At 47.5% G+C, this 550,311-nt stretch overlaps 3 protein-coding genes and 2 pseudogenes across 9 annotated transcripts; 1 reads left to right on the top strand and 4 right to left on the bottom strand.

The window, feature by feature from the left end:
• Positions 1 to 64,153: 64,153 nt before the first annotated feature.
• LOC143662415 (glyceraldehyde-3-phosphate dehydrogenase pseudogene) lies at positions 64,154 to 65,122 on the bottom strand (annotated as a pseudogene).
• Positions 65,123 to 70,849: 5,727 nt separating this feature from the next.
• CTIF (cap binding complex dependent translation initiation factor) lies at positions 70,850 to 421,428 on the top strand. 5 transcript variants are annotated; one of them, XM_077135513.1, is made up of 13 exons: positions 70,850 to 71,046; positions 71,482 to 71,558; positions 149,381 to 149,591; positions 188,746 to 188,817; positions 218,529 to 218,602; positions 219,809 to 219,913; positions 223,741 to 223,816; positions 267,915 to 267,991; positions 310,738 to 311,230; positions 312,968 to 313,267; positions 374,977 to 375,132; positions 417,060 to 417,113; positions 418,800 to 421,428. In XM_077135513.1, the coding sequence occupies exons 3-13, from the start codon at positions 149,409 to 149,411 to the stop codon at positions 419,013 to 419,015; spliced, it is 1,806 nt and encodes a 601-aa protein (XP_076991628.1). In that variant the 5' UTR covers positions 70,850 to 71,046; positions 71,482 to 71,558; positions 149,381 to 149,408; the 3' UTR covers positions 419,016 to 421,428. The 5 variants fall into 5 exon arrangements, with proteins under 5 accessions (XP_076991628.1, XP_076991629.1, XP_076991631.1 ...); XM_077135514.1 differs by lacking the exon at positions 71,482 to 71,558 and having other exon boundaries at positions 149,384 to 149,591; XM_077135516.1 differs by lacking the exon at positions 71,482 to 71,558 and having other exon boundaries at positions 310,738 to 311,224.
• Positions 170,625 to 172,655, bottom strand: LOC143662599 (CYFIP-related Rac1 interactor B-like). Its single transcript, XM_077136134.1, has 2 exons — positions 171,593 to 172,655; positions 170,625 to 171,366 (listed from the first exon to the last, which is right to left on the bottom strand). Exons 1-2 carry the CDS (start codon positions 172,444 to 172,446, stop codon positions 171,246 to 171,248), a joined length of 975 nt encoding a protein of 324 aa, XP_076992249.1. The 5' UTR covers positions 172,447 to 172,655; the 3' UTR covers positions 170,625 to 171,245.
• LOC143662746 (large ribosomal subunit protein uL14 pseudogene) lies at positions 188,853 to 210,100 on the bottom strand (annotated as a pseudogene).
• Positions 421,429 to 477,831: 56,403 nt separating the features above from the next.
• On the bottom strand, positions 477,832 to 506,189 carry SMAD7 (SMAD family member 7). 3 transcript variants are annotated; one of them, XM_077135511.1, is made up of 5 exons: positions 505,437 to 506,189; positions 504,049 to 504,102; positions 498,059 to 498,133; positions 479,603 to 479,642; positions 477,832 to 479,508 (listed from the first exon to the last, which is right to left on the bottom strand). In XM_077135511.1, exons 1-5 carry the CDS (start codon positions 506,038 to 506,040, stop codon positions 479,184 to 479,186), a joined length of 1,098 nt encoding a protein of 365 aa, XP_076991626.1. In that variant the 5' UTR covers positions 506,041 to 506,189; the 3' UTR covers positions 477,832 to 479,183. The 3 variants fall into 3 exon arrangements, with proteins under 3 accessions (XP_076991626.1, XP_076991623.1, XP_076991625.1); XM_077135508.1 differs by having other exon boundaries at positions 477,832 to 479,642; XM_077135510.1 differs by having other exon boundaries at positions 477,832 to 479,642; positions 498,059 to 498,130.
• Positions 506,190 to 550,311: the final 44,122 nt, after the last annotated feature.

The raw sequence follows: 550,311 nt of genomic DNA, 5'->3' as shown, positions 1-550,311 counted from the left end.
TGAAAACTAAATATGTTAAAAGTAAAAAAATGGAGGAAGACAACCATCCTCTCATCAAGCATAAGAAAGAATGTAGTAGCTGTGTTAGTAACAGACAAAGCAGCCTTCTGTAAAAGAAATATTACTAACCATAAAGAGAGAGAGAAAGTAAGGAAAATGGCTGAAGTGATTTCCTCAAACAAAAAGGTAAAAGACATATTGCAAAAGTGAACGGGCTGGTTTTAGAGAGGAGCACAGACAGTTATAGCAGCAAAAAGAAAAGGTACAGTATACAAGCAGAGATGAAAATAGGTGAGAGAAGGTGATAATGAGGGCTGGTAGATGTTTTATGATTGCTTCAGTTTTCTCAATGTATTAGGAAGCAGAGTCATCCACAGAAAGTGAGAATGCGGGCAAGTGTTGGGGGTTTGAAAAGAGAGGAGAAATTATGGCATTGCAGAAAGACAGTGAGAGAGGGACTGAAACAGGGAGCTACAGTACGGCTTTAGGGCAGTGTTAAGGGCTCACTTGAAGCCGCGGCTATGAATTTGAAGTGAAAACCATAAGTGGTAGCAGCACCCCCATGTTAGACCGGTGACGCAGTGCACTTCTGGGAGTTGTGCTAAACATCCCAGCCTAGAGCCTCTTCTGCCAACCCTTGCAAACATTCCTTGAGCTTTCTAATACCTCTTACTAAATCTGTTCTGCTTGAGCCAGCTAGATAGTCTACTGTCTGCAACCACGAGTCCTCAGTAATTTAGCTCCCCAATTGATTTTATGAGGTTCTTTTGTCCTAGTTCCCAAAACTGTCAAGGGCCATTGGGGGAGGAAAATTACAGTTCAATCCCGTTTGCACTACATAAATACAAAAGTACCCTCCAAATGTGTGCATACAAAGCCCAGCAAAGTTAGGTTTAAATAAGGAATGCAAGTATGGCTTAAATTAGAAAACCTGCTAATGTACTTCACCATATTAATAGATTAAAAGAGAAAATACATGATTATCTCAATAGCTATAGGAAAGTATTTGCCAAAATCCAATATGGATTCATGATTTTTAAAAAAATCTCTCAGCAGGAGGCCAAGGTAGAAAGGGCTTATCTAGAAAATATCTGTGGGTGTGACTTTTGTCTAATGGAGCGAACCCTGTTGAAAGCCACAGAAGATCCACAAAGTATTTGAGAAAAAAATTGTTTCAACAAAGGCACTGCCAACTTGGACTTAAAAGATTAGAGAAAGTATAAAATGAAAGGATGCTGTAGGACCCCCCAAATTTTACTGCAGGAAGCAGGCTGATAAAACTATTCAATTGCAAACAGGTGCTACTTTTCATGAACAAGGAAGAGTGGCTCAGAGGGTGGAACCAAGAGTCCATGATAGCCATGGAGAAATATGTCCAAACCTCAACACATAATCAAGGAACTGCCAAGATCTGCCCACCTGGACTTCAGAACTGCTATAGACCAGTAATTCCTCTGTACCTTCAACTTTTGTTTTTTCAGAAAGGGAATGTCTATAGCTGCCATCCTATGGCTATTCCACCATTGTATATTGGGTGTGTTGGGGGCAGACAAGTTATCTTTTTAGTTCCACAGGTACACCGGTTGAAAGGATTTGTATTCCCAGAACTAATGAAAAAGTGCAACTCATCAATCACTTATTAGCATAGCCAGAGGTGGATGGGCCCCTCCAAGACTTTATAATGCAAAGATCTTGGCCTCAGATTGCTTCTCCTTTGGAGAATGCCCATACTCATCTTTAAGCATGTACCTTCACTACACATTAAACTTCTGAACTTTACATACTGGCTAGTCTTTGGATTCTTTTACTGTTCAAACTGACTAATCCATGAGTTCTTTCCTGTGGCTGAGTTTCCTGTGGCTGAGTCAAAAACCTTCACGGTGTCAGCCTGTGGTCAGGGTCTAGATTTCTCCGAGAATTCCCATGGCTCTCCGGCATCCAGCTTAGAACGCCAGGATCATCTGGCATCCAGCCAAGAATCCCCAGGGCTGTCTGACATTCAGTTGAAATCTCCAGGGGTTCTCCAGCATTGAGCTTATTAAACTATTTGGCTGTAGAGACTGACTAGTCCTTGAATTCTTCCCTGTGACTAAGTCAAGAATCCTCCCGGCACCAGCTCTTGCTTGAGGTCCTAATATTTCCAAGAACTCTCAGGGCTGTCCAGCTTCAGTTTCACTGCTATCTGACTAAGAGCTTCAAACTAGTCACTTAGAATGCTCTCTCAGCCTTTCTTCCCTAAATTTAAAATGAGGATAATCCAACCTACCTCTTCAGTTTGCTGGGAGAATTATAAGACAAACAACCCATGAAAGGGTCAGGCAAACATGAATCCTTAAATCTGAATACGGATGCCAGATGAGGTGGAAGGGAGAGTTCTGACATCAATACATCCTTTTCGCCATTAAAAAATTTGTTTTCTTACACACTAGTGACAAAGAGTTTTTAAAATGTAAAGTAAGAAAAGGAAACCATTTATTTCAAAAATAATAAAATACCTGTTAAAAAATCTAACAGAAAGCTTGCAAAAATTTTAAGGGGCATTTTATAAAACAGTTTTAAGATTTTTAGAAATAAATAAGCAAATGGAGAGAGAACATTTTCATGGCTAGAATATCATAAAGATGTCGCTTCCTTACTAATTACTCTAAAAATTCAATGTGAGTCCAATCAAATTCTAGTAAGATTTTTCCTGGAATTTGGCAAGCTGACATTCCTACAGAAAGAACCAATACTAAAGACAATTGTGAAGAACAGGGTGTGGGGACTTGACCTAGAAGTCATCAAATTCAGTGTAAAGCTAAAGTATTGGTGCCAACCAGGCAAATCAACCAATGGGCAAGAAGAGAGGGTCCAGAGAAGAGCCTTACACACATAGAATTTGTTACACAACTTTGGTGGCATGATTGTTACACAACTTTGGTGACATGGTAAATTAGATGGCCCATTTAATATATGATGCTAGACTTACTACTTACTGATATGAAAAACACAAAAGTAAATCTCTACCTCGAATCATACACAAAATCTATTCCAATTGGATTAAAGACCCAAATCTTTTAACTTTTTTGAAAAAAATATAGAATACCTTTATGAACTTGGGGTTGGGAAAGTCAAGAGATCAAAAACATAAACCATAAAGGAAAACATTTCTACCACATAAAAATTAATTAAAAACTATTTAATTCTACCACATAAAAATTATTTTGAAACTCCAGTATATAAAAATACATCAAAATAAAAGGAAAAGCCATGTTGCTGTGTTGCTCTCAAATATATTCATGCATATTATTTTTGCAATAGTAAGAAATTCAAAAGAGGAGAATACAAATTGTGGCATTCATACAATGGAATATTATACAGCAGGGAAAAGAAAATAGGCCTATCCATATCAACAAGAACATCTCAAAAAGCTAATATTAAGTAGAGAAAAAAATTCAGAAGGCTTCATACTCTATATTTATATAAAGCTTTAAAATATTCAGCTCTACCATATGTTGTTTAGGAATAAATACATATGCAATAAAAGTATAAATGTATGCCTGGGAGAATAAACACCATATTTAGAATAATAGTTCCTTTTGCAGAGTAGGGTGTGAGGGCAAACACAATTTGGAAGGGCCAAGAATCATCAACTGTATTTGTTTTTAAGGAAAATGCTGTATTGTTTCCTAAATCTATTTTTACATTTGAAATATAACTAAAAACTTCTTTTTTTTGCCATGGGTAGGCTCTGGGAATCGAACCCAGGTCTCCAGCTCAGTAGGCGAGAATTCATGCCACTGAGCCACTGGTGCACTGCCCCTAAAAAACTTTTTCATGAAGAAATTAGATCCTTGGTGAAATAACCAAGCTTCTTGATCAAGTTTAAAATGCATCTGCATCACTGCCTCAGCCAGTTGGAGTGCGATATTTTGATTAGTGCAACCACAGGCGCCTACAGGATTCAGCATCTTCCATGAGGCCTCTCAGCCTCTCCACACTACGGCTTCCACCTGCTCCAGCGTCGTGTGGTCTCGTTCCCTCACCTCATGCGCACTCACCTGCCGTAGAAGAATAACAATAATAACACTCTCCATCTCTTGGGTGCTCTCTGTGAGCCGAGATTACTCAGCCTTCTACATCCATTACCTTAAGCCATCCTCCCAACAAATCTGCAAGTTAGTATTACTAACTCCATCTTGCGAACCAGAAAACCTAAGTTTAGAGATGCTAAATGACTTGTCCAAGATCACACTGCAAAAAAAAGGGCTAAGCCAGTCTATTTTCTGCTCAAAGGTAGGTACCTGTCTCTTTCCTGCATTTCCCACTGTGACTGAGGTTAGGCCCAACAGTCTGAGCCAATGCAGCCACGGACTCCACCCTGAGGTGTTGTTCTGACGGGACAGAGCCTTCCGTGATAGGGTCCAGCGGCGGGGTGGGTAAGCAGCGCTTGCCATTGGTGAAGGCCGCACTGGTGTGGCTCCCGGGGGTCCCAAGGCTCACGGCGTGGGCACGGAGGCCACAGCTGCACTCAGTCACAAGCACGGAGAGAGCCCAAGCACTTGCGACCAGGTCCCACTAGGTGTCTCTGTTAATTTATTTTTCTAGTGCCTGAAGGTTAAACCAAAGCCACTAACCTACATTAAAACCCTTCAAAGCCAGTAACTGGGCTGGCTGGCATTCTGTGGTTCCATCAGAGAAACGAGACCCTGATTGTCAAAGTCCGTGGGCATCAAAGGGAGGGGAGAAGAGAACTCACATTGATCGATGGCTCGTCAACCACTCTGCATAGCTTAATATTAAAGCCAACACTTTAGTAACACTTAGTATGCACAAGGCTCTGTTTTACACTCTTCACAAATATTGTCTCCCTTAAACCTCACAACGACCCATGAGATAAGTACAGATGTCCAGAGGGGTTAAGTAACTTGACCAAGTCACACAGATAGTAAGTGGTATAGCCATTTGGATCATTTAATCCTCATGAAAACTCTGTAAGATGTCATCCCTATTTTGCAGATGGAGGAAACCAGGCTCAGAAAAATTAAACTTAAAAGTTCCACAACCAGATAGTGGCAAAAGCAAAATTCACACCTAGGTTTATTTGACTCAGAACAAAATATAAGAATTGGCTCCTTCCCTAAGAAGGAGAAAAGACTGGTTCCCAGGGAGAATCCTGTGCCCTCGGTCTTCAAGGGTTGCAGAGGGACTTGAAGGCACCCTAAAGGATGGTAGGGCCCACCCTCCACTGTACCCAGGTCTGACCTGTTCTGAATTATTTTAGGAGTTGCTTCTAAGAAACAAGAGAAGCAACAAAATCTGTCATCCTTGCGTGCAAACCCCCTCTGAATGTGAACAGAGAGAAGCAACCTCCCACCTCAACACCCATTCTTCTCTACAACTGGGAGGAGGATGAGGGAGCACGGTCTCATCAGGGACGGGTTGTGGAGAGGATAGCAGAAATTTCTGGAGGGTGGAATTTGAGGGGACCTAAGGAAGGCCTCAAAATTCCTCCCTTTAAGCAACTTTTAACTGCTACCTAAAAGCGATGTCATTTACTTGGTTTTAGGCATTGGTCTCTGTTAAAACACAAATACCACCCGTGGTAACCTTAGTGCTGTTCACTGGTGTTTCCAGTTGTCCATCCAGGCATATGGTAGGATGACACACCCTGTCCCCACAGAATTAGCTGTGGCCACGTGACTGGCTATGGACAATGTGATGTGAGTGTGAGCTGTGAGTCATTTCCAGCTGGAAGTTGGAGAGCCAGTGCACGATTTTCCACACTCTCTCTCTCCCTCTGCCATGGTGACCAGCAATGTTTCAGAGAGTGTCAGGCCCATCAGCCTGGGACTCAGGGGAAAGACGGGGAACCTCCATGGACACATGGTGACTGAGCAGCAGATGTGCCGCAATCAGCCCCCAGGAGCTCAGTGGTGTGTGTAATAGGGGTATAATTTAGTCCATCCTGACTGATACACCACAATGGCACATTAGTTTAGTCATCAACCATTGATATCTTAGTGTGAATTTGCAAATCGCCAGGACTTTGGGGGAAAGTGAAGTTTTAAAGGAGGAAAAAAAATTGTAATAATCTATCTTCAAAGAGGCCCCAAACAACTCCACTCCTCCTGTCTGTCTATGTTGCTTCTTACATCAAGTGGTGGAGTCTAATTTTCCTGACCTTAAACCTGGACTGATTTTAGTAATCTGCTTGGTTAGTAGAGTAGGGTGGGAATGACATTCTGGGACTTCCAAGGCTGTGTCATAAGAACCCCGGATCTTTTGGAACACCAGCACTTTAGACTCCCTCAGAAAATAGCTTACATGCAGAAACCAAAGCGGCAAGAGGCTGAGTTGACAGTCCCACTTGAGCTCCCAGCTGACCACCAGCCATCTACCACACCCACCCAGCTCAACCAAGCCTTAGGGTGACTCCATCTCCAGGAGCCATTTGAGTACAATCCCATGAGAAATCCTGAGAACTGTCTGGCTGAGCCAGTTAACCTAGGGAGTCATGAGAGATAATGATTAGTGTTGGTTTAGCTACTAAGGCTCGGGATGGCTTATTATGCAACAAAAGGTAAACTAAACAGAAATTGGTACCTGGAAATGAGATTATATCGTATAAAAAAAAAGTCTAAGATGTGGCATTGGCTTGGAGACCAGGAAGCAAGCAGAATCTGGAAAGGCTCAGAGGAAACGGTAAGTAAAGGAGTGAAGCTCAGCAGTAAGGCAGAGCTTAGAGGAAAAGCAACCTCTCTCATTTAGTGGTGGAAATCTGTAAACACCATCACCTTCAGTAACATGAAATAGAAAAATATAACTAATGAACTGATGGATTTGGCTGAGGAGACGTCCTGGCTGGATAGCACAAGTACCAACTTGATTCTTTCAGTCATTTATGAAAAGGAACACACATAGAGAGATGACCTAAAAAGGAACTGCTTCACTTTTAAGCAGAATTTGCAGGAAATACAGAGGGCCTAGGACATTCTTTTCAGCCAGCAAAAGATTCTCAAAGTAAAAACTGGCCTAACAGGCCTTTGTTGAGACCTCAGAAATATTTAAGGGCATGCCTTAACATGCTAATATGCCACCCTCTCAGGTAGACAAAAGAGCTTCTACGAATTATTTATAGGTTATATTTTAGACCTCCTCTAGTCAAAAGGATCATGAAACCCATTGTCCTACAGCATCCTGACTCTCAGTGCAAGGTAGCAAAGGTCCTGGCTCAAGGAGATTTATGAATACAGCTTTTATATATTGGAGTGAACTACAATAAGAGCAATAGGAAATGCACAAAGTTTTTAAAAGAATTGTCTAGAAGAAGTAACACCAACTTGGACTAAAAAAGTCAGAGGCAGTCCAAACTGAAAAGCAATTTTTCTTCTACAGATAGGAAAAAGAGATGAAAAATGACTCAGCTGAAAACATGAACCATTTTTTATGAAAATGGAAGGATGACTCAGAGCATGGAGCCAAGAACCCCAAGGTGGAGACTAGAGTGATGGGAAAGCATCCCTAGTAGCAGAGCTGGACCCCTATCAAGAAACTGGTAATGTGTGCTTAACTGGATTTTAGCATTGCTATGAACCAGTGACAGTTTTGTGTCTCTCTTTTTTTGCCTTTCTGAGAAGAATTATATACTATATTTATCCTATCTCTGTATTACCATTTGTTGGGGATTTAATCATGCCCCTCCCCCCAAACACACACAAACATGTTTGGGTCCCAATCTATGATTCTGTGGATGTGAACCCATCTGTAAATAAGACCTTTGAAGATGTTATTAGCTAAAGTGTACTCAAATTGAAAGAGGATGGGCCTTAATCCAATTATGATTGAAATCCTCATAAGCAAAGGAAATAGGACATGGAAGAAGCAGCCATGGGAATTCAATGGAACCTGGAAGAGAAAGGAGAAGATGCTGCTATGTGTATTTTCATGTGACAGAAAAGCCAAGGACCAAGACTGCTGGGGGCCAGCCCTGGAATGCCAAAGTACTGGGAGAAAACATCACCTTAATGCACCTCAATTTTGGACTCCTAGCCTCAAAACTGTGCACCAATAAATTCCAATTGTCAACCTATTGTTTGGTATCTGTTTTAGCCATTGGGAAGCTAATATACCAATATACGTGGGGTAAAAATAACTCGTCTATTTAATTCACAGGTCTGCATTATTGAAAAGAAACATACGCAAAGAGCTACATGTAAAAAACCACACTTGAAGTATTTCATTTGCACCTGAACCTGATTTAGATGAATAGGTTCTTCACTTGCTGCCAACGCTGAAATGTGATAAGACTTTGGGGAGTCTTGTCACATGGGAGGAAGTGAGTATATTTTGCTTATAGGAGGGGCAGGAATTGTTTTGGCCAGAGAGTAGACTGTGGTAGCTGTCTTCAAACATGGCTCAAAACAACTCTGCCCCTCAGGACCTGTCATATTGTGCCTCACATTAACAGATAGTATTTGTTGAGTGGTTTGGAGCTGTGTATACCCTGGAAAAAAATATATTCTTAAACTTAATCCATTTCTGTGGGTGTTCAGACACTGGCCAGACTCTATCCCTTGAATCTGGACTATGTTTAGTGATTTGCTTGCAATGGAATGCAGCAGAAATGATGTTCTGTGACTTCTGAGATAAGTCAAAAGAAGTCTTGTCACTTCCACCTGGATCTCTTAGAACTCTCGTTCTTGGTATTCCTCTTCTGGGAGCCCAGCCACCGTGCTATGAGAAGTCCAAGTCAGACACAGAGAGGCCACTTGTAAGCTCTCCATACAACAGCCCCATCTCCAGCCACAGCATAAACTGTCAGCCATGTAACTGAGCCATCTTGGATGTCAGCTCCTTAAAGCCTTTGGATGACTCCAGGCCCAACTGCCTTTTGGCTGTAAATACACATGACGTCTATTTTTGCTTCGTAGGCTTCTCAAGTAAGTACTAGACAAAGGGATGGTTTACACAATAGAAGTAAATGGCTCAAGGTTTTGAGGCAAGAAAAAAATCCAAATCAAGACATCATTAAAGTGATGCTTTCTCTCTGAAGATTGTGGCATTCTGGGCCTGCTGACGATCCTTTGTCCTGGGCCCATGTTACAGTTTACTAGCTGCCAGAATGCAATGCATATACCAGAAACAAATGGCTTTTAAAAGGGGGAATTTAATAAGTTGCTAGTGTACAGTTCTAAAGCTGAGAAAATGTCCCAACTAAACAAGTCTATAGAAATGTCAATCAAAGGCATCCACGGAAAGATACCTTGGTTCAAGAAAGCCGATGAAATTCAGGGTTTCTCTCTCAAGTGAGAAAGCACATGGCAAACATAGTCAGGGTTTCTCTCTCAGCTAGAAGGGCACATGGCGAACATGGTGTCATCTGCTAGCTTTCTCTCTTGGCTTCCTGTTTCATGAAGCTCCCCGAGAGGCGTTTTCCTTCTTCATCTCCAAAGGTCGCTGGCTTGTGGACTCTCTGCTTCGTGGTGCTGCAGCATTCTTTGCTCTCTCCGAATCTCTCATTCTCCAAAATGTTTCCTCTTTTATAGGACTCCAGTAAACCAGTCAAGACCCACCCAAATGGATGGAGACACATCTCCCCTAATCCAGCTTAACAACCACTCTTGATTAGATTATATCTCCAGGGAGATGATCTAATTACATACAGTATTGAATAAGGATTATTCTGCCTCTACGAAATGGGATTTTGATTAAAACACGGCTTTTCTAGGGTACATACATCCTTTCAAATCAGCACAGCCCCTCTGCCACATGTCAACACACATCATGGCCTCTCCTGGCCTCTCAGTTCTCTTCTAAGTTCCACTGAAGTTCATCTTCTTACTTCTCATGGCTTTCTCTTTTTGTCTCAATCTGCTTATTAAGGACTCCAGCAATACAATTAAGACCCATTCTGGATTATACCTTAAATCAAAAGCTTTACTTAGAATGGATTCAGAACACTCACAGGAATGAATTAAGGTTAAGAACATGGTTTTTTCTGGGGTACACAGAGCTTCAAACCACCTCAACACCTAAGTAAGAGTCACCCAAGCTAAGTCCGGCCTACCCAGAATAATATGAGTAATAGCAATAAAGGTTTGTTTTTAGTCACCACACTTGGAGTGTACATCAATAGCTAACCAGAATGATTTCTACTAAAGTCTAAGTCCTGGATTAGGGACCAGGAAAGAATAGATGTTGATTCTTTTAAGAAGTCAGCTTTGGTATGACAAAGGAGAACATCCAGGTACTATAGGCAAAAGAAGGTGGACAGGTGCCTGCCATAATAGGTGTTCAACAGACACTTGTAAAATGAACAAACCAATGAATGAATGATAGGATGGCAAGGAAAAACTTCTCCTCCTTCCCAGGTGAACACAGATCTGGTTTTCTTCAACCACCAGCACACAACTATCTCCACGTCTTGTCACCAGCCATCCCTGGCCAGGATTGAGGGGTGTGCCTAAGGATCTCTGCTGCCCTCCTCCCCTGGGAAATTTAAGAGATTTCCCTCTCAAGGGTATGAGAGGAGTGCACTTCCTCCCCTTCCTGCATGCCACAGTCCCCGCAATACCTTTCAGTTCACAAGCACTTTCCTTCTAAGACAAGCACATGCCTCTACTCCATCATTAGGGCCACCTCTGAAAGCCAGCTCCCCTCAAAGAAGGTCCCTTGAACCTTCAGCAGATTCCCAGCAGCTCTTGAATCCCCATATTGACTCCACAAACCCATACTAAAGGTCATGGGGCACAAGTCTACGTTTCCCACAAGCATCCCAGCTGTACCCAGTCCACACAAAGGAGGCTTAGAATGGGAAAAGTTATTTACTTTCATTGAGTCTTGAATACAAGGCATATTCCGTCCCCAATCCTTACTGTGAAACCTTGGTCAAACTACTTAGATTCAGAGTCTCTATTTCTGTATTCATAATGAGGGAATCATTGTCCCCTCATCACAGGATTTTTGCAAGGATTGAGAGCACTGAGAGAATGTTTCTTAAATCTAGCACAGGGACTGGGGTATACCAGGTACTCGACGAATGTCGATTTGACCATTTATTTTTTCTATCACCACAGGAGATAAGTTTGCAACATTCCCTCCTGAGGACCTCAGACCTTGGACTTCTATGTCAGACTAGTTTAGAAGTAGCACACAGAACAGTCTCCTTAAACAGTGCTAAATGTGTATTTCCTTACATTCTAAGGAACCATTAGTAAAGGAATGATTTAAATGTGGTTTCTACTCTTCAATTTTTGTCTTTTTTTCTACCTCATCCCCTTATCTCTTTCTTCCTTTGAGAAAACCACACCACAACTGAGTCAGAGACAACAAAGGGTCTCCTTCTGCTTCTCCTGAACTGCCCTTTGCTCTCTGAGCTTTCCCAGCCCCTTTCCCCAGGGTAGTGGGTTCTTTCATGCTTCAGCTTTCTTCTAGTTTCCAAGCTGTTGGAATGCAATATAGAAGAAGTAGAATGGCTTTTAAAAAGAACTCTAAAAAGTAATAGATTTACAGTTCTAAGCCTATAAAAATGTCCAAAATGAAACATCCAAGGAAAGCTACCTTAACTCAAGGAAGGTCAGTGGGTCAGGAACACCTCTGTCAGCTGGGTAGTCCCACGGCTGGCATCCGCTGGTCCCTTGCTCCTGGGCTATGTTGCTTTCAGCCTCTGTTTCTATGGGGGTTCCTCACTTTACTTCTCAGGGGCTTGCTTTCATCTCTTGGCTTCTCTTGGCTCTCTCCAGGTTCTGGCTTGCTTAATATCTCATGGTGATGTTTACTGGGCTCTAAGCATTTCCAAACATCCGTGTCTCTGTTCTCCAAGTGTTAGCATTTGTGTCACCTCTGCTCTGAAGTTTCTGTCGGCTCTGTCATTTCTGACTCTCTCCAAAATGTTTCCTCTTTTAAAGGATTCCAGTAAACTAATCAAGGCCCACCTGGAAAGGGTGGAGTCACATCTCCATTTAATGAAAAGTCACCCCCACAGCTGGGTGTGTCACATTTCCATGGAGATAATCTAAAGTTTCCCCCTTCAGCACTGAATTAGGATTAAAAAAAAACTGCTCCCACAAATTTGGATTAGGATTAAAACGTGGCTTTTCTGGGATATATAATACTTTCAAACTGCATAAACTCCTTGGGGCTCCTCAAAAGATGTGAGCCCAGTAGAATGGATACAGTACTGGAATGAGATACAGGAGGTCTAGTGTCCAGTCCTGGCCCTCACACCTGCTTTTTGATAACCAGAGTTGTCTAAATATGGGAAGAGTAGGTAGTAAGATCCCTGTCACTGGAGGCATTCAAGCATAGTTCAAAAATCAGCTTGACCAGGATAGTGTGGAAAGGACTCAAGCATTGATGAATTATTGAATTACATGCTTTTTCCCAAAACTTTTAAATTTCCTACTAACCCTTGAGATCCTATTAATCTATGCCGTGATCCAAGAAATTAGTTTAAACTGAATGCCAGTTTTCTCATCTGTAAGATGAGAGAATTGGACTGAAAGACTGCTAAGGTCCCTTACACCGCCCTACCATCTCTTCCATGCCAGTTGAGTTTACTCAAGTCAGCCTTCCCTACTGGGCCTGATTCTAATCAAATCAAATTTGTTCCCTTGGGTCAGGGCAGGTACCCAGGGATGCTGGGGGAAACCTGGTCACTGGGAAGCCAGGCAGTTTGTATTGTCCCCACCCTTTGAAATCAAAGATACATGTTTATGACAAAGAATTACATTTCTGAGTGGGTTAAAATGGGCTCGATGAGAGCATAAACAGCCCATGGTTGGGAAGGAGCTGGTGATTTCAGCAGCCAGCCAGAGCCCACTGCTTTGGTCAGGGCCACCTGCACTGGCTGCCTATCAACCCAACATACACAACAGTGAGGTACACCCCTTCAGCCAAGCTCAGAGGACCGCTTTCCATAGACTTGGAAATTCCAGGGGGACAGGGGAGGATCCCAGCCTCAGGAGTTTTATCACCCAGGGCTGGGTCATACAACCTTCTTATAGGACAAAAAGGCCATCAGCAGAGATTGAACCAAGGCTGTTCTCTCTCTCAGCCTACTGCATTCTCTTGAGGTGACTCACTGAGAAAACACATTTAGCAACTCATCTACCCCCTTCCTGAAATGCCTGGGATACCTGGAGCCCTACCACAATGTTTGATCATCAACCAGTCAACAATGTTTACTGAGAAGCTTCTGTTAGGTGCTTGTGTATCTGAGTAGTGGGAGGTGTGGTCCCTCTCCTTTGGAAGGTTTATGACTTTTTAAAGAAGATATAAGAAGAAATACTACTTGAAATTTTGATTAGTTAATTATAATTTCATAAAGAATGGAGGTTCTAAAGGATTTCAAAAGAGAGGGATACCTTTGTGGAGCAGAGTGGTTTAGTTAGACCTCCTGAGAAACAGGAGTTGGGCATTAAAGAATGGGAGGAATTGCAAATGTCTTGGGGGAAGGGTAAGAGCTGTCAAGACAGAGAGCAGCAAGGGCCTGAATGAGCAAGGTATCAGGGACAGAACTGAGACTCTGATGGCTAGAACAGGTTGTGAACAGAGAATAACGAGGCAAGGTTAAAATCATGCCCTGCCTGATATGACTAATCATTCGTGTAGTTACACTTCTCACCCCAGATAGATTGACAGACATTTGGGCTGTTTTCATCTCTTAGCAATTGTGACTGTGAATAATGTTGCCATAAACATCAGTGAGCAAGTGTCCACTTGTGTCCTTGCTTTCAATTCTTCTAAGTATATACCTAGTAATGGGATTGTTGGATCGTATAGCAGTTCTACACTTAACTTCCTCAGGAATCAAAAAACTGTATTACAAAGCGGCTGCACCATTCTACATTTCCACTAACAGTGAATAAATGTACCTACTTCTCCACATTCTCTCCAGCATTTATAGTCTTTTTTTTTTTTTTAAATAATGGCCACTCTGGTAGGTGTGAAATGACATCTCATTGTGGTTTGGATTTGCATTTCCCTAATAGCTAGTGAAGCTGAGCATCTTTTCATATGCTTTTTAGCCATTTGTATTCCTCTTTGGAAAAGTGTCTATCCATGTCTTTTGCCCATTTTTTAACTGGGTTGTTTGTCTTTTTTGTTGTTGAGTTGCAGGATCTCTTTATATATTACAGATATTAACCCTTTATCATATGTGCGGTGTTTTAGTTTGTTAAAGCTGCTGGAGCAATATATCAAAAATGGGGTGGCTTTTAAAAAGGGAATTTATTAAGTTGTGAATTTATAGTTCTAAGGCCTTGATAATGTCCAAACTAAGACATCCAGAGAAAGATACCTTAACCCCAAAGAAAGCACCAATGAAGTTCTGGGTTTCTCTCTCAGCTGGGAAGGCACATGGGGACAGCTGCTGGCTTAGCTTTCTCTCCAGGCGTCTTGCTTCATGAAGCACCCCTGGATGCATTTTCCTTCTTCATCTCCAAAGCTCTCTGGCTGTGTGGGCTCTGTTGGCTCTAAGCTTTTTCCAAAACGCTATCCCCTTAACGGACTCTAATAAGCAAACCTACCTTGAATGGGTAGAGACACATCTTCATGGAAACCATCTAAACAAAAGTTATCACCCACAATTGGGTGGGTCACATCTCCATAGAAACGATAAAAAAGGTCCACCCAGCAATACTGAATAAGGATTAAAGGACATGGCTTTCCTGGGTTACACAACAGATTCAAACTAGCACATGTGGTTTCCAAATATTATTTGGAAATAATAATTGCATAGGTTGCCTTTGTATTTTCCTGACAAAGTCCTTTGACTTGCAAAAGTATTCAGTTTTGAGGCGATCCCATTTATCTATTTCTTCTTTCATTTCTTGTATGTTGGGTGTAAGGTCTAGGAAACTACCTCCTATCACAAGATCTTTAAGATATTTCCTTACATTTTCTTTGAAAAGTTTAACCATCTTAGCTCTAATGTTTAGGTCTTTGATCCATTTAGAGTTAATTTTTATATAAGGTGTGAGATAAAGGTCCTCTTTCATTCTTTTGGATATGGATATCCAGTTCTCCAAGCACCATTTGTTAAAGAGACTGTTCTGTCCCAGTTAAGTTGACTTGACTGTCTTAACAAAAATCAATTGTCCTGGGTGGGCCACGGTGGCTCAGCAGGCAAGAAAGCTTGCCTGCCATGCCAGAGGACCTGGGTTCAATTCCTGGTGCCTGCCCATGTAACAAAAAAAAAAAAAGGAACCATTTATGTTTGCATGCCCAAGGACCCGGGTTCGATTCCCGGTGCCTGCCCGTGTTAAAAAAAAAAAATCAATTGTCCTTAGATGAGAGGGTCTATTTCTGAAGACTTAATTTGATTCTATTGGTCAGTATATCTATCTTTATGTCAATACCATGATGTTTTGACCACAGTAGCTTTGTAATATCAGGAAGCGTGAGACCACCAATTTCATTTTCTCTCTTAAGATGTTTTTAGCTATTCGGGGCACCCTCCCAAATAAATTTGACTATTGGTTTTTCTATTTCTTCAAAGTAAGTTGTTGGGATTTTAATTGGTATTGCATTGAATCTATAGATCAATTTGGGTAGAATTGACATCTTAACTATATTTGGTCTTCCAATCCATGAAAGAACACAGTGTCCTTCCATTTTCTTAGCTCTCTCTTTATTTCTTTTAGCATTGTTTTGTAGTTTTCTGTGTATAGGTCTTTTATGTCCTTGGTTAAATTTATTCCTAAATATCTCTCTTTTTTTGTTGCTATTATAAATGGAATTTTTTCTTGATTTCCTCCTTAGATTGTTCATTCCTAGTGTATATAGAAACAATACTAATTTTTGCATATTGATTTGTATCCTGTCACTTTGCTATACTTAATAGCTCTAGTAGCTTTGCTGTAGATTTTTCAGGATTTTCTACATATAAGATTATGTCATCTGCAAACAGTGAAATTTGGATGCCTTTTAATTTCTCTTCTTGCCTAACTGCTTTAGCTAGAACTTCCAACAGAATGCTGAATAATAATGGTAACAGTGGGCATCTTTGTCTTGTTCCTGATTTTATTAGAGGGAAAGCCTTCAGTCTTTCCCCATTGAGCATGACTTTAGCTGTAGGTTTTTCATATATTCCCTTTATCATGTTGAGGAAGTTTGGCATGCAATATTTTAAGCATTGGGGATGATTACCAAGAACAAGAGATGTATTACCATATTGGTTTGTTATTTTACTGTTCTAATTAACTAACTCCTTGGCCAAATTAGAGTTTTCTTTTACCTTTAATGCAATAAACAGAAATTTAACTGAAACAAAAGAATTGTAATAAATCCCATAGATCTCCAGGAAGATGATTAAGCTTTGGATCTAACAGCTACATATGAAATGTCACCAAGGGCAACAGGGAAAACTCCCATTTCCAATTCTTAAATTATTCACCAGTGCCCATATATTGTCACCTGAAGGAAGCACAGTAACTGGGTTTGGGTGTTCTCTTTTGAAAATTCTCAGACACAAAACCAACCTTAGAGAAATCTGAGTCAGCTAAACACTTGGGTCCCCCGCATTTTTAAAACATGACTCTCCACTCCCCACTGAAATCCCCATAAAGCGTTTAGGAAAAGACTGAAGCCTACACTTTCCAGAAAATGTGGAGGAGGGAGGAAAGAGGAAGGTTGTTTAACATCAATCAAAGTGAGGGGGAAAAGAGGAAAGAACATTTTTCTTGGTGTTTCTAAAAACAGCACTAGTCAAGACAATTCATTCAAAGTCTGAATTCAGATAACAGAAATGAAATTTAAAGCTTGTGTTGTCATCATTCTAAGAGTTTATTAGAAGGTGGAGCACATCACCTTTGCGTGTATGACGGCACAGACAGGAGGCAATCTCTTCCTGAGACTTGTGCAAAAAAGTTGGTTTAGGATAGTGGAACTGAACTGTGGTGTGTAGGCAAGGTAGCATGGGGGCAGTGTTCACCTGCAAGAGAGGAATCATCAGGATAAGTGTGATCTCCAAAATCTAAGTGGCAGAGTCTTTGCTGACTGCTTTTGTTTTTACCTTCACTTTCCATCTATAACCTCTAGCTCTTCATCTCAACTTCAGAAGAACGAGGGAACTAATTTCCACCGGCTGATTCTAGAATCAATGACATTCAACCTGTCTGGGACTCAATTTCTCTATATTTCAAGTGGGAATAAATTCATGGGCATGATAACTTCCTGAGAGGCTGAGTGTATCACATGAGATTATGGTAGGGAAAGTACTTTGAAAAGTTAAAGACGCTTTATAAATGCATGGGATTATTGATTCTCACTCTCACGTGAGCCATTCCTCATAAATCCATTCCCTACCCCCACCTAACACACCATCTATTCATCCAAATGTTTATTAAGTACCCACTATGTTCTAGATGCTATTCTGAATATCGGGGCTACATAAAGAAAAAAATACCCTCTTAGAGCTTACATTCTAGTGAAGAAAGGCAGATAATAAACAAATAAATTTTAAAATATATGTCAGGTGGTATAAATAATATAGAGAAAATAAATCACACAATGAAAACCCTAATTATAAATACTACAGTGGTAAGAGTTAAATGGCATGTGAGAGAGTATGGGTATTGTAGAGTTGGAGTACGCAAAGAGCTGGGATTTGGACATAGAAGTACATATACGTATATGCATAAGAACTGGGAAGAATTGTTCTGACTTTTGGAAGAACATAGAGTCCAAATCTATTTATTCTATGATTCATTGTTCTGGCTCTGACTGGTCTAGTGCAGGGAAAGAGTCTAGACAAGGTGCCCTCTGGCGCTTGGTTGTAAATGACCCAGTTGTGGGGAATGAAATGAGAAAAGGACATAGAGATTTATTATGTGCCAGGCATTGTGCTAAGTACTGAATACTCATTATCTCATTATTCTTAATAAAACCCTATGAGATAACTACTGTTATCACACCCGATGGGAAATGCACTGGTCAGGGCTTCTTTCCTCTCAGTGATTGGTAAAAACTGAAATGAGGATGAAATCGTACCTCTCTGGAATCTTAGAGGCCTTCCTCATTCTCCTGTCCTCAGGTTTAGCTCCTCCCTAGAAAAATATTGTCTGGAAATTATCTGCAGGTCCAGCCTTACTTCTCTTTCCAAGGGTGAGGAGACAGAGTCTTCTCCTCCTTGGCCGTAGCTAGACCTCAGCTCACCTGGGCTCACATGAGTTACACTGCACCTACAGATTGGGTGGCTCTGATTCTGGAAGTTTTAGGTTATAAAATTCTCAGGACATGATGGACCCTCCATATAAGGAAGCTATTATTGTCAAGTTAGCCTTCTGAACTTCAGTCTCCTCACAGGTAAAATGGGTATAACAGTGTAAGATGGACCTTGTGGATCAGGAGAATTGTCCTTGGTGACGGGAATAATAGACTCCATACCTAGAGTGTAATGTATGCCAGGCCCTGTGCTAAGTGCTTCACATGCATTATCTCGTTAATCTTAACAAAACTCTATGAGGTTCCGGGTCAAGATGGCAGCGTAACAATGTGCACATTTTAGTTCATCCTCCAGAATAACTACTAAATAACCAGAAACAGTACAGAACAGCTCCCAGAGCCACGATAGTGACCGGATACACAGCGTACTCCAGTCTGGACCAGCTGGACCCGCTGTGAGCACACCCCAGAACCATGAGATCCCAAAGCTGCGGCGGCCAGCGCCCCTCCCCCACAGGCCGCTTCCCAGAGGGGAAAGGAAAGGACTTTACCAGCAGCAGGGACTGGGCACAATCAAACACCAATTGTGGAACTAATTAAAAAATTCTGACTACTAAAAATAGGACCCCAGCTTAGGTGAACCTGATCAAAGCAGAGGTTGCTCATTTTTGCCCTGGCGCCAATGGGGCAGGACTGACAGAAAAAGGGGAAAACAAAAAAAAGAAGGAAACAGAGGTTTTTGTGGCTGTGTATCTACAAAGGCTTGACTGCCTCTGGATACAGCAGCAGAACTTTTCAGGCTACAACTACCCCAGGCATAGGCAGAAGTGAGCTCTTTTGGGGGCTTATCTGGAGCCTGTGCTTTCCTCAGGGGAGGGGTGAAGCCCAACTCAGGTGGAATCCCTCCATCAAGGAATTCAGACACCAGGGCTTGGTAATTTGAAGCCATTAAAACCAGCCTACAACCTCTCCTCTGTCTCCACCACACCCCCAGCAGGGAGAGTCTGCCAAAGTTAAAGGTGCCACATCATCTTACGCTGGTGGGACCTGCAGTCAGACAAGCACCACACACAGGGCAGGATAAGAAAAACAGAGTCCAGAGACTTCACAGGAAAGTCTTTCAACCTGCTGGGTCTCATCTTCAGGGAAAACCGACGCAGGTGACTCTTTCCTCCTGATAGGAGGCCAGTCTGGTCTGGGAAAATCTGGCTGGGGTCTATAATATCTAAGTAGACCCTCCTAAGTGTGTGTGGGGGAAAGGCACCACACAAGCAGGGCAAGAAACAAGAAAACAAGAACTGAAAAATTCTCCTCTGTTAAACAAAACTTAAGCTAAAGGTCCAGATAAAGCAGAACGGAATGTCAAAGAACAGATAGACAACAAATTCATCCAGCAAGAAAACCCTAGATAAAAGAAGTGAAAGCAATCTCCAGAATAAACTAATTAAGGTAATTAAGTGCCTAGACACCAGCAAAAAATAACAAATCACACTAGGAAAATTGAAGATATGGCCCAGTCAAATAAACAAACCAACAATTTAAATGACATACAGGAGCTGAAACAATTAATTCAGAATGTACGAACAGACATGGAAAACCTCATCAAAAACCAAATCAATGAATTGAGGGAGGATATAAAGAAGGCAAGGAAAGAATAAAAAGAAGAAACTGAAAATCTGAAAAAACAAATCACAGAACTTATGGGAATGAAAGACACAGTAGAAGAGATGAAAACAACAATGGAAACTTACAATGGTAAATTTCAAGAGACAGAACGTAGGATTTCTGAACTGGAGGACGGAACATCTGAAATCCAACAAGAAACAGAAACTATAGGGAAAAAAATGGAAAAATATGAGAAGGGACTCAGGGAATTGAAAGACAATATGAAGCGCATGAATATACGTGTTGTGGGTGTCCCAGAAGGAGAAGAGAAGGGAAAAGGAGGAGAAAAACTAATGGAGGAAATTATCACTGAAAATTTCCCAACTCTTATGAAAGACTTAAAATTACAGATTCAAGAAGTGCAGTGTACCCCAAAGAGAATAGATCCAAATAGACATACTCTAAGACATTTAATAATCAGAATGTCAGAGGTCAAAGAGAAAGAGAGGATCTTGAAAGCAGCAAGAGAAAAGCAATCCATCACATACAAGGGAAGCCCAATAAGACTATGCGCAGATCTCTTAGCAGAAACCATGGAGGCGAGAAGACAGTGGGATAATATATTTAAATTATTAAAAGAGAAAAACTGCCAACCAAGAATTCTATATCCAGCAAGACTGTCCTTCAAAAATGAGGGAGAAATTAAAACATTTTCAGACAAAAAATCACTGAGAGAATTTGTGACCCAGAGACCAGCTCTGCAAGAAATACTAAAGGGTACACTAGAGACAGATACGAAGACAGAAGAGAGAGGTGTGGAGAAGAGTGTAGAAAGGAAGACTATGAGTAAAGGTAAAAAGAAGGAAAATTAGATGTGACAGATAAAATCCAGAAGGCAAAATAGTAGAAGAAAGTACTACCCATGCAGTAATAACACTGAATGTTAATGGATTAAACTCTCCAATCAAAAGACATAGTCTGGCCGAATGGAGTAAAAAACAGGACCCATCTATATGATGTCTCTACTCAAAGGACACAAGGCCAAGGACACAAATGGACATTTACACACCAATGTTTATAGCAGCATTATTTACAACTACCAAGAGATGGAAACAGTAAAAATGTCCATCAACAGACAGTTGACTAAACAAACTGTGACATTTACATAATATGGAATATTATGCAGCTGTAAGACAGAATAAAGTTATGAAGTATATAACAACATGAATGGACCTTAAGGACATTATGCTGAGTGTGATTAGACAGAAACAAAAGGACAAATACTGTATGGTCTCACTGATATGAACTGACATTAGTGAATAAACTTGGAATATTTCCTTGGTAACAAGACCATCAGGAGATAGAAATAGGGTAAGATATTGGGTAATTGGAGCTGAAGGGACACAGATTGTGCAACAGGACTGAATATAAAAACTCAGAAATGGACAGCACAATATTACCTAACTGTAACGTAATTATGTTAAAACACTGAATGAAGCTGCATATGAGAATGATAGAGGGAGGAGGGCTGGGGCATAAATGAAATCACAAAGAAAGATAGACAATAAAGATTGAGATGGTGTAATCTAGGAATGCCTAGAATGTATAATGATAGTGACTAAATGTACAAATTTAAAAAATGTTTTTGCATGAGGAAGAACAAAAGAATGTCATTACTGCAGTGTGCTGAAAATAGATGGTAATTAATATTTTAAAATTTCAACCAATGTGTGAGACTAAAGCAAAAAATGTTTATTTGGTATAAATCTATACTTTGACTAGTGCATCTCCTAATATAACTTATGTAGATATTTGATTGAACACCTTAAGTACATGGAACTTTGTATAGGACATGAGATTTTGTTGGTTTGTCCAGGTGATGCCCTGATGAATCCCAGAGTGATTTGATCAGTGAGTGGAAAAGTATTCGCAAAGTCCCCTTCAGGGAATGGTGAGAATGGGGGAAAACTCAACTTCCTCAAGTTGAATTTTTGATATTCTCACAAGCAGTGTGGACAACGAAAGCTATAGGCTGAGCCCCCAGTCTTGGGGTTTGTTCATATGAAACTTAACCCCACAGGGGATAGGCCAAGCCTACTTAAAATTAAGCCTAACAGTCACTCCCAAGAGAACCTCTTTTGTTGCTCAGATGTGGCCTCTCTCTCCAGCCAACACAGCAAGCAGACTCACCACCCTCCCCCTGTCTACGTGGGACATGACTACCAGGGGTGTGGATCTTCCTGGCAGCGTGGGACAGAAATCGCAGAATGAGCTGAGATTCAGCATCAAGGGATTGAGAAAAACTCTAGAATGAGCTGAGACCCAGCATCAAGGGATTGAGAAAACCTTCTCGACCAAAAGGGGGAAGAGTGAAATGAGACAAAGTGTCAATGGCTGAGAGATTCCAGAGTCGAGAGGTTATCCTGGAGGTTATTCTTTTTTTTTTTTTTTTAAAGAACTATGATATTTTTATTTATTTTTTTTATTTTTTTATTAACGGAAAGAAAAAAAAAAGAAATTAACACAACATTTAGAAATCATACCATTCTACACATGCACCCAGCAATTCCCAACATCATCACACAGATGCACGATCATCGTTTCTCAGCACATTTGCATCGGTTCAGAGGAACTAGCAACACAACAGAAAAAGATATAAAATGCTAATATAAAGAAAAGAAATAAAAGTAGTAATAATAGTAAAAAACAACAACAAACAAACCAACAAGCAAACAAAAACAAAAAAAACCCTATAGGTCAGATGCAGCTTCATTCAGTATTTTAACATGATTACTTTACAATTAGGTATTATTGTGCTGTCCATCTCCGAGTTTCTGTATCTAGTCCTGCCGCACAGTCTGTATCCCTTCAGCCCCAACCACCCATCGTCCTACCCTGTTTCCAACTCCCGCTGAACTCCGCCACCAATGACACATTTCAAGTTCATTCTCGAACGTCCGTTCACATCAGTGGGACCATACAGCACCTGTCCCTTAGTTCCTGGCTGGACTCACTCAGCACAATGTTCTCCAGGTCCATCCATGTTACCACATGGTTCACAAGCTTATCTTGTCCTAAAGCTGCACAATATTCCATCGTATGTATATACCACAGTTTGTTTAGCCACTCCTCTGCCGATGGAGACCCTGGCTGTTTCCATCCCCCCGCAACCGCAAACAACGCCGCTACAAACACCGGTGTGCAAATGTCCGTCCGTGTCCCCGCCCCCAAGTCCCCCGAGTAGACACCTAGCAATGGCACTGCTGGGCCGTATGGCAATTCTATATTCAGCTTTTTGAGGAACCGCCAAACTGCCTTCCACAGTGGTTGCACCCTTTGACATTCCCACCAACAGTGGATAAGTGTGCCTCTTTCTCCGCATCCTCTCCAGCACTTGTCATTTTCTGTTTTGTTGATAATGGCCATTCTGGTGGGTGTGAGATGATATCTCATTGTGGTTTTGATTTGCATTTCTCTAATGGCCAGGGACATTGAGCATCTCTTCATGTGCCTCTTGGCCATCCGTATTTCTTCTTCTGGTAGGTGTCTGTTTAAGTCTTTTTCCCATTTTGTAATTGGGTTGGCAATCTTTTTGTTGTTGAGTTGAACAATCTCTTTATAAATTCTGGATACTAGACCTTTATCTGATATGTCGTTTCCAAATATTGTCTCCCATTGTGTAGGCTGTCTTTCTACTTTCTTGATGAAGTTCTTTGATGCACAAAAGTGTTTAATTTTGAGGGGCTCCCATTTATTTATTTCCTTCTTCAGTATTCTTGCTTTAGGTTTAAGGTCCATAAAACCACCTCCAGTTGTAAGATCCATAAGACATCTCCCAACATTTTCCTCTAACTGTTTTATGGTCTTAGACCTAATGTTTAGATCTTTGATCCATTTTGAGTTAACTTTTGTATAGGGTGTGAGAGATGGGTCTTCTTTCATTCTTTTGCATATGGATATCCAGTTCTCTAGGCACCATTTATTGAAGAGACTGTTCTGTCCCAGGTGAGTTGGCTTGACTGCCTTATCAAAGATCAAATGTCCATAGATGAGAGGGTCTATATCTGAGCACTCTATTCGATTCCATTGGTCGATATATCTATCTTTATGCCAATACCATGCTGTTTTGACCACTGTGGTTTCATAATATGCCTTAAAGTCAGGCAGCGCGAGACCCTGGAGGTTATTCTTATGCATTAAGTAGATATCACCTTGTTATCTAAGATGTAATGGAGAGGCTGGAGGGAACTGCCTGAAAATGTAGAGCTGTGTTCCAGTAGCCATGTTTCTTGATGATGATTGTATAATGATATAGCTTTCCCAAAGTGACTGTGTGATTGTGAAAACCTTGTGTCTGACGCTCCTTTTATCTACCTTGTCAACAGATGAGAGAAACATATGGAATAAAAATAAATAATGGGGGAACAAATGTTAAAAAAAAAAAAAAACTCTATGAGGTAGAAAAACAATCTGATGGTTCCTCAAAAACTTAAACATAGAACAACCATATGACCTAACAATACCACTTCTAGGTAAATACCCCAAAGAACTGAAAGCAGGGACTCAGGCAGATGTTCATACGTTGTGAACATGGGTTCATAGTATGTAAAATTAACATTTTTCACAACAGCCAAACCCAAATATTCATTAGCAGATGAATGGATAAATAAACGTGGTATTTACATATGATGGAATATTACTCAGCGTTAGAAAGGAACAAAGTTCCAACATATGCTACTACATGGGTGAACCTGGAAGATCATGTTGAGTGAAATTAATCAGACACAAAGGTAATATATAATTTCACTTATCTAAAATAGGCAGACTATGCAATTTCATGGAGATAGAAAGTAAAATACAAATTACCAGGGATGGGAATGGAGGAGTGGGGAATTAATGAGTAATGGGCGTTTGGGGTAATGGATGGTGGTAAGGGTACCATAACATTGTGAATGTGCTTAATCCCACTGAACGGTGTGCTTGGGAGAGACTGAGATGGAAAAGTTTATGCTATATATACATGTTCCCATAATTTTTTGTTTAAAAGAGCAGTTAAAAATTCAATGGCACAGGGATGAATCCAGACCTGGCACTGTGGGATCAACAATTCTATCCTGACCAAATGGGGGAAAAGAAGAGTAATTAAAAGTATCAGTGCAGAGAGAGTTCAAATAGAGTCGAGAGGCTACTCTGGAGGTTGCTTTTATGCAAGCTCTGTTATGAATCATAACCTGCCAATCCCAACCAGGACCATTCCAGTCAATCCTAAAGAACACCTAGGGCAATTTATAGGATTCCACAAGGATTCCAGGCACTAGAATAACTTGCCAGAAGCCTACAACCTCCAGATGGGTCCCTGGTCCAGGTAAGTCCTGAAACCTAGCCCAGCCTCTTCAGAACATCAGATAGTTCCAACTCCCTACCCCATGTTAGTGACAGACTCTTCCAACACTAAAAATTTAGAATTACCATAACCCAAACAACCCCAATGAGAGGTATGGAAAGATTAAAGGTGATGGTGGAATCATACATAGAAGATAGGACCTAATAAATGAATATGAATGCTGAATTATTAAATTGATACCTCTTTTAGTCTCCAGTATTTTGGAGCAGCTAGAAGTAAAAACCTAAAATTGTGAAATTGTAATCCATGTCAAAGTCTGAAATATGTTCTACAACTAATTGTGGTGCTGTGCTTTGACATTTATAGCTTTTCTGTATATATGTTATTGTTCACAAAAAAAAGAAGGAAAAAATGTTGATTGTGATGATAAAAAAGCATGTAAGCCCACTAGCCTCCTATATTCTGGAGCAGCTAGAAGGAAAAATATGAAAGGATCATATGGTAGCCCATGACAAACTCTGGGATCTATCCTGTAACCACTTTTTAAAGGGTGCTTTAGAAACTATTGCTTTTTTTTGTTTCTTTGCTTTATATATATGTTACACTATACAATAAAAAAAATTTTTTTTAAATACAATGGCAACTGAATACAACCTAAGATCCTGGACTGGAACTAATAATGGAGGAGAAAAAGGCCCAAAAAGACATTATTGGGACATACGGCAAAAAAAAAAAACAGAATGTAGACTGTAAGCTTTATATCAATGTTAAATTGACAACGTGATAATTATACTTAAGGTGGTTACATAAATGAATATCTTTGTTCTAAGAAAATGTACATGGGAACATGAAATTTTCAAGGAGCATGATGTATATACAACCTACACACAAATGTTTAGAAAACTGATAGATAGGTAAATAGATAGGAAGATAATTTATAGATTTATAGATAATTCTCTAGGGAACACAGCAACAGCAAGAGAGTTATTTTGGCTTTCCTGATGGGTACTGTCCAAAAAATATCTAATAGTACACTACCTGCTACTTATTGAATCGTTATTGTGGTCTCCCACAATGATGTCTCCCATTAATAATTTCCCTGTATCATTCTTCAATGTGTCTTTTGAAGCCCCCCCCAATAAGAGGTGGAGCCTATTTCTCCACCCTTTGAATTTGGGCTGGCTTATGACTGATTTTGTACAGTAGAATGCAGCAGAAGTGACTTAGTGCCAGTTCTGGGCCTAGGTCGCTGCCATAGCAAAAAGTCCAGGCTGACCTGCTAGAGGATGAGAGAGTCAAGGCACCCCAAACCACAGCCAGTCACCCACATGAATAGAGCCCCCCGCCAACTTGCTGCTGACCATAGATGTACGAGATTTACTTTTTTTCTATTCTATTGTAGAATCTTATATAATTATTTATGATAATGAGGACTCTTTCAGCTACAAGGGAGAGGGACATAAGTATAATTCAAACTGCTTTGAACACAAAAGAGGTTTACTAATTAAAAAGGTCAGGTATTGTTTGCATAGATCATTTAAACAATCCAAACAGAGGGAGCCCAGGATAAGAATGAGGGCCTTTAATCCTGTATAGCTTAACATAATGCCTAGATGAGCTTAGCTTACTTATAAGTATGCCTAAGAGTTATTTCCGGAGGGCCGCTTTTGTTGCTCAGATGTGGTCTTTCTCTCTCTAAGCCCAACTCTGCAAGTGAAATCACTAGCTTCCCCCACCCCTGGGAGATGACTCCCAGGGATGAGACTGTTCCTGGGATTAACAAAGCCATCCTGACCAAAAGAGGGAAAAGAAGTGTAACAAATAAGGTATCAGTGGCTGAGAGAGTTCAAATAGAGTCAAGAGGCTACTCTGGAAGTCACTCTAATCCAAACTTCAGTTAGACATTGCTACCTATCATAGTTTACCAATCTCCGACAGAAACCATTTCTGCCAATCCTGAAGAACACCTAAGGCATTATATAAGATTCTACAATAGTTCCATGCACTAGGGTAACTTCCCAGAAACCTACAACATCTAGATGGGTCCCTGGACAAGATAAATCCTGAAATGCAGAGGGGCCAGCCTCTCCAGAACTAGTTCCATCCCCCTATCCCATACTATCGACAGGCCCTTCCAACATGAAAAAGAGTGGACACAGCCCAAATACCCCTAAAGAGTGGGAGGAAGATTAAAGTTGATGGTGGAGTTATACAGAGGAAGTAGAGTTAAACAGATGAGTATGATTGCTGAATCATTATATTTCTTGTAGTCTCCAGTATCTTAGAGCAACTAGGAGTGAAAACCTAAAATTATGCAATTGTAACCCATACCAAACTCTGAAATCTGTTCTACAACTAATTGTTGCAATGTGCTTTGAAATTTATTGTTTTTTATATATATATATATATGCTATTTTTCATTAAAACAAAACAAAAAGTTGATTGTGATGATAAATGCACAGCTATATGATGACATTGTGAACCACTGAGTGTACACTTTGGATGATTATATGGTATGTGAATATATAATGTATATCAATAAAAAATAAATAATTTTTAAAAGTATTGGTAGAGTCCTTTGAGGATCCAAAGAGAAATATATATATATATATATATATATATATATATATACACATATGGAACTATTTAACTCACTCATCTAAGAAACCTCAGGTATGCTCTCAACCACTGGGGACTCCCAAGAAAATAGTCCAAGCTCTGGATTTTGAGGCTTGCCCTTATGAAACTTATTTCTGCAGGGAAGAAGTTAAGACTACCCAAAACAAGGCCCAAGAGTGGCTTTCGGGAAGTCTCTTCATTGCTCAGATGTGGGCTCTTCCTCTCTAAGCCCAACTCGTCAAGGAAAATGGTTGCCCTACCCCCTACGTGGTACAAGCCATTCAAGAGTGAAAATCTCCCTGACAACATGGGGCAGATTCCTGGGGAGGAGTCTGGCCCTGGCACGGTGGGATGGACAACGCTTTCCTGACCAAAAGAGGAAAAAGAAGTGTAATATAATAGGACATTAGTGGCCGAGAGAGCAAATGGAATGAAGAGGCTAATTTGGAGGCTGCTCTTATGCAAGCTTCAGTTAGATAGTGCCAATTACCATGGTATGCTAAACCCCAATCAACAACACTTGCTGTTAACTCTTAAGAACACCTAGGGCAGAATGAGCTGAGACTTAGCATCAAGGGATTGAGAAAACCTTCTCCACCAAAAGGGGGAAGAGGGAAATGAGACAAAGTATCAATGGCTGAGAGATTCCAAACAGAGTGGAGAGGTTATCCTGGAGGTTATTCTTACACATCAAGTAAATATCGTCTTGTTATTCAAGATGTAATGGAGAGGCTGGAGGGAACTGCCTGAAAATGTAGAGCTGTGTTCCAGTAGCCATGTTTCTTGAGGATGATTGAATAATGATACAGCTGTCACAATGTGACTGTGTGATTGTGAAAACCTTGTGTCTGATGCTCCTTTTATCTACCTTGTCAACAAAGGAGTAGAACATATGGAATAAAAATAAATAATAGGTGGAACAAATGCTAAAATAAATTTAGTTTAAATGCTAGTGATCAATGAAAGCAAGGGGTAAGGGGTATGGTAGGTATAGTCTTTTTTTCTTTTTTTTTTTCTTTCCTGTGTTCGTTTTGTTTCTTTTTCTGTTGTCTTTTTATTTCTTTTTCTGAATTAATGCAAATGTTCTAAGAAATGATGAATATGCAACTATGTGATGATATTGTGAATTACTGATTATGTAAGTTGTTTTGTTTCTTTATTTTTTAATTAATAAATAAATTTAAAAAAAAACAAAATACCTAGGGCTCAAACTGAGACTCTATAAGGATTTCATGCACTAGGTTTACCTTCCTGTAACATATAATTCCCAGAGGATTCCTAGATCTGATAAATCCTGTAACTCAGAGAGACCAGCCTCTCCAGGATTATCAATTAATTACATTCCCCTATTCTTTAGTGTGGATACCCCTTCTCAACATGAAAAAATCAGAACAGACATTGCCCAAAGATCCCTATAGATTGGGAGAAAGATTAAAGGAGAAGGAGGAGGCATAACAAAGAAAACAGGATTTAACAAATGAGTTATGGCTGCCGAATCACTATATTAATATTCCTTTCAGCCTCCAGTGTTTTGGAGCAGCTAGAAGGAAAAATCTGAGATGAAAGAATGGTAGCCCATGACAAACTATGCAATCTGTTCTGTAACTACTTCTTGAAGTGAGCTATGAGAATTATTGCTTTTTCCTTTCTTTGCTTTGCATATATGTTATATTTTACAATAAAAAGATGTTCAAAGAAATCAACGTGTCCCCCCCCCAAAAAAATGATAAGGTATCAGTGGCCAAGAGAGATCAAATAGAGTCAACAGGATATTCTGGAGGCTACTCTTAAGCACGCTTCAGGTAGGTAGTGTTAATTGCCATGGTTTGCTAAACACCAACCAACATCACTCCTATTAACTCTTATGAACACCTAGAGCTTGAACTGAGGCTCTATAAAAGTTTCATGCACTAAGTTTGCTTTCTTGGAGCCTATAATTTCCAGAGCGTTCCTAGACCAGACAAATCCTGAAGCCCAGAGGGACCAGCCTCTCCAAGATTATCAACAAATTACATCCCTCTATCCTATACTGTCAACACTCCTTCTCAACATGAAAATGGCATATTGCAAATGGGAATTGCCTACAGATCCCTATAGACTGAGAGAAGGATCAAAGGAAGAGGAGTTATAACAGAGAAAATAGGATTTAACAAATGAGTATGGCTGCTGAATGACAATATTGATGTTTCTTTTAGCCTCAGTGTTTTGGAGCAGCTAGAAGGAAAAATGTGAAATAGTGGAATGGTAACCCATAACAAACTCTGAAATCGTTCTGTAACTACTTGAAGTACATTTTGAAAATTATTGCTTTTTCTTTGTATATCTGTCATATTTCACAATTAAAAAAAAAAAAAAAAAGGTCAGTTGCAATTTTCTCCTTGAGAATGGCTGCATCCAGGGCATTAAATAATGTCTTCAGGAATCTTTCCATCTTTGGGTCTGATTTTCTCTGGAGTAGCATCCTTCTCCCACACTGCCATGAGGTGGCAAAGATGACTACCAGCAACTCCAGGCTCACACTCACCCCATTTAACTCCCAGCAGGAGGAGAGTGCCTCTATCCCATCACCTCCAAGGAAGCCCTGGAATGGATTCCCAGTGGCTTAGGTGAGTCCCCAGGCCTATCCCATTAGTCGTCACAGTCATTGATTGCTGGGTCTGAGCCACAGCTCCACTCCTGACAAAGCAGGAAGTAGTACCTTCCCGAAGGAAGATCCCCAAGAGAAGCAGGAGGGAGCACTAAGAAAGCCACTCACTAGATGTCCACTGCCTGCTTTCCCCTTTCCTCACTCTCCTGGAGGAGTCCTTCTATCTCTCTAGAGACCCGGTATTGACCTGAAGTTTCTATGTTAAAATGTACTTACCAGATCTTAAATATTTTTATATGTCATAAGGTCCAAGGGAATTAATTTCTTTGAACTGAAGCAAAATTACCTTTAGATGCTAATTGTGAAATCCTAAATGGGGAATACTGTAGGATCAAATGAGAACTATCTAGATTAGAAAGTCCAGAGAATAAAAAACAAAACAAAACAGAACAGACAGGAAGCTGATGAGAAGAGAGAGAGGCCTTTTGCATACAGAATATACTGGATACTTTATTCCTGGTCTGGTGAACCTCCTGGAAGGACGCCTATCCTGTGCAGATGGAGAGAGAAAGAAATGAGAATTCTTAGCTTCAGCTCCAGAGAGTCTTCTTACTTTTAACCTTCTGACTCCTGGAATCAAGTGTTCAGGATTTCAAGCTCTGACTCAGAATGATTTATGTTCAAATACCTGTTTCTCCCTCTTAATAGCTGTGTGATCAACATAAAATTTACGTTCCTAAGCAACACTTTTTGAAAGTGAAAGGGGATGCTATAATATACTTTTATTTTTAGTTGCACAAACTAATAAATGTATTTGTTCAGCACTTATTGTTAGAGCAATAAATTATTTATATACTTACTATAATCCTATGAAATGGATACTATTATATTCTACTTTTTACAAATGAGGTAACAGAGGCTCAGAGAATTTATTTCATTAATTTTACCAGCATTTAGAGGGATCGTATGTTTCAGTTTTCCTACGACCCCACAGTAACGAGACTCTAAAAACCATTAGAACCTGAAGATCTACACGAACATCCTTGATGGGAGAACTCATCTGGAGAAATTATACAGTTATCAAATGATACTCTGATTACTAAAATTACCTCTCATTTCCTGTTTGATTTCTGCCTTTGGAATGTTCCACAGGCATATATTCCTAATAATCATTCTTATGGTAAAAATTTTCATCCATGAAAGTAAATAAGAGTTTTCAAAATAATCAAAAGTGATTCAGGGTAAGAGTGAATCATCTAAAAATATGCTTTGACTTCTGCCTTCCAATTCAAGCATAGAAGGCTGGAAAGAGTGCTGCTTCTGCCCTAACAAAAAGAAAAAGTTAGAAAATCATAACTTTTTTTTGAGCTCATCAAAAACAGATGTCATGGGGCAACCAACTAACATGGAGTCTAAAGAAAGACAGGAGACTCCAAGGACAGACAGGATGTGAGTACCAGTTCATCTGTAGTAGAGCAAAGGACGAAGACAGAGCTGAGATATTAGCTGGTAAGAATTCAGCTAAAATGCTTAAAGAATTACAAAAGCAAGTAAAGGCTTGCCCGAGACTACAGAACCCCTGGGAGTTACAGACACAAGAGAGTTCCCACACTCAAAAGCTCTTCTTCAAGGGGCTTCACCAAGTGCTCATGAAGAAAAATTTTGACAGAGTGAAACACCTTCCTGGGTGTTTCAGACCTAGAGGAGGGGAGTGGCCATAGTTGTGAGAAAGTCATGGAACCCCATCAATACCTTTATCCTCTAAGGAAAAAATGAATTAAGCCACTGGAGAAAGGGAAGCAAACCCTTTGGCCCAAGGGCACAGGTAAAGGCCTAATGCAACTGTAGAAAAGAAAAGGAAAAAGAACTACTAGAGGAAGGTCAGGATCAGTGAGAAAGCCCCATCCCAGGACACAGAAACTCAGTGTTTGCCTAAGATTGAGCCTGAATCAGAACAGCACAGAGAACCCTGTATACCCACCACCTAGTTGGCAAACATAAAGTAATGAGCAATACCAGTTTACCATGAGGTGGGTGGCAAGAGCATGGAAAGACACTCCCTCCGTAGTGCAGGGAGGGCTGAAAACTGAGGGTGGAGAAGGAGCATTGACAAAAATCCTCTGGCACTCAAGCCAGCACTCTAAGTACCAAGTGATACTAGAGGAATTTAAAGGTGATGCCACATAGAAGGTGACCACAGCAACTACAATCCAATGCCCAGGGCAACTCTTGACTAGACTGACTCAGGTTCTACATTAAAGAGCTGGAAGACAAAGAGGTACGCTCATTTGAGGCATAAATACTATTAACTTCAGTCTCCACTATGCTGCACATGATGTCCCTAATTCAAACAAAAATGACAAGACACACAGGAGAGTCAAGAAAAAGCAAGGCACTATCAAGAAACAAAGTAGGGCGGGCCGCGGTGGCTCAGCGGGCAAAGTGCTTGCCTGCTATGCCGGAGGACCTCGGTTCGATTCCCGGCCCCAGCCCATGTAACAAAAACGGAGAAACAGAATACAATAAAACAAGAAAATGTTTAAAAATGTTTCCCTTTCTTCCTTCCTTCCTTCCTTCTATCCTTCCTTCCTTCTCTCTGTCTTTCCTTTAAAAAAAAAAAAAAAAAAAAAAAAAGAAACAAAGTAATCAACAGACTCAGACTCAGAGAGGACCCACAAGTCAGAACTTCAGACAGGGAATTTTAAATGACTATGAATAATCTGTTAAAGGTGCTAGCGGAAAATATGGGTTCCAGCCATGAGCACATGGTGAATTTCAGCACACGGATGGACATTAAAAGAAAGAATCAAATATAAATGCTAGACTTCCGGAGAAGATGGCGGCTTAGTAAGACGCGCGGGTCTTAGTTCCTCCTCCAGAAAAGCAACTAAAGAAACAGAAACAATACGAAACAGCTCCCGGAGTCACGACAGAGACCAAAAAGACAGCGTACCCCATTCTGGAACGGCTGAACGGGCAGAGAGAATCTGCTGCGGTGAGATACCCGAAGGGCGCGCGTTTTTCCGGCCGGGGCGGCTGGTGACTGGGGTCCCCTCCACGCACGTGGCTCCCCAGTCTGACTGGGAACGTTGGATAGCGGGGCCCTCCCTTCACGCTTGGCGTTTCGGGCCAGCTGGGCAATTAGGACCGGCACTCTCCCAAGCCGCGGCGGCCAGCGACCCCCGCCTCCACGCGCGGTTTCCCGGGCCGACTGCCGTGCAGACAGACAAGCGCCACGAGCGCCACCTATTGGGCAGGAAAAGAAAAACAGAGCCCAGAGATTTCACAGAAAAAGCTTTCAACCAGCTGGGTCCCACACCCAGGGAAATCTGATCAAATGCCCAGACACCAGCAGAAAATAATGGATGACGCTCGGAAAATTGAAGATATGGCCCAGTCAAAGGAACAAACCAATAGTTCAAATGAAATACAGGAGCTGAGACAACTAATGCTGAATATACGAACAGAAATGGAAAAACTCTTCAAAAATCAAATCAATAAATTGAGGGAGGACATGAAGAAGACATGGGCTGAACAAAAAGAAGAAATAGAAAATCTGAAAAAACAAATCACAGAACTTATGGGAGTGAAGGACAAAGAAGAAAAAAGGGAAAAAACAATGGATACATACAATGGTAGATCTAAAGAGACAGAAGCTACAATTAGTGAACTGGAGGATGGAACATCTGAATTCCAAAAAGAAACAGAAACTATAGGGAAAAGAATGGAAAAACTTGAGCAGGGGATCAGGGAACTGAATGACAATATGAAGCGCACAAATATACGTGTTGTGGGTGTCCCAGAAGGAGAAGAGAAGGGAAAAGGAGGAGAAAAACTAATGGAAGAAATTATCACTGAAAATTTCCCAACTCTTATGAAAGACCTAAATTTGCAGATCCAAGAAGTGCAGCGCACCCCAAAGAGAATAGACCCAAATAGGTGTTCTCCAAGACACTTACTAGTTAGAATGTCAGAGGTCAAAGAGAAAGAGAGGATCTTGAAAGCAGCAAGAGAAAAACAATCTGTCACATACAAGGGAAACCCAATAAGACTATGTGTAGATTTCTCAGCAGAAACCATGGAAGCTAGAAGACAGTGGGATGATATATTTAAATTACTAAAAGAGAAAAACTGCCAACCAAGACTCCTATATCCAGCAAAATTATCCTTCAAAAATGAAGGAGAAATTAAAACATTTATAGACAAAAAGTCACTGAGAGAATTTGTGACCAAGAGACCAGCTCTGCAAGAAATACTAAAGGGAGCACTAGAGTCAGATACGAAAAGACAGAAGAGAGAGGTATGGAGTAAAGTGTAGAAAGAAGGAAAATCAGATATGATATATATAATACAAAAGCCAAAATGGTAGAGGAAAATATTATCCAAACAGTAATAATACTAAAAGTTAATGGACTGAATTTCCCAATCAAAAGACATAGAATGGCAGAAGGGATTACGACCCAGCAATACCACTGCTAGGTATCTACTCAAAGGACTTAAGGGCAAAGACACAGACGGACATTTGCACACCAGTGTTTATAGCAGCATTATCTACAATTGCAAAGAGATGGAAACAGCCAAAATGTTCATCAACAGACGAGTGGCTAAACAAACTGTGGCGTATACCTACGATGGAATATTATGCAGCTTTAAGACAGACTAAACTTATGAAGCATGTAATAACATGGATGGACCTAGAGAACATTATGCTGAGTGAGTCTAGCCCAAAACTAAAGGACAAATACTGTAAGGGCCCACTGATGTGAACCGACATTCGAGAATCAGCTTGGAATATATCATTGGTAACAGAGACCAGCAGGAGTTAGAAACAGGGTAAGATAATGGGTAATTGGAGCTGAAGGGATACAGACTGTGCAACAGGACTAGATACAAAAACTCAAAAATGGACAGCACAATAATACCTAAGTGTAATGTAACTAGGTTGGAACAGTGAATGAAGCTGCACCTGAAATATGGTTTTTTGTTTGTTTGTTTGTGTGTTTGTATCTTTTGTTTTTGTTTTTTTCTTTTTCCTTTTTATATATATATATATATATTATTAGTATTATTATTTTAATTCTCTTCTCTATATTAACATTCTATATCTTTTTCTGCTCTTTTGCTAGTTCTTTTCCTAAATCGATGCAAATGTACTAAGAAATGATGATCATACATCTATGTGATGATACTAAGAATTACTGAGTGCATTTGTAGAATGGAATGATTTCTAAATGTTGTGTTAATTTCTTTTCTTTTTTTTGATTAATAAAAAAAACTAAAAAAAAAAAAAAAGATGTAATGGAGAGGCTGGAGGGAAATGCCTGAAAATATAGAGCTGTGTTCCAGCAGCCATGTTTCTTGAATTCTTGTATAATGATAGAGCTTTCACAATGTGACTGTGTGATTGTGAAAACCTTGTGTCTGATGCTCCTTTTATCTACCTTATCAACAGATGAGTGAAACAAATGGAATAAAAATAAAAAAAATAGGGGGAACAAATGTTAAAATAAATTTAGATTGTAATGCTAAGGATCAATGAAAGGGAGGGGTAAGGGGTATGGTATGTATGAATTTTTTTCTGTCTTCTTTTTCTGAATTGATGCAAATGTTCTAAGAAATGATAATGATGATGAATATACAACTATGTGATGATATTGTGAATTGCTGATTACATATGTAGAATGGGATGATCATATGTTATATTTATGTCTGTTATATTAAAAAAAATTTAATAAAAAAAATAAAAAATATATATAAATGCTAGAAATAAAAGCTTTCTGCCTTGGAGGCAGAAAGTTGAAAAGAGGTCACTCCTTTCACTCCTATCTTAATATGAGAAAAATCTAGATAACCTACAAAATCATAAATTTTTTTAAACCTTCAAGATCTAAGGTCCAAAGGGAACCAACTAGCATAAAAGCTAAGGAAGTACAGGCTTCTCCAAGGAGAAAGAAAGATATGATCACTGGTTTACTCAGAGCAGAGCATGGGAGTAAGATGAAGCTTTCATAAAGTTGGGTTAAAAAATCAGCTAAACCCAATTTTTAAACTGACAAGAAAAGCGCAAAGAACTGGAGGAAGGAATTGGGAATACACTGTTGATAGCTTCTCACACAATATAGGTAGTCACATAATATTATTTGAATATAACCATATTTAATTAAAGATATACATATTGCAAACTTTAGAGTAACCACTGAAAAATGAAAGAGGTTCACAAAAATAAATAATACCTAATGGACATAAAATATAATAAAAATAAATTTTAAAAAGGCAGATAAAGAACAGATGGAACAAATAGAAAATAGCTAGTAAGATGGTAGATTTTCATTCACCAATACTGATGATTAACTATAAGCCATCTAAACTTACCAATTTTTTATTAGAAAAGTTGTAGGTTTATAGAAAAATCATGCATAAAATACAGAGTTCCCATATACTACCCTAAACTCATCAATTAACAGAGAGAAATTACCCCGACAGGAAACACTGAGAAGAGCATACCCCAACGGCGGTATTCTGGCCATAAATGCATACTCACACTCTATCCAAATTGAGGCACACCCACAAAATAACTGACCTACCAATATTCTTCAAAAGTGTTAAAGCTCTCAGCATCAAGGGATTGAGAAAAACCCTAGAATGAGCTGAGACTTAGCATCAAGGGATTGAGAAAACCTTCTCGACCAAAAGGGGGAAGAGGGAAATGAGACAAAGTGTCAATGGCTGAGAGATTCCAAACAGAGTGGAGAGGTTATCCTGGAGGTTATTCTTATGCATCAAGTAGATATCATCTTGTTATTCAAGATGTAATGGAGAGGCTGGAGGGAACTGCCTGAAAATGTAGAGCTGTGTTCCAGTAGCCATGTTTCTTGATGATGATTGTATAATGATATAGCTTTCACAGTGTGACTGTGTGATTGTGAAAACCTTGTGTCTGATGCTCCTTTTATCTACCTTGTTAACAGCTGAGTAGAACATATGGAATAAAAATAAATAATAGGGGGAACAAATTTTAAAATAAATTTGGTTTGAAATGCTAGTGATCAATGAAAGCAAGGGGTAAGGGGTATGGTACGTAAAATTTTTTTTTCTGTTTTTGTTTTATTTTTCTGTTGTCTTTTTATGTCTTTTTTTGAATTGATGCAAATGTGTGGGGGAAATGATCATGATGATGAATATGCAACTATGTGATGATATTGTGAATTGCTGAGTGTATGTGTTGGGAATGTTTGTGCTTCTTGTAGTTTTTTTTAATTAATAAAAAATTAAAAATAAAAAGTGTTAAAGCTATGAAAAACAAGGAAAGATTGAGGAACTATCAAAGACTGGAAGAGACTACAGAGACATTGCAACTAAATGCAATGTGGGATCCTGGATTTGACTGGGTACCAGTACGAAGAAAGGATCTCAGTGAAAAACTATTTGTGCTGGTTTGAAAAGAAGTATGCCCCTTAGAAAAGCCATGTTTTAATCAAAATATCATTTCATAAAGGTAGAATAATCTTTATTCAATACTGTATGTTTGAAACCGTAATCAGATCATCTCCCTGGATGATGTGATTCAGTCAAGCATGGTTGTTAAACTGGATTAGGGGAAGACATGTCTCCACCCATTTGGGTGGGTCTTGGTTGGTTAATTGGAGTCCTATAGAAGAGGAAATATTTTGGAGAAAGAGAGATTCAGAGAGAGCAGAGAATGCTGCAGCACCACGAAACAGAGAGTCCATGAGCCAGCAACCTTTGGAGATGAAAAGGAAAACGCCTCCCAGGGAGCTTCATGAAACCAGAAGCCAGGAGAGTAAGCTAGCAGATGACTCTGTGTTTACCATGTGCCCTTCCAGCTGAGAGAGAAGCCATGACTGTGTTCGCCATGTGCCTTTCCAGATGAGAGAGAAACCGGGAACTTCATCAGCCTTCCTGAACCAAGGTATCTTTTCCCGGATGCCTTTGATTGGACATTTCCATAGACTTATTTTAATTGGGACATTTTCCCGGCCTTAGAACTGTAAAGTAGCAACTTAGTAAATTCCCCTTTTAAAAAGCCATTCTGTTTCTGATATATTGCATTCTGGCAGCTAGCAGACTAGAACACTATTGAAATCTGAATAAAGTCCAATTCATTTGTTAGTTTTGTTCTATGGTGATGCAAGTGTTATTGTAATGCAAGATGTTCACATTAGAGGAATCTAGGTGAAGGGCATTGGTAACTTTCTGCCTGTTTTTGCAACTTTTCTGTAAATGTAAAATTATCTCAAAATCCAAAGTTTTTTAAAAGAACGAGATTGATTAGATAAAAAAAAGTAGATCTAACTATAGGTTGTTCATGAGCAACTTGATTTAAATATAAAGACATAGGTAGGTAAAAAGTAAAAGGTTGGAAAAAATATAGTATGCAAACACTAAGCAAAAGAAAACTGGAGTGTCTATGATAAGATGTGACAAAATAGACTTTAGAACAAGGAATACTACCGAGAATAAAGAGGGACATTATATAATGATAAAGATGTCAACTCAACAAGAAAATATAACATATGCCCCTAACAGTAGGATTTCCAATTCCTGATACAAAAACAGATTGAACTTAAAGGAGAAATAAAGTAGTCCACAACTATGGTTGGAGATTTCAAAACTCCTCTCTCAGTAACTAACAGAAGTACATAGAAAATCAGCAAAGTTTTAGAAGACCTGAACAATGCTGTTAACCTTGGCCTGATGGAATTTCTAGAACATTTTAACTGATGATACCAGAATACATATTCTTTACAAAGTACACGTGAACATTCACCAAGGCATTCCATAAAACAAATTTCAGCACACTTAAAAAAACTGAAATTATGCAAAGTATGTTCTCATACCATAATGGGATTAAACTAGAAACAGATAACAGAAAGACAATTGGACAATCCTCAAATATCGAGAAATTGGGCTCCACATTTCCAAGTAACTCATGAGGCAAAGAGAAAGACAGAAGAAAATTTAAAAAATATTTTGAATAGAGTGAAAGTGAAATTGAAACACAGAATTTAAGGAATGCTGTTCCAGCAACAAAAGGAAACCACAGCATTAAGTGATTATATTAGAAGGAAAAAAAAAGGTCTCTAAGTTTCCATATTGAGAAGCTATACTAGAAGAGAAAATTAAGCCCAAAGGCAATAGAAAGAAGAAAATAACAAAGATATTTGGATGATTCTTTGAACACAATCACAAATATTGATAACTAGCTGGACACATGATCAAGGAAAAAAAAAGAGAAACCACAAATTACCAATATCTAGAATTTAAAAGGATATGCCGTAACTGAACCAACAGATAGTAAAATGTTCATGATTTTATATACATAAATTTGACAACTTACATGACATGGGCAAATTCCTTGAAAGACACAAACTACCAAACTCACTTAAAAGGAATGGATAGGGCATGAGGGCAAGGACATAAACGGACATTTGCACACCAATGTTGACAGAATCATTATTTACAATTGCCAAGAGATGGAAATAGTCAAATGTCCATCAACAGATGAGCGGCTAAACAAGCTGTGGTATATTCATTTGATGGAATATTATGCAGCTGTAAAACAGAATAAAGTAATAAAGAATGGAAAGAATGGACCCTGAGGACATTATGCTGAATGAGATTAGCCAGAAACAGAAAGACAAATACTGTATGGTCTCACTGATACGAACTGACATTAGAATGAACTTAGAGAATTTCAACTAAGAACAGAGACTGTCAGGAGACAGAAAGAGGATAGATACTGGGTAATTGGAGCTGCAGGGATACAGATTGTACAACAGGTCTGATTGTAAAAATTTAGAAATGAATGGCACAATACTACCTAACTGTAATACAATAATGTTAGTACATTGAATGAAGCTGAATGTGAGAATGATAGAGGGAGAAGGACTGGGGGCATAAATGAAATCAGAAGGAAAGATAGATGATAAAGACTGAGATGGTATAATCTAGGAATGCCTAGAGTGTACGATAGTGACTAGATGTATGAATTAAAAACTGTTTTTGCATGAGGAAGAACAAAGGTATGTCAATATTGCAGGGTGCTGAAAATAGATGGTAATTCATATTTCAAAACTTTAACTTATATGTAAGACTAAAGCAAAAAATGTTTATTTGGTACAAATTTATAATTTGACTAGTACATTTCCTAATATATCTTACGTAGACAGTTTAATCGAACACCGTAAGTACATGGAACCTTGAATAGTGTGTGAGATTTTGTAGGTTTGTCCAGAGTGATGCCCCAATAAATCCCAGAGTCATCTGAACAGTGAATAAAAAAGTGTTTGCAAGGTCCCCTTGGGGGAATGATGAGAAAGGGGGAAAATTCAACTTCCCATGTGGAGAATTCCTGATATTCTCACAAGCAGTGGGGGCAACCAACGCAATAGGCTGATCCCTCACTCTAGGGGTTTGTTCATATGAAACTTATCTCCACAAAGGATAGGCTAAGCCTACTCAAAATTAGGCCTACAAGTCACCCCCAAGAGAATCTCTTTTGTTGCTCAGATGTGGTCTCTCTCTCTCTCTCTCAGCCAACATGACAGGCAAACTCACTGCCCTCCCCTTCTCTATGTGGGACATGACTGTCAGGGGTGTTAACCTTAGTGGCAATGTGAGACAGAAATCCTAGAATGAGCTGGGACTCACCATCAAGGGATTGAGAAAACCTACTTGACCGAAAGGGGGAAGAGCAAAATGAGACAAAATAAAATGTCAATGACTGAGAGATTCCAAACAAAGTCGAGAGGTTATTCTTACATACTATATACATATCACCTTTTTAGTTGAGGTGTAATGGAGAAGCTGGAGGGAAGTGCCTGAAAATGTAGAGCTGTGTTCCAGTAGCCATGTTTCTTGAAAATGATTGTATAATGATATAACTTTCGCAATGTCACTGTGTGATTGTGAAAACCTTGTGTATGATGCTCCTTTTATCTACCTTATCAACAGATGAGTAAAACATATGGAATAAAGATGAATAATAAGGGGAACAAATGTCAAAATAAATTTAGTTTGAAATGCTGGTGATCGGTGAGGGGGAGGGGTGGGGGTATGGTATGTATGAATTTTTTTCTGTTTTCTTTTTATTTCTTTTTCTGAATAGATGCAAATGTTCCAAGAAATGATGATATGAATATGCAACTATGTGATGATATTGTGAATTACTGATTACATATATAGAACGGAATGATCAAAAGTTACGAATGTTTGCATTTGTTTGGGGTTTTCTGGTATTTTTAAAAATTTTTTAAAATTTTTAAAAATTAATAAATAAATAAATAAATAATAAGGGCAACAAATGTTAAAATGAATTTAGTAGATTGAAATGCTAGTGATTGATGAAAGGGAGGGGTAAGGGGTATGATATGCATGAATTTTTTTGTTTTATTTTTCTGAACTGATGCAAATGTTCTAAGAAATGATCATGATGATGAATATAGAACTATGTGATGATAGTGTGAGTTACTGATTACATATCAAAAATCGAATGATCATATGATAAGAATATTTGTATCTGTATATTGTTATGTTGAATAAAAAAAGATATCTTGGAGAGGCTAGAGGGAAGTGCTGAAACTGTAGAGCTGTGTTTCAGTACCCATGTTCCTTGAAGATGACTGTATAAAGATATAGCTTTCACAGTGTGATTGTGTGATTGTGGAAACCTTGCATCTGATGCTCCTTTTATCTATGGTACAACAGATGAATATATGGATTAAAAATAAATAAAAAATAAGGGAAACAAATGTTAAAATAAATTTAGTAGATTGAAACGCTAGTGATCAATGAAAGGGAGTGGTTTCCTAAGAAAACTAGTGAAGCCATTCCAAATGGTTTCACTAGTTAATTCTACTGAATACTTAAGGAAAAAATAATGCCAACTCTATACAAACTCTTCCAGAATATAGAAAAGGAAGGAATGCTCCCTATCTCAATTTATGAAGTCAGCATCATACTAACACCAAAACCAGAAAAAGACATTACCAAAAAAAAAAAAAAAGATGATTACAAACTCAGATTCCTCATAAAATAGGTGCAAAATTCCCAAGAAAATAATAGCAAATCAAGTCCAATAATATATTGAAAAATACAGCCTGTGAATGCAAGGTTGGTTCAATATTCAAAATCAGTGTATTTTCTCATATCAACAGACTAAAGAAGGAAAACCACGTGATCATCTCAAGAGATGCAGAAAAAGACTGACAAAATTAAACATCTTTTCTAGATTAAAAAAACAAAACAAAACTCTTTGCAAATGAGAACGAGAAAGTTTCCTCAACTGATAAAGTGTATCTACAAATATACCTGTAACTTAGATCATCCTTAATGAAGAAAAGACTGAATGTTTTCCCCTAAGATTGGGAATAACGCAAGGACATCCACTCTTAACTCTCACCACTCCTACCCAGCATCATAATAGAGGTCTACCAGGAGAATAAGGTAAGAAAAAGAAATAAAAGACTACAGCTTGAGGCAGGCAATGGTGGCTCAGTGGCAGAGTTCTCGCCTGCCATGCCGGAGACCCAGGTTCGGGTTCAGTTCCTGGTCCCTGCCCATGTTAAAAAAAAAGAACGTTACAGCTTGGAAAGAAAAAAAAGAACCCTATTCTCACATGACATGATCTTCTATAAAGAAAATCTAATTGAATCAGAAAAAGGCTACCAGAACTAATGAGTTTAGTAAGGTTATAGGATGTGAGGTCAATATACATAAATTAATTGTATTTCTACATAAAGGCAATGAACAACTGGATACTGAAGTAAAAAAAAATGTACCAATTACAGTAGCAGTAAAAACGACAAAAATATTTTAAGTATAGAGCTTACAAATTATATGCCGGATCTGTATGCTAGAAACTACAAAGCACTGAAATCAAAGAAGGCCTATTTGGTGGTTCTAAGTGTACTGTTTGCTTTTGTAAAACAACAACAACAAAGAAGGCCTAAAAATTGGAGAGAAAGCAAATTCATGGATTGGGTCAATTCTTTCCAAATTGTTCTCTTACATAAATGCAATCTCATTCAAAATCCCAAGAAAATTTTGTGTGGATTCAGACAACACGGTTCTAAAACGTAGCTGGAAAGGCAAAGCTATTCTGAAAAAGAAGAACAAAGGTGGAGGATTCATATAAGCCAATTTCAACACTTAAAGCACCAATAATCAAGGAAGAAGAGAGAGTCTAGAAATATGCCCAGACACGTCTGCTCAATTGGTTTTCAATTAAGGTGCAAAGGCAATTCAGTGAAGACAGAATAGTCTTTCAGCAAATAGTATGGAATACCTGGATATTCAAATATTTAAAAAAAAGTAATCTTGATCCATAACTTCTGCTACTACAAAAAGTAACTCAAAATCAAATTTAGACCAAATGTAAAACCTAAACTTGTGAGTCTTACAGAAGAAAACACAGGAAAAAAAATTTTGACCCTGATTTCTTTGCAACCTAAAATTTCTTAGATATGACATTAAAAGCATGATCCATAAAAGAAACACTTTATAAATTGGACATTAATAAAACTAAGAACTTCTGCTCTTCAAAAGACACTATTCAGAGAATGAAAATAAAAGCCACAGACTTGTACATGTAAGTTACATAACACAAATCTGTGTTGTGGTTATTATGAAGAAATCTGTTATGAGCATTCAATTACAGATATTGGTATGGACATTTATACAGGGCTGGAATAGCTAGGTCTTACAGTAAGTTTATGTTTAACTTTAGAAAAAACTTTCAGGTTGTTTTTCAAAATGGTTTTACTATTTTACCCTTCCATCAGCTACAAATGAGAATTCCAGTTACTCCTTATCATTGCCAAAACATAGTGTCTTTTCAATTTTAGTCATTCTAGTAGATGAGTAATTGTATTTATTAATTTATTTTGCATTTCTCTGATGACTAACAGTGAACACTTTTTCATGTGCTTATTGGCTAGTCACATATTTTCCATTATGAATTGTCGGTTTAAAGTCTTTTGCACTTTTATAACTGGGTTGGGTTTTTTTAATTATTATTGAGTTCTAGCAGTTTTTTATATATTTCTGATAAAACTCTTTGTTCTTCTTTCGAGATTATGTTCTCCTAGTTTGCAGTTTATCCCTTAATTTTCTTAATGTCATCTTTTTTTTTTTTTTTTTGCATGGGCAGGCCTTGGGAATCGAACCCAGGTCTCCGGTATGGCAGAATTCTGCCTCTGAGCCACACTTGTACCTCATTTTTTGATGAGTACAGATTTTTTATTTTGGTAATGTCTAATGTCTTGTTGTCCCATTTTTCTACCCCAAAGTAGTATTCTCCTACGTTTGCCTATTTATGTTTAAGTCTCAGATCTACCTTGCATTAATTTTTACATATAGTGTGAGGCAGTGGTTGAGGTCCCTTTTTTTTTTTTCATATAGCCAGCCTGTTGTTCCAGCACCATTTGTTGAAGAGACTTTCCTTTGAAAATCTTTGGTACATTTAGCTGAAAATCAATTGATCATACATGTGTAGGCAGATTTCTGGATTTTCAGTTCTGTTCCATTGATCTTTATTTATCTATTCTTATGCCCATACTACACAGTCTTTTAGTATTACAGCTTTATAAAAAAAATCTTGAAATCAGGTGATTTAAGTTCTCTAATATAATTCTTTTTTAAAAAATAGTTTTGCTGTTATAGGTTCCTTGTATTTCCATATAATTTTTAGGATAAACTTGTGAATTTCGACAAAAAAAAGTCCTGTTGGGATTTTATTGTGACAGGGTTGAACCTACAGGTCAATTTGGGGAAAATGGATATCTTCACAATATTGAGCATTTCAATCCATTTATTTAGAACTTTAATATCTCTCAGCAATGTTGAGTAGCTTTTAGAATAGATATCTTGCATGTCTTTCACCATAAAATCTTAATTTAAGCAGGAATAAGATTTGAGCATAAAATATGGCTTTTAACTTTAATAAGAGTAGATTATAAACCAAATAAAGATGTCTCACTCATTTAATGTATCAACAAATGTTCAAATAATCACTAAAACTAAGTTATTGCTAGCTGCTAATCATCCAAGAGGAAGATGAGATTGTTAGCATCTTGAAGGTAAGAGAGTGTCTCTTCGGCTGGATTTGAACAACTCCAACATATTTTCATACCCAAGTGGGACTCTGATAAAGTAACTTTAAAAGACTCATTATATCCCTTGGCCAGATTTTATTTATCCTTTACAATGCCTCCTAAGTGGCCCCTTGTCTAAAAACGACTGCCTGTGCCCCATGTTAAGCTAGTGCCTTAATCACCTCCCATGGCACCCTGTATATTTACCTTTATCTTAACTTGTGATTAGGTGGGCTGTAACACTGACCTGAAATAATAGTGACTTAAGCACACCTGAGTTTACTCATTCATGTGAAAAACTCCCTGAAGGTAGGCAGGCTGGGGCTGGCTTGGCAACTCTATATAGTTATCAGGGCACCATTGTTCTTTCATTCTGTCCCAATGTCCTCACTGCCTGATTTTTATCCTCAAGGTGCAAAATGGCAGCTAGAAATCCAGCCTTTTGGTCCACAATCCAGACATCAGGAGACACAAAAGACAACAAAAGCGCCCCCCTCTTTAAGAAGTCTTCCACTTCACTGACATGAGCCAGAGCTAATGAGGTGAGCACATCTAGGTAAGAAGCCTAGGAGGTGGAATCTAATAATTAGGATTCTATCACTACTGGATATGGCAGGCAACCAGTAGTTCCTGGCAAACTGTCCTTAATACACCACAGTGTAATTGCCTAGTTGTCTCTGTTACAAGAATGTGAACAAACTGATGGACTCTTTTATCTCTCCTCCCCTGTGCCCTGTGCACTACCTGGCATATAGTAGGCACTCCAAAAAAACCTTTCTATTGAGGCTTATCAAACACAGGCAGACACTAATTTTAAATGTCTCTCTCCATGAATTTTTACTTGTGAATATACCTATGGAACCATCACTCAGAGCAGGATGTAGACCATTTCCTCTATTCCAGAAGGTCCCTTCATGCCCCCTCCCACTCAGTTTCCCCCAGAGGTAACCACTGTTCTGACTTCTCTCACCTCAGTTAGCTTTGCTTGCTCTTGAACTTCATATAAACAAAATTAAATGGCACATGGCATCGTAACTAAACCAATTAATGACTACTAGGAACAGTGATCACTCCAGATTTTCAGGGTTAGTTTTTTAAATAATGCAATTTTATTTAGTTATATTCACATACCATAGAATCATCCAAAGTACACAATCAATGACTCACAGTATCATCATATAGTTGTGCATTCAGCACCACAATCAATTTTAGAATATTTTTATTATTCCAAAAATAAAAAAATTAAAAAGAACACCCAAAACATCCCATATCCCTTAACACAACCCCCCCCCCAGTTATTTATTTGTCTTTATTTTATTATTCATCTGCTCTGGGTTAGTTTTTATTTTAGATAGATCGTCGATAACATTCTCACTTTTTAGAGCTTTGGGTTTCTAATTTACATACGTCATGCTGTGCTGTCAACAGACGTTATACAGTACAATTTCCTTTTGCCTGCAACTCTTTCCATGATAAGGTTCTCTCATCTGCCCTTCTTCTTCTTGTTATTTTGTTTGTTTGTTTTTTAAAAGGTCTTAAAAATACCCCTGCCATCATGAGCCTTCTGTGCCAAGGTATACAAGGACATTAATGTGTATTTGATTGGGATAGTGATGACCATGGACATAAATAAAAGCTGGCAAAAGAGATAAACTATCTCAAGGCTGGCCATCTGGAACACCTGCAGCTGGCCCGATGGGTTGCTGTGTGCCTGTCCTAACTGCCAAGCTGGAGAATGCTCTGCCTCTGCCACCCGTGCCACTGGCAAGGGTCTATCACCCATCTTCCGGCAGTCAGCTCTTTCTCCACGGGTCAGAAACAGAAAAGTAGGCCCCAGACCTGCTGGTCAGGCCCGGCAGGACATGACAAATGGCTCTGCAAAAATGTAAGCAGCAGATAAAAGGCTGGCAGAGCTGGGTCTGAGGGTTATCAGTGCTTCTCTACTGCAGAAGCAGAATGTTTCTGTCACGTCTGAAAATGACCTCATTTCCCAGGTAGCCCACCCAAGAAAGTTTTTGTTATTGTTGTTATTTTTATATTTTTATTGAGAAATCCTCACACATATACAGTACATACGTGGTATACAATCAGTGGTTCACAATATCATCGCATAGTTGTATATTCATCACCATGATCATTTTTAGAACATCTGCATCACTCCAGAAAAAGAAATAAAAAAGAAAATACTCATACAACCCATACCTCTTTTACCCTTTCCTCTCATTGACCACAAATATTTCAAGCTACTCAATTTTTCACCCTTTATCCCCACCTGCTATTTATTTATTTATCCTTATTTTTTCATTCATCTGTCTGATGCTTGAATAAAAGGAACATCAGACACAAGGTTTTCATAATCACACAGTCATACTGTAAACGCTATACAGCAATACATCTTCAAGAATCAAGGCTACTGGAACATAGTTCGATAGTTTCAGGTTCTTCCCTCCAGCCACTCCAATACACTATAAACTAAAAAGGAATATCTATACAATGCATAAAAATAACCTCCAGGATAATCTCTCTACTCTGAAATCTTTCAACTACTGAAATTTTATTTTGTCTCATTTCTCTTTTCCCCCTTTTGGTCAAGAAGGCTTTCTCACGTTTGTTTCTTGTAATTTTTTTAATTAATAAAAATTTTTTTAAAAAAAGAAGGCTTTCTCAGTCTCATGACGCCAGGTTCCAGCTCATCCCAGGAGTTCTATCCTACATTGCCAGGGAGGTTTACTCCCCTGGGAGTCATGTCCCACAAACAGGGAAGGGCAGCAAGTTTACCTGCGGAGTTGCTTAGAAAGACAGGCCACATCTGAGCAACAAAAGAGGTCCCTAGGGTGACTCTTAGGCACAATTACAAGCAGGCTTAGCTCCTCCTTTGCAGGAATAAGCTTCATAGGGGTGAACCCAAGATCAAGGGCTCAGCCTATTGAACTGGTTGTCTTCACTGCTTGTGAGAATATCAGAAATTCCCCAGATGAGGAAGTCGAATATTTCCTCCTTTTTCCCCAGTATTCCAGGGGGACTTTGCAAATACTTTTTTATTCACTGCCCAAATTACTCTGGGGTATATCAGAGCATCACACTAGCCTGGACAAACCAACACGATCTCACACCCTATTCAAGATTCCATATACTTACAGTGTGCAACTATACTGACCATATAAGTTAAATTAGCTAATGCGCTACCCAAAATACAAATTTTGCACCAAATAAACATCTCTCCCTTTGGTCTCACACAGAGGTTGAAGTTTGAAAATATGGGCCATATCATCCTTTACCCTGCATTCTTATCTACCTTAGTCCTATCCAGATCAACTTCATTCACATCTCTAGTCAAAGTCTGATCCCTTTTTCAACCTTTTAAACAGTTCTTGTATCTACCCCAGAAAGTTTTTGCTGCCACATGTCAGGGAAAAAGAAAGAGGAGAAGTGTTCTATTTAGCCAACTAGAAATCCTTGTTATCACTCACATTGGTGTGGGGGGGATTTGGCCGCATGTGAATGACAGCAGCATAACCAAGCTGCCATCTTCCCACTTCCCTTTAGCTCAAGGGGCATCAGCATGCCCTGATCAGGCACCAGGCAGCAGAGCTCAAGCCCCAGCCTCCAACTCACAGAGATCCTGGGGCAATGGTGGGGAGGTAGCTCATCCCATTTGTGCTGGTTTGAAATGACGTATGGACACTAGAAAAACCATGTTTTAATCCTAATTCCATTTTGTAAAGGCAGCCGTTTCTTCTAATCCCTATTCAGCATTGTATGTTTGAAACTATAATTAGATCATCTCCCGGAGATGTAATGTAATCGAGAGCGGTTGTTAAACCTGGTTAGGTGATGACATGTCCCCTCCCATTTGGTGGATCTTGATTAGTTTCTGGAGTCCTATAAAAGATGAAACATTTTGGAGAATGAAAGAGATCCAGAGAGAGCAGAGCAGAACCACAGAGTCATGAGAGGCAGAGTCTGCCAGCCAGCGACCTTTGGAAATGAAGAAGGAAAATGTCTTCTGGGGAGCTTCATGAAACAGGAAGCCAGGAGAAGAAGCTAGCAGATGATGCCGTGTTTGCTATGTGCATTTCCAGATGAGAGAGAAACTCTGACTGTGTTCACCATGTGCCTTCTCACATGAGAGAGAAACCCTGAACTTCATCAGCCTTCTTGAACCAAGGTATCTTTCCCTGGATGCTTTTGATTGGACATTTCTATAGACTTGTTTTAATCAGGACATTTTCTTGGCCTTATAATTGTCAACTAGCGACTCATTAAATTCCTCTTTTTAAAAGCAATTCCATTTCTGGTACATTGCATTCCAGCAACTAGCAAACTATAACACCATTGTATAGGGTAGAGTGGTAAATGCTGGGCTGGAACTTCTATTCCATTCCTTTTGCTTTTTACCTGCTCTAGCACCCAGGACCACCACTCAATCCAGCTGTGTAGAGTCAGGATGACTTTCCCTGGGGCCACTGCACCAAAAAAAAAATGCACTATCTGGACTGTTTCCGGGGGGCTGCGCTATTCCAAAGCTTCTCCTTTTGGGTTCTTAAGCACAAAGGCAGTATTTATCTGTCCACAGTTAAAGAACACCACTTGAATATTCCAGAGGAGACTCAGACCCTCATAATGCAAACACTCTAATGGGAAATAAGGGGCACCTTCCTTGTCTCAGAGGTGATTCACCCTACTTAGGTCAACCAGGGTGATTCTCTGCACTTTTCTCACCAAAAAAGAGAGAAAAAGAAATATGATTTCCATAAGAGCATCTGAATACATCACAAAGAGAAGAGTACAGAAGGTACCCTACTTTAATGCAAAATACATTTCGAAGCTCCTCGAGCCTTGTCTCCTCTATGAGACCCTTCCTTATCCTCCTACTCCCAGTGAACTTGGTTATCACAGATCTCTACATTTCTAAAATCCTACATTATACATACTGCCATATTCTCAGCATCTGCCAGTGGTAGTAATTTCCAGCTGTGGGGCACAAAGCAGATCTCAGCGGGGAGGGCAAGAGTGCTTTGATTAAGCCCCCAAAGTGAGTTTGATTACCACCTCCAAGTTGAAAATCACTGCTATACAGTTTAAACCAAACAAGTAAGTCCTTGTTATATACTTCTTTATCTTATGTTCTATTTGTTTAAGTGTGTAAATCTTGTCTGTTATAGCCTGGGTTCTCAGAAAACAGAAACTGAAACAAAGTCTTATGTGCAAATATCTTACTGGAGAGTGTGATCCCAGGGAGTAAAGGTAAGGGACAGGGGAGAAAAGCAGGGCAAGAAAGAGTCAATACAAGGGGCATTATGGATTTGCTCACTTCTATGGATGTTTAGTTCCCTGGTCCCAAAGATCCACTTAGAAAGCCATATGCAATGTGTCTCAAGGTCATCCTTCAAGAAAAGAAAAAGGAAAGCATTTGTTTACTGGCTTTCGACTACCTTGAGTCAGTTTTGCTCTGTGGGGTGGGTGTTAACTAACTGCTTTCCCAACCATGCATACATGGGCATCAAGAGGGTTCTCATGGTGTTCCATGTGGCAGCGTCAAAGCAACCTGAGGACAGCACAACCTAAGAGGTACGAGCAAGACTGTCCTTACTGTACAGGGGGCTCTGGGCAATTTTTTATTTTGCAGGACTCCATCTATATAAACAGTTTGATTTTAAAATGCGTTACACTTTTCACGGGCCTACATTCAGTACAGCGATTTGTTGACCACAGTTTAGAACAACGGGTAGAGAACAGGTACTTACATTTGTTTATTGTTACATTAATACACGTAAGATTCTTGTGGTGTCCTGGCACAGCCTCTTCTTGTGTGGGGCCATGAAACATCTCCTCCAGTTCATTCCTGTCAAACACATCATTGCTGACTAATTCCTTCTCTCCCTGTGTGAAAAGGGTAGTAATGCTGTTATTACTCACAATGACATGGTTCTTCAAAACCTTTTTGCACTGAAACAATACAGACCCTCTGGCCTCCGCAGTTTCCTAATACCATGTGTTTAAAGCTGCTTGTATCTTTGCTCATGATGCTACCTCACAGCCATCGCGTCGCCTGTAAACACTAGCCACCGGTGACTTTCAAAAGTTGTTAATGTGCTTCATTAACTATGACTTCCAATTCAGAAGGATAAATTTCCTTAGCTACAGCACGCAGGAAATGTGACAGATAATTCCTTTTCTGGACATATTTGTTAAACTTACTCTTCTGAATTTTAAAATGTAAACAACATGTTTTCTAACCATGTCTTCCCTTGAACTCTTTAGGCCAAAATCACTACATTCCTAGAATGTGATCTCTTTCAATGTTGATTTTACCCCTGTCTTTCGTATACCACTGTCAACAGGTAGGAGAGGTGAGGGACCTGCGCAAAGACCAAGAAGAGTAGACCAACATCTGCAAAGAATGTCCATGTCTCGCACAACAAGGCTTCAATCTGACTGGGAGAGCATGACGTCATCACATCAGTCAGGAGGACCTGCTGGTGTTGTGGAGTAAGGGTCCTGAGCCTGTAGATGGGATAGGCAGAGATAGCCCCAGAGGATTGCCTTCCTGAGACCAACCAGAAATAGGTCCTGGAACAGCCTTATTGGCACAAGTCCTGGAGCTCCTTAGGGTATCTGGTTGACTCAAGGTATACTCAAGGCTCAGGGGGGGCTCTGAAAATTTTGAGGAAAGAGAACTGGATGCAGGTCTTAAGGCTCAGGTCTGAGGCATGAGCCTGGCACGCCTGGGTCTAAAGGCAGTCAGTAGTGGGTGTTGGGCCCAGGTCTGAGGCAGTCTACTACTAGACTGTACCCACAGGAAGCTGATCAGAGCCCCTATGAAATTGGTCACTACAGTGATGGCTACACTAAGAGGCAGTGAGTCTTAGAAGACCTGGAAAGGTACACAAAATGATCTGACATACTCCTCCGAGAGATTCTAAACTGCCTAAGGGTAAGAACTCCATTTATCCATTCTCTATATGACCCACACCATTCAGCAAAAATCTATGAAGATTTAATAAGTAGCAATAAACATTTAAATTTATTCCTTTAATCATTCAAAAACTCTTAGTGAAGGTCTACCTCAAACTACACAGAAACACTAGGCTTTGGGAAGAATACAAGGAAATATATAATATAATATCTGTCTGAGGGAATGCAGCATCATTTCGTCAATCAGTTGAAGGAAGGAGATGTCAGAAATCTGAAATTAGCAACAAGAGTCCATTCCCTTCCTCAAAGGTTGTCTAGTACCCTATATATAATAGATACTCAATAAATATTTGTTGAATGAATGAATGTTAAATTAGGAGCTTCACATCATCCTGCCCAAAATATGGAATCCCATTTGCAGCCACAATGGGGTTAAATAAAATGCATCAAACATCATTGTGTGCCCTCTGCTAGGCAAGACACTGAATAACACAGGAAAGACAATAGATAAAATTCCTGCCCTCACAGAGCCAATAATCCCATTGGTGAAAAGGGAATCAAAGAACCAGGTAGAATATTATGGTTCTAAGGGTCAAACGTTTGTGACTTAGGCCTCAGGGTCCACATCTGTGTACCCCTTATAACTCACTGCACAGGCTGATGTACTTACCTAAGCATTTATTTAATGAGGAAATGGAGGAAGAGAGAGAAAAAAAGAATCAGAAATTTGTCCTATAACAACTTACAACCAGAGCCAGCTCTTAGGGAAACTAATAAATGGAATGTCTCTTTGGTGCCATCCTAATATCCCTTCTGGAACCTTCTGGATTTTGCTGTCCTCAAGTACAAAGACCTTCTTTCCACTTGCCCAGCACCTCCAGGCTAGCCTACCCTGGGCAATGAATCATACCCTGAACCTATTTCCCATCTCCCCACACTGACCCTCCAAATCTATCTGCTTCTATCCCTTTCTTGTCAAATGGCTACTACGATGAAAACATCACCTGCTAATTAAGAAACCAATGATAACTGCATGAGGGCCTCCTCTGCCCATGGGTAAGGCCTCATTCTCCTATGCCTGAAGAATTGTTGCTTTGGGGGGACATGCCTTTCTCATTATCCCTAATGCCAATTGGGAATTTTGAAACTAGGTAAGGCTGATGGTAGGTCAGAACTACTCTGAAAAGTCCACTCTATGCATGTCACATTTCCTGGTTATCTAGAAAGTTCTTTCACAAAAGTTCTTTGCCATGCTTACAAAAGAAATCAGTATTTTAACTCCATCATTAGAAATAAGATATATAATGCATACATTACTGGTAAAGCTAAACCAGGAAGCTACAATCTAAGAATCATTTTCAATCATGATTTCAGAAATAATCAAATCTGGGGTTCTTAACCCTGGCCTCTTTTAGAAAATAATGATGCCATTGTCCCACCCCCAAATATCCCAGTTTAACTGATCTGCAGTGGAGTCTGGAACCCCGATGACACTGATATTTTTTCAAATCTCCAAATGGTGTAGATCAGGGTAGAGAACTGATCTAGTCCACCTTTGTGACCTTATTCATGAGGACATGTGAACCAGAGAAGGGGAATGTGACCTGCTTATGGTCACAAAGACAATTAGTGGTTAAGACATCTCTAGAACTCAGTCCCTAGATTCCAGTTCAGAATCTTCTTTCTGCTCCACATCTATAAACGATTGAGAACACTTTTCTTGAGACTAGTTTCTGGAAAGGTGGTTGGGTGGGGTTAGGAAGCAAGACCATGGATCCTGCATGTCTGGGGGGAGAGGAGGAGGAAGGTAGCCAGGGTGGAAGAGCTAAGGTGAAGTTTGCCCCACTTCACAAGAGTAGAAAGCAATAACATTAACTCTTTGCAAAGGTCGCATGAAGGGAGAAGAAAGAAGCTTAGTCCTAAGATTACACTGTGTGGTCACTGTCACAGCCTCCACCAGTACCCATTTCGTATCACTGTGAATGTTACCGCAGTCCCCAAACCCAGATAGGATTCCCAGCTCTGAAAAGACAGCACTAGGCCTAGCCTGCTCTTTTCACCTGTCCAGGGAAAACTGTAGTTGATACAAATCCGGCCACTCCCAGGAGACAGTCATGCTGAAAGGGTCCTGTGTCTTTTGAGGCTGCATATAATACCCAATTATCCCCTGGCTCCCACAGGGAGAGAATGGAGAGGTGAGGGTTTTCAAAAGCCTGCAGCCTTCCAGGCTCCATTATGGGGAGACTCACATAGCCACCTTCCTCCAAATGGCACAGAAGGTTACAGGGCCACAGGGCCACAGAGGCAGCTCTTCAAGGCTGGGAGAACAGCTTCTTCCCTGTCCCAGCCCAATCAAGGAATCCCATCTTCCTTTCTTAGCAGGTGAAATGAAGATGGGAGGGCAAGGCTGCAGAAATCTAGGGTCACCTAAGGGATGCTTTCCAGGCAGGTTCTGCAGGGGGTGGGGACCAGACCAACAGAGGAGCCCAAGCAAGGAGGGCCTGCTCTTGTCAAAGGCCTCACTTGAACTCTTTGCTGTCTGCCCCTTCCCCAGTCCCACTCAGGTCTCTCAGCACACTGTCTCCCACACCACTGTTTCTCCCCAGTCATGTTAGCAAGTCCTGGGACAGGAAATACACCATCTCCTCTGCCAGCTGAGGTTTCCCACAGCTATGAACACTTTGCTAAGCACACAAGAAATCCAAAGCAATAACTATTTGTTGAATTGACTAATACAGATTCAGGGATAAAACATTTCCTTGTCTCCAAATCTGAATCCCTGGTCTTTATTTGTTACCTTTTTTTTTTCACCCCTAGAAACATTTAAATTTTAATAATGCTCCCATCCTTCATGAGAATGTATTTTTAAATTCTACAAGCATGCAGAGGAGGGAGGGACTACTGGGCAGTGTTTAAGAGTATGGAATCCTTGTGCTTGGATTTTGAGACCTAGTTCCAACACTTACTTGCTGGGTTATTTTGGGCAAGCATGAACATTTCCTAGCCTCAGTTTCCTTGTCTTTACAATGGAGATAATATCAGTCACTAACTCCTTGAGTCTTTGTGAGAATTAAAGGACTAAGGCAGGTAATGCTTAGATGCTGTCTGGTGCATAGTCAGAGCTAGATAAATGTGAGCTAGTGTTATTTATTGATTGACTGCATATTTTTTTGCCCAGTGTGGGGCAAGGCTGCGGATATACAAAGGAGAATAAAGCAAATGTCTGCTCTTATGACTCGTAATCGAGTGGGGGAGGCAGACTCCACAAGGAGGATTACTATTAAGTGGTGTCATAACTGAAATAAAGAGAAATAGACGGGTATTTTAGGGAGTTCAGAGCAAGGGAACCCAACTAGACTTCCCAGAGGAAGTGCCACCTAAGTAAAGGATGAACAGAAGGGTTGGAGGAGTGTGTGTGTGGCGGGGATGGGGTGGGGGGGTAAGGATGGCATTTCAGGCAAAAGAAACTGCATGAACCAAGGTACTGGGGTAAGAAACAGTCTGGTGTGCTAGTGTGTGTACACATGTGTGTATGCGTGCGTGCAAGACACCATGTAGTGGGTAAGGGGACTGTTTGACATTGCTGCAGCATTTTAAGACAGGAAGTGATTAAACAATGAGACTATTAGCTAAGCTACCTTTCCCTTTCCTTCTGTCTCTGGATGGTGGTCCACAGTGGGGCCTCCCTGGATGTTGGCCCACAGGGGGGCCTCCCAATGGGGGTTGCCTGAGAGAGCCTACCTGCTTGGCTTCTGCCAACCACTTTCTTCAGGAAGCATATGCCTGGAGGGTGAAGTGGAAGTAAAAGCTGAGACCTACCTTGGAGCTGAGACCATGCAGTTAGAGGTAAACTCCACGCGTGCACTCCACACTGCTGCTGAGTTTGAGAGAGCAGATGGCCCAGCCGTTGGCTCCCAGAGCCTCGTCACCTGAGATCACCATCACCAAGGAGGAAACACGCTGGGTAAAGGACAGCCAGAGGAGCAGGGCCTCCGGGAGGCCTCCTACCCCCTGGCTCCTCACAGGCCTGCATCTGGAGCTCAGTGGACCATCGCAGATCTCACCACACATGACAGAGTGAGGAACTCTAGGAGTCCCCGGTCGGATGGGTATGGGATTATCCTTTTCCATGCTTAGGTAGGGGCTGATCACATCTGCATGCCAGCATCCACCTCCATTACCATATTAGGAAATGCTCGAGCACCGAGGACCTATTCTTCCTGGTTCAATCCCGCATGGCATCATCCGGCCAGCCGACAGGGCTGATGGGTACTCACGTGGCACAGCGAGGAGGTTATCTGCCCACCCTCTGCCGATCAGCGGGTCTTGAGTTCAAATTCAGACTCCTCCTCCTACAAACCTCACAAATTAATTCACTTCTCCGAGTCTCTCCTCTCCCGTTGCAAAATGGGAAGCATAAGAGTAGCCATTTCACAGGACTCTTGTGAGGACTAGATGAAATAATGCGTGTAAAAGGCTTGGCATATATTAAATACTCAAAAAAACTTATCTACTATCATTGTCAATACTGTTGCTATAATAAAAATATAGGTGTATCATAATTCAGATCATGAGTTTGGTTCTGTACCATGTACCAGGTGATTTGATAGGTACTGGATATACTGTGGCAAATAAGACACACTGTTCATCCTGAGGGATTTGTGGTTTAGTCAGAAAAAAGGAAATAAATCTTCAAGTTGCCATAGTTCAGAGTATAGGTGTCATGGAAAGGGCAGTCACAGGCCACGGAAACTCGGAAGGGAGTTCAGCCCAACACTGGGGTTGCGGGAGGAAGGCAGTTAATGGCTTCTGGGAGGTAGTGACTTGTGAGTTGAGCCTTAAAGGACAGAAGCGTTTAAGTCGAGGGAAGTGGTGGGGTCAGGGATGAAATGGACAGTGGCTCAGAGAACCACATTCCAGGCAGTGAGAATTTGGGCATGATCAAGTGTACTGGTGAGTATAGCTCACGGGCTGTCGTTGGCAGTAAAATGAGAACGTGGTTTGGGACCAAACCGCATTGAAGGTAACATCATAATGACAGCTTTCCACAGGTTATCGTTAGCGGGTGTTGCCTACCAAATTGCCAAGCTCCCCTTTTTCCTTGATAGCAGGACCCCATATTGCTGTGTGCGACAGATGCCCAGGTAAAAACCTGTATCCCAGGGGTGCACAGGTAGTTCAGTGATAGAATGCTTGCCTGCCATGCAGAAAACCCAGTTTGATTCTAGACACATGCACTCCCCTGCAAAAAACAAACAAACAAACAAAATCTATGTGCCAGCTTCCCTTACACACAGGGGTGGCCAAAGAGATGTATGCAAAAGTTTTTGTTTCTTGTTATTTTTTGGTTAAAAATTAAAACATATATAAAAAATAGAGAATGTAGTTTAATAAACTACAAGTATCCTTCACATAACCTTGTAGTTATCGGCATCTTGCCATTTTTGTTACATCTATCCTTTCATTTGTCTTTTTTTTGCTAGATTATTTTTAAATGAAGATTAGTTACTATATTATTTCCACCCATAAATATTTCAATATGTTTCTCCAAGAGATAAAGACTTTATTTTTTAACATGACCACAATATCAATATCGTACTAAATTAACAATCATTCCTTGAGAGCATGTCTGTGTTTCAGTTAGGAAATCTCTTTAAGAGGAATAACTTGGTAGGGAACCAGGTGTCCCTTTGTCCTTCCTCCCATTTCCCTCCTGTTATGTAACATTCAGATGGCCAAAGCTCAAGTAGCTATTTTGTGGTCTTGAGCCAACCTTGGGGATGGAAACTACGCAATAAGGAAAACAGAGTGGGAAGGGGGAAGGAGCCGAGCCCCAGATAGCCATGGAGCCATCACATCAACCCAAGACTCTGACTTGGAATCTTTTTTTTTTAATGTGAGAAACCGTCTCTATCTTTTCTAAACCATTGTAATTTGGGTTTCTGTTATTAGCAGCCAAAAGTAAGTCCTAATTGCTATAGTGGCACTGTGCTTTCTGAGTGCTGAAGGACACTCAGAGATATTATAACTGGACAGAAATATTATAACACACCACCTATCACCTTCATCCAAAAGCCACATCTCTCCAGCTATTACTACCAGTTGACATTTCTTCTTTTTCATGAGGTCAGGAGACATGGTCAAGTGAATAAATCTATGACTCTCTCCTCTTCCAGCTCTATTATTAGCATTAGCAATAAAATAAGAACTTTCAGTTTGGCTTGCTTTTTTATTTATGAACCAAAGTAGTCTTCTAGTGATTACTTCTTTTGTTAAGTGCTTTTTTGTTTAATAGGCTATTTCTCCTGTCTTTTGTCATTTCTCTGGTTTCTCATAATTTCACCAAAATTAAGGACAGTGGTTTGATAGTTGACTCTGAAAATCCTTTCATAGTTAGAAGCTTCAAATGCTGAAGTGAGCAAATATTCCCCACTATCATTATCCAGTAATCAAAACCATTTTAGCAACTTGATTTGGCCTCATGCTGTGCAATAGATGTGCTCTAGGGGAGATATATATACAGCACATTGTTATAAATTAATTCCTACTTTAAATGAATGGGGAAGCTTATCATAGAAGAGGATAATTCAGTGAATCCTTCTATACAGCAAATAATTCCATTATATGAATAATGACCCTCTACTTTAGTTTTTTATGAATATGAAATGTTCAAATGTTGAATTCTTTTAACATATGATGGTTATAGCTGAACATTTGGTTGCATTCAATTCCTTTTTTCTTCTTTATCATCTTTGACTTCATCATTTTTGTCATCGTCAGCACCAGGAAAGGCACTAAATCTTAGAAATATAAGAAGAGAATTACATTCCTAGAGGTCGTCTTGTCCATCCTTAGCAGGTTTTGTTCTGTCCTAACGACTCCCATAGCTTCCTTCAGTCCACCTTCAGTGGTTTATAATGATTACTTGGTTTTATGACCTTGGGCAAATCACCCAATTACGTAAACTCTCTGGGTCTGTTTCTTCATCTGTGAAATGGGAATGATAATGGTACATTATTCATAGGGTTGATGTGAGGATCAAATGAGATACAAACAGAGGGTGCCTATTACCTGCTGTGTGTGCAATTAATGTCAGCTATTACAATCGTCATTAGTATAGTACCATCAGTAAATAGTGGAGGTTAGACAGTCCCTCCCCTTAAAAGGTAACGATGATGCCACAATTGGGAAAGGGAGTATATCAGGTGGAAGGAGAGTGTGGGGAATGCAGAAATGACAATGATGACAACCTGGGACGTCTTTGTTGGAAATGAATGCCATAGCTGGAGGCCAGCCACTCAAAATGTACTTGTATTCCACAAGTACCCCTGGAGTTAATTCCATAGCACGGTAGCTTCGTGAAGCATAGTATAGGCCTGTGTCTGAATAACTACCGCTTCCAGAGAAGGGCCAAGCCCAAGAAGTTGGTATTTGAAAATTGCAACTCAATTGATAGCAGAAGAAGCATGCACTGGTGCTGGCTTAATAATTAAATTACAAGGTGATTATTAGTCTGCTCAGGCATAAAGAATACATCTGAGCACTTTAAGTAGCCAAACACTAAAACTCCTCCCAGGAAAAAAACAAAAAACAAAAAAAATCCTGTAACTAAATCAATTATAGATGTCCTCCAGTGGCTATAAGGTTGTCATGGCAACATGCCCCCTGAAAGGGTATGTTTGATATGGCCTGAAATAAAGTACAGCAAAAAGGGAATGTTTCGCATCTGATCTCTGGGTCAGACCAAAATTGCTTTTTGGGTTGGGGACAGATGGACAGTCACTAGCCTGCACCCCTGTCTTCCATGGCCCAGTCAGAGAACCCTGTTGACCTGCAGGGAGAACAGCAGCCAGCATATTTCCCCACACTACTTCCTTCCCCTTGAATGGCCTTCTGTTCCACATCAGCCAAATGGCATCTTTCTTGCTCTGAGAACCTATCTTATCACCTCCTTCAAACAGGCTTTCCTGAACAACGGGCCAGACTAGATGCCATTCAATCACTTAGCCGTGCGCATCTGAAATTTTACAAAAATTACAGCGGAACTCCTATGTTGGTGTAAGACAGCAGAAAATAAATGCAAGGGCTTCTTACAACCTTTATTAAAAGACCAAACTTGATCAAAAGCAGTCAACATCTATGAAAGTGACACCGGGGAAGGATGTGGTAAACCGCACTGATACCATTGATGTGTTCCAGCAAAGCAAAATGTTGTCAGTCAGTTCTGATGTTGAATGTACCAGATGAGCTGCTATTTAAAGAAACTATGATTTCTTTTATAAAAGCGATAATCATCTCACACAGTGTCTTTTGTATGAACTCTTATTTTCATATAACTAGGTATATTTTAGAATTTAAAACATTTTCTCAAATCCTTTATGGAGAGAGTGAAGTATAAACAAATTTGAGGACCAACATTGTGAAAATAAGAGGTGGTGTGCATGTTGTATTTGTAGGTGCGTGAGAGACAGGATGTCAGCTGCCAGAGTACAGGAGGCCGGCACCTCATTCCCCAGAGTCCACCGGGAACACCCAGAGGCTGTGCAGACAGGGTTGAGTATCAACAGGATCACGCCTTAGGCCAGGAGAGAATTCCACAGCGTGGCACCTGCTCCACTTCTACCTGAGTTTCCTCCTAGAATCAAACTCTTATTTGTACCCCTTAGGCCAGGGAATAAAGTCCAAGTTGGGCAGATTTTTATTCAAGGTTCCCACACAGCCTATCCTCGGAGTAACTACGACCGTCACAAAAGTAACGACCCAAAAAACTAAAACCTAACCTTCACCGAGCTCTTACCATGTGCTAAATGCTTTATATACATGTTGGGATTGAACATGTCCCTCATAAATAGCATGTTTAGTTGGGACCTTAATAAAGGTCCCAACTCCTGTTTCTGTGGGTGTCAACCCACTTGTTAAATAGGGCCTTTGAAGATATCAGTAGTTAAGTTGTATCCAAACAAAAGTGAAGGTGAGCTTAATGCAACATGGCTGAAGTCCTCATACACCAAGTATCCTCTCAGTTCTATTTGAACTCTCTCAGCCACAGCTACCTTATTTGTTATACTTCTTTCCCCCATTTTGGTCAGGATGGCATTGTTGATCCCATGGTGCCAGGACCAGACTCATCCCTGGGAGTCATCTCCCATTACTTTCACCCCTGGATGTTATATCCCATGTAGCAGGGAGGACAACGATTTCACTTGCAGAGTTGGGTTTAGTGAGAGTGAGGCCATATGTGAGCAACAAAAGAGGTCCTCCATAGGTGATTCTTAAGCACACCTATAGGTAGTCTAAGCTTCTCCCCTACATACATAAGCTTCACAAGATCAAGGACTGTGTCCCCAATGTCTGATACAGTATCAGGGGTTTCCCCAATGGTAAAGTTTAATAGTTCCATATTTTCTCTCCCATCCCATAAGGTAATTTGCCCATACTTTTTGATTATCTGCTTAATATATTCTGGGATGTATCCAGGCATTACATTAAGCTCTATAGAATTAAAGGCCCTCATTTTTATTCTGTGCTCCCTGTGTTTCGATTGTTTAAATAAGCTATCTAGACAGGTTGAGTTAGTTTATGTGCCTCAGAAAATTTAGGTTCTGGACAAAACAAACCCTTCTTCCTTTGGTCTCAAAGAGTAGGCAAGGCTCTAAAATGTAGACAATGTCTTCCTTACCCCTGTGTTCTGAATTACCCAATCCTAACCTGATTGCCTTCATTCTTATCTCTGGATACCAAGTTATACATATATAAAACAGCCTCTAAAAATCCAGAAATATTAATTACCACTCCAGACAAAATGTGTCTGCTATAAGAGCTTATAAGTTATTTTTCACAAAAAAAAAGAGAGAGAGAGAGAAGGCAAAGTATGAAAAAGAAGAAAAGATTTAGCAAATGAGTATGACTGCTGAATCATTATATTGATATTTCTTTTGGTCTCCAGTGTCTTGGAGCAGCTAGAAGAAAAAACGAAAAACCTTCTAACTGTAACCCATACCAAACTTTAAAATCTGTTCCAAAACTACTTGTTAAAATGTACTTGGAAATGTATTGCTTTTTTGTGTGTATGTTATATTTCACAATGAAAAAAATTAAAAAACAAAACCCCAAAACTGTGAGCCAATGAATTCCTGTTGTTTAGGCCAACCCGTTGTAAGGTATTTATTGTAGCAACCCGGAAACTAAGGTAATACATTATCACCTCACAACAACTTAGTATAAAACAACTCCCCATTTTATAGAGGAAATGGGGCGGGGGGGGGGGGCATGTGAGGTGAAGGGAAGATTCAGATCCTTCTGAACCCAACCCTTGAACCAGCTGCACAGCACTACCTTTCTGGACTTACTGCTCCCCTCTCCCTTTTGATCCCCTCTCCAGCCTCTTATCCCCACCCCCAAGACCCGGCAATTCTCATTTATGAACTTCTGCTGGTCTACTCTCTTGGAAAGGCTTCTTCTCTCCCCTCCAACCATCCGTCAACTTCACACTCAGGCCTCTAAGCCTGGCTAGCGGCCTACTTCTCCAGTGCACCTTTCTTTGACACCCCAGCTTTCAAGGCTTTCCCTTTTCCTGAACAATCACTCTGCCTCTATGACACAACTGGCACATTTTGGATTTTCATCTTATATTGCCATTTATTTTAAATGTGTGTATCTTATCTTCTGAACCGAACTGTGGGGTCCAGCAAGCCTAGGTGAATTCAGATTTTTGCTTTGTTTTTGTCATGCATGATGTCTAACTTAGAGCAGACACATGATTTTGTATTTAATAAATACTAGTGTAATAAATAAACCAATAAGGCTCACTCATATTTAGCTGACTGCATCTTCATTATTTACTGCAATCATTTCATTATTAACAAATTAGAGAACATGACAAACATTCGAAATTCAGAGTGTATGTGCGTGTACAAAATCAGCCACTGGGGTGCCAGAAGAAAACACTGTAATATTTATTGAAATTCACTTTTATGTTAAAATGGGCAAAAAATAAACTTCTCTCAGAGCCAAAAAGATTTTGAATCTTTAATTCATAAAATTCTAAAAATCATTAGAAAACATTTCATCTTTAGATCCTCATTTAAAATGTTTAGTTTGGTGAATGTTAAAGTGTACAAACCATGTACGTCTCTAATTTATAAACAAACATGTCATAGATGTGGGAGCAAAAAAAATTTTTTTACATTGGTGAGGTGTGTGAAAAAAGACCACTGTTCTACGGCATAGAGTCATTTGGGGCATCAGATATAAACAAACAAATGCACACATTTCTCCAAAGCCTCAGTTTAAAGGTAAAAACACCTCCTTACAATAGTACCTGCACGGAAGAACAATTTTTTCTGTAGCTGGAGGAGAAGAGCTGGCTGGGGACTTAGAGGGGAATATTCTGACGTTCCCCGGGCGGAGCGTGGCTAAGCTGGCCAGCTCTAACGGGGACAGCCTGTGTGGCCCAGCACCCACTTGGTGGCTGACAAGTTACTCCACTATGTCAAGCCTCAGTTTCTTCCACTGTAAGAGTTGCTGTGTCGATTATATGACACAAAGCAAAAAGTGTTTCACTTGTTGCTTGGCAAATAGTAATTGCTAAATGAATATATTAGCTATTATTTTGTTTTGTTTTGGCTGGGTGTACTTTATTGGGGGTACATCACAAGGTCGAGCTCTCAGCCCCTCCCCTTCTTCAGGGGGTCTGGGATGAAAGCTGTGGAGGATGGGCGATTCTCAGTACTGGGGGATGGAGTTAGGGACAGGACTCCCCAGCAATTGATAGCCTCTCTCTTCCTCTCATGCTGTCACTGGGGCTGGTGGTCCAGGGGCTCATACCCTGTTGCTGTAGCCAAATTCATTGTCATACCAGGAAATGAGCTTAACAAAGTGGTTGTTGAGGGCACTGCCAGCCCTAGCATCAAAAGTGGAAGAGTGGGTGTCACTGTTAAAGTCGCAGGAGAAAATGTCTTCAGTGTAGCCCAGGATGCCCTTTATAAAGGGGGCCCTCCGACGCCTGCTTCACCACCTTCTTGATGTCATCATACTTGGTGGCTTTCTCCTGTCAGCAGGTTAGATCCACAATGGACACATTGTGGGTGGGAACACAGAAGGCCATGCCAATGAGCTTCCCATTCAGCTCCTGAACGACCTTGCCCACCACCTTGGCAGTGCTGGTAGATGCAGGGATGATATTCTAGGCAGCCCCATAGCCATCACGCCACATTTTCCCAGAGGGACCCAAACAGTCTTCCGGGTGGCAGTGATGGCATGGACAGTGGTCATGAGTCCCTCCACAATGCCAGAGTTGTCATGAATGACCTTGGCTAGGGAGGCCAGGCAATTGGTGGTGCAGGAAGCATTGCTGACAATCTTGAGGGAATTGTCATACGTCTCATGGTTCACGCCCATCACAAACATGGGGGCATCAGCTGAAGGGGCAGAGATTGTGACTCTCTTGGCACCACCCTTCAAATGAGCCCCAGTCTTCTCCATGGTTCTGAAGACGCCAGTGGACTCCACAACATATTCAGCACCAGCATCACCCCATTTGATGTTGGTGGGATCTTGCTCCTGGAAGATAGTAATGGGATTACCATTGATGACAAGCTTCCCATTCTCAACCTTGACAGTGTCTTTGAACTTGCCATGGGTGGAATCATACTGGAAAATGTAGACCATACAGTTGAGGTCAATGAAGGGGTCATTGATGGCAACAACCTGCACTTTGCTGGAGTTTACAGCAGCCCTGGTGACCAGGTGTCCAGTATGGCCAAACCCTTTTATTCTGACCTTCACCATCACGCCTCAGAGATGTGGCTGGCATTGCACAAAAAGATGAGGCTGTCTGTTGAGCAGGGAGGAGTAGAGAGCAGCTATCACTTTTTGAAAAGGGGATTTAGAGGCTGTGGAATGTTCAAAGCAAAGTTATATTGCAGACATATCAGAATAAGATGTAGGAGACAGGGCTTATCAGCTGGTAGAAGAGGGAGAAATCTGGAATAGAAAAGGAAGGGCAACTTCAGGAGGGAGAAATTTCCAACTAGAAGGGTCAAAATGGCCTATCTCCCTTCTCTATACTTCCTGTCTTTCTGACTAGTCTACACGTGGATCTTTGGATTATACAGATCAGAAACCCACCCAACTGGGCAGGCAATGGTGGCTCGGTGGCAGAATTGTCACCTGCCATGTAGGAGATCCGTGTTCAATTCCCAGAGCCTACCCATGCCAAAAAAAAAAAAAAAAAAGAAAGAAAGAAAAGAAAAGAAAAAGAAAAAAGAAACCCATTCAACCTAGCTCAGATTAAAAGGAAGCAATTATAAGGATACAGAGATATCCATCAGGAATCCAAGATAGAATCTTCACAGAGAATCCTGTGAAGATGACTGGAAAGTTAGGACCTGAAGCTACTCTAGACTGCTCTCTGTCTTGGTCTCTGTCTATCTGTTTCTCCTCTGCTTACTCATCTTGCACCTGACCTTGAGGAGCTTTCACCAATGAGTAGAGGTTTCTCTGTCCCTTTCTTCAGATTCTTGAAAGAGGGAATCTGATTGGCTCAGTTCATTTGCTAGAGCCAGCACTACTTACATCTCCACCTAACCAATGGCTGGAGCCTCTTGGAGCAGGTGTACACCCATAGTCCATTCAGCTCTGGTGGCTCCTATCAGGGAAAGAGCAGCCTGGCAAACAATGAAACTTTTCTCCCAGACCATCATCATAGACAACCTGTGAATGAGGCATTAGAATCAATGACCAATGAGCTCTCACCTTGAAATGTGAGGGACTTGAGGAAGCTCTGACAATCAAGGGCTTCTCTTATTGTCCATAAATCCTGCCAGGCAGGATCTGCTTGTCTTATCTTCTGCTGTGGCCAAGTCACTATTAAATGAATATTATAAACTTTTCCTGCTCTCTTGGAAGGAGACAGCTTAAACTTCACCCTTTTTGCTACTTAAGTTTACAGCTTCTTTTGTCAGCTAGATTGTAACTTCTTGAAGGGAGAACTTCAGATTTTGAAATAATCTTAGAGATCGAGTCCAAACCTCTCATTTTACATTTATGGAATCCAAAGCCCAGAAAGGAAATGCCACTCAGCAGATTAAGGTCAGGTGGGACATTAACCCTAGTTTCACATGCTCTGTTCCTCCTGGTGCCTTGCAATACCTTACTTGTATTGTGCTCCCAATAAATATTTGCTGGTTTATTTCTTATTTCTTATTTAGCTTTTGCCTTTCTCAAGCTCATCATTCTCATGTCACTTCTTCCACCACCAGCTTCAACCTTAGAGGATCATGTTCCATCTACCTTTCAGCTGCCAGGGCTGTGTAGTGGAAGGTGAGATGAGATATGGGTGAAATTCAACCCGGTTCTTCTATCAAGCCATTATCGCCCCAGGTCAACACCAAAGTAACAGAGTATGGACGCTAGACCAGCAACTTCCTTCCCTCTGCAGGGTCAGTGGCCACCAGAGTACATGAATCCATGCTCTAGTTTCCCACCTAGAGATACTACTTTTGCAACACCTCCCAGGCCAACTACAAAGTAGCATCTTGGGCTATTGCTGACTCCTGCCCGGTGGGAAGTCACAAGTAGATCCAGTCTCACCTTCTTCTAGAAGCCTTCTTTGACAACCTAGCCTTCCAGGAACCCATAGTACACTTAAATCACCTTCACACCCGGGGCACTTCACTCTTTCTCCTGTTTTCTCACAGGTGTCGGCTTGGTCTCCTCAGCTCCAGAGGGTAAGTGACTTCTCTCCCATTAGGTCTTCAATAACTTTCCCTTGGAAAACCTGGTTGGGGGATGGAGAAAGAAGTAATGGGAAGAAAGGAGAAATATTTTCCTTTGCTGGTGTCTTAGTGTGGATTAGGAGAAGCAACTGTTTAAAAGGAAAAATAGTCTAGTTTTTAATTTCTAGGCTATTTGGTAGCAAAGCAGATAAAGGCAACTCCTGGCAACTCAAAATATGGCACAATTAAACCAGTCCAAGTGTGATTTCCCCCAGGAATTCCGGTTCATGAACTCTGCACCCAGCAGCTCCTCTAACCTAAACCCACCAGATGGGGGTAAGGTTGCAGAGCAGAGAAGGACCCATGCCAGGGGAGGGGCTGAGTGAGCTTTAGGCCTCCCACAGGGGAAAACTGTTCTGAGGGAACTACAGAAACTTCTTCCCAAAGATCCCCGTTCCAGCCTGAAATCCCCACCATCAGAAGTCAGTCCAGAGAGCACTCAATAAGAAGATCAAAATGTTGAGTTGGAGGAAACAATAAAAGATTATCTTATCATGCATGAATGGAGGTTTATTAGATTGGAGCAGAAGCAGAGTGGCGATCTCTGAGTATGTGGGAAGTAGAAGGTAAGTTTTGATGGGCAGGAAAGACAGCATGGGAACCCAGGGCACTCCCCAAAGAATACAGCCTCGGGTGGGGTGGTCCTTGGGCAGCAGTGTGGAGAGGGGGAAAGCATAAATCACTGCCAGCTGGTGAGAGTTGAAAGAGCAAGGCCAGTAAGAGGTGAAGACTAGAACTGGGTGAAGGGTCCTTGAAGACAAACCTAACCTACTTCACACGTTAAGATGAGTCACTCCCAGGAATCTTTCCTGTAACACCCGCTCAGCCGCCTGACTCTGAAGGAAGAAAAAGTAAAGGCCCATCCCCCGCCCCGGATCAGAAAGATCCTGAGAAAAGGAAGGAAACCAACTATCATCGGGCGCTTTAAGAGCCATTTTACATATATTAATTACCTGTTTTCACAAGGCCAAGACAGGTCATTATGTAAACTGCCCAAGGTCACCCCATTTAGAGGTTAAGTAAGCTGTCCAAAGTTCATGGAGCTAGAAAGTATCATGTCCAGGCTTCAAACCAGCTTATCAAGCTGATTCATGAGTCTGGGTTGCTCAGACTGCCCCCCTCACCCCAATCACACACTCCAAATAGAGGTGTGTACTCCCTGCCATGTTTTGCATTCTGCACATTGCTCAGCCTCTCCTCACTTCTGGGGGTGGATCCTCTCCTCACCTCTTTGAGGGTGTGATTTAAAGCAAAAGCAAAGCCGAGACCCAGACAATTCCACCCAAGTTTCCTTTGCAGGTGGTGTGCCCGTCACACAATGTGCAAAAACAGCAGTGACGACAAGGTAGGTAAATGGGAATTTGCTGAGTGCATAGACTCCGGTACTCTCATTCAATATTTTGTGAACCTAGGAAATCATCCAGATGTTCAAGAATAACAATAACATATTGCTGAGCCAATGAGGCATAAAGCATATAGGCTAAGAGGGGCAAACCAGCTGGAAGAGTCAGGTATGCTTAAACATGTTTCTTTGGAGGATGGGTGGGTACTGGGCCTAGCACCCAGACAATAAGATTCTGTTACTCTCTTACTAATTGCATGACTATGGATGAGTTGCTTATGGTTCTGGGCCTGCTGCCTCCCTCTAGGATGGAGGGGATTGATACTGACTGTGCCCTTTGGTTCAAGAATCATATGAGTGAATGTGTCTTTGCTGTTTGCTTTCCTTCCATGTCTTGTCCTATCCTGTGCCTCAAGCCGGGGAGACCAACTCTTCTCTCTCCTCCACACAAAATTAAATCCCACCCCATTCTTTAAGGCCCCATTCAAGACCTGCTTCTGTGGAAAACTGTCTCAGGCTCCATCTGTCCTCTAGCTTTCCTTTTGTGGAAAGCTTTCTCACCCTCCAGCCCATACCCCTTTAATCTGTCACTTTCCTCGCTGCTAAATTGACTGCTGGGAATGTCAGAATTCACTCTTCCTCATCTGCAATCTTTGCACCCAAGACTTCCCTAGATAGATGTCTGCACCTTTCTTTACTTGTGTTAAATATTTTAATAATTCTTAGCTGTACTGATCTGAATCTGTTATATATCCCAGAAAAGTCATGTTCTTTTAATCCAATCTTGTGGGGGCAGACCTATTGTTGGTTGGACCTTTTGATTAGGTTGTTTCCATGGAGATGTGACCCCACCCACTCAAGGTGGGTCTTAATCCAGAGTCCTTTAAGAGGGAGATATTTTGGAATAAGTACAGACCCATGGAGATAGAAAATGCCTGGGACATACCAAACTAAAAGATGAAATCCAAAGTTTGCCACAGAGAAGCTAAAGAGGACTGACAGACGCTTAGAGAAAGAAAAACAACCCAGGAAAGAAGGACTCACAGGAGCTGAGAGAGCCATTTTAGAAACCAACCCAGGAGAGAAGGGCCAGCAGACGTCGCCATGTGCCTATCCATGTGACAGAGAAACCCCAGACAAGATAAGCCTTTCTTGAGAGAAGGTATCCTCTTTTTGGTACCTTAATTTGGACTTTTTCACAGCCTTAGAACTGTAAATTTGTAACCTAATAAATCCCTTTTGTAAAAGCCAATCCATTTCTGGTATATTGCATTCTGGCAGCTTTAGCAAACGAAAACACTAGCTTAAGTACCATCTCCTCTGTGAAGCCTTCCCTGACCCTCTCCTTCCACCTGGGTTGGCTGCTCATCTCGAGTGTTCCATAGCAGTTTCTGTTTATTCCTACACCTACCCCTTCTACTCTCATTGACTGTGGTCCTTAAGGTAGAGCTCTTTGAGGGCAGGGACTAAGGGTCTTCCTCTTCTTGGCATTCCCAGATGTGCCTGGTCCATGAAAAGTGCCCACTAAATGTTATGTGAATGAATTAATAAATGGATTTGTAAGGCAATTATACTGTACCACACAATTCCTCCAATGGGTTTATGTCCCTTTGCTTGGAGGGGAGGACTGCATCATATTTCTCCTGAAGGCCTCCCTATGCCAAGTTCAGCGCCTGGTACCGAGAAGGTGTTTGAAAACTCTGGAGACTTGGTCAAGTGATTCTGAATTATCCACTGTAAGGAATTCTCCCAGACACCACCTTCCAGCCTTTAGCTTGGCCAATGGAAAATTAATTGGTTGCAAAGTGCATATATAATTACAGCATCCTGCCCCTGCCACAGAGATGCCCGAATGATAATTATAACATACGCATTTCAATAACAGACGTTAGCATTTAATGCAGCATTAATAACGCCACTTGGGCCACCCAATACATACACAAAGCTCCCTATTATCTGCCATTAGGACAGACTTTGCACTTTAAGCACGTAAGTCCTCATCTTTAAAGCCTTCTTGCCTCTGAACGCAAACATCTCCCTGCAAGCCCGGACAGCGCCTCAGGCCCTAGTTCTCTCCAACGCCCCATCCAGGGCCGCGCTACCGGCCGAGGACATCCGGCGCGGCTGGCGGCGTCGCAAGATCAGGCTATCTCGGTTGCTCAGGCTGCACCCCCGGCGTGCTGACGGCGCCGGGTTCTCCAGGGCCCGCCATCCCGGGAAAGAAAGGCGAACTACATTACCCAGCAGGCCTCCCGTCGTCCTCTTTCCTTTCAAGTCCTTGCACGTGGCCGGAGGGGAAGGCGGGGCCTGGACGTCACTCTCCTACATTCTCTTTCCCTGTGTCAGAACAGGGATCTTTTTTTTCCCTTCCTCTACTCCCTCCCCCCCACCCCTCCCTCCCTCTTTCCCTTCCCTCCCTCCCTCCCCTCTGGGCTGGGTCTGAGCGCTTGGGCGCCGGATCCCCTCCGCAGCCGGGACGCGCGTAACTCCCGGCAGGAGTCGGCTCTCTCGAGCCTCCTCCCTCCCTTCCCCTTCCCTGTCCCCTTCCCCCACCCCCGACTCGGGCTTGGAGCGGCGGCCAGAGGAACCCCGAGGTGAGCATCCCATCTTTCGTCCTCTTCTTTTAGTCATCTCAGATTGCCTATCGATTCGGCGACCCAAGAGGAGGGCGGTGACGTGCGCGTGCCTATAGATAAATCCGGGAAAACCGCCCCAAACAATTAGTCCCCTTCCCCCTCCCTGCGCCGCGGGCAAAGGGGAGTCAGCACCCACCCACTGCCCCCCGCCTTCGGTCGGGAACAACACTCCGCAGACTCGCCCCATCCCGGGCTTGCCGGATTCCCCGCCCAGTTCGGAACCGTGGCCCTGGAGCTCCCGCGCGGAGGGGGTCTTGTGGTGGGGGGATGGGGGGCGCACGGCTGTGGGGCTGCTCGCTTCGGAGCCGCGCGGTGTAGCCGCTGTCATGTGCCGGGTTCCGACTCCCGGTGAGGAAGGGAGCCAGCGTGATTCCTCTGCCTTTTGTTTTGAAGCCCGCATTTGCTGCATCGAGCAGTTGCAGCTTGATGCCAGCCAAACTTGCAGCTGTTTCTGACCGCGCTCGACTGAGGTAGGGAGCGCGGCTCGCGGTGGCTGGAGGCTGTTGCACTCCCGGCTGCTAGAGAGACCCGGAGAGTGTGTCCCTGCCGCCCCCTTCGTCCCCTGGTGATTGATTGTGTCTGTGGTAGCGACCGTGTGTGTGTGTGCGCGCCCGTCCCCACGGACGCGGAGATGTCTGTGGATGCCTGTCGTCTAGACAGGCTGCACCTCCTTCTCTTCGTCCCCGGTGAGCCCGCGAGCCGCGAGGGGCGCGGGGGATGGGAGCGCAGGGAAAAACCGAATCGGTGGAACCACTGCGGGAGCTACTTTCAGCATTCCCTACTGTTGTGATTCTGTTGGCTTTTTCCTTATTTATTTATTTTTTTTGTTGCGGTGTAATTTGGCCTGGGGAATAGATCCGCCCGGCGGAGCGGGGGTTAAATTAACTAGCTCTGAGAAAAAACCCCAGCTCTGGGTGGCGAGCGTGACTCGAGCGACCTCAGGGTGGGCTTCGGCTCGGGCTTATCAGAACAACAAGCAGGTGACTGTCCCCGACGCCGGCCTTGGGGGAGGGCAGGTGAGGGTCGGTGGACTGTTCTGCGGTGGAGGTCTGGGGCGCCCGAGTGCCGCGACCTCGAGTCTGGGCGCGCCTGCAGTAGGGGTCCTGGGGTCCGCGCTTCTGGTGTGGGTATTTTTCTCCACTGATATTAGAAGACGATCAGGGGTTCGAGCCCCTTCTCTGGTCGGCATTGATCCTGTAGCGTTTTGCCGAGTGTTCAGGTTGGGGCTGGGAGGGCGTGTGTGAGCAGGGAGGGGGGGTGCGGCGTGCTGGGGGGATGGCTGGCGGCGGCGGCGTGTGCGTCCCTATCCCGGGGAGTGAGGCGTCGCCTCCCCCGCCCAGCTGTTTGTGTGTGTACACACCGATCTGACGCGCGTGTGTGCGGGGGGCGGGGACCGTAGGCCATGGTGTAGTGGGGACGCGCACGGCCCGGGATTCCCGGTCCAAGTTGAACTCGTTGTCGTGTGTGTGTCTAGGCGCGCGCGCACACCCCGGTTACTTGGAGAGGGGGTCGTCCAGCAGTTGGAGGGGGAGAGACCCTGGGGTCGTTGGTGTGCGGCGTCAATGCAGGAGTCCCAGACCTACGGCACGTCCCAGGTCACGCCGTCCCCCCTTCCGCTCCAGACCCAGAGATCTAGCAGCCTACTCCGCGGTGCGGTGGGCCGGTCGGGCTGGGCCGGGAGGAGCGCATGTATGTCACCGCCCCCGGGACACGCTCGGGTTGACCCTTGCACCGAGGCTGTCTGCGGGTTCGCGTGCCTGCGCGCGCCCGCCGCTGCATTCGTAGACCCGGAGAGACACTAAGCGCTTTGCGCCCACCTCCCAATTCTCCTGTCCCGGGGCCAGAGGCTGTCTGGCTGCCCAGCCCAGCGCCGCCACCTCGGCTCCTGACTGTGCCCAGTTGGCCCCACGCCTGTGCCCGCTCGCCCGCCCCGCGCTCTGCCTCTGTGACGGGGGATTATTTCCTGCGGTAGGGACCCGCGCCGGAAGGGAGGAAGCAGCTAGAGCCGCTGGCCACTGGACGCTCCGGAGGGTGAAAGTGACACAGCACGAGCGCCGCCACCACCGCCAGAGCTGGAGGAGAGAAGAAGGAGCCGCCCAGAGGGCAGGGAGGGGTTGCCCAGCTCCCAGCTGTCCCGACCTCGTTCCTCCTGCCTGGCCTGGGGTCTGAGCTGAAAATCTCAGGAATCCGGGCTCAGAGTGTTCTCCGCCAGCGTGAGAAAATTGTCTGGTTTTAAAGAAAACCCAGCTATGCAGGAACAGAATGCACCTAACAGACCTTTATGTCGAGTCCCTCCCTCACTGTACACTCAGGTTGCCCAAGGAAACTCCTTCTGAGTATTTAAAGCCGGATTCGATTTCCACACAGATCAGCTCCTCTCTAGTGTCAAATGTCTGCCTTGGGTGACAGATGCCCAGATGCTGTAACTTTGTAACTCATCTTGGAGCGCGATGTCATCAGTGATTAACAGATTGCTAAAATAATAATAGGATTTTCATATATCATCGCACTTACTAGAAAGGTCCTATGAGATAGGTGGGTTCAGGTGAGCACACTGGGATTTCTAAGTAAGTGACTTGCCTAAGGCCTCGGGATAGGGGAAGGCTGTGTCCCCACTTTCAGTGATTTCTCTGCTCAGTGGTTCAATCTATGGCTTTTAATTTAAACAGGGGCTCTTTTTTTTTTAGCGTTGTTCTTGGCACCTCAGGAAGTATTAAACAAGAAAGGGGGCAAATTATGCTGGTGCTAATTCTTTGTCAAAATGCTTTTATTTGGTAATGGTCTCTAATAGAAATATTAAAGAATAGAAATGCAGTGGTACAACACTCACTCACTCAGCAATTAGCTGTTGGTGAAGGGATATCAGCTGTGATGCAGCCAGTGTATACGAGTCGTACTTGCATGTTATAAATGCTTATAGAATACATACTTATGCAACACTTGGGCTGTTCACCTAGGCTTTATTGACTCTGAGATTTATTCTTCAGTTATTGGTTTCAGAGCCATCTAATTTAAATTGTGGACCCCTAAGAAACCATTCCAGATTATACACCCCACCCCTCTCCATCTCCTTGGTTGGGGAAGCCCAGGAGAGAGCAAAAAGGTCATATATGCGTGTATCTATTTCTCAGATTTCATGTACATGAAGGTTCTGAGAGTTTGGCCAAACAGTCACCATTTGTTCACGAATACCTATTGAACACCTATATATTTGTGTATCTAGAGGGGCATACAAGGATTTAATAAACAGGCCTTGCCTTCCTTCCAGAAACATTCTAGCTGTGGAGATAAGCGTAAGAGTTTAAGTTCAGCAAATGTTTGTTGAGCAACCAACACAGGCTAGATACTCTACTGTATTTTGTGTATACAAAGATAATATAGCAGAAACAGGTGACAGTAGAATTGAATGATTCAAAGCCTGCAGGAGAGAAACAAACCATAAATATTTTAGGGCACTCATCCGGGGGTTTAGTTAATTTCTCTATGCTGTTGCCAGGGACCCATGATGCCAGTTCTTATAGAGCAAATGCAGAAGGAAGCAACAGGAAAGAAGACCTTTGTTACCCTTGGCTTCAGGCGGTTTGGAACCCTTGGGTGGGCCCAAAGCTGATGGGAAGTTACCCTGAAGCCAGCCAACAGGTTCCTCCCCTGCGCAGGAAGGAGCTGACAAGATGCTCTTCATGGTCCCACCCCAGCTCTGATATGCTGTGATTCTGTCACAGGCTGTGGCTTTGGTCAAGGTCTCACTCAGGCCCTGACGGGATTTAGTAGTTTCTGTCTTACAAGTCTATGTAGGTGCTTTAACATGGGTCTGCTCTTATCTATTCCCAAACCCAATTCTAGTGGTTCTGACATTGCCCTCTAATTTCATCTCAGTTTGGGGATCTGCTGCCCATTATTGTAAGATTCTGTTCTTTGCAGGTCAGATCATGGAGGAGGAAGCTGAAAGTGAGTAGTTGGGATAGAGAGAGAATCTCAAGCCCAGATAGAAAACAGGAGATACCAAGAGAAGGGCAGATTGTAGCCTTTCAGAAGTCTCCAAACTTGATGGCATTTATGTATAACTTATCCCATAATGTGGCAGTCCCTTTTGATGTTCTTTTGAGGGGGCAGGGATCCTCTATTTCTGGGCCTCACTGCTGACTCACTGGTCACCTGAGCCCGCTGCTCACTTTGGGACCTTGGTTTTCTCCTACCTTCCTGCTTCATCTTGCACACAGTCTGATTTAAAGCAATGCTGTATTGTCAGAGTGACAGTGGCCTTCTCCCAGAATTACCATTGTGCTGCTTATTGGGATTTGCCTCTTCATTCTGAACTAAGCCCAGGCATGAGCTATGGTTTGAAATAATGTGAGAACAAGCACAGTCTAGGAACCTGGGTACCTAGGACTGAGAAGAACCTTGGAGGTGATCTAATCTCCTTGTGATGGCCCAGGGACCCAGGGATGTAAAATGACCCGGCCAAGGTCTCTGGGAGCCCTTGGCAGAGCAGGATAGGAAACCTGGATTCTGATTCCATAGGTAGTCTTCCCTCTGTAGATTATGCAAAAAAGTTGAGTCTTCACTCCCCAAAGAGTGAGAACTCTCATTTTCTTCTCTCCTTTCTTCTGGTAATGACCAGAAGACTAAACAATGTTTTAGTCTTGGGATTACTTTCCTGTGAGATGCCTTATCTTTTATCTCTGGCGTCCAGAAATTGGTAGGGGCATTTGTGGGAGAGGTGGTGAGACCTGGGGCCTTCCAGTACTTGTGAGTTTGTCTTGTGGCTTTCCCTTCCTGGTGTAGGGATCTCAAGAACCTCCTGAAAGTGTTTTCAAAGTGATTGTTTATGTGCATTTCTCTAGGGAAAGGATTCATTGATTTCATTTGACTTGCAACTGACTCACATAAAGACAAAAGCTGATGGGAGGCAGTGGGATTTGGATGATAGGTTGGTCGGCTCTGGGGACAAATCCTACACTTGGCTTTATAGTTTGCAAAGTATTTACATGCAGATTATCTCATCTACTTTTTACAACAGCTCCGTGAGGTTGTTCTCATTACCTCCCTTTTGCAGATAAGGAAATTAAGCCATGGCGGTTAGTGACATGTTCAAGACGCAGGCAAGGATCAGAGCAGGGCCATCAGACCTCAGATCCAGTGCCCAGAACTGACATGGGTCACCATGCTGACATCATGGCAGTTTTGTGAGTAGAGGACCTCAAACCTCTCAGGGCTCCTTGATATCCACTCTGGCTCATATGCAGCCATGAAGCCAAACCCAGTGCAAACTTACCTACTGGATAGAATAGATAAAGGACAGGAGGTAGTTACTGTAGCAATGGGATGTGGAATGGGGCCAGTTTGGGGTGGCTTCATGGAAGAGTGAATTTGGGAACAGGCCTGGGTTTGAGGTGGAGGAGGCTTTAGGCTGGGACAGTGGCCCAAAGTGGAAAAGGGGAGATTATAAGTTCTTGGGTGACAGTGGAGCAGAATAAGGAAGTTTGGTGGATCACCCACAGTTAGAGGTAGCTTCTCAGTAGTTATTGGGCTCTGTTTAAACCTGGCCCTTCTATGCAAGGCCCTGGGGTTACAGGTGAGCAGGCACAGCCCCCTGCGCTCACGGAGCCCACACTCCAGTGGGAAAGAGAGTCACTTAACCAGCTGCATTCAATATAGGGTGTCCGGCCACAGAGATCAGGGGAGGCATCCTAGAGGAAACAGCTACTGAGCTGATGTTTAAAGGACGTAAAAAAGTTAGGCAGGAGAGGAGGCTGGAGGAGGCATGGGGGAGAAGAAACAGTATGTGCAGAGGCATGGAGCATGAAGCTGCTGGGTGCAGGAAGGGAACCATAGCAGTGAGGTTAAGAGCAAGGGCAGAGGGGCGGGCAGGTGTTAGATACCTTAGGGATTTTGTGAGCCTGGATGAAGACTTGACATTTAGCCTGTAGGTAAAACATGGAGAAAGGGGTTCTATGCAAAGGGAAGACATGCAACCATCAATCAGCGGGAACATGACTGGGAGTTGGGAGGCTGTTGGGCTGATGGGCCAATAACAGATTCATCTCAGGGGATGAGGCCTGGAACCAGGGCCATAAATCTGTAGGGAAGGGCATATATATATTTTCATCATTGCTTAGTGATTTATTCTCCTCTTAAATCTCCACCTAGCAGGTGGACTGGAAGACACCTCCCACCCTGACCTCTTGGACAACCAAGGCATTATACTCTTTTACTGCCTGCTCTGTCTGGAGGACCTGTATATTAAGGCCTTGTTTCTCCAGGTACTCCACAGTTGATGGAGGCCCCTTCAAGGGTTCCCTCACCCCTTGGCCGATCACAATCGTCTGCACGCCCTTCTTGATAACTTGGTCCACATCTGCAGGCTGCACACCAGGAGAAGGCTCAGTTCCTGTTTCTCTCAAAGAAGTCTCCAAACTTGATGGCATTTATGTATAACTTATCCCATAATGTGGCAGCCCCTTTTGATGTTCTTTTGAGGGGGTAGGGATCCTCTATTTCTGGGCCTCACTGCTGACTCACTGGTCACCTGAGCCTGCTGCTCACTTTGGACCTCAGTTTTCTCCTGCCTTCCTGCTTCATCTTGCACGCAGGATGCAAGCCCGACTGTCCCTTGGCCACACTTTGCAGTCCTTATAGGTTTTAGTTGGGCCTAGTACTTTCATTTGCCCCCAGGAGAGAGAAGCAGTTTCGGGGGAAGACAAAAGGACCTAACTTCTCTCTGAGGAGTTGTATTCTTAAATGGCTACAGGCTTTACCTCTCTCCACGGCTTGTTTGGAAAGGGCATATTTAAGAGCTATCTGGAGAGTAAAGTCTACAGATTGCTTAGATTTGGGAACAAAGAAAGGAGGCCGGGTGCCTCCTGGGTTTCTGGCCTCACTGATTTGGTGGATGGCCACCTTTACCGAGGTAGGAAATTCTAGTTGCTGGAGCAGGGATCTGCTGGGGTTGGGGCGAGAGGAAGGATTGTGGTGAGTTCAGTATTAGTCACACTGAATTTACATTTCTAGTAGGATAGTCCTATGGTACAGTTTATAGACAACACACCATGCAAGGTGGGGGCCTGAGGATGAAGTGGGGTCAGGAGCTACAGTTCTGGGAATGGGAACTAATCTGGGTCTTCCGCTGAGTAACCCTGGTGGAGGGTACTGGAAACAATAGGAGAAGCCCTCTTCCTCTCATTGTCAGAGAATCCTTTGTCATGTGGGGCTGCTGTTGTCAGGGAAGCAAGGCAAGGCAGGCAGGGATGCTGTGTCATGCTGGAGGCCCAGCTGGCAGGATCCAGCGACAGCCCGAGAGCATGCCGTAGCTGGAAGCGTCAGAGTGAGTTAGGGGAGAGGCATTTTCATTTTCTGACATGCCTGATGAGCAGAACCCTGGCCCAGGCCCTCTGGGCATGAACAAAGAGTAGGAAGACGTGGTACCCACTTGGGAGAAATAGGCAATCTAGTTGGAAGACAAGATGTGGGCATATGAATTCACTAAAAAGCTCAAACAACTCAGCAAGTAGCCGAATGCAAGTTACATAGGAGAATGTTGCAGATCTTTCTGACTGCCAGACTACGTTTTCATAGAGTTGATGTGTCTTAGGCATAGCTCTGGTCTCCTTGAAGCCGGACAGTCCCAAGAGTTCTCGAGAAATCGAGACCTCAACCAAGGGCTGGTGCCATGAGGGTTCTTTACTCAGTCTCGGGAAAGAATTCATGGACTAGTCAATGTGTCCAGTCAAATAGTTTAATAAACTTGATACTGGAGAGCCCCAGGAATTCTCCGAGAAGTCTAGACCCTGACCAGGGCCTGGCACCGTGAAGGTTCTTGACTCAGCCATAGGAAAGAACTCCCAGACCAGTCAGTATGTACAGCCAGAGAATCCAAAGACTAGCCAATGTGTACAGCTCAAAACTGTAATGCAGAATGATGGTACAGGCTCAAAGATGAGTGTGGGTGTTCTCCAAAAGAGAAGAAGCAGTTTGAGGTCAGGATACTTGCACTATAAGGACTTGGAGGGGCCCTTCCCCCTCTGGCTATGCTAATAAGGGATTGATAAGCTGCACTTTTTCATTGGTTCTATTTTTTTTTTAATATTTTTATTGGCAAATCTTTACACACATACAGTCCATACATGGTATACAGTCGATGGCTCACAATATCATCATATAGTTATGTGTTTATCACCATGATCATTTTTAGAACATTTGCATCACTCCAGAAAAAGAAATAAAAAAAAAAAAGAAAGAACTCATATACCCCATACCCCTTACCCCTCCCTCTCACTGACCACTAGTATTTCAATATATACAATTTATTTTACCCCTTATCCTCCCTATTGTTTGTTTATTTTTTATCCATATTTTTTTTACTCCTCTCCCCATATCCTGGATAAAAGGAATATCATGCACAAGGTTTTCATAATCATACAGTCACATTATAAAAGCTATGCTGTTATACAGTCACCTTCAAGAGTCAAGGGTACTAGACACACAGCTCAACAGTTTCAGATACTTCCCTCTAGCTACTCCAATGTACAATAAACTTAAAAGGGATATCTATATAATGCATAATAATAACCTTCAGGATAACCTCTTGACTCTGAAATCTCTTAGCCAATGAAACTTTGTCTTATTTCTCTCTTTCCCCTTTTGGTTAAGAAGTCTTTCTCAGTCTCTCGATGCCAGGTCCCAGCTCATCTTGGCAGATCTGTCCCACATTACCAGGGGGATTTACACCCCTGAGAGCCATAATCCACGCAGTGGGAAGGGCAGTAAGTTTACCTGCCGAGTTGGCTTAGAGAGACAGGCACCACATCTGAGCAACGAAAGAGGTTCTCAGAGGGTGACTCTTAGACATAATTATAAGTAGGCTTAGCTTCTTTGCGGAAATAAGTTTCATAGGGGCAAACCTTAAGATTGAGGGCTCAGCCTATTGCTTTGATTTTCCCCACTTCTTGTGATAATATCAGAAATTCTTCAAATGGGGAAGGTGAATATTTCCCTGTTTTTCTCTATTGCCCCAAGGGGATTTTGTGAATACTTTTTTATTCTCTGCCCAAATTACTCTGGGATGTATCAGGGCATCACACTAACCTGGACAAACCAACAAGATCTCACACCCTATTCAAGACTTCATGTACTTATACTGTTTAACTAAACTAACCATAGAAGTTAAATTGGGTAATGCGCCACCCAAAATATAAATTTTGCACCAAATAATAATCTCTCACTTTGATCTCACACAGAAGTTGAAGTTTAAAAATATGGACGATATTATCCTTTACCCTGTGTTCTGGTTTACCTTAGTCCTATCCAGAACAGCTTCATTCATATCTCTACTTGATGTCTAATCACTTTTTCGACTCTTTAAACAGTTAAATCACTTTTTCAACTCTTTAAACAGTATGGGGTAGTGCTGACTTTCATAGCTTCGGAGCTCTAACTCTGAGTCTCAGGTATCACATAAATACCAGTATCTCAGAATTTAGAAATGACAGTTACAACTCCTGAATTTAAGTGACTGCTGTAAGGGCTTACAATCTAGGACCCTTTACGATTGGCCCCAACCTGATAACCTGTGTTCTTGACATCAATTCACTGATTTTTTATATTATATTTAGTCCATTTGGTTGAGGCAAGATAATATTTGTCTTTTTGTTTCTGACATTTCAGTCAATATATAGTCCTTAAAGTTCATTCACCTAGCTGCATGCCTCACACCTTCATTCCTTCTTGTAGCCTCTCAGTAGTCTGTTGTATGTATTCACTACAGTTCCCTCTTCCTTCCCTCAATTAATGAACCCTTAGGCCATCTCCAATCCATGTGAAGTGTGAACACTGCTGCCATAAACACCAATGTGCAAATGTCCATTCCTGTCCCCATACTCAGTTCCTCCAGGTGTATACTGAGCAATGGGACTGCAGGATCATATGACATTTGTGGTTCTTTTCAGGTGCCAAGCTGAGTGTTGGCTAGGTGTATGCGGGCTGGGTGTGCACACCCAAAGGAACTTTTTGTTATGGGGTTTAGGGTCACTTCCCCCTTCTTCCTTCCCTATCTAGTTTGCCGTACTTTCATTTTTTAATCCTCAGGGCTTAAAATAGTACCTGACACGGAGGAGATGTTTGACTTACATTGGTGGATTTGCAGAGATGTGGTCAGAGTTAGTGTTTGGGGTGGGAGGTCAGCCAGGGAAGGTGTCCATGACCAAGTCCCAAAGGAGTATCCCGTGCTGGTTTAGAATAGTTTTGGTACCATAGTGGGAAAAAAATCTTGAAAACCTTCCAATTACAAAGCACCTAGAAATGCTGGATAGACTATAACTGGCAACCTTTCAAAAAGTGCTAAGCTCAGAGAATGTAAGGAAAATCCCCAGGGAACGCAAAAGTGAGTGTAGAGGGAGAGCTTGAGCTGGCACTAGGCCAGTCTGGGTGAGTGGGGTGGTGGGATTGAGGGGTGGTTACTGGTCTCAAAACCAAAGAGGGTTGAGTCCTAACTATGTCTGGAGATGAGATGGGGAGTTGGACTTTAAAGCCCTGCCATACAGAGCACCTGCAAAGGTCTGCTTACTTGGAGAAAAGACACACAAGAAATCAGCCTGTTGGTACAGGAATAGCTTGTCTGCTGTGGCCTGGATTTGGGATGGGGAAAAACCTCTGGGAATTCAAACCTCAAGCCTGTTATGGACTTGCATGTCTACTACACAGGTGGTTCTGGTGCCCCCAAGAAGAGAAATGAAATATGGTCCAAGTTTCTCCCATCTGTAGCCTCTAGGCCCTCAGGGCTGCTGGGGAGATTCTGGCACTTCACCTTTTGTTGACTTGATCTCCCCCTTGGAGAGATGCTTCTGGACCACAATAAGTGAGTAAGTGAGGAGAGAGAAGAGAGAAGACAGAAGCCCCCAAAAGTGTTCTTGATAGGACCTTTCCAAAAGTGACTGCAAGAAAGCTGCACAGCTGGTGGAAGCATGAGGGTGGCAGGGGAATGACTGCTCCTGCCTGGGACTTCACCTCTTTGGAAAAGCCTACAGGTGTGCCCAGCCTGGGGAGGCCAAAATGTCCTCCCCTGATGTGGACTCAGGCCAGGGTCTCATGTTTGAGGCTTCTTTCTAGGCTCCCTATAAGAGTCCCCTATGCATATTCCCACTGTAGCTGCTCCCCATTGCCATGCACACATTGTCTTCCCCCCATCCTAAGCCTTAAGTTCCTAGGATTTCAGGCTTGGGCAGGGTCTTAGATGCGACTTAGTCCAGCCCCGTCCTGGTGTGGGGATCCTGACTAGAACAGCACTTTGCTCAAGTGCTTCCTGTGGCCAGGAGTTTGCCATCTTATGAGGCAGCACCTTCCTTTAATGGAAGGCAGTTATAGCTGGAAAGGACTTATGTTGAGCCTCAGCCACTCCCAGCCATGTCCACCTCTTTCCCTTGAGCTGCTGACATGAGAGATGGTTTCCAGGCCTTCCGCCATCCTGTTTGCCTTCTGCTGGAAGGGCCTTCCTTTGTCAAGCTAAAATTCTGTGAGACTCCAGCCAACTCCCCTAGCTGACTTAGCACAGAGGGAGCTTTTGAAAATGGATATAAGGTTAGCTGAGCTGGCTGCATATGCGCAGTCTGTGACGTGGAAGTTTTGAGAAGCTTTGGCTCAGCGCATTTCTTATTACCACAAGAGAAGCAACAGCACACACGGCAATTCCTCCCTCCAACTCCCAGAGTATGTTTCAACTTGGAAGCGAGTGGCTCAGGAATCCGACACAGGGAGCTGACATTTATTGAGTGTCTGTTATGTGCCAGGCATTCTCTGTGTGCTTCACTAAGTGAGAGTAACTTCTGTGAGAGAGACAGAGACAGAGAGATGGAGAGGCAAAGGCATGGAAATGCCTAACCGGAGTTGTGAAGACTGAGCCCTGAAGTTATCCAGAGAGAATGTGTGTGGTTCCCATGTGGAGTGGGTGGAACTGACCCATTTGCCTGCTGTTGCCTTATAGGGCTTCCCCTTGGGGTAAGCAGTGTCGCGATCTCAACACCAGCCAGGAACCCAAGGCCTTTGCCATGTTCCTGGGGCCTTAGCTGAGATATACACAAGTTTGAATGAAGAGATCAAGTAAGTGGCCTTCTAAAGAATTCACATCTTGATGTGTCATCAAACCAGACACTCGAAGTGTTTTTTAGAGCATGGGTTAATCTCTCTTACAGGAAAGGGTTCTGGGCTCTCTCGGGGAACAAAGAGGCTTGCTGCCTCTCCCTCTCTTGCATCTGGAGAATGATTGGCTTCTGTAGAGTTTGCAGTGAGTTGGCGTAAGACAACTAGGTGCCTGGATATGACCTGCCAGTGTCACACAGGACACGGTACTGGCAGGAAGGACTCTGTGGGCAGATGTCAGGGATTCATGAAAAGCACCCAATTTCCCCTATTCTCTCCTCCCCAATTTTTTCCCTCATGCCTACATTCTACTGTTTTGCCTTAATCCTTTCAGCTTGAGGCTCTTATCCCTGTAAACATTTGGTTCAGTTTAGCAGACATGTTTCAGGCATCTGCTGTGAGTCAAGCTCTGTGAGACAGGCTTCGACAGGCTTGAGGGGGCTGGGCAGGGCCCCTGCCTCCCTTCTTCCCACCTTGGAGGGCAGCGTAAAATAGCCCTGTTTTAGTGTACCGTGGTAAGGAGAATGAAAAGTGGGCCGAGGTAGCTGGAAGTAGCGGCTTGCACACAGGACAGGGTTTATTTGTGTGTGTGTCCACATGGAGATGCTTGAGAGTGAAAGGGAGGCTGTTAATAATCAGGTGAAACATTGGTTGACCTGGTCCCATCCTGGGCAGACAGGGGCCTATGGCCACAGGGAGGTACATATGTGGATCATACCTAATGCTGCTACAGCAGCACGGAGGGGTTGATGGAGGAAGAGACCTATGCGTAAAGGAAACTAGCATCTATTTTCCCATTTTGCTTAGGAAGGGGCTAGAGAGGAAAGCACTGTCTGCCAGGACTATGGACCTGGATTCTGATGGGACAAGGTCATATCTTATGGTACCATGATCTCAGTTTTGGGGGTGGGGGTGGAATTATGGAGAGATGGAAACTACCTGACTTGTAAGATGTTATTGGCTGTGAAAAATAGAACACTGGATTAACAATGGCTTAAAAAACAAGGTGCCTAAAACTTACATAACAAGAATTCTGAAGGTAAAGAATGTAGAGTTGGTTAATTCAGTGGATCACTGATAATTTCAAGGACCCATTCTAATTTTTTTTTTTGTATGCTGTATGGTGGGGTGACATTTCTTTATTTTTCCATGTGAGTATCCTGTTATTGCAGCACCATTTGTTGAATTTTTTGTTTGTTTGTTTTGCTTGTTTGTTTATTTTTGGGGAAGTGCATGGACTGGAAATCGAACCCAGGTCTCCCTCAAAACAGGCAAGAATTCTACCACTGGACTACCTTTGCACCCCCTATTCTAATCTTTTAAGCCACATTCTTCCACATAGTGGTTATTGTCCTCAGACATATTCCCTCATGATCACAGTATTGCTGCCACCACTCCAGGCATCACATTCTCATAATTATCCAAAGACAAGCAGGAAGGAGAGATAATCCTGGTGTGTCTTAATTTATTGGGGTGTGTGTGTGAGAACACCTCTGTCAGAATTTCCATCAAGTCCCATTGAACAGAAAATGGGCCAATACTTGTATCCTAGCTTTGGGTCATGCTGAGAAAGCAAGTCTCTATTATTTTCTGACTCATCTATAGCAAGAGGAGAGCTCTGCTTGCAAGGAAGCTGGAAGAGGAATGATGGTTGGATAATCAATGATTTAAATTTGCCTTACCAAGTTTCATTATGATTTTATTTATTTGAGGGTACTTAGCTTTACTGAGGTATAATTTACATGTAATTAAATTTGCCAATTTTAGAAGTTTAACAGTGTGATGAGTTTTGATACATATGTACATCTGTGTAACCACTGCCATTATCCCAAAAGTTCCCTTTGCTTTTTGCAGTTAATCCCTTCCCCGTCTCCAGCTCCTGCCTCTGGCAACCACTGATTTGCTTTCTATCTCTATAGTTATACCACTTCTAATAATTATTATTTCTTAACCCATAAGTAGTATTAGGACAAAGGACTTAATCTAGTTGTCCCATGGATTCTTTAGTGTGATTTCAGTTGAAGGTGCCAAAGATCCTCTACTTTCCTACCCCTGAAGCGAGTGGAGAAGCCCAGAAGGCAGAATTGCCAGTGGGAGATGGCCTGCTGGTGGCCTGAGCTACAAGATTGGAAATGCCAAAGGCTCTGAGCTAATGGTCACCCTTCTCAGCAATGGCTTGGAGACCCTGCATCCTGCAGAGTGACTTCTATTTCCCAGTCTGATTGGGAATTCTGGTCAAGGGAATGCAGGCCATGGGAAGATTGTGGTGGACACCACCTTCTCCCCTAACCACCATCCTTTTCCCACACACACATAGAAATAGCCCAGGCCATGGGACTGATCACCTGACCACTGAGCCAAATCTGTCCCCTCCTCTTGGCACCTTGATACTCTGCTCATATGGTCATTTTTACCCCCTTCTTCCACTCATGACACTTGCTCTGTAAATCTTTTGGTACTTCACACTTTTCTGTCCTTCCTGCTTCTTCATCACCCCTTGGATGCTTGCCTGGCCATTCCTCTGAGATCATAAGCACCTTGAAGATACTATCCTAGTCTGAACCATCCTGTTTCTTACAGAGCTTAGGGCTGGGCCTGTTACAGAATCCATGCTTCATGACGAAAAATAATTTTATGCAAAATGCATTTTTGTAGAATGAGGAAGGACATTTGCTCATTTTGGCCATCTTTCCAGGAGCACATCACTGCGTCTTGCCACCCTGATTTATTCACAATACAATTACACGGGGCCCTGGATGGGGATCTGTGTTTCTTCATTTCCATTCCCTGAAGAGGAAGAAAGGAGACCAACACGTGTTAAAAGCTGGGCCCTGTGCGCCAAGCTTCAGCCCTCAAATGTATTTAATCCTCATTATAGCCCTGGTCATAGGTATTATGATGCCCTTTTATGGATGTTGTATTAATTTAATGATGCCAGAATGCAGTATACCAGAAATAGAATGGTCTTTATAAAGGAAATTTAATAAGTAACAAGTTTACAGTTCTAAACCTACTAAAGTGTCCATACTAAAGCATCCAGGGATAGACATCCAATTCAAGGAAGGCCTATGGGTCAGGAACACCTCTGTTGGCTGGGAAGTCACGTGGCTGGTCACAGTCAGCTTGTCCTTTGCTCCTGGGCTCCATTGCTTTCAGCCTCTGTTTCTGTGAGGGCTCCTCACTTTGCTTCTCCTGGGCTGGCTTTCATCTCTGGTTTCCTTGGCTCTCTCCAGTTCTGGCTTGCTTAATATCTCATAGTGACGTCTGCCAGGCTCCACGCATCTCCAAACATCTGTGTCTCTGTTCTTAGTGTCAGCATCTGTGTCAGTTCTGCTCTGTTGGCTCTGTCATTTCTGAGGTTTCTCCAAAATGTTTCCCTTTTTAAAAGACTCTTCTAAACTGATCAGTGCTGACTGAATGGAGTCACATCTCCATCTAATCAAAAGGTCACACCCACAATTGGGGGCACCACATCTCTGTGGAGATAATCTAATCAGAAGTTTCCAACCTACAGTGTTGAATCAGGATTAAAAGAAAGGGTTGCCCCTCGAGATTGAATCAGGATTAAAACATGGCTTTTCTGGGATACATAATACTTTCAAACCGGCACAGATGTGCTGTTGCCCCCCCCACTTCCCCTTCCACACCCCTGGGAACCTCTGGCTTCAAGACCTGGGCTCTTTGCTCCCTGAGCTCCTGCTGTTTGGGCAGGAGGGGAGATGTCTTTGAACCCAGGGACTGAACAGCCTGAGGTTCTTCTGAAACCTTGGGCCCATCCCATAATTGAGGAATTTAACGTCTGTTGTGGTCACTGAGTTGAAGGACTTGGTGAGCACTTCCATGTGCTATCTCAGCAGCCTTTACAGCCTGTTTTGTTTTGTTTTTTAATGTTTTTTTATTGTGAAAAATAACGTATGTACAAAAAAAGCGATAAATTTCCAAGTACATTTTAACAAGTAATTATGCAACAGATTTTAAAGTTTGGTATGGGCTACAGTTCCATGATTTTTCATTTTTTCTTCTATCTGCTCCAAGACACTGGAGACCAGAAGAAATATCAAAATATTGATTCAGCAGTCATATTCATTTGTTAAATCCTTTCTTCTCTTTTTTTTTTTTTGTGAAAAATAACATACAAAAAAAAGCAATAAATTTCAAAGTACATTGCAAAAATTAGTTGTAGAACAGATTTCAGAGTTTGTTATGGGTTACAATTCTACAGTTTTAGGTTTTTATTTCTAGCTGCTCTACGGTACTGGAGACTAAAAGAAATATCAGTATACTGAATAAGCACTTATACTCATTTGTTAAACCCAACCTTCTCTGTATAACTCCACCATCACCTTTGATCTTTCACTCTTCACGGGTGTCTGGGCTGTGCCCATTCTAACTGTTTCATGTTGAAGGGACTGTCGATAATATGGGATAAAGTGATGGAACTAATTGATATTCTGGAGAAGCTGGCCCCTCTGCATTTCAGGACATATTTGGTCCAGGGACCCATCTGGAGGTTGTAGGTTTCTGGAAAGTTACCCTAGTGCATGGAACCTTTGTAGAATCTTATATAATGCCCTGGGTATTCTTTAGGATTGGCAGGAATGGTTTTGGTTGGGATTTGGCAAGTTATGATAGTAGCAGTGTCTAACTGAGTAAGACACTGACCTCCAGAGTAGCCTCTCAACTCTATTTGAACTCTCTCAGCCACTGATACCTTATTTGTTACACTTCTCTTCCCCTTTTTGGTCAGGATGGCATTGTTGATCCCACAGTGCCAGGGCCAGACTCTTCCCTGGGGGTCATCTCCCACGCTGCCAGGGAGACTTTCACCCCTGGATGTCATGTCCTACATAGGGGGGAGGGCAGTGGTTTCACCTGCAGAGTTGGGCTTAGAGAGAAGGATACAGCCTGTATTTTATAGATGGGAAAACGAGGGCCCAGAGAGGTTGAGTCATTTCCCCTAGGTAACAAAGCTGGTAAATGGTATGGCCAGTTTTGCTCATTTGCCTCTTAGTCATCACACTGAAGAATTGGCAGTTGATGCTGGGGTCCCCTTGTGATGTTTTGAAAAGGTCACTGTCCTGGGGTCTGCCACTAGTGACAACTTCACATCTGGTGCTTTCTCAGTGGCCTCGGAATTTGAATGAGTTAGTTTCTAAGGTCCCTGTTCTCATTCTGAGCTTGCAAGTGCCAGCTTCTGAGGCAGGGGTTGTAATCTCAGCTTGGACTGATTTAGGGAAGGAAGAATCCCTGCAACCTCTCTGGCATACGCCCACACCCAAGGTCGCAGCTCTAGAGCTGCCTGATTTGGCCTGGTGGACCTGTGGTTTGGCAGTTTGCTCTTTCTCTATAAAATTAACTCTTCTGGCAAAGTAGAAATTATTCTTACTCTGTGCGAGGCTCTGTTCAAGGTCTTCTGGGGAAGTGGGCTTGAGTGATGCCACTGAAGGGTTGCTGGAGAGTGATGTCACTGCATTGTCTTCTTCTGGGTTGAACTCTTACCTGCAACCTCATTAGCTCCAGAGAAGAACCAACCACGGGTGCAGCAAGTCTTAGAAGCCCAGCTGGAGCCAAGGGCCTTTGTGTCTTTAGCTTAAATACTGGCTCCATTTCCTGTTATACCCAGGTAGGTCAAATGGGAGATGGGACGTCAACAAAAGTAAAATCTCAGTGCATGTGGGAAGAGGGCTCCAGGAAGGCAGACTGAAAACAGGCAATAAGGAGAAGGAGGAGGCTGGCCTGGCTGCTCCTGCAGACCTGGTGAAGAAACCTTAGGCAGTCCAGTGCCCATTTTATCCCCAAAGGGTCTTAGTGATTTTAGTTACCTCATCAGAGCCAAGTTTACTTTATGTACCTGTAATAAGTTTTAGAACTACAAAAGCAGGTGAGTGTTTTTCAGAGTTTCTTGCTCCCCAGTGATCTGCTCATTGCCCTCTGACTCCGATATTTAGATGGAGGGCTGAAAGGAAGCCTTCAGACACCAGGGGATGAAGAGATGCTGACCATGCCTGATTTCTGTGGCTGGGTGGTTGCCCGCTGCTGTGACAAGCTGAATTATTACCTCATTTCATTTTGCTGTCGGTGGTGCTGGGGATGATTACTCCTGGTATTGAGAGCTGGCGAAAGAGCTGGCTGTGGAATGCCAGTCTTCCAATGGAGACATTTAGGCAAGAGAAACCAGGTGACTTGGCCAAGGTCACATACCATTAGAAAACAGGTGATGGACTGGTTCCCTGAATCATGCCTTCCTAGTTCTCTAGAGCAAAGTGTGTAGAAGTTTCTGGGTACTTGGGCTGGTCATGCCTCCCTGAAGAGCCAGCTCCAGGCTGCTGTAACCAGCGCACATCATCTCTCTTCTCCCAAGCCTGAGGTGGGTGCTGGGATCAGACTGACTTCAGTGTGTTTGCCAAACACACTGAAACTGATGGATGAAAGATTTGCAGAGCGTCAGGCGGGCAGGACGGAAAGCCTGTGGAGGCAGGAACCGGGGACGAGGCTCAAAATTGCTCCTGCACTCTGGGAGCCAACATGAGGCCTCTTCTCTGGCAGTCTCACACCAGCTTGTCTGAGGGGGAATCTGAGAGGTTTTCTGAGAACCACTTGAGGACCTTCTGGGCTCTCTTTCCCCCATAGTCTGAGGGATGGAAGAGGCTTTAGAAATTTAACCCAGTCCCAGCTCAGAAAGCTAGCAAAGACCCCTCAGGGGCATGGAGGCCACTGCCTCACTATGTTGCCCAGTCCATTGTTTGGCAGCTCAGGGCCTACAGACATTTTCCTTGAACCAAGGTCTGCCTCTCATTAGCCTGGCTCTGATCTGAGAGCCACATGGAATGCACATCCCTTCCTTCTTTCAGGGCATCTCACTACTTACTGCTCCAAATCTTTTCCTCTTGTAGGTAAACACTCCATTCCCTCCAGGAAGGTGTCCAGAATCCATCCTTGATTCCCACCGTCTATATCTCTTACGACTGTTCCTCTGAAATGGGTTCCTGGAATGCAGTGATCGAGGTGTGATCTGAGTGAACCTGCCCCTGTTACCTCCCTCCTGCCAGACACTGCACTTCTGTGAATGTCTCCTCTGACCGTGCACGCTTTTGTCAGGGGCAACCTCTAGATGGGGTCCCCCTTCCTTCGCAGGTCCTGCCAAAGTCACCTGTGGCAAAGGTGTATTTCCCCAGCCCGGGCCCTCCCTGCCCTGAGGAGCAGCTCAAGGCTACCCCTACTGAGTCCTCTTTGAGTATTCCCGGTGGCTAAGGGTCAGGGTGTTCAGAGGTGGGCAGGATTATCAAGGACTGATCCTTTGTGGAGGAAGGTCTGGAGCCTTCTGCCCAAAACAGCTGTTATGGGTTTAAGTAGGCATGGGCTTCCGGCCCGGGAAGGTGCAAAGGCTCCCCACCTCTGAGGGTCTGTGACTGCCCACCTCCCATTGGGAGCCGCCTTCTCTGTCTCCCCAGCCATGGACTTTGAACGAGAGGCAGGCATGTGACCAGAGCGCGGCCAGTCCGCAAGCTCCCTTGGCATTTAAACACTTGTTTATTTTTTTACTGGTGCTAAGAGAGGAAGGGCCTCTCCTTCCCAGAAGGAAAGCATGAAGATGGAGACTACAAGCTCTGCTGGCCACATCCACTGCTGCATGGGGAAACCTGCCGTGGGGGAGAGCATTAAACCAGTAACTCGGGAGAAGTGCCAGAGAGCAGAGAGAATATCTACATCTGTCCATTTTCGTCTTCCTCAGACTTGGTATTGAATTTGTTGGTCATTTCCCACAGTCTGCGTTCAGTAAACCCCCTCTGTGCCTTTAAGTATGGCATCCATACCACTGGTGGAACATGGGAAGATTTCTAGTTGAGTATCTATGAATGCTTTAAAAAAATGTAAAGCCATGTATTTAAATGTATGTTAGTAAAAAAATCACAACTAGTGCATGAAACCTATGATTTCATTATTGCCTGGCAGGAGGCTGAAGTGAATAAAAAGCCAATGCAAGGTCAATAAGAATATTAAAACTGGTACAACTGTGTGACAAGAAATTCTAAGGTATGTGAATTTTGGGAAATGCTGCATGAGCCAGTCTAGGTTGGACTTAGGTCACCTGGCACTGGGAGACTTTTGAATAATACATGTCCAATTTCAGCCCAAGGCTCTTTCTTTTCATGTGACAAATGTGTTTTTTAAATATTTATTTACATAAAATGTTTGTAAGTATGATTATGATTTGAATTTACAAAAGGTGGTCATTACTTGAAGACAACCTTAGTATACATTTTTGTAAAGCAAAGAATCCTTTTATCTAGCACCAAGTTCTTTTGAAAACATCTGTTTTGAAAATTTAGATTTTCAGCAACCACTATTATCCAGAATTTTGATAATCAGAAAATTCTTAATTGGCACCTAAATAACTTTGGCATAGTGGCATTTAATGCATTTTCATTGTTATAAAGACCCTTCTATTATCAAATATGCTGCAGTAAAAATGCTTCCATTTGACATCCATTCTCCAACTAATAATAAATACTCTTGTCCAAAAGTTAACTGAGGGGTACGTTTTAGACTTGTCACCCTGGTAAACTTGATAAAATTTTGCTACTCAAATTTGGATATTCTCTAAGAGTTTGTTGGCATTGAGACCACCACTTGTTAACACTGAACCCAGCATTTTAAATGAGAAGATCCTCTTCCATATTGTCAACAATGGTGATTGTATTTTCTGATTCACAAATCAGGATGATTTGATCAGCATGTTTGAATACTTGAAATCAGGACTTCTCCCAACTATCATTGCATGTCTAGATTGACACCCTGTGATGTCATTCTAAAATATGTTGTTGGACACATACAAACTCAAAATTCCTATTTTTGAGAAAAAAATTGACCCTACGTTCAGATCTCTCTGAAACCTACCTTCTCTTTCTTCTTATCCGCAACATATCTTAGCTCCTTTAGTAATATATCAGAAAGTTAAATCTGGGACCTGCATTTTTCTCCCCTATCCACCACCCAAATTCCTATCAAACAAAAATAATTTTTTTTTTTTGCATTGGCAGGCTCTGGGAATCAAACCCAGGTCTCTGGCATGGCAGGCAAGAACTCTGCCTGCTGAGCCACCGTTGCCTGCCCAGAATATTTTTATATGTTATTTGTGAGAGGCAGATAGCTTTGCAGCCTGAGCAGAATGATTAGAAATGAAGAGCCTAATTACTGGTGTCCCAGTTACTATTGCTGTGTAACAAACCACCATAACATTTGGTGGCTTGAATAATAAAAATCTTTTCTTTGGCTCATAAATCTGCAGTTTGGACGGGGCCCTCTGGGTACAGCTTGCATCAGCTCCACATTGCCTCAGCTGGGACGGTTCATCCAGGCCTGGATGGTCCACTTCCAAGAGGGTATGCTCCCGTGCTAGCAAGTTGTGCTGCCAGTTGGTCCTTTTCCGTGTGGGCTTCTCCACAGGGCTGCTTGGGCTTCTCGAAGCATGGTGGCTGGGTTCCAAAATAGAGTGTATTAAGAAACAGGAGCAGAAGCTTCTACTGCATTCTGCTGGTAAAGCAGCCACAGAGTCCAGATTCAAGGGGAAGGTACCTAGATCCCACTTTTTTTTTTTCCAGCTTTTGTAAAGAGGATTTATTAAGTTATAAGTTCATAGTTCTAAGGTCATAAAAAGTTCCAAACTAAGGCATCTAAGAGAAAGACACCTTGACTCAAGAAAGGCAGTGGCATCTGGAAACCTATGTTATCTGGGAAGACACGTGGCTGTCTGCCATGTGGCTTCTGGTTTCAAAAAGCTGCCCTGGGAACATTTTCTTTCTGCATCTCCAAACATCACTGTTGCCTCTGAGCTTTTTCCAAAATGATTCTCTCTCTTTTTTAAAAAAAATATATTTTTTGAAAATCTTCACATATATATAGTCCATCCACAGTACACAATCGATGGTGTACAATATCTTCACATAATTGTGTATTCATCACCATGATCATTTTTAGAACATGTGCATCACTCCAGAAAAAGAAATTAAAAGGAAAAACTCATACACCCCATACCCTATACTCCTCTGTCTCATTGACCACTGGTGTTTCAAGCTACCCATTTTTTTTAACCTCTTATCTCCCACCCCATTGTTTATTTATTTATTTTTCCTTGTTTTTTTTTTACTCATCTTCCTATACCCTGGATAAAAGGAGCATCAGGCACAAGGTTTTCACAATCATATGCTCACATTGTAAAAGCTGTATCATTATAAATCGTCTTCAAGATTCCAAACTACTGGAACACAGCTCAACAGTTTCAGGTACTTTAATCTAGCCACTCCAATGCACCATCAACTTGAAAGGGATATCTATATAATGCATAAGAATAACCTCCAGAATAAACTCTCGACTCTGAAATTTCTCAGCCACTGAAACTTTATTTTGTTTCATTTCTCTCTTCCCCCTTTTGGTCAAAAAGGCTTTCTCAATCCCATGATGTCAGGTCCCAGCTTATCCTGGGAGTTCTGTTCCATGTGGCCAGGGAGATTCACATCCCTGGGAGTCATGTCCCACGTAGCTGGAAGGGCAGTGACTTCACCTGCTAAGTTGGCATAGAGGAAGAGGCTACATCTGAACAATAAAAGAGGTTCTTTGGCGGTGACTGTTAGGCATAATTATCAGTAGGCTTAGTTTCAAAGAGGCAAACCTTAAGATCGAGGTCAGCCTATTGAATCTGTTGTCCCCAGTAGTTATAAGAATATCAGGAATTCCCCAGATGGGGAAGTTGAATATTTCCTTTCTTTTTTTATTTTTATTTAAAAAAAATTTTTTTTATTTATTAATTAAAAAAATTAATAGCAAACGAACTAAAACATTAGCCTATGATCATTCCATTCTACATATATAATCAGTAATTCACAATATCATCACATAGTTGCATATTCATCATTTCTTAGAACATTTGCATCAATTCAGAAAAAGAAATAAAAAGACAACAGAAAAAGAAAGAAAACGAAAACAGAAAAAAAAAAGATTATACATACCATGCCCCTTATCCCTCACTTTCATTGATCACTAGCATTTCAATCTACTAAATTTATTTTAACATTTGTTCCCCCTATTATTTATTTTTAATCCATATGTTTTACTCATCTGTTGACAAGGTAGATAAAAGGAGCATCAGACACAAGGTTTTCACAATCACACAGTCACATTGTGAAAGCTTTATCATTATACAATCATCTTCAAGAAACATGGCTACTGGAACACAGCTCTACATTTTTAGGCATTTCCCTCCAGCCTCTCCATTACCTCTTGAATAACAAGGTGATATCTACTTAATACATAAGAATAACCTCCAGGATAACCTCTCAACTCTGTTTGGAATCTCTCAGCCATTGGCACCTTATTTTGTCTCCTTTCACTCTTTCCCCTTTTGGTGGAGAAGGTTTTCTCAATCTCTTGATGCTGAGTCCCAGCTCATTCTAGGATTTCTGTCCCACGTTGCCAGGAAGGTCCACACCCCTGGGAGTCATGTCCCACGTAGACAAGAACCCCACTCCTTGATAGGAGAAATGTCAAAGAATTTGGAGGCCATGTTTTAAACCACCTCAGCTGGTCTCCTGAAGAAGGAGTGTCCATCTTTCTCACAGACCTTCGTAGAGGTTGATATTTCTTTTATTGTAGTATCTGTAGGAGAGCTGAAAAAAGAAATGTCTGTAAAAATCTGTTTGGTCATCTGAAGTCAGTAATAGTAAATGGATGGTTTTGTGTGAAGTCCCTATTGTATTCTAATTCCTTGCTTGGGTATGTGGTCTCCTCTTCAATTAGTCAAGATTTTCTCACTCCAGGAATTCACAGAACTATGGAAGAGTCGGACTTTGACTTTGCTAGATGTGAGTCTCCCTTAGCCAGGCCATCCACAGTTGTCAGTATTCTAAGAGTAACTCCACTGGGGCATGACCCTGTGCTGGCTGCCGGAGGGCTGCAGAGGTGAATCAGGAGACCAACCCCACCCACAGTTCCACCCGCAGGGAGGTATTGCCTATAGAGAGCGATGGCCTCTGGGTCTTTTGTTCTCAGAGTATCCTCTTTACCTGGCAGAACCATAGAGGGAATGTGTCTATATTCTGAATGAACTATTTACCGCCAAACTGAGAAGAATGAATGTCTCACTCCCATTTTCCTTGGGTCCTAGGGCACTTTTGTGAGCAGTTGTTAAAGGATTTGTTACCGGAGTCTGTGGATTCTTTTGCCCCATGCGCTCATTAACCAGTTCCTGAGACACTGAAGTTTCAAAGAGAGAAAGAGCTTGTTACTAGGCATGCAGTAGGGCCATCTGCTCTCCCCGAACTGCAATAATTCTTATAGTTTTATTAGCGAAAAAGATGAGCAGGTTTAGGAAAATGAGCACAGTGGCTTCAGTTGATGTAATTAGATGTGATCTAATTATTGAGCATGTGCAGATTGATTACATGCCTAGTCACAGAACATATGTAAGAAAATGGTGGAATGAGGTTTAGGTGAATTGTAGGTTAAAGTCTAAGCTACTGTGCGTGTCAGGCGGGCCCATTTTGGTTGGATCCAGTCTCTATTATCAAGGTAACTTTGGACTTGGGCTGTCTTTGTTCTGGGCTGACCCAGGACCCTTCATTAATAAACAATAGGGGCTGTCTTTAGTGATTACAAGACTCTAAAGTTGAAATATTGGATAACTGGGTACAAATGACGGTTAGTCACAAGGTTTTTACAGTCACAGGAGCAGAAGAGAAGGGCTATACAATCATTATCAGAGATCAAGGCAGCTGGATTGCAATCGAGAGATTTCAAGTGTTTCACTCTGTTACTCCTATATACCAGAAAACAAAAAGGTATATTTATATAATGATTCAGTAATCAAAATCATCCCTTAAATCCTGATTTCTCAGTTACAGATGTTTTCCTTTTTCTGGGTACTTGATTTGAGAAAAGTGTGTTGGGCTAAAAAGGACCGGGTTCCTGCTATGTCAAATAACTTTCCTACTTTCTTTTCTTCATCTAAAAATAGGGAATTTGATTTAGTCCATGGGTTGGCAAACTATGGACTCGGGACCAAATCCAGCCAGACCAAGGCCTGTTTTGCTAAGTGAAGTTTCACTGAAACCTAACCCCACGTATTCCTCCCTGCATGCTTTGGCTGCTTTTGAGTTAGACAGCAGAGTTGAGCAATTCTACCACAGACCACATGGTCTGCAGAGCCAGAAATATGTACTACCTGGTCCTTTACAGAAAAAGTTTACTGACTCCTGATCTCAAACTTCATTTTCGCCCCAGTGTCCTTTCTTAAAACAATTTTTCTCTTTTGCTTTTATTTTACAATAAGAGCAGTTCTTAGCGTGTTTACTGTATGCCAGGCACTGTACCAAGTGCTTTAAAATTATTAACCGATGTAATCCTTATAAAAACCCTATGAGATGGGTGTTATTATTACCATCCACATTTTAGAGAGGAGGAAACTGAGACAGTGTTACCAGAAAGGGCAAGCAGCTTGCCCAGGGTCACACAGCTAATGAGCAGCAAAGACATGATTTGAATTCAGCAATCTGACTGTGTCTGTGTTCTTTCCCGCTCCATCACACTGCCTCTTCCTGGTGGGCTGATGTGAGCATTGGGTGCAGTGGGTGTGGTGGGTGGAGTTTATAGGATATGAACATGCTGGGGCGCCCTTTTCTGCCACTGCCAGAGCTTGTAGAGCCCCAGTTGGCCATACTCTGGAGCCTCTTGGGTTTTGCAAAGCCCATGAGCTTGGAGCCAGCACACTCATTCCTTTTGGTTTCTACAAGAGGAATTGACCCTGGTTGTTGAGGCCAAAACTGTAGAGAGTGCTGTTCTGGGAAAGAAGACTCCAGAAAGATGCTGTTTCTAAACTGTCTATTTATGTCCAATAAAAATGAGTGCTCAGAGAACAGGGGCCACATTTAGAACAATAACTGGAAGAAAGACATATTTCAATTAATTTCAATGCCCCAAACAAATATTAAAACCAGTAAATCGATTTGGAGCCAGTTCCCTGGGCCACAGTGATTTATCTTAGAATCATGCCATAAAAATCAGCAAGAAGGCTTCACTCACTGAATGTCACCTTCCCAGCTTTGTTCTACCAGTAACTCTATATTAGCCTGAGGGAATTTAAGGGATTTAATAGCAATATTTCTTTTGTGAGGTGGAAGCTTGGAACTGAGACCGGCGCTTGGAGTCCCCCTATATGCAGATTATCTGACTGAGAATCCTTTTCGCTGACCTGGGATAAGGACTGGTTCTCATGGAAGTTTGCAAGGAAGAAATCCAGTTTCTCCTGCTCTTTGAGGGTGTAAGCTCTCCTAGGAGCAGAGGAAGTGAGAGTGACTCACTTTTACTGCCAGTGGAAAGCTGACCTTGATCTTGATGATGATTTGAAGGTGACTCTTGTATTCAACTCTCTGGGATCTTGGGGGAGGAGGAAAGTTTATTCTTTAGTGTTTGGTCTCCTCAAGAATGGTACCTATTATATTTTGGGATTTAAGATTTCTGCTTCCTAGGGGACTCCTCCTTTACCCTGGAGAGAAGGATTTCTAGTTCTGAGATTTTTGCTGTCCCTGCTATTTCTCCTGGGTTGGTGTGTGGCTGTTGTGGTGGGGTGTGGAAACCCCAAGATTGGGTAGGGTAGGCTCTTTCTAGGTGCCATTCTCTTGCTTCTAAGGTCCTTAGACCTGCACCCACCCCAGCCAGCAGCACAGGGCCCCCTGCCCCCAACATTCCATCCCAAGGATTGTGAAAGATTCTCCCTGAGAGCCAGGAGTCCCAGTTCCTTCTCAACTGGACATTTTAGATTTGGGGGAAAGGCCTTTAAGGTCTCCCCATTTCTTTTCAGCTACTTTCAGGCCACTTTTGTCTCTTCCTCCATTGTGCTGGTTTGAAATTATTATGTACCCCAGAAAAGCCATGTTTTAATCCTGATTCAGTGCTGTGGGGGCAACCATTTCTTTTAATCTTTTAATTCAGCATTGTAGGTGGAAACTTTCCATTAGATTATCTCCACAGACATGTGGCGCGTTTAGTTGTGTGTGTGGCCATTTGATTAGATGGAGCTATGACTCCATCCATTCTAGGTAGGTCTTGATTAGCTTACTGGGATCTTTAACAGAAGAAACATTTTGAGAGAGTTCAGAACTGACAGAGAGAGACTACAGGAACTTCAGAGCAAAGCTGACACTGATGCTGACATTTGGAGAACAGAGACATGGATGTTTGGAGATGCTTGGAGCCCAGTAGATGTTGCCTTGAGATGTCAAGCAAACCAGAAACTGGAGAGAGCCAAGGAAAACTGAGAGAGGAAGGCAAGCCCCAGAGAAGCAAAGTGAGGAACCCCAGGAATAGAGAATGAACGCAATGGAGCCAGTAGCAAGGGATCAACAGATGTCAGCTTCTGAGGCTGTGCATGGTCTTTGAGTCCTTTTGGTGAGTGAATACATTGGCCTCCTCAAAGTTGGTGAGGAAGAAAGGGGAGGTAAGACCAAAACTAGATCCTTTGCGACTGGCCAGCACCTCAGGGAGCGTTTATAGGGAAAGAAGGTGAGATTTTCATAGCAAAGGTGAGGTTGGGTTGGGGACTGCCCTCCCATGGGACCCCAGGTCAATGGAAGATGCAAGTCAAAGAGCTGAGGTTTTGTGGGAGGGCTACCCCATCCATGACTGGGGGGGGGGTCTCCTTCCACGCTGTGCGCAGCTGCCCCATTTTGCTGCTCCATTCCAATCTGCTACAGCTGGGAGGATGGCTGCTGCCTCTTCCGCCAGCCTCTTCCTCTCACTTGCCTCTTTGAAATATGTTTCCCTTTGAGGTAGGAGTTGCAGTTCTTTGTTTCATCCAGAAGGAAGTGATAACTTTGGAAAGTTCTGGGTAGATGACGTGAGAGGAACTTTTCGGAAGGGATAAAGAACTCTGGAGTTATGTGTAAATGGGCTCCCTGAGCACTCCTATTTGGCTGGCAAAGCCCCATGGCCAAGGGCCCGCCTAGCATCAGCCTGGTTGAGGGCTGTAGGTTTGGAATTTCTTTCAAGCAATACTTTTTTAAAAGCCTATGTAATTGATTATTTAAGGGCTACTGATCTATTCATTCAACAAATATATTCAACAGATTTTTTCTTTTTTTTTTTTTACATTTAAAAAAATTTTTATTGAGGAAACAACGTACAAGCACATACATTCTTAACATACAAACATCCCATACATGGTGTACAATCAGTGGCTCACAATATCATCACATAATTCTGTATTTGTCCCCATGATCATTTTTTAGAACATTTGCATCATTCCAGAAAAAGAAATAAAAAAAAAAAAGAAAAACTCATACATACCATACCCCTTACCCTTCCCTTTCATTGACCACTAGTATTTCCCTCTACCCAATATATATTTTTTAATTTTGACATTTGTTACCCCTATTATTTATTTATTTTTCATCCATATGTTTAACTCATCTATCCGTACTGTAGATAAAAGGAGCATCAGACACAAGGTTTTCACAATCACACTGTCACATTATGAAAATTATATCATTATACAATCATCATCAAGAAGCATGGCTATTGGAACACAGCCCTACAGTTTCAGGCACTTCTCTCTACCCTAATACATCTTAAACTAAACAGGGAAGATTTATATAATGTGTGAGAATAACCTCCAGGATAACCTCTTGACTCTGTTTGAAATCTCTCAGCCTTATTTTGTCTCATTTCTCTCCTCCCCCTTTTGGTTGGGAATTTTTTTTCAGTCCATTGATGCTGAGTCCCAGCTCTTCTTAAGATTTCTGTCCCATGTTGCCAGGGAGGTTTACACCCCTGGGAATCATGTCCCACGTAGAGAGGGAGAGGGTGGTGAGTTTGCTTGCCATGTTGTCTGAGAGAGAGATAGGCTATGTCTGAGCAACAAAAGAGGTTCTCTGGGGGTGACTCTTAGGCCTAATTTTAAGTAGGCTCAGTCTATCCTTTGTGAGGATAAGTTTCATATGAACAAACCCCAAGACTGAGGGCTTGGCCTGTTGATTTGGTTGTCTCCACTGCTTGTGAGAATATCTGGAATTCTCCAAATGGGGAAGTTGAATTTTCCCTCTTTCTTGCTGTCCCCCCAAGGGGACATTGCAAATACTTTTTTTTCTCTTCAGCAGATATTTTTGAGCAGCAGCTAGATACCTATTGCTTTTTTCCAGGCACTGTGGCTATAGCAAGTAAACAAAGCAGATGGAAGTGCCTTTTCTGGTCCAGAGTTAGAACAGGAGAAATGTTTCCTTAAAGACAGGCCCTAGCTAAGTTCCTGGAGTTCATATAAGCACTGGTTTACAGATCATTAACTTCTTGAGGATAGTTGGGGTGTCTAGGGACAAAGGGGAGCAAAAGCTGGATGCCCAATGAACAGGGTGGAGGTCCTGCTCTCTGGTGATGTGGCAGAAGTCAGGAAAGTATAAGATCAGTTTAGAAACTCGAGTTCGTAAATAACTGTTTCTGAACATGTTTCTTATGTTGAGGAGGTAACTTCTCCTGTGACTGGTCTTCTGAAAGAGCAACAAATGTTTGTTCAATTTGCTTTGTGTTTTCATTGTTTATGTGGTGGGGTTGGGGAGATGTGGTTCTTGCTTGCAGGACTAACATGGTTAAGCAATTCGCAAGCAAAACAAGTGTATTCAGAGCCACCTTATATGGCTGGGCTTGAGAATGCTGTGGAAATTCCAGGGAGATGAAACTCAGTGAGAGCAGTCTGGGAAGACTGCCTGGAGGAGGTGGCTCCTGGGCTGATCAGAAGGGAGCAGAGAAGGTATTACCAAAGAGGTAGTCGCACGTAAATATGGCTGATCTGTCACAACGAGGTGGTTATGGGTTTTGGAGTTGGGGGGAAGGTGGTGCTGAAGGCTTGACAACAGAGAGTAGCCTGATGACAGTGGCGTTTTTAAGTGTTTAGGGTATCAGCAATGGTGGGAGGGAACAAGGAAGGCAGGGACAGCAGGTGTGCATGAGTCCAGAGACTCATGTCCCAAAGGGTATAGAGTATGGCACGAATCACTTGCTCCTCCTGAGCCTCAGTTTACCTCATCTATAAAATGAAAATAAGAATTCTAATCCTGGCTGTTTCACAGTCTTGTTGTGGATCTTAGCTTGAAAAATATTTGGGACAACACTTTTTTTCAAAAATAAAGTGTTAATTCAAGAAAAAGCATCCAGGCTATCGGTGTCAGGATCTCCTTCTCTGGCTTCCTAAAAGAAGTGAGAGAGAAACCACTTATGCATGCATCAGAGAACCAAGGAGGGTGGGAAATAAACTAATAAGCATCGCTGCTACTGCTTGCATTTAATCTTCCTAGTAACCCTGTGAGGTAGGGAGACACTGTAAAAGAGCCACAGCAGTGGAGCCAGGTTTGCATTCAGACCTGACTGCTGTCCCAGCCCTGCACGAAGCCGTGAGGCCCTATGGGGTCATGGGAAACCTGATCCCTCATTACCCAGAACATCCTACCTACCAGGAGCTGGAGAAAGGCCAGGAGCTGAGGGAGAGTAGTTTAGTGCAGCTGGCAAACTTGAATTATAATTATTCAACCAAACTTCATAAATAAAAACCACAAATTTCAAAAAAGTTCAACTAACTTGCTTTATAAGAGTTCATAGAGGTTTCCTCTAAATACCCAGCCCTACTAGGATCCTTGAGCCCCAGTAGGATCCTTGAGCCCCACTAGGATCCTTGAGAAGTGATTTGACTTACTACAATGTGATTCAAGCGCTGCGTTTCCAGAACATGCCCTTTAAAATCAGGAGAGTCAACTTGTAATTCCTCCTGCAAAGACCAGCTCAGTTGAGAAGAGTTTTCTCGAGGGCCCTGGAACCACCCGCCCTGGGCCGATGTTTTGAGGGAACCATTCTCTGTCTAGAAGGGTGAGTCCTGGGGGAGGGTAGCACTGACCGCTGGGCCCTTCCCTGGAGCAGGATGTCCCTCCTGCTGCCTAGAAGCCAACATGGGCTTCGCCCTATGCCTCAGCAACCAAACCTAGGTCAAAGTCTCAGTCACTCTGAGAGCACTGATGCTGGGCCCTGCCTGTTATGGGGCAGATGGATATGCAGTATTGCCCAAACCTCATGTTGGCAGTTTCAACCTGCACACATTTTATTCTCCTCATCAAAGCTGCTACCGTGTGACCAGGTTGATTGATTTAACTTCCAGTCCCCCCGTACATAGAGCACATTGCCGAACACCAGTGGAGTAGGGAGACATCCAGGTGAGGCCCACTCCAGACGGCCATGGGGAGCGGGAGAGGGTACCCAGAAAAAGCCATTGGCAGGGAAGCACAGTAGGATCCTCGGAGCATTAAAGCAACAATTATTGGGAGGAATAACACTTGCATCTAGGGCAGAGGACCGCAGGGGTTGAATAAACCCAGTTGATGGTTGGATGTTAGATTCTGCGTCCTATTCTTCCATCAGAGATATTTAGTAAGCACTACTATGTGTAAGGAACAGTGCGGTGTACTGCGGACAATAGGTAGTCTCCCTTGGCCAGAGAGAACCTTCAAGCATGGTCTAGAAACTTGTATACTTAGCCCCTGCCTAGGGGAGGAGACAGGTATTCACATACAGAGGGATAGGAAGCACAGAACATTGTGGAAGTTCCTGGAAGGCAGCCTGGCTTTACCTGGGAGAGTTAGGGAAGGCGTCTTATGGAAGTCTGAATAAGTTACCTGAGAGCCAGTCCCACCAAGAGGCAGGAGGAGGAGTGTTTAGGGAGAAGGAAATTTACATGCAATGGCCTGGAGGTAAGAATCCATGGGGTGGCTGCTGTTGAGTCTTACAAGGGGTTTGGTACAGCTGGACTTGGAGGAGGATGGAGGGAGGTAAGAGATGGTGCTTGAGAGCTGAGCAGAGTCCAGAGTGTGATGAACACACCTGTGGAGGTGGAATTAGCTAGACCTTGTTTCAGGATTTCACTGGGCTGAAGGTGACTTGGGCTGGAAACCACAGGGCAGGGCATTGTCTGGACACAACCATGCCCCATCCCCCGACCCCTGGAGCTCTGGCTGGTGCCTGCTCACAGGGCCCATTCAGACCCCTCATTGGCATCCAGGCCCCACGATTTGTGCTTTGATTCTCCTGGGATGTTTGGATGGCCTCCTGTGTTAGTTAGATTCAGTTGTCAACTTGGCCAGGTGAACATACTTAATCTTGTTGCTGCGGACATAAGCCAACGGTATGTGAACCTCATCTGTTGCCAATTACATCTGCAGTCGGCTAGGAGGCGTGTCTGATGCAATGAGTGACGTTTGACTTATTTGGCTGGTGCTTAAATGAGAGATCGCAAGGTAGCACAGCCTAGCAGCTCAGCATTCCTCATCTCAGCACTTGCAGCTCAGCCCAGGCCTTTGGAGATGCAGAAAGAAGTCACCCCGGGGAAAGTTGTTGGAACCCAGGGGCCTGGAGAGAAGACCAGCAGAGACCATCCTGTGCCTTCCATGTAAGAAAGAACCTCAGTGGAAAGTTAGCTGCCTTTCCTCTGAAGAACCAACAAAATAAATCCCCTTTTATTAAAAGCCAATCCGTCTCTGGTGTGTCGCGTTCCGGCAGCTAGCAAACTAGAACACCTCCTCATCCTTCAAATGAATAGCCTGGCTATTTTCTGGTCTGCGTGGTTGCCTCTGTGTCTCTTCAGGCCAACACAGATCTCTTCAGAACCTGGCAACCTTAGTTGTTTAAGATATGTGAGCCAACTCAAAGGAACTAATCCACAGGTATTGGTTAGTAAACAGAGACCAGAAGTATAAGATAGAGATTATTTTTCTCTCACATAAATGAAGCCTGGAGATAGGGTGACTAGAGCTGGTATGTTAGTTTCATGGTCATCAGGGACCCATGATGCTTCCATCTTTTTTGCTCCGCCATCCTCTGCATATGACCAGTTTACTCAAGGTCCCCTTGTGGTCCAACATGATTGCCAGAGCACCAACCATCACACCTTCATTCTGAGCAAGATGGAGTGAGAACTAGGATCAGCTCATTTGGTCAGTCCTATCTGCATTTGGTCAGTCCTATCTGCAAGGGAAGCTGAAGAATATAGTTTTTCAGCTGAGCACATTACTCAAGGAAGAATGGGAAAATGCAACTAGCAGCCTCTTCCATGTTATACAGGTAGGGTGAGGAGGACAAGTGGCTCCTTTAGGACCTGGCTCTGTGTTCCATCTCATTTGCCAGTGCTGAGCCCCATATGACACACCGCGTGGAGATGCTTGCTGAAGTGGTGAATGAACAAGACAGTGACACAGGAAACTCCGATTCTGATCAGCCACCATCAAGCCCAGGTGACAAGTATATTGTATTTAGACATGACTCAAAGAACAAAACTCTGCATGGGCTGGAACCCAGGCCCCACTTACTCAGACAAGCTGTTTACACACCTTCTTTGAGATTCAGTTTTCCCCTCTTTAGAAATAAGTAATAATACTCTTACAGATTTGAGGCAAAGAAGGAATGAGTTAATAGACTGTAAATAGAACATAAATATACGTTTCTGGTATGTAGCTTGCTTGGCTTCTCAGACTCCCTTTCTTCCTCTAGATGAAATCAAGAAGATTAAGTTACTTTTCTGAGCTCAATTATATGCAGGGACTTCTCTCTTAGGCCCCACCTCCCCCTGCCCCAGGATTTTAGTAATCCCTGGTGTTTACAGGCATCTTTCTACTGAATGGCTCAAAGCCTTCTTAATTCTGTACTATTTAATATTCTAAAATACAGGAGGAGCAAGAATTATTATTCTTATCTGGCGAATGGGCTAGTAACTTGCCCAGGATCAGAGCTGCATCTAAAACCAGGTCTTCTGACTCCAAGCCAAGGGCTCTTTCTCCTGAGATAGTGCTTACAAACCTTTCTTTCCTTCTTTTAATTTAATGCACTTTTACTAAGATATATTCACATACCATACAAACTATCCGAAGTGTACAATCACTGATTCACAGTATCATTATACAGTGTGTATATAGCCCCATGATCAATTTTAGAATATTTTCATTACTCCAGAAAAAAAAAGAAAAATATAAAACAAAACCCAAATCCATACTCCTTATCCCCCCTTATTGTTGACCCGTAGTCTTGGTGCGGTACATTCGTTACTGTTGAAAGAATATTAAATATTGCTGTTAACTACAGTCCATAGTTTGCAGTTGGTACGTCTTTTTCCATATACTCCTCTGTTATTAACTCCTTGTAATAATATCGTATATTTGTTCTAGTTCATGAAATAAGTTTTTATATTTGTACAGCTAATTACAGACATCATCCACCACAAGATTCACTGTTATACATTCCCATGTTTTAACCTCCAGCTTTCCTTGTGGTGACATATGTAACTCTAAACATCCCCTTTCCATCACACTCACAACAGTATTCAGTACTGTTAATTATTTTCACAGTAACCCGTTACCATTACTTCTGTCCATTTCCAAACATTTAACTTCAACCTAGTTAAACATTCTGCACATATTAAGCAACTGCTCCCTTTTCTTTAGTCACATTCTATATCCTGGTAACCTATATTCTATGTTTTATGTCTATGAGTTTACATAATTTAATTAGTTCATGTCAGTGAGATCATACAAAGTTTGTCTTTTTGTGTCTGACTTATTTCACTTAACATAATGTCTTCTTGGTTCATCCATGTTGTTGCATGTTTCAGGACTTCATTCCTTTTTACTGTTGAATAATATTCCCGTATGTGTATACTGCATTTTGTTTATCCATTCATCTGTTGATGGACACTTGGGTCGTTTCCATCTTTTGGCAATTGTGAATAATTCCGCTAGGAACATCGGTATACAAATGTCTGTTCACATACTTGCTTTCAGATCTTCTGGGTATGTCCCAAGTAGTGGGATTGCTGGTTCCTGAGACAACTCTATACTTAGCTTTCTGAGGAACCGCCAAACTCAGACCTTTCTTTTTAAAGCCGCAGATGCAGCGCTCCAAAATAATTCCTACTTAGAAGTCCGCCCCACCCCGCAAGCCACCTCCCTGGGAAACCCTGTAAAAATCAGTCTCTCTACCAACTGCCCTTTTGCTCCAGGGGATTTGAATGCTCTGGAAGCACACCAGGGGTCAAAGGCCCAGCTCTGGTCTAAGAATGTGTGAGGTAGCCTGGGAGAAGAGGGACTGGGAACAGCCCAAGGTCATTGTGTGAGAAGAGTCAGCCACAGGCTCCCACCCCATCTCCATCCCCTCATCAGCCGAGGTTGCCCACTCGCCCAGTGCTTTGCCCTAAGCAGGTTCTCAGATAGCTGGTACGTGATCGAAAGAATTGTAAATTGGTGATATAACCACTTCACCCAAACGTAAGTAATTATAAATTATTATACATTTTTCTTTTATATTTTTGCATGCTTTCTCATTATTTCTTGTCAAGCTTCTTGACTTTTCAATGATTCTGCCCCTTTGTGTCCACATCCTGCCTTCACCATGGTCCATGTCAATTGTCTGTTGGACATTTAATTTGTGAAATTCTTTTGGAGAGGCAATACATTCACAGCATTCAGAAATGAAAACAAAATAAAAGAATGTACTCTGCAAAGTATCCTTCTCACCCTGTCCCCATCCACCACCTTTCTTCTTGTCCCCAGCCCCTCCTGGAGGTAGCAGTTTCTTTTAAACATTTTATTATTGAAAAATTCAAACAGAAATATCCAGATAAAAAAGTAGATGGAATAATATAATGAACCACGTGTGCCCGTCACTCAATTCCTCAGTGATCATCTGTGGCCAAGCTTGATTCTTTGCCATCCACTTCCCTGTCCATGGATTATTCTGAAGCAAATCCCAGACATCTTATTATATTACTTATAAATAATTCAGTTCAAATCTGTAAAAGTACTTTAATGAAAAAACATAACCACAAGTGGTAGCACTTTTAATAATATTTTGTTTTTCCTTTCAGTATTCCTTCCTGCCCTATAAAAATATATAATTTTCCCCTTTTTTTTTCACATCACAGCCATCCTGGAAATGCTGCTCTGAACCTTGCTTTTTTCACTTAACTGAATTTCCCATAGGTCTTTCTGTATCAGCATTTAGTTATCTCCTTTGTTTTTTTTCATGTGTATGATATCCTACTATATAGCTGTACTGCAGTTCACTCGCATCCCTATTTCTGGCCATTTGGGTTGTTTCCAGTCTTTTGCTTCCAACAGTCACTGCTCAAAGATGACTAATACAGGGGCCTCGGGAGCCCAAGCCCAGTGAGAGGGAACAGAGAATGCGGCAAGGCAGAGGAGAGGAACCAGGCTTTCCTGGCATCCCACAGCCAGCCTCTTCACTTGTTATCGTCCCAGTGAGGTAGGAAACTGAGGCTCAGAGAGACTAATCAACCTGCCTGCATTGCACAGTGGGTAGGTGGTGTCAAGCAGGATCTGGTCTTGGCTAGTCTGGTACCAACCCTGTGTTAATGTCACTGGATATGGGGGTGGTATGCACCCCCATATCCAGTGACATTTGAGCTCACTGAGCTCACTCAATGGTGGAGACATTTGAGCTGGCCCTAGAAGGAGAAGGTATTGGCAAGGTGGGTAAAGAGGGCCAGTTGGCACCTCTCACCTTGGAGAAACAACTTGTGCAAAGGCTAATGCAGGGCAGGCAGGTGGACGGGCAGTCTTCTCGGGGGTGGCTGGCCTGTGGTTGAGAGCAGTCTATGAGGAGTGAAGTCCCTGGGTCCCGGTCAGGAAGTCTGCCCTGTAGAGCATTGAAGCTTCATTTGAGAGTCGAAGTTATAGACTGGCAACCACAGGCCAAGTCTGGCCCAGCCCACGCACCTGTTCTGAGCAGAGCAGCGTTTAACACATTTTGATGTGACAGAACATAGCAGACAGAACATGAGCATGACGCTGTTTTATGATCTCCAACCCTGCCCCATTTATTCCTGTTGCCTACCTGGCTCTGTGTCCCTCCTGCGATCTAGGCCAGGCATCTCCAAAATGGCTTGCCCCAGCATGAAAAAGCAAATTTGTGCATTCACCCCATTCTGTATGTATTTATTTTTTTATGCTTTATATGCATGAACCACTGCATAAATGTGTGCATTTGAAAACATACCAAAAAGAAATTTAAAAGGGTGAGATACAGAAAAGTGCTAATATTTTTCCCCCATATTTCACTGGCTGGCTCAGACACCCCACTTTGGAGACTGTCAGGCCAGACGTTGGGAAGCCAGAGAAGGGCAGGTTTCTGTGACAGAAGCTCCAGGTGGACGTGTGGTAGCAGAGCAGTGCTTGGGAGGGGGTGTGGTTAGGTCAGGCCTAGCAGACAGGGACCATGCGTGACCTCCATCCAGCAAACCTGCCGTGTGTCCTTGGGGGGAGGTGAAATGCTGTGCAGTCAATGCGAGCATGTCCTACTCAACCTGGTGCCTCTGTATCAGGCACCATCCTGGGTACTTCTGACATCCCTGTGGGAGCAGGAGGAGTGGCATCCTGAGCACTGTCTGTCACACAAGGTCACTATGCTCAGAGCAGAGTCTGGTGTCACCGGAGGCCTTGGATCTGGTCTCCCTTCTCTGCTCTAATTTTTTTCCATAGCCTATGTTACTGTCCGTTTCAGTTATTTGTGTTTCACCCTCTGTTTCTGTTATCATATACTGCATCAGAAACTGAACAAAAACTAGTGGTTTAAAGCAATAGTGTATTTATTGTTTATCTATTATTTGCTCGCAATTCTGCAATTTAAGCAAGGCCTGGGTGGGGAGTGGAGCATCAGCTCATCTTTGTCTTGAAGCACCAGCCTGGGGTGGCTTGTTCCTTGCTGTCACCTCTGTGTGATTAGCTTGGGCTTCCTTCCAACATGGTGGTCTCATGTCTCCCTCTCTGAATCTCTGTAATGGAGATAATGGAAGTACTAGCTCCTGTCTGCTGCTTCGCGGGACTGCTGTGAGGTTCAAATGAGGTGAGAGAATAATAGCTATGAAAGGTATCTGGGGTCGGTTGTGGTAGGCTTTTTGAAACCTCCACCTTCAGACCCAGTGGGTCCCACCTCTGCTGCCAGGACCCCTGGGGGCAGGAACCCATCTGGAGGAGTCCCAGCTCCCCCTGAGAGGGCTAAGCAACCCCTGGGTCGAGTCAGCAGCTGGGTCTCCAGTTTAGTAGGATGCAAGGGGAGCTGATAATTATTGAGCCTTTAACATCCACCTGGGCCTTGACGTCTTTCCTTGTGTCCCCTCATAGCAATTTTGTGAGGCACATAGCACTTTCTCCCTTTTTACAGACATGCCCACAGTTACACAATAAAGTGACAGAGCCAGAACTCCAGCTGGGGCCTGGCTAGGCTCCAAACCTCATACTCCTTTCCCTCAAAGTTGGCCAGGGAGTGAGACCTGGTGAAATAACCAGAATGTTCATATTGGAAACACTATTGCCATTAATGAGATTAATTTTTACTTTTCTTTTTCCTTTGCGGGATTAACAAATGATGTGGCTGTGTAGCAGCATCGCGTTGCCAATAGAATTGAGGTGTGCTGGCATAAGGACCTCCTAGCCTAGTGACCAGCAATGGCACATTTTATTAATCTGTGAATTCCCTCCTAAGAGAATCCCCTTTACCACGTAAGGAGATGGAGGAGGGTTGGAGACCTAGCCGCTTGGTCTTGCTCTACTCTCCTGGAACTTTCTCTGCCCTCCAGACCAGAAACATCATGAGTGTTCCCTACCTGACATGTCCTTGGGCTGCTTTGTATACATGTACGCCGTGGAGAATAGTCCTAGCCCCCAGCCCGAGTTGTCTGTAGTAAATAAAGACCAGCAACTACAATAATTAATATTCTCTTTCCAAGGTGAACTGCTAAGAGTGAGGACTTTGGCCTGGATCTTGGCCTTAGTAAATGAGAGTGCTTTGCTGAATCCAAATTCTTGCTTTTCACTCTGGGGAACCAGCAGCAAACATTTGTGGAGGACCTGGTGCATGCCAGGCAGGAACTGAGCTTGGGAAATGTGCATTGTTGAATAGTTAGCCTCCTGCAGAACACACATGCGTGTGTGTGTGAGAGAGTGTGGATTGTCCCTCCCTGACCTCACATAGCTGTGCCTGCAGCCAGGTGTGCCAGCAGCCAGTGTGCCTGCTGGCCCTGGCCAGAGTGTGCGCTGAGTGGGCCTGCACCTGGGAACCGTGGGTGTCTGGTCTCTTGCTTCAAAGATGCCCAGGGCAGCGCCGACCTTCAGAAGGCCACGTGTGTGGTCTGTGCCCAGGCCAGCCGCCAGTCTGAGGGAAAAATGTTTCTCTCCTCTATTCTGGTCACTTTTACTCCAAAGCCGTACAGATAAAGCGTTTTGCAGTAATTAAGGGGGGGGGGGGGGTCAGGCCAACTGGTGTGGCGGGGCATTTCCTGAGATGGGCTTTTTATCTGAGAATCTCTCCAGCTTCTCTCTGGCATCCTCATCCCGGGCCTCCCCTCACCCCTGCTCCTCTCGCTTCCCGAGTGGTCTTTCGGTGTAGTTCTCTGCTTCAGCCAACACAAACACCAGAAATAAGGAGGCAAAAAGCTACCTCTGAAGGGAGCTTCTGTGTTTTCCAGATCCTCTGGGCCAGCTGAGGTTTAACTACTTAATCACTGACCAAATAAAGTAGGTTCCCTAGAGGCCCAAGTAGAGAATCTGTTTGTACACAAAAGAAAAAGAGAGAAAAAGGATGTAGGTAGGGTTTGGTCTCCCAAATGTATTTTCTAAAATTCTATTTAGACTGTAATTTGCTATTCTACTTAACAAGTTTGGTGTTTGGGGTTACAGGGCTTGCCATTTGTGTGGTTTTCTTGTTTTGTTTTCTGGCTTTCCCCATCAAGGGGAGAATATTCTAGAAAACTGAAATTGCTAATTATTCTTAAAACCTTGAGAGCAGCTTATGTGCAATGTGTGATATTAGAGTACTTTATATTGCAAACCATGATAGTGAATGTGCATGTGGAGCCTCCGAGAGAGTATTTTTTTTGTATATTCATCATTATGATCATTTCTTAGAACATTTGTATCAATTCAGAAAAGAAATAAAAAGAAAACAGAAAAAAATTCATGCATACCATACCTCTTACCCCTCCCTTTCACTGATCACTAGCATTTCAATCTACTAAATTTATTTTAACATTTGTTCCCCCTATTATTTATTTTTAATCCATATGTTTTACTCATCTGTTGAAAAGATAGATTAAAGAAGCATCAGACACAAGGTCTTCACAATCACACAGTTACATTGTGAAAGCTGTATCATTATACAGTCATCTTCAAGAAACATGGCTACTGGAACACAGCTCTACATTTTCAGGCAGTTCCCTCCAGCCTCTCCATTATGTCTTGGATAACAAAGTGATATCTATTTAATGCGTAAGAATAACCTCCAGGATAACCTCTTGACTCCGATTGGAATCTCTCAGCCATTGGCACCTTATTTTGTCTCATTTCACTCTTTTCCCTTTTAATCGAGAAGGTTTTCTCAATCTCTTGATGCTGAGTCCCAGCTCATTCCAGGATTTCTGTCCCACGTTGCCAGGAAGGTCCACACCCCTGGGAGTCATGTCCCACGTAGACAGGAGGGAGAGCGATGAGTGTGCTTGTCGTGTTGGCTGAGAGAGGAGGCCACATCTGAGCAACAGAAGAGGTTCTCTTAGGAGTGACTTTTAGGCCCAATTTTAAGTAGGTTTAGCCTATCCTTTGCGGGGTTAAATTTCATCTGAACAAACACCAAGATTGGGGGCTCCGCCTATTGCTTTGGTTGTCCCCACTGCTTGTGAGAATATCAAGAATTCTCCACTTGGGGAAGTTGAATTTTCCCCCTTTCCCACTATTCCCCCAAGGGGACTTTGCAAATACTTTTATATTCACTGTTCAAACTCTGGGATTTATCGGGGCATCACTCTGGACAATCCTACAAAATCTAATGCCCTATGCAAGGTTCCATATACTTACGGTGTTCAATTAAGCTGTCCACATAAGTTATATTAGGAACTGCCCTAGTCAAAATATAAATTTTGTACCAACTAAACATTTTTTGCTTTAGTCTCACACATAAGTTAAAATTTTTAGATATTAATTACCATCTATTTTCATCCCCCTGTAGTATTGACATGCCTTTGTTCTTCCTCATGCAAAAACATTTTTAAATTTGTACATTTAGTCACTATCATTGTACACTCTAGGCCTTCCTAAATTATACCATCTCAGTCTTTAACGTATATCTTTCCTTCTGATTTCCTCTGTGCCCCCAGGCCTCCTCCCTCTATCATTTTCACATTCAGCTTCATTCAGTGTCGAGAGAATATTTTTAAAGAAATAGAAGAAATCATGTTCCTTCCCAGAAAAAGGCCTCTGCAGTGTGGATCTGGGCAGGGGAACATCCATGCAGCACAGGTGTGTGGTCAGGTGCAGGCTTCAGCTCCCTCGCCTGGCTTCTGTTCCCCCAGAAGGACCAGGAGGGACAGGAATCTGCCCAGGGTCCCCAGGTTATGGTGTGATACTCAGCCTAACAGACTGGCTGGGGGAATCAGACTCTCTGGAACTTGAGGTTAGGGACACAAGGAGCAAATCACAAAAGAAACTGGCTCAAGAAAAGTAGCCCCTCATCTGTCTGAGGCAGGAAGTTGGGTGAGATGGGATCTGACATGTGTGTCTGCCCAGGACTAGTGGGTGTTTTTGAAGGAGTTTGGTCTTTGAGGCAGGTGCTGTCAAAAGCCACATCCAGAAGGAAATATTCTTGCTTTGGGCCCCCTTCTTTCACCCTAAGAGATGTTAATCCAGGAGAATATAAATCGAGCCCTCACCAAAGAGGAAGGATCTGATTCCTGGGACAGTGTCCTTCCATCTGATGCTCTCACCCCTGAAGTTTTCTGTCTCATTCCAGCGGTCTTCATTACCTAAGGATCGTGCTGTACCCTCTGCATGGCCCTCTCCTCTAGTACTTTTCCTACAATGTTTAAAAATAACTGCTTTATTGAGATATAATTCATAGGCCATAGGAGTCACTCTTTTTAAATGTATGGTTCAGTGGCATTAAGAATATTCACAGTGTTTGCAGTCAACACCACTAATTCCAGAATAGTTTCATCACCACTGAAAGAAACCCTATACCTATTAGAAGTTTTTCCCTGTTCTCTCTTTTCCCCAGCCTCTGGCAGCCACTTATCTACTTTCTGTTTGTATAGATATGCCTATTCTGATTTCATGTAAATGGAATCATACGCTGTGCGGCCTTCATGACTGGCTTCTTTCGCTTAGCATAATGTTTTTAAGGTTTATCCATGTGGTGGGATGTATCAGAATTTCATTCATTTTTATGGCTGAATAATGTTCCATTGTATGATATACCACATTTTATTTATCCTTTCATCATTGATGAACATTTAGATTATTTCTGTATTTTGGCTATTAAGAATAGTGCCTCAGATGGTACGACGGTGGCTCAGTAGCAGAATTCTCACCTGCCATGGCAGAGACCCGGGTTTGATTCCCAGTGCCTGCCTGTGCAAAAAAGAAAAGAAATAGTGCCTCTATGAATAATCGTGTACAGTTTTTGTGTGGGCATATGCTTTTAATTCTCTTGGATATATACCCAGGTGTGGCCATATGGTAATTCTATGTGTAATGTTTTGAGGAAATGCTGCGCTGTTTAACAAAGTGGCTGCACATATTTTACATTTCTCCCAGCAGTATATGAGGCTTCCAATTTGTCCTACCTCACCAACACTCGTTATTGTCCATCTTTTTTATTAGAGCCACCCTACTGTGTGTGAAGTGGTATCTCATTGTTGTTTTGATTTGCATTTCCTTGATGACTAATAATGTTGAGCATTTTTTTATGTGTTCTTTTGACCATTTTTATATCTTCTTTGGAGAAATGACTGTTCATATTCTTTGCCTATTTTATAATTAAGCTATTTGTCTTTTTATTGTTGAGTTGTGTTTTTTATATGTTTTGAATACAAGACACATTAGATATGTGATTTACAAATGTTTTCTCCCAACCTGTGGGTTGTCTTTTTAGTTTCTTGATGATATCCTTTGAAGAACAAAAGTTTCAGGTTTTGATGAAGTCCAATTTATATTTCCTTTGACAGCTTGTGCTTTTAGTGTCATATCTAAGAAACCATTGCCTAATACAAGGTCATCAAGATTTATTCCTATGTTGTCTTCTATGAGTTCTATAGTTTTAGCTCTTGCATTTAGGTCTATGGTACATTCTTTTGGGGGGGGGCATGGGCAGGCTCCAGGAATCAAACATGGGTCTCCAGCATGGCAGGCAAGAATTCTACCACTGAGCCACTGTTGCACCACCCTCTATGATTCATTTTGAGTTATTTTTTTATATGGTGTGGGGTAGGGATCCAACTTTGTCCTTTGCATGTGACTATCCTGTTGTCCAAGTACCATTTGTTAAAAAGAGTATTCTTTCTCCATTGAATTGTTTTGGTTTCCCTACTATTTTTAGCATGCTCCTTTTCTGCTTAAAAAATATTTCTCATTCTCTCTCTCACACATACACAAGCACACACACACACACACACACACACACCTGCCAGCCTGTGACACTGTTTGCGGGTGACCTTCATGCCAGCCCAGACCTGGGACTGACCCGCAGAATTCCATACCGAGGTGAACCTCAGCATACTCAAGCCTCTTTGTGTGTTAATTGAGGACCTTCAGGGGAAGGGTGTGGAGGAGGAGCTGCTTGTTACAGAAGAAATGCTAGTATGTTGCCTTTCACACCTGTATTTCTGGCTCTCAGACTAGGTGAAAGCCTTCCCAGGTACAACCTGTTTGGTGCCTGTCATCCTTATGTGCAAATGATGTTTATTAACTGGGTAATTATATGGAGGCTTCTCCAAGTCCTCTGACTAACAAGTGGTTCACCAATGTGGTAGTCTGCCTGTCCATCCATCCACCCATCTGTCCATCCAGCCATCCACCTATCCATCTTTTTGTCCATTTTTCCATCCACTGAGAAAGAGAAGAGCTTGTTGCTTGCTTCTTGCCTGCTGGCTGATTCAGAGTTTCACTATAGGTTTGTAGTATTAGAAGCTCAGATTTCCCTGCTCATCCAAGGAGTTTCAGGTTGTCCTGGCTGATGTCATTGGCAAAATGCTTGGTGAATAATGGCACAGGAACCCTTTTGGTTGGTTCTCAGTGGGCCAATGACACATATCTGACTCAGTGAGCAAGAGTTAAAGCCAAAGGGATAGGGCGGACCTTAGGGCTTCCCTTCCCCCATTCCAGGGACATTTCTGTCTAGAGAGTGTTTTCTGTTTATTAGAATTTAGTATGACAGGATGGAGGTAGAGGCTTGCTGAGAAATCTCACTCACTTGCTCTGTGCAGACTAGCACCTTCAGTAATAATATCCACGGGACCTCAATTCCATCACATCTTATTTCAGTTACATTTTAGGTGACCTGAACACCTTTGGACCCTGTTGTGGGTTGAATCATGTCCTCCCAATTCATGTTCAAGTCCTAACCCCCTGTCCTATGAATAAACTCATTTGTAAATAGAATCTTCAAAGATCCTATTAAGATAAGGGCCAACTCAATCAGGTGGGCCTTACTCCAATATGACTGGGCTTCCCATCAGCAGAGGCAGTTTGGGTACAGTGGTGGGAGGGGGGAGGAGACAGGGGAGACAGCTGGCCACGTGATGGAGGCAGAGCTTGAATTATGGATTGCCAGTGAGCCATGACCCAAACAACTTCAGAGAAAGCATGATCTTGGCACCACTTTGATTTTATACTTCTAGCCTACAAAAACATGAGACAATGAGTTCCTGATGTTTAAGCCAACCAGCCTGTGGTATTTGTTATAGCAGCCCTGGCAAACGAAGGCAAGCTTCGTGACCCATTGGTAGGAGCACCTCATGGTTGTTTGGAAAATAGAGTTTTTGACCTTGCACCCCCATCTCACTGGGGTTTTTATTCCCATGTACTGACCACAGTTTACCTGGAACATCCTTTTCTGGATGCTCAGGTCCTGTTCACCCTGTATACCAACCTCCCACTTAGGGGTTCTCTTCTCCTGCCCTGCAGTATGGCTTTTACCACCCAAGTATCAGCTATATCTGCTCTGAACCTCCATAGGGGCAGGTCCCCGGGAGCCTGAGCAGTGCTAGGGTTCATGGGGGCATGGGTATCCTTTACCCCACTTGCTGGGAGCCTCAGGGCTTCACTCAGTGAAGACACCCTCTTACATGCATGTTTCTCTCTGGAAATGAACTCCTCCAATATCATCCTAGAGCCTGCTCATTCCCATTTAGCAATGGGTCATGACTTTTGTGATGTCATTACACAATCTCTTTTCAACATCATCCTGGCACTAATCTTCTAATATCCATTTTTATAAATTTCCCATTTCACATAAAGCAAAAATGAGACAGCCATACTGTGTTCACAAATACCATGACAGGTAACTGAATTTTACTTCTTTGTGAAAGTCCTGAGCTCTGCTGCTTCCCAGTTTGAGTTGTGGAATTGCATAACTTATCAGCCCTCTGTCCCAAGATACACTTTACTCTGTATTTTCCAAAACCTCCCCACCACCACAGACGTTACAGCTTTGTCTGGCCCTGCCCCTCCTTATCCCCATGATCCGAGAGCATGCCTTCCTGTTTCGTTTCTGGATTGGGTTTGAAGGTTCCCTCTCCTCACTGCATTCCTGCAGACTTTCTTTCTGGCATTTCTCTAACCACTGGCACTTCCTCTGATGGGAGCAGACCAGGGAATGAAGTGTGGCCAGGCGAGGGGAAGGAAAGCTTCCTCTGCTGCCAAAATGGAGCAGAGCAGGGGGCTAGGAGGAGGGTCTGTTGGTACAGCTTGTCCCTGGGGCCAGGCTGTCAAGGCCTCTTTTTCTCATTGCTTTCTCTTTGTTGCTGGCATGGGGTTTGCAAGGTAGGAAAGGTTTCTGTCCTCCAGGGGTTTATTGAGCCCTAATTATATACCTGTACCCAGAAAGGGATTCTTATGTGTCTCAGGTGTGGAAGAACGGCAGACAGGAAGGAGTTAAAGCTTCTCATAAGGGAAGAATGATTAAGTGGCAAAGTGCGTGGCCTGGGAACTAGTGCTAGGACCTTACGGTAAAGGAGAGACCAGTGTGGGCCAAAGCATCAAAGACTTTATGTCCCAACAGGGTAAAGCAGGCCCTGAAGGATGGGGGTTGGGATTGGAGTTGGGTAGAGAGGGATCCTTTCTGGAGGGCGGGGACGTTGCTGTTGCCCTCCCCAGGCTATCCCTTTCAGGTTAGGATCTCAGAGGCCGAGAGGACAGAGGCGGCAGGAATGGAGCACTGCTCACAGCAAGCAGGAGATCGGGGGTTAGACGGTGGCGTCCCCTGAGTTGGGGGGCAGCATTTACCCCATGGCAAGATTTCACAAAGACAAAATGACAGCAACAGAGGGCTGTTTGAGGAAGAGCCAAGGGAGCCAGCTTGGTGAGGTGGCCAGGGACTGCAGGGGATGGGGGTCTTGGAGGGCAGCAGGAGCTGGCCTTGGGGTGGCCAGGTAGGGAGGTCATGGGAGCATGGGTAGGGGTGACGAGGACAGTGAGAACAAAGAGGAAGGGGTGAGTTTGAAGGACCTTCTAGCAGAAGAACCCCCAGGGCTCTGGGGGATGGAGGAGAAGGCTAGGGAAGGTTTTGATTCTTTGTAGCCCCTGTTGTGTCAGGGTCCACTCTGAGCCCTGGATGGGCTTCTGGGCACGCTGGGTCCCAGTGATCTTCCTGCATGGGTGCTGGTGCTTTTTAGGGCCAGGACAGACTTTACCTTCCCATCCTCCCAGCTGGCATGGGTGGGCAAGTCATGATGGAGATGGTGAAAGTACTGTACTAGAATTGTTAATAATAGGACTAATCAAGGTGTATTATGTGCTAAGCCTTTCGCCCACCCTAGTTCATTTAGTCCTGACGACACTGCCCTGGGGTAGATGCTATGGTAGGTCCTGTTGTACGGATGGGGGCACCAAAGCCAATTGCTCTAGCTTGTAAATCTCCCAGGCCAAGCTGGCTGGGGACCTCCATAGAGAGAGGAAGGACACAGACAGATCAGGGAAAAGGAATTTGTGCCTAACTGGTAATTAAAAGAATTTTAATGAATGCCTTGTTATCTTAATTTTCTTAGAGTGTGAAGTGTTTAGGCATCAGAGAGATAGGAGTGATACCAAACCCAGGAGAGTTTTGAGTTCAGGTTCTATTTTATTCTTAGATTTGTGGACTGGGGAGTGGTGTGTGTGTGTGTGTGTGTGTGTGGTGGTGGTGGTGAGGGGGGATTAGACTAATTTTAGGCAGAGCCATACTAGGTTTATAATTAACAGACAGCCCGTCTCCTGCCACTTACTCACCTTGCTCATGCTTTATTGTAATTAGTGTTTTAATCATCTTTCAGACAAGATGGTAAGGTCAGCAAGGGCCTGGAGCATGGCTGTTCTCATTCACTCCATCCTCAGCGCTGGTGTGCAAGCGTGGAAGGAGGGCCAGCTCTGTCTGGAGGGATTGAGGAAGGCGTTAACAATGGGGTAGTTGAACCTGAGGAGTTTGGCAGGTGGCGGGGGCAGTTTGACTAAAGCATGGAGACACTAAGGCTGTTGTGTCTGGGACAGGTTAGTGATGCCCCGGAGTCTATGTAGGTGATGAAGGTGGGGGAGCAATAGAAAGAGGCAAATCAGGTGGAGTGTTATGAATGTCAACTCTCCTATGCTTAGGGAGCCAGAGCTGAAAGCATGTGTTTTGAAGAAAGAACATGGACATTTTCATGACTTGGGTCTTTTTTGCAGACTGGGCCCCTACTAAGCTGTACAGCGCCTTTATGAGAATTAGGAAAAGCTTCCCTTTTCTTGGTGGATGAATTTTAAAGAAAGCAACAGCTACCTCTTCCCCCCAGGTGCCTGCAACCTTATACCATGGTGCACAGCTTGACAAATGGGGTACGCCCTGGCTCTTGGCCCTTGCTCACTCACCTTCCTGGATGGATATCCTTGTATAGTGCACAAACTGCAGAACTGTCCATGGTCACCCCTTTGCAAACATTTCTGGGATTTAAGGTCTGCTTTCAGACTCCTGTTTGGAGACAGTATAAAATGGGAAGCCTTCCTGTGTCACCCCACTCTGATCATCCTGTTTCTTTCCACCCTTCTCTTGGTTGTGTTGCTGTTCTTTCTATAAGGAACCAGTCAGTGTTACTACTGGAGGTCAGGACCTTTAGAAGTATACTATCCATGTTTTCAAAGTCTGGTCCTGGACCCCAAACATAAGCATAACCCAAGGAGCTCATCAAAATGCAGATTCCTGTTCCCCAAACTCAGAACCCAGGAATCTGCGTTGTTCATAAGCTCCCCAGCAGGTGCTGGTATGAAACCACGGATCTACCCTACCTCTCCAATTTATTGATAAGAAAACAGAGACCCAGAGAGGGGAATTTGAGGTAGGGGTGAGAACTGACCCTCTCCTGTGATTGTCTCCCCTTTCCCCAACCCCAATTATCTCCAAGGTCAGGAACCTGCCCTGTACCATTTTGTTGGCAGATCATATTTCTTGTAGCCATCAATATTTCTTTTGTTTTAAAATTAACAGTAAGTGCTAACAGTAACAGTAAATTACAGTATTAAACTACAATTTATATGTAGTAAAATGCATGAATCTTAAGCACACAGCTGAGGAATTTTGACAAATGTTTATTATATGCATATAGTCATCACCCAGATTAAAACAAAGATCATTTCCACGACCCCAGAAAGTCATCCTTGGTTCTGAAAGCTTATTCTGTAAGGACAGAAGGGATCTGCCTAGGGGATGGGTCACCCTCTCCTGTCTGTTCCCTGTATGTGTCTTTGTATCCTCTGCCTGTCCCCTGGAACAGCGGAGCCTATGTATGGGGCAGGGGTGGGGAAGCATCAGGATTGGCTTGTGGTCAGATTTCTTGAACTCTGAACAACTTCATGTGCCTGTGTCACACCAAGCTGCAGCATCAAAGTCGTGTATCTTTTTGGAATATCGATATCATTTTAAGATTGTGGGGGGAAAAAAATCTGTCTTTAAGTTGAAATAAAGGAACGTACAAAGAGTAGAATGCAAAAATCATTTGGATGTTAAAGATAAAAAATTAGTTTTAAACACAGTCCCAACTTTGCCCAAGCTTCTCTTCACCCCACCTCTGGGTCCTCGAGGGGGTCGCCGGATCAGAGCTGATGTACTGGGGAGGGGCACCTTTCCTAACCCTCCCAAAGACACCACGTGGCCTGGGGTGGCCTGGGACCACTGCTGCCCAGTTCCTGCCTCGGAGAGAGTTTGAGTAGCATGGTATGTGGCATTGTCGGGGCCCATGGCTTTCTGTGTGGTTGGGGTGGCGCCTGGGAACATGGCCTGGGCTCCCTCAACCCCCCGCCCTCCAGGGGTGACCTGCTGGGAAGGAAGCCAGCACCGTCCTCCCTGCAGGCTTGGCACGTGGCCCAAACTCAAGGTCTGTCTTTGAAGAGTCTGCACTTCTAGAGAGGAAGCTGTTGACAGGGTCCCATGGGGTTTTCATCCTGTCCCTCGGAGGGGGCTGGAGCATCCAAGAGATGCAGTCTACTCCAGCCTTGAGAGGCTCTCTGGGGCTTTGCTAAGGGGCGTTGATGTGACTCCCACTTCCCGGGGACAGAATCAGCTTGGAGCATGTGAACAGATGGCCCACTGTGCTCGTGGGTGCTCCTTCCCCGTCTCACACACTCTTTTTTTTTTTTTTGCCTGGGCAAGCACCAGGAACCAAACCTGGGTCTCCGGCATGGCAGAAGCTCTGCCATTGAACCACCATCGTGCTGCCCCCCCCCACACTTTTTTTTAATACCTTCTTTTCTTGCTTCAACTTCAGAACTCTTTACAGCTGAGTTAAAAAAAAAAAAAAAGAAAAAGAAAAAGAAAGCACCGGCAAAGTTTTCCCCTTTGGATGAACTCTCGCTTTGCATGTGGTGGTTTTGCTGGTCCCGACCTGGAGACCCCAGCATTGCAGGTGGACTGTTGCCTCTGCCCTCATATTTCCTGTGGACACACTTGTAGGTGAATTGGCAAAGACACTTGGGTGATTTTCTTGGTAGATTTTTAGGTTGTGCATACGTGTAAGGATTTTTTTTTTTTAATACTTGTGCCAAATTATCCTATATTTTCACTCCCGCTAGTAGAGTATGAGAATATCTGTCTCCCCAGTACTGGCATTCCTCTTCAACTCTTTCATATTTGATGGGTATAAAATTGTGTCTTGTTTTGCTTTGCTTTGCTTTGATTACTAGTGAACTTGAAGATTTTTTTCATGAATGTATAGTTATTCATGTTTCTTCCTTTGTAAATTTACTTTTTACACTCTTTGCCCATTTTTCCTATTGATGTATTTTTATTTTTCCTTCGTTTTGGCTAGAGGTCTTAATTTATAGGTTAAGTCTTTGGTGTCCAGTTTGTTTTTAATATTTATCCACCCCAGTTTCAGGGGCTTGGAACAAATTAAATTCATTCCAAAGTGGTCCCAGGCTACCACCAGGCCATATGGTGTCTTTGGGAGTGTCAGGAAAAGTGCCCCTCCCTGAGAGATGCCCTGGGCATGGGGCTTGGTGAGTGGCACACAAGTGGGTCTTAGCTGGTACTTGGCCTCTCATCAAGCACCCCTGTGCAGAGCTCAGCTTGCACAGCCTACACAGCCCACACAACCTATACCACTATGCATAGCTACTCTGAGTGGCATAAAAATGGAATTGAGCCAGTTTTAAAAATAATAACAAAAACTCCAAACCATGGGACTGTATAATTTCTAATATGATAACCTCTGTCCCTGTTATGATTAGCTTTATCATCATCTACTCACTCAAGTCCATACACAATCCGGGACTCACATTCTGCTTTTCCTTTATTCTCCCCCTGCCCCCAGTGGGTGTGTCCTACACCCTTCAGATCCTGCCCCACTAGCTCACCTGCTGACCTGTGCACCTGCTGCCTGGACAGCTCTCACCACTGCCTTTTCTTCATCGCTGCTGCCTCTATTTTAGTGCAAACCTACATCTTCTCGGGTCTGGCTTCTTAGGACATTCTCTCCACTGCTTTTTTGCCTCTAGTCTTGTCACCTTCCAATCTTCATTTATTACTGTGCTACACATTTAAAATAAGGAAAACCTCAATTCTGTGAATGTGTCTCCCTTGAAATCTTTGCTCTTGTCACCCTGCCCTCTTCCCAAGTGGGGTAGAAGGCAAGTGTGCAAAGATGAACCTGACTTGTTCTTCCCTGTTTCTGTAAACTCATCCTAGACTGGCCCTGTCTCTTTCCCCTTCCTTCCCTCTCTCCCTACCTCCCACCACCCACCTGAGGCTTAGTAGTTCAGAGCATCTTGGGTTGGCATGACAGAGCTGGAGGAAGCTGCCTAGTCCAACTTTTAAAATTTCACAGAAAGCCAAAACACAGGGGAGGGGAGTTCAGGGCCACTTGCTAGGGGTTTGTGGCAGGTCCTGTATTGGCTGCCCTAGGGATGGATTCACCCTGACATTTTAGGTTGGAAACTCTCAGTACTGTACTTGGGAGAGCCATATTTTTTTTTTCTTTAAGCAGAGAAGTTGTGGGTTTAGGGAACAATCATGCATAAATTACAGAGTTCTCATATACCACCCTGTTGTTAACACCTTGTTTTGGTGTGACATGTATTACAGCTGATGAAAGCACTTTTTTTTTTTTTAATTTTTTTATTAATCAAAAAAAAGAAAAGAAATTAACACAACATTTAGAAATCATTCCATTCTACAAATGCACTCAGTAATTCTTAGTATCATCACATAGATGTATGATCATCATTTCTTAGTACATTTGCATCGATTTAGGAAAAGAACTAGCAAAACAGCAGAAAAGATATAGAATGTTAATATAGAGAAGAGAATTAAAATAATAATACTAATAATATATATATATATAAAAAGGAAAAAGAAAAAAACAAAAACAAAAGATACAAACACACAAACAAACAAACAAAAAACCATATTTCAGGTGCAGCTTCATTCAGTGTTCCAACCTAGTTACATTACACTTAGGTATTATTGTGCTGTCCATTTTTGAGTTTTTGTATCTAGTCCTGTTGCACAGTCTGTATCCCTTCAGCTCCAATTACCCATTATCTTACCCTGTTTCTAACTCCTGCTGGTCTCTGTTACCAATGATATAGTCCAAGCTGATTCTCGAATGTCGGTTCACATCAGTGGGACCATACAGTATTTGTCCTTTAGTTTTTGGCTAGACTCACTCAGCATAATGTTCTCTAGGTCCATCTATGTTATTACATGCTTCATAAGTTTAGTCTGTCTTAAAGCTGCATAATATTCCATCGTAGGTATACGCCACAGTTTGTTTAGCCACTCGTCTGTTGATGGGCATTTTGGCTGTTTCCATCTCTTTGAAGTTGTAGATAATGCTGCTATAAACACTGGTGTGCAAATGTCCGTCTGTGTCTTTGCCCTTAAGTCCTTTGAGTAGATACCTAGCAGTGGTATTGCTGGGTCGTAATCCATTCTGCCATTCTATGTCTTTTGATTGGGAAATTCAGTCCATTAACTTTTAGTGTTATTACTGTTTGGATAATATTTTCCTCTACCATTTTGGCTTTTGTATTATATATATCATATCTGATTTTCCTTCTTTCTACACTTTACTCCATACCTCTCTCTTCTGTCTTTTCGTATCTGACTCTAGTGCTCCCTTTAGTATTTCTTGCAGAGCTGGTCTCTTGGTCACAAATTCTCTCAGTGACTTTTTGTCTATAAATGTTTTAATTTCTCCTTCATTTTTGAAGGACAATTTTGCTGGATATAGGAGTCTTGGTTGGCAGTTTTTCTCTTTTAGTAATTTAAATATATCATCCCACTGTCTTCTAGCTTCCATGGTTTCTGCTGAGAAATCTACACATAGTCTTATTGGGTTTCCCTTGTATGTGACAGATTGTTTTTCTCTTGCTGCTTTCAAGATCCTCTCTTTCTCTTTGACCTCTGACATTCTAACTAGTAAGTGTCTTGGAGAACGCCTATTTGGGTCTATTCTCTTTGGGGTGCGCTGCACTTCTTGGATCTGTATATTTAGGTCTTTCATAAGAGTTGGGAAATTTTCAGTGATAATTTCTTCCATTAGTTTTTCTCCTCCTTTTCCCTTCTCTTCTCCTTCTGGGACACCCACAACACGTATATTTGTGCGCTTCATATTATCATTCAGTTCCCTGATTCCCTGCTCAAGTTTTTCCATTCTTTTCCCTATAGTTTCTGTTTCTTTTTGGAATTCAGTTGTTCCATCCTCCAGTTCACTAATTGTAGCTTCTGTCTCTTTAGATCTACCATTGTAGGTATCCATTGTTTTTTCCATTTTTTCTTCTTTGTCCTTCACTCCCACAAGTTCTGTGATTTGTTTTTTCAGATTTTCTATTTCTTCTTTTTGTTCAGCCCATATCTTCTTCATGTCCTCCCTCAATTTATTGATTTGGTTTTTGAAGAGTTTTTCCATTTCTGTTCGTATATTCAGCATTAGTTGTCTCAGCTCCTGTATCTCATTTGAACTATTGGTTTGTTCCTTTGATTGGGCCATATCTTCAATTTTCCGAGCGTCATCCATTATTTTCTGCTGGTGTCTGGGCATTTGATCAGATCTCCCTGGGTGTGGGACCCAGCTGGTTGAAAGGTTTTTCTGTGGAATCTCTGGGCTCTGTTTTTCTTTTCCTGCCCAGTAGGTGGCGCTCGTGGCGGTCGTTTGTCTGCGGGGCAGTCGGCCCGGGAAACCGCGCGCGTGGAGGCGGGGGTCGCTAGCCGTGGCTTGGGGGAGTGCCGGTCCAAATTGCCCAGCTGGCCCGAGACGCCAAGCGTGACGGGAGGGCCCCGCTATCCAATGTTCCCAGTCAGACCGGGGAGCCACGTGCGTGGAGGGGACCCCAGACGCCAGCCACCCCAGCCGGGAAAACGTGCACCCCTCGGGTATCTCACAGCAGTGGATTCTCCCTACCCGTTCAGCCGTTCCAGAATGGGGTACGCTGTCTTTTTTGGTCTCTGTCGTGACTCCGGGAGCTGTTTTGTATTGTTTCTGTTTCTTTAGTTGCTTTTCTGGAGGAGGAACTAAGACCCGCGCGTCTTACTAAGCCGCCATCTTCTCCGGAAGTGTGAAAGCACATTTTTATAATTGTATTATGAACTGTACTCCATGGTTTCTTTTAGGGGTCACAGTTTGTGTTGTGCAGGTGCGTGGGTTTTTTGTTTTTTTAATCTAGTAACATATTTACAACCTAAAATTTCCCCTTTTAACCACATTCAAATATATAACTCAGTGCTGTTAATTATTTTAAGCAAATCTTTTACAACTAGTGGGATATTTCTTTATGGGGGTTGTGGGGTGGGGATGGAAAACTGATGTCATATGGACTTTCTTTTGGGGAGGGGAGAACTGCCTCATGGTGGAATCATTTTTATTTTTTCACTTCTTGTCATTGTTTTGCTTTGGAAAATAAACTTGTGCATGCTATGGAACTTAGCCGTTCTACATTCTTCTCTGTTTTATTAAACTGGCAGGCCTGCTGCTATTTTCCTTTGGAGGCAAGAGCCTTATATTGCTGTTTTTCTTTTTTTTGATTGCTCTGAAAGTTCATTGTTACTCTGGCTCTCCCGACCTTTGTCTGGACTTTGCCCAAGTGCAGAGTTTCTGAATCAGCGTTTTGGGGGGCCATGGGGCGGGGGGGTGGCAGCACCGTGCTCCATAGCTGGAGAGGTTCAGAAGCCTAGGCCTGCAGGTGGGGGAAGCCTAGGTCCGGGGCTCCATATTTAGTCTGGAATCCAATCCCAGCTGCTTCCCTGAGGCTTCTGGGGACGCCAGAAAGGGTGGAGAATTGGCTCCAAGCCCGGGCAGCCATGGCTTGTTGTACGGCACAACTGGGGACACAAGTGGCCATCCGTCTGTGCGGGGCCTGCCTTGACCCTGTCCTGTCCCTTGTCCTCTGTATACATTGACTGGACAGGGAAGTGAACAAACATCTCAGAAGTAGGAGAATTATAACAGAAAGGGCTTCAGAGATGGACTAGTCCAATGTCCCCTTCCTACATATAAGGAGACACAGGGTGGCTCAGTGAAATGACTTGCCCAAGTTACTTGACAGTTACTGGCAGAATCACCAGATTTGGGTTTCTGGACTCTAAGCCATCTGCCTTTCCCCGGAACTGTGCTGCCCAAGGGACCAAGCTGTCGCCAGGGTATGCGCCTTCCAGATACCAGCTTTGTCAGAGACTGGGAAGAGAAGGAGCGTATGACACTTCTGACAGCACCCAAACTAGTCTCCATATCAGATGTGTCCTTTCCTCCCCTTCTGTGCCACTTTCCAGTTCCCACTGGCCTCTGCCACTCCTCAGTCCCCATTGAAACCTGATCATGTTAGTCATTTACACCATAGCATGAATGTCAGTCTTCTCCCAGGGAACTTGGACAGCAGTCATAGCATGAGATTTGGACTCAGACAGACTCAGCAGGCTGACCCATGTCCTTGGGCTGCTTTCTTGGGGCCCTACTGGCTGCGAGGAACCACTATTGCTAGGGTCATCTTCAGTTAAGGGGACATACTGTAAGGTGCTTAAATACCCAAGCAGGCCAGTCTCAGAAAGGGGGAAGCTCCCAGTACCTGCTCCCTCCTCATGTTCTCAGAGCCTCTCAGCTCCTTTCTGATACCTGTTCCATTCCCCTGTTCACTGACCGCTGGCCTATTCCATGTTCTGTGGGCCATTCCCACTCAGGAGCCAGTGTGATGGCGCTACAGAGACCTCCCACCCACGCCACCCTGTGGGTCCCTGGCTGGGTGTGGATGAACCACCTCAGTTCAGGGGCTACTGATGCAGGCGATAGCTGCCTGCAAGACAGAACAGCCTGGCCCAAGCTCGGAGCAGGACATCTGGGTGGGGACGGTTTCTGCTTCAAGAAGAGGTTGGCACCACGATGGCAGGCCCCTTTCCCCTTGGTGCCTGCACCTCTCCAGGCTCCTTTCTCGGAGATGGGATCCAACTGATGAATTGTAGTTTGATGAAGAGAGGGTAGTTATTGTATGCTGCCAGCTGCCCAGGCAGGCCCAAACCATTGACTCCACTCTGCAGATGTGGGAATCGATGGTGGTGCAGGAAAGGGCCCACCTAGCCCTTTGGTTTCCCAGCATAATGTTCTTTCCACTGAAACACCCAGGTATTATCTGTGGGTTTCGGGTGTTGTTCTACCCTCCCCCCAATTAACGTACACATTAGTGAATAAATTATCAGAAAGCTTTCCTGCTGCCCCAACACCCGAACTTGCCAGGGATGGTTTTTAAATAGCTCTCTGCAGCATTCCACTCCCGGATGGGACAGCGGGAGCAGATGCAGGGCCAGGCTCAGGCTCAGCGCAGGAGCAGAGGGCAGCAGCTGAAGCCAGTGAGTGCATTAATAACCGGCAGCCTGTTATTCCCCCTCAAAGACCCCAGTGCCGTCATTCCCCTGACATGCAACTTTTGTCAGTGGTCATCGTTGGAGGCTGTGTCCTGGCGGAGGGCTCGGGGAGGTTGGCCGCGCTGAGGACAGCAGTTAGCAGGGAGTGGCTGGGACGAATCACCCTGATGAGCCGAGTGGAAGCCACAGCTGCCTTTCACAGGTAGCGTTTGGCTCTGTGGGCCCCAGGGAAAGGGCAAACCCTGGGGAGCTTCCTCTGGTTCGGGAGGGGCTGGCGGGTGTGGGAGCCAGGAATGGTGAGCCCTTGGTGAGGCTGCAGCCGATGAGCTTGCACATTTCAAAAATGCACCTTACCAAATTTCCCTCCCACCCTGGACATTCTCAGTGGCCAAAAGTACCACAGCACTGAGTGCCTGGTGGGGGCGTGGCCCCTTCTAGGGCTGAGGAGAAGGCTCTGGGAGGGGGGTTGGTCCATAATGGGCACAGACGCACAGAGGACCCCTCCAGTAGGGGTTCTGGAGACCTGGGATCAGTGGCAGTTCCGGCCTCCTGAGAAGACTTTGCAGAAATGACTCAGCTGAATCAAAGTGAAATTATCTTCATTATTGTCATTGTGGATGATAGTAATATGCTTTTAGAGTTCTTTTGTATTTTATGTTCTTAACAATCCTCAGAGGTCAAACAAACAAACACTACATTTGTAGGTGTAGAAAATGAGAACTAAAGAGGAAGACAACCAGCACAGGGGATCAAGCCAAGGGGTGAGCAGACTTTGCTGCCCACGGGACTAGAGCCAGGCCGAGGACTCCCTCAACACTTTTTTTTTTCCTGAATATCTGACATTCAGTTGTATATCCTATGCTATACATTCCTGAAAGATTATTTAGGAGATTGTTTTCTTCCAAAAAAGATGACATAGGCCAGAGATGGATTTTTCCCTCTTCTGTGTCACAGCTTCCTCTTATGAACATGAACTGCCTGCAGTGTGCGATAGAGAGAGGGATGGAGTTTATCTGGCAGCTGTATGGTGTGGGAGGGGAGCAGGGCTCCCATCTGGCTGCTCTGGGGCCAGCTTCATGGGGTTCGACCCACAGTCAGAAGGGCTTCTATCAGGTTTGATGTTCTGTCATCACAGCCTTGAAATTCTTAATGACTTTTGAACCGGGGGCCCCACATCTTCACTTTGCACTGGGCCTTACAAATTGCATAGCCAGCTCCACCTGCTGAAGGGTGCCCAGAGGTCGGGGCTATAAGTCCTGTTCTCACTCCCAAGCCTGGGGCCTTTTGGTTGGATCATCTGTTGTGGAGTCACCAACAGAGGGTATGACCTGCTCTTTCTGGAGGGCAGGCATCTGTGGCAGCCATGCATGGCAGCTGAGCAGCTGAGCTTTGCCAGAAGGGGATTTCTGGAATGAGCGCACACACATTCTTTGGCTGCCTCTCTCCTCTCCTCCCTCCCTCCAGCCTAGGCCTGCCCCTTCCCTCCTCACTGGGCAACACCATGTGAACTCCCCTGACCTTGCAGGGCCAGGAACAGCAGACACGTGTTTCTCACTCCTAGCCTGCAGGTGGCTCAATTGTGCTCCCCATCAGGGGTTACTTTTGATGGGTTGATGTTTTGGTTTGTTAGAGCTGCTGGAATGCAATATACCAGAAATGGAACAGCTTTTAAAAAGGGTACTTATTAAGTTGCAAGTTTACGTTTCTAAGGCCTTTAAAATGTCCAAAACAAGACATCCAGGAAAAGATACCTTGGCTCAAGAAGGCCGATGGGTCCAAACTCTCTGTCAACCGGGAAGGCCCATGTCTGACATCTGCTGGGGTCTTTGGTTTCTTGTTTCAAACAGCTTCCCCAGGGGTGTTTTCTTTCTTCATCTCCAAATGTCTGGGTCTCCTGTTGGCTCTGCAGCTTTTTCCAAAATGGTTCCCTCTTAAAGGACTCTAGTAGGAAACCCCACCTTGAATAGGTGGAAACACATCTCCAGGGAAACCACCTAATCAAAAAGCCCACTGAGTCACATCTCCATTAAAACAACCCAATCAAAAGATCCCACCCAGCAATATTGAATGAGGATTAAAGAATATGGCTTTTCTGGAGTACACGACAGTTTCAAACTGGATCAGTTGAGAAGAAGGGATGATCCAGGGAGTGAAGACTGTGCTCCTTGGGCCTCCTCCTCCCCTGGTGGGCTCAGTCAGGCCGTGGCACATACTGACCAGGTACCATGGGTCCAAGCAGGCCAGGCCTTAGGGGGGCAGAACAGCCCAATACACAACCCCTGCCCTGGCAGGTCCACATGCCAGGGCATCAAGTTCAGCAGAAAAGAAAAGCAGTTAGCTGAGGAGAGAACAAATTTGTGAATTTCTAGATTATGGTCGCTTTATGACTCAAGAGAACAGAGATCGATAGTTAATGCCAACTTTGCCACCTAAAATAAGTGGTCTCCAAAATGGGGGGCACAAGGCATCCATTTGAAAAAAATTTTAGAACACCTGTCTATATTTATTTTTTTTATTTTTTGGTCTTTTAATTTCTTTTTTTTTTTTTTGGTTGACAGCAAAACCAAAGACTCATAGCCTGGGCATGGCGGAGGGCACCAGCCATCATGTGGAGCTGAGTGGGGATTATACTGAGGAGCAGAGTGAACCAGCAGGGACTGGTTCACAGATGACCCCCTGTTTCTGTGGGAGGATGTGATTGGCTTGTTTGAATGTTATTATAATGTATTAATTATATTGCCATGGTGAGTGTGTATACATGTGTGTACGGCATATATAGCATGTGTCATTGTGTGTGCATGTGTATGTGAGGCACACATGGCATAAGCAGTAAAAAACCACTGGCTTGGATAAGCCATTTGCTCTGTCTGTGATCAGCCACCTTGACTGTGCGCCTGCCGTGTGGGTGACCATCCTCCCCACATGCTCAGAAGGACCTTGTTGAGTAGGTAAGTCTTAATGGATAAGAGTCAAAGGGTGGCTACAGGGGTTTGCTGGACCCTGAGACCTCCAGCGAGCCAAGAGGGGTAAGGCCGTGTGGAGAGAGGGCCTTGAATGCCAGTCCATGGTGACCAAGTAATTAGCCCTAAGCAGGTAGGAGTAAATGGTCGGGAGATATAGGTCTAGCCAGCTATGATCCTGGGCCATCCTATGATTCTAGGATTTCAAAGTCAGCAGGCACCTGGGAGTTCCCCCAGTCCAGCCCTCTCATTTTGCTGGTGAGGGGCCTGACGCCAAAGAGGGGGAGAGTTTTGCTCAGGCTTTCAATTAGGATTAGGACTGGTGACTGTGCTAGTCATCTAGTGCTGCATAACAAAGAGCTCCAAAGCTTAGTAGCTTAAAACTATGCACATTTGTCATCCGTGGTTTCTGTGGTCAGGGATCAGGGTGTGACTTTGCCAAGGCTTCCGCTTCAGGGTCTCTCACTTTGATGCTGCAGTCAGGGTGTCGGCTGAGACCGCGGTTGTCCACTTTTGAGCTTGGTGGGAGCATTCATTTCCTGGCCGGCTGTTGGAATGAGAGTCTCAGCCCCTCACTGGCTATTGAGCAGAGGCTGCCCACAGTTCCTTGCCACATGGGCTTCTCCAGCATGACACCTTACTTCATCACAGAGTGCATGTTGAGAAGGTAACAGAGTATAGCAAGATGGAAATCACAACCTTTTATAACCTGATCACAGAAGTGATATCCTATTGCTTTTGCCATATTCTCTTCCTTAGGAGCAAGCCTCTAGGTCCAGCCACACTCAAGGAAGGGGATTACAGGTCATTGAGGGCCATCTTAGAAGTTCATCTTAGAAGATTTTCTGTTATATCAGAAAACCTGAACAACAGTGGTTTAGACAATATAGAAGTTCATTTCTCTCTCAAGTAAAGGAAGTCCGAAGGCCAGCAGCCCTGTACTGGCTGTGGACTTTGGTCATCAGGGGTCCAGCTTCTTTCTGTCCTTCTGTTTTGCTGTGCTTAATGTGTGACTTCTATCTTCAAGATTGTCCCATAGTCCAAGAGAGCTGCTGGAGCTCCAGACATCGTATCGTCATTCCAGGGTGGGCGATGGTGGTACAGTGACAGTTTTCACCTACCATGCCAGGAACCTGGGTTCGATTCCTGGTGCCCACCCACACAAAAAAATTAAAAAAATGTGTTGCATATCTTCATTCCAAGCAAGGAGAAAATGGGAAGGGCAAAAGGCATATGCTGAGATAGAACCTTTAAAGGGTTTCCCACCCACTAATTTCCCTGTTCATCTCTTGGCCACTCTCTGCAAGAAAGACTGGGAAATGTAGTTTTTTATCTGGGCCTATTATCTCTCTCAGTGTTACAATTATTCTGTTAGTAAGGAAGAAGGAAAGAATGGATACTACAGATTCACCTCTAAGTGCCTGCAACTCTCATTGCTCTATAACTTGAAGGTGGCAAAGCTTGTTCTTTGGCTTCCACTACATTGTGTGAGCCCTGCTCCCAGGTTCTTGTCTCCTAGAGGTGCTGTGTGGGTGCAATAAGGGTAAGCATTGTAGATGTCAAATGACTGAAGAAGTGCAATGTCAGTTGGCTGATTTGTTCACTCTCTCAACCACTTCACATCCATTTGCTGATCATCTACTCTGAACCAGGCAGCAGGAGAAGGAAAAAGGAGAGGACTTGAGAAACTCACAGCATCTAACAGGACCAAACATGTGAATGTATAAATGATCATTCAACATTATTACTCACTGGAGAACCAGTCCTGAGGAGAAAGGGCATGTGGGCTGGGACTTGACGGGTGAATAGAAGTTATCTGTATAGAAGTGGGCTGTGGAAGCAGCCTTTGCACTGCCTGAGATCTAGTTCCTGGTTTGAGTACCTTGCTTCATGTTTTACTTTTCCAGCCTCATAACTTGTGCTTTTAGCTGAGGAGATCTGATAGGTAAAACAAGGGACACACCTATAGCTCCAACAGGGCCTGGAATGGGGCCTCTAGCATCCTCTAGTCCACTGCTTCTTTTGTTTTTCCAGCCCATCCCTGGCTCCTGGACCTTGCTCCCAAATCCCTTAGGCCTCCAGTGGACATTCAACAAATGCAGGCCCTGAAATGGTGATGCAGGTGTCCTGGGTGGGCAGGAAACCCCAGCTAAGGGTACCAGGGAAGGTCGGGATGTTCTGGGCATCTCAACAGGGTGCCATATTTCTCCTGCTTGACAACCTAAAGGAGAGCATGGGCATCCCTCAGTTGGTTCCCTTTTAGCAAGAGAACAGCCAGAATGACTTAGACTGTGAACATCTGCTCACTCATATTTAGGAAGGTTTCAGAGCCTCAGTGTGAAGAAGTTAGTTAGAAGTGTGGTGTCATTAGCAGGGAGGGAAGTGGCAGGCACCTCTCAGCTCTGGGGCTAAGGTGATACCATACTAGGATGCTCACAAACGCACTGCCTGCCCACTCTCCAGCCCAAACACATAATTAGACAGGAGAACCCAGGGCATGCTGAGGGGGAGGGGAACTGGGGACAGGCTCGTGACATGCGCCACCTCTATGCATTTACAATTTTAAGACCAGAACTTGGGTACTTGTTTCCCTGTGTATTTTGCTAGCAAGGAGAATGCGTCGCCGGGAGGTATGTGAAACGGTGAAATGGTGTTGGGCTGCCAGCTCCTGTTGCTTCCACCATGGTAAACAGAGGGAGATTTTTACAGTAGCACTGAGAGCAAGAACGAGGGAGATAACACAAGTGACGAAGACAGCAGCATTTATTGAATATATTGACGTTTTCAACACAGGCTAGAAGGGCTTATTTTCCCTACACAGCATAAGAATCCCAGGATGTGGTGCTGTTGTGAGTGCCTCCCATGCCCACCCACAGGAGAAGGCTGGGCGATCCCAGCAGTACTCAGTTTCCATCCCTGAACTGAGCCTGTGCGGGTTTAGCAGATTCCAGATGAAGTGGTGACACAGGGTGACAGGATTCATAGGCCTTGACACCTGCAACTGCCCACCCAGCAGGGCCCAGGTGCATTGGTGGAGTAGGAAATGATGTCTGTGCCAACCATTGATGGATGCAGAAAATCTGTTCACATTCCAAGGCAGCCTCCTTGTAGGGCGGAAGTGAGTGGGTGACGCTGCTGGCCAGTGTCTGGCAGGTGCCTGCAGTGATCGCCGTGCCCCCTGCATAACTTTCAGCCCCCATCTGGGCGGCAGAGCCCCCTCTGAGCCGGTGTTCAACACCAAGTCCTCCCGGGCTAGCAGGAATCCAAGAGCCACCACCAAACTTTTTTTTGTTTTAACTAAAGTTTGCTTTTTTTCTTGCTTATAAAAATGCCCAAAGCTTGTTTAAAAAAAGGGGTGGGGTGGTGGTGGTGGAAATATAGAATAGGAGAAAGGAAAAAGGCAGTCCTGGTTTCACCACTTAGAGAAATTTTTGGATATCTGTTGTTTACAGTCATTTTTTATGCATTTTTATAAAGTTAAGATCCTATTATGCATAAGAAACTTTTTTCTTGCCTAACCTGATGACATGAACATTGCCATCTGTCATAAATAATGCCCGAGAGCTGAGCAGTCCGCGGTACGTGGACCAGGGTGGTGCTTGGCTGCCGAGCAGCCTGTCCGCTTCCATGCCTGCACCTGCCTGCTCAGCTGGGTCTTCGTGCTCCCCAGGTCAGCTTCACCTGCTTGTGCTCATACAGCTGGGGGACTAGGAGGAGACTCTTCTCCAGGAATGGTTGGGGGCTCATATTTATTCAGCCAAGACACTGGGGCTCTGCTGGGTGCACACCTGAGGGGGAGGCAGGGCAGTGCCCCCGTCTCAGGTGGATGGCAGGACTACCAGGGGGACGCAGGGTCCTGACCAAGGGCTTCACAGCCCTTCTCACTCAGTCTTTTGGGGTTGCCTGAGCCACCTGGTGCTCCCCAGAGCTTTCCATCCTGTGGCACCTGCAACGTGGCCATCCACCCTGAGTATGTGAGGCAAAAGAGGGCCACTGGCTCGGTGGCCAACCAACATGTGCCTCAGTTTCTCCTTGTGCCATGGAATCAGTGATCACATCTGCCTCCTGGGGTTGTGAGCACCAAATGCACAGAACACAAAGGACGCCTGGAATGGTGTAGCCCCCAGCAGGCACTCAGTCGATGTGACCTGTGCTGTAGCTGCCCTGGGGAGTTCCTAGGTGCTGGGGGGCTGGGCCTGGCATGGGAAGTGACAAGGATGCCATAGGGAACAGTGTGTGATGCCAGACCAAGAAGCCACTATATGGCTCCCTGCCTGCCGCATGCATATGTTCAGATCTGACCAGCTACGTTAAGCATCTCACGTGGGACAGTTCGAAGGTCAGGGCACCTTTGACATATAATCTCATTCAGCATCCAAACCCTGCACCTATGTAGCTAAGCACTGTACAAGGATGGAGGAAAAAGGGACATGCTTGCCCTCCAGCAGTCCATGCGCCACGGTGATCTTGGCTGCTGTGGAGTAATAGGCCGTGAGCTCTCCGGCCCACTTACGGGAATTCCTGTGGCCAGAATGTAGTGGGGGTGGGAATGGGAAAGAATCGTGGCCACAAGGCCACTGGGGCCCAGCACTCTCAGGCATGCAGAGGCCGTGCCTTGTTGATGCAACTCTCCCAGCGCCGGGCACTGAGCCTGGCATGCACCGAGCCCTTGGCTCTGAATCAAGGATGGGCCAGAGTGTAGGGCACTAGGTAAACTGAAGGATTCTTCTTCTGAGCTCCAAGAGCTCGATGCCCCCAGCTCCGTTCTCAGCTTCTTGTGACAAATCATCCTGGATGCTGGACTTTTTTTCTTCCTGGTAGGCCACCCTGTCCCATGGCCAGTGCTGGATGACAGACAGATTCTTGACTTCCTTTCTTTGTATCTTCCTGACCAACCCTGGCATAGCATCTGATGCCCTCCTATTGCAGCAATGCCAGGGCAGCTTCTGTCCAAGTAGTTGCTCTCACATGGTACATCCCTGGTGAGGTCTGAGAGGTGGCCCCCTCTCTCTCGCCCATGTCGGCACACGCTCTTGCAGATGCTAGTTCCATAGGCTGTGTTCTCACGTATGTTGGACAGGGCAGGGCTTTGGCCCTGCATTTGGGGAAGTGTGTCTCAGCTAAGTATAACTGGATATGCCCTCACCTCTAAGACTTTAGGCCCATTCCTTTTCCAGCTATAAAACACACACATACACATAAAAATTTTGTTACCTTGGAGAGGACCTGACCATGTTGGTTCTTCAGTAATGTCAAGGGGCCAGTACTGGAATCCCAGGTTCCCCAAAATAAAACTGTGTTTTCCCATCGAGCTAGGCAGTATGCTTAGGCACTGAGAATCAAGTTAACAGTCTTATGAACTCCATATATTTTGTTTGCATTCGGCATAATGATTTCTAATATCAGGCGTGGCAGGGGTGTTGCCAAAGCTCCTTCATAAACTGATCTGTTTCCCCAGGGGCCCTTCCCCTAGGGAGAGGCATGTGATTCAAGGAAATCACCTGGGCAGCCTCATCTGTAAACATGACAGTATTGTTGGGTGGCAGCCTGGGGGACAAGCCTGTGGGGAGTGGCGATGCAGGGTCCTGGCAGCTCTAAACTGATGGTCCTTCTTTGCTGACTCTTTTAAGCTGATCCTTAAGACGGCATTGAAAAGATTTCCCCTTACCCATCTTCATGGGGCTTGTAGGACTGTATGTACTGAAATGTTAACTTCACTCATTTATGCTCTACACAGAAATGTAATACACACCTAGAGATGGCAGTCTCCTGGATGTAGCCTGAGGGAGTCGAAAGGACATGCTTGGCACAATTCTCAGGAAACTCGGGCTTCACCCTGCCTCTGAGATTCAGGGTGTGTCACACCACAGCTCTGTGCCTATGTTTCCTCGTCTGTAATATGAGGGATTGGCTCATCCTATTTCATTTATTCTAAGTGGCTTGTGTTTTTGCATGTTAATATCTGTGACATCAGGGTGCCTCTTACCTCGCTGGCATCTCTCTCGCACTTGGCCCGGGGCGGCTATGATGTACTCGTTCTTACCTGAGCATGCTTGTAAGCTTGCAAGCGGCTGAGCGGGTCATACCGTCTACATCGGTTGAATTCGGTCCGTGGTGAGTTATATACATGTTGGATGTAACTGTCATTCAAAATGGCTTCAGAAAGATCACAGTGTGATTTATGGTTGATACAAAAACTTATTGTGCACAACAACTTATTGTTGATACAAAAACTTATTAGTGGCACAGAAATAATGCAAATTTTAGTCAATGACTTCTTTGTTCTCTAATGTCTTTTCCGGTTCTTATATCTAATACTTATATTTGCATTTTTCCATCTGTTAGAGCAAGCTGATCAAAAATAACATTTTTTGGTGTTCTCTCATGGGTTGGTTGGTGCTACCTTTCTGGGCCTCCACAGCACTTGACTCATGTCATTGCTTCCTGGTTATATGATATCATTGTCTGCCTTTCCTACTAGCTGGGAGCTCTAGGAGACCAGGGACCCAGTCAGTACCATTGTCTCCCTAGCATCTAACATCAAGCTTGAGTAGGTGATTGTTAAATGCATGTATGTGTATATGTGTGTATGGAAATAAGAAGGATAGATGGATAGAAGGAAGGAAGGACAGATGTGTATGTATGGATGGATGGATGGAACTGCACTGTGAGATGCATTCCATTTTTGGTGAGGCAGCAGGACTCCTTGGAAGCTGCACACAATTCTCCCAGGCTTAGTGGGAAATTGGCCTGAGTGGTTTTTAAGGTCTTTTCTCCTAAGCTCCTAGGACTCTGGAATGAAACCCAGTAGCTGTTGGGACATCGTGAGACTCCTTTCTGACTTTATCTCCTCCTTCTCCGTGTCTCGATGGAGGTTGCAGAGGGCTGTGGGAGATTTCTCAGTTAATTATCTGCCTGTTAACCATTCAGCCTACTCCCTGCAGTTGTAACTGGCTACAGATGGCCCCTGCTGTGAGTGGAAAGAGGTTATCTGCCTCTATCGCGCTCTAGTGGGTGAAATTAACCACAGGGATAATGGGAAATAGAGCCCAAAGACCGTGATGGACCAATAAGTGGATCCAATCTGGGTCTGGCTCCAGCAGGCTCTCTCTGTAGGGCATCAGGTGGCACCCAGGCATGGATGCTTCATTGGCCCCGCACTAGCCCTGGTATAGGAGCTCTTGTATCACAGAGGCCAAGATGGGAAACTCCACAGACCTCCTCCATGTGGTCTATCCGTCTGTCTATTCATTCGCGGTCCTTCCATCCAATCTGTGTTGAATCCTACTTCGTGCCAGGCCCTGGAAATAGAACGAGAAAGAGAATATTATCCCTGACCTCCAGAAAGCTTAAGTAGTGGGTTCCTGCTGGAAGGGATCTGTAGCTCAGATTTTTTGGCTGCTCATTCCCCCAATTACTTGCCCTCAGCAAGTCCCAGAAACAGACACTTGAGGAAATCAGCCCCAGGAAAACTACCATGCCTGAGCCTTAAATATGAACTTGACCAACATCTCTCATCTCTGGCTTGGCCATCCATTACCAGACACCTCTATAATTGGGGGCTTTGTGTACACAAAGTAAAAAAGGTAGTTATCACATGTTTGCAGTCTGCAGGGGCTGGCTTTTCCAGTCTCTCCAGAGGAAGACTTTGTAGCACGTAGTATCTTCATCTATCCCCTTCCACCCCTTTCCCCCTTTCATCCTTCAGAGCTCCCGCCCCTTCACAGCACAGCCTTGTTGGAATGTTCAGCGTTTCATTGGCTCATGATCCAAAATAGTGGAACTCTTGAGATGCTGCTGGCCCTGGGAAAATGCCCAGGGTTGGGGTCAGCAGGCCTAGGTAATAGTCCTGCCGTGTCCTTGGTCACAGGCACATGGCCCTAGGTCTCCATTGTAAAGGGAGGTGGTTCCACATGCCCTGCCTTACACACCCCCAGCATTGCTGAGAGGCACACCCAGGCCCAGGAGGTCCAAGGTCACCTCCCAGGCCTCCACAGCTGATGGCAGCACACTCTATTTCCCTGGGCAGGGCACAAAGACTCGACCTGGCACAAGTGTCAAGGACAACGGACACAACAGTTTTCAAGGGCTGTTGGGTAAGGGATGGGAGCGGTGAGTGGGTGGGGCTCCAGGTATCTCACTTTGGTTCAGCCAGAATAGTTGCATTTTGGAGTCATTCTGTCTGGGTTCACTCGACCTCTCACTAGTAGCCAGGTGACTGTGGATGACCCTTCCCTGCCTCAGTTTCCTCACTTGTAAAATGGGGACACAAATGTTGCCTACTTGATAGTATTGGTTTGAGGATTAAATGAATATATGAAAAACATTTAACCCAGAGCCTGGCACATGCCAAGTGGCATCCTAGTTGTTTTTTATCTTTCATTCATTGGTGGAGACCATTTATGGTATGGTATTGGAGAAAAAATTGGAAACCAATAATCTACGGGAATTACTATTTTAATAGTTTGCTTACCTATCTCAGAGAAAGCCAAAGGGCAGCTGGCATTGAGCAGCAGGAGCCCTCTCTGGGGCCCTCCAAGCAAAGATAGAGGTAGCTGTGAGGGAGGGAGAGGCCTTTCCTTCCACTTTCCCTGCTTTTCACACCCCTGCATTCTTGTTGCTCAGTTTTTTGTCTGTCGTTCATGAAGAATTCAGGGAGAGCTGAAAAAGCCCTGGGCCAGGTGTGGGATTCCCATGGTTGCTATCCAGTGGGTTCCAGGCATTACATGTGAGTGTGGATGAAAGAAGGGCCCACCTAACTTAGCTGGTGCCACTTTTAATGTGCCGTCTGCCTCTGTTCCCATCAGCAGCCAGCAGCCGCCTATCTGCAATAGCAAGGGGCGCAGATCTTGCTGTTTTTTTTTTTTTTTCTTTTCTGGGGATCCATTGTCAAATTCCCAATGATTGACTGAATGAATGTCTGGTGGGCCCAGGTCTGACCCACAAGGCACAAGCAAGGTGGTGACCCATCTTCAGGCTCGCAGAGCTTGAGAGAGGAGGCAGCTGTTCAGACCACATCTGGACTGAGCCTAGTGTGGTGGGGTGCCTTACAGGGAGCAGCGGGACATCCCTGTGCATTACCTGGGCCTGTCTTCACTCTCTTGCGCACCCAGCATGGTCACCCCTTTGCCTGGATATAGTTTTCCTTCTCTCTTCCTGGTTATAGTGCAACCCCTTCTGAGGGTTGTATCTCCCTGGAGCTGTGTAGATTCCTTCACCAAGTTAGGGCCGAGGCCTGCTTGGTCTGGAAGACATTCTCTCTTTCTCTTAGTGATGACTTTGCATTTTCTATTCTGAACGATCACATGTTGATTTCACATTGTAACTCTCAGGGGACAGCCCTTGTTCTTGATTTCCTAGTTCTTGGGGAGTACCCTTCATTTTTGAAGTCATATGTGAATGAAAGTTACTCTATTGCAGGCATTTCAAACTCAGAGGGCTGCAAGTCCAGGCAGGTAGCATGTGAGTGAGGGCACCGATGTGAGAGTGGACACCTGACCTTCAGGGTAGAGAGACATTAGGGAGTGGTAAGGTCTGTGGGAAACTGGCATTTACCTGCACTGTCTAAAGGGGTCAGTACTGCTTAGCTCTAGCTGATGGTTGCAGTGCAAGAAGGTGAGCCAGGGTTGCTAGAGCTTCCAGTTTTTCAAGAAAAGTTAGAAATTGGGATTTGTCCATGAAATCATTCGATTTTTAAATGTTGGCTCAAATAGTTTTAAAAACCAGACACCATGGTCCAGATCCGGGGCCCACAGACGGGCATTTACAGTCTGTTTTGCAGTCAGGCTCCTGTGCTAGGTGATGGGGGGCCAGGAAACAAAGGACTGCCAAGCGCCTGCCCATGGCTGCAGTTGGGGTTCCAGGGCTGGGGTCCCTGCGGGCTGTGGTAGTCAGGGCAGCTTCTGGAAGGAGGTGGGCTTGAACTATACATCAAGAGCTTTTTTTGTTTGAATCTTTAGGGTCCCTTTGATCATAATATGTTACAAATATTTGTATGTGTGTGTGCTTACACCATGGTATCATATGTTCGTCTGGTAGTATCTTAAAACTAGTTTATAGGCGATGATTTTATAGAAACAACCCAATGACCATATGACAAAATGAACTCACTGGGTAGATATGAGAGAGAGGAGAAAGGAATTTGGTTTTCCCAAAAAACAAAGGTCCAAGTTGATCACTCATCATCTGTCCCTCTTGGGTTCCTTTTTTGTGTGTGTGTGTGTGTGCATGGGCAGGCACTGGGAATCGAACCCAGCCCGCATGGCAGGCGAGACCTCTGCCACTGAGCCACCATTGCCCACCCTCCTTTTTTTTTTCTTATTGAGTTATTTTCACACACATACAGTCCATACATGATGTACAATCAGTGGCTTACAGTATCATCACATAGTTGTGTATTCATCACCATACCATGTTTAGAACATTTGCAGTACTCCAGAAAAAGAAATTTTAAAAAAAACACTTTATGCATACTATACCCCTTTTCCCTCCCTCTCATCCCAGTTGGTTCTAGCCATTCCTTTTCATTCTGCTCTTCTTCACTGCTACAATCACTCCTTATAGGCTTGTGGATGAGCAGGGGGAGGCACAGGAATGCTGTCCTCAAGGGTGTCAGCTCTGCCCACTCAGCCATGGCGTCTTGGTGCTAAAGATCAAGGCAGACAGGCCTGCAGGTCACAGCCCCATGGAGGGCCACATGGAGCCCTTCTGGCCTCTGAGACCCACAGCAGACTCTTGGAAACAACTCAGCATGGTCACTGCTCCAACTTGGCTCTAGTTCAGGAAGCCATTGCCAGGAGGGAAAGAGCTGACTGAGGACCCTGGTTACCCCAAGAAAGACATTGCAGAGAGAGTCACCCGAGAAGGGAGGCCTGGGGTGCTGGGGCACTTGGAGGAGCTCCCTGGCTTTAACCTGAAGTGACCTCACAGGTGCATTGGCAGGTTCAGAGCAGGGCACTATTCACCTGTCCTCTCTGTAGGCTCTGTGTTCATTCTCACTCTTAGTCCATCAACCTAGAAGCGTTTGGCAGGCTTGTGCTGGGGTCTGTCCTGTCGGCCTCAGGGCTCATGGAGGAGAGAAAATGGGTCCCTATAAATCCATGCAGGTTGGCAGAATTGAAGGCAACCCAGGAGACCAGACTGAAACCCCAGCAGGGCATGGGGAATTCAGAGTGGGAATACATTGGGGAGTGGTGGGGCCTGTGGACAACTGGAATTCAGTGACAGCAGGAACTAGTGCTAGCCTGAGTGGCTAAAGAGGGCTTTGTGGGGGAGGAGTGTCCAGAGCCCTGAAGGAAAGGGTGTGATTTGGAGAGGCAGGGAGGCAGGGGTGAGGGCAGAAGACAGAGTGGGGATAGCAGGGCTGGCTGTGATGTCAAATGATAATCACCACTGATGCTTATGCTACTTTATGGGCTGTACCTTCATCACCAGTTCGCTTTAAAGATTAACTGCTCACGTCACTCAGTTAGGAAGTGGTTTGGCCGGCATCCAACCCTGAATTGGTACCGAGGACCGTTGCGCTGCCCTGTCTTAGGAATGAGGTGACTTGAGGAGCTGCCTAACTCCAGCCAGGGATGTGACTGGCCTATGCCCCTGAGACCTGTGACCCTCACTGCTTTGGAATGTCCCCTGAGTCCCTGGAGGGCATGGTATACAGCAGGCGCCTCTAGAAGGTGGTGGGAAGAGGTGGAATCCTGTTTCTGGTCTTGGGTGGCCTTGGTGAGGGGAGGGTGTACATAGGGGGACCCCCAGCACCCTTTGGCTTCTAGGAGCTAGGGCAGTGGCAGGAGCGTGCACAGAGCCCACTTTCAGGAAAGACTGTGTTGGGGGACCGTGGGAGGGCCGGGGGAGCTGTGAGCAAGGCAGCCGGTGTGCATCCTGGGACGCTCACGGACCACGCAGCCGTGTCAAGACAAGAAAAAAAAAACATAAAAGATTCAAGAGCGGGCCAAGAGTTAGGTTATCGCATAGGAGGAGGATGGGAAGGTGTCACAGGCAACCTGTACTCGGTGCCAAGGCAGTGGGTGTTGTAAGGACACCCTGTGGAGACAGAGATCCCTGCTGAGACCTGGACGTCAGGGAAGGGCCAGGGGATACCGCAGGAGCTGGGCATCCCGACATGTCCCCAGACACCCTCCGCCCGTGGAGGAGCCGGGGAAGCTGCTGCCATACCCCTGAGAGATGTTCAGTTAGGAGACTCAGGTCTAAGGAGGCGACCCCTCCCGCCATCAGGGTGGCCTCTCCCCACCGCGGAGGGCCGGAGGACTTCACAGCACTGTCTTGCCTTCCCCGCCAGCAGAGGCCAGCTGGGAGGCACGGGCTGGGCTGCACAGTGAGATGCTGAGCCCCGCGGGCCTATCGGTGGAGGCTCTGAAGGTCCTGGTCCAGGGCCCTGCACGGAAGGTGTGCAGATGATGTCCCTGGGGCCTGCCAGGAAATGGTCACGCAGCCTGGGGGCCTGCCTGGGGTGAGGGGCTGGAAGGGGCGCCGCTCCTCTTCCTGGGAGCCAGCAGAGGGTCTCGATGCAGATTGCACACCCTTAGAGAGGGTGGGAGAGCTGAATAACGGCTGGGAGGGAGTGTTAGAAGCTTTTCTAGGTTTTTGCTCTTCAAAGTTTACCTCCTGCCAGCAGCCACATCCAGCTTCTTCACCTAGAAGCTGGTTAGAAATGCAGAATCCCCCAGGTCCCAGGGACTTCTGTGCACATCAAAGTTTGGAAGCACTGTTCTGGGCCACAGAAAGAAATATATTCTGCATATATCTTTCTGTGCTAAGTAAAACAAAATTTCCATTAAACTAACAGTTACGATATGTAGTACACCATGATATTTTTCAATTTATTTATTTATCTTTAATGTTGAGATCACGGCCCACTAAATTTATTTTACCTGGCCTACTAAATCTATTTTATAGCCCACTAAATCTCTGAGACCTACTTTAGTTTGAAAATCACTGCTTTAACCAGCATCGTCTGATGTTTGACTGACAAAGGGTTAAATTGGGGAGTTCAGACATTTAGAGGAGGCCAGACACCAGGACAATAAATGTTGCTGGTTTTCAAGGTCAGCTTCAGCTCCAGGTGTTTTTGAACTTTCCCACTGCCCAGTGGTTGGAGATCTGAGGAGTCTACTGAATTGTCCTGCTTTTCTTTGGCACACACCATTGTGGCAGAGATAATCAGACCATCCCTGACAGGAGAGCTGGAGGGGAAGGGCTGCAGATTGTCCAGAAAAGGGCAGGCTCTCCTCCAGAGTCCTGTTTATGCAGGAGGTGGAGGGGAGTGTGGACTGGACTTGGGGTGGGCTGGCAGCCAGCTGGACAGCTCTCTTCCTCGGGGAGAGCATCCTGGGCAGTCAGGTCTCTGTCCTCCCTCACGCTCCCAGCCACAGTGTGGCCTCTGGGCTGGCCCTGCTTCACAGTCAACAAAGCAGAAAACCCAGTTGCAGGCTCTGGGTGGCAGGTGGCAGTGGCTAGGTCTGCGTGGAACTGGGTGGGAGGAAAGGGGAGTGCCAGGGCCTGGGCAGAGATGGGCAGCGGCCACCTTTGTGGGGAACAGGGTCTCTGGCGGGAGCCCTGGGGGAGTGTGGCTTTGCTGGGCCACATGGAGACAGGCCATGGGGAAGGCTCGGTGGACATCAGTGGGGGCAAAGGGCGGACTTAACATGAGGTAAGCCACGGTGACATGCTGGATGCGCTGCCCACCCACGGCTGAAGTGCCCACCTCTATCTGCCGACTGGCTGCCCTGCTGGGACGGATGGACAGATCCAGAGGCCCCAGGGACCCTAAATGCAGAAGCTCAAAACAAGCCCCCTTCTGCTCCCTGCAGCTGGCCAGGGCCCAAGAGAGACTGGGTCCCTTGCAGCAGCCAAAAGCTGGGGAAATTTTAAGGGCCAGGAAACCATTTAAAGCAGAAATTGAGGCCTTTTCAAGCTGCTTCTGTGAGGTCCCAGAAGAACGTGGTGCCTGGGTGAGCCAGGCACTGAGGGTGTGGATGCCTGAGGAAGGTCAGGGTGGGGTACGCCATTGCTCACTCCCTTAGGGCCTGGGACGATGGAGTTCCCCAGGCAGGGCTGGAAGGTGGAGGGCAGAGTTTCCCTGGGACTGAGGTCACTGGATTCATCCCTGGGGACTGGAGCAGGAGGTAATCCCGCTAATGCCCGGCTGCTCCTAAAAGGATTGGCTACGTTTGCAGCTACTAATGCCATTTGTCACCTGGCAGGAGGGCAGGCCAGGCTGCTGGAATGACAGGCCGGGCCAGAGCTCAGCCCAGAGCCTCGTGGGTGGTGGCAGACGCACCTTGGCTGAACGCTGGCTTTCTTGGGAGGCTGCACAGCTCTGGGTGGGGGACAGCAAGGGAGGGTTCGTGTGTATCTGGGAGGTGGGGAACAAGTGTGGAGAAAGGTGCCTCTTCTTCGAAGAATGCTGGGTCTGGGTTTGTGTGTGTGTGTGTGTGTGTGTGTGTGTGTGTGTGCGTTTGGTCCCCTGGCCTTAAAAATAGTCAGTTGGGCTCAGCAGCTTTGTACATAGCTGTGACCTGCTCTGAGTCATTTCTGGGAAACAGGGGCACAGGGGCTCTCCTGGCTCTCCTGGCCTTCCATTGAGTTCTCCACTCGGCCCTCTGCCTCCCACGGCAGGCTCAGGACTGCCCACCCCTCCCCTCCTGTGCCCTTTACAGTAAAGTGCAGCCTCAGCGCTTTTCCTTCGCCTGCTGCCTTGCCTCGCTATCCCTCTCATCCATCACCTGGCAGGGAATGGGGCCAGGGCGAGGAGAGGCAGAGGCAGGGAGGGATGCTGCAGACGGCTGCTCCTGGGAGACAGGGCTTGGCTCTGCGCGGCTCCTGCTCCCTGGATGATCACAGCCAGAGCTGTCTCCTTGCCTCTTCACTCTCGCTCCTTTTTCTTCTTCTCCTTCCAGGCTAATTTTCCTTCTTCACTTTTACTGATGATTAAAACATAAACCCCCCTTCTCTGGCGCTCAGCTTAGCCAGCAGCCCAGCTGTTTGGGGATTTCCCATCCTGTTCTCACAAGTGACTGAGAAACAGCCAGGAGCAAAACCAGCCCTTGAGAAGGGCCCCTCCCCTGAATGTCTGCAAGGCTCAAAGTTCAGCTGTGTCCTTCCGTTTCTTATCTTCAAAAAAGGGTGTGGAGGTGCCTAACGGAGCTCCCCAGCTGGTGGCTATGGAGGGGGCCCCGGCAGGAAGTGAGGACAGTAGCCTCTCCCTGTCCCTCCTCCTCCCGTCTTCTAAAGCTTTGGGGGCCCCTCCAGCTGGAGGAGGGGGACTCTCAGTTCTCTGGTCAGGAGCCATTCTGAAATGAAGAAACGATATATTAGCCTGGCTCCCCTCGAAAGGTAGACCCCGAGTCAAGGCCTTGCGGCACTGCAGTTTATTTTGGAAAGTGCCCCAGGAGCAGGTGTCCCTGGGGAGAGTGATCCAGGCGTGGAGGGAATGCCCGCTGAGGGGGGGTATGGATCTGGCCACCTGTATGGACAACTGGGGCTCAGTCCCCCTGGGGCCTGCTAGGGCACGTGTGGAATGCGCCTCCAAATTGTCACGGGGGAGGAGCGTTTACCCCTATCGGCTGTGCTCCTGGGATGTTAACTCCTGGCATTTGCAGGCTGCCTGAGGGCCAGGTGGGTTCCCACAGCATCTCATGGCATGTGTCCGAGGAGCCCTGGGCAAAAGATGCTCAGGGCAGCTGAGGTGAGGTACTGTCAGGTTTCACTGTGTGACACTGCAAGTAGGAGGTGGGCCAAGGGGAAGTGAGGGCACAGGCGACTTTCAGGACAAGTTACCAGTACGGTGTTCTCTTTCTCCCTCTGGGTACCACAGTTCTGCATCCCTTTCCTCAGAGAGCCAGTCTGAGTTCGGGGATGATTGCTCCCAGGGTACGTGCACCTCAAGAGAGACCCAGGCATGCTGGGGAGAGCCCCAACAGAGCAGTGCAAGGCTGCTGCTGAAGGCAGAGCCTGGTACTCGATCCTCCTGGAAATTGCTCCCTGTCTAGTTCCTGCAAAACCCAGTCTCTGACTGTATCTGGCAAGCGTGCCAGGAAGCCCTTGATAAGATCTGAAGTCTTCTAGGAATCTGAAGTCTCCTGGAGGGCCTAAGCAGAAATAGCTGCCAGGAGGTGGGACTCGAGGAGGGGTAGCAGGGTGGAGGCAAAGTTGTAGCTAAAGTTGTGCAAGACCTGGAGCTCTCACCCTCTCTGAAGCTCAGTCTTCTCTCCTAAGGGGTAGAATCATGCCTGTATCCTGGGATGGTTTGTGAGGGTTGAGTGGGTTAAGGCATATCAAGCGTCGAAAAAGTGCTTGCCCATTGTAAGGGTGCAGGAAACTTCAGCATATTAGAAGTCCTAATAGTAGAAGCTGCAGTATTCATAGCCATAGGCTGAGGCTTGGTGAACCCTCTGCCTGTGAATCCACCATTAAACCAGGTAATTGTACTCGCTGCCAGATGGCTTCCAAGGCACGGTTTGTACATTCTCTGAGTGTGAGGATGTCTAGATTGGTAGGTGGAGAAGAGGGGGAAGTGCCTTCTGGGTGAGGAACACGGAGTAGAAGAAAGCAGAGGCAGGAAGGAGGATTGTGTATCAGTTTCCTGTTGCTGTGTAACAAATGACCTCCAACTCAGTGGCTTAGAATAGCACCTGATAATTATCTCACAGTCTGTAGGTCAGAAATCCAGCACTGGGTATCACAAAGCTGAAAGCAAGGGGGTGACTGTGAAGAGTTCTCACTGGAGGCTCTGGGGGAAAATCAATTCCCCTCTTATTGGCTGTTGGCAGAATTCATTTCCTTGTGGTTGTAGAAGTGAGGGCGCTGTTTCCTTGCTGGTTATGGACACTAGATCACTCTCAACTCCTAGGATTCGTATGATTGGATCAGGCCCACCCGCCTCATGTCCCTATGGGAAGATCAAAATCCCTTCACAGAATTCCCTGGATTACTGTTTGATTGAATAACTGGGAGAAGGTGTGCGTGCACAAGGGGCTGTGTTAGAACGTGGCTGTTCCCAGGACAAGTCGAGGAGCAGCTGGAGAAGGGCACGGGATATGGTGGGCTGGGGGTGGAGGGCGTGGGGCAGGGATGTAAAGTCACGGTAGGCCTTAAGCGCCAGGTCAGAGAAGAGAGGCACTGGGCAGCCCCTGCCCCATGGACTGGTGGCCTTTCACCACTAGGCCTGCTAATCCCCGTCTGAGCTGAGTCCCTGTGGACCCGCTGCCACCCTGGCCTCCACTCCTGGATTCCTTCTGAGAAAGGCATCACCCGGGCCTGAAACCTCCAGTCCTCTGGTCCCTCCGTCTGCCTTCATCATCCTGGCAGTTCTTCCCATCCCCAGCACCGACCCTGGAGAAGGCCAGCAGGGTTGTGGGGAGTCACCAGTCACAGCCTGGAATCCTGTGGCCAGTTCCTTGCTGTGCTTTGGAGCCATTACAGTTAAACACTCAACATGTCCCAGATTATTGGTGAATAACTGTGTTCCAGAAAAATTCTGAGTAATCCAAGGTTTTTGAAATTCAAATGCTTTTTTAAGGCTACACAGACCTGGCCTTTGTTATTAGTGGTGACAGTCTGGGCACATGCCGTACCTCATGGTTTCAGAGCCCAGCACACTCATTATTCAGTACTTCTTTGTGGCCTCTAACGGTGTCGGTTTGGTGGAAAACCATTCCAGTAGTTCTGAAGGTAAAACCAAGTGCAAGTTCTTTTCCCTCTAACCAGGTGATAAAAGGGACACAAGATCAGCTTTAAAGCCTCTTCCCATGTGGCCTAGAACTGCCAGGAGGAAGGGGTGAGGGTCCCTGACCTAGAGGTGAGAAAGGTTCTGGCTCTCCTCATTCCCAGGTGGCATCAGGTACAGGCTGTAGTGAGAAGGGAGAGTGGGCAGGTGGTGGTGGCCCAGCAGGCCTGGACTCCTACAGGGGCTGGGTCACCCCAGTCTGGGCAGGGAGGGACAGCAGTTTTGTCAGTGGACTTGAGTGTTGCCTTATGCTGTGCTGCCCCAGAGAGAGGTCACACAACCCCTGGGGCCAGTCATGCAGCTATGGAGAGCAGCTAGGCAGGTGTCCCTGCCAGGCCATGTCTCATGGATAGCCACTGGTCCTTTCATAATGTTTCATTAAAGCCAGTCACATTCCTACAGACTGAACACGGTCTGCTTCCCAGGAGCTGCTGTACCATCATAGGGTTGCAAGATCAGGCTTATAACCTAAGGCCCACGGGCTTCAACTGATTTAGGGGATAGTCTGGTGGTCCAAGAGAAAAAGTCTTTTTTGGAAGTATGCATTTTCTTGGAAGTCTCCCAGGCTCCTAGGACCCCCTGCACATCCTAATGCTTGCAGGATGTCCCAGGGACATAAAAGTAGTGATCTTCTGTTTTATTCTGCTTTGTTGGAGAGTTTGTTAAATTCATATTGGGAAATGGGGCTTAGGTGTTAGGCTGGGTCTACCTCCTGCCTTTTCTGAGGAGGTAAGGCCTACACAGACCTTTCTTCTTATGCCTAACATTGCCACAGGTTATTGCATTGGCTAATTAGCAAGTTATCTGCCTTCTCTGGCCTCAGTTTCCCTCCCCATTTAAGGGGAATCACAGCATTGAGCAGCAGTGTCCATCGTGTTCATATTCTTCGCACTCAGGGCGAGCTGGCATCCCACCTATTGCTCATAGGGAGAACAAAATATGATGGATGAAAAAATGCTGCCAGGAGCAGGGAGTGGTTCATAGATGGGAGGTGCTGTCCTGCCTCCAGCAGCAGTTCATGGGGCCTGTCTGTTCTCTCCAGCAGTCTCGTGCCAGGCTCCTGAGCTGGAATGATGGAAAACTCCTCTGCGGCGTCCGCCTCCTCCGAGGCTGGGAGCAGCCGCTCCCAGGAGATAGAGGAGCTGGAGCGTTTCATCGACAGCTATGTGCTCGAGTACCAGGTGCAGGGGCTGCTGGCTGATAAGACGGAGGGTGACGGAGAGAGTGAGAAGACACAGTCACACATCTCCCAGGTGAGTATGGGCTGGAGGAGTCAGGGAGGGTTCAGGGCTTGGGTGCTGATGGGGGTGCTGGCACACTCACAGTGGCACGATACAAGGGACCCTCATTCCAGGCAGCTTCTGGTCATCTGGTCCTTCACTGCCACCATATGAATGGTCCCAACCGACAGGACACCCAGAATCCTCCAGGTGAGGCTTTGGGATCCAGGCAGGAAGCACCCCTGGTTGTGCACACTTGACCCCTCAAAACCCCCTTTACTCCTTCCCACCCCACTGGGCAGCGGCCGCACAACCAGATTATAATTCATTGCACACAGATTATTTGAGCCCCTATTCTTCTCTGTCCTTGACAGGCTAATGTTCTAGAAGGCAGCTGGATTGTGGCTTAGGCATAACGCCCATGGTCAAAATGCTACAATTTAGGAATGTTGTTGTTGTCTTCGTATGCAGGCAATTGTGGGCACCCAAAGCAGGGAATCTTAAGTGCTCACCCGGGGCTCTGTATTCCAGACATGGTTAGATGAGTGGGGCTTTCTGGTCAACTCTGGGTTGATCTTTGCCCTCTCCAGGGTCAGTCTGTGGCCACCCAGGCCTTGGGTATACGGTGGACTTTGATGAAAGATTGGGAGTCAAGATTTCGAAGCCTTGAGTTCTCTCCAATAGTGTGAATTCACCAAGGATGGGGACCATACCATGTATACCTTTGCCTAATGCTGTAATTCCTGAGTTGATATTTGGTCAAGAGTTGGTTCCAGATTTGCTTCTAGCTGCCTGTGTGTCCTTGGGCAAATCCTTCCATGTCTCTGAGGCTTTTATTTCCCATCTGGCAGTTGGGATTCTTGGGCCTCCCCTCCTGCCCCAGGGGAGAAAACCTAGCCTGACTGAGAAATGGAAATTTATGTGATGCTTTCTTTAATGCCCTTGGAGTTCTAAAACCACAATTAATGCAAGCTTATAATTTGCCCATCATTCACTCTACAAGTGTGTCTTGAATGACTAGACTTGTACCTGGCATTCTTCTAGGATAGGGTCTCCAGGAGTGAACAAAACAGACACACAGTTGCCCTTGGGGATTTTCCATTGTAGTGGTTGGTGATAAGGGGATGGGGAAATAGGATGGGGAGAGCTGAGGCGTGGGGAGGGGATTGCAATTTTAAATGGGGTGGTCAGGAAAGACGCCGCCAAAGGTGAAAGGTGAGCCACCTGGGGGAGGAAGATTCTGGGCAGAGGGTGCAGCACGTGCAAAGGCTTGGGGGTGGAGGAGTATTCCAGGCACAGCCAGGTGGAATCTGGTAGCCTCCAGCAGGGCATCCTTCAAAGGTTCCTCCTGGTGAAATATGCTCTCCCAAGAGGAGGGTCCAAGGACTTTGGAAAGCTTCACCCAAAAGGGATGTTTTGTTAATGGTAGCATTTCTGCTCCCCCAGCAGACATGGGGAGATCATTTTGGAAGGAAGGGCCCTCCCAGCGCCTCTCTTTCCGTATGGTGACCACTGAGCTCTCCAGAGGTCGAATAGGTAGAGATACGTCCTCAGCCAGGGCCTTGCAGCTCTGCTCACGGGATAGCGTGAGACTGACCCAGGTCGGGTGTCCACATCTGAACCCTGAAAGGGCCTTCCTGCTTTTTGTAATAAAGCAGAGAGTGGAATAATGCTGCCACTTGTAATATTTTGATACATTCCTTAAACTTTCTGCATTTCTCTTGAAGAAAGCAAATGCATGGTAGTGTTTTAGGACCTGCCTGTCCTGCTGGCAGAGGAGACACATTTCAGTTCTGCTGCACACCAGTCCCCACTCCCCACCCCCACTCCCCACCCCCACTCACACAGACATGCCTGGACTGCTGACTCTGGAAGAGAGGTCAGCTGTAGCCACCTTTAAGCAAGGCTAGGGAATAGTCACATCCAAATAAAACACCTCTTTTAAAAGTCTGTCTTTCTTGACACAGCATATGGAAAACATTTATTGTTGCCAAAGCACTTTTTCTTGCTTTTATTTAATTTTCTGACTGCTTTAAATGGAGCGTCCCCCCACCCCCACCCCATACTCTCAGAAAATGACTCTTTCTGCCTATCTGATGTTTCTGGGAGAAGAAAATTGTTAAGAATCTTTGAAACCTTGAGAAAACTCGAGGGAGTGGAGAAGAATGTTGCTTTGCAGTTGGTGAGGTCCTTTTTTAGGCTCTGGCAGAATCAGTAGGACACTTGGAAAGAAATCCTCATGATGCCTGTACGGTTGTGTTCTCCCCGGTCCTCCCCCAGGAACAACTGGAAAGAAAGGTGGATGGATGAATAGATGGTCAACTGGATAGTTAGATAAACGGATGGAGAGATAGTAACATCCTTTTTCTTAGATGATCAGCCAAGAGGACGGTTTAAGTTTTCCAGCACTTTCAGGATGTTGTGTCTAAAATGACAGCCTTCCCTCACACTTCAGGAGCACCATTCACCAGAGACATCAAGTCCCCAGAGGCATGTCCTGAAGGTTGTCCCTGTTCTGTAGAGGGGAAGACTGAGGAACAGAGCTGGAAAATGGCCAAACCACCCTGCTCCGGGAGAGCTCTGGACCCTGGTGCCCTACCCCTATCTCCCTCTGCTGGTTCCCTGCTGGGATGAGCTGGGACTGGGAGTATGTTGACCGGTTAATATATTTTCCTCTGTGGAAAGAGAATTCGGACTCCAAATCTCATTGACGATTAGTCTTTTGTGGAAAGATTAGTGTGTTAGCAGTGGGGAAATGTTTGGCACTTCTGATGACCACAGATCATCTAGTGGCTCTTCAGAAAGCTGGGAAGCAATATCTTTAGCTCTGGCTACATATTTCAATCATCGGGGAGCTTTGGAAAATTTTGGTGTACTCATCCCACACCAGAGATTCATTTGAATGAAGAGAGGCCTGAGCCTCGGCATTTTTGTAAGCCCCATTCCCCCCACCCCCCGCCGTGACTCTTGATGTTCAGGTGGGGTGGCGAACCAAGTGTGACATGCTCGTCTCCCTTCTTCACCTCTGCATGGCTAGCTGCCTCTCTTATAAGACTGTTGCTTGGAAGAGTAAAATGTAGGACACAGTGAAATGCAGGTGTATTCAATGAAGGCATGTTTTCCAATAAATTCTTGTTAACAGGTCAAATTAAGAGCCAGTAAGGGCAAACATAACGTCTCATGGATAGATGGGATTTGCTGCCAGGCACCTGCAAGTCCTAGGTTTTGTCTAAAATGCAGTGGCGTTTGGAGAAGAGACTCAGTATAGAGATACAGGATGGGATGAGCGTATTCAGATTGGTTTGCAGTTTCTTTCTAACACGCTTTTTTCTCTTTCCGATGTTTTTCCTTTCATCTGCTTTTCCTCTTCACCATTTACTTATCCCCTTTTCCCTCCATTACTTCATTTCTTCCTGCCCTTGAAACCCATTTTTCTTGCTATCATTGCTCTTAGGAGGAAGCTCTCAATGGTGGACCATCCATGAAGGGCTTAACAGAAGATGTGAGTTTTTAGGAGGATTTTGGGGTGGTTGAGCATGGAGGATTCATTTAATTTTTTTTTTTCAAAGAGTAGGTGAGGTTCTAAAATACAGACAATGTCTTCTTTACCCCTGTGTTCTAAATTACCTTAATCCCGACCTGATCAGCTTCATTCTTGTCTCTGACTAGCAGTTTATACATATGTAGAAGAGCCTTTCAAAATCCAGAAATAATAATTACCTCTCCAGACTAAATGTGACTGCTATAAGAGCTTATTTTTTCTCCTTATTTAAAAAAATAATTTTTAAATTACATAAGCCCTATGTCAATGCACTATCATACACAAGAACTCATATATTAACAATAAAATCTCCCTTAGCTACCACCTCCTTTCATTACCTTAATCCCTAGCTCCCATCAGATTAGTGAGTTAGCTTCTTCACCTTTTTATATGCATTTACGGATTTATCTGTGATTTAAAGAAATATATTTCAAAATCATGTATCATAGCCATTGAATATCTCGTTCAATAACTCACATTTTTTCACCTAATACTGTGTTGTAGGGATTCTTCCAGGTTGGCATGTCTGGTGTGTTCTGTTTAACAGCTGCACAAAAATCCATAGTATGACTGCCCCTTAGTTCTTTTGGCTACATACCTGTTGAGGAACTTTCAGGTTGTTTCTAAATTTACAGACAATACTTTAGTAAGTGCTGTTGAACATGCCTCCCTCTGCATATATGCAAGTGTTTCTTTAAGAATGAATGCTGAGAAGTGGAATTAATTTAAATTAATTGCTCACCACGCTGGCTCTTCCATTGCTCGAACCACCAATAGTGTATTGGGACAAATTGTCTCCTGTGATTTTTTTTTTTGCATTTCCTTAATTTCTCCTGAGGTTGAGCACTTTATAATCAGATTACCAGTCCTTTTTTTCTTTTCAGTAGGTTAAATTTTCATTTTATTTTAAAAGCAACAATTGGGGAAAACAAAAATAACTGAAAAACAGAAAGTAAGCTGCCGTTCAAGAACTAATAGAATTTTTTTGTATTTTCTTTTAATTTATATCCCTTTTACAAAGTTGTACTTACAGCATACCTATACTTTTTAGCCTGCCTTTTTATTTAGCACAATCACATAGACATTATTTGGTGGTTTTTAGCAGACAGGATAATTATTTCGATTATCTCTTATTCTGCCAGTTACTGTTGGCTAAATAATAAAATACAATTAGAGATATCATTTTATTCATTCAGGCTCTGTCCTGGGCTCTGGGGACAGTTGTGAACAGAGTTGACCATGATCCCCTGCCTTTTTGGTGAGGAAAAACAAGAGTAAACAAAAAAGAAAGCAGGATGTTAACGGTGAAGAGTGTGAAGCAGGAAGGGGAGAGGGAGGCTTATTTAGCAAGGAGCTTTTTTTCCTGAAAGACAACCCCAGTTTTACAAAACCCATCAGTGGGGATCTAGAGAATTAATAAATATTGGCTGATGTCTAAGGGAAAACTTAAAAGCAAAGTTACACCAACTGGAAGACCTTTTGTAGATATTTTTCAAAGATCTTTTGTTTTTAAATAGTTTCAAACTTACCAGGACAGTTACAAAAACAATACAAAATCCATACAGAGAATACTAACATACCCTACCACCACCCAGATTCCCAGAGCCCCCAGCTTTTAACCTTTAGCCACATTTGCCATATCGTTCTATCTCTTTCTCTAACCTCCAACATCCATCTATATCTGTCTTTTAAACATTTGAGAGTAGGTTGTGTACATCATGTTCCTTGAACACTTAATAATTCTGTGTACATTCCCTGAAAACAAAGATATAAATTTTGAGCCAAGATTTAAAGGGGGAAAGAGATCGAATTCATTTGGAGAGGAGTGTTCCCGCCAGATGGAATGGCAGATGCCAAGCTCTGCCATTTGGGAGCGTGCCTAGCTTTGAGGAACAGCAACGAGGCCAGTCTGGCTGGAGCAAAGTGGGCAAGAGGGAGTATAGGGGTTGAGCCAGTAGGGTCCTGGTGAGGATGCAGGCTCTTTCTAAGTGAGACAGGATGATCTCGAGGGTTTGGACAAAAGAGGTTTACATAGGATCACTCTGCATGCTGTATTGAGATTAGGCAGGGAGTCCAGGAAGCTATTTCATGCACCCAAGTGAGTGTAACCTGGGCCAGTGAGGTCTCTGTGGAGGTGATAAGAAGCAGCCGGATCCTAGATGCTCTTTGAAAGTACAGACAGCATGAATTTCTAATGAGTGACCCTGAGCAGCTAGATAGAGTTGCCAGAACTGAGTGCAGAAGATTCCAGGAAAGGAGCTTTGGGGAGGAAAGATCAGTAGTTCAGTTTGGACACAAATGGTTTAAGATAGTTTTAGGTGTCTCCATGGAGATGGCAGTCAGGCAATTAGATGTGCAAAGGTGGCAAAGGTGGCATTTGTACAGAGGAGGGGAATGAGTTGGAGATCTATATTTGTAACTAGTATCATATGGTTGGTATTTTTTTTTAAGTTTTTTATTGTGAAATATAGCATATTTGCAAAGAAAAGAAAGATAAAGCAATGATTTTCAAAGTACACCTTAACAAGGAGTTACAGAATAGATTTCAGAGTTTGTTATGGGTTACAGTTCCACTATTTCAGATTTTTCCTTCTAGCTGCCCCAAAACACTGGAGGTTACAAGAAATATCAGTATAATGATTCAGTAGCCATACTTGCTTGTTAAATCCTATTTTCTCTGTTATAACTCGTCCTTCTTCTTTGATCCTTCTCCCAATCTTTAGGGGTATTTGGTCTTTGTCCATTATCACATTTTCATGTTGAGAAGGGCTGTTGATGCTAAAGGATAAGGGGATGTAATTAGTTGACAATCTTGGAGAGAGTGATCCCTCTGGGTTTTAGAATTTATGCAGCCTAGGAACTCATCTGGGGGTTGTAGGTTTCTGGAAAGTAATCATAGTGCATGGAACCTTTGTAGAATCTCAGATGACGCCCTGGGTGTTCTTTAGGGTTGGTGGGAATGGTTTTATTTGGGGTTTGACAACGTAAGAGTGGCCTGCAGAGTAGTCTTTCAACTCTATTTGAACTGTCTCAGTCGCTGATACCTTATTTGTTACAATTCTTTTCCCCCTTTTGGTCAGGAAGGCATTGTCAATCCCATGGTGCCAAAATGCAGGAGTCATATCCCATGTTGTCAGGGAGACTTTCACCTCTGGATGTCATGTCCCACACAGAGGGAAAGATAATAATTTAACTTCCACAGTTGGGCTTAGAGAGAGGCCACATCTGAGCAACAAAAGACATCCTCTGAAAGTTACTCTTAGGCACAACTATAGGTAGGCTTAGCTTCTCCACTACATAATAAGCTTTACAAGAGCAAGCCTGAGGATCAAGGGTTTGACCTGTTGGCTTGGGAGTCTCTAATGTTTGAGACAGTATCAGGGGTTTCCCTGGTGGCAAAGTTCAATAGTTCCATATTTTATGTCCCATTCCTCAAGGAACTTTGCCCATACTTTTTAATTATCTGCTTAACACACTCTGAGATGTAGACAGGCTTTACATTAAGCTATACAAAATTACAAGCCCTCCTTTCCATTTTGGGTTCCATGTATTTGAGTTGCTTAAATTACCTATCTAGACAGGTTGAGTTAGATTATGTGCTACAGAAAATTTAGATGTTGGGCAACCTAAACCTTTCTTCCTTTGGTCTCATAGAGTAGGTGAAGTTCTAAAATACATATAATATCGTCCTTACCCCTTTCATGTGCTTTTTAGCCATTTGTATTTGCTCTTCAGAAATGTCTTTCCATATACTCTGCCCATTATATAATTGGGTTATTTGTTCTTTTGTTGTTGCCCTGAATAATTTATGTGCACAGAATATCAAGCCTTTATCCTCTAAATGGTTTCTAAATTTTTTCTCCCATTGAATTGGCTGCCCCTTCACCTTTTTGACAAAGTCTTTTGAGGCATAGAAGCTTTTGATCTTAAGGAGTTCCCATTGTCTATTTTTTCTTTTGCTGCTTGTGCTTTAGGTGTAAAGTTTAAGAAGCTACCTCCTATTACAAGATTTTGAAGATGTTTTGTACATTTTCTCTGAGAAGTTTTATGGTGCTGGCTCTCACATTTAGGTCTTTAATCCATTTTGAATTAGTTTTTGTATAGGGTGTAAGGCAGGCATCCTTCATTCTTTTGGCTCTTAATATCCAATTCTCCCATGCCTGTTTATTGGAAAGACTGTTCTGTCCCAATTCAGTGGATTTGGGGACCTTATTGAAGATCGTAGATTTGGTGGTCTATCTCTGCACTCAGAATTTGATTCCATTGGTTGATACTTCTGTCTTTGTGCCAGTACCATGCTGTGTTGACCACTGTGGCTTTATAGTAAGCTATAAAGTCAGAAAGTGTTAATCCTTCCACTTCTCTCTTTTTTTAATGATATATTTAGCTATTAGGAGTCTCTTTCCCTTCCAAATAAATTTGACAACTAGCTTTTCCAAGTCTTCAAAGTAGGTTGTTGAGATTTTGATTGGTATTGCATTGAATCTGTAAATCAATTAGGATAGAATTGACATCTTAATGACATTCAACCTTCCTATCCATGAGCATGGAATGTCTTTCTATCTATATAGGTTATTTTAAAAGTTTCTTTTACCAATGTCTTGTAGCTTTCTGTGTTCAAATCCTTGATATCCCTGGTTAGGCTTATTCCTAGATACCTGATACTTTTGCTCACTATTTTATAGGTTATTACTTGTGTAAAACATTACTTGTGTAATGTACTTGTGTAAACAATACTTGTGTAATAAGGGTTACTATTTACTTGTAATTGGTTTGTTGAGATCTGTTTCTTCTGAAGTCAGTTATAGGAGTTTGTGTGTTTCTAGGAATTTGTCCATTTCATCTAAGTTATCTAGTTTGTTGGCATATAGTTGTTCATAGTCTTCTCTTATAATTTAAAAAATTTCTTCAGGATCCATGGTAGTGATCTACCTCCCCTTCTTATTTCTGATTTTATTTATTTGCATCATCTCTTTTTCCTTTCTCAGTCTAGCTAGGGGCCCATCAATTTTACTGATTCTTTCAGAGTAACAACTTTTGGTTTTGTTGATTCTGTCTCTTGTTTTTGTGTTCCCCAGTTCATTTATTTCTCCTTTAATCTTTTTTATTTATCTTTTTTAATTCACTTTGTGGTTAGTTTGCTGTTCTTTCTCTAATTTCTCCAGATAAGCAGTTAAGTCCTTGAATTTTGCTTGTTCTTGTTTTTTTAATATAGGCATTTAGGGCAATAAATTTCCCTCTCAGCACTGCTTTCGTTGCATCCCATTAGTTCTGATATGTTGTATGTCATTATTATTCATCTCCAGATATTTACCAGTTTCTCAAGCAATTTATTCTTTGACCTATTGATTATTTTAAAATATGTTGTTTACTCTCCATGTATTTCTGAAAGCTCTGGTTCTTTGGTGATTATTAATTTCCAGCTTCATTCCACTGTGGTCAGAGAAAGTGCTTTGGATAATTTCTATCTTATTAAAATTTTTGAGCTTTTTTATTTTAAAATATACAATATATACAAAAAAGCAATATATTTCCAAGTGCATTTTTTTTTTTTTTTTAAAGGAAAGACAGAGAGAAGGAAGGAAGGATAGAAGGAAGGAAGGAAGGAAGAAAGGGAAACATCTTTAAACATTTTCTTGTTTTATTGTATTCTGTTTCTCCGTTTTTGTTACATGGGCTGGGGCCGGGAATCGAACCGAGGTCCTCCGGCATAGCAGGCAAGCACTTTGCCCGCTGAGCCACCGCGGCCCGCCTTCCAAGTGCATTTTAACAAGTGGTTATGCAACAGATTTTAAAGTTTGGTATGGGTTACAGTTCCACAATTTTTCTTTTTTTTTTTTTCTAGCTGCTCCAAGACACTGGAGACCACAGAAATGTCAATATAATGATTCAGCAGTCATACACAATTGTTAAATCCTGTCTTCTCTTTAAATAACCTCCTTCTCTTTATATAACATATATACATAAATGCAATAGATTTCAAAGTATATCACAACAATTAGCTGTAGAACAGATTCCAGAGTTTGGTATGGGTTACAGTTCCACAATTTTAGGTTTTTATTTCTTGTTGCTTTAAGGTACTGGAGGCTAAAGGAAATAGCAACATAATAATTCACCACTCATACTCATTTGTTAAACCTGACCTTCTTTGTATAACTCCACCATCACCTTTGATATTTCTCCCACTCTTTAAGGGTATTTGGGCTATGCCCATTCTTTGGAAGGGGCTATTGATAATATGGGATAGGGGGATGGAACTAGTTGATATTCTGGAGAGGCTGACCCCTCTAGGTTTCAGAATTTATCTGGTCCAGGGACCCATCTGGAGGTTGTAGGTTTTGGGGAGTTACCCTAATGCATGGAAACTTTGTAGAATCTTATATAATGTCCTAGGTATTCTTTAGGATTGGCAGTAATGGTTTTGGTTTTTGTTTGACAAGTTATTACCTTACTAAATTTATAAAGACTTCTTTTATGTCCCAGCATATGATCAAACCTGGAGAACATTCCATGTGCAGTAAAGAAGAACGTATATCCTTTTTGGGGTTCTAATGATCTATATATGTCTATTTGGGGTAATTTGTTTACCACATTGTTTCTGTTCTCTATTTCCTTGTTGATCCTCTGTCTGGTTGGTCTATCTATAGTGGAAAGTGTTGTACTGAAATGTTTTTTTACTGAAATGTTTGTAGCTCCCTTAAGTTTTGCCAATATTTACCTCATGTTCTTTGGAGCTGCTTGATTGGGAGTACATATGTTTATGATTATTATTTCTCCCTATTGAATTTTCCCTTTTATTAATATGTAAAGTCCTTCTTTGTTTCCTATGATGTCTTTACATTTAAAGTCTATTTTATCTGATATTATATAGCTACTCCTGCTTTCTTTTGGTTACAGCTTGCATAGGACGTCTTTTTCCATCCTTTCACTTTCAATCTGTTTGTGTCCTTGAGTGTAAGATGTGTCTCTTGTAAACAACATATATACGGATTATATTTTTTAATCCACTCTGCCAATCTGTATCTTTTAATTGGTGAGTTTAATCCGTTAACATTCAAAATTATTAATGTAAAAGCATTTCTTGAATCTACCATCTTATTCTTTATTTTTTATTTGTCAGATCTTTATATTCTTTTTTCTCTCTCTCTTTTTATCCTTTAATTTAGCCTTACTGGTACTTACTGGCTCAGTTCTGAGCCCTCCTTCAGCCCTCCCTCTCCTGTCTTGTTTTTTTCCAGCTGACAGGACTCCCATAGTACTTTTCATAAGGTAATACTCTTGTTGACTAGTTCTCTCAGTCTTTGTCTTTGAAGATTTTAATCTCTCCATCAATTTTGAAGGACAGTTTGGTTGGATAAAGAATTCTTGACTGAAAGCATTTCTCATTCAGGATCTTAATACATCACACCACTGCCTTCTTGCTTCCATGGTGCCTGTTGAGTAGTCCAAACTCAGTCTTATGTGTTTTCCCTTGTATGTAGTAGATTGCTTTTCTCGTGCTGCTTTCAAGGCTTTTGGCTTCTCTCTAACATTTGACAGTTTGGTTAGTATGTGTCTTGGGGTAGGCCTGTTTGGATTTATTCTATTTGGGGTTCACTGGGCCTCTTTGATTTGCTTACTTATGTCTTTTAAAAGGGTTGGAAAGTTTGACCCAATTATATCTTCAACCAATATTCCCAGCCCTTTACTTGTCTCTTCTTCTTCTGGAACACCAACAAGTCTTATATTTGTACGCCTTTTGCTGTCCATCATGTCCCTAAGATCCAATTCCAGTTTTTCCATCCTTTTAGCAATTTGTTCTTTTTGTGTGCTCTAGTTCAGTTGTTCTGTCTTCTAGCTCACTTATTCTTCCTTCTGCTTCTTCAAATCTGCTATCATGTGTCCCTAGTATTTTTCTAATTTGGTCTACTGTATTTTTCATCTTTGCGACATCTCCCATTTTGTATTTAGTCTTTTGAATTTTTCTTTATGCTCTTCTGTTCTGTAATAATGTGCTAAAATTTACAGAATGCAATGTACCAGAAATGGAATGACTTTTAAGAAGGGAATTTACATCAACCCTAAATTCCCTTCTTAAAATTGATAGGTCTAAGGCTGTGAAAATGTCCAGATTAAGGCACCAACAAGAGGTTACCATCTTTCACAAAAAAAGGCTGTTGCTGTCCGGAATACCTCTGTCAGCTAGGAAGGCATGTGGCTGGTGTCTGCTGGACCTTTTTCCTGGTTCCATTGCTTCTAGCTTCTGATGCCAGAGTTTTCCTCTCTATGCATCTATGGGCCTTAGCTTTTCTGGGACACAACTTTGGGTTCTGGATTGTTAGCATCTCATGGGAAGGCACATGCAGCATCTACTGGGCTCTGCCCATGTCTAGGCATCTGCTTTCTCTGTTGGCCTCCAGGCATCTCCAAACATCCCCGTGTCCCTATCAGCTCTGAAGCAACTGTTTTCCAAGCATTTGCATCTGCATTTTAAATGTCGGTGTTTAAAGGACTCTAGTAAATTAATCAAGACCCGCCTCAGATGGATAGAGTTATATCTCCATCTGTTCAAAAGGCCACAGCCATACCTACAACTGGGAGCACCACATCTCCTTGGAAATAATCTAATCAAAAGGATTTATGTTGAATCCTACAGTGTTGAATCAGGATTAAAGAACATAGTTTTTCTGGGGTAGCAATACTTTCAAGCTAGCACATTATGTCTTCCTGATATCTTTTATTTCTTTATAAATATCCTTGAGTAGTTGTTCTGTATTCTGTGTCCCCTCCAGTGTTTTGATTTTGTCATTTGGCTAGACCATTTCTGTCTGGATCTTCACGTGCTTTGTGATTTTCTGTTGTCTTCAGGGTATTTAATTATCTTAATAAGTTATTTTGCATGTTGGTCTCCTTTCTTCTAACGTTTTGTATTTACTTTGTTTTGCATTGAGGGTTCCCTTTTGCACTTGGTTTGTCAGCAAGTCCCTGCCAAACCAAGGCCCAGATCTCACATAGTAGTTACAATTCTACTTGAGGTCTATTAAAAGCTAGGCAGGGGAGCATGGGTACTCCAGTAGCAGAGCTCCCACCCACCAAGCAGAAGACCCAGACTCAATTCCCAGCCCATGTACCAAAAAATATAATAATAATAAAATTAAATTTTAAAAATATGAAGAAATAAAACCACCTTAACAGTAGTAGGCCCCAAATTCAAAAGGATGTGCCCCAAGATATATTGAGAGTGAACTGAGACTGGTACCCACCAAAGGGAGAAAAAAATTATAAATTAATAAAAATATAAATATATATAAGCAAAAATACTAATACTAATAATAAATATATAGTTTAGAAAATAATAAACCTATTATAGGAGTTTGTCAGACTGCACTAACCACTTCTTCCCAGCAGGTGGCACTCCTGGGGCACCTGTTCCCCTCAGGCCCACCCTTCCCTGACTGCAGTTGCAGTGCTGGCTGGAATGATGGTGTGTGCAGCAGCCGGGCTCTTCCTGGTCCGCAGTGGTGTTACAGGGGAGTTGATTGCAGTACCCGGGAGAGCAGCCAGTCTGCAGCACCCAGCCCTCAGCTGATCGACCACTCACCCCACCCGGAAGGATGGCAACTCGTGGTGCACAGTGGGGCCATTGCCCCCGGCACCTGGGGGTGCAGCTTTCTGTGATGGACAGCCAGGCACGCCTCTGGCTGCCTGCAGGTGCCGCCGGCTTTGAAACCACTCGGGGAGGTTTCCCCAGGCAGCAGCTGGGGCAGGCTGGAGCAGAGGGAAGGTCGCTCCCTTGGATCCGCACTTCCCCATACACCACTGCCTGCCCCCAGGCAGGGTCACAGCCTGTCAGACCCACCCTCCTCTCCCCATCCTGACCCCCCTGCCTGTCTCCTCCACAAGAAACACTCCTCTTCAATCACACCCCCTGAACCTTGGTCCCAGTCATGTTCTTCCTGGCTCTTATGTTGTCCCACGGAGCAGGGGTGAGTTCAGCCCACCCCACTCTACCATCTCCCCAGAAGTCCCATGCAGGGAGAACAGGAGTTCAGAAAAGAGGGTCCAGGATTGAGCCCTAAGTTAAGAGGTGGAAACAGAGTTGAGGAGGAACGCATAAAGGAGATTATTTTAAGTGTTTCTCACATTTGAACTCATTTACTCTTCACAACAACTCTATGAAGAAGATTCATTTTAAATGGGAGGAGACAGGCACAGGAAGATGTATTAAGCTGCCCGAGGACACACAACAAGAATGTAGCAAGACTAGGGTTTGAAACACATGGTCTGGCTCCAAGTGCCTTACTCTTAACTCCTCTGCAATTGGTAGGTCCGAACAGGTGGAGGAAACTTAGTCTTCCAGATAAAGTGACCTTCCCAAGGTCATAGAATCAGTGGCAAAGCAGGGAGATAGACTCGATATTCTCTTCTTCAAGAACTCAGGCTCCTCGTAAGCATGAGGCTGGCTCTACAACAGAAAAGTTGTGGTTTCTTTTTTTAAAAAGATAGGGCCAAGAAAGCCTTTGTCCCTGTCTCAGATCTCAGCCCTTAAGTAGCGTCCTCTCCACGTTTCACTCCAGGTTTCTGTGGAGCGTCACTGTGCTCGGAGCACAGCTCGGAGCTGCCAGCCAGTCTCAGGCCCTGCCTCCCCGTCGCAGCCCCCCCTTCCTGGTCACTGAGCCCACGTGCCCAGGACAAAGGAAATGGTCTGGCCCGGTCCTGTCCTTGAGAAAGCGCGGGTCCTTAGGCAGCAAGATGCTGGTCCTGCCGTACCATGGCGGGGCTCTGTGCCGCCGTGAGGAAGCCACATTCCCTCTCAGCCTCAGGACCCTCTCCAGGGAGAGGAGTCCGGGGAGCCAGAGCCGTGATCTCTAGCCTGGCTGAAGTGTCACATGTGGCTGGATGCCTGACCCATCACTCACCTGCCCATTCGGGTCCTTTGGGGGGAGGCCAGACATGTGGCCTTTCAAAATGGCCCTTTGTTTAAGAAGCCCTGAAAAGATGACTTTTAAAATAATTTTTCATTTTGAAATATGTAGTGACATACATTACATAATATAATCCCATACATTAAAGATTACAAAAATAGTACAAAGAATTCCTGCACAATCTTTACCCAGATTCTTTGATAGTTAATATTTACCACATTTACTCTCTCTCTCTCTCTCTCTCTCTCTCTGTGTGTGCATAAGAATATTTTCCTTGAGCCGTTTGAGAATAATTTGCAAACATGATTACCCCTTTTTCCCTAAACATTCAATGCGGATGTCCTGAGAAAAGGACATTCTCTTACATAATGGTAGTACAGGAAATAAACTGGTAGAATATGATTATTCAGTCTAAAGATCTGTGCACCATTTCACCATTTTCCCTAATAATATCTTTTATCTTTAAAAAAATAAATTCTGGTTCAGGATCTAATCCAAGATCACATGATGCATTTAATATCAGTAATTTTTTTATTGGCTCTTTTGAATTGATACCTATTTGTGTCCTTTGCTCATCTCCTCACTTTTTGGCCTAACCCTGGATAAGTTACTTACCTCTCTCTGCCTCAGTTACCGTATTTGCAGAGAAAGGACAGTAAGCGTGCTTAAGTGGCTGTGAGGGATAAATGTTACTATATGTAAAGAGCTGCGAACAGCACCTGGAGTTAATGCGATCCTTCTGTGTTCTGGTACTTAGTCCTGTGTTCGTTATATAGTATAAGAAACCTGCCACTTGCCTTTTATTTTGTTCATGGTTTCTTTTGCCAAATAGTAGTTTTCAATTTTGGTGTAGTTTTAAATTTGTATCTCGGATTTTAATCAACTCGGAATTTGTTTCCCAGGGATAGTATAAGGTAGAAAATCATGAGCTTTTTCCTCATGGTTGGCTGATTGCCTCGATACCATGAATTTATTAATGAGCCCACCCCTGCTGATTTAAAGCACTCTCCTTATCATATTCTGAGTCCCTATTTGAACCTTACTTTGTGGACTGTGGATGTGGTGCAATCTTCTTGATCTATTTGTTAGGGTTTGTTTTGCTGTCTGGTAGGGTGAGCTTCAGATAGGGCTGGAGAGTGGGCCCAGGTTATCTTTAGCAACTTCAGCCCCTCCCTGCTGAGTTTGCCCTCCCCCTCCTCCTCTAATGCTTGTGTCCCCTCCCCCCTCTGCCCATCACAAAGTCTATTAATAAAATTATCATCCAGTACACTGAGTACAAAAGACTGATAATGTACTTTAGTTATTTTTATTGTTAAATATTTCATTGTACTGATAAAAGCAGACAATGATAGAATAAACATCGTGTTTATTAAATCTTAACCCATAATATATTTGTTTGATATTTTAAAATTAAGAAGTAAATCATAAGTGACATGTAAATCCAGAGACTTGATACTCATCAGTCCATGTATAAAACTTGCTACATAGCTGCCTCTTTCTGTTTGAGAACCTTCTCGAGCATGAGCCCTCCCCCCACCCCCACCCCCACCCCCCGTTACCCCCTCAGGGGACCCTCCTGCTAAGGAGACTCAAAGCCGTGAATGTGCTTCCCTTGGAGAGGTGCCCCGCAGGAGGGATTTCTGCTGAGGAGAGGCTTCAGAGAGGTGGGGCCCTCCTTTTGCTTCTAGAAACACCTCCTTCAGTTCAGATTCCAGGAGAGGGGCTGGGTCTGGAGATTTTCAAGGCCTTGGCTCAGAAAAGGCTGTTGTAGAGGTGGCAAAGGGGAGGCAGGAGTTGAGGGCTGCAGGACAAGGAGAAAGAAGCTTGAATGGGAGCAGAGTCCCACGGAGAGGGGGAGGGATGTTGGGAGTAGAAGGAAGAGCTCCCGAGTTGCTTCCAGGACCAGGGAAGAAACACCTGTTCCTAACAGAGGTGATTCAGGCAGCAGCAGGTGGACAGACTGTCCCTGGGAATGCTGCTGGGCTGGTGGGAGAGGAAGGGGGTTGAGGAAAGGGGTTTGAAGCCACAAAGCCAGTGGCTACAGCCTGGTGTCACGAAAGCTGTACAGACAGGACCACAGTCTCCCCTCTGACAAAGTACACTTTTGCCTCCCTGATGTGTGGCACGAGTTTGCGTGGGCTGGATGGTCTGCTTGCTTTCCTGTAGGCAGGTGGCCCCCTTTGCCTGCGGCTTGGCTGTTCGCTGCTCTTCGATCCATGTCTTCAGGTCTCTGCCCCCTGGGCCAGGTCAGCCTTCCTGTTGCACAGTTCCAAGAGGCCCTCCCCTAACAGAGGGAGAAGCCTGCAGAGGGAAAGTCTGACTTCCGTGGCCTGAGAGTCACGCTGACTGCGACCTGCCCCGAAACTGGCCTGGGCTCAGGCCGCTCTTCCACCGTCCCATTCATGTTGTCGGCTCACTCCTGTCTGGGAATCCAGGGTTGCCCATCTCTCCTTCCTTGCCTGCCCCGTCCACCGTCTCCGCGGACCTTTCCCTGACACCCCTGCCGCTGCCACAAGCTCCCTTCCTCCAGGCCGCCGGCTGCAGCTCTCCTTGCAGGACATTAGCCCAGCGCTCCGTGAAATGCAGACACAGTGCCGTGGGTCCCCCACGGAAGACACTCAGGATCTGTCATTGGGTTGGCAGGTCTAAAGTTAAAGATGCCCTTTGATGATGCAGAGCCCTGTTATGAACTTGGACCTGCTATTTGGAAGTGAAGCACGGTGGGGGAGCTTGGGTGAAGCCTCGGCTCTGCCCCACACTTGCTGGTCAGGAGGCAAGGCTTGGCTCTCCCATGCTGACCTCCGGCTCACTCTCCCGTGCTGACCTCCGGCCCACTCTCCCTTGCCAACCCCCGGGTTCAATCTCCCATGCCAACCCCCGGGTTCAATCTCCCATGCTGACCCCTGGCCCACTCTCCCATGCCGACCCCCAGTCATTGCAGATCAACAGCTGCAGTAGGAGTGTTTGGGATGCCGAGCAGGGGAGAAGCCTCCCCCAGCCACGGCACTCACCGTGTACCCCCACTCTCTTCCACCCTAGCAATTAGGCTCTAACCATGAAAGGAGAAACAACTCCAACTAGAAAAAGGAGAGGAATTTCGTTTAACGATAGTTTCAAGATTATATATATTTATCGACATATATTTATTTATTTTTTTTTTTTAGAAATCATACCATTCTACATATGCAATCAGTAATTCTTAACATCATCACATAGATGCATGATCATCATTTCTTAGTACATTTGCATCAGTTTAGAAGAACTAGCAACACAACAGAAAAAGATATAGAATGTTAATATAGAGAAAAGAAATAAAAGTAATAATAATAGTAAAAAAAACAAACAAACAACAAAAAAAAAACCTATAGCTCAGATGCAGCCTCATTCAGTGTTTCAACATGATTACTTTACAATTAGGTATTATTGTGCTGTCCATTTTTGAGTTTTTGTATCTAGCCCTGTTGCACAGTCTGTATCCATTCAGCTCCAATTACCCATTATCTTACCCTGTTTCTAACTCCTGCTGGACTCTGTTAACAATGACATATTCCAAGTTTATTCTCGAATGTCCGTTCACATCAGTGGGACCATACAGTATTTGTCCTTTAGTTTTTGGCTAGACTCACTCAGCATAATGTTCTCTAGGTCCATCCATGTTATTACATGCTTCATAAGTTTATCCTGTCTTAAAGCTGCATAATATTCCATCGTATGTATATACCACAGTTTGTTTAGCCATTCTTCTGTTGATGGAGATTTTGGCTGTTTCCATCTCTTTGCAATTGTAAATAATGCTGCTATAAACATTGGTGTGCAAACGTCCGTTTGTGTCTTTGCCCTTAAGTCCTTTGAGTAGATACCCAGCAATGGTATTGCTGGGTCGTATGGCAATTCTATATTCAGCTTTTTGAGGAACCGCCAAACTGCCTTCCACAGTGGTTGCACCATTTGACATTCCCACCAACAGTGGATAAGTGTGCCTCTTTCTCCGCATCCTCTCCAGCACTTGTCATTTCTGTTTTGTTGATAATGGCCATTCTGGTGGGTGTGAGATGATATCTCATTGTGGTTTTGATTTGTATTTCTCTAATGGCCAGGGACATTGAGCATCTCTTCATGTGCCTTTTGGCCATTTGTATTTCCTCTTCTGAGAGGTGTCTGTTCAAGTCTTTTTCCCATTTTGTAATTGGGTTGGCAATCTTTTTGTGGTTGAGCTGAACAATCTCTTTATAAATTCTGGATACTAGACCTTTATCTGATATGTCATTTCCAAATATTATCTCCCATTGTGTAGGCTGTCTTTCTACTTTCTTGATGAAGTTCTTTGATGCACAAAAGTGTTTAATTTTGAGGAGCTCCCATTTATTTATTTCCTTCTTCAGTGCTCTTGCTTTAGGTTTAAGGTCCATAAAACCGCCTCCAATTGTAAGTTTCATAAGATATCTCCCTACATTTTCCTCTAACTGTTTTATGGTCTTAGACCTAATGTTTAGATCTTTGATCCATTTTGAGTTAACTTTTGTATAGGGTGTGAGATATGGGTCTTCTTTCATTCTTTTGCATATGGATATCCAGTTCTCTAGGCACCATTTATTGAAGAGACTGTTCTGTCCCAGGTGAGTTGGCTTGACTGCCTTATCAAAGATCAAATGTCCATAGATGAGAGGGTCTATATCTGAGCACTCTATTCGATTCCATTGGTCGATATATCTATCTTTATGCCAATACCATGCTGTTTTGACCACTGTGGCTTCATAATATGCCTTAAAGTCAGGCAGCGCGAGACCTCCAGCTTCGTTTTTTTTCCTCAAGATGTTTTTAGCAATTCGGGGCGCCCTGCCCTTCCAGATAAATTTGCTTATTGGTTTTTCTATTTCTGAGAAATAAGTTGTTGGGATTTTGATTGGTATTTCATTGAATCTGTAAATCAATTTAGGTAGGATTGACATCTTAACTATATTTAGTCTTCCAATCCATGAACACGGTATGCCCTTCCATCTATTTAGGTCTTCTGTGATTTCTTTTAACAGTTTTTTGTAGTTTTCTTTATATAGGTTTTTTGTCTCTTTAGTTAAATTTATTCCTAGGTATTTTATTCTTTTAGTTGCAATTGTCAATGGGATTCGTTTCTTGATTTCCCCCTCCGCTTGTTCATTACTAGTGTATAGAAATGCTATAGATTTTTGAATGTTGATCTTGTAACCTGTTACTTTGCTGTACTCATTTATTAGCTCTAGTAGTTTTGTTGTGGATTTTTCTGGGTTTTCGACGTATTGTATCATATCGTCTGCAAACAGTGATAGTTTTACTTCTTCCTTTCCAATTTTGATGCCTTGTATTTCTTTTTCTTGCCTAATTGCTCTGGCTAGAACCTGCAACACAATGTTGAATAATAGTGGTGATAGTGGACATCCTTGTCTTGTTCCTGATCTTAGGGGGAAAGTTTTCAATTTTTCCCCATTAAGGATGATATTAGCTGTGGGTTTTTCATATATTCCTTCTATCATTTTGAGGAAGTTCCCTTGTATTCCTATCCTTTGAAGTGTTTTCAAGAGGAAAGGATGTTGAATCTTGTCAAATGCCTTCTCTGCATCAATTGAGATGATCATGTGATTTTTCTGCTTTGATTTGTTGATATGGTGTATTACATTAATTGATTTTCTTATGTTGAACCATCCTTGCATACCTGGGATGAATCCTACTTGGTCATGATGTATAATTCTTTTAATGTGTTGTTGGATACGATTTGCTAGAATTTTATTGAGGATTTTTGCATCTATATTCATTAGAGAGATTGGTCTGTAGTTTTCTTTTTTTGTAATATCTTTCCCTGATTTTGGTATGAGGGTGATGTTGGCTTCATAGAATGAATTAGGTAGTTTTCCCTCCACTTCGATTTTTTTGAAGAGTTTGAGGAGAGTTGGTACTAATTCTTTCTGGAATGTTTGATAGAATTCACATGTGAAGCCGTCTGGTCCTGGACTTTTCTTTTTAGGAAGCTTTTGAATGACTAATTCAATTTCTTTACTTGTGATTGGTTTGTTGAGGTCATCTGTTTCTTCTTGAGTCAAAGTTGGTTGTTCATGTCTTTCCAGGAACCCGTCCATTTCATCTAAATTGTTGTATTTATTAGCGTAAAGTTGTTCATAGTATCCTGTTATTACCTCCTTTATTTCTGTGAGGTCAGTAGTTATGTCTCCTCTTCCATTTCTGATCTTATTTATTTGCATCCTCTCTCTTCTTCTTTTTGTCAATCTTGCTAAGGGCCCATCAATCTTATTGATTTTCTCATAGAACCAACTTCTGGTCTTATTGATTTTCTCTATTGTTTTCATGTTTTCAATTTCATTTATTTCTGCTCTAATCTTTGTTATTTCTTTCCTTTTGCTTGCTTTGGGATTAGTTTGCTGTTCTTTCTCCAGTTCTTCCAAGTGGACAGTTAATTCCTGCATTTTTGCCTTGTCTTCTTTTCTGATATAGGCATTTAGGGCAATAAATTTCCCTCTTAGCACTGCCTTTGCTGCGTCCCATAAGTTTTTTTTTTTTTTTTTTTTTTTTTAGAAAAATGAAAGCTGATTTTTATTTTATCATCAACAGCCATTCTTTAAACATGAACATGCATACATAATATTCTACGCACACATCACAGTTTTTAACGTTAGTTATAAAGGTTAAACACACAACATACATCCTTACAAAAAAGGTCAAAATGCAAACTTAAAATTTTAAACAAAAGTCTTACTAATTTCAAAAAAGTTTGTGTTGGGTACCATTTTGTACAACACAATTAATTTAAACGTTTTTCATTTTGGCTGCACAGGAAAAAAGCAGCAGTAGAAAATAAAGTCAGTGAGGGTTTTTAAATAGCAGAATAGGCAGTTTTGCCATGCAGGAGAAGCAATATTAAATATTAGTTTTCAAAAAAAATCCACATTTAAAAATATTTAGTTCAAGTCACAGAATTTTTCTCAGTAGAGACCCCAATGCAATGCATAATTTAGCTGCCTTAGATGGCCTGTTTGAAAGGACAATATCCCTTCAGGGTGTAACTTTATGATTTGGCACAGAAATGAAGTCTTAAGAACAAGAAGAACATGATTAAAAAAGAGGGGAGAGGAAGAGAGGAAAGAAATAAAAAGCAAGAATAAATGAGATAGTAATTGCAATCACTAAAAAACTGTGCATTCTCAGTCATTGCAGAATACTGTCTTCTTTCTACAGCAGGTGCTTATTCCAGAAATGTTATTGCAGCATAGATTTAATTTGCTTGGAGGTAGTCTCATCATTCAAATGTTTTGTTGTATACCTGAGAGCATTTAGAAGACCTTCTACACTATTAGGAGGCTGGTCCTTAAGAACTTTTTTTTTTTTTTTTTTTTTTTTTTTTAAAGGAAAGACAGAGAGAAGGAAGGAAGGATAGAAGGAAGGAAGGAAGGAAGAAAGGGAAACATCTTTAAACATTTTCTTGTTTTATTGTATTTTGTTTTTTTGTTTTTGTTACATGGGCTGGGGCCGGGAATCGAACCGAGGTCCTCCGGCATAGCAGGCAAGCACTTTGCCCGCTGAGCCACCGCGGCCCAAGAACTTTGATACAACCTTTCATATCAATTTTTGAAGTTTTGGCAAATGCTCCCACTGGATGTACGTGGTCATAGAGTATTATGATGCCCACCATGACCCGCAAACAGAACGACACTGTCTCCTCATTTGTGAATCTTCTTCTGTACTCCGGTGTCTCGAGCATGACTCTGCACACACTGGCCATGGTGCTCAAACAATCTGTAGTATTTTCTATTGGTAAATTTTTATTCTCTGATACAAATTTTGTTGTGGCATCACTTAAGGTTTTCAGCATTGGAGTTGCCTCAGCATAAAACAAAGACATTCGATTTGCCAATTCATTATTTACTTCATTTTCTCCTTCTGCTGGAACATTATTAATCCTCATACGACTCAATGTTCTTCTGTAATAACTGAAGTCATTCTGTATGGCAGGATTTGTCATCTTGAGTTCATCAAACCGGAGTGTGAAGTGAAGAATTTCTGCAAACTGTTTAGCAAGAGCCTGCTCTTGCTCTAGATGCTGGGTGGGAGAATATGGGGTACTTGTCAAGGCTCCTAGAAGACCCCTTAATGCTGCTTCTAACCTCTGAGAAAATTCATAAAATTTCTTTAATTTGCCTACTAGTGGAACAACTGCACCCCATGCCTTCTCTTGCAGCTTCTCATCTGCTGGATGCTGGATTGCCTCCCGTATTTCATGGCCGGCTCCTCTATACGACTGCAAGTCCTCCAAGATGCCTTCTGCGTCCTTTAACACCACATTCACCTGGTTATAAATGTCCTGCTCAGATTCTGTAGGCTGGGCATTTTCAAAATCAAGGAAAAAATTTGGCCCCTGCTCAAGGTCTGTGCATGTCAAAACTTTAAGAAGATTCCCCATGTTAAGGTACCAGTTCCTTTTGAGGACTGGAAGACATCAGGCAGAATGGCAATTATATCCATTAATCATTGAATCAGAGAATCTCAGGAAGCGATCATCCATGCTTCAGCCAGTGCTGATGATTCGGTCCTTGACCCCCTATCAACTGATGACCTTGGATGAATTACTCAAGCTCCAGGCCTCAGTTTATTCTCCTGGCGAGCCAGGCGGGCGGCCCCCATAAGTTTTGATATGTTGTGTTTTCATTTTCATTCACCTCGAGGAATTTACTAATTTCTCTTGCAATTTCTTCTTTGACCCACTCGTTGTTTAAGAGTGTGTTGTTGAGCCTCCATGTATTTGTGAATTTTCTGGCACTCCGCCTATTATTGATTTCCAACTTCATTCCTTTATGATCCGAGAAAGTGTTGTGTATGATTTCAATGTTTTTAAATTTGTTAAGACTTGCTTTGTGACCCAGGATATGGTCTATCTTTGAGAATGATCCATGAGCACTTGAAAAAAAGGTGTATCCTGCTGTTGTGGGATGTAATGTCCTATAAATGTCTGTTAAGTCAAGTTCATTTATAGTAATATTCAGGTTCTCTATTTCTTTATTGATCCTCTGTGTAGATGTTCTGTCCATTGATGAGAGTGGTGAATTGAAGTCTCCAACTATTATGGTAGATGTGTCTATTTCCCACTTCAGTGTTTGCAGTGTATTCCTCACGTATTTTGGGGCATTCTGGTTCGGTGCATAAATATTTATGATTGTTATGTCTTCTTGCTTAATTGTTCCTTTTAATAGTATATAGTGTCCTTCTTTGTCTCTTTTAACTGTTTTACATTTGAAGTCTAATTTGTTGGATATTAGTATAGCCACTCCTGCTCTTTTCTGGTTGTTGTTTGCATGAAATATCTTTTCCCAACCTTTCACTTTCAACCTATATTTATCTTTGGGTCTAAGATGTGTTTCCTGTAGACCGCATAGTGAAGGATCCTGTTTTTTAATCCATTCTGCCAGTCTATGTCTTTTAATTGGGGAATTCAGTCCATTGACATTTAGAGTTATTACTGTTTGGATAATATTTTCCTCTACCATTTTGCCTTTTGTATTATATATATCATATCTGACTTTCCTTCTTTCTACACTTTTCTCCATGTCTCTCTCTTCTGTCTTTTTGTATCTGACTCTAGTGCTTCCTTTAGTATTTCTTGCAGAGCTGGTCTCTTGGTCACAAATTCTCTTAGTGACTTTTTGTCTGAGAATGTTTTAATTTCTCCCTCATTTTTGAAGGACAATTTTGCTGGATATAGGAGTCTTGGCTGGCAGTTTTTCTCTTTTAGTAACTTAAATATATCATCCCACTGTCTTCTAGCCTCCATGGTTTCTGCTGAGAAATCTACACATAGTCTTATTGGGTTTCCCTTATATGTGACGGATTGTTTTTCTCTCGCTGCCTTCAAGATCCTCTCTTTCTCTTTGACCTCTGACATTCTAACTAGTAAGTGTCTTGGGGAACGCCTATTTGTGTCTAATCTCTTTGGGGTGCGCTGCACTTCTTGGATCTGTAATTTTAGGTCTTTCATAAGAGTTGGGAAATTTTCAGTGATAATTTCTTCCATTAGTTTTTCTCCTCCTTTTCCCTTCTCTTCTCCTTCTGGGATACCCACTACACGTATATTTGTACGGTTCACATTGTCCTTGAGTTCCCTGATACCTTGTTCAAATTTTTCCATTCTTTTCCGATAGTTTCTGTTTCTTTTTGGAATTCAGATGTTTCATCCTCCAAATCACTAATTCTATCTTCTGTTTCTTTAAATCTGTCATTGTAGGTATCCATTGTTTTTTCCATCTTTTCTACTTTATCTTTCACTTCCATAAGTTCTGTGATTTGTTTTTTCAGTTTTTCTATTTCTTCTTTATGTTCAGCCCATGTCTTCTTCATGTCCTCCCTCAATTTATCGATTTCGTTTTTGAAGAGGTTTTCCATTTCTGTTCGTATATTCAGCATTAGTTGTTTCAGCTCCTGTATGTCATTTGAACTATTGATTTCTTCATTTGACTGGGCCATATGTTCAATTTTCTGAGCGTGATCCGTTATCTTCTGCTGGCATCTGGGCATTTAGTCAGATCTCCCCGGGTGTTCGACCCCACAGGTTGAAAGATTTTTCTGTGCAATCTCTGGGTTCTGTTCTTCCTATCCTGCCCAGTAGGTGGCGCTCATGGCACACGCCTGTCTGTAGGTTCCACCAGCGAAAGTTGCTGTGGGTCCCTCAACTCTGAAAAACTCTCGCCGTAGGGGAGGTTCGGCAGCCGAAGCGTCTTGGAAGAATGCCAGCCGGCCCGGGGTTCCAAACGCAGGGAGGGTCGCCAGCCGTCGCAGCACAGGAGAGCGTCTGGCCAAATTAGCCAGTCGGCCCGGGGCACCAAGCGTGGCGGGAGGGCGCCAGCTGTCGCAGCCCGGGAGAGTGCAGTGTTCCCAGCCGACTGGGGAGTCACGTGTTTGGAAGGGATCCCCCGGTCACTGTTCTCCGCAGTCTGGGGATTTCCAACCCAACTATCTCAGTTGTTCCAGGGGGCCTCGTGTGGTGGGGGCACCAGCCTCCGCGGCCTAAGGGGACCGCCTGTCCAATTCTACCTGCTGGCCCGGGAAGGTGGAAGGGAGGGACTCTGGTCGCTTGCCGTCCCACCCAGGAAAGCCCGTGCCCCTTGGTGATCTCACCGGAGCTGGTTCTCCCAGATAGTCAGCCGTTCCAGGATGGGGTACGCTGTCCCTTTGATCTCCCTCGTGGCTCCGGGAGCTGCTCTGTATTATCTCCACTCCCCCAGTAGCTGATCTGGAGGAGGAAAGGTGAGGGCGGCAAGGCTGTCGAGGCTGGTGGCGGAGGAGCACGGTGAAGGCGGGGGAAGAGGGCACCGTGGTGATTGGAGAGCAGCCGGAGCAGGAGGGGGAGGAAAGGGGAGAAGGATGGCGGGCGGCTCGGCTGCTGCGGGGCGTGGGCGCCGCACGGCGGGCCGGCGGAGAAAGAGAGGGGAGAAGGATGGCGGGCGGCTCGGCTGCTGCAGGGCGTGGGCGCCGCGCGGCGGGCCGGCGGAGAAAGAGAGGGGAGAAGGATGGCGGGCGGCTCGGCTGCTGCGGGGCGTGGGCCTGCTATAGATTTTTGAATGTTGATCTTGTAACCTGCTACTTTGCTGTACTCATTTATTAGCTCTAGTAGTTTTGTTGTGGATTTTTCCGGGTTTTCGACGTATTGTATCATATCGTCTGCAAACAGTGATAGCTTTACTTCTTCCTTTCCAATTTTGATGCCTTGTATTTCTTTTTCTTGTCTAATTGCTCCTTGGCTAGAACCTCCAACACAATGTTGAATAATACTGGTGATAGTGGACATCCTTGTCTTGTTCCTGATCTTAGGGGGTGTCATGGTTAGGGACAGGTGTCAACTTGGCCAAGTTGTGGTACCTGTTCATCTGATTGGGCAAGCGCTGGCCTGTCTGTTGCAATGAGGACATTTCATAGGATTAGGTCATGATCACGTCAGCTACATCCACAGCTGATTCCATTTGTAATCAGCCAAAGGGGAGTGTCTTCTGCAATTAGTGATGCTAAATGCAATCATGGGAAGCCTTTTAAGGAGGACTCAGAGGAGACAGGTTGCATTCCTGCTTTGGCTGGTGAGCCTCTCCTGTGGAGTTCATCCAGGCCATCCATTGGAGTCGTCGGCTTCGCAGCCTGCCCTGTGGATTTTGGACTCTGCATTCCTATGGTCACGTGAGACACTTTCATAAATTTTATATTTGCAAGTGTTCCCTGTTGATTCTGTTTCTCTAGAGAACCCTAACTAATACATCTTGGTACCAGGAGTGGTTCTTAAGGAACAGAATCTTAAAAATGGGTTTTTATGAATGGTTTTCTACTCTGACTGGACTCAGAGACACTAAGGACTCTGATTCCCGTAATCAGAATGACACTCCCAATCCATGGACTGAGTTGGCAAAGGAGATAGTCAAAATATCATCATTCGATTCTCCTAATGCTTCGCTTGTACGAAGCCAGACTCTGGGGGATAATGTTTTTGACACCTTTACAGAGTTTTGTAGAAATAAGAGTTATAGAGATGTTGGTTGGTTGTTGTTAGATACACTGTCTACATTAAAGGGTGAAAGGGATGGGCTTAAGGCTTCAAACAAGAAGCTTAAGTGCCGTCTGAAAGATGTAGAGGTTTCTATGAGTATCCTGAAGGAAAATTTTATTTCCTGTAGCCGTAGACTTGAGATCTCTGAAAATCAGACTCAGAATCTTATTCTGAAAAATGGGATGGTGACATATGGATTGATAATGATGTTGGGGGTGAGGTTGAAACCCTAGACCATGCTGAGCCTTCTCTAGATAACCCTGTAATAGTCTGCCCTGAGGACACAGCCGCCCCACCTCCAGCCTGCCTTGAGGAATTGGCCACCCAACCTCCTCCTGAAGGGATTAGCCCTAGAGTTATTAATCGTGTTTCACCAGATGAAACTGCAAATGAAAGCCCTGAAGCAAATGGCTTGGAAGATATTTCTAATTCTTTTCATGTCCCATCCCCACCACCCCTCATTTCTTCTAGACCTATAACTAGACTAAAGTCCCAACAGGCCCCTAAAGGTGAGGTACAAAGTATCACACATGAGGAGGTACGTTATACTCCAAAAGAACTGTGTGAGTTTTCCAATTTATATAGACAGAAATCAGGGGAATATGTGTGGCAATGGATTTTAAGAGTGTGGGATAATGGTGGGAGGAATATAAGGCTGGATCAGGCTGAATTTATTGATATGGACCCACTAAGCAGAGATTCTGCATTCAATGTTATAGCTAGAGCAGTTAGAAAAGGTGTTAACAGCTTGTTTGGGTGGTTGGTTGAAACATGGATCAAAAGGTGGCCAACATTACCTGAGGTTGAAATGCCAGAACTGCCCTGGTATAATGTAGATGAGGGGATCCAGAGGCTTAGAGAGATTGGGATGTTAGAGTGGATTTATCATGCAAGGCCTGCTCTTACACCCCAGGAATGTCCAGAGGATGCACCTTTTACCAGAACAGTGAGAAATAAATTTGTGAGACTAGCACCATCATCCCTCAAGCGCTCTGTGGTTGCACTTCTCTGTAGGTCAGATATTACTGTAGGAACTGCTGTCACTGAGCTGGAATCCTTAAACACAATGGGGATGACAGGATCCCGAGTTGGCAGAAGCCAGGTGGCAGCACTTAATCACCAAAGACAGGGTAGACGCGGCTATTATAATAGACAACAAACTCAAAGGAGGCATCAAAATTATATGACACGCAGAGATTTGTGGCATTGGCTAGTAAATCATGGGGTGCCTAGAAATACAATAGAAGGGCAGCCTACTAAATTCTTGTTGGAGCTGTATAAACAAAAGAGTTCTAGGTCAAGGGAACAGAAGTCTAACCTGAATTACAAAAACACAGAGTCACGGCCCCTTAACCAATTTCCGGACTTGAAACAGTTTACAGACCCTGAGCCCCTTGAATGAAGGGGAGGCCAGGTCCCTATGGGGGAGAAACCTGTTACACTGCCACAAATTTATACTGTTAACCTTCCTCTAAGTCTTCCCCAAGGAGACCGACGGCCTTTTACCAGGGTAACTGTGCATTGGGGAAAAGGAAATGATCAGATATTTGGGGGATTATTAGACACTGATTCAGAAGTGACATTAATTCCAGGGGACCCAAAACGTCACTCTGGACCACCAGTCAGAGTGGGGGCTTATAGAGGCCAGGTGATCAATGGAGTTTTAGCTCAGGTCCGTCTCACAGTGGGTCCAGTGGGCCCATCCTCTAGTTATTTCCCCAGTTCCAGAATGTATAATTGGCATAGACATACTGAGCAACTGGCAGAATCCCCACGTTGGTTCTCTTACTCGTGCAGTGAGGGCTATTATGGTGGGAAAGGCCAAGTGGAAGCCACTAGAACTGCCCCTACCAAGCAAAATAGTAAATCAAAAGCAATACCGTATTCCTGGAGGGATTGCAGAGATTACTGCCACTCTTAAGGACTTGAAAGATGCAGGGGTGGTGATTCCCACCACATCCCCGTTCAACTCTCCTATTTGGCCTGTGCAGAAAACAGATGGGTCTTGGAGAATGACAGTGGATTATCGTAAACTCAACCAGGTGGTAACTCCAATTGCAGCTGCTGTTCCAGATGTAGTATCATTGCTTGAGCAAATCAATACATCCCCTGGTACCTGGTATGCAGCTATTGATCTGGCAAATGCTTTTTTCTCAATAGCTATTAGTAAGGACCACCAGAAACAGTTTGCTTTCAGCTGGCAAGGTCAGCAATATACTTTCACTGTCCTACCTCAGGGGTATATCAACTCTCCAGCCCTATGTCACAATCTTGTTCGCAGAGACCTTGATCGTTTCTCCCTCCCACAAGACATCACACTGGTCCATTATATTGATGATATCATGTTGATTGGACCTAGTGAGCAAGAAGTAGCAACTACTCTAGATTTACTGGTAAGGCATTTGCGTGTCAGAGGATGGGAGATAAATCCAACAAAAATACAGGGGCCTTCCACCTCAGTAAAATTTCTAGGTGTCCAATGGTGTGGGGCATGTCGAGATATCCCTTCTAAGGTGAAGGATAAATTGCTGCATCTGGCCCCTCCCACAACCAAAAAAGAGGCACAACGCCTAGTTGGTCTTTTTGGATTTGGGCGACAACATATTCCTCATTTGGGTGTGCTACTCCGGCCCATTTATCGAGTGACCAGAAAAGCTGCTAATTTTGAGTGGGGACCTGAACAAGAGGAGGCTCTGCGACAGGTCCAGGCTGCTGTGCAAGCTGCTCTGCCACTTGGGCCATATGATCCAGCAGATCCAATGGTGCTGGAAGTGTCAGTGGCAAATAGAGATGCTGTCTGGAGCCTTTGGCAGGCCCCTGTAGGAGAATCACAACGCAGACCCTTAGGATTTTGGAGCAAAGCCTTACCATCTGCTGCAGATAACTACTCTCCTTTTGAGAAACAGCTTTTGGCCTGCTACTGGGCCTTAGTAGAGACTGAACGCTTAACCATGGGCCACCAAGTTACCATGAGACCTGAGTTGCCTATCATGAGTTGGGTGTTGTCTGACCCACCAAGCCATAAAGTTGGGCGTGCACAGCAGCACTCTATTGTAAAGTGGAAATGGTATATACGAGATAGAGCCAGAGCAGGTCCTGAAGGCACAAGTAAGTTACATGAAGAAGTGGCCCAAATGCCCATGGTTTCCACTCCTGCTGCCACATTACCGTCTCTTTCCCAGACCAGAGCTATGGCCTCTTGGGGTGTTCCTTACAGTGAATTGACTGAGGAAGAGAAAACTCGGGCCTGGTTTACAGATGGTTCAGCACGATATGCAGGTACCACCTGAAAGTGGACAGCTGCAGCATTACAACCCCTTTCTGGGATATCCTTGAAGGACAGTGGTGAGGGGAAATCCTCCCAGTGGGCAGAACTTCGAGCAGTGCACCTGGTTGTTCATTTTGCTTGGAAGGAAAACTGGCCAGAGGTGCGTTTGTATACTGACTCATGGGCTGTTGCTAATGGTTTGGCTGGATGGTCAGGGACTTGGAAAGACCATAATTGGAAAACTGGTGACAAAGAGGTCTGGGGAAGAAGTATGTGGATAGACCTTTCTGAGTGGGCTAAAAACATGAAGATATTTGTGCCCCATGTGAATGCACACCAGAGGGTGACTTCAGCAGAGGAAGATTTTATTAATCAAGTGGATAAGATGACCCGTTCTATGGATACCAGTCAGCCTCTTTCCCCAGCAACTCCTGTTATTGCCCAATGGGCTCATGAACAAAGTGGTCATGGTGGTAGGGATGGAGGTTATGCATGGGCTCAGCAACATGGACTTCCACTCACCAAGGCTGTCCTGTCTACAGCCACTGCTGAGTGCCCTATCTGCCAGCAGCAGAGACCCACACTCAGCCCCCGATATGGCACCATTCCCCGAGGTGACCAGCCAGCTACATGGTGGCAGGTTGATTACATTGGACCACTCCCTTCATGGAAGGGGCAGCGATTTGTTCTAACTGGAATAGACACATACTCTGGATATGGGTTTGCTTTCCCTGCACGCAATGCTTCTGCCAAAACTACTATCCGTGGGCTTACAGAATGCCTTATTCATCGTCATGGTATTCCACATAGCATTGCTTCGGATCAAGGAACACACTTCACAGCAAATGAAGTGCGGGAATGGGCACATGCTCATGGAATTCTCTGGTCTTACCATGTTCCCCATCATCCAGAAGCTGCTGGATTGATAGAACGGTGGGATGGCCTTTTGAAAACTCAATTACGGTGCCAACTAGGTGGCAAAAACTTGAAAGGCTGGGGTAATGTTCTCCAGGAAGGTGTGTATGCTCTGAATCAGCGTCCGCTGTATGGTGCTGTTTCTCCCATAGCCAGGATCCATGGGTCCAGGAACCAAGGGGTGGAAATGGGTGTGGTGCCACTCACTATTACTCCTAGTGATCCACTAGGAAAATTTTTGCTTCCTGTCCCTGCTACCCTGAGTTCTGCTGGTCTACAGGTTTTAGTTCCAAAACGGGGTATGCTTTCTCCAGGAGAAACAACAGTGATACCACTGAACTGGAAGTTAAGATTGCCACCTGGCCACTTTGGGCTACTTATGCCTCTGGATCAACACACCAAGAAGGGGATTACATTATTGTCTGGGGTAATTGACCCTGACTATCAGAAGGAAGTAGGACTGCAACTACATAATGGAGGTAAAGAAGAGTTTTCTTGGAATATAGGAGATCCCCTGGGGCGTCTATTAGTACTACCATGCCCTGTGATTAAAATCAATGGAAAACTGCAACAATACAATCCAGGCAGGACCACTAATGGCTCTGAGACTTCAGGAATGAAGGTTTGGGTCACCCCACCAGGCAAAGAACCACGGCCAGCTGAAGTGCTTGCTGAGGGGAAAGGGAACATGGAATGGGTAGTGGAAGAAGGTAGTGATAAATATGAACTTCAACCACGTGATCAGTTACAGAAACGAAGACTGTAGTGCTGTTTTGTTTGTGTTATACTATTTAAGTTGTAAGATATCAAGTTTAAGAATGAATGTTGCCCAAGGATTTGCACGCTATTCTGGAGAGATTTAATGTGTTTCCAGTTATATGCAGGACAGTTGAGTATTGTCAGGTAAAAGAAAAAGTGTGTGCTTATTTGTTTTCATTTGTAAATTAAGTATGGTCTAAGGTGATATATATATATATGTGCCAAGTTGACAAGGGGTGGACTGTCATGGTTAGGGACAGGTGTCAACTTGGCCAAGTTATGGTACCTGTTCATCTGATTGGGCAAGCGCTGGCCTGTCTGTTGCAATGAGGACATTTCATAGGATTAGGTCATGATCACGTCAGCTACATCCACAGCTGATTCCATTTGTAATCAGCCAAAGGGGAGTGTCTTCTGCAATTAGTGATGCTAAATGCAATCATGGGAAGCCTTTTAATGAGGACTCAGAGGAGACAGGTTGCATTCCTGCTTTGGCTGGTGAGCCTCTCCTGTGGAGTTCATCCAGGCCATCCATTGGAGTCGTCGGCTTCGCAGCCTGCCCTGTGGATTTTGGACTCTGCATTCCTATGGTCACGTGAGACACTTTCATAAATTTTATATTTGCAAGTGTTCCCTGTTGATTCTGTTTCTCTGGAGAATCCTAACTAATACAGGGGGAAAGTTTTCAATTTTTCCCCATTGAGGATGATATTAGCTGTGGGTTTTTCATATATTCCCTCTATCATTTTAAGGAAGTTCCCTTGTATTCCTATCCTTTGAAGTGTTTTCAACAGGAAAGGATGTTGAATCTTGTCAAATGCCTTCTCTGCATCAATTGAGATGATCATGTGATTTTTCTGCTTTGATTTGTTGATATGGTGTATTACATTAATTGATTTTCTTATGTTGAACCATCCTTGCATACCTGGGATGAATCCTACTTGGTCATGATGTATAATTCTTTTAATGTGTTGTTGGATACGATTTGCTAGAATTTTATTGAGGATTTTTGCATCTATATTCATTAGAGAGATTGGTCTGTAGTTTTCTTTTTTTGTAATATCTTTGCCTGGTTTTGGTATGAGGGAGATGTTGGCTTCATAGAATGAATTAGGTAGTTTTCCCTCCACTTCGATTGTTTTGAAGAGTTTGAGGAGAGTTGGTACTGATTCTTTCTGGAATGTTTGATAGAATTCACATGTGAAGCCGTCTGGTCCTGGACTTTTCTTTTTAGGAAGCTTTTGAATGACTAATTCAATCTCTTTACTTGTGATTGGTTTGTTGAGGTCGTCTATTTCTTCTTGAGTTAAAGTTGGTTGTACATGTCTTTCCAGGAACCCGTCCATTTCATCTAAATTGTTGTATTTATTAGCGTAAAGTTGTTCATAGTATCCTGTTATTACCTCCTTTATTTCTGTGAGGTCAGTGGTTATGTCTCCTCTTCCATTTCTGATCTTATTTATTTACATCCTCTCTCTTCTTCTTTTTGTCAGTCTTGCTAAGGGCCCATCAATCTTATTGATTTTCTCATAGAACCAACTTCTGGTCTTATTGATTTTCTGTATTGTTTTCATGTTTTCAATTTCATTTATTTCTGCTCTAATCTTAGTTATTTCTTTCCTTTTGCTTGCTTTGGGATTAGTTTGCTGTTCTTTCTCCAGTTCTTCCAAGTGGACAGTTAATTCCTGCATTTTTGCCTTTTCTTCTTTTCTGATATAGGCATTTAGGGCAATAAATTTCCCTCTTAGCACTGCCTTTGCTGCGTCCCATAAGTTTTGATATGTTGTGTTTTCATTTTCATTCAGCTCGAGGAATTTACTAATTTCTCTTGCAATTTCTTCTTTGACCCACTTGTTGTTTAAGAGTGTGTTGTTGAGCCTCCATGTATTTGTGAATTTTCTGGCACTCGGCCGATTATTGATTTCCAACTTCATTCCTTTATGATCCGAGAAAGTGTTGTGTATGATTTCAATCTTTTTAAATTTGTTAAGACTTGCTTTGTGACCCAGCATATGGTCTATCTTTGAGAATGATCCATGAGCACTTGAGAAAAAGGTGTATCCTGCTGTTGTGGGATGTAATGTCCTATAAATGTCTGTTAAGCCCAGCTCATTTATAGTAATATTCAGATTCTCTATTTCTTTATTGATCCTCTGTCTAGATGTTCTATCCATTGATGAGAGTGGTGAATTGAAGTCTCCAACTATTATGGTATATGTGTCTATTTCCCTTTTCAGTGTTTGCAGTGTATTCCTCACGTATTTTGGGGCATTCTGGTTCGGTGCGTAAATATTTATGATTGTTATGTCTTCTTGTTTAATTGTTCCTTTTGTTAGTATATAGTGTCCTTCTTTGTCTCTTTTAACTGTTTTACATTTGAAGTCTAATATGTTGGATATTAGTATAGCCACTCCTGCTCTTTTCTGGTTGTTATTTGCATGAAATATCTTTTCCCAACCTTTCACTTTCAACCTATGTTTATCTTTGGGTCTAAGATGTGTTTCCTGTAGACCGCATAGTGAAGGATCCTGTTTTTCAATCCATTCTGCCAATCTATGTCTTTTGATTGGGGAATTCAGTCCATTAACATTTAGTGTTATTACTGTTTGATTAATATTTTCCTCTACCATTTTGCCTTTTGTGTTATATATATCATATCTGACTTTCCTTCTTTCTACACTCTTCTCCATACCTCTTTCTTCTGTTTTTTCGTATCTGACTCTAGTGCTCCCTTTAGTATTTCTTGCAGAGCTTGTGTCTTGGTCACAAATTCTCTTAGTGACTTTTTGTCTGAGAATGTTTTAATTTCTCCCTCATTTTTGAAGGAGAATTTTGCTGGATATAGGAGTCTTGGTTGGCAGTTTTTCTCTTTTAGTAATTTAAATATATCATCCCACTGTCTTCTAGCTTCCATGGTTTCTGCTGAGAAATGTGCACATAGTCTTATTGGGTTTCCCTTGTATGTGATGGATTGTTTTTCTCTTGCTGCTTTCAAGATCCTCTCTTTCTCTTTGACCTCTGACATTCTAACTAGTAAGTGTCTTGGAGAACGCCTATTTGGGTCTAATCTCTTCGGGGTGCGCTGCACTTCTTGGATCTGTAATTTTAGGTCTTTCATAAGAGTTGGGAAATTTTCAGTGATAATTTCTTCCATTAGTTTTTCTCCGCCTTTTCCATTCTCTTCTCCTTCTGGGACACCCACAACACGTATATTTGTGCTGTTCATATTGTCCTTGAGTTCCCTGATACCCTGTTCAAATTTTTCCATTCTTTTCCCGATAGTTTCTGTTTGTTTTTGGAATTCAGATGTTCCATCCTCCAAATCACTAATTCTATCTTCTGTCTCTTTAAATCTATCATTGTAGGTATCCATTGTTTTTTCCATCTTTTCTACTTTATCCTTCACTTCCATAAGCTCTGTGATTTGTTTTTTCAGTTTTTCTATTTCTTCTTTTTGTTCAGCCCATGTCTTCTTCATGTCCTCCCTCAATTTATCGATTTCCTTTTTGAAGAGGTTTTCCATTTCTGTTCGTATATTCAGCATTAGTTGTCTCAGCTCCTGTATCTCATTTGAACTATTGGTTTGTTCCTTTGACTGGGCCATATTTTCAATTTTCGGAGCATGATCCGTTATCTTCTGCTGGCGTCTGGGCCTTTAGTCAGATTTCCCTGGGTGTTGGACCCAACAGGTTGAAAGATTTTTCTGTGAAATCTCTGGGTTCTGTTTTTCTTATCCTGCCCAGTAGGTGGCGCTCGTGGCCCACCTTTGTCTGCCGGTTCCACCAGTAAAAGGTGCTGTGGGTCCTTTAACTTTGGAAAACTCTCGCCGTGGGGGAGGTTCGCCAGCCGAAGCGGCTTGGAAGAGTGCCAGCCGGCCTGGGGGTCCGAACGCAGGGAGGGTCACTGGCCACCGCAGCCCAGGAGAGCGCCTGACCAAATTTCCTAGTCGGCCCGGGGCGCCAAACGTGGCGGTAGGGCGCCAGCTGCCACAACCCAGGAGAGTGCACCGTTCCCAGCCGGACCGGGGAGTCACGTGTTTGGAAGGGACCCCCCCGGTCACCGTTCTCCACAGTCTGGGTATTTCCAATCCAATTCTCTCAGTTGGTCCGGGGGGCCTCGCGTGGTGGGGGCGCCAGCCACCGTGGCTTGAGAGGACCGCCTGCCCAATTCTGCCAGCTGGCCTGGGAAGGAGGAAGGGAGGGACTCCGGCCGCTTGCCGTCCCGCCCGGGAAAGCCCGCGCCCCCTCGACGATCTCACTGGAGCTGGTTCTCCTAGACAGCCAGCCGTTCCAGGATGGGGTACGCTGTGTTTTTGATCTCTGTCGTGGCTCTGGGAGCTGTTCTGTATCGTTTCTACTCCCCTAGTAGCTGTTCTGGAGGAGGAAAGGTGAGGGTGGCAAGGCTGTGGAGGACGGTGGCGGAGGAACTGGTGAAGGCGGAAGAGGGCATGGTGGTGCTTGGAGAGCCGCCAGAGCAGGAGGAATAAGGGAAGGATAAGCTGGCGGATGGAGCACCGCCGGAGCAGGAGGGGAAAGGGAAGGGCAAGATGGCGGCTGGAGCGCCGCCCACCCGCGGAGAAAGAGGGAGAGGATGGCGGCGGGAGCGCTGCCCGCCCGCGGAGAAAGAGGGAGAGGAGGGCTGGATGGCGGCGGGAGCGCCGCCCTCCCGCGGAGAAAGAGGGAGAGGAGGGCTGGATGGCGGCGGGAGCACCACCCGCCCATGGAGAAAGAGGGAGAGGAGCGCTGGATGGCGGCAGGATCGCTGCCCGCCTGCAGAGAAAGCGACATATATTTATTTTGAAATAATTTTAGATTTATTACGAAGTTACAAAAAATAGTACCAAATATTCCCATACATCAGCTAGCTTCCCCTAATATTAAAAACTTGCATAGTCATAATACAATTATCTGAACTAAGAAATTAACAGTGGTAAGTACTGTTAACTAAAAACTGTATTTGGATTTCACCAGTTTTCCCACTAATATCATTTTTTTGTTCCAAGATCTGAATTTTTATTGTTCCTTTTTCTCCTCCATTCTGTCACACTTCCTTGGTCTTTTATCATTCATGACCTTCACACTTTGGAAGAGTACTGGTCAGTTAATTGTAGAATATCCTTCTGTTGGGTGGCCTGATGTTTTCTCGTGATTGGATCGCAGTTATGCAGTTTGGGGAAGGAGCGATGTGTCCTCAGTGCACTCATTCAGGGGGCACACGTGGCTGGCATGTTTCATGACTGATGACATTAACCTTGGTCACTTGGTTCGGGTGGTGTCTGATGGGTTTCTCCACTGTAAAGTTACTACTTTTCCTTTTGAAATAGATAAATATTTGGGGGGAGACACATTGACATTGCAGATATACAAACGGGAATTTAATCCAAGGAATTGGTTACCCAGATGATGAAAGGGCAGAGAGGTTAAAGAATCCAAGGGTCTGCAACCAGAGGGCTTCCTCAGGCTGAGAGAAGGTGTTGCCAGAGCCCAGGGGCCAGGATCATGCCGCAGAAAGCCTGTCTGGCGAGGTCCAGAGCCATGAAGTATACCCAGTCACTACTTGTGATGCCGCCTGGGCACAGAGAAGGGGAAAAAATGCCCTTTCTTCTCTTTTCTTCCTGCCTTCACTGGCTGAAACAGAGCCTGGAGTCTGCTGACACAGGAGCCCAGGAACCTCAATTTCAGGGGTCAGCTGCTCTGCAACTGAGGCAAGAAGTGGTCCTGAGGGCAGACTTGCCCAGGACCGGAACACTGCCTGTACCAAATTCTGTCCCATATGGCGGCCACTAGCCACATGTGGCGCTTGACCACTTGAATTGTGGCTTGTCCAAATTGAGATGCACTCCAATTGGATTCCATAGACTTAGGATGGCAAAAGGAGGGCAGACTATCCCATTAATAATTTTTACGTTGATTACATGTCAAAGTAATAATATTTTAAATGTATGGTTTCAATCAAATATATCATTACAATTAATTCCATCTGTTTCTTTTTATGTTTTTTTTTTTTTAAGTCTGGCTACCAGAAAATTTAACACTACATACATATTCCTATTGGTGGCTCTCATTTCATCTCCATTGGACAGCCCTGCTATAGATTACATTGTACCCAGCCCATGTCATCAGCATTGTAATAAAACTCCTTTCTGCGCAAAGCTCATGCCCTTGACCCACTTTCAGGAGGGCATGTCCAGCCAAGGTTTTAGAAAGCCAGGACTGTACTGGCACAGAGCCATCCACACTCACTCACATTTGTCACCAGGCACGTGGGACATACAGAGACTGGACGCCCTCTGCCCTTCTACGTCATGCAGAGTGTAGGCTAAGGTCATCATTCAGAACATGAGCCCGAGTCTAGTGAACGTTAACACGATGATAAAGCCCCACCATGGATGTAGATAGGACTTCACAGAGGAGCCAAACTACGGCTAGTGCTTGGTACTGACATGCTATCTTCATAGTTTACAAAGGTCCTTTCTCTCAACCCAGCGGAGTGGCCCAGCATTGCTGTTTCCCTTTCATGGATGAGACAGTGCAGCCTGGGGAGCACTTGGATTTTGGTCACCCTCACACTCCTGGTGGATCACTTGGGGAGCACATCAAAATGCTGGTCCTCAGACCCCAGCCTCAGAGACTCCAATTCAGTGGCTGGGGGTGGGGCCCAGGGAGCTCCTAGGAGCAGAATCTGGGGGATTCTTAATGCAGACAGTTGTCAGACCGAACTTTGGGGCACATCAACCCTCTGAGCCCCACTGGGGTGGGTGATGGGACTGAGCTTGAGCCAGGCTCCTGATTGTTGGTCTGGGGCTCCCCTCCAGTGCTAGGCTATCCTGTCAATATGCAGGTCCATTGTCTTTTGGAGCTGGGTGTACAGGAGGATGTCCACATACAAGCCTCACCCCAGCTCCAGCCACACTGGTACACCCCCCTGGACACTATGGTTAGGTCAGGTGGTCAGCCGTGCTGCTGGTTTTCTAAAATTCAGAATAACCTATGTCATGTCTGGCTAACTGTGGAATGTAGCTGGCTCTTTATCACTGTGGTGGACTTAGGAGGAAGGAGTTTGCCTGGACCAGCTGGCAGGAAAGGGTTTGCCACTGGAAATGTCCAAGTAGGATTTTATACCGGCAGAGCTTACTCTTCTGCAGATGGGCAGAGCCTCTCCTGGGATGGCCGGCCAGGGGGAGGATGGGCCTAGGCATCCTTGCACCACTAACCAACCGCTCCTTTTCTCCCCTGCAGTGGACAGCAGACTGCAGCGAGCAGCTGGGCAGCGGCTGTTCCTTCTCCCGAGGGCAAGCCCCCGCACAGCAGGTAGGGAACCAGCTCCGTGGTCTAGCTGGGATTTGTCACATGTCTTGTTTCTCTGGGTTCATGGACTGGCCCATGATGGCCGTCCTGAAAGACGGTGATACTGAGACAGCAGGAAAATAGGAGGGCGAGGTGTGGCCTGCCTCTTTGGAAGCTGTCCCTGAATACCCAGTCTACAGTGGAAGTCTCTGAACACATGGAGTCATAGGTTTCTTTTCTGTAGCAGTATTGTTCATTATAGAAATCTGGAAACAACCCAAATGTCCATTGAGAGTAGAATGGAGAAATGATTTGTGGCATGTCCTTACAGTGGAATATTGCATAGCAATAAAATGAATGAACTAGAAGCTCACACATCAACATTAATCTCACAAACAGCGGACCTCTAAGACTTTGGTGCTGGGGGGAGCCTTTTGGAAAACCAATTCTGACCTAGATCTGCAGAGGGCCTGGAAGGGCAGATTGTGGGGGTGGGGGTGCCACAGACCTGTCCATTTCCCCCGTATACCAACTGTGCAGGCGACAGGCTGGAGCCTACTGCTCCCGTCCCTCCTGCTTGCCTGCAAGATGCCGAGGGGCCTCCTATGGGGTCATGCGGCTGGAAGGGAGGAGAAGCAGCTACTTTTGGAGAGCTATCGCTAGGTGACCCCCCAACCCACCCCCTCATGCTCCTTCTGGTTGTCCAGCTGTTCTCGCTGATATCTCATCTCTGCCCGTGGGAGATGGTGGGATTAGAATGCCCAAAAGAAATTCATCCCCAAGACCAGCCCAGCTTCAGATTGCATGTCTAGAGTGCTGAGAGGAGCCTCTCCGGCCTGTTGGACAGAGGCTCCTGAGTTTAAAGCAGCTGCGTTCACAGGTTTTCCAGGACCATTTGCTGGTATCTGACTTCAGCCGCGTGATGCTTGAGTAAACCAGCTCTTCCCTGTTCTGTCCTGAGGGAAGATGGTCGGCAGCATCAGCTCTGGCATCTTTCTTGGCTGCAGGGCTGTGTCACACCATGGTGTGGGGCCCAGCTGCCCTGAGCAGCTTTCTCACCTTGTACGAGGTGTGTTTGTCCGGTTAGGCGGGAGGCCATGATAGGAGACCTGGCTCTGATGTATACTCTGCCACAACTCGCTGGCAAGTCCCTTCCTCCTCATGTCTCAGCTTCCTCATGTGAAAACCAGAAAGAGATTTGATGGCCTCTGAGAATCCTTCTGCTTCTTCACACCATTCCTAAATGAGGAAACTGAGGCCCTAAGAGGTGCGCTGACTTGAACAAGCTGCGACCTGAACCCAGGTCTCAGGTCTGGAGGGATGGGATGGCAGCTTGCCTTGCTTCAGTAAGCGTCCTTCTGGAGAAGTCTTTTGTCTCTACCACTAGATAGCCACCTCCTTGGCCATGGACCCAGTTTTATCCTCCCCAAACCCCTCCAGTCCTTGGCTTAAGGCTCAGCACATCAGGGATGAAGCTTCTAGTTTCTGCCAGTTAATCTGGGGTTCCCTATGTGAAGATTCCTTTAATTCATAAGCATCAAAGGTGGACTTGGATGTGAGAGGACAAGAATCTGAGAGAGGGTTCCAGAGAAGGGTTGAAGTCCTTGAATAAGGGGTAATAGAGGCTTATAAACTAGAGACCAAAATATCAGCTCTCGTTATTTGGTCAGTAAGTAAGTGCATCTAGAAACTTTCAGCAGAGGATCCTTTTTGCTCCCCCCTTTATCACCTTTTCTGTACCCTACTTCCTGCCCGTTTCCCCGGGTCTCATTCTCCCATACTCCTTATGGAGTTCCCAGGGGCCAAGAACGGGTTGTCCTACTCCCCACCTCTGCCTCCCTTGCCCTGGGTTCTCCTTTTAGAGCTTGCTGCATGCCTGGAGGAGGGTGGGTGACCAGTTGGCCCATGAGAGCACCTACTCTGGGCCTCATTCTGGAACCTCCGGAATGTGCTTTGCTAGAGGAATCCAGAGCCGTTAGCACCCCTTAGGTGACTGTGTCACGAGAAAATCATGTCCTGGACTGGCTTGCTGATGGAGGACAGAACCGGGGGGCTGCCTGTTGATGAGTACATTTGCTGGGCTCAGCCCTGATGGGATTCTGGGTGCCCCCATTGCTTCAAGGCTCCTGATACAGGAGTGCAGGACCAGCTCTTAGGTACACTTGTCAGCCTTGTGACGTGCCCAACTGCCCTCCTCACTGTCCCTTCTCATCCAGGCCAACACCCTTGACCATATCTCATGTTGTGGTCAAGGTGTTCCAAGTACATGTCCCTAACCCTTCAGCCGGCTGTTGACCCTAAGGCAGGAGCTGGGGCTGGCTCTACATCCTTACTGCCCCTGGCCCAGGGCCTTGCACATAGCAGGTGCCCAATAACAATGTCTGTGACTGCACTGAGTTGGCCTAGACCCATCCCAGTCCATGGCGGTCATTCCTAAGGAGGCCATTTTAAGGGGAAACTGAGGCTAAATCGAGATTGGGGTGGCTGACTCCCCCTAGCTGCCTCCACCTTGGCCACACCATGCCTAGGAAGGAGGGGCCCAGGAGGATGCTGAGGTCCTGCTCTCTGTCCAGGGGGGTCTGTCTGATGAACCCCAGACCGTGCCTCCACACCATCAGTCACAGGCTGGGATTTTTCTTTGCCTGCCACAGGCTCCCCTCCTCATTCGATGTTATTTTTATTCACGTTAACAGCCGCAGCAGCAGCAAAAAAAAAGACTCTTGCCTTCTCTGAACCCTTTCGGAGAAACCAAGTGGCAGCAACCTTGGTTAGGTTGAGCTCCATGAGCTGGGAGGGTGAAGGCCTCTGAAGTCCAAAGAGGCCCATCCACCTGCCGGCAATTGGGAATGCTGGATTTGGGATTATTTGGCATCCAGGAAACCACTTTCATAGAGAGCTTGTCCATCACATGGTCATTTAGATAGGATGTTGGAATAGTGTCCAGCTTTTTATTGTAATAAGGGAAATGCATGGAGATAATCAAGAGGAAAGCACTTGAAATGGGAGAGTGCAACAGCAGTGCATTTAGAAAACATTTTTAGGTAATGGAGTGGGTTTTAGTATTCAGTAAAGAGTGCTTAAAAGTATGAAATGTTGTATGAGGTCAGGAGCAGCAGCTCTTTTCCATTTGCACGGAAGTGCCGAGGACAGGAAATGAATGTGCACCACCGCGTTAGAACTTGAGAAGGGCTTCCCAACTGAAGGACTTGTTGGTTGGCAAGTTTGGCTATTAAGCAAGGTGAAGAAAGCTGTGCTGGGAATCTAAGGAACACTGCTCCTTATTGCAGACTGGGAAAGGTGGGGGAGTGACAGAAATGATGTCTTTGAGTCCTGGCTGGCAGCCAGTGATCCCACAGTCCATGGGATGATGACAGAAGGGCATCTCCTTTGCTTCATCATGATCCCCAGGGGCAAACTGAAGTAGTAGGAGAGAGTGAAAAGAGCCTTGGTCCGAGGGTCAGGAGAAGCAGATTTTGACCTAAGTATACCTCTGATTCTAAGCACATCTGCAAAATGAGATGTTGAGCTATATGGAGTTCTCTGAGCTTTTCTAGAAATCTCTTTAATTGCTTGCATTCTGTCTCTCCATGAAATCTAAATGGATCTAAATAGCTGCTAACAACAGCAGCAGGTCTGGCTTTTCCTGTTTCCTCCAATGTTCCCCCACCCACCTGCACACCTGTGTCAACCTGCAGATAGGCATATCAGTGCCAACACTGACTCTGATCCAAGAGATGACCAATGGAAGATGGAGGAGGAGAGCCTCAAACACTCCAGATACCTCTAGCCCACAGAAAAAGGTAGAAAGAGTTTCCTGCCAGTCATTTTGGTGCCTTCCTGTAAAGTACAGTTCTTGGTTCAGTATCAGTTTTCAAAGCCATTAGCACAAATGCTATCTTGGTAAAGTAGCTTCGGTGGATATGTAAGAAACATTATTTTTACTGTTCAAGGGGCTGCTGGCCATTCAGCTCTTCCAAAGAGCAGCCATGTTGGTCTGTGTGGGTCAGGAGGACATGGGTTAGCTCTGCCTTCAGGAATGGGCAGGATGTTGAATAGGTTCAAGGAAGGGACATTGCAGAGAGAAATGGTGTCAGCAAAGGCTTGAAGTTGAGCCCGGTTTAGGGATGTTGGGGTGCGGAGATCACAGCTAATATAAATGTTGGTGCTGGGTGTTACCAGCATGGTGGGGGCTGAGGACGGTGAATGAGGAGGTGGCTATATGCTTAAGGCTGAGATGTTGAAACTCCTGTCCAGCCCTACCCCTGTTCTGTGCTTTGTCTATCTTATATTGTTCTCTGGTCATTTCATATTAATAAAGTCTGTCTTCCTGTATTGGTCAGGAGAGCCTAGGTAAGGCCATAGTAACAAAGAACCCCGAATTGCAGTAACTTAAAACAACACATTCAGGATCAAGCTTAATGGAGCAGTTGCCATTCTAAATAGTTGTCATGACAGAGGGAAAAGAGGTCTAGAGGAGCTCGTATTGGCAATTCAATGCCCAAGCTCTTTGTTGGCCAGGAGTAGTCACAGGGCCCCACCCAGCCATAGATACACTCAGAAGTATAATCCTACTAAGTACCTAGAATGGGGAAAAAAGAGAACTATTTGGTTACCAACTAGAATGACTGCCACATGCCCTACCTCACTAGAGGCCAGGACTGACCTTTTCTCCTCTCATCTCCATAACCACCCCATCAAATCTATATGGCTTGAGTCAACCTTAAAGACATGTGGACCTCACATTACAAGATCTCAGGATGCAAGCTCAGAGGTCACCTAATCTAGCCCCCCAGCCTGTAGTGCAGAAACCCCCTCATGTGCCTATTGAGCTGCTGGACATTTCCAGTAATGCTAAACTCCCTGCTTCAAAAGGCATCCCAGTAAAAATGAAGCCAATCAGTTCAGGACTAAGGTATATCACAATACAGGGATAAGGATGACATTGTGGGTATTTTAGAACTTCACCTACTGTATGAGACCAAAGAAAGAGAGGTTTAGGTTGTCCAAAACCTAAATTTTCTGCAGCACATAATCTAACTCGTATCAGGCTAGATCATTTAAACAACCCAAACACATGGAGCCCAGAATGGGAATAGGCTTGTAATTCTCTATAGCCTCATGTAGTACCTGGATACATCCTAGAGTATACTGAGCAGATAATTAAAAAATATTGACAAAGTTCCTTGAGGAATGGGAGAAAAATATGGAGCTATTAAGCTTTATGTCTGGGGAAACCCCTGATACTGTCTCAAACATTAGGGACTCCCAAGTCAATAGGCAAAGCCCTTGATCTTGAGGCTTGCTCTTGTGAAACCTGTTTCTGAAGCGGAGAAGACATGTTGTTATGGAAATAGTATTGGACTGAGTGTTAGGAGACATGGGTTTTAACATACCAGTAACTACATTAAATTCAAAAGGTCTAAATATATCAATTAAAAAACAAAAATTGGCAGTTGGATTTAAAAACATGACTCAATTATGTGCTGTCTGTAAGAAACTCACTTCAGATATAATGATAGGCAAGCTGAAAGGAAAATGATGGGAAATATGTATAATGAGAGCATTAATCAAAGGGAAGCAAGAATGACTCTTGAGAAGGTAGACAACAAAGCAAAGAAAATTACCAAAGACGAAGAGAGATATCATATAATGAGAAAAAGATCAAAACATCAGGATATCATAGAAATTTCAGTGTGCGTGCACTAAAAAGCAGAGTTGCAAAATATTTGAAGCAAAACCTTATAAAGCTGAAAAGAGAAATAGATAAATCCAAAATTATAGTTGGAGTATTTGGCAACATGCAAAAAGAATTATACACCATGACCAATGGCATTTATTCCAGGAATACAAACCTGGTTCAGTATTCAATGACCAACCAATGTAAACCAGTATATTAACTGGATAAACAACCAAAATAACATGATAATATTAATTGATACAGAAAAAATATTTGACAAAAATCAATACTCATTCATGACAAAAACTCTCAGAAAAATATGAATAGAAGGGAATTTCTTCAACTTGATAAAGAACATCTACTAAACACTAGCAGTCAGCTAACATTCTATTTTGTGGTGAAATTCTGCATGCTTTTTCCCTAAGATTGGGAAAAGTCAAGGGTATCTGCTCTCACCTGTTCTATTCAACATGGGGCTGGAGGTTCTAACTAGCAAAATAAGGCAAGAAAAGAAAAGAAAAAGTGTACATATTGGAAAGGAAGAAATAAGCAATTTGTATTTATAGATGACATGATTGTCCACATAGAAAATTCCAAGGAATCTCAAAACAATTCTAAAACTAAGAAGAGAGCTCAAGAAGGTCATGGGATTCAAGATAAACATGCAGAATCGTATTTCTAAATAGTAGCTATGGACATGTGGCTACCAAAATTAAAAGTACAATACCATTCAAAATCACTCAAGAAATTATATAGTTAGGTATAAATCTAACAAAACATGCCCAGTACTTGTATGCTAAAAACTACACAATTCTGATAAAAGAAATCAAAGGAGATCTAAATGAATGGAATAAATGGATTGGAAGACAACATAGAAAAACGTCAATTTTCCCCGAATTGCTACAGTTTTAACTTAATTCTTATAAAAACTCCATGAGAATTTTTTTGTAGATCTAGAGAAGATTATTCAAATATTTATATGGAAAGACAAAGAAACTAGACAAAATTGTCCTTTAAGTGGTAAGAGTCCATCTACCTGACTTCAAGACTTATTATATAGCCCCAATAATCAAGACTATATTGTATGGGTAGAGAGATAGACATATAGATCAATGAAACAGAATAGAGAACCCAAAATTAGACCCATACAAATATGCCCAGTTGATTTTTGACAAGGGCACAAAAACAATTCAAAGGAGGAAAGATAGCCTTTCCAACAAATGGTGCTGGAGCAGATGAGCATCCACAGAGAGGAAAGGAACATTGACCTAAGTCTCACCCTTTATACAAAAATTAACTCAAAATGGATTTTGGACAAATGTACTTGGAAAACTGTAAAATGTTGGATGAAAACATGGAAGTAAATTTGGGGTCTCTAAATATAGGCAAAGAGTTCTTAGACTTGACACCAAAAGCATGATCCTTAAAAAGGAAAAATTGGATCTAATTAAAATTTAAAATTCTTGCTCTGTGAAAGACCCTGTTATAAGGGCAAAAAGACTAGCTATAAAGTAGAAGAAAGTATTTGCAAGCCACTTATCCAACAAAGGAATAGTATCTAGAATGTATGAAGAATTCTCAAAACTCATCAGTAAAACCACAATCATCCATTTTTGGGGGAGGGGAGAACAAATAATATTTTAATGGCTTTTATTTATTTTTTTTTACAAATAGAGAATTGGGCAATGCTACCAGCATTAGAAGCAATCCTGGCCACAAGTCTGTATACTCCTTTGCAGCTGGTTCCATGATGGCAGAACCTTTCATCTCTCCTATACTGTTTACTCTGACCCCTGTGTTAACTTCAAAATAAAGGAACATGCCATCTTTTCTCTGCTAGACTTTTGTTGTCGAATTACCACTGCTGGGTGTACTTTCTTTCTGAGTTTTGGTTTGCCCTCCTTGACTGTGGCCATTACAGTGTCACCCACACCAGCAGCAGGAAGCCTATTCAGCTGTCCCTTGATCCTCTTTACAGAGATGATATACAGATTATTTGCTCCCCTGTTGTCAGCACAGTTGATCACAGCTCCTACTGGCAGACTCAGGAAATTCCGGGATTTGGCACCAGACGACCCACCACATCCTTGCTTTGATATCTTGAATGTCAGAAAAGGGCACAGTTATCCATTTTTTAAATGATCAAAATACATGAAGAGACATTTCACAGAAGAGGCTATATGGGTGACAATTAAGGGCATGAAAATATGCTCAACATCATTAGCCGTTAGGGAAATGCAAATAAAGACTACAGTGCAATGTCATTACCCACCAATCAGAATGACTAAAGCAAATAATAGTAACAACATCAAATGTTGAACTATGCTGAGATACTGGATCATTCACACATTGCTTTTTTTTTTTTTTTTTAATATTTTTGCTGAGAGATATCCACACACAGAGAATGTAACATTGTCAGTGGGAACATAGAATGGTACAACCACTCTGGAAAACGTTTGCCAGCTGCTTAAAAACATGCAAACTGTATGATCTATCAGTTGCACTCTTGGGCATTTATCTCAGAGAAGTAAAGGCTTATGTTCATGCATAAACCTGTGCACAAATGTTTCTATAGCTTATTCATAATTGTTGAAAACTTGAAACAGCCCAGGTGTCCTTCACCTAGTGAATAGTCAAACTGTGGTGTATCCATACCATAGCATGCTAGTCAGTAATAAAAAGAAACAAACTATTGATTGATATATCAACAAGCTGGATGAATCTCCAGAGAGTTATGCTGAGTGAACGAAAGCCAATCCCAAAAGGTTATTGTGCTAGTTTGAAGCTATTATGTATCCCAGAAAAGCCTTGTCCTTTAATCCTCATTCAATATTATTCGGTGGAATCTTTTTTTTTATTGTTTCCATGGCGATATGGCCCACCCAATGGCAGGTGGTAACTTTTGATTGGATGATTTCCATGGAGATATGTCTACCCACTCAAGGTGGAGTTGCCTACTGAATTCCTATAAGAGGGACCCATTTTGGAAAAAGCTTTAGAGCCACCAGAACCAACAGAGCCAAAAGAATGGACAGAGCCCCAGGGAAGCCATTGAGGAAGCCTGGAGAGAGAGGTAGCAGACATCACCATGTGCCTTTCCAGCTGAGAAAGAAACCCTGAATGTCTTCAGCCTTCTTGAACCAAGGTATTTTTCCCTGGATGCCTTAAATTGGACATTTTTATAGGCTTGCTTTAATTTGGACATTTTCCCGGCCATAGAACTATAAACTTGCAACTTCATAAATTTCCCTTTTTAAAAGCCATTCCAGTTCTGGAATGCAAGGTAGAATAGTTATATACTATATTATTAATTTACATAACATTTTATAATGGCCAAATGATAGAAATGAGAACAGGTTAGTGGTTGCCAGGGGTTAAGGAGGGGGTAGGGACAGGGGGAGGTGAGTGTGACTGTAAAAGAATGTTCTGTGTCTTGATTATATCAGTGTCGATATCCTATTTGTGGTATTATAGAGTGGTTCTTTAAAATATTTAGGGAAACTGGGTAAAGCATACAAGGAACCTCTGTATTATTTCTTACAATTGTGTGTGAATCTATAGTTGTCTCAAGTTAAAAGGTTTAATTTCAAGAAAAGTTCAGAACCTTTTGTTCAATCAAATCTTACATGGAAATTCCATGTAGAAAACAGAAAAGGTGCAGAACTGCCTGATTGATTCAGGGCAAGGAGCCCCGCCTTCTTACTCTTCAACCCCCCGCCCCCCACTTCATTGCTTTTAGAGCAATTCTGCAGAATTTCTGGGCCATCCGTGTATCAAATGATTCCTTAGACCCTTTCCTGCCCTGACCTCCTGTGGTTCTGAGACTGGCCCTCCCAGGGAGGGAGAAATCCTTGGAGACTAGGGAGTTCAAGGAAGGCTTCCTACTAGCAGCGTGAGGGAGCCTTGGAGGATTGAAAGGTGTTGGGAGGTGGAGACTTGATTTTTTCCCATCTGCTAGAAGCCTTTCCCTACATAGGTGTGGAACAGGGTTGGGTGGCTGTGGCAATGGAGTTGGCCATCATTATTTCAGCAGATGCTGAACAGGTGGCCAGCCCAGAAGCAGCTTTTGGCATGGCCTCCTCCAGGACAGGTTCTTATAACATGGCCCATTTAAAACCTAAATCACAAGCCCAATTATCCCACCGAGAGTGTTGTGGGCAGAAATGTTTGACTTAGGAGAAATGCACTTAATCACTTTCTGCCATCATTGTCTCTCACCTCTCCCTGGCCTTTGTGTCTTAATTAGAAGACAAAGGTGGCACATTTGCAAGGGACAGGATGGACAGACACAAGCAGTTCCAAAGTGAAAGGATCGACTTTTCTTGTTCCTAAGCTGGGCCTTGGTGCCACCCAAGAAGCTACACTGGTCTTTGCTCTGCCACTCTCCTGCTCCAAACGCCCTTCTATTGTGGGGGGGTGGGGCGTGGAATTAAAATATTGGGGGCCTCTCTTTTCTGCCAGCAGTGGGGTGCTGTCCTTGGTGCTGATTTATTTTTGGCCAGGACAGGACTGTTTCTCTTTGGACCCTGTCTTGGCTCACCACCTCCCTCTGTATTTGTTGCTTCGCTTTTCTCTGATTAGGCAGATAAAAATCACCCTTAAAGTCAGATTTGGGCCTCTGAGGAGTTTCAGATATGGCCTGTAGGAGATGACTTTGGGGATTTTGTGTAGTGTAAAAAATTCTCATGGCATTCTCATATGTTGCACCCTCCCTCTCAGGAGTCAGCAGTCAGGTCCAAATGCTCATGGGAGAGATGGGGAAGCTGAGGTCCAAGGAGCCTGAGTGACTTCTAAGATCCACAGGAAGCAGATGACAGGCCCAGACCTAAAGTCCTGTTTCCTGATCTCAGTCTGAACCATGCTGCTACTTCCAAGAAGTTTTCCCCAGAGTTCCAGGCTGCACAACCCTCAACCCCAAAGCCAGCAGTGTTGGTGGCATGTGCCTCACTGTGGGACAGTTGGTTGTGTGCCATCATGAGTTGTGTGCCATCTCTGTTTCTGTGGCTCCCCAGTTGAGCAGGGAGACCTGAATGGGAAGCCTCAGTCTCTCGTGGTCTTCACTATACCTAGCACTGTGTTAATTCACTTATGTAGGTGACAAATTAGAAGATAAGCCAGGGAGCTGGGGAAGGGATCTGTTTTAGTTTGCTAATGCTACTGGAATGCAATGTACTAGAAATGGGTAGGCTTTTATGAAAGGAGTTTACTAAGTTACAATTTTACAGTTCTAAGTCTATAAAAATGCCCAAACTAAGGCATCCATAGAAACATACCTGATTCAAGAAATGCTGATGGTGTCCAGAACACCCCATCAGCTGGGAAGGCACCTGGCTGGTGTCTGATGGTCCTTTGGCTTCTGACTTGCCTAGCATCTCATGGGAAGGCACATGGTGATGTCTCCTGGACTCTGTATCTCCAAATGTCCACAGGTAGGCATCTGCTCTCTCTGTTGGCACTCCAAGCATCTTCAAATATCTGCATCTGTGTCGACTTTGGTTCCTGTCTAGCTTCTGTCATCTCTCTCAGTTCCTGACATTTCCTGGGGTTTCTGCATTTCCAAACATATGTGTCTCTGTGGGATCTGAAGCAACTCCAAAATGTTTCCCCTTTTAAAGGACTCCAGTAAACTAATCAAGACCCACCTTGAATGAGCATCACATTTCCATCTAATCAAAAAGTCACACCCACAGTTGGGTGTACCACATTTCCATGGAAACAACCTAATCAAAAGATTCCACCCTTTACTTTTGAATCAAGACTTCAGAACATGGGTTTTCTGGGGGTACATGACAGTTTCAAACCAGAGCTGGGTCCTTAGGGAGAAAGATGAAAAATTTTTGCCCATTGTTTAAAGGGGAACCTTCCACTTAGCTCTCCTTGAGCACTGTGTCCATGGGCAGCAAGAGAATCCATATTAGGGTCAGGTTTATCTCTTGGTCCTTGTAGTGGGTTGAGAAATGCCTCCTCCTTCTCCCAAAATTCACGTCCTCCTGTGTTTTATTTTCCTAGTCTGGTTAAGCAAATACAATGAAATGGGTTGACTTACAAAATGGGAATTTATTTGCTTATAGTTTTGAGGCTAAAAGAAAGTCTGAATCAAGGCATCATCAAGGTGACACTATTTCCCCAAACACTGTGGCATTCTGGGGCTGGCTGCTGGTAATCTTTGGCTCCTCTATCCCCTGGCAAGGCACATGGCAGCATCTCCTGGTCTCTCCCTTCTCTTCCACATTCCATCAGTGTTCAGCCTCTTGCTTCCTGTGACTTTCTCTCTCTCTATCTGAATTTCATTCTGCTTATAAATGACTCCAGTCACAGGAGTAAGACCATCCTGATTGGGGCGGGCCACATCTTTTTATTTTATTTTTTAATTTTGTAAACAATTTTTAAAAATATTTTATTGAGATATCTTCACTCAGATACAGCCCATCAAAAGTGTTCAATCAGTGGCTCACTAATATCATCACATAGTTGTGTTTTCATCACTGTGATCATTTTTAGAACATTGGCATCACTCCAGAAAAAGAAATTAAAAAAATAAAGTAAAAACTCATACATCCCATACCCCTTATCCCTCCCTCTCATTGACTACTAGTATTTCAAGCTCCCCAATTTTTTTTTACCCCTTATCCCCCATTATTATTTTTTTGTCCTTATTTTTTTTTAATTTTTTTTTTTATTAATTAACGGGGAAAAAAATTAACCCAACATTTAGAAATCATACCATTCTACATATGCAATCAGTAATTCTTAACATCATCACATAGATGCATGATCATCGTTTCTTAGTACATTTGCATCAGTTTAGAAGAACTAGCAACACAACAGAAAAAGATATAGAATGTTAATATAGAGAAAAGAAATAGAAGTAATAATAATAGTAAAAAAAAAAAAAACAAGCAAACAAAAAAAAACCTATAGCTCAGATGCAGCCTCATTCAGTGTTTTAACATGATTACTTTACAATTAGGTATTATTGTGCTGTCCATTTTTGAGGTTTTGTATCTAGTCCTGTTGCACAGTCTGTATCCCTTCAGCTCCTATTACCCATTATCTTACCCTGTTTCTAACTCCTGCTGGACTCTGTTAACAATGACATATTCCAAGTTTATTCTCGAATGTCCGTTCACATCAGTGGGACCATACAGTATTTGTCCTTTAGTTTTTGGCTGGACTCACTCAGCATAATGTTCTCTAGGTCCATCCATGTTATTACATGCTTCATAAGTTTATCCTGTCTTAAAGCTGCATAATATTCCATCGTATGTATATACCACAGTTTGTTTAGCCATTCTTCTGTTGATGGACATTTTGGCTGTTTCCATCTCTTTGCAATTGTAAATAACGCTGCTATAAACATTGGTGTGCAAACGTCCGTTTGTGTCTTTGCCCTTAAGTCCTTTGAGTAGATACCCAGCAATGGTATTGCTGGGTCGTATGGCAATTCTATATTCAGCTTTTTGAGGAACCGCCAAACTGCCTTCCACAGTGGTTGCACCATTTGACATTCCCACCAACAGTGGATAAGTGTGCCTCTTTCTCCACATCCTCTCCAGCACTTGTCATTTCCTGTTTTGTTGATAATGGCCATTCTGGTGGGTGTGAGATGATATCTCATTGTGGTTTTGATTTGCATTTCTCTAATGGCCATGGACATTGAGCATCTCTTCATGTGCCTTTTGGCCATTTGTATTTCCTCTTCTGGTAGGTGTCTGTTCAAGTCTTTTTCCCATTTTGTAATTGGGTTGGCTGTCTTTTTGTTGTTGAGTTGAACAATCTCTTTATAAATTCTGGATACTAGACCTTTATCTGATATGTCATTTCCAAATATTGTCTCCCATTGTGTAGGCTGTCTTTCTACTTTCTTGATGAAGTTCTTTGATGCACAAAAGTGTTTAATTTTGAGGAGCTCCCATTTATTTATTTCCTTCTTCAGTGCTCTTGCTTTAGGTTTAAGGTCCATAAAACCGCCTCCAGTTGTAAGTTTCATAAGATATCTCCCTACATTTTCCTCTAACTGTTTTATGGTCATAGACCTAATGTTTAGATCTTTGATCCATTTTGAGTTAACTTTTGTATAGAGTGTGAGATTTGGGTCTTCTTTCATTCTTTTGCATATGGATATCCAGTTCTCTAGGCACTATTTATTGAAGAGACTGTTCTGTCCCAGGTGAGTTGGCTTGACTGCCTTATCAAAGATCAAATGTCCATAGATGAGAGGGTCTATATCTGAGCACTCTATTCGATTCCATTGGTCGATATATCTATCTTTATGCCAATACCATGCTGTTTTGACCACTGTGGCTTCATAATATGCCTTAAAGTCAGGCAGCGCGAGACCTCCAGCTTCGTTTTTTTTTCCTCAAGATGTTTTTAGCAATTCGGGGCACCCTGTCCTTCCAGATAAATTTGCTTATTGGTTTTTCTATTTCTGAGAAATAAGTTGTTGGGATTTTGATTGGTATTGCATTGAATCTGTAGATCAATTTAGGTAGGATTGACATCTTAACTATATTTAGTCTTCCAGTCCATGAACACGGTGTGCCCTTCCATCTATTTAGGTCTTCTGTGATTTCTTTTAACAGTTTTTTGTAGTTTTCTTTATATAGGTTTTTTGTCTCTTTAGTTAAATTTATTCCTAGGTATTTTATTCTTTTAGTTGCAATTGTCAATGGGATTCGTTTCTTGATTTCCCCCTCAGCTTGTTCATTACTAGTGTATAGAAATGCTACAGATTTTTGAATGTTGATCTTGTAACCTGCTACTTTGCTGTACTCATTTATTAGCTCTAGTAGTTTTGTTGTGGATTTTTCCGGGTTTTCGACGTATAATATCAGATCGTCTGCAAGCAGTGATAGTTTTACTTCTTCCTTTCCAATTTTGATGCCTTGTATTTCTTTTTCTTGTCTAATTGCTCTGGCTAGAACCTCCAACACAATGTTGAATAATAGTGGTGATAGTGGACATCCTTGTCTTGTTCCTGATCTTAGGGGGAAAGTTTTCAATTTTTCCCCATTGAGGATGATATTAGCTGTGGGTTTTTCATATATTCCCTCTATCATTTTAAGGAAGTTCCCTTGTATTCCTATCCTTTGAAGTGTTTTCAACAGGAAAGGATGTTGAATCTTGTCAAATGCCTTCTCTGCATCAATTGAGATGATCATGTGATTTTTCTGCTTTGATTTGTTGATATGGTGTATTACATTAATTGATTTTCTTATGTTGAACCATCCTTGCATATCTGGGATGAATCCTACTTGGTCATGATGTATAATTCTTTTAATGTGTTGTTGGATACGATTTGCTAGAATTTTATTGAGGATTTTTGCATCTATATTCATTAGAGAGATTGGTCTGTAGTTTTCTTTTTTTGTAATATCTTTCCCTGATTTTGGTATGAGGGTGATGTTGGCTTCATAGAATGAATTAGGTAGTTTTCCCTCCACTTCGATTTTTTTGAAGAGTTTGAGGAGAGTTGGTACTGATTCTTTCTGGAATGTTTGATAGAATTCACATGTGAAGCCGTCTGGTCCTGGACTTTTCTTTTTAGGAAGCTTTTGAATGACTAATTCAATCTCTTTACTTGTGATTGGTTTGTTGAGGTCATCTATTTCTTCTTGAGTCAAAGTTGGTTGTTCATGCCTTTCTAGGAAGTTGTCCATTTCATCTAAATTGTATTTATTAGCGTAAAGTTGTTCATAGTATCCTGTTATTACCTCCTTTATTTCTGTGAGGTCAGTAGTTATGTCGCCTCTTCCATTTCTGATCTTATTTATTTGCATCCTCTCTCTTCTTCTTTTTGTCAATCTTGCTAAGGGCCCATCAATCTTATTGATTTTCTCATAGAACCAACTTCTGGTCTTATTGATTTTCTGTATTGTTTTCATGTTTTCAATTTCATTTATTTCTGCTCTAATCTTTGTTATTTCTTTCCTTTTGCTTGCTTTGGGATTAGTTTGCTGTTGCTTGCTTTGGGATTAGTTTGCTGTTCTTTCTCCAGTTCTTCCAAGTGGACAGTTAATTCCTGCATTTTTGCCTTTTCTTCTCTTCTGATATAGGCATTTAGGGCAATAAATTTCCCTCTTAGCACTGCCTTTGCTGCATCCCATAAGTTTTGATATGTTGTGTTTTCATTTTTATTCACCTCGAGGTATTTACTAATTTCTCTTGCAATTTCTTCTTTGACCCACTCGTTGTTTAAGAGTGTGTTGTTGAGCCTCCACGTATTTGTGAATTTTCTGGCACTCCGCCTATTACTGATTTCCAACTTCATTCCTTTATGATCCAAGAAAGTGTTGTGTATGATTTCAATCTTTTTAAATTTGTTAAGACTTGCTTTGTGACCCAGCATATGGTCCATCTTTGAGAATGATCCATGAGCACTTGAGAAAAAGGTGTATCCTGCTGTTGTGGGATGTAATGTCCTATAAATGTCTGTTAAGTCTAGCTCATTTATAGTAATATTCAGATTCTCTATTTCTTTATTGATCCTCTGTCTAGATGTTCTGTCCATTGATGAGAGTGGTGAATTGAAGTCTCCAACTATTATGGTATATGTGTCTATTTCCCTTTTCAGTGTTTGCATTGTATTCCTCACATATTTTGGGGCATTCTGGTTCGGTGCATAAATATTTATGATTGTTATGTCTTCTTGTTTAATTGTTCCTTTTATTAGTATATAGTGTCCTTCTTTGTCTCTTTTAACTGTTTTACATTTGAAGTCTAATTTGTTGGATATTAGTATAGCCACTCCTGCTCTTTTCTGGTTGTTATTTGCATGAAATATCTTTTCCCAACCTTTCACTTTCAACCTATTTTTATCTTTGGGTCTAAGATGTGTTTCCTGTAGACAGCATATAGAAGGATCCTGTTTTTTAATCCATTCTGCCAGTCTATGTCTTTTGATTGGGGAATTCAGTCCATTAACATTTAGTGTTATTACTGTTTGGATAATATTTTCCTCTACCATTTTGCCTTTTGTATTATATATATCATATCTGACTTTCCTTCTTTCTACACTCTTCTCCATACCTCTCTCTTCTGTCTTTTCGTATCTGACTCTAGTGCTCCCTTTAGTATTTCTTGCAGAACTGGTGTCTTGGTCACAAATTCTCTCAGTGACTTTTTGTCTGAGAATGTTTTAATTTCTCCCTCATTTTTGAAGGAGAATTTTGCTGGATATAGGAGTCTTGGTTGGCAGTTTTTCTCTTTTAGTAATTTAAATATATCATCCCACTGTCTTCTAGCTTCCATGGTTTCTGCTGAGAAATGTACACATAGTCTTATTGGGTTTCCCTTGTATGTGATGGATTGTTTTTCTCTTGCTGCTTTCAAGATCCTCTCTTTCTCTTTGACCTCTGACATTCTAACTAGTAAGTGTCTTGGAGAACGCCTATTTGGGTCTAATCTCTTCAGGGTGTGCTGCACTTCTTGGATCTGTAATTTTAAGTCTTTCATAAGAGTTGGGAAATTTTGAGTGATAATTTCTTCCATTAGTTTTTCTCCTCCTTTTCCCTTCTCTTCTCCTTCTGGGACACCCACAACACGTATATTTGTGCTGTTCATATTGTCCTTGAGTTCCCTGATACCCTGTTCAAATTTTTCCATTCTTTTCCCGATAGTTTCTGTTTGTTTTTGGAATTCAGATGTTCCATCCTCCAAATCACTAATTCTATCTTCTGTCTCTTTCAATCTATCATTGTAGGTATCCATTGTTTTTTCCATCTTTTCTACTTTATCCTTCACTTCCATAAGCTCTGTGATTTGTTTTTTCAGTTTTTCTATTTCTTCTTTTTGTTCAGCCCATGTCTTCTTCATGTCCTCCCTCAATTTATCGATTTCGTTTTTGAAGAGGTTTTCCATTTCTGTTCGTATATTCAGCATTAGTTGTCTCAGCTCCTGTATCTCATTTGAACTATTGGTTTGTTCCTTTGACTGGGCCATATTTTCAATCTTCTGAGTGTGATCCGTTATCTTCTGCTGGCGTCTGGGCATTTAGTCAGATTTCCCTGGGTGTTGGACCCAACAGGTTGAAAGATTTTTCTGTGAAATCTCTGGGTTCTGTTTTTCTTATCCTGCCCAGTAGGTGGCGCTCGTGGCACACGTTTGTCTGCGGGTCCCACCAGTAAAAGGTGCTGTGGGTCCTTTAACTTTGGAAAACTCTCGCCGTGAGGGAGGTTCGCCAGCCAAAGCGGCTTGGAAGAGTGCCAGCCGGCCCGGGGGTCCGAACACGGGGAGGGTCGCTGGCCGCCGCAGCCCGGGAGAGCGCCCGTCCGAATTTCCTAGTCGGCCCGGGGCGCCAAGCATGGCGGGAGGGCGCCAGCCATCGCAGCCCGGGACAGTGCACCGTTCCCAGCCGGATCGGGGAGTCACGTGTTTGAAAGGGACCCCCCTGGTCACCGTTCTCCACAGTCTGGGGATTTCCGATCCAATTCTCTCAGTTGGTCCGGGGGGGCCTCGCGTGGTGGGGGCGCCAGCCGCCGCGGCTTGAGGGGACCGCCTGCCCAATTCTGCCAGCTGGCCTGGGAAGGAGGAAGGGAGGGACTCCGGCCGCTTGCCACCCTGCCCGGGAAAGTCTGCGCCCCTCGGCGATCTCACCGGAGCTGGTTCTCCCAGACAGCCAGCCATTCCAGGATGGGGTACGCTGTCTTTTTGATCTCTGTCGTGGCTCTGGGAGCTATTCTGTATCATTTTTACTCCCCTAGTAACTGTTCTGGAGGAGGAAAGGTGAGGGTGGCAAGGCTGTGGAGGACGGTGGCGGAGGAACTGGTGAAGGCGGAAGAGGGCATGGTGGTGGTTGGAGAGCCGCTGGAGTAGGAGGAGAAAGGGAAGGATAAGATGGCGGATCTGTCCTTATTTTTTACTCATCTGTCCATACCCTGGCTAAAGGGAGCATCAGACACAAGGTTTTCACAATCATATGGTCACATTGTAATAGCTGTATAGTTGTATAATCATCTTCAATAATCAAGGCTAATGGAACACAGTTCAGCAGTTTCAAATACTTTCCTCTAGCCTCGCCATTATACCACAGACTAAAAAGGGACATGTATATAATGCATAAGAATAACCTCCAGGATAACCTCTCGATTCTGTTTGAAATCTCTCAGCCACTGAAAATTTATTTTGCCTCATTTCTCTCTTTCCCCATTTGGTCAAGAAGTCTTTCTCAATCCCATGATGCCAGGTCCCAGCTCCTCCCCAGGAGACATGTCCCATGTGCCCAGTTTACACCCCTGGGAGTCTTGTCCCATGTAGGGAAGAGGGCAGTCAGTTCACCTGCCAAGTTGGCTTAGAGAGAGAGGCCACATCTGACCAACAAAAGAGGTTCTCTGGGAATTACTCTTAAGCATAATTGTAAGTAGACTTAGCTTCTCTTTTGCAGGAATACATTTCATGGGGGCAAATCCCAAGATTGAGGGCGTAGCCTATTGAAGTGGTTTTACCCACTGGTTGAGGGAACATTAGGAATTCCCCAGATGGGGAGGTTTAATATTTCCTCCTTTCTCCTAGTACCCCAAGGGGACTTTGAAAATACTTTTTTATTCTCTGCCAAAATTACTCTGGGATGTGTTGGGACATCACAGTAGCCTATACAAACCAACAAGATCTCACATCCAATTCAAGATTCCATGTAATTGTGGCATTTGAATAATTAAATTAGATAATGTGCTACCCAAAATATGAATTTTTCATCAAATAAACATCTTGTCCTTTGGTCTTACACAGAAGTAGAAGTTTTAAAATATAGGCCATATTATCCTTTTTAAAAAAATATTTTTATTGAGATATCTTCACAGACATATAGTCATCCAAAGTATGCAATCAGTGGCTCACAATATCATCACATAGATGTGTATTCATCACTAGAATCATCTGTAGAACATTTGCATCACTCCAGAAAAAGAAATAAAAAGAAAAAAGAAAAAAAAGCTCATACATCTCATACCCCCTTACCTTCCCTCTCATTGACCGCTAGCATTTCAATCTACCCAATTTTTCTTTACCTCTTGTCCCCCCTATTATTTATTTCTTTATTGTCCTTATTTTGTTTTACTCATCTGTCCACACCCTGGCTAAAGGGAGCACAAGGTTTTCACAATCACATGGCCACATTTTAATAGCTATATAGTTATACAATCGTTTTCAAGAATCAAGGCTACTAGAATGCAGTTCAACAGTTTCAGGTACTTTCCTCTAGCCACTCCAATACACCATAAACTAAAAAGTGATATGTATATAATGCATAAGAATAATCACATCATCCTTTACCCTATATATGTTCTGATTTACCTTAGTCCTATGCGAATCAGCTTTATTCCTATTTCTACTCGAAGTCTGCTCACTTTTTCAATTTTTTTAACAGTTGCTGTATGATGAAATGCTGACTTTCATAGTTTCAGAGATCCAAAACCGATTCTCACATGTCATACACATACCCAAAGTTCCAGGGAACAACCAGGTTATACACAAAGAACTCAGCATCTCAGAATTTAGAAATAACAGTTACAACTCAGGAATAGATGTGACTGCTGTAAGAGCTTACAACCTAGGACCCTTTACAGTAGGCCCCAACCTGATAACCCATGCTCTCGACTTCCGTTCTCTGAGTTTGTACGTTATAGTTAGTCCATATGAGTGAGGCATGATAATATTTGTTTTTTTTGTTTCTGACATTTCATTCAACATACTGTGCTTTCAAGGTTCAATCACCTAGTTGCAAGCCTCACTTCATTCCTTCTTGCAGCTGCTCAGTAGTCTATCGTATGTTTATACCACAGTTTCCCCTTCCATTCCTCAATTTGCTTTTCTGTAGTGGTAAAGGCATGGCTATGGGCCACATCTTAAGTGAAGTAGACTCATCCAGAGTTCCTCCTTACAATGGGTGCACACCCACAGGAATGCATTAAATTTAAGAACATGTTTTTTGGGGGTACATACACCTTCAAACCACCCCGACCTGGAACCTCAGAATGTGACATTATTGGAAATAAGGTCTTTGCAAATGTAATCAGTTAAGGATTGGAATGAGCTCATACTGCCCAAAATCCAATGACTGGTGTCTTTATAAGTGGAAGAGAGCGCACTCAGAGGTGTTGAGAATAAGGCCATGTGGAGACAGAGGCAGGGATTGGAGTGATATGTCTATAAGCCAAGGAACACCAAGGATTGCTGGGAGCCAACAGAAGCCAGGCAGAGGCATGGAGAGATTCTTCCCTAGAGCCCTCAGAGTGAGCACGGCCCCCCAGTTCCTTGATTTCAGACTTGAGGAATCAATATCTGTTGTTTCAAGCTGTCAGATTCATGGGGATTTGTCACAGCAGCCCTAAGAAACTAAGCAGTCCTCATGACGGAGTTGATGTAATCACATTCCACAGGGAGAAAGGAAACTAAGAGGGATCCCGAGTCCTTAGAGGAACAGGACTTCATTGCCTTTTCTCTCTCGTTCCCACACTGGGCCCGGACCGCCCAGTTGGCTGCTGATGGACAGGATGGCTCATGGTGCCACTGTCCTGGGGTTTCGGCTGCTGGGGCAGGGTCGTGGTAGAGGCCAGGGCGTGGAGTAGTCACCTGGTGCAGCCCCCCAACAGCAGCTCCGCTGGGGAGATCTGGCCTGCGCTGCCCTAGCATTGTCTAGGTGGGCTTCCCCTGTGATGCTCCCAATAATGGTGGGAAAGGGGGGCATCCTGCTGCCCCTTCCCTAGTCAGCCTGGTGCCAAAACACTCATAGCCAAAGAACTTTCCATGTGCACACATGCACATGGACAAACAAAAATCCCTAAGCAGTTGTGTATTAGTAAAGGGAGATGTTCTAGTTTGCTAGCTGCCGGAATGCAACACACCAGAGACGGATTGGCTTTTAATAAAAGGGGATTTATTTTGTTGGTTCTTCAGAGGAAAGGCAGCTAACTTTCCACTGAGGTTCTTTCTTACATGGAAGGCACAGGATGGTCTCTGCTGGTCTTCACTCCAGGCCCCTGGGTTCCAACAACTTTCCCCCGGGGTGACTTCTTTCTGCATCTCCAAAGGCCTGGGCTGAGCTGCTAGGCTGTGCTACATTGCACTCTCTCATTTAAGCACCAGCCAATTAAGTCAAATGTCACTCATTGCAGCAGACACGCCTCCTAGCCGACTGCAGATGTAATTAGCAACAGATGAGATTCACGTACCATTGGTTTGTGTCCGCAGCAACAGAACTAGGTATGCTCACCTGGCCAAGTTGACAACTGAATCTAACTAACACAGGAGAACACAGCGAAGAACAGGGGTTTATTTTTATCTGCACCTGACTGATGGTTTTCTACTGTTTGGTGACTCTGTCATTCCTTGATTCATTCTCTTATGCATGGAGGCCCCAATATTTATGCCTACTGAAACCTTATTCCCTCTTCCCTTCCCAAACATAGGCAAAGGTGGGCTTGGAGAACTCATGTGTTTGTAGGAGATGGATATATACTGCTTTAAGGAAGTCTCCATGGTTGGGTCAGAATTCACCTGAATAGTCTACGGTATTGTGCAGTGGTGGGTGAGAGCATAACCTCGGGGACCATGCCGCCTGGATTCCCATCCTGAGAACTAGCTCTGTGCCTCAGTTTCCTCGTCAATAAGATAGAGACAATAAATGATACCCCTGCCTCCTAGGGCTCCCAAGTGCTTGGGTGGTTCCTGGCAGAAGTGCCTTCTTTGTCAGCATCTGCTGTGGTCACCATCTTCACTCTTGGCCCTTCCTGACATCTGTCCTTTGCTGAGCTGGGGGAGCCGGGCCCTCAGAGGTGGCTTCATGCTGCCTGCCCATTTCCTTTTCCACACAGTTTAAAGTACTCATCTCTTTGTGGTTTGTCTGAGAACGGGGGGGGGGTTCACCCACGCATGGGACCCTCCAATCGCCAGTAACAGGGGCTGCTGTGAAGATACAGCACTGATTAAGTGCTAAAACCTATGCACTGAAATGGGTGTTTTTTGTTTTTTTTTTAAGGCTTCTCCAAAATTTGGCCTTTGTGGGGGCAGAGGAAGGGGTTATACTCAGAGAAAAAGCTGGCGGTCCTCAGGGTTCCTTGGCTTGGAGTCGCATCACTCCAGCCTTGGTCTCCACCGTCACGTGGCCTCCTTCCCCGTGTGTCCTCTCCTTTTCTTGTAAGGAAGCCAGTCACAGGATTTGGGCTCCACGCCAGCCCAGTAGGATCACATCTTAACTAATTACATCACGAAGACCCTATTTCCAAATGAGGTCCCATTCTGAGGTTCTGCGTAGACATGCGTTTGGGGGGAACACTACTCAGCCCCCTCTGCCCTGGGACTTGTAGGTGGTACTTGTGCCTGGGAAGGGCCAAGCCCTGGTCCCCTTCTGCTGTGTCCTCGACCTGGCGGCCACCTCCCTGCATGAGTCTTCAGTGTGAGGACGGGCTGGCGGCGTGCTGCCAAGTGAAGCTCCTGCGTCACATCCCTAGTCTGGCTGCAGTCTGCCTGTCTGTGAGTCTGTCCAGGCTTCTACCCCTCTTGCTTCTCTGACTTTATAAGAGGGTTTGCAGACCAGGTGCTGTGTGTGTGTGTGTTGGGGATTGTAAGGTTTGAGGGTTGTTGTCCAGAACCCAGAAGTGGGTAATATCCAGGTACGTATGTGGCTTCACAGGTTCGACTGGATTCTGAAACCTCGTGCAGTGCTGGGGGGCCGGGTGGTCTGCTCCGACGCCCTGGGCTGAGGGCGGACGGGCACTGGGCTTGGGCGTTTGAAGCCGTGGTTGGGTTCAGTTCAGTTGTTCGGTTGAGTTGCTGTAGTCAGTAACTCTGGCCCCTGTGGGGCACTGCCTGAGCACCAGCCTCGGCGTCAACAAGGGACCACCACAAAGGAAGACTCTACTGGTGAGGGGCTGCCCACTCCGGGCTGAGACTCGAAGGAGAGGGAGAGCTGCTTCCAAATGCCAGGCCATTTACCAAGCCCCTGTTGTTACAAGTCTGTGTATAGTGTTATCCGTGTCTGCCACATTCCGTGACTTGGAGATGTCCAAACTCTTGTTTTGTGCTGCAGTTATTGAATCAAATGTAGTGCCACTGAGGTCGTTACCTGTGGCCTGGGGAATGCTTCAGCTGCACCAGGGTTTTCATTGTGAGCTTCTCCAGAGACTTGCCCTCTCACCTGTTAGAACTCCCTCCTTCCTGGGGATCCCATTCCTATTACATTCAGCATGGAGGGGGGCCCGATAGCTTGCCCTCAGAACCTCTGCTTCATCAGCCCCGAGAATCCTCTTCCTGGCCCGGTGCCATCCTCTCTGCCCACCACCCTTTAGGACTGCCGAGGGGCACAACTCCAGGGGGCGCCATCCACTTTATATTCTTTCCTGGAAATGTGCCCCAGAGCTCCCTAGGGTGATGCAAAGATGAGTTTCTGGCTCCTGGGTGTGCACAGAGCCCACACTCCTGGCACTTCTGTTCCTCAGCCTGGAGAATGAGCGTGATGTTGTCAGTGAGGAGGGACTGGAGGCAGGAGAAAAGTCAGAAAACTGTTTCCATGCTCACCGTGAGAAGTAATGATGCTGAACCCTGTGGAAGGTTGTGGTGCAGAGACGCATGTGGCCCACTGGGGTGGGGACAGGCGCGTTGTCCCAGGTCCCTGACCTGAGGATGGTGTATACTCACAGGAGCTGAGGGTGAGGTGGGAGGAGGAGGAGGGAGGGTGAGGAGCACGGTGTTTGCTGGGAGTGGCGCGGATACCTGTGAGCCTTAGAGCAAGATTCCTAAACATCGGTTCTCCAGTTGCTGTAAGGATGGGTGAGAGCTGTGGGGATTCTGTGCGCTGGGTCTGTGAGCTCTAAAGCCCGGTGACAGTACCGTGTGTTGGTGCCCCGATGGCCATGACTTCCCCCAAAGAGCCCAGGTCGGCTTTCTGACTGCTGCTCAGTCCCCACCTGGACCTCGCAGCCTCCCTCCCTGGGCTTCTGCTTCCCACTCCCATGTGGAGACAGTAATACCTGCTGGGGTGGGGGACGGGGGCTGTGCTGTAGGTGCACAGAGAGCTGTGGAGTACTGACAGGTGCGTGCAAAAGCCAAGGACGTTTCTGCCCAAAACTGCTCCACTCTGCCCCTCTTCCCCCCATCAGCTGTTGTGGGGTTTGTCCCTGACCCCACGACTCTGGAGGTCCAGCGACAGGTCCTTGCCAGGGCTGCTGCTGCGGAAAAGGCTGGGGCCCGAGTTTGAGGCACCCCTGCCGCCTCCCTTAGCCTGAGGGAAATGCACCCCCCTTCCAGGCTGTGGTGTCCTGTTGCTCTCTGGGGAGGGCCCTTGGCCCCCCCCACCAGGGCTCATGATGAGCGTGGCTGGTTTCTGCCCTCCTCTCCCCACCCAAGGAGTGGTGGCTGGCATGCCGTCCTTGAGCCCAGGAGTGAGATTTACGGGTTTTCAAGGTCAGACACTCTTCCCCGAGAGATGCTTTGTCTTGGCTTTAGCTGTGAGCTTCTTGTCCCGTTTGCATACTTGCCCCCTCTCCCCACTCCACCTTCCTCACTCTTCAGGGGCCTTGACCCTAGGAGGGTGAGCTGACCTTGACATCCTAATTTGGGCATCAGTCTTTTAAGCAGAGGTGGACAGGGTTACACCTACAGTTACAGAGTGGTGTTTAATCAGCTGGCAGCCATCTGTGGTGGACCTACTATGTGCCTAGCATTGCCCTAAGCACTGTGGGGGCACAGGAAGCAAAACGTAGCTGCAGTCGAGGTGCTTCAAATCTACTGGGGGAGATCTAATGTTCTTATAAGAGTGTGATGGCAAAGCTGTGGTCCATTTAAACTGAATCTGTAAGTTATTGAGTAGGCTGGGTATTTAATGGGGAGGGGTACAGGAAGACAAGTGTGGTGACGGAGAGACTTTGTGTTACAGTCCTGAAAGAGGAGAGCAAGCTTCACTGTGGATGAGGTTCAGGACAGGTGCTTAGAAAGCAAACTTTTGTTTGTTTGAGTTTTAAAAACCTTTGCTTTAGAAATCATTTTGAGTTGCTATACCCTCCAGGGCTGGGAAAGGGGGTTGTGAACAAGGCAGTTAACATTTTAGGGGGCAAAGGGACAGGCCCACATTTTCCAAGTGGAGTTGATCAATGGAAGGTGGGTCTTTCCAGCATTTGAAGCTGCCAGGGCTCAGGAGTTAGGATGGGTAGGGAGTCGAGGCAACTCAAAGAAGGGTATGTGTATGGATAATCCCAGTCCTACTTTGAGACTGTAAATCATGCTGTAATTGATTGATGATGTCTGCAGCAGGTGGGAAGGGGGGGTGGCAGCACACATGCCACCCAGACGAAGCTCATCTACAGATACAGCATCCCCCTTTCTGAGATCTCTCTATTTAAATGTGAGGAATCTGCAGTCCATGGAAGTGAAGTGACTTGCCTGAGGTCACACAGCTCATTGTGGCAAGAGGAAAACATGTGTAAGGAAGAAGATGAAAATCTCCTGGAAGTGCAAGTCAGTTCAGCCAGCACCTCCTGGGAATGAAGCATCGAGTGCTGGGAGACCTGGAGAGGTCCCTGGCATCAGGGAGTGTGGGCACAACAGGAAATGGAGCGGAAACTGCTATAGACAGGCTCTCCTGCTACTTATCACCAGCACAGGGAGTGAGTTCAGAGGAGCATGAGCTGGCTGCAGTTTGGGAGGTCTGAGATGCTTCTTGGAGGAGCTTTGAAGGATGGGGCACATTGGGAAGGGGAAGAGAGGAGCAAGGCCGAGTTGATGGGTTGCTGTCAAGGGGTTGCAGGGACATGGGACTAGAAGGATATAAGGAGGAAGCACCCAGGCACCCTGCACATCTGTTACCATATGGAGAGGCTTCCTGCCCTGAGTAAATGTGGCTGATTCCCAACAGGACTGTGGGAGCTGAAGCCATCATGGGTTGGGTTCAGTGGTCTAGAACCTAAAGCTTCAGGCTGGCGGTGCCTGTAGGGGGACCCAGTCCTTATTTTATTGATGAGGCCCAGGAAGGTTAAGTGACCTGCCCAGAGTCACACAGCCACAGTGGTTCTCTCCCATGACAGCCCCTTTTGTTCCCTTAGCCCTGACCGTGTGCTTGCCTGCTCTGTCCTGTTAGCTCCTGGCCACCTCGTGTCTCTGCAGGTTCTAGCATTTGAGCACCTCCTGCTGGGAGACTGGACCACTGCACATGTACCAGCTGATTTGTGTTCTCTTTCCTTCAAGTGGATTAAAAGCAGGAGCCCACCATCACATGGCCCGCTTGTGGGAGAGTAGGTCAGTTTCCACCACAGGGTCGGAGAGTCAGGGAGTGCGAAGCAGGAGGCAGTTGAGGAATTCTCTTCAATTACCCCATCTTGAAGTAAATGAAGAGAACTAAGAAAACCAAAGCAAAACCCCCAAACCATGTGGCTTCTTTGTCAAGGTGCTGGGTGCTGCTGGACACTGGAGGAGGCAGAGGAGGGGTCATGGAGCCTGAAGTTCTGGTTCATTTCTAGCCTGGTTCTCAGCGCCTTGTATGTAAGAGGCCTGTGGTAAATGCTGGATTCAAACACACACACACACACATTTTCTCCCAGGAGGCTTAGCATTGTCCATCTGTGCTTGTCTCAGCAGGTGCTGGGGGGATGTTAGTCATGTCCTGCAGTGGGACAGCTGGCCAGATGAGCCCTAATGGGGACAGCAGGGGACATGGAAGTTGGTGAGGTGAGAGGCCAGCCTGAGCCAGCCTGGGTGGGTGCTTGTCTTCCCTGGGTACTCTATTGCATGGCCTGGGAGACCCAGGCCCTCAGAAACTTGGTTTGTAGCTGTGAGAACATGAGAAGGCCACAGGAAAGTTGTCCACAGATGGCAGGAGGGAGGGTCATGGTGGTCTGTCCTCACCAAAGGAGTTTGTAGGTGAGTTTGATCACTGGGGAGCACTTGTGTCCCCCAGTAGGCCCTGACAAAGACTGAAGTGGACGACGTTGGAGACCACCAGCTCACCAGCCCTTGGGTCCCTGAACACACACGTACAGCCGCCATGTTCCCTGTGCAGCAGAAGACCTTCATATTATCCAGAATGCCCTGTGTGTCCTGTTGTGATGCTGTTCCACACACCGTTCCCTCTGCCCACTGACCCTGTGATGCCATTCCACACACCATTCCCTCTGCCCACTGACCCTGTGATGCCATTCCACACCATTCCCTCTGCCCACCCAACCCTGTGATGCTGTTCCACACACCATTCCCTCTGCCCGCTGACCCTGTGATGCCATTCCACACACTGTTCCCTCTGCCCACTGACCCTGTGATGCCATTCCACACCATTCCCTCTACCCGCCCAACCCTGTGGTGCTGTTCCGCACACTGTTCCCTCTGCCCACTGACCCTGTGATGCCATTCTACACCATTCCCTCTGCCTTCCTGACCCTGTGATGCTGTTCCACACACTGTTCCCTCTGCCCGCCCAACCCCATAAAGCCTTTAATTCCCTACTCAGGGTCCTTCCTCTGAGTCCTTCCCTGACCTCCTCAAGAATTGTCCATACATTGGTCCTACTGCAGCACCGTGAATCAGAGCCCAAATCACTGTGTGTAATTATTTATTGTGTGCATGCCATCCCTTATCATTATTTGGATGGGGTCTCTGATTTCTTCACTTTTATGTCCTCAAAATCTACCCAGCCTAGGCACTGGTAGGTGCTCAAAAGAAGACCATCCAACATATGAGCAGGTGGGTCTGAGAGATGATGGGTCCAAGGACAGATTGGTCAGAGCAGATGCCAATGGAATCAGACCCGGCAGAAGGGTCCTGAGTGTGAAGGCCGAGGCTGCACAACACACTGGGAGGAAAAGGTGCAGCTCCTTGGGTTTCCACAAACTGATCACTCCTGTGTAGCCAGCCGAAGTTCACAGAAAGAACATTACCAGACCCCACAGGCGCATGGCCCCCTCCCAGTGTCTGCCAGATTTCTGTCCCCATAGAGTAGTTAGCTTGCCTGTTCTTGATCTTCATATAAATTGTATCACACAGTTGGCACTATTTTGCGTCTGGATTCTTTTGCCCCACATTGTGTTTGTGAAATTCATTGGTGGTGGTGTATGTTATTTGAATTTATTTATTCTTGCTGCCGTGTAGCATTCTAATATGTGAATATTCCACAGCTGATTTATCTGGTCACCTGTTGATAGGCCATTGGGGTGTTTTCCAGTTTGGAACCATCACGAATAGTACTGCTGTGCGTATCTTTGGGTCTGTGTCTTTTGTGGGGGCATGTGTGCGTGTTTCTGTTGTGTTTATACCTTGGAGTGAATTCCGAGGTCATAAGACATGCACGTGCTTGGTTTTCGTGTGTATGAAAATACCTGCTTTTAATGATGTGATGATGGAAAGCACACTGAAGGAATAAGGAGGGATGGCGGCCTCAGGAGGGAAGGCAGTGGGTTGGAGAACTTGTCAGGGAAACCATCAGCCAAAGGGCAGAGAAGCCAGATCAGAGAAGCTGGATCAAGTGAAGAGTTTTCTGTCTGTGAGGGGGAAGGAGGTGATCATGTAGGAAGCATTAGGAGATGAAGACTAGAAATTGGTGAGAAATTCAGTCACTGGTCACTGGGGGCTTCTCAACTCTGCATGACTCCAGGGAGTGGGCTTAACTCCAAATGAAGTCAGCCCCTTTACCCATACTCTCCAATATGCCTGGCTCTGCAGAGTCTCTGCCTGGGAAGAAGCCACCGCCATCAAGCTGGTGATGGTGGTGGCTTGTCAGCAGGTCATACAGAGCCCCTGATGGTGTGGGTACTGTAAGAGAAAGCCATGGGCTGGGAGCAGCCGAAGCCTGGGCCATTTCTGTACCTGACTGCACACTTCTGTAAAACACCATGGAAATGAGGGCACATGTCCAGGCATGGGGGTATACGGAGGCCTCTGCAGAGTCCTCCTGAGTCTTAGTGGGTACATGCATTGACCCAGTGTCACCCTCCAGCCTCCAGGCTGCCCAGGATGACCAGGTGTGGGGGGAAGGGAGCCCCTGCAGCCCTTTTTGGAACTGGGCCCTCTTGTTCTCAGTGTCCTGGCTGAGCAAATAATGCAACCTCTTTCACTTCTCTCCCCCGCCCCCAATATCTTCCAGAATGGCAGCAAAGACAATTCTCTGGACATGCTGGGCACAGAAATTTGGGCTGCCAACACCTTTGATTCCTTCAGGTAAGTTCTTCCTCGTTTCTCTGTCATGTGTGGTGCTGGCTGGAATTCCTACATATCTGTCCTCATACTGCTGCCCCCTGTCCCATGTGGGATCTTTGGGGGTATTGATTGGTCAAGAAGTGGAAGAAACAGCAAGGAGATGAAGCAGGAAGATATGAGGCTGAAGAAGGAGGAGGTCAGAGGGAAGAAACAGGGAGGTCAAAGGGAGAAAAATGAGGGAGAGGCATCAAAAGGGAAAGAGATCAAAGAGTAGGGAAGAAGAGACAGAGAGAAGAGAGGGATGAGGGGAAAGGGAAGTCCAACCAAAGGGAGAGAAAGCAGAGGGGAGGCATGGGGACATGGAAGAGCAAAGGGGAATGGCACATAGCAGGGATCGGGCCTGGCCTGGTGTCGGTCACCTGTGTCAGAGTTGAGGCCAGATACTCGTGGCTGCAGTCCCCTACCCTGCCCACCTGAGGGTCACAGTGGGGAGGCAGGATGCAGAGAGGTCTGGAGGAAAATTCAATTTTGAGTGTGGCTCAGATTCTAGAAAGTTCCTAATGGTCCTGGTTGGAAGGACAGGTGTTGGCCAAGGCTCCTTACATGGGTAAGGTGCCCTGAGGGGTTTGCCTATAGGTTGCTGCCATGGTGCCTACACTGCTCTGGGGAGTGATGGCCTTGGGCTGTGGGTGGCAGTGGCCCTAGTTCAACTCTGCCCTAGCCCTATTGCTGCCTGGCTCTGGGCATGCTCCAGGCGTGCCCCTGGCCCAAGATCAGGCTGGACCAGCGTGGAAGCACCTGGTCACCTGGAACTGGAACCTGTGGGAGTTGACTTCTTGCTTCCCCACTGATGTGTGTCATCTACCTCAAAGATGCCTTGTCACCATTTTGATCTCTGGTCACGTTTTTTGGCCCCTTTCTCTCTCACTGTGAATGTGAAAACAAACTGAAGTGTTTTCGGGGGCGCCACTGTGTAAGCACCAGATCCCCATGTCCCCCCACCCCCATCCCTTATTTTATAAGCATGCATTGTCATGTGGCCAGCTTGAGGAGAGATGAGGCAGCTCACGGAGCCTCCTACCCCACTGTATGGGCACAGAGCTGATTCTTGGGTCCTCTGCTCTTGCCTGCCTCCTGAGGATGCTTGCCTGCCTGGGTCCAGCCTGGGATGCCTGGTCGCATCAGTAATGGGCGCATCTCCTTGCATTTCTCACCCTCTCCCTCTAGTGGTGCCACCTGGGATCTGCAGCCAGAAAAGCTGGACTTCACCCAGTTCCACCGGAAGCTCCGACACATGCCCAAGCAGCCCCTGCCACACATCGACCGAGAAGGGTAAGGGATGGCTGGGGGACACTGGCAGAGGGTGGAGTGGGAGATGGGCATGGCTGCACCAGAGCACATGAGTGACCTTTTCCTTGGCAGGCAGACTTCGCCATTGCCCCAGATGCACAGGGATGGCTGATGTCCTGGGAGGTTGTCCCTCTTGGCCCCACAACTGCAGGCTCTCAAGCCTCCCTCTAGAATCCCTCTTCCCTTCACAACTCAACCCCTCCAGCCTGCTGCCAGCTGTCCTTCCCACCCCCTCAACACACACCCCCCCCAACCCCACCCAACCCCTTTCTGGGTTTTCAAACTTGAGTGTGCTTCAGAACCACCTGGAGGCTGGTCAAAGCTCAGACCACAGGGCCCATCCCGAGTCTTGGGAGAAGCCTGAGCTCAGACCACGGGGCCCATCCCGAGTCTTGGGAGACGCCTGAGAATCTGCATTTCTCATGCATTCCCTGATGATGCTGATGTTGCTGGGTCAGGGACCACTCTGAAAATCGCTAGTCCAGTGTTTCATTTTCCACCGCTGGACATTAGAGAAGAGAGTGCTTGTCGGGAGTGAGCCTCTGGGAAAGGCCTTGGGAGACAGATGGCTTTTTCCTGGGCAGTGCCAATCTCCCCTGTGCCTTCCTGAGAGCCCAGAGATGGGGAAACCAAGTCCCAGAGGATCAAAGTCGTGGTGCTGCCAGCACCAGCTGAGGGCATGCCATGGGGAATGTGTTGAAGTCAAGCTTTCCCAAAGTGTCGACCCAACAACAGCTTCATTAACAAAAATACTTTCCCACAGTGATAAATTACTATTCAAGGGAGAAACGATCCCCCTGTGCCAAGGGGCTTACCAAGCCTGCCCTGTTGCTGAGGGTCGTCTGGGTCTCCTGTAGACACCTGGCTCTGGCCAAATCCTGGGTCCCTGGAGAGCCTGGGTGCAGCGTGCACTGTGGCCACCTGGTGGCCATGCCGGGAACTGCACCAACTCGGCCCTGCCCTGGCCGAGGAAACCACAAGGCGCCCAGCTGCTCCTGCAGCACCCTGCAGAGGCAGAGGACCACTCAATTGCCAAGGCTTCCCGCAGCTCATGTTTCCATGGAGGGACAGGAATCGGAGAAGACTGTTGCCTTGGAAACCCTGTTGGCAGCAGTGACTCAGCTGGTCTGTGGCAACCCTCTGCCCTCAAAGCTGCAGCCCTCCAGGGAGTTCTGAGCCCCAAGCCAGGGTGGGCCTAGGGACGCAGGAGCCCTCCCCTGCACACTGCTCCCCGCTGGACCCCAGGGGCTGCTGCAGCAAGGTGGAAAGGCCATGCCTGGGTGGTGCCGGGCTTGCCCGTGGTCTGGGCTCAGTGTGCGGACACCGCCTCTGAGGGGCACTCTGCCCACACATGGCGTGGGGAGGGGCCGCCAGCCATTTCGGAGTTCCCCTATCCCCTCTCTGCCCACTGCCCTGGCATGTACAAAACACGGTCTTTTCATAGGCTAGCCTCTCTCTACCAAGCACATTTATTAGATGATTGGATGCTTCCAGACATTCCTCGTTGACTGTTCAAACCAGCACATCACCTTGAGAGTCCAAGACCTGTCCTCCCCGCCCAGGCCTGGTGTGCCTTCCTCACTGGCTTCCCACCCCAGTTCCGCCTGCCTGAACCTGAGCTGCCCCCAGCTCTCCCCTCTCCGCCTCTGTCTTGGCCTTTTACCTACTTCCTCAGGCCTCCCCACACCCCACTCCAGCCACAGCGAACTCCCACGTTCCCTCCTGCAGCACAGTTTGTTCCAGGCCTGGGCCTGTGACTGTCCCTCTGCCTGGACGGACACTCCTCCAACTTCTCTGTGCTTGGCCGCCTCGTGGCTCACCTGGGGCATCTCCTGCAGATAAGCGCGAGGCGGTTTCAGATGCTCCTCCTGGGTTCCTGTAGCGCCCTCTGCTGGTCCCCAGCGCGGTACTGCCCACCCTGCAGCATAGGGGCTGGGTTGCTCGCCATTTCCCCCAGCGGACGGCGCCAGGTCCAGTTCCCTGCTTCATTTACATCTGTGTCCAGCACTGGCTGGGAGCCTAGCACGGAAGTGCGTGTTGAATGAAGACATAAACAATTGAATGAGGGCTTAGGTCATGTCCTCAACTCCTCTCTTGTCGGGACTGAGCCTCTGGGAAAGGCCTTGGGAGACAGATGGCTTTTTCCTGGGCAGTGCCAATCTCCCCTGTGCCTTCCTGAGAGCCCAGAGATGGGGAAACCAAGCCCCAGAGCATCAAAGTCGTGGTGCTGCCTTAGCAGCTGAGGGCATGCCATGGGGAATGTGTTGAAGTCAAGCTTTCCCAAAGTGTCTGCACCTGTCGACCCAACAACAGCTCTTGCACCAGAGCCCCTGCCAGTTTGTGCAGTCGGACAGCTTCTCTGCCTCTGGATTCTGTAGGGAGTTCCCGATGCCCGTCTTGTGCTGCCCTCTAACGGCGCCCAGGCCAACCGCCCTTCACATGAGCTTAAGGCGTGTTCTGCCAAGAGCTCTGAGCCACTGGACTTCATCTCATTTCGTTTCGGTGACTTCAGGGGAGCTAGGAATATCAGCCAAAAATGTAGGAATCACTTGGTAAATATTTGATCGAATGAATCTAATTGCCCTGAAATGTGGGAGCTGCATTAAGTCTGCAGTGGCAAACGTGACCACCAAGGCTTTGAATGGCCCTCACCATACCTCGGTCAATAATGATGATAATCCTTGTGCCTGGCTGTGTGCCAGTCTTTGTTCTAAGTGCTTCCCTTGTGTTACCTTGTCTTAAGCTCTCCAGTACCAGCGGGTCAGGAACTGTTATGACCTTCACTCTGACAGATGAGGAAACTAGGACACCTGGGAATTGAGTAATTTGCCTTAGGCTGGGATTTGAACCCAGAACTTTGGCTCCAGATCCTGTCACCACCCTGCCTTGGCCCTAGCAAAGCCACTAATAGTAGTGGGAGAAGTAGGAGCTGTAGCATGATAGTAAGAGCAGCTAACTAACCTTTAGGTGGTACTTTACTGTGTGCCTGACACAGCTCTAAGCACTGTGATCAGTTAACTAGCTTTTGCCACCTTTTGGTGTTAGGTACTATTATTATACATATTTTACAAATTAGGAAACTGAGGAACAGAGAGGTTAAGCAACTTGCCCAGGGTCACCCAGTTAGTAAGGGACGGAGTAGGGATTCCAACTCCAGAAGTCTGGTCTGCGCCCTTCAATATGAAAAAGCAGTGAACCTTTGGCCTGTGAATCGGGGTGTGCCTAGCCTGAGGGTGGGCCCACACAGGTCCCTTTGACAAAGCATGCAGTAACCTGGGGGGCCCAAAGTCAAGTCAAGAAAGGAGAAAGCCCACTGGGCTTTCTGCCAGCCCCTGCCTGCCTTATGACCTAAAGAATTTGCTTCGTCTCTCTGTCCACTAATTTTCCCCTTGGTGTAATAGGTCAGGATGGACAGGCTTTTGTAAGGGTTGGGACAGTCCTTGGGGTATTTATTAGTGAGTATCTTAGCTGCTTCATCAGGAAGGGTCATAGGGAGCCCCAGTGCCTTGCTCACCTCCCTACTCGTTGGATATTGCTTTAGTAACCACCATCTACCCCACCCCCTAGGTGGGCCCAAGCACTCCTGCCTGCACTAAGTCCTTGTCTTTTCAAAAGGCCTGTGTTGTCAGGTCTAGGGGAGGAGGGTCCACTCTCCAGTGCTGTTTCCTCCAGGTGCAACAGGCTGGTTCTGCAGGCCTGAGGGAGGGCAGGGCCAGATGCCCTCAGTCCCTCCTCTTTCCGCGTGCCAGGCCGGGCTGAATGTATGAATGAGTCATTCTTTCAATCTCTTCCTGTCTTCTCTGGTTCAGGTGTGGAAAAGGGAAGCTGGAAGATGGGGAAGGGATCAACCTGAATGACATCGAGAAAGTCCTCCCAGCCTGGCAGGTAGGTGCCCGGGCAGTCTTCCCGGATCCTCTTTGGCATCCTGATCCCGGCTGGGTACAGACACTTCTGCTGTCGCCTTGCTCCAATTAGGGGTGTCAGCAGCTGGACGGCCATAATAGGCTCCCACCATGGTCCAGGGTGTCACACTCTGACAGAGGGGGTGGGGGCAGCCCACTCTCAGCTGGGCAGGGAGCGCTGGTGGTAGGCACCTCGCATGAGCACCTAGGCTGAGGTCAAGGTTTTTCCCCTTGACCTGAAGCCTCTGCAGTAGAGGCATCCTGCAGTGTGTTCAGGTGGGACTGAAGGGGCTTCTGGAGTTTCAGATATGGTCATTTTTAGGCTTTTGAGAAGTGGATTTGTCCAGTCAGCCTCTAGGTGCCTGCTGTGCTTCCTGATTTTGTCACTGATTGGGCTTCTCTCCTGGAATCAGGACAGAGAGGATTCACGCCCAAAGACAGTGAAGCCAGGTCTCTGGAGGCTTGTAGTGCAGGACTTTGGGGAGCCCTAGTAGGAATCCAGCAGCTTCCAGGGGTGGGGCTGGGCAGCTGAGTGCAGCAAACCCGCCTAAAGTAGCTGAGTGGCCATAGCTGGCAACCTGCCCCTACACTTCCCCCAACCCCCTTCTCTTCCCTCTTCACCAGTGTCTCCTGTCATTTTACCTACTTCCTATCTTCTCCACCTGTTCCCTTGGTGCCTCGATTGTCCTGTGTTCATATCATAGGCCTGTTAGCCAGACACCATCGAGTGCACAGCTAAGACCTCAGCTGTTCGTTATGATGGGCCCTGGGCTATGATGTCCTCATCTTTCTTTGGCTTAGGGTTTATTGAGATTCTTGATTTTGATATTGAAATTTATTCAGATGTGGTTTTCATCAAGTTTGGAAATTTTTCAGCCATTGTTTCTTCAAATATTTTTGCCTCCTCCCCACCCCCAGGATTCCAATTCTGTGCATTGCAATGCTGCTTTATATTTTCCCATGACTCACCAAAAACCTGCTCACTTTTTTAAGTCTTCTTTTCTCTCTCTGTATCTTCCATTTCTTTCCTCTCCATGCTCATGCTTTCTCCTATATTCTTAAATATATGGAGTATATTTATAATAGCTGTTTTAATGCTACCAGTTAACAAGGCATTAGTTGATTAATTCTATCATCTGTGTCATTTCTGGATCTGATTCACTTGACTGATTTTTCTCCTCATTATGGGTCATATTTTCCTGCTTCTTTGCATGTCTGGTAATTTTTAGGTGCCATAAATTATGAATTTTTCTTTGCTGGGTGCTGGATTTTATTATTACTATTATTATTTTATTATTTTGGCATGCCTTTAAATATTTTAGGCTTTGTTCTGGAATCCAGTTACATTACTCAGAAACAGTCTGATCCTTTCAGATCTTGTCTTCAAGCTTTTTGGGGGTTGGACACTTTTAGTCTAGGGCAGATTTTGCCCCACTGCTGAGTCAATACCCTTCTGAGGTTTTGACCCAATGTGCTGTGTATGTGGAGATCTTTGCACTCTGGCTGACAGGAACACAGACTGTTTTCAGCCCTGTGTGATCTCCAAGGATTATTCCATCTATTCCTTTTGGATAACTGTTTCCCAATTGTGTAGGTTTCCTCATGCATGTGCACAATTCAGTACTCAAGCAAAGACTCAAAGGTTTGTGGAGTTTTGTATTTTGCTCTCTCTTTGGTACTCTGCCTTGCAAATTCTAGTAGCTTTGGGCTCCCTGCACTTTGCACTCGGCCTCCTTAGCTCTGGAGGCCCTGGGCTCTATTTAGACTTCTCTCCTTGTGTTGCAGATTGGCCATGAATGGGGGCACTTGCAGGGCTCACCTCATTACAAAGGGGAAAGTGGTGACTTTGTGGTGGAGAAACCTGGCAGGCTTAACCAGGTTGACCAGGTGACCAAGTTAACATCATTAGTGGTTGGTTGAGTGGCATCACATGCTCCCTGATGGGCTGCACATTTCTGGGGTTTTCCTGCCAAGAAAGCATCACCTGAGTCTGGTCATGAGGAAATAAATATAAGGGCAGTCTTCTGAAACTGTTTAGGACACAAGAGGCAGGGAAAGTCTGAGGAACTCATAGATTGGAGGGACTGAAGAGACAGACAACTTAATGCAGCGTGTGTGCCTTGCTGAGGTCCTGGACCCGAGAGGAAATAGAGACCTCCATGGGGCGTCTGGAGAATTTGAATGAGATTTGTAGGTGTTGCCTCGATGTCAGTTTGCTGGTGTGGAGGGCTGCAGGCAAATGTCATTTGTTTTGGGAAATACCCACTGGAACATGTAAGAGATGTGGGCATCGGGTCGACAATTTGTTCCCAAATAGTTGAGAGAAAAGTGAATGATCGTGGGGCTTGATCCATCGTGGGAGAGAGGAGCACATGCGGTGCCATGTTAACATTGGGGAATCTGGGTGAGGAAGGTATGGGGGTGCTTGATGCTGTTCCTTCAACCTTTCTATACATTTGAGAGAAAAAATAATTAATAAGGCCGAGGCCATGGCGTGGAAGTCAGAGGCACAGTCACAGCTCATGCAGCAACTGCGTGGGCTGCGTCGAGGTGAAAGCATCACAGCAAATGGAAAGCCAGCCTTGGTATAGAAGATAAAGGGGTCGATTTCTCAGAAATTAACACTTTATCACTATTCCTAAATGCCTACAACTTTCATTATTGATAGAAAAAAATACATTTGAAAGACACTGATCTAAGTGAGGAACCAAATATCCACAGCCCCAGGTGAGGTGTCGGCCCCTTGGTGGCCTTAGAGCCAGGAGCTTGGGCACCGGGGCTGGAAAAGCCATGCATCTGACCACTGTTTGCATTTGGTGACTGGCTCCTGGCTTCTCAGCGAGCAGAGTAGAGGGACTTTTGCTGCTGCTTAGAAGGGAAAGGAGCGCTGGGCAGCTGGCTGACTGGAGGCAGCAGAGGGCAGAAGTAAGTAAGGGCTTGTCATCGGGACCCAGAGGCTTGGATGGAATTCCAGCCCTGCCAGTCAAGGAGTCTTGGGCTGATTACTTAACCTCACTCTGCCTCAATTTCCTCCTGCACAAAATGAGGATAATAATGGCATCCACTTCAAAGGGGCATTGGGAAGTTTATGTATGTGAATGCATGCCTGGCTTGTGGGGGGAGCTGTGTAGTTGTTTGCTGTGACTCTTCCCCAGGACTCAAGCTGCAAGGCTCTGGGATTTCCCTTTGTTAGGAGGTGGGCAGAAGGACCAATTCCTGGCCCTCTGCACCCTGACCTTTCTGGGGATGGCAGTCTGCCTGGGCAGGCACGCTGAGATCTGCTCCACCTGGTTACAAGCTCCTGCGCTTTCCCTTTTCCTAAGCGTCATCCCAGGCAGTGGAGAAAGATTGGACCCGAGGTCAGGAGAACCCCATTCTGGTGTCCGCCCCAGGGGCGCTCTGTGACGTCCCCTCTGTGGGCCTCCGTTTACTGTCGGTAAAGTGATGCGGTTGGGCTAGATCAGAGGTTTGCAGACTGCCTGTGAGGTCCTCAGGGGTCCTGCCGCACATGTGAGTGAGAAGACGGAAGCAGCAGCTCTAGGGGCTCCCCCAGTACTGCTCAGCTGGTGTCTGTAAACTAGTCTTTCATGAATGGTTTCATTTGAGGAAAAGGTTCTGTTACTATCAGCTTTTGAAAGTCATCCCTCTCGGATTTTATATTCTCTGTTTCTCTCACTCCCTTCAAGCGCCAGTGAACAGCACTCATTCTCGCCAGGGCCCGTACGTGTGATGCTAAGCTCTTAGGGGCTGTAGGCATGGAGGTCTTCCCCCTCATCTCCATTTCCCGTCTGGATCCGCACAGTGGAAGGGTGCTGATATTGCCCCCCAACTCCTCACACACACACCCCACACACACACATACACATTTACTACTCACACTTGAAGTTGCCTTGCCCTCAGAAAACTAACTCGTACCTACCTGGACCTTGGCTGCACAGCAGACCTGCCCTGGGAGCTTTGTAGATCTACAGCTTGACCCACTGTGTTAGTTATCCATTGCTGGGTAACAAATTGCTTCAAAACCTAGCAGCTGAAATAATAAGCACTATAATTGCACACATTTTCTGATAGTTCTGATATTTAGCTCAGGATGACTCCGGCTCAGGGTCCCTCATGAAGTCAAGCTGTTGTCCAGAGCTGCAGTCACCTGAGGGCCTAAGTGGGGCCGGGGCAGCCCCTTCCCTGAAGGCCCACTTGCATGGCTGATGGCAGGAGGCCTCTGTCCCTCCCCTATGTGGACATCTCTATAGGCTGTTGAGTGTCCTCATGTAGGGCAGCTGGCTTCCCCCGGAGGGAGTGGTCCAAGTGCGAGGGATAGAGACTCCACATGAGTGAGAGAACACCCAGGATGGAAGCTGGAATCTTTTATAACCTATGACCAGAAGTGCCACACCATTGCTTCTGCTGTATGCTCTATGTTTCTCACACAGACCAACCCTGGTACTATTTGAGAAGGGTCTATATAAACGTGCATTTACCAGGAGACACGTATTATTGGGGCAATCTAAGAGGTGGCTGCCACGTCCACCAGAGCTGAGTCTCTGAGCTGAGACCCTGGAGTCTGTCTTATTTAAGGCATCGCAGGAAGTTCTGATGATCAACAAGAGTGGAAAACCTAAAGTTATATCTGATCATGCTCGTGGCCTAACTGCTCCTTGGGGTGTTTGCATCCATGTGGGTACCATTAAAACAAGGCTGACAAGCATCTCGGTCCCAAAGAATGGATCGCTGGTGGTAGAATTTGAGGTCCCCATCCCACAATGGGATGATATTTCTGAGTCTTCCTAAGGTTCTTCAGAGCCCCTCACAGATGGTGCTGGCTGGTCAGTTAGGCTAGCTATTGGCATTTGGGGTGGAAAAATTCTTAATTGTATGGAACTGTCCAATGCATGTAGGAGATTTGGAGTCCCTGACCTCCATCACCAAATGCCGGTAGTGGGGGTGGGGGTGGGGGGTGGGAGGGCAGCCACTGTGACCAGCGAAAGTCTCCAAACACCCCTCAGGGACTCTGTGCACCCACCTGAAGACCCAGCCCTATCCTGAGAGCCCCCACCCTTCCATGGGAGCCAGCGAAGCACTCACACTGCTGCCAGCTCTGTCTCCCTAGCAACACCCCACCCCATAGGGGACCAGGCCCCCATCTCTGGCCTCACCTCCCCCTGTGCATCCTCCCCATCACCTCCAGAGCATGCTAGGATGCTCCCTTCCTTCCCTTTGCAAACTCAGCGGACAGGAGCCTTGGTGACTTGAGCCAGCCCACCTGTCAGGCCTCTCTCCTGGGCTTGCCCGCCTGGCCTGGGCTCCAGCGGGACCCCTTTACCCCTGGTCTATTCTTTCTAGCAGGCAGTTACCCCTGCCAGCTCACCCTTCTTCTGCTTGATAAGACTCCATCCTGGCTCAGGACGCTTCGGTGGCGCCCCCTCAGATGCACAGGGCAGAGTCCAGTCGTCCATCCTCTGCGCCCCCAGCCCCCTTTCCCACCCCCACATAAAGGCCCCCACACAGCACCTGTCTAGTTAACTGTCTGACTCCCTTCCTGGACTGGGGGCTTCTTGGGGCTTGGGACCATTTCTTATTCATCAGCACCAGGCATTCCTGAATGAATTATTGTCGAAGGATATCCCTTCAAGATTCACCGCTGTGGCTGGCTGCGGATCAAAGAGAGGCAGGACTTTGATCTGTCTTAACATCCCTCTACCTGCAAAACTTCCACACGAACCTGAATATGCTCTTGTTGGGGGGATTTTCTGGAAAATGTCTTTTAAAAGAACAAAACAACAGGAGTTTTCCATCTTCTCCTGTGTTGTGATATGACAGGCTATGGCATGGTATTTGGAAGGGCAGAAGCTGATACCTGCACAGTTGGGCTTAGAGGTGCCTCCAGGTAAATGGGATCCATGGGGCCAGGGTCCTGCCTGCATGTTGGCATCTTTTGTGAGCTGCATATGGGCAAAGGGGGGTTGTTCGGCCTGCTGTCTTGGCGTTAGTTTGAACATTTCCACTCCATGAGTTATAATCCTGGTCCAACCGGGGCCCCTGAGGCTGTGCCAGGACAGACAGCTGCATCACCATCTGCGCCCACTAGAGGGCACCAGCGCATCTCTGGAGGCTCCTCTCTTAGGCCTTGGCAGCTGCATGTGTGACATCGTTTGCAGCAGCCAAATATGCATACTTGCCGACCACACCTCTTTATTGGTGTTCAGCATGCAGATTAGTCCCCACATAAGCCCTTCCTCCCAAAAGTGAGAGAGAGGATGAGGTTCTGTACAAGGCTGCCACAAGAGGCATGGGGAATCTGCTTGGTCAAAAACGTTGCCTGCTGGCAAAGGGCTGCTGTTCCTCCAGAATCTTTTTCTGAGTCTCCTGCAAACACGTGGCTACTCCCAGAGGAAGGCTCTGTCATCTGTGCAGATACGGAAGTACTGCTTTCCCCCTGAGTGAGGGGGTGACATTCCCCCAGCCCGGACGGCTTCACCAGCACCAGCAGAGGAGACGCTGGAGGACGTGGGGTTCAGGGACTTACAGATGTTGACTTCTGCTCTGGGAAGGACGGGTGGCCGATGGGCCGTGCCAAGAAGGAAAGCTGGAGCTCCCTAAGCAAAGCCAATGAAATTCAGTCATGTTCGACGTGAGGTCAGGGAGGTCATCGGATGGTCCAGTGATTTTAGGCTTCTGGCCTCTCCCCGGCACACCCTCTCAAGCCTGCCCACCCAGTCACCATCCCGGGGCCTCTTCCGCCCGAGGTGTGGTGACTTAGGAGTGACATCCCCTGGCGCCTGTGAGCCCTGGACCCTCTGCATCCATGAGGCCTGTGCCCCGCGGCTTCCTCAGACAACTAACATTAGAAGGACAGTCTCTCCCGTGGCAGCTCCAGATTTCCTCAGTTTACCCAGGTGCATGGATCAGCCCCAGGCCACAGGGCCTCTGTGCCCTGCAGAAATTCTGGCTCTTTACTCCACGCAACGCCCTGACCACTTTTGCATCTAACCCTGTTGAAAGACACCCAGTGTCTTATACAAGGCTTTACATTAAGAACATGTTTTGATCATTTTTCCTTGAATTCTTTTTCAGACAAACGTTATGTCTGTTGTCTCTTACCTGATAATAGGAACTACACAGCCCAACATATGTCTTTCCTCTTTGCCTTTCTGTTAGGAAAGTTTGAATCCAAATTCTATGCTTGCAATATTTAATCCTCTCTGCCCTGGTCAGGTCTGCCCCTTTAGTTACAGATCCAGTTTAGTAGCAAAAAAATGGCACGGCACTCACACTCAACAACAAGGAACCAAGTCAAGGGGGATCTCTGACCTCATGGATCGTACCCCAGGCACACTATTGTGGGGTCCACAGAACCCAAAGAAAGCGAAGAGGGACCTCTGACCTCGTGAGAGTGTGTCCAAGGCCCTCTGTTCACAAAGGGCAGGGAAAGGAGAACTCAGGAGAAGTGCTAAAGGAGGGGACTGTGAAAGTGTGACTTGGGGATAAGCCCCTCATGCCCCTGCTTGACCCAGATGTTAGCAGGGTGAGAATTCCTCTGGGGAATCTCAGCGTCAGATGAGCTCTCGGAATGAAAGTGCCTGCCGGGAATGCTGATCAGGTTCCCCACGCCTGGTGCCCGCTCGCTTAGAGGACTAAGTGGAGAAAACTGCAGGAACCTGGCCCCCCAGTAGGGGGCGCTCGGGCTGTTCGGCAGCAGGGTTGCTGGCTGATTGAAGCTGCAAGTGGAGCTGCTTGTAGCCCTGTCCCCAGCTCTCCAGATGGGAAGGAGTGACTTTATTGTTCCCTAGAGCAGTGTCAGCTCTGCTGCCAAGTCTTCTGGAAACTCCAGGAGATGCAACCCACAAGCATACGGATTATTAAAATATCCTGAGGTGCCAAGGAACAAAGTCATGTGAAAACCACGCCCTACCCTGCACCTTTTCCTCCAGTGCTGCTTCCTGTCCCCTCGCGGCCCAGGGAAGGTGTGGTCTGGATTCACTCCTGCCATCCACCGGGCTTCAAGCCCCGGGCTGTGGACCAGGCACTGTCTTTGCCGTGATGGGACCAGGTGAAATGCAGGAGCCAGTGCCTTTCCGGTGGCTGTGCCACCCTGTTCTCCTCGTGCCCTCTTAATGGGAATTCACCTGTCAGCGTACCACCACCAACACAAGGGAGCGGCTGCTGAGGGCTTCCCAGGCTGGGGAGCTAACGGGTGCTTTCTGTCCCTTGTGCTCCCGTCATCCCTGCAGCGTGCACGTTTTACTGAGCTTGTTCACAGGTGAGGACGTCTTTGGTCACCTCTCAGTAAAGCCTTCTGAACACCCCAGCCTGGCCCCCTCCTTGCTTCATTTTTTTTCTGCATACCACTCATCACACATCTGCTTTCCTAGGTTACTTTGTGAGCTGTGGTCGCCCACGAGAATGGAGGTCCCACCTGGGCACATGAGGGGCTCATTCAATATTGGTTGAATGAAGAAAGAAACCCTGACATCATCCCAGCCCAGAGGCGCTCACCCCACAGCCCCGCCTGGAGCGTGTGCCAACCTCACGTGTGCCCCGTCGCGTATGCCCCCCTCACACGTGCCTCCCTCAGGCGTGCCCCCTTCGTGCCTGCCCCTGCACAGTACTGAGCCCCCATGGAGCTGTGCCTTTGCCTGCACTGTCTCGTTTAGTTCTGGCTGCTCTGCGAGTGTGCAGTGGGAGGAGGTTACTGTCACTGTACAGGTGAAAGACCCAAGAGAAGCTGTTTGCCCCAAATCACATGGCTTATACATGGGGGGTTGAGATTAGAGCTCAGGCCTCCTGATCCCCAGGACTCCTCTGGATGTGGCTTTTCTAACCCTAGGCTGCCTTAGTTGCATACAGCAAGTTAGGGCGGATGTCATTTCCTTAATAAGCAGGAATGAGAAAATGGGTGTCTTTTTAAAAAATTATTGCTGCAGGCACCAAAATGTGGAAGGGGAGGATGAGATAAACCTCTGCTGACACCTGGGAAAGGGAAGAGACTCAAGTTTTTCTTTCAGTGGAGAGGTTCCCGGCGGCCTCCCACAACCCACGCCAGGCTCCTGCCCACCGGTGCCGAGAGCCTGCCTAGGAGACCGCCTCTGCCTCGCTGGCCACCACCAGCCCCAAGAGCTTCCTCTGGACAAAAATAGGTGCTGATACAATAAAGGAGACCAGAAGTTCTTCAATCCGTGGTTTCCTGTCTGAGGCCACCAGGTAGCAGGGCCCATTGGGAATGGGCAACGTGCTCAGCGAGACGAGCCTAGTTTTATGTTTGTTGTTTGTGAATTTTTTAGAAGAAATTATTTTGCAGGGAGAGAGTCTTGACTTTCATTGATGACAACCAGGAACTTTCCTTGGGGAGAGGCGACTGGCAGGGCCTGGCCTGGTTCCTACATGGGCCTTCGCCTGCGCCCTCGGTGGTGGGGGTGCGAGGGGGCACATGGAAGGATGCAGGCAGCTGGGGCTGGAGGGAGCAGGTGCTTTCCGAGCCAGGCAGGGCTGACTCCCAGGGGTGCGGGAAAGCCTGCCTCCGTTATGTGACAGCCCCTATTATCTGGATCACGGCTAAGATCTAAGCAGGGGCTGGCAAACCACCGTCCACACCTGGTCCAGCCCTCTGGCCTATCTTTGCAAATAAAGTTATCGGAGCACAGCCATGCCCATTTATTTGCCCATCGTCTGGGGTTGCATTTTCACCACCAAAACAGAGTTGAGTAGAGACATGGACCCTTTATCCCAGAGCCCAAAATACTTACTATTGACCCTTTACAGAGAGCATTTGCCAAACACTGATCTAGGATATAAAGAGGAAAAAAAAAAGCCCTGAGAGTTAAAAGCAGGTGGCAGAAATCCTGAAGTTCTTTCACTTTAGCCGTCCCAGAGCCCTTCAGTTGTGCACACAGAACACAGTATAGTGGATCCGCAGTAACTCTCTTTGGGCTTCTGTTTCTTCTGTAAAATGGGAATTGTACACTGTTCTCCTTGCATCACAAGGCTGTTGTGAGGGTCAGAATAGAAACCAGGGCATAGAATGAAAGTTATTTGTAAACTAAAAAATGTTCCACCACCATGAAGTGGCTTCATTAAGAGGCAGAGTTACAAGTGGACACAAGAACCCTCACAGAACTGAGGAGCTTGACAGGTGAGAGATGAGTTTGGGAACCGCCAAACAGGTTCCTTCTGTGATTTCTTGTTTGGAGGAGGGAGTAAGGTGGTATGGAAGGGGAGGAGATTCTCTGGGCTCCTCAGCTCCTTCTGAGACTGAGCTCTGGAAGAGTCCCCTGTCCTCAGACTGATAGGCGCCCTGACCCCGGGCTGCCTGGGTCACTGTGTTTAGATCCTTCTTTTGCTCGCCCTGTTCCTCTCGCCTGTGTGTCCTTCCCTCTCTCTTGTCCAAATCTTCCCCATTTCACAGCCCCGTTCAAATTTTACCTCCTCTGTGAAACCGCCCTAAAGGAATCAGACCACTCCAGCCCTCTCAAGTCTCCTTTCTCAGAGAACTTGATTCTGGGCCAGTTTTGAGGTTCTTGAGTTGTTTCTTGCCTTCCCCTATGTCTGTTCTTCCTGGAAGAGGTGGGTCTTGAACTAGGCCTTGGTGAATGGCCAGCAAGGTGGCTGTGCAGAGAGGAAAGAGAAGGTCCAGCATGAAGGACTGGGCAGGTGAATGAGCAGTGGTTCCAAAGAAAAGGCAGCTGCCGAGGGTGGGGGATCCTGGAGTCCTCATGAGACGTTTCCATAAAGAGAACAGTTGGTGGCCGTGGCGGCCTCTGGACTCAGCCAAATAGGAACTCATGGAATGATCCTGAGCAGGGAAATGCATGATGGAAGGCGACTCCAGGGAGCCAAGGGCCTGACCAAATCCTATGCCTGCCTCCTGGGGACCTGGAGGGGATTCTTAGGATTGTCACAACTCCCCTTGGTGACCAGAGAAGGATGCTTTGTTAGTTTTGTCAGGGACAGGCCGGAGTCCCTTGAAAACGGGAATTGCCACAGAGGAGAGGTCATCTCGTTCAGGCCTGCTTCGGGCCAGACCACCCCCAGAATCCTTTGCTGCAGGCGAGTGGGCTTGATCAGCAGGTTTGGGGAGGGCATCGAAGCAGTGGTGAGGCAGGGAGCATTTGGGGCGGAGGAGGCCCACATCAGGTCAGACTGAAGACTGTCTCCTTCAGGGCCTCGCTGGGCCAGGGACGCCTGGCAGAGTCAGAGAGCCACCAGCTGAGCCCTGCTGCTGGGGTTGGCTTGGTCTGGGGAAGGGGAGGCCGGCAGAGGCCCCAGGGACCACAGGGTGCGAGCAGGCCCCACACCGGCCCCCAGGCCTGTCTGTGGATGCTCAGAGGCAGGTCCCCCCTCCTGCACACATCCACCCCCCCACGACACAGGTGGTTCCAGCCAGGAGCAGCTCGGCAGCCCAAGGGGAGTGGCTCCCCCGGGCTGCCGCCATGCTGTCCTGGAGCTGGTTTCGCAGCCCTGGGGCCTTTGGGTTGAGCCGCTCCTTGACCAGTTCACACAGCGGCCCCGCGCCTTTCCCTCCTTTGTCCTCTGCCGGTGGCAGGAGCAGCAGAGGCCGGGGAAGGGGAAGGTGTCGCTGAGGGTGTGAAGCATCCATTATTCCTTTATTAGCCGGTGTGCCATTTCTGGTCGCGTTCTCCTTCCTGGCGGCGGCGGCAGGTTTGGGGGAGGAGACGCTGGGTTATTTTCGTTCATCCCGGGCTCCTCTGGCCGGGAGCGGCTGGCCGGTGGAGGGGCGGGGGCGGCCAGGGCTACGTGCTCCGCGGCAGGCGTTTGTGAATGGGCCCCTGCCCCGGGCCGCCGGCGCCCCCTCCCCCGCGCGCGCGGACTCTCACTGGCTACACTCGGGTTTTTCTAGCAGCTCAGAGGCCAGGCGGGAGGAAGCTTTCTTCTGGCCCGAGAACAATACTAGGGTCAGCCCGGGGACCTCCCTCCTACACCCTCTTCCTTCCATTGTGAGCTGCTGCACAATCCCAGGCCGCTTGGCTCTGTGCGGGTGGGGGCGGGCCCAGGAGAGATTAGCAATGTGTGGGACACCTCCGGGCACCTCGGCGCCGGGTTCTGGAGGAAGCACATGGGCAAATAGACCAGCACGTGTGCATGGCCGTCCTGTGTCAGTGCTTTGCCAGGAGCTGCCAGCAGCATGAGGCCACTGGCAGATTGGTACCCCCCATCTGCTACACCCCCCCATCAAATCATAGCACATCAGGGTTGGAGGGGCCCTAGAGCTTCAGCCAACCCCACTTCCCCATTATAAAGACAAGAAAACAGATACAGAGAGATAAAGCTTTTACCAAACTTCTTACTGCTGCAAAATTCTTCACCAATTGCCAGGTCCTATGGGGAAGCCCCAGACTTCATAGCCTGATATACAGGGTCCTTTTTCCCCAGCCGCTGCTGGCCTTCCAGGCTTCTCTCCTGTCACTCCCCAGCTCCGCTGGGCTCAAGCCTTGGTGACTAATTGACGGGCTCTTGATCCTGCAGCACTGGCCCCCTGTCTTAAATGTCCTCCCCCTCACCTGCCTGCCACACACCTGTTTTTTAAAGACTGCTCAAAAACTAACTCCTCTGTGAAGCCCTCCCTAAAAAACCCACATCCCCATGCCCTCCTACCGTTTGTTGATTGGTCCTGGCCTCCTCCAGCACATAATGCCAGCCTGCAGGAGTGTTGACTGCACGATGGTATACGCATGTGTCTGCCCCCACTGCGCGAGCGCGCACACACACACACACACACACACACACACACACACACACACACACCAGATCCTGGGGGTTGAAAACTTTCCTTATTCACTTTGCAACCCTTAGAACAGAAGTTCTCAAATGTGGTACCCAGACCAGCAGCCTTAGTTGTCACCTGGGAACTTGTTAGAAATGCAAATTCTAGGGCCCCACCGCTCTCCCTCTGAACCAAAACCTTTGGGGGTGGCCCACCTTCCATGTGGTTCCCATGCCAGCAGGTACTTCAGGACCTTTCCCAGGGTCTGCTTGCACCACAGTCGTTTGTGATGACATTGAGTAACTGACATCACCTTCCCCTATTCCCTTCTATTAGCTGCCTTTATATACCACAATTGCATGGGGGACCAAGCGTGTGCCCTATTTGACTACCAGGGATCCAGTCTTGCAGAGCTGAGTGGTCAGGAGCAACACTGCCCCAGATTCCAGCTCCTGCCACACCCTGCCCACCCCTGCCCCCCCTGGCCTCTGGGGCTCAGCCTTGGGAGGGCCACTATGGACTAGAGTTCCAGGAGGCTTGTTCCCTCCCTGCCAGTGAGAGGAGGAAATCTTAGCAGTGACACCATTTCCAGGGGCCCAGAGCCACCTCCTGAGTTGAAGATGTGTGAGGGAGCAGCCTTTATTCGCAGATGGATTTAAAGCCCTGGGTGCATGGTGACAGACCTTCCCTTTACACCACACTGCTTCATGGGGGCCGCTGACCCTCTGCCGAGGGGGTTTGCTCCCTGAGTGTGGAGTAACTGTCATCAGCAGGCTGAATGCAGGTCCAGAAGCATACTTGGTGGCAGAAGGAAGCTGACCTAGAAATAAAACAACAAACACAAGCTTCTGTCTGCAAAGGGAATAATCAAAAATTGATACCACGAGACTATAAATAATACGGCGATGTTGTTTTGTATATGCTAAACTGACGGTGAAAGTACTAATGGCCGGGGTCATGTCCAGAAAACAGTTCTGGCTTTTCTCGCTGAGGCTCAGCCATCTGACTTGTCCCCCAGTCCTTGGAGCAGAGGAGGTCAGGTGAGTGGTCATTCCAGCCTCTGAGCCTTGCCTTCCCCTGAAACAGGAATGAAGGACTCTTCTCTCCCACTTGGTCCCGCTTTGCACCCTCCTCACCCACTTTTGGGTCACTTAATGGAGGAAAGACCGAGTCTGAGGATTAAAGCATTAAATGTGTGCTCGTGTTTATCTGTTTGGCATCTCCACCCCCAAGGGTTCAGGAGGACGTTGTGCCTTGAACAACTCTGGGTGTTGCATCCCCTCCATCCCATATGGCTGGCCATATGCAGCACTTGTTCCCTTCCTCTGCCTCCCCGTCACCAGGACTTTTCTCACTTCCCAGAGTTTATAAACCTCAAGGAGTTTTGTCATTACCGATGGGGAATTTAATTTAGTTTTATACTGTTTGTTTCTTGGAGTGTGTTTCTTTTGGTTCCTGAGAGGCCTGCCAGCTTGGCTGGGATCCAGGGAGACGTAACTAACTGGCTTTCTTGCCTTCTGCTAAGACAGGAGCTGCAGTGCCATGGTGCTGGCTCTGAGGACCCGTGGGCCCCCATGGTCCTCTCAGAAACTGCTTCTCTGGGACCCGCAAGTTCTGTGCTGGGGGACCACTCTGGCCTGGAGTTGGGCTACCCTTCCTGTGGGGTCTTGGAGGTTCGCGGGATGTAAACTCAAGTGCCACCCCCAAACAGCTTGTGCTGTAATGGGAGGGAGGGTCCACATGGGCAGATTCCACTCCCCATGGTTTGGGTCCTTGACTGTGGAATGAGTGCATTGAAGCAAATGAACACACTACCCACCTAGACTGGCACCGGTGCATTCTGTGGCTCTAGTGAAGTTATCTCAAACATGTTGTCATAATATGGTATCACCGTTGGTCAGGTGGGATTCTGAGAAGGGGCAGGAAAAGGTAGGCTGGAGAGACTGCATGCAGGAATTCGACCCCAAAGATCAAAAATATTAAAAGGCCCTTTGTAGTTAGGTTCAGGTGTCAACTTGGCCAGGTGAAGGTGCCTAGTTCTATTGCTGTGGACATGAGCCAGTTGCATGTGAAGCTCATCTGTTGCTGATTACATCTACAGTCGGCTAGGAGGCGTGGCTGCTGCAGTGAATGATGTTTGATTTAATTGACCGAATGGTTAAGTGAGAGCGCTAACATAGCAGAGCCCAGGTAGCTCAGCATACCTCATCTCAGCACTCGCAGCTCAGCCCAGGCCTTTGGAGATGCGGAAAGAAATCACCCCGGGGAAAGTTGTTGGAACCCAGAGGCCTGGAGAGCAGGCCAGCAGAGATCACCCTGTGCCTTCCCATGTAAGAACCTCAGGAGAAAGTTAGCTGCCTTTCCTCTGAAGAATTATACATTTTTAGCTAAATAAATCCCCTTTTATTAAAAGCCAATCCATTGCTGGTGTGTTGCATTCCAGCAGCTAGCAAATTAGAACAGGCCCATAGTAGAAAATAGCAGCTCCCTGCCCCATCTTCCTCAACCTACCTATTCCATTCCACAAAGCAGCACGTTATATATATATATTTTTTTCCTGCTGTGCCACCATTTTTCTAAATAATGTTCTTATGCCACTCTTTTTAAATTGATCAATTTTAGACATTTTCTGCTGATTTCCTGTTAAGGTACATGAAATTTAGCTCTTTTGTGCCCCTAGCCTCTCAATAGAATTGTTAATCAGTTTTTAAGACTAAATTTGTAATTAGATTATTACTTCATTACTGAATCCTACCTTACTTTTTTTTTTTCTTAAAAAAATTAGACATGGACAGTGTGACTGTGGTTCAGTGGCAGAATTCTCGCCTGCCATGCCAGAGACCTGGGTTCGTTTCTGATAAAAATCATTAAAAAAAAAAAAAATTAAATTTACAGAAAAATTGCAAAAATAATACGAATAATTCTTGTATACCCTTCACCCAGCTTACCCAAGCAAGTATCAACATTTTACCATGCTTGTTTTATAATTTTCTTTATTTTTTTCTTAATGGTTTGAAGTAAATTGCAGACATGGTGCCACTTTATCCCTAAATACCTCAGTGTGATTTCCTAAAAACAGGAATTCTCTTATATAATCTCAGTTTAGTTATCAAAATTAGGAAGTGAACACTGATAGAATACTATTCTATAATCTACAGACCTTCTTTAAATTTTGCCATTTGTCCCACTGTTATCCTTTTTAACTAAAGAAAAAATAATTTTGTTTTTGTTTGCTGGTTTAGAATACAACATAGGATCCCACTTAGCTTTTATGTGTCACATCTACTTGGTCTCCTCAGTCTTTGTTTCTCTTTCATAGCTTTGGCATTTTTGAGGAGTATATCCTGGTTATTTTGTAGGGTGTCCCTTAACTTAAATTTGATGTTTTCTCATGATTAAATGTATACACTTTTGAAAGGAATACCACCAAAGAGTTGTTGTGTCCTCAATGCGTCATTTCAGGAGGCACAAGATATCAATGTGGTGACATCACATCAAGAACTTGGCGAAAACCTTGTTTCCAGGCATCTCCACGACTTTTCCCTTTATGATTAATAGGCATCTTGCAGAGATTGTTGAAATCTTGTGACCATGCTGTTTCTGATAATACCTTTTCCTTATTAGTTTTAACATTCATTGATGATTCTTGCCTGAAATAGTTATCTCATACTGATTGACAAATGGTGATTTTTCTAATTCCATCCACTTCTTTTTTTTTTTTTTTTTTTTTTTGCATGGGCAAGCACTGGGATTCAAACCCGGGTCTCTGGCATGGCAGGCGAGAGCCCTGTCTGCTGAGCCACCATGGCTCCCCACCATTCACTTTTATTAGTTGGCTTTCTACTGTAAGGAAGAGCTTTTCCTTCTCCCCTGTTTATTTGTTTGTTTGTTTTTTGATTAGTGGATTTTTATTTAATTCTATGAATTATAATCCATTTGTAGTTTGTTTTGGTTCTTTTGATGCTCAAATTGTCCCAGATTTGACCAGTATATGCCCCTTTAAACTGGCTTCTCTGTATTTTTGTAGTGTCTGTATTATTCATTGAACATTTCTTTCATTTTTGGCACAAATGTTTCCCGGCTCATCTTGTACTTTCTTTGACCCAGCCCTGGAATCCACCATTTATCCAAGGAGCCCTGGTGTGTTTTATTGAATGGTTTGCTAGATCTGGGTGCTAGCTCTTTCATTGCTACTGAACCCCCATGCCCTTTTTTTTTTTTGCCACACCCGCTCTCTCCTGTTTTCTGTATATCTGTATTTCCATGTTTAGTACTTCTTTTGTTTACTTATCCAGAAAATAAACCTTTAATCTTTTGCCTGGGGGGATGGGAATTGAAGGGTATTTGAGTGGTTGTGTGGGGCTGGGGAGAGGACTTGGGGATAGAAATACCTTCACCTGCTTCTGCTGTTTTGTCCTAGTGCCTCAGCCCTGCCTTTTAGGGTTCTTGGTCCCTCCAAACTATGAGCTCCTCAGAGATTTGCAGGGACCGTCGGCTCATTTCCCATCAATTTCCCTCTTTGCAGACACTTGGGTTGTACATTCCCCCAGACTGCTATGTTACCTACTACTTCTCCATTCACTTTCTGTGTACCTAAGGTTTATTGAAATCTCTTTTCTTTTGTGGGCTTAAAACGTTTTTATTAATGGGAAAGGGGAGGCTGAAATAAATTCATGTGGTTAATCCACAGTGTTGAGTCAGAAATCTAATTTGGTTGGATTTAAAGAATCAGAGGAATAGGGAGAGTCCTGGAGGCAAGATGGAGCAGCGACTGGAGCAGATATGTGGGTTTGGGAGTGGGGAGTGGTGGTGGCGGTGGGGTGGGGGTGTGCAGTGGTCTATCCCCTGCATCCAGGCAGAATTGGCACATGGCTGAGGTCCTGGACATGCCATGACTGGGGCTACAGTATAAAGAAGGAAATACCTAAATGCATATAGGATCTTTCCTCTCCTGTCATTCAGAGGACTATAGATTTGAGAAACACAAACATGTCCCAGCTTTACCAACCAGAAGGGCAGGCTGAGCAGAATAGGAACCCCCAGCCAGCTCTCTGAGGGACCTTGGAAATGTGTCCCAAGACCCACAGAAAACGCTTTACTTCTTTCACCCATTTAGGATTCCATCCACCCCCACTGCCGAACTTTGCACTTCCCCCCTTCGGGGGGCAAAGACCCTTCTCCAGCGAGCCTCCAGGCTCTTGCCTTGTCCTGCTCACTCCTGGGGCAGGAGTGAAGCCCAGGAAATCAGAGCCATTGAGCAGTTGTAACGCACCAGAGCAGACGGGTGAAGCAGCTGTATGCAAAGGGGAGAAGTGAAGCAGGCAGCCTCTTAATAATTGCCATTGAAAACCCACAGGGACTCTCTTTAGGCAGCCCCATGCCAGTCTACCAGAGCCCTCTCCTTTGGCTTACTAGGAAATGTGACCCGGCCTCTCTCCCCAGCGTAGACTGGCTCCAGGAGGCCTCACATAAAGTACAAACTGTCCCTGCTTTTTGCCAATTCACATTTCAACGATCCACGCATTCTGCAGTTCCTGAAAGCCGTTTGTCTCCAACTTCTGGTAGCTTTAATCTTCTTACTTGGGAGTTCCTGCTCATTTCTGGAAATATCTAAATAAGAAGATACCCTTGAGGGCAGGCAGGGCTGTTTTTCCAGCCTAACTCGTTGCATCATAAGGACAAAAGAGGGCAACCCAAAGAGCAAGCAGAGGTTGATGGGGGAGCTTTTCTGTGTGAGGTTCTGTCAGCTGCCCCTTGTCTGCAGGACTAGAAGGCGGAGTCCCAAAGGGCAAGGGCTTTGGGGACATCTGTTTTCCTAGACGTGCTCCATTGCTGGTCTGTCTCTGGCAAGAATTTGTCTTGGTGGGAAGTTGTCACTTCGGGCTCTGTTATACCTGGTAAAGGTGGGTGTGCTGGGGGTGAGGATGGTGGGGGAGAGAGGGTCAGATAAGGGTGGGCTTCAGAGTGAGGCCAAGGCTGGGAACCCAGACCAACAGGAGGAAAGGACGCCAGCCAGAGAGACCACCAGCAAAGAGAGCACCAGCAAATCCTGTGGACGATGAGTCTAAACTTCCCCTGGGCATGGCATCTTGACGCCCACCACGTCTGTGTTCTAATCAAGGAGGGAAACATCTAAACAAACCATTCTAAACAAGGAGCTAAGGCCCCAGTGGGGCGGGTGGCAAGCTAAAGGTGCATACAGCTAGCTCAGTGACACGTTTCAGGCCCAGGGTCCCTACGTCGCCATTTCCCACCCATCCTGCAGTTTCTTTTGTGATTCATTCTAATCATTGGTCCTTTTATAAGTAAGGCTGATGGGACATGTGTTTAAGAATTTATTGTAGAATTTCGCTGGGATCCGCGTCCAGTCGCTGCCTCGGAAAAGGGGTCATCACTAAAGTGCCTGTAATATAAAATGTTTTGTAGAAAAGGAAGTAGGTAAATGGAAAGGAAATTACAATCAAAGTTGCCTGTCCCTTGTGCCCCCAACATGCACCCCAGAGCAACAAGGCTGCGTAGGCTATCGGCCCCCAGGCCATGCTGCCGGGTCTGCCCCTCAGGCCTGCCGTGTCCAGGGCAGAGAGAGACTCTGAGGACCATCCAGAAAGAGGCAGCACAAATTAGGAGGCCTTTGTGGGCACATGAAGGAGATGTCTCTGCCCTGTTAGCCTGCCACCCATGTGACCGGTTGGGTGGCATTCCTCTCATCGGTCACTGGGTCTGAATGTGGTGCTGTCTGGCAGGCCTGTGAGTTCTTTAGGCCCTACAGAAAGGCTTCCAGAAATGTGTCTTAGTGCACGTTCCAGCGCCACCACCAGCCAATATGGTGGCTTTGTGCAAATTAGGGAGAAGTGCCCCTTCCTCGGTGTGCCTGACTGCGTCTGACTGAAATTTTCACAGAAACTATTCAAATCTGTGACAACCAGGAGGTGAGGACCATCTTGTTCAAAGTGAGGCTAAGGAGAAGTCTGGTCCTCATTTGAAGCAAATTTCCTACACAAACACTTGAATTGGATACCTGGGTCACTAATTCATTTTATGTGACTTTATACAGCACACATCCAGTTTGTCTCCACACTGGGGAGGAGCAGAAGCCACATGCCGCGAGCAGGGAGTTCTTTCTGGGCTTCCGTTTCCCCAGTGGCAAAGTGAAAGGAACTGGACTAGATGGCCTCTGTGATGTCGTTCAGGCATAACATTCTAGAACATTCTATACCACTCTGACCTTGGCACCATTGCCCAGTAGAGCCCAGACTTTGAGTTTGCAATTTTCCCAGACAGAAAGAACCCTCTGTTATGTGATGTTGGTGGTGTTGATGTGAGGTAACCCACTATATTTTTAGGAAGCGGTGGTGCCAAGGTCAGAGTGGTATAGAATGTTCTAGAATGTTATGCCTGAACGACATCACAGAGGCCATCTAGTCCAGTTCCTTTCACTTTGCCACTGGGGAAACGGAAGCCCAGAAAGAACTCCCTGCTCGCGGCATGTGGCTTCTGCTCCTCCCCAGTGTGGAGACAAACTGGATGTGTGCTGTAAAAAGTCACAGGGTCTCTAGGAGAGTCTCAGTGTAAAAGGTGATTTGTAGAGAAGAAAAGTACCTGCCAGATTCCCAAAAATTCTTTGGAGCAGTGAGAAAGGCCCTGTGGGGTCCCCTACTCACCTTCTTCTGGCAATCACACAGCTCGCCTATTCCTTCTCTGTAAACGTCTCTTATTTGATAATGCAAGTCAGTCGTATGTGATCCACTTTGAGGGGTTCAGTGCAAAGCTGGCCACGAGCAGACAGCCTGACAGCCGGACATTCACAGGCCAGGTCCCGAGACCCCAACCCACTCATGGTCCAGCTGAGGCATTTAGGCTGGCCAGGGGCTGCTCAGATAGAGGACAGTCGCACCTCTTCCACCCTTCCCGACACACACACACACACACACACACACACACACGTGCACACAGTAAACTCTAACAGCCTCTGAAAGTATCCTCTAAATGCTTTAAAGAATTTGGGGAACAGTTGACTCTGGCTCTTAGCCTATGACCCCTAGGGCTGCTTAGTGCCCTCTGGGGAACCATCTTTGGCGTCAATGCAGAAATATTTCCTTGGCAAGAAAAGAGAAGATGTTTCTTTATGTAGCTTTTCCTGGCGGCAAAAAAAAAAAAAGGACATTGTTTCCAGCGGGCTGGTGTGCGGTGTGGTCAGGGAAACACATCGCTCTGCCCCAGCGAGTTCCTCTCAGGACACCCCAAAGGGTGGAAGCACAGCGCAGCTGGCTGTGCGGGTCGGGCTGGCCTTAGGCTGGGCAGCGGGCATGGAATGTACCCACTGGAAAAGAAAACCAAAGTGGTTGAAGATACAGAGTCCAGCAAGCCAGCCCGGGGATGGGGAGCTGAGGAGGAAGGCTGGCCGGGTCAGTGGGGACATTGGGCAGGGGGAGCCTCTCCATGCTCCAAGAAGAGATGGCCCTGAGACCTCAGAGTGATTCAGAGAACCAGAAGGTCGTGACCAGGAAGGGCATCTTGTTCTTTCAGGCCTACCATTAAATGTGTGAAACGGTGGTGCCATTTCTGGCAAAGCTGAAAAGACCTAAGTTCAGGTCCCTGAAGCCCCTCGGTGTTCCTGCCCCTTCTCAATCCCGGCTGTGTGTTAGAATCATTTAAAAAGTTTTTAAAATACTCATGCCTGGACCCTGCCACACACAATAAAATCAGAATCTCTGGGCAGTGGTTCCTGGGCATTGATATTTGTAAATCTCCCCAGGTACAGCCCAGGGCCCAGAGCTTCCGACCTAAGGCAAATGGTTTCCATTTGCACCATAGAGGAACAGGGGTTAGCCAGGGCTTCATCCATACTTAAAAAGCATTAGTGTGGTGGCCTCTCTCCAGGGCCGCATACCCTGCCTGGCATAAAACTCCTTTGTTGTCTACCTGTCCTCCCAGAGTATAGGATTCCTTGGGAGCAGGGAGTGTCTTATTTGCCATTGTATTTCGCACAGGTGACCCTCTAGATCAGCCCCCCAACCCCCATTCTTCACCAGAACTAGTCGATTTTATTCTTAAATATTTGTGGGCTCTCCTCCTCCAGCCCCCTGCTGCCTTCCCCGTTCCTTCCTACTGCAGCCCCTGTCATCTCTTTGGCTGTTGTGATAGCCTCCTGACTGGCTTCCCCCAGCTTTGATTTAGAGGCCCTGGAACCCATCCACACCCCCTCCAGCGTGAGCTCAGAGGTGCGCAGATTGAGCTATTTGACGAATTTGCTTAAGCCTTTCCTTGCCTCCCAGCGCCAGCGGGACCCAGCACCTGGCAGGCAAGGCTCCCCCGATCCAACCCCTGCTTTTCTTTCCAGACCTGGACCCCGCATTTCCCCCATCTTGCCCTCTCTGTAGCAACACCTGGACTTAGTGGTGACGGGCCAAGCCCCCTGCCTTCACCTGGCTCATCTCCGGGACCCAGTGCTGGCCTGGGGATAGGTGATGGCAAATCGTTAACAGGCAGTAAACAGCTTCACAGCTCTGGCACATGCTGCCACATATGTGGGATACAGGGGGCACCATTTGGGTGTGGGAGCCCTCACCTCTCCTTTCCTCACTAGGTGACCTGCACAAGTGCCTTCGCATCTCAGCTTTCTCATATCTAGAATGTTTCAGAAAGCTGTTGTGAGAATCAAGCGAGATCACAATTGAGGAAGCACACTGAAAATCGTATTGCACTCTCCAAATCTCAGGGCTCCTGCCGGGCATCGGTGCGTCTGGGTTGCATCTGGCAGCTCGCTGGGGTCCGGTGGGAGCCGTTCACCCGCGTCCGCGGTGCACGTGCCTGCAGGCAGGGCAGGCAGCTCGGCGGCAACACAGGCTTCTTCCCTTAGTATTTTTATAAGGGGAATCGAGTGAAGGAAATGTCTTGGAATAGACAATCTTCCTAAACTCCCCCAAAATAACTTCAGTGGAAACAATTGTGGTAACGTCCATTCTGCAGTTATTGTTTCAGTTCTACTGCAACATGGGAAAATCTCCCGGCGTTTCCAACTCAACTGGGAATCGACTTGACTTCCAGAGGCCTAGAAACAAAGGCATTGTCCTCCAGGCTCCTTCTGGTGTTCATGGTCCACCAGTCCTGAAGACAATCCCAGGGCTTGTGTACAGTTTAGCTTTTTCCTCTCTCCTGCCCTTCAGGGGGCATGTTTGCTTAGAGCCCTTTGCATGTTCCCATGGATCACTTTGGCGGAGGTTGGTATGAATGTAAGAGTTTATTCTAGACCTCCTTCCAGTCTGTTGTGCAGGCCAGTGTCCCAGCTCGGAGGCCTCGGGGTCCTCAGCGGCTCTGTAGTGGTCACCTCCTCTGAATGGCCTTTCTCGCTGCTCCGTTCCCCTGTCCTCGCACAGATCCAGGCCTGGGTTATGGCCTCCCACCCGGTGTTCCTGCCCACCTGCTGCCGCTCCGTGCTCGGCTCTCCTTCTGCTCAGTCCCTCCTTCTGCTCAGTCCCTCCTCGCATCCATCTGCAACACGCAGCTCCCCGCAGGCCCGTGAGACAGTCTGCGGCCTCGCTGGGCAGCCGTGGACCCCAGGAGTCCTCATTCACTTCCCCCTCCATTCCTGTGACCCACCATCCCTAATTGTTCCCCACATTTTCCAGGGCAGCTCTGTTTTCCTGGCATTTTGTCAAGTTCATTTCAAAATTGTTCATTGTGTGATTAAATGTGATTTTATTTGTATATTTTTGTAAAATCCCCTCTTGTAGACCACTTGTTCTTACCAGTTTCCTTCTTGCCTCTGTATCCTGAGGCACCCTCCCCGCCATTTCTGTGCCTCAAGTTCTTGCATCCCTCGAAATCTTCCATTTCCCCCCTTCTTTTAAGAAATCCTCTACAATTACTCTGTTGGAACTTCTAGAATCTTTTCTTTCTCGGACCATACTCCCTACAGCAGTGGTTGTCAGCCCACCTGCAGACCTGGTTAAGACACAGACTGATGCGTGGCTCTGGGGTGAACTGCGTGTCTAAAACCCTTGTCGGCGCATGCGCATTCGGCTGCTGCTGGCCCCTGGACCACACTTTGAGAATCACCCCTCTGACAGTGCATCCCAGCTCTTGCTGCACACCAGAATCATATTTTAAAAGGAACTCATGCCGTTCTTCTACCCCTGGACATTCGGATTTTATTGATATGGGATATGACTTAGGCATTGGCAATTTCAAAAGCTCCTTAAGTGATTCTAATGTGTAGCAAAGTGTGGGAACCATTGCCTTATTGTATGTAGCTAGTGTAGCTAAGATGATTTTGTATTTCATCTGTCTCTAGATCAGCCTTTTCTTTGGAATGACTGACTGAATATCAGGCACTTAGGTACTTTTTGATGATTAACCAGTGTTAATGCATGTATTGCCAGAAGGGAACCATGCTAGATGTCAAGAGGACAACAAAAAACACTTGCCAGAGCATCATGAAATCTTTCTAGTGTCAGCCTGGGCTGAAGATGGCCTGAGTAGCATGATTTCAAGGGCTCCAGGCATGATTCCTTCCCACCTCTAATCCTGGAAAAGGATGGGGAGGCAGGCTACACATTTGTATCACTGACTAGCTCATTCCGAATAAAACTATCACTAATTTTTTTTCCCCTTTTAGTCTAAGGCAATGGTTTGCAATTTGGCCATCCTTTAGAATTACCTGGGGAGCTTTTAGAATTCCCAGTGCCTAGGCCACTCTCCTGACCAATTGCTCCAAGTCCCTAGAGTGGGACCTGGGCCTCAGGAGGCTTTAAAGCTCCCCAGAGGCTCAGTGAGCTGCCAGGTTGAGAGCCCCTGGTCTAAGGTTTTTGTTGATTTAAATGTAAATACAGTCCATTTATCCTCCTGTGGGGGTGGGGGTGAGGTTGAGTTTTCGGGTCCTTCTAAAGCAGGAGGGGAGAGAGAGTGAAGCTGTGAGTGCCTGCCAAGTGCGAAAAATCACCACTGAGAGAGGGAAAGACCCAGAGTGGAAGGCAAACTGTACAAAATGCACTTTGTCTCCTAACAGTTCTTTAGAGCAAGAGTCTGCAAACTATGGGTCGCAGGCCAAATCCAGCCCACAACCTATTTTTATAAATAAAGTTTTATTGAAACACAGCCATGCTTATTCATGCATGTATTGTCTGGGCTGCTTTTGCTACACAACGACAGAGTAGTTGTAACAGTTACCAGATGGCCCCCAAAGCCTCAAGTATTTACTGTCTGGCTCTTTACAGAAAAAATTTGCCAACCCTGATCTAGAAGGTTGACTCTGCATACATACTCCCTAGCCACATTTTATACATCAATACACATGCTGGGGATTTTTTTTTTTTATGTTTCTTTTTTTTATTGTGAGATATAGTATCTATATACAAAAAGCAATAAACTTCCAAGTACATTTTAACAAGTAGTTATACAACAGATTTTCAAGTTTGGTATGGGTTATACTTCCACAATTGGTCGTTTTTTCTTCTAGCTGCTCCGAGACACTGGAGACCAACAGGAATGTCAATATAATGATTTGACAGTCATACGCATTTGTTAACTCCTGTCTTCTCTGTTAAACTCCTCCTTCTTTTAAAATACCATGTATATGTAAGCAATAAATTTCAAAGTAGATTGCAAAAATTAGTTGTAGAACAGATTTCATAGAGTTTGGTGTGGGTTACAAATCCATAATTTTAGGTTTTTGTTTCTAGCTACTCTAAGGGACTGGAGGCTAAAAGAAGCATAAGAATGATGACTCATACACCTTCACTGTATAACTCCACCATCACCTTTGATCTTTCTCCCATTCTTTAGGAGTTTTGGGGCTATGCCCATTCTACCTTTTGCATGTTGGAAGGGGCTATCGATAATGTGGGATAGGAGGATGGAACTAGTTGATGTTCTAGAAAGGCTGGCCCCTCTGCATTTCAGGACTTAACTGGTCCAGGGACCCATCTAGAGGTTATAGGTTTTGGAGAGTTACCCTAATGCATGGAACCTTTGTAGAATCTTATAATGCCGTATGTATTCTTTAGGATTGGTCATGCTGGGGACTTTTAAAACTGCTTTTTAGTCTTTGTAGTTTTTAAAGCAGAGTGCCCTGATTGATGTGCTGAGGATGAGTCCTGATTGGGCCAAAGTTTGGCTCCCCTCACTCGGCCCTTGGGGTGGCCGGTGCTGCAGACTGCTGCCCTCTGGCCTCATGCAGCCTCTTTGTATTACCCCAGTGTGCCCTGCAGATGTTACTATCTTCTCAGCGGGCTGTCAGGTGTCCGGACCTCAGAGACTTAAGGAGTTTGACAAACTGCCTGGCGTGCTTCCAGCCAAAGGAGGAAGATGTCATGTGAGGAGAAGCCACAGGAGGCAAAGGCTCTGGAGATGGGGAGAGGAGGAGTTGGGGGAAGCTGTGCTTGAACAGAGCAAAGGGGGGCAGGGAGAGGGGAGGATAGCTAGGGAGTGCCTGGAAGCCCGGCTTGCTGAGTCCAGGCTCTCAGCTCCCCCTCTGTTCTTTCTTGAGCCATCCCCATGCCCCTGAAATTAGGTCAAATTGCTGTCTACTGCAGAGACATGGAGGGAAATGGATACAAGTAGGTCCTCAAACCACCATTGCTTAGTGAGCCATCAGCAGAAACCAGTGGCCACCCAGTTGAAGAAACCAGGCTCTTCTGTGTAGCAGGGAATCTTTTATGACCCACATCCATACAACCAAATGTCATCCTGCTTTCTAGGAATGGAACAAGTAATTGAATTTCTGAAACAGAAGATTTCTAGATTTTGCTTGAGTAAGAGAGAGGTATAACCAGTGTCCTTAAAATACCTGGATTCGCTTTTTAAATTAATCAGTTGGAGACAATTACGCATTTTACCAAAGATGGTTGGAGCAGGATTTAATAATTTCCTAGTACAGTTAAAACATGATTCCATACAGATTTGTTTCTGCATAGAGTAGCTTTATAGGAAATCATCTGTAGCTACTGATTTCTTCTTTTCTTGTAACAGCGAACCTTCATAAGACCACATTCCTTATATTTTTAAATTTTTTGGCAACTCCCTTGTCAACAAGGAAGCCCATTAATTTCCCTGGCTCTGATCATAATAATATTTGGCAACCTAGCTAATAATGTCTTCATTTGGAAGTCATGAGAGGGAAGAAGCCAGGTGTCCCAGCAAAGTCCAGTTATAGCAACCCTATGCACTTAGGCTTTGGGCGCTGTAACTGTCTAAAGAGTGAAGCCAGGGGAAACTGTGAGTAGGGTTAACCTTTTTAATTTTAACTGTTCACTCATTTTCTCATTACATCAACAAGTGATTGTTGAGCCACTGCTCTTTGCATGCTGCTGTGTGAAGCACACTGAAATGGAACCTGGGGTCCATTACAGCCCTACTGACTTCTGGATGGTCGGTGCTCGCGGTTCATGCTGGGTCTCAAATCATGTGATGAGCGTGGCATTAGGGTCAGTCCTGAGCACTGAAGGAACAGAAGCCTAAAGGCACAGGCTTTGATGTTGAAGGGCTCTGAGTTATGAGTTTCAGCCTAGCTCCACCACTGCTGCCTTGCTTTAGTTATTTAGTTCTTTTGATCCTCATTCTTCATCTGTAGAGAGTGATTAATAATTGTACCTGCCTTAGAGTTGTTGTGAGGTTTAAACTGGATAATATATATAAAGCTCTTAATTCAGAACCTGCCTCAATAAATGATAGACACTTATCATCATTCTTGTAGTTCTTAACCCATGTCAACGTCATTTAATTCCGTCTATGGCAAGGAGACTTTATGAGCACCTTCCAGGAACGCTGGACTGCCCACTCAGTGGAAAGGAACAGGCAGGTCTGGAGGGAAAGGGAAGAGTTTGCAGGCAGCTTCCCCTAATGTTGGGGCAGCTTCTCTGCATGGGAATTAGCTCAAGGATCCTTCCTCTTCTTGCCATTTTCTTTATTGCCTTGCCACCCCGAGGGGCCTAGGCGATAGCCAGGAGAACTTGTTGAAAACAGGCAAGTGTTTTCCAGTGCCCAAGTTCTCTCCCACTGTTTTCCTCCCTCTTTGCCTCCTCCCTCAATTATCAGTTTCTTCAGGTCATTGCAAGGTATTGACTAAACACCTTCTGCATGTAAGATGCTATATTTGAGATAAAACTGAGAACTCCAACAGGTAAGACAGGGCCCATAGGACTCCACAGAGGCCATGAGCCTTTGCCAAGACTGGTCCTGGCTGTGATCCAGGACCCACCTTGCCACCTACTCTGCCTTGTGCAGGAGAAGCCATGTTTTGAGTCCCTAAGGAAATCATGCCTCCCTCCTTGGGCCCTACTGTCTATCCATCCCTGTCCTATCAGGGCAGAACTTGGACCTCCCTCCCTGGCCTCTGTCCCCTCTTGTGCAATCCCTCTAGATCTTATTGTTCTCTTGTAGGTCCTGACACCACTCCCAGCCTGGTTGGCCTCAGCTCTGTAGACTTCAGTGATGCTTCTTTTGGGGGTCTGGTCTGGGAGTGAGCCCGTCCCCATTTGAGTTCAGCAAACATTTATTCCAGGATGGACCAAGTGCTTTGCTACATGTCATCTCATTTGATTTACAGTACTTCATTCAATCCTCGCAGTGCAAGGTGGGCAGTCCTGGCACCTGGGCTGGACCTGCCTCCTGCCTTGCCGTGGGCACTGGCTTGGCAGAAGGGTACTCTTGTTATGAGCTTAGGGAGCCTGCGGGGTTAACACTGGGCACCGTGAATCCACTGTGACTTTGCTTCCACACAGGTGAGTGAACAGCCCCCTGGGACTTCTGAGAATTTACGGTCACTCCAAGGACGCGGAGATCCAGCATCCGTGGTCACCTGCGGATGCTGTTGTTCTGCAGTGGGTAGAATGGCGGTGGCCCAGGGTCATCAGTCATCTCAACTTTTGGTCTAACAAGCAGTTATGGAGCCTACACTATCTAAGGCACCACGGGACCTAAAGAAGTGAAGAAATGTGGCCTCTGAGCTCCTGAAAGTTTGTAGCCTATTGGGGAGAAAAGCCATAAACACCAGCCTAGACTGGAGGGAGTGCTGAGAAGAGGTTTGTCCGTGTGCTGTGTGACCAAATGGATTAAGTCTCACGGGAGAATTAGGTTTGGTTTTGCAGAGCCAGGGCATTTGAAGGAATTGGACAGAGGCTGGTCAGGATTTCATGAGTGAGCGAAGGTGGGGAAGATGTTTCAGGCAGAGGGAAAAGCCTGGAACAGGGAGTGCATGCGTGCAGGGTTGGGTGGCAGGTGCATGGGGTGGCGAGGAGGAGCGTCTGGGCTTTAGAGATCAACCACTGACCATTTTCTAACTCCAAACCCCAAGTGTCTTGGTGTCCTGACCCCCAGCCCAGTGCTCCTTTCACTACATTTCCATAAATAGAAGCTTCAGGCAGTTCTTGGGGCCAGAGGGAGAAGGCCTTGGTTACCTCTCGACATCCTCGTGGGCGGCTCCTGAAAGCTGACATGTGGGAGCCTAAAGAATCGCCGTAGCACCTCCCAGATTGGGAAGGTGATGCCACCAGGAATATCGATAGTGCCGTTTGATCCTGGTCCTCGAGCTGGTCACCCAGTCCTGGTTCTGGTCCTGACTGTCCCGGCCAGCTGTGGTGTGTGCACATAGCTGGAAGCTGTGTGGTCTTGCAGGGCCGCCTCTCCTCCCGGAGGCCAACTCTGCAGAAACGTAGTCATCCTTAAAAAAATGAAAATGAAAACCTCGTAGATAAGGGAAACACCAAGTGTATGAGGGGAAAATGACTATAAGGCGTCTTTCCTGGCCCCTTCAGTTTTAGCTGCTGGGAGCTGCGCTCCTGAGCTCCCCTGTCGCAGGAGACGCCTGGCTGGAAGCAGATGCTGGGTGAGCTCTGTGAGCGGTGCAGGTCTTACTGGACATGTTCTTGGGGGGGACGGGGGGGGGGGGCGACGTCTGTGTTAGGAGCTGCAGCCCACTGTGGTCACTAAGGAGAGCGAGGGTGGTGGCAGGAGGTGGAGTCAATGAGCAAATGACCAAAAACCCTCGGGCAGACACTCCAGAAACCAAACCAAACAAAAATTGGTTGTGCCTGAGTTAAATGCCGCTAACAAGAAGACAAAGAGTGTTTGGATGGGCACACGCACTTGACTTTAATACTTGTAGGTTCTGGTTCCTGCTGAGGGCATTAGGCCAGCAAGGTAAAGAGGGGTCCTTGGGCCTGGCAAAGGGAAAAATTGAATGCACATCTTTCTTGGGAAATAGGTTCAGGTAAAAGTTATTGTTTTAGTTTGCTACCTACCAGAATGCAATATACCAGAAAAGGAATGGCTTTTAAAAAGGGGAATTGAATAAGTTGCTAGTTTACAGTTCTAAGGCCAAGAAAATGTCCCAATTATAAGTCTATGGAAATGTCCAATCTGAGGCATCCAGGGAAAGGCACCTTGGTTCAAGAAGGCCAATGAAGTTCAGGATTTCTCTCTCAAGTGAGAAGGCACATGGCAAACACAGTCACAGTTTCTCTTTCAGCTAAAAGGGCACATGGCGAGCAAGGCGTCATCTGCTAGCTTTCTCTCCTGGCTTCCTGTTTCATGAAGCTCCCCAGAAGGCGCTTTCCTTCTTCATCTCTGAAGGTCGCTGGCTGGTGGACTCTGCTTCTCGTGGTTATGTCGTTCTCCTCTGCTCTCTATGAATCTCTCATTCTCCAAAATGTTTCCTCTTTTATAGGACTCCAGTAACTAATCAAGACCCACCCAAATGGGTGGAGACATGCCTCAACCTAATCCAGTTTAACAACCATTCTTGATTAAATCACATCTCCGGGGAGATGATCTGATTACGGTTTCAAATTTACAGTGCTGAATAGGGATTAGAAGAAATGGCTGCCTTTACAAAATGGGATTAGGATTAAAACATGGCTTTTCTAGGGTACATACATCCTTTCAAACCAGTACAGATATCATTTACAATCACAATCACTGTTGAAACCCCTACTTTTGCTCGTGAGGTTAAGAAAACCTGATTTGGGTACATATGCCTGGGCAAGTTACGTACGTGCAAGGGTGTCATTTATGCTGTATTGTAAAGAGCACATGAGTCGCATGTGCTATTTAAACCTTGTTTCCTTCTCTTCCCTGCAGATGTGAAGGTATTTTAGAGTCAGGTAGAGGGGCACTTGACTGAGATTCTCTAAAGGGCATTCTGTAGTCAGTGGAATGAGTTTTCATAAAACTGAGGAACTCATTAAAAACTGTCATTTATTTTAAAGTTACATCCTTTATGCAACGACAGTGATGTAGATGGAATGTCCTTGGGCAAAGTAAAAATTTGGCAAGCCTATCTCAGTTCCCCTGGTTTTAATTTAAATTCTAATTGTGAAATTCAAAATTTGAGGAATTACTAATTTAGGCCTACTGCTTTATTGACATCAAAGAAACTTTAAGCTTTCTAAATTGAAGAATGAGCAGAAGGAGACTAACCTATTAAGTTTCTATCCATGTAGAAGATTTTGGTCTTAGTCAAAATCTCTCTCATCTGCCAACCAGATCATTCAGGTTTGGCTCCAGTGTTAACTTCTTAGAGTTTTTCTGATCCTTGCTTCGTGTTTTTTTTTTTTTCTCAATACATTTGACTCTATTTAAATTATTATTTATTATTTTTATTTTCCGGCTATAGCCTATTGGCTGTCTGTCTCCCCCTATAGAGTGGAAGGTCTTATCTGTGGCCTGATTCACTGTTGTGTCCCAAGCACTTAAACAACAGCTCCTGCCTCCTTGTGGGGCTCAAGAAAAAATGTGTTGTGGGAACTAACGTAGGCCTGATTTGGTTCCTGGAGGGAGGGCGGTGTCTCGACCTCCTCTTTCCCCAGCACCATGCAGAGCCTGCTCCGCAGGTTCTCAGTCAAGCCCCAGTCAGGCCTCCCCTCCTACCTCCCGCCCAGGTCCCCCTCCCTGCACGTCTTGTCTCTTGTCTCGGTCCTGGCTCAACCTGTTGGCCTCCCTGCCGGCTCCTGGAGTTGGTGGCCCCTGCCAGGCAGCTTCAACTAGGTATGTCACTCTGCGCTTCTCCTTGGGCTTGAAGCAGCCCACTGTCGGAGCTTGCTGCCGCAGCCTTGGCTCCAAGGTGTTGGGTTGACGCTCTGTCCGTGAGGAGGGCCCCAGAAGGCGTGAGCCTCGCCTCGCTCTTCAAAACTGCCTGGGAATCTTCCTCTCTGCTCCCAGCCCACCTTGCTGAGTAGTGCTGCCAATGAGATGGGGGAAGGGGGAGGAAAATGCCCAGGGGGTCGGGGGCAGGGGGGCTTAAAGGTCTCTGGGGAGCAGGCTGCGTTTGTGCATTGAGCTGCTCGCTGTCCGGGAGGGTGTCCTGGACGCCCGGGAGCTCAGGCAGCAGTGGCACAGGGGTAGGCACATTCTAGGGTGACATCATTGGGGTTTGGGCTCCTGCTCCCCAGCAGCCTCGGGAAGGACGTGGATGGAAACACGTATGAGGCCTCAGGGTTGAAAGGGTTTCTTGGCACAGGGGCTGCACGTGTAGATGGGATGTTCTTGGGTCTGTGATTTTACAGACGGTGCCAAGGATTTGGAACATGTAAGTCCATAGAGCAGGAAAGTAAAAGGGGTATGGGGGTGCACAGAGAATGAGGACAGAAAGGGTAACTCAGGGAATCACCTGTGCCGTTTCCCTTGTGCCCAGCCTGAGCAAGCCCCGTATATGTTAATCTCATTGAGTCTTCACAACCAGCCTCTGAAGTAGGCATAATTTCTGTATTACCCCTGTCTTATAGAAAAGGAAAATAGAAGCATAAATAGGATAGGTACATGTTCAGGCTGCTGCAGTGAAACCAAACCGTTTGACTCCCACTGCTCCCTCGTGGCCCCAGAGCCCGCATTACTTAAGGATTGTGGCTCACAACGGCCCTCGAAACTGGCTTGGCCGACACTGGGTGTGTGGCTCGGTGCCATGCCTTCCTGTCCCCTGCCCTCCTGTTCTGTGGCCACCAGGGGACAGGAGAGCAATGAGCCCGTTCATTCACACGAGGCCTCAGTGTAGATGTGTCTGGGACAGGGGATCCCTCCCCTCAGCCCCCAGGTGCCTTTACAGAGGCCCAACTCCTGCCAGTCTGTATAATGAGCCACACTGCAGTCCATTTAGAAGAAGTGAGAGCAAAGCATGAAAGCATCCCCCTAGGGACAGGCAGTGCCAGTTTGGTTTTCCTATTCTGCTTGTGTGAAGTTGGAAGCCTCCCCATCTCCCCTGGCTGGCTTGGGCCTCCCTCCCTCCATAGACCCCTGGCACAGCGGATGCCCACCCCACCCCGTGGCTACCATCAGCCTGTGGGGGTAAAATCCCCCGTGCATCTGTCCTTCCACGGGGGCCGTGGGCTTCTTTGTGAATGTGACAGTCTTGTCTTTCTCGTCCGTGGCACACCACACCACCTCCAGCATGCGTCCTGTAGATGTTTGTGGAATCGTCAGCTCCCTCCAGAGTTACTCATTGCTTCTGCTTCTGAGATGGTCTTTGATTCTCCCCCAGTATATAAAACTTCAGAAACTCGCCCTCCTTTCAGAGTCTCTCATGCCCCCCTTGGGACCAGAGCACGAGTACTGCTGTCTTACCTTGGGTTTGCTTTAAGGAGTTCTTGAGGAAAGGAGGGTGCCTTGGGGGTTAGCACTGTCATAGACACACCATTCGGGTGGGCACCAGAATTCAGGCCATACACGTCTAATCTTGCCCAAATGCCTCTTTGTGTGGGCTAACAGACCAGAAGCAGCGTCACTTCCCTCTGCCTCTCGTATCTCTCACATTTTTTGAACATCTTCCTGCTTCTGGTCTGCAGCAGCTTCCCAGTGTTGTCTGTCTCAGCTCAGTAGGGAGCCCAGGACTCTCAGTAAGTGTCCCTCCCCGGGGCGTGGAGAGTGCCCATCTGCCCCAGCAGCGTTCTCACGGAACCATCCCTTCATCAGTAGGCAGCACGACAGCTGGGGGCTACATCCGGAACCACAGCCGGGCACTTGGTCCTGGGCATGTCACCTGGGAAGGCCCTCGCTGCTTGGCCTCATTTGCTCTTCAACAGAGAGAGTCATTCCTCCAACGTACCCCCTCCACACACACACACGCAGAGAGGTACACACCGACTCACACAGACACACACACACACACACAGCCAGATTCACACGCACAAGTCCACACACACTGCACAGTACCACCCTGGTAGGTAAAGGAAAGACTGATGGTGGTAGCCAAAAAAGCAGCCCTTTTGTAATTGTTTCTTTCTTCGGTCATATGAGAAACACTCTTCTAACATTCTCCTGTTGTTTCTTGGTCCTGTCTTTTACATCGATGTTCTCATTTGCTTTCATGGGCATAAGATGAACCACAGCCACACCTAAAGGCTTGCCAGGCTGAATTATTTGGGACTGTTTGGGTTGCTAGAGACAGAACCCCAACTCAAAATGTGTTAAAAATAAAAAAGTGAATTTATTGGCACATGAAATCAAAGGCAAGCTTAAATAGTCAGGCTGAAAGAAACAGGAAGAGCTTATTTTCATCTCCGTTTTATCCAAGAGGGAGGTGGGTGCTGCATAAGCTGACCGCCCAGGGGTGGAGCTGGAGCCCAGGTTACCTGAGGGTGTGTGGGGGTCCGTACCTGGGAGACTTTGGCTGCGACTGTGAGAAACCCTCCTTGAAGGAAAAGGGGGCTTTTTTTGGCTTAGTGCCTCCAAGGATGGCTGGCACATGCTGGCGACCAGCCCTGTAACCACAGCTCCTAGCAGCTGTAGACCCCGTGGAGATGGATGAGTCGGCCACATGCAAAATCCCTGTGTAGTTTCAGGGGGTTCATAGACTCCGCTCCCTTTCCAAAGATCCAAAGACCCTCTTCTAGAAGAATGCCAGTTCATTGTGGAGTGAGCATCCAGCCATGCACCCAAAGCAGAGATCTCCCAGAGCCGGTGGAGTTTGGGGTTCATGCCGCAGGGTGAGTGGGAGGGTGTGGAGGCCAGATGGGGTGCAAGGGCTCAGGGCAGTCTCTGGATCTCTTCCCTGCCTACTTTTATCTATATTTTTAAACTGAGACTCCAGCTAAGGAATTGTTTTTAAAGAGCCTCTGCTGATTAAAAAGTAAAGAAAAGAAAAATTAGAAAACCACTCATTTTAAAAGGGGAGAGCCTTCCTGTCCCCACCTCCGCATCCCCTGTCTTTCTGAAACAGGTCAGCATCTCTGATTAGCCGTGGAGCCTAGAGGTTCCAGGAATTTTGGAGACATTACCTGTTTATTTCTGCTTGGACGTGACCCACACATCCTGCCCATGCTGAGCGAGACCTTGGTAGGATAACTTCTTAGAAGCTATGAGAAAACATGACCCCCAGCAGGAGGAAGGCTTGTTTATTGAGACAAGTTTATTGTCAGAGGAACTGTACTTGGTATTTTTATGGCCCTTTGAGTTGTCAAGTGCTTATGGCTCTTTTGTATTGTTGGCACCTTGGGCTGCCTCCCCATGTCTGGGCTGGAGGGGTCGGGAGAGTTAGGAGCCAGCAGGGTCTTGCCTGCCCCGGGGATTTGCCCTGCCTTGATGGGGCTCAGCCCCTGCTCCCTGGGTTTGCCCAGCAGGCACAGCAGCTGGTGGCAGCAGCTGGCTCCTCTTCTGGGCCAAAACTTTCACGGGGCCCTCCAGTCCAGGTCATCTGAAATTTTCTGGACAGAAAGAAGCCGTTTGTTTCCATTTATTTAATAAGCCTTTCGGGGAGTGGCAGGAGCCTGTCGGGGTGAAGATGCATGCTTGTGAAGAAGAGGAGGGGAGCAGGTTCCCAGGGGCCTGGGGCCCAGAGTCACTCACTGTCCAGGCACCATGGACAGCTGGGCATTGTCTGCAGGTCCTCCCTGGTCAGCAGGCCAGTGCCACCCTTCCTCAGCCCAGACCAACGTCCCATCTCACAATTGATTCTTGTACAGACTGTGCTCAGGCTGCTTGTCTAGGTTTTTGCCATGGGGAGTCTCCTCAGTAAACAGGAGGAAGGTTTTCTTGTATTTGCATAACATTTTTTTCGCCTCTCAAAGAGCTGATGTTTGAGAGAGAAAGATAACCGACCTAGGGGATAGTTAAGCCTGAATAATTTCTATCAGCCAGGGGTCCGGGTGGGTGAGTCAGAGGTCAAAGATAACAGGGATATCAGAGAAATTCTCCCTGAGGCTAATATGGGTTTGGGGTTCCAGGAAGCTGCAGGCTATGGAATTGAGCCCTGTGCTGTGTTCCTAAACCGAAAGAGGCAGCAGAAAGGGCAGCAGATACAGCAGCAGCTCCGGTATCCTCATCCTAGCCCCTCGCGGAGGGCGGGGCCCGGAGAACCTGGTGACCCCCAGCAGCAGCCTGGAGCAAGGAGAAGCTAGAAGAGAAAAAGTGAGATGGGTGGGGGCTGCCAACCTGCCTTGGCAGGGCCATCCCTGGGCCCCCCGCAGGCACATGCAGCCCAGCGCTCTGCAGGACAGACAGACTTGGGGAGGGTGTCAGAACCACGCCTTGCAGACACCCAGCTTTCCATCCTCCGGGCTGTGAGGTGGCAGTGGTCACTGGGGAGCCTGTGTATATCTCTCTTGTCACAGGGTCAGCTCACCAGGACCACCAGGCACGTGTGCTCTCCTTGCTCGGTGTGCTGGCTTTGCCCCCCCACCTACCACCCAAGACCCAAGATTTCTTTATTTGTAGTTGTCATCTCTGGGCAAGGCCCCTGCACTCCCAACCTGGGATGTTTAACTGTCTGGGGTAACTGTTTTGGGGCAGCAGTTCTGCTCGGCCTGCCCTTAATCCCTTGAAAATACCCACTGCACCTGGATGAGAGGGGTGAGCCTCAGCCTGCAGGGATGGCCGAGGTTGCATAACAGGTTTTCACAAGCAGAGCACTGACACGCTGCCCAGCGGTGCTGCTGTTTACACCAGCGCCCACCTCTGGACGTGTGTGCACGGGTATGGGTGTGTGTGATTCACGTGTGCTCTGCCACTGCTGCTGGGAAAAGGAATATTCTCTTCCCTCCCTCCCTGGAGAGGCTTGGTTTATATAAATGACTTGTCTCCTAGGCCCATTTAGTTATGGAAAGCGGTCAGAGGCTAGACAGAGGAGCAGCCGCCAGGCAACCGTCCTTCAGAGGACAAGAGCCCAGGAGTGAGTGGTTGTCATCTAGAGACGCTGAGGAAGAACAGGCCGGGCAGGGTGAAGTTCAGGGCAGACCTGACCCAGATGGACCAAACCAGCACAGGGAGGCCAGAAGGCCAGGTCTCGCTGACAATGGGGCTGTACCTGGGCTGGCATCCACCTGGGGCTCTTTGAAAGCACGAGACAGAAGGAGTGTTTGAGTGAAGAATTAGGACAGAGGTTACTGGATGCTCTTCAAGGATAATTCTGATAAATTTCCTATCCTCCACTAGAGGGATATGTCCTCTAGAAAAAGCAGGAGGGATCCCTGCTCGAATAGAGACACCCACAAGTGCTTACCCACCAACTCCTGTCCATTCCAGAGTCTGTATTAGTCACTCCTGTCATTGGGTGTCCCCTGCCTGGAACATGCCACCCTTTCCAGCCCTATCTTATGGGTAATGTTTTAGGGCAGCTGCTTCCTGGAGATAATTGGGTGTTGGAGAGGCACTTTCATTGTGGCTGGATACTTTTTTTTTTTCTTAACACTTGATATTCCCTCTGCCTGGAATATATTGTCCCCAGATATTCTTTATCTACTGTTTTCTTTGAGATATAATTGACATAAACGAAATTCACCCTTTTAAAGAATACAATTCACTTTTTGCTTTTCAGTATATTCAGAAGGTTCTGCCACCATCACCACGTTTTATTCAACCCTAAAAGAAACCTCACACCAATTAGCAGGCACTCCTCATTCCCCCACCCCATTCCAGCCTCTGGCAAACACTAATCTGTTTCCTGTTTTATAGCTTTACCTGCTAGACACTTCATATAAATGAAATCATAGAATAAACTGCCTTTTATGACTGCCTTTTTCCCCTGAGCGTATTGTCTTCGCAGTTCACCCACATGGTAATGTGTCAGTACTTCATTCCTTTTTTTTTTTAGTGAAAAATAACATATATACAAAAAAAAAATCAATAAATTTCAGAGCACATTGCAACCATTATTTGTAGAACAGATTTCAGAGTTTGGTATGGGTTACAATTCCACAATTTTAGGTTTTTACTTGTAGAAGCTCTAAAATACTGGAGACTAAAAGAAATATCAATGTAATGATCCAGCACTCATACTCATTTAAGTCCTACCTTCTCCTTATAACTCCACCATCACCTTTGATCTTTCTCCCACTCTTTAGGGGTATTTGGGCTGTGCCCATTCTAACTTTTTCACATGGAAGGGGCTGTTGGTAATATGGAATAGGGGGATGGGACTAGTTGATGTTCTGGAGAGGCTGGGCCCCTAGGTTTCAGGGCTTATCTGGTCCAGGGAGCCATCTGGAGGATGTAGGTTTTTGGAAGTTGCCCTGGTGCATGGAACCTTTGTAGAATCTTATATAATACCCTAAATGCTCTTTAGGATTAGCAGGAATGGTTTTGGTTGAGGTTTGGCAAGTTATGATAAGTAGCAAGGTCTAACTGAAGCTTGCATAAGAGTAGCCTCCAGAGTAGCCTATTGACTCTGTTTGAACTCTCTCTGCCACTGATACCTTATTTGTTATACTTCTTTGCCCCCTTTTGGTCAGGATGGCATTGTTGATGCCACGGTGCCCACTGCCCCATGCCGCCTTGTGATGGGCAAGACAAGCCCTTGCCTGGAGTTGCTTAACTAGTGGGAAACTCCCAGCCTGCTCTGTAGCTTTCTGTGCATTCTCAAGCAGTTCTGTCCAGCTTTCCAGAACTTAGTGTGTTTGTTTTCATTTCGAATTCATGTTTAGCCATTTATACCTGCTCTGTGCTCTTTGTACAGGGATAAGCTGCTGTACAAATCCCCTGCAAGACAGAATCAGTGGAAACAGCCTAAGTGCCTACAGCAAGTCGGTGCTCAAACAGAGGGTTGTAGACTGCAAAATTACATGTGAAATATGATCCCATTCTTTGCAAAAAAATAACAGTGTATTTGGTTACATGCGTGCCTAGGAAAAGGACTAGCTGGCCCCGCCACGGGGTCAGGGTGGCTGTTTTGGGTGTGGGGTCCACGTGTGTGCCTTGTGTCCTTGGCTGCCTGTCTCTCTGCATTGTCTGTAATATCCCTGAAGGCAAAGCAGTGGCATTTGGGTTGTTCTGGGCTTTCTTCTATTGAAATCAATGTCTAATTTTAAACCAGTTGCCTGCTCTAACTGGTGGGCTTAGTTAGAGTTAGCTCATCTCGTGGCTGGGAATGCAGTGTACCCCACCTCACCCCACCCCCACCCCCAGTCCAGTGTAGCTCTTCTCTACCCTATGAAAATGAGCTAGCAGAAGACTTGACCCTTAGTAAGCCTGTTACCTGCTGTTATGAATCTTGTTAGGTTAGGATCCAGTCCCTGCAATCCAACTGAAGTCGGGCTGGGACGTTTCAACAGCTGAAGGTTCAGGGATTGGGGAAGGAAGAAGACACTGAGAATAACAGGCCACCAGCTAATCTGGTTCAAGGATGGCTTCCCTTTCTCAGCCCCTGATCGGCTGCTGCAGTCTGGCTGGGAGGCCCCTGGCACCCTCAGACATCCTCACACTTTTCTAAGTAGGCCAGAGATGGGTTGGAAGTGTGCACACATACACATGCCTATACACACACCTTCAGGGCCAGCCCCCTCTCCCCTGGCTGGGTAACACAAGTGCCAATCACTCCCTTACCCTGATCCTTGCCCCCTTCTACCTCCCACCCCCCAACACTGGTTATAGGCCTTGGGTGCAATAAAGCAAGCATTTTGAAGCTTGATGCTGTAATTCAGCATCCATGCAAGAGGCAGTCCCAGGGCCTCGACTTTGTGACATCCAAAGTCCTTCTCTGTTTGCCCTTCAACCCTCCATCCCGTCATCCTCGTGCCCTGCTTCTGCCCTGGCCTCCTAACTAGTCTGCCCGCTTCCTTCCGCACCAGTCCCGTCCTTCCTCCACCCAGCAGCCACAGGGAGCCTTTAAACTGCAGGTCAGATTATGCCCCTCCCTGCCCTCCACCTCCAGTGGTCCCCATCATGGAGTAGAATCCAGATCCTTCCCCTGGCCTGCGTGGCTCTGCAGGACCGAGACCCTCATCTCCACCCCTCTGCCTTGCTCTGGATTAGGTACTAAGTCTTCAGAATCCAGATGCTCATCTCGGCCTCATCTCCACCCCTCTGCCTTGCTCATTCCAGTCTGGCCACCTGGCCTTCTCTTCCTGTGACCTGCCCAGCCTGTTCCTGCCTCAGGGCCTTTTGCATTTGCCCTTTTTGCCTCCACGTGGCCCACTGCCTCCCTTTGTTCAGGCCCCCACTCAGCACCATCTAAGAGAGACCTCCAGACTGCCCTGTCCAAAGTACCACTCTCCTACCCTCTCTTTCCTTTTTCCTGCTTTAGTTTTCCATATAGCACTTCTTCCTCTCTGACTTTTATTATTTTTTTTCTTGTTTATTTGGCTCTTCTCTGTCATCCCCTGACTATAGTGTAACCACCACAAGAGTAATACTTTTTCTTATTCTCTAGAGCAATAGAAATAGAAGTAGCAGGTGCAATAGAAATAGAAATGTAATGTCCAAAAGAAATTAATGCTAGTCACAAATGCCACCACTTAAATAACTTTAAATATTCTCGTAGCCTCATTTTAAAAAGTAAAAAGATGAAATTAGTTTTAATATCATATTTTGTTTAAACCAATGTATCTAAAATATTATCATTTCAATATATAATCAATATAAAACATTATTAATGAGAACATTTTGCATTCAATTTTTTTTTGTGCTAAGTCTTCAGAATCCAGTGTGTATTTTATAATTATAGGACATCTCACTCCGGGTGTGGCACAATTCAAATGCTCCATAGCCTCATGTAACTAGTGGTTGCTGTCTTCTCAGGGTGGGTCTGGGGCATTGGTTCTGACAGTATGGTTCTCATAGCAGCATCAGCGTCACTGGGACACTTGTTAGAAATGCACGTTCTCAGGCCCCATCCCAGACCAACTGAATCAGAAACTCTGGTAGTGATTGTTTCCATAAGCCCTCCAGGTGATTGCAACTGAGCTCATTAAAGTTTGAGAGCTAGTGGTCCAGACGAAGAGCTGGAGCTGTGCATCTCATGCAGGGCCCCTTCCCTCCCAGCCGGCCACTTTAGACCTGTTTGCAGCGCTGTGGCATGTGCAGTGTCCAGGGCCCAAGGGGAGGGGAGCGTCTCCTGCCTAGGGGCTTGCAGGTTCCTCCGAGGATGGAAGGAAAGTCACCTTGGTACACTCTCACATTCCATGAAAAGCAGGTTAAATGGGCTGTGGTTGCAGCCTCTGGTTTGAAGCCAGAGCCTGCCCGAGCAGGAGGTCAGCCCACCTATATGACTTGCTGCCATAACTTTCCCCCATCCTTACTTCTTGCCCATGACTTTAAAGAACTTCTACCAGCCTAACTCAGCAGCTAATCTGATGTCAAATGTGTGGCCCGGCCCACGTTAGCACCCTGAAGCCTTGTTTTGGGGGGAGTGTGGGCAGCCCTTTGGGCCATGACTCACCAGCTCGAAATTGAGGAACATGGCGGCAGATTGAAGACGGTTCTCCACTGAAGCTTGTGTAGATACACAGTGCACCCCATCTTATGCAGGAAGAGGCTTATGGTGCCTGAAAACTGGATGTAACATGTCCCAGGAAGCTTGCGAGGGTCATCCTTTATTCACCTAGAGACCAAGTGGAGGCTGGAGCCCCAGGTGGCTTGGTGGGTGGGGTCAGTCTTCCAGAGCCCAGGTGTGCATCGTATCTGAGGTGGAGAGGACTCAGAGGATGCAAGGCTTTCTTCTGTCCCCCTTGCCAGCTGATTTCTGGTCCCTGCTGGGTGTGCCAGCCTCAGGCCAGAGAGGCCACAAGGCAGAACTTCTCCACCCTTCTTCCCCTGCACCCCAGCAGGGCCACCAGGCTGTGCACTAATTTCCTTTTCCTTCTCTGACTTGGTTGGGTGCTGAGAAGAGTGCAGCTTCATTCGTTCTGGCACCCATAGTCCTGAGGAGAGTGCCAGGATCATGGGGAAGATGGTGAGGTTGATGATGACGATGATGATGATTATTGTGACAACACTGGACATACTTTTTGAGGTTTGCTATATACCAGACACTATCCTCAGTCCTTCACATGTGTATTAATTCATTTCACTTTCACAAGGACCCTAGAGGCTGATAACTGCTATTATATCCATTTTACAGATGTGAAAATTGAGGCACATAGAGGTTAGGTCAGTCACGTGAAGTCACACAGCCTTCAAGAGGAAGAGCCAGGATTTGCACTCCCGCAGCTTGGTTCCAGAGCCCATGCTTTTAACTACTATAATATTTTGTATACACTTGTATGCATGTACATACATCTCTCTATATATATTAATTCTGTGGGATGAGTGGATGGAAGTGTAGATGGACATAGGTTGTAGCAGCAGCTTCATTAGATGCCCTGGGCAACCCAGTGTGCTCCGTTGGGCTGCCCGGAGCCATGGGGAGAGCCAGGCCTCCATGCTGTGGTGTGTCTCCAGGCCAGATCCCGCTGCTGCTGCTGCTAGTGTGGCGGGAAGCCAGAACCCAGGCCAGAGCCCACAGCTCTGAGGCCCAGGCAAGGAGGCTGGCGTCTCCTGGGTTCATGGAATGCCAAGTATTGCTGAGCAGCTCCCTCTGCCCAGCCTTAGAGCTGAGATCCAGATCACAGGCTGCAGCTCGGAGGGAGCCTTGGCTTCCTGTCCATTGTCTGCTCGGGGCACACCCAGTGGGTTCCTGCAGTGACCTGAAGAGGCTGGGAGGGAAGGAGGGAGGGAATGCGGCCAGCCCAGAACTTGGTCAGGGTGGAGAGAGGGGAAGTGAGAAGGGAAGACTTGGTGTTTTTCCTTATTTGTGTTTTGTATTAAAGAAAGCAAATAATATCCTTTGAGAAAACCATTAAACAAAGCACAGCCTAAGGCCCCAGAGGCCCATTGTGGCTGCAGAGAGCCCGGAATTCATTCATGCCTCTTTGGCCAGATTGTTATAGACAAGATGGATGGGGGGTGAGAGTAGGGGAGGCCATTAAAATATATTTTGAATCATATCATTCCCTCCCTGGATTCAGTAAAGGCCCATGTCCTCCTGAGCCTATTGTCCTTCCTTTATCCTCTTGGGAGCTCCCCAAGACTGGCCAGTCCTCACCCAATCAGGGCTGCTGATGTCCCCCCCGGCCCTCTTCTTGGTCAGCGGTGGGACTTGTGAGGGCAGCCCAGCTGGGTCCGCTATCCTGGGCTCCCGGTGTCCACACCAGAGGGGATCAGGGTAGCTAGCACCCCAGAATCATCTGGCTTTAATTCACTGTGGAACCTCACTGGGTCTCAGTCACCCTGTCTGTAAAATGGGGGTATCAGGCTGAATGGACTCCCACTGGCCAGTCTCAGCAGCCTGGGCCCCTTGGCACCCTCTTTCTTCCCATGCAAGCCTAGGGCTCCGTAACCCACTGCCCTCTCAGCTGCCGTGCGGGTGGGGCAGGGGTCAGACTCAGACTGTGGACTCTGCATCAGGGCTGTCCTCAGTTGTCCCAGACTCGAGTCAGACCTCCAGGCTCAGGTACCCCAGTACCCAACCCTATACTTGTATAGTGGAATGGCCGTGCTCTTCTCCATGCGCCCACCAGAACATATTTTTTTGGGGGGGAAGAGGGATGGAAGAGGGTTGAGGATTTGTGGGTGGGGGTGGGAGGCAGGGGTTTGGCAAGAGCAGAGCCAGCTATCAGCCCAGTCTCTGCACATATTCTGCCCCGGCCTGGCATGTGCAGAGTTTGCACCGAGGTATAGGTGGGGAATCTCTCTCCAACCTAGAAGGAATAGTATAAATAGGTATTGCCATAAGGGTGACAGTAAACAAAAGACTGTCCTTACAATTTCCCCCAATTTACAGATTTTCCCTAAAGTACTCTGGAGGCAGATCCTGGGTAAGAATTGCACTGGGGAACCTGGACCAGGAAAAGGAGACCTGGGTTCATGGTGCTTTTTCTATGCATGGGCACAGGGCTTCTAGACTTGGTGTTAGTATCCCCACCTTATTAGGAAACTTGAAAGGCTTAGGAAATTAGAGACGAAACTTCTTCAGGCATACAGCCCGTGAACTTCAGTGCCTGCTCTCAGCTTTGTTGCTAATTTTCTGCAAGACTTGAACTTGTTCATTTACCCCTCTGACTCTGAGCTTTGACAGGTTACATATGATGAACTCTTTTGGTCATAGATGTTGTTATAGTTAGTTTAGTCTAGAAGTTCTTGATGCTGTTTCAGAAGTTATTAACGACCTTCCTCATCTCTCTCCACGATGCAGGGTTACCACCCGATGCCCCACGAAGCAGAGATTGCACACACAAAGAAGTTGTTCCGAAGGAGGAGAAATGACCGGAGGTAGGAGAGGCTCCTTCATGAGCTTTGGCTTCTCTTCTCCTCTGCTGGTTCTGCGGCTGCGTCATTGTGGTCTGGCCTTGGTTTTTGCTCAGCTGAGAATGCTGACTTGAGGTGGGGATGGCAGGGTTGGTTGTGAGTTGAGAATCTTTTTTGGAAGTTGACAGCTACACATCTCTTGCCCTAGGCAGTGGATCCCTTCAGGAGTCTGCTGAGGACCCACCTCCATTGCCTCCTCTTTCTGGGGAGCTCTGAGGGCCAGGGGGTGGAGAGGAGGGGTGGAGGGGCAGTGTCCAGGTTTTGCAGTCTAGGAGAAGAAGTCCTCTTCTCCGTGAGCTTCTGGCCATAATAGCCACGTCCTTCAGGGGACTGTGGCCTAGCTGACTACGTGTCCTGGCACATGTCTCCAGGAGGCTCCTGGAGGTCATAATTCCAGGGCTATTGTCTTTCCTCCTCCCCATCACTGGGTGTCACCTGTGGTGCATACTGGCTCTGCTGTGCCAGGTGACACACACATCTACAACCACACATGCTACTGCTTGAGGGTGCCTAGGGGTGCCTAGAGGTGCAGAAGGGCAGAGGGCTGGACATTCACAGGGCCAGGACAGGAAATGGGGGAGCCCTGGGGAGGAACGAGTACTTAGACGGGGCATCCTGAGAATGTGGACATTTATTTTTTTAAAAGCTTTCTTATCTGGAAAGGTCTTCAAAATATAGTTTAAGTGGAAAAAAGCCAAGTGCAAACAAAATTCATCGTGTGTGGCTATTTGTGCAAAAGGGAGATGAGAGAGAGTATATTTTTTGCTTAAATAAGCATAAATTATTTTTGGCTAGAAATACAATAAAAAAAAAAAAAGAAAGAAAAGGCTTCTGCCTGGAAATAGGGTACTCCTCTACAGGGAATTTCTTCTTAAATAAAGGTTTTACCTTTATCTTATGGTTTCACCTTCACTGAACAGAGAATATTCTTGGGGGGGGGGGGGCAAGAAATGTTCCAGCCAACATCCCTTCCTCAGAAACTGAGATGTGCCTCCTCTGTTCCTGGTGACAGCCTCCTGGCGACTGAGGGGATAGCTGAGCAGTGTCCCTGAACCTGCCTTCTCTAGACAAGAGCTATTAGGTGGTGGCCACAACTCTTGGGTGGGTGGGAGACCAGGCACCCAGATGCCTTGTAATCAGCTGGTGGATTTCATGGGTCTGAAAATGTTTGCAGAGGACAGTCAATACACAACTTGCTGGAAGAAGAAATCAGAACCAAAAGGCACTTTGTGCAGCAGCATCAAGAAAGAAAAGTGTGCTAGGAAAGCTGGTCCAAGCCCTCCTCCTGGACTGACCAGACGATGGCGAATTGCGTTGTGTGTGCTACTCTTTGGCTAGGCAGCATCCTTGGTTCCTACCAAGGAAAGAAGCAGGGAGCACCCCTTAAAGGAGGAATGGGGTTCCCAGGCTTAGCATCTCTCTTCCCCTGCCCCTGTGGTCCTGACGGCAGAGGACACTGTGTATCCCTGCAGCTCTGGGCGTCCCCAAGCTTCCACGTGAGAAGTCACCTTCTGACCCAGGCCATGGCAGCCACTGCTCAGTGGCCAGGTCAGCCCACGCCTCCACGTCTGAACCAGGTCGCCTCACTCAGCAGGAGTCCCCGGAGCCCGGACAGTGCCAGGCCCCCGGAAAGCAGCAGCCTGACCTAGGAATGTAGAGAGGAGAACGACAGGCAAGGACTGGGAAGTGGAACTTCCGCTGAGCGGGCTCGTGTTCACGCCCGGTTTAGGTCAGCACCCCTTGAAGAGGATGTGGGCCCGGGACAGGGCCCAAAGCCAGGCCATAAAGATGATTAAAGGGATGGAAAATATGTCCTGTGAGGAAGGCTAAGGGGACAGGATCAGGAAAGAGGAGGCTGAAGAGAAAGAACTCTTAATTGATGCTGTTAAATTCATGAAAGATTTACTCTGGGACGGGAGCAACTGCCTCTGCATTCACAGGGACCCAAAGCAGGGGAAATAAGTATCGATGGATACAAGAGAGTTTTCAGTGGGACCAAAGAAAAACTCGAGGAATCGACTTCTTGGCCATTATAGGGGGTCAGCCTGAGCACCCCAGGGTGGGAGGCACATTGCACACAATTACTGTGCACTGGCAGGCGTGCTCCACCTTCGTTCCCAATCTCGAATCCAGGGGCATCCATCACCCACTAAAGACCCAGGCCTGGGGGACTTTCAGGAGAAGAGCGGGCAGCTCCATGGTGTAAGGACCTCAGTCGTCTGAACCAAGAAGCCAGAGCCAGGTGCCTCCCGAGCCCTTCTTGTATGCTGTGTGGTTCTGACATTTGAAGAGCCCCTGCAGGATATTTTCAGGCTGGCCTTGAATTTGAGCCCATGCAGCCGACGATGGGCAGTACTGGGCTAGCTAAGCCCTCAGCCTCTGTATTTGACTTCGTTATTAAGACTTTTGTACAGCATGTTGACCCCTAATTATTCTGGGCTTAAACTAAGGCATTGCAGCCCTAGTGGAAACCACTGAAATTGGCTTGCATTCCTTAGGCATACCAAGTGGCCAAGGGGCAGGTGGCCAGAATCAGGTTTAGTGGCCAAAAGTCATAGCTATCATCTGTGTCCTTTCTGAGTCTTCTTTATTCCCACAACCTGCCCCCCACCGCCCACCCCCCCACACACACTGTGATGGGGAAATGTAGACACTGTGCCCCCATCTAACATATGGAATCACTGAGGCCAGGGCAATTCTCAGGATTATTTAGTTAAGAAGTGGCAGAACTGAACTTGCCCATAGTGACCCCAAATCACAGGCCCTTTTAATTCCACAACCTCAGGTGAACCTTTAACATGTGAAAGGCCCAGCAGCTGGTTGGTGGCCTGTGGGTGTGGCTATAATTTCACGTGAGGAGAAGTGGCTGGCTCTATCCCCCGTGGCCTCTGTGGTGCCTCTTGGAATGGCTTCAGGGTTCTCTGGCCTTCTCTCTTCCTGCAGAGTCACTGGAGTCAGCTTCAAGCTGCTGCACCCTCCAGACAGAATGGGCCTTTAGCTGAACCTGGACCCTGTGGGTCCCTGGGGCCTAGAGCAGGAAGTTTCACACTGGGACTGGGAACCCTGGTCTTCAAAGAAGTCTCATCATACCCTGTCCCAGCTGGCCTCGGGAGTGCTTTCTGAGCCATCACTGCTTTTGTTTTCCATCTGTTTAGGTCTGAGGACATTAGGAAGCTGCATAATAGAGCAGTGAGGGCACATGGCCTGGATTAGCTGGCTGGGCTGGGCCCCAGCTCCCGCAGTCACTCCCTCGTCGATCTGCACAAACGACGTTGTACCGGGAGAGCTGTTTCCTCCCGGGTAAAACGGGCACACTAATTAGGAGGCATAAAGGAGCTAATCCTTGTAGACACTTAGAACAGTCTAGGCTGCATGTCATATGGGAGACCGAGTCACTTTGGAACCATTTTAAGGAAGGTGGTGTTAGGTGGGCTTTAGTCCCCTTAGCCCAGAGGCAGGGCACCAGCATCAACTGCTCCTTCTCCTGTGCGAGCTTTTCAAGGTCTGCTCTTCTGGGACAGCCCAAGTCCAAGCTGGCTGGCAAATGGGCATCCCCAGAGCAGCCCTTTGCAGAAAACCCACATGCTTTGGGGAAGAATGAGTGTGTGTGTTGGGGGAGGGGGATGTCTGTGATTTAAAACTGAGTTATAGCTGTCTTTTTTTTCCATTTTGTGGGAAAAAAATGAAACTCATGGGCAGTACAAACATTTTCTCCTTTAAAATGTTCTCAAAACTTTGAAAACCAGTACCTCGTGTTTATTTTTGGAAGCTTATAAAAGATGTTTGCTGATTTAAAAAAAAATTATGCATTCATTTTATGAATTCACTAAATGTGTGCTTCGTGCACTCCTCAGAGAGTAACATGCCTCCAGGTGCTCTGGCGCCAAACAAGCCAGAGACCTGCTGGTTGGAAGGAGGCCTGCTGAGGTTGGTCTCCCAGCCCGCCCAAGCTCTGCCCACAGGATGCAGGAGAGGGCTGCGGAATTCGCCGGAGGGCCTGGCCGAGGGCCTGGCCAGCCGATGACCAACTGCTTGTGTTTGTTTATCTTGAGTGTGGTCCCTCACCTCCCACAGGACGGGGGGGTTGTCTCTCTGCCTCCCACCACCACTTTATGAGATGAGCAAACTGAGGCAATGAGCAAATGTTGCTGTGTTTCCACATTCTAGGGTGGGGATCAGCAGACAATGCGTGTGAGGGAATGCTCATGGGATCAGTACCTGGAGAAGGGAAGGGAAGGCAGCAGGATTGGGAGTGGAGAGGTTGAGCTGCATTGCAACCTTAGTGGAAGCCTCAGCTGACTCACAGGGAGTTCTGAAGTTAGGGTGACTGTAGAATTGTTCCAAGATGGAGTGAGGGGGCTGGGCTTTTTAGCCCCCATGTCCTGAGTCATTGGATGTGCACTGCCTTGGGGAAGGGGTGTGATCTTGACCGGGCAGCTGGCAACATCCACAGCAGTTTTCATCCTGGGGCTGACAGCTGAGTACAGCCTACGCGACAGTTAGGGGGAGTGAATGTGTCATTCTCAAAGAGGGCTTTGGGTGGCATATCCCAAAACACACCCCAAGGAAGCACTGTTTAACTCTTCAACTAGGTCTTGCCAAGCAATGCTCTGAGCCATAGTTTGTACACCAAAGGACACAGGATAGTGCAAGGTGCTGTCACGGCTCCCAAGGACCTGATAGTGGAACTTGCAAAGTGACACTCTGACTCCAGCATCAACCAGACAGTTGTGCACAACTGCACAGCATCCAAGTGTAATGCTGCAGAGGTTCAAGAAAGGGGCAATCATCAGGGGTGGTTGCAGAAGGCTCCTGAAGGAGGTGGGGATAGACTCAGCCATGAGACGGGAGGAGTCTTTGGAAGGGAGATGGGAGGATGTCTGGGTGACGGGAGCATGGGAGCCTCTGCTAAACAGGTGCCGGAGCCCAAGGATTCACCACCCTCCCCAGATGTCACCCACACGCAGTCTCCTAGAAACAGAAGATAGGTGGAGCAAAGGTTGCTGCTTTCTCCAACTGAACTAACTAGAAGGGAAAAGCCAGAGCCTGCTGGCTCCTGAGAACCCAGCCCTTGACTGTTGAAAGTCTCAGTGGACCCTGCAGGCTCCCAAGCCTGCTGTCTAACAATTAGAGAGGGGCAGCTAATGGAGGCATTAGCAGTCCATCACACCCAGGCCCATGCAGCCAGGGAGACAGGAAAGCCATTCTCCAAATTAATTTGATTCATTAAGTGAGGTCTCAGAATAGTTCATTTACTCCATGTGCAAAGCAGATTTGAAAGGAAGAAGAAAAGAATACCATGGCCGGACCCAGCTAGCTGTCTAGGCAGGGGAGCGAGCTGTCCTCACCCGTCTCAAGGTGGTGATGTGCTGGGCCACAAGTAGGCCCCTGCGAGTGGTGTCGGAGCCCACGGCAGCTCCTACAATTGAGCAGCACTGTGCCTTAGTGTCCTCCAATCGCAGAACCAACTAAGAATCCCACCCCTCCCTACCCTTCTCTCCACCAGCATGTATCCAGACTCTCACCATGAGAGTGTCAGCCACCAGATTTGGTTTCACAGGTTCTCTGACATCGTCTAAGTCATTGATAGAAACGCACAGGACATTTAAAAGTAGATAGCGGTGATGGTCGCACAACCTTGGGAATATACCCAAAACACCCACACTGGATTGCATAGTTTGAAAGGGTGAGTTTTGTGGTGTGTGAAGTACGTATCAAAAAAAATCTGAATGACCAGGATGGAGTGATGCAGCAAGGCCCTGGGAGCCCCCTTCAATCTTGATGTTTGCCTCAAGATTGTGTCAGGCTAGTAACCCTTTCAGAAGAAGACATAGATTTGGTCTGGACATGACTTGGTTTGTGTGAACCTTTTCTTCCAAACCATCTATCTGGGAATCTCTTTGGGAGATGTTTCCAATTTGGAAAATTGAAGCTATCCACACAAACTTAGAGTCTCCAGTGTTCTGCCCATTCTCCAGCATGCCACCGACATCATCAGAGCCGTTTATGTCCTCGCCTGAAGGGCTCTGTCTTGGTTGCTATGACAAATGCCACACGCTCATTGGCTTAAACAGCAGGAATTTATTGGTCTGCAGTCTTAGGGTCTAGAAGTTCAAAATTGAGGTCCCGACAGGTCTCGCTTTCTCCCCATCGTGTAGCGTTCTGGCATTGGCTTGCTGCATTGGCTTGCATCTCCGCCTCCATCACAAGGAGGCCCTCGCTCCACTCTTGAATCCACCTCATCCCTCCTTTTCCCATCTCAGCTCCTGGGCGAGAACCCTGGGGACTCCCCAGTGCCTCCTTAGCCCTGTTTACCTAAGTCCCAGTGCCTTTCTGAAGCTTGCCATCCCCTTTAGCACCTCAGAACATGCCATCTGTCATGGAGTCCTTCCTACAAAAATGTCCGCCCTAATATCGTGCCCACCAGGACCCATCAGGAATTGACTGACCTGGTTCAGAGCCCCGAATCCATCCATCATTTGAACTCTTTCCCATGCGTTATTTAGATAGCCCTTTGGAAGACCTTGCTTTTTAAAACAGAGCTGGGAGATACTGAAGGTAAAGGAAAATGTTGTGAGTGATGGGACTTTAGGCCTCAGTAATTGATTTTGTTTGTGTCGTGACGATAGGAGAGCTGGGGGAAAGTGAAGTGGGGAGCAGGAGACACCCCCTCTGCTGGTTGTCACCCCACCTTCGGTGGCCCTGAGCCGGCTGTTGCTTCATTCCTGGGATGACACCATCCCAGAAGCCCTCACAGACTGTTCAGCCTGGCAGTGACTATCGTTGTCACCCTGTCATCAGGAGCCCGGGGCAGAGAGACAGAACCACGCTCACATTGCCCGTGGTTTGTCTTTCTATCCTAGCAAGGAAATTGCCCTCATTAAGTCCCTGCTAAAGATAGATAAGAAAATGGGGCAGGCAACCCCCCACCTGGCAGGCAGCCTTGTCAGTTTCTAAGCAAAATGACTCAGACAGGAATTATTTTTAGGATCCTCTCCCCCACGCCCACCCCCCAACGTGCTCTTTTGGGGAGAAAAGCAGCTTACTTCTTTCAAGCACATGCCCGGGTCCATGTTTAATTGAAGTAGAGCCCTGAGAAGCTCAGAGAAGACCCCAGTCTTGGTACAAATCATGATGATCCAGATAATCCTGTAGCATGCAGCTGCCTCGCCCAGCACTTCTGGGTAAAACCCGAAGAGGGTCCTCACGAGGGCTGACCCAGCTCCCCTGTGCGAGATAGCCTCTCCTGCCCCTCTTTCCTGGCATGTGCTCCATGCTAGGGCCTGCTTCAGCACTCAACGCTTCCAGGGAAACGCAACGCCCTGGGGTCCCCTTCTCAGAGAAGGACAACTATGTCCCCAGCCCAGGACCCTGCATCCATGTGGGCACTAAAGAGGCAGTTTGGTTTGGTGGAGCCCTGGATGCCAAGCCTTCCTACACTGGCAGTGGGCACTTCCCAGTTCTCTGCCACTATGGCAAAGCTGAGCACTGTTCTTCGTTGGGTGGTCTCTTCCCCCTTTCCCAGCCGTTAGAATTCGCTCAGACCCTTAAGCCCTAAAGAGCAAAGAAGGCAGGCCTGGGAACATGCCTAGCAGCTGGTGGCCCCAAGAGATAAATTCATCCCCACTGGACTGGGCCTGGGATAGGAGGTATAATGTACTTCCCCAAGCACCAGCCACCCAAGCTGGTTTACTTAATTCTCTGGCACAGCCTTTGTCTCTCTTACTGAAAGGCTGAAACGCTTAACCCCAACCCGTCTTCCCAAGCCAGTTCCTCCTACTGCACCTAAGGACGCAGACATTCAGCCTGGGGTGATGCCTTTATGATGACACGTGAGGACAGGGGAGCAGGGCTCTGTGTCCCCCCCAGAAACCCCGAGTCCCCACATCTGGGCCGCATCTGCTGGTCCTCCAGATCAGGTCCAGGGCTGCACCCGGGCCCCAGCTGTGCTGGCTGAACCCTCCCAGCTCCCTGGCCACTCAAGTACAGACGCTGCGTTGACTACCCAACTGAGAGGGCAGGACCATGCACCCCATTGACTCTAAGGGCCCTGTTAGCTGGACTCTGGGGCAAGTCTGGCCCAGCCTCGGCCCAGCCCTAAAGTCACTCAGCGATGTAACACGCACTCACTCTTTTCAAGGCACTGTTCTAAGCCCTTTATAAATAGTAGCTCACATAATCTTCTCAACAACACTATGTGGGTGATATTCTTGTCATCTCTTTTACAGATGAGGAAAGTAACTTGCCCAGAGAAGTGAAGTAACTTACCCCAAGCCACAGAGCTGGGAAGTGGCTGAGCTGGAATTCACCCCCACGCCACGTGGCCTCAGACCCTGTGCTCTTAACCATCATCTCTGCTGTAAACCTTTGCTTCTGTGCTCTCCTCCTCATACCCAGCTTCCCTCCTCTGTGTCCCTAACATCCTTTTCCATGTGCCCACTTATTAATACCTGATTAACTCATGCAAGAAGATGCTAAAGACGGTATAAAGCTGCTTGGTGGGAAAAGAGCTGCTGTTTTCACGTGAACTCAGGGGAGTGCTTGTGCATAATTCAGAGAAATGACTGGTGAGATTTCAGACGGGCCCCACTCAGAAGTGGTTGCCCACCCTCTGCCTCCTCAAACCCTGTACCAGGTTAGCCATGCCCAGAGCTCCTTCCCCTGTTTGATGACTCTTGAGTGGACATGTTTAGGAAGCCCCTGCAACAGACCAGAGATTCCCCAGGTTGCAGGGCCCCATTCACTGAGACACTGGAGGGGGGATACTTTGAATTCCCGAATGATGAATGGCCCCGAGGGCAGGGAATCTGGCCTGGGGGAGATACCTCCACTGCCAGCCCCCCACTCCCAGGAGGACAAACCTGAGTGTGAGAGTGCTGTCCACTCCCCGAGGCTCCCCGGCTGTGACTGGTCACAGGTTTTAAAAATACCAAGGAGCCTTCCTCCCTGGGTCAGCATTCACCCTGAGCTCTGGGAGTTATTTCTGAGTCTTCCCAGTAATTTAATTTTAGCCGTTTATTCCAACGCGAGGGTTTTAGGGAAGCCAAGGTGCCTCTGAGGTTGGGAGTAATTTGGGAAACCCTGGTTGCCAGAAGTGATGCAGGGGCTCAATTAGGCAAGACACGAGCAAGCAGAAATAAAGTAACTCAGGAAGACAGTCCTTAGGTCCCCGGAGGAGAAGCCCGCACTTCCACCCTGGGGGAAATTAAGAAGGTGTCCCCTGGGTCCCTGCTGTGGGCATCTCTAGAGTGGCAATTTGTGCCAATGTCTCCAGCTCTCTGAGCACCTGCAGGGATCTAAACGCCCTTTGAAAGCTGGGCTGGATGGAGTTGCCCTTTTTTCCAAGTAGTCCCAGACAGACAGACAGACAGACTGACAGCCCAAGCACCGGGAGTAGATAGACCCTACACCCATGACAGACCCCGCGGGTCCTGCATGTAGAGGCACACACAAATTCACCAGCAGTGCATGGAGAGTTTCAAATTTATAGCTACCTGCACATTAACATAGTAGAAATTTCTGGAGGAATTAAGCAGCTTATAACCCTGCAAAGAGGCCTTCTGAACCCTTTGCCAGAGCCAGCCATACCTGAGACCCCTGCCCTGTACCCCCTGGAGGTCATGGCCTGCTCACCCTGTCTTTGGCCCCTCTCCCCACCCTCCCCTCCTACCATGCTGTCCCCACTTGTTGGCTCTCCAAACCCCAGGTCTCTTGGTACCTTGAACAAGCCAAGCTTGCTCCTGCCCCTGCACTGGCTGTCCCCTTTGCCCCTGCTGCTTTTCTTGCTGGCTTCCTCTTAGCTTGCAGGTTCCACCCATCCCCTTCCCATTCTCTCCACCTGCACTAATCATGCCCTTTTTAGTCCTCCCTTGACCTTCTTCCATAACACTCCACAACAGGAGCCCGGGTAGGGCGGGCCTAGAAAGGACTGAGAAGGTGTTCCCGGGTCACCTGGAGCAGGTGGGGCAGCTGCGGGATTTGGGGGATGGGCAGGAGGCCTGAGAACAAGTGGGGCACACATTCATTTGGGAGGGGGAGGGGAGCCCTATGTCCTGAGTCACCTCTAGAGGTAAACAGATGAGCCAAGGACAAAATCCACTACCCAGAGCCAGCTCCAAGGTTCCCCAGCCCCGTGGTTCATAGGCCCTGTAATCCGTCCCAGCTGCAGCTTTAGGGACACTTTCCTAAAGAGCCGAGTGTGTGAGGGCATTCCCCACCCACCCCACCCTTCTCCAGGCATACCCATATCTTCTTAAACCCTGTGGTCTTCAGCCACCAGTGTCACCCTGGGAGGGAACAGGCCGGCTCTGACACCCCTCCTGCAGGGACGCCACTGCCCTTGCGTTGTCTTAAAACTCTCCTTGCAGCTTCTAGGAAGGCCCTCTACATTACAGGATTCAGTGGTCAGAAGTTCCTGTTTCAGGCTTTTTGCCTATTAGGACTGACACTACACTTAGGGAAAGACAAGTATGTGGATTTGAAAAGGAAACGAGAAGTGTTTTCAGAAAAGAAAAAAAAAACAGCCACACGACATGGAGTGTTGTGCACATTCAGTCTGGTTGCCTGGGAGGCTGCAGCAGACATGAGTTCCGGATTGGCTGGCATGGCAGAGAGTGGGTGGCGGGGCCTGGTCACCCTGGGCAGGAGGCTTGGCCCTCTGGCCCGCGAGCCGCTGCGGCTCGAAGAAGCTGAGTGGGCCCTGGGTGGACAGGCCGAGGACAGGATTCTGGCCTGGCCCTAATATTCCTGAGAAGCTCTGCTAGGAGGGGAGAGGGTCGGGAAGGTATGCTTACTCCTCTCCTGATGGGACCCGCCGAGGCCAGCTTCCTCCCAGGTCCCCACAATTCCAGTCCCCTCTGCAGTGCTCCTGCAAGGTCAGCATAGGAGGCTTGGCAGCCCTCTCCCCACCAGAGCGCTCATATTTCTCACGAGGGTGCCTTCCTCTGCTAGCAGAACTGGGCTCGAGCAACTGGGGAAAACCACCTCTGCGCCCTTGTCCAAATCCCTTGTGATGAGAATGACCCCCTACCTCCCGCTGCTTCGAGCACTCCTGGTGCCCCAAGATCTACTAGACCTGCATCCCATCTGTGACTGCTCTGTCAGGGGTTGATCTGGCCTTCTGGGTTTCCCAGGGCAGGTCACTGCATTTTAACTGGAGCCTTCCATTATTAAGAATGAAGCTGGCGCTAAGAGACTAGCGTAGGGCGGGGTGAGGGGATGGGGCAGAGTGGATGGTCACATTTTTTGAAGGCAGGTCTTTTAGCTCCTAAAAGCCTAAAACTGTCCCACCGTAGGCAAGCACCATGTTTTGCTTCTGCCTTCCCTGCCTGACAGTCACATAATGTGAGCCACCACAGGGCCAGGTTGTAGCCCAGTGAGTAGACAGCCCTCTGAGGGTGCTGAGTTGTCATCAGACTTGGTGTGAGTCCCGTCTCCTCCCGTCACTAGCTGCACTAGCTAGATATGAGGTATCATTTCACCTCGCAGGCGTGTTTCTCACGTACCACACAGGACATCTCCCTTGGAAGGCTGCTTTGCAGTTCAAATGAGATGATGCTCTGAAAACAGGCGAACTGCCAAGGGCTGCACAAACATGAAGACTTATTCCCTGTTTTTGTGTTTGTATTATATACACATCTGTGTTTATAGCTGAGTGTGAGTGTCTGTGTATGTGTGTTTTAGGGATTCTGCCAGTTCTTCCAGAGTCATTATTTCCAGTGACAGTTTGCCGGGTAGAGAGCTTGGCCTGGATGTTTGCACTAGTAACCTATGTCTGCCTAACGAATGACCTCAAAGCTTGGCACTTGAAACAACAAACACTTATTATCTCACACTGTTTGCGAGGGTCAGGAATCCAGGAGCAACTTACCTGGGGGGTTCTAGCCCAGGGTTTCTCTTGTGATTGTAGCCAAACTTGTTACCTGGGGCCATAGTCATCTGAAGGTTCAGCTGAGGCTAAAGGCTCTGCTTTAAGCTCTGTTGGGGTTCTCAGTTCCTCACTAACTTGTGGTCACAGGTGGGCCTCTTCACAAACAGACAGGCGGAGGACAGGATTCTACCAGAATCCAGTGACATGGCAGCTCCATGGCATGGCAGCTGGATTCTACCAGAGTGTGATTCAAAAGAGAGAGACCGGCAGACACCAAGGTGGAAGCTGCAGTATTTTTAACAACTCAATCTTAGAAGTGATATACAATCACTTCTGCCATATCCAGTGTGGGAGGTAACTACACAAGGGTGTGAAACCCAGGAGGTGGAGCCATTGGGTGCCATCTTGGAAGCTGGTACCACAGCTCACCCTCTGACCCCCGATGATACACATGCCTCCTCCATGCCAAATCTACTAACCCCTTCCCAATGCTCATTTCATTACAGCATCAGCTCAAAAGCCAAAATCTCAGCGTCTGCATCAGGTTCCGGTTTAGGCGAGACTCCTTGGCTATGGTTCCTAAGTACAGCTACTCCAGTACAGTCTCTCTCCATCTGAAGGCGTGTGATTTTAAAGAAGCAACATACTGTGGTGGGACAGGCTTAAGATAACTGTCAGAGAAACTCTTATTTGAGAAGTCATGCAGGAGTCATTGGTCCATAGCCATTCTGAGATCCAGCCTGGCAAATACTGGAAGTTTCTTGATCAGAACTCAGCCCTACTTCTCTCCACCTTCCACCTTCAGGGTCTCTCCCGAGACTGCCGTCAAGCTTTGGTCCAGTGACCACTCTGGGCTCTCGGTTCTGCCCTCTGGCTTTTTGTTCTGCCTTCCATTTCTATGAAGGTTGGCATGTGTTTGCACCTGAGTCGTTTACTCAGCCAGCTTCCTGCCAGTAGCCTTTTGGAGGTGCAGCAGCTTCTTTTGATTTTGTACCACCCCTGCCCCTTTCCATTCAAGCTACTGATATTTCTGCTGATATAATTCTTTGAAAATCTTATTAGGTTTTCTGTGAGCCTTACTGGAATCTACTCCACTAAGTAAAGGCCCACCCACATGTCCCTTCAAGATAATCCCTTCTCTACTTTGGGCTTCTGCTGAGGAAGCTCTTAAGCTTCTTAGAAGCCCTCTTGTTTGATTGAGAAGATCTGAGAGTCACACCCTTGAAATCCTTAGCGAGCTTTTTGTCTGGCTGAATAGTACTGAGACAGCACCTTTCATCTTTCTGAGATCATGACAAAGGATTGTATAGTCTTACCCTCAGCTGCCTCTTTGAACCTTGCTTTCCTGGGAGTGCCCTGGATTTGATCTTTGCGCAAGAGTCCTCTCTTAATTTTAGCATCGTTTGCCATCTGGAAAGGCTGAGAATCTTCAAAACTAACCAGTCCTGGTTCCTTGGGGGGGGGGGGGGGCAGGGGGGCGGGGATAAGAGTCTTTCTTTTGGCTAGTCTCTCTCCTCCCCTCACATTTTATTCTACCCAGCAGAAAGAAACCAGTCAGCACCTTCAGCGCTCTGGCTGGAAATCTCAGCTAGTTCCCCAGGTCATCAGCTGCAGTTCCTACTTTCCCCATAACTGCAGGAGGCGGTGTTGCTAACCCTTCTGCTGCTACGGAGCAAGGATCCCCCTTCCTTCAGTTCTCAGTACCAGTTTTCTCACCTCCCCAAAAGCCCTGACCAGCAGTCTCCTTACAGTCCATATTTCTACCAACAGTCCTTATGGAAGTTTTATACTCACCTCGGAATCATGACAGTTTTAATACTCACCTCAAAAATCCTTTTTGTTCCTGCCCAGTCCTTAATTCCAAAGCCGCACCCACATCTTAGATTTTTGTTATGACATCACCCCACTTCCAAGTACCAGCAACTGTGTGAGTTATCTCTTGCTGGGTAAGAAGTTACCCAAAACTTAGCAGCTTAAAATGGCAAGCAGGTATTAACCTCCCATTTCCGAGGGTCAGGAATGCAGGAGCAGTTTGGCCGGGTGGTCCTTCTCACGGGGTGGCTGTCGTGCAGTTGGCCAGGACAGCGGGCATCTGAGGACCTGACGGGGCGGGGGGCCTCCTCCAGGTTACTGACGTGGTCGTTGGCAGGCCTAGCTCCTTGCTGGCTGCCGGCCGGAGCTTCATTTCCTCACTCCATAGGCCTCTCTGTCGGTGCTCATGGCAGACTGAGAGAGAGAGAGAGGAACGAAGATGGAAGCAGCTGCCATATTTTGTTGGTCTCACAGACTAGACCAGGTATAGTGTGGCAATGACAGTGCAAGGAGGTGGGGACTGTTGGGGGACATCTCTATTTGTTTCTAATCCCTTCCAGTAACTGCTTTTCCCCCCACTTTAAATGGCCTAGTGAAACCCACCTGTAGCTTTGAAGAAGTTGAGGGTTTTTGGTGTTCACTCTCTTTTCTGGTTCAACATCACATCTTTCTAAGAACGCCCTACTTATCGTCCCTTCACCTTCGTATTTCCATCCTCCCAGCCCTCAATTTCTCTTTCCAGTGGAGCATGAGTTAGAGTGTTTCCTCCTCCGGGCAGGTTGCCTGAGCCTTGGAACAGACTGTTCCCCAGAGGGTTCAGGTAGCTCCAGAAAAAGGGCCGCTTCCAGGACACACACTCACACACACCTACTTGTCTTCGAGTGGAGCCATTGGAAAGGAAGTGATGAACATGTCCCCTTTGTTTGCAGCTGCACAGTCAGTACAGTAGCCACTAGCACCAGGTGGCCTTTTAAGTTACTTTAACTAAAATTAAAGTTTCAGTTCCTCCATCACAGTAGTCACATTCCAAGTGCTCGGTAGCCATTGGACAACACAGACAAAGAGCATTTGCACCATCACAGAAATTTCTCTTAGACAGCACTGCTGTCCCAGGCCCGCAGGGTGAAACAGCCAACTGGACGAGTCTGGAGAGGGGCACGATGGCCCAAGGACAGGAAGGGGCAAACTGAGACAGAGAACGGGGTGCTCAGTCAGCACCCTGCATATCCCCCGGAAGGGGGCTCAGGAAATATTCATTCCTTGAGCCAGGGCTGCAGATGGAGGATGGTGCCCATCCAGCTCGGGGGCCCAAGACCACAGGCCTGGAGGCAGGGAGGGCACGGCCCCTGGGGAGTTGCCTCCAGGCCCCTATGCCAGCCATCCGGACTCCTGAGAGCTGTGCAGTCTCCCCCAGACCTGATGGGGGCGAGATGGAGAGCCAGGTGTAGCGCTCTAATTGGGAATGGTCCAGGGCAAGTCCTTTGGAATAGGGAGAGACATCCAGAATTTCTGGAGGATGCAGAGAACCTGTGTCTTAGAAGGTTCTTCAAAGTCCTATATGGAAACAAAGTATATAAAACTAATAAAAGAAAACCTCCTTAGTATTAATCAGATTGAGGCCAAACACCTGACTGTCCCACCACCATTTCTTTCTTCCCACTTAGGATAATCAGTAATTGCTGAAGCTGTCTTTTATGGACTGCCTCCTGTGCAGAGCATTCTGTCCAGGTCAGGGGCCACCACACAGGCCAGATAGTAGATATTTTCAGCTTTGCAGGCCGTACAGTCTCTGTCACAACTACTCAGCTCTGCCACTGTACTGCAGAAACAGCTGTAGACAAGACATAAATGAATGAGTATAGTTGTGTTCCAATAAAACTTTATTTACAGAATAAGTGGTGGCTAGATTCGGCCCCCAGGCCACAGTTTGCCAACCCCTGATCTAGCTTACCCCAAATCTTCTGACAACTCCAAGAGAATGAAATTCTCTGCAGGAGACCCATTAGAAACTGCCATGGCGACAGTCGGAGTCGGGGTTCCCTGGAGATTACCAGTGATGATGGTAGCAGACAGAACTTGGAAGAAAACAGAGGACATCTGTCCCCTACTGCCCCTGAGACTAAGGCAGGACCTGAGAAGGTGAAAGGGCAAGGAGAGCCACTAGAGCAATGCAATAAACGGGAGACAGAGCTCACTTCGGCGAAGGGGCGGCCAGTCCAGACCTGTACGTACCTTGAGTGGGAACTTTCCCCTGCTACCAGGGGAGCAGCCACCACCCCCAGCCTCCCCCTTCAGTGGGGGCTGTTCTCTGACCCCACAGCCCAGAGCTAAAACTGCAGCTCAAAGCATCCCCAGGCCTCAGAGGGGCTCTCTGTTCCTGCGTGACCGGTCCATCCCCAGTTCCCTCCTGGACACAGGGCTTCTCGTTCACACTCCCCTTGAGCCCTCGGAGCACATAGCTTCTGCTCCTGAATAAATACAGCCGAGTCGGCGCAGCCTGCCCCACCCCGCGCCCCCGCACCGCAGACTCACACTGCGGAGGGGCAGGCTGGCCGCGTCCCAGCCAGGATCCCGTCTGCTGTGTAGGCAGGAGGCCGCTGTCCCCGATGTGAGCCGCATCTGGGTGGTTTATTCCTTCCTGGGCCCTCGGGAGAGGCACACTGTGTACGCTCCCTAATTTTTGATCTACAAGTTAATAGGAAAAGTCCTGGTAGTGAGGGTAATAGTAATAATTTGAGAGGTGCTAGGAGCGTTCCCGCCTAGAAATGCCGCTTTACCTGAGCGACAGTAGTGCGTGCCTTGTTTGGGAGAAAACCTCATATTACCTATGGTTCTCTCCCAAAATGTAGCTGCCGCCCTAGGATGAGTAGTGTCACCTTCGTGACTGTCAGATGTGTGGGTTGCAGGTAAAGGAGAGGGGCTTAGACAGAGGCAGAGGGGAGGTGGGGAGGTGGCAGTGGAACTGAAGGTCCAGCTGAGCTACCCGGTGACAGTGCCTGCGCCTTACCCCAACTCGCCACCCACCCCAGTTCATAGAATCCCTCAGACCCACGCATGGTCTGAGGCTGCAGCCGGACCAGCCAGCCCTGCACCAGCCCTCTTCTCTCCTGGGAAGCCTGTTCCAAGTGGGGTCAGGAGGCCAGACTGTGGCTGTGCCAACTGCAGTGGATTGGTTCTGGGTGGGCCTTTGGAAGGCATCCACGGGCCTGAGCTGGCCCATCCCACCCCAGAGCAACTGGGAGTGTTGAGAAGGAAGAACATTTTCTCAGTCCGCCTGCAGTTTGTAGTTTTTTAAGAGCAGAGTGGGGCAGCGCTGTGAGAGACGTGGGCTTGCCATCTCCCCCAGGCCCACATCTCGTGGCCTCCCCCCAGCTCTGCTCAGCCCAGCAGGCGCTCCAGCCCGCCACAGTGGCTCAGCCCCCAGCACCTTCTCACTGCCCCGTTATGGTCCCCTCCTGCCCAGAGGGGAGCATGACTAACGCATCCCTTCTCTAAGTCTGCCAGACTGGATCTTGAAGCTTAACTTGTCTGTGGTGAAAGCCTGATTTCCCATCCTAAGAATCCTATGTGCAGGGGTCTTAAATTTAATCGAGGCAGATGGTAATTTGGGGTCCAATAAAAAGGGCATTTGGAGATAGAGCTGGACATCTCTTTCTGGGACAAGGGTTAGCTCTTGGCAAAGCTATTTTGGATATTGCAGCTGATCATCATGGCTTCTTCTAACTCCCAAGCCTGTCCTGTGAGCCCTGGCTCAAGTGCCAGTGGGACCGTCCACGCAGGGGGAAGGGGCTGGGCTGGCTGCAAGAGAGGGCTTTCTCCAGGCCCCACCGGTTCACTCCCGGGTAGGAGGTGGGGGTGACAGGCAGTGACTACCCACCAGAAACAGGGCAGGGCCCACCCACAAGCATTGCGGTGGTAAAAGAGATGATGTCAGATTAGCTACATTGAGATTATGTTAATCCCAGCCCTCATGGGATTAGTTTGCATCCTGTTTATCGTCAGGGGGATTCATCAGCAGGGCAGCATACTGGGAAAGAAAGGAAAGGCTGCTCTCAGAGGCTGACACCCTTGGCAGGGCTGAGCTTGCCCGTCTCGTGGTCCCAGAGATAAGTAGGGGCCTGGCAGGAAGGGAGGATCCACTGAGGGCTTCTCACAGGCCTATGTCTGCACCAGGCATTGGAGGGGCTTCCATTCTGCTTAGAGAGAGACAATTAAGATATGCCAGCCAATTCACACTTCATAAAATATTGCTTGTGCATGTGTGTTCCGATGAATGTGTATGTTGTGTGTATGTTTATGCATATGCCCATGTTGCATGTATGCCTGTGTATGTGTGTGTCTATGTGCGAGTTTTTATGTCTATGCATGTGTGCATGCGTGTATCTATATATACATATACATGTCTAATGATTGTGTGTGCTTAATGGTACAATGCAGATCATAAGGCCCTAGGACTTTAGAGAAAGGGAAGTTTTCTGAGGTTCAAAATAGCCTGGGAACCTTCATGGATGACCCATGTCTTCACTGGGTCAGAGGGCAGAGGAAAAGCTTTCCCAGTAAGAGAAGAGTGGGGGCAAAGGTCCAGAGGTAGGACTGGCCAGTGTGGACTGGACAATGCTGGGCTGTCCTAACTGAAAAGAAGGATGCCTGCTGAGGGGTAAAGAAGAGATGGCAAGTTAGGGAGGCAGGTCCTTGGCAGAGGGCCTGAAATGTCAGCAAACAGTTTGGACTTAGCCAGCCAAGCTGTAGATGCATCTGCAGATTATGCAGTTGTCCAGGCAGAAAGAGAGGAGAAGACTTCACTCATGGGGGAAGCAGCAGGTGCAAAGGCCCAGCTTGGGATGGAGCGGGTATTTGGGGAGGGTGCTGCAGAGAACAAAGGTTTGTGTTGGAGAGAAGGTAATGAGGTAGGAGGCTGATCGGAAGCTACAGAGCAGAGAGCAGTTGAGAGGTGAGGAGAAGGCAATTGAACCGAATTGGTATCTCCTAATGTCCCAGACAGTGGAAACTTTCTACAAGGAGCCTGGGATTTTTGTCTTGCGACCCAGAGCCCGACCTCCATCCTTTCAGGCTGGAGTCTGTAGAATGCTTGCTGGTGATTGTTTGCCTTATCAAAATTGGATGGGACCAAAGTTTGAGATATCCTCCCTAGGCAGGGGCGCCTAGGTCTAGTGGGAAGTGGGTGGGAGCACCTATTCCACCAGCCGTCCTCCCTGGGAGCTCCAGCCCATCGTCCCAGGGCAGAGATGGTGAACGCCCCATAAATGTTTTCAGAGCAAAGAGCAGATGTTCCCTGGGGGAGGGCTGAGCTGGCATGGTCCCGCCTGTCATGGAAGCTGAGGAACTGGAAAGGGCACGCCAGGGTGGTCTGGCGGTTGGGATGGCCTCATCCCTGGGAATGGTTGCCCTGAAGCATTTTCCCTGGCTTCTCCGTAGCAGTGACTGTTCCTTCCCAGAATGTTATGAAAACCAGCAATTACTTATGCCATTTCTGGGTGGGAGCATTCAAACCTCCTCTTCTTTCTTCCAAGAAACACTGAGTCGATATAGAAAGCAGGCTCCTCTCCCACGGAAGCTAGGGTCGGCCTTCCCATGTGGCCCCATGGGGGCTGTGGTTAATGAGTTGGGATGGTGCATTTCACATCTGGGATTAGGAAGGTGAAGGAAGTTGGATGGATGCCTGTTCCTCTTCAGGCTCTTAAGCAAGCCATCCTCCTTCTGCTCTTGCCACATTCTGGGGCCACTCGGCAGATAGCACGGTGCCCCTGGGATTGGGGCGCTCTTCTTTCACCAGCTGCTCCAAGCAGAGGTCAGAGCTGTGGATGGAAGCTTGAGTGAGGGCTTCAGGTAGTAATGTGTGATGCTTAAATGGAAGGGTGCCCCAGGCTGCCACCTTGGGAAGGCTTAGAGTCTTGCTCTTTTTTGTTCTTCTGTTGATTTTTCCTTTTGGCAGATTTATTTCCTGGCCTCTCTTCTTGACATATGTGAGCTGTTGTAGCGGTGATGGTCAGAGAAGGAAAACCATACAGATGAATGGGTGGCTCCAGATCTGAAATGTTCTCGGTAGAAGAAAGAATAAAAGCAACCCCTGAGCAGCAGAGTTGCTCTGCACCACCACAGCCAGGAAAACCTGTGGCCCAGACGGTTCTCCTTGGGAAGCTGGCATTGGTCCCACCTCGAGCAGGAAAAGTGTAGGGAGCCTCCAGTCCAAGGCAGGCCATGCCTCAGAGCACTTGGCCTCCTTATCCCTGGGGGAGCATTCGCTCCTCTGCCACCCTGCCCAGTTACCTGGGTCACTTGCTGTTCTTCTTGCACTCCCTGGAACTGTACCTGCCCAGCTTGCTGCTCCCTGCTGCTCTCTGATTTGCATGCTCACTCCCACCTCCTGCTGGTAGCCCCATCTCCATGATCCACCATGTGGCTCCAAATTGTCCCAGTCCCTTGCTGCCTGTGCAGGAAGGCAGCGATGGGCTCTGAGGCAGCTGCATGATAAGGTTCTGGTCTTTATCACCTTCCCCTAAGGAGGGTTGGATAGTGCTATCCTGTGGCTTTGCCGGGAGTGGTTTTGAGTAAGCTGCCACACATGGTCCTCTTAGAGACCCACAGTGTCCACGTCAAGGCTCATAGGGATCATCTTGCCAAGACTTCTTCGGGCTTCCCAAGGTCAAACACTTGACGTTAGACTATGATCTAGGTTTCCAGTCCCTGCCCTAGACTTCTCCCAGCATTTGACAAGGCCCCACCCTGCCTGTCATCAAGAATTAGGGAGTCCTTGGAGTCACTAGCCAACCCAGAGCGGGAACTCGAGCAGGCACCAAGCCTTTGGGGGTTTCCTTTCATTCACTGGCTGAATATAGTGAACAGGGTCAGCTGGCAAACCTGGACATTGGTCATCTAAGACCTCACCCCCCTCCTGTGAGTGTCATCATCAGAGTCCTGCCAATTACCCCTTGTACTCCCTAAAGCCAGTTAATGGACGTGAGTCCTTCTGTCTTTGGAGCCTTCGAATGTGGGCAGAAGAAATTGTGGGACGAAGTTAGCTTTGGCCAAAATGAGTTACTGAGGGAAAGTAGGTGTTTGGGGGGACAGTTCTGATCCCTGGGTTGGACACCAACCAAGCATACCCACTCACCATGGCCTGTGACACTTTTGTGAAGGACAGAGTCCCTGCCTGATGAACACAGGGAAAAGCTTCTCAGCCTGGAAGGCCCTTCGCTCACCTGGAAGATAGTATGGGGAGGCCATAAGCAACCATGCCCTGCGCCTGCCCTTCTCTGCTCTTTGGCCTGTGGACTGATATCTCTGAACCTCAGTGCTTTCATCTTTAAAGAGGCAGCACAGTGAGCCCTGCTATCACAGGTCAGCAGCGGGAAGGGAGGGAATCCACGTTGTATGGTATTACACCCTCGCTGGGATGGTTAGCATTCATTAGTGGCCTGCGGAAGGCAGATGTCAGGGGCCACGGGAAGTGGAGAGACCCGCGGGGGCACAGTTCTGGCATGAGTTTTGGTTTCAAAGTTCACAAGTGACTTTAGTTCATCCTTCTGGGTGGTCCAGGTCAACCCCTGCTAATATGCTGTGGAGTCCATCAGGCCCAGCCAGTGTATGTGAAAAATCCTTAGAGTGTGCATCCTGTATTCTAAGGGCTTTACAATTATCAATGCATATCATCTGTACTATATGAGGTTGGCATTATTATATTCCCATTTTACAGGTGAGGAAATTGAGGCAGAGAGAGATTATTATATAACTTGCCCAGAATCACACAGTGGGTCAGAGCTAGGGCCTGTATCCAGGTAGGTGGCTCCAAAGTCCTGCTCAGACAGCTCCCCTTCCTCCTGTCTCCTACTGTCCGGCTCAGCCCCTTGGGACCTCTTTCTGAAAGGTTAGCCAATGACCCAGCTGCTTCCTGACCTGCCCGCCCACCCCCCACAGCCTGTCCCCGAAACTCAGCTCCAATCATCCACCTTCCAAATTCTGAGCCCCTCATTGGCTTCCTATGGCCAAAACCAAGATTCTTCCCTTCTCCCTGATCATCAGCATCCAGAGCCTTCCAGGACCTGGTACCACCTGACTTTCCAGAATCTCTTATCACCCTCACTGCCCACGTACTGTCTGTCTCCATCAGCCAGACACTTCCTGCTTTCTGACTATGCCTGGGCCTTCCCTGCTGGAATGTCTTTCTCCCCCAAAGAAATCCCACCCACACTGCAAGGCCAGCTCCAGTCTTACCCAGACTCCACCTTTGGGGTCAGACTGGCCGGTCCTCAGTTTACCCATGGCACTTTTACCCGACCAGAGTTGCAGCAGCTCATGGGGACAAGAAGCATTTTATGTCCGTCTGTCAAGGTGTCCTGGGCTACTCAGGTCCTTGCCCTTGGCCTGTGCTGTCAACCCTCTTCCTGTTCCTTTGTATCTGCTAAGAATGGAGTTGCTCTGGCTTCAGAAGGAGGGGAGGGGCTCCAATTCCCTGAACCTCTGCCTCCCCTGTGGTCAGTTCAGTGGAAGCCAGCTTAATACAGACCATTAAAAAATGACTAACAGGTTACAGAAATATTACATTGTTAAAGCCCAAAGATTCCCTAGAAATGATTTTCTCCAACCTCCACCCCCACCACTCGGCCAAGGCCAGAAGTATTGCATGGGCTCTGCTCAGCTTCCTGCTTTGTAGCTGTGTGATCTGGGACAAGATACTTAACCCTCTATGCCTGTGTCCTCAGCTATAAAATTTGAGAATAATGATGTTTTTATCTACCTCTTAGAATTGTTGTGATACTTGAATACGTTGATTTGTGTTCTTAAGACAACGCCTTGTACATAGAAAGTACCATACAAGTGTCATTCATTTGCACAGCCTTCGTCCTTGTCCTTGTCATCATCATCATCATCATCTGTTGAGACCCAGGGCCCAGAGAGATTGTTTTCTTTAACCCAGTGGCACACAGCTGGTAGTCACAAAGCTGGAGCAGCGCGTACCCCTGCAACCAGGTCTCCTCTGTTGCTTTGCCTTCCCTTTCCTTTAGCACGTGTTCCTCGGCAGTGCGTACTCAGGGTCTAAATTGCCACTGGGCTCTGAGGCTGAAGTGAGAGTAGGTCCTAGTGAGGCCCAGCCTTTGCCAGCATGACCCTGCCCACCCGACTCATGGCCCCTCTGCTGGCATCTCTTCCCTTCCTGGCCAGGGCCTGTGCTTAGAGGCTGGACTGGTTTCCCATCCCAAAGAAATGGGCTCACTGGGCTGTTGTGAGAGCCGCTGTCCCTCTGCCTTTCCTTCTCCTCCTTCGGGGCTGTTCTCAGCACAGGAAGGGACAGTGCAATGTTCCTCCTGGGAACATGGAGCCAGTGAGTACTGCTGGGACCAGGGAGCCCCTGTGGCCTCACCCCCACCCCCTGCCAAGCTCTCCTCCTCCCCCAGCTGAGGAACCACTGGGGTCCACAGTGAGACCTTAACACTTCATTTCCAGCCGACTCTAATACTTAGTGACTGAGGCCAGGCAGGGGGCAGAGGACTGGACGTGATGCCCGCCTGCTCCCCAGTGAGGCACTGTGCACATAGGCCATAAATCTGGGGACTTTTACCGTCCTCGCTCAGGACAGATGGGGTCCTCATTGTGGGCTGGAGTGCCTGCAGTTCTCTGAATGAGATGGGACTAGAGGCCCCCGAGCCCTACGAGATGTGTGAAGGCAGAGACCAGGGAGAGGCATGGCAGCAGGGGAAGGGCATGGACAGCTGCTGGGAGGAGGAAGGGTGTCAGGCAGGTCGGAGGACGGGACCTGGGCCTCCAGATGCCATTTTCAAGTCTCTGAGATCTCCCAGGGGGTGAGCTGGAGAATACAAACCCTTCTGAACGTCACACACGGGAGCCGCAAAACTGAGACCTTGTGGGAGATGCTGAACTTGCCACAGGAGTCCTAGGGAGGCCAGAGGAGGCGTCATCTGGGGGTGGGCCTGCTGAGCTCACACGTGGGGAGCGAGAGCACTTGCTGAGAGTTCTGGCTTCTGCCCACCACTGTCTCCAGAGCTGAAGCAATGACAGCAGCAGCAGCTGCAGCTACTGCTCTGTGTCAGGCACTAGACCAAGTGACAAGTTAACCTCAGAACCTTATGTAATAGGCCTTGTCATCACTGTGCCCCCATTTACAAATGGGGAAACTGAGGTACTGGTGGGAGCTTGGTCCAAGGGCACATAGCTAGGATGGGATGATTCCAATCTGAGCCTAGGCCTGGCTGGCTCCAGAGTCTGGCTCTTACCCCTAGGTCAGGGTACTTTTTCACCTTTAGAACTGCACCATGTGAGACCCTTCCCATGGGTAGAGAAGGAGCATTGGTGCTCAGGGGAAATCAGAGAAATTCACCCATGGCTCAGGCCCCCAGGCCAATCCATCGCTCAGCAGCTGTAAGCCACTTTGGTGGTTTTGAACCATTACACAGTTCTAAATTATTTTTATTATTAATCAAATATTTAATTTTTCCCCATAATGGATAGGGGTAGGACACATTAAAGAGTCCCCGGTTTAAGAGGCTGGTTCTTGAGGAACATGAAAGTGGTAATTGTTCTGCAGTTATGCACCATGGGAGTCCCGCGCTTCTGATGGGAGCGCGTGTGGCAGCGCGCGGGGCCCCAGTCGCTGCTCTGGTCTCTGGGTTCTTGGGGGAATCAGAACCATCCACGCTCGCACATGTCATCTGAGTAGAAGCGATTGCAAGCACCTCGTGAGAGCTCTCAGGTCTTGTCATTTAGAAGCAAAGCAAGAAAACAAACAAAGCAAAGAAAACAAAAACAAACCAGCTGATTTTTAGATGAAAACGTAAAATCCAGGAATTCCAAACAATGGGCCATGAACTCAGTTTTCAATGTTTGTTTCTTTTTATGCCTTATATAGTCACACTTTAGCTCACACTTAGTGTGTGTCTGGTGCCAAAGCCACAATGTAATGGTAATATGTCGTTTTTAAATGTCTTGGTAGAAAATCATGCTTTTGCTTTCATAACTCATTTAAAATAAATGAAGGGGAATGCATCACTCGATAAACAGGGAAAGGTCAAAATGTGCCTTTTTTCATGAACCTTGTAATTCAGTTCCTAAATAACATATCAGCCTAAAACCCATGTTTTACATAAAATAACTTCTTTGTCCTATACCACCCAAAATGACAAAATATTTTTAAAATCTCTAAGGGCATTTGCAAGATGATATATTGCTGTGAGAGAAGTTCATAAGCCTAAAAAAATTGACCAAATCTGCGGCTGCCCCATGGAACTGACTCAGTTTCCACAGACGTAAATGTAAGAATAATAAAAATCCGTCCTTTTCCCCACTTGGTGAGGAGGTAGGTCTGATGGTGCCTCAGGCCCTTCCTGGGCAGCAGGATGTTGCTTTGAGAAACTCAACTCTGCAAGTGTTTTCCGAAGTGGCAAAGTGACTTGTTGATGGGCGGAGTTGGATATACAGGGCCCTCCCAGCCTGTGTCCTGCATTGTGGGAGAGTGTGGTTGTGCCAAGATGTCTGAGTTCCACGAGGGACTCCTGGAGCCAACCCTGTGGTGAAAGTCTCCTCTTTAGTTGGTTTGATTTGATTTGGTTTGGTTTGTCTGGTGCATAAGAGATGGATGTAAAAAACATTGCCGCTCAGCCTTGGTTGAATCCAGCCTCTCTCCTAGAATGCTCTCTGCATTTCTCACCTTTTAACCAAATCCTACTCATTTTTTAAAACTTTTAATTTTGACAAAATTTGAGACACAAAAAAGTTACAAGAACAATACAAAGCATCCCCTTACACCCTTCCCTCAGATATTAACATTTTGCCACATTTGCTTTCTCCTTCTCTCTCCTACCCATGATTTCTGGCCCCTTTGAAAATAAGTTGCAGAAATGATGCCCTGTTATCTCTAATTATGTCCTGGCGTATTTCTTTAAAACAAAGGCATTCTCTTTCTGAATCATAGTAGAATGATCAAAATTGGGAAACTAACTTTGGTGCAACTCTGTTTACTAATCTGCAGACTTTATGCATATTTTTTCCATTGATTCTAGTTCATGGGGCACATTCAGCTTCCATGTCTCTTTCGTCTCCTTTGACCGGAAACAGTTCCGAAGTGTTTCTTTGTAGTTTATGGCAGTGCCTCTTTTTAAAGAATAAGGTTAGCTATTTCTGTAGAAGGCCCCTCTGTTTGGCTCTATCTGCTCTTTCCTCATAATCAGATTCAGATTATGTGCGCTTTAGTGGTGTCATGTCCTTCTCCGGGCATCCTGTGAGGAGGCCCCCGCTGTCCACTAATCCCACTGTTGGTAATTTCAACTTCAATCACTCGGTTAAGTTAGTGTTTCAGTTTGTTTAAACTGCTGCAATGCAATATACCAGAGATGGATTGGCTTTGTAAAGGAGATTTATTAAGTTACAAGTTACAGTGCTAAAGCTGTGAAAATGTCCAAATGAAGGCATCAATAAGAGGATACCTTCACTCAAGAAAGGCCAATCGTGTCTGGGGTTTCTCTGCCACATGGGAAAGTGTATGGCAACATCTGCTGGCCTTCTCTCCTGGTTCCATTGCTTTCAACTTTTGATTTCAGCGGCTTTCTCTCTAAGCGTCCAGGGGTTCTCTCTTAGCTTCCCTTGGCTCTCTTGGCTACCGGCTCTTTTAGTTATTGTGAGTCCTTGCTTAACATCTCCGAGGGCATTTCTGTCTGCTCTCTGTGTTGGTTCTCCAAGAATCCGTGCTTTCTCTAGAAGGTCTCCCTCGTAAAGGCTCCAATAAGCAGATTAATACCCATCTTGACTGGGTGGGGTCATATCACCATGGAAACAACCTAATCAAGAGGCGCCACTCACAATTGATCTGTGCCCACAAGATTGGATTAAAAGAACATGGCTTTTCTGGGGTACATAACAGCTTCAAACCAGCGTAGGTGGTGTCCGCCAAGTTTCTCTATGTGAATTTACATTTTTTTCTGTTGTACTTAAGAACTATTTGGTGGAGAGATACTTTGAGAATATGCAAATATCCTAGTTTTCCTCAAACTTCCATCCGCTAGCATCCGTTGAGGATTCTTGCCTGAAACAGTTGTGATGATGATGGTTGCCAAATAGTGACTTTCTCATTCTACCACTCCTAAATTTACTAGTTGGCCTGTTCTATAAGGGAGAGTCTGGGGTTGATTGTGAACTCACTGCTTTAAGCCCCAGGACCCCAACACTTGGGGGGTGGGAAGAGCAAGACCTTGTCACCTGTCTGACTGCCCCTGAATGTATACAGTCCACCTTGGCTGGGTGGGGGTTTAACAGGAAAGCAATCAGCATCTGGCTACAACCCCTCCGGCATTTTGGAAGATTCTGGCCCGAGAAACCATCTGCTGGAAAGCGGTGTCCTGAGATGGAAGGGCTGGGTCAGGGTTTGTGACATGCGTGAAACCGTTGAGTCCTTGAGTGGTTCCTCATCAGCGGCAGCATCCTGCTGTGGACCTATCAGTTCCACCAGCTCTGGCTGAAAAATGTGGCCCGAGGGAAACCCAGCTCCAGCTAACTCCATTTCCCTATTTCCTCCCTCCCAGGACAGAAGAGCAGCCCTTAGGGAGGAGCAGACCTGTCAGTAATGAAGTTGTGCGGGGCTGTCCTGGGAGGGCAGCTGGTCTGCGAGGGCTAATGGAGTGAGGCCGGCCGGCAGTGGCAGCGTGTTCCTCGTGTTCCTCGAGAGCCCCGATGCTCAGTGGGGCTCGGCCACCCACAAAGCAGAAACAGCTCAAGCACTGAATGGGGCTGCTCTGCTCCCCAGAGAAAGGAACCGTTCCTCCCCCAGCTTTCACGGGGCCTCTGCAGGGTTCTTGTGCTGCCGACAGAGTTCATCGCATTGCACTTTGGTCATCCCTTTCACGCATGTTCCTGTCCCATTCCCGCACCCCCACCCCCTTGCAGGCTCCCTTGGGGACCCCCCCAGGCTCCGGACTCTGTCCTTCTTCAGATATGCTTCTTGTATGTCCTGTCCCTTAGGGTCCTTTGTCTGGGATTCCAAGGTCAAGCTTGCTGCTGTGATAAAATACCCCAGGTTAAAAGGAGAGTTCTAAATCTCTCTTCCTTTTCCTCTCCCAGACCATGTGCATTGACTGAAATGGGAGGGCACGGTGCTGATCTTGAATCTGGAGTGGGGACAGGTGGGTGGGAAGCTATGTGGCCACTCTGGCTCTCAACCCTTGCCTCCTCGACAGCTGCCTGTGTCACAGTTAGGAGGGCTGGACTTGTAGGGAGGGGTTGGGCATTAGGCAAGAGGGGAGGTTTTTCATCAAGTCAGTGTCCGGCAAAATGCTGCTCATGGCCACACAGCAGTGGATAGAGGCGTGTTTTCATCCAGGCACAAAGGACTGGGAGCCCTGGGTGAACAGGTCAGGGCGCCAGCCCCACCCGAGCTCCAGGGCAGAGCCGCAGCTCCTCTGCAGGACTGAGAGGTGATTCTCTCCATCCCCGCTTCTCTGCCTCCATCCTGCTATCAGCCAGGCAGACGTTTCTGCTGTTCTCCCTCTGCTCTGCAGACCCTTCTCTCCACCCACCTCCTCCAGGAAGCCTTCCCTCACCCCCACCTTCAGACCACATCAGGCACCATGTCTTGCCTCATGCTGTTGGTTATGGGTTTTTGAGTAGATGTAGCAATCCTGCCACTAGAAGCTAAACTGCTTCATAGCTGCCCCATTCCCCTCCACATAACACATACACGTGTTTGATGATTGACTGATTTTAGGATTGCAAAGTAAGACTCTTAAATTTGTGAGGTGCTACCCTGATTTGAGGATAGAGGAAGCCTGAAAGACAATATTCTCTTTCTTTTTCATTTATAAGTTGGATCAAATGTGGTTTTAAATGAATAAGGGATAAATTAGTTGAGAAGGGAGCAGTGGATAGCCAGCTTGCCAGCAACAGCAGACACTCTAAAGCCCAATACCTCCGTTTCAGCTAGCTCCCCAGTGGGTTACAAGCTAGGAAATGTGGGAAACTCCAGCAGGAAGGCTTGAATGGAAGCTCTGCGAGCCAGGAGGGGCAGAGGTTTGCTGGGGGTAGGGGAAAGACTTGCGTTGGGGCTCGGTGGGGAAGGCAGCCAGCATGCGTGCTGAGGCTGACGAGGTGCGTTCTTTGTCCCACAGGCAACCCTGTTACTTCAGGGTTCTGGGGTCAATATCAATTTCATGGCCAGGCCTCCAAGTGAAGCATTCAGTTCAGAAAGTCTGAAAGAAAAGGAATTGGCTTGTTCAAGAGGCCGTCGCTCTTCCTAAATTGCCCTCATCTGCGATGACGTAATGGAGAAAGTAATCCTTTCTGCCAGGCACAAAATGGACATGGGCAAATTAAAATGCCCAGTTCTGCATGTTTCCCAATTTTCCCTACTCAACTCATTTTAAGTAATGGTGAGCATCTTCCTGGAAGAGCGCAAAAGAGCCTGTCACTCAGTGTCCCTCCGGGCAGGTGAAATGTGCCAAAGAGCAGGGTCCCCTGAGTCACGAAATCAGGGTTCACATCCTGGTCCCAGAGGGGCCACTGTTCAGCCTCTCAGGAGGGTGAGGGGTCGTCCCCGGGTGGTTTAGAGGATTAAATGGGAGCACGTGTGCCCTTGTCAATTAGTAACCACTCCATCCATTTGTTTTGTCTGAATTCAGTGGAGACTTGTGAGCAGGTGAGCTGTACATGATGATGATAAATCCAGTAGTACATACCGTGCATTGGGCCCTGTGCTGTTCACAGCCTTCACTTCATTTCCCCTTTGCTCTGTCCTGAGAGTGAGGACTGGGGAGGGAAGCCCAAGGTGTGGGCTGGCAGGGGGCTGAAGGCAAAGCTCCATTCCCTGGGAAGGGAATGTGAGAGGCCGAGTAAGGGGCCTCTGAGACAGGTACCTCCCAGATGTCGACCCACTCCATCCTCATCCTCTCAGCCGCCCCATGTAGGTATTCCGAGGTTCATTTTCTTGATAAGAAGACTGAGGCACAGAGATAAGGCACCCTATCCAAGGTCACCCAGCTGGACAGGGGCAAAAAACAGAATTTGAACCCAGGTGTGTCTGATTCTCAAGGCTTTTTCACTGCATCATGCTGCCTCCCCACATGAAGACTCTTTGGAGGGCTGCTGAAATCCAAGAGGGCTTCCTGGATGAGGTGCTCATTGGAGAATGGTAGTGGGAGGCATCAGAATAGCTAACTGCTGGCCCGTGATTGGGCACCCCCAGTGACAGGAGCACGCTGCACTCCCAGGCAGCCCCCTTCATTGTGTGGCAGCTCTCTCTGGGAGAAAGTTCCTCCTTTAAGTGGGCCTGGCATGCAACTCTGGCCCTTCCCTCCAGTAGCCACTCCCATATTTCAGAGTCCCTACAACTGGGTCATGCCTGGGACTCGAGATTTAAAACACCTCTTGGGAGACTTTCTCACCATCCTTTTTCTCCTTTGTCCTACCCCTTCCAGTTTGAGGGCCCTTCCACGACAGGGAGATGGTGAAATTAGAATAGGCAGTGAAAAGGGTCAGTTCTTAGGTGGTTCTCTGAAGTCAGTCATCTTTAGATGGAATACCATAGGGTCAGCTGAGGCCCTTTGACCAGAATGCTGAGTTCCGTCATGGTGGACACTGATGCCCAGGCTTTAGCTGGGGGGGGAGGGGGGGGGTAAAGGAATCCTGTGAGACCCGTGGGCAGTGTTTCCCCTGGGATAATGGCGGTAGGTGTTTAGTGATGACTAGACTAGCTTTATGATGGGAAACTGGGTCCAAAGTGCAGTCCTTAATGGTGAGAATTAGAATGAAAGCCAGAGCTGGGCGTTCTGGAAGTTTCTTCCTTGAATACTAGCACGTGAAACAACCTCTGTTTCCCCTTGGCTTCAGTTCTCCCACCTGTGCTATGGGAGAGCTAATGCTTACCACTTCATCTGCGTATCTAAGGGATTTGTGCTATATTGCTTGGGAAAGCAGTGCAACGTGATATTATTACAGGTGAACACGAATATAGCACAGATAGCACTTACATATATCAACTCCTTGAAAGTAACAACCTTATGAAATATAGGTACTGTAATTGTCCCATTTTACAGATGAAAAAACTGTGTCCCAGAGAGGTCAAGGAATTTGCCCACGGTTGCACAGCTAGAAGTGCAGAACCAGGATTGGAACTCTGAGAGTCTGGCTCTGAAGTCTGTACTCTGAACTACTACAGTATGTGGCCTCTCGGCATACCCTGGGGTGGGGGGGGGGCAGTTGTTGAACTCCTTCTCTATTCCAGGTGGTAAAGGACTGTGACAGAAGGCCCTGCTGTGGGGCAAGTTCCCACCCACAGCTGGGCCTCCTGTGTTCTTTGGGAGTTGTGGTTGGTGGGAGCTGGTAGGATCGAAGGCTCCAGCAGGTGGCATCACCAGATTTTGCTTCCAGCTATTGATTCACGTGACTCACCCAATTTAGCTACAGGTTGTAGGAGCCAGAAAAGCCAGCGTCTCTGCAGAGACTTCCGCGACGCCTCCTTGGCAGGCCTTTGCCAGCCTCTGGAGTGAGCGCCCAGGGCGAGCACACAGCTCAGGGGGAAGCCCTGACTCGCCAGCAGGCTGTAGCGAGGGCCCACAGCCCGGCCTCCAAGACTGCAGGGCCTGGCTGGGCCGAGCGGAAGGGCGAGGACCTTCCCCTGGAAACGCTCGGCGAGGTTCTGCCGGAGCCTGACAGCTCCCCAGGGCAGCCGCGTGCTCTTCCCATGACATCACGCTGCCTCAGGACCTTTGAGGCTGAGGATTCTTGGAATGCCTGATTCACTCTGGAACAAAAATAATGCCTCTTCCTACAATGTGCCTTTGTTCCCCGAAGGCTTTCTGGACTTTATTTTGCTGAATCCTCAGACCGGCCTTATGATCCAGGCAGGAATCAGAGAGAAGGTGGGTACCCACCCTGTGAAGCACCTTGAGTGGGGACAGGTGTCCCACTTCTGCAGGTGTGAGTGCTGAGACAGGGATTGTCTCAAATTGGTGCTGGGCGAACTAGGCTGAGAGCCTTGAAATTCAGTGGAGCTGAGAGGAAGCCCTGAGAGATGCCTTAGCAGTTGAGTGAGTTTAGATCCCCCCCCCCATCTGATATCTCAAAGTAAGCTATTTTCCTGTGGCCTTCTGTGCTGTCCCCAAGAGGGAGGGAGGTGGCAGGCTCCTGCAGTTCATCCCCCCACCACCAGGGTGTACCATTGAAGCCTGAAAGTTCTGAAAACTCAACTTGCCCCCTGCCTTGCCTAACAAGCTGGAGCCACAGAAAACAACAGACTGTGGTGGGGAAAGGATCGGTCCTGGCACAGATGGAAACCAGAGGATCATGTGTGGCTCCTGTGGTTCTCCCCGGACACAGTGGAGCCAAGCCCTGAAGGCCGGACTTCCAAATTCCAACCCAGAACTTCCATCCAGAGCCTTCCCAGGCACTTCCCTCCCTCATCCTCAGCTTGCCCATTCCCAGTGGGCTCAGCTGAGCCTTAAGCCCTTGCCTCTGCAGATCTAATCCCTGCTCCCTGCCATGGCCACAGCCAAACTGTGCTGCCACAAGGCCAGCCCACAGCCTCCTGCCCCACTGACCTTTGACCAAGGCCTGAAGATTTCTGGCTTTGGGTCTCAGTGGCTCAACACTGGTCTACAGGCTGCCCCGAGTCCTCCAAACCCTGGAACAGGCTTCAAAACCTTGAGGCAGCAGAACATGGAGTGCAGAGGTATATGTTCTCAAGCTCAACTTCCTAAGCTCAAACCCAAGTTCTGCTTCTTCTGTGCTGTGTGGCTCCAAGCATGTTACTTACCCTTTGTGTGCCTTACTGACCTCACTGTAAAATGGGGTGAACAATAGTACCTCCCTCTTATGGTTAAATAAAAGCCATTCCTGGCATATTGTAAGTGCTTTGCGTATGTCAGCTATTCTTTCACCCTTACTCCACATCCCTGAAATATTAGAACTTAACATGCATTTTTTTGCAATCTCTGTTCCAGGCCCATTACCTCAGGGCAGCCACATGGGGCCCCACTGCCCTGCTGTTGCCATCTGCTTTTGAACAAGGGGCCCTGCGTTTTCCTTTTGCACCCCACCCCACCAATTATGTAGCTGGTCCTGCCTCCAGGCCTCCCAGACCAGGGCAGGCCCCTGTGCTGTTCTCATCTTCCTTTCCTTCTTAGCTCTTATATTGGTTGAAGCTAGATACCTGATTCTATAATTAATGGATTAGTGTCTTTCTCTTCAAGTGGATCCTAAGCAGCTTATTGGGGTCGTTACCATCTTCGCAGGGCCTGCTACAACCGCTGTGTGTGTGTGTGTGTGTGTGTGTGTGTGTGTGTGTGTATTGGCGGGGGTGGGGTGGGGTGTAGTTTGCCCTGTTTACTAGGAAAGCTGAAAAAGGCTCCCTGGGGCTACCTTAGGTGAAGCTGAACTTTGAAGCCTGGATGGGATTCGGAGGAGGTGTTGAGAGATTCCTTAGAAAAAGCCAAACAGCTTTTTGTTACCACCTCCCCCAACTCCCTGGGCAGGTTCTGGGAGCTGATGACCTTGGCCAAGCTCACCGACGTCTGTTAAACCTCCAGGTGGAGAACCTCAGCACATGTTTAATGAATGAAAGAGTAAATGAACCAGCCAGTTCCCTCATCATTCTTTCCTTCATTCAATCACTCTGTAATTGATGAAAAAAGTATTTTTTCTCTGCATGCAGGGACAGAAGTGCCAGTCACGCCCTCTAATTTCCATCCCAAAGCCTCCCTTTGGACAGGTATTCATCTAGTTTCTAAAGCTTTCAATCCATGGTGTGAAATATTAGAACTTACATGTATTTTTTTTGCCTTGGTTGGCAGAGACCTCCATCCTGAATTATTTCCTACCCAACTCTTAGCAAAAAGGGAGCAATATAACTATTGGAATGGGGGAGTCTGAAGTTTGGCTGACCACTCGTGGCAGCGGGAATGTTCCTGAGGCGTGTTAGCATACCTTCCCCCCAGCATGACGATGTTGGTGCAGTTGTGTTGATGATGACGCTGATGAGATGATGACCTGGACAATTACAGGGCATTTCAGTGGCCTAAGTCTTTGTAGTGATGCTCCCTTGTTCTCCTGCTGAGATGTCAGATGATAATTGTTGAATCCAGACATACAGAGTTTGAGACAGTACATTGGAGCAGAAACACAGGCCTGAGTTCGAATGCAGGTTTCGCCACTAACTGGCTGGATCACCTATGGGAATAACCTTGATTTTTTTCATCTGCAAAACTGTCATGCTTCCTCTCATATCATCCCCACCATCACCATGCCTGAGAGGGACAGAGAGGCATAATCCTCAGGCCACAGTGAGCAGTCACACCAGGATTGGAGCTGGCAAGGAACGTCGCAAGGGACAACTCAGCATGCTTCGATCATCTCCTTCGGCTGTGGTGTGCAGTAGGAGCTCAGTTATCACGGACCATTGTGATCCTTTCTCCTGTGATAAGCCAATGTCCATTTTCCCTTGGTTGGTTCCCAAAGAGAGAAAAAGTCATCTCCCATATTCTCTGCCTTAAGTTTCCCATTCATTGTGCAAACTGCCGTGGGCGTGTGTGGCACTCGGGTCCCCGCATGCCGACTCGGGCGGAGCAGCCTGCGAGCCACAGAGAAGCCCCTGCCTGTGCCGCTGGGTGTCACCTCAACCCTTGCCTTGTTCCTCGGTGGCTGGGCAGAGAGGGAGGGGCCAAGCAGGGTGGGTTGAGGTGGGCAGGAGCGGACACAGCTAAGCTAGTAATAAGTAGTCATCACTTTTCCTGAAGGCAAGGAATATGAGCCTGTGCATAGTTTTAAAACCACTTGCCCTAGGAATTTTGCTTTCAGAAATTTTTAAGCAGACCTACAAATTATGTGGTGAAACATTCGACATTGAGAGAACCATATAAGTCCGTGGACCTCGGAATATCTAGTTGGGAACGATTGTGAAATTAAAAAAAACAGCGGAGAAATCTTTGTCTGCCTTTGGACCACTGTTAAAACCATTTTTAAAAACAAAATCTGAAGTTATTCTTCCTATACCCACCTCCCAAAATGCAGCTGTGTTCTTCTGAGAATTTTTTTTTTAATATATATGAAAGAGTCTTAGAGTGAAACAAGACATCTGATTTCAGAACCCAAAGAAGAAAGAATAAACTAAATGAGCAATGGAAAAAGTATAAACTGATGATTTTCATTCTCAAAAACAAAACAAAACATTTCCCTAAGAGCAGGTGTTGCCAGCAGCACAAATAGAATATTAATCTTATCTCCCAAGCCATTCCCCGGAGAGAAATCTCCCCCAAGAAAAGATTAGAGCCTGCAATAGACAGGAAGGAGGGATTTTGCCCCTTTTGCTTGCAGTGTTCAGAACTTCTTGTTTGGTCTGTCTCTGAAATGTGGATCCACATATCCTTGTATCTGAGATTAAAGGCAGTTTCCTGGTCAGGCCGCCAGGAGCAAAGGTGGCCCATCTCCAGCCCAGCCAAACCTAAGCCCACAGGTTTCGTGGTGAGCAGCCAGCTGGCCCCTGGTATGTAGGTGTCAATGAAACCCAGTGCCAGCAAACACAGAAGAGAGAAGAGCTGGTTTGGGCCAGCTCAACCAGAAACCGCTGACAAATATTTGTGAATGGCCGGAGCAGGAAGCCTGAACCTCGTCTCGGGGCATGAGCCCAGCCCCAAGTCTGCTCGGTAGCCAGGGCCCCCTCGGTCTTTGCAGGCATGGAACGGGAGCTCTCCTGTGGCCATCACCACGTGGTCCCAGCTGTAAATCAGTCCCTCCCTCTTGAGAGGGTAGGCCCGAGGGCCAATGCGAGGCTGACTAGAGGTGGCTGCTGGGTGCTGTGGTCAGCTGATGACTCACTGCACTCCTGGAAACTTCTGGAAGGCTCTCTGCTGTGGGACCTCACCTCCTGGAGCCTCACTTGGCTTATCTGTAAAATGGAAAGAAAGATTACTGACCTGTCTGCACATAGAAGCCAGTACCAATGATTGCTTGCCCTGAGAACTAAGCAGAGCCTTGGGTAGGAAGGAGAAAGAGGAAGAAAAAAAAAGAGAGGCCCAGTCCCCCTTGCCTGCAATGGCATCTGAGCTCTTCCCTGCCCTTGCAGGGCCCACCCAGCCAATTCCATCGCCATTCAGCCCCATATCAAGCTTGCATTCTTTAGTTCATCATGATTCCTTAAGAGGGAATCCTTGAGGATGGATGTGCTGGCTCCCCCTACTGCCCACAGACGTCCTCGTGTGTGCTTGTTGATTGACTGTAAAAAAGAGCTGCCACCCAGAATGAGTGAGTCCGAAAATCCATGAGGGGCATTCTTAGTCATTACTATACTGACAGAACTGGCTCCAAGTTCTTTCGGACCAGAGAGGACATGAAATTCCAGGCCTCCAAAATTTCCAGCCCAACTTTACAGGGATGAACAGCAGAAGCTCAGCAAGACCTAGCTGATTTCATCCTGAGCCCCTGACTGCCAGCCATGCAGAAATTACCTCCTTCCCCACATAGGTGGAGAGAAGTTATTGTCTGGGGAGTCATGGAGGGAGGACAGAGGAGGAGAAATCCCTGATGGTAAGTGGGAAGCCAGCCAGTTTCAAGAAAGATGCTGGGAAGGGCTTGGTCACCCATCCTTTGGGGATATTCCTTGGGCCATACCTGCAGGCACCACAAAAATTCTAAATAAGGATGACAGAAGTTGTGAGAATAGAGCATTATCTGCCAGGGAACTTCCAAGGTTCCTCTCTGGGCATAAAAATAACTCACATTCAGAGAACAAAGAGAGTGGGAGGAAAAGGGGCCAATTAATTGGAAGTAATTAAAAAATTAAATAGGGAAAACTCACAAAAGTGGCAGGCACGTGGTACCCTTGGGAATATTCTCAGATGAAAGAACACTAAAATAATTTGTCACCAGCAAACCTGCCCCAAAAGTATGGCTAAAAGAAGCTCTCTAAACAAAAAGGAAAGTTTTAAAGAAGGAGCATTGGGTAAGAAAAAAGAACATGATAATCAAAAATATGGTTAAATACAATAGGCTTTGGAGCAAATCCAGTAGACTTTCCTTCTCCTCTTGAGTTTTTAAGATTATTGTCAATGGTTGAAGCAAAAATTATAATACTGTCTGATGTGGTTTTAAATGTATAGAGAGGATTGTAAACCTTGACAAACAAACATGCGAACATAATTATATAGAGTAGAAATATATAAGACAATTATAAACAGCGGAGGATAAAAGAATGTAAAGAGGGGTAGATTTCCTGTACTTCACATGAACTGGTAAAATAACAACAGCAGTAGAGTGTGACAAGTTGTACCCTATAAAAGCTAGACAAAAGGATATACTCAGAAGCACTATGTATAAGTCAAAGGGAATTTTAAACAATATTAAAGGCAGGAAAAAGAAAATAGAACAACAAGAAAACAAAGAAATAAAATGGAAGGCATAAACCCTAACATATCAATAGTTAAATTAAATTTAAATAGGTTAAGTGTACCAATTAAAAGACAGAGCTGGGCTGGTGAGTTCAAAAATGTGACCCTATAGGAAATACAAGAAACTCACTTCAAATATCACAATATAAGAAGGCTGAAAGTTAAAAGATTGAAAAATGTATCATGCAAACAAATCATAAGGGAAGCAGGAGTGGCTATATTAAATCAGACAAAGTAGACTCAAAACAGAGAAAATTACTAGAGACTGAGCAGGGCATTATATAATGATAAAAAGTTCAACCCACCAAGAAGACATAGCATCTTAAATGTGTGTCCACCAAAGGATATAGCTGCAAAATAGGTGAAACAAAAACTGATAAAAATGAAAGTAGAAATAGACAAAGCCAACATTTTGTTGGACATTTCAATACTCCTTTCTCAACAACTGATGAAACAACTAGATAGAAAATCAGCAAACATATAGAAGAACGCGACAATGCCATCAGCCAAGAGGATGGAGTTGACATTTATAGTACACGCCACAGCAGCGGCAGAATACACATGATTTTCAAGGGCCCACAGAACATACACCAGGATAGAACATATCCTAGGCCATAAAGCAAACCTCAGCAAATGTAGAAGAATTACAATCATAAAAATCTGTTCTCTGACCACAATGTGTCAAACTAGAAATTAGTAACAGAAAGATCATAGGAAAATCTCCAAACACTTGGAAACTAAACAACACATTTCTGAATAATCTGTGAGTCATAGAGGAAGAGGTCTCAAGGGAATTTTAATAATACACTGAACTGAATGAAAATGAAAATGCAGCATATCACAGTTAGGAGACAGTTAAAGTAGTGCCCAGAGGGAAATTTATAGTACTAAATGTATACACTAGAACAGAGGAGAGGTTCAAATCAATAATCTAAGCTCATACCTTGAGAACCTAGAAAAAGCAGATCAAAGTAAACCAAAGCAAGCAGAAAGAAAGAAATGATAAGCAGAAATCAATGACAGTGAAAACAGAAAATCAGTGAAACAAAGAGCTAGCTTTTTAAAAGATCAATAAAATTGGCAAACTTCTAGTGATGACAAAGAAAAAGAGAGAAGACACAAACTACCAATATAAAGGAAAGAAACGGGATATCAGTCAGACTCTGCAGGCATCAAAAGGATCATAAAGTAATACTATGAAAAACTCTACCTACAGAAATATGATAACTTAGATTAAAGGAAGGAACCAATTCCTCAAAAAACACAAACTATCAAAGCTTACCCAATATGAAATAAATTATTTGAATAGCCTGTAAGTTCTAAAGAATTGATTAGTATTTTAAAACTCTCCCATACTAAATCTCCAGGCCCATATGGTTTCACTGAAAAACTCCAACGATGTTAAAAAAAAAAAAAAACGCCAGTGCTACACAATTTCTTCCACAAAATAGAAGAACAGGGAACACTTCCCAAGGCATTTCATGAAGCTAGTATTATCATCTTCATATTCTTACCAAAATCAGAAGCAGTACAAAAAAAGAAGACTACAGACCAGTAATCCTCAACAATGTAGATACGCAAATCCATATATAAAAAAGAATTAAACACCATGACCAAAGAACGCAAGGCTAATTCAGTATTTTAATTTAGAATATCCTATTCTAAAACCAATCAATGCAACCCATCATATTAACAGGCTAAAGAAGAAAAATCATGTGATCATATCAATTGATGTGAAAGAAAACACTTGGCAAAATTCAACGTCCATTCATGATAAACTCAGTCAAGTAATAAAGAGGAGCTTCCTTAATATGATTAAGAGTATCTACAAAAACTTGAAGGACTGACTACTTGCCTCCTAAGATAAGAAATGAAGCAAGGATATTCACTCTCCCCACTCTTAATCAAATTTACTAGAAGTCTAGCCAATGCAATAAGGCAAGGAAAGGATATATAAGTCTACAGATAAAAGAAGAAATAAATCTTGCAGATGGCAAGATTGTTCATGTAGAAAATATCAAAGAATCAGCAAAAAAAAAAACCCTCCTAGAACAAATAAGTGAGTTCTGCAAGGTTGCAAATAAAAGATAAATATTTAAAAAGGTAGTAGTAATGAATACAAGAACACTGAAATTAAAAATTCAATACCATTTACACATGCTCAAAAAATAATTTAGAGAATATTTCCCAAAACTCAATAAGAAAAAAAGTCAAGTTAGAAAATGATTAAAGCACAAAGAGACATTTCCCTAAAGAGGGTATATGGATGGCAAATGAGCACATGAAAAGATTTTCAACATCATTAGCCGCTAGGGAACTGTAAATTAAAACTACAATGAGCTATCATTACATACCTATTAGAATATCGAAAATAAAATATGGTGATAACAACAGATGCTGGTGAGGATGCAGAGAAACTGGATCCTATATTCACTGTTGATGGGAATGTAGAATGTTTTGGTACAGCTGCTCTGGGAAACAGTTTGGCAGTTTCTTAAAAAATTAAATATGCAACTACCGTACAGTCTAGCAATTGCACTCCTGGGTATTTATCCCAGAGAAATGAAAAGTTATAATTCACGCAGAAACTTGTACTTGAATGTCCATAGCAGCTTTAATCATAGTAAGAACCCAAAACTGGGAGCAACCAGATATCCTTCAATAGATGAATGATTAAACAAACTGGTACATCCATACTGTGAAATACTACTCAGCAATACAAAGGAATAAACTATTGATACATGCTTAAATCTCCAGGGAATTGTGTTGAGGGGGAAACTGCAAATTGCAAAAGGTTACATATTGTATGATTCTGCTTATACAACATTATAGAAGTGGAGAACAGATAGTGGTTGCCAAGGTTTGAAGAGGATGTAGGGGTGGGAGGAAAGTCGGCATGTCTGTGAAAGGCAACATAAGAGAGCCTTACCGTGGTGGGGGAGCTCTGCATCATGACTGTCAGTGTCAGTATCCCAGTGTGATCATGTACTAGAGTTTGCAAGATGTTATTGGGGGGAAACTGGGTAAAGGGATTTCTCTCTATACAACCACATGTGAATCTGTAAGTATCTCTGAATTAAGAGTTCAATCTTTTTTTAATAAAAGCACTTTTATTTAGAAAACAAATTTTAAAAAGAAGAAAATAAAAACCCTTATCCCATCTGCCAGAGATCACTATTTGTTAGCATTTTGGTGTCTGTTCTAGTTTGCTAGCTACCAGAAGGCAATATACCAGAAATGGGATGGCTTTTAAAAGGGGGAATTTAATAAGTTGCTAGTTTACAATTCTAAGGCTGAGGAAATGTCCCAATTAAAACAAGTCTCTCGAAATGTCCAATCTAACACATCCAGGGAAAGATACCTTGGTTCAAGAAGGCCAATGAAGTTCAGGGTTTCTCTCTCAAGTGGAAGGGCACGTGGTGGACACGGTCAGGGTCTCTCTCAGCTGGAAGGGCACATGGCAAACACGGCGTCATCTGCTAGCTTTCTCTCCTGGCTTCCTGTTTCGTGAAGCTCCCTGGAAGGTGTTTTCCTTCTTCATCTTCAAAAGTTGCTGGCTGGTGGACTCTGTTTCTCGTGGCTACGTTGTTCTGCTCTCTCAGAATCTCCTCATTCTCCAAAATGTTTCTTCTTTTATAGGATTCCAGTAAACTAATCAAGACCTACCCAAATGGGTGGAAACACGTCTCCACCTAATCCAGTTTAACAACCAGTATTGATTGAGTCACGTCTCCAGAGAGATGATCTAATTACAGTTTCGAACATGCAGTACTGAATAGGGATTAGAAGAAACAGCTGCTTTTACAAAATGGGATTAGGATTAAAACATGACTTTTCTAGGGTCCATATATCCTTTCAAACTGGCACAGTGTATATATCCTTCTGGATTTTTCTGTGCATATAAATACTTGTCTTAAAAAATGACACCATATTCCACATATTATAACATGAAGTTTCTTCCATCGACAAGAAAGAACCTTTTGCCATGTCCCTTATTACTCCACATTCAGTTTTTCACTGTCACAGGCTCTGCTGTGATGAACATTTCGTACCTAAATCCTGTGCACATTCTTGAGTATTTCCTTTGGATAAATTGCCACAAGTGGAATTGCAGGGTCAAATGTGTTCGTGTTCTGGAAGCTTTTGAAACAAATTGTCAAACTTCTCTCCAGAAAGATTAAACCAATTTCTACTTCTATCTGTGCAGTGCATTGCGTATTGTATGTTACCATTTGTGTAGAAACAAAAACAATACCCTACACCCTTACCCCACTTAGCAACTTTACTTCATTTCTGAAATTCTCAACATTAAGTGGAAACTTTTCAATTAAATATTATATCTCATTAACTTTAATGGAAAAACATGAGGATGAGATTAACCCCAACCCGAGATATCCCCATATTTTCACAAATAAAAAAAAAAATTATGGATCAATGAAATCAAGTTTATGTAAGTAATGAACAATAATTTGAAAGTAAAGAAGTACAGTTTGTTCATACAATGCAGTGCATAGGGTGGTGCAGTGGTGGCTCAGTGGCAGGGTTCTCGCCTGCCATGCCGGAGACCCAGGTTCGATTCCTGATACCTGTCCATGCAAAAAAAGAGAAAAAGAAAGAAAGAAAAAAATGCAGTGCATGACAGTCTGTGGTACCCACCAAAGGGACAGTTGTGAGGAAGGCTTTGAGAAGGTAAAGCCTCTGCACATTTTTTCACCAACTTCACAACTTTTGAGGGGCTATGGTTGGTTATCTTACACTCCAACTGCACTTAAAATCAAGTTACAGTGCAGAAAATACCCAGAGAGTGAAATGAAAGTTAAACACGGGAGAGGTTGGCAGGATGTGGCGGGTCGTGAGCAGCTCCCTTCCCGCCCCTCCCCACGCCTCCCCACCCCGGCCTGCCTGCCGTCCACAAATCAAAACCCCTGGTGTCCGCCGCGGGAGACACAACTCAAATTTGTTCCATATGACATTCTCTGCTTAGAAACTGTTGTGTCAAGTAAATTGGTGAGCCTGTCTTTGCCTTAAACCGTAATGTTGAAATATCACTTCTTAGAGCATATTTATTTAGTGGGTTTGGGGGGAAAAAGTCAATGTTAAAAAAAAAAAAAGGAGTGGCTTGAAAAGTGATGTAACTTGTCAAGAGCCATTATGATGAAAAGTCATGAAGCGGGGTGGGGGGTGGTTTGTTCTTAGAACAAGTCTGTGTGTGTGTCTCCGCTTGAGCGTGCACAGATTATGTCTGGAAGATTCATAGAATGGTCACAGTCACTTGTGGAGGATATACTTGGTGGCTGGGAACAGAGGTGCGATGGTTCACATGTTATCTTTTGTGTCTTTTAAATTTTGTCCCAGGTGCATGTATTCATGAATATTTTCAGAAGTGAATAAAATACGTGTTTTAAGTGGAAGTGTTGAAATAAATCTTCCTCGGGGACAGGGACCTCCCTGCCCGTCTGCCACATTCTCATTGCAGAGCGTGGCACACAGTAGGTGCTCAATAAATGTCTGTTAAAAGAACAAGCAGATGACCGCAGCCACGAGTTCGTGTTGTGATGTGGGGATGCAGGGCCCTGGCCCGCCCACCCCGTGGTCCCCGGGCCCCCGACCCCCTCTCTTTCTCTTCCTTTGCTTTGCAGACGGCAGCAGAGACCCCCAGGAGGAAACAAGCCCCAGCAGCACGGCGATCACCAGCCGGGCAGTGCCAAACACAACAGAGACCACCAGAAATCCTACCAGGGGGGCTCCACAGCCCACCCCTCAGGGAGGCCCACCCACCACGGCTACAGCCAGAACCGGCGCTGGCACCATGGCAACACGAAGCACCCACCAGGCGACAAGGGGGAGGCAGGTGCCCACCGCAATGCCAAAGAGCCCGTGGCCCTCGAGAGCTCAAAACTCGAGGACTCCTCAGGGGACACCGGGCACAGCGGCCTCGAGATCCCCCGCAGCCCTGGTGCCCCGGCCCCAGTAGCTTCCGAGAGGCTCCCCCCTCAGCAGCCAGGGGGTCCAGAGGCCGAGGCAAAGCGTAAAGACAGTATTATTCCTGAGCGCGTCGGCGAGCGGCCCAGAATTACCCTGCTCCAGTCTTCCAAAGACAGGCTGCGACGAAGGCTAAAAGAAAAGGTACCGGTAATTGAATTTTAATTGTTCTCTTGCAGCTGGGCAGACAGCCAAGAGGTAGGCACTTTGGTGGGTGGGTTTGGGGTAGGGCCTCACCGGTTCTAGGGCCTGGGATGCTGTGTGGAGGGAAGCGGGGGTGTCTATGTGGACACGCCATGTCTGAATACCACTGTGTTTTATACCGTCAGCCCCCAGAGGTGAGCCTGAGGTCGGGGCTGGCTGCCCTAGGCCGGCTCTGCATGAATCCCTCCAGCATATTCTGACCCCTTTGTCAGCTCCTCACCTCCTGGCCCGCCAAGAGGCCCAGGGTGTGTACTTGGCCTGTGAGAGGGGGAAAGAAAGGGGCACATGCCTGAGGGATGACGGAGGGATGCAGGGAAGATCTGGTCTTTCCCGTGAGCATTTTCTGGGATCAGATTCTGCCCTGTTAGTGCTAAAGGGCTTTTGGGGGAAACATTGAGCTTATGAAATAAGGACTGATGCTTCTCTCCGAGGTAAGTACGATGCAAGCTCTGGTCCCCAGGATTGAGAGCAAAGGGAAATTGTGTAGAGTGGGACTGGCTGGCTCAGCTTGCCACTTCCTGCCTTCATCCCTGGGCAGTACCTTCCGTGGGCAGATATCCCATGTCCATGGATGGAAGCCAACCCAGGGACTCAGATTAGCCTTCCTTGGAGAAGTGGGTGTGTTTGGGAGAGTTTGGGGAGAAGAAGCAGAACATCCAAGGTTCAATCCTTACTTAAGAGTCAGTTCTCAACTGAGAGACTAGTTGTGCTTGGAACTCAATCCCTAAACGGTAGGACTCAGGGAAAGCTGTAGATCTTCCAGGCTAACCTCCTCAAATGACTGGGGAGGAAGCAGACCTGGAGAGGTAAAACCAGCTGCCCAAAGCCACGTGGCTACCATGTAGCTAGATGCAGAGAGCAGGGCCTAGAACTCCGGTCAGTTGCCTCCCAGCCTAGTACTTTGTTGAGAACAGAAGGGTCACTTTGAAGGTCCTCATCCTGCCCTTCCCATCCCAGCTGTTAATATTATATTCTTAACCATCAATCTATGATGTTTGAGTAAATACTTTTGAGACTGTCAAATGCCATTTTGTGCCTTCTCCAGCCCCTGGACTGGCCCAGTTGCAATGAAACCTTATTAAAGTATACAGTTTTTGTCTGAAGTTTCCCTCCTAGTAATGTGAGCTGGTACCTTGGAGGATTCCTTGGTATTTGTGTATAGAGGGCACAGGGCTGGTTCACATGGAACCCTTTATCGGGAGAATGCGACTGTCCTTGGGCTATAGGAGCTGAGGTTGGAGGACAGGGTGGCCAGCAGGCATTTGGGTTACTGCTCTCCTGCCTGACCTAGCCTTCTGACCCTCATTTTCTTTTTGGTCCAACTTCCTATTTGTTGTCTTATTTTATCTTTTATAAATCTCATTAGATCATTTCTGGATTAAGACATCTGATGGATAAATAGGCAAACAACCAAACAAGAAAAGACAATGTATAGGAGAATCCTAGGGAAGAGCTAGAGATCACAGAAGGATCAGCCCAGGATACCGTTAGGCCAAGCAAAAGGTCAACAGAGAGCCTGTGGGGCCTCCAGAGTCCCTGGCAGCCTAAGCGTTTCTGAAGGGTTCTGACCTCAGGTTCGAGGCGGGTAGGCCTGGGTCCCTTCTGGGGGCGGCTGCCCTCCCCCCACCGGGCTCCTACTCGGTTTCACTCAGGCGTGGCCTGGTTTGTCTCCTGTGCCCCAAGGACGACGTGGCGGTGGAGACGCCCAGCCCACAGCAGAACAAGATGGACAAGCTGATAGAGATCCTGAACAGCATGAGAAACAACAGCAGCGACGTGGACACCAAGCTCACCACCTTCATGGAGGAGGCCCAGAACTCCACCAACTCCGAGGAGATGCTGGGCGAGATCGTGCGGACCATCTACCAGAAGGCCGTGTCGGACCGCAGCTTCGCCTTCACGGCCGCCAAGCTCTGCGACAAGATGGCACTCTTCATGGTGGAGGGGACCAAGTTCCGGAGCCTTCTCCTCAACATGCTTCAGGTAACCAGGCCCGGCAGCCGCCGCCGCGCCTTCTGCGCCAAGGAGGGCGTGGGGGGGGGGCACCTGAGGGCGGGCTGCAGGCTCTGGCCATGGGTGAACTTTCACCACGTTCCACTTGGCGAATTAATGATAGAGGCGCTGAAGGGGCAAGGGGCAAGCGAAGGTTGCGTATGTTTGTGTGGGTGTTCCATGGTTACCACGGACCAATATAATTTTATAGGTGCTCTGTGTTGAGGTGAGGTGCATGTCACCTGCCATGCCCTCGCTCTGTTGTCATGATAAAAGGATTGTCCCTTGGTCTTTACTGGACTTGTTCTTTGATCTCTGTGTCATCTGAGGAGCCGCGGACTTGCCGTGGGCTATCTGCGGTCTCTCTCTTTCCCTCCTGCTCCCCAGGACCACTGTCCACACCTTGGAGCTGTGCAGTTGGTTGTAGCTGAGGCTGCAGTGGGTGTGAGCGGAAGGCACCGTGAGGAAGCCATATGGGTACAAGAAAGGGACAGTCCGTCTATGCATTGTGGTTCCCGAAACCGATTTCAGGGCAGTAGAAAGCGAGCAAGTCTGAGATTGTCTTGTTCCTCAGTACTTTCCCGCTCACGACCCCTTCCCCTCAAGAAAGCTTCACTTCCTCCTTCTCATTCCTGCTTCCATTAATACCAGTGCCCAGGGATGGTTTCAACAGTGTGGTCACGTGATGGGTGTGTGTGTGTGACGGCTGTGGGTGTGGTGTGTGTGTGTGTGTGAGTGTGTGTTGTGTGTGATGGCTATGGGTACATGCGGGTGTGGGATGTGTGCGTGTGTGATGGCTGTGGGTGTGACGTGTGTGGGATGGCTCTGGGTATGGGATGGGTGTGTGTGCAGGTGTGTGTGGGGGTGTGTGAAGGGTGTGGGCGCTGCACTTACACCACGCCCACAGTTTCCTTTCACAGTGGGGAGCTGAGTGAATATCTGCTGTCCAGTCGTGGTTGGGCCCCAGAGCTGGTGGCATCAGGGAGGGGCGCAGGGGCACCCCAGGCTGTCCTTGGAGACTCTTGGCAGGTCTTCTCTCTTCCTTCTTGTACCTTAAAGACTAGTTAAGCTACTAACTGGGTTTTTCGTCAGAGTGAAGTATGGAGGTGACTTGGAAGCTATGAAGTGAAGGGAGAATTACAGAGCCAGAAGGAAGTCCTCCAGGTCTGTCTTAACTAGGCTGCCCAAATGATTTATCCCCCAAGCAGGACCCTTCTGGGGGTCAAAGGGGCCTCTATTCACAATGACACCTTGGCAACAGGCATAACCTGGACTGTCCTGAAAAAACAGGGGCACGAGGTCCCCTAACCTCACCCACCCCGGACTCATTCTGCTGTTGTTTCCATAAAAGCCCTGGGGAAGGAGCTGCTGCACGGTTTGGCATGCTGCCTGCAGGGCTCCATCCCCCTGTCCTCTCCCCTTCGGGGTGAGTCTCGTTGGCTGCCATGTGAGTCCTCCCCTGGCCGGCTGGGGCGCTGCCCTCCAGCTCCCGGGCCCTGATCAGGTTCCCATTCCTGGACCGCCCACACTCCCCTGGTGACGAATTCCCACATTACCTGAGGGATTTGCACACTGGGCATGGTCCTCGCAGGCCGGAATGTCCTGGGAGCGTGGAGGGTGACGGATGGGGAGAAGTGTGTCTGCCACCGACTGCCTGGCACCGGGGAGACAGGGACAGGAGCAGCCTTTGGCCTTGGGTTTTGCTTTTTTTTTTTTTTTTTTCCTCAGAGAAAGGACAGGATGGGGCAACACTTCTAGACAATGGCTGTCAGCTCCAAATAACCTGGCCAGAGCTGGTGGTGGCCAGAGCCTCGGGGCATGGGCTGGGTGCACCGGCTGAAGAGGGGCACACTCAGGCATTTCCTCCATGACCTGTGGTGCGCAAACGTGGCTCAGGGTGACAGTGGAGCATTGATCCTGCGAAACACTGAGCCACAAAAGGGACTGTGGCCCCTGTCGTCCCTGTCCATCTCCACAAAAGGAAGGGGGCCTGCTCTGTTGTGTTTGACACGGTGAAGCCCTCTTTCATTCATTCACTAGTTAATAATTTCTTGTGAAAAATTCTAATTATTTAAGCAGATCAAATCTAAGGCAAGGTAAGCTGAGGGCTGAATGTGCTGGCAGGAGGCTGCGCCCCTGGCCCCCTTAGGGACATGTGTGATTAGAAGGTTCCAAGGAAGCCAGGAGCGCATGTCCGATTTGGCCTTCTTAGGCCCTGCTGCTCCTTTCTGCAGCTGAGGAGGTGGCAGGTGGAGCAAAGCTTCTTGGGCAGCATAATTCATGGCCACTCAATACCCCAGACCCAAGAGGAACAAGGAAAGAGAGCAGTGGGCACGGCTCGTGAAACCCTGCTTTCCCTCTTAACACTCCCAGGCCTGTCTTTTTTCACCTTCTCTCATTTTCTGGCAAACCTGATTTGTCATCCTCTCCTGGCAGGCAGGCTGAGGCTGGCCTGCCAGTGTGTCCCTTCCCTTCCTTTCTCCCTCTGAGTTCACACTCAGTTCTATCCACTCAAGGCCCACTTGGCTCTGGATCCCTAGCCAGACCCCAGTTTGGTTCAGCCTCTGAGATACCCCTCATATGCCCAGGTTTGGCTGCCACCTCCACACATACTGAGTTCTGAGACCTAGCTTAGTGATGCTGGCTGTAAAAAGGGGCCAGGGTGTGAAGTGACCCATGAGCACGGCTCCCTGCAGCTGTCTTTGGATGCTGCCCTCCCTGGCCAACTGCTTTTGCTGCCTGGGCTTCAGCAATAGGAGTCAGCAGCATGGGGGGAGAAGAACAGGCTCTGATGTGGTGGACACTCTGTGGCAAAGGCCTGAGGGTTGCTGGTCAAGCTGGAGTGCAGCCCCCATGGAGTGGGAACTAGGGACCAGTTGGAGAGAAGGGAAGATGACATGTCCTTTAATCTTCCCTGTAAGTCAACACTCCTGTATCCAGGAAACCAGAAACACTGCCCTCAGGAGCCATGACAGTACCAGAGTCCCTGGGGTCTCAGTGGACCCCTGTTACCAATCCCACAGCTCAAAAATGGTCTTCAGTCTTTACATCCATATCAAATCTTTGCCTTGGATTTGGTCCTTTTCTTAATAGTGTTCTTGTAAGTAAAATTCTATTTATTATACAGACATTTCTTAAATAACTATTGTGTGCCAAATACGTAATCTTCATTAGATCAGTGCTTCTTAAATTTTAATGTATGCATGAATCACTGGGCATATTGTTTAAATGCAGATTTTGATTCAGTAGGTCTGGGGTAGGGCCTGCAATTCTGCATTGCTAACCAGCTCCTGGTTGACTCGATGCTGCTGGTCCAGGGATACAATTTGAGTGACACTGAAACATCGATGGTTTGTAGATGCTTAGGTCAGTTTTGTTGATAGACACACTGAGGCACAGTCTCTTGTCAGTGTGATTGTCAGCAGTGGGCATCCAGGCTGGGAGCATTGAGTTTCAGACAGCAGGTTTTCGTTAGGTCAGTGGTTCTCAACCTAACTGTGTATCAGAAAACGATGGGGAGTTTTTAAAACATACCAGTACAGGGGCCCCACCTTGGACCAGTTAAATTAAATTCAGCAGAGATGAGGCCTGAGTACCCTTTCTTTTTTTTTTTTTCTTTTTGGAGAAAGATCCACAGGTGATTTTAGGGGGCAGCTAGGGATGAGGCCCACTGTTAGGTGTTTTGGAGACGTGGTGACTGCACTTCCGCTGCCATTTCTGAACTATAGCTGGCTGTGCCTGTCCCGCCAAGAGCCAGTCAAGGAATGCATGCCAAGTACCAGGCTCTTTCTCAAGTAACCTGGAGGACTCAGAGCATGAGCTGGATGGAGAGCGCTGAAGTGCAGGCTGCAGAGACGGTCCCCTTACCCTACCCAGCCTCGGTTTCCCTTCACTGCTGTGAGACGGCTGGACTAGACCATCCCGGGAGCCCCTTCTTTGTGCTCCCTCACCATCCTTCCAACCATTCCCCTTTGAGGACTTCCATGCCAACCAAGCCAGCCAGGCAGGGGATCAGAGCTGCCCTCTGTCTCCCGCTGCCTCCTTTCTCTTTTCCCTCTGTTTCCCCTCTTGCAGCACCTCTCTCCTTTCCCATTTCCTTTCCTTTTTTTCTTGGCCTCGGATATTTGTGAGAGCAGCCATCCCATGTTTTTAGGAAAAGTGCCTCCCTCTCAACCCACGTTGCCAGGCTGTGCCAGGAACGGGCCTCCTAGGAAGGCTCCTGCTCAGCCTGCCTGGCCCCGGCCCTCCCTGCCCAGGCCCCCGGCACCGCCACCACGTGCTCAGGCTCCTGTACTGTACGTATGTCTCGCGCTGCCTTCGGACTTCCAGGAGACCGTGGGCTTCACAGAAGTAGCCCAGACACTCCCTTGATCCTCAGCGGGGAAATGTGCTGCCACCAGGGGGAGGGGGCGGGTTCCCGCTTCACAGAGAGGTGAAGAATGAGCGCCTCTCTTTTTATGGGGCCTCTGGAATGACAGGAATGTGAGGCCTGAGCCCCCTCCACCCAGCCTAGCAGGGCCCTGTCACCACCCCAGGCTTTCCCCTTGGGCCCTGGGAGAGCTCCTTTGCTGAGATAGGCTTGGGTTGTGCAAGTTCAGACCCTCCTCTGTTGAAATCTGTGCCCTGTTTAGCTGAGAGGTGCCTGTATCTGAGCTATGCAGAGCAAAGTATTATTAGAGCAGGCATCAGTGTGTCTGTAACTGAACCCAGCTCTCCCTAGCAACCGTCGCCAACAACACATCTAACAGAAGGATGTGATACCTTTTTTTGAAAAAAATAAAAAAAAAAAAAAATATATATATATATACACACACACACACACACACTCATCTCAACCAAGACTTTAAACACAGCAGGGCTGTTGTGAAAACACAAGGCAAAATCAGAGTCTCTGGCATGTGGCCAGTACCTTTTAAAAAACAGCCTCTTAAAAAAATTTTTTTTTAGTAAATAAATAAATAAAGGTAGCCTCTTAAAAGGCTGACCTGGGGGCGGGCCGCGGTGGCTCAGCGGGCAAAGTGCTTGCCTGCTATGCCGGAGGACCTCGGTTCGATTCCCGGCCCCAGCCCATGTAACAAAAACGGAGAAACAGAATACAATAAAACAAGAAAATGTTTAAAAAAAAAAAAAAAAAAAAAGGCTGACCTGGAGCTAGAGGATAATCTTATCAGACTTTGGGGTGGAAGGCACCATTAAGTACTGTGTTTGGGGCTTTTGATACATAGAAACTCAGTGGGGTGGTGGCAGGGGCTTGGCGAGGCCTCTGTGGGGTCTCTGGGAGAAATTTTAACTGTGGGTTTTGGCCCCAGAAGGGGGGCGCACAAGATTTTCTGGTCTGGCTGCCCCTATTAGTACAGCTTCAGAGCTTGTGGCAGATTTCTCTATCCCATTGCTACTTCCTCTTTTCCTGTTTCTCCCCCAGCCTGTCACCCTGCCGCCTCCACCGTGTGTTTGCAAGGAATGAGACCAGTCCTCTAACTCTGCCCATAAATGGGAAAACCTCCTTCTGTCCGGGTTATCTTGAGGTTTCAGGAACATCAGAAGTTGTCCTTTTTTACAGAAAGTTTGTAATTACAAATACCCGTCTTTTACAGAGGATGGGAGGAGGCAGCTAGCAGTGGTGGTTGGAGCTCTCACCAGCTCTATGTCCCAAACGCCTCGAGGAATCCTGTTCCCAGCCCCTGGCCTCATGCCTCAGACAGAGCGGATGCCCTGTAGGTGTCTGTGGAGAGAGGGAAGAGCCCTCAGGCCTGGGTACCAATGCTTCCCCGGCTTTGATGGCATCCTACCTCTCTGAGCTGCTTCCTGGGTGTAAAGGTGGAGGTTCTGATCCTCCCCTCCGAGGCGATTCCGATGCAGGAATCTTTCCCGGTTTCCAAGTGGAGAAAGTGTTCAGTGAGGCTACAAGGCTTGCCCAGAGTCACGGGGCTGGCTGCAGCAGTCGGTCCCAGCACCCCAAGTTCCCCATCCCCATGGCATCCACCAAATAAGGTGGAAGGGTCAGAAGCTCAGGGCAATCAAAGATCTGTCTCATGAAGCCATCGGTGGGAATTTTAAAACCTGCTCTTCTAGAATAATCCCACTGCTTGTCCAGCGGCCTCTGAGTCGCTGAGCTTTCTCTGCCTCTGGAGGGTGGAGGGCACTCAAGGAAACACCTCCACTTCTCCTTTCGCCATTTTCTAGCTTGACTACACAGGGTGTTGCTCACGAGGTTCCGCTCTCCTCCTTGCCCTCATTCTCTTCTGCTTCTCAGACCTCCTCCCTGTGCTCTGCACCCTCACCGCTGAGCCCAGGGCACTCCAGGCATGCAAACTAATTTTATTGTTGGCCCAAACCAGGCATCCCCAGGGATAGAAGCACATTGTTCCATGCATTCCAAAGTCCGAGAGCTCCACACCCCAGCTCCCCTCCGTTGGTTGCTAGAAATCAGAAGGAGTAAAACAAAGGACTTAAAGGGCGATACACACAGCTCTGTCCAGGGGCAGATTGTGGGGGGTGGTTCAGAGGCCTGCAAAAGGTCTCTTTTTCCAAAAATTGCTGCCCCACCTGCTGGCCGGCATCTGAGCCACGCTGAAGGCTTTACCCTATGAAGGGTACACAGCTGACTTGCAGCCCCCTACAGACTAATCCAGCATCATAGAAGCCATTTTCACAGGAACTCTGACCTCTTCTGCAGCCATCACATGTCTGTGACCACACAGCTACCCGGATGCCTTGCTCAAACCCAGCACTCTTAGCCCATTCAGCTGGAGCAGAGGGTCAAGGGCCAGGCTGCCTCACTGCCAGGCTTGTTGCCCACACTTGCTATGGCATGAGTACATTTTACCTTCTTGCTTTCAATCTGCATTTCCTCCTCCTGACAAACATTTATTGAGCACCTGTTGCACACCTTGCACTGTGGCAATTATGTGTGGACTTATTTAATTTGCCCACCTTCTGAAGCTCTGAAGTATTATATTGGAGGACCTAGCTGGGATAGCGCAAAGTCGGTACTTAGATCAATATTTAGATGGGACTGTTTTTTGTTTTTTGCTTTTCGCTTTTTTGTCACGGAGGCTTCTGCTAGTGCTCAGTCTCAAGTTCCCTCTGTGGAACTGTGGGATGCCAAATGGGGCAGGAACAGCCAATGAGCTGGAAACAAAAAGTATTTTGATTTCTGAATCTGAAAATAAGCAGAGGAGAGGAAATGATCGTGGACCTCAGTGAGTTCTGGAAGGAGCCCAGGCCAGCGGCCTGCACAGGCATCATCTCACAGAGCAGGCATGGCAGAGCCTACAGTAGTCCCTCCCTCATTCCCTCTTACCCCCACCTGCAGCACCCCCAGAGCTCAGCAGCCTTCCCCACCTCCTGCCTTGAGGCCATGGATGATTTTTTTTTTTTTTAAAGCACCGAGCCCCACTGGAAAAAGCCCACATTAGCTTTCTAAGCAAAAAAACAACCTTTGCAGGCCTTGCAAACAGTTCACTGCAGGCCTGGGCAAAGAATCTAGATGTCAGACCCTAGGACAAGAGTCACCATTTCCTGTGAAAAGGGACCCCTGGCCTACAGGAGTGAGAACATGGATGGCAGAGGAGGGTGGCAAATGGGAAGGCAAGATGGCAGTATGCAGCTTCGTGACCTGGGTGCGCTGGAGTGTCTGGAATGAGCAGGCAGGGTTGCTTTCTTGAATCTCATTCCTCTAGCCAGGATTTCTCGCACAGAGGTAACAGAGCCCAGGCCTGGGAGCCCAGCGCAGATTGCTGCTCCGACACTGGCCCTGCGCATCTAACATCTGCACCTCAGTTTCTGAGATCAGGTTGACGTAGAGATGGAAGGAGAGATCTGCGCGGCCCCAGGTCCGCCAAGCTCCGGCTGGCTGCTCCGTCACCTAGGGCCCCTGCATGAACAAAGGAGACCTTGCCAACTTTATCTCTTGACCTTTCATTATAAATTCCCCAAGGTCACCTTCTCCCCTGGTCTGGGGGCACTGTCTTTCCCTGTGCCGATGAAGTATGGAGCAGTGAAGGCAGGCTGTGGGTGCTGGCAGACTGATTGGTCTTGGGGGCACAGACAATGGGGTTCCACTGGTGCTTCCTTCCTTCTAGTGCAAGCTGTCTCCTCCAGGGAGCATTCCCAGACCACCCCACCCCAGGTAACTCTTCCTCCTCTGACCTCTTAAATCTACTGTGTTGTGCCCTTAGTGAAGTCTTCTAGACTCTTAAAGCTTTTCTTGTATGAGACTTATGTCCCCAGGCATCTTAGGTGTATGCCATCTGCTTCCCCCTTCCATCCCAGCACACAGTAGGGATTCAGTAAGAGACAGCTGACTGGTTCGGTGGAGAGGAATGAGCATAGGGCAGGTACAGGAAGTACACAGGCCACTATGGCAGGAGAAAAGAATGGCGTGCTCTCTCCTCCCTTCTACTCTGGACCAGGGGGGAATAATTCCCAGGTCAGGGAATTATTTCACCATCACTTGTGTCCACTGACAAATCATGTCCTCTTCCCTGCACACCCTCACCCCCCACTGGGTCTCTGTTTTCCTTGCTAAACCCCCTGATAGAACTCGGCCGGGTGCTTCCTAGTCTGAGGTTGTCCTGCCGAAGCAGGCCCTGAAGATAAATGGGATATTGGAGAAGGCCAGCTCGGGTGTCCTGGGCCCCAGAGAGTCACCCCTGGCTGGCTGGCAGCTCACCCCTAGCACCTCTTCCACCTCCCTCCCCAGAGCCAGGCGGGCAAGAGACAGCAGATCTGTTCCCACAGCTCAGCGAGTGGCCGGCCCCCAGCCGCCACCAGGAATCTGAGCTATGCTAAGCCACTCCAGATCACCAGCATCTCTGCCATGCCTGGGCACAGCCAGACCAGACCAGGCGCCTCTACCTGCCGCGGCCACTGTTGGAAAACTGGCACCACCTGAGCCAATGGAAAAAATCTCCCCGGGTTATATAACTGCTCGCCACCCTGTCCCTGACTCCCCAGGGACACTCCCAGCCGCCACTGGGCAGGGAGGGGACAGCAGAGGGTAACTCCTTCAAAGGGAAGAAAGTTGTCTTGAGTTATGGCCCAAGGGTCTTCTCTGGACCCAGCATGTACAAGGCCCCAAGAAGACTGTGGGGTGGTCCCTTGTAAAGGTCTGAGGAGCTTGGGGCTGCCAAGTGGCTGAAAACAACAGAAATGTACCATCTCACAGTTGTGGAGGCCAGACTCAAGGTGTCAGCCCAGCCATGTCCCTCTGAAACCTGTTAGGGGAGAATCTTCCTGGCCTCTTCCAGCTTCTGCGGGTTGCTGGCCATCCTTAGAGCTCCTTGGATTATAGACGCATCACTCCAGTCTCTGCCTCCGTCTCCACGTGACCTTCTTCTCCCTGCATCTCCCTGTGCCCTCCCCTCCTCTTGTAAGGACCCCAGGCATGGCGAATTAGAGACCACCGTCATCCAGCTTGGCCTCATTTTAATTAATCACATCTTCGAAGACCCTGTTTCCAGCTAAGGTCATGTTCTTGGGACTGGTTGTTAGGGCTTGAACAGATGCTTTGAGGGGAAACAATTCAACCCCCAATGTGAGGGAAGACCTGTGGGGGAGCCAGGACCAGCAGGCAGATGAAGTTAAGAAGAGAGGGAAGGGCTTTTTTAGTCGGGGGAATATAACGTGCCAGGACCTAGAGGAACGACACAAGCGAGGGACGGTGAGGCCACTGCTGGGATCGAGGGTATAAGCTCGGAGGCGAGGGGAGTCTATGAGCTAGACCAGGTAGGCGAAAAGGTCTGGACTTGATGAATGAAGTAGGATGCAGGGAGCTGCTGTTGGTTCTTGAGCTGTTGAATCCCAGGATTAATTAATAATCATAGAACAATGGAGATGTAAAGGAAGGACTAATGGATTACCAGTCTGTTGTAGATGAGTAGCTAGAGGTCTGGGTAGGTTAATGCTTTAGGAAGATTTCACATTGGCGAGCTCTCACATTACAGGACCAGGGGCTTTAGGTGACCATGGTGGCCAGGATTTGAGCCTCTGCCCCTCAAAGACCAGGCTGCAGTGACAGACCTCATCCTCCAGCCCCCAGGAGCTTGCTCCCTAGCCCGTGTGGGCCACCACCCCACAAACCAAAGGTCAAACACCCGGGCTGTTCCCACGGGATGATGTGACTGGCATGGGAGACTGTGCCCCACTCTCTCCATTCCCCTTCCTTCCACCAGTGGGCTCCAGAGCTTCCAGAAGCATGAGTCAATGGGTGTCTTTGAACCAGAACCCCTGTGTGAGCAGGCCTCCCCAGCCAAGAGTGCATGCCTGTGCCCCTGAGTGGGCCCCTGTGGGAGGGGAGGGGCAGGGACTCTGCCAGGTGCTCCCAGCCCAGCCCTGGTGCCCCTTGTCCCCCTGCTGTGGGCCCAGCCCCCCCTCGCCCTTCATCCGACTGGCCTGCAGTGGCTGTGTTCTGAAGGCCTGGCATGAATGGGAGTGACTTACCAGGAAGTTAGTGAGGACGTGGAGGGAGGGGGTGGGGTAACAGGACAGCTTTCAACAGCCAGCAAGAATGCCACACTTGTCTTGAACCTGCTGCTGTGAAGGGGGATTTACACCCATAGCTTTCAGAGTGGCCATGTTCCACCTCCTCTAGATAAACAAGAGGCCCCTTTAAATGGACTTAAGGCTTCCAGCTCCTCTCCAGATGGCCACCAAGAGGCCACAAGCACAGCAGGTAGCCCAGTGCAGAGTGGAGTACAAGCAAGCTAGAGGGAAGAGGTGGTTTACCCATGCCCCGGTTGCTCCAGGGCCAATGGTCATAGTGTGAGCAAGCCAGACCCATGGCAGGTCCAGTTGCTAGCTTCTTCTTACCTCTAGACCTTTCCCTGTCTGGTGGTCCTCAACCAGAAAGCAGGGGACTGAACCATATGGCCTTTTGAGGTCAACTTCCAGCTCAGGAACTCTTGGAGTGGCCTCAAGACCATCAGCACAAAGGAGTCTGCCTTGTGATAAGACAGCAGGGATCTGTCCTTGGAACCCAAAGTTTATAGATAGAGCTCCCCATACACCCACAGAGTCTCCATCCCTCACTGCCTCATGTCCAGAATGCAGGTTTAAAGTCCTTCGGGAGGGTACTGGGACCCAGAGTTTCTCCAGGGAGAAACAGCCCCAGCCCCTTCCTGGTCCCAACTCAACTCCAGTTCCAGCTGGCCGCACCAGGGACAGGGTAGCTGCCCCACTGGGGGAGCCGAGGCAGCTAGCAGGGAGTACCTTCACTTAACGCTCCTGGTTGCCCTTCCAGATCCCCAGGATAAGTGTCAGTTTGCAGCACGAGAGAAACCTCAGGCCACTTTGAAACATGGGGACAGATGTGTTAGGCAAGAGCTATCCCCTCCTAGACCACCAAAATGAGGATACCTCTGACCACCAAGCCCTCCCTCTTGGTGATGCCTTCTGCCCCCCACAAAGAGGACTAGGGAAGCGTACTCCAGAGAAGCATTCTACCTCCATGTTGCCTGCCCGGGCCCAGTGAGTAGAGAGGGCTGAGTACCACTAGGCACCAAGTAATGCCCGCCACCCCCCCACCCAGGTCCTCTGCTGAGCAGGGCTGACACCAAAGGAAGGGGGAGTTCAGGTGGTATCGAGGATGGCTGGACTCCAGCTAACACTTATGAATATCTCTCTGTAATTGGAGTAAGTGCATTTTTGAGCAGCCACATGTGAATCAGAGCTCCCCATCCCTATTGAACACACACTCACCAGTGATGCCCATTACACAACAGCCCTTGCCTCACTCTGGGTGTTAAAAAAAAACCTGATTAGAGGAGTAGGATCTATAAAGTGGGGCTAGAAGCAGAGTCACCTGGAATTCAGCCTGCCAGTCCCCAGAGATGTCCTCTAATGGCTTACTACTATGTGGCATAAGAAATATGTGAAGCAGCCAGAAGAGTCTACCACCTCCCACCCAGGCCTGGTCCTGGCCTGACTCAGCTGGGCAGATCCCGCTGTCGGGCTGCCTGCCACCTCCTCCCCTTCTGTTAATGGTGTAAATTATTACACCTGTCGCCTACAACACCTTCCTCCACAGACATCATCAGTATTGAAATCATTTAGAACACATCTCATCTTGTCTGTGTCCTCCTAAAGCTCCTTCTCCAAGAGCAACTTCAGAATTTTTTAAAAGCCTGCCTCTCCTTTTCCACCTGATGTGTCCTGTTCATTTAAGGTCCCTGGGATGGGCCTAAGATACAGGCATAGGCCTTTTTTCACAAGCCCGGGGGCCCAGAAGAGCACTAGAACTTGGGGTTCAGATGCATACTGGATCCAGCCACAAGGAAAGGTCCCTTTAGGCCCTGCTGGATGTCCTGTGCTTGGCACTGCTGGGCTGCAGCGACACAGGCCAGCGGCCTCCATGGGATAGTTAGAATCCTGCTGGAACGGCATGACCAGCTGGACCAGAGAGCAGTCTAGGAAAGTTAGAGAAGGGATCAAGTCTTTACGTGTGGGAGGTTGGAGAAGGCATCCAGGAGGGGTTGGACATGAAAGAAGCAGTATTCTGGTAGCCAGAAGAGAGCAAGAGGAAAGAGCCAAAGCACAGGCTTGAAGGGGCCTGTTGGGGGGATGGAAGAGGGGGGCAAGGAGTGGGGGCGATGGGGTAGGAGCATGATGGGGTGAGGCCAAGGCGATACCTCCAGGCCTCCAGAGGGCTCAACAGTGGGGGGGGGGGGGGGGGGGGTGAGGGCAGCAAGGCCAGATGTGGGGCTGCCCGGCCAGCCGGTGACCCCAATCACAGTAACCACACTGGCCTGTTCATTTTGCTGGCACCTGCTTCTTAGCATTCCAGGCCAGGTCTGTGTTTTCACCCCAAAGCTAAAACTTCTACCCCAGGAGCAGCACACTCCCTGTCAGCCTGGGATAGGAGACAGGCAGGCAGCCACATCAGGGACGCAGGCCAGCCTGCCAGTGGGCTCTGGACCCAGGCACTTCATTAGGCAGGTGGAGTGGCATCCAGGATCCTGGCATCCAAAGCCAGGGACCCACCCACCTCTCCTATGTGACGAGGAGAGAGTAAGATTCAGCCCCTCTTTATGGATCAGCTCCCTCCAGGGGCTGCCTGCAGACGGGTGTCCACATGCTTATTCCGGCACAAGGCTGCAGCCTCGTGTGACTTTAATTGTCCCTGTCCTGAGTCAGCCACATAGCCCTGCAGGAGCCTGACACAGGCCTGGGGAGGTGGGGAGGGCAGCTGAGCAATGCATGGCTCTCATCTCCCCCTCTTCGGCAGAAACCCCTACCACCTCCTCTAGCCCCTATTTTCAGGCCTCCCTCAGAGGCCAGAGCAGGAGATGAGAGCTCCAAAGCTCAAGCCCTCGGAGCCTCAGTGTCCCCGGGAGGAAATGAGGGCTCATGTCTTCCCAGCTGGGACCCCCTTCTGTCCACCTCTCAGCCCTAGAGTAGGGGGTGGGAAAAGTTGCTTAGAGGAGAAGATTGGGGGTGGAAAAGAAGATGAGGAGTTCAGCCTTTAGCTGTTTAGGAAGAAGTACCTGGGCTCCTGCCCCAGGCCTGCCTTTCTGTAGCTGTCTAGTTAGCCCTTCTGGTGGCTTCCTCACCAGAAACAAAGGGGGCTGGAGGAAGTGCTTTCCAGCTCTTTGTTATTCCAAGGCAGGCCCACTGGGAGCATGCATGGGATGTGTCTGTTGAATGCTTGCCACTTACTGGTTGGGGTAGGGGGTTGGACCCGTGAAGAACAGACCTCAACTCAGACGCTCCCCACCTGGGCTAGTCTCCAGTCCTGAAGGTTGCCTGGCCTGGCCCTCCCTGCCCTCCTGGACACGTCCACCTGGTCTGTGGCCTTCGCTTGGCTGGTGTGTCCCAGCTGCAGGCTGGGCAGGGCGGCCTGCAGGGGGCACCAGCATACAAGGCCAGCTTGACCTGCCTGTAGCCACCTCCTCCATCCTTGCTCTTTCCAACCCTGGCCTGGACCAGTCCTGGGACCCTTGTCCTCTGAAGTCTACTCACCCCACATTATACCAACCGGACCTTAGGTCCATCATGAGTGACCTAGGCTTCAGGGTCCAGCACATGAGACTCAGCCCCCATCTCACCCACACCCCACTCCTCTCTCAGGAGATCCTCCTTCCAGGCTGAGCTGCTTCCGTGGACAAACTCTCATCCTGTCTAGAATGAACTTTCTCTGAATCCCTTTCCCTGCTTTGCCAGGACCACTCCCACTCACAGTCGGGTCACAGCCTGGGTGTCACTCCCCGGGAAGCCTTCTGTGACCCCCACTCTGTGCTCAGCACCCCATCTTCTGTTATAGCACCCATCACCTGTAGCCCCCAGATGTTAGTCACCCAACAAGAATTTACCAAGGATCTGCCATGCCCAGGCTCCAGGCTGGGTGCTAGGATTTGGAGTCTGTAGGTGGACGTAGCCCTGCCCCTGAGAAGCTGGCAGTCCAGGGAAGGGTCAGAACTTAAGTCCAGTAGTCCTGAGAACACGTAGGGACAAGCTGAGGCCAGTGCCATGGTTGTCTTGCTGCAGTGGGGATGGACATAAGCCCCCGCAGCAGTGGTCGAGAAGCAGGCCGCAGCCTCACCTGGCCTCAGCAGGCCTTTGACATGCAGCCCCCTCCCCTGGGCCGCAGTGTCACGGTAGCCCTTTCAGGCACTGCCCCCATCCACACGGGCCTGGGCCCAAACAGGGGCATCTCAGTCTGTCATAGACAGTGGGCTGCAGGGCAGGGGGGTGCTGTGTTTCCATGCCACCAGGTTGGTGCCCCCATTCCTGCAGCCTCTGCAGTCATGGCTGTATGTTTTATGGAACCTTCTGGTGGGATTCCTCCTGCAGTTTTTCATCAGTCGCCCTTCTTGGGAGGGTCCCAGAATCCTAATCGTCTGTGAACTTGACAGAAGATGGAATCAGGCAGCCGGGCCTCCTTCTATTTTGTAGGGATCTTGTGGCAGCCAGATAAGAAAATAGGGTCGTTTCTTTTTTTAATTATTTACTTATTTTTGCTTATTCACTCAGACACGTTCACTGTTCAAAGGGTCACATCATTAAGCAGTCAAGAAGCACACACCCCAGCTCTGCGGGAATACTGGGAGGCCAGTCGTGAGCTAACCTCCAACAAGTGTGCAATCCCCCAGAAAGATCACTTGAGAAAGCCACGGGCACTTGCTGCTGGTAGACAGTGTTCCTAGTCTGTCTGTGTGGATGGACTCTCGGTGGCATGGCTTGGTATCTGCTGCAGGCCCTCCCCTTGCTGAAGTCAGGGGGCTGTGGGCAGCAGGCCCACTGGGGAGTCCAGGGCCACCCCACTTGGCCTGGTGTGTCCCTCTGTGTTCATGGAGGTCACTGGCCTGGATGCTGACTCCTCACTGACCTGCCAGCTTCTTAGGGACAGGGCTGTGTCCATCCAAGGACCGCCATGACACCCAGCCCTAAACCTGGTGCCTGGACATAGTAGATCCTCAGGCGAACCACATGAGAGGGTCTCAGAGTGCAGGAGGGCCTGGGACAGATGGGTGGTCCAGGCTCTGAGCAAGTACAGGGAAAGGATAGTTCTTGGTAGTCCTTGGACAGTCAGTTGCTAATTTCTGCTCCTGAACCAAGGAGATTCTCTCCAGATTTATCCACAGTGAGATGGTGAAACAAGGAGCTGGGGGAGGGAGGGCTCGGGGGACATTTTTAGGCCTAAGATTGATCGCTAAAAGTAACAAATTGGTGGCAGGCACCCTATATAACCATAGACTCTAATGAGCTAGATGTTAAGAGATGTGTTTGCACAAGGGAAAGAAAGTTCCAGAGAACTTGAGAAACATGGCTAAAGTCGCATAGCTTGTTAGTGACTGAGTCCCCTGGCACCCCAGGATCATGCTGCCTCTGTGGGTCAGAGTGTATCTGTGGGTGGGTGGGGCAGATGGCGCCAGGTATAGGCAGCGGACAGGTGGGAAAGCAAGATAAGAAGTTGCTGTGGAGGTGAATGTTGTTCAGAGCTCCTCCACAGACTTAACCCTGCCAAGGCATTTGGAGACAGCTTCCAGACCAGCCATCAGCGGGGTGCTTGGGGCCTGCTGCTTCCTTCTTGTCTTCTCCCGGGGCCCCTCTGCCAAGCTGCATGCCGTCAGCAAGATTGGTTCTTCATTCTCCCGGGCTTGTCTCGGCTTCTCCTCTGTGTCCTTCCCACCAGCTGGTTTCCAGGCCATCACCTTCATGCTTCATGAAAAAATGCACAGAGAAGAAAACCATTCGATTTGTTTTGCTCCTACTTGGCAGCTCCGGTGACTGGATGCCGCAAATCTGGGTTAAAGTAGGGTCTGGAGAGTGAGTGCCCCTGGTGTGCTGGTGTTTGGGGGTCCCTCTGTACACACACCCCATGGTCAGGGGGCAGGCAGGGGCTCTAGAACCAGACGCCCCGGGGAAGCAGACCCTGCCCTGAATGGACCACGCTCCTCCGGTTCACATTCCAGTCCGAGGAAGGGGGTGGTGCCCGCCTCACTGTCCGCCAGGCTGGAAAAGCCCGGGGCCTCAGGCCTGCACATTTACAGCGAGAGAGCGTGCCTGCATGCCGCCTCTTCTCTAATGCTCTAAATTATTAGGAAGTGCAAGCACTCGGGTGCGAGCTGAGGCAGTGCAGGGTTGCTCAGTCCCCAAGGAGCCCGTCTAAGGTTTCCGCGGCACACAGCCCAGAGTGTCACCCCAGATAAAGAGCTGTATCGTAAAAAGCCCTCTCCGCCACCACTGTCATGGCTTTCTCTCTGTTTTGTTCTGTTTCTTTTAACTCTTGCCCTACAACTTGATTTATCATGCCCCCTTAACATCTCAGTGGCATAAGTAGCTCAGGGCCTAACACTGGAAGGGTCGGAGGGTAGTACCGGCTGCAGGAGAGAGAGGGACACTTCCTACCTGGCCTTGTCTGACTGCACGCACCTCAGTGGTGCCAGGCCCCTGCTGTCTTCTCCCTGCAAATTTGGTGGGGCCACACAGACGCTTGGCCCCTCTGCCTTATAAAGGGAAAGCTCTGCATGTGGGAAGCTTAAAAAATCTCTGTGTTGTGTTGGCACATTGCAGCGGGCACCCCCGCTGCCCAGACAGAAGAGGCAGCGTGGTGGGGAGCTGATTCTCGTGAGGGCCCCAGAGGGGCAATAGGCTCAGAGGCTGGGTCAGCTTAACAAGCACCCACCGAGGTGCCTCTGGCTACCTAGGGTCACGGGAGAGCTGGGGGGCGCATGAAGAAGGAGGGAGGGGGCTGCAGGTGGGCTCAGAAGCCCCATCTGTCCCCTCAACCCTTTCCCCGGGTCCTCCTCCCTCCCTCCCTCCCTCCCTCCCTCCCTAGCACAGCTGTCCCATGCTCAGGTCACTGAAGACTGGCCAGCCAATGTGTGTTTGCTGAGGGAGCCACAGAAGGCACAGACCACCACCCTTCCCCACACCCCCAATCCCTTCCTTCTTGGAGCTTCTGGCTTTGTGATCCATTCCCCCCACCCCACCCCACCCCCAGCCCCCTCTCCTGTTGTCAGGTTCTCAAATGACCCCAAAGGGCTTGCTTGCAAAAGTTTGTTCTCTGGACTTTGGTTTTTTTTTCCCCCATCTGTTCTACCCTCCTAGCGCCTCCTGGCTCCCACCCCAGCGCCAGGCCCCTGTCTGTCCTGCAAACACGAGGCAGCTGTGTGTGCAGACAAAGCCGTACGTCTCCGCGGGGGCCGGACCCACAGAAGGGACGTTTCCAGGGAACTCTGGGGGCGGCGGCTGGGAGGGCAGAGGCAACTGTCTGATTAGCAGGGACTCGGCGTCACCGTCTAGGGCAGAGAGGGCGCTGGGGACTTGGCCGGGCCCCAGGGGCCATGCCTGTGGGTGGTGACCGGGAGAGGCAGCCAGCCTGGGAGAAATGTGCTGTTTGAGAAGTGTAGGAAACGGGCTGGAGAGGAGAGATAACGGCGGGCAGCCTCCGTGGGCTGCCGCGGCGTCTGCCTGCGAGGGGGGCTGGAGCCAGGCGGTCTGAGGCCGTATCTGGTGAGATTTTTGTTCTGGGTTGTGAAAGTGACCTGTGGAGCCAGGAGCAGGGTCAGGGCCTGGGAGAGAAGACACGCGGCCCCTCCCACCTCTCCCTCCCCACCCCCTTGTCTTGCGTAGTCGTCGTCGGTCTCCCTTCCTTCCCCCTTGCCCAAGAATAGGAAATGGGGGTGGGGGGGGTGGGGGCATGGCGAGAGGGAACATTCTTAGTGCAGTGAAAATTGTTCAAAGGCCTAGGTTTCAGTCTTGCGTGCACCCCTAATGTGACATATGAACTTGGAAGCAGCCCCTAATATTTCTGGCTCTCAGTTTTGTTGGCTGTAAAATGGGGATTATTTATATCTGTCCTGCATATCATGCAGGGCGATTGGAAAGCTCTTATGAAATAATGATGTGAAATAGTTTGCAAACTAGCATGCCACGTAAATGTAAAGGGTTGTAATGATTATAACTGCTTTTTAACTGCCTGTTTTAGGGGGGCATGGCAGGTTAGGGCAAAGACTTAGGGCCACAGGAGGGTCCCTGGGAGCCACTGGGAGGTCAGAGGCCCAGCCAGGGGAAGGGTCCTGTAGAATCCTGGGTCCCTGGCAGAAGAAGGCACAGCCATTCAGGAGCTCTCTCGGATGGGGTGTCGGTCATAGGGTGGCTGACTCAGGTAGAGGGAGGCCCTGGCAGGGCATGCACTTTTCCAGGGAGAAGGGGAAAGTTGGGAAGAGGCCCTCCTGCGTGGGGGTCTCAGGCCCTTCCTGGCCTGGAGGATAAAGTCCAACTCATTGCAGTGGGACTGGGGTAACCGCTTTCCTTTCCTAAGGCTCCATTGCCTGAGGAGGCTAGGTCACCCTGTCCCCCCACCCCATCCTGACCTGGAAATCAGCCCTCCCTGGTGTGGAAACTGCAGGAAGGAGCTGGCAGAGGTGACAGGACTGTGAGGCTGAGAAGCTGAGCTATTTAAAGCGTGCAGCACCCAGGGGGCACGAGTACCACCCACCCCCAGGCCCTTTAGCACTCAGCGTTCCCTTCCTTGGCCCAGATCCCAGGCCTTTTGGGCTTCCAGAGGGTCACAGGTCAGGCGCCAGGGGCTCTGGGGAGCTGGGGCTGGCATAAGAGGGTGACTGGGCCTCACCTCCGGCTTGGGTTCCCTCCTCTGAGCCTCTGGGCTGAGTTGGCTGGGGCCACACAGACTCCTTGGCTCCTCGCACCTTATAAACGGGGCTGGGTACGCGTGTGGAGCTTAGAGGAGGAATGCACGGGTGCCTGCAGCCCAGGGCAGCTGGGTGCAACCCCCCACCCCCACCCCCACTGTCCCCGTCCCCATTGGCCACTAGACTTAGAACCAGAGCCAGGCTGTGGCAGCACTGGGATGTGGGGAGCTTTGCTGTTAGGCCTTTTCCCCCCACCCAGGCCTGCCTTCCCCTATACAACCCAGATTACAGAGGCTTCCTTCTCTACCCCAATTACACTTTACCTGTGTCCTAATCTTTTAGCAAAGGGTACAGTATATTGTCTTCTCCTCCATTTGGAGGCCAGTACCTTTGCCCAGAAGAGCCACACAGGCCCCTGCAGGTCTGGACCAGCTGTGAGTGCCCAAGTTGGGTGTTTCCCAGATGCCAGTCCACAAATCAGAGTTGGTCTACACTGCAAGCGCCACCCGTGTGGCTCATGCGTGGATTGACTTGAGTGTTGGCCAACTGCCCTTGCTGGGAAAGGCTGTCCATTATTCTGAGATTACATCCTTCCTACTATCCTGGCATTAAAATGGCCTTTCTTTGATGAAATGATGGATGAAAGCTTTTTTTTTTTTAAACATCCTTAGCAAAATAAAATGTTGGCAACCCTCAAATTTTACCAGTCCAAGAAATCCTGGCACCCAGGCCCAGTGCCCTGGTTGACTTCCAGAGCAGCACAGTTCACCTGGGCACCCAGCTGTCCAGGCCCAGGAGGAGCCAGGTGGGCCCTGGGGGGTACCCAGGGATGAAAGGCCTGCCAGGTAGAAGGAATTCACAGGAGGCATTATGAGTGGGGTACAGCCCGGGAAGCTGGGGAGGGACACTCCTGACCTCGGGGCCTGTGGGTCTCAGCTGACAGTGACTTGCAGCCTCTTAGCATAGGTCCCCACCCACCTGCTCTGTTCTCTCAGCTGGAGAGCCTTCCTCCCACATGGCTGGGAATTCACTGGCCCTGCTGCCTGCTGCCAGCCCCCGACAGGCCTAGAGAAACCCAGAGAACATGCACAATCTCCCTTCCATCCTGCTCTGCACTCTGGCCCCTGTCGGCTGAACCTCAGAGGCTCCCAGACAGCCCCACTCCCACCGCCTTGCAGGAGTGAGCTGTTTCCCACACACTTAAAGACGCTGCTCTCCTCTTTCATGTGCCCTCAGTCCATCTCACCTGGCTCCTGTATGTAATGCCGAGCTTTGTTCATTTATTTTCTAAGCACCTACTGTGTGCCAGGTCGTGAGCAAGTGCAAACATAGATCAGACCCTCTCCCACCCTGGGAACCTTGTAATCCAATGGAGCAGACAGGCAGATAAACCCGTAACTACAAAACGGTGACAAGTGCTTGTAGTAGAGGCCCAGTGAGGTGGCTCTGGGACCTAAAGGAGAAAGAACCCACTTGGGTAGCTGGAGAAGGAGACCCGAGCACATGGTGGTGCGTGGCTTGGGAGCTGCCAAGTGAAGATGTGTGCAAAAGAGCATTCTTTAGGCAAACAGAATGAGCAGAGGCAAGAAGCAGGCGAGAATAGTGTGCAGAGCAGAGGAGGGATGAAGAGAGTCAGGTAAGAGGGGCTGTCTTTGCCTTCCCAGGGGGAGAGGCTAGACCCTTTGGGGTGCTGGGGAAGGTTTACAGGGAGAGAAATTAGCATTTTACCTCTCCCTATGGCAAGCAGGGAGGAAGACTGGGCAAGGACTACATTAGGGGCAAGGCGTCCTTCTGGGGTGGGAGCCCCCTGGAGAGCCCAGAAGAGGCCCAGAAGAGGTGGCAGCAGTGGGACCTGAGGGTCAGGGAGGGATCTAAGTGTTTGACTCTGAATGACCAGATGAATGTAAGAAGTGGGAAAGGGAAGTAGCAAGTTTTCCAGCTTGGGTGCCTCCAGGGATGCTTTCCTTTACATGCAATTGCACCTTGAGCCCAGACCACTCAGTAGCGGGAATGCATGCTCCCCTATACTTGCAAACAGCCTCTCCCCTATGGACTCGGGGCAACACTCACTGACACCTTCCCCATCGTCCCTGGGAAACAAACGCCAAACAGACTGGCCCTTGGCCCTCAGCTCTGCTCTGTGTGTGTGAGAGAATCAGGTTTTATTTCTTGCAAAAACAGACACTGAAGTCTGGGGTGAGTTTCTTTTTTTGTTCTTCTCTTTTCTTTCCTACCCTCCTTCCTTCCTTCTTTCCTTCTCTTCCCTTTCCATTCCCTCCCTCCCTCATTTTTCTTCCTTCCCTCCCTCCCTTTCTTCTTCTTCTCCCCCTATCCTCCTCCTTCTACTTCCTCTCCTTTTCTTCCTCTTCCTTCTCATTCTTTTTTTTTGTCTCTCTCTCCCTCCCTCTCTTTTAATGAAAACACTCGTAGAAAGGCAAAAGGAGCTGTACAGACTGTTGAAGTTTCTTACTCTTACAGGTTCCAACCTAAACTAAGCTTGGGTTACTCATGACTACACAGTTACAAAAATGAATTGCAGAAAATGGAGAATGAAAGACTTGCATGGAAAGCACTTTCTCAAAATAGTCTGGATGGCCTTGAGGCCCTCTGCCTCCACCTCTGGGGACCTCCTTGCATCCTCACATCAGCCATCCTACAAAACCCTGCCCACCTGTAGATAGTTCCTATTTCCCTCTGAAATGGGTAGAGGAGCCTGGGCCAACCCACAAGACCATTAAGGGGGAGCAAAAGGCTTTCAAACGTGAGAAGCACCCAAAGACCCAACCTAAGGGAAGGAACCTGGGGGAGTCCTAAGAGACTGCTTGGGAGTCAGAACCTGGTTCTGACCTTAGCTTAGCCATGAATGAGCTTGTGATCTTAGGTGATAGACGAGCTTGTGACCTTGATGTCATCATCAACACTTGCTGGTCACCAAGTTTCCACTATGTACCTTGGCTGCACAGGGAGATTTTAAAACTTCCCCTGCCCAGACCTCATCCCAGATCAGTAGACCAGATAGAAGGGGAGTTACTGGCGGAACAGTCTGCCCTTCCCTGATGCTTGGCAGGAGGCTGCAAGCCTAAGGCCTCTCCTCTGGCCTCTGTCTCAGGGCAGCGCTGCTAACATCTGCAGTGGAGGGCCATTGGTAGCTGCTTGGCCCTAACATCATCAGCAGAAACTTTTAGGGCCTCCTGGGCCAGCAGAGTGAGCACCATGAAGAGCCTGGATTCTGGAGCCTCCTTCCTGCCTAGATTCGAATTCCAGCTCTGCCACTTGGGAGCTGTGCATTTTTGGACATGTGACCTAATCTTTCTCATATGCATGATGGGGATGAGAACAGAGTTGTTACTGCTGTTTAATGAGACAGTGCACGTAAGGAACTTAGAGCAGTGCCCGGTACATGGTCAGCACTCAGTACATCCCGGTGCTCTGTTTCGGTTATCATTATACAGTTCAATGTGGAGAAGAAACTGGGTGGGTCAGGGCCTGAGCCAGTGAAAGGTGACCACCTTGGGTCACTGGGCTGGCTCTCCTCTGGCCTTACCTGCTCTTCAGCTATAAGATCCCAACTCCTGGGCACAGAGTTCAAGCCTAGAATGCTGAGGAGAGAGGACAGAAAGGGCCCTAGCCCAGCTCTTCTCCCCTCCTTGGCCCTGAGCTCCCCTAACCCAGTGGGCCTTTCCTCTCTCCACCCTGGTTGTTGCTGTCTCTGCTGTTCTCCCCTGGTGACCCGCTAACTCCATAAAACCCTTCTGCTCAGGGCAGGGGGCGGGGCTGGATGCCCTCTGGAGTGCTGGCCCTCCCTGCACTGCAGTCAGTCTCCTGTCCCTCCCCCCGCCACTCACTCTGTGTCCTGCTGGGGACCCCAGCCCTCCCATATGGTTCAGCCAGCAGCCTGGGAAGGGGCCCCCAGGGCTGGGACTTTGGGGTCTCCAGACCATTGAGGCAGGGGCGGGGCTGGGGGCAGGATGACAGCAGCGCCTTTCACTGGCTCTCGGGGCACAGCTGTGAAGGGTGCAGGGGGAGGCAGAGGACTGAGACCCACACCCACCCCTTACTATAACACGAGGAGGGGGACCGGCCGAGGCTGTCTGTGACCACATTGGTTCCTATCCTCAGAATCAAAAAGAACAAAAGAAAAGGAAGGGAAGAGAGAGTAGAAGGAAGAAGATCGGTATCTCTTGGAAGAGAAAAACTGTGAGACACCAAGGGCTTTTCCCAAGTAGTTTCTTAAATTATCTGTTACAGGTTGGTTTTACACTCAGGCGGCGCAGCCCAGCTCCAGCCTTAGCTGCCGTGCTTTGGGAGCCTTAACCACAGCTGCCCCAAACCAGCTACTATAATGAGGGACCATGAGTCCCAGCTCTTGACTGCCTAGGGTCTCCCCTGCTTGGGTCTACTCCCTCCCAGGAAGGGAGAAGGGGGGTGGGTGTGTGCATGTGTGTGCATGCGCGTGTGTGTGTGAGCCTGTGTTGCCACATTATGCATTCCAACTCCCAGACAGTGCTGTCTGGCTGCGCCCTGTCTGCTCCTTTTCCAAAGGACAGTTTGCAGTTTAGATTAACGGCTCCCAGCTATAAATGGTATTTTCCTCTGCCCCTACCCCCACTCCCTGCACAGCTTCCCTGAGCCCTGGAGGAACCTGGCAAGGCAGAAGAGCATGGAAAAGACTGCCAGCCATCAGCAGTGCTGAGGGTGGGAGCCTGGCAGTCGTGTGTGTTGGAATTTCTGTCTTTATCCTCTCTCCTGGATCAGCTGGGGCCCAGATCTCAGCAGGAGGTGAGGGTGGAGCCAGAGACTTCTGTAACTGCTAGGGAGAGCATCTTTTGTGACCTTGAGCCAGGAGCTCCCCGCTTTCAACGACTCCAAATGATAACTCCCAAAGGGAGCAATTGGATGGATGGCCCTCTGGCCTGGAGGTTGGGAGGCAGGAAAAACTTAGGTTTTTTGGTCCCTTTTCAAGGAAAGGATCCAGTAACAGCAATACCCTAAGCGGGAGTGGACACCCCCGCTTTGGGGACAGAGCCTCATTTGGGGGACCTCATGGGTAAAGTTGTGCTGTGGCTCCTGATGCAGGGCAGGCACCAGTGCTTTGGGCCAGGATTCAAGAGGCTTGAGTTGTAGGTCCTACTCTTCCCCAGACTCTTTGGAGGACTTCAGGTGCACCCCCTCTCCTCTCTGGCCTCAGTTTCCTCACCTGTAAATAATACCCTAAGGTGGCTGAGGGTCTTTCAGGACCAGCAGTGAATCCCGTGATCGTGTTCCTCCCGGCTCACTGGGCCATCCCTGGATCATTTTACCCCCACCGGTGGCTGCCCTGCCAGAAAGGCTCTTGGAGCTGAAGGAGGCCAGGGAGCAGTGTGAACAGGGACAGCCTGAGGCATAGCAACCGCCTTTGTAGATAAGAGTCCCAACCCTGGGAGACGTGGAGACGTGACAGCAATGGAGACAGAACCCAGACCCCCATCTCCAGAACAGTGAAACTCCAGGGTCACCCTTTGGAAAGATCACTGGAGGAAAAATAAGAGGAAGCCCTTGTATTTCTTTATAGGGCGGGGTTGTCATCATTTCCCTGGAGCTGCAGGCCCACAGTGAACCAGATGCTGGGAAGACAGAGAAAAGACAGGCATGACTTCATAGGGAGCCATGAAAGAGGCTGGCCAGTGATGGCCCCAAGCCCTGGCCCCACCCCCCACAGCCAACCCTTCAGGCCTGGAGAGACCCCGGGCAGGTCAGGAGGGCATCTGCCCTGCGGAGCAAGGGGGAGAGGCAGCGAGAGTATGTGTGTGCAGGTGGCGCTGAGTGGGCGCTGGGAAACACGGAGTCCCACAGGACCCACACGGGCTGCAGACCCCTGTCCTCTCTTAGCACAGTGACTCCCAACCTCCCACCATTGTGTCCTCGGTCCTCCTTAGCAGGGAGGACTGAGCCACTGAGAACCCCCAATCATTTTCTTTGGGTTAGGGCTTATATTCGCTGATTTTTCCCTCCTACAACATGGTGGTCCATAGCATAGAATAGGGAGTCAAAGAGACCCAGTTTCAAATTCCAGCTCTACCACTTACTATCATGTGATTTGAGATTTTGGATAGGTTTCTTAAGCTCTCTAATTTCCACTGGGAACGTGGGAATGATAACAAGTACTCCATAGGTTGTCATGAGGATTAAGTGTTCAGTGCAGTAAGCACCCCTGATGCTGGCAGACGTTTGACTGGACTTCGCCTGGGGTAACAGTGAAAGGAGTTTGTTCTTCTATCTGATTCACCAGGTTTGTGCTAACAGTGTGGGTCTAGCCCTAGGCGCATTTCCGGGTACGTGCAATCAAGCACAAGTCAGGGCTACCCTATGTTCATGGATCAGAAGACTCCATATTGTCAGGATGTCAGTGCTTCCTAAATTGGTCTCTACATTCAATGCAATCCTGATCAAAATCCTAACAAGTTTTTTGGTAGAAAGCAACAAGCTGATTCTAAGATGTAGATGGAAGTGCAGAGGACTAAGGATCTCAAAGGGGGCTTGGAAAAGGAGAACCAAGTTGGAAGCGTAGATCAAGTGCTGGTTTCAGCTCCCAGGAAGGTGGAGGCTCTGTGGGGAAGATGAGACCTAATCTTACAAGGCTACGTGTTCGGTCCCTAGGAGTGCAGGGTAGTGGTGACGCTCGTGGACACTGGAGCGAGCTTTGCCACGGACTCACCATGGCCCTGGGCAGACCGCTTTTTACCCCTCTGTGCCCCAGGCTTCTCTTCTGCAAAATGGGAATCGCAGCACCAGCACCCTAGGGCTGTTGTGAGAATTAGATGAGCTAAAGCGCTGATAAGATGGGCCAGGAGAATACCCAGATCCTCTCCTTTGCTTGGGTCGAGTTAGAGCTTCTAATCTGGTAGGAAAATAAGCCGCATGCAAATGGCCATAGGGAGTGAGGGCCCCGTGATCGTGCAGTCAGATAAGCTCAGAGAGATTTGGGGAGAGAGGCCTCCCTCTGGGTTGGCAGGAGACTGTGCCATCAGAAAAGCAGAGCCAGGTTTAGTTCAGTATTAAAAGCCTTTGCTGCTCCAGTTCCTCTACTAGATGTTGGGGAGGGACAGAAACGGGATGCGCTCTGAGGACCTGTGTCCTGGGGAGGTGAACCCCACTTCCCAAAGGGTGAGATGCTGACTCTGGGGACAACAGAGGCTCTAGGAGCCCAGCCCCTCCCTCTCTGAGACCCAGCCTGGGGAAGTAGCTTGCCAGGGTCACTGGGCTGAAGGTGCAGTGTGGGGGAAGTGTCGGGCAGGCCGTGGGCGTGGGCGTGAGCGCAGCACCGACAGCCAGGCGGTGTTGGTTGGGACCTCATGAGGAGGCTGCTGCCAGAGCGCAGAGTTCAAGGGGCCCGTGTGGGTGGGGGACGGCCATCAGCGTGAGTCACCGGGGGACAGGCTGCCAAGCCTGACAGGACGTCCCACAGAGCCCCTTGGCCCAAGCCCAGCTCAGCACCCCCTCCCCACTCCAACCCCACCCCTACCCCCCACCCCCCCCACCACCCCCACCCCCTGGCCACACGGATCCCACCAGGCCTGGAGACATTTCCTGACAGACTGAAAGAAAGCGCCTGGAGCTGGAGGGGCTGCCTCGGCCCGCCAGGGGCTCAGGGCCAGGTCTCTCACCGAGAAGCTGACGCGTGAAGGAGGACGTGACCGGCAGCTTTCATTCTCAGATGCCGGGGCTTTCAGAGGAATTCAGCCAGCTCCCGCTCTGAAGTTCCCACTTCAGACCCCGTCCGGCTGGAGCCAAGGGCGCCTCCGCCACCTCCCTGGAAATCAGAGAAGCACGTCATGGGCCACGTCTGTGCAGGAGGGCACGTCCTCCTGGTGGCTTCTGTGCGCTGGCCCACCACGTGGTCTTCCCAAATAGACCTCCTCCTCCAGGAGGCCATGGGCCCTCCTAAACCGGCTCCCTCCAGGCCCGCATGTGGGGTCATCTGTCCAGGAATGTCACATGTCTGAGCGCAGGAGCAGACCTGGGGGAGCAAGGGGAGGAGCTAGCTGTGCAAACCCCACATGGCGGCTCAATCTGAGAGAGGGGAAGCCGCCAAGCCATGGAGTTGGACATCGGTCCCCAGATCACTCCATGGGGCTCCCGTACCGCTGGCCGGTCCCGTGGTGAGTGCTGCCGGAAAAGGACCCACTCTGGGCAGATGAGGAAACTGAGGCATGGGATTTGCCTAAAGCCCACAGTAAGACAGGCTGAGCAAGGATATAGGTTTCTTCATATCTTCATGGCGGTTTTACCTCATTTTCTTCTTTTTCAGTTTCTTCCTTCTGTAAGAGAAAGGCAAGCTCTGGACAGGCAGGGGCACAGAGGAGATAAGGTTCTGTGTCCAAGGCAGGCTAGGGCCCTATCACCTCTAAACCTCCTGACATTTCATGGGAAACTAGTGTCGTTTTATCGTCTCATTCCTTGGTGACACTTAAATTTTAGCTTCCGGTAAAGTGTTAGAGAGGATGGGATAGGTACCTGGGCTATCTTTGCTCCCTGAAACTTTATATAACTCAGATCTTTTCTCCACAGCCAATTTACAAGTCTGGCTTCTGTAGCGTGGTGCCAATAAGATTAAATATTTAGTGCCCACTATTTTTTGTACTCAGTATTTCTGACAAAATGTCTCCTGCCTCTGTGACAGTATCTCGGTAAACAGACCGCCTCGGAGGGAATGCTGTGTTGTGTGCCCACAGGCTTCAGTGGTGGCTCTAATGCCCCCTTTCCTCTTTTTCTTTTTAATAATCAGCTTGGCTGAAGTTCATCTCCATTTATCTACTTTTTCCTAAAAATTTTTCCCACATACTTCTCTGAAGTAACCGGGTAAAAAGCCTGACCAAGAAAAATGGAATAGTTCAAAATGTCAGCCCACCCAAGTTTTATTAGATTTGAGTGCCATTAGGTCCAGCCAGGCCCTGGGGTAAATGGGGATGGTCTTCTCAGAGCCTGATTCTCAGATGGCCAGTACCCAAACCACAGGGAGTGTGTTGGATGATCCAGCCTTACAGGTAAGACTCCTGACAGGTCTCCCGGCCACACATGCCTACACAGTACTAGCAATGGGGCACCAAAAACTAAGCAAAATCGAGTAGGAGGGTCTCCCTCTGCCCTTCTTCCTTCTCTCCTCACACTGCTTAAGATTCCAAACCTCCTCTTTGCCTCTCCAGAGGAGAGGGTGGTACCTAAACCAATTTGAGATCATCTCGGCCTGCCAACTAGTGGCCCAAGGGTGGCTTCTAACCCCACAACAAAGGGCCACAAGAGCATCCTACACTTTACCCCACTCTGGCCCCGAGCTTGGTTCCTGCGTCTCATACTTCCTGCCTGGACATATGCAGACAATAGCAATTAGATTTTTTTTGTTGCTCCTTCAGTAGATATATTCCTCCTAGCCTGCCATAAAGCTGAAGACAAGAGTGAGCTTTTGGACAGTCTCATTTGGCAAGGAATCAACAAGCATTCCAGCACAGCAGTGGTGGAAAGACAGGGGGATGGTAGGACAGCCCAATCCAAGGCCACTAGAGACTCAGGAGTTAAGACCCTCAGCTAAACTCCCACCCAGCAAATCTAGGCTCCCCGAAAGAACTCCCCAAGTTGGGGGAAGGGTCTTGCCCTCAGGAAGGGGCGGGCTTTGGCTGGTGTTCCCCTGAGTTCCCAACAACAAGCACAGGCAGCTCTAGGTGAATGTGGGGATCGACATTTCAAGAGCCAATTTCTTCGGGTGGCAGATAGAGAGAAAACTTAGAAACAGGGAAGTTTGGAGACATTCTTCCCAGAATAGCTTTAAAAATGGGACAGCTTTACAACCACACTGATGGAAAGTCAGATTGAACTAGATGCTTGCTGCTGATATCTGTCAGATCAGAGTTTGTTCTAACTCTGTAGGTTTTCCTGATTGTTCACTGGATTTCAAGATACAGCTTACAATGTTCCTTCCCCCAGGCTCCTTGCACATATTGCATTAGATTCAGTATATGATATATAGTAGGTCCATGAACCTTTGTGGATGGATGGATGGATGGATGGATGGATAGATGGATGGATGGTATATAGACAAATGGGCAGATGGTTGGATGGTATATAGATAGATGGCAGATAGATAGATGTGCTAGACTCCAAATTGACCAACTAGAGTCTTGCATGGGGACCCATGACGGAGAATACAGACATCACAGTGACTTAATGTTGCCTTCCCTTCCTGTCCTATAGATGTCAACCACACTGGAGAAGCAGGTGGCATTATTCTTGGTCAGGTATTTTGATCCTCTGCTGGTCAAGTCAGCTTTCCCTTGAAGGATGGAGTATCAAACCATGACTGATGGTGCTTTAAAGTTTAAAACCACTTTCTTATGTTGGACAGATTTTCAGTATAATAAAGCTTTCAATAATTATTCATTCAACAGAAGAAATGCTCATCTAGTTAGTGAGAGGACCACCACTGGGTAGTCAAACAGAGGCTGAGATGTTCCAAAGGTGATGCACATATTGGATAAAGGTTAATTACACCTTGGAACCTCCACACTGTTCCTGGATTTGTTCATTCATCCATCCATCCTTCTAATTATTCACGAAGTGCTAATTAAGTGCCAGGTCCCTTACTATACTACATGTATAGCAGAGCAAAGGACGGATGAGTTCCTACCTTGATGAACCTTACAATCCAGTAGGGAAGACTCAATGTAAGGCTTTACAAACATGATGTCATCTACAGGGTCAGAGAGAAGAAGGACTTAGTCCAGGGGCAGTGAGATGCTGTTTACCTACCCAAACCACTCCAGGAATAAACTGGAGTTGGCTATATAAGAGGAGAGAGTGCTCCTGGCAGAGAAAACTGTGAGTGAAAAGAGTCAGGAAGTCTAGAATAGAGTGAAAAGAAGGTGAAGGCTATAAAATGAGGCAGGGAAGTGATCTGGATGGGCCCTGAACGGCATCAGTTTGGGTTTTATCCTAAGGGCAATGGAAACTACTGAAAGAGTAACCTGTGCAAAGACTTTAAGGAATTTGCAGGTAGCATAGGCAGTGTTGCACTGTGCTAGGAACAGAGGCAGGAAACCAGAAATAAGTTTATCACCATAGACTAGATAGTAAATGATGATAACATAGTCTGAGATACTGGAAATGATGATAGAGAGTGAACAGATCCCAAAGATATTTGGGTGTCACACATGATAGGATTGGATGTGCGGATAAGGGAGAGAGCAGTGTCAAAGACAGTGAGTGGGAACTTGGTAGTTGTAGGTATCTTCGTGGGATTAAAAACACTAGAGGCCGAGCACGTTGGAGGAAGAAGGGAAGATGATGTGCTTAGTGGTAGGCTGAATTTGAGGAGTTTGCTGTGGGTCTAGAGTCCTGTGAAAGTTGTGGACTAGAGAAAGCGATTGTGTAATTGTGAGTATATAGACTTACATAGTCCAATATGTAGCCACCGGCTCCGCGTGACTATGGAACACCTGAGATGTGGCTGGTTCAAATTGAGATGCACTATAAGCATAAAATATACTCTAGATTTCAAAGATGATATGAAAAAAGAATATAAGGTCTCATTAATTCTTTTTTATAATGATTATATATTAAAACATTTTAACATATCAGGTTAATAAAATATATATTAAAATCGAAGAAAAAAAGCATGACTGGGTGAACTGGTGGTTCAGTGGTAGAGTGCTTGCCTTCCATGCAGGAGACCTGGGTTCGATTCCTGCACCATGCACCTAAAAAACAAAAAACAAAAAATCACAACTGGATTGCTCGGGGGAGGCCCATCAGGGCAGGGGTGCTGACCCGAATGCCCCGTAACCACCATTCTCGGCATCCCTGAATCTCTGTGCCCTGCTGACGGGCCTTAGCTTCTCCCCCAACCCCTGTTCTGCAAGGCAGTGGCCCCCATATACATAGTGTCCTGAAGTTATGTAATCGCAGTTGTTGAGAAATGGACCACCTCACTAGCTACACAGATGCAAGCAGGGAAAGCTCATGCCTCACCTTCTCATCCCCCCAGGACTGCTTTAAGGAAACCCCCAGATTAAAGGAAGCCTGCAGGGAATCCTTCAGTTTAATGACAATGCCTGTTAGAAATCAATGATTTCTTAGTTTTATATTTTTTTATTTTTTTTTTAATTTTTTATTAAATTAAAAAAATTACAAGAAACACAAACATTCCCAACACATACACTCAGCAATTCACAATATTATCAAGTTTTATATTTTTAATCAAGCTTCTTAAAATGATTTCTAAACGGGGTCCTGCATTCCTTGGACTCTCTTAGATATGTGGGTCCTGTTTTCCCCAGGAGTTTGATAGCCCTGCAGGGATGACTAGCCTCCTTCTTCTGGATCCCCAGAACCAGGCTCAGCACTTAGGTGCCTCCCTTCTCTCTGTCACAGCCTGATGACTCTGAATTGTAAGTCAAGCTCTGAGTGGGGAAGAATTTAAGACCATTAAGTGAAAAAAAAAACCCTCTCTCTCTCTTAAGGGTTTAATATTCATGGAAAATGGAATTTTTTTTTCCCATCATGAGCCCTGGAAAGGCCCAGCTGTGGACATCCACTGCACCAAGCCAGGTGCCGTCCCCACGTGCTTGCAGTTACAGGGATTGCAGGCATTGTGCAGAGAAGGAAAATAACTTTGGAAGGGCCAGCTTTGAAAATGGCAGACGTTTCTGCCGTTCTGCAGGAAAGGGGGACTAGCTGGAGGTGGTGAGAGCAGAAAGCAACTTATCAATGCAGACATTCCTACAAGGAAGCAGCCATGTGACCTTCTGTTAATGCCCCTGTGCAATCTGCACTCCCTCCCCCACCCTTCCTAGAACACTTGCACCCACAGCCACCCCGTGGCTAGCCAGGGCGGAAGGACGTGGGACAAGCCTGCATGTTTTACACAATCTGTCAGCACACTCCTACCTGAAATCCCCCACAGAGGGAGGGACTTGGGCAGTGGAAATTGCTTCCCCTGATCTCCCTGATTGATAAGTCTGGGTTAGGGACCTACAATTTCCTTAGGAGCATCCATTATACTGCTCGAGCCTTTTCTCTGACAGCTGGAGTCAAAGGTGCCCAGCCCTGAGCTAAAAGACCATCAACAGTCTGCACCAACAGCTTTCTCTCCTACCCCAGTCCCCAGTAGCCTTTTCAGTCTCCCAGGGGTTCTAAGGTCCCCTGTTATCAGCCACCCTCTAGATGATTTCCCATAGTCCTACACCACAAGGGGCATCTAAACTACCCCTAATTCCCATTCCTTCAAACCCCACTTGTCTTAAACCCTGCTTTTCTCAGAGAAGAGCGTGTTTCTGTCAGTTCTATCAGTTCAACTGGTGCATTTCTGGAGAAACAGCATAATCGTAAAGACAGGGCGCTCACAGGCGGTGTCAGGCGCCGTGGTGTGCAGGGGAGGTGGGGGGCAGTGTTTCACAGCAGAAAAGAGCCTTCCGAGTGCCCTCTGTCCACTTCGCTGAGCCTGCACTCCTAGGGCCTGCAGCCAGCCTCTCCCCCTCGCCTGGGAATCCGACCTTTGGGTCTCCCAGCACCTGTGAAGAGGTAGCAGGGTGCATCTTAAGTCCCCATTTTCCAGATGGGGCTCAGCAGGGTCAAGTGAACTGCCCAAGATCCTGCAGTCCTCTCTGCACTCCCCTTGGATGTTGGCCGAGGAAGCAGAGCCTTCTGTGGTAGGCAGGGCCGGTGGGCCGTGAAGGGGGGACCCCGCCAGCCCTCCTCCCTTCTGGGCTGCAGTCTCCTGGGCAACACTTCCTCCACCTGCGGCAGAGCCAGCGCCACCAAGGGTGGGCACGGGGCTGAGGAGGTGCCAGACACAATTGATATCACCAGCTTCCTGTGCTCTTGTCTGAGCAGACCAGTGAGCAAGCTGACATTATTTTCATCTGGGGGGCACTGGCCTAGGAGGTATTTGTCAGTGTCATCTGGTAAATGCAGTTGAACTATGTGTTGTCCCAGATATCCCTAATAAGTAGTGTTAAGAGTACTAAGCTATTCATATTTAAAAATCTTTAAAAATCCAGTCAAACCGATGAAAAATAATTTTCTCATGGTACTGACATCACAACCTGAGCACACAGCTGTTAGTTCCAGAGGCCAAACTTTATTTTTACCCTCAGGTTTTTGGGCTCTTCACACATAAGGGCTTATGCTTTTTTAAAAAACAAATAAACCATAGTTTTGTGTCTGTAATCCACAAAGGGGATTAAACACTGAGTACAGGTTATATACACTGGTTGTGGATGGATTTAGCACGAGTTCCATTGAGTTCAATAGGTACTTAGCTCACGGATGACACCCAGATGGCTCCTCAGGAAAACTTTAAGCATTTCCCCCTTGTAGGCCTTACATTATAGTTCACTGGGTGTGTTTCCCAACGTTACTTAAGTATCTCTGAATCTTGTTATGTCCTAAGAAGTTGCTCCATGGGTGATGTGCAAAGTCGCCACCCCAGGCAGTGGTTCTCAGCTGGGGGCAGTTTTGTCATCAGCTGACGTTTGGCGTTGTCTGCAGATACTTTTGATTTTCACAACTGCGGAGGGGGATATACAACTGGCATCTAAAGGGTAGAGACCAGAGATGTTGCTAAGCATTCTGCAATGTACAGATACCCCTTTCCCCCAAGGAAAAAAAAAGAATTGTCTAGACCCATATGTCAATAGTGCTGAGATTCCGGATACCTACTCTAGCAGTTGGAGCCTCTTCCCACCTCTCAATATGTTACTTACAGATGTCTGGGTTAGAAAGGCTATGGTGGGCAGGGAAATGGAACAGTGCCAGCCGATAGCCTTTGGTCGTGTGGGTTAGTGTAGAAAGTAGATGTTGAGCCATCCACTTTGTGCAAGGCCAGGACACAGCCGTACTTCAAGGGGCTACAAAGATGAGCTAGGTGTGGTCTCTGCCCATAAAGATCAAACCACCCAGTTTGGTGGCTCACTCTCAGTTCACAAAGTGATTTTGTAGCCATTACCTCATTCAATCTATACAACAACTCATGGGCCTAACAGGACAGGAATAATCGGCCCTATTTTATGGTTGACCAAACTGCTACCAGTTAAGTGAGTAACTTACCAAAGGTCACATAGTCATAAATTTCAGATCTTCTCGTCATAACACTAGGATCATTTTTTCAGTGAGGACAGTACACCCCTTTCTGGACTCAAAGCTTCATCTTCTCTCTTGGGTCATACTGGTTCCCATGTTGGTAAGTTTGTTTGCTAATGCTGCCAGAAAGCAATAGACCAGAAATGAAACAGCTTTTAAAAAGGAAATTTAGTAATTTACAAGTTTACAGTTCTAGTGGTGAGGAAATGTCCAAACTAGGCACCAATAAGAGGTTACCTTCACTTAAGAAAGTTTGATCCCAGCCAGAGCAGCTCTTGTCAGCTGGGAAGGCATGTGGCTTGGCATCTGCTGGTCCCTTCATCCTGGACTGTGTTGATTCAGCCTCTGTTTCTAGTGGTTTCCTCTCTAAGCATCTGTGGACCTTCACTTATCTACTTGGGGACACAACTCTGGGTTCTGGCTTTCTTAGCATTTCATGGGAAGGCACATAATGGTGACATCTGCTGGGCCCTTTGTCTCCAAACGTCTGGGTCTCAGTTGGCTCTGTCAGCTCTGAAGCAGCTGTTCCAGTGTCTACATCTGCTCTGAGGTTTCTCCAAAATGTTCCCTCTCTTAAAGTACTCTAGTAAACTAATCATGACCCCACCCACTGAGGTGGGGTCCTCACCTCACTCCATCTAATCAAAAGATCACACCCACAGTTGGGCATGTACACTCCATGGATGTAATCCGATCAACATGTTTCCACTCTACAATGGTGAATCAGGATTAAAAGAAACATGGCTACCCCCAAAGACTGGATCAGGAAAAAGGACATGACTTTTCTGAAGTACATAACAGCTTCAAACTAGCACAGTAAGGGATCAGTCCTTTCTTCCATTCAGCTTAATATGAGTAGAAATCTGAATAAGGACAGAATGAGCTTCTCATCTGAGCATGCACACTTTTCCCAAAGGAGCCTCCCATCACAACTCATAGCCATCCAGAATCATCTCATTTTCATAACCTCTCTGACCTTTTGCCAAGGCCAACTTCAGATATAACAGGGAAGTTACTCATTTGATAAAAGGCCAGGAGGCCAACTCTCACTATGCCCCAATCCCAAAGGCTGAGACTGCCATCATCTCTCCCATTCAGTTTCTTCCACAGATACTAAGGGCCTTCCATGTCCCTTACACTGGGTGTAGATTGGTAAATAAAACAGACACAATTACTCTGCCCTCATGGCATCTGCAATCCCAGTAGCCTTGTGTCCTTTGAGTAGAGACAGCATATAGATGGGTCCTGTTTTTTAATCCATTCTGCCAGACTATATCTTTTGATTGGAGAGTTTAATCCATTAACATTCAGTGTTATTACTGCATGGGTAGTACTTTCTTCTACTATTTTGCCTTCTGGATTTTATCTGTCATATATAATTTTCCTTCTTTTTACCTTTACTCATAGTTTTCCTTTCTACACTCTTCTCCATACCTCTCTCTTCTGTCTTCGTATCTGTCTCTAGCATTCCCTTTAGTATTTCTTGCAGAGCTGGTCTCTTGGTCACAAATTCTCTCAGTGATTTTTTGTCTGAAAATGTTTTCATTTCTCCCTCATTTTTGAAGGACAGTTTTGCTGGATATAGAATTCTTGGTTGGCAGTTTTTCTCTTTTAATAATTTAAATATGTTATCCCACTGTCTTCTCGCCTCCACGGTTTCTGCTGAGAGATCTGCGCATAGTCTTATTGGGCTTCCCTTGTATGTGATGGATTGCTTTTCTCTTGCTGCTTTCAAGATCCTCTCTTTCTCTTTGACCTCTAACATTCTGATTATTAAATGTCTTGGAGTATGTCTATTTGGATCTATTCTCTTTGGGGTACACTGTACTTCTTGGATCTGTAATTTTAAGTCTTTCATAAGAGTTGGGAAATTTTCAGTGATAATTTCCTCCATTAGTTTTTCTCCTCCTTTTCCCTTCTCTTCTCCTTCTGGGACACCCACAACACGTATATTCGTGCGCTTCATATTGTCTTTCAATTCCCTGAGTCCCTGCTCATATTTTTCCATTTTTTTCCCTATAGTTTCTGTTTCTTGTCGGATTTCAGATGTTCTGTCCTCCAGTTCAGAAATCCTATGTTCTTTCTCTCGAAATCTACCATTGTAGGTTTCCATTGTTTTTCTCATCTCTTCTACTGTGTCTTTCATTCCCATAAGTTCTGTGATTTGTTTTTTCAGACTTTCAATTTCTTCTTTTTGTTCTTTCCTTGCCTTCTTCATATCCTCCCTCAATTCACTGATTTGGTTTTTGATGAGGTTTTCCATGTCTGTTCGTACATTATGAATTAATTGTTTCAGCTCCTGTATCTCATTTGAATTGTTGGTTTGTTCCTTTGACTGGGCCATATCTTCAATTTTCCTAGTGGGATTTGTTATTTTTTGCTGGCATCTAGGCATTTAATTACCTTAATTAGTTTATTCTGGAGATTGCTTTCACTTTTATCTAGGGTTTTCTTGCTGGATGAATTTGTTGTCTATCTGTCCTTTGACATTCCGTTCAGCTTTATCTGGACCTTTAGCTTAAGTTTTGTTTAACAGAGGAGAATTTTTCAGTTCTTGTTTTCTTGTTTCTTGCTCTGCTTGTGTGGTGCCTCCCCCCCCACACACACACACACTTAGGAGGGTCTACTTAGATATTATAGACCCCAGCCAGATTTTCCCAGACCAAACTGGCCTCCTATCAGGAGGAAAGAGTCACCTGTAGTCAGTTTTCCCTGAGGGTGAGACCCAGCAGGTTGAAAGACTTTCCTGTGAAGTCTCTGGACTCTGTTTTTCTTATCCTGCCCTGTGTGTGGTGCTTGTCTGACTGCAGGTCCCACCAGCATAAGATGATGCAGTACCTTTAACTTTGGCAGACTCTCCCTGCTGGGGGCATGGTGGAGACAGAGGAGAGGTTGTAGGCTGGTTTTAATGGCTTCAAATTACCAAGCCCTGGTGTCTGAATTCCTTGATGGAGGGATTCCACCTGAGTTGGGCTTCACCCCTCCCCTGGGGAAGGCACAGGCTCCAGACAAGCCCCCAAAAGAGTTCACTTCTGCCTATGCCTGGAGCAGTTTCAGCCTGAAAAGTCCTGCCGCTGTATCCAGAGGCAGTCAAGCCTTTGTAGATACACAGGCACAAAAACCTCTGTTTCCTTCTTTTTTTGTTTTCCCTTTTTTCTGTCAGTCCTGCCCCCTTGGCGCCGGGGCAAAAGTGAGCAACCTCCACTTTGATCAGGTTCACCTAAGCTGGGGGTCTATTTTTAGTAGTCAGAATTTGTTAATTAGTTCCACAATTGGCATTTGATTGTGCTCAGTCCCTGCTGCTGGTAAAGTCCTTTCCTTTTCCCTCTGGGAAGCGGCCTGTGGAGGAGGGGCGTTGGCCGCCGCAGCTTTGGGAACTCATGGTTCTGGGGGGTGCTCGCAGCCAGTCCAGCTGGTCCAGACTGGGGTATGCTGTGTGTCCGGTCACTATCGTGGTTCCGGGAGCTGTTCTGTACTGTTTCTGGTTATTTAGTAGTTGTTCTGGAGGATGAACTAAAACGCGCACGTTGTTAAGCCGCCATCTTGACCCAGACTGCAATCCCAGTAGGAAAGGCAGTCACTGAGCACATAAACCAACAAGTGTGCAATTACAAATGGTGATATGTGCTAAGAAGAGCAAACAAGATATAATTATATATAGTAACAAGAATGGAGGTTCTACTCAGAGTAGGCAGGAGGCCTTGGGAAGAAAAGAAGATAAATAAGCCAAGACCTGAAGGATGAGAATATGAACCAGGGTTTCAAATGCCAGAGAAAGAAGGAAGGGGGGCACCTCAGTATGTGCAGAGATAAGATAGGTTTTTCTTCCCCAGCTCTACCTGTGTTTCATGGCTAGCATTCCCATCATCAGAAATACCTTGAAAGCCTCCTCCCACATCAGTTCAACAAGGGTCTCCAAACTGCTGTTTTATACCCAGCTCTACTTTCTGCCAGATGCATGAAAAAGGCAAAGAGGACTAATATGCCTAAAAGGATTACAGACAAGCCAAGGATATAAAATATGCTCACAAACCAATGCTAATCAGAAAATCAGCTTGTAGTGGAGGTTTCCCCTACCCTACCACCATCTCTGGCTAGCCCATCTCTTCTCTCTATCCTCAGTCACTACTTTTTTCCCTCCTCTGTGAAGAGACACTATCACCCTGGCCTGGCTCTCATCTCACCATACATTGTCAAGGAGCAGAAGGTCAGATGAGCTATCCCATCACACCTGAGATGACTTCCACACACACACATCTCCTTGGGCCCTAATTTGGGAAGGTCAAGGAAATAGAAGAGAAAGGTGAGTTCCATTCCTCATTATGTTAACCCCATTGTCCTTTCTTAGGTGGGTAATGTGAGACTGTAGGAGGTCCTGGGGCTTGCTGAGGTCTCGGGGCTGGGTGGATGAGCATCAGACATCCTCACGCAGGCCTGTCTGGCTTTTAAGCCCATTGTGTGTACTCTAGACAAGCCAGTGGTTTTCATACATTTTTAGCAGCAAAGTTATTTTTTCCAAACTCTGTCTCAGGGTGTATTCTCACCCGTGTGAAATAGACCCAGCAGAGGGGTTCTCAGTGGGATTAAGGAGCTCAGAGTCTGCCCTCCCCCCCAAGACTTTTCCCTCACCCATCCCCATGGGCAGCCACCTAGTTTGTGACCTAAGGCTCAGGGCTCATCGAAAGTACTGAGAGCTTCCTTCAGGGCCACCCCCACCCCTACAGCACTGAGCGCAGAGCAGCCATCACAAAGTCCAGCTGGGTAGGAGAGCAGTAAAGGGGCAGACAGGTTCTATCCATGTCTTGGCAGCAAACAACAGGCATAACAATAGCTTCCATGTCCATATCACCATACAGTCTCCAGAGAGGCAGAGTGTGAGCCAGTGTCCCCATTTTACAGATCCAAATTTTGGCCTTTTCCAACCCCCGCAGACTTTGTATCCTACTCCTCTCTCCTGGCTCTTCACCCTCGCTGTTCTCCTGCTACCCTGCTCTTAGCTGATTTTTAACCGTTGTCCAGTAAATATTCTGGGATACAGCTTGATGAAAGATGTGAACACCCAATTACAGCTCCCTTGTGGGATAATGCCCCATAAGTGCTAACATGACTTTTGAAGACCATCTGTGGCAAAGTTCAAAGTCGCGGGTGGATTTGGGCTGCAGCTGAGTCATTCTGGAATCCCCATTTTAGGCCAAATCTTTTCGTGAACATTTCAAGGGTTTTTCTCAAAATCTATAAATAGTTTAATAATGCCTGTGTAATCATCTGTTTTTAACACCAGCCTTCCAGACAGTTTCAGAAGTAATCGGGTTGCATGTGGAAAGTAGGATGTCACAAGTCATTTCTCCAGTTTCCCAGAGTGTGGTCTGTAGGCCTAGCCTGGAGTGCAGCCCACAGCATGGGAGATGGACTCGACACTCTTGGTAAACCCTGGTCCAGACAGGGTCCTGGGAGCAGACTCTAGGAATCTCCAAAAAGCTGGGTAAGCTGAACTCTGGCCCTAGCTCCCACTTTCCTCAAATGGGAAGCCCTCAAGAGGACTCTTGTCTGCTTTATGCTTCAGTTTCTCCCACTGAGAATACAGCAGAGTGACCCTTTCAGGTTTATGAGGGCTCTTAGATTCTCCTAAGAGTTTTCACTCAATCTGTTACATCATTCCATCACCTCCTTGGCCTGGGGTGCAGATTGAATGCTCTCTTTCCATCTTACAGGTGAGAACACAGGCACAGACAGTGATTAGCCAGACAGTTACACAGCACTTGGCCTGGACTGGCCTTGTTGCCCCTTTGTTTTCCAGTCGTCTTGCTCCTGGGCTGAAGCCTGGTGAGCACGTGCCCCCTGCCCCACCAAAATGGAGAGCTCTGCATCATGGATAAGGTCTGCCTGTGCCTTCAAGCCCTTCAGCTACCCTCCTAAGCAGGGAAGAATCCCAATTCTGTCCCTTTCCTCTCGGGGATCTGGAGGGACATACAGAGCAGAGCAGGTGGCCTTTTCAAACAGGACACCTTGGGAGTTAGAATCAGAGACATGTGTTCCAGCCCAGGAACTGTGGTCAGACCATCAAACTTTATCCTCCAATGTGAAATGCTGAGTGCAGTCAAGCGGGTGAAGCTTATGGGAAGTGCTTCAAAAATTAAAGTGCTATAGGAATGCATGGTAGTTATGGTATATCAGATCAATCAGGCAACAGAAGGTAAGACAAGGGGTGCCAGCATTGCCTGTTCTAGTTTGCTAGTTGCCAGAATGTGATATACCAGAAATGAAATGGCTTTTAAAAAGGGGAATTTATTAAGTTGCAAATTTAAGCTCTAAGGCCTGAAATTGTTCCAATTAAAGCAAGGCTATAGAAATGTCCAGTCTAAGGCATCTAGATAAAGACACCTTGGTTCAAGAAGGCTGATGACATTCAGGGTTTCTCTCTCAGCTGGGAGGGCACATGGTGAACATGGCAGCTTCTGCTAGCTTTCTCTCCAGGCTTCTTATTTCATAAAGCTCCCCCGGCGTTGTTTTTCTTCTTTATCTCCAAAGGTGTCTGGCTCCGTGGGCTCTGTAGCTCTTTCCAGAATGGTTCCCTCTTAAAGGGCTCCAGTATGCACCCCACCTTGAATGGGTGGAGACACACCTCCATGGAAACCATATAATCAAAAGTTACCACCCACAGTTAGGTGGATCACATCTCCATGGATAATTTTAAAACTCCCACCCAGTAATACTGAATGAAGATTAAAGGACATGGTTTTTCTGGGGTGCACAAATTCAAAACAGCACACTGCCCTAGCCTCATAACTATCCAAGTACTGAAGGCTCCCCTCAGGTCTGTGGACTTCATCTCCCCTATTGCCGTGTAACTGGCAAGTAGTACATGTCCCTTCCCTGAGGCCATGTGAGTCCTGGGACACCTCACTTAGAAAAATTCCTGTTCGTCCACTAGAATTCCTCATGTCAGCCGCCCAGCCCTCTCTTCCCACTCAGACCAAAAGGAAAACTTCTGCCTCTTCTGAGGGCTTTTCAAGGCCACAGCCACAGCGGGCGCTTCCTCCCCCTTGCCCGAGAAGGAGGCTTCACACCTGCAGAGGTGTCAGACAGAGTTCCCACTGAATCAGCCCAACTTCTCAGCTTCTCCCCACCGCACCCCAGATCCTCCTCCCCCCTCCATCTCCCACAGAGCAGCTGAGCTGAGCTTACCTGACCTGATTTTGCCCACAGACATATTCTCGGTGCCCACGCCCTGGGAAACTTGGAGAATGTCTCTAGAATCATCTAGATTCAACCGAAAGTGGCTGGTGGCGGTTGCCAGCCACAGTATGTGCCCTTCGCCTGGAGCCAGGTGCCAGAGAAAAAGGACTTTCAGCCAGTGTCATGAATCATTGGTCATAGAGTGTCACGTAATTTTTCACTAATAGTTAACTGACTGGTATTTGGGGAGTGATTTGCATATTTATTGATTGGAGCAGATTCAAGATCGTCCCCCATAATATCACCCTCTCTTTATGCTTTTGGGTGGGAAGAAAAGGCAGCTGTCACCGCCAGCATGGGGGGAGTTGGACATGACACTCAGCAGAATTTCAGATGTGTAACAAGCCCCCTAGCGTCACCAAACCAGCCTCTGTGTTTGCAGAACTGTTGCCTTTGTCTGGGATCTGGGATCTGCCACAGGCCTCCACCTGTCCCCAGCTGCAGAAGTGGTCACATAACTTGGCACTGGCCAATCAGAGAAGCTTATCTCTGTGTCCACAGCGATTGATCTGAAGGAGGGGCAGGTGACAGTCAAGGCCAGACGAAGTCCTCCCTTGAGATTTGAGGGTTGGACTTCGGGAGAGAAGGGGTCATCTTCCTTTTGGCTCATGAGCCACTATGGTAGAGACTTGGAGCTGGTGACAACCACCTTGGCCATTGCAAGGGGGAGAACCTGTCTGGGGCAGGAGAGAAAGTGATCGGCATGTGAGTGAAAGCAGAGGTAAGGGCAGGGGAGAAGGACAAGCCTGATCTCATTATCTGAGCCCTGTGGACCCAGCCGCATCCTTGGACCTCCCTCTGTGTGAGCCAACCCAGGCCCCCATCATGCTCAAGCTCCTGGGAGAGGGTTTCTATTGCCTGCAACCAAGAATCCCAAAGAATAGTCCCCAGGGCAGAGCAAAGTGAAGCAGTGGTGAGCCCAGGGCTTCTAGTGGTGGTAGACTTTGGCATCATGTGGGTGGGGGCCTGGGTTGTGGCCAGGAGGGTCAGGACACTCGGGGAAAGCTCCTGGCCAAAGTGAGAAAGGAGATGCCCGAACCCAGGGAGCAGTTCAGGACCTAGTGAGCGTCAGAACTCCAACAAGCCACCAGTCACAGGGCAAAGGCTGCAGCCCCTGCTCTCCTAGGCCTCGGAGGGCACTTGCACCCTCCAGGCAGGGGAGGGGAGCTGCAGCTGACTATTGCTGGAACCTGAAGTGACTTGCAGGTCAGATTCTCACTGCGCCCAAGGCGATGTGCACAAAAGCCTGAGGGCTGGGTCTCAGGAACCAACAGGATGAGCCAAGACTGGCAGCTGTGGCTGGATGTGGCCCTGATGGCCAGTGTGAGTGCAGCCTGGATGGTGACCCTTGGCTGGGGCTGCACATGCAGCCTGCCAGAAGGAGGTGGGGATGGCCAGATCTGGGGCAAGCTTTGGGGGGATGGAGTTACTCAGGATAAAACCACCAGGAAGTCTCCTACCATTTGCTAAGTACCTACTGTGCACCAGGTACATGGCAGAGGTCATTCATGGAAGCCCAGGAGGTCTGCCTGACCAGGTCTGAGTGATGCTGAAACCATGAGATCCTTCCATGATGCTACCCTGAGTTGAGGGGGTGAGACCCGAGGACCACAGTGCCGGACAGAGGAGGTGCTTTCTGCCAGCTCTGTACTACGCTGGGAGCCCTGCTCACCCCAGACTTAGCCCACCCTCCTCCCAGATTTGGCCACATCCCCCACACCTCTTCCTCTTCCTCCTGCCTGGGACCCAGGAATCCATTCTTCCACCATGTGGGAGGGGCCCATTGATTTCAACCAATTCTCTTTGGTCCTGAATTACGAAACCAAGTTGAGGTTTCACAACTCCTCAAGGTCCCAGGAAAGGGAGTCTCAGGGATCCTGTCTCAGGCTAGGGTGACCTGGTCTGTTATAGTGTCTCCACATTCCACCCTCCAGACCAGCCCTCGGCCTGGGAATTCCCCTTGCTCTCTCCTATGTGACTGTGTGAGGAAAGGCCCGCATTGCCTTCTCTAGGGTGAAGGCTTCTGGTGGTGGGGATAGGGCAAGGCTGGGCCTTCCAGGAACAGTCCAGGTCATTACAGGTGGCAGGGGGCCTTAGCACTGGGGGGACGGAAGAGGGAAGCCTTGTGGTGGGGCAGGCAGCCCACCTGGCTGAGGGGAGGGCCGGGCTGAATGGCAGCTCTGCCGGCGGGCATAAGAACATCACCATATGGCCAAAACATTATCCACAGAAATGAAACACATGCCGTGAGGCGGCCGTGGGGCGGGAGCAGGCCCCATCCCCTCTAGATTGTCAGCGCAGGGCTGGCATGGAATAGGTGGAGAGGAAATCGCCAGTGTGTGAGATAACTGCCTCGGGGAAGGTGCAGGTGAGTCAGGCAAACACACTAACACTCTCCTCTCATGTCCTAGATAAGAAAGAGAGAACGGTCCTAGCCTGGACCTTTTGAATAGGTTGGCCTCTTAAAGAAGAGATGTGCAAACACTTATCATGGGCCACTTACCCATCCGTCCACAAATGTCCACTGGCATCTGCTATAAGCCAGACACTGTTCTCGGAGACATGGGGCTGGATGAGACAGACAAGAAGCTTCCTCTCGAAACTTTCTTTCTAACAAACAGATGGACCGTCCACAAATGCAGGACATCACAGCTGGTGATGTGGGCTGGGAAAAAAAGAATATGAGCTTGCGGGGTGCTGAGCTGTGGGGGCTGCTATCTTAGAGGTCTCCCCTGGGAGCTGACGCCGGAGCAGAGGCCTGAAGGAAACAAACATTTGAGCCAAAGAAAAATTAGAACACCTTTTATTCGAAAAGTACTTCCCTCTTTCCAATATAAAGAATTCTGTCAAATACTTTCTTAAGCCCCCTCACCGGTCAGTCATGTAGGCACAGGATGCCTTTTGATGCCTGGCTCTTACTAACCCCTGGCTCGTCCCTCCCACATCTCAGCCCAACTTCAAGGAAAAAGAGACTTCCCGCCAGCAGTAAATAAAAGTGCACTTTCTCCTCCCCACTGGGGAGATGGCAGCTGTGGCCACCTCTCTGGAGAGAAGCACACTGGAGTCACTGGGCTTGCAGAGCTTGGATGGGCACGTTTCCCTTGGTCATTTGTTTTAAAAGAGAGTGAAACGATGGTGAGTGTGCAGGAGCTGGGGGCTGCCCATCCACTCCAGGACATTTAAAACTGCACTGAGGCCCTTGCGCTCGAACCCCTCGCTTCTCTCCGCAGCGGCGTGTCCCTGCGGTGGCTGCCTGCCGGCAGGGTGGGAACACGTTCCCCCCTTTGCTTGTACGCAGCTGTTTTTGGCTCGGCCACAGGACTCCCCGCCAGGCCGGGGTTCATGTGGTTATCCAGAGTGGGGAAGAATTTCCCAGAATGCCTTGAGAAACCTGAGACACTGAATGGCTTTCAGGGCTTATTGATGTGGCTGGTGCAGGAAATAGCAGTACGTCAATAAATAGTTTTAGGCAGGAAACGGGGCTTAAATGGTAGCCTTAAAGTTTGGGGAAAGGCACTAGGTGTTGCTAGGATGGAGCCTGCCAGTCAGATGAGAACTTGGAGCCAAATACCAGGCTTTGAAATGGCTGCTACCAAAGGAGACCTCTGACTGCTTGTGGATGGAGGAGGCTGAGGTTGGGAGGAGAGCTGGAGCCCCAGGGAATGGCTGGTTTGGGTTGGCAGACAGGGGCTCGTTGTTCCAGAGGAAAGGCCTGTAATCCACGACATGTGTGCCGAGAGGAGGCACATAGACTGGGTTTTGGAGGCTTCTGGGCTGGGCATATTCACAACCCACTTCCCCTCCCGTCTTGTGAGACTCACCGCTAGCCGGCAGGTCTGCCCAAGAGTTCCACTGTCCCACTCAAAAAAACATTAAGGAAAAGGGTCATAGCATGCCAATTTCGTTTTTTAAATAACTGCTTTTTCTCTTATAGAAAGAAATGTTCACAGAAAACTAGAAAATGGTAAAAAAATAAAAATAAAAAATAAAGTCATCCATCATTCCGCTATTGGGAAACTATTGTTGATACTATGAAGAGTGCACCTTTCCCTTTAAAAAAGTCAATTCATGGATGAGATTGTATGGTACATACTGTTTTGGTTTTGCTTTTTTAACTTGGCATTATATAAGCATTTTCCCATATTATGAAATGTTCATAAACAATTTTAAATGGGTACGTGGATCATCATTTACTTACTCATTCCTCTGTTGTCAAATGTTCAGGTTGTTGAATTTTTGCAGGCTTATTTTTCGTGTTATGATAGTTACCAAGAAATGCACTTACTCTATCGAACTATAAAAATATTTTTAAGGCTTGCTTTAAGGTTTTTCAGAAAAGTGGTAGCAATTTACACTGCCCACTAGTAGTATATGAGATTGCCTGTCTCACTGCATCTTCCCAGCAATGGCAGTTATCTTTTGTTTAAGCTTTACTAGTTTGGTAGATAAAGAAAAGTGGTCTTTTCATTCATTTGATTGTTACTGAGATTTAATTAATTTTTTCCTATATTTATTAGCAGTTTATCTGTTTTGATATGTGAATTATCTTTTTTTTTTTTTTTTTTTTTTTTTTTTTTTTTAAAGGAAAGACAGAGAGAAGGAAGGAAGGAAGGAAGAAAGGGAAACATCTTTAAACATTTTCTTGTTTTATTGTATTCTGTTTCTCCGTTTTTGTTACATGGGCTGGGGCCGGGAATCGAACCGAGGTCCTCCGGCATAGCAGGCAAGCACTTTGCCCGCTGAGCCACCGCGGCCCGCCCCGTGAATTATCTTTTAATGTCCTTTCCCCATTTGTCCATAAGGGATTTAATACTTTTATTACAAATTTGAATGGGGGGTTCTATATTAAGACCATATCTTTTGTCACATTTATTCTAGTTATTTTTCCCAGCATATCGATTGTCTACAATATTTTGATGCATTCCTCTGTTGTTTTAACATAGAAATTCCTTATCCATCCTCAAATGTGATAAATACTCAATTTTGTTCTAAAGAACATGAAAGAAAATTAAAGAGGTTTTTATGGTTTGTCTTTTTTTTCCCTTAACGATTTACCTCTTTATTCCATCTGGAATTCATTTTAGGACCCAGTGTGAAGTGAGACTCTAAATTATTTTTCCCCTGATACTTAGACAGCTGTCCCTGCACTATTGTATGAATGAATAATGCTTCCTTTTCCACTGATGTGTTGTCCATCCGGGATCATGTAATAAACCCATATGGATGCTGAATTTGCTTCTAGGCTATCTATCTGCTATCCATGCTTATGTCAGTCCCACACACTTTCAATTATTAAAGCTTTAGATGGGTGAAAAGTAATCTAACTCTTTCCTGGTTTTGTTTTGTTTTGAGCTATTTCTCCTATTAGTATTTCAAATTACTTTTAGGATCATTTTTTTCAAAACTCCACCTACAGCAAAAAAAAAAAAAATCCATGTTGTGTTATTGAATACAGATCGGTGTTAAACCTGCATATTATTTCAGGGAGAATTACTACCTTTACAGTGTTGGTTCCCCATTAAGAAATATTATGGTTCTTTACTCATTCAAGACTCTCTCGGTTTAGTTTTATAGTTTTCTTCATAGGAATCTTATGCATTTCTTCATAATGCAATGATAAATGCACTTCTATGCATTACAATATCTCATTAGATAGTAGTATCTAATAGTATCTCATTTTGTTACTCCTATCATAAAAGAAAGCTTTTGGTTTTTGTATCTAAAGAAATACTCTTAATTGCCAGAGTTTCACATTAATGATGATCTTTATGAAAAGCTTCCTTTGTTTTTTTTTCATGTATATAAAATCATATCAGATTATTTTACCTTCCTTCCAAGGGTCATAGATGTTAGCTGTTTTTTTTTTTACCAGCCTATTGATATAATCTATTATATTTATAGATGTCCTAATAATAAACCATGCCTGGGATAAAATCTACTTGATTATAATGGATCTATTTGTTAGTAGTTCATTGAGGACTTTCACATCTATTCACATTAGCGAGATTAGCCCCTGGATTTCCTTATTTATAGTGTTCCATCATGAGATTTTGGTAAGAGGGCACTGGGAAAGCTTATCATCTTTTTCTATGTTCTAGATCAATTTACGTAGGAGAGCAATTAATCTTTTTTAAGCTTGAATGAGCTTGCCCATAAAAGTCAGAAGCCTAGAAGTCTTCTCATAATAGGTAATTATTTCATAACTTTTCATATATTTTACAATTTTTAGTCTATGCTGGTTTTCTCTTTCTCTTTTAGCAAAGTTTGGTGATATTTCTTTTAATGAAAAATAACCTATTTCTTTTTTTTTTTTCAAAATCATCAGCATGAACTTATCGTTTTTATTATCCTTTTTTATAGTTTTTTGTTATACTCGTTACATATTCCATATCTGTTTTTCATATATTGTTCTTATTTCTAGTTTTATTTCCACTTTTTTCTTGATTGCTATTTATAATTTCCTTTCTCTTTAATTTTCTACTTAATTTTTTTTTATTTGATCTGTATTTTGTCCTTCCCTATGTTTCCTTAGTTGTTGATGGTTTTCTAGTTCTTTGAGTTGAATGTTTAGATCCACATTGTCTAATAGATGTATGATACAATCCATGTAATTTTTTAACTTTTTAATTGTATAATATAACATATATTGAAAGCAAAGAAAGAAAGAAGCAACAATTTGCAAAGTGCTCTTCAACAAGTAGTTACAGGATAGATCCCAGAGTTTGTCATGGGCTAACATACCATCATCTCAGATTTTTCCTTCTAGCTGCTCCAGAACATTGGAGGCTAGAAGGAATATATATATATTTAACTTTTTTATTAATTAAAAAAATTAACAAACAAAACATTAAGATATCATTCCATTCTACATATACAATCAGTAATTCTTAATATCATCACATAGTTGCATATTCATCATTTCTTAGAACATTTGCATCGATTTAGAAAAAGAAATAAAAAGACAACAGAAAAAGAAATAAAATGATAACAGAGAAAAAAAAAGATTATATGTACCATACCCCTTACCCCTCGCTTTCATTTACCACTAGCATTTCAAACTAAATTTATTTTAACATTTGTTCCCCCTATTATTTATTTTTATTCCATATGTTCTACTCTTCTGTTGATATAGTAGCTAAAAGGAGCATCAGACACAAGGTTTTCACATTCAGAGTCTCATTGTGAAAGCTATATCTTTGTTCAATCATCATCGAGAAACATGGTTACTGGAACACAGCTCCACACCTTCAGGCAGTTCCCTCCAGCCTCTCCACCACATCTTGAACAACAAGGTGATATCTACTTAATGCGTAGGAATAACCTCCAGGATAACCTCTCAACTCTGTTTGGAATCTCTCAGCCATTGACACTTAGTCTCATTTCACTCTTCCCCCTTTGGTCGAGAAGGTTCTCTCAATCCCTTGATGTTAATTCTCAGCTCATTCTAGGGTTTTTCTCAGTCCCTTGATGCTGAGTCTCAGCTCATTCCAGGATCTCTATCCCACGTTGCCAGGAAGGTCCACACCCTTGGGAGTCATGTCCCACGCAGAGATGGGGAGGATGGTGAGACTGCTCGTCATGTTGGCTGGAGAGAGAGGCCACATCTGAGCAACAAAAGAGGCTCTCTTGGGGGTGACTCTTAGGCCTAAATTTTAAGTAGACTTGACCTATCCTTTGTGGGGTTAAGTTTCATATGAACAAACCCCAAGACCGGGGGCTCAGCCTATAGCTTTGGTTGTCCACACTGCTTGTGAGAATATCAAGAATTCAACTTGGGGAAGTTGAATTTCTCCCCACTCTCACCATTCCCCAAAGGGGGCTTGCAAATACTTTTCCAGTCACTGATCAAATCACTCTGGGATTCATTGGGGCATCACTCTGGACAAACCAACAAAATCTCATGTCCTACCTGAGATTCCAAGTACTTATGACATTCAATCAAACTATCTACATGAGCTATATTAGGAAATGCTCAAGTCAAAATATAAATTTTGTAACAAATAAACATTTTTTGCTTTAGTCTCACACATAAGGTGACATTTTAAAGTATTAATTATCATCTGTTTTCAGCACCCTGCAATAATGACATTCCTTTGTTCTTCCTAATGCAAAAACATTTTTAAAATTTGTGCATTGTACATTTCACCATCATTATACACTCTAGGCATTCCTAGATTATACCATCTCGATCTTTACCATCTATCTTTCTTTCTGATTTCATCTATGTCCCCAGCCCTCCTCCCTCTATCATTCTCGCATGCAGCTTCATTCAGTGTTTTAACATAATTACATTACAGTTAGGTAGTATTGTGCTGTCCATTTCTGAGTTTTTATATTCAGTCCTCTTGCACAATCTGTATCCCTTCAGCTCCAATCACCCAATATCTCACCCTATCTCCATCTCCTGATGGTCTCTGTTACCAAGGAAATATTCCAAGTTTATTCACTAATGTCAGTTCACATCAGTGAGACGATACAGTACTTGTCCTTTTGTTTCTGGCTAATCACACCCAGCATAATGTCCTCAAGGTCCATTCACGTTGTTACATACTTCATAACTTTATTCTGTCTTACAGCTGCATAGCATTCCATTTTATGTAAATGTCATAGTTTGTTTAGTCAACTGTCTGTTGATGGACATTTTGGCTGTTTCCATCTCTTGGTAATGGTTAATAATGCTGCTATAAACATTGTTGTGTAAATTTCTGTTTGTGTCCTTGGCCTCGTGTCCTTTGAGTAGAGACAGCATATAGATGGGTCCTGTTTTTTAATCCATTCTGCCAGACTATGTCTTTTGATTGGAGAGTTTAATACATTAACATTCAGTGTTATTACTGCGTGGGTAGTACTTTCTTCTACTATTTTGCCTTCTGGATTTTATATGTCACATCTAATTTTCCTTCTTTTTACCTTTACTCGTAGTCTTCCTTTCTACACTCTTCTCCACACCTCTCTCTTCTGTCTTCGTATCTGTCTCTAGTGTTCTCTTTAGTATTTCTTGCAGAGCTGGTCTCTTGGTCACAAATTCTCTCAGTGATTTTTTGCCTGAAAATGTTTTAATTTCTCCCTCATTTTTTGAAGGACAGTTTTGCTGGATATAGAATTCTTGGTTGGCAATTTTTCTCTTTTAATAATTTAAATATGTTATCCCACTGTCTTCTCGCCTCCACGGTTTCTGCTGAGAGATCTGCACATAGTCTTATTGGGCTTCCCTTGTATGTGATGGATTGCTTTTCTCTTGCTGCTTTCAAGATCCTCTCTTTCTCTTTGACCTCTAACATTCTGATTATTAAATGTCTTGGAGTATGTCTATTTGGATCTATTCTCTTTGGGGTACGCTGTACTTCTTGGATCTGTAATTTTAAGTCTTTCATAAGAGTTGGGAAATTTTCAGTGATAATTTCCCCCATTAGTTTTTCTCCTCCTTTTCCCTTCTCTTCTCCTTCTGGGACACCCACAACACGTATATTCGTGCGCTTCATATTGTCTTTCAATTCCCTGAGTCCCTGCTCATATTTTTCGCCTTTTTTTTCCTATAGTTTCTGTTTCTTGTCGGATTTCAGATGTTCTGTCCTGCAGTTTTGAAATCCTATGTTCTTTCTCTCAAAATCTACCATTGTAGGTTTCCATTGTTTTTTTCATGTAGGTTTCCATTGTTTTTTTCATCTCTTCTACTGTGTTATATATATATTTTATCATCCCAATTGACTTGTGTGTGTGTGTGTGTGTGTGTGTGTGTGTGTGTGTGTGTGAAAAATAACACATATACCAAAAAGCAATAAATTTCAAAGCACAGAGCTTTGAAATATGTTTCAGAGTTTGGTGTGGGTTACAGTTCTGCAATTTTAGGTTTTTACTTCTAACTACTCTTAAATACTGGAGACTAAAAGAAATATCAATTTAATGATTCAGCAATCATACTTATTTGTTAAACCTGACCTTCTCTGTATAACTCTGCCATTACCTTTGATCTTTTTCCCACTCTTTAAGTATACTGGGCTATGGCCATTCTAAATGTTTCATGTTGGATGGGGCTGTCAGTAATTTGGGGTAGGGAAAAGGAACTAGCTGATGCTCTGGAGAGGCTGAGCCCTCTAGGTTTCAGGACTTATCTGGACCAGGGACCCATCTGAGGTTGTAGGTTTCTGGAAAGTTACTCTAGTGTATGGAACCTTTGTAGAATCTTATATATTGCCCTAGGTGTTCTTTAGGATTGGCTGGAATGGTCCTGGTTGGGGGTTGGCAGGTTATGTTAGGTAGCAAGGTCTAATTGAAGCTTGTGTAAGAGCAACCTCCAGAGCAGCTTCTCGACTCTATTTGAATTTTCGCAGCCCAATTTTAAATTTAATCATTGATTTTACTTAATACATGCAACATTTCAACATGTAATCAATATTTTAAAAATATGAAACATTTTGTATTCTTTTTTTTGGTACTAAGTCTTCAAAAGCCAGTGTGTCCTCTACACTCACAGCACATCCCAGCCCCCACATTTCCAGTGCTCAGCAGTCACGTGTAGCGACTGGCTTCTGTGTTGGACAACGTAGGTTAGGATGATACAGTTTTGCTCTTTTCCTAATAGCCAAAAAAGGTAAGACAATAAATTTACCCCTCGTTATGGCTTTGAGCACCTGCCACAAGTTTCACAGCTTCTTATTTCCTAAATTACCTATTACTATATGTTTAATAACACCTTTATTCTGTCTTTCTTTCAGAGAGTACCTTATAAGTATCCAGTAGTTGACTATTCTTTTTAATTGTTATAAATTTTTGGTCCCAGTATGTAGCTGGTACAATTTCTGTGTTTTGTGGAATCACAGCTTACTAGGAAATTCCCATCAAGTTTCTCTTATTAATCATACCACCTGACTCATCTATCTAATGTATGTTTTGTCTAATCAGCCATAGAATGGTAGTGGCTTCATTTCCCAATACAATTCTTTCTTTCTGTTAATTCTTATGTCTCTAATAGCTTTTGTTTTACATTTTTGAGTCTATATATACAGCATTTTGTTACCTATTTATTGTTATATTTTTATCTGTATAAATAGCCTTTTTAGTTTAATGATTTTTTTTTACTTTTTTTTTCTTTTTTAGAGAAGTTGTGAGTTTACAGAACAATCATGCATAAAATACAGGGTTCCCATACACCACCCTACCACCACCACCTTGAATAGGTGTGGAACATTTCTTGCAATTGATGATAGCACATTTTTATAATTGTACCGTTAGCTAAGGTCTATGGCTTAACCTAGAGTTCACTGTGTAATGTAGTTCCATGGATTTTTTTTTTCTTTTTACCATATATACAATCTAACATTTCTCTTTTTAGTCACATTCAGATGTATATTTCAGCACTGTTAATTGCATTAACAATGCTGCGCTATCATCATCACCATCCTTTACTAAAATACTTCCAGCATTCCTAACAGGAACCTTGTATACATTTTAAGTCTTAACTCCCCATTCCCTACATTCCCTATCCCCACTCCATCTCCTGGTAACCAATATTCTATGTTCTGACTCTATGAGTTTGCTTATTGTAATTGTTTCACACCGGTGAGATCATGCAATATTTGTCCTTTTGTGCCTGGCTTATTTCACTTAAAATGATGTCTTCAGGGTTCATCCATGCTGTCACATGTGTCAGAACTTCATTCCTTTTTATGGCTGGATAATATTCCATTGTGTGTACATTCCATGTTTTATGTATCCATGCATTGGTTGATGGATGCTTGCCTTTCTTCCATCTTTTGGCAATTATAAATAATGTCCCTATGAACATTGGTGTGCAAATATCTTTTCGAGTTACTGCTTTCAAATTTTGGGGGTTATATATCAAGTAACAGGATTGCCAGATCAGTGGTAGTTCTATACTTAACTTTCTGAGAAACCACCAAACTGTTTTCCACAGCAGCTGCATGATTTTAATTCCCACCAATAATGGATGAGTGTTTCTATTTCTCTACAACTTCTCCAACACTTGTAGTTTTGTTTTATTAATAGCAGCCATTCTGATGGGTGTGAAATGGTAACTCTTAGTTTTGATTTGCATTTCCCTAATGGCTAATTATATTGAACATCTTTTCATATGCTTTTTGGCCATTTGTGTATGTTCTTTGGAGGCTACTCAAGACTTCTTCCCATTTTTAAATTGGGTTGTTTGCCTTTTGGTTGTTAAATTGAAGGATTTCTTTATATATTCTGGATATTAAACCTTTATTGAATTATGTGGTTTACAAGTATCTTCTCCCTTTGTGTATATTATCCTTTTACTTTCATGATAAAGTATTATGAGGCCAAAAAAAAAAGTTCCCATGAGGCACAAAAGTTTTTAATTTTGATGATGTCCTATTTATCTATTTTTTCTTTTTTTCTTGAGCTTTGGGTATTAAGTCTAAGAAACTGACAAAGGTCTTGAAGATGCTTCCTTACATTTTCTTCTAGGAGCTTGATAGTTCTGGCTCTTATAGTTAGATCTTTGATCTATTTTTGAGTTGATTTTTGTGTATGGTGTGAGGTAGGTGTCCTCTTTTTTTTTTTTTTTTTTAATGGAGCTCCAATTTCCCAGCCCCATTTGTTGAAGAGACTATTCCCTCTCAATCGAGTGGTCTTTGCCCTCATGTGAAAAATCAGTTGGCCATAAATGTGAGTGTTGATTTCTGAGCCCTCAGTTTGTTTCCATCGGTCTATATGTCTGTCCTTGTGCCAGTACCATGCTATTTTAATTACTGTGGCTTTGTAATAAGTTTTGATATTGAGAAGTGTGAGTCCTCTAATTTCGTTCTTTTTCAACATGGCTTTAGGTACCTACCCATGCGAAAAAAAAAAAAAAAGATGGCTTTAGCTATTCAGGGCCCCTTATGCATCATATAAATTTAATTATTAGCTTTTCCATTTTTGCAAATATAGTTATTAGAATTTTGATTGGGGTTGCATTCAATCTATAAATTGCTTTGAGTAGGTTTGACAACTTAATGATATTCAGTCTTCCAATCCATGAACATGGACTGTCCTGCCATATATTTAGGTCTTTATTTCTTTCAGCAATGTTTTCTATATACAAGTCTTTTATATACTTGGATAGATTTATTCCTAAATATTTTATTATTTTAGTTGCTATTGTGAATGGAATTTTTTTCTTGATTTCATCTTCCAGTTGTTCATTGCTTATATATAGAAACACTACTGATTTTGGGGTGTTGATCTTGTACCCTCCCACTTTGCTGAATTCATTTATTAGCTATAGGAGCTTTGTTGTAGATTTTTCAGAATTTTCTGTATTTAGGATCGTATCATCTGCAAATAGAGAGTTTTACTTCTTCCTTTCCATTTGGATGTCTTTTATTTAGTTTTCTTGCCTTATTGCTCTTGCAAGAACTTCCAGTACAGTGTTGAATAACAGTGGTGACAGTGGGTATCCTTTTGTTGTTCCTGATCTTAGAGGGAAAAGAGCTTAATAACTTTAATCTTGAAAACTACTTTGATTTTACTGCTGCTTTACTTTTACTTTCATCTGCCTATGATTATTTTTACTCATCCATTTACTTTATATAATCTGATTCCAGTGCTTTCTTTAAATATTTTTAAAGCATATTTTAACTTATATTTCTCTGATTACCAAACTTATGAAAAAAGTAATAACCAAGAATCCTTATTGTTCTAGTTTGCTACCTGCTGGAATATGATATACCAGAAACAGAATGGCTTTTAAAAAGGAAAATATAATAAGTTGCTAGTTTACGGTTCTAAGGCCTAAAAAATGTCCCAATTAAAGCAAGTCTATAGAAATGTCCAATCTAAGGCATCCGGGGAAAGATACCTTGGTTCAGGAAGGCCAGTGAAGGTCAGGGTTTCTCTGTCATCTGGCCAGGCACGTGGCAAACATAGTCATCTGCTAGCTTTCTCTCCTGCTTCTCTTCCTGTTTCATGAAGCTCCCCGGAAGGCATTTTCCTTCTTCATCTCCAAACGTCACTGGCTGGTGGACTCTCTGCTTCTCATAGCTATGTCATTCTGCTCTCTCAGAATCTCTCTTTTATAGGATTCCAGTAAAGTAATCAAGACCCACCTAGAATGGGTGGAGACACGTCTCCCCCTAATTCAGTTTAACAACCATTCTTGATTGAGTCATATCTCCAGGGAGATGATCTAATTAAAGTTTCAAACTACAGTACTGAATAGGGATTAGAAGAAACTGCCTTTACAAAATGAGATTAGGATTAAAACATGGCTTTTCTAGGGTCCATACAGCCTTTCAAACCAACACACTTATGGCCTAAATTATGAAATTTTATGTGCTTTGTATTCTTCTGTTCCCCTCCTACTAGTGTGTACCAGTTTTTAGTAATCTAATCTTATATTATTTAGCCATTAGAGTCTATTTCTGGCTTTGTGTTCAATCTTGTAACCAAAATTGTAATTGTATATTTTATTTAACTTCTTGTGATTACCTGGTTTCAGTTTTCATTTCTGGTTCTTCTACACTTTGATTTCCTCAGAGTTGTTTCAGATTTAGTTGACTTTAGCATGTGTTCAAGTAAAGTTTTAATTTTTAAAAAATAGGCAAAAGTGGGATTTTTTTAAACATTTGTTTATATGAGATGCATTCTCTTGCTTTCACTCACAGATCCATTATTTCCCCTCAAATCTATGATGATGTTACTTCAATGTCTCTAAATTTTAATATCAAATATAGAAGTATAAGGCTGACCAAATTCTTGATCCTTTGTAAGAAACCTATTTTTCCTCCATAGCTGTTTTAAAAATTATTTCCTTTTCCTTGAAATTAAAAAAATTATCCTGCTAAGTATAAGTGGTGAGGCCCTGGAATACTGACTCGGACTCTAAAGAGTCAGTTCTTTTTTGTTGTTGGTTTTTCAACTTAAGAAACTTTTTCTCTCTGGTCTCTTTGTTCCATGTGTTCTGTTGTCCTCTTTGAAAACCTCTGTAATTCATAGGTTAGATATCCAGTCTTTTTTTCTGTGTCTTTTTTCTTCCTTCTTTTTTTCCATCTATTACTCTGTCTTCATCTTTCTTGGAGCTTTTCAACATTTACCTTCTGTATTACTTTTTCTACAGTAACCATTCCATCCTTTCTTGCCTCCATTTCACATTTTCATTTTGCTGTTGAATTCTTAGTTTCTCTTGGTTTTCTCCTAATCCCAGTTCACATCAGACTTCATCTCAAACTAAGGTTAAATTTAGCTAATTATGATCTCTTCTTTGGAATACCTCCTATCCCAGAATCTGCATGCTGCCATTCTTATAGACATGAAAGCCCATGTTTTTTGTATTTTATGGGGTGTTTTTTGTTGTTGTTGGGTTTTTTGTTTTTTGGGTCTTTTGTTTTTGTTTTGTTTTGGTATTTTGTTTACCTTTGGTTTATTGCAGTTAAACATTTTCAGAATTATATATTTCCATTTTCAGAGTCCCTCTCCTCCACCCCCATTCTGTTGTGTATGACCTTCCCACTGACACCATATCGTTTTTCTCCTCTCCTTAACCCTTAAATAAGGAAAGCGCTGGTGTATCATCCTTAGAATTATTCAGTATCTGCTGAGGTGATAATTGTAGAGTCTCCCTCACAGCCCAAAACTGGTGGGTGGCTTCATATGCACATCCCCAAGTCCGATGTCTAATCTTTAGTTGGTGTTTGGTTTTATACTGAACTTTGCTGTCCCAAAACAGAATCCTGTCTTGATGCCATTGATTGATTATCAAGAGGTAACTGAGTCAGGCTATCGTTCTTTGATCAGATGCAATCAGTTTTTTTAAACTCCAGTCCCTGGTATGCACTTACCTCGAGCCTTTCCCACCCCACAGAGGGCTTTGCCAACAGTGCCACTTTCCAGGGACACAGCAAAACCAGGCCTCTTTCTGCCACCGGTATGGCCTATAGCTCCAATGACCAGAGTAAGAGCCGAGCTGATGGAGTTGCCTTGGAACATGGGCATGGGAGGTCGCTCAGAGCTACAGCATCTTTGTCTCCTAGCCAGAGGCAGACAGGAAGGGGCCAGAGCTTCAGGCTACCTCCCCATCCCAGCCCCCTGCCTTTGGTCTTCTGAGTCTGGGGGCTAAGCTACCCTGGGCAACTAGAATTTCTTAGAGACCGCACTTTAGTTAATAGTTGAACCTCCTGACTCTGGTGAGGAGGCTTCCAGTGAACTGTTACCTTGCTTTTCAGTGTTGTGGGGCTTCGTTCTTTTCATGGGTATTTTATGGGGAAGGACAGTAGGGGAAGGACAAGCTGGACATTGATAGAAGGGCACCATTTTAGCTCCCAAGTTGTCATTTTATAAAGGCCTGAAGCGGTGGTTTTCAACCACAGTTGCACCTTGGAATCACCTGGGGAGCTTTCGAAAACCTCTTGTGACCAGGCCCCACCCCTGACCAATGACACAAGACTGTCTGGGGTGAGTCCAAGCATCAGTATTTTAAACATTTACCCATGTGACTCTGATGTGCAACCAGGACTGAGAAACTTTAGTCCAGAGCAGAGAGCAATGGAAGGGGCTTCCGTTCTCAGTGGAGTTCTAGTACTGTGTGACCTTGGGCAAGCCTTTTAATTTCTCCTCCTGTTTCCCCTGTATTTAAATGAAAACGGCAATGCCGCCCACCCCCTGCCTATAGCACATAGGATACTATGGGCTAAAGATAAGTTAATGAGGGTTGAGCTGCCAAAAGATTTGTGTCTTAAAGGCCAGCCCTCTAGGGGTCTTAGCAGGCTCTGGTATAGCAGACACAGTCATTCATTCATTCACAGATACCCAGAACACCAGAGGCCACCTGCTGCAAGCTTTGTGCTAGGAAGGAGATACAAAGCCACTGAAGGTGCTGGATACCCACTATGGGAGGGGATCCTGGCTAAGCCCAGAGGACTCCTCGAATGTCCCTGCTTGACTCAGACTCTGGGGCGGGGGGTGTGGAGCAGGGACAAATGATAGAATCTGATGTACCAGCAAACCATAGTTATACACAGGTAGACAGAGGGAAGTGAGGGAGTGGGCAGGAGGCCCAAGGGGTCTGGTGTGAGGCCAGTGAGCTCTATGGGCATGAGAGGACTTCCTAGGAACAGTCTGGGCCAATGGCTCTGTGGAAGAAGAGACATGAAGAGTGACTAGGAGCTTGGGCTCTCATGTTTATCTTTCCAATTTAAAAGCAACTATAAGGAGTCCCCTAACGGGAATGGTGAGAAAGGGGGAAAATTCAACTTCACCAAGTGGAGAATTCTTGATATTCTCACAGGTAATGGGGATAGCCAAAGCAATAGGCTGAGCCTCCAATCTTGGGGTTGTTCATATGAAACTTAATCCCACAAAGGATAAGCTAAGCCTACTTAAAATTAGGCCTAAGAGTCACCCCCAAGAGAACCTCTTTTGTTGCTCAGATGTGGCCTCTCTCTCCAGCCAACACAACAAGCAAACTCACCACCCTCCCCCTCTCTACGTGGGACATGACTCCCAGGGGTGTGGACCTTCCTGGCAACGTGGGACAGAAATCCTAGAATGAGCTGGAACTCAGCAGCAAGGGATTGAGAAAATCTTCTCAACCAAAAGGGGGAAGAGCGAAATGAGACAAAATAAAGTGTCAGTGGCTGAGAGATTCCAAAGTGGAGAGGTTATCCTGGGGGTTATTCTTACGCATTAAATAGGTATCCCCTGTTTAGTTAAGGTGTAATGGAGAGGCTGGAGGGAACTGCCTGAAAATGTGGAGCTGTGCTCCAGTGGCCATGTTTCTTAAAAATAATTGTATGATGATATGGCTGTTGCAGTGTCACTGTGTGGTTATGAGCCTTGTGTCTGATGCTCCTTTTGTCTACCTTATCGTTGGACAAGTAAAACATATGGATTAAAAATAAATAAATAAATAATAGGGGGAACAAATGTTAAAATAAATTTAGTAGATTGAAATACTGGTGATCAGTGAAGGGAAGGGGTAAGGGGTATGGTATGTATGAATTTTTTTCTGTTTTCTTTTTATTGCTTTTTCTGAATTGATGCAGATGTTCTACGAAATGATCATGATGTTGAATATACAACTATGTGATGATAGTGTGAGTTATTGATTATATAAGAAGAACGGAATGATCATATGCTAAGAATGTTTGTGTTTGTATGTGATTGTGTATCATAAATAAATAATTTTTTAAAAAGCAACTGTAAGAAAAAGAAGAAAAGAAAGAAAACTTGGTCTCTAGCTTTGGACCTGGGTTCAAATCCCAACTCTACCATTGCTACAGAGCCACAGGCAACTTGCATAACTTCTTTAGCTTCAGATTTGCCATTTGTCAAATGGGGGCAATGAGAACACCTGCTTCATAGGATTATCGTGACAGTGAAATGAGATTTGCAATTAAGGTTCTTGGCTCATTGCCTGAGCCATAGATTATAGCTCCTGCTGCTATTGTTTTATGTATAGATATATAGATATATAGATTTACTTTCTAACTGATGAAATTCGGGTAGTTATAAGCCATGACCTGACCTCATTAAAAGCTGGAATTGGAGGGATTCTCTTGGGAATCTTCTCATCATTCCCAAGGCGAGGCCTCGTCTGCCCCTCTAGATAACACTTTCTTCACATGCAGGGACAGACGTTAACCAAGACATTTCTAAGGACCTTCCACCTCTGAAGATTGTGAGATTCTGGTATTTGGAGAATGCTCAGCCTCAGCAAGCAGTGAAGCATGGTCCTATACTACAGGGATGGCCTGGGTCAGATTTTACATGCTGCTCCCTCACATGTTCTATTTCCTTTGGTGACACAGTCACCCAGACCCAGAATCTTGGCATGATCTTTGAGTTGTCCTTTTCCATCACCTCTTACAACCCACCACTTAGCAAGTACTGTTTACCTTGACATGTCTCTTATATCAGTCCTGTAGCCATCAACAAGTACATGCATACAGACAACCACAGAGCTCTCAGTGCCACGCAACAGTAAGCATTTATTTAGATTATGTGTGTACATATTGGCTGGGGGTCGCCTGATCTGGGCTACTCTTGGATGGGGTCTCCTCCTCCTGGAACTATGAGTTCAACCCAGAAATTATCTTCTCAGGATAATGAAAGGCACATAAGTACTTACAGTTTCTGAAGGCCTAGGATGGGAACTGGCACCATGTCACTTCTGCCTCATTCTGTTGGTCAAAGGAAGTCACATGGCCAAATCCAAAGTCCCTTTTTATTGGAGGGATAAAGAAGAGTAGTTCATTCTGGACATGATCTAATCTGCCACAGATTCTTTCCATTGCCAGAGAAGTCAGGTTTTATTTCCTCCTACCTGGACTTTTTCAGGGGCTTCCTGTCTAGTCTCCACACCTCTGCCATATATAACCTTTCTAGAGAGCACAGGTATGACCAGAGCACTTCGTGCACCCTTAATACCTTCCCTACCAACCACCATATGGAACCCAGCCCCTTGGCTGCTTTCCATCATCCGTGCCCTAGCTCAGCCTTCTTTCCCAGCCCCATCTCCTGCTCTTCCTCTCTACCCTATCACTAATGGAGCTAGGCTGCTTTCCCAGACACCCATGTTATCTTCCCGGGGCCTTCATCCTTGTCATTCTTTCCACCTGAAATGTTCCCATGTTCCCATGGACCCATGTGAGAATCCTCTTTCATGTGCCTGAATTCCAGTTAGAAGTAGTAACTCTGGCCTCTGCACTTCAGCATCCCTTTTAGGCCTTTCTCTTGCATCATTTATGAATGAGCATGTCATATCCTGAGCCCTACCATGGCGCCTAGCACACAGTGTGGCAATAATACCTTTAAGGAGCAAGAATGAATGAATGCTTGAATGAATGCCTCCAAGTTCCCTACTGGCCTCTGAGCCCCTCGCAGGTAGAGGCCATAGCTTGTGCCTCCAGGCCATTGCTGGGGCTAAGATGGGCCTCTGCGTTTAATTGCTGACCATACTTCTGGGGCTGTGTTCTGGTTCCCCTCCCTGGGTGAAAGGCATGATTTGGGGTTGGGTGGGGGCAATGAGGGGAGGTAGTTTAGCCATAGGGAATTGAATTGGGGTGGGTCTGGGAAGGGTATCATCTCCCCACCATCCTGGCCCACTTCAGTCTTGTTGGGTAGTGAGACAATGGTGAGGGGGCTCTTTGAGAAAGGTGACCTCCAGCAGGTCTGGGCAAAGTTCAGGGCGGGGGGACGCTGCACCCCCAATCTGGGGATACCCGTGGCCCAGGACCAGCCCCTGTGGCACTGCCCTCCCCCCGCTCCCACATGCTGACACGATGTCTTGTGCCTCCGCAGAAAGACTTCACGGTGCGGGAGGAGCTGCAGCGGCAGGACGTGGAGCGCTGGCTCGGCTTCATCACCTTCCTGTGCGAGGTGTTCGGCACCATGCGTAGCAGCACGGGCGAGCCCTTCCGCGTGCTCGTGTGCCCCATCTACACCTGCCTCAGGGAGGTAAGACACGGGGCCGGCCACTCCTGGCTGGGCTGCTCAGCAGTGGCCAGTCCTTCACTACAGACTCCCTGCTGCTTCTGTTTTCTAAAGCCAGGTTTGTGTCTATTGAGTTTCATTAGAGGGAAACAGCCCCCAAAAGGAAAGGGTCATTGATGCAGACGTCAGTGACTCATAATTGGGAAGGCAGCCTGCAGAGAGGAGGCCGACAGTATCATTCGTATGAATCTTTGGATTGGATTGGGTGACCATTGAATTCATTCTTTAAAAAAGAAAACATTTGCTTCTAAAGGTCCTCTGAAAAAGAAAGAAACAAGATTAGCCAAGACACTTTTGAAAAGTGAGAACTCGGGGGTGGGGGGGCTGCAAGGGTAGTTCCATGGGTTCCATGGTATAATTCTCACCTGCCATGCAGGAGACCCAGGTTCGATTCCCAGCCCGTGCACCTCCCCCAAGAACATGCAAACAAACAAACAAAAGCCAACCAAACAAAAACTCAGCAAATAGTGCTGCAATAACAGAATACTCACATAGAAAAAGAATGAAATGTGATACCTGCCATACAGCATACAATAAAAAAAAAGAATTCAGTGGAGTGCTTGCCCTCCCAGGTCACTCTGGATTCTCTGGAGGGGCCAGGATGAGAAGGAGACAGAAGTGAGCACTGGGAGCCCAGGTAGGAGGCTGTTGGTCCAGGGGTCCTCAGTGAGCGGGTGGTGTCGTGGAGTAGAAGGAGGAGAGGCAAGAGTGTTTGAATTCTAGTTACATTTTTGAATTAGCACCAGTGCGACTTGCTGATAAGTGATGTGGGTTCCCTGTGGCTCCGTTTTCTGGGTTTGGGGACACTGGAAGAGAAACAGGTAGAGTGGGGATAAAAGTCAGGAGTGGGTTTTCAACATGGTATGTCTGAGTTGCCTGTTGACTTCCCCATGGAACTGCCCTGCAGTTGCTTAGGCTAAAGTATCTAGAGATCTCAGAGAAGTCCGCATTGGAGGCAAACAACTGAGAGTTGTCTGAAATGTCAGCATGTTCATGGGCTGAGAACTGTACAAGGGCTGAGAACTGGTTGAGATCGCCTGGGAAGAGGGTGTAGATACAGGAGGAGAGGAGCCAGACAAGGAGGCTGAGGGGGAGTGGCCAGGGAAGCAGGAGGCTCCAAGAAGGCTCTGAGAAGAAGGATCTGGGAAAAGACTCAAGGAGAAGGCTGGGGAAGGCTGGTGGAGAAAGCTGGAGGAGAGGTTCTCTCTTCCATGAGAACCTGCGCAGCCTCACTCCACAGGTGACATCCGTCTCCCATCCTCAGCAGCCTTCTGCAGTAGGCACCAGGACGTAGGAGGGGAAGTGTCAGGGAAATGCAGCTGAGAGCTGAAGAGGACAGGGACAGAGAAGTGTCCTGGATTTTGCAGCAAGAGAGGTCCCTGCAGACCTTGGTTTCAGTGGAGGAAGCATTGAGGAGAAATTGGAATACAATGAGGAATCAGTGGAGGCGAGGAAGTGTCAAGTCTTCTGAGAAGTTTTGATGTGAAAGGCAGCAAAGAAAGGGAAGTTGTTGGCTAAAGAGCATAGGGGTGGGGACTAAGGACATTTTTGTGTTTTTGTGAGAAAGGAGATAGTAGAGCAATTTAAGAAGAGGGAGAAGTGGATTTTAAAGTATTTTTTTTTAAAAAGCATCCATTTATGAGGAAATGGCATGCTCATTCCAGACCACCTGTATATTCACTGAGTGGAGGCCACAGGCCTATCTGGGGCACTTTGAAAACCTGTATGCCTCTCCCACTCTATATAGCCAAACCAAGTTTCTCCACAAAGTCTCCTGAATCAGACTCTTTTCATAGATTCAGACAATAGCTTCTCTCAGGATGTCTTAAGATCAACTTTGCCTTTTGTATCCCTCTGGAAGATTCGATAGCTGCCCTCTTGGAGACAGGGGGCTGGCCCAGATGGCCTCTTGAGGCCCTCCGCTCCTTGTCTGCAGTTGCCTGCACCCCTTGACAACCTGCCTCAAGACAGGGACCAGCACTGTTCTAGGGCAGTGACCTTAATTGCACCAACACGTTCACTTTACGTGATCAGGACACCTCCTGGTGTTGCTGTCACCTGCTCCCTGAGCAGGAAGCAGGGTGATAGCTGAACACTGGCCCTGGCTGCCGGGATACTTTTAACACCGCCTGAGATAGTGCAAACTCTCTGGTGTGAGATCCAGAAGGTGCCAGGAGGTCTGCACAGATACAAAACAAAGAGCTACCCCCAGTGCACACTTGTTTGGTGCATTAAACTTTTCAGGGCCTGTGGTAAACTTAGTAAGTAAATTATCTTTGTCCTTCATCATTTTGTAAAGGAAGAAAGCAGAGCCCTGCTTGGTGAGGTGGCTAACAAGCACCAGTCTGGGGCCAGTTTACTGCCTGGGTTCAAATCTCGGCTCTGCCTTTTTTAGCCTCGTGATTCTGGGGGAGAGTTTAACCACTCTGAGCTTTGGTTTCCTCATCTGCAAAGGGGGAATCACAATAGCGTTGCTTTCTCTGCAGAGGTTTAGCAAGGTGACAAGGCATAAAGAGATGCTGAGCACACAGAGTTCCCAGGGACACATAGCTGGTTTGTGCTAGAGCTGGTCTGGAGCTCCTGAACTCCTCATCCAGGGCTCTTTCCAAGAGAGAACACAGCTGCCCTAAAATGGAGCCCTATGAAAAGATGGGGATACTGGGGGGGGGGGGGGGGGGGGGGGGGGGGGGGGGGGGGAGTCCAGGAATCTTGTGAAGCCCTTTGGAGAGCCTACTACCTTTCCCAGGTTCCTGGAGACTCCTGAATTTTTAGACTCAATTGATGCCTCTCCTGTTTTATAACACACACACTCATACCCAGTCTGGACCCACTTCTCCAGAGCAGGTCAAGCTAGCTCTTGGCAGTTTCTAGAAGCCAAAGATGCTATGAGAAAAGTATAAGCTTTTTCCTAGGGCCATGCAGATAGCTGACTCCAAATCCACATTTCCCTCTCTGACCTGGGATCCTCCTGAATCCCAGAGCCACCCCCAGGCCCTTTTCCAGCTGCCCACTAGACCCACCTCAGGTCAGGTCTCCAACATAGTCTGGCCCCAGCTGTACTCCAAAGCCCTCCTGCTCCTTCCAGGCCCTACAGGATTCCAGACCACCCCTCCCACCTCCTGCAGGCCAGGCAGCAGCCCCAGTGCAACTCGGCACCACCACTCCATCCCCTGCTTTGACCCCTCCTTCCCTCCCTTCACTCCCCACTTCCTTGCTGCCTCTGAGTCAAACACAAAGTCACTGACCATTTTGGGGTAAAGAGTGTAATATAGAATAAACCTAAGGGGGAAGTTACGAAGTCCCCCCATCCTGGCCTCCAGTCTCAGGCCCTAATGCTCACTGAGGTCACCTTCATTCCCAGCCTCGGGCTTACTGGCCCCCCTTTGAGATTGGGCATGGACCAGACAGGAGGACACCCTGCTCTCTAAACCTGGCCCAGCCCTGGCCCCCTAGCCATTTGCTTCTGCACCCCGACCTAGGTGAATTAACTCTTCTCAACCCTGGTGAGTCATCTCTGAGTGTCCCTCCTCCTCACCTGACACTCCTCCTGGCTGGCTCAAAGCCCCTCTTCTGTGATGCCCCTGCACCCACCCCACCCCACCCCCTGCAGGGCGCAGGTTGGTCAGTGCACCCCCTGCTTGCAGCGCCGACTCCCGCCATCCTCTCCAGGCTGCCCTGTATCTGGTAATGTAACAGCGCCTTTAACCATGGAGACGGCACTGCCCAAAGCACTTCACGGGTTCGTTTCTCTTTTAACTCAGACACCACCCTGAAGCCAGGAGGGCAGAGAGCTCAGGAGACTTGCCCAGGGCCACACAGCCAGAGGGTTGCGGAGTCAAGATTTAAACCCAGGTCTCATGGGAGCCCTGCTCCCTGCCTCGCCAGCAGGGCAGAGGCGACTCTTGCTCTTGTCCTTAATCCCTAACCCAGCAACTGCTTCATGGAGGAAGCCCAACAGACATTTGGGGACTTGATTACATTTTGCCTTAAATAACCTGTGCCAATCAGAGACCCTTCTGGATGGATGGATATGAGTAATTTTTAGTGAGCCTGTTTATTGTTTAAGAGCAAATGGTTTTCAAAGTGGTCGGAAAGTGTTGGTCATCACAAGCTGCTCAGGTCTCCCGGCTCTCATGCTCCAGCTTGTAGCATTCAAAGGACCCCCTCGCCCTGCTCAGATCTGCAGCCAAACTGTGCATGTGAGGGGTCTGCACCTAGGAGCTGTGCAATTAGTGTTTGTGGCCAGAGCTCAGGGGGTCGCCATTTCCCCATCTTCACCAGCTCCTGAGTTCCTACGTGCCAGGCTCTGGGTCTGGGCTCCTCTAGCATCCTCCACTCCTATCATATGTGACCCAGCAGTGGTTTTGCTAGGCTACTTTGGACAGTCATTGAATGTTTCTTTCTAGGCCCCTTCCAGAGCGATGTTGAAAATTCCTCTAACTGGGGGGTGCTGGGGTCACTTTTAACCCCTTCGCACCTTTCGCCTTTGAGCAGACATACCCCTTGCTGCCTGTCTCTCACAACTTCCTTTCATCCTCCTGGCTCCCTCCCCTGAGCATCCCACCTTCCACCTCTCCATTCCAGTCACACACACCAGCCCCCAGCCCATCTCCCCCCATAACACCCATCCTTCAGGCCTCTGCAGGGTCCAGAGGTCGGAATAGAGTTAAAGAGGAAGGGAGTTGTGCTCTGATCAGGAATCTCTCATCCTCCTGCTCTCCCTTCTGACTCCCACCAACCTCTCCCCCTGGCTGCCCCTCCTCCCCTCCAGGCTCCTAAAATCCCAGCGGCCCCTCCCTGCACTTTCCAGGGGCAGGGCAGGAGGGGGGCAGGGGGAGTGTCTCCAAGCGGCGCCCCCGCTGCACCGGAGCGGGCTGGGCTCCTGGAGAGGGCCGGCGGGGACTGGCTCAGGGAGAACACAGGTCAGCAAGTCAGGCTGCTCAGGAAATGAAATTGCTCCATGCAACAATGAGAGCCACTTTTTAAAATTTTTGCGTGAGCGTGCATTCAATTGCTCACGTTGTTTTGGCTCCAGGGGAAATCTGACCTCGGAAAAGGCTGAGATGAAGTGAGTGTGGGTGGAGACCCTCTGCTATTTTGCAGGGCTAGGAGAGTCAAGCAGAACATTCTTCAGAGAGATACCATGCCTCCTTTCCCAGGAAGCTGAAGAGGGAGCTTCATTTGGATGTCCCCCTGGGGCCAGGGCAGGGTCCACTTTGACCAAAGGAGGCCAAGACGGACTGTGCCAGGGCAGTGAGGGACCCTGAGAAGGAACCGAAATCTCCTGGCAGGACCCAAAAGAAATCATCCTCCATGCAGCTCAGAACTCTCAACCCTGCACCTTGGAGAGCTTTTAAAAAATTACAAATTCTCCTCCTTCAACCAATTAAATCACACTTTCTGGGGATGGGTCTGACAAAAAACTGTAAAAAGCTACTTAAGCTCCCCGTGATTGCAGTGTGCAGCCAAGGTTACATAACACGGGGCCCGTCTCTTTTTTGCGCATTTAGGGAGTATTCATTGACAAGCCAAGGAACATTGTGAGAAGGGCACAGTCTGAAGAGCCAGAGAGACCTAAGTTTAAATCCTAGCTCTCCTACTTTCTAGATGTGAATTTAATCTAATTCTTTAATCTCTCTAAGCATCAATTTCCTTATCTGTAGCTATGTAGGCATGTTTCTAAGCTTACTTAGTGATGTTGATTTATAGCAGGTGACACATGACAGCCATCAAGAAGCTATCATATTGTGTTTTGCCGTTCAGTGCCCACCATGTTGTAGGCATTGCTTGGAGAAGTATACATCAGAGGCAGCCCAAGAAAATAAGGTCTGTTCTCCTTAACTGGGCATCTCAGGCTCCCGCAATTAAACTCAATCCTGCCTTTCCTGGGGAACCTCTCATCAGTCCCCTCTGGCTCTATTTCCACCAAAGGCCTCTGGCATTCCCTCTGCCTGGAGCCGCTCCGTCCTCCTCTTCCTCACCGAAGCTGGACTCCTGTCCACCTTTAAGGCCTGGCTTACTTCCCACCTCCTCCAGGAAGTCTTCCCCCATCCACCTAGCCCACCCCAATTTCCCCCTCCTGTTACACAGAGCCACTGTCCACATGGGGCTATTGACACTTGTGTTCTGGGCATGCTTTTGCTGGGTGGTTGTGTGAGTGCCTTATGATTTCTTGGCTGCTTTGAAATAATTTCTGTCTTTCATTGGTATCCAGAGGCATTTCATCAGGACTCTGTCCTCACTCGATAGCAGTGATTTGATTTGAGACAATGCTACTTTCTTGGGCTGCAAACATTCCTAGTAGTACTAGAAAGAAGTATAAATTGGGATGATCCCCCAAGGAGAAATTCACAATCCACTTGGCCACTCCATCCACAGAAATTAAGCAGCCATGCGCACTTACTACCGTCCTGTGCTGGACCAATATGGAGAGGGTTCCCTGGGAGTGGGCAGCTGCGGGGGGGTTAGGGTGTGCTCTATGGCAGGGTTTGACCCTGAGCTAAGGCTTAAGGGGAAGTGGGCTTTGGATAGGCATTGTGGGGAGGGGAAAGGCCTCCATGAAGAAGGGTTTGGGCCAAAGCAAAGGAGCTGAAGTGAGGGTGGCCAGTCTGTAACAGCCTGATAAAGAGAGAGCTGGTGAATGAGTTAGAAGTGGCCTCTGGCTACAGGAAGAGGCATCCTGGTGAATCCTGGATGACTCTAAGAACCTTGAAAGTTCTTGAGCTTTTGAACAATACCGTGGAAGGCATAAAAGAGAGTTCGGTTATTCATTCAACAAACACTGGGAAAATGCTACTTTATTAAACTGAAAAGTCTTTTAAACACATTTGCTGCTGGAAATGTGCTGAGATTACAAAGTCAAATAAGTCTGGGCACTCCCTAGGCAGAGGGACCTATGGGTAACCCAGCATACTGTGATCAGAAATAAGGTGGGGGTGGGGTGGGGTGGAAAGGGAGAATATGGGAGCACAGACATCAGATGAAACCGAGAGATCTCCTCCCGAAGGGCGTGTTAGCAGACAACGACTCCCCGACTCATTGTCTAATTTTTTTCTTACCGTAACAGTAAAACAAAAACGTTCAATGGAAAGCAGAGGGCTGGAATGAAGCTTGAAAAATCTCATGATTTTTCTCATGAACAGTTTATTCCAGCCCTAATCTTAGGCACAGACCCCGCCTGGAATGTTCCTCCGGGAATGTAGCCTTCTCGGAGCAGGTACATAGCCCCTGGGCACTGGTTTAGCATCAGAGTCCCTACAGGTCCCGCAGCTGCTGCTATGAATACCCCAGCTTAAGCAAACATTCCTGTAACCGCTGCCGAAATAACTCCCCACCAGTTTTGTCCCCTCCAGAGCTTTCGTTCCCCTCTTCCGCTGGGCAGAGGCAGAGAAGTCCCCCAGGGGGTGGGATGCCGCAGACCTGCTCTCCGCGCCCCTCACTCCCCCCATCCCCCACTGAGGCTGCCTGGGATCGTTGCCCTCCACAGGACAGAACTCGGGCCCCCCACCCCTGCCTCTCCCAGACCCTCTCCCCAACCCCCATCCCTTAACTGCTCTACTTCCTCAGCCAGGCTCGGCAAATTGAAATGTGAAATTCGAAGCCAGTGTTTCCCTTAGCAACCACAGGAACACAGGATCTGATAGAGAGCCTGGAGTTATAAAAATACCAGCTTCCACCAGACACTGGTTTCCAAAGGGAAACCAGTCCCCAAGCCAGAACCGTTTTTAAACAGTCTTAAAACTCAGGAGATTTCCAAACTGATCTCAGTGTGGTTTCAGCAGGACCTCTTTTTAATTCTCTTTTGGAAGGTGATGGTGTACTTTCTCTAAAATATAGAGATTCAGAAAGGATGTGGCGCAGTTGAGAATTAACTGGTCTTGTAAAGGATATGGAGGTTGAAGCCGTTTTTCTTAAGAAGCGTCAAATATTGGGCATTTTTAAAAGTTAGAGTGAATTGCTAAACCCCCAGTGAGCTCCAGTTCTTCCATTTGCCCTCCCAGTGGGTCCTCAGCTGCCCTGCTCCTGGTTCATCTCCCCTTGGTTGAGAACAAGGTTACTGGACAACCATTTTCTCTTCGGAATTCTAGGTGTTAAGGCCACAGGTGGAAAAAGGCAAGAGGCAGAGTTGCCCAAATTTTCTCCTCCTGCCCAAAAAGGGAAATCCGTCCTGCCCTTATCCTAGTCCTTCCCCTCCCCACAGACAGCCCCTTAGACACTGGCCCTGCGAGGGATCTGAAAGCTCCCCCATCTCTGCGCACGCTGCAGGGCACCCAGCCTTGGGGGTGGGGTAGGGGTGGGCACTCTTCCATGGGGGCAGGGCGCCTCTGCACCAGCCTCCAGACCCGCCTTCCAGCCCTAGGCGGATTTGCCCTCTCCACCTCCCTTCCCCTCCGCGCTCTCCTCTCCTTCCTCTTATCTCCTGGGGCCATGCCTTGTAATTTTGAAAAATATTCTAACTCGGTAATTAATGTCTGAACTTCAAGAGGCCCCTGCTTTCTGCAGAGCGCACTGAAAACGGGCCTGTGGGGAGGGGCTGAAGCCCTGGCAGGGTCAGGGGAGGGGAGCATATTTTTTTTAAGTGTTGAATGTACTGCGATGCACTGAGGAAAATAAAATTGTATTGCGTGTACAGGATCACATATACATATACACATGCATCATGTCTAGATTTTAAAACTCTTTGGTTTAAAAACGCCTTTGGGTTACATGCACACACAATAGGATTGGGGGAGGAGGTGGACAGCAGTGGCGGCTTGCTCAGCGAACTTGGAGCACTGGGGGGCAGCCTGGGGCACCTTCTGGGTGCAGGGTCAGAGGATAGGGGGTGGGTTGCCTGGGGAGGAGAGAGGGGAAAAGAAGCCCTGCCCTGTGGGAGTGAAGCATAGCCATCAGCATCTTCAGTGCGGTGTAAATGGCCGCACTGCCTCCTGGCCTCCCCCTACCTCGCTGTCAGTTCAGGCCCTGCCTGCCATCCCCCCACCCCACCCCACCCCGCCCACTGTACCCCTGCGTCCAGCAATTCAGGTGCCAAGCCCTGTGCTGGCCACCGGCCATCTCGGCTACAGCATCCCTAGTGAGGAGGGAGGGTGCAAAACCCTTAGCGTGCCCTGAGAGCCCGTGGCGCACGAAACGCACGTGACTCTCTCCACCACACATGCTGATCTTTTTTCTTTAACCTGCTCCAGCCTTTGTCAGGCTCTGCAGTTTAAACTGAGCAGTGGATTACACCCCCTTTGCTGCTCTCCCACATTCAGATGTAAATAACTTTTAGGCAGCAGTTATTTACATGTCTGGGCCAGACAGAGAGGAACCACTTTTCTCCTTTTTGCTGCCATCTCAAAACCTAGTTAGAACCCGCTTCCTTATTGGAGTCTCCATCATCGTTCCCACCAGCACGAATCAGTAGGTGCAGGTGGCCTGGAGCGGCCTTATTAGAAGCCACAGGAACCAGCTCTTTCCTGTAGTCAGGGAGAGTGTGGTGCTGGGGGAAAGAGGCAGACTTTGGAGCCAGACAGACCAGGCAGTTTGCACTCTCTGGCCCTCGGGATCGTCGTCGGGATGAGGAGTAAATGTATGTAACTTGGTAGATTCGCTAATTACAATCAGCTTCCTCCCGAGATGGAGACTCTGTAGCTCCCTATTTGGTAGACACAACAAAAATTGAAAAACGAAGATAGGAAAAAAGGGACTCGGTCAACAGTTTATTTATATCGTATGAAATGAAGTGCTTCTTAATGAGAAAAAATGTAAAGGAACAGAGTTCATTAAGTCTCAGGCCTCCACCTCACGGTTCCCTCTGCCAAGAACGCTGTCCCTGTAGGTGTCCTTCAAGCTCTCAGCTCAGAGTCCCCTTCTCAGAGGGACACTCTGTGGCCACACCGACCACCAGGCCTCCTTTCCTTTTCTCCGCAGTCCCTATTATCTGCATTTAGCTTATAACTTGGCCGTTTTGATTGTTTTCTGTCTCCCAACCAGAAACTCCCAAAGGGCAGGGAATTTGTCTGTTCTGTTCACAACTGTAACCCCCACCCCCACCCCCGTGCCCCGCGCCCCATGCCTGGAACAGTGCTTGACATACCGTATGTGCTCATAAGTAGTTGCGAAATAAATTAATGAAATACAGTGTCTAGACAGAACAAAGCAGGAGACAATAATGAGCCCTTCTGCAATTAATCCTGGAAGAACTCTCAGAGGAGGTAAATCCAGAATCCTGGAGGAGGCAGGTGAGCGAGTGGGGTGGGCCTGGGCCAAAGGTGGTAGTTCATCGAGATGAGTTCACAACGGGAGAGGGAAGAGAAATACTCTGGGACATCCTTGCTTCCCAGCTCCCCCAAATTGAACTCAAAAGACACAGTCCCCTAGGAGTGAACCAGTGAGAAAACTACTCTGTGCCCAAGAAGTTGCCCATATCCTGTCGTATGTGACACTAAGTTAGGGGTGTCGCCAGCCTTTCTGACTTTCTGGCCTTCAGTCTGCCAAGCCTCATAGGGGATTGGATTAGTCTGTCTGAGGATCCCGTGAGCTACAGCCATCAGGAGAAAGTGAGAGTGGGCTCCTGGCAAAACAGGAAGGGGTCGTGAAGAGGCAGGCCCGTGGGTGCCAGGCCCACTGGAGATGCAGGGGATTAGCAGAGGCTTCCTTTCCTTCCCACCCATGTGGGTGAGAGGGAGATGGAGGAGGTACAAGAAGCAAGAGAGAGCTGGGAGGTCAAGAATGAAGGCCAGAGCCCAGCACAGGAGGCTTGGGCAGGATGGAGTGGAGGGGACACCCCACATGCCACATTGAGGACAGTGGAAACCTCTTAGCCATTACCCATTATAGCCAACATTCAGCCATGGAGCAGTGTAGCCACATATGTAGTTTTACATTTTCTAGTGGCCACATTTAACAAAAGAAACAAGGAATGGGTGAAATTAATTCTTTTTTTTTTTTTTTTGGCTTTTAAAAAGGGAATTTATGAAGTTGCAAGTTTATAGTTCTAAGGCTATAGAAATGTCCAAATTAAGGCACCAATAAGAGCTTACCTTAACTCAAACAAAAAAGGGCCGATGATGTTCAGGCTTGCTCTCTCAGCTGGGAATGCACATGGCGACGTCTGCTAGCTTTCTCTCCCAGTTTCTTATTTAATGAAGTTCCATAGGGGCGTATTCCTTCTTCACCTCCAAAGGTCTCTGGCTATGTGGGCTCTGTTGGTTCTCTTGGCTCTCTGAAATGAATTTTAATATTATAATTTATACAACTTAATATATCCAAATAGTTATCATTTCAACAGGTAATCATTATAAAAAATGTATCAGTGAGGCAATTTTAAAAATTTTTATTCTAGTACCATAGATACAACCTAACATTTCCCCTTCTAACCACATTCAGATATATATCTTTGTGCTGTTACTTCCATTCGTAATGTGCTACCATCATCACCATCCATGACCGAAGCATTTCCATCATTCCCAATAGAAACTCTGTACATTTTAAACCTTAATCTCCTATTCCTTATCCGCACCCCATCCCTTGGTAATTTATATTCTATATTTCAACTCTATGAATTTGCTTATTCTAATCATTTCCTATCAGTGAGATCATACAATATTTGTCCTTTTGTGTCTGGCTTATTTCACCCAGTAGGATGTCTTCAGGATTCATCCATGCTGTCAGCGTGTTACAAAACTTCACTCCCTTTTACAACTAATATTCCGTTGTGTGTGTACTTCACATTTTGTTTATCCATTCATCAGTTGATGGACCTTACTTGCATTGCTTCTATCTTTTGGCAATTTTGAATATTGCCACTATGAACATTGGTGTGTAAATGTCTTTGAGTCCCTGCTTTCATTCTTTGGGGTATATATGTAGATGTGGGGTTGCCACGTAGTGTGGTAATTCTGAGGACCCACCAAATTGGCTTCCACTGCAGCTGCACTATTTTACATATCCATCAGCAATGAATGAGTGCTCCTATTTCTCCACATCCTCTCCAATACTTATTAATGTCCTGTTTTTTTTTTTAATAGTAGCCTTTCTAGTGGGTGTGAAATGGTATCTCATGGTTTTGATTGGCATTTCCCTAATATCTATTGTTGTTGAGCATCTTTTCATGTGCTTTTTGGCAATTTATAAATCGTCTTTGGAGAGATGTCTATTCAAGTCTTCTGACTGTTTTGGTTTTGTTTTGTTTTTGCATGGGCGGGCACTGGGAATCGAACCCAGGTCTCTGGCATGGCAGGCAGGAATTCTGCCTGCTGAGCCACCATGGACTGACCTGCCCATTTTTAAATTGAGTTGTTTGACTTATTGTTGTTCAGTTGAAGGATTTTTCTATATATTCTGGATATTAAACCCTTATCAGATAGGTGGTTTTAAAATGTTTTCTCCCATTCTGTAAGTCCTTTTACTTCCATGACAAAGTCCTCGAATTTGCAAAAGTTTTATCTATTTTCTGTTGTTGTTTGAGCTTTGGTGTAAAGTCTGAGAAACCATGGCCTAACACTAAGTCCTGAAGATGTCTCCTTATGTTTTCTTCTAGGAGCTTGATAGGTCTTTGATCTTATATTTAGGTCTTTGATCCTCAGTGAGACATTTTTTACATTTCTATGTTTTCTCATTTGAAATCCAGCGTGTGCTTTCCACTTACACTACCTCTCAGTTGGGACACTGCAAGTGCTGAATTGCTGCATGTGGCAGGTGGTTGTCCTGGACGGTACAGGCCTGGAGGCTAGCTTCCAGAATCCTCCAGCTTTGGGGAATTTCGAGTCCCCGAGATCTCAAAAGCATTTTTACTAGGTGTTCTCCCTGGGTACCAGCAGTTAAGGAAAGCTGTGTAAACCGAAGTCCTAAATCTCACAGCCTTTGTGCTAGTTGGTAGTAGGTTGACCAGAGCTCCCTGGGAGGGTGTGCAGAAGCAGTCCATTTGATCCAGAATGAAGAAAGGGAGAAAGAGTGAAGGAAGGGACAGAAGAGTTAGGAAATAAGGGGGGGGGGCGTGGGGAAGCACAGTGGCAGGGCCAGGGGCAGTAGACAGGGGTCAGGACAGAATCCGCAGACAGGAAGGAGCAGTGCTGGCCAGGGGCAGGCTGCCGCCAGCCCCTCCTTACCATGGGACGCAGGGAAGGCACAATTAGCTCGTTCTTTCATTGCCCTTCTGATTACACGTTGTTCTCAGGACTACCATTTCTGTAATTAAGACCTCCTCCCTTACTCAGAGGTATTGAAACATAAAAGTATTTGCTGAATCTGGTTTCCCAGAGTTAAAAGCCAGACTTAGGAAATGCAAACACACTTGTGGAAATGCAAACACACATTCAGTAACTAATTATCCCTTAATTAAGGCAGAAGCCCTGCTTAAAACAATTAGCTCTGGGAATTGAACAGTAGGTACAACTCCACTTTTGGCTAATTCTCCTTCCCTGATAGCCGGGAAGTGACCAGTCCATGGGGGCGGGGGTGAGAGGACGATTTAGCCCACTTGCTCTGGGTCTGGACGGGACGTGCGCTGCTTGTTTGGGGATTGTTAGTCAGAGGAGATTTTGGAGACGCATTCCGAGGGTGTGGGGAAGGGCAAGGAGGATGTGGTTTGGGCAAGGGGAGTTGAGAGGCTGCCCTTGGCTTGGACACAGGCCATGGGAAGTCTCAGAAGCTACTGCTGGCCACACTGAGATGGCTTGCCTGGCTGGAGCTGAGGGTGTGGGCCAGGGATTAGCTGACTGGAAAGCAATTAGATGAGGTGGGGCTGGCTGGGAAAATACCTGGAATCCCAGAACCAGAGTTGAGACTTGCTTGGGTAACACCGCAGGTAGGAGGCCCTGTGGGGTCTGGGTGTGGAGGTGCTGGCTGATGGAGGTCCTGTGGGCTGCGAGTCTTTAGCCCCTTGCTGCTGGAGAGAGGTGGATGAGGGAGTGTGCGTGTGTCAGGGAGGGCCAGGAGCCTGCAGCCTTCTGGGAAGGAGGTCCCTTGTTTCCTGCGGTGACCATTTCCTCTTTCTAACCACCTCCCCTACTTCTGCGTGTCCCCTCCTCCAACCCCCTCATTTCTAGGCCTTCCTTGGGGTCTGCTCCAGCCCTCAGGTAACCTCCTTCTGGCCTAGACTGGAAGGATGGACAAGGTGTTACCATTCCAGGGACTTGCAGATTTTGAAAGGAGAAGTGGGAAGAGAAAAAAATGTGTGCCCCAAAGGATGAAATGGTGCTGTTTTGGGGGGAAGGTTAGTGTAGATGACTGAGCCCTCTGAGAACCTGCTACTGAGATGAACCTTCTCCCCAGGAAATGCCCTTTGCATCAAGCTTGTCCAGAATCCCGGAAGCCTCTCCTGGGTGGCTTTCCAGGTAAGGGCCCTGCTCTGAACGTGGAATTAGGGACCTTCCAGAAAACCCTCAGAGTGATTGTGTAAGGCTCCAACTGCTGACCCAACCCGTTTAAGGACTCCCACAGATTCCAAAAGCCCCTGACAGCTCACTTTTTCTTCCCCAGAAAGAATCCCTGCTCAAGGGCATCTCTCTCTCTCCCCCTCCCTCTCTCTCTCTTTCTCTCTCTCTCTCTCTGTCCTCTCCCCCTCCCTTGCCCCCTCTCTCTCTTCTCAATCTCTACGTATCCCTCGACTTGCCCCCAATCATACATGCACTCCAAACCTGCTGAAATGCTGGGGGCAGGACCCCGCAGCATGTGTTAACAAACCCTGCAGGTGATTTTGAAGCACACTGAGGTTTGAGAACCACTGCTGTAAGGGACAGTTTGCATTTTTGAAGGAGTTGGTAGGTGGTGGAAGCTGCCTGTGGAAGGACCACACACTGAGTAGCACTGGTCTAGTCTGGCCTCCTGGCCCCATTTTACAGCAAGAAAACTGAGACCCAGAGGTTTGTCGTGGATATACAAAGCTCTGTCATATGCACCCTAGGATGCAGGGCTGACTGGTTTTTCTATCTCAAGCTGCCTTCAGAGATCTGCCCTGCCAGCTCACATGGCCCAAGGCACTCAACAAGACACAGGAAGTGTGTATGTTTCCTCTGGAGTCCCAAAGATGGCAGGGCTCCAGTGAGTCACTTCCCACACCTTCCAGGTATCCTCTGTCAGCTCCCCACTGGCCACCCCATGGCACGCTCTAGAGAAACTTCCTACCAGGTTCAGGGGTCTGCAGGATGAGAGGGAAATGAAAAAGACCCCTTCCTGTGTGTGTGCTGGGGTGGGGGTGGGGGGGATGGAAGGGGGAAGGCGTATGAAGGAATTGGATTTTCTTTATTTTCTGGAGTAATGAAAATGTCCCACGATTGATCATGAGGTTGTATGCACAACCATGTGATGCTGCTGCATACATTGGATGGTTTGTATGGGGTGTGAATGTATCTCAGTTAAACTGCATTTAGAAAAAAGAGACCCCTCTGTGAGTTGGGAAATGGACAGACTAGAGCTTGGACGTCAGACTTACGTGATTTCAAATCACATGCTGTTAGTACTGAGACCTGAGGCAGGTTTCTGAGCCTCTTTGAGCCTCCGTGTCCATCAGTAAAATGGGAAAACAGCCCCCACCTCTGTCGGGCTGCTGGGAGGATTAGTGATGAAACCGTCTGTGTCCAGCTCGTGGTAGAGAGCTTACGTGGTGTCTCCTAGCCGTGCTGGCCTTATGCCTTAACCATGGGGCTTCCCAGCTGTAGCCTAAACAGACACAGGAAAAGGCCACCCGATCCTTCTAACTGACACGTGAGATCCGTGGCTGTGGCCGTGTCCTGACAGAGGCCATTGCCGGCGCATGCTCCTGTGGCATTTCCATTGGTGATTTAGATTGGGTTGTGTAAGGCCCGGGTCAGAGGTTTCTACCGGAGGCCCACGGGTTGCCTGCAGGATCTGGGAACCCACTGAAATCGTATGAAGATGTCTGTGAACCTGTGTAGATAGGCATTTTCCCCAGAGGGGTGCCAGAGCTTTCCCCAGCTCCTCAAAGGGGCCCATGTCCCCCCCAAAGTTCAAAGTCACAGGCCTGTGAACACAATGCATATAAGACCACCAAAACGTTGAGACAGATTCCTGGGTTTGGGAATCAGCGCCCTGGCCTCGGCATATGGCCTTGGGCACGTTGGGGATCATTCAGCTCGGAACTTCCAGCTGTCGGCCCTGAGAACTGTGACTGGCACGCCTGGGCTGCCGACTCCCAGGACGGGTGTGGCGCTACCCAAGACGACCCTGAGCAGAGCAGACGAGAGCAGGTGGGACCCCCACGGCGCCCCAGGTGAACGAGGGGCCTCAGAGGGACCCACAGGGCAGGATCAGCCTTTGTGCTTCAGATTTCGATGCTTGAAAGGTGTTAAATGGGCAAAACTAAGCTGTGGTTGGGGTGGGCGTTAATGAAAGGAAGGCGCAGATGGGGGCTGTGGGGTGCTACTGAGGTTCCTTTTCTTGTTGGTGACAAATATTTTCCCTTTGTGAAAATCCATCTCGCGCTATACTTAGGATTTGTGTATGTTGTTGCATGTTACACAACAGAGTTTCCTCAAAAATATTAAACTGAGAAAGGTAGAAATACAATTTAAAATCACCCCCCTTAGGGTTTTTTCTATATAAATATAATTTTGCAATGAAGTTAGCCCATAACTTGAAGAAAGAATAATTTATATATAAACATAAGTAATAGAATAAGATTTTTCTAAAAATCCTAAGGCCAGATTTAAGTATCTTCCTTCTGTTTTTTTTCCCTCATTGATAATGTCTTTCTCATCTTTTAAAGATTCTGGGGTTCCAGTCTTGATTAAGAAGGTGTCTACCACTGAAAGTTTCTTGAGTTTTTTTATATATTACGTTCTAGAGTGTGCCTAAAATCACCTCAGTTTTCCTGATGAAATTTTACTTTTTATATTTTTACATGGTTTTAAATTGGAGAGGAATCCAATTTAATTTTCTTTTGGTTGCATAGCTAGTTGTGTTGACATCATTAACAAAATACTGAATTTTATGAGTATCTTCCTTCTTCACCCACACTGCTATCTAAGTCTGCTTGCATAACCTTTGCTTTCTTTATCTCCCAGCCTACGGGCTGTCTCAGGGCCTCTTCACAGCTGCGGTGACCCTGTCTTGGTCCCGGCCTGTTTTGAGTAGCCCTTGTGCCGCGCGGTGGCTCTGCTCAGCACACCCCTGATTCCGGAGTGTTCCCTGTTCAGGCACCTCTCGCCTTCTCAAGGCCTCACTCTTGGGGTTTCTCCTCTCCCTCCTACCTCATATGGTTCCCCTCCCATTGGTTTGTTCTCCTCAGCCCATCAAACCCATCTGAGGGGGCAAAACCTGCCCTTGACCCCAAGGTCCCCTCCAGGAACCAACCCATTTCCCTTTCGCCTTCAGAGTCAGCGTCTTCAAAAGAACCGTCCCACCTGCCATCTCCACTTCCTTGTGTTCTGCCCCACCCAGCCCCGGCGTGGTCTCTGTCACCATCCCCAGTTGCCGCCAGGTTCCCCAACCCCTGCTCTGTCCTCAGCTCACCGCTAAGGCTTGTGCCTCACTCTGCATCTGGTGGGGTTCCCCAAGACTCAGCCCTTGCTTGTCTGCTGTCTCCCCTCTCCACAGACCAAGGGTCAGCAAACTTCTTCTGTGAAGGGCCCGATAGTAAATATTTGAGGCTTTTCTGGCCGGAAGGCCAGGTGGAGTTGAGAGTGGTCTCTGTGACGGGTGGCGTGAGGCAGGGAGGCTGCCCCCAGCCGTGTGTCAAGACTCCTCAGCTCTGCCCCTGCAGTGGTGTGCAGCCAGAGAGAGTAGCCACACAAACGGGAGTGACAGTTCCAGCCAAACTGTGTTTATGGACACCAAAATTTGAATTCATAGAATTTTAACATGTCACAAAGTGCTGTTCTTTTTTTCGGTACTTTTCTTTTTATTATTGTGTTTTTAATTTTTTAAAAATTATTATTGTGGTAACATGCAGCACATTCCCCATTTTGTCCACCCTCGGTGTGCCCGCAGCAGGGTCAGCCTCACCCAGTGTGGATCTGCCATCACCACCGCCCAGGACCAGCGCGTTCCCCTCACCCCAGGCAGTCCCCACTGATACCCCATTCCCCATCCTCAGCCCTGCTTCTTTCAAAAAATTTTTTTCAACTATTTTTGAAGTGTAAAACCCATTCTTAGCTCACAGCAAAGACAGATAACAAGCCGCTGGCCAGATTTGACCTCTGTGCTGTAGTTTACTGACCCTGATCTAGATTTAGGGCTCTTGCAGGGGGTGATTTTGGCCCCCTGGGGACATTTGGCACTATCTGGGCACATTTGTGGCTGTCACAACTGGGGAGATGCTACTGGCATCTTGTGGGTAGAGGCCAGGGGCGCTACCCGGTGTTCTACAAGGCACCGGGAGTGAAGAATTCTCTGGCCCCAAACATCGGTGGTGCCAAGGCTGAGTTCCTGGCTGAGATGATTCCATCCAGCCTCGTGTCTGCAGATGCGATCTGCTCTGAGGACTCACAGGGCCCTCCAGCCAGGAAAGCTCCCCAAACTTTAAGACTCCAAGGCCAAACCTTTTATTCTCTCCAGCGACCCTCAATCTTGGTAGATGAAACCACTGTGTACCCACTTTTGCTCAGGCCAGAGATGTGGGAGCCAGGTTCAATTCCTCCCTTTTCCCTACCCACCCCCCACATCCAATGTGTCAGCAAATCCTGTAGCCTCTACCCCTAAAATACATAGCCTGTCTGCCCACTTGTCCCTCTCCAGGACCAGGGCCTTGAGTTATGCCCCCATCACCTCTCACTTGGACTTAAAATAGTCCCAACTGGTCCTCCTGCCTTCTCTGGGCTCCACTCCCAGACCCTTCTCCACTGAAGGTTCATGGGTTCTAAGGTCCTCCAGAAGCTTCTTGCAGGATTGAAATCCTGCCTCTGCCACTCACAGGCCATGTGTGCCTGGAAAAGTCACTTGCCCCCTGTACTTCCTACTGTGTGGATTAAATGTGGTAACCCAGGCAGAATGCTGAGTGAAGTGAGTGGACGTGAGCTGTTGTCCAGTGTCAGTTCCCACACCAGGCTGCCCAGCCCTGTCCCCTTGGCTGACTTCTCCCCTCATCCTTCAGGTCCTCTCTCCAGAGAAGCCTGGCCTACCTTGCTGTCAAAAGGAGGAGCCCCCACAGGGGTTTTCCTCGTAGCCAACTGTGTGCCCCTCCTCAGTGCCCACCAGTAGGGCTATCCATTGGTTTGTTGTCACTCACACACACACACACACACACACCCAACTGTAAGCTCCCTGGGGGCACATCCTATGTCTGTTTGGTCTGCAGGCCTCTTGGACCCCAGCATGTTAACTGTTTGCTGCAGGAAGGGTCTTATGCATGCTCCCCACCCTGCCCAGGACGCAGTGCCTTGGAGCCCCTATTTCCAGGCCTGCCTGCCAAGTTCAGAACGTCTCCACCTGTCTTCTCCCCACTTGCAGCCACTTTTCTAAAGAGACTGGCTTCCTCTCTGCCTTGGAACATTCAAAACCCCATTAACAAAGTCAAATGTGATTAAATCATTTCCCTTGTGGGCTCTTGGCTAGAGATGCCCCACAGTTGGGTCCTCTGATCATGGCTGGCAGGCCCCTCTGCTGCCCACTGGGGCCCTTGTGCAGAGCCCAGTCTTTTCCAAGAGTGCTGTAGGGTCACCCACTGGTCTGGGGGTGGGGTGGGGAGCCATCCCACCACCCTTTCATTGCTTCCCTGAGCCAACCTAGGATGTGGAGCAGACAGACCCTCAGCCTTCTCGCACCAGCTCCAGATGCTTGGGCAGGCATGAGGGACCAGCGAGGACCCCTACCGTCCCGGCACTCTGTCCTCTGATTCCCTGCACCTCACCAGTTGTCCCTGGCTGCCAGATTGTCTGATTCACCCAAACAGGCAGGGAAAGTCACGTATGGGGGGTTGGTATCTCAAGTGTGGATTCGCCATGCCCTCCTCCTCTCCTCTACCTTTATCCCATTCAGGGCGCCGATGCTCAGGGCTGCAGGAGCTCAGGGAACAGCAGTGGCTGGGGCTGGGCTTTGGGGTCGGCCTGGGTTTGGGTGAGGACTGCAAAAGCAGATACAGAGGCTGAGGGCCTGGGGGCGGGGGTAGCCTCGGCTGTCTGCAGAGCAGCCCCAAGGACGAAAGCGACTTTGGCTGAGAAGGAGTTTCCAGTCATTTATGGAAGCTCTTCTACTATCATCAACTTTTTCCAAAGTGGTTTCCACTCTGACCGCGCTCCACAGACACCCAAAACCGTCTTAAATTATACAGGCCCCCCAGCCCTGCATGGCCCTGATGTGGAAGAGGTGAGGAGGGCCCCGAGTCTGGCTCTGATGCAAAGCAGGGCTGAGAGCCACCCACTGTCCCCAAGCACCCCCACCCCCCCGCCTGCCCGCACCCACCCCACACCATCCCACCCACCCCACCCCTGCAGCTGAGTGACCACAAGCCTAATTAGCCACCACAGCCAGCGGGAAGGTCACAAACACAGGTGGGAAGGGGAATGGGCCTGTCTCTTGAACTCCGATTTGGCCTTGCTGTCAGATGCCGGGAGGGTGGTGCATTGCAGAAGAGGGACTTTTTTCTTTTTTCTTTTTGTCTAGAAGAGAGGTTTTTAAAAACATCATCTTCCCAAGGGTTTTATTTCATGTTGGAAAATAGAAAAGACTGACTTTTTCTTTACTTTTCCCAAACTTGCTCCCCATGACAGTCCATCAAATATGAAGAGTTCTCTGTTAACTGGGTGGGGAGTCTCCGCAACAATTAAAAAAAAAAAAAAACCCTCCTAGTTCTTCCTGCTCGTCTCCCTGTTCCTTAGTACATTAGCCCCCCTTAGCTGTGTGTGTCTGGGGGGGGGAGCGGGTACTCAGGGACAAGAGCCTACGTTTAACCTTTGTCCCAGAGGAAGTGGCTATTGGAAGGCAAATGGGCCACAGCCAAGGAAATTGCAGGAGCTGTTTCTAAGCCAGATACACATCTGGGACAGAGTGTGCCGGCCACCCACGGCTGCAGTGAGCTCTCACCTGGAGAATGTCTCCACTGGGCCCTTGCAGAGACAGGCAGGCATCACATAGGTGCTAGAAGAAAATATAAATAAGACTGATTCTTGTATGGCCCCTTGAAACAAGTCTCCTTTCTGGTCGTGGTTCACACACAGCACGTGCAGAGAGAATGCACCTGTGCGTGTCGTGCAGCTGTGCACACTGAGGTGGGCAGCAAAGTGTAGATGTTAGCCAAAGCCCTGGGCTCTCTCAGATGAATGTCAGCAGAGTATGGCCCAGGAGCCTTCACCTGGAGACTAGGTTTACCTTGAAGGCCTTCCCCCAAACCACATTTGGTGGCTGCCTAACCAGAAGCATGGAGAAGACATGCAAGCATCGCTGACGGGAGGCGTGAGCAGGGCTGGAGGTGTTAGTTATGGGCAGATTCCAGACAGCAGCTGCCCCCAGACTGGACCTGCCCAAACTCTAGATCCATGTCTCTGGGTCTGGGCTCATCCACCCGAACCTTCCCCTGGCTGGCCCACAGGCCCCTCAAACTCTGAGCATCCTAATGGAACCATCTCCTGTTCCCCACACCTGCTCCTTCTCCCAAAGAATTTTCCAGAATCCTCCTGACTGTGCAGGCTCACGACCTTGAGGCCATCCCTGACCAGGCCAGCCTCTCTTACCACCAAGTGCACCCAGGTGCTGGGGTGGTAGGTCTTAACAGATTGCTGGGGTCTGACCCCCACCTTTCTCCCCCTCCACAGCTTGTTGAGGCCAGTGTCCCTTTTCACCTGAGTCACCCCACCAGCCTTCTAACCTGTCTTTCCCATGCTCACCCTCCACCTCCTCCCCTTGCTGTGTCCACTCAAGCTACCCAGGGCTCCTGAGAGTACATTTCCTCACTGCCTGGAGTGTTCTCCCCTCTCCCCTCCTGATTCCACTCTCTCCTTGAGCTCCCCCCCCCCCCCCGTGAGGGTAGTTTTTCCTTTCTCTCCCCCACACCCCCAAGAACTCTGTTCTATGTGTCACGCAGCTTACTTAGTAAGAAGAGTTCACTGTATGGGGCTCAGCTTTCTCTGTGCCAAACACTATTCTAAATGTTTCCAATAGATTCTCATATAGGCCTCTCACCCGTGGGAGGTAACTTCACTATCCCCAGATGAGGGAACTGAGTCCCAGAGAGGTTACTGGGCACCACAACTAGCAGGGAACCGAGGTGGGGTGAGAATTAAGGCGTCTCACCTGCCAGCCCAGTTCCAGTGGCCCCTTGTCCCGTGATCTGTCTTCCCTGCTAGGAAGGAGAGGCTCGTGCCTCCATGTTGAATGAATGATGAAAAACTTGTTACTGTCTTTTCAGACTTCCTGGGAGCCGAGGGTGCTGGACCAGCTGGTCTCCAGGCCTATATGTCATGGGAAGCAGGGCACTGCCTCCCAGGAATGCAGATGCCTTTCTGATGGCTCCACGCTGGCCAACACATGCTTTCCTTCAAATCTGCTCTGCAGGTCTTCTTAGAGGGCCGGCCAGGCACAAGGTCCTTCCCTAGCCTAGCCTAAGCAGAGCCAAGTAGTTGCCCCAGGGCTTTCTGCTAAGGAAGTTAGGGAAGGCTTCCCAGGGGAGGAGGGTCTTGCAGACAAACAGAGCCAAGGTGGGAAAAGGTATGCCCAGCAGAGAAAAGGACAGAGGGAGATAGACAAGGACAAGATGCCTTCACAGATCTGTGAACAGATGGGTTTGGCTGGTGCAGAGATTGGTGAAGCTAAGGGAGGGCCAAGTAGGACCCCAGTGAGTGGCCTGAAGGCCAGGCCAAGGATTTTAGCCTCCTGCAGCCTGGTCAGTTAAGCACAGTAAAAGTGCGTAAGTGCATAGGTGCATAATATTGACTCACATGCTCATTCACCCATGAAGATCATCTCCGTTTAGAAAAAGAGTGGCCCTATTATTAAAATGCATATTCTGCTAAGGGTAAGGCTCTAAAACCAAACAAATTTCCAGGTGCCAATTAAACAGTCTTATCTCCAGCCTTTGAGTTGGCAAAGCGTCCTTAGCGAATCCCTTCCGAGTCCCTAGGCAGCCCCGGGCCCTTTTCTCAGCCCAGGCCTGTCTGCGCCCCTGTTGCATGGCTGCTGCCTGAATACAAATGCTAATTACACCTTTAGCACAGTCCTATTATTCTCTGCACATTAACAGAGCTTAATTGTCCTGGGCCCAGCTGTCCCTGCCCAGTTGGTCCTTGGTTACTGCCTCACGCCCAACCCCATCCCCCCTCCACAGAACCTGCTGAGCTTCCTCACCCAAGGGACAGACTCAGCCCAGTGTCTGCAATGTGGCTTCAAGCTCTACCCCCCAGAGGGCGGGCACCTCTGTCTGGGAACCATCCACCACAGGCATTTATTCTTAAATGCACTGTGCAGAGATCGTCCTGCAGGAGAGGACATGATTGAAGCAAAGCTGTCTTCAGTATTCCATGCTCAGTGACTGGGTAATGGCCAGGCTGCTTGCTTCCCAAGTCTTCAAGGCCCTTGCTGATTACTTATGTCCCCTTCACCCCCCATACCCAATATATCTGAGCTTGGTAACAACCCCCTGCCCTTAGGAGGAACACCTGGTTAACTTTGGCGTAGCGTGGAGAACTTTCTAAGAAACTTTTCTTCCAGGCTCCGGGGTTGGTGGGTTGGTCATTGAGCAGGTGGAGCCAGTGGGCTGGAGCGGTCCCCCGACTCTGGGCCTTTGCCGGCCAGCCTGGGGGTCCTCTCTGAAGCAGGGTCCCCCTTTGGGACTGCAGAGGAATTAACCACCCTTCTTTCTCATTACATTTTTTTTTCTGGCTTCAGGAAGGAAGCATCTTGCACCCCAAGACACGTTCCATCTTCCCCAAGAGGCCACCGTATTGACGTATTTTAAATAGAGAGAAGGCAGGAGGCAGTGGGCAGGTGAGGGGAGAGGCCGTGGGCAGTGCCCTCCCTGTCCCAGCTCGGCGACTCGGGTGGCTGGACCGCAGCTTGCCGCCCCAGGGGAGCTTACCCAGAGGAGGGAAAGACGGTTTCGCAAGCAAGGCTGGGCATTCTGAGCTGGCCTGTCAGCCCCTGGCATGCGGTGCAGCCTGTTAGGAAATCAAGGAGACGCTTTGTCTGCTTTCCAGCAGGCGCCACTTCTCTGTTTCCACTGCTTTGCTCAATTTGGGGAGCTGGCTCTGGGGCCAGGCTGGTGGGTGGGCAGGCAGGCCGGGCACCCTCTGTCTCAGGCCTGGTGCCCGGGAAGCGCCCACTCCTGCCTCAGCTCATGTTATCAGGGGGGCCCTGCCTGAGCCGCAGAGTGGCACTGATAAGGCCAGCGGGGACCGCCTGTCGTGCCACCTCGGGTGGTCAGGCAGGGTGACGCTCAGGGAAGGACTCCAGACTGTTTCCTTGTCGGGTTGAGCTCACGCCCTTATCTCCTTTCCTGCCAGGCAGGGACTCCTCACTTCTCACACACAAAAGAAAACCCCACCCAAGACACACAGCCTTCTACATACTTAGAGGTGGACGCTTTGCCTCTGGTTTAATTAAATCTACATGGTCATCAGTTGAGGGATCCATAAGTGTGCGTTGGTTAATATTATAATACATATTTCGTTCAGAAGGAGTAGCAGGTTGGGGAGATGAGGACACCCCAGAAAAAGGAGCTGCTTTGGGGCTGCCTTGAAATCTCCTTGGACTGTGGGACAGCTGAGATGCTTCTCGGCTGAAAAATAACCAGGGTGTGGGCCAAAGGCCAGCCCCAGGGTGCAGGCTGTAGGGCAGTCTGGATGGCGCTGGGCGGGGCCGCTGGGGAGTGAGGAAAATGAGAGCATGGTGTACGGGGTGCGCAGCCCCTCATTTGTTCGTCTTGCAGCGTCTGCCCAGTTCAAAGGCCAGTTCCTGTTAGGACTGCGAGCAGAAGCCGAGCTCTGCAGGGCCCACCTCTTCCCCAGGCTCACTGGCCCACCTCAGGAGAGCAAAGCCGGGTGTAGGGGGGCGGGAGGTGTTCCTTCAGACTTGCTGCTGGGCTGCGCTTCCTGGAGGCAGGGGACTGGCCTAGTTGACCCCTCAAGGTCTTTTTCCAGCCCAGCTGTCGCTGCTTCTATGAAGTTAGTTGCTATGGGGACTATAACTTTGAATTTCCTGGCTCTAGGGCTGTGAAAATCACAACCTGAACCTTCCGTTGATGTGGGTTTCTCGATTAATTTCCTGTTTGATTGTTTACTTTAGCGAACGGAAAATGCCTTTGCAGGCAGCTAAGTCCCCTCCGTGGAGACTCTTATCACACCCCTCCCCCTGTAGCAGCGGGGTCAAGTCCAGGCCTCAGGTGGGCTGGGGCAGGGGGGCCCCAGGCGGCAGGAGACCCAGCTACGGGGGGCCACGGCAGCCCCAGCCGCCCCGCCCCGCTCTTCCTCCCAGCGCCACCAGGGATCCCAGGCTGCTGGGTACGGGGGCGGGGGGGGGGGGGGGGCGGAGAACCTGTGCATTCAGAGACTCCAGGGAGGGAGTCTGCCGCCCCCGCAAGCACCCCCCACCCGCAGTCTCAAAGAGCCGTTTTGTGCCAACTCAGACGCAAAATGCAGCCATTCCTCCAGAGGGCGGTCCCGAAGGATGGTGTGAGAGAGGTGATGGTTGAGGGGTACACCTGCCCCCACCACACCCCTCCGCTGTGCCTCCCTGGCTAAGCCTCCAGGCCATGCTGTCACAGAAAGCCAGGTGAGCAGCTGCTTTTCCACATGTTTCTCCTCCAGCTGCTCATCCCGTGGCCCTGCCACCCCAGCACAAAGCAATGGACATCTGTGCTCTGCAACCCTAGTTCCACCTCACTCCAGTTCCCTCCTTGGGAAGTGGTCAGCATTGGCAGCTGAGGTGAGGCCCTCGGGGTAGGTGGCCTGGTCTGCTTCACCCCATCCCAGGGCAGAGGCTGCTGGAACTCTGCAGAGATGGGCAGGAGCCCTCACTCCGCTTTAGAAATAGGGACCCAGAGGTACAGGGTGGCAAGTGTCAGTAAGTCACAGGTCTTCTGACAGGCCAATGGCACAGCCACGACAGGTCTAAGTCCCTGGACTACTAGCCCAGGGCCCCTGATAAGGAGAAATGGGTGAGCAAAGAAATCAGACAGCTTGTCGGATGGGTAGGCAGCTGGCCAGGTGGTGGCCAGGTGGGAAGGGCTCCTAACCCCTCGGTATCACACCCTTTGTCTGGGTGATTACGTAATGTAAGGTGAGGATGCTTTTAAGACTGAAAGAAATGCTATTAATAACTTCTTAGGGGTGACAGGTGAAAACCAGGCCATCCCGTATACTCGTGGGATAACTGCTCACCCTGCTTTTTGCGGAATCCCCCCGCCCCCGGCCTTATTTATGAGGGACCTACTTATTCTTGGGGCAGTAGCTCAGTCATTTTGACATTGGAGTCAGACTACACCTGGGTTCAAATCCTGTTTCTCCACTTACATGTGTGTCCTGGGGGAGGTCATTTCGCCTCTCTGTGCCTCAGTTTCCTCACCTATACCATGAAGATAGTTAGAACAGCAACTAAATCAGATAAATTACTGCAAGGATGAAATGCATAAAAAATGGACACAAAGCTCAGTGCTTGGCACCATGAGCCAGCACTCAAAAAGGGGAAGCAAGGTTATGATTGAAGAACTGGAAGGGGCTGCTCAGGCCTCAGGTGACCCCTCTTGGAAGGTAAAACCTCAGGGCTGCCACAGGCATTTTCTGCTGACCCATTAGCAGGGATCAGTGGATGTTGGGACAGTGAACACAGAACACACCACAGAGAGGACAAGCAAAGCTTCTAGAAGGGATGATAAAAGCACTAAAGGAGAAGGTGTTGACAGCAGGCTCTAACTTCCCTGGTGTTTCAAAAGGCCGACTCCAGGGCCTGGGGATTTGTGGCTGCAGGGGGACTGTGACTAGAACAGTCCCCACCTCTTGCGCAGGCCACTGCTCGGGCCTGGCCCCTGGGAGGAGCCACTGGAGCTGTGGCTCCTATCCTCAAACTCCAGTGTCTGCAGGAGGATTCAGTGTCTGTTCTGAGCCCCAGATTACATTTCCACCCCTGGGGACCAGCTGTGGGCTGGACTAGTCCCCCGTGTGACATTTACTGTCGCCACTTTGTACGGGGAGGTTTGCAAGCTCTGCAGGAAGGAGGCTAATTATTCCCTCCGGGGCGCCTGGTCCACAGTTAGGGTGCCCGCCTGCCCACCCGCCCGCCTTCATCAGGAGGGCAGGCAGCCAGACCACAGGGTCCAGGCTTGGACTGGGCTCCAGGTCAGAACCATGAATTTCCTTGATGGCTCACCATAGCTGCTGTACCAGTGCTCCTTATTAGGCTTGTGGAAAAGTGACATTTGGGGCAAATTCCCTCTCCTAAGGATACAGGCAGGCGCAGGGTGCTAAGAAATCATGAATGTAAAACAACACTAATTCCTTAGTTGCACTGCCAGGCTGGGCAGCACAAGCATTTCCTTCCCTGCCCATGTCTCCAGCTACCATAACCCCTTCTTCCCTTTTCAGAGGAGAGATCCCATCTTATTCAAGGCTAATCTATGGGCTGGAGCGCTCCTCTCCTCTGATTATCCCTTCTCTCCTGCTCTCTACCCACTGTCCTTCTGCCTGTGACCTTAAACATATAGAAGTCTCACTTACTTTACTCCCTTGACACTATGGCAGCTTCTTTCTCTTAGCGCCTTACCCTTCTTCCCTTTCACAGGCAGGTCCCAAAAGAGAGCTCGGCAGGATGAGAAAGAGAGGGAGAGGCACACACACAGAGAAGAAATAAGAGAAACCACCAGAGAAATAGAGTCTCTCCTTCCTGACCTCCCACTTACTCTGCAACCCCACATACCCATTTTCCACCCTCCCTGGCCGCTGCACTGAAGTCATCCTGGCAAAGGTCACCAGTGTCTTCTTCATCACCAAATCCAGTGAACCGTGGTCATTGTTCATCTTACTTGACCTTTCTGAGCATTTGACCTTGTTGACCTGGTACTTCTTGGAACTCCCTTGGCTTCCATGATGCCACTTCCTCCTGTTCTGCTTAGCTCTCTGACTGTCCTTCTTTTCCTCCTCTGGGGGCCCATCCTCTACCATCCTTCAGGTATTGCTATTTCCAGGTTTGGAGCATTTGCCCTTGTCTCTTCTCACTCACATGTTCTCCCAGGTCCTCTCCCCCTGGCCCACGGCCTTGACTAACGCCTCCTCATCACAGGTGACCAGACTCCCACTAGGCATCTTCCCGATCATCTCAAAGGACCATGGACTCGGTAATTCTAACGCTGAACTCATGTGCTTTCCCCTCTAACCAATTCCTCCTGCCTCCCCAGTCTTGTTGATAGCTCCACGATTTATCTAGTTGACCAAGCTCCAAATCTGGAGTCATTACACATTGTCCTTTTACTCACCCTCACTTCTGCTCCTGAACATATCTCCTCCCACTGCACTTGTCGCAATTCAGGCTACCATCTTTTCTCACTGCAGCCTCCTCCTGGTCTCCCTGCCTTCAATCCCACCACTACACAAAGGGGATCTTTCAAAAATTGAGGTATTATCTTGTTACTCTCCAGTTTAAAAATTTTCAGTGACTTTCCATTCCTTTAGGATAAATTCCAAACTCAATGGCATGACTTCTAAAACCCTTCAGGATGTGGCTGTTGTCTTCTTTATTGTCGTATTCTCTCACCAGCTCCCTCCCCCCAGCACCATTTATTTTAGCTGTCTTGAAATACTACTTGTTTACCAGCGCACACTGCTATTTCATTACATACTTCTTATACAATATGACTGGGCTATTCTCCACCATCACCATCCATCCCATGCTCCAAACCCAAAGTCTCTTGATGCCCCCCTACTAGTCTGCAAGTTACAAGTATTATTCTTCTTGTTATCTCTGTACTTGACAGTGTTTAGTACATAGTAGACTTTCTATAAATGTTGAAAGGATGGGTAGATGGATAGATAGATGGGTAACTAGGTGACTGGGTAGATGGATGGATGGAAGGTTGGATACATGGATATGGGGACTATGGAAGAATGGACAGATGAATGGATGCATGATGGACTGATGGATGCAGGGGTGAGTGAAAAGGCAGGTTAGTGGAATGTTAAGTAAGTGGGTGTGTGATCGGTAGGTGAATGGATGGGTGGATGAATGGTAGCCAATACAGATAAAGAATACTTAAAATCATTCCAGTTTTGTGAAGCTCAAGGTTTATTATTGTCACCAGTCATCAGAATAAAGAATTACAAGCTCCAGCCAGCAAAATAAGGATTAGCTAATCTTAGGGAAGTTAAAATCATTCTCCAAAGGAAAAGAGGCTGACCTGGGTGTCTTAAGCACCTTCAGATTTGCTGTCTGGCTTATGTGAGCCACTTAACTGCTAAGCCTCAGTTTCTCTATTAAATAGAGATAATAATGTCTCTGGCCTATCCTCGTCTCCACAAGAGTATCATGATGATAAATGAGATGGTACATGCAAAGTGTGTTGAGGTCTTCAGGGAAGAGATATGTTTATAAAAATATAAATGTAATAACAATAATACCTTGCATCGGAATCAAGCTTTGCACTTTTCAAAGCTCTTTCACATATATTATCTCATTTGAGTTTCAAAATAGTTCTAAGCAGGTATTATTATCCCCATTCTCAGGTGAGGAAGACAAGGTGCCAAGTGATTAAAGGATGTGCCCGGAGTTACTCTTTGTGAGTAGCAAGTCTTCTGACTCCCAAGCCGGCTGCACATCCTTGATGACAGCCTTCTCGAGCAGATTATCTTCCTCGCTACCTCCCTGAACAGAGAACCAGACATAATTGACCCTCTTCTCAGTGACTCAAGGTCATTAGCAGGAGCGTCAGTTCCTGTGCCATCCTCTAGACTTAGCTGTAGATGCAGCTCTGGACCCAGCGCAGATGCAGGATGGATGGGCTCTAGTGGCCGTGCCTGCGATGCAGGTGGGTCTGCGCAGCCTGCTACCCCACGCACCTGTCCGGACCACATGCCGCACATCAGGCCATCTCATCCAGCCCGGCTTCATTCTTCTCCCTCTCCCTTTTCTCTCCACTGTCAGTGTCTGCCCAGTACTGTAGCTTCCTCAGCCACTGCAGACATCCACCAACACTCTGGACTGTGACTTCATCCACACATCAGCTTTTCCTGCCTCAGACCTGACTGCCAATCAGCCCTCCAGCTCTGCTCCCCAACAACCACATGCGCTCTGTAATTTCCAGGCCTTTGCTCCCTTGTTGCTGCCCCCACCCGACCCCCAACACACACCAAAAGAGGGAGTCGCCCAGGGGCAGGATCTGAGCTGCAGCCTTATTGTAGCTGCATTAGGCTGCTTGGGTGAGTTCTATCCAGGTTAACTCCCAAGCTGTTGTGAATTGAGGCGACCTGGGGACCAGTGGCCCATCTCACATTGGCGCTGACCCCTCACTAGGCAGGCAGGAAGTTGTGACCTCCAGCTTCACATCATTCTTGGGGGTCCTTCCATCAGCACAGTGTTCCCATCCCACAGGGTGGCATCCCCAGCAGCTGGCCTGATGACCTCCTGGGCTCACCTTGGGCAGCCTACCGTGCCCTGTGGACCTTCCCTGGGGACTCCGGGACGTTCCCACCAAGCCGCCTTTCTCCCTGGCTGCTGCCAGGCCTCCCACAGCCGACTTGGAGCACCTTGGCCTCTCCCCTAGGGAGGATATGATGGGTGTGCCCACAGTAAGTCTCCGGGAGAGACAATAGGACAGGAATGCATTAACTTCCGAACAAACACTGTGCAGGCTCGCACAGTCGCCTTGGATTCTCGTCCAAGAAACACATTTCACTGTTGGAGGGCGCGGGTGCCCCAGCCCGCCCACATCCCTTTCTGTTCCAGAGGCTTTGACAAGTGGGCTGCTCCTCCCTTGCCCCAGGGCCTTCAACCCTCAGGTTGGCCAGCCTTGCTGTCTCTGTTGGTACAGCAGAGGGACAGTCTTGCCCCAGCCAGAGAAAGGCCCCTACCACCAAGAGTGCTGCTTTTGTCAATACTTTTTTCCGTTTTCATTCTGGTAATATATGTATACATACAACATATTATTTCCCATTTCAACCACTTTCATTCTCTATCCCCATCCCCACACCAGGTAACCCATAATCCACTCTTTGTCTCTGTGAATTTGCATTTTCTTTGTTATTTCGTATAAGTGAGATCATAGCATATTTGTCCATTGGACTTGAGCTTCTTTCACTTAATATGAGGTCATCTCGGTTTATCTGTTCTTCGGTCAGTGGTCACTTGAGTTGCTTCCACCTTTTGGCTGTTGTGCATAATGCTGCTTTGATCACTGGTGGACAGCTATCTGTCCATGCCCCTGCTTTCAATTCTTTTGGCTATATATTCAGAAATGGAATTGCCAGATTATGCGTCTATGTTTAACTTCTTGAGAAACCCTGCCATTACTTTTTGACTCTTCTATGAGTTAAATAAAGCCTTAACTCCGAAAGACCCCAGATAGAAAGTACATAAACAAAAGGGCCTTTTGGCCCTTCAGCATGCCAGCAGGGATTAGTGTGTTCAAAATCTAGCCATCCCTTAGGAGAGCAGAGTCCTGAAGAAAGGGAACACAGAGAAGACAAATTTTGGCCCATAAGGAAGAGTTGAAAGGTCTTGCACTTGGGACACTAGCCACAAAGACAAGTCCAAGGATTCCTGGAAAGCCATCAATCACCCAGAGGCTTGGGGGCCTCATAGCAGTGCTGGAAAGAGTACTCTGGGAGAAAGAACCTATAGAACTTGTCTGGGAGGGGCAGGTCAACCTCCTGTTATAACACCAAGAACAGCAGGTTGGACCTTCCTGGTCATGTAACCTGGAAATGAGAAGATTCCTCCCCATTACAATGGGGAAGTTGAGGTAAATGGTCTCTGTAGCCCCTCCAGCTCTAAGGATCTGAGAGTCTATTTTTAAAAGCTGGCAACAAGAGGCCAAGTCAATGTTTGAGAGAGAACAGGACCTGAGTCTGCAGCCCCCAATTCCCTTGCCTTAGCTACTCTCTTCATTTCGGCAACTGTGATAGAAACACAAAGTGAAAAGCTCCTAGCCCTCCCTGACTTCCTTGGAAAGCACAGCAGGCTGTTTGCAAAACAGCCTATCACACGATGTGATTTTTGGCTGAACGCACACTTTCCCAAACAACAAGCAACGGCTAAGGCTGGAGGAGACGCTCAGGGGTGAGACCCCACCCAAGCTGTGTTTGAGGGCCTGCTCAGGCCACCTACCCCCCCCACACACACACACTCCAAGTTTGTCCTCTGCCCTGGCAACCAGTACCCCAGATCCCCCCCCCCCCCAGAAGAAGCTGCAGCTGTGGAATGGTGGGCACAGCTCCTGGAAGCATGCCAAGGGGAAGGGGGCGGGTGATTAGAAAGTTATCCAGTCACAAAAGATGGGGCAAGAGAAGAGAAAGAATGGAAAGAATATGGCACCACTCTGCAGTTAAGAGCCTTCCAGTCACCAGGAAGGCAGACGTTGGGCAATAGAAGAAATGAAAAGGAATCATCTGCTCATCAGGGCAGAGAGCTCCCTGACAAGGAAGCCAAAGCTCCAGAAGGCTTTCATGCAGCCTTCAGAAGGCTGAAGGACACGTACCTTGGAGGGAGAAGCAATTATATTTCAGACCACCTAGCATTTGTCAGGCCCCAGCTTTTCATGACATTTCCTGTAATATCACCCCTTTTGATCCCTAAACCTCAGGAAGGTGCTACAGCTCCCTGAGAAGCAGATCTCAGGGCAGGACTTGGCCCCAAGTTCATGTCATCACCTGTAAACTCACCATCCAGAAGAAGATGTTGAGCACGTACTCTGGGTCAGCCAACGAGCTGGGACCCTCCTGAGCTGACCCCCTTTTTTCTTCACATAAGCTCCTGGGTTCTGCCTGCTCTCCTTCCCACCCTGCCCAGCTACTACCCTCTACTCTGCCTCCAGGAGGTCCCTCCCACCAGATAACCCACTTCCCCATCTCCTGTGATTCCTACCAGCAATTTTTATTATAAGGATTTTTTCTGGTAAGCGCTGTGGGCAAACAGAGACGTGGGAACAGATTTTTCATCAGAAAGAAGTTCAATCAAGATCTTACAGTCCTTAACTTCCCTTTTTCTCCCAACCCCCATCCTAGACAGTGGCGGGTCCCTTCTGAGTTCTTGGGCCCAGCTCCTCCCATCTAGGCTGGATGGGGCCCTCCCATAGTACCTGTGGGAGGAGAGCTTTTCTTTCTCTGCCTTCTTCGTCTCCCTAGGAGCCAAGACTTCATCATGCAAGATAACTCCAGAAGCAAACACCACAGTGGAAGGGGAAGGGGAGCTATGTGCTGAGAAAGCAAATCACATGGGTAGAACTTAGAGAATTGTCATTGTAGAACCCAAGACTCTGTGGGTTTGGGCCGAGGTGCCAATGGGACATAGGGTAGCGATCAGGAGCTTGAAAAAAGGGGGCTAAAGCCAAGGCCAGTCCAAAAGGGCCTTCTAGGCAGAACCCATAATTTGGTCTTCCTTCAAACTGATCTTCCTTTAATCTTGTTAGCCACTTTTCAGAGGAGAAGTCGAAGGCTGAGTGACAGGAGCACAAAGAAGGTGCAGGGAGCAATTCTGCCTGGACTCCAGGCCTGCAGCCCCACTCTGCAAATTCGAAGCCACTCATGGGATACATCCCAACACAAAGCAATTTAACATCATCCTTGGCAGTCTTTACCACCTTCACCCCAGGAAGGCTTTAGAAGTAATCATACAGCACTCTCTCATGAAATACAATTTTCTTGTATTATAATCCCAATGACATGCAGATCAATACGCTCAGTGGCTGCTCGTTTACCCTGAGGCCTCATGTGGTTTTGATGGCAGGAGTGGTCTTAGAGTGTCCTGGCCCACCTGAGGGGGACCCAGGCCGTGGAGACTCATTCAGCCTTGTGAAGGTTGGCTCCACCTGCACAAACATCAGCTGCTACTCTAAGCCAGCCTCAGTGCTCAGCCCCACATCATTGCAACCTGTGTATGTGACATGGGGGTCCCTCACCGAGTCCCAGGAGTCTGGCTTCTCTTCCTGGTGGGAGGGGAGTGTCTGTATTGGCAGGTTAGCCTGTGAGTTGATCTCAGATCTACATGGATGGTCTTACCATGACCTTTTTCGTGCACACGGCCGGTGATAAAAGAGAAATTGCCAGCCAGGTCTGTTTGACAGCCAGGACAGGCAGGAGCAGCCAGTTGGAGTTCTGTGCCTGTCTGTGAGTGTTTTCAGTAGGCAGGATGGAAAGGGGGCGGGCCCATGCAGCGAAAGCTTCCTGGATCTCCTGGCAACGCTGTCCTCCATGATGGGTCCCCGCTCACCCTTTAGGAATGAAAGATTATTTCCCTAGAAATAGAGTCTGCCTTCTGCTTTTGGGTAAATCTTTTTCAGTGTTTAGTTTTGTGTGTGTATGTGGTAAAAGACATAGAACATAAACTTTACTGTTTTAATAATTTCAGTGGCATTTAGTACATTCACAATGTGCAGCCATCACCACTGTCTAGTTCGAAAGTATTTTCATTGCCCAAAAAGGAAGCCCTGTACCCACTAGCTGTCACTCTCCATTCTTCTCTCTTCCCAGCCCCTGGCAACCACGAATCTACTTTCTATCGCTATGGATTTACTTATTCTGGATATTTCATATAAATGGAATTGCATTATATGTGGCCTTTTGTGACTGTCTTCTTTCTCTTCGCATTGTGTTTTCAAGGCTCATCCGTATTGTAGTATGTATCAGTACTTCATTCTTCTCTATTGCCATATAATACTCCCATGTATGTTTTTTGTTTATCTAGTCACCAGCTGCTGGGCATCTGGGTCATTTCCGCTTTTCCACTATGTATTCATAGTAACATAGATGCTACTATGAACATCTTGTACAAACTTTTGTTGGAACCCTGCTTTTACTTCTTTTTTAGATATACACCTATACCTTATTTTCCTACAGCTTCCATAACAACATCCCACAAACGAGGTGGCTTAAAGCAATAGAAATGTATTGTCTCACAGCTCTGGACACTAGAAGTCCAAAATCTAGGTGTCAGCAGGGCCATACAGCTCTGAAATCTGTAGCTCCGAAATCTGAATCTCTGCTTCTGTCACATGGTTGTCCTTTCTCTCTGTCTCCTACTGATTGGATCCAATATTCTTCTCTAATCCAGTCTGACCTCATTTTAACTAATCCCATCCTCAAAGATCCTATTTCCAAATAGGATGACATTCATGAGACCAAAGGTTAGGACTTGAACTTTTTTTTTTGGAAGATATAATTTAATCCATAGCTACATAGAAGTAGAATAGCTGGGTCATATAGTAATTCTATTTTTAGCTTATTGAAGAAGTACCAAACTGTTTTCCACAGTAGCTGCACCATTTTACATTTCCACCAGTTATATATGAGGATTCCAATTTCTCCACATCTTCACCAGTACTTGTTAATTAATAAAAACTCTGTTTTTTTATTAATAACTATCCTAGTGGGTATCTCGTGGTTTTGATTTGCATTTCCCTAATGACTAATGATGTCGAACATCTTTTCATGTGTTTGTTATCCATTTGAGAAATGTCCATTCAAGCCCTTTGCCCTGGTTTTAAATTGGATTGTTTCTCCTTTTGTTTTTGCATTGTAAGAGTTCTTTATTGTCTTCGTTTGCCAGGCTGCTATGACAAACACCACATAATGGGTTGACTTAACAACAGGAATTTATTGTCTCATGGTTTCCAAGGCTGAAAGTTCAAAAACAAAGCATCGGCAAGACCATGCTTTCTCTTCGACTTCTGTAGCATTTTTGTGCTGGCTTGCCACAATCCTGGTTCCTTGACTTACATCTCTGCTTCTCATTGCATTTTGCGCTCTCTCTGTTTGTGTCTATCTTCCAGTTTCCACTGACTTCTGGCTTCTTCCTGTGTGGCCTTCTATGATTCCTGGCTTCCAATGTCTTCTCTTTATAAGGCCTCCAGTAATATGGGTTAAGGCCCACCCTGATTCAGAAGACCACAACTTAACTAATAAGTTACAGTCCTATTTACAAATAAATTCACACCCTTAGAAATGCACATGCAGATTAAGAACATTTATATACTTTGAATACTAGACCGTTACAAATATGATTTGTAAATGTTCCCCCATTCTGTGGGTTGTCTTTTCACTCTCTTGATAGTATCCTTTGATGCACGAAAGTTTTTTATTTTGATGAAATCCAATTTATCTGTTTTTTCTGTTGTTGCTTTTGCTTTGGTGTCATATCTAAGAAACCATTGCCAAATCCAAGGTCATGAAGATTTAAACCTGTTTTCTTCTAAGAGTTCTATAGTTTTAGATCTTCTATTTATGTCTTTGATGCATTCTGAGTTAATTTTTGTATGTGGTATGAGGTACAAGTACAACTTTCTTCTTTGCATTTGGATATACAGTTTTTCCAGCACCATTTGTTGGAAAGTCTCCTCTTTTCCCCTTGAATAGTCTTGGCACCCTTGCCAAAAATCAATTGACCATAGATGCGTGGGTTTATTTCTGGACTCTTAATTCTAGTCCATTGATTTATATTTCTATCTTATGTTAGTACTCCACTGTTTTGATTCCTGTAGCTTTGTAGTAAGTTGAAATTAGGAAAAGTGAGTCCTCCAACTGTGTTCTTCTTTTCAAGATTGTTTTAACTATTCTGTTGGTTTAGTTCTTAATTCTTAATTTATTTACTTTCTCAAGATTTAATATTTAGGATATAACATTCAGAAGAGGTGAAAAGTCACCCTCCTACCCATTCCCCAGGAAGAAACACCCTGAGACCAGGTGAGCAGGGTCCTTACCCCACCCCATTCTTTGTGGAGTGTCTTCCTTGAAATTTTCTCAGTTCCCCTCCAGTGCCTGGGACCAGCCAAGACTGGCAGTGAGGTACAAATAGGTTATTCCAAGCCTGGCCTTCGTCCTGCATGAGCCCTGTTCCTTATATCCTGCAAGGTACTCTCTGACCCTCATCCCCCCAGGTTCCACAAGGAGCTCCAGGACGCGTGTCCATGGGGTTGTCCCCAGCCCTGGTTCCAGGAGGGCAGCCTGGTGAGGCCACCACTCCCAATGGCTGGGGTAGTATTCATTTCCCAAGACCACGTTAAGCTGAGCTTCCAGAATGGTGCTGACATCTATTTTGAGTGACTACCATTGTTTATATAGAGGTGCCCCCTAAAAGAAATGCCCCAGATCCTACGTACACTAAGCAGCCTTGACCCCAACCTCCCAATTCTCCTCCCTAGGGGCGACCAATATCACCTGCTTTTTATTTAATCTGCCCAAGACAACCACTCATGCACCCTTTTTCATTCTTTTTTAATGGCTACATGGTTGTATGGACATATCATGATTTATTTAAGCAGTCCCCCAGTTGGTGGAATTTGAGTTACTTTCAGTCTTTTGCTCTAACAATACTGTAATAAATGACCTCGTACATGTGTAAGATCAATGTGTGCGAATATATGTAGGATAAGTTCCTAGAAGTAGAATTGTTGGATCGGAGCATATGTGCACTTGTAATGTTGATAGTTATCACGTCGCCACCTATAGAGTTATGCCCACTTACATCTGCACAAGCGCTGTATGTTTGCAGACATATCAATTGTAATGTGCCTTGTTCCTTCTGGAGAGAGAACACTGCATGAGGTGGAATCTCTCCTCCCCCTCATCCTCACCTTTACAGGTGTGTGTGTGCTGGTGTGGCTTAGAGCTGAGCTGACTTTCAGGGTCAGCCTTTCTCCCCCTGCAGCCTCTGCCAGCTGGGATGGGTTTTCTATCCACCTCCCAAAGTATATCCATTGATGAAAAAATTTTACCAAGTGCGCACATGGGTCTGTACCAGGGGCACTATGCCAGGTGCTGGGGACGGCTGGGCAGCACAGAGTCCCCACCCTCAGGGAGCTTACCTTCTAGTGGGGTAGACTGATGATAAACAGGCAGAAGTGATAGATGCTGTGGTGGAAAGTAAAGCGGTGAGGCGGGTTGGGCTGATCAGTTACACGGGCTGGTCAAGGGGGGCCTCCCTGCCATGGAGTTATTGGGCAGAGGCCTGGAGGTGGTGAGGGAGCGAGGTCTGTGACTGTGTGGGGCAGGTGTGCCAAGGCAGGAGGTGGGAGTGTTGGAGTGTGCTGAACAGACACACCGAGGGCCACCAGCATCTGTTCCTTTGCCTTCCCCAAATTTGAGTAGTCCAGCTCCCACTTCTGCTCATTGGTTTCAGAATGATTTCTTGCCTGCGTGCCTGTGTGCCTGCTGTGAGCCCAGGGCTCGGCCCAGTTCTGACCGATACAAAGAGGAACAGGGATGATGGGACCTGCGCTGTCCTCTCCTCAGAACCCCCGCGGCCTTGGCAGCCTGCTCGGGCTTCAGCTGAGAGCGCCCAGCTCTCCTGGCTTCAGTGCTTATAGCTGCTGCCGCCCGGGCCCCTGGCCTGGGTGCACAGGGAAAGGGCAAGAGGAAAGGCTGTGAGGGGTTTTGATTTTGAGCCAGCGATGTGAACCCCTGGACTGTGCATGATCTCACCCCTCCTTGCCCAAGTCAAGCCCAGGTCAAAAACCTCGGCAAGGATGCCCACCCCACCCTCCCTTAAAAGATAAACAAAAGAAAAGAAAAAGCATACATCATCTGAACCAGCATTTAGAGAACACCTACTATTGCCAGGCATTGTGCTGGGTGCTAAAGGGGCAGCAAAAATGAATGTGGCATGGTCCCTGCATTCAAGAAGCCAACAGTGCACACTGGAAAACAGTTTTTCGCTATGAGCCACGGAGCACTCTAGAAGTGAGGGCAGGCAGGGGCTCTGTGGGCTGGGGCAATCGGAAGGGTCCCAGGAGTTGGTGAGAGAGTGTGGGGAGCAGCCTCCGTGCAATGAGGCCTTGTATGGGGTGGGAAGGTCGGTAGAGCTCCCACGCCAGTCGTGGCGTTGGGGCCTTCAGCCTGGGCGAGGGCAGTTTGGTGAAACTTTCTGCTTTGGGGCCCAGGAAGGCCCTGAGACAGAAGTTATGAATCCTCCCTAAGCCTTCTAACCCTTCTCACAGCCCCCCCACTGCTGTGACCCCATGTTGGTCTCCAGGCATCCATCCTCGCCCCTCCCCCCGCCCCCACCACCACAGTAGGCAGAGCCGGCCACTAAAAGTGTAAGCCAGGCCAGGCCCTGTCCCGCCTCTGCTCACAGCCTGCAGTGGCTTCCCTGTTGCTCAGAGTAGAACACGGAGTCTTACCCCTGCCTGCAAGGCCTCCCTGACCTCACCTCCTATGACTCTCCCCTCTGCTCAGGACCCCTGGCCGGGCTAGACCATGCCCTCCTGCCACAGGCCGAGCCTGCCCTCAGTGCTGTTCTCTCCCAGCACCGCCCCATGCCTGGCTCCCGATTGCCCTAGCCGGTACCCAGCACTTACCTGGTTTCGTTTGGCTCACAGCACTTATCACCACCAGGTTCACTGTTGGCATCTGCAGCCTCCCTGCGGCAGGACCACATGTCTGCTCCATGCAGTGAACAAGGCCGAGCCTGAAGGAGGTGCTCAACAAATATCTGGGAAGATAATGAACCACCAATCTTTTTTTGTTTCTTCTTTTTTGGTAGCTCTGTGCTGCTTCTAAAGTACCACCTTAGCGTCTCTTGCCATTTGATTTTGGGGCTCTGGCATCTGGTGTGGGACTGGGGAGGCCACGCTGCAGTTGGATTAAACAAGTTGATGGTCTCAGTGGTCTTCGCAGTTATGAAAGTTGTGGGGAGAGTGTGCTCATGTTTTATAGTAGTGACTTTTTTCATTCATTCATCTGATATTTATTGTGTGCCTACTGCATGTAGTTCAAAGACTTATGCAGATGAAATGTCCTAAAATGTTTTTCTATAAAAAAAAGCAAATCACCGTTTTGTGATATGAACTAAGTGTTATTGGGTATGCTGGATTGGGAGGTGGGAGTTCATGGTGGCTTCCCTGGAACCCTGGGTCTCAGCGATGGTACCACACAAGCCCTGGGCCTTTGGCACTGCTGGATTTGCCTTGTGACAGAGCCACCTCTGCATGCAGCATTTCCTAAGCAGGATGGTGACATGGCACGGCGGGAGATCCCCGTAGATCTCCAGAAGGAGTGGAAGTGGGAAGGAGGTGGGATGGCAGAGATGCATCAGAAAAAAGCCGGGCAGTCTTCCACAAGTAGAGAACCAGGCTTCACCTAGAAACAGAGAGCTGGAGGGATGTCCCAGAAAAATGAGCAGAACAGGATATCTCCTTGGCTTTCGGGGACAAGAAAAAAGGAAAATGCCAGAAGTTTTCAGCTAGAAGCTAAGGGGGAGCTGCTTTGAGACAAAGATGATGCCGCCATGTCTTGGGAGAGAGAAGCCCAGCAGGTGGGGAAGGGTTGGTCTGCATGAGGGAGCCACCGTGGTTAAAGGGGCAAGAGTGGGTGGAATTGAGGCGAGCAGAAGCCTTGGGAGAAATATCTGGGGAACAAAAAATGTGGTTGGGAGGAGAAGCATTAGCCAAAAAGGGAACAGCAGAAGGCGTGCTCAACAGGGTTTGGAGAGAACAGGATGTTAGAGCCTCTCTGAGGCCATCCCCAGGAGTTTCAAGCAGTCAGCTGGTCAACATGCCAAATGCTCCTGGGGATTCAAAAGACAATGAATTAAAAAACAAAACAAAAACACAGAAAATGACAAGTCTTCGTGAGGTTGTACAGAAATCAGAACATTCAAACTTGGCTGGTAGGAATGAGAAACAGTGTAACTTCTGTGAAAAACATCTGGCTATTCCTCAAAAAGCTAAATGTAGAATGCTATAGGGCCCAGCAATCCCACTCCTAGCTAGATACCCAAGAGAATTGAAAACACATATTTACACAAAACTTGTACACAAATTCATAGCAGCACCATTTGCAATAACTAAAAGGTGGAAGTTACCCAAAGTCCATCATGGTTGGATAAACAAAATGTGCTACATCCACTCAACAGACTATCATTCAACCATAACAAGGAATGACATTCTGATACAGGACATTACATGAATGGACCTTGAAAAATTATGCTAAGTGAAATAAGCCAGGCCCAAAAAGGCAAATATTGTTTGATTCCACTTATATGAGATTTCTAAAATAAGCAAATTCGCGGAGAAAGACTGGTGGTTGCCAGGAGCTGCAGGAGGGATAAGTCGGGATTGCTGCTCATGCGCGCAGGGTTTCTTCATGGAGTGATAGAAACGTTTGGGAATTAGGGAGTGGTGATGGCTGTACAATGTAGCGAGTCTGCTTAAAACCATGGAATTACGCACTTTAAAGTTGTCAGTTTATGTTATGTGAATTAGGTCTCATTTTTAGGAGGGAGAGATTGAGAGAATGAAGGTGAGGCAGGTAGAGGGGAGCCGGGAGGGGTGTGGCCAGATGGATGCTGAGTGGCCTGCCCTGGCCTTGGTTAAAAAGCAGTTCCCGCTTCTGGGGAAGGTGATGCAGTCATGGTTGTGAAAGTTTAAAAGGCTGGCTGGCGGAGATGAGAGTTCTGATTGCTGGAGTCCTCCTGTAGCCAGCGCCCAGGCGTGCCTGGCACCGTGGCCACGCCTCCTCTTGCAGGGCAGTCCCCAGCTGGGACATCGTCACACCCATTGCATTTCCCTGAGGATTCTTGCTGACCAGTTATTAACAGCCCATGACCCCAACATGCTTGCCTCTGCCTTCGCACCCACCTGTGGTCTTTCTCTGCCATCGCCTCCCATGTCACCCTTCTGACAGCCCGGAGGCCACCTGCCCCTTCAGCCATCCGGGCAGGAACCGCCGGCTTCCGCGTGGTTTTCTCTCTGCTCCCCGACCTTTGCGGGCTCTCGCCCTGGCCCGGCCCCGGGACGTGCTGGTTTACCAGCTGCATCGGGGCTGGACATAGAATGAGGAAGGCAGGGTGGGCGCCGCCCCTGAACCGTGCTCCCTGTCCCCTCTCCTCCACAGCTCTTGCAATCTCAGGATGTGAAGGAAGACGCCGTCCTTTGCTGCTCTATGGAGGTAAGAAGTGGGGCTTAGAAGTCGCTGGGCTCAGACACTGTGCATCATCACCCCTGAAAAAGTGTGGGGTGGTTGGATAGATCCACAGGTGCAGGGAAAGAGTCATCAAGCGGGCCCGTCAGGGCTGACTGGCTTCACGGGTAGACAGGGACTTCTGCATCCAGAATTGTCAACCCTAAGCTGGAGTGTGACGGCGAGACCAGCCGAGCACCGAACGGACAGAGAGGACTTCTGGTTCTCCAGAGGGAAGGGTGGACTGTCCACTTTTTCTTGGATCAGGCACTCCATACAAATGACTCCAGCTGACCCCCACCCCCAAGTATCTCCCTTTGCTTGGTGATAGGGGCTTAAGGAAGGCAACTGATACTTGAGCCCTCCGTGTTGGCACTGTCCACTTCCTGTCCCCAAGTTGCTGCCCCTGCCCTTTGAAACTTCCTCTGGGATCTCCCTTCAGAGGCTTTGCTTTGGCCCTGTCATTGGGGCAAACCTCTGTCCTTGTATAACAGCCCAGAGTCATTCAGAGGAAGTGTGGAGAGGAGAGGGCTTCCAGGACAAGGACACCAGGACACGCGGGGTGTGCAGGAGCAGGGCCCTCCAGATCTGCCCGAGCTGCAAAGAGTGTTCCAAGGAGCCAGGGCCCCAGAGTGCCCGGAGCCCTGACAGCAGCTGTGGGTCTATGGACCGTCATGCAGCCTTCTAGTACATTCACTGGGCTCCAGCTGGATACCCAGCATGGGCTGGGAGCTGGAGGAGACAGGGGAGAAGGAAAAAGCAGTGGGCCTGCCCTCAGACAGCTTCCACTCTGGTTAAGAGCGGATCACACACACAGCGGATGGCGGGGTGTACCGGAAGTGTGGGTACAGAGCACACATCCCTGCGGAGTCAGGAGGGCTCAGCGTGGGCCAGGGAGGTGCAGAAGGCTTTGTGAAGAAGGAAGAGGCTTGGAAAGTGGATGAGCCAAGGCTGGGGCGGGGTGCAGATGAGGATGGAGATTATGTGGCAGAGACTTGCAGGGGCTGCTGACCAAGGTGGCACTGATCCGGGAAGATGGGCTTCTTTAGAACAGGGGCTTTTCACGGTCATTGCAGGTCCTCTGGCAGACCTTCTGCTCCAGGGCATAATTCTCTCCTCTCCTTTATGTCACCAGTATGGGCAGAGGTCAGCTCCTAGGGCTGGTGGGTGGGGACTAGGGGCAGAAGAGAAGGAATGAGAGGGACATAGGAGACCTCATCGCAGCTCTCAGGTTCCACATGGACACACACAGGTAATAATGACTTAAGCTCATGTCCAGAGAGACATCGTAGCAAGTGAAAATCAACACGGTGCTGTCGGACTATCAAAGGGGTCAGATCATGGAGCCATCTTACAGTGTGGACATCAGTCAGGGAAGGCTTCCTATAGGAGGGAGGGTCTTGGGTGAGAGGGAAAAGTGGCCTGTCCTTGGTGAGGGCTCATTTCAGCCCTGGGCAGCAGGTGATAATCCAGTTCCTCTCGTTCCTTCTGGCAGATTGGTGTTACACGGTGGAATCTCACAGTTGAGTACTTCCCATCCTCAAGCCTTCCCGTCCCCCTTCTCTCTCCATGGCCTTGGCCTGTACATCCCTTAGACAGCCTAGCCATCTCCTGTCCTTGTCCCAGCCCACCTAACTCCTGCTTCTTTCCTAACTCCTTCTTTTCTGGCCACAGCTACAGAGCACAGGCCGGCTCCTGGAGGAGCAGCTGCCCGAGATGATGACAGAGCTCCTGGCCAGTGCCCGCGACAAGATGCTGTGCCCCTCGGAGTCGATGCTGACCCGGTCGCTGCTCCTGGAGGTCATCGAGCTCCACGCCAACAGCTGGAACCCACTGACACCCCCCATCACGCAGTACTACAACAGAACCATCCAGAAACTGACGGCCTGACAGCCAGGGGGACTGGCAGGCATCCCGCAGGCAGTTGGGGCCCTGGTGCACAGGGCCAGATGGACAGGCGGGAGGACAGGGGTGGCCCTGGTGGGAGAAGATAGAGGGGAGGAAGGCAGGCAGAATCGGCGGCCAGTCTGTAGCCAGGCAGGGAAGGGACAAAACCCCTTAGAGGAGCCCCCCCAATCCTAGCACACTCCCCAGCCCCGAGCATGTGTCTGCTCACACCAGTAAGGGAAGCATGTCTCTTTCCGCGGTGGTCCTGGCTCTGGCCCCCCTCACTCCTGCTTCCCCCACTCTCCCTCCCCCCACCCCAAACCCGCCCCCTACAGGGGCTTTGTGCGAGGGGTTTCATCTCCGTGGCTCCTCAGAGACCTCAGCCGCCTCTCACGCTGGGGCATCGTTTGGGTCAGAAAGGACCTCAGAAGGCTGAAAAAGTGGGTCGGCGACGGGCTCGCATTGTTCCCGTGTTCTGTTGGCTGCCGTCACCAACTGGCAGGAGGCGACGTGTAGCAGATGTTTGGGGAGGACAAAGGCAGGCACGGTCCCCACCAGCCGCCTGTAATTGACGGTCTTTGTCAGCCACAGTCGAGCTGGGGACGAGCTGCCTCTAACCTTCAAGCTCCACCCTTCCAACTTCAATTCCTCCTCCCACCAGCCACTGCCCCCAGCCTCGGGCCTAGGGGGTCAGGAGCAGGGAGGGTAGACGGAGTTTGCAGTTAGATTTGCACTCTTTCGTTTTATTGTGTTTTATTTTTCAAAAGTCGGTTGCTTTGAAGTCTTTTCTCAATGAAAAGAGCCTGTGATGTGAGTACACATTCAGCTCAGCGAGGACCCCCTGATTAGTGGAAGATCAAACCCGGGCCCTCTCTGGAAGGATTCTAGCCACAGACAGCTTGCCAGTAGCCAATTAGGGTAATTGGAAACTTCTGCCCTGGTGGGGGTCCCTGCTGGGATTTTGTGTTCCATGGCCACCAGCCCCCAGCGCCTCTGCTCTTTCGTTTGAGTCTCTCTCTCTCTCTCTCTCTCTCTCTCAAAGGGCTGCTACTGTCACCACTGGAGCTGCATTAAACTCTGTCCTGGCCCCGGGGCCTGGTGGCAAACAGGGCACAGAACGAGGCTGGTGCATTAAAACCAAAATGCCAGGTGATGCTGCCCAGCTCTCCACGGGATTTACAGTTCAGCTACGTGGGCCATGTCAGCTGCCCTGGCTTCACGCAGGCTGGGGGCTCTGAGGAGGGTTTTGGGGACCGTGGCCCGCATGTCATTGGGAAAGGAGTGAATTCATTGCATCATTATGGGGACAGTCATAGTTAGGTGGCCAGGTAGGGCCACCCGACGGAACTTTCCAGGCCGGCAACAAGGCCAGGATTTCTTAAAAGGACCAGGTCCCGGGGAGCAGCCCACTTCTCTGCAGGCGAGACAAGGGGACACAGTTTGGGTTCTGGAAGGCTGGCTTTGGGTTCGTCATCGGTGTCTGTGTAGTTCCATCTCCAGGGCCTGGAACACATACTTTGAAAGAGCCCCCAGGAAATGACATCCGAGCCCAGCTGCTTCCTAATCTGCTCCTTGGTTGAGGCCAGTTGCCCCCAGGCCATCTTGGAGGTCCAGCCTGGCTGGCCAGGAGATGGTGGGTAAAGAGCCCCCCTTTACTGATTCTGAGTCTAGGAGGGCAGGCAAGGTGGGATGGACTGAAGACACCCAGGAGAGTCCCTGTTTTCCCCGCTAGCCACACCCTGCCCTCTGGCCCCAGGCTGGCCTCTGCCAGGCCCCAAAAGAACCTGTTGGGGACATGATCTGGGGGCAAAGTTTGACCCGGCCCTGGCCTTCTTCCAGGCTTGGCTCCCCTAAACCTCTCCCTCCTGCCTTCCCTCCTCTGCTGGCAGCTGGGCCCCACAGGAGGCCTTGAGGGAAGAGCAGGGATGCTCTTAGAGGCTCCTGAGGAACACCGGGGAAATCAGCCTCCTGTGCGCTCTGCCACCTCGGCCCGCAGCAGCCGCTCACTTGCAGCCTGGGGAGAGTCAGGCCTGGGTGTGGGCCACGCTTCCCTCCGGGCGTGCGTGCATGCGTGCGTGCGTGGGCGCATCTGCTGAGAAAGCGGCCCAGCAGCGGGGTCCCTGGTCAAGGAGGAGGTGAGGGAGGGGGGCTCTCAGACACATTTTGGGCTCAGAGAGTGTCATGGGGGGTGGGGGGCCGCGTCCAGAGCCCGCGTGAGGAGGGGCCCGTGTTCCCTGGAGCAGCGGCGAGCACCATGGGGCCCGATGTGCCCTCTGCCCAGGGGTCCTGCCCGGTGGTCCCGCCTCCAAGCCACCCCGCCTTGACTGTTAGAACCAGAGTGTGGAAGTAAGATATAAATATGTATACATATATAAATATATATTTTAATTACGTGTCGTGTCACGGTGGCTCCAGACATACGATTTGCCTAGTTTATTCCATTGCTTGAAAGCGCTTCCTGGCCGATGCGAATAACAATTTAAGCTGTTTTTGTAAATGTAGTTGCTGCTACTTTTTCAAACACGGAGGAAGACATTTAAAAAAAAAATTTTTTTTTTAAAGGAAACAACAGTAAAGCCGAAAATCTGAGCCTCTGGGGCAGCTTCCCATGGGGGACGACTCAGACAGGAACTGGGGGACAGAAGGGGGTCCCTCACAGACCCCTGCCCCTGCCAGGCCGGACCCCAGCCCCGCCTCTGCTGAGTGAGGAAGGCCGTGCCCAGGCTGACCTCTGAATGTATTTGGTGGGAGGCAGACCTGGGGATTGCGTTTCTAAGGCTCGTGTTGTTTTCCCTGTTCGCCCGCGGTTTTCTTGGCGCATTCAAGAGGCAAAGTCCAGCCATCTGATGTTGATCCTGTTTCCGTCCCCCCTGCCAGTTGGGGCGCCTTAGTCATTGTTTTCCTCTAACACGGCTTGCTCACCGCAGCCCTGCTTCCCACAGCCTTGTGGCTTCGCTTGAGCTCTGGGGCTGCAGCCCCATAAAGGTGCCCCCCCACCCCGTGGACAAGGCCCGGAGCCCCCACCGTCCTCCATGGGGAGCGTGCACCCCCAAACCCAGTTTCCATCTGTCCGTCCTTCCTTAACACTCTGTAAACCTTTAAAGTTCGGGGATTGTCCTGTCCACCCATGTAAATGTAAACGTTTGGCTGAGTCGGTATTTATTCTAATTTTTATTTTATTTTATTTTCTCTGGGAAGGGAGGTGTGTGGACATGTACCATTGCTCACAGCCTGAGCAGCTACAGGGATGGGGGCCCAGATGGCCAGGCCACCACCAGCAGCAGCCCCTGGGGGGCCCCAGGCCTGGGCCTCTGAGAAGCCAAGTCAGAGCAGGTTATCCGGCATCAGCACTGGCCAGTGTTGGGCTTTGATGGGCTCCTGGGGGCTGCCCATGGGAATCGTGCCCCTCAGCTGCCGGCAATCTGTTGGGAAACCTCTGGCTGGGCCTCTGAGATGCAGGTCAGAGAGAAGACAGCTTTGCTCTACTCTGGACACTTGACTGCAAGGGCTGCCCACCTTGTCCGAGCCAGCTGCGAGCCGGACGACAGGACCTACCTCCCAGGAGCAGGGACCTGGGGCTTCCCACCAAAGCTGCAGAGTCCTGCTCACGCGACCACCTCTCCTACCCTCGGTATGTCCTGCTTTCCAGCTGAACCCAAACTCCAAGTGGGTTTTAAAAAAATAAACACCACCAAAAAACAAAAACGCCCTGAATCTGGCTTCTTTTGTGTGCTTGGCAAAGGAAATCTCTCCCCAAGGTTTTTATGTCTCAGCAGGTGTGGGGCAAGGCCTCAGAGGAGCCCCTAATCAGGAAATGGGCGATGCGCTAATGAGAAGATGCCCCCACAGTTTAGCCAGAATAGGGAGCAGGGGCTAGGGTGTTGGGAAGGAGTAGGCTGGGATTACATGGGGAAAGGAAACTTAAGTCACCTAAAACTGACGTAGAATAGGATGAGGCCAGTCCTGGAGAAAATGCCTTTCAAACTACAGATTTGATTTGCTGCATATTTAACCACCCCCCAACCTACTCTGTCCCCAGAAATGTCCCTGTGGCATTTGTCAATGACTCATTTTAGGAAGGCTGAGACTTGGGCCAAGCGACTTCTAGACAGCAAGTGCCTGTCCAGTCTTGGTTGGTCAAATGTGTCTTTCATCAAAGGGTCCCAAAAGGGCCCAGTGATTTTTTTTCCTGTGATGACATGTCCCTTGTTTTACACAATCCCTCCCATGGCAAGGCCCTGGGGACACTGCCTCCTGGTAACAGCTCTTCCTTGGGGATTCTTTCTGGCTAGAACTTGTCAGTCTTTCTGCTCTTCAGGGCAATAACTAACGCAGCCACCTGCTTCATGCTTCCTGGCCCCAAGACGGTGACTGGGCAGCCCAGGGGCCTGCTGAGAGTTGGTCATTGCCCAGTTCTGAGTGAGTCACGCCCCACCGTCTCACTGCACAGGGACACCCAGAAGTACACAGAGTGGACAGAGGGAGATAACATTTTAGTTAACTGATCATATTTGTGAAGCCAACATTTTTTGCTAAAATGCAAAAGAGGAGAAACAGAAATTGTAGGTCACAATAAAAGATGTTTGAAGGTGGAATAAAGGGTGGGGAAGGGGGAATCTTACCAAACACTGTTCACCAAAAGGGAGAGGAGATTTTCCTGGGCGATACAGTCCTGGTTCCAAAGGATTCCAAACCTAAATACAAGAAACGCATCACCCAAATAATAAGTTTCTCAGCCCTGTATTTCACCGTCTCTGCTGTGATGTATCCTTTTGAACAATGGGCACATTTATCTTGGGGTCTATAAGAGGGGCTTGAAAGGGGAAAAGAAGATTTTATTTTGGATGAATAGGCCAGAAACACATCTTCTAAGGGCCTTTGGAAATTTTTTAAAAAAGGGATTGAGAAGGTGAAAGGAAAAGAAGAAGTCGGCTCCGTGTCAGAGCTGGCTCGTTCCCACAGTTCCCCATGTCTGAAGGGCTTTCCATAAACTGTCTCAGGTGGCCCAACAAAATAGGCAGACAAGCATTTTAAATTCCCATTTTACAGATGAGACTCAGAAAGATGGCACAACTGACCTGGTACTGAAAGCCAGCCAGTGAAAGACCTGGGGCCAGGGTCAGAGCCGAGTGCCCTTTCTACTAGTCCAGAAAGCAAGTGTGTCCTTCTGTCCTTCTGCTCCAGAACACTGCCCCTGGCAAGTCCCGCCAGTCAGACAGAGGAGCGGCCAGTGGCCTGCTGAGACTGCAGTGGGCAGGCTACCCGGTATTCCCTCGTGCTGGGGAAACTGGGCGCATGATGAAATAGCCCAATCCAAGGGATTTCACGGGGTGGGGAGGAGGAGGAAATGGGGCAGCATTGCACAGTTCAGTGCTGTAACATGTGCAAGCCGTCCCGTTGGATTTCAGGTTCACCCAGGCCTCTGATTCTCAAGGGGATGAGGGAGTGGCCCTCCTGGAGGCACATATCAAGGGGTGGCGTCGCTCTCCAATTAGCCTGGGAACTTTTCAAATGACATACCAAAATGGGACACGCACACCCACCAGCACTTTCAGAATTCTGGCCTTGGGGAGCCCCTCTTCTTCCTGGCATGTGTGCCCCGTACCTCGGCGTGCTGGAGAAAGGATGGTGGAGAGCTGCCTTCCGCCTCTGCAGACTCGCAGCACCGTGGGGAGCACGAAGAGCTGTTAGAGCAGAACTACTGTCTAGGAACAGCAGGCCCGGTGCCGTGTCCCTCACTGCAGTTCGCAGTGTTGGGGTTTGCCAGCTTGGCTGGAATGAGGCTGCCCATGTTTGCAGTGGTGGGAAGGGGCTCTGGGAAGTTACTGAGTGTGGGACAGAAAACACAGAGGTTCCAACCCATCCTGGTTCCAACGTTCCTGGGCTCTGGGACTTTTGCCTTCACAGGCCCTTCCTCCATTAAAAAATGTAATATATATATATGTATAGTATTTTATGACTGTTGCGGTAAAAATGAATATATTAACATTACTTATCAAAGCACTTTCTTTGACCCAGAAGTTCAGTTTTTATTGTGATTTTAAAAGAAACGAAAACATGTTTGTGGGACCATCCTGTGGTCCCTAGTGGCCTGGCCTCGTGGTCAGGCCACCTTGCATGGATGTCTCGCCTGAGCAAGGAAGCCCACCTCTCCCTACTACCCTCCTGATCCAGGATGACCCAAGGCAGGGGCGTGTCTCCAGGGCAGCTCAGGCTGCTGTCTCCCCAGGAAGGCCATTGGCCCACTCAAGATGCAGCCACATAGCTGCTTCTGTCCCAGCCTGGCTGCAAGTCAGACAGCTCAGGGGGAAAGCCGGCTTCACCTCACTAAGGAGACTCTGGCTCTGGGGAGCCCAGATGGTCACACAGCACTTTTTCCTTTTCATAGCCCTTCACATGCATACATTGTCTGATACTAGCCTCACTATAGACCTGTAAGCAAAGTAAATAAAATCCTTAGACCCATTTTATATGTGGGGAAACTGAGGCTTGAAGAACTATACCCTAGGTTTGAATGGTACTTTGCAGTTTTCAAGCAAATGATCTCTCATTTGATCTTCATGATGCCCTGCTGGTGACAAACCCTTTGCACCCTGTTTTAAAGACAGGGAACAGGGTCAGAGGGGCAGAGTGACAACTCGTGTCACAGACTAGTGGGCAGAGGCCATGCCTTGAATTGCTGCCTTCTTGGTCCTCAGACAGGCCTGAACTCCTGTTCCCAAGTCTCCTCGCCCGGTCCCTATGCAGCGCTGTGCCTCCTTCTGCCCCCCACCAGCCTCACCCTTATCTGGTCCCCATCCCTGAGCACCCACCCCACACCCCAGGCAATGTCCTAAGCACTGTCAGTACTGTCTCCCCTTATCCACACACCTGTCCCCACTGCGGGGGTCGGCCCACTGCTTTACAGAGTGAGCTCAGGTGGTGAGCTCAGGAACCCGCAGTCACCTGAAGCAGAGCTGACTGCAAGGGTGGTGCCTCAGCCACCAGGCTCCCTGCCTCCAAGACTTGTCACCCCCTCCTGGGTCTTTCCAGTGCGCTTTGCTGAGGGTCGCATTTGCTGGTGAAGATTGTCAGGAAACAAGCAAAAGGAGAAGATACTGTATCTACTGGAACCCGCAGGCCACCATCAACAAGCCAGGCCCCAATTTGAGATGTGTTCTCGTACAGCGTCCCTGCCCAGGGCACCCGCCATACTGCAGGGAGAGCAGCACCCGGCCCAGGCACTCCAGTGGTGACGCCCCTGCTTTCCGGGGTACCTCCCATTACTAACCACAACCCTGGTGAGGGGAGACCACCACTCCCCTCTGCTTCCCAGGAAAGCCAGATGAAACCCAAGTGTCCACCGAGGCTGGAGGTGATAAGGGACGTCTTTGATGGGGAATGAGGCCAACTAGAAAGCTCCAAACAAATTTACTCTATTGCATTTCCCTTATAAAAAAAAAATCAAGTTTTATTAAAGCCTTGAAAATCCTGTTTTAAAGATACCTATATACACACACAGAATTTTACAATTTTGCAAGCTCTAAAACCTTACTTGTTATGATCTAGAATGCTTAACCAATCAGTGGAGATTTAGGCATCAAACCGTCATACTTAGTCTCAAATCAATATGGATATTGTGCCAACCCCAATAATTACCAGTGTGCTTCTGTGCCATTTGGGGGAAATGTCAGTGTTTCCTGGCTAAGAGAAAATTGTGCACAAGTCTTCTGCAAGACTGTCCTTCTGAGCAGCACAGAGAGAAGGCTGTTCAAAGCAACCCACAGCCACTTCAGTGCAATGGAGTCTACCTTCTGTGGACCTGGCCTGCTTAGAGAGGCCTGCTGTGGTCCAGGGTTCTGGGAGCCTCTTTCTGTCCCTTTTCCCACACCAGACCTGCAGGCCAGGCAGACACTAGGCATCCAGTCCATTCTATACCTCTGGCTCCCGGGAGTAGGCAGGGGGCTCAGCTCAGGCTCCTGGACTCCCTGATGAGCCAGGAGACTATACAGGGACACAGGCCTGAAACGACAGAATGAGAGGGAGAGGGCTCATGGCCAGCCCCAGAATCCAGGTCTGTCCTGCTTGAGCAGGGCCAGGAGTGGACATTGCCAGGGGCTCAGCTTAGAGGAGAAGGAGGAGCCTTAGGGCTGAGGATGGGGACAGAGAAGGTGCCCAGGGCTGTGCACGTTAACTATTGTCCCTGTGGAACTAATTCCCTTAAATCCCAGAGACGTACAACAGATGCTCTCAGCTCTTGCTCACAGGTCTGTGGATGGGTTGGGGTTTGGATGATCTGTGCTGGCTGGCTGGGGACTCGAGTCCAGTGTCCAGGTTATCCGAGTTCTCCCTTTATGTTGAGAGGGAGCAGGGCTCAGCATGGAGGGAGTCACAGTGGCTAAGAGTGTAGGTGTAACTCTGCGTGGGACATGACTCCCAGGGGTGTGGACCTTCCTGGCAACATGGGACAGAAATCCTAGAATGAGCTGGGACTCAGCATCAAGGGATTGAGAAAATCTTCTTGACTGAAAGGGGGAAGAGAGAAATGAGACAAAATAAAGTGTCAGCGGCTGAGAGATTTCAAACAGAGTTGAGAGGTTATCCTGGAGGTTATTCTTAAGCATTATATAGATAATCCCTTTTTAGTTTAAGGTGTATTAGGCTAGAGGGAAGTGCCTAAAACTGTAGAGTTGTGTTCCAGTAGCCATGTTTCTTTAAGATGATTGTACAATGATGTAGCTTTCGCAAAATGACTGTGTGACTGTGAAAACCTTGTTCTGATGCTTTTATCTACAGTATAGACAGATGAATGAAAAATAAATAAATAATAGGGGGAACAAATGTTAAAATAAATTGGGTAATACTAGTGGTCAATGTGGGTAAGGGGTAAGGGGTATGGTATGTATGAGTTTTTTCTTTCTTCTTTTTATTTCTTTTTCTGGAGTGATGTAAATGTTCTGAGAAATGATCATGGTGATGAATGTACAGCTATGTGATGGTATTGTGAGCCTTTGACTGTATACCAAGTATCTAATGTTCATACATTAAGAATGTTCGTGTTTTTATGTTGATTGGTTTTATTAATAAAAATTAAAAAAAAGAAGTGTAGGTATACACCTTTGCCTAGTGTCACCTCCTCCAAGAAGCCTTCCCCGATCTGCTCCCTAGTTGGGGTTAGAGGTCCCCCCTCTGTGCTCCCACAGCTCCCAGGGACACTCCTGCATGGCCCTGCTGGATGTGTGGAGCCACTGGTGTGGGGGTAGCAGATGCCCACGGGCCACGAGCTTGACCCTGTCCCCTCTGCATCTCCAGCCCTGTGCCCAGGGCCTGGGCTGAGCAGGGATCAAATAAGCATGTGGGGATAAATGGGTGAACGGTGACAGTGCAGTCCAGGTAATGAGTGGCAGAGGGGCTTGGGAAGGAAAACATAAGCGGAGGCTTAAGCCAGGTGCTGGAGGTGGGGCACTCACCGCAGTGGAGGGGGGCTTGGGAGACCCCACCCGGGTCAGGGCATTCTCGGGGTGAGGGCCTACTAAGGGTTCCTGAGTCTAACAATCCCAGGGCCCTGGCAGTGGGGAGGGTGGGAGGGTGCTGAGCGGCTGAGGGGCAGCCAGAGCCTCGACTCGCCTGGACAGAGTCCTTGTGCGCTCTGGAGATGGCCCTTCTCCCTCAGAGGCACACAGAGCTCCCCACACACCCCTGAGCTGGGCACCCTTAGGTGGGACACACCTGGTACATGGGGGAGTCTCAGGGGTGTGTGTGTGCACACACGTGGGTCCGCGTGAACCTGTGCTGAGGTCTGTGACCCCCTCCCCAGGCTGACTGGCCTCAGAGGAGCGGGGGGCGGGAAGCAGAGGGTGCAGCCCCACTCCCCAGGCCCAGAGATGCAGAGGGTCCCGCAGAGGAGGTCCCAGTGGCTGGGCCCTCCCTGCACCTGCGATATTCCGAGAACGGGCTGTGGGTTCCCGCAGACAGGCCCCACACTGGCCTCCTACTCACGAGAAGCTGTCCTTCCTTACTCGGCCTCAGCCCTTAGGTGGTGAGGGGAGCGGGGTCCGGACAGACTGAAGGTGGGAAGCTGGGGAGGAAAGGGTTTCCAAGGCGGGCACCAGGGGGTACCTGGTGAAGAGAGGCAGGGCTCTGAGGGGGCTCCGGGAGGGCTCGGGCCCTCAGGGCAGGATGTGCCACCCTGAAAAGGGGCCTAATTCCTCTCAGGAGGGGCCACCTCCCACCCAGCAGGTGACGAGGGGGCTGCGAGACACCACTAGGGCAGGGCCCACCTCCCAGCCCCAGAAACCGCACGGGACTCGGCACGCGGGAGCCTGGCCTCCTTTCTGAGCAGGAACCCAATAGGCCTGTCAAACCACCTCCCCACCCCCAGATCCCACCCTAGCCGGTCCCCATTTCCCACCCCCTGGGAGGGAATTTTGGTATTGCGTCTTCCTCTCTTCCAGGTAAAGCTAAGGCCTGGGCCACCAGCAGGGGAGGAGCTGCAGCTTTCAGGTGTCCGGGCCTCACCTTCCTGTGGAGCCCGGCTGTGCATGTCCCAGCAGGGGCCCTCAGCGGGCCTTTGTTGGAGAGAAACTGCCCCCCGGAGAGGAGAAGGCTAAGAACGATGGGGGATAGAGAGGTCACAGCTTGCGGAGTTTTCCCCAGTCCAACTGCACCAGGAGTGTTTGATTCCCCTTTGGGAACTCAGTTTTATTAGGCCTGTGGCCAAAGACCGTAGGTGGGCAGGGAGGGGGGACCGGAGCTAGGTCAGGGCAGGCGCGGGGGCAGGAGAAGCAAATGTTTGGTCTGAGAAATCTCCAGGGAACTTCTCCATCTTCAAAGGTCTGCAGAGCCACCGCAGGGGAGAAGGAATGGGGGGGTGGGGGGCGGATGGACATCAGGGGTGGGCCCTGGACGCTCTGTCCAAGGACAATATGGGGACGGGCCGATGGCGCAGCAGGGGAATGGCTGAGGGTCAACTTGAGGGGGCAGTCCCCATCATGGGCTGCTCTCAAGCGGAAGCTGTGCCCCCTTCAGAAGAGGTGCCAGAAGCTCCTCTGAGGAGCAGGACGGAGGTCCCCTTAATTTGGGGTTCTGTGAAGGCAGCAAGGCCTCCTGGGACACCTCCCTTCCAGGGACAGGGATCGCCCTGCATTCCTTGGAAGTCACTTAATCCTTTTTGCCCCTAAACGACTCTCAAATCCTTTAGGCTGTCAGGACATGGAAGGGAATTTTGAGCCCACCAGTCCCACCCTCCCATTTTACAGATGAGGAGACTGAGGTCCTGCCAGGGAGGGGACTTGCCTAAGGTCACAGTGGTAACCCATTGCCATTTATGGGGTGTCTCAAACCAGGGATGAACTAAGCCTCCCCACCATCTCACGACGCCCTGGGTGTCATCCCTACCTCACAGAGGGGTTCATCTGCTCCAGGTCACACCCTGGGAGGAAGAGGAGTAGCTGGCATGCTAACAGGTCCCCTCTGCCCCCAAAGCCCTTGCTGGTCACCCCAAACCCCAGTGCCCCCTCCCCAAGTGGCCAGATCAGATAAGGCCACTGGGAAACGCAGACAGTCCTTATGGTGACATCTGCCAGGATAAACTTAGTGACCCTGGACAAGTTAGTCTCAGCCACAGTTTCCTCTATTGAAAATGGGGACAATGGCGCACCCATTCCTCTCTAGGTAGAAGATTTGGATAAATAGCGCACGTCCTGAGTCCTCATCAAATGGCAGCTCTCCTGCCTCCTACCCACCAGGTTCTCCAGCCCCACCAGCTGGGTGTGGCACCTCTTCTTTCAGGTCAGGACTAAAGCATATCGGAGACCCACAAGGACTTGGGGACAGGGGTATGGGTTGGCTGGACTTCTGAGCTCTTTTGAAAACAGGACTCAGGGTATTGCTTTGCCACCACCACTGAGGCACTCATAGGTACACAGACCAGCCACCACCCCTCGGCCACCCCTCAGCTGCCCCCAGACCTGCTACAAACAAGACACAGAGCTGAGCACTGCCCTGGGAGACTAGAGGAAAGGCCCTGCCCCAACCGCTGGCTAAGCAAGTCCAGACACCCATCCCTCCCTGCGCAGCCACTGTGGGCCAGGCCTGTGCCAGGGATGAGGCTGCCGTGGAGGGCCGGGCAGTGGAAGCTGCCTGCGAACAAGGAACCACCACGAGAAGCTGTGGGTTAACCCCTGGGGCAGCAGGGGGCCCGTCTGCTGTGTGGACTGAGGGACACCCCCTCCCCACACTTGAGGTCAGCCTCGGAGTGGGCCTACTGTGTGGCGTGAGCGCCACACGGGGCAGGAGAGTTGGGGTTCTCTGCAGAAGAAAGTGGGAGTTGTGGGAGGCTCCTTATTCAAAGAAAAATTAAGGAAAGATAAATTATTTTGCAGCAGGTAGAGTGGATTAAGGGGAAAGGAAAGGTGAGAAGCAGCAGGAAAGCCGGGGTATTATCCAGGTGGGAGCCCCTCCATGGGGAGTGGGAGGCTGACCTGGGAGTCTGGGTCCTGATTTTCACATATGGCCAGTTTCCCCCAGACCAGACGCCCGGCACTGTCCAGAATAGGGCTGCTACACATAAATTCATTTTCTGTAGCTGTAACTTTTCTCTCTAAACAAGCAAGCAAGTAAGCAAGACCTTTTAAAAAAAACTTCTTTTTGATACAAATCTTTCTACAGTGGGTCATACACAACCCTGATTTCTCAAACTGAGGGCATTGTGTGCTTCACCCTTTCTTGATGACTCAGGGTCATTTCCACAACACTAATTAGTAGACTGGACTATAATGCAGGGTTAGCCTCAGGGACTACCAAGCTATCTTTGCTTTTTAAATCACCGCATCTGCATTTTATGGTTTTTCTCCTCCTCCCTCATCACGCAGATCTCCTCGCCACTATGCCACCATCAGTCTACCTGCCACGGCCTGAGAAACGAGTCAAGAAACCAGCCACACTATTTGTTGAATAAGAGCAAAGAGGCTCTGGCTGAGGGCCTCCAGTCATTTTTATAAGCAAAAAGCATGAGCTTTACTGCATAAATAGATGCTTTAAACAATCATTTCTTCTGCACAGGAGCCACTTTGCAGGCTTTTTGTCTCCTGGTGACTTCCAAAAGTGGTGGCTCCACCAGATTTGCTTAACTAGAATTCAATGTGTGAGTTCATGTGATCCCCCCGTGGCCCTGGGAGACGGATGGAGGGTGCCTTATGCTAGTTTGCCAGGGAGGCCAGCTGAGCTTAGGGGCTGGGGTGGGCCAAGATCACTGAGCCAGGGTGAATCTCATGACCACTGGCCCAGGCACTTTGCCTGGGGGCCTCACCACACCTTCCATTGTAGGAGCTGCAGAAACCAGAGGACCATGGGGTTTGTGGAAAGAGCACTAGATTGGGAGTCAGCAGTTCCCGATTCTCATCCTGGTCCCACACTAATCAACTGGGAGCCCTTGGAGGTGATTCTTCTCTAGGACTCAGTTTTCCTATCTGCAAAAGAAGAATGGGTATATTAGACATCTGTTGAGGTGTCTTCCCCATGGTTCTTGAGAAGACTTTGCCTTTCAGAGAAGGAGAGAGAACCAGGTTAATGGCTGCTCTGCCTTCCTCGGTCCCCTGAAATGCCCCCGGTCTCCTGATCCGTTCTCCTTCATGGCAAAACCCTCACCCAATCCATTTTATATCTAGGCTGCACCCCGTCCCCCACATAAGAAACTTTTAAATTTCCAATTAGTCAGCCAAGATTCTACAGGCCTTGGGGAAAACGGAAAATAATAGTGCCAACCCCCAGCTGCAAAGCTTTCTCCAGAAGCAAAGGTCTTGCCACCCAAGGCAGGCATGACATGGGGTGTCACCATTCATAGGGAGGGGACCCGGCCAAGCGGGATGACTTCCCCAGGGCTGAACTGGGAGTGAAGATAACATCTTGGGACTCCAGAAGACACAGTTCTTTAGCTACTTTTGTTTTTGGCACCTTCCACCTGTTTCCAGGGCCAGTTCCTCTCCTTATCTGGAGCTAAGGGATCCCAGGCTGCCAAGGACCTTCACTCTGAAGGGTAGCGTGAGTCCTGCCACTTCAGCGTGACTCTGTTGGAGGCATTGCCCTTTGGAGAGGGACACGGAGGGGAGGCAAAAGTCTTACTGGCTGAAGACCCCGTGGGATGCCCTCTGCACCCCACCCACCAGCTGGATGGATTGCCCAGCCTCGGCTTCCATGCCTGCCCATGCGTCCCTTCCCAGTCTGGGTGGGTGCAGTAAAGCCCAATTCAACCCCCCAGAGACCCATGGTGTGCTGACTGATAGCCCCATGCAGGTGCCAGAGTCCCAGACCTCCTTTCCTGCTGTGACTCTGCCCGGCTGGGACCCGCTTTCCTGGGCTGCCGCAGTATCGATTATTTCGGCTCCCTTTCTGCTGGGGATATCAATTTAGCGGGTTCCCGGGATGGCTGCGTTTTAACCTCTCACCCTGGTCTAGACTCCCACTGTCCCTCTGCCAGGAGGAGATGGAGGCCCCGGGTCTCTCGGGCAGGCTCTGGAGCCAGTGGATTTCCAGGAACAGATGCTGGGATCGCCTGGCGGCTCCACAGCCCCGCCAACCTGCCTCCCTCCAAACCGGCTCGGTGAATTATTAAAGATGCAATTTCCTCTCATCTTTCCAGTAAAATCGCTCCCTGTGCCGCGATCCGCTGCATTCCTGTCATTGGCCGGGCAAGGGCCTTGGCAGGACCCTCACTCACTGCCCCCCTCCCTCCACATGCCTGCGCCCTCCTGAGAGACAGGAGGTGGAGCTGACCCCTTCCTAGAAGAGTCCACGGAGCCCAGGAACCTTGAGAAGTCAGGATGGGACAGAGAAGACTTGGAATCATAGAATATTGGAGTCTGCTGTTTCACAGTTGATGGAAAAGAAGCCCAGAGAAGGACAGCGACCAGCTCAGGGCAGCACAGCACACAGTTGGCAGAACTGGAGCTGGAACCCAGAATTAGCCTCCCAGCCAAGGGCTTCCCCTTCTCCTGCAGCAGGACAGCCTCGGGAGTCCCAGGGCTCTCCTGTAGGAATGACCCCCAACCCCTCCCGGGATGGATGGAGAGCTAGTCAACGACTTGCTATCGATCAGGTCTCTGGGTGCAATTTATGGTTTTGTTTTTATTCACCATCCAGGCCCCATCCCTCTTGTTAGTAATTATTGTGTCAGTTTTTACTGTTTACTGTTGGTGATAATCGCCAAGGGGCCACCAGCAGGCAGCCCGATGTCCTTGTGGCCAGAGCCTCCAGCGGTATGTGGTCTCATGCCCAAAGCTCTCCTTTTCCTAAGCCTTGTTCCAAATCTGTCTCCTCCCAAACCCCCTCCTGAGTTACCCCACAGAGGTCCCAGTGCTTCTGCCCCCTCTTTTGCTCCCATCCGAGCCCTGCTCTGAAGAGATGCTTGGAAAGTATTTTGGGGTCTTGGTGACCGTTAGGACACCACCCTGCATGCCCATCCCAAATGCTGTGGGGGCTCCAGATGACCACATTCTGGGAGGTCAAGGTCAAAGCCTTCCCAGGCACTGGTTCCCTCAGACCCAAGAGGGGACCCCGAGGTCTAGGGGGCTGCCAGCCTGCAGCCCACTCAGCCCCTTCAGGACAGACCCCAGTGAGAGGTCAGGGTCCCCAGGCTGCTCTCCATGACAGTTCAGAAAGTATCTTCAGGCAAAAGGGGCCTCGGAGAGCAGGAAAGCCTGCGGTGGCTGGAAGTCCTTAGTGACCACTGCCAACGGAGGCAATGGCGTCGCAAGCCTTGGTAAGGCCTTTGTCAGGCCCCGATTACCCACATCTCACTCCAGCCGAGGCCCAGCCTGGCTGTGACAGCTCACGCCCCACGCTTCCCTTGCATGGCTTTGGGGGTCCCCAGCCCCTCTCCTCAAACCCTCCTTGCTCTGCTCTAACCTCTGAAGAAAGAGAAGGTCGCAGACCCGGAGAGGACTCAGAGAACACTCTGCATTCAGGCCCTTCATCCTGCAATGGGTCATCTACCCTTCTCGGCTAGAGCCTCTGCAGTCTGGAGTGGTTTCTGGCCCCTTTCTTTCTAACCCTTTTTTATTGTGAAATATAACATACACACAAAAAGGCAGTAAATTTCAAGGAACATTTTAACAAGTAGTTATAGAGTGGATTTTAAAGTTTGGTATGGGTTACAGTTCCATGATTTTTTTGTTTTTCGTTCTAGCTGCTCCAAGACACTGGAGACCAAAGAAATATCAATATACTGATTCAGCAGTCATACTCATTTGTCAAATCCTATCTTCGCTGTTATACTCCTCCTTTTCTTCTCTTTTGTGAAAAATAACATATATACAAAAAAAGCAATAAATTTTAAAGCACATCGCAACAAGTAGTTGGAGAGCGGATTTCAGACTTTTGTATGGGTTGCAATTCTGCAATTTTAGGTTTTACTTCTAGCTGCTCCAAGACACCAGAGACTAAAAGAAATATTAATATAATGATCCAGCACTCATTTGTAAACCCGACTCTACCCTCACCTTTGATCTTGCTCCCACTCATTTGGGCTATGCCCATTCTAACTTTTTCATGTTGGAAGGGGCTATGGATATATGGGATAAGGGGATGGAACTAGTTGATGTTCTGGAGAACATCATGGAGAGGCTGGCCCCTCTGCATTTCAGGACACATCGGATCCAAGAACCCATCTGGAGGTTGTGGGTTTTGTGGTCTGGTTTTACACTCGTCCTGGGTGTGCCCCTTCACTTGTCGCCCTCATTCAACCTGTGAACATCATCCTCCCGGGAGGGACCACTGCCCCCATTTTACAGACAGGAAAAGTGAGGCTCAGAGAAGGTGGAATGTGGAGCACTCCTTCACCCTTAATTTGCTCCTCACTAATGCCCTCTCCCCAACCCCATAACAAGTCCAGGGTCAGGCCTCCATGGGCAGGTTACCGACGGGGATCATTTGGTAACTAACTGAGCAGCTTCTCCAGGCCCTGGTTTTCTCTTCTGTAAAAGGGGTTGAGGACAGTAATAGTAGCAGCTACTCCAGAGGGTTGTGGTAAATTTTAAATGAGCTACCCACAGGTACAATTCTAGAAAACAAAGATAAATCTCCAGTGATAGAAAACAACTCAGTTGCCTGGGGGTGGAAGAGGAGGGGTGAGAGGGGGAGATTGCAAAGGGTTCTGAGGAAACCTTGAGGGGTAATAGATTTATTCACTATCTTGATGGTACATATGTCAGAACTTATCAGATTGTGTACTTTTAAAAATGTGCAATTTGTTGTATACAGATCACACTGAGAGAACCCTCTCTAAAAGTACTACACGAGCTATGTGTGAGTCGGCACACTTCCAGGCACACAGGGGTGGCTTTCACACATGCCACCTTCCCACCCGCCATGCCAGGCACTGGGGGGAAACTGCTTCCACTGGGAGTCCAGGGACTGCAACTGAATCCCTGAGCCCCGCTGGGGGCTTTGTCTTCCCTTCTCCGTTAGTTCCTCCGGGTTTCTCAACACCAGCTGGGCCAGAAGTTGCCGACTCAGCCTCGCCGGTCACGTTTGCACACGCCACAAACTCTTGATAATGTCCAGCGGCAACTGCTCAATAGCCCCTGTCCCCCCACCCCGGCGAGCCCTCCACTCTCCCCGCAGCACCCCCACCTTCTTAATTAAAGGTGCCCTGCTATTTGGGGCTTCATCCCAGCTCAGCACCCACTGGACGGTGTGCAGAAATCCATGTTTTACGCGTCACCCCTGTGTACAGGTCACCTGTCCTCAGGGCCCACCCACTGCTATGGCAACAGGAGGTGGGTCAGGACCCTCCCAAGGTCCAGGGGTGGCCCTGGACCCTGCAGTGATGTCACTGTCCCCAAGCCTAGCCCAGCAGCGAGACCCAGAGACAGCCCTGCCTGGAGTCTCCAGGGAACAGGAGCCCTCCCCCTCTGCTTGCCCCTCCCCAGAAGCCGCGGTGGACCTTGAGGGGTCGGAGGTCGTGGGCCAAGGGGGAGACCCCATCTTCCTGGACACTGAGTATCATTTGCTTTTTTTTGGTTTTTCTTAAACATTTCCTCCTCTTTAAACTCAAGCTCTGAGGGAGAGACTTTTGCTGATTTGGGGCACCAGTCAGGTCTAGACCCCGACTCCATTCCAGAGGCCAAGTCCAGGGTCAGGACTGGGCTGAGGAAGAGGGGCGGGGAGGGGAGGGGGCAGCAGGACTCTGGCCAAGGGCAGGGGGGCCCCTGAGAACCTCTTCCCAAGGGCATCTGGCTGGCGTCAGGCAGCTATCGGGGCCCCGGGCTGTGTTTTGGGGGCGAGCTGAGCGCGGGACAGAGCACAGCAAGCTTTAAAGGGTGGGTGGGCCTAGAGCGGTGGGGTTGGGGCCTAAAGAGCAAGGGCGTCCTGTGGCGTGCAGAAGAGGCCGCTGGCCGCGCCGGGCACCCGCACCCGCACCCGCACCGCGCACCCGCACCCGCACCCGCACCCGCATCCGCACCCGCACCCGCACCGCACCGAGCACCCGCACCGCGCACCCGCATCCGCACCCGCACCGCACCGAGCACCCGCACCACGCACCGCGCACCCGCACCGCGCACCCGCATTCGCACCGCACCGAGCACCCGCACCGCGCACCGCGCACCCGCATCCGCACCCGCACCGCGCACCCGCACCCGCACCCGCACCGAGCACCCGCACCACGCACCGCGCACCCGCATCCGCACCCGCACCGCGCACCCCCACCCGCACCCGCACCGCGCACCGCGCACCCGCACCGGCACCGCGCACCCGCACCGCGCACCCGCACCGCCGCCGCGGGATCACCCTTCCAGCCGTCCTTATCCCCGCCGGGACCCCCGGAGCCTCCCTCCACCCCGTCCTGGCTCGGATATGGCACCCCTCGCGTCAGCAACTCAGGCCGGGCGCCAGGAGAGCCTCCCCGCGCACCACATCTTCGCACGGCCCACAGGCTGGCGCGGGCCTCGGCGGGCTATCGGCGGGCGGGGGAGGCAGCGAGGTCGCGGCGCTTGTGCAGAGAACCGCCTCTCGGGAGAGCCTGGCGGGGCGCAGTCCTGAGAAGGCCGGGGCCAGGAAGCCACCTGGTCACCTCACGGAGCGCGAGGACGTGGCAGGGAGGCCAAGGTCAGACCCCAGCTCTGCGGGAGCCCGGGGCCTGCGCGTGAGTGGTGTGTGAGTGCACGCGCGTGTGTGTGTCAGAGAACATGAATGTGTGGAGAGTGTGAGAATGTGCTTGTGGGTGAGAGGGTGTGTGTGTGTGTGTGTGTGTGCAAGAGAAAAAGAATGTGTGTGAGAATATTAGGGGGGAAGGAAACAAGCCTGTCTGTAAGAGTGCACATGAGTGCAGAAAGAATGCATTTGAAGAATTCTGTGTATGAGAGAACATAAGTGTGAGAAATAAAGAATGCGTGTTTGTGTGGGTATGTATGAAATAAAATGTGTGAGAGAATTGTGTATGTGAGAGAATGTGCATTTGTGAGAGTGTGAATGTGTGTTTGTGCCCAGAGGTTCTAACGAGCTGAGCCTCACGCCCTCCCTCTCCCCAAGGAGCCCCAGATGGGGTAGGGTTGGGGTGGGGAGCCCATGCTCCTCCAGGCCTGCAGCACCCCCCTCGGGGTCCCTTCCCCCAGAGCCCTGCTCAGCCCTCCCTCCCAGGTCCGCACCCTCTGCCCGCATTTGGGGCTGGATGGTAAAGCCGGTGGGCGATGAGGTCTGAGCTTCCCTCCCGAAATGTCTTGACTCTGAACATGCCTTTGCCCAACTCTGGAAACTTGAGCCAGTCTCTGCCCCCTCAAGTCAGTTTCTTCCTGAGAAAATGAGGTAGCTGGATAGAACGGTGGTTTTTAAAAGGGGTTTAGAATAAGCGCTTCATCCCGAGGTCCTTCGGTTTTGTATGTTTTACCTCTGGGAATTATGGGGACACCTAACATCCTCCTGCTTTAGAAAAGCTCAAAAACTGGGTATTTTTAAAATATTCCTAGAAAACTCTGAATCTTAGAGTTTTTCTGCAGGTGGACGTGCTGACTGCTGGACTAAGCAAGAAGCCTCTCCAGACCCAGAGCTGGGGAGACCTGGGCCAACCTGACCAGGGGGAAGCTGCCCCAGAATGCCTCTTCCCTCCTTTTGAGGGTCCCGTGTCTCTTTCCTGTCACCTCAATCAGGACTCAGTGTCTCCTTGTCCTCCTTCTCCCATGGGCTTCCACAGGGTGAGCTGGGGCCTGGGAATCCCCCACCCACCCACCCACACCACCCCTTGCCTCAAAGGGCAGGCGGGCGCCTCAGAACCCAGAGCTGCACAAATATGCAGCTCAGCCGGTGGGACAGCTTTCCTGGCAGTGGCCGCCCTGAGAGGGCCAAACAAGAGGAGCCCTCCATTAGTCACAGTCCTTTGCAAGTGACCCCCCACCCCACTGGGGGTTTTGTGAGGAGGGCTGGGGTCCTCAAAGCATGGCCACATGCCTGCCCTGCTGGGGTGGGCCCCAGCCTCTCCTCGAGCCATCCCGCAACAATCTATGGCGATGTCGGGGGCAGACAAGCCACTCCCAAGCCTTTTCTGTGTGTGTGTGGGTGGGGGGGGGGTGGGGGGGTGGTGGCCATCCCAGAGCCTTCTGAGAATCTGCAAAGTTTTACTCCAACTTTCAGAAGCCTCTTAAGTCCATCCCTTCAGCAACATATGGGTTCCTGGACCCCAGTTAAGGGCACCAGAGTCACAGATACAAAGGCAGCTCAAACTGATTTCCAGTGGCAGGGACCTCAGCTAGAATCCCAGCACATCGAAGGGTTTAGATGACTGCCTGATGAATGAATGAATGCATTCCCAACCTGGCAGCAAGGTGTTGTGGCAAGAATGATAGACCAGGAGACGGGGACCTGGAGTTCCTCCAGGAACTTTGTGAACTGAGGCTTTGTTTATTCATTCAATGCTTGTTATCACTTACCTACTCCGGACCAGGCTCTGAATGAGGTAAAGACATTGGGGGGGGCGGGAATAAAATATACATAGAGACATGTTCCCTTCCCACATGCTGATTACAGTCTGGGGAGTACAAAAACATTAAGTAAGTCCATAAAAAAATAAATATATTGTGGGGTGGGCAGGGTTTCCATTTTCTCATCTGTAAAATGAAGATAACTATAGCTATTTGCAGTGCTTTTATGAGGAAGAAATGAGCCAACCTGTGTTAAAGACTGAAAGCTGAGCCTGGCACAGAAGGGCTCAATGTATTGAAGAGTGGCTGAGCATGCCTTGGAGGTGGAGAGAAGGCCTGACCTCCCTGGGGTGGCAGTGGCTTTGCAGCACTCAGACTATGGTCATCCTAACCAGCCTGGGCTGCACAGGCAGCCGGCCTAGAGGCTGGGAATGACTTCAGGGAGCAGTCAAGGCCACACGGAAGACAAGCTGGGGCTTAGGGTGGGGAGAAGGGTATGCAAGGCTGAGGCTGCTGCCTTAGAGGGTGGGCTTGAAGCAGCAGACTAGAAGTGCAATTGCAGGGGTAGGTTCTAAGGTCAGTGCAGAGTTCTATTTCTGATCATGGAAAAGCTTATACCACACCACTCTTCCTACCAAGAACAATTGAAAAACACTGGATAAAAATATTCTTAGAAATGTGTCTGAAGGCATTGAAGAGGTATGGAGGCTGAGGGCCTGGACAAAAGAGAAATTTAGAGAGACAAACCCAACATTTGGGCCCGTTTTTAAATGCAAAGATGAGAATTTGAACAGGAAGTGGGGACTGAGTATTTTTGCAATCGTATGGGATTGTGTGAGAAAAAAAGCAGGGGGGTAGTTCAGGCACCTACAAGGACGCTGTTTTGTTTTTCTTCTTTTTAAAATAAAGGCTTTCAGTTGGGACCCTTGAATAGCAAATCGGAAATAGATCAGCCTTCATAAAGATTAAAAGCCAGATTCAAATAAATTTAATCCCATATTGAATTGTGGTGAGCTGCCCTTATCCTGATTCCCTTCCAGAAACAAAAGTAAATTCTCTCTGGCTAATTCAGATTCTCAAATTATCTCTACAATTTTTTTTTCACATACAACGTCTAATAGTCAATAAAATTTAGCAAATGTACCATGAGATAAGATCATATGACTGAAAACCAAGAGGAAAAAAAAAGATCATCCAACAAAATCATAAGAGATCCAGATATTGGTGTTTAAAATAACAGACTTTAACATAGTTGTGATACAATACTACCTGACTGTAATACAGTAATGTTAGAACACTGAATGAAGCTGAATGTGAGAATGATAGAGGGAGGAGGGCTGGGGGCACAGATGAAATCAGAAGGAAAGATAGACAATAAAGGCTGAGAAGGTATAATCCAGGAATGCCTAGAGTGTATAATGATAGTGACTAAATGTGCAAATTTAAAAATGTTTCTACATGAGGAAGAACAAAGGAATGTAAATAATGCAGGCTGTTGAAAATACATGGTAATTAATGTTTTAAAACTTTAACGTATGTGTGAGACAAGCAAAAAATGTTTATTTGGTACAAAATTTATATTTTGACTAGTGCATTTCCTAATACAACTTATGTGGACAGTTTAATCAAACACCACAGTACTTGGAACCTCGTGTAGGGCTTGAGATTTTGTAGGTTTCTCCAGAGTGATGCCCAGATAGATCCCAGAGCGATTTGAACAGTGAATAGGGAAGTATTTGCAGAGTTCCCTAGGAGTAATAGTGAGCAAGGGGGAAAATTCAACTTCCCCAGGTGGAGAATTCTTGATATTCTCACAGGCAGTGGGGATAGCCAAAGCAATAGGCCGAGCCTCCAATCTTGGGGTTGTTCATATGAAACTTAATCCCGCAAAGGATAAGCTATGCCTACTTAAAATTAGGCCTAAGAGTCACCCCCAAGAGAACCTCTTTTGTTGCTCAGATGTGGCCTCTCTCTCTCTCTCCAACCAACACAACAAGCAAACTCACTGCCCTCCCCCTGTCTACGTGGGACATGACTCCCAGGGATGTGGACCTTCCTGGCAACATGGGACAGAAATACTAGAATGAGCTGGAACTCAGCATCAAGGGATTGAGAAAATCTTCCCAACCAAAAGGGGGAAGAGCAAAATGAGACAAAATAAAGTGTCAGTGGCTGCGAGATTCCAAAGTGGAGAGGTTATCCTGGGGGTTATTCTTACACATTAAATAGACATCACCTGTTTAGTTAAGGTGTAATGGAGAGGCTGGAGGGAACTGCCTGAAAATGTGGAGCTGTGTTCTAGTGGCCATGTTTCTTGAAGATAATTGTATGATGATTTGGCTGTTGCAGTGTGACTGTGTGGTTGTGAGAGCCTTGTGTCTCATGCTCCTTTTGTCTACCTTATCGATGGACAAGTAAAATATATGGATTAAAAATAAATAAATAATGGGGGAACAAATGTTAATAAATTTAGTAGATTGAAATGCTGGTGATCGGTGAAGGGTAGGGGTAAGGGGCATGTTATGTTTGAATTTTTTTCTGTTTTCTTTTTATTGCTTTTTCTGAATTGATGCAGATGTTCTAAGAAATGGTCATGATGATGAATATACAACTATGTGATGATAGTGTGAGTTATTGATTATATAACAAGAATGGAATGATCATTTGATAAGAATGTTTGTATGTAGTTATATATCTTAAATAAAAAATAAATAAATTTTAAAATGCTCATAATAAAATAAAATAGTTGTGATCAATAAGTTCAAAAAAGGAGACAAAAATAAAGAATTTAAGTGGCAAACTAGGACCCCCCTGATCAGGTGGCATTTAAGCAAAGTTCTGAAGGAAGGGATGGCACAAGGTAGGCGGATATGAGGGGATGTGTCTCACAGAGAAGGGGATCTGTTGGGCTTGGCCATGTAGGAGAGTATGCTTGTGTTTATTTGGTTTCCAAAGCAAATTGCTTCTTATGATTTAATAAAAGTCTTAAAATATGCATATCTTTTGACCCACAATTTCACTTAGAAATTTGGCCACAGAATAAATAATATATAAACATATTTATGTATAAAGATATTGACTAAAATCTGGAAAATTTTAAAAATGGAAATAATATAAATGTTTTACATTAGGAAAGGGGCTAAGTAAATTAAGATCATCCATACAATGGAATACTGTGCAGTTATTTAAAAGACTTAAAAGAATATTCAAAGATACAGGAAAAAGGTTCATAATTATTGTCATAACCTATGCAAGTATCATTTTATGAAGAAAAAAGCATATGAGTGCATTCATGCCAAAATGTTATTAAATATATTTAACTATCTCCTTAGTGCATATTTTCTTTCCTTTTACTTTACTATTTGCTAGATTTTTGTACTGAGTGCATACCATATTTAAGGTTGTAATTTGAAAAGTTATTAAATAAACCTGTCTCATACATATTCCTTTATGCATTGAATCGATATCTGTTGGATTCTGACTTTGTGCCAGGCACTCTGATGGTAACTTTCTAGTGATAATGAACACGTAAATAGCGAAACAAATGATTCACACTTTGCAATAAGTACCACCAGGAATTCAGGTGGAGGAGTAGAGAGATATCAGCAGGCTCCTACTGATGGCAGAAAAGCCGAGAAATTGCAGGAAGTTTGTAGAACAGGAGAGAAGGGTGTCCTGCTTCCCTTTCCTCGGTGAGGGACAAGGCAAGATGATCAATGGAGAGCAGACAGGGGTGAGAATTTGAGGAAGGTAGAGGCTGGGAAGTCTTGAGGGGCAGCAAATGACCCCCCGAGCACACAGGCATCTAGGCAGCGAGGAGTCCCCCCAGGCGGTGTGTGATCACCCATTGGAGGGAACCCAGCCAGCCCAGCTGTAGAATCTCTGTGGCAAATTTCAGCTCTTGGGGAAATAGTTGAGGTCAACTAAGGTTGGGATTCTCCAGATAGCTACAAGAGAGGGAGAGAGAAACCAAAAGTGATAAAGCCAAAAATGGTGAGGTCAAGAACTTGTTGGGGTTGAGGGTCAGTGGAGAAAGTTGGAGAGCTAAGAGAAAGGCACGGTGGACAGTGAGAGAGAAACTTGGATTTAGGTTTCCGAGGTGGTATGGTTTCTGGAGGTGAGGAGAGACAAGGTGTGACCCTGGACTGCAAGGAGGAGACAATTGCTGGAGGAGAGGCAGTCAAGGAACCGAGACGTGGACGATGGTCACCACGTGGAAAAGTCACGAGAATGGCAACAGACCCAGTATCCCCAGGAAAGAAAGCGAGGGACCAGGAAGTCACCAGGTAATGGCAAGGAGGAGGCAGAGAATGGCCATCCCAGAGGGGCGAGCTCCAAAAAGGAGAAGGAGGGAGGGGAGATGGTTGGAGGCAGCAGTGGAAGCAAGAATGGCACCTCCCAACTGCTGGTTCAGAGAAAGATGCCAAGAGAGAAAAGCCAGCCTGCACTGGAGAGGGCTTCGGGGATAGTAGAGACCTTAAGGCAAGACCTTAAGGGGACAAGGGACAGTCACATGAGAGACTGAGGTTATGGGCAAGCTGACAGTCACAGATCTGCGATTACAGTGGGAGAGCAGGGCAAGAGGCTGTCAGACCAGGGACGTCAATAGTGGGAAAAGAGTTGGGGTGCTGCTAGGTAGTCCAGGGGGGCTGGACTCTGTTAGACATGAGGAAAAGGGGGGTATAAGGAAATCTGATGGGATTAGCCCCAATCAGTGCCTAAGGAGTCCAGTCAGAGTTCAGCTCCAGACCAGAAAGCAGGTCAGTGAGGGTGCGCTGCCGATGGGGAGGGAGCCTCATCCCTCCTGGTGGCTCTTTTGGGGCTCAATCTCTTCTTTCCAGGTAGTTGAGTGTACACCCAGCACCATGGACCAGAGCCATAAGGCCTTCGGGGCCCCCGCGGTCATTGAAGAACTTGGGTCCTGCAGCGTTCTCAGGGCGAGCCGCCCCAGGCCTGGAACCCAGGACTCATGGCCCCAAGGTGGGGACAGGGCGTGTAGGGCCTTCACCCCCCTCTACAGGGCTGTGCTAGCCATGCAGCAGGCTGTACAGGACGGTCCTGACTCACTGGCCCAGATGACGTTCCTTTGTCCCAGGCATTTCAGGCTGTTTTAATGCAGTGACGGACTTGTTAAAGGAGTAAATTTAGCTTTTATGGGGAGAAGTAGCCGGGCTTGGTCGGGGAGGCCAAGGTGGGGCCAGGGACTCCACGGTAACCCCACCTCTCAGGCGGAGCCTGGGAAGATGCCTCCTGGCCGCGGGCATCTCCGCCACTTCCTCGCCTGCAGTCAACTCCCCTTCTACTTCTTCTCAGCCAGTGGCATGAGGACACGATGAGGTAGGATAGGGGGTGGCGGGCAGGACCACAGGACCCACATGAGCTGTGCCATGGTGTGAGAACGGCCGCTTGCTCCTCTCTGGGCCCCCTCTGGAAAATGGGTAAGATGCGGTTGAGGATATTTTCCTCAGAGGGGTGCCGTGAGGCTCTCAAGAAATGTCCACCTTTCACTTATCTTAAAGTGCAGACTGGACAAGAGCAGGCTCTCCACAGAGCAGGGAGGGGTGGCAGAGGCTGTGTCACCTGAAATGGCTCCTCTTGGAGGGGAGAAGCCTGAGGGAACCTGAGAGCAGCAGGGAGGAGCCTGGGCTGGTCCCTGTTGTCTCCACTCGAACACCCAGTGCTGAGCAGGCAGGGCTGCTAGAGGGGGTCTCCTAGGGGCACCAGAGTCACAGCCCTCCATCCTACTGCCTAATGAGGTGATCTGGTGCATCTTGACAGTTATTGGAAAGAAACCCACAGGTCCAGGCCCTCTGTCTTCCCAGCTGTTAGTCAAGGTCCTCGGATGTCACCTCCCCTAAAATCCTTGCGTGTGTGAGAGACAAAGGGAAGGAGAAAGGAACCCACTAGACAGGGATGCAATTCTGACCCATGTGAAGGCAGAGGGACAGGAGGCTGGCGGCACATGGCAAGGCCGCTGGGGCATCCTCTAGGCAGAGTCGGCCATCAGAGGGTCTGCGCCTCCTAGCCACAGGCCTGCCTTAGGCCCCATTGGGCTGGAGAGCAGACCACCACCGGCAGCCGCCCGGGGAAGGAGCCTCTGCACGCACAGTGGTGCCCAGATTTCAGTGCTGGGCCCCTGGTCATACCCCGCTCCCAACGCTGGAGGCCTGTGAGTTGCTAGAGTCAGGAGGCCTGAATCCACCCCCCAACCTCCCCACTGACGGCCATGGGGCTGCAGGCAGACAGGTCAGCCTCTCTAGGCCTCAGTTTCCTCAATAATGAAACACCCAGCTCCAAGGGAAGTGGTGACAACTCCATTACAACTAGTGGAGGGCAACTAGCAAGGGCTTAGCGTGTAGTGGCACTTGGTTAGTTTCCTTAGCAATGAGTATGCCACAGGGGCTCTCAACTAGGGAAAGATGGCAGTGACCCAAGGTGCACTGCCACTGGCCAGGCGACACAGAACTCTCTCTCGTTTCCTCTCCTTCTTCCTTTCTGCCCCTTCCTTGCCATTTCTGGTCAGAGCTACCTGAAATTTGTACCCACCTCCTCAGGGACGTTCTCTCCCTACCACCCCTTTGGTCAGACAGAACTACCCAAGAAGGCACTGAAATGTTCTAAACAACATCATCCCTGCTGGGGATGAGCTCCCAAGAGGACTGTCTTGCCATCTGCCTCCCCTGGCACTAACTGAGTACACCGAAGTCCCTGAACTGCTTGGAAATTCCCCAGGATGCCAGCCAGCCCTTGGGCACAGTATGCCGTTGTGGGAACAGGAAGAGACTATGTATGTGTCCTGACGCTATTTGTTAAGCTTCTCGTCTGCCTCCTGAGTCTGTGTCTTTGCACACGTGATACCTCAGAGCAGGTGAGCAAGGACTGGAAGACTACCTGGGGCCCTGGGGCCTAAGCCAGCAAGCGGCATCGCCAGGCAGGGGACATCAGCCTCAGGGACTCAACCAAGGGCGCAGGGCAGGCAGGGGGTGGGGCCATGGGGGGCGCGTCCACCAAGCAGAAGGTTTGACAGAGAGCCCCAGCCTCTCTAAGGCGTCCATCCTGCCGAATGGAGGGGAGGAACGGGGCTCTGGTCAGAGGGCCTGTGCTGGTCTGAATCTGTGGCAGACCCCAGAAAAGCCATGTCCTTTAATCCTCATTCAATATTGTTGGGTGGGAGCATTTTGATTGTTCCTATGGAGAGTGTTCCTATGGTGAGCCACCCAACTGTGGGTGGTAACTTTTGATTAGATGATTTCCATGGAGGTGTATCTCCACCAATTGAAGGTGGAGTTGCTTACTGGAATCCTTTAAAAGAGAAACATTTTGGAGAGAGTCCCTTTTGCAGAGCCACAAGAAATCCAGCAGACGCTGCCATGTTTGCCACGTGCCCTTCCAGCTGGGAGAGAAATGTTGAATGGCATCGGCCTTCTTGAACCAAGGTATCTTTCCCTGGATTGATGCCTTAGACTGGACATTGACATTTTTTCGGCCATAAAACTGTAAACGAGCAACTTATTAAGTTCCCCTTTTTAAAAGCCATTCCGTTTCTGGTACATTGCTTTCCGACAGCCAGCAAACGAGAACAGGGCCCAACTCTCAAGATGAGGAGGCCTGGGAAAACAGGATCTGAGGACTCTCACCCAGGTTTCCTCTCTCATGAGAACAGGACAGGGCCCAGGCACCGTGCTCCTGGAGAAGGGGAGGCCCCACGAGCACCCCACCCCTGACGTTCTCCAGGAGAAGTAGCAGGCCTGGCTTTCATACTTTTCAGTTAATTTTCATATCTGTCACCACGTAGACCCTGTGACTTTCCTGGGAGATGTTGCTCACATTATGTAGGTGAGGAAACTGGGGCCCAGAGAGGGGACGGGTTTTGACCAAAGTCACAAAGTAAGTTACCAGCAATCTGTACCTAAAACTCTGAATCCTTGTCTCCTTATGCTGCCCCAACACTTGCCTGGAAATCCCCATTCCATCCCTGTGGACTTGTCCCAGTGACTTCTTTCTGGGCCTCAGTTTCCTCATCTGTGCAATGGGAACAGTAATATTCTCCCTGTCTTTCTCCCTGGAGTGTCGTGGAGGTGTTGTGTGGCTGGCCCAAGAAGCACTGACCTTCCCAGAAAAAAAGCCTTTCATCCTGCAGTAGTCTTCCTGAGATGGTTTGTTCTCCCCTCAACCTGCTAGCCTCCCCTTGGTGCCTGCATGTGTGACTCTATTAATTAAACTTCTCGTCGGCCTCCTGAGCCTGTGCCTTTGCACACGTGATACCTTGGAGCAGGTGAGCAAGCTTTGGGCTAGGCTTTGGGTGCAGGCACAGCTGTCACTGCTGCAACCTCAACACCAAGTCCAGGGCTTGGGGCCCAGCTGAGCACATGGGGCACGCTTCAGCCACGAGCTGTGTTCAGGGATGCTTAAAGGACACCGCACAGATGGTGCACGTTGGGAAAGAACCAGGTCACATCTAACCCAATGTCCTGGGCTCGTTTAAGGAGGGCCTTTGCTCCATTCCCAAGCACCCCAGGATCCCTGCCCATGCAGGCTCCCTCATTCTCTCTCTCACACACCCTGGGCCCCCTAACCATGATGCCAGCCAGGTAGGATTGGGTTGATCTCCTCTCCCAGGACCTCTGCCATCAGCCAGCTCCCTGCACCTCTTTGAAAATAGAAGTCTGTTCCTGAAGGTGAACTGGACTTTGGAGAAAAGCTAACAGTCTCCTCTCCCTGGCTGTGCAATCTTGGGCAAGTCACGTCCCCTCTCTGGGCACAACAGGTCACATCTATAAGGTCCCTAAACAATTCGAGGTCTGCCTGCTGTAAAAAGAAGCCCGCGGGCTTGTCTTGAGATGCCTGCCGGGTAGGGAAGGGCTTTCCTGGTGCCTGAAATCTGGTTTCCTCCTCCTGCAAAGAAGGGAGGAGGGGTGGTGTGAGCTGCTCCCTGAGGCTCTGGGGACGTGGGGATTCCAGACCCAACAAAGCCACAAGATACCGTTGAGCATCAGAAGCGGAGGTCGCTGGTGCTGGAAAGATGGGGAGGGGGCACATGGGAGACAGCCAGGATTTGGAGGCAGCCGGCTCCCCAGGAGACCCTTCCCGCAGGAGCACGTCTGGCCTGAGAACGGCCCCGCCCGCCCTCTCCCTCCCCCTTCTGCTGGGGCAGAGCGTCCCGAGGGAGGGACCCGCCATCTAACCCTCTCGCTCCCTCGGGCTGGCACGGACGCTGCGGTGAGTCGGTTCCCAGGCGAGCCGGGCTGGGCCCGTCCACCACGACGCCCTCTCTGCTCTGGGTCTCCCCACCCGCCGCGGTCCCCCCCTGCCCCCTCCCTCTCGGGTTCCGCCTCCCGGCTCCGCGTGGCTCCCCGACTTCTGTTTGCCCCCCACCCCCAGCCCCCGGCCTGCGACTAGGCCTGGACATGCGGCCTGCGAAGAAAAATATTGAGCGGTCTGGTTCCCTGAGCCGGACTCTGAGCTCCTGCCGCAGAATTAACACAGGGTCAGGGAAGCCTCTGAGCAGGCTGGTTTGGAGGCCTTGACTGAGCTAAGGCTGGTTTAATGCATTGCAGCCCTCCCTTCCCTGGGTGGACACAGACACCTGTCTGGCCTCTCCCTCTCTGTCTGCTGGCAGCTCTTGCTCCCAGATAGCCTAGCTGTGAGTTGGGGCCTTGCCTTGAATGAATGAATGAAGAAAGGAAGGAACAAACAGGGACATTTGCATCTAAGCAGTTTGGGCACACTGCCTAGACTTTCATAGAAGGGGACTGGATTAAGCCTTGAATTAAAGAAATGAAACCCCAGGGAGCTGGTGTGAACTAGGACAGGCTGGTGACTGAGATACTGTGGAGTGTGGAGTGGAGGGCGGTGGCACGTCTGGGCAAGAGTTTCTCAGCCCTCAGCTCCAGACTACGCCATCTTGCAGTGGAGCATCTAGTGTGTGTCACACAAGTTCGGAGCCTGCATGGACCCTGCAGCCTGTGGAACAACTCAGGCAATGCACTCATCCCTTGGGGGACATAGAACCATTTCAGCATTTTATTCTACTGTAACCCTGTGGGGCAGGCTGTACTGTCCCCATTTTACAGATGAAGAAAGTGAGGCGGAGACAGTTTACTTACCCTGAAAGCACTTTGTTAGAATGTGATTGAGCCAGGTTTGGACCGAGGTCCTGTATTACTCCAAAGCCCTTCCTCTTTTTTCTGTACCTCACTGCCCTTTGCCTTAAACATATTCCTTCTACCCATGGTTCGTCCCTGTGACTGTGGAGGGCTGGAAGAGATGGCCATATGCACCCACAGGGTCTTTGATTATATATTAGATGCTGCCAGAATGTAATATACCAGAAATGGAATGATTTTTAAAAAGGGAGTTTATTAAGTTACAAGTTTACAGTTCTAAGACCATAAAAATATCCAAACCAAGGCATACAGAAAAAGATACCTTGACTCAAGGGAGGCCAATGTCTGTCACATGGGAAAGGACATGGCTGGCATCTGCTGCTCCTTGTTCTGGGTTCGTTGCTTCCAGCTTCTGATGCCAGTTGTTTCCTCCCTATGCATCTGCGGGCCTTCCCTTAGCTCCTCCAGGACACGGCTCTGGGTTCTGGCTTGCTTAGTCTCATGGGAAGGCACATGGTGACTTATCTCCAAATGTCCGTGTGTAGGCATCGGCTCTCTTTGTCAGCACTCCAAATATCTCCAAACGTCTGCATCTCTGTCACTCTGTTGGCTTTCTCCAAAATGTTTCCTCTTCTTTTTTTTTTTTTTTTTGAAGTTCATATAACCTCATTCATTTCAAACATTTTGAACAATTTCTTTTTTAAAAAAATATTTTTATTATAAACAACAAACAAACATACAGGCATTCTTGACATACAAACATCCTTGACATACAAACATTCTTAACATGGTTACAATCAGTGGTTCACAATATCATCACATAGTTGTGCATTCATCACCATGATCATTTTTTTGAACATTTGCATCTCTCCAGCAAAAGAAAGAAAGAAAGAAAAAAAAAAAACTCATACATGCCATACCCCTTACCACTCCCTTCCTTTCATTGACCGCTGGTATTTCAATCTACTCAATTTATTTTAACATTTGTTCCCTCTATTCTTTATTTATTTCTTATCCATATTTTTTTACTCATCTGTCCATACTGTAGATAAAAGGAGCATCAGACACAAGGTTTTCACAACCACACAGTCACATTGCGAATGCTATATCATTATACAATCACCTTCAAGAAACATGGCTGCTGGAACACAGCTGTACAGTTTCAGGCACTTCCCTTTCACCACTCTAATACACCATAAATTACAAAGGGGATATCTATATAACACATAAGAATAACCTCCAGGATAACCTCTCAACTCTGTTTGAAATCTCTCAGCCACTGACACTTTATTTCGTCTCATTTCTCTCTTCCACCTTTCGGTTGAGGTTTTCTCAATCCCTTGACGCTGAGTCCCAGCTCATTCTAGGATTTTTGTTCCACATTGCCAGGGAGGTGTAGACCCCTGGGAGTCATGTCCCATGTTGTGGGGGTGGGGGGCATGAGTTTGCTGGCCATGTCGGCTGAGAGAGGCAACTGAGCAACAAAAGAGGTTCTCTGGGAGCGACTCTTAGGCCTAATTTTTTTTTTGCGTGGGCAGGCACCAGGATTAGGCCTAATTTTAAGTAGGCTTAGCCTATCCTTTGTGGGGATAAATTCATACGGGCAAATCCCAAGATTGAGGGCTTCGCTTATTGATTTGGTCGTCTCCATGTTTCCTCTTTTACAGGATTCCAGTAAACTAATCAAGACCCAGCTCAAATGAGTGGAGTCACACTCCCATCTAATCAGAAGGTCACACCCACAATTGAATGTGTCACATCTCTATGGAAACAATCCAGTCAAAAGGTCCCCATCCCACAATACTGAATTAGGATTAAAAGAAACATGGCTGCCCCTGCAAGACTGGATTAGGAAAAAGGTCATGGCTTTTCTAGGGTACGTAATAGCTTCAAACCAGCACAATTACTCTCCAGATGAGATCTGAAAGGGGCCAAGTTTTCTGACCAGTCCACCCAAAGCTTCTCCACTGTATGGGCAAGACCTAGGATCTTCCCAGTCTGGTGCATGGAAAGTCCTTGGTTCTCATCTCAGAAAGCTTCCATCTCTGCTGTCTCTCGAACCTCCCCCACCCCCACCCCCATACACAGAGGACTTGCCCTGTGGGCGGGCCAGGGTTGTCCACACTGGGACCCAGTATGTGGCAAAGACGTGATCTTCTGACACCTAAGCACCCCTCCCAGACCCAGAAATCTAAACACAGTGTGCCTGCAGGTGAAGTGCCCCCAAGGAAGGCCAGGGATAGCCCTCAGGGTCTTTGGGATTCTGGAAAGTTCATTTTGGGGGGCCAATCTTGAACTTTTGATGTTCATCTCATTTCTTCATTTATTGATGATTTCCTGAGCACCGTTCCTCCCAAGGTTCCAGGCAGGGAGGCCTCCAGCCAAGGGTCAGCCTCCAGCCAGGGTTCGGCCTCCCCAACTTCCCAGGGGAGAGTGGGAGCTGCACCAAGGAACCAAACTGCCGGGCCTCCAACCCCAGCCCTGTGAGACCTGGGGATGCACCCGTCTATACTGGGCCGTAGTTTCTGCATCTGCAGAGCTAATACTAATACTTCATTTTGGATTTAAGTGGTTTAAAAAGATTAGATGAGATAATGAACAGTGTCTTACACCACACTTGGTGCGTAGTAAATGGTCAATAAAATGTGGCCCTTTTATGTGAGCACAGCATCTGAGTGGGCCCTCAATCAGCTACACCTTAGGGCTGAGCAGAGGCAGGAATGGCGTGGAAAGGACCAGGCCACTGTGTCAGTGAGGTGAGCTGAGGGCACCCAGGAGGACGGCCTCCTAGTAGAGCACAGCAGGGCTTCCCTGTGTCAGCCCTAACGCTGATGTTTGAATCCCCTGCTGGGCCCATGGCTGAGGCATGGGATTGCCCTGGGGCCCCCCAGGCTGCTCCTAACTCAGGAGCACACCCCAACCCCACCTCGCCTAGCCAAACACCATCAGTGAGGCACAGACCCACGTGGGCACACGCACAGGTATGCACGCGCATGGAGTTGGGGAGCCCTGAGGGGCGGTGGCCCCGGGTTTGGCGGCGTGTATGTGTAGCCCCTTCCACAGGCTGGAGAGAGGCCAGCATGGTCGCCGTGCTGGGTAAGACACTTCCAGACGGCCCCACCAGCCCTCGCCGTGTTCCAGCTTGTTGACACAATGATGGCATAATTACAGTTTCAATCGCAGATTAATAATAAGTCATTTTTGCAAATGAGGAGGCAGGTCTACACTGGAAAGGGCCCCAAAGAGCCTGTCGTCTCTGCTATCTGAGGCTGCTGGCCGATGTTTGATGTTTTCTGCCGAGTTGAGACTTTTCTAAGGATGAGTATAACAACCACTGCTGCCCAGGGAATACCTTTGCCTGCCCGCTTCGTCTCCCAATGGCAGGAGAAGATGATGGAATGGGCTTCAGAGAAGGTATCTGCTTGTGATGTGCGTGTGCATGTGTAAGAGGTACCTATGTCAATGAAGGCTTGGATTTGAGTGTGCACAGAACTTGTTTGTGAGCATTTGACGTGTCTGTGTGTGCATGGGTGTACGTATTTGGGAGTGTGTGTGCTCACATGTGACTTTAGCAGTGCAAAGAGGGACCTGCCCCTTCCCCCCACAGAGAGTCCACTTTCCCTTCCCTCCTGCACCCAGGGGGGCTGCTGGAAGACCGGAAAACTCCCAAGGTGTCTCCGAAGAGAGCTTTGGGTTCAGTTGGGGCCCACCCTGCACATCCTGAGGCTCCCAGGTACAGCTGAGAACCTGCCTGTGAGGCCCTGCTCCGAGAGGGCTTGGCGAGGAGCTAACCATAACAGGAGTGACAGTAGCAGCCTCTTCCCTGTGTCCCAGCTGTCTTCTTTTCTCTCCTATCTCCCTGATCTCATGTGACCCTCACCAGCGCCCCGAGGGAAGGAGGGCTGGCCAAGTGGCCCCCACTTGGTGGTAACAGAGGCTGGAGAAGGAAGGAGGCTGCTGGCCGTGGCACAGGGTTGGTGATGGACGAGCCGAGGCCAGAGCCTGCTTTGACACCCTGTTCTCTACCTGCTGTAGAGAGGGGGGTTGGGGACTGGAATCCTGGCCCTCTGCAGTGACCTTGAGGCCAACATGTGGGGTTCCACCGGACCCTCTTCCCTCTGAGCTGCCTGGGTCCCGGGGCAAGGGACTGGAGGGTTCAGAAGCCCACATTGTACACTCCACGTTTCCCTGTCACCAGGGATTGCAGCGTGATACTGCAGATTGGGTCCCGAAAGCTGGGCAGTGTCGGGGAGCCTTGCAGCCTCGCTGTGCCTAGGCCGCCACTCCTATTTCACTGCAGACCCGCCACGCTCCTGCTGGGGCCTGCTGACCACACAAGCCTGAACCTCACGCCCTCACAAGGCAGTGGCGTGGTGAGTTCTCGACCTGTGGCCCAGCCCCACCCGGGTGGTTTTAACAGCCCTGTGGGTGTGGACCCGCCTGGGGCCCTGGGCAGGAGCAGGGAGCCCTGGAGGAGGCGAGTGGCCAAGGTGGAGGCCAGGAAGGGGGGTTTGCCTGGGCGTGGCTTCCTGCTGCTGGCCCTGCCCAGTCCCCATCGGGCAGACTTGGCACTGCCTCAGGGCTCCTTGTGACTCTGCCTGTCTGAAGGTCAGGCCTGATGTTTGCTTGACTGGCAAAGATGCCGCCATGTCTGACTGCTGTGGAGTTCAAAGCAGTTGGAGGCAACATGTAATTATGCCCAAGTAGAAGGACCCTGGGAGGTGGACAGATGGTCCCATTTCTCAGCTGGGGAGGTGGGTCAGGGCCCAGCCTGAGAAAGGGCTTCTGCAGCTCCCTGGGGGAGCCTGCCCAATGGAAGCTCTGCTCTGAGTGCTGCCTGAAGGGCCCACCCAAGAACTTCTTGGGGAGCTGTGGGGGCCAGGATAGAGCCAAGCCCCTTCTTTCCCTTGAGCAGAGCATTATTTGGGGATCCACAAGACCTCTGCTCAGCACCCTTCAGGGACCCCAGAATGAAAGTGCTGCCATGTCTCTAGCCTGGTACTCAAAGCCCTTCACCGGCGGAACCCAGCCCACACTTCTAACTACAGCACACTCCCCAGAAACTGACATTCAGGCCTGGCCTTGAGCAGTGCCCCCGCCCCTGTGAATGCCACTCTTTTTCCTCCTCTATTTGAGGCTTAGCCAGCTTCCAAATCCCTGCTCGAGCTCCTGTCTCAAGATGTACCCAACACACGGCCTGCCCTAAGGCAGGCACTCAGGGGCTTTTCCCCAGTGAAAAATGAATAAGTAGATGAGAGCGTAGATGTCTGGCCCTCTGGTCCTAGCCTGAGCTGATCTCTCTCTCCTCTGAACCCTTAAGGAGCTTTGCTCTGAGTAAAGTTTAAACCCCAGGAAGCCAGGCAGGGCTGGATCACCTCTCCCTGGCTTCGGGGCCCCAGTACATCCCAGCCCACCTACTGAAAGCTCCAGATCTGCTTTCTGGTTAATGGACTTGAAAATGGAGAGGAATTGGCGGAACCAATGATGGAAATTTTTTAAAAGACAGTCTCTCCCCATCTTCAGCCCCGACCCTACTCTCCAGTCACCGAGAATAGCAGGCATGTTCCTTGTCTTCTGGTTTCTGTGGTTTTTTTGTTTTGATTTTGCCTCTGTCACCTGTTTGTAGTAATAGCAATAAACTGTTCTAAGTACCTTGCATGTGTTAACTCATTGGAGCCTTAAGGGGTATATAAATACCCCTTCAAGACAGTAGTTCTCAACTGGGACCCCCAGGGGACATCTGACAATTCTTGGAGATATTTTTGGTTGTCACAACTCAGGGGATCTAGTGGACAGAGGCCAAAGATGTTGCTAAAAGTACACCAGTGCTCAGAACAGACTCTCAAAACAAACAATTATCCAGTCCCCAAATGTTAGTAGGGTGGGGGCTGAGAAGTGGCTCTAAGCCTAAGGCAAGATTTATGATCCTCTCCCGTTTTACGGTGTAAGAAACTGAGGTCCCGAGAAGTTAGGTAACTTTCCCAAGGTCACACAGCTAGTCAGCAGTTGGTTTTAACTCAAGCAGGCACCACAGTCCACTGTTTTGGCCACTGTACTCTTTGGCTTCACCTCGTGGGGGTCTCATTCAGCCCTGTGGTCAGGATTCCTTCCTTTTGGGCAGCAAAGTCTGCTGGCCCACAGCACCAAAGCTTCCTCTCAACCAGAGAGGAGTGGCTCCCTCAGGCCTAGATGAGGGTCCCAGAACCCTAGGCCCCATTCCAACAGCCCTGAGAACGTGGAGCATCCTGTCCCAAGGCCTGCCCCTGGCTGACCTCTCTTCTCTGAACTGGCCCCAGCCCCATGTGTGGCACCCGGTCATCTCAGGTCAGGGCCCTGGATGGAGAAAAAGTGCCAGGAGCACGAGCCACACCTCCTCCTGCTTCCCCACCCTGCCAGGACCAGGGCCTTGAACATACAGGTGGGCCGCAGTCAGCCCTCTCTGGTGTGGCCTAAGGCATGTGAGCGGCGATGGTGGGGGGACAGAGGTTCTGCTGTAGACGGGGATGACTGATGGGCAGATGTGAGGCTAAGGGCACCAGGCAGCCCCCAGGCACCACAGGGCCCGGGCTGGAGAGGAAGTGGTGGTTGAAATGAGGAACCTGCGAGGGCCTTCCAGACAGCAAAGAGGAGGAAGAGGCCCTGTGCAGAGGGAGGGAGATGCTAGGACCAGCACCCAGTCTTCTGCTTGGCCAGACTTCTAGCCGCTCTCCCACTTGTGAGACAGTTGGCCAAGGACAGGGGCCCAGACTGGAGCAGATGCAGGGAAAAGCCAGTGGACGTAGTGAGAACATCCTACTCTCTGGGGCATCACTTCTCAGGGAAGGTGGCACTTTCCATCCCCGACTCCCGACCCCATGGGCAGGGCCTTGCACAATCCAAGGGTCCCTGAGAGATCCCACTGCCTGTCACCTGTGTGCTAGAGGAGTACAGTGTAAAAGGAAAGGAAAGATGGCAGAGGAACACAAGCCAAAAACAAGAAAAGACCCTCAAGGGGATGTGAAATTGAGAAGTCATGAAGACGAAAACCCGGGGAGAAGGAAACCAAGACCAGGGTCAGGGAGTAAGGCTGTTTCCCGCAGGGTCCCCTTAGGAGGCAGCACGAGGACTCCACTGGGCCCCGCCTCTAGCCCCTCCGAAGCTAGGGGCCCCATTCCTCCCAGGGCTGCCCAGTTCTGAAGCGCAGCCCCCTCAGGCCTTTCCCTTGGCCAAAGGTCAGGTCTTCCCACTGCTTCGAGATATATCCCCAACCCCCATGTCCTCTCCTGAAGTTCAAAAGCCTCCCCGCTTCCGCAGGAGGCCCTCTTACAGCATGCTTAAAGGAAGGGGGAGAGACAGGAAGAGCCACGGTGAAAAGTACATTTATGATACTTTACATTTATTATCTCATTCATCACCACCTTCCCAGCACTTCTAACAATGTACAATAAGCCTTTGTTTGAAAATTAATGGGCAATCCAATAGGGGGGCACTATCATTATTCCCATTTTACAGATACCCAAACTGAGGTACAGAGCAGTCGTGTTACTTGCCCAGGATTACACTGCAGTCTGACTTAAAAGCCCATACTCTATCCACTCCTTGTTTCTCCTGGCACCCTGGTTCTTTTCCTTCTTTTGTAGCACTTTTTCACAATTTATAATTTTGTATTTGTAATTCCATGAGATGGTAAGCGTTTTGAAGGCAAACAAGTCTCAACCAATTGCCACTTCTACATATAGTTAAACGAATATTTATTGAATCTATTAGAATTCAATAATAGATTCAATAATAATAATAGGCCTGAATGTGTAAGAGTCAGTGAAAATATTTAATATAGGGCTTGGTTCATGGTGGGTGATCAATAGATGTATGTTGTTTGCATGAATGGATGGATGGATGGATGGATGGATGGATGGAAAGGTGGGTAAATGGTGTGGACATGGGTGGAAATTGGGGGTGCTGGGATTCTGAGGAAAGGCTGACTGGGCCCCCAGAGCTGCTAGAACCTGGTTTCAGCCTCCTGTCCCACGGCCATCCTGCTCTTGCCCAACTCCCCATTCCCTCATCTTCAGGCCATCACATGCTGAGACCTACACTTACTGTACAACTCCTCCTCTCTTCCTCCACCGAAGCTGTCCAAACCTTCCTATGATTCAAAACCTTGCCAGGCTCCCCCTCCTCCAGGAAGTCCTCCTAGCCCCTGTGGTCGGTTCCTTTCTTGTACTCATTCTGAGAAAGACGTCCATTTGGCACAATATCTGATGGGCCGCCCACATCATCACCAGGCATTTCCCATCGGTTGCTCCTGTCCGGCTATCCAAACCTGGAGCTCGGACAAAGCAGGGGCCTTGGCTCATTCCTCTTCTGCTGTTCCCAGGGGCCAGTCAGTGGCAGGGTGAAGCCCAGAGCGCCCAATGGTTTGGCCAGATGGGTGGGAGTCAGGGCCTCTCCCTTGATGGAGACAGAGGACCCAGGTAAAGTGATTGCACAGGGCACTGGCAGGAGGAAGGCAGCAATGCAGCGCCACAGCAACTGCCGGCCCTGACCCTGGAGGAGCGGGGCCATTGCCTGGCCAGTCCGGGGCTGGGCCGGCAGGGGGGTGCAGGCAGGCGGCAGTGAGGGGCGGGCCGCAGCAGGGGCAGCAGCAGGCACCTCCCTGCTCCCACCCCCCACCCCCCCGCCCCCCCCCACCCCCAGCCAGGCCGACCAGCCCCCAGGCAGGCTGGAGGCCTGTTTGCCTTGGACCCTGGCCAGGGCCGCCCCGCCAGTGAGTAATGCGTGAGGACTGCCTGGCTCCAGTTCAAGGGAAACGGACTGGAGACGGGGCCTCCTCGGCTGTGCGGGGCGAGGTCCCGGGGGCAGCTTCCCAGAAAGGGCCGGCCTCAGAGCCACGGCCAGGCCCGCTGCTCCCACACCCCTTTTACCCTCTCCCCTCTGCCCTCCTCCTCCATAGAGACCAAGGAAAGGCAGATCTTGAGCCCCCAGGAAAAGATCTTCAAGCTTGGCCCAGGACCCCAGCCCTGCACCCCTTAATAGCTGACACTTCACTGGTCTGTTCAACCCACATTCTCTGAGCACCTATTGTTAGGGAGTTCATAGGAGTTCCGGGGTGGGGCAGGGGACAGGCAGGGAGAGGAAGCTGCAGAGGAGCTTGGAGCTACTAGCATTGGGAGAAGCTCACACCCCAAGGCCTGGGGCCAGGACACTGAGACCCGGGGAAAAGAAGTAACTTGCCCAAGCCACCCAGTGCATTAATTGCAGCACTGGGCTAAGGGCCCAGGCCTCTTGACCGTGGAGGCCTCAGCCTCTGACCATTTGCTTTGAAGGATGATCCTGATTTGCAAACTGCATTGCTATCCTGCTGGGGAAAACCCTTCTAGGACATTTCTATTGAGAGGCTGGGTCTTCCTGGGGCAGTCCCAAGGGCTTCCATTACCTTACACTTGGCTCCTGCTGAGCGGTCTCTGCTTGCTGAGGACCAGAGCGACCATGCGAATGGCCTGATGGGGCAGATTCCAGTGCCGCCTTCCCCCCATCCCACTTCCTTCCTCCTGCCAGTGCCCATTGCAAGATGATTTTGCACCCAGCCATGCCCCTCTGCCCACCCAGGCCTCCACCCCTACTTGGTCTTCCTACTTGCAAACTATAGAAACTCATTCTGGCTGAGGTAAGCACAAACTTAAAGTCGAGGCGGGATCCTGGGTAGGTCACAGAACTGGCAGGCAGGCCAGAGAACCAAGCCCACGGGTTCCACAGCAAACGTGGCTGCCAAAACCACACCCCAGCACTGGCCGCTTGAGAACCACTGGCCCCACCACTGAGCCCTGGAGGAATGACTCCTCTCTTCCCCACTGACATCAGCACTGGATGTTGAACAGTGGACCCTGCTTGTGGCCCCATGGTCCCTGCTGTCCCTCAGAAACAGGATGTGCCCACAGCCCACCGCTGGACTGAGTCTCCTGCATCCCTGCTTCTCTGTTCCCTGGCTCCTGACTCCAAGACCAGAGTGGGGGCACCCAATTGGCCAATCCCAGGTCATGTGCCTGACCTTGGCCACAAGAAAAGCTGGGAAAGCAGCTGTCTTGCTCTTTAGCCTTTCAACATGACTCAAGTAAGGAGAATTCCCCAAACCAGGTAGAGAGCCCAGATGCCATATGGGCGAATCAACAATAACAAACCCTCTCTTGATTGCAATGCCCCCGACCCCTGCCTACAATCCTCGCCCGTCTCATGCCCTGCCCAGACTATTAAAAGCAAAAAATGGCAGGGAAAAATATACAATGAACACTAAGCAAATTAAAAGAATCTAGGCAATTTTTAACTCCAGGACTACCAAAATGTTAGCTAAGAAAGTAAATGCAAACATAGTACACTACATGACTCAACAAGAAGCGATATTGGCATAGTTCTAATGATGTAAATATTGACTGTTGATGAGAAAGGACATAGTGGAAAGGTGCAACAGGGCTAAATCCCTAATTAGAAAGCTAAAAGAAAACTAATCCATAATATTGAAAATGGATGTATCAAGAACTAACAGAATAAGGATGTTAGCGAGATGGTGATATAATCACATTTCTAATGTAAATTACTCCTGAAAGTTTGCATTGAAGAAATTGAGAAGGACTTTCACTTTTTTCCTTAATATACTTCTGTACATTTTGAATGTTTGATGATGAATATATATTATTTTAAAAACATTTTAAGCCAATCAAACATTTAAAATACTGGGAAACAAAAAAAAAGTACAGTAATAAATACAAAAAGAAGCGACAGGAAGAGTTGAAAGGTTGTGATACTGGGGTGAGGGTGGGGGGAGAGAAAAGACAATCTGCCTGTTGTTTTTCCTTATAAGCCTTTCAGTAGTACTTGACTTTTTAAATTTAAAATTTTTTTTCAAAAAAAAATCAGTCAAAAATAAATGGCTGCAACAAACCATGAGAAAAAAATAGGCAAAGCACTTGAATAAGAAATCCACAAGAAGAAATAATAATATCCCCCAATCACATGGGAAAAAAAAAATCACCCTCACTAGTAATGAAAGAAAACGCTGTGGACCTGGAAACACATTTCCATTGTGTTGCTAAGTATGTCTGTGAAGGGAGGGGGGGGACAGTTTACAAAACAGTATTATATTTTTATTTTATCACATTTTTAGTATTCATTCCACAAACTTTCTTACAGCATCTACTATGTAGTAGGCACTTAAAAATATATAGAAAAAACTCACCTGCCATGCCAAAGACCTGGGTTCGATTCCCAGTGTCTGCCCATGGAGGGAAAAAACATATAGAAAAAAGTCTGGAATAAGACGTGTGCAGGTGTTAACAGGTTCTAGCGGTGATTTTTTAAAAATTCTTTTTATTCTTTTTCCTTGTTTTTATTATTTCTCCTTTTTTCTTTTTTTATCTAGTTTCTGGTTTTTAAGTAAGGAACAATAGCTTGCTAGAGGGAGAAAAATAAATAGAAAAACAAATGAATTATCTATTTTTGGCAACCCCTAAATAAAAAATAAGACAAATATTGGTTTAGATTGGTACCCACTTATTGACCTGTTCAGACACTGCAGAGGGACCCCAAATGGAGCTTCTCCCTGGAGGTCCAGAGCTGAGCGCTTGAAGAAGGGGGCACTGATACTTACCTACACAGGTCACAAGTGAGAATAAGTCAGAAAGGAAAGACGTGCTGCCCCGGGAAAGGGGGCGGCCTCAGGGGCGGGGCAGCCGCTGGCGAGCCAGGCTCAGAGACGCAAGGCTGAGGGTCTCTGAGGGTCCCACGGGCCCTGGAGTCCAGAGCAGGCTGTGCCGGCAATGAGCCTGGCAGCCCAAGTGGTGCCCACACCTGAGGGGCTGTACTATCCAAGGAACCCCCTCCTCCAAAGCCAGCCCACTCCCCCACTGTCTCCAGCAGGCAGTAGCAGGGCGCGCGCCTCAGCAGCTGGGCTCGGGGTGCGCTGAGCAGCCGCGTGGCCTCCGCTAGCAGCCTGGCGGCTCCCAGGCGGGCCAACCCTGCTGCTGCTCAGCCCGCTGCCGGCACCCATGGGCCCTCATCACCAAGACCGACTCCCCAGGCAGGCAACGAGGCCCCTCAGGATCTGGCCTGCAGTGATTCTATGAACGCATTTCTGAGGCAAGTATGATCACCTTAACTTTAGTAGATGCTACCAAGCTGTTTTCCAAAATGATGAAACCAATTATACCCCCACCATCATCGCAGGAGCTTTCCAGTTGCTCCACGTCTTCCCAGCCATTTGGTGGAAGTGTCGTTCCTTCCTCGTCAAAGAAGGCTAGCACCTTTCAAATGCCGCTCAGGGGGCGGGCAGAGGGCTTGCCTCCCATACCAGAGACCCGGGTTCGATTCCTAGTGTCTACCCAGGTAAAAATAAATAAATAAATGAATATTCTGCTTAGGACGTGGTCCTGCCTCCCTCCCAGCTGCTCCTCCTGTCCTCCTTGCCCGTTGCCTTTGCTACAGAGATCTTCTCACTGTTCCCCAAACTCCCTGGGTCCTTTTGGGGTTCCATGCTTTCCCTTTGCCCAGATCTGCCCTCCTCTTACTCCACTGGCTCATCCTTCATGATCCAGCTCCAATGTCCCCATTTCCAGGCAGCCTCCTTCAGTTGTGCAACCATCACCACTTTTTTTAATCACTCCAGACAAAAACTCTGCATCTATTAAGCAATAACTCCCCATTTCCCCTCCCCCTAGTCCCTGGTAACCTTTAATCTACTTTCTGTCTCTAAGAATTTGCTTCTAGATATTTCATATAAGTGGCTGAATAGTATTCCATTAAATGTATTAGATATGTAAACCAGATTTTGTTCATCCACTCAGCTGCTGATAGATATTCAAGTTGTTTCCACCTTTTGGCTATTGTGAGTAATGCTGCTATGAACTTTGGTATACAAGTATCTGTTTAAGTCCCTGTTTTCAGTTCTTTGGGGATCTATAGTGGAATTGCCAGATTATGTGGGAATTCTATGTCTAACTTTTTAAGGAACTGCCAAACTGTTTTCCACAGTGGCTGTACCATTTTACATTCCTACCAGTGTGCATGAGGTTTCCAATTTCTCCACATCTTTGCCAACACTTGTTATATTCATATTTAAATAATAGCCATCTTAGTGGGTGGAAAGTAATATCTTGTGGTTTCAATTTGTATTTCCCTAATGGCTAATGATGTTGAGCATCTTTTCATGTGCTTATTGGCCATTTGTATCTCTTCTTTGGAGAAATATCTATTCAAGTCCTTTACCCATTTTTAAATTGTGTTGTTTGCCTTTGTTGTTCAGTTGTAAGAGCTCTTTATTTATTCTGAATATTAAACTGTTATCAGATATATGGTGTGTCAGTGTGAAAATGTTTTGTACCCCAGAAAAGCCATGTTCTTTAATCCTGATTCAGTATTGTTGGGATGGGATCTTTTTGGTTAAGTTGTTTCCATGGAGATGTGATCATCCAATTGTAGGTGGAAACTTTTAATTAGGTGGTTTCCATAGAGATGTGTCTCTATCCATTCAAGGTGGGGTTGCTTACTGGAGTCCTTTAAGAGACTTTTCCAAAGTCCTTTCCACTTTGGAAAAAGCTTCAGAGCCAACAGAGACAGAGACCTTTGGAGATGGAGAAATAAAGTTCCCCCAGGGAAGCTGTTGAAACCAGATGTCAAAGGACCAGCAGACACCAACCACATGCCTTCCCAGGTTGGCTTTACTTGAGTCAAGATATCTTTCTCTGGATGCCTTAGTCTGGACATTTTTATGGCCGTTGATCTGTTAACTTGTAACTTAATAAAGTGCCTTTATAAAGGCAACCAATTTCTGGTATATTGCATTTCTAGCAGCATTAACTAAATATATTGTTTCCAAATATTTTCTCCCATTCTATAGGTTGTTCCTTTCATTTTCTTGATAATGTCTTTTGATGTACAGAAAGTTTTGTGTTTTTTTACAGTGTACAAAGTTTTTAATTTTGATGACGTCCAATTTATCTAGTTTTTCTTTTGTTGCTCATGCTTTTGGTATGATAACTAAAAATCCTTTTCATATCCAAAGTCATGAAGATTTTTTTCCTGTTTTCTTCTAAAGAGTTTTTTTTTGTTTGTTTTATTTTAACTTTCTTATTTAGGTCACTGTACATTTTGAGTTAATTTAGTATGTGCTGTGAGGTAGGAGTCCAACCTCATTCTTTTGCATGAGGGACTCCTATTTTCCCAGCACCATTTGTTGAAGAGACCTTCTTTCCCCAGTTAATGGAGTTTGAACCCTTGTCAAAAATCAATTGGCCAGAGACTTCTGGGTCAAGATGGCAGCTTAACAATGTGCACATTTTAGTTCGTCCTCCAGAACAACTACTAAATAACCAGAAACAGTACAGAACAGCTCCTGGGGCCACGTCAGTGACAGGACACACAGTGTACCCCAGTCTGGACCAGCTGGACCAGCTGTGAGCCCCCACAGAACCGTGAGTTCCCAAAGCTGCGGTGGCTGGCACCCCTCCCCCACAGGCTGCTTCCCAGAGGGAAAAGGAAAGGAAATTTACCAGCAGCAGGGACTGAGCACAATTAAATGCCAATTGTGGAATTAATTAACAAATTCTGACTACTAAAAATAGGCCCCCAGCTTAGGTGAACCTGGTCAAAGTGAGGTTGCTCATTTTTGCCCCAGCGCCAAGGGGACAGAGCTGACGGGGAAAAGGCGGGGGAAAAAAAGAAGGAAACAGAAGTTTTTTGTGGCTGTGTTTCCACAAAGACTTGACTGCCTTTGGATATAGCGGCAGGACTTCTCAGGGTGCAACTGCCCCAGGCATAGGCAGAAGTGAGCTCTTTTGGGGGCTTGTCTGGAGCCTGTGTCTTCCCCAGGGGAGGGGTGAAGCCCAACTCAGGTGGAATCCCTCTCTCAAGGAATTCAGACACCAGGGCTTGGTAATTTAAAGCCATTAAAACCAGCCTACAACCTCTCCTCTGTCTCCACCACATTCCCAGCAGGGAGAGTCCACCAAAGTTAAAGGTACCGCATCATTTTACACTGGTGGGACCTGCATGCAGACAAGCACCACATACTGGGCAGGATAAGAAAAACAGAGCCCAGAGACTTCACAGGAAAGTCTTTCAACCTGATGGGTCTCACTCTCAGGGAAAACCAACACAGGTGACTCTTTCCTCCTGATAGGAGGCCATTTTGGTCTGGGAAAATCCGGCTGGGGTCTATAATATCTAAGTAGACCCTCCTAAGGGTAGGGAAGGGGAAGGCACCATACAAGCAGGGCAAGAAACAAGAACTGAAAAATTATCCTCTGTTAAACAAAACCTAAGCTAGAGGTCCAGAAAAAGCTGAACTGAAGGTCAGAGAACAGATAGACAACAAATTCATCCAGCAAGAAAACCCTAGATAAAAGAAGTGAAAGCAATCTCCAGAATAAACTAATTAAGGTAATTAAACGCCTAGACCGCCAGCAAAAAACAACAAATCACACTAGGAAAATTGAAGATATGGCCCAGTCAAAGGAACAAACCAACAATTCAAATGACATACAGGAGTTGAAACAATTAATTCAGAATATACAAACAAACATGGAAAACCTCATCAAAAACCAAATCAATGAATTGAGGGAGGATATAAAGAAGGCAAGGAATGAATAAAAAGAAGAAATTGAAAGTCTGAAAAAAACAAATCACAGAACTTATGGGAATGAAAAGCAAGGTAGAAGAGATGAAAAAAACAATGGAAACCTACAATGGTAGATATCGAGAGGCAGAACATAGGATTGGTGAACTGGAGGATGGAACATCTGAAATCTGGCAAGAAAAAGAAAATATAGGGAAAAAATGGAAAAATACGAGCAGGGACTCAGGGAACTGAAGGACAATAGGAAGTGCACGAATATATGTGTTGTGGGTGTCCCAGAAGGAGAAGAGAAGGGAAAAGGAGGAGAAAAACTAATGGGGGAAATTATCACTGAAAATTTCCCAACTCTTATGAAAGACTTAAAATTACAGATCCAAGAAGTGCAGTGTACCCCAAAGAAAATAGATCCAAATAGACGTACTCCAAGACATTTGCTAATCAGAATGTCAGAGGTCAAAGAGAAAGAGAGAATCTTGAAAGCAGCAAGAGAAAAGCAATCCATCACATACAAGGGAAGCCCAATAAGACTATGCGCAGATCTCTCAGCAGAAACCATGGAGGCAAGAAGACAGTGGGATGATATATTTAAACTATTAAAAGAGAAAAACTGCCAACCAAGAATTCTATATCCAGCAAAATTGTCCTTCAAAAATGAGGGAGAGGCAAGGACACAAATGGACATTTACACACCAATGTTTATAGTAGCATTATTTACAATTACCAAGAGGTGGAAGCAGCCAAAATGTCCATCAACAGACGGCTGGCTAAACTGTGGCATTTATATAAGATGGACTATTATGCAGCTGTAAGACAGAATAAAGTTATGAAGTATGTAACAACATGAATGGACCTTAAGGACATTATGCTGAGTGTGATTAGCCAGAAACGAAAGGACAAATACTGTATGATCTCACTGATATGAACTGACATTAGTGAATAAACTTGGAATATTTCCTTGGTAACAGAGACCATCAGGAGATAGAAATAGGGTAAGATATTGGGTAATTGGAGCTGAAGGGATGCAGATTGTGCAACAGGACTGAATATAAAAACTCAGAAATGGACAGCACAATATTACCTAACTGTAATACAATTATGTTAAAAAAAACTGAATGAAGCTGCATATAAGAATGATAGAGGGAGGAGGGCTGGGGCATAAATGAAATCACAAAGAAAAGATAGACGATAAAGATTAAGATGGTGTAATCTAGGAATGCCTAGAATGTATAATGATAGTGACTAAATGTACAAATTTAAAAACATTTTTGCATGAGGAAGAACAAAAGAATATCATTACTGCAGTGTGCTGAAATTAGAAGGTACTTAATATTTTAAAATTTCAACTAATGTGTGAGACTAAAGCAAAAAATGCTTATTTGGTACAAATCTATACTTTGACTAGTGCATCTCCTAATATAACTTATGTAGATAGCTGACTGAACACCTTAAGTACATGGAACTTTGTATAGGACATGAGATTTTGTTTGTCCAGGTGATGTCCTGATGAATCCCAGAGTGATTTGATCAGTGAGTGGAAAAGTATTTGCAAAGTCCCCTTCGGGGAATGGTGAGAACAGGGGAAAACTCAACTTCCCCAAGTTGAATTCTTGATATTCTCACAAGCAGTGTGGGCAACCAGAGCTATAAGCTGAGCCCCCAGTCTTGGGGTTTGTTCATATGAAACTTAACCCCACAGGGGATAGGTCAAGCCTACTTAAAATTAGGCCTAAGAGTCACCCCACCCCCACCCCCCACCCAGGAGAACCTCTTTTGTTGCTCAGATGTGGCCTGTCTCTCCAGCCAACACAACAAGCAAACTCACCACCCTCCCCCCTGTCTACGTGGGACATGACTCCCAGGGGTGTGGATCTTCCTGGCAACATGGGGCAGAAATCGCAGAATGAGCTGAGATTCAGCATCAAGGGATTGAGAAAAACTCTGGAATGAGCTGAGACCCAGCATCAAGGGATTGAAAAAACCTTCTTGACCAAAAGGAGGAAGAGTGAAATGAGACCAAGTGTCAATGGCTGAGAGATTCCAAACAGAGTCAAGAGGTTATCCTGGAGATTATTCTTACGCATTAAGTAGATATCACTTTGTTAGTCAAGATGTAATGGAGAGGCTGGAGGGAACTGCCTGAAAATGTAGAGCTATGTTCCAGTAGCCATTGTTTCTTGATGATGATTGAATAATGATATAGCTTTCACAATGAGATTCTGTGATTGTGAAAACCTTGTGTCTGATGCTCCTTTTATCTACCTTATCAACAGAAGAGTAGAACATATGGAATAAAAATAAATAATAGGGGGAACAAATGTTAAAATAAATTTAGTTTGAAATGCTAGTGATAAATGAAAGCAAGGGGTAAGGGGTATGGTATGTATAATCTTTTTTTTTCTCTGTTATCGTTTTATTTCTTTTTCTAAACTAATGCAAATGTTCTAAGAAATGATGAATATGCAACTATGTGATGATATTGAGAATTACTGATTATATCTGTAGAACGGAATGATATGTTAATGTTTTTGTTTGTTCTTAATTTTTTTAAATAAATAAATTAATTAATTAAAAAAAAAAAACCTTGTCCCAAACAATTGGGGGCGCATCTCTCACTTGAGCACATCCATGCTTGTCCCTTGAGCATGTACTTTCTTTTCCTTTTCAATAAACCGTATCACTTGCTTATTAAAAAAAAAAAAATCAATTGGCCGTATCTGTGTGGGTCCATTTCTGGATTTTCAATTTATTCCATTCGTCTGCATATCCATCTTTATGCCAATACCCCACTGTTTGATTAAAGTAGCTTTGTAGTACGTTTTGAAGTTGAAAAGTATGAGTTCTTCAACTTAGTTTTTGTCCTCAAGACTTTTTGGTTATTCAGGGCCCCTGGAAATACCATATAAATTTTGATAGGGATTGCGTTGAAACTATAGTTTGCTTTGGGCAGTGGTAACATCTTAACAGCATTAAGTCTTCCAACCCATCAACTTAAGATGTCTTAGCATTTAGTTAGGTCTTCTTTAATTTCTTTCAGTAATATTTCATAGTTTTAAGCAAATATTTCACCTCCTTGAATTAGTTTATTCCTAGGTATTTTATGTTTTTTAGATGCTATTGTAAATGGAATTGTTTTCTTAATTTCTTTTTCAGAATTGTTCATTGCTAGTATATATACATTGCTAGTATATAAAAATCAATGCAATTGATTTTTTGCATGTTCATCTTGTATCCTGCAGTTTTGCTGAACTTGTTAACTCTAGTAGCTTTCTTCAGCGACACCTTTTAAAAAATAGATTTTTACTGAGGTATAACATACACAGAACATTACATCAATTATGAGAGTACAACTCTATGAATTTTCATGAACTGACTACCCCCCTGAAAAAGCAGCTCTTAGATCAAGAAACAGAACATCAGCCCCCAGAAGTTTCTTTTGTGACTCCTTCCTGAATTCTAACACCACAGATTTATTTCACCTGTTTTTAAACTTCACGTAAATGGAATCATACAGTGTGAATTGTTCTGTGTCTGGCCTCTTTCATCCAATAGTATGATTATCAGGATCATCCTACTGTTGTGTGTGGTTGCAGTTCTTTTGTCCCTTTTGCTGCCTGATATTCCCTGGCATGGATAAATAAGCCATATATATTTTTTAAATCAAGTCTGCTCTTTGATGGACATTTAAGTTGCTTCCAGTTTTGGGCTATTACAAATAGTGTTGCTTTGGATATTATCATGCATTCATTTCTGAGGCATATATGGTTATCTTAGCTTTAATAGCTGCTGCCCAGCAGTTTTCCAAAATGGTTAGACCAGTTTATACCCCCCATCATCACAAGAAAGTTTCTGTTGCTGCACACCTTCATTAGCATTCGCTGTCAAGTGGCATATCTTTTCAATGAATACTGACACCTTTAAAGTCAGCCCAATACTAGACAAACATGAAAATGAATGATCTACAAAACTGCTCAGAATGTACATTGCATGAAATAAGCCAGTTGCAAGCCAATATATATAACATGACCCCATTCATGAAAATTGCTTGTGTGCATATGTAGAAGTAGAAGACAAATTCAGAAAGTAGGGGAAGGGTGGGTCTCAAACCCTCCATAGCAGTCACTTCTGCAGAATGGCATTGGAAGGCATAATTTTAAATGATGAGATTAGGGGTGATTTTTACTTTTGATTTTGTCATTTTCAGTATTTTTTTAAAAATTGTTTTAAGTCTTTTATAAATAAAATTCTTTATGCCTTATTCCCATTAACACCAAACACCACCACATTACCTAAGGCCAGCAGCCTGACCCTGTCTTTTTCCTTATTTCTAGGCATTCTCTCCTGCTTTGGAATTACCCCGGACAGGGCCTCTGGGACAAGCCCCCAGGGTGTTCAGTTTCCCTGGCTGCATTGCATCAATGCAATACCAGCTGAGACACACTGTGTCTCGTGCTGCCTCATGGGACTCAGGCATTAGAATGTAACTAAACTTCGAGAAATAGAAGCCAGGGAAGCTGTGAGCATCTCCAGCCTCTCTCGGGGTCTCAGGACTCATAGCAAGGGCTGTGGAGTTAGGCAGACCTGGGCTCAGCTGCAGCTCTACCATTCTTCGTTGTGAGGCTTTGGGCAATTTACTATCTTCCATTCTCTCCCCACTAAAATGGGATAATGGCAGGACGTACCTCGGAGAGTTCCCAAGAGGACTGAGGCTACACAAAGCACCCTGCCAAGTGCCTGAGACGCAGTTAACCCTCCTCGAAGCCAACTGCTGTCATCACTATCACAGAGGTCATCGCTGTTGCCACCACCCCAAGAGGCAGAGTTTTGCACTCACCTTTTGGGAATGGGATATAAGAAGGGCATCTTTATTTCACAAATGCTATGAGGCAAGTGCACACCCACTTTTCTTGGGGCAGACTGAATTCACCTGGAACTTGAATGTATGTTTTAGGTGGAGAGTTGAATTGTCATTCAACATTTATTCATTCAAGGGATATCTCTGAGTGCCTAATGTGGACTGGGCATTCTTCTAGATTCTGGGGATGTGGCAGTGACCCAGGCAAAGTCTCTGCCTTTTCACAGAGCTTGCATTCTCCTAGAGAAGCCAGACAATATATTATATATCAAGGAGATATATAATAAAATGTCAATATACATGTACAATACATGGGCTGCCAAAACAAGTGATTAAGAAAATAAGGCACTGGGGTTACTTCCATCTTTTCACAATTGTGAACGGTGCCACCAAGAACACTGGTGTGCAACCCAAGTGTCTATCAACCAATGAATGGGTAAACAAAATGTGGCATAAACGTACAATGGAATATTATTCCACCTTAAAAGTTCAGCTACAGGGTGGGCCACGGTGGCTCAGCAGGCAAGAATGTTTGCCTGCCATGCCAGAGGACCCGGGTTCGATTCCCAGTGCCTGTCCATGTAAAAAAAAAAAAAAAAGAAAAAAGTTCAGCTACATGAAGACATCATGTTGAGTGAAATAAGCCAGACACAAAAGAACAAAGATTGCATGATCTCGCTGATATACAATAATTACGATAAGCAAATTCATAGAATCAGAAACTAAAATAGATTATTAGGGGCTGGGGCGAGGATAGGGAATGGGAAATCAATATTTAATTGGTACAGAATTTCTATCTGGGCTGATGGAATGCTTTGGTAAGGTGTAGTGGTGATAGTAGCACAGCACTGAGAACAAAACTAACGGCACTTAATTTTATATTTGAATGTTGTTAAAAGAGGAAAATTTAGATTGTATATATGTTAAATAAAAACCAAAAGAAAAAAAATCATGGCACCGAACAACACAGTTCACCCTAATGCTGTAGTTAATAGTACAATTATAATAATATTCTTTTAATTGCAAGAAATGTATCCCACACCAAAGCATCCTGTTAATAATAGGAGCCGAATGTGGGAACTCTGTATTTTCTGCATGGTTTTTCTGTAAACCTAGAGCTTCTCTAATAAAAAAAATAAGAAAAATAAAGCCGGACGAGAGGAGTTGTGCCAGGAATGCTGTCTGACCCTTGTCTTCGATGAGTTAAGCTGAACCAGAGCCCTGTCTCTGGAACTTTCTCTCCCTTTGGCTGAGTGAGGAAGCCTGGGTGGGGACTGGTCTTGGCTGGCTCTAGGTTGACCCTGGCCTGGCCTGGAGCTGGACCTTGCTCCTGTGGAGATGGGTGGGTTTGAGAAGACGACTGCAAGGAGTTCATAGATGAGGAGCAGGCAGGGGTTTTTCTGAGCCAGCCCATGGGGAAACTGGGTTCTGGAAGGTTCCCTGGAAGTCTCTCGAGGGGCTCCTTTGGAGGAGGTGCTGAAGAGCAGGTCATCACCAGGCACCTGCCGTGAGCCCTGCACTGGCTTTGTCCAGTGAAATATTCAAATAAGTGTGAGGGCAGGCATCTGAGCTCAAGGAGCTCCCAGCCATGCGGGAGATACAAGACCAAGCACCATAAAAAGAAGAAAGATGGCATCACGTGCCTGCGTGTGTGGGACTGGCCATGTATTCATCTGGACAGGCAAACTCCAGAAGGCAGTCTCACTCCAGAAGGCAGTGAGGGTAGGAAACGGGGAGTCAATGTTTAATTGGTATAGAATTTTTATTGGGGGTGATGGAATAGTCTTGGTAAGGTATAAAAACTTCACATTCAGGCAGTCTGCTGAGGATCCGGTGGCATTCCAAGGCAGGGACTCGGACCCAGGCTGTTTCCATCTTATGTCTCCATCATCTCAAAACATAACTTCCAGGCGCCTGGGGTTGGAGCAGAGAGCTGGATCATGGCACACCGCGTCTGCACTGTGCTAGCCCAGAGGTCACACGTGGTATTTCTGTTCACAGCCTGTCGGCCAGAAGTGGTCTCGTGGCCCCAAACAAACTGCAGGGGGGAGGCTGGGAGGTGTGGGGGACACATGGGTGAGTGAAATGTCTTTGCCACAGGCCCTCACTGCCAGGAGCTGGGCAGGTTGCATGGAGGAAGTGGAGCTTGAACCAGGTATTGGACAAGTGCCACGTTTTGGATAAAACAGCCTGCAGCTAGTGGCTGCAAAGTGCTGGGTGGACTCGAGGAGAAATGGCAGGTGTGGCTTTGCCCACGCTGGATGGGCGACTTGGGCATGTCACTGATCTTTTTAAGCCTCAGTTTCTTCTAAAATGAGGATCGTGAAAGCTCTCATCTCCAAGATTCTTTCAGAGAATGTGTGTAAAGAGCTTTCTGGACTGTCAAGAACGATTTACATACACACCCAACATTGCAGTCTGTGAAATTCTGTCTTCTTTGGGGTTCAGTGCAGCCCTAAGATTCACATTCTGTTTCTACTTCTGGTGTCTCTGTTTCCTGCCTGTGAATCCAAGGGGTAAATTCCATCTCATACTTTTTCCACCAAACTTCCCACAGCCGGAGAGAAACTGGCTCAGGCCTTAGGGATATTCAAGCCAAACCTTTGAAGTGTCTTACTTTGCTCAGCAATTCATGTGAATTTTGCATTCTGCTACATAATACACGTGGGTCTGTCTTTTGATTAAAATAATCATAGTCTTTCTCCTCCAAAGCTTCTACTAAAATGGCAGCTCCAGGAAGATGCCCCAGGCTTATTACCAGCTTCACTGACCCTCACAGGGTGCTTATATGAGCACCTGGAGCTGGGGGGTCTCAACTTCGCAATCACATCGGGCCCATCCAGGCAGTCTCGCAGAGGCTTCCTGCAAAAGGACCCTCCTGGGTGTCCGTGGCTCTGGTGGGCGTTAAATAGACCCTGCAGTGAGCCGGCCCACCCCTGCCCCCAGCCCCAGCTACTAAATCGTCCCTGAATTAATCAAAGTGCTTACACAGGTCCGAACTCACCAGGGGCCTCCTTCAGCGGCCACTTTGTGTTCAGTAGATTAATTGCAGCTGGGGGAGGGGAGGGAATCCATTTTTAGAAAATCATTACTTTCAGAAGGAGAGAGGGGCCTTCTGGATGGGGGAAAACTGCTGAGCTGGCAACTCAGGCCTGCTGCCGAAGCCGCCAGGAAACCTGGGACTGCACAGGCTGCTCCCAGCTCAGCAGGGAAGGCGGCGGCGGCGGGGCCACCACGTGGGCCTGGAGGGGGCCGGTGGTGCCCCAGCTCTCTGCTTGGTTCCCCGAGTCCGGGGCTTCCCAAACTTCGAGACTTCCAGCCCGGGCTGCTGCTGACCTTTTCTTCCTGCTATGGCCCGAGTTCAGCTGTTTGCTGGTGTTCGGAGCAGGAAGGAGTCACCCCAATACTGTCGATTGAAAAACTTGACTGTCTTCTCCCAGCCCCCCTTCCTGTATGGCACCCTGAGTCCACTGCCAGCCCCTGCCCGCAGTTTCAGGGAAGAAAGAAGCATGGGGACCCCTAATTACGGCTGCCTTGAACTGAGTGTCTAATAGATTGATCATATGAAATCGTCGTTTTTGTAGGTCAGAATGGTCAGATAGCAGTGTCCTATATGGCTCAACTTAATTATCACAGGCCCAGCCCTTTCCATATATGGTCTCACCAACCCCCATACTGGCCCCACGAGGCAGACATAATGCCCATTTTATGTTTCAGAAATTGAGCTTCAGAAAGGTTAAGTAACTTGCCCAAGCCCGAACTCAAATCCAGGTCTATCTCACTCCAAATCCCAGGCTCATTTTCGACACCAGGAATCACATCCTACCTCATGTCAGACCCCTGACCCCAACCACCTGCCCCCCAACACACGCAGCCACCGTCAAGAACTGTGCTTAACGTTGCTGGATCGTGACTGGTAGAAAGCGCCTCTGCAGGCTGAGCACTGGGGGCTTTGCTGACGTGTTGGGAAGTCTGTGTTTTCTGGGGACTCAGTGCAAATCCAGTCCCCATCATGGGTTGGGCGGGGGTGGGGTGGTTCCTGGGCCCCTCACTCACTCACTGGACGGTCCAGCTCCCCCTCAGTCAGATAACGCCTGCCCGCGTCTTGCTGCCAGGGAAAGGCGCTGGGTAAGCTGGGCCCGTGTATAAATGTCAGTTGTTTCTATTACTCAGCAATCAGATCATCTCGGTCCTTCCAAAACAGAACTTGTTTTAGAAAAAACAATCGACATAGTCATCCCTTAACCTAGCCCTGCCCATAAGATTAGATAGCACAGAGATTATGAAATCTGACTCTGCCACTTACCAGCTGGGAGATCTTGGGCAACATAACCTCTTTGAACCTCAGTCTCTTCATCTGTAGAATGGGAGTGATGACAGTAGTACCCACTTTCAGGGTGGCTACAAGGATTACATGAGACAATCCCAATGTAAAGTGCCTGGAACACTGCCTAGCACATGGAACTCAATCCATGCTACTTACTATTATTATTATTGTTACTTTATTCCTAACCCAAGCTAAGTCCACTTTTCTGCCTCTCCCTCCCTTGTTCATGGAATAAGCCCAGCCAGTGCACAGTGCCAGGAGCTGTCAGGGCCGTGGATCCTAACTGGAGCCGCTGTTGAGATCCCAGAGCTCCAAGAACTTATGGCTCGACAGGGAGATAGATCCTACACCACCACTAGTCCTTCAGGGTGGAAAATTTGAAAAGTGGGGAAGTTTCCTGCAGAAGTTGTGGTTTGAGCTGCGTACTGAAGAACAGACAGCCAATTGGAGAAGGGGCTGGAAAGCCCTTGTGATGGAAGCAGACAGGTGCGGCATGCTCAAGGAACTGTAAGTCGCCCTGCATGCCTGGGACAAAAGGCCTGTGTGGGGTGCTGGTGATAGTGGTTAAAAGGTGGGGTTGGCAGAGCTGGAGGAGGCCCATTTGGCCTCCAAGTAGGAAGACCAGGGAGAGGCTAGAAGGCGCTGAATCAAATCATTCTGGTGGGGAAGGAGAAAAGGAACCTACGTAAGAGACATTTGCCCTTCACAATTACTCACTGAATGAGGCAGAATAGACAGGCTCTGGTTTTTCATTCCATGAGTGGGGGTCAAGGGCAAGGGAGGAGGGACAGTCCAAGTTTCGGTTGGAGCAGCTGAGGCCACCAGAGCAATGTCACTGCCCAGGGAGACAGTGTGTCTGAGAAGAGGGCCCCAAAATTTGAGGGATGAATTGAGAAGCAGCAGCTCAAGAGGAAGGAGAACCAAGCAGTAGACTTCTGTCCAACGGGGACACCTTCTCCCACCTTACTCATCTAAACACCATCTGGGCATGAAGCCTGGCCCATCACGGAACACCTGTGGCCCTATTTCCAAGCCCTTCCTGAGCGTTCACCTCCGTCTGCCTTGTGATGCTGGCAACCATCTCATCTCCTTGACCTCCAGCATCCCTTGAGGTCAGGGCCTGGATCTGCGACCTCTGTGCCCCTGCATAGTCGGGCCCCCTAAAGGTACCGAGCAGATGCCTATGGGGTGAACCTCTCTCTGGCAAGGTGACGAAAGTGTCGGCTGCCAGCAGATGTGTGCTTTGAATGAGCAATGGCCAAACTTCTCCCAAACGTTCCTCCTTCCCCACCGACCCGGAGTCAGACATCCCACCAGGATCCACAGCCCTCATCCCACTCCCGGCCCCCTGAGGTTGCAGGGCCATGGTAACAGAAGGGAGGACCAAGGTGTCTGCCTAGTTTCTACCTCCAGAATCCAGAGTGAGGTGGCCCAGCTTCTCCCCGCGTTGTGCAGTTGTGGGACCACCCAGGATTCCTTCATGTGAACCTCTCTCCGGAGCATGGGCCAGTAAGAACGAGTCGACCCAGGCTCAGATCCTTGGGCAAGTCATTTAACCTCTCAAAGCTTCCAGTTTTGCAGAAAGCAGGATTAAATAATTCCCTTAAACACTTAGTATCTAGCATCATGCCTGGCCTCTAGTTAAGCATTCAATAATTGGTAGCTATTATTATTATTAAAGAGCTCCTGGCATGCTGATGCAAGTAAACGAAAATGACTTTGACAGCTCTAATGTAACACCTTCCATCCCCACCCCTCCTCCGCCACTACCACCCTGGAGTTAATTAGAACCCTCCTTGGGTGTTTTCCAGAGATGGGATTTTACACTTACACTAGGTTACAGAACTGGAACAAATGGCGCTGGGTTTCAATTCAACTGATAAGCCAAAAAGCTGCTTCGAGAGGTAGTGAGCTCCCCGTCACCTAAGGTGTCCATGCTGGCTCAGATGACCACTTGGCAGTAATGTTCTGGATCATAAATCAAAATGTATTAAAATTCCTTGCTACACAATTGTATTAGAATTCTCTCTAATTGAAACGGTGATTCTAGGTGGCAGTACTTTGTGTTGTTATTTGGCAAAATAAAAAAGTTGACAGTCCCATGTTGTCCCTCCAAAAAGGTTTTTGGAAATTGTACCAGTTATTAACAGCCAAAACATTATGAACCCCCACTTGAGGGTTCACTACACGAGCCTACAGTTTGGTGCCCAGTTTGGACCCCCGTCTCGTGCAAGATTCCCTGAATCGAAAACCTGGCTCTACTTAAGGTCAGATCAATGAATCCAAATCCTAGGGAGGGTGATGCAGGGGCAGTACTGTGGAGATGCTACTAACGGCGAGTGCTGGCCTCCTGCACTGTACTTGGGAAGGACCCAGGGGCAGGCCTGGGCCCTCTGACCACCCTCATCTCCCAGGAGGGCCTCAGCGCTCACGGAACCTGCCGTGGAAAAGGCATAGCAAGCACAGGACTTAATGCCGAGTGAGGGGTTGACACGCAGAAACCCTAACTAGGTTCAAAACCTCCCCAATCCAACCCACTGGATGACTGTAAGAGCTTTGAAAAGCCATCTACTTCTGCAACACAGGGCTCCCCGGGGCGGTCCCCCACCCCAAGTCCACGCCACCAGGCCATTGCAGCCTCAGGTAACTGGCTAACAAAGAGGGTATAAGCTGTCTGTGTCATCTCTCCAGGGCCGTTGTAGGACCCTCCTTTTTGTGGTCCACCTCCCCTTCCCCACCTTCCCTCTCCCCACAGAGACCCTCGCCTCCACCGAAATCCAGTGAGCACCCCTCCCTGCTCCCTTCCAACCAGAAAAAGAAAAAGGAGCTGGAGGACAACATGGAATCAAGTATACATTTTAAAAATTGTTTAATGGAACATAAACTCCTTTAGAAAAACATTCAGCTGGGTGATAACACCCATAGAAAAAAACACCGATCTTGTGTTTATCTTTTTTAATTTGGCATTTGTTATTTGCATTTATATTAAAGCAAAGTGCATCTTTCTTTATTTTTCTTGTTTATACACATTGCACAATACATAAATAATGATGCTTATAAAACGTCTTTATATTTACAAGTAATAATATATTTATATATAACATAAAATACATTTTTTTTCTTTAATAAATCTCAGGTTTGTTTTTCTTTTTTTCTCGGGAGTCCTTTCTCTCTCAAAGCACTACAATGCTAAATTTCCAATGAGAATGCTTCTCTTGTTCATTTAAACTTTTGTAGTTAGAAAAATAGCTTATGTTAAAGTCTAAACATGCTCATTGAGCTAAGAACAGTGTCAAAGTATCATACGAGTGTATGAGTTGTAGAAGAAATGAAAGAAGAGTTAGGTGTCAGCCTGGGGTGGTACCTTGGATTATGACGGACCAAATCCTTCTTGTGGGAAGGGGGGCTACTGAGAAGTCTCCCTCCAGGGATGCTTCCCTCGCTGGCCTAACAGCAGAGAGCAACGCACAGGCTGTGGAGGAGAGCAAAGTGCTGAGCTGGTTTTCCGAGCCTGGGAAAAACCTGATGTCACCGGGGCGAGGGAGAGGAGGAAGGGCCTGAGAGGGCGGAGGTGACAATACTGTGGCAGGGCTGCCCCGGCAGCCCCTCTCAGAGAGATCCAGAAGCAGATGACGGCAGGAGGGGATGCGAGAGACAAGGATGACAACAACTGGTTGCGACTCTAGCAGGGTTGTTTCTAGGAAGCCTGTGGATAGGCCCGTGTCCGAGAAGGGGAGAGGCGGGGCAGGGGCTTCCCCAGGCTGGGGGCAGAGCCAGCTTGCCCAGGCACTGACTCTGCCCCACTGAGCATGTCCAAAGGGCAAGAGAGACACAGCTTGGGACCACAAACCTCTCAGCTGGGGACATCCGTAAAAAACACTAAGAATATGCCGATTCCCCTATCTGTCATTCACACACGCAAGCGTGCACACGCTCAGACAGACACACGCTCACAGGACACGCATTCACTCCTATGTACACTTCTGACAAGTGAAATGATGACCCAAAAGTTAAGGGACTGCTCCCCCCATTCACACACTGTGTTTGGTGGTGGTCTAATTTCTTGCTTCCCCTTTCACAACGGGGTGTCCTGCCCACCGTACCCTCTCCCCCCCTAAAAAAACCCAACACTTCTCTTCATAAGCTATTTCTCAAAAAACAAAACGAAACAGAACATAAACAAGAACGAGGGGGGTGGGGCGGGGGGAAACCACCAAGGAGTCTGCACGGAGAGCAAGCGCTCAGGAGGAAAATATTAGCAGCAAAGTAGTTGGAGTCGTGGCCTGCTCGGCGGACGCGCGCGCTCGCCCCACGCGGCTACCGGCTGTTGAAGATGACCTCCAGCCAGCACGGGCAGCTGCTGATGAACTGGCGGGTGTAGCACTGGCCCCAGCCCTTCACGAAGCTAATCTGCACGGTGAAGCCGGTCCAGGGCTGCTGCATGAACTCGTGGTCGTTGGGCCGCTGCAGGCTGTACGCCTTCTCGTAGTCAAACGCCTTGATGGAGAAACCGGGGAACACCTTGTGTACCAACAGCGTCCTGGAGTCCGGGTTGTCCAGTGTGGCTGACTTGATGAAGATGGGGTAACTGCTGCGGTTGTACACCCACACGCCATCCACTTCCCGCGTGAGCTGGATGCCACAGCCGATTTTGCTCCGTACTTTCTGCACCAGCTGACTCTTGTTGTCCGAATTGAGCTGTCCGAGGCAAAAGCCATTCCCCTGAGGTAGATCATAGAAGATGTCCAGGGAGGGCTCCTGGACACAGTAGAGCCTCCCCACTCTCGTCTTCTCCTCCCAGTATGCCACCACGCACCAGTGTGACCGATCCCCAGACTCCAGGAGAAGTTGGGAATCTGCAAGACAAAACAGTGGACGTTTGGATGGGAACTGGCATTATCCTTTTTCTTCTGGAATTGAGACGCACATACACACCCACGAACAGTAACCTTCTCGGTCCCAGGAGGCGAGGGTGGGTGGTGCCTTGAGACCCCGGACCAGCAAGGAGGAGGGCCCTGCCCTGCTGCTGAGCACAAGGCTCGCTGGGTGTCCCTTCCCCCGACCCCACCAGCACCCACCTGAGCAGAGAAAGCCCCATCCCTGCAGCACACAGGAGCCAGGGGACTCTTGGTACCTGGGCTGCTCTTGGTTTTAGGACTAGAAAGGGCCTTGGAGATGGCCTAAAATCACAGATCTTTACACTGGAAATCTGAAGGCTGGCCACTCCAAGCCCTCGACATCCTCACCAAACAACTGGGACCCAGAAAGCCTGCAGGTCAGGAACCAGGAGATGGCACGGCCAGACCTAGAAACAAGGTCTCCAGAATCTGGTTCCTCCTGCCAGGCGGTCTCTGTGCTCTGTCACCCAACTCTCAAGCCAGTGCCTTCATCATAAGGGTGCCCAATCTGGTAAAAGTGGGGTGCTTTGGGGCAAAACAATCTTCCTAATAGAAAAACAACTCTCCATTTATGGGCAGCAGCTCTGTGCACAATGGGGTGAATTCATATCACAATGCCAGGTCACAGCATGCAGGCAGGTGTCACCCCAGACACCTTGACAGCTTCCTCCAGCCAGAACAGATGAGCAGCCCCCGCCCCACCCCAGAAGAACCTCCTCCCCTCTCGGTCCCCAGAAGCAGTGGGACTTGTTCTCCCTCGCGTCCGGGCCCTGCTTCCCGCCTCCCCTGGAAGCCCCACCCCAGCGTGGCGAGCCCCGGTTCCTCCCAAGGCAGCCTGGGAGACGCGGTCTGGGAAACCGATTTTCTTCGTCAGGCGTTAGGGCTTTCAAACGGGGATCCCGCGGGGGGAAGGGGAGCCTGAGCGGCTGTCGTTCTGGCTCCTCCTTAAGCTGGAGCCAGCGGGGTAGGCCTCAGACCCGGAGCCATAAATCTCCCAGCGCGGCCCGCCTGCAGGAACGAGCGCTGCGGTTTGTGGCGGCAGGGTGGAGTCCGGAAGTCTTGTGTTTGTAACAAAAATGGGGAAAGGCGAGGGGGAAAAGAAGTGGGGGGGGGAAGCCCAGCAACCAGCAACGGAGGCCTCATCCTGCCCTCCCCTGCCAGCCCTCCCCTCTCACTCTTGGGTAGGGGTGAGCAGAGGATGGTTTTTTTTTTGAAGCCACTGGGCTAAGAGTCAGTGGCGATGGCTGCAGCACAGGGGGCTGGGGGGGGGGTGTGTGTGTGTGTGCTCGAGGGCCCCCACGCCCTGCCACCCGGCAGGGTAGGGAGCTCAGTGCAGCACAGCACATCAGCTCCTTCCAACTTTTACAGACATGTCAGAACCTGGGAACAGTCAGCTCCATTAACTTTTTTTTTTTAAAGCAGCAGCCTGTCTTGGATTGAGGCGTCCCGTGAATAAAAGTCTGAATATATGTGCATCCTGCAGCTGGAGACACACTGGTCCACAGAGGCAGCGACAGACACATACTTGTGAGTATGAAGTATACTTGTGAAGCCCCAACTGGCTTCCCCAAATGCCAGCCCCAGACATCGACGCAGAAAAGGGGAAGCCAATGGCTCATTCCTTTCCCTCGCTTCTGCCCCACTGAAAATCAACACCAGAAAGCCGGCCTGGCTGCCCTCCCACGTGTCCCTATAAAGTACCCGTGTGCGTCGGTGAGTGTGAGCATAGTGTATGTGTGTTGTGCAAGCGTGTGTGTTTAAGTGCGTGTGCGTTTGTGCATACGCACACACTGGAACATGTGGAAAAACAAGAGACGCACTCCAAGCAGAAGGTGACTCATCAAGCATTAACTTGTTTCTGCAAAGTATCCATCAACTGCTAATAAACTCGTGAGTGCTGGCAATCTCTGGACTGCTCTGCCCAGAGAGTTCAGTTCCAAAGGCTGCGCGGAAGACCCACAGCACCCCTTCGAATAAGGATACTTTTGGTATGCAACTCGGCTGGGGAGGAGGGTGTTTTGAACTGTAAGAACCTCTCGCTCACTAGCTAAACTCACCACAACAAACCTGGCCGGGAAAGGAAGATTCAGGGAGTCTGAGGGGGTGAGGAGGGAGGCTCGGGAGACCCTCAGCAGAACCTCACGATACTTTGCCTCATGCACAACTCAGGCCACTGAAACCTGGCAGGACTAGCTGAGGGGGGCAGGGACAGAATCCAGTTGCCCCCATACCAACCCCTCCCCACCTGCCGCCTCTGGAAGGGCTGGGGCCTGGAGTCAGCTGGACTTCTCCCAGCAGCACAAGGCGGGAGAAGGGGAAGCATTCTGGCAGTTTTACTTTCATCTGTGCAGCCCACCAGTCCCCCCAGCAATTTGCTGCCAGTCATCCCCTGGAAAAAGCCTTTTTCTGCTGAGCTTAATGGCCCGGCCCAGATAAATGGCAGCATGTGGGTGTCCCCGTGTGTGACAAAGGCCTCAGAAGGCCCACTTGGGGCCCTCATTTGTCACAGCCAGACCCCAGCCTGCCCCTGGCCACCCCTGGCCACTTCAGACCATTCCCCAGTGGTCGCCTGCCCACCTGATACGGAGGCCCCCCTCTCTCCTCACTCCTGCCTGGACACTCTCTGAGCACAAAAACCTACTCTCCAGCAAAACCTTTAGCAAGAGTGAAGGACCTTTAAGGAAAACCCTGGTGTTCCCAACATATCTTCCAGGCACCCAGTATAATGCCCACTCCCCCTTTCCCCCCAAGTCCCCACCATGTGGGCTCTTTTCTGGGAGAGACTCTGAGAAACATACATGGGTACCCGAACTGGGCAGACAGCACATAAGACTCCCACAAAGCCTGTGCAGACGCTTTGTCCTGGGGCCTCCCCAAAACACCAAAAAGGCTCATGCCTGCAAGGACTAAGGAGTCACGGACACCCAACATCAGCTTATCATCATGGCTTATCAACCTCCAAAGGCCAAAATCACCGTCATTTGCTTATTTCCCAAAAGTTTATAACCTTTTCCAGTGTTTGCAACAACTTCTCCCCTCCCCAGAAAACTGTACAAGATCTTGTTTTTGAAACTTGATGTGTTCATACTTTAAAGCATCCAAAAGAAAAGCTGTGTTGTAAAAAGCGAACTAATCAAATGGCTGAGCACAAATCTTTTTATTACAGTTTAGGGAACTTGGGGAGCAACACCAGAAAAATGCTGAATCTGCCTAAAATTCCTTTGAGGTGAATTTCCCCTCTCCCCTTCCCCATTTCCCTTAAAGCATAAAATCTAGCCTTTAAAGGGGAAGGGAGGTGGGTGTTGAGAAGGGGACGGAATTTGCCTTGTGTTTGCACTAGCGTTAGGGGAGACTCCTTAACAAGGAGCTTGTTGCCTTTTACAAAGAAGTATTTAAATCACCCTGGTCATGAATGAACAGTCCGGACCCTTCCAGAAAGACCGGAGGCTCATGAATGAACCTCACGTCTGGGATCTCAACAGCACAGGGTAACCAGACCTCAAGGCTATATTTCAGGAGAGCAAGGGCTTTTTTTCCCCTTCTCACTTTCAGTTTGAAGGTGTGAGATGAGAAAGAAGGAAAAGGGGGAGTAAGGGAGGCTGAGCTCAGTGCCCAATGGAACCATCTCTGGGCTTCAGCTTTTGAAGCCAGCCACAAGGCCAGAGGGTCAGAGCTGTTCCGAAAACCCCCAGTGGGATTCTGAGAACATGGACGTGCATGAGAATGGAGCCATCTGCACCTAGCTGTCTGCACCCATGTGTACCAATGGGTGCCGATATCCCCGAGATCCTGATTTTCCAAGACAGGGACATACTTGGGAAATGAAGCCGACCCTGATGGATCCACTGTCACTGGCATTCACTGAAGTTAAATGCACCCAACCACAAGGGCAAGGTGGGGGGGGGGGGGGGTGCAGATGAGAGATGGAGCAGAGGGGGTCCCAGTCCACTCTCCCAGCTGCTGCCAGGCACTCAGATTTTAATAAGGTTATTCTCTGCCAAAGTCCAATGGTGGGACCAGCTCATGCGCTCCCTCCCCAGTGGTCTAGCAGAGCAGAAGGCAGAGGACGGAGAACTCTGGAAGGAGCCTGGGCAGCACGGCTGCCACCCACAGCAGCTACATGCCGATGAGGGCAAAGGAAGGGCAGAAGTGTAGGTACAGGAGGCTACCACCCAGCTATCCTGAAACACAAACATCACCACGCCTCGCCTGGCAGCAGGTCCAGGGTCCTCCTCCCTCCTCAGGACCCAGGCGCCACCAAGGGTTGCCTCATCCTGCCTGTCCTTCCCCCAACATCAGATATCTCAAAGGTTAACAGCACCAGTCAACTCTGCTCCCCACCCCGACAGGAAATTGGCTGTGTGAGATCAGCTGGCCCACTCCCGAGTTCAAGGGCTCGCAGTCCATTGAGACAAAAGGGGACCCAGTGCCAATTTATCCAATCCATTCTTACCCCAGATAATCTCAAGGAGCCATAGCAGTCTCCTGTTTCCAGAGGGCAAATGACCAAAACATAAAATAAACACATCAAACTTGTTGAGGCAAGTTCTGGGGTCAGCTCTAGTCTCCCATGGGGACGAGTTCACCCAGAACATCAAAAGGTCCCCCAAGGTCCACTTGACTCATTAAGCGACTAAGGAAGGCAGGACAGAGCCAGTCACCAGGAGGGCTGAACCAAACTCAGCACGTTTCAGGTTAACTCTCATTTACCCAGGACACCCAATTTCTAGGACCCAACCTGCCACCACCCAAGCTCCTTCACCGACTGGATCAGAGAATGATTCTGGCTGGCAGAAGGCCAGACTGGGAAAAGCGGATGTTTCCTTTTTCAAGGTTCTGCATTGTCTCCATTGAGGAGACTCCACAGTCCAGCCAGTGGGGAGCTTTACATCTCCTTCAAAAGCTGGTGTGCTCCCTCAGGTCCCAGGGCCCAGCCAGCATGGGTGGTTGTCAGGCTGTGAGTACAAGCAGCCAGCTTACACAGCACATGGAGAGAACAAAACACAGGGTGTACTTGATTTTTAGAAGACATCTTCTCTTGAGTTCTACTGCTCTGAAAACTCTGCCCAGTCTTCCCATCTCCCTCGGTGGGAATCAGTTCCAGACCAATATCTAGACTTAATGAGCATTTACTATGTACCAGGTCCTGTTCTAAGTGCCTCGTAACAACCCCTTAAGGGCACACGCTATTGCCATCTTTATGAGGTGTTCATCTCTTGCCAACAAGCAGATTCATGCTCAGAATACTGTCCAGGTGGGCAGTCACCTGAGACCTCTAAAGCCATCGGTCCCCAAGCGTTCTTCTCCGAATGCTGGAGAGAAAGACAAGTGTTCTTCAGAAGACCCTTGGGAAAGGCAGTGCCAACTTTTGGAGCTGAGTGTTTGGGGTGCACCCAGGGTCCTGTCTCTTAGTCTCACACCAAGAAGCAGAGAAGAGAAATGGCTTCTTTGCCAGCAAGTTGCTCTGTGACCTTAGCCAAGTGGCCTGCCCTCCTGGAGCCTCAGATGGGCCTGACCATAAATAAAATAAAGGGGGATGGGGTAAAATGGCCCCTGGGGTCCCTTACAGCCCTGACACTCTCTGGCTGCACTCTGATTCACACATGCTCCATCAAGATCAGACAATGCTGGTTCCATTTATTTCTTTACTACCTTCCAGGGGCTAAGAAAATCACTTTGGGGACCAGGACACATTTTTTGCATTTAATTTGCAGCAATAAAACAAAACAAAAAAATCAAAAGGGAAAGGAGGTTGGATTCAGGTTTTACTGTTGTCCATTTCTAAACCAACATTTTTCTTTTGAATGAAAAAAATGCATTTTTTAATGAAAAGAGTTACAAACTTGTGTTTTCTCTGTCTTGTCATTCATTAACCTCAGGAAAAAAGTGGGTCCCCAAAGGGCCACCTTTATCATCGTACTTCCCACGTCCACCCAAGCTTGGCTGCCTGGAGGGCCTCCGGCGTACCCACCTTCCTCGGCCACTTCTCCCCAGCGTTTGCCCTTGGCGGTGCCTGGTGCGAAATCGGCCACAGAGCCTGCCAGTCAAGAAGACGGATGGGTGTCTGTGCCCTTCCAGCCACATTTTGATGACTAATCAATTACTAAAACGAAAACTCACTACCTTGTTCTGCGAACTGGCCGCGCCCACCTCGCGACGCCACCGAAACGTCCAAGTCTGAAGCCCCCAGTCCGGGTGCCCTTCTAAGGGTAGTATCTCACTGTCAGAGACTATAACTGAGGGCAGCCCAGGGCTGGAGGGGCGGGGAGGGGGGCCCCGGTGTAGGGAGCCCCACAAACCTAAAGCTCCTGCTTGTCTCGCCAGGCGGGCTGACGCGGCTTCCTGTGCCCCAGCGCGCTCAGCCATGCAAATTATAGCGTGTACCCGGCCGCCGGCCTGCCCGCACTCCCAGGGCCGCCTCGGAGGAAGGGTGGGGACTCCTAGCCCAGCCAAGTCCATTCATAATATTGACAGTAAATGCGCCTCTCTGGCTGTTCAGGGCACATCCAGCCTAATTACTCCCCAAGTTTGAATGTCAAGACTCTTCCACTCCATTATGCCTCACGAAGTTCCCACCATCAGTGCCCCCAAGTCACCCAGCAGCTCTCGAGCAAGGGGATCGGGCTGTCACCTGCTGCCAGCTCGCCTGCAAAGGGCACCCCAGACGGGCAAGCATTCGCTGCTCCCCTGTCTCCCTCTGGGGTTGACCCCGGCCACCCTCTTCTCATCCCCTCCTGAGACAGCAGGACGGTCATGTTGAATCGTCAGCCTTACCCACCCCCCTGCCACTCTGAGGGAGTTTGGAGATTCCCCCCCACATTCCTCATCTGGATTCTCAATGTTGATTAAAACACCCCCTCACCCCCACTCCACTTACTGGCAAACACAGAATCCAACAAAAGAGCCTTCTCATAAGCCACCCCAAAGCCCCCCATTTTCTTCTTTTTATTGACCACTTGTAAGCCTATCGGTGACATGTTAAAGCTCGATAAAAATCTTAATAAAAACTGATGCACAAGAAGCCAATATCCTGAAAGGACAAAAACCCCAAATGTACAGGCCAGGTTTTGCCTCATTTTGCAGGTCTGGGGGCTCTTTAAGAAAGACGCTCTGGCAAGCTGCTTTGATGGCGGGCCCCATTTAATAAAGCGCTGTGCTGCCCTGACCTCCTCTTCCCTGGAAGGTATTAAGGCAAAACCAGGCCCTGCAGGCCCACCCCCCACCCCAGCGCCCCCTCAACTCTAGTTTTTCTAGAGGGTAGGAAAACTGTCCGAAGACATGGAAAAACACAGTGAGAAACAAAAGTCCTTTTCATCTCCTCCCTCCCCCAGTTCCCTTGTTCCATAACAATTATGAAAACTGTTTGGATGGGATGGCATTTTGAACATTTACTGCATTCCGGCCAATAAATTCCAGGCCAGGATCTGATGGAAAAGCCTCCCTCTCTGTGAGCTCCTTTGCCCGCCCACCCCCACCCCCGCCGCCTCCCCCTGCTCCCTCCCGGTCCTCTTTCCTTCTGCCTTTCTTTACAACCCAACACCGGGGCCTGGCCAGGCCAGGGCCACACTGTACACTCCCAGGGGAAAATAAGAGGACAGACTGGAGACAGTGTGCAGACTGGAAAAGTTAATCATTACTTCTGTCTGCCTCTGTAATCTAATCTCTCTGGCTTTGACACACTCACTGTTCAGCCATCCCAGCCCTTTCACCCCAAAAGCACCCAGGACCTCCCGGACCGCCTTGAGGCTTCCCTCTCCAGGGCCCTCCCACCCCCAACTTCCAATGAGGAGGCCAAGACAGTGAAAGCGGAATGAAGGCTTTCCTCCAGCCAGGGGGCTGGAACTGCAAGGCCCCTGGAGTCCAGCATAAATCACCGGCTGCTCTGCTCGCTGAGTGCCCCACATTTTAGAGTACCAGCGCCTCGTATAAACATGGGCTTCGGATCTGGCTTGCATTACTGCAGAGTGCTGGCGCCACCCCCTCGCCCAAGGACAGACTCAGTCTCTCTCACTCCTATCCCACTGCCCCTGTCCCAGGCTCTCCCTCGGGCCCACCCCAGCGTCCAGTTGCATCCAAAAGGCCTGAGCAGCCAGTGTGGGGTCTACATGGATGCTCCAGTTGAGAAGGCCAAATGCTCTCCTGTGCATCCCCCACCAGAAACCACCCTCCTGAGCACAGGGGATTCCATGGGTGGGCTTCTGCAAGACTCTGAGCCCCTGGAAATAACGTATGCAGACTGTGGTGTGTGTATGCTTTTTTCTGGGGCAAGACTTCTCAGGTTTCACCCATTCTTGAAAGAGTTTCCAAGCCAAGAAACAGGAAAAAACCACAATCCTTTTCCTTTAGAATGGAACCAGCCATCATCAGCCATCTCTACCAGCTCACCAACAGGCATCTCATTCTCACACCTACTCTGATCAAAGAACCAAAGACCACAGACCCCAGGAGGCCAGAACCTGCAAGGGACTGAAGGTCAAATCAACCCCTCCCTTGATGTGCAGGTGAGAAAACTGAGGCCCACAATTTGAAAATGCTTCACCCACGGCCACACTGCCAGCCCCCACGCTCAGCCCAGGAGAGCAGGTTGCCCTCTCGGGGCAGGGTCCTGAAAGACGCTTTCGCTCCCTCTGTAACTCTCTCAGGCATCCTGCAAACACTGAAGCAGGGAAGCTTTGCAGCTACGGAGATGACGTGGCCCACACGCCAGGGCTTTCCCCAGGAAATAACCCCCAGTGGGGTTTTAACCGTGACCCCGCTGAGCTGGAGGAGTGGTCTGTCTACTTTTCAGAACGGTGCTGTGCACCCAAACGAGAGTGAGAGCTGCACTTGTGCTCTCCCCTCAGGGTGACAGCGCTGGCTAAGAGGGAGACAAGAACCGTGGCTGACAATGCTCCCAGGAGCTTTCCGAGCTGGGCCACTTCTTATGACCCTTTCTTGCCTCAAAGTCCACTTGGCCTCCTGGGGAAGGGGACACTGCCAACTCAACCAGGTGACTGGGAGCAAGGGCAGGTGGGAAAGGGTGATGGACAATAATTTAACCCCTGAGCGACAACACAGTGAACCACCCCAGAAGACGCAGGGAAGCCGGTCCTGCCGAGAGAGCAGTCGTCACTGGGTCTCACAGACTGTTGTTCCTGTTGAGTGACCATCTTGGATGACGCCCTGTACCTCCCAAGATCAAGAAGTAAAAACACAGGACAGAAATGAGCAAGCATATGAGCCACTAACAGTCAGTGTTCTGGTTGGCTGAGCTGCCTTCTGTCTGAAAGAAGCTCTGCAAGATGAAATTGGAATTGGGACCAGTTCCTCCCCTTCTGCCCTGGATCAAACCCCAAGCCAAACTAGTGCTCACAGCTTTGTCTTCCTGATGGGACTCCACAGAGGTGAGAAGGGGACTCACTGAGCTCCACCAGACCCTGGGGCCATCCCCGGCCTCAGGGGATATAGATGAGGGCAGGACGAACGTGAAAATGAAACACTTTAGATGACTTCATGTCAAACCCATCTCTGGGCGGGCCAGGGGCTTTGGGTCTCACACACGGGAGTGAGAGCTCAGATATGGGCATGCCCATCCAGATCGATACACTACAAAGCAAGGGTTGCACCCCCAGAGGGTCTTTAGGCAAACCAAGCCCACTTGAGTTACAAAGGGAAAGTCAAAATCCTGGGCTTTGAAAACCTCCCACCTCCCCTCCCCTCCGGCTGTTAAGACATTCAGTTAACACCATTCCACATGTCCCCCACCACGGCCCTAGCACCCCTCAGCTCTGTGATCCCAGGTATGACCAGGGTCTAGAGGGTTGATTATAACTGTACCTCTAGCTGCTATTCCTGTTATATTACCATCCACCAATCAGGAAGGGGAGACAGACCGTTGTTTATCTACCAGCCGTGCTTTATCTTCTCAACTCTCAACAGACCACACCACCAAAGGAGGAGCCAAGGCAAGTTGCAGAAGAGTCCTGCCTCCCCTGTGTGCTCAGACAACCACCCACGAGAACTGTCTCTGCACCTTATGGCACCTCACTCCATCGCCCAGCTGCCACACAGAGTCCAGGGGAGGGACCTGGCTCCTTCCATCCTGTAGAAAACGCCCCAAGAAGCTGCTCCCTGGGCTGACTCCAGATGGGGCCAACTCCTATTTAAGAGCCTTCCACCTCATCGAATCAGTAAAAGCTTCAGACTAAACCATTGGATCTGCTAATCAGGGCACAAGAACTGCATCCTCAGTGCCCAGCCCAGAGGCTGGCACACAGTAGGTGCTTAAAAATATCTGCTAAATGAATAAACCACAGAAACACACGGGCTTCTTCAGAAGCAGCTGGCCCACCCAGTGTCATGCCTGGTAGAGAAAGCAAGCGTGAACCCACCTGGCAGGGGAGCATACCTTCCCAGGCTGGGGTCAGCCAAAAAAACCAAGTCCTTGTCCTGGGGACCCTGGGGTGGGGGGTGAAACAGAAGCCCCTGTCCTAGGGGCAGCCACTTCCCGGCCAGCCACAGCAGATCCACAACCCAAGAGGCGTTTCTGAGCCAGGCGACGGCTGGGCGACCTGCGGGCACACCACCTGCCCACAGCATTCTGCTCTGGCGTCCTGCTCTGTTTGGACAAGTTACCCTCGTCGAGTGTTCAACAATGGTTTTATACACCCCGGGGCTCTTGTTGTGTTATGAAAACAAAACAAAGCACACTAAGGAAAAAAGCACAGCAAGGGGTGGGGGAGGACGGGAACACAGGCAAGCCACACACAAGCTTCTTTCTTCTTGTCTCCATCCTGAAGATGGCTTCTTGGCAGCCCTGGCAGTGGCTGGGGGGCGGGGGAGCCCTGTCCCATGCGTGGAGAACACAGAACAGTGATATCATCCACGGGGGGCCTTGGAAACCCAGAGATGAGAAAATGGAAACACCCAGGACACAACCACCTTCTTCCCCAAATCACTGTGGGGCTGTGGCAGGCCCCTCTCCGAGAGGCCACAGCAACCCCCCCCACAGGACAGGGCAGTTGCTGGGCTTACTGCAGTCTGAGCTCAGCTCAGCTGTGCCAGGGTTGCTCCAAGCTGCTTCCTCTCCCCTCCTTTCCAGTGCCCTGGAAAGTGAAGGGACTCCTGTGCAGTGGGGGGAGGGGGAATCAGTGGTCTGCAAACCGAGGCATCTCTGCACTCAAGCCTGCCCACATCAGGGCAAGGCAATGCTGGGCTGCAAAAGCTCAGGGCCTGAGTAAATTCCTACCTGCCCCCCATCCAAGAAAAAAAAAAACAGTAAAATTTTTTTTGCAAGTTAAAACCAAGCTAATGGCCCTGGGTGGGGCCTAGCGTTGAGGGCTGCACAGCCAAACCAAAATTAGCTTGCAGCCAAGAACTGCTTGGCCTCGCCATTTGGGGAAGGAAGCTGAAACAGTCATGAAAGATTCTTTAGTAAACTGGGAAATAAGGCTGCAGTTAACATTTCAACTGAAGGTGACCCTTCTGGTAAAATATTTTTTTAAATAATAAAAATAATATAAAGTTCTCAAACAGCCTCTTTCTTAAAGAAAATGGCCTAAACGTTCTCGCGGGAGTGGAAGGGAAGAAGGAGGTGGGGGTGGGGGGAACAGGGCTAGCCTCTCTCAGCCACTACCTTCCATGAAAAACTTTTTTCTGGAGTTCTTCTCATAAAAGGAATGATGCAATTTCCTGTCTTGTCCCAATATTTCCTGTTAACTTACAAGGTGAAAGTTATCACCATGTTTTGAACAACTGCCTTAAACTCCAGAGAAAGTTCCTTTTCTCACCCAGTACCCTATCTCTACCATTAAACGCCCCCACCTTAGAATATGGAGACCATCATTTTCTACAGCTATAAAAAGAGTTGGAAAAGTTTTGGTAATGGGCAGTGGTGAGGAAGTAAACATAATTTATGCCACTGAAGTGAACACCCAAAAAATGGCTAAAATTGACAAATTTATGTTATAAATGTTACCAGAATGAAATTAATTTTTTAAGTGGGTTTCAAAAGCCTCATTCGCCCTATTTAGCAGAGATACTGACTCTGAAAGTACAGCTTGCACAGAAACTCAATTAGGACCCAGACGCCCAGGAGACCCCATGGGGAGAAGCAAAAAGGGCTGGAGGCAGTGAAGCCGACGTATTTAGGTAGAGGTGCTACGACCAAATGAGTGTTGCTTCTCGGTGTGTTAACCACTAAATTGAGAACTGTGCCTCAGCAGTTAATAATATCTTCCCGCTGAAAATAGCCCAGAGAGGAAGCCTCTCTGTGACAGTAGGCACACGGCCAGACTCTGGGCTGGCCATTCAATACCGAGCGCGAAAGATGGTACCGCCAGCGGTGACCTCGCCGCCGCCACGCCGTACAGTATCCTTTCCTGAGGCTTCCGCAGAGGGGGGAGGGCTCTGGCGTGTGCGTCCACCTCCTTCGCAGCGCTGTAACCACAGAGGAGGCTACACGTGGACCCGGGGGGCTCCTTCGAAGGCAGCACAGGCCAAAGGAAGGGTAAAATGACCCGGCAGGCGGTTGACTGGAGCCCGGGCTTCGGGAGCTAGCCCTAGCAATAGCCCCAGTGAGCAACCACGCGGCCACCCTGGGCTGGGCAGGCCGGAGGGGAAAACGGCATCTGGTGCAGACTGGGAATGAGGTCAGGCTCGGAAAGCTCATCAGAGGGACCTCTCCTCCCTCTCATTTCTGTAACCCTCATGGGAAAGGGAGGGTTGAAAGACCAACACGGAGATGGTTCTGCTTCTTCAGGTCAGACAAGCCAGAGAGGCTGCCGGCCTCGCTCTCCCACCCACCGCTGCACCCAGGAGGCCCCAGAGGAATTTTGGAAACAAAAGTCCACATCAGCAGATCCCAGGCCCCTAACTGTCTCTCCGTTTTCCTTCTCTGCAGCCATTTTTCTTCATTGATTATCCAAATATCTGCACGTATTTAAAAACTACCATGGGTCACTTTTTAGTGGATGATAAAATGCATATTATTTTACCATTAGTGATATTTGGGATATCACAATGTCATACCACCATCATCACTATCTAGTTCATTTTCATCACCCCAAAAAGAAACCCGGTATCACAGGTTGCTTTTACAACATCATTTACAACAGCAAAGCAAAATGGAGGGAGGTGTGCAGTTAATTACCATTTTCCCGCTCATGTTTCTAAAATCAAGCACAAATCTTGGTTAAGAAGAAAGAGCTCAGTAAGAAATTCTTCCCTATGGGAATCCCAGGAAAGCCCTGCACCTCACACCTCTGCCAAGAGAAACCACCAAAGATAATGCCCAGAAGGAATGCAGGTCCCTTTTGCTCATATCAGAGTTAACAAAAGTTTTTGCACATTGCAAACACCCAGGGAGCTTCAACAACTACTGATGCGTGGGTCCCACTGAGACTTTGGCAAGACCTCAGGTGATTCTGCCCTGCAGGCCAGTCTGGGAACCACTGCCCTACACCTGTTTTTCCCCTACCAGGTTAAGACACCTGCTTTGATAAAGTGCTGCTCCAGCTTCAAGGTCTAGAAGTGAAAAACTACCAGTCTTGGATCAGAATATTGCAAGGAGCAAAATCATGGTACAGTAAAAGCAACAAATAAAGAAGCAAAGAAAGCCAAACCATCATGAATCCTCTGGCATTTCCTCCCTCCTCATTGCCCCACTGGCTCTGAGCTTGTCATGGAGGTCCCATACAGCCACAAGTCCACCCAGCAACAGGCAGGCTCTGCTAAGGGAAGTGTGCTAGACGGCAGCCAGAAGTACAGGGAAACTGGCCCTCCTCTACCCCCACTCCCCTCCATGGACTGGTCCTGTTCTGCCTCAGTGAGGATGCAGGAGGCAGCTGCCCATCTCGTCTGGTCGGCAGAGCAGCCCAAATTTGCTCCAGACTCAAAATGCTGTCAACCAGCATTTAACCCCAGCCTGGCTGCCTCATTCTTTCCAGGACAAAATTGGGTTTTATCAGTAAGACTTTCTCCAGGGGTGAGTGAATGAGCTCAGGCATTGCAGAAGAGGTGGGCAGATGGCCTGAGCTGCAGTTCTCGGCTGGTCTTTGCCAGCAAGTGGGTGCACACCAGGTGAGCCGGCCCTGGCCCCAAGTCACTGCACTGGCCTTTACAGAGATTCAGACTGGCACTTCTCATGGTGCTCTTAGGAGGAGCTAGGTAAGGAGCTCATTCCTGGTTGCATATGCTAATCCATCCGACCCCCCCACCCTGTGAAGTCCATGCTCTTAGCCACTTGGATAAACCACCAGCTTGGCTGTGAGCTCACATCTCTGGCAGTGGAGGCTTGTTCCCAGAGGCAGGGGAAGGAGACATTAAAAACACAGCAACAGGCACCCAGGCCCAGATTCCCAGTTTACTGTTACAATTTCAAGCCAGACCAAAAAAAAAAAAAAAAAAATTATTCACATGCAACTGAATAATTTTCCTTAAAGCAGAATGGAGCAATCTTTCCTAAGCCACTTGGTTTAAGCCCAAATTTACAGGAGGCTTAGCCAGGGCTGCATTTTCAGGTATTTTTGAAAGCTCTCTTCTGTGGCTAACACAGATACCAGCAGGGATCAAAGAGAAGGAGAAAGGCACTCCTAGAGTAGATGCTGACCAAGACACACCCATTCCCAGACTTGGGAACTAGAAGCCATTAATGAATCTTAAGACCTTAGCAAAGAAGTTGGCCACACTTGGGTTGGTGGGAAGGTGTCTCTCCAAGAAGCACAGCTTTGCACAGCCAAGAGATGGGGATCCCTCCAACCTCAAAAGGCACATCAGTACTTTTGACTCCCTCGCCTTCCACTTTCCTCTTGAGATCGACAGTGGCATGACTTTTGTAGTTTAAGTAGCTACAAATCCTTGCTCTAAGCAGGGAGGTCCCTATAGCTGAGGACCAGCCAGCTGCAGACACTGTATGGAGGAGGAGGCTGGACCTATGCAGTTGAAAAACCTACAACTCTCAAGTGAGGTGGTACTCCTTCAACCCACCCAAATGGGACAAAGCATGAGCTAAGTGAAACTGCCCCCTACCCAGAAACCTCCCGATGGAGGCTGCCAAGAGACTTTTTAATACATGCTTTTAATTATCGGTGACAGTGAAAGCTCTTGGGACAAATCCTTTCCATTTCTACCACTTAGCAGAACCTAGAAGCTTCGTGTCTATGTGAGATCTCTCCAAGGTAGGTCTTCCTGGGCCATGACACACATGGGTCCAAGCAGCAGCAAGGGCCTGTTCTGGCATTTCATGCATTTCAAAACACAGCCACACCCAGAGAGCTTAACTCAGGCTGCCGAATCACAAGTCAATCCACAAACACAGACCCCCAAGTCCACGGGCTCATGGAGCAGCTGCCCTCATGTCACCTGACCCCATAGGAGAGGGAGCCCAGCCAATTCCAGAGCCTTCCTGGAGGCATCTCCATGCTCGTGTGTCTCCGCATGGGACCATCTATCTGTATGTCTGCAGCATATTCACACACACGCACGCGTGCACACGCCCAGCAATCCATCTGTCTCAGAGGGCCGGCTGTCAGAAATGAAAGTACAATCTCCTGGAAACAAGTCACTGCCTTCTAAAAATGTCCCATTTTCCCATTCCAAGGACACCTGCAGGGATGGGGTGTGTTCTACCACAAGCCCCTGTGGTCTCACTGGCCAGAACCAAGTCGCGACACCGAAATCCCAGCCTGCTGCCAGCGGCCCCAGGGCTCCAAGCCACCCACTCCCCTTTCCCCCTGCTCCTTTTCCAGGTCATATCTGCGGCCAGTGGTGCAGGAAAGGGAAGGGCCAGCCCTGGAGTCACCCCAGCATTTCAAGAGGGGGCATTCCTCTGAGCACACCCCCACCCCCACCCGAGGCACCACATTTTCACATTTGGCTTTTTTTCCTTTCCCTTCTTCCCTTGCCAAAAGAATCAAGCCCTGGCTCCCACTCCCGACCTTCCTCCCACCCTAAACTGAGCCCCATTCATTAAGCCCGCTCTCAGCCAGGGCAGGACAGGAAGGAAAACAGCACACAGGGCCTGTGAAAGAGACACTCAGAGAGGTTATTTCAAGGGGGGAGAGGGAGAAAACCCTTGCAGGCATTTGCACTGCTCCCCACCTCCACACCATGCTTGCACCCTTCCCTGGCCACCAAAGCAAGCACTGGCTCCCACCCTCCAGCTCTGCTAACCTCTTCCCCTCTCCGGAAGGGGCAGGGCTCAGCCACCGCAACCCTCTGGGGGTCACTGGCCTCACCCTAGACACACCCAGCTCCTCCTCCCCACCCCCCAGTGGAACTTCTTAAAAGGAGGAGGTTTGGGCTTTCTACATTTGCAAAATCCTCTACCCTGGACCCAGGACATTAAAATTTCTTTCAGCGGCATCTTGCAACAAAAGGTGTAGACCTAGATTTTCTCCGTGCCCATCACCTTTCCTCCAAACACTCCCGGCCCAGTGACATCAACCCCCCCACCCCAAACCATTTCCACCCCCACCCCCACCCCCACCCCACCCCACAGCACGCCAGTCCTACACTGCTCCCACTCCCAACAGAAAGAAGAAAGACCTCAAAACTTTGAAGCCCTGGGAATCAGTAAATCAAGAGCTAAAATTCAAAACAAATGCTCTTTCATGTGGAGGCTCTGATTTTTTTTTGGGGGGGGGGAGTGTTCTTTATTTATTTATTTATTTTACTTTTATGTTTTTGCCATTTTGTTAAACCATGCAGTCCCTTCAGACACACCACACAGCTCATTAATCCAAATGGCTGCAATTACCTCGGTGGAAGGGGGAGTAGTTAATAACTGCTTTATCCCCAGTTTCTTTCTAGGGCTGGAACAAAAAAGCCCACCTATCTCAGAAGGGGCTGACCAGGGTCACAATGTTAGCTCTCAGCCTGATGTCATTTCCTCCAGCAGAGGGGACAGACAAGATGTTATCAGTAAGACAAACCTTCCGAAAACCCCCCCTTTCAAAAGCTACCACTTCCCTTGCTTATTTCATGTGGTTCAGAGGAGCCAGGGCTCCTCCCTGCACCTTCAAGATTTTAAAAATAAAATGATCTAGTAACATCCTGAGTGTGTCCCTTTGCTCAGACCCTTTCCTCTCTTTGGCCTTCTTTCCTTCGGAACTCCCTCAGCCTTAGAAAGCAGAGGAGACGCCGAATCCCATACTGCTGCATCCTCACCCTCCCCAGCAGCTCGGGGCCACCGCCCCCACCCCACTCCCGACTCCCACAGCTCCCTCTTTTCTAGATCCTTCTTTTTCCTGCTCAATTCTCATTAGGAGCTTTGAGTAAACAATACCCTCTCTCTCAGATAAGAGTCCACAGTATATATTGCTCTGAAATAAAAGCAAACACACATCTCCCTAAAGACATTCTCAGCAAGCTCAATTCCTGGAGAGGTTCAGGGAGGAAAATGTCCAAAATGAACTGAGCCCAGGCCACGCACGGAGGCAATGCCTGACAAATTCATCACATGCCCGCCACCTCACCAAGAGGGTATGCCACTGCCCCCACAAAGACAATTTTACAACTTCCACCTGAGCTACCACGATGCCATGCTCATGTCCCAAAGGCAAGAAATGCCAAATGCCCTGAACTCAGATCGAAATTTCTTTTTTTTTTTCAGACTACTTTCACTCTTGCTTCGACTAGTTCTTAGAAAATCCAGTAATGATATATTGCAGTGGGGAAAAACAGGTGCAGAGGATGACTTTAGAAAAAAAAAAAACAAACTAAAATGCCTCCCACTTACATCGCCAATGAGTTTCTCTGTTTATCGCCCTCCTCTCAAATCCCTCGGAGACAGTGAAGCTCACCTCATCCAACCCCACAGGCGACCCGAGGGACACTGGCACTGCAGCCCTCTCTCTCATGGCAGAGTGTCTGCTGTCTGCAAGGCCCCAGACTCCACACCACATCCTGCAGCTTAAAGGACACCTACTCTGAACTCTCAGCCTACACCTGGGATCTGTCTTCAACAAGTCCTGGAAAAGCAGATCCAGCCCCTTCGGGGCACTATGCACAAAAGGTTAGGGCAAAAAAAAAAAAGAGCTTAAACTTACACACCAATGACACCAAAGCCACCGAAGTGGAAGCCCCTCGAGCCAGGAGTTGCTTTGAACACATCTGTGAAACCCTTCATGGCACCAAACCAGCCCCCGACAGGCCCCGTTTCCCCATCTATGGACCGGGCCTAGAGTTCTGATGTGTAAAGGACTGCAACGGCACAGAGAAAGGGCAGCACCATCACCCAGGATGCATCCTGTGTAACACACATAAAATGAGAATTCATTCCAGACAACCGGGCACAGGGGGGCGGGGGGGGAGCAGAAGGCTGCCCCCATTCCACCAGTCTCCTGTTATTTCAAGATATCTTGGAACTGCCAGGAAAAGTAAGAGAAATGTCTTACCTGAAAGCCCCCCAGGGGCCAGATAATCCGTTCCCCCTGTCTCAGCGGAGGAAGGCACAGCATCTGGACAGTCTGCTGTGGGTTTGAAAAGGGGAGACAAATAAATAAATGCAATAAATAAATAAATGAAAACACCAAGATTAATTTTTAAGCACATTCTAAACAGCATTAGAGAGACCACACATTCCATGGGGCTGACTTGCAGCCACGATGCTGATTAATGTCTGCTGGGGCTTCGGCCCCATCATAAGACAGACCACAGCACCTTGTCACCGTCTGGGCTCCAGGCGGCCAGTTAATCATTAGTCAAGTCAGGCTCAGTCACCAAGTGGCTGGAATTTCTTTTATTACAAGTCCCCCGTTCCTCAATGAGGAGAACCAGGTAGCTCTCAAGGTCAAAGGAGATTCGAGCTCAACTTTCTCAACCTTGTCCGCTCTCTCTCCCGACTCCCTCCAATCTTTAGCAGAGAAAATCAAAGGCGAAGCCTCCTTGCTTAGATCCAGTGGCCTCTCTGCTCCCATAGATGAGAACCCACACTTTTTTTCTTTTAATTTTACATTTTTGATATTGAAATACTTTCAAACGCACAGGACAGTTACAAAAGTAACACAAAACCCAGGGAGAACGCTAACGTACTGCTACCCTCCCCCCCTCCAATACCCATATCCACCAATTTGTCATATCACTCCATCTAACTACTCATTAATTTATTAATCCATTTATCTATCCATCTGTCTATGTATCAATCCATTTCCTGAACACTTGAGTGTAGGCCATCACACCAAGCTCCTTGAATACTTCCCTGTATGGTTTCTAAGAGCAAGGATAGTCATGGAACCATTTTAAAAGTGCAGTTATCAAGTTCAAGAAATTTAACAGATGTAAAGTTACCATATATGTTCTAATGTTTTCATATGCCCCAATAATCGTGCCCATCTTTTTAAAGATGGACTTTCCAGTTCTTTCGGAAATTTCTCTTTGGAGACTGGTGTAGCGCTGAGGGGTTTCTTTCTCCTTTTTAATTGAGGTATAATAAGTACAGATACAGCAAAGTATACAAATCTGAAGTATGAGTTGATGGGTTTTACTTCTGGGGACACCTGTGAAACCACCACCGGGCCAAGACAGAACATTCTCAGGGCTCCAGCAGGCTTGGGCCGGAGGGAAGGAGGTCTACCTCCCCATTCAAGGCCAGTCCAAACCCCCCCATCTTTGGAAGCCTTCCCAGACAACCCCAGAGCGACAAATTCCTTTCTGGCACCCAACACTTGGCGCTTTCTTCCATGGTCTCTAACTGATATTTTGCATTTGGGTCCTGTCTGCCCTAACTAGAATGCAAGCTTCTCTCCAACTTCCCTGGCACTTGCAGGTGTCAGGCATGGGGACTTCCAGGTTAATAAGGATAATGGCAATTCTAGCTCAGAAACAGACACAGACTTGCAACCTCCCTCCAAATAATGCCATTAGTCCCATGAAACAAATAGACCCAAGACCCTGTCTGCTCATCATTCACCAATTTCAGTGCAAAACCGACTAAAATCCACACAGAGGGCCTGGAAAGGTGACCCCAGCAATGGCTGCAAACACACCAAGTGGGATGGTGCAGAATCCAAGTCCCCCGCCCCAGGGTCCCTAGAGGATGTTCCTGGGCTGCACATTGCCAATTTCCAACAGGAACGACCAGGCCACACTGGCAAGCATGGCAGCCAAACCCAGGACCAGCCTGGGGGAAGATCTGGGAGCCCGTTCCTGGCAGCAGCTGCCTCCATTTCTTACTATACAGAAGGTATGGGACAAAGTGTGGCCTTCAGAAAGCCTCAAACCACCCCTGAGCTTCTGAGCTTCTGCTGCTTGTCCAGCTGGAAGAATAACTTTTCAAGAACTGTCCTAAACAGTCCTGGGGGCGGGGGGGGGGGGGGGGGGGTGGCGGGGAGCCGCGGGGAGCAGAGGAGAGAGAAGACTGTGTGTGTAATCTCATTTTACCAGGGCAAAGTATAATTCCTAACAGGAATATACAGTTTTACAGGATATACTTAATCAAATGGAAAACAATAGAGGGAGGCAGGAAGTGGAGTTACTTGTTGAATGGTGTAGAGCCCGCACTTTGAAAATGACTCTGATGGCCTTCACCGAGCTCTAGAGATAGGCTCCTCGACCCTGCCCTCCACCGACCCCGAAGCGGAAGATACCCCCACATTAAACAGGATGACTTAGCCACGGCCTCTCCCCACTCAGCTCTGGCTGGCTGAATCCCAGGAGCAAGGTGTGTTTCAAAGGAAAAGCCCAGCATCTCAGGGCAGAGCTGGGACCACATTCAAGGTGTCAGCCTGTCTCAGATCAAAGGTAAGCCAGCTCCACACTGGCAACCACAAGCGTTTTTTATGAAATGGTGTCCTGCCCTTCTGCAATGCCTTTGATCTCAGGAGGGATTTACAAACATTAATTAGGCCTCCCTACCACCCCTGTGAAGTAGCAAAGTTCAACGTGCATTCAGGTAAACTGAGGCGTCACTCACTAGCCCAAGGGGCCACCCAGTGAGCTGGGCTACAATCCAGAATCCAGCTCCTATCCCAGGGCCCTTCCTCCCCTGCCAGGTGGCCAGGTGAGACAGAGACAAGAGACAGTCTTCAGCACCCAGATTAACCTCAAGCTGCTGCCAGGCTGGTAAAGGTCAAAGGGGCTACACCCTTTTCTGTGGCTGAGGGACCACAGAAAAGAGCCGCAGAGATAGATTTCAAAAGTCAAGAGCTCAACTTGTGCCCATGCTTCTTTCTCCCTAAAGCTAGGCTGGGGCACCTCAGAAGCTCTAGGCCACTCCCAGCTCTTACCACCACTTATTATGAAGCAGCTAGTGAGTGATAAGTTCTGTGGAAGAAAAAAGACTCATCCCTTCTCCCAGCAGCTCCGAAAGAATCCCTGAAAAACCGGGACTACGGGCTGCTGAGAACTGGCATAAGAGGAGGGAGTTGGGAGTCCCATTAAGAGTCTCTCCCGAAGAGAACATTTTGCGGAGAGCCAGGCTATTCCCAGCAACTTCTGTGTTCCTAAGCATTGTTAGGACAGAGGGGCCTCCTTCACCCCAATACAACCCAAAGTTCCAAGTGCCCTGGCTTTGCCTCAGGAAGTTCACCCAACCAGAACTCAAATGAACCCTTGACCAATGGACTGGACTTGTCAGATTTTAAAGCTGGTACTGCATCAGGGCTATAGAATGAATGAATCAATGAATGAATGAACCATCTAACCTAACTCTTTCATCATCAGGATTTAAAACAAGGCCTGGAAAAGTTAAATGAGTGGCCTTGAGTTAAGAATCAAAGGGACAGATCTCCAGACAAGCTGCCAGACTTCGTTATGACACTTTGGAGACTCCATCTGCCACTGGGCACTGGCCGCCACCTGGGTTCCACAGCTCAAGCAAAGAGAGCTCAGCCAGCAACACCCGCCTCGCCATGCTCCAAGCCTTTCAGACCATCAGATACAGAGGACACAGAGCAGACTCTCCCACCACCCCACATTCCCACTCCATAAACTGAGCTCTATCACTCCTTATGAAACGAGGGCTCTTCTGACTTCTGACAACCATGAGTTACAGCTCCTAGGTTCAGCTGTACCTAACTGTCCTTCCCAGAGAACCCTGCTAGCCTGGACCACCCAGCACCCAGGTACACGAAGGCCAGGCCCTTCCAGAGGCTGCAGTGGAGTGACTTTGACCATAACAAAGTGGTATATCCAGACTTGAGCCTTCAAGTTCTTCCAAAGGCTGCAGGGCTACCAGGCCCCAGCCCCTTTCCTATCTAGCCCCTTCCCAAGCTGCAAACTTCATGGGAAGGATTCCCTCAGCTGTGCAACACATCAGGGTTTTAACAGTTGTCCACTGTGAAATCTTATGCCTGGTTTGCACCTAGTAACCCAAGACCAAAAACTTCAACCTTGGGGCTTAGAAACAGAATGTGAGTGGCCAGGCCGATTACTTCTCATATACAAGACAGGGTGGAAACCTGGGGCAGCACCCATCTGAGTGTCTGGCCTCAACTCCAGCAAAACTCCCCAGACCTGTCCTGGGGCCCCTCCAGCCCCACCCAAGCTTTGTCCCCAGGGTCCTTCCAGCCCTGGACCTGGCGGTCCTCCAACACATCACGACAATCCTTTTCAAGGGAGCTCTGTCTGTTAAGGCCCCCATGGTCCTCCACAACAGTGCCTTTTCTCATTTCTTTTTGTTTTAAACAAAACGTTTTTGGGTGAGTAACCAGCTGTTTGAATTTCCGATTGGCAGGTTAATCACTTCCTATTGACTGATCTGGAGAACTTTTCTCCCCCTTGGAAATGGCACATTCCTGTCTTTGTGGCTTCTCTGTTTACACACATTTTGCTACCTAATGTCAACACTTGCTAATGAATAAATATATCACTCCACACACCGAAAATGAGGTCTGGCTTGGCAGAATGTCTGCTTAAATCCTGTGAATAGATTTATCCCAGTATCTATGCAGGAAACCCAATAGAATGTGGTTCTTCCTTTCTTTTTAAGAGGTTTTTGGGAGCATAGCGTTTACACCCCTGGGACCAAGGTGACTGTTCTGCCTCTCTTTTAAAAATTTTAAAAATCCTGGAAAGGAAAAACAAATATAGGGCAGAGATGGCCCCTTGGAGAACTAACCCCATGAAGGGTTTTGAACCTTTTAAGTCAAAATCCCAGTCCAGTTACAGTTCTTTTCGAAAACAGAGGTTGGCAAATTTCAGTTAACATTTGTTACAAATACAGAGAGCTAGCTATCTCCTCATTAATGACCATTTATCTGGTGTTTTGTAAATCGAAAGCAAAATATCACATGCTTTGCAGGCCACTTATTAGACAGGCTCCCAGGCAAGCAGCAACGCCTTCCCAACTTGAGGGAGCCCGTAGAGTCCCGGGAGGCCTGGGCTGTAGAGCATGGGCTTCGGTTACACCGTTCATTAAAGTATTTAATTTATGACAACGCCCCAGCAGAACTTTTAATTAGTGGGGGATGGGGGGGAGCCCAACAGCCAAAACTCATGAGGCAGAAGGGCTTGTGGAATTCCAGGAGGTAAATGGTGCCCAACCCTTCACTTTTCTTTCTCCCAGAACCCTGGCAAAATTAAAACGTCACAAGCTTTACATTTTTCAGACACCACTATACAGGCACAAGGAAAGAAGAAAGTTATAATCCATGCTTTCAGCAAATAAATGTCCCACGGTCAGAAGGAGCTCCAGGAAACTGGAGCTCTAAGTCCCAGCTTTGCTGACCCTCTCCCACTCCACTGTTCCCTACATAGGGTGAGCCCTCCTGCTGCCAGCCATAAGTTGAATGCAGACAACCGCAAGCAGGTTGGCAGGTTGGTGCCAGCCTCCAATGGGCTTCTGCCCTGGCTGGGTGCCATCCGGTGACAAAGCAACAGGCAGGCAGAGCTATGCTAAAAACTTTTATGGTCCCTACCAAGAATTCTGAGAGAACCCCAGGCCGGAGAAGGCTGACTCCTAGGTGACTGGAGATGGGGAAAAGTCTTTAAAATCTTCTAAAAATCTCCCTCCAAATCAGTCTTCACCGCACCTTTTTAAACTGCCTTCTCCTGCTTCTATTTGCCCAATCTTCCCACGGATTCTCCTGGCACTCACAAAGCAAAGACTTTGAATTTTCCCACCAACCTATCCTATTTGGCTCCTAAGACATTTCTGTGTGGACCAAAGCTTCCATGTGTTAAAGCTGAGCCAACTTCCGCCACGCAGGGCAAATACATGAGAAAAGAATAGAACATAAACATAACTAGGAAACATCTCCATAAATTTAAAAATCCAGCCACAACAAAAACTCGGAAAAACCCACCAAACTTCCAATAGAGAAAACCGACAGGCTGGGAAGGAAGCCCAGCACTTTCCCAGATCGCTGGCCTAGGAATAAAACCTGGGTTCTAGAGGCTTCCTTCTTAACTAAAGACAGTAAGAATATTTTAAAAATCCTCTACTCACCAGTTGGTTTGAGAAAATCCATCGGGTATCTGGAGTAAGGAGGAGGGGGAGACTCTGGAATTAAAAAAGTAAGAGAAAATAAAGGCCGAGCCATGAGAAAGATAGAAACTTATGATAACAGAGGCATTCTTTAAGCCCAACTGTTTGTCTTAGCTGTGGGGGTTGGAGGCTGGGCCGCGAGGCGGTGATTGCCTTGATATTTAGCTGTCAGATAAACAAAAGAGGCCGCCTGGCGCCAGCCTCGGCGCTCCGCTCCTCCACGTCTGCCGGGGCCGCCGCCGCGTTCGGCGGGCCGAGCTGGAAACCACCGACTCGACCCGGGCCGCGCAATTCACAGTTCACCGGGCGGGGGGCGACAAGCCCCCCACCCCCCGGCCTCCAGACTCCGATCTCAGTGCTCCCCGCCCCGGCCTGCCCACCAGGGGCGCGATTCATCCCGGTCCCGGCCGCTCCGCTCGGCCCCCGCCAGGGGGGAGATTGCGGAGGAGGGCACGGGGTTCCCCTTTACCGGCCCGAACTTTCCTGGTTGAACTTGAGCCGGGGGTGTCTACAAGAGTCCGGCTCGGGGCACCCCACCTCACCCCACCCCCACCCCAGCACAGGCTTGGAGAAAAGGGAAGGGATGGAAGAGGCTGGGAAGATAAAAGGAGACAGGCTACGGGTCTTAATCCCGAAGCCCAGTTCAGGGCCCAGCGCGCTAAGGGGCAGCAACGACAGGGGGGCTCCGGGGCACACAGCTCTCCACACACTTCTATGCTTTTCTCTGCTGGGAGGAAAAAGTAGAGGAGACGTAACTTCTCGGGACCGTTTTTCTTTTCACTCTGGAGCTGGCCGAGTTGAGGTGGATATCAAGTTCGGCCTCCCATCCTAACCCTCTCGGCCCGCCCCAAAGCCCCAAAGCTGTGCGACCAGGGCCGTATCTGAGCCACTTGTGCCTGCCGCGACTGTCCGTATTTCCTAAAAGACAGGAGGCTTTTCCATCCTTTACAACTCCTGCTTCTCCCAGCCTTCTTTGGAGGACTTGGACGAAATCCAACTCGGCCACACATCCTAACGCCTTTCCGGGGGGGGGGGGGCGGGGGCGTGCCCCCTCCCTTTTCTCTGCATCCCCTGGCTGATCCGGAAATGAGGGTGCCTAGTTTTGAACCGCATGTCTGTGCAGTGTGTGCAAGAGCAGTGCTCACAGCCCCCTTGGGGGCAACAGACGAGAAACACTGGAAGGGAACCCCCAGGGAATGTCCCTCGAGTCTCCCCTCCACCCGCGCGTCCCTTTTCCATTTTTTTCCCAAGTCTCCTCCCAGGAAGGGATGTACACTTCCCCCAGGAGTGTTGACAATGGTGGGTGGCGCGGAGGAGGTGAGGAGGGTAGGGGCAGCACAACTTCTTACCTAGTTCGCAGAGTCGGCTAAGGTGATGGGGGTTGCAGCACACCAGCTCGGGGTTGATCTTCCCGTAAGATTCACAGCAACACAGCCTCTTGACTTCCGAGGAATGCCTGAGATCCGGCCACCTGAACACTTTGCACAGCAGGAGGGGGAGCGAATAGGACGAGGGCGACTGCGCGGGCTGGGCGCCGGCGGGTGTCCCCGGACCCAACCTGCAGTCCAGGCGGCCGGGCAGCAGGAGGCACGCGGTGCGGGTACCGCCGCGGGACTCCACCGCCTGGAGCAGCAGCTCCAGCTGCCGCTCCTTCAGTTTCTTGAGCACCGAGTGCGTGAGCGCCTTCAGATCCGCCTCGGCGCCCCCGGCCGCGCCGGCGCCCGAGGCTGGGGGGTGGGGATGGTGGTGACCTTTGGCACCTCTGACCGCCTTGCCCAGGCAGCAGCCAGCCCTGCCCGCGCTGCCGCCGGCCCCATGCGCCCGGCCGTCCGTCGCCCCTTCCCCCCGCGGCTCTCCTCCACCTCCCCCCGCGCCCTCCTCCTCGTCCTCGCCGCCGGGCGCACGGCTCCTCCAGAGACGCCGGACGAGCGCAGATCGTTTGGTCCTGAACATGCGGGGCGAGGAGGCGAGGAGAAAAGTCGTTTGCCGGCTAAGGAGCGAACATGACCTCCGCACACCATGAAGAAGTCGGGCGCCGAGTTGGGGCAGCAGGCGCAGGCGACAGCAGCAGCAGCAGGGGCCCGGGCAGGAGCGGCGGCGGCCCGAGGGGCGCTCCGTGGCATGCGCCAGTCTCCCGGAGGCCGGGGCGCGCGCGGGGTGCGCTGGGCGCCCGCCGGGGGTCAGGGGCCTGCGCTCCGGCTGCCCCACCCCGCGCGGCCCAGGCCCTGCGCGGCTCTCGGGCCCCGGCGCGCCCCGGAGAAACGCGGCCGCCGCTCCCCTGGGGGCGGCCGAGCCTGCCCTCTTCCGCGCCGCCACAAAAAGACGCCCCCCCGCAGCGGCTCCCGAGTGTCGGGCTCGCCAGCCTCGGCTTCCTACATGGAAGACCCGCGGGGGCAAAAAACGAAGGGCGTTCGGCAGTGCCGGTGGAGAGAGGAAAAAGACTCGTTCCCCCTTGCTAAGCAACTTAATTTGGGGGTGGGGAGAAGCAGGCAATTAAAAAAAAAAAAAGCAGGCACGCGATTTATTTTTTTCCTCTATATCCTTAGTAACCGGATCTCCTCGAATTCCGTGCACACGAAGACTCGGGGGAGGGGGCCGAGTGGACTTCACCCCGCATGAGATGTCTGGCGAAATAAGGAGGCTCTCTCAAAACCTAAGAACCAAATATGCAAAGCCAAAATGAAAACACAACCTTCTCACACCCCGGAGGTCTGGGGGCGTCCGGCTGGAGCTGGGGTTTAAAAAAAGAAAATATTTACAAAGTAGAACAAGATGTTTGAGGGGTGGAAAACCGTATCCACGAGTTACATCCCTCCTTTTTTCTTGCAGAGCCCCGCTGGTCTTCTCCTTTTCTTCTGCTCCCCCCAGAAAGAAAATATATGTATGTTTTTAATCCACAGAAAGCTTTGGCTTGGTTGCTTCAATCCTCCGCATCTGGGTATTTTAGGCAAGTCTCTGGTCTTTCCTTCTGCGCTCCCGGGGCCCGGGTCCTCGGCGGGGACTTCCTTGGGGCTGGCGGGGGCGCAGGGGCAGAAGATGCTGCGGCGGCCGCTGAGCCCCGCGGGGCTGACAGCGCGGGGGTGGGCGGCGCGGCGGCGGCGGGCTCCTGGCGGGTCGGAGCGCTCTCGCCCTCCCGGGCGCAAGCTGCTCGCTAGTGCGGGGGCCGCCGGCGCCCCCTCCTCTGGCAGCGGCTGCCAGCCGGGGCTCCCTGCATGGGCCGCTCGCCCCGACCCGGCGGCGACGGCAGGAGGCCCCGGGGTCCTCTCGCCGCCTTCTCCTCCGAGGCTCTCCTCGTCGCGCCCCGGAGCCTCCTTGTCCCCCGTCCGCCCTCTCCTGGCGCTCGGGTCCTTCTGCCGCCGCTGGGGACTCGCTGCGCCGCACTCAGGATCTCCGAGGTCGGACGCTCAGGGGCTCGGCGCCGGCGGGCTGGCTCCGTCTCGGGCAGCTCTCTCCCGCGCGGCAAGCAGACGGAGCACGGCGCCCGGCTGGCTCGGCTGGCGCGGCTCGGGGACAGGCTCCTCCGTGCGTCGAGCGAAGAGAGCTAGTGTGCCCGGGGCTCGCCGCCTCCCGCTAGGCCTCCCGCCCCCGCCCCCTTCCCTCCCTCTTCCCTCCCCCGCCCCCAGCCGCCGCCGCCTCCCGCCCCCCCCCCCCCCCCCCCGGCCCTGTGCTCGGCTGGTTCCACTGCGCAGTGGCGCGCCCGGCTCCGGCCTCGTCACGTGGCCGTCTAGACACCCTGTCGCTTTAAAAAAAAAAAAGCGATTGTGTTTCGCAAACAACAGATCGGGTTTCTAAAAGCTATTTCACCCCCCCACCCCCCGCCACCGCCACCCCCTCTCTGGTCTGCGAACGGGGACTAATGGGGGAGGGAGAAATGTGGGGAGCAGAGGCTCCCAGAATCGACTGCGATTTGGCACGAGCGGAGGAGAAACGCGAAAAAACGGGAGCACCGAGCTGGCTTCGCCGGCGAGTTTTGGAGCGGAACAAGCCGGTGGGTGGCTCGATGTGGACCCAGCCCGCCGAGCTTCGCCCTTCATTCATTCGTTTTGTTTTAAAGGCCCTGGCGGTGGATCCCTTTGGCCGCGCCGGAGAGAAGGGGGAGGAGAGCGCTGCCTCCGTTTAAAAGACATTTACACCGAACTGGACCGAGGCCCTGGGAAGTGTGTGCTGGAGGGAACAGCCGGGCCGCCAAGGGCGGGGAGGCGGCGCGAGTGTGACCTCAGCGGCGGCCGCGCGCTCCCTCCCACCCTCTCCCGCTCCGGGCTCCGGTTTCTGGGACTGCCTGGAGAAATGTGTCTTGTGCACAGCTCTGGAATGCATTTGGCCGGCTGACGAGCTGCGAGGGGCAGCGTCGTGGCGGGAGAAGGGAGAGAGCGGGAGCTCGCCCGCCCCCCGCCAGCAGGTTTCGCCCAGGGCCGGGAATGCTGCAGCCTGGCTACCCCACCTCCTGGCGCGGGAAGGTTACCCTCGGAGCGGACCTGCCTGGGGCATGGCGTATGCATGCGGGCTTTTGCAGCGCCCCCCTGGGCCTTGTACCTTTCAAGGTGCTCAAGATGCTTCGGGTCAGAGTTTATCCCCTGACCCAGGCTTGGGAGAAGCATACACCTAGCAGACAGGTTTCTGCGCAGAAGTGGGTAAGGAATTGCTAGGGTGAAAGCCCAGAATGTATTCACAGAGTGATGATACTAAGAAACGTAGTGATTTAGATATCTACACATCAGTCGCAGCAAGGCCTCCAGTAGCCATGGCGATTTAACCTCATGCATTTTATTCAACGACATATTTTTTTTAACATCATTTCAAATTGTGAGATCTGGACAACAAAGAAACTCAAACGGTGATTTTTAGAAAAGGTGAAACGTACTATTTTCATCTCTCTACCTAGATTATAAATTCTTAAAAGGTTCAGCTTAATTTTAGACAACTTTATAATTGCAGGCTCCCGGAGTCCCCTCCAGCACCTTTAAAGGTGTCTGATGTGGAATAGATGCTTAAAAAATATTTAAGAATCACGCTTAGGTAGGACTTGGGTAGGACTTTTAGGGGCATTTGGGCCACTTTCTCCTCTCCCCAAAAACACACCTTTGGAAACGTAAGTGAGAGGGGATCAGCAACATTGGTTACAAGGTCATCTCAGGCAAGGAGGGCCTGAAGCTTACTAACCTAGAAGACAGCAGATGCCAAGCAGTGTGGAAACCTATAGGAAGTGGCAGAAGCTGTCACTCTACACATTTATTTTATAAGGCTTCCTAGGGTGCAATTGTATAAAATCATACTTCTGCTTAAAAAAAAGTTACTTATCGAAAAGGTCATTGAAAACTGGGTGGTGTGTAAAACTTTCTAAAAAAGCATCCTCTAAAAGACAGCAGCCAAGAAAGTCCTGGAGGAAATGGAGAAGGAGGAGTTTTGCATGGGGTGATCCCATCAACATACACACCTAAAACCAGAAGAGACAGAAATGGGATTTTTGAGTTGTCTGGGAAATGTCTAACCTACTTACCTGAGAAAGGCTTAGAAAGAGACTAGAGCAGAAGTCAGAAAACCTGATTCCTGCAAGTAAAGCAACGTGCACTACTAATGAATCTCCTGGGAGGAGGGCAGCTGGCTGGGGTTGGAGAACTTTCTGGGCAAGTTTCCTGTCCTCTTGGGGTCCCATCCCCTCTCTCACCTCTGGACCTTCCTGGAAGATATTTGCTTTTTGAGAGGGGCTAGACTGGGTGGGAAAATGACAGGAAGAACTTAAATAAACAGAGAGAGCAACTGTCGTACATTGTAATTAAGTGTCTTGACTAAACAGAGACTCTTCAGAATCTTTTGGAAACCTGGTCAGTGGTGCTAAGGCCCTGATGAGTAGTGGCCCAAGTGCACACAGGGCCGGTAGTAGGTGTTTCTGTAGTTGAATCTGACGTCACAGCTTGTCTGCGTGGAACATGCATAAACTTGCAGAGCTATGTTCCCATATAGTGTAATTGTGGGTATTTTAATTCAGGCGTCACCCCTATCTTGCCCTCTCTACATAGCTTTCTTCCTCTACTTAACTACCCTAGGTAGAAGATCGGTGGGATTCCAGACAAGTAGCTGCAATGGTCGGTGCTGTTTTATAGCTCCCAGGCATTGCCTGAATCAGTTAACATCTCAAGCTTTCCTGCAGCCGGCCCCACCCCATCCTATTCTTATTCCTTTCCTTTCCCAGAAAGAAGCTGGGCAGTAGAGAATCCTCTGGCTGGCTGGGGTGCCTAGACAGAGAGTTCCTTTCTTTCCCTTCCACAGGCACAAATGTGCACGACAAGCAAGCACACCATTTCAGACTATTCTGATCCTGTTTTAAAAAAAATAAGTTTAAGAGTTCACTCAACTATTGTGAATGAGTTTGATTCTAATCATTTGCTGGCAGGGAATATGGAATAAAATATCTCATTTGCAATTGTTTATTTCCTGTTGTGGCTTCTATTTTCATCTTTTAGTCACTTTGGTGATAGTAATCAAACCCTAATCATGGTACAGCCACAAGTCACAGAGACCAAAATAACTTGCAGCCGAATATGACAAACACAGATAATGTCAGCTAAAGACCTGGCTACTTAATCACGGGCCAGTAAGTACCTGGAAGGCCGTGAGGCTGTCACGTGGCTAACCGGCTGGCTAGACATCCGCAGAGAGAAGAAACCCTAAGAAAGTTGCTCCGAAATCCACAGTCTCGGAGCAGCCGGCCCCCACCCCCCACCCTACCCCAGACAGAGGAAGAATGAACAGCAAAGCGCATGGGAGGCAGCAGCACCAACAGGTGAACCTCAGCCAAGGCCAGGGGGAGAGGAAAAGAGGCTTGACCTGGGAAAGAAAGAGAAGGTTGGAAAAGAGAATCTCTAATATTCTTAACCCCTAGAAGTAACCCTAAGTAGAAGCTGAAAATCTCCCATCTAGGAAAGACAGGATTCTTCCTTGCTGCTTTTTGGTGGTTCTGAGAAGGGCAGACAAAGAGGCCCCAAGGTGCATGTGGATGTGTATTGGTGAGGGCAAGGGGGAGGCAGGGATGAGGATTTTTTTTTTCTTGCAGAAGCCAAAAGAAGAAACAGTTGTAGAGACCAAAAAAAGTGTTGGAAAATATCAACATTTCTTGCTCAATCATCTCCTGAAAAATATGTGAGTGAGCCCTAAACCATCTTCAACTGGCAATAGTACAAATGAAAGCGATGGGTTATGAAAGGAAGGCAGCGTGAGTGAGGCCACTGTGACAATCAGCACTTCTTGACTTATCTTAGAAGAACAAGAACATAAGCGAATGAAAATACATCTAATTCACAATCAAATGAAGATGCAAGAAGCCCTGACTCATCAAATATTCTTGTGTTACAGATCAGCTGATCCATGACATTTGCCAGTGGCTGTCCAGACCACTCAACCAGATTCTGGGGGTGGGGGAGACACGTAGGGGCAAGAATAGGATTAAATGAACTTTGTTACGGAGGAGATGAGAGAAACATCCAGAAAAAGTAAACACGTGAATAGCAAAGACACTGAAATATATAGTCACATATAGATGCAGTTTCCTCTAGGGAGGAGAACTGGGTAGCTGAGAAATAGGGCAAGGAGGGAGAATTCATTGTCTTTTTTTGTACCTTTTGAATTTTGAACTATGTGAATGTGTTATTTATTCAAAAATTAATAGATGTAGAAGTTTCTTTACTCCCTGCCTCGTTTGCTCATTTCCTGAAAGTCACAGTTCTGATGTCCTTGTAGGAAAGAACGAGTTGGCAAGGTCCCACGTGGGAGTGAGGCTGCTGTAGACAGCTTCTCTCTTTTGTGGGGCAGTTACTACAGGAAGGCTGATGACAACAGAGGCCAATGTCTCATCCCAGACGGCAAGGGTGGAGGCTGCCTCGTCATGACCCTGGCAAGAGTCAGCGAGAAAACATGCAAGTCCCAATCAAAAGGCATCCTAGATATCAGTCAGATGCAAGTCCTAACCCAGGACGGACAGCTTAATAAATACTGACGTCGAGACAACAGAGGCACAGGAAGGAGCCTGCCCAATCTGAGAAAATGAGAGCTTTGCTTTTTGGAACAGAAATGCATTCACATGGCTTGCAATCAATTTAGCCGGCATGGATTCAGGGCCGACGTGGTGCCAAGCCCCAGGTGAAGCCCTCCGAGGGCTCTGTCTGTAAGTGTTAACTGGCCTCTGCCCTCAAGAAGACTTGAGCTAGGTGAGAGCTAGAAATATGGAAACAACCAACCCTGGCAAAATGTGAGCAATGCAATTCTAGCAGCAAGAACAGAAAGGCAAGTAATGCATTCTTTCTGGGAGGGGTCCCAAAAGGTTTCCCGAAGGGAGAAATGTTTTGGACTCAATTGAGTGAGTTTTCTAGCAGAGCAGAGCTGCTCATGGTACCAATAGTCCTATTTAAAAGGAAACCATGTGAAAGGAAGAAAAGTTTTTTTAGTTTTCTATCAACTTCCAGTTCTTTAAAACTCAAGCCATGCTTGTCATTTTAAGTATATGACTTTAGCTCTAAACACTCAGCCCTGGGAAGTCAGTGATGACAGGAAGTCCCTGAGATGAGGGCTGAGGGAGAGCACAGCCCACAGAGGTCATTTTCTTTGTAGGAAGAAATTGTGGGAACAACACTAGCTCATCTATAGTTACAGAAAAATTTCTCCTCCAATAGCTGGGGGGGAAGTCTCCTTGATCTCTCCTCCTGAAAGTCAGGTATCACATGTGTCAAACTGGCGCATATCAGGAAATGATGCCAGTTTTAACACAAGCAGAAGGAAGTGCGTTGAGCAGCAAAGTTTGCCTGTGATGGCTCAGTAATGGGGGTGCTGAGATAATACTCTCAAATGCCAACAAGAAGAAATTATTATTCATCATGACAGTATGGAGAGAGATACAGTTGGGCCGATTCCCACAGACACGACAAAAATTGATTTTCAAGACAGCGAAGCGAGGAAATAAATGTTGCACCTAATACACAGCTGCACCCTGACTCGCCCTGGGATTTTTTCTTGTCCTTGTTGCCAGCAGGCTCTTCGACAGAACCTGGAACCAAATGCAAAAGGACTTCAAGCTCCCGTTTATGTTGGATACCAAATTAATCCAAGGTGGGGCAAACCTCCGCTGTTTGCTGGTTTTTACTCTCATCTTTATGTTTCCCACTTCCCCTGCCAGCAGTTTGGTGCTGAGTTCTGCCTTGTAAGTGTTGGTTAGGATCTAAGCGACGGGGCTTCTGGCGATGGTGAATCGGAATTGGGCAACCTACTGAAGGGGTGAAGAATGTTTCACTTTCAGAACACTTCATCTGTAGCAGGGAGTCATTACCAGAAAAAGAGGAATTATAGATGACCGTACAAGTTGCCTCTGGCACGTTCTGGGCCCCACCTAAGGAGGTCTCTGTCCCCGTGAGGAATGGCCGAGGTGTTTCTACTAGTGAGTGGGCATAAGGGACCCTCAGGTCAGTTTTCTGTTGCTGTTGTTTTATTGTGAAAAGTAACATATATACCAAAAAAAAAAAAAAGCAATAAATTTCAAAGCACATCACAACAATTTGTTATAGAACAGATTTCAGAGTTTGGGATGGGTTACAGTTTCGCAATTTTAGTTTTTTCCTCCTGCTGCTCCAAGACACTGGAGACTAAAAGAAACAACAATCTAATGATTCAGGAGTTGTACTCATTTTTCTGGTGTTTTTTATTTTAGCAGTTTTATTCACACACCTTACCATCCATCTCAGCCCAGTTTTAGGATTAAATACATCTATCATTATGAGCTCCGAGGCCCTAAGAAAGCCTCTTTCCGTAGTCTGTCTGCCTTCCTCACTCCGCAGAGTGGGCATGAGCATTGGCTTGTGGGCCAGCCCCAGCGCTAGCCGCGGTGACCACGTCCTCCCCGCGGGGCAGCTGCAGAGAGGCTCTGACACAACCTGCACACCAGCGCTATGCAAACCAGGTGTCATACAGATGCTAATCACATTTTTATCATGGATTCCGGGATCCCAGACGCCCAATAAACTAATTTTGCCTGACCTTCCAAGCCTAGGGAATGAATTTTTAGAGGAGATAATCAGCCAAGTGATAGGGCAATGAAGAAAGAAGCCACTTTTTCAATGGCAGGTTTTATTTGTGTGGGTTTTACGAGGACCTCTCGGAGCCCTGTGGAAGAGGTAAGGCCAGCATCAGAGTTTACCAAATGAGAGGCGGATAGATGAGGGAACAATAAAAGTGTTTCTGGTTCTTTTCTAGCTTTACCATGAGTCTTAAATATTTCCCTGTGTCCTGGAAATAACTCTGCTGGTAAGGATACCAAGCAACGGGGAAGCGAGGAGAGGCTCTTCACTGGAAAGGAGACACGAGGGCAGGATGCAGCACTGAGTTTGATCTTGATCCCCCCTAAACATTTATTTTGAGGGCTTTCAAGGTCAGTGGGATACGATGTCATTTACCATTGCTGGAGCCTGGTGGACCAGTCAGACAAAGATAAGGAAAAATGCAGTAAAAGGAGGCTAGAGCTAGAAGAGGCTTGAAAGGGTGCTTTAAACCATAGATTCTCCATCTTCACTCCAAACACCAGTACCCAGCGTCCATGATGAAGTGTGCACAGTGTGGTGCATTTTTACGAAGGCTAGGTTATCCGGTATTTTCATTTTTTGTATTTTCATTTTTTTAAATATATTTTTTCCTTTTTTGCAACAAATAAAATATGCACAAAATAGCAATAAATTTCAAAGCACATCGCACCAGTTGGTTGCAGAACATATTTCAGAGTTTGATATGGGTTACAATTTCATAATTTTTGGTTTTTACTTCTTGCTGCTCTAAGCTACTGGAGACTAAAAGAAATGTCAATATAATGATTTGGCAATCATACTCACTCATTAAACCTTACCTTCTCCTTTTTAAAAAAAGTTTTTATCCAGTATTTTTAGGTTGCTTTCCATATTCATTTATTTTTGAGTAGATAATATGTGCACAGGGGGGACACAATCCCAAAGGTACAAAAGGTCAAGAAGGGAAAAGCAAGGCTTCCTCCTGTGCCGCTCCCAGTCACGTGGCAAGTTCCTGTCCCAGGAGGCAGCTGCCATTACAGCCAGCGATGCAGAGAGGTGTGCAAGCTAAAGGCTGTCATCTGCCAGGATCTCCGGTCCCACAGACCCACCTGCCTACTTGACAAATCCCCTAGAGGTCTCAAAGGCACCGTACACTAATTATGTTCTGCACAGATCATCTACTTCCCAGAACCTGCTTCTCCTCCAGTGTGCCACCCTCGAAGAGGTACCACACCCTGCCTCCTTCATCCCATGGTCCAATGGACGAGCCTGGGCGGCAGCCTCTCCCTCACCCCCTATCCAACCCATCCCCGAGTCCTGCCAATGCTATCTTCAAAATAACTCTCCATCTCTCTGCTTTTCTCCAAGTTTCCCCATTCCCCGAACCAACACCCATCTACCCACCAGCATCTGTCTTAGGGACTGGTTGCTGGACTGGCTTCCTATTGCTTTCCCTAATTCTGCTCTGATCTCACTCGAATTCATCCTGTCCCCCTCTGCTGCCAGACCGCTGGGCTCAGTGCTGATGTGATCACATTTTTACCCAAAAGGGTCTTCCTGTAGCTCTGGGAACAAAGACAAAGTCCCTTCCTTGGCCTACAAGGCTCTGAGTGGCCTGGATCCACTTCACTCCCCTTCCACCCCAGAGCCTAGGCACATGATATCCCTCAGCCTGAAATACAACTCTCCTCTCCAGGTTCCTCCAGGCTCCCCACCTCTGAGATTAGGTCAACTCCCCCCAACCATTCCCTCCACCATGCACCCCAGAGTGACATGCACCTCCCTTTTACTGCATTTACGACACTTGCAATTTTATATTCAATTCTGATTTCTTGAGGATTCATATCTGTCTCCCCCACTGAACTGTAGACACCATGAGTGCTGGACAGTGTCTTACACTTTATTAAGCAATGTGCCTAGCGGTGCTTACTCTCAACCAATGTTTGCTGATGACTAATAGACTGATAATGAAGGAATAAGTCACTTATTCTGAGATTATGTCCTTCCTAGTTTAGAGAATTAAAGGACTTATTTTTTATGAAATAAAAATAATGGTCATAAATAGATGGTGTTTATGTGCTTATTTAGCAAATTAAATGTCAGCAATCCTATGTGGAGTCCCTCAATTCAAAATGCTAAAGTCGAGTGACTACTGCTTGAAGTCCAAGGATAGAGGGGGTGCAAGGGTAGTTCGATGATAGAATTCTTGCCTGCCATGCAGGAGACACAGGTTCGATTCCTGGCCCATGTACGTCCCAAAAACCAAACAAACAAAAAATTCAAATAATCGTGCTGCAATAATGGGATGCTCACATGGAAAAATAATGAAATGTGACCCCACCATACAGCATACTCACACACATGCACCAAAGTCCAAGGATAGACTCTCAGAACCTAGAGAGATCCTAGAGGAGAAATAAGGTACCCAAAAAGTTAAGGAAACAATTAAAATTCTCTAATTCTGACTCAGTGGCTGTCTTTCCTTCTTCTCTTCTCCCCTACCTTCCTTTGTAGTCTGAGAGCCTTTGCTGTCCATTCAAACCTGAGAGGTAGAGACTCTTCCAAGATCACTCAGCTGGTCGACAGCACATTCAGGTCCAGAACTCACCTATGCCTTATCACTGTCTCTGTGTCTTCACACTTAGGAATGCACAACTGTCCTGTGTGCCTAAAAGAATATAGCAGATGTGTAATAAAAAGAAACAGAAACATTCACCATAGCCAAAAGGTAGAAACAACCAAACTGTCCATCGACTGATGAATAGATGGACAAAATGTGATACATACACACAATGGAATATTATTCAGTTGTATCAAAGGAGTAAATACTGATACATGCTACAACATGGATGAATTTTGAAAACACTATGCTGAATGAAGGAAGCTAGACACAAATAGACAAATATTGTATGATTCACTTTATCTGAAATATTGGGGCTAGATAAATCTAAAGAGCTAGGAAGCAGATTGGTAGTTGCCAGAGTCTGAGGGTAAGAGGGAATGGGGAGACTGCTAAATGGGATTGGGATTTCCTTTTGGGTGTAACGAAAATGTTTTGGAACTTGATATAAATAGTGGTTGCACGACATTGCAAATGTACTAAAGGCCACTGAATTGTATACTTGAAAATGGTTTATTTTATGTTATGTGAATTTCGCCTCAATAAAAGAAAGTTAGAAAGGAAGAAAGGAAGAGAGGTGAGGGAGGATGGGAGGAAGGAAGAAAGGAAGGGCAAAAAAACAGGCCGACTACCCCTAGCTGGCTGATCCAATGCTTTGCACAGAGTGGGTACTCTGTGGATGAATGAATAAATGAATGAGTAAAGAACAAGTGAGTGAATGGTTGAGACTGTCTACTCTGACCTCCCTTCTGGGACTCTAAGGACACTCATGACCTGCACCCTTAGTTTACAATTCAGTCCCTACCAGTACATATTGAGGTTAAATGAGATAACAGATGTGGAAGAAGGTTATAAAGAAGGAGGTATGAAATTGTGATACAGGAAGAAATGCCAACATCAGGCATACCTGTACCCAGTGCAGGATTCTTTTGTACCCAGACTTTAAGAGCGCCTGCTTATGGGGGATTGTTTGACTAGCAAACCTTCCATTTGTGGCATCCCTGCTGGATATATATGTATAGTAAATTTGTTTTATTTCATTTCATGGATAGCTCTCATATACATGTAAAAAATATATATATATGGCTCATATCCTTTTTTTCTCTTTGAATGAACAGGAACATATTAAGTAAAATTTGATGATGATGATGATGATGAAAAGACTCTAAAATAATCTGAAATTTATCATTTATTTAAAATTGTACCAACACGCAAATCTAACTTTTTTAAAAGGAAAAGAAAAACTACCATTTATTGTTGAAAGAGGGCTAGAAAAGCAAGTATGAGCTAAGCGGTTGGCTGGTTCTGGCCTTCCCAGAGGAGCTCCAGGTTTCCTTGGCTGTGCTTTGACATCAAACAGCTCCTAATGCAAATGTAAAGAGGCTTAGTCACAGGCTCTGGACGGGTTTAGCAACTGCAGTCTCCTCCTTGAGAGAGGAGACTTCCTCCTCGCGCATCAGCCCATCAGGCAGCAGCCCACCCTGCCGCAGGCTCCAAGGATTCCCAGCCCAGGCCTCTCTGCCTTACCCTCACGTTCCAGCCCAGCTCTTCCCTCTCCCATGCACTTGGTTTCCAGGGAACACTAGCGCTGTCTTCTGGGAGCCCCCGGTGTGGCCACCACTGCTTATCCAAGGCGAATTCTGCTGGGGTGGTCTTTCAAGCCAGAGACACTTAATGGGCATCCTCTCTATGAGTAGTAAGTCCCTCGTGGTGCCAGGTAGTGTGGCCCCCCCCATCCGCCTCACACCAACCTCCTTCCCCGGCGGTGGGTGGAGAAGCTCACTAGCATTCAGAGTGTGAACCAGCCGCCCATCCCCACCTTGCCTTCCACGAATCACACTCACTCTTAACCCCAGCCAGTCCTCCATTGGCTGGAAAGGAAGCTGGAAGTGGAGGAGGGGCAGGGTAAATCCCATCCCAGCAAGGAAAATCCAGGTCCACGAAGGCACTCAACAAATGTGTTCTCTTCCTCTTTTTCTCTTGGTGCTGGATTGGGGTGGTGGGGTAGGGGCGGTGATATTTTCATCTTCCAAAAAAACATGTTCCATTATGTCCGGAGTGTGTTCTCTGTCCTCTCTGTCTCCCACAAGCTTGCAGTCCAACACTCAGTCTCTGATGGGATTTTCTTGACACTTTAAAGGGTCCGGCCGGTGTGTACGCCACCTTGGCAGCATTCTCTAATGAATATTTACTGAGTGTCCCTATCAGGTGCCTGGCAAGCGCCATGTGTCGTATGCAGCTAAAATAGCTACTCCTCTTCCTCTCCAAGAAGGAACATTCTGAACGACTTAGGGATGTTGACACGCCAGATGAAAGAACAACACATTCTAACAACATCAGGAGTCGGCTGGGAGGTGTGAGGAGACCAAGAGGCAGCACACAGGGTTGGGAGAATAGAGTTGAGTCCTGGGGCTGCAAACTGGCTCTGCAGCCTTCAGCAGGTAACATCACTTCTCTGAACTAGTGCAATTGACAACATCACCCAACCTCTCTCCTGGTGATGGGGATGTTGGAGAAACAAAAAGAGATCATGTAGGTGACTCCCCTTGAAAAGTTTAATATATTATACAAATGCCAGATGTTTCCTACCAAAGAAAGTCTTCGATGTCTTTCTTGGTAGGCACAGAAATTGAATCAGGTTTAAAAGAATGGAACCCTGTGGGGTCAAAATCTGATAAACAGCAGTTGTGGCATGAGTTTATATTCTGAGGCTCTGATCCAACCTACAGACAAGCCCTTTCACCTTTGGTTGAATACTAAATATGCTCATCTTCAATTATATGTATGTATATATATTTTATACACACACACATTAGGAAAGTGCCCTTTTGAGGATTCCTTTACAATGATTTGATGCTGCATATCTGCAAATGCAGTAAATTTTGTGCGGGTACAAAATAAATAAATTAAACTGTGACAATACAGAGTTAGGTGCTTAAACTTGAGAATCTTAATTTCATACATTTTTGGTGGACATGTAAGCTGTTGGTGTGGTCTTTCTGGACAGCCCAAGGCTATTTGAATAAAGAGCCTTAAACATTTTTTCTAGTTTCTGACCATCTAAGAATATATTCAAAGAACATAATCAGAGAAGAGGGCAAATATGCTTGTTTGAGAATTTGTCTTATTTTGGAAAAATTGGAAACAATTCATGTACAAAATAAAAATGGAATGAGCAAATAGTTTACAGAGTATCTGTGTTAGGAAACACCATGAAATCACATTCAAAACCATCTACCGGAAGAGATCTCAATTGTGGGCATATGCATGCTAGGGTATCTGCAGGGAAAAAAATTGTAAGGACAGCAACCAGTGGTTATCTTTGGGTGGTAAGAATTATGGAGGTATTTTTATGTTCTTCCTCATCTGCTTTCTAATGTTCTATGATGAACATGCATTAACTATCTTTGTATAGGAAAAATGATAAATTAACTTAAAAAAAAAAAAAAAGATTGTAGAGCTTCCAGAAGTGTCTCCTGATCCCAGCTGGATCTGGATATGCTCCACAGAGGAGCTTCCAAGGAGCTCTCCTGGGGATGGCTCGACTCTGTAATATATGTTGGTTTTCTCACAAAGTACTCAGGGCACAATATAGACACTGTGATAAATATTTATATTTAGGTGACAATGGCCTAAAATACTCTATCCTTCTTTGGGGCATCTGCAGCAGCTCTGTTGAAATTTTTACGATATGTACAACAGTTGCCTAAAGACTATATGCTCAGAAGTACTAAAGAAACAGAAGGTCTGATGTGTATTTCATGCTTGAAGAGGATGTGGTTGGCAAGTATGATTCATGTGGGTTTAGCTAAAATATCCAAAACATAGTTTTCATTGCATGTTCTCTAGAGGCATTAGACATTGACCAATTGAAACTATAAAATATAATTGAAGAAGAGATCCCATTTTCAATGATAACCAAACAGATAAAATACTTAGGAAAATCATTTTAAAAATGTGTTCAAACTTTAAAGAACACTTAAATAAATGAAAGGACAGACCCTGTTTTTGGATAGGAAGGGAAAATGTTCTAGAGATGCCAGTCCTCTGCAAATAAATGTATCATTTAACTTGATCCCAACAAAAATGCCAATAGGATTGAAGCAAGGGCTGGGGTGATTGGGTTGGATAGGTTGAAAGGCTAAGCCTAAAGTTCAAATGACAGGTAAACGCTAGGGAAAAAATTGAAAAAGAGTGATGGACAGGGACTCGGTCTATCAAATGTTAAAGACACTATAAAGCTTTAGTAACTAAAATTGTTTCTTACTGATGCATTTGTTAATAGAGAAATCCATGGAACAAAACAAAGAGGACAGAAATTGGTTTAAATACATATATGGCCTTTTTCGAAGAACCAACTTTTGACCTTGATAATTTTCTATCATATGTTTGTTTTCTATTTTGTTAATTTCTGCTCTTTTTTTTTATGATTTTCTTCCTCCTTTCTTCGTGTTTAATATGCTGTTATTGTCTTTTTCCCCCTAACTCCTGAGATAAATAACTTTTCAGCTTTTCTTCTTTTATAATATATGAATGGCTGTACATTTCTCTTTAAGTATAGCTTTAGCTGCAGCCCACCAGTTTGTTTGTTTTTTCCCTGAGAGGCAGTGAAAAAAAGCAACTTTGTTACTCCTAAACATTTTTAAAATTATACTATTAACTGTATGGTCCATGTTGTTACATTTGGGTCACTCTTTGTGCTGTACAGTTCCATGGTTTTCCATTTTGATATCTTATATTTGCATTATCATTCAGTTCAAAATATTTTCTACTTTCCATTTAACTCATTGGCCATTTACAAGACTATTCCCTAGTTTCCAAATATTTGGGAATTTTCTAGCTTTTTTTTTTGGTGACTAAATGTCATGGTGGTCAGAGAACTTATCTAAAGGATTTCAAATATGTATTTAGCATTTAGTTTCATATGAAAGAAGGTATTTCAAATCAATTGGAAGAAATTTGAATATTAAAAGCCCAGGACAACTTGATGGGCAAGCGAACAAAAAAGAATATTGGTTATCTTCTTCATTCCATGCAACAAAGTAAATTTCAGACAGATCAAAGATTTAAGTACAAAAAAATAAAGCCACACATAGGGTTGTATGCACAATCGTGTACTGACACTGTGAACCAGTGATTGTACACTTCAGATAGTTTCAATACTGTGTGAATATATCTCAATGCAATCACATTTAAAAAAATAAAGCCATAAAAATAGAAGAACACAAGGCAAAATTCTTAAAAATTTTCAGAGTAGGGAAATTTTTCTAAATCCAGAAAACTTAAAAGATTGATAAATTTAGCCTGATGAAATTAGGCCATGCCTGGCCTAAACCACCATAAACTTACTCTTACAAGTTGGGTGAGGGGCAAGTTGTGTCCAGAGTAGTGTGCAGAAACTGCGCTGTTGAGAGTCCAGGACTGGTGGGCGGTGGGGGAGGGTAGATCGTAGGAAGCTTCGGGGCCAATACGAGGGTCTTAAATGCACACTATCCCAAATCCTGGGAAGTAGAGAGAGACAACCAAGCATCTCAACATGTTAGAAAGACATTTGGATTGTCATAACTTTGTTCTCAACTTTCTAGGAGATCTGGAGCAAGTAATTCAGCCTTCATACCACAGCCATCTCGTTTAATGCAACACTATTGTCTAGCATCCTTATCAGATGTGGGAGGAATCAGCACTGGCTTTTTGGTGATAAATGTCATCCACGCTGAGCACATCGGGGTAGTCGGGAGATTGGGTTCCATCCAGATCTAGACGCCATCACTCAACTAGCCCTGTGACCTTGGATACATCACCAGGACTCACCTGGTATAAGTTCTTCAGCTGTCAAAGAGAAGTGTCACGAGACGCAGTAGTTAGAAGCACAAACTGTGAAGCCGCATTACCAGGATTCAAATCCTGGCTCTGCCTCTCACTAGCAATGGAGCCCTCAGTACCTCAGTATTCGTTCCTGCAAAATGGAGATAACAACGCTCATTCTATTAATGAAATCCACCTGTAAATGGAAAAGGCCAACTCTCATTCCTTGAGGTAGATGATTTCGCCTAATGTTTAAACATGGAATTCTAGAGCTTGAGACAAGAGATCCTGGAAGATCTTTTTCTTCAGGAATTATGGACTCAGAGTTGGGAAGGACATTAGAAATGATCAATAAAAGAGGTCATTCGGCCTGCTTGAAGCCCTTCAGGGACTGTGAATTCCCTGTTTTCAAGGAAGCCTGTTTTTCCTTTGCCAGACTGTGTAGTTAGAAGCAGAATTTTGCCTGTTTATAAATTCCACCCTTGATCCAACTCCTGACTGCTCCAGCCACGTAACAGAGAGAATCCACCTCCACTGCCCAAGCTTCTTGAAAGGTTTTACCATGTCCTACTTCGCTTTCTCTACTACGGACTAAGCCGTTCCTGTTCCATCAGATTTGAGTCCCAGGACAGGATTGCCAGGTGCCTTTCTGACAGGGTCAGCTTCCTGTGGGCAACACCGATGGGGCGCCATTCTTCTGAAATCAGATCTCCCCATCACAGCATTTTGGGTCTGCCATGTTCTAGGTATGAGTGGGAATGACGGATGGGAGAGGGGAAAGGAGGGAGGAGGAAAAGGGTACTAGTAACAGCACAATATACTAGAACTATCATCTTCTTTTATCTATTGTAGTCTCCTTAATAAAGCCCCAGATTATATTAGCTCTTCCAAGACAAACTGCCAGGACTCCCTGGCTTAGGGGTACAGGCATGTCTTCCCGAGCCCCTTCCGTCCCTGGGGACACAAGGCTGCAGGACCCATTGCCTCACGTCCACACCCTCTGAAAGCCTGCCAAAGAAGGGCGCACCAGAGAAGAGGTGAAATGAGAAAGCAAGCTTTCCAGGGACAGATTCAAAAGGTCCTGCCTCTCCCGACGGATGGAAGCTTATTGGGGTGCTCAGTAGTGCTGCTTAACAAATATATCTGGTCCTACACCCAGGCGAAAAGTAGAAATGCACTTTCTTGCCCCCTTGAAGTTAGGTGTAGTAACATGACTTAGTTTAGCCAATGACATTGTGCACACAAGAGCCCGCACACAAATCACCTGGCTCCCCTTTTCCTGCCTTTGGCAACCTGAAGCACAGAGGAGCCTCCCTCAGCGGGAGCCGCCCTACAATGGACACGGAGTAGGAGTAAGAAAAAACAAAAGCCTTTATTGCTTTGCCAATGAATAAAAAGGGCGCATCTGTCTCTGCCTGCCAACCCACCCTAATTGCAGGCATCTCAGGAAGTTCCTGCAGTGTGACTCTGTCTCACTGAAAGCCCATGCAGGCGGGGCCAGACGGGCCCAGAGAGAGAGGCGCAGCTCCTGCCATTCTGGTGGACCTGGGAGAGTCACTTGACCACCCCACGCCCCATTTCCGTATCTCGAAATGAAAGGGATTTGGCTGGATGAGCTCTGGCTGAACTTCTTGAAACCTCTCAGGTCAGCTACAAAGACAATCTTCATACAAGATGTTATCATTGGGGGAAACTGGGTGAAGGGTACACGGGAACTCTAACTTTTCTTACAATAGCACATGAATCTATAATGACCTAAAAAGCAAATGATGACCTCAAAGCCCAGTCCTCGGAGCATTGGTTGTGAGTTTGGTGGCATCATTCTTCTGGAGAAATGTCCCTCTTAAGACCTCCATGGGGTTTCCTGGGTGCAGGGCAATTTGCCCGTGTCCTCCATTCCTCCTTCCTCAACAGGACTCCAGGCCACCCCTCCGCAGAACTCTGGACCACCCTGACTGGACAAGGCAGAGTTGGAGGTAGTGTGGACGTCACTGGAAAGCTGGCAACGGGAAATCTCTTCACTGGTGGGAATGCAACATGGCCCAGCCACTTCGGAAGATGGTTTTTTGGTTTCTTACAAAGTTCAGCATAGGCTTATCATATGATCCAACAATCACATTACTGTGTATGTATTTACCCAAATGAGTTGAAAATGGATGCCCACACAAAAACCTGCACACAAATATTTATGGCAACTTTATTTATAATTGCCCAAAACTGAAAGCAACTGAGATGTCCTTTGATAGGTAAATGGATAAACAGGTTGTGGTATATCTGTACCAGGAAATACCATTCAGCACTAAAAAGAAACCATCTATCAAGCCATGAAGAAATCTGGAAGAATCTTAAATGAAAATTGCTAAGTGAAAGAAGTCAGTCTGAAAAAGCGACATACATGTGTGATTCCAACTATACCACATCCCAGAAAATGCAAAATTATAGAGAGATTAAAAAGATCTGTGGTTGCTAGGGGTTCGGGGGAGGGGGTGAGGGATGAACAAGCAGACCAGGTGGAGCACAGCATTTTTAGGGCAATGAAACTGTTCCATATGATAATGCAACAGTGGAGATGTAACATTATAACATTATAGAACTATGTAACAAAGCAGGAGCCTTAATGCAAAGTAAGGACTTGAGCTAATAATAACGTATCAATATAGGTTCAACAATTGTTACAAATGAGCCACATAAGTGCAAGATGTTGGTAAGACGGGAACACTGTGGGGGAGGGGAGAGGCAAGAGGGAGTATACAGGAATGCTCTGTACTTTCTGTGCAATTTTTCTATAAACCTAAAACCACCCTAAAAAATAAAAAGTGAGTTACTGAAGACCTAATCAACTTTCGGCAAACCAAGGGTTCCCATTCTTCTGCTTAACTTAGCCACAAAAAGAAAATATTTTAAAAATAGATAAAATGGGATGTTGGAAGGTGTTCTTTTACCAGGTGGAAATTTCAGACTGCGTGTGTGTGTTTGTGTGTGTGTTTGAATGCTGGAAAGGCGTGAAAGAGAATATGAACGAATAAGTAAACTTTAAATGAGACAAAACTAAGAGTCACAGTGACTATGATTTGGCCCGTTCCGTTAGAGGCCACTGCTGAGATAAGCGCTTCAGGGAGCCCATTAGCCCACCCCTCGGGGCCTCAGTGTCCTCTTCGCTAGACCACATGTCCCCTGAATGGCCTGTTGAGGTCAGAGTGGGAGGCTGAGCCACAGGCAGAGTCTGACCTTCCTTTGTTAATCTGTTACAGACACCAGACTGTAACCTGTTAGAGCCACTAGGATTTCCCCACACCCTTATTTTCCAGGCAAAAAACCCCCAGGGATCTAAGCACGCGATGGAACTTGAGGAATCTGGCAAACCAAGACTTTCTAACTTAATGACAGGGTGACATTTTTGGCTGATCTACAGACACTAATTATTGCTGCCACGGCACTCGGGATCCTCTTTAGCAGAGGTTGAACTGAGGCAGACGAAGGGCTTGGTCTCCTCTCACAGAGGCTGTGCTGGGGCTGCTCTTCTTTGCAGTTCCCTCCCTGAGATGTGCCTGTGCCCAGCTCTGCATGGGGTAAGGGGTTTGCACTGTTCCCATCCAACTGTCCAGCGGGAAAACCCTACCGAGACATAGCAGGGAACTAGGGCCCTTGTTGGCGCACCAGCTATGTGCCCTTAGGTAAGCCATTCGACCCTTTTGAATTTCACCTCTTGGGGGAGGCGAGAAGGGTGTTGGTCTCTCCCAGCTCTAAAATTTAACGCTTGAAACAAATTTATTTTATATGACTTATAAACAGGGTATTGATGTATAACTTCCATGCACAAAAGTGCCGTGATCATAAGTATACAGCTTGACGAACCTTCACAAACGAAATATGCCCACTGAGCCCCAGCTCCCAGATAGAAAAACAGAACCTCACTATTGCCTGGAAGCCTCTTCCTTCATGCCCTCCCAGTCACCCTCCTCAAGGGTACCCATTATTCTGCCTCCTCACATCAGCAATTACTTTTGACTGATTTTGAACTTCATATAAACAGGATCAACCATATTTTAAAATGCACTTTCTTTTTAAACAACTAAAAAATTTAAGTTTACTTGCACAGCAATTTCAGGACAGAGTTGTTTTTTTGGTTTGGCCAACTGCAAGCTGCTTTAAAATGGCTTCACGTGGACCATGAAGTGAAAAATCAAATTATTTCATTCTGCCAGATCAACTCACCAACTCAGGCTCAGCCGTTTCTCTCCCAGGCATCCCTTGGGCTCCATGGCTGCTCCTTTCCCCTTCTCCCTGAAACACCAAGATCCTGTGTTTCTAAGACCCAAGCAGGTCTGTTTGTTTTTTTTAAATAGACTTTTTATTTTAGAATAGTTTTAGATTTATGGAAAAGTTGTAAACATTACAGAGAGTTCTCGGACACCTGTAACTCAATTTCCCCTATTATTAACATCTTAAGTTACTATAGTGCATCGTTACAACTCAGCAACTAACATTGGTAGCTAAAGTCTACATTTTATTCAGCATCCACTAGTTTTTCACTGATCTTTTTTCTGTCCCTGGAGCCATATAGGACACTGCTTTAAAGTTAAATGTCTCCTTAGGCTCCTCAGGCCTGTGACAAGTTCTCAGACTTTTCATTCTGAGACTTTGAGGTTTTTGATGACCTTGACAATTTTGAGGACTACTGGTTAGGTGTTTTGTAGAATGTCCCTCCATTGGGTTAGTCTGATGTTTGTCTTATGATTATTTTTATTTTCAAAAATATTTTTATTGACAAATCTTCACACACATACAGTCCATACACAGTATACAATCAATATCATCACATAGCTGTGCATGCATCACCACGATTATTTTTAGAACATTTGCATCACCCCAGAAAAAGAAATAAAAAGAAAAAAGAAAAAATTCACACATCCCATGCCCCTTACCCGTCCCTCTCATTAACTACTAATATCCACCCAATCTACTTCACCCCTCATTCCCCCATTATTTATTATCCATATTTTTTTTTTACACAAAAGAAGCACCAGACACAAGGTTTTCACAATCACACAGTCACACTTTAAAAGCTACATCATTATACAATCGTCTTCAGGAATCAAGGCCACTGGAACACAGCTCTACAGCCTAAGGCGCTTCCCTCCAGCCAGTTCCACAGACCACAAACTGAAAAAGGGTATCTACATAATGCATAAGAATAACCTCCAGGACAACCTCTCAACTCTGCTTAAAATCTCTCAGCCACTGAAACTTTATTTTGTCTCATTTCTCTCCTCCCCACCTTGGCCAAGAAGGCTTCTTCAATCCCAAGATGCTGGGTCCCAGCTCATCCTGGGAGCCCGGTTCCACTTTGCCAGGGAGATCCACACCCCTTGGAATCATGTCCCACACAGGGGGAAGTGCAGTGAGCCTACCGGCCTGAATTGGCCAAAAAAAAGAGAAAGAGAGACAGAGAGAAAGTGAGGCCACATCTGAGCAACAGAAGAGGTTCTCTGGGAGTGACTCCCAGGCATAACCATAAGTAGGCTTAGCCTATCCTAGGCAGGAATAAGTTTCATAGCCCAAGATCAAGGGCTCAAAATGTTCCAAGAAATTATTATGATGATGAATATGCAACTATGTGATGATATTGTGAATTACTAATTATATATGTAGAACGGAATGATCAAAATAGGAATGTTTGCATTTGCTTTGTGTTTTTTTTGGTATTTAAAAAAATAAAATTAGGAAAAAAAAAAGTTCAAGGGCTCCGCCCATTGACCTGGTTGTCCCTACTGCTTTTGAGAACATCAGGAATTCTCCAAATGTCTTCTCCCCGTTTTTAATGTATTCAATCATTTATTTGTATCAATATGGATTCATTTGTGGATATTTGCTTTATACTTGGTGTTAAAATCCAACCTATGTGGTTTATTTTGCTGCTTCAATTGTTCCAGCTTTGGCCATTGGGTGCACTTTCGTATCAGCCCCCTGTGTCTCTTTGCCATGCAGGCATCCTTTTATTCTTTGAGCACTTCCTTACTTTCTGGCACCACAAGATGCTCCAGGCTCATCTTGAATATATCCTGCCCCAGGGTTTGAATCCAATTTCTCCAAGAGCAGACTGGCTGATTTTGACCTATCTTTTCCCACCAGATGCAAGCTGTCTTCCTTGTGGGGGATAAATAACCCAGCCTTACTATCTGGTGTGAGCCAGTCATTTGCAAGATTTTAAAGCTAGTTTGGTGTTTTGTGGGGGTTTTCATCCCATTTTTGTTCGCTGCAATGGTTTAAGGAGCTGTGTTCTCCCGTTCATGCCTACGTTCCCTTCTCCAGAATGGTTTTCAGTTTGCTTGAAGCCACTTTCCTCACTCACTTAGGCTGTGATGTAGACCCACCCCAGTGAGTCAGGCTGCAGAACTAGGAGAATAAATTAGAGGCTCTCTTCCTGCAAGGCCTCTGACCTGCCTGCCTGGAAAATTGCTATATAAAGATAGGTAAGTAGCCAGCTCCACACACACAAACATACACACACTCACACATACACACAGCCGTGCACCAAAAGGGAGAAGGCCACAGAGGGACTACGATAGAGACATTCATTCTGAGAGTTAGTGTTCAAAGGGGAAAAACAGGGAGGCACTTGGGCAATCCAGAAATGCAGGTCTGAGCTGGCCTGGGGTTTTAGCAAAGGAGGAGTGAGTTCTTCAGAACAGGACCAATTAAAACCTTTTAAAGTAATTGTTCCCCTGCCTTCTTTCAAAGTTGAGCACTAATCTCCTTCTCTTTTATTCTTTCCACCATTCCATCATTTTAAATTAACCTCTCTTGCTTCTCTGCACTGCCTCCTGCCCAATATGGAAATGCTGCTATATGTGTTTATTGCTGGGAGCTTTGTCCCACCCTCACCCACACCCTTGCCCACCCCCTCCCGGCTCCCCACCCCCACCTGGCAGAGCCAAGGGGTGAGGGAAAGAAGCCAGTCAGGTCCCCAGAGCACAGGACCAGAGAGTAAAGTTTCATGTCCCCATTACTCAACCTTTGGGAACCTGGTGGTAGGGTGGGCAGGGCGTGCCTGGGGCAGGGCCATAAACCTTTTACGGCTCCTGAAATGGAAGGTATCACGTTGACATCACCCGACCACCTTCACTCTGCTCTCCATCAAAAGTCCCTCTGAGGTCCTTGGTGTACCCCCGCCCCACGTGTCTCTCTGGGGGAGAACTGTACAAAAATCTGAAGGTTCTACAGTGATGTGGGAAATAAAGCTCTCAGCTGCGTTCCCCCCCCCCCCCCATGAGTGAAAAGGTACTATATAATTCACGGGACTGCCCAGACCTTGGAGGTTACCTTGACCTTGTCTGAGTGATAAATATAACTGGAGCTAACACACAGCACACCATTCAGAAAAGCAAACTGCTTTCCCCTTTTTTATTTTTAATCTCCTCTCCACTTGACCTCTCTATAGTTTCAAAGCATTTTGAAGAAGAAAAAGTTCAGGTTCCTTAATCATCTGGACAGCTGTCCAGCCACTCCTTCCGGGGAGGGGGTTTGGCCGGCCCTGCCCACCGGCTTCACTCTCCTCGCACCCGCAGAGAGGTGCAGGGATGCGCCCCAGTTGCTCAGCCAGTTGGTGGCAGGGCTGCGACGGCGACCTAGGCCTCCCGACGCCACTCTGTGTCCAGGCGCTTCCCATAATGGAAGGCTTCGCTCCATTAAGTTATTTTAGGGATTCCACAAGCCCACCACCATCTCCCCGAAGTGGAAAATCTATGTAAACGAGTCAAAATAAAGCAACAGTTTTCTAATGGGTATATTTGGAGTTACACTGTGGACTAAACGGAGCCCGAATCAGGCGAGGAGACGGGCACTTAAAGGTCCCAGTGTTCTTCTCTATGCAGCGGGGTTATTTTTAAAACTTTAAGGATGCATTCAGCTCCACAGCGAGTCCAGCGGCCCACATCCCCACACCACCCCCTCAGGTTAGACCGGGCGCTGGTTCCGCCCTGCCCTCTCCGCCGCGACGCCTCCCGGTGACCCGGCCGCGGCCACCTTCCAGGGCCCCTCCCCCGGCTCGGTGGCCAGGAGGCCAGGCAACCCGGGAGGAGCGGCGGGGTGGGGGCACCGGGATCCCGCCAATGCCCGGGGCTGGCCGGGAGGCCCGAGTCCGAGGGGGCGAGGCGGGGAACGGGGAGGGAGGCGGCGCCTCCCAGGAGGTGCGGGGCAAGGTCGGGGTGGTGGTGGGATTCTCCCGGAGGACTTCCGGGGCAGGGTGGCGGGAATCCGAACTGCAAGGCGGCACTGCTCGCAGTTCCTCTGTAACAGCCGCAAGGACCCCCCCGGGACGGCGCTGGGGAAGCACGGCTTCCATCCCCCTTCCGGGCCGCTGGGGTCCGAGGCCCCAATCGCCGGGGCCGAGTCAGACGCCGGGTGTGTGCGGCCAGTGACTCAGCCGGGTGGCGGCGGCGGCGGCGACGCGAGGCCCTGGGAGCAGGGAGGCGGGCTCGCGCGCGCCCGGGAACCTGGGAGCGCTGGGGGCGGAGGGGGCGTCCTGCCTGCGCGGGGACCGCGGGCCGCGGCGAGGGGGGCGGGGAGGGCAGCAGGGGGCGCGCGCGGCCGGCGCCCGGGCCACCGGGAGGGAGGCGAGGGGGGGGCGGGAGCGCGCGCGCAGGCCCGGCGCCGGGCGGATACCAGGGCCCGGCCGTGCGCCGTCTGCCCGGCGCCGCGCTCCGTGTGCCCGCGCCGCCTCCCGGGGCGCCGCGCGGGTGGCGCAGGTAGAGGCTGGGGCGGGGGCGGGGGACACCCCAGGGCACGGGTTCCAATGCCTGCCGGGCAGGGGACGGGCTGGCGGGCTGCCCGGGGGGGCGGGAGGAGGGCGGAGGAGGAGGTGCTGGAGGCGCTGGGCGGAGCGCCGGGGCGGGGGGCGGGGCCCGGGCCGAGACTCCCCTCAGCTTCCCCGCTCCCCCCTTCGCGGGCGGCCGAGCCCCTGCGGCTGCGCTCTCTGCGCCGGGTGAGGAAGTGGGGGCGCCCCCGCCAGGCGCCAAGGCGTGGTGGCCCGAGCCTGGCGCGCCCGCGGCGGGGACTCGGGCTGGGCGGGGCGCGGGCCGCACGGCCGCGGCGGCGGACCTGTAAACCTTAATGACAGCAATCTTGCCTGTCTGCGCCGCTGACTCACCGGTGACCCAGCCTCCAGTCACCCGGCGGACTCCCTCCTGCCCTCTGGCCTCAGTTTCCCCGGCTGCGGAACAATAAGGCCACTGTGTCGTTATTCATTCCTCAGAGCCCATTCACACAGGGAGCACCGCCGCCTCCCCAGGGAAGGGACCGAGGCGTCGAGCTTTTAATTATCCCTGGTGGGGTCGGGGGCGGGGAACATCGAGCTACGCCGGATAATTGAATACAGGGACTCTTCCCAAATCGGCTTGAGCTCTTTATTTTAAGCCGTTCTTTCCACTTCCTCATATTTAAGTTTTACCCCTTCCTCCCCGCTCAGATGGGGCTGCTTGAAAAGCAATAAAATGACTCACCACCTCGGTCTGGCAATTTATGCTTTTTATAAATGTTGCATATTTACTCAATTTACTTGCAACGAACTTCAGGGGCTGCTGCGGGCTAGGACCGGTGTGGTTTGTTTTGAAGATGAAGCAGAGGACCCAGACCGGTTCCGGGAGGTCCGGCCTGTCAGAGAAGAAGGCTCGTGGATAAACAACTGCCTCACTGGTTTGATTCTCGTGTAGAAATAAAAAGGATCAAACTTCCGATACATAACAACAGTGGGTGAATCTCCATGCAGCATGCTGAATGAGGCTGATCTAACCCACAGTCCACCAAAAGCAGATAGTTTGGTTGTAAAAGGTGAGGTAGGGAGCTCACTGAGTCTGGAGGGTGGGGGTATGCGACTGTTTGGGTGATGTAAATGTCCTATATCTGGTCTGAGGTGCTTACCCGGGGTGTTTACACTTGATAAGAACTCATCGTTTTATTGTATGTAAACTCTACCTCAATGAAGTTGAATAGAAATTCACTGCCGGCAATATGGCGAATTTATATCCCTTTTAAGGCTGAGGCCATTAGGGTTTCACAAGGTGGGAGGTTTGGGCAAGTACACAAGGCTAGTCAGACTTTTGCATCATTCTTAATATTTTAGGATGCATTGAGAGATGATTTTTTTTTAATTATAACACTTGTTCCACCTATTATTTATTTTTATTCTGTATGTTCTACTCATCTGTTGACAAGGTAGATAAAAGCATCAGACACAAGGTTTTCACAATCACAGTCACATTGTGAAAACTATATTATTCTACAGTCATATTCAAGATATATGGTCATGGGAACACAGCTCTACATTTTCAGGCAGTTCCCTCCAGCCTCTCCATTACATCTTGAATAACAAGGTGATATCTATTTAATGCGTAAGAATAACCTCCAGGATAACCTCTTGCCTCTTGACTCTGTTTGGAATCTATCAGCCATTGACACTTTTTTTTGTCTCATTTCACTCTTCCCCCTTTTGGTCGAGAAGATTTTCTCAATCCCTTCATGCTGAGTCTCAGCTCATTCTAGGGTTTTTCTCAGTCCCTTGATGCTGAGTCTGCTCGTTCTGGGATTTCTGTCCGGCGTTGCCAGGAAGGTCCACACCCTTGGGAGTCATGTCCCACGTAGACAGGGGGAGGGTGGTGAGTTTGCTTGTTGTGTTGGCTGGAGAGAGAGGCCACATCTGAGCAACAAAAGAGGTTCTCTTGGGGGTGACTCTTACGCCTAATTTTAAGTAGGCTTGACCTATCCTTTGTGGGGTTAAGTTTCATATGAACCCCCCCCCCCAAGACTGGGGGCTCAGCCTACAGCTTTAGTTGTCCACACTGCTTGTGACAATATCAAGAATTCAACTTGGGGAAGTTGAATTTTCCCCTGTTCTCACCATTCCCTGAAGGGGACTTTGCAAATACTTTTTTATTCACTGTTCAAATCACTCTGGGATTTATCAAGGCATCGTTATGGACAGACCAACAAAATCTCATGTCCTACTCAAGGTTCCATGTACTTATGGTGTTCAATTAAGCTGTCTACATAAGTTATATTAGGAAATGCACTAGTCAAAATATAAATTTTGTACCAAATAAACATTTTTTGCTTTAGTGTTGAGAGAAATAATTTAAAATTTTAAATATCACTTTTGGGAGGGAGAAATGGTGCTTGTGGCTCCAAAGGGAAGTCTTTATATCCGTTATTTATTAGAATCGTATAACAAGCCTCTAATGTCACTGTTACTATTATTCCATTTTAAAATCCAGGAACCAAGTTCAGAGAGATAAAGCGACTTGTCCAGGGTCACTAAGCTTATCCTGGCAGATGTCACCATAAGGACTGTCTGCGTTTCCCAGTGGCCTTATCTGATCTGGCCACTTGGGGAGGGGGCACTGGGGTTTGGGGTGACCAGCAAGGGCTTTGGGGGCAGAGGGGACCTGTTAGCATGCCGGCTACTCCTCTTCCTCCCAGGGTGTGACCTGGAGCAGATGAACCCCTCTGTGAGGTAGGGATGACACCCAGGGCGTCGTGAGATGGTGGGGAGGCTTAGTCCATCCCTGGTTTGAGACTCCCCATAAATGACAATGGGTTACCACTGTGACCTTAGACAAATCCCCTCCCTGGAAGGACCTCAATCTCATCTGTAAAATGGGAGGGTGGGACGGGTGGGCTCAAAATTCCCTTCCATGTTCTGACAGCGTAAAGGATTTGAGAGTCATTTAGGGGCAAAAAGGATTAAATGACTTCCAGGGAATGCAGGGCGATCCCTGTCCCTGGAAGGGAGGTGTCCCAGGAGGCCTTGCTGCCTTCACAGAACCTCAGAGTTAAGGGGACCCCCGGCCTACCCCACAGAGGAGCCTCACCTCTTCTGAGGGGGAATCACAGCCTCTGAACATGGCCAATGATGTGAGTCTCCACTGTTGGGCAGCTGTGGTTTCTAAAACATTCTTCATCCTTTTGTGACCCCCCAGTCTGTCTTCCCAGGGCCTGCCTCTCCTCACCAGGCGCCCCCCGGTGCCCCTCTTGGAAACCCTTTCCTCCCAGCTTCCCACCTTCAGTCTGTCCGGACCCCGTTCCCCTCACCACCTAAGGGCTGAGGCCGAGTAAGGAAGGACAGCTTCTCGTGAGAAGGAGGCCAGTGTGGGGCCTGTCTGCGGGGACCCACAGCCCGTTCTCGGAATATCGCAGGTGCAGGGAGGGCCAAGCCACTGGGACCCCCTCTGCAGGACCCTCCGTGTCTCTGGGCCTGGGGAGTGGGGCTGCACCCTCTGCTTCCTGCCCCCCGCTCCTCTGAGGCTAGTCAGCCTGGGGGGGGGCGTGTCACAGACCTCAGCACAGGTTCACGCGGACCCACGTGTGTGCACACACACACCCCTGAGACTCCCCCATGTACCAGGTGTGTCCCACCTAAGGGTGCCCAGCTCAGGGGTGTGTGGGGAGCTCTGTGTGCCTCTGAGGGAGAAGGGCCATCTCCAGAGCGCACAAGGACTCTGTCCAGGCGAGTCGAGGCTCTGGCTGCCCCTCAGCCGCTCAGCACCCTCCCACCCTCCCCACTGCCAGGGCCCTGGGATTGTTAGACTCAGGAACCCTTAGTAGGCCCTCACCCCGAGAATGCCCTGACCCGGGTGGGGTCTCCCAAGCCCCCCTCCACTGCGGTGAGTGCCCCACCTCCAGCACCTGGCTTAAGCCTCCGCTTATGTTTTCCTTCCCAAGCCCCTCTGCCACTCATTACCTGGACTGCACTGTCACTGTTCACCCATTTATCCCCACATGCTTATTTGATCCCTGCTCAGCCCAGGCCCTGGGCACAGGGCTGGAGATGCAGAGGGGACAGGGTCAAGCTCGTGGCCCGTGGGCATCTGCTACCCCCACACCAGTGGCTCCACACATCCAGCAGGGCCATGCAGGAGTGTCCCTGGGAGCTGTGGGAGCACAGAGGGGGGACCTCTAACCCCAACTAGTGAGCAGATCAGGGAAGACTTCCTGGAGGAGGTGACACTAGGCAAAGGTGCACACCTACATTTTTAACCACTGTGACTCCCTGCATGCTGAGCCCTGCTCCCTCTCACCATGAAAAGAGACCTTGGCATGGCCCAGAGACTGGTCTTGAGGGAGCTGGTTCTGGGCCGTCATCTCCCATCAGTACTGCCATGGGCAAGATGGTCCCACCACTCGCTGCCCTAACCGCTTCCTTCCCCAAACACATTTCCATTATTCACTGCTGTCTCCTCATCCATTTCCTACTTCTCTAAATAGTAGATACAAATGAAGTTCTTTCTGCCCAGGGGGCTGGCCTACTGGTGTCACTCCCCTACCGTGTGGGGTCCTTGCTCTGTGGTGGGGACAGATTTCACTCTGACCTCCTCTCCGAGCCCATGGGCCACCCGCAGGCTCGAGTGCCTGTTCCCTCTCTTCTGTGCCTGCAGGCACTCCCACTCCACAGCCTACCCACCACCGTATTTCCCTTCGTTTTCCATCCCCAACTGCCTGGGAAACTCCACACTGGTCATTGCCCAGCTCAAATGTCACTTCTTTTGTGTCTCTTGGCCTCACACAGAGCTCCCTGGTCCCTATAGGGGTTTCCTGGGCTTTTACTCGTGGAAATTGGGTTGTTTCGTTGTCTTTTTTCCCAACTGAGCACAATTTCTTTGAAACTAGGACAGTGTCTCGTCCCCATTCCTGGAACATAACAGGTGCTCGAGCAGTGCTTGTTGAGTTGACTTGAACAGCAGGGTCTTGCAGTGCACAAATCAATCAAACCTTCAGCCTGAAATGTTCAACCCTGAACTCAGATAATATTATTTTTTATTGACTCATTATTTATATACATTTTCTAACCCACCAAATCCCCAGTTTACCAGTTTGAGTTGAACTCAAACCTATACATTTTCTGAAACCATCGAACTAGAGTAAAATCCGAGCATAATGTTTCCAAGCTGAAAATTTCCCAAAGTGGACTGACTTCCGGGTGAACATGGCGGCTTAACAACGTGCGTGTTTTAGTTTGTCCTACAGAACAACTACTAAATAACCAGTAACAGTACAGAACAGCTCCTGGGGCCACGTCAGTGACCAGACACACAGCATACCCCAGTCTGGACCAGCTGGACCGGCTGTGAGCACCCCCCAGAATCGTGAGTTCCCAAAGCTGCGGTGGCCAGCGCCCCTCCCCCACAGGCCGCTTCCCAGAGGGGAAAGGAAAGGACTTTACCAGCAGCAGGGACTGGGCACAATCAAACGCCAATTGTGGAACTAATTAACAAATTCTGACTACTAAAAATAGGCCCCCAGCTTAGGTGAACCTGATCAAAGTGGAGGTTGCTCATTTTTGCCCCGGTGCCAAGGGGGCAGGACTGACAGAATAAGGGGGGAGGGTAAGAAAAGAAACAGAGGTTTTTGTGGCTGTGTTTTTACAAAGGCTTGACTGCCTCTGGATACAGTGGCAGGACTTTTCAGGCTGCAGCTGCCCCAGGCATAGGCAGAAGTGAGCTCTTTTGGGGGCTTGTCTGGAACCTATGCCTTCCCCAGGGGAGGGGTGAAGCCCAACTCAGGTGGAATCCCTCCATCAAGGAATTCAGACACCAGGGCTTGGTAAATCGAAGCCATTAAAACCAGCCTACAACCTCTCCTCTGTCTCCACCACGTTCCCAGCAGGGAGAGTCCACCAAAGTTAAAGGTACCACATCATCTTATGCTGGTGGGACCTGTAGTCAGACAAGCACAACACACAGGGCAGGATAAGAAAAACAGAGCCCAGAGACTTCACAGGAAAGTCTTTCAACCTGATGGGTCTCACCCTCAGGGAAAACTGACGCAGGCGACTTTCCTCCTAAAAGGAGGCCAGTCTGGTCTGGGAAAATCTGGCTGGGGTCTATAATATCTAAGTAGACCCTCCTAAGTGTGTGTGTGTGTGTTGGTGGGGGGTGGGGGGGGGGAAGGCACCACACAAACAGAGCAAGAAACAAGAAAACAAAAACTGAAAAATTCTCCTCTGTTAAACAAAACTTAAGCTAAAGGTCCAGATAAAGCTGAACGGAATGTCAAAGAACAGATAGACAACAAATTCATCCAGCAAGAAAACCCTAGATAAAAGAAGTGAAAGCAATCTCCAGAATAAACTAATTAAGGTAATTAAATGCCTAGACGCCAGCAAAAAATAACAAATCACACTAGGAAAATTGAAGATATGGCCCAGTCAAAGGAACAAACCAACAATTCAAATGACATACAGGAGCTGAAACAATTAATTCAGAATGTACGAACAGACATGAAAACCTCATCAAAAATCAAATCAATGAATTGAAGGAGGATATGAAGAAGGCAAGGAAAGAACAAAAAGAAGAAACTGAAAGTCTGAAAAAACAAATCACAGAACTTATGGGAATGAAAGACACAGTAGAAGAAATGAAAAAAACAATGGAAACCTACAATGATAGATTTCGAGAGACAGAACATAGGATTTCAAAACTGGAGGACGGAACATCTGAAATCCGACAAGAAACAGAAACTATAGGGAAAAAAATGGAAAAATATGAGCAGGGACTCACGGAATTGAAAGACAATATGAAGCGCATGAATATACGTGTTGTGGGTGTCCCAGAAGGAGAAGAGAAGGGAAAAGGAGGAGAAAAACTAATGGGGGAAATTATCACTGAAAATTTCCCAACTCTTATGAAAGACTTAAAATTACAGATCCAAGAAGTGCAGCGTAACCCAAAGAGAATAGATCCAAATAGACATACTCCAAGACATTTAATAATCAGAATGTCAGAGGTCAAAGAGAAAGAAAGGATCTTGAAAGCAGCAAGAGAAAAGCAATCCATCACATACAAGGGAAGCCCAATAAGACTATGCGCAGATCTCTCAACAGAAACCATGGAGGCGAGAAGACAGTGGGATAATATATTTAAATTATTAAAAGAGAAAAACTGCCAACCAAGAATTCTATATCCAGCAAAACTGCCCTTCAAAAATGAGGGAGAAATTAAAACATTTTCAGACAAAAAATCACTGAGAGAATTTGTGACCAAGAGACCAGCTCTGCAAGAAATACTAAAGGGAACACTAGAGACAGATACGAAGACAGAAGAGAGAGGTGTGGAGAAGAGTGTAGAAAGGAAGACTATGAGTAAAGGTAAAAAGAAAGAAAATTATATATGACATATAAAATCCAGAAGGCAAAATAGTAGAAGAAAGTACTACCCACGCAGTAATAACACTGAATGTTAATGGATTAAACTCTCCAATCAAAAGACATAGTCTGGCAGAATGAATTAAAAAACAGGACCCATCATTATGCTGTCTCTACTCAAAGGACACGAGGCCAAGGACACAAATAGACATTTACACACCAATGTTTATAGCAGCATTATTAACAATTACGAAGAGATGGAAACAGCCAAAATGTCCATCAACAGAGAGTTGACTAAACAAACTATGACATTTACATAAGATGGAATGTTATGCAGCTGTAAGACAGAATGAAGTTATGAAGTATGTAACAACATAAATGGACCTTGAGGACATTATGCTGGTTGTGATTAGCCAGAAACAAAAGGACAAGTACTGTATCGTCTCACTGATGTGAACTGACATTAGTGAATAAACTTGGAATATTTCCTTGGTAACAGAGACCATCAGGAGATGGAGATAGGGTGAGATATTGGGTGATTGGAGCTGAAGGGATACAGATTGTGCAAGAGGACTGAACATAAAAACTCAGAAATGGACAGCACAATACTACCTAACTGTAATGTAATTAAGTTAAAACACTGAATGAAGCTGCATGTGAGCATGATAGAGGGAGGAGGGCTGGGGACATAGATGAAATCAGAAAGAAAGATAGATGGTAAAGATCAAGATGGTATAATCTAGGAATGCCTAGAGTGTATAATGATGGTGAAATGTACAATGTACAAATTTTAAAAATGTTTTTGCATGAGGAAGAACAAAGGAATGTCATTATTGCAGGGTGCTGACAACAGATGATAATTAATACTTTAAAATGTCACCTTATGTGTGAGACTAAAGCAAAAAATGTTTATTTGTTACAAAATTTATATTTTGACTAGAGCATTTCCTAATAGAACTCATGTAGATAGTTTGATTGAATGTCATAAGTACTTGAAATCTCAGGTAGGACATGAGATTTTGCTGGTTTGTCCAGAGTGATGCCCCGATGAATCCCAGAGTGATTTGATCAGTGACTGGAAAAGTATTTGCAAGCCCCCTTTGGGGAATGGTGAGAGTGGGGAGAAATTCAACTTCCCCAAGTTGAATTCTTGATATTCTCACAAGCAGTGTGGACAACCAAAGCTATAGGCTGAGCCCCCAGTCTTGGGGGTTGTTCATATGAAACTTAACCCCACAAAGGATAGGTCAAGTCTACTTAAAATTTAGGCCTAAGAGTCACCCCCAAGAGAGCCTCTTTTGTTGCTCAGATGTGGCCTCTCTCTCCAGCCAACACGACGAGCAGTCTCACCATCCTCCCCTTCTCTGCGTGGGACATGACTCCCAGGGGTGTGGACCTTCCTGGCAACATGGGACAGAGATCCTGGAATGAGCTGAGATTCAGCATCAAGGGACTGAGAAAAACCCTAGAATGAGCTGAGAATTAACATCAAGGAATTGAGAGAACCTTCTCGACCAAAGGGGGAAAAGTGAAATGAGACTAAGTGTTAATGGCTGAGAGATTCCAAACAGAGTTGAGAGGTTAGCCTGGAGGTTATTCTTATGCATTAAGTAGATATCACCTTGTTGTTCAAGATGTAGCGGAGAGGCTGGAGGGAACTGCCTGAAAATGTAGAGCTGTGTTCCAGTAGCCATGTTTCTTGATGATGATTGAACAATGATATAGCTTTCACAATGAGATTCTGTGAATGTGAAAACCTTGTGTCTGATGCTCCTTTTAGCTACTATATCAACAGAAGAGTAGAACATATGGAATAAAAATAAATAATAGGGGGAACAAATGTTAAAATAAATTTAGTTTGAAATGCTAGTGATAAATGAAAGCGAGGGGTAAGGGGTACCGTATGTATAATCTTTTTTTTTCTCTGTTATCGTTTTATTTCTTTTTCAGTTGTCTTTTTATTTCTTTTTCTAAATCAATGCAAATGTTCTACGAAATGATGAATATGCAACTATGTGATGATATTAAGAATTACTGATTGTATATGTAGAATGGAATGATATCTTAAGGTTTTGTTTGTCAATTTTTTTTAATTAATAAAAAAAGTTAAAAAAAACAAAAAAAAACAAGACAAAACAAAAAAAAAACAAAACAAACAAACAAAAAAATTTTCCCAAAGTGAAGAATGGAAAGGTCTAGAGGGTTCTGTTTCTTGGGATCCCCACCTTGCTTGTCAGGTCCTTCCTGGCCCTGAGGCCATGGCTCCCACCCTCTATGAAGCCTGTCCTGCTCTCTTGGTGGTTTTCGCCATAAGAAGCTGGAAGCCAGATCTAATTATTCCCCTTTTACAGGTGGAGACAGGGTGAGCGAGGGTAGGGCACCTCTCACAGTCATGCAGCAGGACCTGGGGCCACATTTGCTCCTGCAGCCCAGCTCTGACTTACCTGACTTTTCACCTCGATGGAGGAAAAACACCTGCCAACCAATTCCCCTCGGATGGTATTAGTCCAAAAAGGCTTATGGTATTAGTCCGCTCTGAGGTATTTGCAGACAGTTCTTAGGGAAAAGCTGTAAAAAGAGCTCACTATTTCTCGTCCTATTTTTTTTGTTTTGTTTTGTTTTTTTGTTTTTATTGCATCTTCTAAAGTCTAAGCTGTTGGTAGAGAAGCACCTGCCTTGGCTCTCCATTCCTTCTGGGAGCCTCGGGTGATGAACCCACCCTTAGAGGTTCTCACTCAGTAGATCTAGCTGTGAGGGGAGGGAGGGATGCTGCATTTTTAACAAGTTGGAGAGGTGATGCTGTGTTCACTATAGTTTGAAAATAATTTCCATAGGGCACCCAGTACTTAGTAGGCAAATAGGATTTGCTTCTGAAAGGAAGATAAACTAGTAAAGGAGGAAAGGGCTGGTTGCTCACCAGAGTCTCTCACAAGTAGTCTTTCCTGCTCGGCACATGGTAGGCACTTACTAACTGTTGCATTTACAAGAAATGCACAGCTCTGGTAGTACAGGTGACCAGGGCAGGTTGCAGCTTCTCCGTGCAGTCTGACAGGACCCTGTTGAGGCTTGCCATGCTGTCCAGAAACTGTAGCCACCAGCAACTTGTGGCTGTTTAAATTTAAGTTGATTACAATGAAAGATTATTGAAAACAGGGGCTTGAACATATATTTGTCCACTGATGTCCATAGCAGCACTGTTCACAATAGCCAGAAGATGGAAGCAACCCAAGTGTCCATGGACAGATGAATAGAGAAACAAAATGTGGTAGATACATGCAATGGAATATTATTCAGGCACGAAAAGGAATGAAGTTCAGATAACATGTTGAGTGAAATAAGCCAACCACAAAAGGACACTGTTCTAGTTTGCTAGCTACCGGAATGCAATATACCAGGCTTTATCTTGTGAAAAGGCTTTTAAAAAGGAGAATTTAATAAGTTGCAAGTTTACAGTTCTAAGGCTGAGAAAATATCCCAATAAGGCAAGTCTATAAAAATGTCCAAATTAAGGCACCAACAAGAGGTTACCTTCACTCAAGTAAGGCCGATGAAGTTCAGGGTTTCTTTCTCAACTGGAAAGGCACGTGGCAAACATGGTGATGTCTGCAAGCTTTGTCTCCAGGCTTCTTGAGTCATGGAGGTCCCCTAGGTGCGTTTTCCTTCTTCATCTCTAAAGGTCTCTCACTGCGTGGGCTCTTGTGTTTCTTATGCCTATCTTGCAGCTCTGTTGCTTTTTCCAAAAACTGTTTCCTCTTTTAAAGGATTCCAGTAAACTAATCAAGACCCACTTAGAATGGGTGGAGTCACATCTCCCTCTAATCCAAGGTTAATACCCACATTGGGCGAGCCACATCTCTCTGGAGATCATCTAATCAAGAGATTCCAATTTATATTATTGAATAGGGATTAAAAGAAATGATTGCTCCCACAAGATTGGGTCAGGATTAAAACATGGCTTTTCTAGGACACATAATCCTTTCAAACCAGCACAGACACATATTGTAAGATCTTATGTATATGAAATACCTAGAATAAGCATAGTCATAGAGGCAAAAAGTCGATCAGAAGTTACCAGGTTCAAAGTTTTGATAGTTTTGATAGTTTTGGTGGTGATGGTAACACAAAATTGTGGATGTAATTAATATCACCAAATCATACACATGCAAGTGGGTAGAGTGGGAAATTTTGTGTTGTATTTGTTACTAACATATAACATATAATTAAAAAAAATTATTATTAAAGATTAAATCCTTGGTTACTCTGGGCACATTTCAGGTGTTCAGTAGTCACATGTGGCTGGTGGCCACGGTGTTGGTTAATGCAGATAGAGAACACTTCTCTCATTGCAGAAATGTCTACTGGGCAGCAGTGTGGCGGTGGGGGTGAGGGGGTAGGGTGGGGCGGAGTAGACTGGAGAGGAAGAAAAGGGAGAATGAAGAACAAAACAAGGAGGAGAAAAGGTGCTGAGGTGGGAGGGTGAGGGGACTAGAGCCCTTGGGCCTGAGTACAGATGGCTCACTGGCCTGGGTCGGTCACTAGCACAGTTCTCTTCTCACCTCCACCAGCGTTCAGGGTTCAGGGGGAGCTGAGGAACTTTCTGGTTGCAGAGCTTTGTGTACAATTTCCCCTCACACTTCCCCCGTCGCTTTCACCCCTATCCCCCTACCTCCACCTCTTCTGGAGAAACCTGGTGTTCCAGTACATGAGGGTTTATCTTTTTAAGGCTCAGGGCTATGTCCATTGTTTAGAGTTATGTTCAGTTTTGAAGATGTATCTTTCTTAAATCTATTGCATCTTTCCCTGTGCAGAGTTGAATGCTTCCTTGGTGGCTTGTGTTCCCCTATGAGAACCCTACGATTTCCTTGGGCTGTGACAGCCAAGGTGAGCTTCCCCACCACTGCCCCTAGACTAGATGGTCCCGACAGCTGAATTTTGATATTTTTTTCTCTTAACAGTTCTTCCCCCCCACACCCACACCTTTTATTCATCTGTGGGTTTAGGTAGCACTCACACAGGCTGTTACGATTGTGTTTAGATTATGAGTTAATAAGTTTTCACTAAAAATTTACCAAGAAATAAAAAGCCTGCATTTCAGAGCCTGGGCTTTTTGACATCTATTTTGGCTGCTCAGAAGCCTCTTCTATTTAAATCCCGTTCTCTGGGGTATTTCAAATACTTGAAACTAGTTGACTTGTTACCTACCACTCTGTTGTAAACACAAAGTTACCCAAAAGATTTAAGTCGTTCCTGTCCTCAGAATCTTATTTAAACAACTCAGGAGTGCCTTGTTTGGAGTTGGGGACCAGACCCAAGGCTGTCTTTGGCCCCTTCTGCTCCTCCTTTTCTTTCTTTCTTTTTCCCTCCCCCAACCAAGGACTTTGGGGTTCTCCTTCTGTACAAGGAGCTATGAAATCTTTGAGGCCATTGGAGAGAACTTTAGGTAACAGTGGGCTAGCCTCAAACCTCCAGGCATCCAGTGAGGGCCTCCCCTATCCCCCAGTTCCCAGGCTTCTGTCCCTAGGAGTTGATTCACACAATGCGTTGCCCGAGTCAGCGTTGTTATAGCAGGACTTGGAAAAACGTTGCTTGACTTAATAGAGTACTCTCTGAGGGTGGAGTGTCACAGATTGGGACTGAGAGGGCTTAGGATCCAACCCTCACAAAGCCCACCGTGCAAAAAGGATTGATAGCCCAGACTGTGGCCTCAGAGAGGGCAGCAGCTGAGAGTGGAGGACATGGCTTCTCCCAGCATGGGCCGCCGCAGAGGGAACCCAGGCCAAGTCCTGCAGGCCAGGATTTGTCCTCCCCTTGGAAGACGAGAATCCACCATTGTTTTCTTCCAGGACTTGGAGGGAGAGAGGGGGAGGAGCATAAACTCACCCCTCCCCCACGCATACCCTGGAGCCTACCAGGCGCCCAGTATGAGGGAGGGTCTAGGCAACATGTAGGAAGGGTATCGGGTCACATTCTTGCAGTCTGCCCTTGGGGTGAGGACTTCTAATACCCCAAGAGAGCCGTCCAAATGCTTTGACTTGTAACTCTGTATAAGTTGAGATGATGGGTCCCCAGGCCCTGGTGTGGTTTCACGGAGCCCTGCTGCCACTTTCCCACTTTTGTTGGGCCCACCCACCCTCTCCCTGGTGGTGCCTTAACCTTTCTTCCCCTGCGGGTTCCTCAAATTCTCTCCTTTCCGCTTGGTCAACACCCCCCACCCCCAGATGCCCTGTGAGCATCTGTTCAGTTTTCAATGCGAGGCTCCATTCACCTCTTGGTTGTTGGTGGCCCTGAGCTTTTTTGTTTTTTTTAATTTTTATTAATAAAACCAATCACATATGCCCCGCACCTCCAACCCCCGCGCTCTCCTTCCCTTTGATTTTCCCGGCGGTCACCTGGCAGGGCCTGCAGAGCCGAGGTGTCCCTGGGGCACGGGTCGGACCCACTGGTGCTCAGAAGGCCCAGAGGACAGTCCGGCTCAGAGAGTCCTGCCGAGTCCAGAGTGGGTTTTAAGGAGACCTGAGGTAGAACAGGAGAGCTCAGGTAAGGACCTGCCCCCACGTGTCATTTTACACAAACACCCCAAACCAACAGCTCCTGGCCCTGATTGAAAATAAATTGACTTTTCTGCAGTTCTTTTTTCCCTCCTTCAAACCAAATATGCTCTTTTGTTTTTCCTCCTCCACACCGGAAATTCTACTTATGATTTTTAAATGGTCTTAACTGGGGAGAGGAAGTTGATTGGCTGGGGAGAGAATTCCGAGCGCGGCCCGTGTCCCAGCGGCCCGAGAGTCAATAGAAGGTCCTCCGCGCCCCGGGCGGCCAGAGACAGGACGAGCCCTGCAGTATTTATTTTCTGTGGCTTTGCTCAGGCCTCTGTAGACAGAGTTTTTATTGAATCTGGCCCCGAAACTGCTGGGATTAAGACTTGCTTGGCTACTCGGAGAGAAATAAGTGTTCTCAGAAGAAAAAAAGTTGCCATCTCCTGACCTCTCCTGCCCTCCCTCTTTTCCCCCTTTTCTACCCCTCCCCATGGTGGTTTCCGTGTTTTAAAGTTTTCCAAAATTTGCTCGTACTGAGGAAGAGAGTCATGTTTTTCTGAAAAGCCCAACACGCCCATCCCGGCTCCACTGAAACTGCGGTTGGCGTCAGTCTCAGGGGCTCCCTGCCGCCACCCCGGCCCGGGATGGGGCTTGCCGTGCTTCGAGCGCCCGTGATGAGGGCGCCTGGCCTCGCTCCACCTGCCTGGCCAGCAGGGTCATCCCCAGCCCTCACCTACGGCTGGGACATGGTCAGAGCCCCCCTCCCCCCTTGTGGAGCCTTCTATCTGAGGGCGGATGCTGGGGCCCCAAGGTCACAGGCCTGAGCCAGACAGGGCTGAGATGAGGCTCTCACCAGGGTTCCGGGCGTCCCTGCTGGGCCCTGGGAAGCAGGTCACCGAGCACTCTTGGGACTCCCCCAGCTGATGCCAGTGGGCTCTATGTCCTGAGGCTCTGGCCTGGCCCAGACCTCAGTGTCCCCAGGAGGCCTTTCATGGCCATTGAGGGGCATTGCAGGGGCCGTGGGTGGTGATGGGTCTCTACCCGAGAGCAGCACCCAGCGGAGTATACCAGGATCTGAGCTGAGACATGGAAGGCACCCCCGGCCCTGGCCTGCCCCCCACCTGTTCGCCCGCTCTCGGCAAGCTGACTGTCCGCAGTGGGGCTGCCCTGGCCATGGGTCCACTGACTGCTGCAGCATTCTTTCACTTTTTCATTCCAGAAACAATCGCAAATAAACACAACTAGAAGAGCAGAATTTTGGGGGTTCCCAGTGAGCAATGGTGTGACAGCTGCTCCCCTAGGGTGCCTGCAAGCACTGGAGTGAAGGAATGAGACCCCCCACCCAAATGCCCCTGCTCTGCTTTGGCTTGAGATTCAGACCGTGGGGGCCCCCATGCACGGTGCCCCCAGCTTCTGGCTGGCAGGGAAGGGGACGGCATCTCTGGAGAGAGGAAGAGCTTGAGCAAAGAAAGGAGCTGGGATGAACGTCGCAGGTACAAGGCAGGGGAAGGAGAGGTCCCTGGCACACCGCGTGGACCAATAATGTGAAAACGCTCGGACACAGGCTGTGGCGGCGATCCAAAGATTGGTTGTTAGGACAAAACCCAGTAGTGTTGGGTCTGGCCGTTTGTTCCTCTGTTTCCTTGTTCCAAACTCGAAGAACAGTCTGTGTCATGGGAGGAGGAGCCGGCTTATCACTGGGGTTTATTGTGGGGCTATTAATAATGAGCGTGCCCCCTGCTCCAGGGTGCAGGAGATAATCTGGGCCCGGCCAGCCCAGTCCCTGGAGCGCCTTCCTCCCGGTCCTGCCAAATTCCGCAGAGCCCAGTGGATAAGATTAGCAGTTTCTACTTCCCAAAGGCCCTGGCCTCCCTCGGGTTCTTATCCAGCTCCAGCCTTGTTTAACTCGGGTGAGGGCTGAGCCAGCCTGCGTGGGGTGGGAGCACAAAGACCCAAGTGAGGGGCCGTGGCAGGGGTAGGGAGAGGCCCCGGTCCAGAGGTGACTGGGTCCTGAGTCCTGGACGCAGCTCTGTGGAGCCTCCTGCCTCCTATTGCTCTCTGTTTCCACGATCCTAAAGACAGCTCTACAAGCTGTGGAGTGGGTGCCCACTCCCAGAGCCACAGGCAGGAAGGAGACAGGGGCAGGGAAGCCAGACCTGGCCACAGCCTGAGAGGCCCGCCCTGCCCTGTGAGCCTCCTGGGCCTACGGTCCCAGCTGCCCCTCCTGCCCCTCCCTACACAGCAGGCGTCAGGGCCCAGGGTTCTAGAGCTGACTGACAGCTACATGCTGTGTGACCTTCAGAAAGTCACTCACCCACCCTGCATCTAGTGCCCTCATTTCCTGCTCTATGAGGAGATTAGATTAGCCTGCCTCTGCAGAACCTGTCATGATAAGGCCAGAGAGAAGTCTGTGGATCACTCCAGGGTCCAGTCCTTCAGGGTGGTGAGAGAGTTCTCCTGGACACGGGTGCTGGGGAGCTGGGCCTGGAGCCCCCAGACTGTTTGGGAACCTGGTCCTCCCTGCAGCTTCATTCCTGCTTCCTAGGAGCTCTCCTCCAAGAATGCGGAACATCACGATGACTCGGACCCTCCCCAACCCTACCAGGCCTGCTGACTGCCACTCAGAGCAAAATCCCAGCCCTGAAGTCAGTAAACCCTGTGGGTTGTGCTTTCTCTGAGTTAACCCAAGGACAGAAGGCTGGAGAGCCTGCATACCACCCTCTACCATCTAGCTGCTGGAGAGGGGCTTCAGTGGGGGAGGGGGGCTTTGAGGGGTAGCTGGAGAAGGAGAGGCTGACCTTGCAGCATGGCCAAGTTCAGCTTCCTCTTGCTATGCTCTGATCCAAAATGGGGCTGACCTAAAACATGAATAGAGCCCCTCACCCTGTTCTCCTTCCCTAGACCTGTGGTTTCAACCCTGAGTGCAGACTGGAAATTCCTGGAGAGCTTTCAAAACCACCACAGATGCCAGAGACCTACCACTAAGAGTCCGATGTAATTGGCCTGGGGTGTGACCTGGTTGAGAACCTCTGCCTCAGGGCCTAACCTGCCTCCAGGTGAAGGGCGCCTTCTCCAGCCTTGCCACAGCGCCTGCCCAGAGACACATTGCTTGCTGGGATGGCTCTCGACACACTTGGCCTCCCCTGCAGGTAAGGGGATGCCTGCTGGACGCTGGTCATCCTGTGCAGGCATCTTCTGCCCTGGGAGGATTAAAGACTCACTCCTACCTGCCACTTAGCCATAAACTCAAGTCAGACATGTGGGGAGCGTCTTGGGTGGTCATCCCCCACCGCTATCCAGAACCAGCTGGACAGTGCCCCGCCCCCACACTACCCAGCTGTGCTGGTTTGAAATGATGTATGTGCCCTAGAAAAACCATGTTTTAATCCTAATCCCATTTTGTGAAGGCAGCTGTTTTTTCTAATCCCTATTCAGTATTGTATGTTTGAAACTGTAATTAGATCATCTCCCTGAAGATGTGATTTAATCAAGAGTGGTTGTTAAACTGGAATAGGTAGAGGCATATCTCTACCCATTTGGGTGGGTCTTGATTAGTTTCTGAAGTCCTATAAAAGAGGAAACATTTTGGAGAATGAGTGATTCAGAGAGAGCAGAGAAGAACGAAATAGCCATGAGAAGCAGAGTCCACCAGTCTGTGACCTTTGGAGATGAAGAAGGAAAATGCCTCCCAGGGAGCTTCATGAAACAGGAAGCCAGGAGAAGAAGCTAGCAGATGATGCTGTGTTCGCCATGTGCCCTTCCAGGTGAAAGAAGAACGCTGACCATGTTCACCATGTACCTTTCCAGATGATTGAGAAACCCTGAACTTCATCAGCCTTCTTGAACCAAGGTATCTTTCCCTGGATGCCTTAGATTGGACATTTCTATAGACTTGTTTAATTGGGACATTTTCTCAGCCTTAAAACTGTAAGCTAGCAACTTATTAAGTTCCCCTTTTAAAAGCCATTCTATTTCCGGTATGTTGCATTCTGGCAGCTAACAAACTAAAACACCAGTCAACCAAGGTAGGAGTGGCAAGGGTGGTGATGGGTGGCAAGGGCTGGAAAGGGCCAGTTCTGCAGGGCAGGCCTGCCTGGAGTGTGCACTTTTCCATTGAATGGGTCTTGCTGTGGTCTCCAGCCTCCTCCTTATCGCTGAGTCCAGGAAACTCATTTTAGGCCTTCTCAAAGGGGACTTTCCCATGGTGTTGACACAGTGGACTATCCCCTCCTCTGGCTACGTTGGCTCTAGGACACCCCTTCCACTGAGTATCCTCTTGATGGACTCCTGTGTTTCCCCTACCACTTGTCCCCAAATATGAGGTCCCCTGGTGCCTGTTCTTGGTCCTGTCCTAGCTGCACACTTCATCCAAACCTCAGCTTCAAATGCCATCTTTGCCCCAAGAACACTGACTCATTTTCAGCCCAGACCTTCCTTCTGAGTTCTAGACCTCTGTATCCAGAACTTACTGAAACTCTCTCCTTGATGTCCCCCAGACACCCCAACCCAACCCATCCACACCCCCAAACTGCTCCTCCTCCAGTCTTACCTATGCTCCATCCCATGAAATGCCTCAATCAAGGAAAAATACCTTGATTGCTTCCTGCCACTGCTCCCAAATAAGTTCAGCTGGCTAATTTTACCACTTAGTTTCTCTCCAGCTCCCTCGGCTAGCCTGGTCCAGACCACCATCATTTCTCACCCAGCCAACTACAATAATCTCATGACTGAATTTCCCAATTCCCCTCTCATCTTCCCTTCAAACCTTCCTCCACATGACAACCGCAGGGAAATTTGAAACATGAGAGCCTGGATATGTCATTTCTTTACCTAACACCTTTCCGTGGCTTCCCATTTCTCTTAGGGACAGTGTCCTCGTAAAGGAAGTTGACCCTTCCTTCATCCTGGCCCCAGTCCACCCTTATCTCCTCCCCCTACTTCCTCCTTTCATTCTACCTCACCCCACATTCCAGCCATTCTGTCTTCTTTGAGTTCCCCAATGTACCATGGTTTATACCTCTGGAATGCCTTTCCCCTTTTTATCCTGCAAATTTCTATCTATCCCTCAAAACAGGGATAGAGAGCCTTCCAGGA

This window comes from Tamandua tetradactyla, chromosome 18 (assembly GCF_023851605.1).
Source record: "Tamandua tetradactyla isolate mTamTet1 chromosome 18, mTamTet1.pri, whole genome shotgun sequence".
NCBI lineage: Eukaryota > Metazoa > Chordata > Mammalia > Pilosa > Myrmecophagidae > Tamandua > Tamandua tetradactyla.
Note: the sequence above shows the minus strand (reverse complement) of the source record. Positions and strands in the feature narration are given on the sequence as shown.

Bases quoted from the DNA above. Each gene is read 5' to 3' on its own strand.
- LOC143662599 (XM_077136134.1), bottom strand. From the start codon at position 172,446: ATGGGGAATCTTCTTAAAGTTTTGACATGCACAGACCTTGAGCAGGGG. The intron at 171,367-171,592 runs CAAAGTTCTTGG...AAAAAAAAAAAA, and splicing joins ATTGATATGAAAGGTTGTAT to AAAAGTTCTTAAGGACCAGC.
- CTIF (XM_077135514.1), top strand. From the start codon at position 149,409: ATGATGGAAAACTCCTCTGCGGCGTCCGCCTCCTCCGAGGCTGGGAGC. The intron at 188,818-218,528 runs GTAGGGAACCAG...AATATCTTCCAG, and splicing joins GGCAAGCCCCCGCACAGCAG to AATGGCAGCAAAGACAATTC. The intron at 223,817-267,914 runs GTAGGTGCCCGG...TCCACGATGCAG, and splicing joins AAGTCCTCCCAGCCTGGCAG to GGTTACCACCCGATGCCCCA.
- SMAD7 (XM_077135508.1), bottom strand. From the start codon at position 506,040: ATGTTCAGGACCAAACGATCTGCGCTCGTCCGGCGTCTCTGGAGGAGC. The intron at 498,134-504,048 runs GTGAGTAGAGGA...TCAAACCCACAG, and splicing joins GGATTTTCTCAAACCAACTG to CAGACTGTCCAGATGCTGTG. The intron at 479,643-498,058 runs GTAAGACATTTC...TTTGTCTTGCAG, and splicing joins GGCCCCTGGGGGGCTTTCAG to ATTCCCAACTTCTCCTGGAG.